This window comes from Syngnathus typhle, linkage group LG10 (assembly GCF_033458585.1).
Source record: "Syngnathus typhle isolate RoL2023-S1 ecotype Sweden linkage group LG10, RoL_Styp_1.0, whole genome shotgun sequence".
NCBI lineage: Eukaryota > Metazoa > Chordata > Actinopteri > Syngnathiformes > Syngnathidae > Syngnathus > Syngnathus typhle.
In genome coordinates, this window is record NC_083747.1 from 2138991 (window position 1) to 2692591 (window position 553601).

At 44.1% G+C, this 553601-nt stretch overlaps 47 protein-coding genes and 4 long non-coding RNA genes across 103 annotated transcripts in view; 24 read left to right on the forward strand and 27 right to left on the reverse strand.

Annotated features, from left to right (window-relative positions):
* Window positions 1-321: 321 nt before the first annotated feature.
* Window positions 322-44807, reverse strand: satb1b (SATB homeobox 1b). Of its 5 annotated transcripts, none has more exons than XM_061288562.1 (13): window positions 44548-44807; window positions 30184-30429; window positions 27119-27295; window positions 26912-27038; window positions 23725-23848; window positions 19044-19155; window positions 18392-18469; window positions 16842-17368; window positions 15205-15417; window positions 13422-13493; window positions 13081-13239; window positions 3147-3362; window positions 322-2665 (listed from the first exon to the last, which is right to left on the reverse strand). In XM_061288562.1, exons 2-13 carry the CDS (start codon window positions 30398-30400, stop codon window positions 2099-2101), a joined length of 2589 nt encoding a protein of 862 aa, XP_061144546.1. In that variant the 5' UTR covers window positions 30401-30429; window positions 44548-44807; the 3' UTR covers window positions 322-2098. The 5 variants fall into 5 exon arrangements, with proteins under 5 accessions (XP_061144546.1, XP_061144545.1, XP_061144548.1 ...); XM_061288561.1 differs by lacking the exon at window positions 44548-44807 and adding an exon at window positions 32651-33840; XM_061288564.1 differs by lacking the exon at window positions 44548-44807 and adding an exon at window positions 32651-33672 and having other exon boundaries at window positions 23800-23848.
* An 11936-nt stretch (window positions 44808-56743) lies between these two features.
* si:dkey-82o10.4 (uncharacterized protein LOC797793 homolog) lies at window positions 56744-58686 on the forward strand. The gene is made up of 5 exons (XM_061289393.1): window positions 56744-57238; window positions 57826-57897; window positions 57981-58107; window positions 58296-58440; window positions 58569-58686. The coding sequence occupies exons 1-5, from the start codon at window positions 56894-56896 to the stop codon at window positions 58651-58653; spliced, it is 774 nt and encodes a 257-aa protein (XP_061145377.1). The 5' UTR covers window positions 56744-56893; the 3' UTR covers window positions 58654-58686.
* Window positions 58687-59043: 357 nt separating this feature from the next.
* efhb (EF-hand domain family, member B) lies at window positions 59044-64286 on the reverse strand. 2 transcript variants are annotated; one of them, XM_061289351.1, is made up of 13 exons: window positions 63932-64286; window positions 63739-63798; window positions 62249-62392; window positions 61981-62155; window positions 61782-61892; window positions 61475-61595; window positions 60799-60888; window positions 60653-60720; window positions 60428-60588; window positions 60143-60350; window positions 59882-60073; window positions 59627-59808; window positions 59044-59554 (listed from the first exon to the last, which is right to left on the reverse strand). In XM_061289351.1, the coding sequence occupies exons 1-13, from the start codon at window positions 63995-63997 to the stop codon at window positions 59408-59410; spliced, it is 1725 nt and encodes a 574-aa protein (XP_061145335.1). In that variant the 5' UTR covers window positions 63998-64286; the 3' UTR covers window positions 59044-59407. The 2 variants fall into 2 exon arrangements, with proteins under 2 accessions (XP_061145335.1, XP_061145334.1); XM_061289350.1 differs by having other exon boundaries at window positions 59882-60350.
* Window positions 64287-65865: 1579 nt separating this feature from the next.
* rab5ab (RAB5A, member RAS oncogene family, b) lies at window positions 65866-67861 on the forward strand. The gene is made up of 5 exons (XM_061289397.1): window positions 65866-66031; window positions 66234-66385; window positions 66473-66595; window positions 66700-66793; window positions 66875-67861. Exons 1-5 carry the CDS (start codon window positions 65866-65868, stop codon window positions 66988-66990), a joined length of 651 nt encoding a protein of 216 aa, XP_061145381.1. The 3' UTR covers window positions 66991-67861.
* A 2275-nt stretch (window positions 67862-70136) lies between these two features.
* Window positions 70137-124016, reverse strand: znf385d (zinc finger protein 385D). 11 transcript variants are annotated; one of them, XM_061289379.1, is made up of 14 exons: window positions 123875-124016; window positions 123076-123146; window positions 111106-111219; window positions 107634-107807; window positions 106475-106627; window positions 102986-103172; window positions 100500-100670; window positions 87256-87401; window positions 78492-78602; window positions 76999-77119; window positions 74203-74475; window positions 73942-74129; window positions 72874-72966; window positions 70137-70737 (listed from the first exon to the last, which is right to left on the reverse strand). In XM_061289379.1, exons 7-14 carry the CDS (start codon window positions 100579-100581, stop codon window positions 70663-70665), a joined length of 1089 nt encoding a protein of 362 aa, XP_061145363.1. In that variant the 5' UTR covers window positions 100582-100670; window positions 102986-103172; window positions 106475-106627; window positions 107634-107807; window positions 111106-111219; window positions 123076-123146; window positions 123875-124016; the 3' UTR covers window positions 70137-70662. The 11 variants fall into 11 exon arrangements, with proteins under 11 accessions (XP_061145363.1, XP_061145359.1, XP_061145354.1 ...); XM_061289375.1 differs by having other exon boundaries at window positions 70137-70980; XM_061289370.1 differs by having other exon boundaries at window positions 70137-70983.
* On the forward strand, window positions 123956-139233 carry LOC133161132 (ubiquitin-conjugating enzyme E2 E2). Of its 2 annotated transcripts, none has more exons than XM_061289399.1 (6): window positions 123956-124092; window positions 125530-125716; window positions 126675-126725; window positions 136552-136684; window positions 137491-137638; window positions 137763-139233. In XM_061289399.1, exons 2-6 carry the CDS (start codon window positions 125538-125540, stop codon window positions 137858-137860), a joined length of 609 nt encoding a protein of 202 aa, XP_061145383.1. In that variant the 5' UTR covers window positions 123956-124092; window positions 125530-125537; the 3' UTR covers window positions 137861-139233. The 2 variants fall into 2 exon arrangements, with proteins under 2 accessions (XP_061145383.1, XP_061145385.1); XM_061289401.1 differs by lacking the exon at window positions 123956-124092 and adding an exon at window positions 124627-124753.
* A 760-nt stretch (window positions 139234-139993) lies between these two features.
* Window positions 139994-144042, forward strand: LOC133161123 (ubiquitin-conjugating enzyme E2 E1). The gene is made up of 6 exons (XM_061289390.1): window positions 139994-140281; window positions 141720-141904; window positions 142166-142216; window positions 142460-142592; window positions 143238-143385; window positions 143511-144042. The coding sequence occupies exons 1-6, from the start codon at window positions 140009-140011 to the stop codon at window positions 143606-143608; spliced, it is 888 nt and encodes a 295-aa protein (XP_061145374.1). The 5' UTR covers window positions 139994-140008; the 3' UTR covers window positions 143609-144042.
* A 1246-nt stretch (window positions 144043-145288) lies between these two features.
* Window positions 145289-164348, forward strand: nr1d2a (nuclear receptor subfamily 1, group D, member 2a). Its single transcript, XM_061289352.1, has 8 exons — window positions 145289-145628; window positions 147511-147744; window positions 147821-147909; window positions 148022-148166; window positions 148706-149346; window positions 162930-163115; window positions 163194-163404; window positions 163486-164348. Exons 1-8 carry the CDS (start codon window positions 145598-145600, stop codon window positions 163683-163685), a joined length of 1737 nt encoding a protein of 578 aa, XP_061145336.1. The 5' UTR covers window positions 145289-145597; the 3' UTR covers window positions 163686-164348.
* A 1168-nt stretch (window positions 164349-165516) lies between these two features.
* Window positions 165517-169445, forward strand: LOC133161115 (retinoic acid receptor beta-like). The gene is made up of 8 exons (XM_061289364.1): window positions 165517-165889; window positions 166259-166392; window positions 166461-166602; window positions 167453-167628; window positions 167770-167946; window positions 168060-168264; window positions 168338-168496; window positions 168630-169445. The coding sequence occupies exons 1-8, from the start codon at window positions 165706-165708 to the stop codon at window positions 168794-168796; spliced, it is 1344 nt and encodes a 447-aa protein (XP_061145348.1). The 5' UTR covers window positions 165517-165705; the 3' UTR covers window positions 168797-169445.
* nek10 (NIMA-related kinase 10) lies at window positions 169375-172833 on the reverse strand. Of its 4 annotated transcripts, XR_009716009.1 has the most exons (12): window positions 172695-172833; window positions 172505-172599; window positions 171946-172006; window positions 171766-171860; window positions 171587-171682; window positions 171431-171515; window positions 171223-171375; window positions 170781-170979; window positions 170565-170704; window positions 170387-170502; window positions 170116-170213; window positions 169375-169804 (listed from the first exon to the last, which is right to left on the reverse strand). XR_009716009.1 is itself a non-coding variant. In XM_061289395.1 (8 exons), exons 2-8 carry the CDS (start codon window positions 172597-172599, stop codon window positions 170962-170964), a joined length of 603 nt encoding a protein of 200 aa, XP_061145379.1. In that variant the 5' UTR covers window positions 172695-172833; the 3' UTR covers window positions 170844-170961. The 4 variants fall into 4 exon arrangements, 2 of the variants coding, with proteins under 2 accessions (XP_061145379.1, XP_061145378.1); XR_009716010.1 differs by lacking the exons at window positions 172505-172599; window positions 172695-172833 and having other exon boundaries at window positions 171946-172071; XM_061289395.1 differs by lacking the exons at window positions 169375-169804; window positions 170116-170213; window positions 170387-170502; window positions 170565-170704 and having other exon boundaries at window positions 170844-170979.
* LOC133161135 (uncharacterized) lies at window positions 170132-172000 on the forward strand. The gene is made up of 2 exons (XR_009716011.1): window positions 170132-170256; window positions 170420-172000. It is a non-coding gene; the product is annotated as an uncharacterized LOC133161135 (long non-coding RNA).
* Window positions 172834-174050: 1217 nt separating the features above from the next.
* Window positions 174051-177008, reverse strand: LOC133161137 (uncharacterized). Its single transcript, XR_009716013.1, has 2 exons — window positions 176869-177008; window positions 174051-175109 (listed from the first exon to the last, which is right to left on the reverse strand). It is a non-coding gene; the product is annotated as an uncharacterized LOC133161137 (long non-coding RNA).
* On the forward strand, window positions 175200-182786 carry septin7b (septin 7b). Of its 2 annotated transcripts, XM_061289385.1 has the most exons (13): window positions 175200-175359; window positions 176889-176995; window positions 177751-177851; window positions 177951-178085; window positions 179426-179543; window positions 179664-179756; window positions 179906-180002; window positions 180077-180128; window positions 180211-180339; window positions 180656-180676; window positions 181210-181345; window positions 181429-181571; window positions 181685-182786. In XM_061289385.1, the coding sequence occupies exons 1-13, from the start codon at window positions 175350-175352 to the stop codon at window positions 181722-181724; spliced, it is 1182 nt and encodes a 393-aa protein (XP_061145369.1). In that variant the 5' UTR covers window positions 175200-175349; the 3' UTR covers window positions 181725-182786. The 2 variants fall into 2 exon arrangements, with proteins under 2 accessions (XP_061145369.1, XP_061145370.1); XM_061289386.1 differs by lacking the exon at window positions 180656-180676.
* A 635-nt stretch (window positions 182787-183421) lies between these two features.
* Window positions 183422-184206, reverse strand: LOC133161136 (uncharacterized). Its single transcript, XR_009716012.1, has 3 exons — window positions 184085-184206; window positions 183593-183948; window positions 183422-183515 (listed from the first exon to the last, which is right to left on the reverse strand). It is a non-coding gene; the product is annotated as an uncharacterized LOC133161136 (long non-coding RNA).
* si:dkey-256h2.1 (uncharacterized protein LOC337520 homolog) lies at window positions 184117-199581 on the forward strand. 2 transcript variants are annotated; one of them, XM_061289349.1, is made up of 12 exons: window positions 184117-184731; window positions 184890-185029; window positions 185111-185286; window positions 185388-185548; window positions 185841-185981; window positions 186111-186232; window positions 186328-186496; window positions 186635-186780; window positions 186861-186976; window positions 187035-187161; window positions 187374-187507; window positions 199444-199581. In XM_061289349.1, exons 1-12 carry the CDS (start codon window positions 184277-184279, stop codon window positions 199444-199446), a joined length of 1890 nt encoding a protein of 629 aa, XP_061145333.1. In that variant the 5' UTR covers window positions 184117-184276; the 3' UTR covers window positions 199447-199581. The 2 variants fall into 2 exon arrangements, with proteins under 2 accessions (XP_061145333.1, XP_061145332.1); XM_061289348.1 differs by lacking the exon at window positions 199444-199581 and adding an exon at window positions 187620-188097 and having other exon boundaries at window positions 184118-184731.
* col28a1b (collagen, type XXVIII, alpha 1b) lies at window positions 188226-197822 on the reverse strand. The gene is made up of 34 exons (XM_061289327.1): window positions 197676-197822; window positions 197298-197428; window positions 196239-196807; window positions 195829-195849; window positions 195676-195735; window positions 195558-195611; window positions 195442-195486; window positions 195302-195373; window positions 195179-195223; window positions 194642-194695; window positions 193516-193584; window positions 193373-193441; window positions 193180-193248; window positions 192944-193012; window positions 192725-192793; window positions 192588-192656; window positions 192092-192160; window positions 191921-191992; window positions 191769-191837; window positions 191572-191643; window positions 191416-191484; window positions 191250-191318; window positions 191121-191189; window positions 190991-191059; window positions 190861-190929; window positions 190716-190784; window positions 190573-190641; window positions 190411-190491; window positions 190239-190274; window positions 190012-190048; window positions 189391-189945; window positions 189103-189293; window positions 188703-188922; window positions 188226-188575 (listed from the first exon to the last, which is right to left on the reverse strand). The coding sequence occupies exons 2-34, from the start codon at window positions 197425-197427 to the stop codon at window positions 188406-188408; spliced, it is 3519 nt and encodes a 1172-aa protein (XP_061145311.1). The 5' UTR covers window position 197428; window positions 197676-197822; the 3' UTR covers window positions 188226-188405.
* On the forward strand, window positions 198802-207052 carry mios (missing oocyte, meiosis regulator, homolog (Drosophila)). 2 transcript variants are annotated; one of them, XM_061289337.1, is made up of 13 exons: window positions 198802-198827; window positions 199444-199533; window positions 199820-200682; window positions 200793-201282; window positions 201423-201521; window positions 201750-202004; window positions 202763-202932; window positions 203623-203688; window positions 203756-203914; window positions 204523-204675; window positions 204880-205084; window positions 205161-205290; window positions 205372-207052. In XM_061289337.1, exons 3-13 carry the CDS (start codon window positions 199864-199866, stop codon window positions 205460-205462), a joined length of 2637 nt encoding a protein of 878 aa, XP_061145321.1. In that variant the 5' UTR covers window positions 198802-198827; window positions 199444-199533; window positions 199820-199863; the 3' UTR covers window positions 205463-207052. The 2 variants fall into 2 exon arrangements, with proteins under 2 accessions (XP_061145321.1, XP_061145320.1); XM_061289336.1 differs by lacking the exon at window positions 198802-198827 and having other exon boundaries at window positions 199468-199608.
* A 314-nt stretch (window positions 207053-207366) lies between these two features.
* LOC133161113 (glucocorticoid-induced transcript 1 protein) lies at window positions 207367-215957 on the forward strand. Of its 3 annotated transcripts, none has more exons than XM_061289357.1 (9): window positions 207367-207521; window positions 207644-208021; window positions 210843-210988; window positions 212680-212769; window positions 213579-213701; window positions 213776-213916; window positions 214003-214204; window positions 214271-214391; window positions 214455-215957. In XM_061289357.1, exons 2-9 carry the CDS (start codon window positions 207715-207717, stop codon window positions 214711-214713), a joined length of 1389 nt encoding a protein of 462 aa, XP_061145341.1. In that variant the 5' UTR covers window positions 207367-207521; window positions 207644-207714; the 3' UTR covers window positions 214714-215957. The 3 variants fall into 3 exon arrangements, with proteins under 3 accessions (XP_061145341.1, XP_061145343.1, XP_061145342.1); XM_061289359.1 differs by having other exon boundaries at window positions 213582-213701; XM_061289358.1 differs by having other exon boundaries at window positions 207647-208021.
* Window positions 215958-217413: 1456 nt separating this feature from the next.
* On the reverse strand, window positions 217414-221458 carry ica1 (islet cell autoantigen 1). Of its 5 annotated transcripts, none has more exons than XM_061289363.1 (13): window positions 220878-221441; window positions 220532-220561; window positions 220290-220455; window positions 220140-220212; window positions 219949-220072; window positions 219676-219837; window positions 219407-219532; window positions 219253-219336; window positions 219109-219185; window positions 218969-219015; window positions 218595-218828; window positions 218455-218532; window positions 217414-218390 (listed from the first exon to the last, which is right to left on the reverse strand). In XM_061289363.1, exons 1-13 carry the CDS (start codon window positions 220881-220883, stop codon window positions 218263-218265), a joined length of 1335 nt encoding a protein of 444 aa, XP_061145347.1. In that variant the 5' UTR covers window positions 220884-221441; the 3' UTR covers window positions 217414-218262. The 5 variants fall into 5 exon arrangements, 3 of the variants coding, with proteins under 3 accessions (XP_061145347.1, XP_061145344.1, XP_061145345.1); XM_061289360.1 differs by having other exon boundaries at window positions 219676-219874; window positions 220878-221434; XM_061289361.1 differs by having other exon boundaries at window positions 218595-218825; window positions 219676-219874; window positions 220878-221430.
* A 6804-nt stretch (window positions 221459-228262) lies between these two features.
* Window positions 228263-241006, reverse strand: LOC133161124 (neurexophilin-1). Its single transcript, XM_061289391.1, has 5 exons — window positions 240966-241006; window positions 238024-238115; window positions 237202-237620; window positions 229605-229983; window positions 228263-229535 (listed from the first exon to the last, which is right to left on the reverse strand). The coding sequence occupies exons 3-5, from the start codon at window positions 237250-237252 to the stop codon at window positions 229129-229131; spliced, it is 837 nt and encodes a 278-aa protein (XP_061145375.1). The 5' UTR covers window positions 237253-237620; window positions 238024-238115; window positions 240966-241006; the 3' UTR covers window positions 228263-229128.
* thsd7ab (thrombospondin, type I, domain containing 7Ab) lies at window positions 238702-284360 on the reverse strand. Its single transcript, XM_061289404.1, has 29 exons — window positions 283893-284360; window positions 265007-265826; window positions 263226-263474; window positions 262888-263072; window positions 262173-262241; window positions 260915-261070; window positions 260255-260458; window positions 258873-259067; window positions 258130-258364; window positions 257324-257439; window positions 256252-256387; window positions 255348-255451; window positions 253983-254177; window positions 253643-253909; window positions 251209-251387; window positions 250573-250578; window positions 250339-250472; window positions 250026-250179; window positions 248603-248744; window positions 247588-247703; window positions 247267-247384; window positions 246587-246732; window positions 245029-245209; window positions 243199-243372; window positions 242560-242658; window positions 241827-241909; window positions 241529-241742; window positions 241338-241425; window positions 238702-240546 (listed from the first exon to the last, which is right to left on the reverse strand). The coding sequence occupies exons 1-29, from the start codon at window positions 284014-284016 to the stop codon at window positions 240453-240455; spliced, it is 4983 nt and encodes a 1660-aa protein (XP_061145388.1). The 5' UTR covers window positions 284017-284360; the 3' UTR covers window positions 238702-240452.
* Window positions 284361-291600: 7240 nt separating this feature from the next.
* tmem106ba (transmembrane protein 106Ba) lies at window positions 291601-295050 on the forward strand. The gene is made up of 8 exons (XM_061289392.1): window positions 291601-291733; window positions 292602-292817; window positions 293015-293078; window positions 293156-293315; window positions 293455-293598; window positions 293889-293938; window positions 294021-294074; window positions 294202-295050. Exons 2-8 carry the CDS (start codon window positions 292616-292618, stop codon window positions 294317-294319), a joined length of 792 nt encoding a protein of 263 aa, XP_061145376.1. The 5' UTR covers window positions 291601-291733; window positions 292602-292615; the 3' UTR covers window positions 294320-295050.
* A 2090-nt stretch (window positions 295051-297140) lies between these two features.
* Window positions 297141-298812, forward strand: seraf (Schwann cell-specific EGF-like repeat autocrine factor). The gene is made up of 5 exons (XM_061289398.1): window positions 297141-297486; window positions 297868-297963; window positions 298038-298142; window positions 298326-298421; window positions 298563-298812. Exons 1-5 carry the CDS (start codon window positions 297249-297251, stop codon window positions 298673-298675), a joined length of 648 nt encoding a protein of 215 aa, XP_061145382.1. The 5' UTR covers window positions 297141-297248; the 3' UTR covers window positions 298676-298812.
* vwde (von Willebrand factor D and EGF domains) lies at window positions 298731-304733 on the reverse strand. Of its 4 annotated transcripts, none has more exons than XM_061289331.1 (20): window positions 304580-304733; window positions 303789-303985; window positions 303454-303685; window positions 302791-302856; window positions 302475-302713; window positions 302316-302405; window positions 301887-302106; window positions 301683-301820; window positions 301436-301600; window positions 301093-301314; window positions 300771-300920; window positions 300591-300686; window positions 300425-300520; window positions 300109-300204; window positions 299941-300036; window positions 299765-299860; window positions 299602-299697; window positions 299439-299534; window positions 299276-299373; window positions 298731-299199 (listed from the first exon to the last, which is right to left on the reverse strand). In XM_061289331.1, the coding sequence occupies exons 1-20, from the start codon at window positions 304731-304733 to the stop codon at window positions 299185-299187; spliced, it is 2658 nt and encodes an 885-aa protein (XP_061145315.1). In that variant the 3' UTR covers window positions 298731-299184. The 4 variants fall into 4 exon arrangements, with proteins under 4 accessions (XP_061145315.1, XP_061145316.1, XP_061145317.1 ...); XM_061289332.1 differs by having other exon boundaries at window positions 298732-299199; window positions 303789-303967; XM_061289333.1 differs by having other exon boundaries at window positions 298734-299199; window positions 300771-300866.
* A 2622-nt stretch (window positions 304734-307355) lies between these two features.
* On the forward strand, window positions 307356-310106 carry arl4aa (ADP-ribosylation factor-like 4aa). Of its 2 annotated transcripts, none has more exons than XM_061289403.1 (2): window positions 307356-307626; window positions 308453-310106. In XM_061289403.1, exon 2 carries the CDS (start codon window positions 308548-308550, stop codon window positions 309151-309153), a length of 606 nt encoding a protein of 201 aa, XP_061145387.1. In that variant the 5' UTR covers window positions 307356-307626; window positions 308453-308547; the 3' UTR covers window positions 309154-310106. The 2 variants fall into 2 exon arrangements, with proteins under 2 accessions (XP_061145387.1, XP_061145386.1); XM_061289402.1 differs by having other exon boundaries at window positions 307358-307528.
* Window positions 310107-331766: 21660 nt separating this feature from the next.
* Window positions 331767-344250, reverse strand: etv1 (ETS variant transcription factor 1). 3 transcript variants are annotated; one of them, XM_061289354.1, is made up of 14 exons: window positions 343697-344250; window positions 343368-343504; window positions 343231-343300; window positions 342997-343084; window positions 342691-342738; window positions 338505-338558; window positions 335158-335287; window positions 334912-335082; window positions 334588-334838; window positions 333887-333958; window positions 333746-333814; window positions 333507-333676; window positions 332993-333094; window positions 331767-332616 (listed from the first exon to the last, which is right to left on the reverse strand). In XM_061289354.1, the coding sequence occupies exons 3-14, from the start codon at window positions 343276-343278 to the stop codon at window positions 332395-332397; spliced, it is 1425 nt and encodes a 474-aa protein (XP_061145338.1). In that variant the 5' UTR covers window positions 343279-343300; window positions 343368-343504; window positions 343697-344250; the 3' UTR covers window positions 331767-332394. The 3 variants fall into 3 exon arrangements, with proteins under 3 accessions (XP_061145338.1, XP_061145337.1, XP_061145339.1); XM_061289353.1 differs by having other exon boundaries at window positions 343231-344250; XM_061289355.1 differs by lacking the exons at window positions 342691-342738; window positions 342997-343084; window positions 343231-343300; window positions 343368-343504; window positions 343697-344250 and adding an exon at window positions 341760-342157.
* Window positions 344251-344372: 122 nt separating this feature from the next.
* On the reverse strand, window positions 344373-368542 carry dgkb (diacylglycerol kinase, beta). 3 transcript variants are annotated; one of them, XM_061289342.1, is made up of 25 exons: window positions 368401-368542; window positions 367557-367689; window positions 366659-366735; window positions 366515-366535; window positions 366250-366397; window positions 365737-365874; window positions 364861-364910; window positions 364106-364180; window positions 363799-363918; window positions 362965-363082; window positions 362447-362535; window positions 362083-362199; window positions 361838-361936; window positions 361658-361759; window positions 360671-360744; window positions 359822-359896; window positions 358346-358431; window positions 357692-357781; window positions 357460-357620; window positions 354989-355053; window positions 349665-349755; window positions 348961-349159; window positions 347046-347166; window positions 346892-346952; window positions 344373-346089 (listed from the first exon to the last, which is right to left on the reverse strand). In XM_061289342.1, exons 2-25 carry the CDS (start codon window positions 367627-367629, stop codon window positions 345982-345984), a joined length of 2358 nt encoding a protein of 785 aa, XP_061145326.1. In that variant the 5' UTR covers window positions 367630-367689; window positions 368401-368542; the 3' UTR covers window positions 344373-345981. The 3 variants fall into 3 exon arrangements, with proteins under 3 accessions (XP_061145326.1, XP_061145325.1, XP_061145324.1); XM_061289341.1 differs by having other exon boundaries at window positions 362083-362217; XM_061289340.1 differs by having other exon boundaries at window positions 361658-361936.
* A 671-nt stretch (window positions 368543-369213) lies between these two features.
* agmo (alkylglycerol monooxygenase) lies at window positions 369214-390121 on the reverse strand. Of its 2 annotated transcripts, none has more exons than XM_061289367.1 (13): window positions 389770-390121; window positions 386612-386742; window positions 386227-386378; window positions 381439-381542; window positions 381282-381377; window positions 380557-380623; window positions 380408-380473; window positions 380138-380217; window positions 379706-379840; window positions 378123-378239; window positions 376522-376604; window positions 376198-376303; window positions 369214-369352 (listed from the first exon to the last, which is right to left on the reverse strand). In XM_061289367.1, exons 1-13 carry the CDS (start codon window positions 389887-389889, stop codon window positions 369317-369319), a joined length of 1293 nt encoding a protein of 430 aa, XP_061145351.1. In that variant the 5' UTR covers window positions 389890-390121; the 3' UTR covers window positions 369214-369316. The 2 variants fall into 2 exon arrangements, with proteins under 2 accessions (XP_061145351.1, XP_061145349.1); XM_061289365.1 differs by lacking the exon at window positions 369214-369352 and adding an exon at window positions 370438-370892 and having other exon boundaries at window positions 389770-390120.
* LOC133161138 (uncharacterized) lies at window positions 387482-389762 on the reverse strand. Its single transcript, XR_009716014.1, has 2 exons — window positions 387874-389762; window positions 387482-387666 (listed from the first exon to the last, which is right to left on the reverse strand). It is a non-coding gene; the product is annotated as an uncharacterized LOC133161138 (long non-coding RNA).
* Window positions 390122-390871: 750 nt separating the features above from the next.
* Window positions 390872-399361, reverse strand: meox2a (mesenchyme homeobox 2a). Its single transcript, XM_061289041.1, is given in 6 exon segments — window positions 390872-392792; window positions 393334-393506; window positions 396430-397204; window positions 397855-397913; window positions 397916-397947; window positions 399255-399361. Coding segments are annotated over 6 exon segments (1365 nt in total). The 3' UTR covers window positions 390872-392573.
* A 7474-nt stretch (window positions 399362-406835) lies between these two features.
* On the forward strand, window positions 406836-408984 carry sostdc1a (sclerostin domain containing 1a). Its single transcript, XM_061289396.1, has 2 exons — window positions 406836-407087; window positions 407818-408984. Exons 1-2 carry the CDS (start codon window positions 406886-406888, stop codon window positions 408270-408272), a joined length of 657 nt encoding a protein of 218 aa, XP_061145380.1. The 5' UTR covers window positions 406836-406885; the 3' UTR covers window positions 408273-408984.
* Window positions 408985-409695: 711 nt separating this feature from the next.
* Window positions 409696-419794, forward strand: crppa (CDP-L-ribitol pyrophosphorylase A). 4 transcript variants are annotated; one of them, XR_009716008.1, is made up of 11 exons: window positions 409696-410032; window positions 410513-410786; window positions 410848-410997; window positions 411466-411570; window positions 412118-412163; window positions 412241-412344; window positions 412922-412999; window positions 413112-413204; window positions 413572-413685; window positions 418090-418217; window positions 419388-419794. XR_009716008.1 is itself a non-coding variant. In XM_061289369.1 (10 exons), the coding sequence occupies exons 1-10, from the start codon at window positions 409800-409802 to the stop codon at window positions 418105-418107; spliced, it is 1215 nt and encodes a 404-aa protein (XP_061145353.1). In that variant the 5' UTR covers window positions 409696-409799; the 3' UTR covers window positions 418108-419794. The 4 variants fall into 4 exon arrangements, 2 of the variants coding, with proteins under 2 accessions (XP_061145353.1, XP_061145352.1); XR_009716007.1 differs by having other exon boundaries at window positions 413572-418217; XM_061289369.1 differs by having other exon boundaries at window positions 418090-419794.
* Window positions 410066-423180, reverse strand: ankmy2a (ankyrin repeat and MYND domain containing 2a). Of its 3 annotated transcripts, none has more exons than XM_061289383.1 (11): window positions 422839-423179; window positions 422522-422586; window positions 422086-422224; window positions 421921-422019; window positions 421641-421801; window positions 421344-421558; window positions 421137-421272; window positions 420894-421022; window positions 420655-420769; window positions 420490-420576; window positions 410066-410663 (listed from the first exon to the last, which is right to left on the reverse strand). In XM_061289383.1, the coding sequence occupies exons 1-10, from the start codon at window positions 422903-422905 to the stop codon at window positions 420509-420511; spliced, it is 1194 nt and encodes a 397-aa protein (XP_061145367.1). In that variant the 5' UTR covers window positions 422906-423179; the 3' UTR covers window positions 410066-410663; window positions 420490-420508. The 3 variants fall into 3 exon arrangements, with proteins under 3 accessions (XP_061145367.1, XP_061145368.1, XP_061145366.1); XM_061289384.1 differs by lacking the exon at window positions 410066-410663 and adding an exon at window positions 413398-413873 and having other exon boundaries at window positions 422839-423180; XM_061289382.1 differs by lacking the exon at window positions 410066-410663 and having other exon boundaries at window positions 420196-420576; window positions 422839-423174.
* Window positions 423181-423610: 430 nt separating this feature from the next.
* LOC133161103 (bromodomain-containing protein 3-like) lies at window positions 423611-430248 on the reverse strand. 2 transcript variants are annotated; one of them, XM_061289338.1, is made up of 12 exons: window positions 429843-430248; window positions 428652-428940; window positions 428323-428460; window positions 428069-428213; window positions 427808-427971; window positions 427031-427534; window positions 426642-426770; window positions 425982-426230; window positions 425640-425893; window positions 425167-425486; window positions 424738-424863; window positions 423611-424663 (listed from the first exon to the last, which is right to left on the reverse strand). In XM_061289338.1, exons 1-12 carry the CDS (start codon window positions 429866-429868, stop codon window positions 424527-424529), a joined length of 2481 nt encoding a protein of 826 aa, XP_061145322.1. In that variant the 5' UTR covers window positions 429869-430248; the 3' UTR covers window positions 423611-424526. The 2 variants fall into 2 exon arrangements, with proteins under 2 accessions (XP_061145322.1, XP_061145323.1); XM_061289339.1 differs by lacking the exon at window positions 429843-430248 and having other exon boundaries at window positions 428608-428792.
* A 138-nt stretch (window positions 430249-430386) lies between these two features.
* On the reverse strand, window positions 430387-434406 carry tap1 (transporter 1, ATP-binding cassette, sub-family B (MDR/TAP)). The gene is made up of 13 exons (XM_061289347.1): window positions 434240-434406; window positions 433620-433954; window positions 433321-433543; window positions 433129-433243; window positions 432929-433059; window positions 432466-432671; window positions 432210-432407; window positions 431999-432127; window positions 431745-431933; window positions 431507-431680; window positions 431262-431421; window positions 431011-431147; window positions 430387-430803 (listed from the first exon to the last, which is right to left on the reverse strand). The coding sequence occupies exons 2-13, from the start codon at window positions 433950-433952 to the stop codon at window positions 430612-430614; spliced, it is 2187 nt and encodes a 728-aa protein (XP_061145331.1). The 5' UTR covers window positions 433953-433954; window positions 434240-434406; the 3' UTR covers window positions 430387-430611.
* A 671-nt stretch (window positions 434407-435077) lies between these two features.
* Window positions 435078-440573, forward strand: notchl (notch receptor, like). The gene is made up of 11 exons (XM_061289343.1): window positions 435078-435335; window positions 436481-436625; window positions 436702-437034; window positions 437130-437362; window positions 437431-437773; window positions 437827-437966; window positions 438044-438105; window positions 438177-438300; window positions 439110-439207; window positions 439289-439611; window positions 439804-440573. The coding sequence occupies exons 1-11, from the start codon at window positions 435281-435283 to the stop codon at window positions 440285-440287; spliced, it is 2340 nt and encodes a 779-aa protein (XP_061145327.1). The 5' UTR covers window positions 435078-435280; the 3' UTR covers window positions 440288-440573.
* On the reverse strand, window positions 440560-445964 carry si:ch73-95l15.5 (uncharacterized). 2 transcript variants are annotated; one of them, XM_061289346.1, is made up of 12 exons: window positions 445594-445964; window positions 444625-444809; window positions 444115-444555; window positions 443490-444031; window positions 443230-443367; window positions 442593-442670; window positions 442189-442305; window positions 441979-442128; window positions 441744-441911; window positions 441418-441609; window positions 441153-441344; window positions 440560-441050 (listed from the first exon to the last, which is right to left on the reverse strand). In XM_061289346.1, the coding sequence occupies exons 2-12, from the start codon at window positions 444794-444796 to the stop codon at window positions 440943-440945; spliced, it is 2298 nt and encodes a 765-aa protein (XP_061145330.1). In that variant the 5' UTR covers window positions 444797-444809; window positions 445594-445964; the 3' UTR covers window positions 440560-440942. The 2 variants fall into 2 exon arrangements, with proteins under 2 accessions (XP_061145330.1, XP_061145329.1); XM_061289345.1 differs by having other exon boundaries at window positions 443230-443370.
* Window positions 445965-446113: 149 nt separating this feature from the next.
* Window positions 446114-449868, reverse strand: LOC133161122 (lysosomal thioesterase PPT2-A-like). Of its 2 annotated transcripts, XM_061289387.1 has the most exons (9): window positions 449793-449868; window positions 449428-449668; window positions 449083-449236; window positions 447640-447735; window positions 447467-447574; window positions 447139-447222; window positions 446918-447002; window positions 446508-446562; window positions 446114-446411 (listed from the first exon to the last, which is right to left on the reverse strand). In XM_061289387.1, exons 1-9 carry the CDS (start codon window positions 449819-449821, stop codon window positions 446268-446270), a joined length of 996 nt encoding a protein of 331 aa, XP_061145371.1. In that variant the 5' UTR covers window positions 449822-449868; the 3' UTR covers window positions 446114-446267. The 2 variants fall into 2 exon arrangements, with proteins under 2 accessions (XP_061145371.1, XP_061145372.1); XM_061289388.1 differs by lacking the exon at window positions 449793-449868 and having other exon boundaries at window positions 449428-449765.
* A 64-nt stretch (window positions 449869-449932) lies between these two features.
* On the forward strand, window positions 449933-462777 carry dhx16 (DEAH (Asp-Glu-Ala-His) box polypeptide 16). Of its 3 annotated transcripts, XM_061289329.1 has the most exons (25): window positions 449933-450219; window positions 450470-450672; window positions 450783-451024; window positions 451087-451270; window positions 451361-451417; window positions 451509-451763; window positions 451868-452101; window positions 452213-452401; window positions 452510-452620; window positions 452706-452821; window positions 452946-453156; window positions 453251-453349; window positions 453468-453620; window positions 453683-453823; window positions 453938-454100; window positions 454424-454542; window positions 454624-454691; window positions 454780-454942; window positions 455018-455179; window positions 455307-455480; window positions 456082-456971; window positions 457055-457274; window positions 460150-460257; window positions 460930-461620; window positions 461823-462777. In XM_061289329.1, the coding sequence occupies exons 2-21, from the start codon at window positions 450475-450477 to the stop codon at window positions 456208-456210; spliced, it is 3168 nt and encodes a 1055-aa protein (XP_061145313.1). In that variant the 5' UTR covers window positions 449933-450219; window positions 450470-450474; the 3' UTR covers window positions 456211-456971; window positions 457055-457274; window positions 460150-460257; window positions 460930-461620; window positions 461823-462777. The 3 variants fall into 3 exon arrangements, with proteins under 3 accessions (XP_061145313.1, XP_061145312.1, XP_061145314.1); XM_061289328.1 differs by having other exon boundaries at window positions 456082-457274; XM_061289330.1 differs by having other exon boundaries at window positions 451090-451270; window positions 456082-457274.
* Window positions 462778-463187: 410 nt separating this feature from the next.
* Window positions 463188-466128, forward strand: mgat1a (alpha-1,3-mannosyl-glycoprotein 2-beta-N-acetylglucosaminyltransferase a). The gene is made up of 3 exons (XM_061289520.1): window positions 463188-463412; window positions 464071-464703; window positions 464885-466128. Exons 2-3 carry the CDS (start codon window positions 464104-464106, stop codon window positions 465581-465583), a joined length of 1299 nt encoding a protein of 432 aa, XP_061145504.1. The 5' UTR covers window positions 463188-463412; window positions 464071-464103; the 3' UTR covers window positions 465584-466128.
* Window positions 466129-466232: 104 nt separating this feature from the next.
* sh3bp5la (SH3-binding domain protein 5-like, a) lies at window positions 466233-469423 on the forward strand. Its single transcript, XM_061289460.1, has 6 exons — window positions 466233-466863; window positions 467060-467122; window positions 467388-467516; window positions 467682-467846; window positions 467918-468091; window positions 468163-469423. The coding sequence occupies exons 1-6, from the start codon at window positions 466624-466626 to the stop codon at window positions 468637-468639; spliced, it is 1248 nt and encodes a 415-aa protein (XP_061145444.1). The 5' UTR covers window positions 466233-466623; the 3' UTR covers window positions 468640-469423.
* Window positions 469424-469924: 501 nt separating this feature from the next.
* Window positions 469925-496682, forward strand: gabbr1a (gamma-aminobutyric acid (GABA) B receptor, 1a). The gene is made up of 24 exons (XM_061289827.1): window positions 469925-470211; window positions 471896-471982; window positions 472213-472277; window positions 472730-472868; window positions 473605-473790; window positions 474729-474746; window positions 477921-478081; window positions 481922-482056; window positions 483928-484098; window positions 484502-484603; window positions 485109-485174; window positions 485366-485557; window positions 487757-488002; window positions 488227-488290; window positions 489558-489635; window positions 491282-491432; window positions 492169-492301; window positions 492703-492819; window positions 492899-493009; window positions 493082-493175; window positions 493929-494056; window positions 494131-494259; window positions 494600-494743; window positions 494830-496682. The coding sequence occupies exons 2-24, from the start codon at window positions 471904-471906 to the stop codon at window positions 495112-495114; spliced, it is 2994 nt and encodes a 997-aa protein (XP_061145811.1). The 5' UTR covers window positions 469925-470211; window positions 471896-471903; the 3' UTR covers window positions 495115-496682.
* Window positions 496683-498237: 1555 nt separating this feature from the next.
* On the reverse strand, window positions 498238-500244 carry tnfb (tumor necrosis factor b (TNF superfamily, member 2)). Its single transcript, XM_061290133.1, has 3 exons — window positions 499904-500244; window positions 499714-499825; window positions 498238-499110 (listed from the first exon to the last, which is right to left on the reverse strand). The coding sequence occupies exons 1-3, from the start codon at window positions 500105-500107 to the stop codon at window positions 498629-498631; spliced, it is 798 nt and encodes a 265-aa protein (XP_061146117.1). The 5' UTR covers window positions 500108-500244; the 3' UTR covers window positions 498238-498628.
* A 3545-nt stretch (window positions 500245-503789) lies between these two features.
* Window positions 503790-506079, reverse strand: lta (lymphotoxin alpha (TNF superfamily, member 1)). 2 transcript variants are annotated; one of them, XM_061290205.1, is made up of 4 exons: window positions 505609-506079; window positions 505340-505515; window positions 505192-505257; window positions 503790-504591 (listed from the first exon to the last, which is right to left on the reverse strand). In XM_061290205.1, exons 1-4 carry the CDS (start codon window positions 505929-505931, stop codon window positions 504239-504241), a joined length of 918 nt encoding a protein of 305 aa, XP_061146189.1. In that variant the 5' UTR covers window positions 505932-506079; the 3' UTR covers window positions 503790-504238. The 2 variants fall into 2 exon arrangements, with proteins under 2 accessions (XP_061146189.1, XP_061146190.1); XM_061290206.1 differs by lacking the exon at window positions 505609-506079 and having other exon boundaries at window positions 505340-505596.
* A 566-nt stretch (window positions 506080-506645) lies between these two features.
* On the reverse strand, window positions 506646-507894 carry glrx3 (glutaredoxin 3). Its single transcript, XM_061290202.1, has one exon. It carries the CDS (start codon window positions 507851-507853, stop codon window positions 506882-506884), a length of 972 nt encoding a protein of 323 aa, XP_061146186.1. The 5' UTR covers window positions 507854-507894; the 3' UTR covers window positions 506646-506881.
* Window positions 507895-508027: 133 nt separating this feature from the next.
* On the forward strand, window positions 508028-516017 carry bag6 (BCL2 associated athanogene 6). 2 transcript variants are annotated; one of them, XM_061290196.1, is made up of 24 exons: window positions 508028-508186; window positions 508804-508891; window positions 508977-509094; window positions 509179-509402; window positions 509489-509560; window positions 509646-509768; window positions 509861-510060; window positions 510138-510270; window positions 510368-510568; window positions 510905-511133; window positions 511335-511382; window positions 511457-511809; window positions 511889-512491; window positions 512643-512907; window positions 513018-513187; window positions 513306-513359; window positions 513452-513560; window positions 513633-513757; window positions 513860-514006; window positions 514237-514293; window positions 514421-514630; window positions 514867-514974; window positions 515079-515225; window positions 515354-516017. In XM_061290196.1, the coding sequence occupies exons 2-24, from the start codon at window positions 508811-508813 to the stop codon at window positions 515447-515449; spliced, it is 3873 nt and encodes a 1290-aa protein (XP_061146180.1). In that variant the 5' UTR covers window positions 508028-508186; window positions 508804-508810; the 3' UTR covers window positions 515450-516017. The 2 variants fall into 2 exon arrangements, with proteins under 2 accessions (XP_061146180.1, XP_061146181.1); XM_061290197.1 differs by having other exon boundaries at window positions 510905-510995.
* A 574-nt stretch (window positions 516018-516591) lies between these two features.
* Window positions 516592-518681, reverse strand: tspan13a (tetraspanin 13a). Its single transcript, XM_061290207.1, has 6 exons — window positions 518512-518681; window positions 517788-517955; window positions 517576-517656; window positions 517396-517509; window positions 517206-517325; window positions 516592-517098 (listed from the first exon to the last, which is right to left on the reverse strand). Exons 1-6 carry the CDS (start codon window positions 518572-518574, stop codon window positions 517024-517026), a joined length of 621 nt encoding a protein of 206 aa, XP_061146191.1. The 5' UTR covers window positions 518575-518681; the 3' UTR covers window positions 516592-517023.
* Window positions 518682-518896: 215 nt separating this feature from the next.
* Window positions 518897-521997, forward strand: LOC133161598 (C-type lectin domain family 1 member A-like). 2 transcript variants are annotated; one of them, XM_061290204.1, is made up of 9 exons: window positions 518897-519126; window positions 519212-519289; window positions 519484-519561; window positions 519647-519727; window positions 519802-519909; window positions 520170-520364; window positions 520609-520778; window positions 520947-521068; window positions 521337-521997. In XM_061290204.1, exons 2-9 carry the CDS (start codon window positions 519244-519246, stop codon window positions 521491-521493), a joined length of 957 nt encoding a protein of 318 aa, XP_061146188.1. In that variant the 5' UTR covers window positions 518897-519126; window positions 519212-519243; the 3' UTR covers window positions 521494-521997. The 2 variants fall into 2 exon arrangements, with proteins under 2 accessions (XP_061146188.1, XP_061146187.1); XM_061290203.1 differs by having other exon boundaries at window positions 518898-519289.
* A 345-nt stretch (window positions 521998-522342) lies between these two features.
* On the reverse strand, window positions 522343-524122 carry gpatch4 (G patch domain containing 4). Of its 2 annotated transcripts, none has more exons than XM_061290200.1 (8): window positions 524050-524122; window positions 523815-523890; window positions 523656-523729; window positions 523496-523588; window positions 523308-523427; window positions 523151-523251; window positions 523011-523061; window positions 522343-522922 (listed from the first exon to the last, which is right to left on the reverse strand). In XM_061290200.1, exons 2-8 carry the CDS (start codon window positions 523888-523890, stop codon window positions 522400-522402), a joined length of 1038 nt encoding a protein of 345 aa, XP_061146184.1. In that variant the 5' UTR covers window positions 524050-524122; the 3' UTR covers window positions 522343-522399. The 2 variants fall into 2 exon arrangements, with proteins under 2 accessions (XP_061146184.1, XP_061146185.1); XM_061290201.1 differs by having other exon boundaries at window positions 523956-524091.
* A 1408-nt stretch (window positions 524123-525530) lies between these two features.
* pear1 (platelet endothelial aggregation receptor 1) lies at window positions 525531-548898 on the forward strand. The gene is made up of 23 exons (XM_061290198.1): window positions 525531-525808; window positions 536992-537102; window positions 537411-537512; window positions 537602-537702; window positions 539020-539112; window positions 541936-542182; window positions 542545-542647; window positions 542796-542932; window positions 543023-543235; window positions 543799-543973; window positions 544044-544164; window positions 544233-544396; window positions 544652-544754; window positions 544935-545087; window positions 545162-545293; window positions 545380-545511; window positions 545586-545702; window positions 545772-545987; window positions 546080-546189; window positions 546277-546406; window positions 546765-546827; window positions 547102-547314; window positions 547437-548898. The coding sequence occupies exons 2-23, from the start codon at window positions 536996-536998 to the stop codon at window positions 547574-547576; spliced, it is 3072 nt and encodes a 1023-aa protein (XP_061146182.1). The 5' UTR covers window positions 525531-525808; window positions 536992-536995; the 3' UTR covers window positions 547577-548898.
* A 1689-nt stretch (window positions 548899-550587) lies between these two features.
* lmna (lamin A) overlaps window positions 550588-553601 on the reverse strand; it is a 12357-nt gene continuing 9343 nt past the window's right edge. For both annotated transcript variants that reach the window (XM_061288750.1, XM_061288749.1), the window contains exons 6-13: window positions 553444-553569; window positions 553149-553369; window positions 552780-553086; window positions 552608-552715; window positions 552410-552529; window positions 552280-552336; window positions 552033-552200; window positions 550588-551707 (exon numbers count right to left, since the gene is read on the reverse strand). In XM_061288750.1, the coding sequence (XP_061144734.1) occupies window positions 551672-551707; window positions 552033-552200; window positions 552280-552336; window positions 552410-552529; window positions 552608-552715; window positions 552780-553086; window positions 553149-553369; window positions 553444-553569 (1143 nt within the window). In that variant the 3' untranslated portion in view covers window positions 550588-551671. The remainder of the gene's footprint in view (window positions 551708-552032; window positions 552201-552279; window positions 552337-552409; window positions 552530-552607; window positions 552716-552779; window positions 553087-553148; window positions 553370-553443; window positions 553570-553601) is intronic.

Consider the following 553601-nt stretch of genomic DNA (forward strand, 5'->3'; position numbering starts at 1 on the left):
TTTTCACGCAGGTGCGTTTAACGAGGGTCACTTGGAAAACATGTTGGAACGCGGCCCCTAGGACTAGAGCTTGACATCTGTGACCTTTGACCATATTTCCCTAATAAAGTGGCTTGTTATTAGGTACACTTGAAAATGGCGGTGTACGCGTACATGTACGTGTACATTTATGTGTACATGTACAGGTACATGTATGTATATATCACGTACGTACATACATACGTTTATATCACGGACATACGTCATTAATAATTGTCTAAAACATGTCAAAGACCCCAAAAAATATTCTCAAGCAAAATGCAACAAAGGACAAACACTAACAAGCTTTCACTGTGGCTTTTATTCATGAAAAACAAACAAAAAAAAAACAGCAGAACATCAATAGCTAGCCGGCAAGGACCGACTTAACTTGTACGCACATCGCGGCGGTTACTAAACAGGCGACAAGCGTGTGGAGTGCACGCTGACCACCCCGCCGGGCGTCCCGAGTGCTCGACACACACTCGGCACGAAAAAGATGCAGAAGAAGAAGCTGATTGAAAGAGAGGCACCACAGACTTTTCTCTGCTCAGCACATTTGCACTCTATTTACATTGATGCGTGTGGATCTGTGTGTGTGCGTGTGTGTGCTATGTACACTTGTACAAACATCAAAAGTCCGATGGCCATCTTTTTCGAGAGGAGCAAACGCGTCCGCTCGGCTTCGATAAGTCGGAATCAAACGAAAACAAAGGAAAATCATTTGTTCCCCACAATTAGCTCGTTAACCAAAAAGGAAGACGCACATGATTTCCACACAGATTGCATAAAGTTTTTTTTCCCTCTCCCTCTAGACGCTTATTAAGCTTATTTGCATGATCCTTGTAAAAATTGCATACAACATGAAATCAGTGCCACTCGCCCTTGCGCTTTTTTTTTCCTCTTCTAAATCGTTCCGGGATTATAGGCCACCTTTAAAGCACATTTCTGCTATGGGAAACTTTTAAGACACTTTGTTGTCCGTCCGTGTATAAATAGAAAAAAGATGGTGGGGTAGAAATGTTGAAAAGAAACAAAACATCAATTACATTATCAACACCGCAAATAAATAAGATGGCGTCATTCACATTTCTCGTGTGTTCCAGTGGCAAAAGGAACCGTGTGGTACAAGGCATTGCTGGCATAGTTTGATCATATATATCACATCTATTCATTTATACACAGACAGTAGAGAGAAACTTTTCCTTAGATTCTGTTCCATCGTCAGCAAGCCCCACAGGAGTGTCGGCCTGTTGATCGTCATCATAATATTAATACGTGACACATCTTTTAAGGCCTTGTCAAACAACTTGGTCCTTGATTTTTGTAAAAAAAAAAAAAAAAAATCATTACACACGTAAAACACCAAAATCGTCCTTGGAATCAAGAAGTGGGTCAAACCAGTGTCAATTTGTCTTGCCTGACTGAATTAAAAGCTCCAAGACAGAAGGAAAGTAAAGGAAAGTCAGTGCGCGGACGCATCCACACGTACGTTTGAGTAAGGGGAGCAAACATTGTTATTTTGAAACCGGCAAGACTTTTTGCGAAATGATTTTTTCAAATACTTTTTAAAGTCATCTATTTTTTTGCGGGGTGGGTATAATCTTACAAATCGCATTTATGTGGACAGACCAAATACTAAACTGACATCGACTACGTGTGGACACGTCCAAAAAGATGAGTGCAGTTAGCAAACCTTTCCCCTTATGGTGTAATTGCCCAAGTCATTTTTAATTTACAAATATAAAATGTAAAAGAACATAGTTTTTTTTGTTGGGGTGTCTATGTAGATTGTCAGTCATTGGTGTTATGGTCATTTGCAATGATTTAATCAGAAAAAAAAAAATCGAAAAAGATTCAATTCTTGTTGATTTTTCTCGTTTAGATAATACGTTCCAAAAGGACTCGGGCACTTCCACCACCAGGCTAAAGATGTACTGCCAATTTCCACATTTTTTTTTGTGCAGGTTTGAAAATGATGCCAGAAGAGTCTTTACAGTGAGTCCTACTCATCATCATTATAATAATACAATACTTTTACAAAATGCAAAAATCAAGAGTCCAGCCCAGTCAGTAAGTTTTAGTCATGAGCTTGCTCCATAACAGGGGTAGGGCCTCCACGACCCAACTGCTCCTCTGTCTTGACCACAAAGGCGTTGGTCTGCGTGCTCTCCTCCGTCTCCTTGAGGGCCTCGCCGGGCTCCGAGGGCTCCTCGTCCAAGGCGGCGGCGGCGGGGCTGCTGCCGCCGCCCCCGCTGCTGCTACTGCAGCTGCCGCTCCTGGCGCCGCTGTTGGCGGGGGAGCTCTCCTTGGGCCCTTTGGCCGGCTGGCTGACGTAGAAGCGCTGGTTCTGGAAGAACTTGATGATGGTGAGTTTGGGGAGGTCCAGCTGGGCGGACAGCGTGTGGACGGCCTCCTCGTCCGGGTACGGGCCCACGTCCTGGATGAAGCTCTGCAGGATGCCAAGCGCCTCCAGGGAGATCTTTCCGCCGCGCGACTTGACCAGGCTGCGCACCACGTCGTCCTCCGTCTCGGCCGGGGAGGCGGTGGAGGGCTGGCGAGGCGGCAGGCGGGGGCCCGAGGGGGGCTGCTGAGACGGGAGCGGCTGGGACGGGTGATGCAGGGACAGGGCCGATTGGTGCTGAGGCTGTCAACGAGAAGCACCACGTTACGAAACGATTCAAGACGGACCTAATGCTATACTGACATTGGGGCTGGTGGGGAAGCCATAAAATGAGATTCTTACCAGAAAAAAGGAACATGAAAGTTTTTTAAAACATACGACACTGTCAAAATGTTCTGCTCTTGAGTGGGCGAGCGGAGCTGCCTGTTGACCCGTCCAAACGCTCACGCTTTGATTTGAATGAGTGAGTCACACCCTGGACACGAGATGTTCCACAAGCGTGTTTGCACAACACTTGACGCAGTTAAAAAAAAAAAAAAAAGTTTTGCAGGATAAAGTCATGTTTTGTTTTGTTTTTTTTTAAACTATTTTTTAAGATGTTTTTGCTGATTATTTTCAAGAATGCAGAATAAGTCATTTTGGGTGAAAAAGGTCTATTTTCCCAAGAACTGAGATGATGATTTTTTTTTTTTTTCAGCTATCAGTTAAGCGCGACGTAATTTACCTGCAGCTGGTCTGCCGAGATGTGCGAGAAGTGTGGCGGCCTGTCAGCGGCGTTGTTGTGATGTTGCTGCCCGGCGCTGCTCTCCTGCTCGTAGATGGCGTCGCGCTCAACCTGCGACAGGCTGAGGAAGCGGCGGATCATGGACAAATTCTCCCACAGCGTCCGGTTCTCTGGAGACGGATCCTCCTTCCAGCGGAGAAGCTCGCACAGCCAACCCTGCGATCGAGGAATAAAAAGCGCACAAAAAGTCTTCATGCAAAAGTTTCGGGACACTCGTAAATTACAAGAATACGAGAGTCCAATTACCGACTTTCTTTCACCACTTATATGTCCGTTAAGAACATTAAGGACCGACCGGTTTGGTTGGAGCGCGGCCGTTGTGGTAATCTGGTGTCCGGTGTTCGTCACCACCGGATTACATTGGCTAGCTAGCCGCCTCGTGCACGCCCTCACGTGCACGCCCCGTCGTGGCAGCCGAGCACACACGCTGCACGCGGGAGATAACTCAGCATTTTGCGCGTCCCATTCCAGATCCTCCCGTAAGCCTCATCAAACCGTAGAGGGGGGAGGAGGAAGAGGAGGAGGAGGAGGCGGGAGAAAGAAAGAGAAAGAGGGGCCATAAAGCCTCCGTGCCCACCTTGTTCTTTTGCCACATTTATTGTTGCCTTTTTAATTTGCATGCAGAGGGATTTGGACCGTGCTCCAGTTGGGCCGTCTGTGCTTTCAGCTGATTCGGCAGTGAGGGAGGAGACACACACACACACACACACACACACACACACACTTGTCTTGTCCAACGCGAGCCTGTGACGGCGTAATCCAACTCAAACACTCTGCAAAGCAGCAGGATTAAACCCAAAGTAGCAGAGCCAATCAAAGCCCACACGGCGGGAACTCCCCTTGCCTGCCAGGAAGTCCATTTCATTAAACGCTAAGTATACGCTACGTCTAGTAGCTCGCAGGTAGACACGCTTAAATTATTATTATTTTCGTTCTTGTAACTTGTATTTCCTGGAAGTAAATTAGGATCCAAAGTCATGTGCAGAACCTCCCCCAAAACTTCCCGGACCTCGGAAAGTTACTGATTTCAGTATAAAATTCCTACATTTAATGTTTGCAGTATTTGGTTTTGTTTTAAACCACCATGCCTGATTCAGAGACCTAGAAGGTGTTGGCCCAAGCTAACAACAGCTACTTAGCTAGCTAACTACGTTCGGAAATCTAAAACTGAACTGTCACACCAATAAGTCACAGCATCTCTGACATGCTGTCCAAAACAAATCATAACGCACGGACATACCGCGCTCATTATCCAAGCGTGGGAGTTCCCCAAAATGAATAACAGGCTCAAATTCAAAGAGTGAAGTTCTCACGGTGCCCGATGACGAAACAGAAAACGAGAACCAGTTTAGTGAGGACAAGATGATTCACCAGTTGCCGTGCCTATTTCCTATCGTATTAAATCTTACATGAGTGGTGTGAGAAAGTGTTCATTTGAGGTTTTATCAAAAGTGAAGATCAAGTCCCCGGCCGGCGTGGGTGCAACCTACTCGCAAACCTCCAGGTGACCTCGAGAGGTATGAAATCCTCCTCCTATAGACAAGTGATGAGCTCCCAGATGCCGCAAACAGGTTCATCCCAGCAATAAGCAGCGACAGCTCGGGATTATCGTGCGATGCTGCCGCACACCTGCCACAATATTGCACCGTAATCCTCCGGGTCACCGTCATCTAATTAATAAACGGGGGGGCGTCAAGAAAGCACAATGGAGACTTTTTGTCCCGCCCGCACGCATGACCGAGTTCACGCCGACGTAAAAACATCAGCGGGTCGTTTGTGGTTCAAATGGGACAATAGTGGAATTCAGAGTGTTGATGTGGAAGAGGTGAAGTCACAAGCTGGCCAATGACGTACCCACACACACACACACACACACACACACACACACACACACACACACGTACAGTCCAGTATAGACACACACACAAACACCTTCCCATCTAATCTCATTTGGTCGTTATCGGCTCCATCAAGCTGACCTCGGCCGCCCGCCGGATAAATGAAATAAGGCGACAGATGTCCATCCGTTTGCCGTCTTTTTGCTAGACATAGGCCTCTGGTCGTTCAAGTCACACACAAAGAAAGGCAAGCAATCAAAGATAGAAGATGAAAGCTATGACATGGCGTTCTTTGAAATCTGTTGCTAACCAAAATAGCAGCACCAGCGCAGAGTTTTCCCATCTAATCTCATTCGCCCGTTATCGGGCTCATCTGGCTGACCTCGGCCTGCAGGGTAAATGAAAAGACGACGGATACACATCAGTTGGCGTATTTTTGCTGCGAGTCAGCCCAACCACCTTCGACAAAGTCTTCAATGTGTCGTTTGCAGTCTATGTGTGCTCTTCGTAAGAATGAGGAAACGGAAGGAATGATGAGCTCCTCCAAGGTAAACAAACCAAAAACCAAACAGAGACGTCTTTCACTGACTCCTCGGACCTGGCCGAGCTCCAAAAGAAGCGCAGTCAGACAAGAATGTTAGATGGGAAAAAAAGGGGAACGCGCAAACCGGTCGGTCCCGCTCCGGCGCGGGCTAACGTGCGCCGACTCGGAAATAAGATTCCGCCACAGTGGCCGCCCATCTGCTAAGGACGGCCGCCACATACGCGGCGGGCCATATGCCCATCTCCCGCCACAATAAGCAATAATTGCAGAGGGAAGCGGAGGAAAGGGGGAGGGGCGTGGGTATTTTCTTCTCGCTATGTGAACATAGCATAAATGGGAGGTGCGTCGAAATACATCCGGCCTCGGACGAACTGCTGTATTATTTGCTATCATTCAAATATTTACGACTTTAGCGTAGCTTAGCCAATGGGTCAAAGATAGCAATTTTGTTGTTTGTCTGGAAATGACAAACAAAGCCCCGAGGACTAACAGATGGGTAAAAGCGCACATTGGAATTGTGACTCACGAGCTCCGTCTTCCAGACAGGATTGAATGGTGACTCATCACAATCAACAAGGTGTCGATTTCAAACTAATGATCTCATTGGGTAGAGTCAAGAAGCTGCCGGGCTCGGGTCTCAGCGCCGTACGTGACGAGCTATCGTCCCCGCCAGCGGTCGTGACCTCTCCCCGTGGAAACAATAGGCTGACTTGACAACAATGACGCGCCACAACTTGCTCGTGTCACCGCTCGCCCCCGGCAGAACAATGGCGCGGCGGTTGAGCGGGGCAGGCGGCTTGCGTCACCGCCGCCGCCAATATGTACGAGCGCGAGGGGGTCGGGCGGAGGTTTCGGCAAGCAAACAGAAGCAGATGGAGCATAAAGAATAACCAAAGGCAAATGACCAGTTCATCTTAAATGGAGCACATTAAACATCTGCGTGCCTACACTTATTTTTAAGCACATCTTTTATTCCTGCGCAGCTCACACCAATGTTCGCAAGACAATCACCTTCAAACCATACGATGAACAACGGGAATGGTATCAAATCCAAGCTTTCGTCGAGAAATCTTTTTTTTTGGGCCAATTAGAGGCGTAATCGCCGTTTTTTTTGCATGATGTCTTTAAACGATTAATTGATAAGCACTTTGATAATCGATGCGTTGTTGACTAATTGATTAATTGTTACACCTTTATGTTTTTATGAAGTACATTAAAGTGCTACTTTCTCTTTTTAAAGATACAATCAAAAATGTATTTGGGGAGGGGGGGGCAATGATAAGTGATTTTGTCAACTAGCAGCTTGTTTGTTTGTCAATAAAGTGCAATGAATGTGTTTTGGATGACTATGGGTTGACGGCGTACATTCTATTTTGAGTCCCAAAGCTTTTTTTTTGGGGACGTTGCGGCAGCACAAAAGTTTTGTTGATCGTCTTTTGTGTCGCTAGTCGGGCAGATGGAGGATAAAAATGCACCAACACGGCGGCGATGAAGCAACAACAACAACAGCAGCAGCTGCATTTCAAACACACAAAGTCTGATTCCGTCAATTAAGGCGCGGGGTGTGATTTAATTCAAATACGGGCTTTAATTGCTAATATCAAAGCGTAATTAAGATGATAAATCGTGACTGATCTTATTGAATTAGGAGCCGGCAGAGAAGCAGCAAATTGACTGTCAGCTCAATAAGTGTTTGGAATTGGCTGACAAGTTTGCTTCCAGTGTTCATCAAACGCATTTTAGACTCTGAAATTGTTCCCAAATATGTTTTTTCTTTTTAAATGCTAATTTAATAATAATAATAACTTGGAAATTCCCTGTTTTGGGGGGATTTTCAGAGAGATCTTCCTTGATTAATATGTCATAAAGCATTATGTTACTTTTATATCATTAGAAGTATTAGGGGGGAAAAAATAGACCAATAGAAACTATTTTCTCATTTCCCGCACTCAAGTCGCCCGCCGCATTGTACAGTAGAGGCTAGTTGGATTTTGTTTCTGGTTTTAGCACAGAATGGGATCCTTTTAAGTTTTCTTCCAGCGCGCATTGAATGCATGTTACACTGGTACGATTAGCCTAACATCAATCTTCATTAGCCAGTCAATGGAGTTTCGCATTACATGTTAGCATGAAGCTAGCAGACATTTGTTCAACTAAATGTTTCAATATACAAAGTTGTAATTTTTATTTGGAGAACAGCGCTAAAAAAAAAAGTGTCTTGTCTCAAGACAGTGAAAAGAGGCGCACAAGGAATCTTTTGGAAAAAGTGCGTTTTAATAAGTTTAAGAGCGTTTTAATACGTTTTGATGTGTTTAAAGTGTTCAGCAGAGGTAGAAGTATAATAATAATGATTTACTGCAATTCCATTTCCTATCCTTTGAAATGTGAACAAATGAGTTTCTTGTGGCATTTCGGTCCAAAATATCAGCCAGGTCCAGAAATGGCCGCTTAAAGGCCCTCCTTGGTATGATGTCTACGCAGGGAACGCGTTGTGTAATGATTTGAGACAAAAATATGGTGATGATGATGATGACGATGATGCGTTAAGAGGCAAAGGAGGAAGCAGAGACAGCAAGAGAGTGGACACAAGCACCATCATGAGCACTTTTATCGGCCTTAATATCTCCCCGAGCGCGCGCGCACGCACACACGTACAGGCGCGCGCACACGCAGGGCCGTAGTTAAATTGAAATATTTGCCGGCGTGTGTCACAAGCATGCAGCATGGTAATTATGACAGATCCGATTAGGCGGTTCCGAGTCGGGCGGCTCCGGGCTGCAGGTGCGACCTTGTGCATTCCTGCGTGTGTACATAAAATTAATTACAAGCATGGAGTGGGGGAGGGGAGGGGGTGGCGAGAGAGCGCGCCCGGGCAGGGCGGGGGCGGCCGCTCCCACGGGGGGCACCCTAATGGAATATTTTCCCTGAGTCTAATAATACAGTTGGTATTGACTTGAGGTAATTAGGGGGATCATTAAAGCGCTTTTCCCGGCGTATTTGCCTGCCTGATCAGATTAGCGGGAATGGGCTTCAGAACAAGCCCTGTGTGGTCTGTCAGGAGGCGAGCGAGCAAGGCAAGGAGAGGAGAGGCGAGGCGAGAAGGATGAGCTAGCTAGTGATGCTAAACCAGTGATGGATCCTGAGTTTGGTGCCTGGGCCTTCAGCCGCCTCTTAATGCCACCAAAGAGCGTGTTGCAATTTCAACAGCATGCAACATTATCATACAATCCATACAAAAATACTGATTATTAAAATAATTCATGTGTGCAGATTGCTACATATGCCATGCTAGGTGAACTTGGCTGGAATGACAAGTTTTGCTAGAGTTTGGCAAAATACTGGGAAGATTCCATTGACATGGCAACATCGAGGCTGAGAATTGATTGGACAAAAAGTTAAAATCTCAAGGCCACACAAAAGGAGCTAAAAGCTATTTCTTTCTTTCTACCTTTTTAAAGCGTCCGCCAAACATACACTTCTACTGGTCAAACTCACAAGCTACCTCTTCCTCTACTGTCCAGATGATTTCCCGCCCGACCGCCCGTGAACAGGAAGTCCTTCCCCCGAGGGGTTGGCGTCGTCCTCGGAAGAGGGAGGGAGGTAGGTAGGCGAGGAGTGACGCGTCAAAGCCGACAGATGGGGTGAGAGGTGGCGTAAGCGAGATGACAGGGGAGTCACAAAGTGCTATGAGCACGATCGGTGACGGCAGGAGGAAAAAGATGAGGAAGATGAGGAGGAGGGGAGAGAGGAAAAAAAAACATGCTGGTGGGAATTCCACCGTCCATTAAACAATTTAAAGAGAGGCTCATTTTCAGAGGGAAGGGGAGGATGGCGCCGTTTGCCGGATAATTCATTCCCTAAATTAATTATTCAGACAGCTGCCTCTCTAGTTCTGCAATAAGAGACCATTTGGTTCCCATGGCAACCTAATAAGCAAGCGGGAGATAAATAAATACATGAATAAATTAATAAACAGATGCTGCCTGTTTTTGAACCCCTTCGGGGCTGCCAGCTCTCATCTGCCTCATTTTTTACGGCTCTGCAAACATTACCAGCAAGGTACGGCGACACCCCGACAACAAGAATGGGCTCGGTTATTAAACGTAGATTATTAATATTGTTATTATTATTAATGCCGGCGGGCACAAAGAGAACTGTGATCTCTTCTCCTAGTGATTGTTAAAAGTCTCCTTCATTTTCAAAATAAAATTGACATTTAGAGTTGCAATTGATCATTGAGGCTGGAACAGGCCATGAAAAATGGCAAAAACAAAAGATAAAAAAAAAAAAAAAAAGATATCGGTCGAGTTGTAGCAAGCACAAAGGACATGCACACTAATATATGCACCACATTTGGAAATTTGCGTTTAGGTTGACAGTTGACCACTAAGGCCATAAAAAGTCCTTGCGGATGAAACACCCCCGCCAAAAAAAAAGGGAGGAGTTAATCACTCCTTTCAAGCCATGATGCCACACAACACGCACACACACTGAAACTACAAATCACGTCGGTCCACTAAAGTGATTCCAACCAATTAGTCATTTTCAAAACAAGATGGCAGCAGTTGCAGCTATGTCGTCAACCTCCCTCCCTCCCTCCCTCCCTCCCTCCCTCGTTGCCCCCACAGACCGATGGCCGCCCCGCCCGCACCCTTCCCTCCACTCTTGGGACTGCCATGCCAGGCGAGTGCAGGGCGACAGATGGCATAGCCCCCCCCCTATCCCCACCCCCTGTGCCCCCCCCCCACCCTCACTCTCAACCTACTCTTCCACCACCTCCCTTGCCCACCCCCTCTGGTGGACCAGATCAGTGCCATTCTGTCTCATTAGAGCCTGGCTAATTAGCGTCGCCTCTTCCAGGGAGAATGAGCAAGGAAGAGGAGGCATGTGGGGCCTGGGTGGGGGCGGGGGGGTCCTGGTGGAGCGGCTCGACAGTCTCTACTGGTCATTGACAAGTCGGAGGGCTTTGAGCCCAGGTTCCCAGGGTGCTTGTTTTATAACAGGAGGGACTCTGATTCCATCTGTTGTGAAATTCCTCTAAGGAAGTGTCGGGAATGTTGCGACATAAAAGTTGTGTCAAAGGAATGAACGATACTCGAACCTTAGCCCCCCCGCCCCTCCACATCAAGACAACCTGTGTCGCCCCCCCACCCCCCCATCCAATTTTAGCCTGCCAAGCAAACGCGTCGTTTTGGTTTCTGCCAATGACAACAAGGCGCTCGATCGCAAGCGAAAAGCGGCACTGCTGCAAATAGCGATTATTTACTCAACTGCAGATGGGAGAGGCGTCGACTTTGGCAAGTCAAAAGTGGAGCTTGAATTTTAATTTGTGGAGGGGCAACTGTTTGTGGGAATAAAAATCTGACTAATAAAGCTTTGTTGGGATTTTAAAAGGCACTTCCTAAACAGTATGCGTCGGTTCTATGGAGTTCTTATTTCTTTGGCATGGCTACGTCCATTGTCCAGTCATAAAAGGTATAAAAATGACCTCCATGCTACCAATCGCAACTCTACCTAAACGGCAGACACAACAAACATATCGGAGCCGTAATTCTATTACGGTAAATCTATTAGTCCAATTTTATGACTACTCTCCATGCAATGTCCCGTTCAAAATGGTCCATCTTGAAGAAGCACAATTCAGGGACGAAGATGAGAGTGGAGGATGGGCCCGACTGGCGGGAAGCCCAGATGGGGGTCCTGGAAAAGAATGGTTGGGGGCAGGGGTGGTGGGGAGGTCTGGCACAGTTCTGTTACCTCAGTGTGTTCGGTTCTCGACTATCCGTGGTGCATATCGGTGGTTCTGGTGGGCTAGTTCTCTCTTGAGTAGAATAGCGATAAACACTAGTCTACTGATGCATGCAACTGTGTGTGTGTGTGTGTGTGCGCAATATGGACGATGTGTAGGCCTCTCATTGTATTCCGTATGTGTTTCGGGAAAAAGAGGGGAAGGGCAAATGGGGGGGATGTTGGAATTTTGCCATCCTTTTCCCCTCTCAAGGCTCGTAAGCATCGCGGGCGGGCCTCTGCCAGCCTTTAACGGCGGGCGCGCCCCTCACCCACACATTCAATGTGGCATTTCCATCCAGCGCACTTTAAAGACCAGGGAGTTCTTCACGTCACCTTTCGAGTCCTCACTTCAGTGATTTATAGCCGTCGTGAGTGTTAGCGTCATGAGTCGTGGGGATCCATTTCCGAATCGGTCCACCACGCTCCCGTTTGGCACCTTTAAGGCACAAGGTTGGGGTACCCAGGTAGAAGGGGGACAGAAAAAGTGAATTATGAGCCTATACGCCAACTCAAATTGTTTGGCCAAAATAACAGCTTGATATTGATTGGACAGCCATCTCGTACGGAATAACAATCATTACTAGCGCGGCACTCAAGAGAGTGTGAGGAGGGTAAATATAGGGCGCTAAATGTGGGGAAGGGGGCTTCACATTTCCACCCACACCGCGGGCGGCGATGAAAGTGAATAAAAGTACAATCGTCTGCCCACGGCGTGAAACTCGAGCGGAACCTCCTTCCCCCTTCAACCACGCGGGACTAGGCAAAGATACGTCCGCTGGGTTCTCATCGGCGTTTGGAAAGTTTCCAAAAAGATGCCGTGTGTTTTGATCGCAGACCTGACCAAAGGAACCGCAAAGATTGTCAAGTTGCGAGTTCAGAGGTGGCGACGGGAGGAAGAGCTGGCGCGGAAGTGGCAATGCCGGCCGGCTGGGTTGGTTGGTTGGTTGGTGGGAGGGTTGGGGGACGGGTTGGGAGGGGGGGGGGGCATACCAGCTGCCCGGGGAGCGCCCATTACGAGATGGAGGCAGCGATAAGTGCTCTCCTAGGCCCCCTTTCGCAGGCATAATTAGCACACTTCTTATCTGCTCCTCAATTCACATTCACAGCCGCCCGCCATCAATGAAGCAGGCGGGAATCGGCGGCCAGACACAAGCGCGTTCCCCCGCAAAAAAAAAAAAAAAAATGCCTCGTACACCCCTTTCTCCCCCACGTTTTTCTTCCCCAACCTTACGTCTTTGAACACAAAAACAGGGGTTTGTGCATCACACTTCAATTTGGTCAAACAAAGCAATCTGCCAGTGTAATCGTGCTAATCAGCAGGAAAAAAAAAAATAAAGTCTTTGCAGATATTTCGGGATGATTCCACACCCCCGGTGATCTATTCCCCCCTTCCGCCTCCTCGCTTCTTTTTTTGTTTTTTTTATCAAGCGCGACTGTGGAACTCTTCCAGACTCTGTGAAAATCTTTAATAATAACGCATTATTTTAGGGTTTCATTTGGGGGGGTGGAACGGCTTTGTCAAAACGCGAAGTGAGGGGGTAGCGGTCGCACATCTTTGCCAGTTTTTAACGAGGGTGCGAGGGCAATCGTCCGTGTGGGAAGAATAATATCAACAATTTCAAATCCTAAGCCTTCAATTAGAGGCTCCCTGTGTGTGTTTTTGTAAACTGACGCCTGTGTGTGTGTGTGTGTGTGTGTGTACCTGGCTTTTGGAGGCGGCCACTTTGGCAAAGAGCGCCTGAGAGACTTTGGCCCTCTTCATCTCTCCCTGGATCTCGTCGTAGATGTTAGAGTTGATGTTGAGGATGCAGCTCTCCGTTTTGCCGTTCCACTCGCTGGGCAGAGGGGATGGCTTCACCTGCTCCCAAAGGAAAAATATTTCAAATTCCACAGCCTTTGATTGGATTCTGCGAGTTTTATTAAGACACCAAACATGTCACTTTTTTTCTCTGAAGTCAAATCAAAAAAGGAAAAAAAAAATACAACTTTAAAAATAAAATCTCTTCATTATTTAGAATATTATGATTATTTTATTTGACTCACAGGAGAAAGGCCCACGGGAATGCGAGGGTTCCAGTCTTCGGGCCGCACGCTATTACAGTCTTCTCTTCGTGGCTGCACAAAAGACAACAACGGGGCCATTCATTTTAAAGACACACACACATTTTGCCAACAACACTTTGATATGCTGTGATTTTGTCCTGGCGTGGAAGGATTAAACAACAAAATCAAATCATCTTCATTCAAGGCGTGCTGCTTCTTGACGAGATTCCTTTGAGGAGGCAACAAGTTGCCTGATAAAAACGGAGAAACTATTAGCATATGAATCATCCTCATATAAGCGTGATGACGGGGTTGGACCGGTGAGGATGCGTTCGTGGTTTCGGGTCGGACCTAGGGCAAGAGTTACAGTGGTACTGGAACTCGTCATTCAGAGTTAAGTGTTATGGCGGCGGCGCGCACGAGCGCCGCCGCATACCTCCGCATGTGTTTTTTTACAAGCCTATAAAAACCTTCCTCTGTTTCGGCCTCAATTGCCACCCTGCATGATTTATGTGCGCATATTCGCACCATATATGAGAGGCTGGCAGATGGCCAAGAGTGTGTGTGTGTGTGTGTGTGTGTGTGTGTGTGCCTGTGCGTGGTTTTGCGAGAATTGCCTCATGTAGGTCTACACGAGAGATGTCAGCATGCTTTAAATCACGCGGCTAAATGATGTCAGCCCACAGATATTCCACTGATGTTGTTGATTGGAGAATAAGTTAAAAAAATAAAGTAAATTAAAAAGGGAGACTACATTCCATGGCGTCACGACACCGATTTGACAGCTTTGCTAAACAATTTTTTGGGGGGTAATAATAGTAAAAAAAAAAAGACTACTGCAATAAAAAGATGGATCGAGTCAGTTGTGTTTTATTGCTAACTAGCGAGGCGGAATTGGCATCGTAGTGTCAGACTGGTATTGACGTTTCTAAATAAGTGGATTGTTGCAAAAGATTCCGAAACAAGGAATTTCAACAAATAGCTTTCTTCCTTGACTTGGGTGTTCTCTCCCGTTGACTGAATTGACACTTAAACACAGTGAGTCCGAATGTGAAGATGAGCTTTCAGCTGCAAAGTGGAGGCGCGGCGCCACCGCTTCACAATCACACTTTTGACTTTCTGTGACGGTGCGCAGCTATTTCAAAAGAGAGAGAGGGGGGGGGGGGGGGCTGTACGGTTTATAGGCAGGCGACTATGCGAAAAACAGGACAGAGGAAGTCATTGTGGGCTGTTCTCGGCGGCAGGATGCTGCTGACAAATGCACTTCTCCTCGTACGTAGTGTTCCTTTCAACACGGATCACTGACTCGAGTTGTGTAGTTGTACATTTGGGCTTAATACCCTCGAGTGCACAACAGCTAACTGGGGTGGGGGGTGGGGGGAGAATTACGATTCCTTTCTTTGCAGGAGATGTAGAAGACTATGAAGGGCCGAAAGTGCCGAAATTAAATAACCATACCATGAAATGTTTAATTAAAAATGCCAAAAATTAATTCAATGTTTCATTTATCAATTAAATATAGATTTAAATAGATCAAACGAATAAATGCGCCATTAAATAATTGAATGTGTTAGGAACCGTCATTAATTAAATTTCCAATGATTCTATAAATACATATTTCTCAATTTCATTAACTGTAATGCAGTTGCAGTGTTTCATGAATTGAATTTATGGTCAAATTCTCAGATATTTTTCTATTTCACCAGCTATATTTGATTCATTTCGACCAGTTACAGAGAATGGATTTTGCTTTAAAGCGGAGAGAGTAATTGAACGGCCCCACCTGAACAGGCCGGTTCGGAGGGGTGCTGATGAGCGGGGCGGCGCCCATGGCGGACGCGGCGGTCAGGCTGCGCTCCCTCTCCTCCTGGTAAATCCGGTCACGCTCGGCCTCGGGCAGCTGCAGGAAGTTCTGCATGGCGCGCAGGTTAACCAGCAGCGACTGCGAGGCTGTTTTCGGGTCCTCTTCTTTGCGCAGGATCTCAGACAATAAGCCCTGTGGGGACACACGGACAAGGAACGTTCATGGAAAAACAAGAAAGAAAAATTAAGAGTAGTTGCGGGAAGCGGTCGGGAGTTGCAGGAATTGCCGGCTACTACTGGCTTTGTCCCTTATGGGACAACAATCTACCAAAGTCTTCATAGGCCAGGGAAGAAAACTGGTCAATAGTATTATCCAGAAATCAGACTCTCGAATAACAGAGAAAACCAAATTGGAGTGAAACTGGTTTCCAAGCCCTGCGAGCAATCTTGGACATATTCTTAGAAGTGTGACACAGCTGGCAATCAGCATGTCCTCTTGTTTACTGGTAAATAGCGTTCCGTGGCGCATGATTGGCCCTTTTTAGGGATCTCTCGGTCACACGCTGAGCAATTCTCTCACCGTCAATAGGTGTGATTTGCTATGAAAACAATTTGACGGAGGCAATTTTCAGCCACTCGTGAGTTTATTTGTCAAAACGGTGTTTGGTGTAAAAAGGAGAAAGTGTTCTCTTAATAAATGTCCACAAAAGATGGAGACTCTTCAGTGCAGAATTAGACACTGGGCCCTTGTTATTATTCTTAGATCAAACAAATTGCAATTTTGAGGGATTCTCCAGAGAATAGAATTAATACAAACGCGGCAAAAATAATTCAGACCCTGAAGGCAGTTGCATTTGGCGACATGAAATTTGGTAAGCGTGTCTATCATGAGTAGATCAAATTATAAATAATTCAAAGTCTCAAGAAGCCACAGGAAGTCCCCCGTTTTGGTCACAAGTGGCCATTTTTGGTTCAAGTTGGTCAACTGTTTTTTTTGTTTTTTTTCCCCGGCCCCTGAAGGTGGTTGCTCGGCTAGTCTATCACGAGTATAAACCCACAAAAAGTCTCACGCCACGCCTGACAAGAAGTTACCAAACTTGCCATTGAAGTGCCATTTCTTGCCCAATCGATTTTGTCAAATCACTTAGCTCTTTCTCATGAAAAGAAAAAAAACCTTTCCATCTCAAGACCAATGTGGCACGTTCCGACCAGCCGACCTGATGGCTATCAAATTTGTAGCACGTACGTCAGACATCTAGATGTCTGACACTAGATAGTAAAAGTGGGTTTTTTTTTCATTGCGTGTGGGTGGAGCAGGGCAGCCACATTTGATGACTGACCATAAATCACATCCTCAGCTCCTCCTTAAGCTTCCCTAACAACACCTACAGCTCAGCTTTTATTTAAAAAAAAAAAAAAAAAAAAGAGCTGATAAATAATCCCCCAAAGACAAGCTCCCAGACGGCACACAAGGTCTTCTAGCAGCACAGCTAACAGCTTGTAGTTTGTGTGAGAGACGGAGGAGAAACCCGACTGAAAGATTTTTATCATGTGGGGGTTTTTTTTGGGGCTCATCGAAGGCTTGGGGAATCGTAATAGAAATTAAATTGGACTCACCTGAGTTCTGTTGAAGGCCACTCGGGCAAAGACGGCCTGCGATATGCCCGCCCGTTTGAGCTCGTCTCGGACCCACTGGTAGATCTCGGAGGACACCTCGGTGTTGGACCCCACCTGGGGCTCCAGGGGCTTGGCGTGCGAGCTGCGGTTGACGGGCGGGTGGTTAAGGTACTGTTGCGACAGCGACTGCTGCGCCAACAGACGGTTGACGGCGTACTGCTGGTTGAGGATCTGCGCCATCACCAGCTGCTGGTTGACCAGCTGGGGGCTGATGGGAGTGGACACCAGGCCCGGGTGGTGCAGGCCGGGGGGCATCTGCCGCCCGCCCGCTTGACCCCCGCCGTGCTGCGGGGGTGGCGGTGGCGGGGCGTGGGACAGCGGGGGCACGGGGGACGAGGGGGTCTGCTCCGCCGTGCTGCCCGGGATGGGCTGTTGTTGCTGCTGCTGCTGCTGCTGGGAGAAGCCCAGGTGGTTGTGATTGTGGTTGGAGCCAGGCGGAGACAAGTCGGACAGGCCGTCCATCTCGGCTGGAGGGACGGCGGTAAGAGGAGGACAGGAAATGAGGACGTGAAATTCAAAATAGTAAATGTGCTGAATAAATGGCTGGGAAGACTGCTGATGGAATTTGGGGAGGCTCCTTTGCTTTGTAGATTCAGAAGGAACCGTATCTGGCTGCGAGGCCACGACGGCAATTAACGGCAGGAGTTTGTTTCAACGCCGTTCTTAACCGGCCGCATCCGCAGATGACGAACGTTTGCGCTTTTATCTTTGGACGTGAATGCGGCCTTTTCAAATTTCAGTGAGGGGGCCGCATTCATACGTGAACACCTCCACACTCGGCATTCACGCATCCTGATGAAAATTTTAAGCAGATGATGAAGATTAAAAAAAGAAAAAAACGTGTGGACCTCTTCCAAAAATACGCACCGTCGTCGCGCCAGTTTCTCGACTGTCAGCGAGCACAAAGCGAGCGGCCGAGATGAGTCTATTGAGCGTTTGTCAAAAACAAATGATGACGGAAGGGAGGGTGACGGGGGTTAGTGGGAGGAACAACAACAACAAAACTAAATCATCCTGGTAATAATCACGTCTTCTTTTTCCCGTAATCCTCGGGTCTCTGATGGCATGACTTGTATGTGAATGTGTGTGCGTGTTTGCGCTGGGGGGCATTGCCATGCAAATTGAATAGAGAAAAGGAGCATGCAGTCCCCGAAAGGAGGAGGAGGAGGAGGTCCTCCTGTGGAATGGTGCCACAAAAGGGCCCCGGATTAAAGACACAATGGCAACGTGATGTGGGCCGCGGGGGTGAAGAAATGAAGGAGGGGCTGAGGTTACGTGAGAAATCAGTCGGGATTGAACATTTTGAATATACTCATTCCACGATCAATACAACTCCAAAGTTGTCATAATCTTACATGAATCAAATATTTTAGAAAGAGAGAGGGGGGAAAGGGGGGTCCAATATTTTGGATAAAAATTCTGAAAAATGTTCATGAATTTTAACTTTGCCAGTGGGTGACACCAAGTGTGTGTGTGGTCAAAAAACATACCTAGCGCATTAGCACGGGGGCTCTCGCGAAGGACGCACGTGCCCAGGTAGCCCTCCAGCTGGGAAGATTGGCGAATGCCTGCGGAGGGACAGGGCACACCAAAAGTCAATATGTCAGCCAGGCACATTAATGACAGACAACCGTGGGAAGTAATACAGAATAACAGCGGGCATGCAAAAATAAAAACTTTATTAATAAGGCAAAAAAGTTCATTAAGTTTGCTACGATTCAATTTGTGTGCCTTAGGGGAAACTAAAACAAAGATGTGAAGCAGTTAGCAGACACATAGATCTTAAACAACTGAAGTGTGAGGGATTTTAATCCTACAATGACCATTTACAGGCCAATGGGCCTTGGTTGGAAGAAAAAAAAAAAGAAAAAAAGCCCCCCCCTCAGTAACCCTCCATTTATTTTCAGCGTGATTGGATCAAATCAAAGCAAAATCAGCTCAGCTGCTAAATAGTGCGGCGTAATCTCAAATTATTAGATAACAAGATAAAAATGTGTCGGCCGCTTCATGTGACAGCGGCCGAGACAAAGACGCACTTAGTCAGATAGTATATTGTATTAGTGCTTGTGTGTGTGTGAAGGACAAAAGTCTGTGTGTCAGATTTCTTTTTTGTAAAAACCCACCCCGCCCGGTTCTGCTTACCCATCATATCCTTTGTCTTCTTGAAATGTTTATACCAGCGCCCGAATTCTTGACACTTTGCCGCTGACACATTTGCATAGTAAGTGCTGTTGACAATGGAGGAAATCATACTCTGAAAGAGATTGATTGAGAAAGAGCGAGAGAGAGAGAGAGAGGGGAGGGGTGGGGCCAAGAGAGTGACAGACAGTTACATTAGAATCCCGACGCGGAATTAAAATAAAATAGTAATTAATCAAATATTTGTGAAACAAGCGCCGCGGAAAAATAAAATCAATGAGAACTTAAGAAAAAAAAAAAACAGTTCACAGATGTGAAGCAGTTATCAGACTTATTAATTTAGTGCTGTCGAGTAACGGCCAAATGCATTCCAGTGGTTCTGTTTGGTGGCCCCCATGCAACACAGATGTGAAGAAGTGATCAGAAATGACGGCACGAGTGAAACACATCCGGCATGCAAGCAGATTGGGTTGAGAACAACAAAGGGAAATGACAAAAGGCCTTTTGCCTACTCTGCCTTTTTATCAAATGCCACAAGAGTTTGTCTGGAGTTTTTTTTTTTTTCCTTGTGTTTAATCATACGGGGAAGCTGTGCATCTGTTGAGCACAGAAGAAAATCTTTACCTTCACAAGGCGTATGGAGTCGTTTAATAATAATAATGGCAGCAGCTGGTTCCGTTTGAACCAATCTGTTGGCGACTCGGACTTGAAGGAGTTGGCGGGTCGCGGGGAGCTTGTCGGCCGCCGGACCCGCGCCTTCCTCCTCCTCTTCCTTGGAAATTAGAAAAGAGGTTCTTCTTCTCCTCCGTGGCGCCTTTTCATTATTAAAATGAATGTTTGAACACCTCGCTGGCCTCCGGGTGTATATCGAGGTTGGCGTGCGGGTGGAGGGGGGTTCGTTTTTGATCATCATACATATTCAAAAGAGCCCGACCATCTGTTTTTAAATCACAGGTATATGCCGTCTTTATCATTTTCCGTAATGTATGCATTGGGGGAGGTTGCAGTAAGCTCCACCGAGACGCTGATGATGCTCTTCAGCAACAATAGGAGATGATCCCCGCAACTCCTGACCTCCTAGTCACCTCATTTATTTTGACTATGAGGAGTTGAGGCAATCTGGGTCATTTGTTGTGTTTACAAGACGCCCTGTTAGCAATGCTAACCGGTGTTAGCAACAGAGAAAGTTGGGATGCATTTCAAGAAAAATATTTCGTGTCAACTGCCTTTCGTGGCAACAGCGGTCTCCAAAAAACAAAACAAAATGGAAGATTGTTGTGGCCTGATTTAATTTCTGACACAAGGACAGTTGTCAGGAAGCTTGCGTTAGAGCACGCGGGTGTTTGGTGTAATGTAACCCAATGTCATGTTGAGTTACATCTTTCCATTGACTAAATACGAGTTAGTCCTACTGGATTTGTCACCGGTTTACAGCATATGTTGGATCAATGTATCCCGAGCGACACCTGGGGAGGGGAGGGGGGCCAATTAGTGTCGTCCGGGTTGGGGGGGGGATGAGGCACATTCGGACATGCGGCGTATTACAAAGCCACCTTTTGTGGCTGGTCTGAAAAGCCTTCATTCAATTTGAGTTGAGCTGAGTGGAGAGTTAGCAAGGCAAAATATTCCTTTTAATGGCTCATACATTTATGCATGACGGCCTTCGTTTCGTCCTACTGGAGTTTAGCCTTTTTTATCTGGGCTTTTAATGTAGTGAACGCTGGTGCGTCCACCGCTACCTGGCTCAGCCTGCCCAAATTCCCCTCCAGCCAGCCATCCATGTTTTATTTACAGTGTATCTGGGCTGAGGCTCCCTTCGCTCTTTCTTACCCCCCCCCCCTCTCCGCAATGCTTTTCCAAGGCTGGCTTACCCTCGGCGCCATCTTTGACACAGATGTTCTAATAAACGCTGCTCATTAATCAGCCCTCTCCCTCAATATATCACGCCGGCTCTCTCGCGGGGGGGGGCCGGCCTCGTGATTGCGTGTGCGCGACACACAACAACAACACGACACATAACAGAACCCTGTGATGCCATCTCGGTACCATTGGGAAGGTTCTATTACATGTCAACAGGTAACGTGGTTCTGCACCTGTGTGTGTCGTGCGTGTGTGTGTGATAGCCATCTGCAGCTCACTGAGCTTATCAGCAGGACCAGGAAGTGGCACTGGGCGACTATCAGGCCCCAACATCTACTCTGTTCCCCATCGAGGGAGACAGGAAGTGTGTGTGGTGCAGCGTCTCACACACATACGGGCAGATTAGCACACCTACACAATCGGGCACATGCGATCCAATTCGGGCAGGGAGCAAAACTGCATTTGCCACCTCGCCAACATCGCGGCTCAATTATGCCATCCACCTCAACGGGGGTGACCCACAAAACCCTCCCTCCCCCCCCCAAACACATAAACGCGCACACACATTTACACTAAGATGGCATTTTGATGACTCTTTGCAGCTGGCGCATCCGCGTGTGTCTGAAGATATGGGGGGTTGGAGCTCGTTGGTTGCCATAGTTCCTGTCCAAGTGGGCAAAGCGGGGCTGCCAAGCTTGGTAGCGACCAACCACATCGCTAAACCCTGATTGGCTGAATGAAGCGAGTGGGATTAACACGCTTTTAAGCCTTCAGTGTAGCGGTCGTGGCTAAACACGAATATTCAATTCGTGGACATGACACCGATGACTTTAGTCCCTGGTGATAACCAAGGACTGAATCATTTTGGCAACATTGTTTGGGGGGGGGATAAGGAAGGAAGTCGGGGCACGCAAGGATGGGGAGAAGAACTTCAAGACAGATGTGCGACCACTAGCGCACCGTGCCGCCATTTAAAATAAATAACCAGCTAAATAGTCGACAAATAAAAGGTGGCCCCCCTGAGTCGTGCTTTCCAACTTCCACCGCGGTTCAAGGTAACAGAAGTTGAGCCAAAAAAACGTGTCGGGTCAAATGGAACCCTACCGAGATGACAGATGGCAAAAGCACGGAGATGTCGATTGCGGCGAAGGTGCGAAGTGAAAACAAAGCAGATTTTCTTCATGACCCCGGGTTGCGGCGCTGCTAAGCTACACACAAGCTGTTGCCTCTGAATAATAGAAAACAACTTCACTCTTGTGTTTTTCCGCACTTGGTTTATCCAAACGATGACGATTGGCTGTTGCTTTGCTACCATAATTACATGACTTGAAACAAAATTCAAATAAAACCTGTTTTTATTGGCGAAGCTCAATCTGAATCTTCTCAAACAACTCCCTCTTCCATTTTAACCTTTTAGGGTCAATTTGGCCTTTTCCTGGAATCCATCAAAGGTCAATTCATCTTTGAGATTGTGCTCCCAAATATACGAGACAGATGGGCGACCTCAATTGCACCGAATTTGAAACGCTCAGAAGTCATTTCCACAAATTCTGAAAACGATAAACCACACGCTAAAATATTAGCACCCAAACATACAGAAAGAGCTCGAGCTACAAGCTCAATAACGGACATATTGTTATACAATAATAATAAAAAGAAGAGTTGAAGAGATTTTTTTTGCACTCACTAGAGAACTCAGGCATTCTTCAATTTAATTTAAAATCGGTGTGTGTGTGTGTTTGCCTGTGTGTGTGTGTGCGCACTCTCTTCTGAGCCTTCTTCACATATGGACCGTAAACAGGGTGATTACCAGACTGGGCTGGGCTCCGCCTGAACGCCACCCAGGGACTCTTTACATCATCAGCGCACTGCTCATGCCCGGCTAAACACACAAACACGCCGCCGCATTGCTAAAGAACACACGTACACACGCATACAACAACTACACACACACACAGACCCACAGTGCACGAGAGGGTCTCCAGGTGACCGTAGGCTAGCCTGAAAGGAGATGGGGTAGCACATATACTGACAATATGCAGCACACTTTGGACTCACGCATTGCACAAACTTTGCGTCGACACACGCGCGCACACACACGCACACACACACATTCACGGAGAAATATGGCCGTTTCATTGCATCGAGTCCAGAGCTGCCACCGTGATATAGTGACTGGAGTGCCTGTTAGCAGGATATATGCACACTCAACACACACAGTGTGTGTGTGGCTATTGCAGAGTAACTCACAAGATTTTGCCAACAACAATATTGTGATGTCGAGATAATGGAAATGGATCAATTGGAAGAAAACCATCTGATGCCAGGAAGAGTGCCGTAAACCACAGGCTCCTCAAATTGGGGTCCACATAACATGTAAAATATATGACATGTATTATTGGAATGGGCATGGATGGATGGACATTATAAATATTGTCTCTAAAAAAAAAATTAAGTTAAATTGATATCGTCTAAATATGTGACTTTTTAAAAAAATGTTGGCAACTACACAATTTATCAAATTTAGCCGATTCTCCGGAACCAAAAGGTTTGTGAACCGCTAACCCTAAAAAAATAAAATGAAAAAAATCTGTTGACTGTTCATTTTTGTGGGTATGAAAAGCAAATATGTGCTTTCATTGGTTTGGATTGGAACGCTAATGGAACAGATCAAACTCAGGGCATTTGATAAAAATGTAACAGTAAGTCAAGGACACAAAGTGTGTGTGTGTGTGTGTGTACTTTTGTGCAGCATAGCTGGCCTATTGGTTGATCTTAGAATATGTTTTAAAGGGGGGGTAATAAGCAGACTGGGCTTCAGCACCTGTGATAAGGGGCATTCTTTAGCCAGAGAGCTCTGATTCATGTCTTTGAGTAACTCCTTGAGGGCGTTTCTTACTGTAGAGTGGCTCCATTGCTCTGGTGGCAGGTCCTCCAGCTTAGGACAACTGCGGAGACAAAAAAAAAAAGTGGGGTAGGACATGTGGGGAGGGAGGGCATTTGAGAAGACGATAGGAACAATGAGAAACAATTCAGATGGAGAGCAGGCAGATAGCACTGATGCTATCTTGAATTAAATTATAGGCAGTAATTCAATGTTCGACATGATTTAATCTTCATTAAAATGTTAGGACAATTCCTTGATATGTGGGGATAATAACAGCCATCTTTGAAATCGGCGGAATAATACAATAACCTCGCGTGACGCTCCGATTCAGTAGTCACGACATGCCCCTTCGCTAAGCTAGGAGGGCAAAGTGCAGCGCGTTTCATTTGAGTGGACGACAAGTTTTTTTTTTTCTTTCCCAAATGTTATACGCTTTGACCTCATAAAAATGGGTTAAGAAACAAGCAAGTTACGACTTTATTTCAATATCTTGGATGGGAAGGTCGCCCTTCCCAACATGGCCGACACGTAGGGCATTTCATTAGCCGGCTGCTACAGTCCGGAGGTACTTTCAGGAGTGCATATGACAAGTACAGTATATTCCAAACGGGATATACAGCATTGGTGGGTTTGAAGTGTTAGACTGAGCTGTAAAGAAGAAGCACCACCACCTCCTCCTCCTCCTCTTCCCCTCCCTCTCGCTCTCCATCCTCTCAGTTTTCCTGCTGCAAGCGCCCCTCCAAGACAGACAGATTTCATTTGGCGCATCAAGCAGATGCATCTGGAGATTAGTCGCTCGCTCTCCCCCTCTTTCTCCCTCTCGCTCCCTTGCTTTCATATTCTCTCTCTCTCTCTTGCTCTCCTGATTGTTCTGATTAGTTAATTACTTTATACAACACATCTGCTGGATTGATGCATGAATTATACATCAGCTGCATGTGGCCGCCGCTATTATTTTGTCTTACTTCTACCTTCTCAACGCGCTCTGCCAAAACATTGGCTACATGTCTGCAGTAGTCAGGTGGGGGACAAGCGATGTGGATCGGTGGGGGGGCGAGATAATGGGGAAAATAACAACAAGGCGCGGGAAATGTACACACAAAGTCGATTAGCGTGTTAGCTGATTCCAAATTGGTGTCGTTTTTACTCCTGTCGGGGTAGCCCAGGGTCTAAGGGTGTCAAATTCAAGAGTTTGACGACTAGGACGGAAATGTCTTCGCAATAATTTATGTAACACAATACATGGGGGGGTGTTGGATACAAAAGAATTTGAGATACGCGCTTTGATGGACAACGTATTAGAACCATCAAAAGGTCTCTGTATGAGTCAGTAAATTCATTTAGGAATTGCGTTGGAATTTGTCGGGCAGATATGACCACATGACACCAAAGAATTGCTCTGAATCACATGAAAGGGGGGAAATTCTTTTTTTAAAACTGTCTGTTCACTCAAAACCCTTCATTTAAGTTGTCAAAATAAATAAATCATTTTTTTTAAATGTTATCAAAGCTCTTTTTGTGCTGGGCTTTTTTTTTTTTTTTTTTTTTTTTTTACATAACAGGCAGAGGCTTTGAATTAGAACGTACATGTTCGTCTAAATCAGGGGTCCCCAAACTTTTTCCTGTGAGGGCCACATAACCTTTCCCTTCTCTGATGGCGGGCCGGTGGCAGTTTGTAACAGAAAAAGTGTGACGATCGTAGGGGAGCTTAAAAAAATTATTGTTTTCCAGAAAGCCACACATAACCAAATAACGGTTATTTAATAACCCTTTCCAGGTTCTTTACAGAAAAAAAGTCAGGAAACAAATAATAACACTCTTAATGAAATAAATAATAACTAAACCCTCTCTGAGTTCTTCACAGAAAAAACAGGAAATAAATAACTAAATAACTCTCTCTGGGTTCTTCATAGAAAAAAAAACATGGAACATTAACTTTCTGTTGTGCCATGCACAATCTTAATAGATAAAAGTTCAGCTCAGTTGTCAGAGCAGAACCTCTCTGACACATATGAGCAGTCTCTTAAAGTTCTTGTGTTCCTTCCTTATAATCCTTTTGTAGGTTCCAGTAGGCTTGTAGACACTGCTGTCTTTTTTGTTCAAGTTTGATAGTGCGTCATAGTCTGGAGTAAAATTTGTTGTGGCAATTCTTAGGCGAGATCCGAGGTGTTGGTCCGTTTACCTCGATCTGTGACGGGTAGATGTTGACGTTCATGTGGCTGAACGTCACGTCGCGTACGTCGAGCCAAATTGGCAACTCTTTTAAACGCTCGGCACTGTGTTCACCCTGCTTTACTTGGGCGACATTTTAACGGAAGGATTCCAGGGGAAGGTTTGTGGGTGGCTTTAGCGCAAAACTGCATCTGAAAGCTCAGCGCGCAAATTACAAGAATGCTGTCGTCACAGCCCACGCTCTAAATTCGGGACTGATACAAATGGAGCGCGAGTGCGCCATGTCCGTACACGCACTTGTGAGTGTGCACCGAGCTTTCTGACACGGCTTCCGGTAGTAAATGCGCAGGCGAGCGCTTCCCCATCTACTGGGGAAACGCAGTCATTGCAGGCAAAATGAGCAAAAAAAAAAAAAAAAGTTTAATAATACAATTTATTCAGGGTTGGCGGGCCAGATTAAACGGTCCCGCGGGCCGTATCCGGCCCGCGGGCCGTAGTTTGGTGACCCCTGGTCTAAATCCTTTCGGAACGAGCTCTCGTCTTGCGTCGTCCAGCGGTACACACTCAACGCAGGTACGCGACACACACGCGCACAGACGGGCACCCGCAATCATCCAAGTGGCACCGGTGTTGAACCGGTGCCAGCTGCATGCTAAGCCAGCGTAGCGTTGTGGAGGCAGGTCTCTCGAGATCTGCTCTTCCATTTTTTTCGTCACTTCTCTACCTCCTTCTGTCTCCCATCTTCATCAACAAAGGCGCGCACACACTCGCACAGCAGCAGGAACACAGAAGGTTGTGTTTATTTCCAGCATGCTGGCCTTGAATGCATGGATAGCCATCCTCCTCCTGCTCACTTGCGTCTCCCCTCCGGGTTTTTCGAGCTACCGCAGTAATTTGCCGTGCGTTTGTGTGTGCGCGTGTGTGTGTGTGCGTGCACGTGAGCGCCCCTAACCTGTGCAGCTGGATCTTGAGCGTGACCACGTGGTAGACATCCTGCAGCATGTCGGCCACCGTGGCGTCAGGCGCGTCCGTCACGTATGACAGGGGGATGGGGTTCCACTTGCCCACCTGAATCATACCTGGTGGAAGATTGAATATTTTTCGAAATTTTATTTTGGGGAGGGGGGATAAGGAAGTGCACAACGACGACGACTCTTACCTTTGGCCTGGGCGGCTGAGCTGTGCGAGTAGCCTAGCGAGAGCAGCGCCATCTCGATGAGCTGGTTGAAGAGCATGTCCTTGCGGACCAGCACGAACTCGGCGTGCTCCTCCTTGCTGTCGAAATCCAAGGGGTTCTCGTAGTGCTCCACTACGCAGAAGACGGGCAGCATGTTGCCTGCCAGACACACACACACACATTGCAAACTTTTGAGTGATTGCTGTCTATGCACAAAGGCCATGTGAAGATCATAAAAAAACATTTTTCGTCTTTTATTGGACAATTTCTATCTTGACCCTGTCGTCCATTTGTGTCGACACCAAAGTGAGAAATGAAAGACTTTGGCAGCAAAAGAAGCTGCATAGTAACCCATGCTGAAGCTCATTTTAAGATGCGGTTTTAGTCGGGTTTTTTTTTTGCCGTCTTTGGTCAGTGTGAAATGGAGGAAGAGTACTTTGACAAAAGTTTTGGAACAACAGCAAAGAAAAGATGTTTCTACATTTGCTAATATTTTATCCCTCCAGACTTTGATATGTCCTACGAGCATAAATTAGCCATCTTTTTTTTTTTTTTTTAATGGTTCTAGTACCACTAAAAAAGCAAACACAACTGGGAATAATTTTCTATGTATGTTGGCTTGGTGGACCACATTTTGAAATCTGGGCAAAGTTCTTTTATGAGAATCTTCAATGGGCACAATACTCGCCTCTAGTCGGACCTTTGGATCCATAACGGGGTTAAAAGTTCAAAAGCTGTCTAAATATCACTACACCTGCAAAATAATATTAAAAATTCCCTAAATAAGAAAAGTACTTTGAAGCACACCGCGATGAAATGTTAAATCCACGAGAGCGAGGTCATGTTCTCACACCATTGTCCTCTCCCCATTAGACGTCCTAATATTTCCCAATCCCTGGCATTCCAGAAGATGCGCGCAGAGCCCTGGCAAAACAATCAATCGGCCCACAGATGCCCGGGAATGTGCTGAAAGGGCTGCTTTTCCTCCTGCCTCCATTTTAATAGATAAAGATCTAACAATAAAGACTGCTGTGTAGGTTCATTTGAGAGGGGCGGGCGGGGGAGGATCAATACCGGCTTTGTTTCCCGGGTAGCCCGCAGACGGGCGGCGGTAAATATTGTTCCGGCGCTCGGACACAATGCCCGCTGTGGGCCCTCTCGCCAAGGCTTCGGCGAGGCCCTTCCGCCGCGGATGATGGAGGTGAGAAATAATCCTCTCTCAGTTGGAGCGCCGCACTCGCAGATTTAAAAAGGAAAAAAAAAAAAAAACGGCACATCCCAGGACGCCTTCACAGCTAACAACTCTCAAACAAAAACAGATTTTAAATCAGGAATGAGAAAATAAGCCCGTCAAAAGGAGTTGCGGTTTCTCCCGAAATAATTTTGACAGTATGTTGTAAATGTTCACTTATCACGGATAGGTCTGGAATATTAAACAATAATCGACTGTTTCGTGGTCCAAAGCTTGAAACGTGGGCCCTCTCGTGAAGGTTTGGCGGCGGCGCGGCACGGCCGCTGGGCTCTCCTCGCTCCTTCCACTCGGAATGATGAAGGTGAGGAATTAGGCTCTCTCAGCTGGAGCGCCACAGTCGCAGATTTAAAAGGAGCGACGGCGAGGAAAGAACGGCCCATCCGAGGACGCCTTCCCAGCAAAACAAAGCCACCGTACTCACGCCAAGTGCAATTAAGACTCGGAACCTGCAGCTTTTCCAAACTCATTTCAAAAACAAAACATCGTAACTATTAAAAAAAAAAAAAGGGGGGGCCCCGCCTCTTTTTTGGACAGCTTTGGCGGGCTTCAAGAAAAACGATGTCATAATCACAAAATGGCTCTTGGAGGATGCAGGCGGGTAAACAAATAAAGGTCAGTGGAGACGGTTTGAGTATTCTATACCGGATTACATATATAAAGAAAATATAAGTGGAAAAAAAATTAAGGTCGTTCATTTAAAAAAAATAATTTGCTACCTCTTTTTTTTTGGGGGGGGGGGGGGTGATGTCATAATCACAAAGTGGCTCTTGGAGGACGGGAACGTTGCGGGCGGGTAAACAAAAAAGTCGGAGGAGCGATGACACAGCAGCAGCGAGGCAGCACGACACAGGGATGATTCTCACAGTGCTCCTCTGTTTGCCATTGTCTGACACAATAAATGTGTGTGCGAGTGTGTGTGCGTGCGTTTGCATGCTGCGATGACTAAAGGAGCATTGTGACGAAAGTTTTAAGAGTTTTGGAGCGCATGCGTGCAGGCAGAGGGGAATGAATGGGGAGGTACAAACATCCTCAACTTTAACTGGAAATGAGTGTGATTGGGTTAAACTTGGGTTAAACAGCTTTTTTTTATTATTATTATTATTACTGCACCAAATCTTTATTAAATCTACAAATTGTCCAGGCCGTTAAACCTCAAACCAAGACACTTTACCAATTAAGAATAACATTTTGTCTTTTTACGCAAAGCAATTTGAATGTTTTTTAACCCTAAGTCACAGCATATTAACTGTTTTCCAATGTTTCAGATTTCCTAATTTCCTAAACGACAGCCAATGACTTGGGTCTTTGGCTTGCAATTTCCTTGCCCCGCTATAAAAGAACTTTAGCGCTTCTTTTAGCACGAGCAGTCATCTGGCGCAACACGCTCTTAGCTAGCTCGCTATGCTAACAGCGTCGCCCGTAGTGCTACGATGAGCATATAAAACTTAGCGCACCCTGCGACTGTGTAAACTGCGAATGTAAAATAGTTGCAAACAAAGGATGGTACGAAATCAAATGTGAACGCTATGTAAAGCAAAGAGACACACCAATGTTAAAGTGACAGACGCAGGCTAATTCGAAATAGTCGTCGGAAGCATCTTATTTGTTTGTAGCTCCAAGCGCTTCTTTTAAATGTGTACGTTTGTTTAAGAAGCAGACATCATTCCAACGCAAACACAATAAACTAATAACTAGCAGACAATGTCGGAAGTTTGTGGTAGGACTCGGTGTTCGCGTTCTACAGGCATACCGTATTTCAATTTTGAGGGAATTAAAACGTGTAAAAGCAACGTACCACGCCTATGGTAGGTCTTCAGGAGGTGATTGGCGGGCTTGTAGGGCAGTCCGGACAGTTTGGCGCCGGTGCTGCCCAGCCTGGCCCTCCCCAGGGGGCTGCCGTTCTGCTCCATGCGAGGCAGCTTGGCGGGCGGCGGCTTGGCCTCGGCCATGCTGTTGACCAGCTCGGCGTTCTCCTTGCCCAGACACGTCTCGCTGAGATGGTCCATCATCATCTCAGCAACCCTCGACTCGCTGCGGTCACCTGTGAAGACATGGGAAAGTTCTTAGCGCAGGGTCTCAAACACATATGGGTGGTGGGCTACCAGGTGGCAAAAGAAACATTTGGTTATAGGTTACATGCTAGCCTAAGAAGTCTTAGCATGTGAGCTAATTGCCTTTGAAATGGTTCCAATGTAAATTGGTTTTGACTCTGCCTCAGTAAGCACTTTTTCTACTCTTGTTAGCATAAAAACTGTTAGCATGTTAGAATAGTAGCATAGCTGATTGGGACTGTGCTACCGAAGTTAAAATTTTAAAATCTTTCCGCGCGGGATGCACAATGTTAGCATAGCAACTGTTAGCATTTTAACAACAGTTGTTAAAAACTGGACTCTTGTAAGTGGTTGAAGACTTACGTGTTAGCACTTCTGTCGGAATTGCCTTTTCTGTCGCGTTCACTCTTTTTTTTTTTTTCTTTCTACCACATGTATTATGTATGGACGTCCCACTAGCGAGTCCCACGCGAGGTGGGCCAAACAAGTCGATTTTTTTTTTTTATATAAGCGAGAACACATTAATTTTCAGGGAGATTCCACTTGGATGCGTACAGTGGCGGGCGATGAGGTTCTGCAGCCGAGCACGCAGGACTGGCTGAGGTTTGGACAAGGCTTTCCGTTGGTTTGTGTAGCAACACGCGAAGGAAATTTTACAGTGTGACAACTTAACAGGTTTAAACTTTCCTTTCTGCTCTAATCTACAATTAAGTCAGTTTGACCCATGACGTGTGTGCTGTCATTCTAGTTTTGGTCATTGATTTGTTTCATTTGACCTCCCGTTTTGTTTTTGCAATACGCTTGAATGCAATAATGACAGTTCATTAGTTATTTAATTTCTCAATGAAAAGAAAAATCAATTATAAAAATCTTGATGACAAGCCTACAGTGTGCGTAACCACACTTCTAAGTAGTTGTGAATTAGGCTCATTGTGGTTTTAGAAAGTTCAAATTATTTCTTATTGTTGTTCTTCAACTTTCAAAAAAGGTTCCATTTGACCCATGTTTCAGTTTCAACAGTGTCAGAGATTAAATAAATCCCACCAAAACCTTGTTGCAGTAAATTATAACTACTTCATTGTCTTTTGTGTAACTTAAATGGGTGGATTAGATCCTGGGGTAATTTCTTTTTCCAAAAGCCGCTATAAACCCCAATAAGTAGGTCCATTTAGACAATCGCAAACCCGAAGAAAGTGACCAGGAATCGGGCAAGGAACATCTCTACAGACCCTTCTCACCCGGGTTGCAGTCTGTTTGAACTACTCCCCTCCGGACGGCGTTATAGAGCTCGGTACGCCAAAACCAGCAGACACAGAGACAGCTTCTTCCCCCAGGCTGTTGCTCTGATGAACTCACACCACTCATAGAGTCTCAGAGACATTACTGTGCAATAACATCCTGCTCCTCACACCTTCTTGAATTTGTCTACACTGTTTTTGCATTATTCACATGTCCTGAATGTTGTTAGTCACCTAAATGTTGAACAGAGGGTGTGTTTCTACCGAAGTTAAAAAACAGAGGGTGTGTTTCTACCGAAGTCAAATTCCTTGTTTGGCACGCTCAAACATGGCGAATAAAAAACTCTTGAATCTTGAATCTTGAATCTTGAATTTCTGGAACGGGCACAATAAACAACAAGCAGAAGCATATGGGTGGATGGACAGTTGTGCACAATCAAACCACTTTCACGCAATATAGATTAAAAACCACAACACACACAAATCGCATCGTTTGAATACAGCCATGGCCGAATCGTAGCGTCTATTAGGTCGTTTGCTGGGGTTGCGCGAGTGTGTAAGAGTCACGGTGCATGTCAGTGCATCGTGTTAATTCACTGGCCCTGTCAAAGAGGACAAACTGGACCACCCCCGCATCCAAAGATCATCAACTCCCCCCATTCATGACGCGCAATGAGCCAAGTAATTCCCTGCAATTAGGGCAGAAAAGTGAGGGATGAGGGTGGGGGGCTCGTAGAGAAGGAATCCACACCACGGGATCAAAGTCAAATCCACATTAATAATAATTATTATATTCCTCTTGCATCTCCTTTGCATCCGTGAAAAGTTATCATGGATTTGTTCAACATCGTTTTGCATTCTACTCTTGACTTTCGGGAACATGGTCGATTAAAATCAGCTCGGGTTTTTTAAATGACAAATTATTTAAACATGAGAAGTTGTGAGAAAGGAGTTAGAAATGAGAGGAACCAACCTGGAAAGAAGCAGCCTGCCAACCACTTGGATTCCTCTTTTCTTCAAGTTTGGCCAGGGTAGACTGATATAACAATAATAAATAAAGCAAACTTCCTGTGGGCAGGTAAGTGACAGCGAGGGCGTGGAAGTCAAGCCGGCTTTTCGGAGGCTCCGGCGGGCAAGAGGCGGGACCACCAACCGGTGTCGGGGCTGGGTGAGAGTCTGCGCTACGTTAGCTTACACCGTCCGGCGACATGGATGCGGACGAACAAACCGAAGAAAAACAACAACAAGCGGGTGCAAAGTGAGCAGTTTGCCACGACTTGGCCCAAAAATACAAACATGGCCGTGGGAGGCTGAGGGGGGGGGGGGAGAGGCTGCCAGCCTGCCCGCTAGCCGCCGCCGGGAAGCGGACAGCGTACGGAACGGAACATGGTAGCCACCGCAGCCACCACAAGCCCACACAGGCACCGGCGACACCGCGCTTCGAAGCCGGGGTGCTTTGGAACTAGCTAACGAGAAGGCGAGAAAGGACCAGCGTCCTCTCAGCTGTTGGTAACGCCGAGCCGGAACGCGATACGGAGCGGCTTCGCCACATTCAAAACAACGGGAGAGAAAAGACGAGGGGAGGTCAAAAAGTGCCGTTCACTTTCCCGACGTCGCGGATAAACGACGCTCCCCAGCCGGGTGCTCGTCCGCGGGGCTGGTCGCGCTGCTATATCGCCGCCAATGCCGTCTGGAGGTGGAAGAGGAGGCGGAGGAAGGTGTCTCGCTACTCGGGCTCGGAGCTCCTGTGCCTCGGCTATCCGCCTTTCGGTCTCTCCCCCTCTCTCGCTCCGGCTCTCCCTGCGTGTCCCCATTAAATTATTAGTTGTATTGACTCATCGCCGCCCTCCTCCTCCTCCGCCTCTCTCTCTCTCTCTCTCTCGCTCTCTCTCCCTCCCTCCCTCGTTCTGCTTCTCTCCCGGCTGCTCCCTCTCCCCTCGGCAGGCACATGGCGCGACCGAGGGGGCTGCAACATTTCCGGGGTGATGGGGGTAAACTGACGGTAAACTAGTCCCTGGAGAGGAGCGGATGATTCCACCTGCACACCGGCCGTAAAAGTCCCGATGGCGGAAAAAGTGCGCGGAGGAATTTCTAATCATCTTGATTGGAGTGAGAAGGACCCCTGCATTTATTAGTGGCAACTATAAATCAGTCAAACCCATCATTCATATTTTCACGGCCACTTTTTGTTTGTATTTATTGATCATCAAGGTGGAAAACGTGGGGGGTTGTCTAGGTTTTTTTTCCCCATTTCCAAATACTATTTTTCTGTTTTAGGAATAGAATATCAATATTAAATATGCTATAATACAGTTTCTATCTATGGAGAGTACAAATGATTTTGACAGAACATGCAGTGAAACCTTTTTCATTCATTGTTGTACAATCAATCAAGCCACAGAACATGCAGCGACATCACAATGAAACTTATAAAACTTTTGTTACACCCGTTTTTCTTCACAGTTGTCATTACACAACAAAGCTGCTGTCAACAATGACTTGACAATCAGGACATTCTCACCTTTCCGAGTTCCGCTGCGTAACTTCCAAGAAAACCTGTGTAGCAGGTCATCGTGCCTTGACACGATGCCATTTTACCAGCCCCAAATATTTGACGAGCTCCACCAAAGTGCCAACTGTCAACACGCATGGAGAGACTGCGCGCAGATTGCGCAAATACTTGCAAGCTGACATTGTAATGAATGAAGCAAGCCTATTTTATATACTGGCAGCTGATGTCTCTTTGACGTGTCAATAAATCCAACTGAGATTTGATTCAACTAAACTCTTGAGCTTGTGTCCCGTGTGTTGGCATTTCCAAATCATTTATTCCCATAGGAGTGAACGGGGTGCCACGTTGCGCTAGTGGTTAGCACGCTTCGAGGTTGGGGGGGCGGGGGGGTTCTGTATGGAGTGGGTTTACCCTAATGAGGATTAGGAAGATGGAAGAATTAGTGGAAGGAGAAATTATTCATTAGGCCTAAGATATCGGCGTTCTAAAACACCCATTAACATTTCAGGCCCGCGATATAAGCGGCGTGGTCGAACTTGACTGGAATGGAAGAAGACAGTTTGCACGCTGGCGGTTTGAGTCCTGCACATTTACCAACCCGCTGCCACGAGATACTGCGACCTCGGTTCGGGTTTTGAGGCTCCGCTGTAACATATTACTTTTAGGGAACCACCAAAACATGTCAAGATTGTTAAGGAAGTGGTTCTGCCCGCTCATTTTACCTGCGCTATGCTAGCCTAACTTTGTACCTGGTTTTCAGATGTGCCATTTAAAATCCAGACATGGTTGATCATTTACAATGCACACAACAAATGTGCATGTATTCCTTCCGGAACACCCAAAAATATTGGGTGCATCTGTCAGCTAGCTCAGCTAGCATGTCTGTTTACATAAGCGATCGAGGGTGTGGCCATTTTTTGAGACGTGCGAATCTTTAGTAGGTTTTGTTTTTGCTACTGGTCTGGCACCAGCACAAAACACACACACACACACATACACACACTAGTCTAAGTTATTATTGTTCTTACAGGAAAGAAAAGAACAGTTCATACTTAGCAATCTTTTCACACTTTCCAAAACAATGACCATCCAATTTGTGGCTGTGTGTGACTGAACAAGATCCACCGCAATTACGTATATCCTGATTTTACAATTAAAGGTGGTGAAGACAGAAGAACAGGAAACCGACAAACAAGAAAGCACGTTTGCTAACTCACAACAAAAGTAGAGGTGGCAAAGCAAGGTTTTCAGTCCGCAACGATAAACGTGGTAATCGCCTCGTCTTTGCAAAGCCGCTGTTTGATAAACAGGCCAACGACCACAGACGCTTTCGCGTTAAGTCACGTGACATAAATGAAGAAGAGGTGTTGCGTTGCGCTTAACCCCGAATCGTTGTTGCACGCAACCGTGTGAGGTCAAAAGTTTGTCTGGTCCTCCTGAATTTGCCGCAAGACGCGAGAACGGAAACGAAGAGTGGGAAGCATTGTCAAAGGTCTCACGACTGCTGCAGGATTTTTTTTTTTTTTTCCGATTATAAGATATTCTAACAGGAAGTCTAAGAGAAGTGAGGTGGTTCTGCAGTTAAGAGAAAGTGCTGGTTCATCTGATAAGCATATGATTTTGAGGATTGTACATTTAAAAACAAAAAAAGCCTGTCCTGCTTTAACTAATTAACGGAAAGGTTTTCGGTAATTTAATTTGTGGTCTCAAGATGGTTTGTAGAATTTGTCCAATGAGAGCCTCTGCAACTTTGACTTTGTGGATCAACAATTAGATGTTTACTTGAGTAGGGCCAAGGAATTCTAATTTGTATCAGCGTCCAACTGTGCAGCTTTCTTGGTAGACAATCAGAAGTCTGAAATTTGAAAATATGCCTTAATAATTGCTTTAAAAAACAAAATGTTAGACTGTGTGTAGCTTTGAGAGACATGTGTGGCAAACCTACTGAGTTTCTTGTTGCTTAGTGAAGCTTTATCCTTTTTGAAGTATGGCTGAAAAAATAGACCAAAAAAGGTCACCTTTATAAAAATCAGCAAACGTCTTTTTCGTATTTGTCATTGCAACGTGTGAACGACGTGCATCCGGAATTTCAGGTTGCTCAGTGAAGCTTGAATTTTCAAAAACACCCACAATTACAATTGTCGTATTTTTGTAGCGTGATCCCGATACGTGACCAATTTGCCCGAGCTACATACACACATCTGTGCACCACGAAGAGGCGGCGCAAAAAAAAAAAAAAAAACACAAGGTGTGTGTCGACATGCTTTTCTTTTGCCAGCCGTGGTGTGACGCAAGCAGCCGCAGTCATTTCCACGCCGATTGTCAGGCGCCCATCAGAGCGCGCCGATAACCCCTGCCAGGCCTAGGCATGCCCAACAGGTGGCGGCGCTGCCAGCCAGCCATCTTGGCAGCCACATGGCTGCAGCCACGAACAAAAAAAAATAAATCTGACGCCCTGAAGGAGCGCAGACTTGCACTGAACGCACCGGCGAAGCAACATTGCTGATTATCAATTAACATCTAGCATTTTTGTGTGTGTGTGTGTGTGTGTGTGTGTTGGAGACTTCAAGTTGGCTTGAATGAGTTAAGATGGAGAAATTTGGTAATATTGTCACGGAAAATACGGATTACGTAAATTTTGGCAATGTGAAAAGGAATCAAACTAGTTAATTGTGAGCTGAATGCTGAATTTAGCTGGGCTCAAGTCGAGTTTGCAGCATTATGGCCCGGCTACACACACACACACACACACACACACACACACACACAGACACACACAGTGCAGGCTTGATTTGATAGCGCTTGGCTATGTTTGTAAGGAAAACACAAAGCTCAAAAGCGGCCTCGTTCGCCAACGGAGGCGTTTAAATGTCAGCCGTCATTACACGTTTGCTACACCTGGGCCTGCGCTCTTTAAACCGCAGGACGAGAATATTCCGTCTATTTAGGAGGACGAGCGGTGGGGGGGCGTTGAGGGAAAAAAACAAAAAAACAGACACTAATGGGAGAGGAGACGGGAATGATTATGGAAATACATGAGAGTTGGCTCGGCGCGGCGCTAACGTCTTTATTTAGAGGCTGCGTGCACGTAGGTGTTGTAATGTCTTCATGCTCGCCCCTCGCCTCGCTGCTAATGGGCATTAATAGCATTATTTGCGATTACTAATACAAATGAGTCTGAGTGGTGGGCGACGGGGAGGTGACGGGGGTCTTTAGCGACGTCTCGGCTCCGCATTCACACAATTGTTATAGGAGGAAGCAAAGGGTGTAATAATCCTACCCCAAAAAAAAAAAAAAAAAAAAACATCCTGCGTTAGTAAATTAATCTGCTGCATTGATGCCAATGTGTTGTTGGTGACCACCGGACACAATATTAGGGACACTGTCGAGGTCACCAAAAATAATTTGTTGCTTGATAACGCTCATTTTGATTTTTTTTTTTTAATACTTATATTTATTTTCTAAAGGAGCCAAAACTTGAGAAACTGTCAGTTAGGGAGCACATTTTTAAAGCTGGAAATTTCTTTAGAGAAGTGAAGGCGAGTTGGTCATTTTTAAACAAGTCAGATTATTTTCTATTTTGTTCAAATTGTCTTGCCATACAATAGCAAAACAATCTTGGGGGGGGGGGGGGAAAACATCGTGCCTCTCTGGTTCAATCTTGTACCTCTAATAGGATTTTTGAGAAACCACCGCGCCCCAAAAAAAGCAACCAATAGGAGATTGTCGCGCCAGTCCATGACCACGATAATTAACATAGGGGGAAGGGGTTAAACATGCAATATTATCCAAGTAAAGACGGACATTTATGACATTGGGCCGGTGTACCTAATATTGTGAATGAAAACGAAATTCACTACTAAAGAATTCTGGGAACAAACAAGCGTGGGTGGGGTTGCGGGTGACGCGAGACACGACAACTGTCATCATTTCATATTTGCTACTGTCAATTTAACAATGTCTACGCTCTTTTTCCAAAACACACGCACGCAAACAGACGTGGATGCCTTGCATATTTTATTAATAACCTCATGTCATGAGCGCGGCTCGTAATCGTCTCGTCTATGCAAAGCGCAAAATAAGTTGAGCAAATATTCCGTAACGCCCCGCTCCACAACAAATCCAATTAGTCACCGCTTATTTTTTTTTCCCCCTCTTTCCACCGCGTGGCGAGTGTGGCTTTCAATTAGCGCTGAAAGAAGGTGATTTCTCGTTCCTCGCCTGTCCGCCCGGCAGTGTGGGAGGCGAGAGGAGATGAAGAAGAAGCAGAAAAAGAGGTGTAATGAACACAGAGTCGACTCCTAAGTGCTTAATTGTTTTCTAATCGCGTGAGGCAGACAGAAATAGACGCCGGGCGAGCGAGCGAGCGAGTCAGAGAGCCACTCTGATGTCAACGTGTGGACTATTTGACCACATCCTACAAGCCACCCACTATTGGTATCATACTGCATCAAACATTATTTCTCACGCTATGATGCTGCGGTCCCAGCTTTAGCAGTTTTATTTATTTATTTTATTTCTATTTGGCTGCCTATTTGTTTAATTATTTGGTCAGTTATTTCATTTATTTTATTACAATTTTTTTTATTTATTTGGTCAGGTATTTATTTAAGTACCGTATTTTCCGGCCTATAGGGCGCACCGGACTATAAGGCGCACCTTCAATGAATGGCCCATTTTAAAACTTTATCCTTATATAAGGCGCACCGGACTATAAGGCGCACCATTAATGCATCATGTCAGATTTTTAATCCAAATCAAATCATTCTCCATTTTATCTTTTATTTCAACTTCAGACGGAACAAATTACTTTATAATCATAAAATAATGATCCATAGTCTTTTTGAGTCATGATTCATAGTCTTTAGCGGGCCACTTATGATTGATTTCATGACACAATGCTTTGGGCCAGTTTAAATTTAGGAATTTGGTCCATATATAAGGCGCACCGGACTATAAGGCGCACTGTTGGTTTTTGAGAAAATTTTAGGTTTTTAGGTGCGCCTTATAGGGCGGAAAATACGGTAATTTATTTGTATTTCATTTTATGCAAGACCCTAAAAATACATTTAGATGGTATAGGGGCAGATGGCTTTCTGGTGAGGAGTTTGGGGCAGGTCCCACCAGGAGGTGGCCCTGAGGATGACCCTGGACATGCCGGAGAGAAAGTCTCTTCATTGGCCTGGGGACGCATGGGAATCTCCCAAGATTTCATGTTTAAGCTTCCGTGACCTAACCCAGAAGATCACGAATGGACGTTTCTTCATTCCACAGAAGGATGTCGTTATTGTTGGCAAAATATTGCCCGATAATATCGTGCGGCGAGTCATTCCGAGACTCCCACCCAAAACCTTTGTGTTTACGCCAAAACATCCGACACGGCATGCTGTGACGAACTCGCACGCAAAAAGTCTCGACGAGCCAGGCCTAAAATTTGTCCACGCCGGTTTGAGAGCGAGAGTCTTCTTTTGATGTCACAGCATCATTTTGAATCAAAAAAGCAGGAAGGAGACAGAAGGGGGGAAAAAAATAAGAGAATAAATAAAAAGAACGCGGGTGTCGACTTAAAGACTGGTCGCCTTTTTATCGTCCTATTTTTCTTTGCCTTTAATCCCTCGTCAAAGGAGGCGTCACTCATCCGGCGAGAAACAAAACGCTCGATAAGGATGCAGTGTGTGTTTTGCCGTACGTGGGCGGGTATTAACAACCTGATCTCAGACGGATGCGCTTTCCCGCAAACGCTCCCACCTCCTCCATAATAATAAAAAAAAAAAAACAACAACAACGACGACGACGAGCAAAGGATTCCCAAAAACCTCCACAGATGGGATAAAGACAAGCATCGAAATGAAGGACAATGAAGTGAAGAAAATAAGCCCTGAGCTAATGTGATTTGAATCGTGACTTCAAACTTGTATGAGCCACGCTGTAGCATAAGCAAAGAGGAAGAGCGCGCATATCCGAGGCTTGTCATGCCACGCGAAAAGCGTGACAAAACCGACATGATGGACTTGGCTTCCCCCCCCCCCCCTCTTGTGACAACCTTTTGAGGACCAGCGAACAATAGGCTAAGCCCGGGCAATGAGGAGCAATGTATGGAAAACATAAGGAAAACAAAACGCAATTGGAACATCTAGAACAAACACTATAGCGGATAAGACAATTGTCATGTTGCGGGTCAATTTGACCCTTTAAATATCTCTGAAAAACACGCGGTTGAACTTAATCTGCTTGACTTAGGTTTTTTTTTCTTTGTGAAAATAATTGAATAAAAAAAGTTGGCAGGTTTATTTTTTTCTGACTAACTGTAAAGCGGGTCGGACTGACCCATGAACAATGAGCAAAGTCAAACAATGCAGAAGGGAAAACACAGTTAATCATATAGAAATCCAACATGATATGGTTTTGTTTTACGATGAATCGTATTGCAGGTCACATGATCCATAAACATTGTACGTACGCAATGGGAGTGAACGCTAAGTGCTCACCCAGGAGGAAGCTCATCTAACTTATCAAGGAATGCAGCATTCAAACTCGCTACGACACGCAGCTAAAAAAAAAAAAAAAAAAAAAAAAGGCAATAAAGCCTGTGTGAATCACATAATACTAATCGTAAAATTTGGAGGTGGAATCCCCAAAAGTGCGTGTGGCAGACTGCCCTCTTATTTACTGGCGACAGTCTCGTAAAAGGCATCTAAACAGGTATTTAGTCTTATCCCTACCGCAGGTATAATTGGACACTTTGCCACGCAGATCTGCCATCATCATCATCGAGATGGTAGACTGCAATTAATGGCTTTATCCAAGATATCCTCTCCCAAACTGGGGCCTAGAAACTGTGTGTGTAGGTGTGTGTGTTTAACAATCCTCGTGGAATGCGGCACCGAGATAATGTTTCAAGCACCCACGGCCCCAAAATTTACTTTGGAGCACCCCCTTAGGTGAAAATTCAGCCCCAAGAGCCAGTTCTGCTTAGCAACGTGAAGTTTGGTGGACACGTCTAGCACAGGTTGACCCAGAAAAAAAAGTTTCAAGCGGCAATGCCCTCGACGCCGTCATTATGGCTTGAAGCGACTGTTTCAAGATCATTTCCAGGTGTCCTTTCAAAATAAACTCACGCTACAATTTAACTTAACGTTGTGAGATTTGGTAGGCATAGCAATTATGAGAAACCCCCCAAAAAAGTCTAAAAAAAAATCTTCAAAAAATAAACGTCAAAAATGTTTATTATTGTCATTGCAGCGGTTTAACACACAGCGGGAAAAGTGTCAAAATAATAGAAACAGCAACGGTGTCTCTATTTACACGCGTGTTTCAATCCCCAAGGAGCCACACACACACTCGCCGCAACGGGAATAAAACTTGACGATTGAAGCAATTTGAACGGAAGCATTATTTCATCACCGATAAACAAAGGGAAAAAAAGACACCACCTTGTGAGTAATTGGCCCCGCAGGGTCAAAAAAAAAAAAAAAAAAGTCTCACACAAGCCTCCCAGCCGGAGACGAAGATGGTGGGCGTCAGCAGCCGCTTGTGAAACTCAATCACCGCACAATCATTTCTGAAATACTCAAAATACAAAATAAGCCCTCGAGAAGGGATCCAAAAGAAACTTGGCTGAATACGGTAAAGGGCTACAAAGTGAAAAACGAAACGACAAGCGAGAAGAAGTGGGATGTTTTTCCCCCGCGACGTTTTCTGAATGATCTTTACTGTAAGAGGCAAAGAATGACAAACATGTAAGACACTTTCTGCTCATCACATTCTTGATTCCTATAATTCCAACCCAGTTTTGCTTCAGCGCTCCGTATGCTATGCTAGCCATTTACTCTTCCCCCCCCCCCCTATTATTTTTTTTAACCATTCATATTGTTTTAAATTTAATGAAATCTTCCCATGATGCTGATTTTTGTCTGCTCCAACTTGAGGTCATTAATATTTCCTTGCCATCCTGATTAATATTGCAGTTATTTTTATCCCTCTCGAGAGGGGCGGCCATTTTGTCACGCGCTGTCAACTGCAAACGACATTTAAAGTCTCAGGTCACATGACCAAACCCAGAAAACAAGAGGCACAAGATGGGGGCAGAGATTGAAGCATATTTCATATATGATCATATATCATACTGCTATCAAGTCCGAATGAGTTTTGGGGGGGAAACGGCTAACTCCTCCTTGAACGGCATGAACGAACAACGGAGAAATTGGAGATACCCTCTGCTGACCATGGGAAAGAATTACATTTAATTTGAAGAAGTGGAAGATGACTGACTGAGAAAAAGATGGCACCATTTTTTTTTTTTTCCTTACATCAATTTTTATGGTTGTTTAATAAATGGATATTTCAGATCAATAACTGACATTGGTTCAAGATTTGAGCACAAAATCAAAAGGGCTATAAAATCCAATAAAAGTGAGGATTAACAGCCATTTTTTAATTTTATCGGGTCCTCTCGTGCGCCGCTTCTCGAGAAGTGGCACACACGCTCGTCTTTGGCGTCCAGAGACACCGCAACTAAGATGTGCTGCGATTAGTTTGCTGCCAACATGACTTTCTTTTTTTTTTTTTTCCTCAACATTAACCGCAAACAAACACAAGACCTCACACTTAGTATCTGATCCAGATTGTGATTTCATAGAAACTTCCAGGTTGCTTCACACGTACAAACAAACCTGCTCCACGACATGCTTTGCTTTATCTGTGACGAGAGACGCAATACAGCCGACCGACTACACCTGCTAATAAGACGCAGTAATACTAATGCCAGGTGGGGTTATTGAGTTTGTGCAAAGTTTGAGACTGAGAACCGTCCTTGGGAATAGTCGACTGCACGGAATTTAACACACAATGAAAACGATAGAGTGGATCTTGAAGAATGAAACAATGCACCTTGGACAAAATCGCAATCAAAAATGAATGCCTCGTGTCTATGGAATATAATTCCACTTTTCGGTCGGATCTTAATGACTGGCGCGGGTGTAACTAATCAAGTTAGCTTAGCTCCAAACATGAAAGAGTCGCAACTTTGACCATAACCCCTGACCGATCAGTCAAGAATAAATAATACAATACAGCTCTCAGTTTGGATTGTGAAAGTGTACCTAATAAAATGAGTGTAGATCCAAACATAGAAGACGGCAAGCGCAACTTTGACAACATCTAAAAGCCTTCCATTTTCACCGTCTCTGTGAAGGAAGGTCTCGTGTCAACGGATTAAAAGACGGTACTTTTCTTTGGGATTTTGCAGGAGTACCTCACGCGGCCAGCACGTCTAAATACAAAAGACAACTTTGGCAAAATCAACAAATGTGTTAAAAGCCTTTTCCGCTCTGTCAAAAATGAACGGCTCGCTGATTAAATAGCATAAATCTCTTGTACTGAACCGTAAAGAAGTGAGCGTCGAGAAACAAGAGCAAATATGTGCAGCATTGACAAAATCTTAACTCCTTTTATATGATATAATAACAAATGCTTCCTATCAATTTAATATCTTAATATCGAGCCAAACACAGTAAGTAGAATGCGTGCACAATGTGCAACTTTGACTTTATTTCCACAAATTAAAAAAAATAAAAATAATCGTAACGGTTCCAAGTTTCATTTCCCTTGATGCCAATTGAATGTCTTATGTCAAATAAATAGAAGACAAGTCTTGCATTGGATCTTAAGTCGTTACGCTTCATTTTGCTTTTGCATCGTTCAATAATGAATGGCTTTTATGCCAATTAAATGTGATTAAGTTGTACAGCGTAGCTCCAAACATGCTCAAAAGCGTTTGCAAAATCTTGACCTTGGTAAACCTTCATTGGAGTTTATGCTGTTTGGAAAAGGTGAAATGGGAAGGACACATACATTAAATCCTATTTGTTCACCTTCTCCATCTTAATCTGCAATATCAAATATGTCTTTCTCCTCAATAAGTTCTGTTAATGAGCGAGTGTGTGTGCGTGTGCATGTGTGTGTTCTCTTAGTTGGCCTCTTTTTTTTCTTGAACCATTTTTTTTCCAAATCAAAATGAGATGAATGCGTGCTGAAAGCCGCCGTTTATATTTACCATGAAAGCCTGTATGCTCTTAAGTTTTTAATTCATATGTTTATTCCTCCCCCTCACTCTTTATGAAATATTAAAAATCCCAGAAGCAGAAGCAGAAGCCACTTTGGGTCCGTCTGGGTTTTAAGTGAAAAGAAGCTCTGCCTGCCTTTTGCTTTTCATGTTATTTATTTTTCATAGACAGACGGTATCCTTGAAGCAGCACTTATTAGCTTTATGACTATAAAAATATGAAAGAAGTGAAGGGGGGGGGGGGGATCGCATTAAAAAGACGCGAGATAGAAAGCAAAGTGAGAGCTGAACGTACCTGTCAAGTCAGCAGTGGCTCGACCTCTTGTTTTCCATCAAAAGTTCCACAGCGAGGTGAGGAAAAAAAAAACGTGAAGAAAAAAAAAAAAAAAAAGGTTCCCCTCCCTTCTCGCTCTTTTATTTAGTTTTAAAATATATTTCGAACAGGGCTGAAGTTTGAGGATGCAGCGGAGGTTTAGGAGGCGAGGGTGATGAAGAAGAGGAGGAGGAAGGAGGACAGAAGGAAAGGAGGAGGAGGAGGAGAGTGGAGTGGAGTGGCGGCATGCATGCGAGTGGCACTTTGAGAGGGACGGCGGGCAGGTACGTATAACGCGCGGGCACCGCCCCTCCCCGCTACGCGTGTGCGCAAATCGATCATTTGCCAGCTGTGCCGCGGCTTGCCCCACTTTGCGGTGAGGCGCGTGTGTATGCGCGCGTATGTGTGCGCGCTTCGGGCACGCGCACGCACGCACGCAGGAGGCGAATTGACAGGCTCACGCACGCACGCAGGAGGCGAATTGACAGGCTCACCTGAAGGCAAAACTAAACAGAAAACATATAAGCACGTCAAGTGACCTTAAATCTTAATAACGCATTTCATCGCGTGTTAGGTTTGTCACATTTTTTTCATGGTTTTAAAATTGAATTGCATTTATTGCCACCCGCCCTCCTCCTCCTCCTCCTCGCCCAACATTCCAGCTCAAGTGGCAGATGACGCGGAAATGACATACATCAAATCAAAATGATCCAATAACGGTAATTGTAAAAGCTGGGCTTGGTCTTGTTTTTATTTTTAAGATGAGAAAAAAATCAAAGCAAACTCGATCAAATCCAAAGTCTTTGACCTCTCAAGTCTTTTAAGGACGCAGCGACAGATGAAAATTCACATTTCAATTCAATTGTATGTTTATTTACTGTCCGCGAACGCTTTCACGTGACAAAAAAAAAGGGGGAAAGAACAACGTGGGTGTTTGTTATGAGTGGGAAATTTCCCTGTGTCAATGAAAGAGCTCATAAATATAATTTCGCAATTATGGTTATTATCATAATCTGTACAAAGCGCAAAATTAGATTCCTGTTGATTTACACCGGTATTGACAAGAGTTGTCTTGACGTCACTTCGCATATGTTCGACGCCTGTGCGCGTGCACGTGCATGACGGGGTGTTTGACTTTTGTGGTTAAATTACTGTAACAGGGAATAAAATGCGCAAATATATTTACCTTATATAGAGAGAATAAAATGGTGTCATTTAATTTACAGCAAGCAAACGTTGGGACTGAATTTGAACTGCTTTTTAAATAATCAACCCAAAACTGTTTAAAAAGTATCAATAATTTTAAAATATTACAGTTTAACAGTAAACCAAACAAAAAACACTAAGTTAGACTAAATGAACTACAATTAAAACACGTTTTAATTCAAAGCAAAAAAATGTATTGTTTTGAAAAAATCTATTTAAATAAAAGTAGAATTCATAAGCAGCAAACAGGAAAAAGATGCAAAATAAATGCACGTTAATTAAATGAAAATAATGTAAAAATGCAATTCATTCTTTTGGCACACGATCGTCGTCTTCCCGTCTTAAAAAAAAAAACTGAAAAGTTCTCATGTTTATTCTTGTGTACATCCAACCAACTTATCATAATGGATGGGAGGGGGGGGCGGGGGCATCTGCATTTAAAAAAGAAATTAAACCAGGTAAAAAGTCCTTGCCGTGTGTGTGCATACATCATTCCTCCCGGGAGTCCAAATGAGAATAGGAAGAGTTTAAAGAGATTCCAAATCATTATAAATTCGCACTCAATGTTTTCATCATTGCGGACAACAGCTGGTGATTTCAATGTGTGTGTTGTTTGTTTTGTGTTTTTCCCGAGGAGCCCGTGAAAGGCTGCTGCTGCTGCTGCGCTTCCCTTTGTGTCCACAAGGTGGCCCCGACGAGCAGAGATGCTTTGCTCCCAAATGACCTCCGCTTCCATTAGGAACTTTTTAGGCTTCTTTTCTTTTTTACCGCTTGACGCCACTCCGCAGCTGCTCGAGCAAATCACACAACAAACCGTTGCCGAGCGGCGTGGACCATTTCCAAGACGTTAATGCAATATGTTAATGTGAACGAGAGACGTAAATGGGGGCAAAAGTCAAGTCAGCCAATTAAAGGGGAGACACGCAAATACTTCTTGACTGAATTAAACTAGATTTTTCTGTGCAGATGCACTCTATGAGAATGAACTTTTATTTTTAAGTACGTGGCCCAACTACAATAAATAAAACTAATAAATTACGAACAAATAAAACAGATCAATAAAAAATGAAAATAATAAATAAAATTCTACGACACTGACAGTCACCAGGAAGAAAACGCAGTGGTGCCTACAGATTATAAAATCGTACAGCAACTGCATAATTAAACACTACTAAGAAGAATTCAACATTTTTTGTCACACTTCATCAATTGAATAGCAGTATAAGACAGATGGCTACAATATTCATTGAGAGGTCTCAACTCCTCACCCCAGTGCCAATAATAATCGCTCTTCGCAGAGGATAAAGAATACATGCCCGGAAGGAAGTACCATTCGATAGTCTGTCTACACGTGTTGCTGCACGATTTAGGTTCAATACACAGCGGATGGCATTTAGCGTTAGCATTAAGCTAGGGAAGTCAAGGGCTCTTGTCTGTACTAAAAACTTTTCACTTTGTTTTACACAAGTAGCTGTACAGTACTTCAACTTAAGTGCGAGTACTTTTGCCACCTCTGCACTCAACACCGTCTGGACGATAAAAAGTTAGCGAGGTGAAATTACAAGGCGCGACACACACACCCTTGAATTAATCTTTCCACAAGCCGATACTAAAGGCACAGACGTCTCTTCATCATAGTTTAATTGACGGCTCGGAGTCATTTGTCTGAAAACGACGCCGAAAGACGCGTCAATCTAGGATTTTCGGTTTTTGTGTTTCGTTCTGTGGTTGGAAACTTTCCCCGGCATTTTTTGTTCTGTCCTGTAATTGTTCAGCTTTTATAGACGAACAAGAATTCCACAGAGGCGACTCACGTATGGAAAACAGGAGGAAATTTAGCTTTTTTTTTTCCCCTCATTTTCTGATCAAATTCGATAAGTTGGTCTGTCTATTGTTACCGTCATTTTGAACACTCCTACTTGACTCAAAACTCTGAAGTCTTTTTATCCGCTTTCAGTTTTGAGTTGAATTTTGAATGAAATCCCCCCCCTAAACTCACTGTCGTTTTCACTTTCATTTTTAGTGCCGGTAATTTTCTCACCGTCTTTTTTTTCAGCGTGAGAGCAAAGGCCAAATTCTGACATTTTCCTAAACGTGCGACACAAAAAAAATAATCCGTAAAGCGACACACAGTGGTAGTGAAAACCGCAGCGAAGTTACAAGTGAGCAGGAAGTGGCAAGTTCCTCTCAGCGTGGGTACTGAGAGAAATCACAGTAGCAGCCCGCGAGTCAGGATTAGCATTTGAAGGCTAAGCGCTGTTATCGCTTGTGATTAGCGAGCGGCGGCGGCACAAGTCGTTCGCTCCACCTCGGAGGCGGCCATGGATGTCAATAGGGCTAATTGGCTCATTAGCGCAGGTATTTAACGGCGCTCTAATCACTCAGTGTCATCACTTAAGCCCGGGCGGAGCAGCGCGATTGAATACCAGCTCCACCTTCACAATAATTGGACATGAAGAGCCTCTTCTGACAGCATCACCGGTCATGATAGCTTGTCAGGTTTTTTTTTTTTTCCCCAGAAACACTCACTTCATTAGAACGTGGAAGAAGATTGACGCTGGCACTGAGGTATTCGTATTTAAGTGTATATTATTAGTGGCCAACCATGCGGCAAAGACCTCTCGAAAGTTGATTTACAGCACCCAGAACCGGTTTCACTTGGTAGGCCCGTCGTGGGTGGTTAGACTCACCAAAAGAGAAACAGGAAGTCGGCCATTTTGATTCCAAGTGGCCATTTTAAGATCATTGAAAGTTTGGTCGAGCACTGCGGGATATTTTGAAAAGTAGATCCACAAAAAAAGTTTGAAGTAGCCATGTCTGATAAAAGACACAAGAAGTCAGCCATATTGGTTTGAAAGTGCCTTTTTGGGTCATTTCCAGAGTTAATTCAAAGATGGAAAAGAAAAGCGGACCAGAACTTTTGGACAAGTCAAAGCCACATGGAATTTAGTAAGCATCTCTAACATGATAAGACCCACAAAAAACTTTTAGGGTCATTTGCAAGAGCCTTTTAAAAACCAAGTACAACTCCAGAGATTCCATCTGATTGAGACCAAAGTTGAAGCATGAATACTAAAAATTTTTAAAAAAGCAATATCAACAGACAAAAGCGTGGAAAAATCTGCCTTTTTGAAAGCTATCACCTCCCGACAGGAGAGCAGATCAAACGTAGTGACAATCATTTATTTCTTTTTTAAATATGTCTGGAAGCAATGGAAAAAAGAGCTGTGGTTTCCACTAAATGAGCAAACATTTGATGTGTAAAACAAAAGAGGTTGAGAAAAAAAAAAGTCTTCCACAAATTAAATTGCAAAGTTACAATCCAACACGGTCTTTTTTTTGTTGGTTTGTTTTGCTTTCCTGCAAGTTCTTGGAATTCACTGGAATCTTGGTCGCTGTGGCTGCCAGCTCTGTGCTCAAAGGAAGAGGGGGTAGGGGGTGGGGGGGGGGTTTGTTTTGGATGTTCAGGGGTGGTGCTGGGGGAAGGGGCTTGGTGCGGGCATCCTGAGAGCCTGTGCGAGCTGGCATGATGCTGACCAACGCCGCCGCCGTTTGCTCTGAAAGGAATGTCTAATGTGGCATCAGTCACTGTTGGCATCCTGGAGGTGGGCTGCCAGTCCCCGCGCTCGGTGCCATATACACACACACACACACACACACACACACAGACACAGAGTCGTGCATTGCGGCGATAGGCAGAAGACGGCGACTTCGCATCCTTATCGACGCCAATCCAGATGAACCTACAGACACGCTTCCCCAACACCCCCAGACCCTTTCGCTACACACTTGGCCACCATTAGCCTGCTTTTAGCTAAAGGCTAAGGAGAGCGTTGGGTAAGGCGGGGAGATGTAATGCCCCCTCCTTCTTGCGATTGGCTTCACGTCCCCCGGCATCGGGACCTCTGGCGTGCTGGCCCGTGGAGACGTGAAAAGCCTCGGCCCCCCTGGAGGCTCTGGGGCCGAGCCGCGGTGCGTTTGGCGCGCACGGGCTATGATACGCTCACACGCTGGGATGCGCACGTCGAGCCGCGTGTCGATGGATGAATGGAAGGGGCTTGGGGGAGGTATCACCATCCATCTGGAGGATGACAAACGTGGACCAGCGTCCAAATGGACTGGAAAGTTCACTCTTGTCGCAGGAGAGTTTGGGTTTTAAACCAGGTTTGTTTCAAATGGAGGAGGATTCAAGTCAAGCGAACAATTCGGATCGGAATAGATTCGGTCTGCTTTGTGAGAGCGAAAACGGTTTTTCTTCTTCTGTAAATTGTGTTCAAGTGGAGCACAGCGCTTCCTGCTACGTTGTGGCGCAACGTGGTACTACAACGGTCAAGTCCAAAGGCTACGAACAAAAAAAATGAATGAGGTTCATCTTGTATACTTGAGTTTTGAGAGTTGAACTGCTTCCTACATGCATTAATGAGTACATTGATAGAATATGACAGTCGCGCAGTCGGCGGGCTTACGATGAGTGATGACATCATTTCGCTTGTTTTCCTTAACTGCTTCAGCGAATAAAGAATCCAATCATTACCCACTAATGACAGGGGGAGGGGGTGAAAAATGATTCACGACAGGGGGGGGGGGGGGGCAAGGGTTGGGTGGCGGCGGAGGGGCACCCACCTGTCATGACGAAGCAGCAATTTGCGTAGTATGCTTCCGCCCCCTTCGCCGATATTACAACGCTGAGCTTAACGAAGCCGTGGGATGGGAGGGGGCAAGCGACCCATCCCTCGTGCCCCCCCCTGAAATGAGGACTGACATGCTGATTGATCGAAAGACTGGATCCATTGATTGTCCTCAAAGTTAGACTTTGCCCCTGACTTGAAACCCTTTTTTTCAAAATCCGTTTTAGATTTCCAGAAAGACAGCTGTCAAAGGTTACGAACTTGTTGCAGTCTAAAAGTAACTTTTCCGAGTTAGCTTCCCTGATTCCTCGCGTGTCGCCCGTCATCAAGCGAAGCTGCCGAACCTCCGTCTGACCTTTTTTAACGCCATTACGGTCTTCAGTAGTGACCGGGTCACGTCGTACATATCTTGTCATTTGCATCCGAGACATAAACGGGCCGTTGTGTTTGACTCGGTCTGCCCCGCTGATTGATTAACACGATTGCGCGAGAGGCAGGAGAAGTTCAAACTTTTTGGGAAGTTTAACACGGCGTTCCCGCCGCAAAATCAAAACGACTGGCCGTTCAAATCCCGTCAACGCGGCGCCGAATCGCGCTTCCATCCGCGCGCGGTTGTCAGTGATTCATCGGCGAGCGCTTAGGCGGCGTTTCCCCGCGGCGTTCCACCTGGTTTGCCGGTGACAGCTGCGACATGGCGGCGCGGCGCCCACGTCGAACGCGCTAATTACATGCCATCAATCTCCTATTAGCGCTTATCCTCTCATGCAGGCGCTTGGCGCTAAGCTAAGCTAGGATAAGGTAAGATCAAATAAATTAAGATAAATTAAGATAAGATGAGGCTTCAAACAAACTTAAAACCTTATTTCAAGATTGAAATCCCAATTTGAATCTGGGATGTTTCTGTTCTGAACACGCACGCTGGCAACTTTAGAAAAGCAGCCATTTTGTCCTCTTTCCATGCTGTCTTCCAATTCTTCATTGTGGAGGCTAATATTAAGGCGCTAATTGAAGCGTGCGTGAGAGAGGGAAGGCGCTCATTACTCCGCCGCCGCTGCCTTACACCTGGGGTTCACTGCCGGCGCGGGTCAGAGGTCACGGGATAATTATTGACAAGCAGATGTTATGAAATCATTTATGTAAATGTAATCATAATAACGCTTTTACTGCTGCAAAAAAAGTTTCATATTGTGATTGCAGCGGAGTTAACAAATTAGGAAGTACTATACATCCATACGCAAGTTTCAAAACTTCTCAAATGAAAGTTTCAGGCCTGGGTTTCAAAATTAGCTTTCGATCTAAAGTTAGCGTTACAAGCTTGACTTTGTGTTTCAATTCAGGATTCAGTCAGGGTTCCATTTTCCAATGAGGCTTTCAAGACCACGTTTCACTTTTGATTTTAGCGCCAAGGTAATGTAAGTGCGAGTTTAAAAATAACCTGGCGCATAGTTTGTGTGCACGCAGGTATTTTCTGCCACCATTTAAAGCCTCAAAATAGCCAATCAGCCATTAGCGGCTAAGCGCTAGCTGTCTGTTTTTACACGCATTGTCACACACTATCTGCATTCACAAACGTGGTGGGAATTACCAAAACCTTTCCAAAAACATGCATTAGCCCTCCCCCACCACCACCTCGGCGACCAGGCTTCTTCTCCCCCCCCCCCCCAATACGGCGCGAGAACACGGCGGGTGTCGCTAGGCGGCTAACCTGGCAGCTAACCTGGCAGCTAACCTGGGAAGAAAAGCCAACGCGTTATCACGCGCGCACACGCGGCCCGCGCCAACATTAAGCCGCGTTCAATCCCGGCGCCTCGGTCCCACGTATGCCAGCAAGCCGCAAAGAGGTGCCACAGGATTTCACGCCGTACCCCCAAATCCGTGGAAAAAAAACTCAACTCCGCTGAGGCTTTCCCACAAAAGTGTTGTTGGACGCACAAACACACACGGCGGGAACAATAGGAATGTGCCGAGTCATGCTTCCTATTGTTCACTTAATATTTCCCGGGGTTTTATTTTTGTTTCGTTTTTTCTTTTTTCGGCGGGAGTGGATTTGACGGCGCAGCGGTGTCGTCGGCCCTCCCGCTGACACGAACACGGCATCGCTGTTGTTGGCGGGGGCTCGCGAGAGGGGCTTACACACCCCGAGAGCTTCTTAGGGGGGCCTCTTGACGCTAAGCCGCTAATAATTCCCGCGCTCGCCTTCAGAAGAAAAAAAAAAAAAAAAGGGCGAGAGACAAAAGGTTGGACAAAGTGATGAATGCCAGGCTATGATAATGCTAATGCGGCAAGCTGCTTTTAGGCCGTTCCAGGGGTCCGGACACGGCGGCGGTGGTGGTCAAAAGGACAAGGCCACATTGTGTCGTGGTTAACCTAGCGGGAGAGACGATTCTGAAAATCAGGTTTACCTTACAAGTCATTACAATTTGGGATTTGAAAAATTTGGGCAGGATAAACAGACAACTGGTCACTTGACTTTCAATCAGTTCCAAGACAGGATTAGAGTTTTAAAATAGGGTTTCAAGGACCAGATTAAGGTTTCAAGACCAGATTCAAATTAGCCTGGGGCATGTTTTGAAGCAAGTTTAGAGTTTCAGTGAGGGTTTCAAGTCAGAATTAAGACTTCAACTCTGGCTTGGGTTATTTCAATCATGGGTTTCATGCTTTTTTTTTTTAATGCAATTAAGCTTTTTAAACAAGGTTTACTATATTTGTCACAAATACTTTTACTTGGGACATGATGGTGCTTAAAACAGCTCCAAAGTGCCAAATGATTATTAAATGACGTTCAAATCTGTTTTTGAAAATAAAATGTCCTGAAGCGAGTGTGTGCGCGCGTGCGTGTGTGTGTGTGAATGTGTTTGCTTGTGTATAAGGTGTGATGTGTGCAAGGTGGCGTCCGTACAGAAGGTGCAGAGGTGGATAAATTTAATTACGGCTTCAGATATTCATTTGGCAAATGTATCAAGGTGGCGGAGACGGGCCGAGGAAAAAAAAAAAAAAAAAAAAGGCAAGCGGGCCTGGCAGCCGCTCACAATACTGACAGTAATCCATGAAAGCAAAGAAGACATTTAGAGAATTTACAGCAAGTGTCTGTGATGTTTGTGATGGCGAGGGGGGGGTAAGTGGAAAAATACAGCAATCGCCACCTTGCGTTTGACTCTCATCGCGGCACTGGCGCACCGACGAGGTTAATTACCACGCTGGAACAGACGCGCAAGAATGCACGCGCACGATGTCATCTGGCGTCCGGCTGGAGACAAAGTAGGGAGTGGTGGCGTTCTGATGCGAATGACTTAAGTTAAACTTCATGCCTAAGCCGTTCGACCAATTACAAGTCACTCCAATACACATTTTGTGTGTCAAGCCAAGCGTGGTTACCTCTCACGTGCTCGTTTTGACATTTGCCGTGCACTGGCGGCGACAGGAAGTGCGGCGGGAGGAGCGCCTCGCCGCTTTGCAGATGTGCAGCGGCACAGGTGGAGGTGCGCCCACCCCGCGGGGGGCACTTCCCCTTCCTGTGGCGGGGGCGAGCGCGGGCGGCCTACTTTACCAAAGGTTTGATGTAATCAGCCGACTCAGTTAATGGCAAACCGCACCGACGCTCGCCTTTCTGACTTCCGCCTGCAGGGGGCGAGCCTGAGCGGGGCACGCCCCTCAGGTGCAGCTTTTAAGGCAAAAAAAGCCAACAACCGACAACAGTGACCTACATGGACTAACCTCAACGACTGTTTTTCTTTCCACCTCACACAAATCAAACAGTGCTGTTGCGTTGACACATTTAAAATGACACGCACGAGCGCTGGCACACATTTATTCTGTTGTTAGAAGAACAGACACTGCCTTCAGAAAAGATATATTCAACCGCCGAAAATACTCAACGCCCTACCTTAAAACTTATTCGGATAACTCCTGAACTGACATTAGACTGTCACTTAACTCATTATCTAACCTTGCGAGTCACTCCAATAACTAAATGATTAACTCCCGAGCTAACAATCACAAGCAATTCGCAAATCGACTCCCGAATGTACTCAACTAATTTGTAGCCAAAGAAACTTGGTCAGGTCCGAATGGACCTTGGCCTCTGGTTATGGAGGCAATGTGGTAGGGGGGGGGGGGGGGGGGTAAATCAGGGATGATGAAGGAGGAGGATGAGAAAAACGCTTGATCTGCGCCACGGGGCATTTTTTTCCGTCAGGCGAGCGAGGCAAAAAAAATCGGGTGGGAGGACGCATTGTGCGGCGTGTCCGCGCCTTTACAGGATTCAGCTCAAGTTTCCTTTGTGCTTCCATTTTGTGGAGGGATTATGTTCTTTGACAGAGCACAGCCAGCAGAGTGGAGGCGGCGAGGACGGACGAGGGAGGACGTCTTTGTTCCCACTGTACGTGTGTGTGTGTATATGTTACAATTTTGAATTTATGGCCCCCCCAAGACGGAATCTATTAGAATCCGAGAGACTGGAGAAGAACCTAATTCCAAATTGCTAGCAGAACTAGGCCTGGATTTTCCAAAAAGTACTCTTATGTCCTAACCGGAACAAGTCATGCAATTTCAGAAATGTTTGTGGGTGTGTATGTGACAATTTACGGCCCTCCCAAGGTAGAGGACGAGATTTTTTTTTTTTCTCCAACAGCTTCAGCTCTGAAGTTTCTGCGCAGCATTGGGTGGCAAGTGTGCGTGCGCTCCGCTAAGCGTAATTACACGTGACACCAATTGCTCTGTTACTTTGTATTAAATTATAATGGAAAAACTCCGCTGGAGAATTGGAGCCTAATTGCGTCTTCATTTGCATAATTTTGCATATTAATCACATCACTGATGAATAATAAATTTGGGATGGATTTCTTTTTTTTTTCTTTTAATTTATGCACAGATAAATAAATGTAAAAAGAAAAAAAAAAAAGACTCCCGCATTTCTCTCATTAGCGCCAAAGATGAGTGGCGTCCTGTTGACGTGTGAGGGGAGACGTTTGTGAATTTATATAATTCAGGAATTTGTTAATTTAATAATTACACATTTAATTCATTTGAAAAACACGCAATCATATCTTCAAGAGTCATTTGTAACAGTGTTGTGCAATAATGGGGTTAAATTCTTTTTTTTTTTTTTTAAATGTATTAATACTATTTTCTCTCTCCTCCCTCCTCATATACAATACATAAGATCACTATACTCAAGTGTCTTCATTAAGACGTAAAAGGCTGTCAGTCAGTTACATTTCTTATTTGGACTCAATTAAAACTTTTTGGGTGTCACATTAAGTGTCGAATTGCGAGACTTGTAAATTCCAAATAGCACCCTTGCTTATTCCGCTTGTTATCACACTTTGCTCGATATATGGCACCGAATATATGTGGATTAAATTAAAGTTATGTATTTACAGTTTCTCTTTCACAAACACGCACACAGACAAAATGCAGACAGCAGTGCCTTTCAGTGTCAGTTTGCTAACGTAACCTCATTTATGTACCAATATTTGTGTCTTCAAATTATTCAGAATAGTTTGCAAATTTCTACTTCATTTGTTACGAGTATAATAACGTGCGACAATGTATTTGTATAAAGCTTTCATGTTTGCACCAAAGTGCTTTATATTAAACTTCTGAATTTACTCCTGAGTTCGCCATGTACAAAAGTTACAATAATCATGCTACATTATTTGCCTAATTTTCCATCAAACTTTTGAAATTATTCTCTGTATAATAGATGAACCTTTTTTTTGTTTATTAGTTTGCCGGCACTTTGTAATATATAAATCCACAAATGACCAACATAAATTGGACAAATATTGTATATTATATAGGCTGTATATTAGTCATATTCCCGTAGTATATTACAGACTTTAATGTATCTGATGGGTGCATGTTTGCTCTATGTCAGTGTGAGCTAATATCACTAAATATTTAAATACTTTGTCTTATTCTACAGCAACAGCCACGTGTCAAATATGAACTATATATGATATACAAAATACAAAACGACGAAAAATGGGTACATGGCGCCCTCTGCTGGACAAATGAGGTAAATAACATTTCTACTTCTATTATGAAACCTGCCTTTAAAAACTTCATTTCCATCCAAAACAAGATGTGCTGTGAGGGCATAACGTGGTAGAACTTTTAAACGATGTGATAAATTTAATATTCTGAAAAAAATATATATATGTGAGTATAATAAACAATCATAATAAGAGTAGTAGTATCGTATTATTTGCATGAGGGGCATTCAATGACTTAAGTGGCCATTCTTGACTCTTATTTTCACAATAACGCTTAAATGACTAAACGCACAATTATATATATATATATTGCACGTAGTTCTGCGATGTCCAACAGTACGTGAACTCAGCAGTCGAATGCATGTGCACAGGGGCATTATGGGGAACAAAATGGGATGACTTGTGTAAGGTTGTCAAAGGAAAGAAATCGGGTTCAACCCTCCTACCGGCAGTGTGGTCCGCGGTCTCCCGGTCCAACGCCGCCGCTTCCCGGCTGCCATGCTGCGGATCGGCCGCCTCGCGGCGTGCCGGTGGCTGGCGGCGAACTCACCCGAGATGTGCAGCCGGAGGAGCGGCCTGGCGTGCAGCAGGTCCCGGTGTCCCGTGCAGGGATTCAGTCGGCAGGCGCAGTTTAAGAACAGTGGGAAGCTTGCGCTCACCGGGGACAGGACGTTCTGCTCGCAACGCGGAGCTGACGGGAGCTCCGGTCGGCAGCCTGACATCTCGGTGGTGGGCATCCCGGATCCGATCACATGGATCCGGTGTAAAGTGACCCTGCTCCTCGTTGAGCTACTCTTCGGGCTAGATGTCAACTCGGATGACTTTGAAAGGGGAGTGAAGCAGGTAACATGTAAAACAGATGAACAATATTTGGAGGATTTTTTAGTCACATCTCGTACCGAGAGTTTTACACTCAAGTGTAACTTTCAATGAGTTGAAATCCTAAGCCTAGTTTAAAAGCCAAGTTTCAAATCGTAGCACAAGTAATGCATAATTTGTAAAGCTAACATTGAAACCCGAATTTGAAAGTCGAACGCTTGTTTGAAAACAATGCTTACTCGCATCCCTAAACCTCCCCAGTTGGAACAACAAACCCTCTTTTTCCGGTTTTAAACCGTTCTTTAACCCCCTAACAAACCCCCAATTTAAAAGGCAATTACTTACTTAAATGGGTTGTCGAGTCCAAACATTTTCTTTACAACAGCTTTAGCTTGTACATCATGACATACACTGAACACAGGTGACTGTTATCACCCGAAAACTGTGACGTCATTTTCAGTCGACGGGAAGCGGCAAAATGGCCGACCCCTGAAATGGATAGATATACAGGTGTATTTTTCAGAATAATTCAGATTCTTTTTTAGTAGTTTTTAGCAATTTATTTTTACATGAATTCCTTTTTAAAACAATAACCCTAATTTGCCACTCAGGCATTGGTGCACATCTCCAGCTTGATGTCCAAAGGGAAATACTTTGAACTCATCGGCGTGGTTTCCGTTGAGGTGAGAAATTAAACACCGCATGAGTGTATCTGCAACCATCTTTCTTTTTTTAGTCTCTCCTTATGTTTGTGTTTGGTTTTCAGATGATCCGATACATCGAGGAGAGGTGTCAGCCTCTCCCTCAGCATCATAGGCAGCATCTGGCCGTCTCCATGGATGACATCATATTTGTGTTACCGGAGGACATCTCTGTCGTTTTTGATACGCATGGTGAGTTTCCTGACATGTTTTCATGTCTTGTTTTGTTTGCAACTCACAGTTGCTTGAAAGTTTCCATCCTGGCGGAGATGATCATAAAGCATCAACAAAATGCCTCTAACATGAACCGATGTTACCAAAATTAATTTAAATCGAAAAGTGGACCGTGCTACCAGGCGCTGTATTGTTTTGATGGGCAGGTAGAAAGTTTTGCACTATCGTCATGAGGCTTTGGTATCTGACGACGCTGGACGGTCCCGAAGACCCCGAAGGCACCAGGATATTCCGAGTGTCTCCCGGCCCAGACGGCGTCAGACCGAAGAAAGTAGCCACAGCCGTCTACGAGTAAGTATCATGTTGGATTTGTCCCAAAGAATTGAAAGTTGTGTTGACTTAAGGTTATTTTCTTTTCATCGCTGCAATGCATTTGTAGATGATTAACTATTAGATTTGTTTTACCGTTTGTTTGTCAGGTTCCATCGGGAGATGACGAAAGGAGCATCTCAGGACTGGATGGTGACCACTGTTTGGCACTGGAACTGGAAACCAACTGACTGAATGGCATCAAAAATACATTGAAACTTTCCATTACCTAAGAAAAGCTCTGGTTTATTTGATTAACCAGGAACTAGAAAGTCATTTGTAAAGCCATAACGTCTATTATTATTAATATTCGAAAAGGGAAGCAAAATCCTTCGAGGTCATGAAAATGCTCCCAACATTCAAAGATGCAATTTTGAAAAAGACTCTTGGATGTATCAAAACACTTGCGCATCATTCGTAGTGCTTAGCATCAATTCACACAAGACGGCGAATTTTTTCCGCGGCGCGCTAATGAGATTACGCAAAGTGACGCAATGTCAACGCGACGGCGTTTAAACAATTTGTCACGCCGCCGCGTCACTCCCTTTAAAAGGCGGCAAACAAAAAGAAGCACAAGCACACGTGTTAATTTATGAATTAATATTTTGATTTATTTAAAACTATTTCACAGTGTCAACGAGTCGAGGCGGCGTGCCAGCGAGACGCTTCATTAATCCGCTTAGCGAAAGTGATGGCAAAATAGCTCCAAGAAGCCATAACGAAGATCTTTTGTCTCTATGATGCAATTAGACATCAAATCATATAATATTCACACAGAACACATGACAAAAACACATCAAATCATTGGCATGACTCAATTACACACGTTTTTGTTCCTAGGCTAAATTAAGCTGAGTTTTCTATTTGATTTGTAACGTTTTTTTTTTTTTATGATTTTATCATGACATAAATTGCCACCAAAGTAAAAAAAAAAAAAAAAGTGTCTCGACTACAAAGCCTTGATTTCCTCGAGTACCGTTCGAAAGGTTTCCACGCAGACCTCGCCGTGGGGATGCCTCGTGGACGCCAGCTTCCAAGCCTCCTCGAACGTCTCCTCGGAAATATTTTCGCCCAGGTTCCTGAAGATCTCAGCAATCTGTCAACGGGAAAAAGAAATATCAGCGTGTATTCATTTTTCGCAATGCTCCAGCGTCTCAACGGCACGTACTTCTTTCTTGGAGCGCGGGAGGAAGAAGTGGTCCCGATAGACCCCCTGACGTCCGTACACTGACGGCAGCAGCAGATCCATCACCGTGGTCATGTCGCCGTAATTGACATGGTCGGTGATCTTCCGAATGGGCGGGGCCGCAATGTCCTTGCGGACCGACGGTATGCCATAGATGCGAGTGTCTAGGGGAGAAACTCTTTTTTTTAAAAAATATTTGAACCTAAGGATTGTGTATGCAAGAATGACTTAGCTAACCGGATTCTTGCGGCTTCCTGGCAGCGGCCCCGATGAAGGAGGCAGAGGTGATGAAGCGGTCTGAAAGTAACTCGGGTCGTCTGAGAGTTCTCACGGTCTTCTTTGAGCTGCCAGTCTTGAAAGGCTCCAGGTCATTGGGTTTCAACAAAGGACCAGAACCAGGAAGTTTGTCTGAGTCGGTCTGGAACTGGGCTGAATAGATACTCAAAAATAAATTGGACTGGCTTTCGTTTTCAGAAATTGTGCACTTGTAGGACTCACTGTCCACGACCAGGTCCTGATCTCGCCTGTCCAACGGCATCTTTTTCTTCATGTTGAGGAAGTTGGCAAACTCCAGGAAGTTGATGAATCCGTCTCGGTCGAGGTCGCATTCGTTCAACACCTCGTCCAGAACGGCGTCGCTGACGACCACCTTGAAGTGCCGGCACACTTCCTGCAGGTCCTCCTTATCGATGCGACCTTTGCCTTTCTGGGGACAAACCCACCTTTGGAGTCAGCGCTTAGGCCATCACGGTTGCCCGTGAACCTGAAACATCTGTCGTCTACCTTGTCGTAGTGCTTGAAGGCTTGCAGCAAAGACGGGAAGTTCTGCAAGTTGATCTGTTGAAGGCGGTTCCGCACGGCGCTGGCCAGGCAACGCTGGCGCTCGTCGCCTCGCGCTCGCTTGCCCGCCGGCTGACGCCCCGAGTGGATCAGATCTCCGACATCTGCGCAAACGTGAAATCGTCAACTTGCCATCTCAGTTCACGCCATCCATCGACGCAAACTCACTGTATTCGTCTTGCGGTATGACAATTCCGAAGGAACGGTTGGGAGGCACTTTGGATTTGGTTCCTCTCCTGGGTGAATCACATGACAAGTTCTAAAAGTTGAAGTTTCATCAGGATGGGTGTGAAATATATTTTAAAAAAACGTACCTCGTGTTGTTGTCCACGTTCCCAATTTGTTGTTTTAACTTTTCCCTGCTGTCCGGAGATCTCTTCCACACGGGGTTTGGATTGTACACCCTTCAGAAAGTCAGATATTTTAAATAAACACTTGCAGGAAAAAATTATGAAGCCCACAAAGTGCAATGTGGCACTTTCACATCATCCCATAATAATACAGAAATATTTAATAGTTTAGGGGGGAACGTACCGTAATTTTCGGACTATAAGTCGCGTTTTCTTTCATAGTTTGGGTGGGGGGGCGACTTATACTCAGGAGCGACTTATATACATATATATGTTTTTTTTCACTTTTTTGGGCATTTTATGGCTGGTGCGACTTATACTCCGGTGCGACTTATAGTCCGAAAATTACGGTATATAGAAGTTTTTGTCACAAAAGGATTTTGGTAAATACTTTTTGTATTGGTTGCTGCTTGTCATGATTGCATTTGTCATGATTGTCTTGTACATCTTTGCGCATTAATCAACATCATCACAATTCTAATTGATAAAATGATGATTGATTGGTGGTGAAATAGCAACGGGCAGTGTTTCCTGGCAACTGCTGCTCGGCAACCAACACATGATCGCACTTTATTATAGGGCAGCTAACAAACTAGGCTTAGGGAGGAAAACAAAAACCGAATCAAACATTTGCTGTCACCTGGTGGATTCTCCAAACCAATGCAGACTTTCGCCGACGTAGCGTCCGTCGGTGCAATAAGGCGTCGGGATCCCGAAGCAGCCGTCTTTGTTATAGTTGTACTTCCTGTCAATTTGCTCACCTGGAACAACACAAATACAATTTAGTAAAACTGCATTTTGTAATACAAATTCAAACTCAGGCCACAATCGGTTGACATCGAACAATTCAGTAGTTTAAGATTAGTGTTTTGGTTTTGTTTGGCCAAGTGTGGAAAAATCTTTAGCTCTAGATTCAATCCGTTTTTAAACCCACGCAGATTTCTCACCGACAAAATAACTGTTGTGACTGTGAACATAAGCCTCGTGCCCCACTTGTTCCTCCTTTTCCAACTGATCCAAAGTTTTAGAAGGATGGATAACTTGGCCGATATCCACATCTGGATCCAAAACACACACAAAAAAAAGGAGGAATGAGAAAAACCAATCAAACTCGAAACCTTACGAGAATAATTTGAAGTGTCGCACCTCGATGAGATGGAATTCCAAACCTGGTGTTCTCGTTGTACCAGGCGGGAAGTCCGGTGGGGTCTGCCGAGCGGCCCAGTGGCGCCGTCTTGTGCGAGGCGTAGTCGGCCTCACTGAACTCTAGCAGCTTCTGTTGGAAGTTGCTGAGAGGTGGCGGGTTGAGTGTGACCGCGGCCTGCCGCAAAAAAAAAAACTATCATGAATAGAGATCGCAAGACCTTATTAATCAAATTAGCGGATATAGATACGCCTTCAAATGCCGGCTGACCGATAGCGAAGCCTTCGTGCGGACGCCGTGAACAAGCGCCTCGGCCACTTTTGGGTCATCGGCCTTCCCGGGATGCACTCGGATCACACCGGGCCCCGGTCTGTTGCTGTTGTGGTACTTTCGAACCGGAGGTGGCGTCGGGGCCTAGTTTGTGAAAAAGAGCATATATTGTAATATGACAAGCATATTTGTCATTTACAGTCGAGTCAGTCTTCAGATTCTTTCACACGGAGATCCCGAATAAAGGTTGTAACGCAAGACGCTTATCTTTCAGCGAGGGCAGAATACTGCCGTGACTTTGTGCCTTGAGACGCTCCATCCTGCTATCCAATAATTAGATGATGGATATAATTACCAGCGTCTATTGTGACATAAAATAGTCTGACAGCCGCCATTGCTTTCAACATGACAGGGCGTGGGAAGTAAGTGTCGGATAATAAGCTTAACTGCCCTATTCCGCCATTCCGCATCAATGCCAGTCATATGAGTGGAGAAAAGGTGGAAGTCATAAACCAGCAAAGGCAAAAGATGGCTACTAGGGGTGTAACGATTCATCGATACACATCGATGAATCGATATAATGCTCTACGATTTATTGGCATCGATGCTAAACGTCGATTTATATCGCCGTGTTTGACTTCGGACATTAGACGCGACTTTATTTTGAAATCCAGTTCATTGTTGCTTGCTTCCTCTTTCCGGGAGCAGTGAGCGCCGCGGCGTGTTGCGTTGTGAGCAGAGCAGGCACGTGAAAGGGGAGTCGACAACTAGTACGCGGCTCCTGGGCGGGTGCTATGGCTAGTGTCCAAAAAGACGAGGAAATTGGCTCCCCTTTAGGCTTCAAGTCATTCTTTGGAAGCACTTTGGATTCCAAAGAAAAGATGACTCAACGGACAAGACACGTGCAGTTTGTAAATCCTGCCATGCGGTGATCAAATATTCAGGGAGCACAAATCTCGACGCACATCTAAAGAAAAAACTCGACATGTGTTAAAATAAGCACTTTGTATACTACAATACTCTTGTAATTTCCTAAATAAAGAGTTTGCAGTACCTTGTTGATTTTGCGTATGAATTATTATAAATCAGGATATTGTTCTATATTTTTTATTTAAAAATAAAATCGATCGTAGAGCACTATATCGCGATATATCGTGAATGAATCGCAGCAGGCTTTAAGATATCGGCAAATATCGTATCGTAGTTCTTTGTATCGATATGATATCGTGACAAAACCCGCGATTTACACCCCTAATGGCTACCACTCGTGCCATTCCAGTTCTGTTCTGACTACCTCTGAAAATGACCTCAAAAACGTTGTCCCCTCATCTGTCAGTGCTAATTATATTGAGAAGAAAAAGGGGGGGGAAAATGATGACCGTTCTCAACACAAGCTGAATAGTATTCCGATTTTTAAATATCTGTATTTTGAAACGTGCGTGTTTAACTTTGTCTCAAAAGAATTTTTTGGACTCTCTCCAAAAACTCACCCTTTTTATTTCTTGAAAACAAGCAGCTACTGTGTCCCTGAAAGGCACTCGTTTTCCAGCCTGTAATGTGGGGGGGGAAAAAAAGTTGAAATGACATTTCTATTTAAGATCCAGATCCGCACACACAACATCAAAGTCACAAGTTAGGCTAACGTGGCTAAAGTCAGACAACAACACGTGAACATTCACTTACCCTCGGCATCTGTGCTATCCTCATCGCGTCTGACATATTCACCCCCGACTGACTTATTATTTCCATTAATTTGCAACCCAAAATAAAATGTTCCCTGAGGAGAGAACACAGGTCTGGCTTCCTTACAGTTTGTCGTTGCCTAGCAACATTTCAAAAGCCGACAAGGTGATATATATGAAATATCTCCTTTTTCATCCGAGCGCGTTCCAACAAACGCGACATTAGATCAACTTGCGTGGAAAAATATTGCGAATAAAAAAAATGAGAAAATGACGTGGAGAAGAACGAGTTACATTTGTACGATTTGAAAACATCGCCATTTTGTGTTCACTTCTCAGCCTTTTTGAAGTTTTATTAAGGCAGGAATTCATAGACATAATATAAAATATCCCAAATGATAAGAATGGAGTCGCGCGTATGATTGGTGCGGCTCGGTGAGACGTAGGAGGATTGCCAGTTGCGGTCATACGATCTGTCATCATCGCTCGTACAAAGCCAACAGGGAAGTTGAGACAAGTGGCGGAGCCTGCTGGAAAAAAAGAAATAAGAATTAAAAAAGAATCTCATGTTTCACTAAGACCGGCAGTCATCAAAGTGCGTAGTTTTGGTTTTAGCGGGGACTCTGTTCGCAACATTTGGCAGCGGCGTCGTCTCTTGGTTGGGTGAGTAAACGAACCGATTACGAACCAGCTAGCTGGCGGCTAACCGGAGGCGGTGGGGACTCCACCCGACGCGGCCGCGGCTAAACACACATCCAAACCCGAGCGCAGCGCCTCTTTAGCGGGTTAGCTTGCTAGCTTGCCGCTGACGACGACACTGCAGGGGTTGAAGCTAACCCGCTAACGTGGTGACTCGAGCAGGTCCGACCGGTTGGATTGACGCCGCTTGTTGTGTTGTGATGATAAACACGGACGCATGTGAATCATTTGGACCCCATTTGTTTGACCCAAAAGACAGCGACTGGCTAGTGACGTTAGCCAGCTGTTAGCCAGTGACGGCTAACATCATAGCTGTCACTAGCCGTACACACCCAAATTTATCGCACATCACCAGCGTTTGCCAAAGCGACACTTTCACACACAAATTTACACACGCGCTCGATGTTTCAACGTCTTCGAATGATAACACGCCGTCCCGTTGACTCTGTCACCGGCTAAGATTCGCCTCCCGTTACGACGTTACGAACTTATGATGTAGCCGCTCGGCTAACGTTAGCTAGCTAGTATTGTGCTACTTCACGCTAATCAACAACAACAACAACTGAGCGAGCTGATTAGTTCAACTTGCTCACGTCGTGCGTGTAACACGCAGATGACGGTAATTAATCATAAACTTTGACAAATGATGTGGCACGTTTATTTTGTAATTTAATGTTTGTGTGAGTGGACTAAACTTCCAGGAAAGCTGACAGCGTCCTAAATATTCCCATATTGTTTTCCTGATATCCATTTTACGACTCCTGTTGTGCAACCCTGTGACCTCAAATGACACGAGTGTATTATGGCCATGTCTTCTCATGGCCGTTGTCCTAGTTGCCGCAACAACTTGTTGAGTCTGTGAAAGCAACCAGTGTTTTTTGTCGTGTTGACATTGGGAATGCCAAACTATCCCGATGACTCAAGTCTGCGTGGACGGCTGTCGTTCTCGTTGCTGGGTGGATGTAAGGTCATCGCTGTGGCGTGCGTGAAAGGTGTGACGGATATCTCTTATCGGCAAGATAGCCCAATCTACCTTGCTCCATCATATGTTTGCAAAACTAAACACGTAAAACGTGCGAAATGCAATAATTAGCAAAACTAAATCTGACGATGGCGAGGATAAGATCTCAGGTCTAACATTTTCACCCGCGCCGTAGCTCGTACAAGCGTTGAGGTGACGCTATCCGGGTGTTTCCCCAGCATCCACAGCAGCAGGAAGCGTCCGGAGAAAGCGACATGGCAAGTAGAGGCGGAGCTACCCGGCCCAACGGGCCCAACGCCGGCAACAAGATCTGCCAGTTCAAACTTGTGCTGCTGGGGGAGTCGGCGGTGGGGAAGTCGAGTCTGGTGCTCCGCTTCGTCAAGGGACAGTTCCACGAATTCCAGGAGAGCACCATCGGAGGTTTGGCACAAGTCTTGTCCTGGTGGAATACTTCTGTATCCTATTATTACATTTGAGGTGTTACAAAATATTTTTGGGAGGGGCTTTTCGACGACTTACATTCTTTTCGTATTCTCAGCGGGGCTTCGGAGTTTACCTCGTGATTGTCGTCCCGCTAAAATGGCCGCCGTTAAACCCGCTGTCCATTTTGTGCTTCCCACAGCTGCCTTCTTGACTCAGACGGTATGCTTGGACGACACGACGGTCAAGTTTGAAATCTGGGACACGGCCGGTCAGGAACGCTACCACAGTCTGGCCCCTATGTACTACAGAGGCGCCCAGGCCGCCATCGTGGTCTACGACATCACCAACGAGGTAGGATCACGGCTGAGCTGGAGCAAATTAGTGACGAGGAGCTCAAATAGAAACAAACATGATTGCCGCGGTTGTTTCCTGCCACAGGAGTCATTCGTGCGGGCAAAGAACTGGGTGAAGGAGCTCCAGAGGCAAGCCAGTCCCAACATCGTCATTGCACTCGCCGGCAACAAAGCCGACCTGGCCAGCAAGCGAGCGCTCGACTTCCAGGTGCGGCAGAATCCACAAGCTCGCCTGTGAATCCGTTATTAGGAATCGTGTCGTCCCCGTACCTTTTTCGGAACATCGGATTAATAGTTTGATGTCGTGTTCAGGACGCACAATCGTACGCCGACGACAACAGCCTGCTCTTCATGGAAACGTCGGCAAAGACCTCCATGAACGTCAACGAGATTTTCATGGCCATCGGTGAGCGTCTTATCTCCTCAATGGCAACGCGTCGCCGTCACGTAGCACTGTTGACGACACTGTGTGATGATGTCATCACAGCCAAGAAGCTCCCCAAGAACGAGCCCCAGACAGCCGGCGCCAGCGGCGGGCGGAACCGGGGCGTGGACCTGACCGAGACGGCCCAACCCAGCAGCCGCACCTGTTGCAGTAACTAGGAGGGGCCCCCCCGCACAGTGGTCTCAGTTAACGACCCCCCCACCACCACCAAACATGCACACGCATACACACACATCAGCTTCCTCACCACCCAGTCCTAAATAGCGAAAGACTTTGTATAGCTGCATTTCTAATACCTTTTTTTTTTCCCCCCCCCCCCAGTTGATGTTCCTTCTCTTTCTTTTTAAGATTTTTTTTTTTTAAAAAAAAAGAGGTGTATATCAGTATAATGGATGCATGTTATCACTACAACGCCTGAAGCAAACACCTTTTCACCCTGTCGTGGTAAACTAACAACCCGCCCACAAAATGGCTCCCATCCTGACACGTCCTGGCCTTTTTTTTTTTTTTCATTTTCTCTCAAACAAAATCCCAACAGGAGGGATCTTTTTTTTTTGGGTTTCCTGGAGGATTCGTGGATCACTCCCCCCCCCCCCCCCCCCCCCTCACCACCGAGTCAACACCGCACGTGTAGAAATGACCATGCAACAAAAGAGATTCCGAACAATTGTACAGTTGGTTATGCTTTTTATTTTGTTTAGTTTTTTTTGTATTCATTCTCTACTCGTCTCCAACTGGTAAAGCTGTGGTGTTTCTTTTTTTCTTTTTTTTTTTTAAATGATTATTCTAATTAGCTCTGTGTAGTGTTATTAACAAAACAAAACAAAAAAAAATCAACTCTGGTGTCACGTTAAAAAGGAACTTTTAATCGCATTGCACACAGTGTTGATCATCATGTCTTCATTTTATACGAGCGAGTGCTTGTGACCCGCAAACGGCTCGAAGGGTTTCAACCACGCCACGGGCCCGATCGGTTTTTGAGTGTCTGAATATGACTTAATAAATTCAATAAAGATTGAATCTCTTGTACGCTTTTTTTGCTGTCTAGCTGGGTCAATGGCTCTGCTCATTATGCTAGTAAAAATTTGTATGAAAAACTTTTTTTTTTTTGCTCATTGGTTAATTCCTCGTTTTCGTTTATTTTTAAAAGGAAACGTATGTCGAACCTGACGTAAAGCGAGGAGAGGCAGTACCTGCATTGTTTGACCCGCTGCAGCAGTTCCTGTCTTGGACACGCGAGGGCAGTAGTGTAGCGTCACAACGTCTTCATGCCTCAAACCACACAGTCATAAAAAAATCATAGTATACAAATTCAGGTATGAAAAACGTTTTCCGAGTTAATCATATTGTATTTGGCATATTGTGACCCCACAACATTAAATATAGAATGAAAAAATAACTTAAATAGGCTTTGATCACTTGCCGTTACCATGGTGACAGTCTCCTCATTACAGCATGTCCCTTGTGCTCCCTGGAGGGGGTCAGCAGGCTAAAGTTTGAAAGAAACTTTTTATTTCTAGCGGAATTCCGTCAAGTAAATGTGGTTTGAGTTCATAAGTACTACTTAGAACCTTATAGGTTTCCAATAAAATCCCTTAAACAAGAGGAAGAGACAAGAAGATGTAGATTTATTGGTTATGAGTAAGCTTATTTAAAAAATAATAATTTGAGCATAGGCAGAATAAATACACTAGCTTTAAGACATGTCTTGATTAATTTTTTTAGGCCATATATTAGTTGTGTTGGCGAATGTTTTCGGAAATGTAATTTTGCTCAATTTGGGGAATCTTCCTCATTTATTGCTTGATTGTGGAAATTAATTTGTGGTTTTTGTGTTATCTGATAACTATATGTCCTATTTGAAATGTCAAAGAGAATGTCATTTTAAAAACAAAGATAGCGTAAAGCTTTGCACAAGACCATCCTCTATTCCTTTGTTCTCCATCTTAAGAAAGACCACACAGTGTTTGAAAGTGTCAAAGTCAAAGAGTCCGTCTCACCTGTCTGAGCCGCCAACGAATGAGTCCATAATGGATGGAGCCGTCAATCATCAGGGAGGCTTGATTAAGGAGAGGTCACCGGCAGAATCTTATGAGAGTCAGTACAAGAGCCGTAGCCACCATTATAATGATGCCATTATTCCCTTTTGATTGACACTTACTATATGTTATCCGTTGAGGAGTGCCATGAAAAGTTTGGAGTAAAACGAAACTTCTTATGTTCTATGCCAAACTGCTGCTCAAGGCATCATGGATTAGAAGTAAAATCAACTAGCTAGTTATAAAAAAAATAAGATTCCTAGCTCAGCCAAGCAAAAATGGTTTAGGCGGTAAGAAGATTCGACCTGACGCCAACTATTTGCATTAACAGAGATAAAACGCTTGAGGAAGAAAAGGAAGCGAGGGGGATGCAAATCACTGACCCCAGAAAGGAACAAAACAAGAAAGAATGTGTGAGTAAAGCTCAAGCGGGATTAATAAATGAAAAGTGGCGAGCTATGATAAGTACACCCGGCCGTGCTGTCCACATTCATGACTCTCAAATGAATTTGATTTGTTTTAAAAGCCTAGATGCTAGCGTAGCGCTGCTTCGCAAAATCAAGCCTTATCGCTTCGGTGCCAACCTAAAAAAAGATTTAAAGATAGCGAGCATCTGCTCGGGTCGAGAACCACGCACAAATGTTCTTTAGCGTCACTTTGCGTTACTGCTCTTGGACAGCGGGCCGTGAAAAAGCAACGCTGTGATTATGGTGATGACGTCCAGATGTTTCATTTTTATATAATGCCTTTTACACTGGTAGGAGGATTAAGGACACGCAAGTCTGCCTTGAGATAAGAGTGCAATACATTATGCGGCCACATTCAAAAGTCAATATAAACATGTCCAACAGGGGGCGACAGATCTTGCCGAATCCTTGTTCATTGACGCGTGGGCAGATGTGTGCGTGTTTTGTACATCCACGTTGTGTGTTTGTGTGTTCAACTTTTGACTCGAGCTATTTTTAGCTCTCTGCGTCAGAATCAGAAGGCCCGGCTTGCAAATGTCCACATGTGCGATATTTCACAAAATACATATTGTACAAAGATCACAGCCTTGTTTGTCGAATGCATGGTTTAGATTTTTATGTTATGTTTAAAATGTTTAAAATACTTGTACTATATGATTAGAGGTATTAAAATGTATCTCTCCAATTTGTTTCCTTTGGTAAATCATCCAAATTAATTTCCTTAACAGTTTTTTATGGGATTATTAATGGGCCTGGTGTACCTAATGAAATGGCCCGTGACTCCAAAGGAGAAGCACATTTAACAAAGTAGGACTCTTGTTTTATTTCAAATGAACACTTTTTTTTTTTTTTTACACATTTGACACGTAACACACAGAAGCATCGGCGGTCCACACAAAACACACACACACACGCACGCACGCATACACACACACACACACTACTCACAAAAACTTTTAGATATGGGGTGTTAATGTAAAATTTCAGTACGACTTTCACAAGTGAACTTAATTGGACCAATTCAAAATTACGTTCGCCCGTAAAGGTCCATATGAGGTTCATGCGGAAATTTCACACCAAAACCAAATATCGCAAACTTTTCGGGAATAGTGTAAACATACGCAAGGACTAATACAACCCCCCCAAAAACCACACGTAGTCTAACCATTGAACAGAGTCTAACGTCAAACGTGCACGTCAACAGAAGTTAAAGTGCAAACAGGGACGTGCGCGCCACCCAACGACACTCATGGAGTAATGACACTGCATAGTAGTTCACGCATGTGTGTGTGTGTGTGTGTGTGTGTGTGTTACATTATTGCCCTCATGTAGCTGTACAAGTTGACCGACCGCTCTCCATCTTGAATCCCAGATGCATAGACTGGTCCGCCGCCGCTGCCTGATCGGGGGTGGGGGGGGGGGTTCAATACGGCGCAAAGAGGACTTGCGGATGGGCGGTCCTGATGGGGCCGGGGGCAGGGCGGAGGAGGGGCGGTGTCGGGAAGAGGCCGGGGCTGGGGGCGTGGCCGGCGCGCTGCGGGAACGTGTTGCCGAGGGCGGCGGCCGCGGCGGCCATTAGTTGTGCGGGAAGAAGGGTGGCCAGGGAGGGGCACTGATGTTCTTTGCCCAAAGTCAACTTGATCTGCTGGGGGGGGGACAAGGACAAAGCGCTGCTGTCAAATCCACCTTCTTGTTTTCATCTTAGGCAGCTGGCTAAAGTCAAGCCTCTACTTTTGAAACTGTCAACTGGATTACTGATTTTTGGAGTCAGCCAGTCCTCCCTCCATTCAGGCATCTCCAGTTGGTCCAAAATGGTGCTGCTCACCTCCTGACTGGATCTTAGCCTTCCCTTTCATTCTAACATGACTTTTTGGTTTTTAAATCTTTAAATGGCTTACTAGCAGAAATGTGGAATGTCACTCACATTTATGCTAATTAGCTTGCTCAATACAATTTATCCGATGAGTATTAAAGATATAGATTGTTTCCAGCGGCGCGGCAATCTTTAAATGTCATTTTATTCAAATGCATGCAGATGTATTGAAATGGCTTTTTGGTATAGTCGTTGAATAACAACTCTCAGCTTAATTAGAGTGGCAGCAGTTGCCATGAGACCATCAGATGGGATTTTGAAAAATCCACAAAGTCGCTCGCCTGTGTGGTCTTTGACATCAAAGGTCATTTTGTGAAGGCAATTTTGAGTGTTTGGAGAAATTGAACGGGTAGTTTTGGAACCATCAACTTAAAACAGCCTAATTTTACAAACATCAAAAACAATTTAGAGTCAAAACACATTTTGGATTTAAGAGGAACCAAACCAATGTGTTTGTTTTTGCGGACGTCAAAAGCAATTTGGACTATAAGAACATTTGTTTTTTAAGATGTCAGAGAAATTTCTTCGTGTTTTTGTAAAGAACGACCAAGACAATTTAGTCTTAGCTAAATCCAAATGTTGTCTTTCAACCTTACAAACATATTTTGGAGTCAAATGAATCTTTATTTAGGCTTACATTTGACCAAATGTTGGTGTTATGTTGTAAACGTTGTCTTTCAACCTTACAAACCTATTTTTGAGTCAAATGAATCTTTATTTAGGCTTACATTTGAACAATTTGACTTTTATCAGACCTTCCATGTTTTGTTTTTTGTAAACCTCATCCTTACTGAAGCGGACATCCATGTTTTTGAAAGACAATTTCATCTTGATGGAACCGAATGTGTGTAATAAACGTACTGTATAAAAAGTCAAAATGTTTTGTGAAGGCATTCGAGTTTAATAACGCGAGACAAAATCCAAGAGATAGTGGCTGGTGTTGCTGTGACTTTGTTTTTGTCCATCCAGCCTCAGCCTCAGCCTCACACACACGCACAGCGAAGCTAATAGTGTGAAAAGGTGACCAAAGTTATCCGGCCTAATCTTCTGTATCCATAATGGAAACGCGGCGCTCCGGCGGCGCCGGCGCCGTGTCACGGCTTATCAATCACTGTTGGAGGACGATGAGGGGGCGGAACAAGGAAGTCTCACAAGTCCCAGCTCCCCTCCGTTAACTTGCTCAATGATGGCTTGGGGGGGGGGGGACATTTTCCTCACAAGTGCTAACAGCCAGCCCTCTGGAGCGCTAGCTCTTCTTCTTCCCTCTCTTATCCTTCATCTTCTCTCTCTTTTTCTCTCACTATTTTTTCCTTCCTTCCTTCCTTCCTTCCTTCCTTCCTTCCTTCCTTCCTTCCTTCCTTCCTTCCTTCCTTCCTTCCTTCCTTCCTTCCTTCCTTCCTTCCTTCCTTCCTTCCTTCCTTCCTTCCTTCCTTCCTTCCGTCTACTCATCACCTCTGCCAAACATCAGCGTATTCTTCTTGTATAACATTTGACATAATAGTAAATAATACTCCAATTTGATCCTTCTGCAAAAGTGCGTGAACCTTATCTAAGTCTCGTTTGATGCTGCCGAGATACGGCGGGTGATCATTTTTTTCCGGGCCAATGGCAACTCCATTGTTATGGATATCAAAGCAACAAAATGGTGTGTTGGTAGCTCACCGTCTGCTTGGTGGCTCCTTTGCTGTAGGGAGTATATTTGGGCTTGGCCGGTTTGCCTGCCGCTCTGTCTTTATGGCGACGACTGCTGATGTGCTGAGGACAGCAAGGAAAAAGTTAGATTTTATTTTTGGCATTTCAAAAAAAAGATCGGCCAGCGATTTGTTTCTCAGATTTAACAAACGGCATCACACAAAGTGCAAAACGAACGGCACGGCAATGAGCCGATCGCGAGATCATCCTCCACATCTCCACCATCTTTTTTTTTTTTTTTTTTTAAATCAAGCCCTGTGTGGTTTGATTGCGCTGCGGCGGCGGCGGCTGCTTGTTCTTCTTAGTCGTCGGCATGAAAAATGGATGCGTCACGTCTGGGTGGAAAATCTCAGCGTGAGCTCTCACAAAAGTCACACACTTACAAGACCTACGAGCTGAAAAAAGAAACCATTTGGGAGCTTGAAGCAGCGTGCAAAATGTCATTTAGCATTCAGAAACACATTTGACATGTTAATGCTAAAACGCAATGCAAATATTTTTACATTATTTACATTTCAGAATGCGACTTCAATTTTTCTTAGCAATTTTGTAAGTAGGGTCAGTTAGTGTAAATGTAATTGTGAAATGACTTTGACTTAGAGATAAGTCTCATTGAGCAATCAACCTTTTTTTTTTCACGCCGCCCTCTGAAGATCGCCACCCGTCGTCTTTCAACTTGTGTATTTGTGCGCCACTGTTGCCACGGTAATGTAACCGACACGATTTGATACTTCCAAAGACTGACAACGATCCCTGTTGCGCCGATTCTTTTTTTTTTTTGACGAGCCGTCTGATAATGATGCAAGTGGAGCGTCGCCATGGCAACGGACGAGCCAGATCCAGCGCATTATGACAACCACCAAACATCCGCTCTCCGTACAACATTAAATACTCTCGCGTTCAATCCAAAAAATACACCTAAAGTAAAAACAGACGAAAAATATGTTATATATTGTAGATAATACTAATTTTAAGAACAAATTTAAAAAAGCACAATCTGGCTTTTCATTTCTTACAAAGAGAGATGAAATAAATCACCTGCTTCAGCTGCGTCTCGGAGTTGACGTGCACGTCACACGTCTCACAGTAAAACGTTTTGTTCTGCAGGCCCGTAGACGCCTTGGACGCGGACGGCGGCGCCACCTTGCCTTTGACTCCCGGCCGCGGGAACGACTTGATGGAGCCCACGCCGCTGCGGGCCTCCAGCATGGTCTTGTGCTTGGTGCCTTTTCATCAACACACAAAAAAAATGTCAAGGTCATTTCTTCTCCCTGTAATTTGACCAAAATGACACCATACCGCTATTGTGAGCCTCCAGCTGCGACGCCGAGTTGACGGCCACTTTGCAAAGCGAGCAGTAGAGCAGACGCCGAGCTTTCTCCTCTTCTGTCTCCGCGTCCTTCTCGGGTTCTTTATCCGGGTCCAGGTCCGGTTCTGAGGGCGAGTGGAGCTCAACCTCCGAGGTCATCTCCGGGGCGTCCGGGACCGAGGATAAGACTCCGGCAACGTCGGTCGGCGTTTCGTGGGACTCTGCCAGTCGGAGCGCGGGGGACAGCGAAGGGGGCGCCACATCTGGAGAGACATCATCGCCATTAAAGCTGATGATGGATGGAGATTTTTGCATATTGCGGTAAGTCAACAAAACTTCACCGAAGCGGCCATATTGATACTAAAATGGCCGCTTCGAAACCAAAACCACTTCCTGTGTCTTTTAAAGCACGGCTTCCTCGGATTTTTTATCAGAGGTCTCCCTCATGATAGACGACGATGGATGTCGACCAACGTTGTTTTTAGCTTCAAGTGGTGACTTTTCAAAGATAAGAGCGTGACCGCTTTTGGGACATTGCGGGCGCGACTCGAAGCAATAAATAAATAGACGCTCTTGTGTTTGGGAGACAAACGGCCACTTCATGACTTATCATCTGCGGTCAGCAGCGACGAATGAACATAATCAATCAATCGTGTTTTTGGGGATCAATACAAGCAACTGCCAGAATAAGAAGCAAAACAAGTCAAGAGCGAAAGATGAGAAAATCAATGGTGAAGTCAGAGCAATTCAGTCGGTGTCATTTCTCTTGTTGCAAACAATATAAGACCACAGGACAAGTTGGCTTGAAAAAAAAAAGGGAGGCAAAATTCAATAAAATTGTTGACAATTACTTGGAAAAAAAAAAAAAGCTTGCGTAATGAGCCACATGTTGAGTCACTAAATTTAATTAACAATACAACCAGAAGAGACAAAGCGGAAATGAGCTTTTATTAGTCATCATGTTTTCAGTGATGACTACCTGAATGCAAGCCAGATAACAAAATGTTCAATTGACGAAAAAGTAAGCCAAACCTCTTTTGGATTTGATTGTTTCATTATTTACAAAATTGTTGCTGGTGTTTTTGGGAGACGCTAACAGCAAATGATAAAAGTTTGCAAAGTCTGCATTTGAAGACAAAGAAGCGTACGAAAAGCAATTTAGATTACACCGCCTCGTTGTATTCGCTACCCTTGACCCGACGGACGGCGAAGTCAATGGGCTATCGCTAATGGAGCTAACGACCGCCATCCATCTCGACACTGCGGAGAGCGAAGGAAGAAAAAGGAACGAGTCAAATGAAAAGTTGAGGTGAACCGGGAGGAGGACGAGGATGTGGAGAAGGACGTCACAAGGTGAGCGCTCAGGTACGAGCACAGGGGCGGAGAAAGGTAAACAACGTTTTAGCTAAAAGCTAAGTCTAGGTTTTTGATCTTTCTAAGAGAAAAGTTTTTAAAAAAAATCAAGTTCTATTCATAAGAATGTTAAAGATGAGAGAAAGGAAAGAAAAAAAAAAAGACTATGGCGAGAAAAGAAGAAAAGCACGGAGGAGTAATTGAGCAAGCGGCAACGGTCGAGGGAATTAGGCCAAGGCTACAAAGGAGAAGATGGCGGGAAAGTTCTTCTCTTCTTGTGTTTTTCCACCATCATACTTCCGGTGCGACGGCACGTTCCCCCCTGAGATGCGATTAGCTTTGTGAGAGAAGTCGGATGAGAAGATTTTCATTAAAGCAATCGGCGCTCATTACACGCCGTCGCAACTTTAAAGTCCCAAATCCCCCGGCAGCTCTCCGCTCGCCCTCGGCGGAATATCGATAAGCTACTTACACGGACGAGTGCTCGTATAAATCTTTGCGACCTTAACATCTTGTCGGAGTCGTGCACTTTTTTAGCTATTTTTGATTTCGAGTACTCGTGGAAGCTGCCGATACCAGCCACAGATACCCGAGGCGAAAAAACGTAGTGACAATATAAAACATCCCACTACTTTATATCAACAAAACACACACAGACACACACAGAGTGAGTCCAGTCGTCCATTAGTCCATCCTCACATTAAGTTAATGGAGGAAGTAAAAAGTTAGTAATGATTCCTCCATTAAACCATTAGCCTGACGTCCATGCATGAAGCGTTTTTATTCCACATTATTTCATAATCATATCATTAATACACAACAGATGCTGTGGTTACACCGACTCAAGTAAATGAGCCCTTCTCGGGCATATTTCCAAGAAAGTGTGTCAAATATAATATTAATACAAAGATATAAACATCTTCCTGGTGGACAATTCCGTTGTGTATTAATATTCATTAGCAGGTGCCGCTAGTGCATTGTGGGTAATGCAAAGTCAGGCGGCGCCAGGAATGCGCAGGTGTCTTTCAGGATGATTAATGAGCGCCACCGTAGCCAGGAAGGTCGCCGCTTGGCGCGTGACAAGTTTACAATATCGCCACGAGAAGTTTGCGGGAGACTTTTGGGTGACGTGTTGCGTGGCTGATTAGCTAGTAAACATGCTAGCGACGTTGCAGTCCAGTCGGTGACATTGAAATTCAGCCGTATTCAAATCGGGCAATCAGAACTTTCAGAGATTCCGCCGTCGGGAATGGCGCTCTTGATTGTTTTTGTCTGACATCTGCCTGAGATCTTTGGATTGAAGTATTTGCCGAGCTACCTACTCACCTAACAATATCTAAAAAGTTCTTTCAACGTTTTCACTTTTGTCGAACAAGCAAACCGGGTGAGGTGTGACATCATCAGGCAAAAAAGAGGAGGAGCTTTCCACCAACCTTTCCTGTCTGCTTTGGGCTCCTTGGTGAGCGCCGTTCCTTTGAGCTTGCTTTTGGGAGCGTCCAGGGCTTTTAGCTTCCTGGCGTGCTTGGTGCCCTTGTAGTGGGCCAACGCTTGGTTCTGCCAGGAGAACAAACAGCAGGCTGCATTGAGTCCGGGGACCGGGGGATGAAATGAAACACGATAAAGCCGCCGAGGGCGAGGCGAGCGCGGCGGCTTACCGCTAATTACTTCAGGCCACAAAGCGCAAATGTTTGATTTTCTTTCTGCCAGCCTTGAAGACATCTAACGGGGTGATTCACCGACTCGGTTCAGACCGTGTTATTGTTGCTCGTGTGATCCAACGAGCGACTTATTCACTTGGAAAGCGTCGATTGATTTGATTGCTTTTGAGTCACTAATGCCAATCCTTTGTCACTTTTGCTCACATTTCCACATTTTTCTTCCCCCCCCGACTCGAAAATCCTGCTTGTAAATTCGAGGTGAATCCAAGCGAGGAGCAAGGAGATCTTTTTTAGCCCAGGAATAAGACACTAAAGAATTAAACACATCATGACTTATGTTTATAGAATAATGACTCAAATTTTTTTTTTTTATTATGGCAAAAATCGCTGGATTGGTTCACCGTTAAATTGCTGTTGGAGACTGAATGTGCTTCAATAAATAATGAAAAAATAGGGCAGCAGATAACAGGGACAAATTGTGTGGGTAGCACATTTACCTCTAACCACATGCAAGCTCCCTTTTGAGACACGATGGAAAGAAAACATTTGTAATCATACAACTGATGATTTATGCGCAGATATTTCAGCCGCAAACTCCCGCGGGGATAATTGTGGCCTTAAGACGACGGGTTGCCACAGCAACAAGAAACCTTTATTTGCAAACCGACAGCAAGAAAGAAAGAATAACAAAGGCAAACTTTTCGTATTTAATTGATGTACATTGTGCGCACGTGGATGTGTTTGGTGATCAATAAAACATTTGAATTGCATTAGTCCCACTTGAGTCTATACATTTTAAATCAGGCTGTATAAATTGCGCAGGTGAAAAGTGCTGTGTCAGCACCAACACATAAAAACACATCACGGTGAATATTCGGTACTGGGTCCCACCATTGTTTCACGATTTATTATCCACATCCAACGATTTTTTTTTTTTAAATAAATGAACTCTGCCGTGAAAAAAAAAAAGAAATAAACTTCCGCGAGGCTCAGTCATTAGTTAATGTGCCATGAGTATTTAAATCGCAGTTTGAAGGTTTAGACTTGCTGTAATATCGATGCTAATTTCTTTTAGCGTGTCTATGGATTTCTCATTAAATGTTAGCTTTGGTTGGGTTCAACGTTTTGGTGTTTCAATAAAGGCAAAGAATAAAGGGGGATTTGATTTGAATCATTTAAATCATGAAAATAATTTTAAGAATAATTAACAATAATTTTCTTTTTTTAATTTTTACTGCTACTGATTCTACAAGCCCTACCAGGTGTACCTGCGAGTTGAACCTCAGTCGACAGACGCCACAGGAGACGTGCCTCTTCTTGGTGGCAGCGGGCTGGAGGCCCAGCGTGTGATGTAGGACGGCCTTCTGGACCGGGTCCATCTGCGGAGGGGGGGAGGGGGGTTAGATTTTCTCTTGATTTTGGTTTACAGATTTTTTTTTTTTATATTTACCCCTGCCCTTCCAAAAAAAAAAAAAACCCAATACAATTGCAGTATTTTTTTTTCACAATTATCATACCAACTGTAGTTACAGTTTGTGTTTGTGTGCACTTGTATCAGCAGCTTGTGTTAACTTGTGAGGCTTCAGACTTGCAGATCTCGCCCAAAACTTTGCAAAGGGACGGCTGCCATGTGTGTGCGTGTGTGCGAGGATGATGACACATGGAGTTGGCGGCCTGCTCTGGCAGCTCGGCATGCTGGGAAAGCAGAGCTGTGGAAAGGCAGCGCCAGTGAGAAACATCTGGGCTGTGACAGAGCAGGATGACCTGCTGTTAGAAACACGCGCTGGCCTGCGAACATGTTTTTTTACTCTTTTCAAAAGCTCAGCATCAGGACCGACCTGGGAAAACATCCTTCATCCTACAATCCATCCGTCAGTTGACGGCAACCCGTCAATCTTCCTCTACAGCTGCTTTAAATGATGTTTCATTCTTTAGTGGTGATTGATTTATGGGTTTTTTTTTTAATGTATTTATACTTTTTTTCAATCTGTTTTATGTTTAAGGCAGCTTTTAAAACTCTGATGTAACGTAAATCCAAATCCAGTCTTGAAACCCGAACTAGAAAAGTCAATTTAGAACCCTAATCGAATGTGGCTAAAACCCCCGAAACAAAATCATTAATGAACTCTTGAAAGCTTAATCTTGTTGTGAAACCTGAACCCTGACAATGCATTGGGGGGGGGTCTTGGGTCTTAGGGTTCCGGCATCAACCACCCACCGAGTGCCACGGGGGTATCACCCGAGGCTTAGCGAAAGCCGTGACTGGGACTAAATGAAGCGGCGTGCTTGTATAATGCGAACGCCTACGCCGCGCGCTTCCCACAACATCCCATAATGCTGGCTTCTCTGCGGTTCCTGCACAATCGTGATGGGCCGCCGCCGCGTTCATCACGCTCGAGGAACAGATCCGCCGCGTGCATCCCACTCGCAGCTGTCAATCATCCTGACGAGCGGGATACGTCTAGGCGGCCTGCGGCGTAAATTACGTCGGGGATGTGATGTCATTCACGCCGCTTACGGGTCGACACAATGGGTATCTGGTAGGAAATGATAGCATTTACGTCAATGACACCGTGATAGGTTCGCATTACGATGTGACAAACTCACCGACGCTTCAGTCCGATTCTAAATCCGCATCATTCGCTTCGATTGTTAATGCAGTAGCTATTCGATGCTATTTTGCTCCAATTGTATGGCGATACATTAAAATTAAAAAGTGATACGCTGCCCGCGCTTTAATCACAATGCCGTAGATACGATTTTCTCCGATTACGATACGATTTGCTCCGACCTGATACGACACGATTCACTCAAGTTGCAAAAAATGGTTTCACTCCGCTTCGAATGCAGAAGAAGCAATTTAGAAATGATTCACTCAGAAATCACTTGGTCTAGACACGATTCGCCCAATGACGATACACTAAATAGAATGCGCTCTGATTGCGATGCCATAGATACGATTCGCTCCAATCGCGATCAATATTTGATACATTTCACTTCGGTTACGATGAGATGTGCTTCATTCTAATTCCAATACAAACGATTCAATCAAGAGACGATTCGGTCAAATTACAACCAGTAGATACGATTCCCTCGAATTATGATGCGATACAATAGAAATATGATACAATTCACTCCAGTTGTGATAAAGAATATATCACTCCCATTACGACGCAGTAGAAACAATTTTACGCAACGGAAATTAGCATAGACGTCAGGGTGAGTCGAAAGTTCCGCACAACGGCAGGTTGAACACACCACATCTTTTGAAATAATGCGAAATGACATTCTGCGAGCTCGTCTCGTCACGGGAGAGCCGATGGCAGGATGCGGCGCTTATTTGCCGCGCGTCATGTGACAACCTGTCCACCCCGGCGGGAAAACACGACAGTGACGACGGCGTCTGACTTTCCCGCACGACAACTGGCAGAAAAGACAAAAACTAGCGGTGATCTTTTCAAATCAATGACGCGACATTTACTGCTGAAGCGCCAGCAATCAATACAATTTCAAAGCACGCAAAACAAAAGCTGTCACAGGTTTTGAACTTTGAATTTTTTTCTTGAATCCCAAAAATATGCTGAAAGCAAGTCCACTAAATCTGAAGATAAATTGTTTTTTGTTTTTTTTACTTTTGAGCAAAGCGTCCAACTTCTTTGACTTCCATTCGTCCCTTCCAGCAGGTACGAATGTCCTCCCAACTTCTGCTTTTGTTCCCCTTCGCTCTGCTCTAGGCCAGTCACCGTGAAGAATGTTTGCCCGGAAGGCGTTTGGCCGTGGCCGCCCCGGAACTCTTGAGCCAGATGAAAGACGCAAAGAGAAAGAATCTCCTGGTCCTCCTGCATATAAAATACAGCTCGAGGCTTTTCTTGCTTCAGCTTGGATGCAACCCAGCACTGGCTTGAGACACCGACACTTGCTTGAAAGCAGAAGCCGCTTTTGAAACCTTAGTTTGAAACCCGAACCTTGCGTTGAAACTCCAATTTCAAACAGTAACCATTTCTTGAAAGGAGAACCATGTCTTAAAAGCATCATTTGAAACCTTAACTTTGTCTCGAAACCTGAGTTGGGGTGATTAAAAATGGCGGCCTGAAGAACCGCAAGCTCCATCCGCGCCCGGTCCTCCTTCCTGCTCTGGGCTATTGTTGGCTTTCGAGCTGACGTGACTTTGGCTTGTGGCGCGGACTGTAAATCACGTGGACTGCGTGACCTGACAGCCGCGAGATAACGCACAAGCTCAGCACCTCCTAAATCGGCCCACAATGGAAACGTCCCACTTACGACGATATTAGGAAAGCGCACTGAGAGCCAGGGAAGAAATCAAGCGGCACCGAGTGCCGAGTTGGCGGCGTGACCAGAACGAGGCAGTTCGTGTCAGTAAAAGATTTAGAAAAATGGAATAAAGTCCCTATAAGAGTCACCGATTATAACAAATAATTATCAATTCGTTTGATAACCGATTATCTGAACCCAAGCGGGTTAGGAAAGCAATCCAGCATTTTCTTTTTTCACTGATTATTATTTATAATTTTGTGTGTCTTGACATATGAAGGGATTGACAATAAAGCTGACTTTGACTTTATTCACCGTTTATAAAAATAACGATCAATTAATTTGATAACCGATTAATCGTCGATTAATGACTTTAAACCCAAATGGGTTAGGAGAACAATCCAGCTTCTTTTTTTTGCACGTCCCACAAATTCATTCCTGTCATTTTGAAATGCTTACCTGCCTGCCTCGCCAGGAAAAAAATCAAACATCAGGGAGACCGCGTCATCCATACGTGTCGTTATGATTGACAGTTGGGATATTACACCGACTCCCTTGCTGACGTCCATCGGCAAAAAAAAGAAAAAAAGAAAAAAGTGCAAAGTATAGCTTGCAGTTTTCCTCTAAAGTGCAACGTCAGGCGAGGCTTATAAATCCTCATCTGTTGGCCTGCTGGATGGACTTCGATCGTTTCTTTTTTTTTCTTTCAAAAAATTCCCTTTTAGGCTAATTTCTAATCTATCATACTATCAAGAAGCTGGCCCGGACGAAGGATGGGGGTGTTTCGCCGGTGACAGCGTTCAATAAAAATCCAGATTAAACCATTTATCTTGCTGTAATATTCCATCATGAATATCAAACGCAGTAATGAGAGGGACGGGGAAAATCCATGTCCTTGAACACACATCGGACAACGAGACACAACCACATCTAAGCATCCATTTGTTTTTTTAAATGACCAAGCAACTACTTATTTATTTGATAATAACTTTTTTTTTATCAAACACACATTTCTCCAGCGTGTGCCTGCCTATTAACTTCCCGTCGCTACATAACTAGCCGCATTTTTCCGAGGCGAGTCACAGCAGGTCGTGTCTCTTTTAACTAGAGGCCTTCTCGTTAAGATTTACTGCTGACCTTTGACCCTCCCCCAACCGCACCCCGGGGTCTCCCTTATTTAATTACCAGCCTAATCCAATCTGCGTCGTCTCGCTGCTACGTCCCTTTAGCGTCTCTACTGCTACTCGAGTACTTCTGCCACACGTGTTGCGCGCAAAGCTTCCAAAACACACTTGAGAGTTCGTACAAGTTTGAAGTGAGCGAGCGAGATTGCATTTTATTCATCCCTGTAGGCAAATTGGTCGCATGCCCGGATAAATTTCATTAGGTTGGCTCCACGCACGCCAGATTTCTCACTCTTTGATGGCTCGACGTATATGTTACGACAAAGCCCGTTTTGCGGTTTCTGTGTGATAGTAAATGTCATCTTTCGAGTTTCTAGCGGGATATTTATCGATTTAAAGTCTGCGTTTGGGTTTTAAACGAGCTCTGGCTGATTTGATCCGATTTGAGTTGCAATCTTGTGTTGGATTCAAGAAAATAATCTAATTTAAAAATAATTCAAAGGAAAAATGATTTCGTATATGACTAAATTGAGTCACGATCACGAGAGGAAACGCGTACGTCAAGTTATCAGTATTTTTCCGTCTCGACTTTGTAATCCTTAAGACACAAGTGCGCTTCGAGCTCACTTTTACAAGACTCGCATGTTTGCACTGAATCGTCTCCGCCACATTCTTGCTTGATGCCCTAATCTCGAGCAGGGCGTCCACTGAATGACACCAGATTTCAGCTCAAAAGCACCGCATCAAAACAATGGGGCGGACACTTTTTTTTTTTCTTCCCCTCCCACTCGTAAACATGAGACTGGAATCTCGGAGGGCAAAGGGTTCAACAGAGTGACGGGGAGAAAAAAAAGAAAAGGGATGAAAGGTAGCGAGATTTGGAATTCTCTCCAGGCCATCTGCGGTCGCACCTGGTGACACCTGGCTGCGTGGCAAGAGCTTCATCTTGAAAATTGATAGTGTACTTGTAGTACCGGGTTTAGCCATAACACGTCTGGCAGCACTGAGCACTACTTGTAGAGCAGCAGTAGAATTAGTTTGGTATGCTAATTTTTGTTAGCCGGTCTATGGTGTTTGTATATTTATGTTAGCATGAAGCTAGCTAGTTTTTGTGAATTTCATCATCTTTAAATGATCGACGGGTACATTTTTTAACGTTGAGCTTTACTATATTTTCACATGTACGCTGGTCCTCCCAAAATTCAAGATACGATGACTCATCGACATTTAGCACATCGCAAAAACACGTATGGCACTTTGCTTTCAAAGCTCACCTCTAGTTGTGAGCTGGAACGCGACTAAGGTCAAAGTTTGGGAGGGAAAATTACACGGTCGTCATCGCCACGGAGACCAGAAAACAGAACATGGTCCCAGCTGCAAAAAAAAAAAAAGGCAAAATTATTTGAACTTTTGTGCGCTCTGAGATTTACGAGCCCCGAGCTCTCCAAGCCGGTGAGTTTCAGGATCGGTTGCCCGGGCGACTGGTAGATAAAGTCACAAGTTTGTTGATAACCTTAATGGCTTCAAGCTGCCTGTTCCTCTTCTATTGGATTTTTTGCGAGAAGCTCTAATTCACAGTCGCGGAGTAGGTCCTTCACTTGGACTAAACGCCATTGTTAATCTCCTCCCTGCTGAGCTTGAATGTCTTTCTATTGCTTTTCTAGTGACCGTTTCTTGTTCACTCATTTTCAAGAGGCATTGTGGGATACATTGAGTGCATCGTTTAGGGAATATATATAAGTACTACAAAATGGCCGAAAAAAGTTTGTAAATGTTGCTAAGGCCTAAATAATGCTTCACTCTCAAACCATGATGCTTGTTCAGGCACATTGTTGTTGTAAATATCTCGCTCGAGACCCTGAAGATGACATTTACGATGTGGTGAGAAACTGAACCGCAAAAAAAAAAAAAAGAAAAGAAATCTCCGCATCAACAAATACCACTACTGATAAATTGCCTCCTCAAATGCGACCGAGTTTTCCTGTCGTCAAATAACTCACACTTGTTATAGTTCTTTTTTTGAAGACGAGACGTTTAAACGTCGGCCGCTTTGTCGATTATGTCAAGCTAACTGTGCTAGCAACATTTTAACATTGCTCACACCAATCAAATCGTTGTAATGAGAAACATAAGAAATGAGAAACATATCATCTTTTCTGTTTCCACATTTATATTAATATTTCATTGCCAGATGAATGAAACCTGTTTCTCGAGCTGCTACTGCAATTTTGTTATAACTCTGAAAACAGTTTAGTTTTTATAAAAGGTGTGCTTAGGGCTGTATTGTACCAACAAAAGCACACAGTAGTTTGTTTTCAGAAAAAAAAAAATGGCTTCCTGCAATGTCATCTCAACAAAAGCTTGTCGAATGTAAAAAAAAATCTGCCATTTACGTCGGCGACAATGCTAACAAGAGCTAGCAAAATCCTGACTGATGATTATCCCATCACTGTGATGACACACTAAGTTACTTGAATAAACACGTCCGTCACCACCATTAAGCCGAAACACTAACATTTGACTTAGTGAGTGCGGGTCCACGCCCCAAATGGCTTTTGATGGAGGCTTCGGCGTGTGCGTGTACATTCGCCAGAGTGTCTATGCGTGCCGGTGCGCCCGCCGCTACGAAGCAATTTCCCAGCGTGCACAATCAATAAATCACACTCCTGATTACTCTGCAGGGGGAAATGGACTTTGTATTGTTTCTCTAAGACAAATGTCGGCCGCGGGCGAGACAGATCTTATTTTCAGGCTTCCAAAGACTCCCGCACACACGCTTCATGTCTTAAGCTTCAAGTTTGTTTTTCAATTCAGCCCAAAAAAAAGGTTCAATTCCACACCAGTTGGCATCTTATTGCAATCCTCAGTGTTTTTTTTCTTTGGCCTGAGGACAACCAATCAGAGGAAGACGACGGTGTCAATCTTTTCATTTGAGGGCCGAGGCGGCCTTAAAAATTCTCTTGTCGTGACAATTTTCAACTGTCAGAATCTGTAATGTAATGATTTGTTGCCAGTCCTGCAATTGATAGTATGACTGACATGATAATGTGAATTTGGTCAGGCTGACTCAACAAAAACAAACGCTTGACTGTAGGAAAACATTATCATTCAATTTAACGTACATTAAAAGAGTCGCTATGGTAACCACATATTACAGCAGTACAGTAATGTGGGCTTTTTTTTCATCCCCCTCAGGAGAGCGCTTCGACGCGATGAGTGGAAGCGGCGAGAGCCCAAAGTATCTGCAATGCATTACTCATAACCAAGTCGTACGCCATAAGTCGTAAATAAAAAAAACATTCGACAAAAGAATGTCAGAGCCGTCACTATGCCGGGGCCAGAGGAGGCAAGATGCCTTCCAGAGTTGGGAACTTTGTTGGGTGAAGATTTCCTTTGGAAGGGGGGCAATCATAAAAGCAAAGGCAAACAGTGAATTTTAATATTAATTTACAGATTTTGGAACGGCATACGTGTGCGTGTGTGGCTCGGCTCGTTGCATTTTCTGCCGATTTACGCCGGGGATGATTTCGGAGTAGCTCGGCTGCCAAAGCGCGAGTCATCTTCTCGTTAAAGCTCGCATGTGTTTCTCCCTCCGCCTTCAAAGCTCCTCACCTGCAAAGCGGGCTGGCGCTTTACCACGTTTTACAAACGTGAATTTTGAACGCTCGCGGAAAAAGAAGCCGTTTGATACAGCCACGGTTGCCATAACAAATGGGAATACATTTTTATTCCTCTAAAATAGAATGTTTGCACATGACACTCGAGGGGGTTGGGCACCAAATAAGAGTGACTCGGGAGTACATCACTCACAGTTAAGTGAATATCTCCTTTCACTTTGCAACCAACAATTATTTTAATTTATTTTATTTTTTGATAAATCTGATTTAAAAAAAAAAGAAAAAACGGAATTTCAGCCCTTGATTAATTCGATTGATTTCATCCCTTTCAAGGACGCTGCAAAACTGCTGAACGACAAAAGCGACAAGGACTCATTTTGCAAAAATCCAGAGGTCATATTAATGTCGGGATATTCCGTAAGCTTCCTTGAGTCTTTCTACCCATAAGAAACGATTGCATCGCTATCCTAATGGTGTCGTGCATTAGCGCTCGCGCACGACCTCACGTGCACACCTCTACAGATCTATTGATCCCCCCCCTTTTGAAAGTCATTACAGGGAAATACGAGCCATGTCGGAATTGGCAGCGTCATCAAAACACGATGACGGCGGCGAAACAAAGAAGCGGAACGGATAAAAGCCGCATAAATGGCCGGCCGACGGTTTCTTTTGAACTGGCGGGACAGAGGGTTTGATGTTTGGAGCGCAGCTGGGCAAAAGAGGAAGCGGTGGAAGGAAGGAAGGAAATGGCAATAAGCCCACGGGGAAGGCGGATGAGCGCTTCACGACAAGGTTGAAAAGTTCCACATTGTCTCTCTGCTAATTTGCGTGCGGGTCCGCATCAAGAATGTGAAGAGCAAAAAAAAATCACTTTCCCACAAGAGACAAAGAAAATAGCAACAGTTTGTGGTTGGACATGCACAGGCCATCTTTTCAAGCAGCACGGAAAAAAAATAAAAATAATCGTAATAATAAAATAATATAAAATCAATTCAAATAAAATAAATGTTGACACTCACGGCATTGAAGCCTGGGAAGAGGTTGAGAGCGGCCGAGGCGTTGTCCAATGGGAAGGGAAGAAAGTGCTTGACGCTCAGAGCACTGTGAACAGACGGCAAGGCTGAGCGGGCCATGGGGGGCACCAGGCCGTTGTGACATGTGTTACCTGTGTGGGGGGCACAAAATAATTTACACAATATTAATCAGAATCTCATCGATATTATTGAAAATAATTTTTTTAACTTGAGTTCCCCTTTAAATAATAATTCAAATTTCTTAAGCCCGATTTTTGCTGCCTGAGGAGTCCCTGGACTTTTTTTTTTTTTCCCTGCACTCCACTTTGGGAACATTGGTAATTTTATCAGGCAGTTCCATCGTGGGAAAAAAAATCTTCCATGGTTTCAGTCCAACATGTCCATTAGTTTTATGACTTTATTAATGCTCTTAAATCTTCACATGGCTGTCACGCTGATGACCAGCATGAAGGGCGAGTGCTAAATGTTTTATTTTGAACGTTTCAGTCACATTTAAGTGATAACGACTGACGGAAAAAAAAAAAAAAACATCTCGACTACAACAAGGCTCCACGCATGAAACATGTTTTGAATGACGTATGCATGTTGTGTTTATTCACCTACATTGGAACAGTTACTATGAGCCCCAAACATCTGCTTGAAATAAAAAGTTGGCGACGAGCGAGGGCTCGGCATCCAAACTCAGACACGCTTTCCCCCTAGAGATGAATCTCACTCAAATGGTCAAAATGCTTTGCATGTACAATTAAAAATTAACTATTTTCCAGGCTACTTTTAATCAGATAGCCAGCAGCTCGTTTTCAAACATTATAAAAAAAAAAAAAAACAAGTAAAGAAATCGTGACAAAGTGGGAAGGAGATTTATGTCCAGTGTCCATTCCCGCTCGGGAACAATGAAGGTTATTTAGGATTACAACCGGATGGAATGGTTACGATCCAAATTATTCATACCCTGGCCACTTACGGAGTTAAAGTGGACCTAATGTATGTTAGCCTTTATATATTTTTTTTCTGTAAACAACAGACAATTTAATCGTCAGGAAATCTATCAAACATCTTTGTAAGTATCAGTCTTCAATTAACAGGCGTCTTTACATTAAAGGAGTTCTTCGCATTTAAAAAACTGAATCCAATTCGTCGTGCCGGGTGCTGCTGTTTTGGTTAGCAACAGAGACTCGAAATCGGGCTAAGCGCAATTACTCGTTTTACTTCTTTTCACTTAACAGTTGTGAGATCATGCAAAAGGAGCAAAGCCAACGTCCAAAATCAGATTTTCCTGTCAACACAGTGAGTTTCGTCTTGATCGCAGCCACAATTTTCCATAAATTCCGCTTCGGGGCGACTCCAAAACCAAATCTTTGCGTGTGGACCAAAAGGCATAGAAAAATATACAATTGAGATTAGGCGGCCTCGGATGACCACCTGTGTCCTATCAGATGATCCGAATGTCACGAGCGAGCGCATTTACGGCGCGTCGGTCATGCCAGCTGAAGTTTTCATAAACGGCTCATTGGAAACAGCACGACATTTGCTTGACGTGCCAGGATCAGAGAAGAATAGGCCGATAAAAGCGTGGAGGCCGTCCAGAACTTGACGGAATTAAAGGAGCCCTAATGAAAAGCAGAGTGGCTTTGACGACAGCCAACACGTCGCATCAATTAGAGGCCAAGGAAAGCCACGGTGGCGGCGGTTCAGTCGAGAGTAAATAAAAGCAAACGTCGTAAAACGAAAAAAGCTGTGAGAAAGAGGAGGAAGACGGAAGGCTAGAAAGCGACACGCAGCCGCCATCGGTAGACGGGCCGAACGTCAACGTCGTCTTCGGCGAAAATAATAAATGCAGATTCGTAAACACAATTCATCTCGCGAACGTCACATTCGCCAAAGACAATTGAGTACTCAACAAACCTAACGCTGCAAAAAAAAAAAAATCCAAAATCGATTCCGAGTCAAACGAAAGCACTCAACCACAAAATGGAGCAATAAAACTCCTATTAAAATGAAGCATATGTGGTTGAAAAAAAAATTAATAAATGCTTGAAAAGATGTAAGCAGGAAGAAAAGATGCCAGAGAGTGACAGCGTCGCCATCTGCTGCCAGGAGGGCCGCATGCGGTGACTCATGCGGAGGCTCCTCTTTGCGCGTCGTGCTTCTAATAAACAAGAAAAGGCCATGTTTTGGTGCCACGTTCCACGTCAGCACGCCCCTGTGAGGATTCCGTTTGGGTCGTCTGCGGCGTGATGACGATCGAAAATACAGGTCAAGTGTTGGGGAAATTGGAAATAAATTCCACTTTTACAAGGAAAAAAAAGCAGCTACTCGAATGCCCCCCCCCAAAAAAAAACGATTGCTGATGTTTTGCCTGCAGATGTGAGGAGATAGCATGACGGTCGTGACCTCCGACCTAAACATGTCCGGACACAAAATGGTACATTCCAGCCATGCTGTACTGGCGACTAAGCTGGTCAGCATTAATCAATTTAATGTGACACAATTGTACAGATGAACAAACGGGAGTGACGCTCTCTTTAGCTGTAAAACTAAAAGCACTTCAAAGGAACTGTCATGTCACTTTTATCACTGTGGAAAAAAAATGAGATAACATCTGAGCGAAGAACCTTAAATGACTCAAGCCGAAATACAATTTAGACTCCCCAACCAACATGGGTTATCTCTCAAGTGCCTTAAGAAAAACAAAATTCAATGAATCCAGGAGAACCTATGGTGAGCAGGATGTTGTAAATAAAAGTTCAGAGAAGATCGAGAAGGCTTGCCCGAAAAAAGGAGTCGCCGCTTTTGAAGGTACAAAATGGGAAGCAAAGATCCATCATCTGCTTTATAGACACTTTTGCACAGGTAATCGCGTTTAAAATCTTTGCTTGGGTTGTCTTTGAAGAACGTAGCGAAACGTAACAGCAAATGAGAGTTCTGGCGGCCTAATGTCATTAATCCATTTTAGTGTCAAAATAGCACCTCCCTGCCATTAATCCTAGCAATAGAAAAGTCAAACTTTTGGATTCCAGACATCAACCACCAGCCTCCAAAATAACCACTTCATTTTCTCATTTGACACTTGATGCTAGTATGCTAGCCTTTAGGCTAATTCTACCAAAAGCAAGGTATTGCTATCTTATGAATTAATTAGCCAGTCCATCAACGAATGTCTGGATTTTGCGCTCGGATGCCGTCGGCGCTTCTTTCTGAGCATTTAACCTCGCACATCTTGTCGCACTTTCAAATGAGGTGGTTGAGAAAAATCTAATTAGCATTAAAGCCGTTTAGCATATTTCTTGACTACTTTGCCTGGGTCGAATAACGAAGTTGACGAGTGCACGCGGATTCCTTTTTGTCATTTCGCATGAAGTTTCTTAGGCAGCTCATCGGTGTAGTTATTGCATCATTTGTGGTTGGAAGACCTTGAGGAAGATGATGTAACTGCAGCCGTTTGCTTTGTTGAATTATTAACGGATTTTTTGTCCGGTCTAGCGCAAACATTGATGTGGACGTGCGTGCAACGTGTTCTACCAGTTGAATCGGTGAGTGCCGGCATGATAAATGTGTCATTTTTAATTGAATAAATGACAGCAATTTTGGGTTGTATATTTGGTTATGACAGCAATGGCCGAAGTGGACGCGTGCCTAATTTCCGGCAGGTCGAGCATCTGCGGCGATGGCAGGAGGGGAAACGCGGGGGATGGTTAGGGCTAATAGCGCCTTGGTGCATCATGGGTAATCCGCGCATCTGTGGAGACTCCACTCAACGCTAGAAGGTCCAAAGCGATTTTGGCGCAACATATGCTTCCATGCATGGCTGCTGCTGCTGCTCCGCTAGCCGGCTGAGCCTGCCTGCAGTGCTGCTTTCACTGTGGCCACACAGCCGATAAAATTGTTTATCTAGCACAGATGGGAAATTAATCATTTCTTTTACTTTGGTGATAGGACGCATCGGTAACGCTGAAGACCCGACAGAACAGGGGGGGGGGGGGGGGGGGGTGTTTGCAAAATGTTATTTGAAGCACAACAATAGCGCAAGGGAGTGCCATTTCGAAAGAGTCAACAATCGAAACTATGAAAGCGTCCAGATCCAGGTTCTTTTCTTCTCTCCAAGATTGTCTTGCTTTGAGGAGGTAATCAAGTTCAGCTTGACCTAACATTGAGTGTATTGGTATTGCGTTCAGCAGAACGGCCTCTGGTGCTCTGCCTTTATTGACATCGCAGGGGGATGAGGCTTGATAAATATCTGCTGTGTCCTCCTCACGCAAGACAACTTGGCTGCATCTCTCGCTTGGTTTTTTTTGCCGGAGGTGTAAATATTTGAGTTCTACTTTTGGTCTGTCAGGACTCAGGTGGGCCAGAACGGAGGGATTCGCACAAAGCCCCCAAGGTCCGGGTGGCCCAAAACAACTACTTTCTCCTCAGGGGCTTGATAATTAAAAGTGTGAATCCTATTAACTGGATTCGAGTAAATGAAATGTAGCAAATACAGAAAGAAGGAAGAGGGAATTTTAAAAAAATACAGTGGTGCCTTGAGATATGAGCCGGATTTCTTTCACTTGGAAATGTTTCTCAAATGCTAACATGCTAACAGTAGTTATGCTAACATACAGCAAAAGGGTGATTATGTATTTGTAAATTTCGGTGTGAAAATGTGAAATACTGAAAAAGTATTGGAATGTGAAAAATGAATTGGACTGGTTTAAGTTGTTGAATGTGGTTGAATTGGGGCAAAAATGTCAATTTTTCAATGGTTTGAATAATATTTGAATAAGTACAATAAAAACATGAAATAAGGAGAGATGAGCTGAATTTGGAAAATATCTCAATTTTGGGGAATTTTTCTCAGTGTTGCGAATGAGCTGAATATATTCACCCAGCTAAGGATAACAAGTGTCTGAATATAAAATGTCAAAAGAATAGATTATTGCTTTTCAGCACAATAATTGTTGAAGGCCAACGTGGGACGACAAACAAAGTATAGAGAGAGACGCTTGCGCATGTGCTTTCTCCTGTTGACACGGCGACGACTAAATGTGACTGCAAATATTTGTCCACATAAATTAGAATAACATCTTATTTTTATGCCGGGCTATATTCCAGATGGTAAATAGCCAAACCGCTACAGCGTGGATGGAGATGCTGGGGGATGCGAAAATAACGCCAACAAATACATAAGCGTAACTCGCAGAAAACAAACCCTGAGGCTAGCGTGGTTTGTTTGGTCACGTATGAACGCTATCATTCCAACCCTGGTGCGCACTGAACCAGCAGACTGAAACTGGGCAACTGTGGGGGTGAGACGGAACGCCAAAAATCACGCTTTTGCGGTTACATCACAATATTGTCATGACCGATGCAGACAAGTTTCGTCGTCCGCGAATGAGAAGTTGAGTTGACTCGTGTTGTCCTAGCTTAGCATCACGATGTAGCTGGTTCAAACCAAAATGGCCGACTTCCTGTTCAATTCCAAGCATGTGTTTTTGAGACTTTTTCGCCCATTTTTTTCTTATTTTTTTTATTGATCAGACAAACGTTTTGCTGCTTCAATCCAAAACAGCTAATTTCTTTTCAGAACCCCTAAAAGTACCGACTTTTTTGCCAAAATAGACACATTTGCAATAATCAGTGAGTTGTTGGCCGGGCACCTCAGACGTCCCTTCATTTGTCGGGAGTCAGCTGCCTCGCATTGGGAGTGTAATCACGTTGGAATAACTATCAAAATTGGATTCATCATAATTGGATTTCTCCTGTTTGCCAAGGGGGAAAAAAAGCAGTGGCGCCCCGACCGCCGGAGTCTCTCAGACTCTCTCGTCCATCTCCAGTCCACGACACGAAAAGAGAGCAAGAGAGTGCCGCGAGGTGATTCATTATTAATGGCAGTCGCCGTTCTCCAGACATTTTTTTTTTTTTTTTTATTATTGGCTCTTGACACAGCACTGAGCCCAGATAAGTGAATGTTGAAGGGTAAGGTAGAGGACGGCCAATGAACTCGCTCCGTCTGGCCGTATAACGCTTCAGGCCGCCTCGTTAAAATGCCCACTCGAAAGAATGAATCCAGTGTGCCCCCTTGAACATATTCATTACAAATTCAAAATATTAGGTTCGTCGTTGGTGCCCCCACCAAATAACTGCTTTTTTTACAGACAGGTTTGAATTTAGAGTTGCGCACCTAGGGTGTAGTACCGTGTTACACCACAACAGGTGGGGCAGCACTGAGCTCTACTGGAAGTCCTGCAGCGTAATCTAGAGGCAAAGAAAATCTTCAACTAATCTCCCGTCATAATATTTGTCCCCACAGAGGAGAGAGAATATATTTCGGCTCAAATCTATGCTAATTGATGCTAGCCTATTCTAGTCTATAGACTTTTTGTCTCGTATTCATCTTTTGCTCCGAAACATCCCCCATTTTTACATGCTAACCACTTCAAAGAGTTGAAAATAGATTGAGAACAAATCTCTCAAACGCTTGGAATGTATCGCAAGGGTCGTAAAACTCCGCCTCCTCCCCCCCCACTCTGCCGGAGTCATGCAGCATCGTGTGGAGCCTCAAGACACAAAGTATTTAATTTTTGGTTTTCACAACAACCAGTAAAAATAGTTTCGTAAAATACATCGGGGTACACATGTTTTGGTAACAAAGGAGAACGTCCGTTTGTTTTTCATTTCCAATTATTACATGCCTCAGTCAGCTCGTTTTATTTATTGCCTCCCTCATGGCTTGTTCCTTGACAGCGTGAGAACGAGAACAGGCACTATGGAATATTTTAAAAAGTGTGTCGAAGTTGAAATGTGTTAAAAATTTTCCCGACATTGCAGGTGACCTATCGCAGGTTCCCGCCGGGATTGGCTGGAATTAGTTACTGCGCATGCATTTCATTTTAATTGGGAAAACAAGAGTTTTCCCCCCGACGGTCATGTGGTCCGTGCGTCCCCCCCCGTTAGCGTCCTTACATGTACCGTGAGCGTCTGGCTAATAAACGCGGCGGCCTCCGACAGTGACTCCACACGTTCCCTGTAATCTGAGGTTAACCAGCAAGGCGTTCGCAGCGACCGCAAAGCCATTTCCTCCGGGCCCTTTGCAGAGTGAGAGCTCGAGCTCGAGCTCGAGAATGGAGAGAGAGAAAAGACGACTGCACTTTGTCCAGTCTTGCCGCGCTTTTCATGTTTATGATCACATTTCTTTTTAAAATGCATTTCAAAGCTGACAAACCGTTGTATGAATAATTGAAAGGGGTCGTCGTTTTCTATTGGCCGCTCAAGCACTCAGGATGCATAAAAGGCAGAGGGAGATTTGTTTTTTTCTTTTTTTTTAAGTGCGCTTGTTTCACTCGGCTTTGATTGCGGATGAGTTAAAAAGATCGAGCCGGCGTATCGTTTCGCGTCCGTGGACGAACGAAATGACGGATTAATTAACACGAATGTTTGTCTCGATGCACCTGATAGAGACAAATGTTGCCTAATAACATTTACGATGGGCGTGAATGCTCATCTCGGCATTTACGTGACTGCTCGAGTAGCGACCAATCACGGCTCAGTTTGCACACGTCACATGATCAAGGTCAAAAGGCATTTTTAAAGGGATTCAATGTACAGGAAAAATACTGAAATGATCATTTTAGACAAATAGGAACTTTTTACTGTTGAAAATTCTTTAAGAGGATGTGACATGAGACAAAAATATATCTATAATATTCTTCTTTTCTGCATCTCGGCATGTGACCTCTCCTCAAACTTGGCGTAGGCGTGGGATGGCGAGACCACCGAGCCGCAATATTTTTCCCGCAAATTGGACGTGGGTAACGGCATTTTCTTTTCATTACAGCCACTTGAAAAATACAAATGTTATTACTCAACTGACCCCCACTGGCATGAGAAAATGCAATTTTCTCCTAATTGTCATGCATTATCTTACTAAATTCATGCAGATGCTCGCCTACTGTGCAGAAAGGCTGGCAGGGGTGTAAAGACAATTTGCTTTCAATATGAGGAATAAATACAGGAATGAGTAGAAACATTTCGTAACATGTTCAGTGATTTAATTCTAGTGCAATGAGGATTAGGAAAAAATGAGAAAGAAAATTCCCCAAAAATTGATTCACAAATAACATTTTTTTTCAATTATGTGCAATTACAATGTCCTTCAAAAATGTAAAGAAAAAGTACCTTGCAAGCCAAAAAAGCTAAGAATTTATTTACTTTAGAAAAATCTGGTAAAAAGAGGAAAGACTGGTATGAAATTATATTTGATTTTAATGCAATGCGGGTATGTTTGTTGTTTTCAAACAATATCAATGATGTGCTTATCGGGTAAAAAAAAAAATTGTGTCAAAAATAATAAGGGATTAATTTTCTATGTATTTTGAATACATTTTGAAAGCACTAATAAGGTTAATAATAATAAAAAGTAAAAAAAAAACTATATATATATTAATGCAATTAATGTTTTTAAAGTGCTATGTTTAAGATTTAAAAATATTTGTTTTTGTACCCCCCCAAAAAAATCCCCAAATGAAAGTCAATTCATAAACTTGTTGACTTCTCTCTCTTTTTGAGTTTCAAGTTGAAAAAGCAGCCCCCTGTTGTCGTGTCCATCCTGGGACTTTCTCCTCCGCATCCAACATCATCAACCCTTCCTTCCTCTCTTCCTCTCCAACAACAGATGCCTTTAATCCGTGGGATTACGTCCACGAACAAGGTCACCCTCGCCTGCCACGAATCGGACCCGCACTTCCCCGTGCTGTCAGTGTTTATAATCCATGCAGAGCTCCTCCGCCTTTATGTTTCTTTCCCGTTTTTTTTTTTTGCGGGATTACAATCAAAGGAAACTCAAGTGGATCACCTGCCAGATTGAATACGACACACTTTCATCCGGAACATACGCACGCACACACCGAGCAGTCGTGCATGCGTGTGCATGTGGCACATCCAAAAGACAGCCCAAAAAAAGGGACTCACCGAAAAAGATGCTTCCCTCCATAGCTCCTTCACGCTTAACTCCGTGTCAGTGTGTGTGCGCGTGCAGCATGGCCATATACTCCTCAGGCGTGTGGGTGGGTGCGCGTGTGTTCACTCCGGCGTCAATGCTCGCTCTGCAAACTGCACGCGGATCGCTTTCTTCCTCCCTCCCTCGCTCTCTCTCTCTCGCCCTGCATTCCCTCGGCCTCGCTCTCCTCCTCCTCCTCCACCTCCTCCTCCTCCCTCTCTCCAAAGTGTCTATCTCCATTTTCCAGCCTCTCCTCTCCCAGGAGGTCTCTCATCTTTGTTTTATGTGTCAACCAAGCCTCTCGCGCTCACTCACCTTTTATTTCATCTCACTGCTCCTTGGCTTCCGATTTTTAATCCCGCGGCCCCTCTTCATTCGCCAGACGTATCTTTACTTCCCCGACTCCTCTCCTGTTTTTTTTTTTCTTATGCTCTTATTCCTCACGCTCAGCGCCAAACGGTGATCTCATAGCGGTAATAAACTCGATATGCAAAGTGGCGGATGAGTGTAATGGATCCCGATGGATTTCCTCTCGCGTTCCGATGCGCAATGTAAATGGTCGGAGTTAAGAGTGAAACGTGTGATGAGTGGGATTAAAAGTGTATGGCGACAAGTGAAATGTGCGATAGGCAAATCAAATGATTTATATATATATAAATATGTTTGGGTTTTTTTACACACATACATGCACACACACAGCCTTATTTGAAGGCATCGAGTACTCAAAGAGGCTGCTAATACTAGCTCCCCCGATACTGTCCGTTATCGGTGAGTATTCAAAAAGTAAATACTTTTTTACAGGTGTCGGTGTGATTTTTATTTTACGCTTAACTTCTCGAAAGTTTCTTCCACATTATTAGCGTCTGGATTATGATAGAGAAAAAATGCTAACGTTGGGTCTCCTCGGCAAGGTCATTAAGGGACACATATGGACGTCGGGCGGTTTTTGACTGACGCCTTTGCGCGGCAGGTGGCAGCTAATCTTCTACAAAATGGAGCTAATGATGATGCGGGTCGTTCAGCAGCCACTCAGCTAGGCTGTTTGGATTTTACGACCCCGTGACGTCGGCCGTCATCCATCATGTTAGACGCCAGAATGGGGGGGGAGGCGTTACACTAGCTGCTTAGCGTTAAGAGCACAGCTGCTTATTTCCCTCAGGAGTCGCTGCGGACCAAAACTAAAGAAAAATGAGAATGGTTCATATGGGACAAGCCAGGTGGCCAAGCAATAAATTAGTAAAGTCGACGTACTGTGCGCCACCTAGTGGCCGACAAGATGTATAAATGAAAAGTGATACATGCAATTATTGTTCATTTAATATTTCAAGCCTTCAAATTTATATTCAAATTAAATTCCTCAAGACTTGTTCATTTTTACATTGTTTAAATAAGTTTAATGATTAAATATTTTTTCATCACTGCTGACACACTTAACATGGGAGCATTCAAAAGTTTCAGGAGTTCAAATGTAAAAAAAAAATGGTACCGTTCTACTAATGTTTAATCAGCGATATGTTGATTTAGGACATTTTAATTCCCTCAATTATAGGCTGTTTTTCTTTGATCGCATTCCATTTGTTAATGGTGCGATCATTCTTCCTAATAATAATCAATGACCAAAGCAATTCAAGGCGACATGTGTTTGTTGCTAACACCACATTATGTCAAACGATTGTAAAAGTTCTGTTTTGCTGCGTTGCTTAGCATTCCCGCTCAGGCATGCTCTCGCACAAACACACACACACACACACGCACGCACACAAAGAGTAGTCTGATTGTCCGACTGTACCACTTGCACTGAAGGTCAGACAGAATTGACCGATTCAAGTCGAAGGCGACGCTATCGACTACAAATGAGATGCCTTTCTTAATCAAAGCAATGCACGCACACGGAAGGCACACACACGTACACACGTGTCTTGCAGATTCCCCATGACGCGTCTGCTCCAATCAAAAATAATAAATGAAATGTCCTCTACCAGTTCAGTTCATCAGCTAGCGCCCCCTTCAGGCTTCTTTGGCCAAGCGTTTTGGCCCACACACGTTTTCAATTAATCCTCAATTCCCATTCTGCCTGTCCAAGCTCGCCCCGTCTATCCTTTCATCCCCGGGAGCCTGATTCCTGTAAATATATTGAATCTATAAGCGTTTTTTAACGGTGATTTACAGGCGTTATTTGTCAGTGTAGCGTGTCGAGAAGCGCGGGATACTTCATTAATCTCGCTGTCGCTTTTAAAACGCTTTTCGATAGCTTGAAGGAAATAACTGCACTTTTTTTCAAGCTCCGGGGAAAGTGAATTTAAAATATATTCTGGAGTTTATTTTTGCTTTCATATTTTATTTTATTTTTTTTAAATTGTTTTTTTATATAAATATTTCCGAGTGTTTTTTTTTTTTTTAAATAAATTAGTTTTATTACAACATGGGTCAAAATGAGTGAATTTGGAATCTTTGACAGATTCAATCACGTCAAACTATTTTTTGTCAAAGAAAAAATTTCATATTTCCTGCCACCATACATGTTATTAACCTCGTTTCAAAGGCTTGATTTGCCACCACGGTGAAGCGGCGCGGAGGAGAAGCCCGAATGCGCCGTGACGTAGAGCCCGGGATACTTCATTAATCCCGATGTCACTTTCACGACGCCTTTCATTAGTTTGAGGACGACAGGATCCGTGCAGCGCTCGTAAAGGAGACGCCAGAGAGGGGGAAATGGGCCTCCTGAGGGAGCTTGTTGACCCACAAGGCGGAATGAAGCGCTATCATGTTAACAGAATCATTCTGGGAGGGAAAAATTGTCGCAATCGTGTGCCCGCTTTTATGCTTTGTGAATCTCGAGTAGAACCTCTTATGTCCAAAGCAATTTATTGCAAGATGCTGGACAAAATCCTATTTGTTTGGAGTATCAAGAATAAAAAAAAATCACTTATATTTACAAAAAAAAAAATACTACTCATCAGCCAATTAGCTCAGCGCTACGAGGAGCTTCAACATTCCTGAAAATTGGTTTCCATACAAAATCGCTTTCTGCACAAGCCTATCATTAAACGCTGATCTTAGCGGAAAATTGTTTTAAACGGAAAACCTTTTTGCTGGTGCACATGAGAACATTTCTTGGCATACATTTGTGCCAGTGCTTGTTCTCAGGCAGGTGCGTTTGTGTTAACTTGTCCGAACTGATGATTTGGCTGGCGTACAAAATGATGTAAGGCTGAGCCAGAGCTGCGACTGCTTCGCCTCTCGAGAACGTCCCGGCGTGTCGCTTCACGTTTGCTTGAGATTTATCAAGCGGCCGTCACGGGGAGAAGGCGCTCGTGCAGACGGCAGGGGGGGGGGGGGGGGGGTCAAACTACAGTGTGACTTATCAAGTTCCAAACGTTGTCGGAGTGAGAGTGACAGAAGTCTTGTGAGATTTACGTAAATCTTGGATGATTGCGTGGAGGTCTTGCGAGAATTACATAAATCTCACGTGATTAGCTTGAAGCCTTTGAATATTTGAAGAACTGAATCAGCAGAATTCCTGCAGAATTTGGTGCTAATCTTGAGAAATCTGCTGAAGTCTCACGTTATTTCTTTCGCATGATAGTTCTTGTATGATCAGATCACAACATTCACTGTGCAAGTCTCACATGATGCTGACTTCTCTAAAATAATTTTGTGCAAGTCTGGCGTGATTTAGAGAAGGTCTCGCGAGATGTTTCCGGAAGTTGCATGAGAGTTGCTTAAATCTAATTTTGCGTAATTCGAGGACATCGAGCATGATTTCGCTGGAATCTCATAGGAATTGGTCAAGTCACATGATTTCGTAAAAATCTCGAGCAAAACGTGAGAAATGGATATTACAGGAACTAAAATCTTGTGTCATTTGGCAGGAATTTGATGAGATTTGGCAAAGCCTTGCGTAAGGGCGTCGTCTCCCATGCAAGTCTTGGCAAGAGACATTCACGAATAGTTTGATGCAATTTGAATTTCGTGTTGTCACATATATTGAGTTGAAGTGCCGAAATTTGTACGTTGCAGTCTTTATGTGATTTTTTTTATGGTTCAGCTCTGATGCTTAACATTGTGTTAGTGTTAAGTGTTTTTTGGTGACCTGTGATTGCAAGGACTTTTCACTGGAGCATCTCCAACTTTTCGAAACATGCATCCCCCCCCCTCCTCCCCACTTAGCCTGTTGCGACTCAAGTCAGACTTCCCACCGCTTCCCCTCCACGTGTTTCTTATCAGCGGGCGGCCAGATAAGCGCTCGTACCTGGGGGCCTCCAAGCCCGGGAGCGACTCGAGGAAGACTGGAACAAGTGGCAGCATCTCCAAACTATTCTGGCTGTTTCCATTTACAGCTGGGAGTCATCTGGGACCGAGGCAGCTGAGGACGTTATTAATGCTGGGAGATAGCGACTCCGCCGGGGCGGGAGACCAGTTGCTGTGAGATTGAAGCAAGAAAAAAAAAAATATTAGCAGTTTGTCAAACTCCACAAACTTTTGACCCTTCGCCTCGCTTGTTTTATGTTTTTCATAGCTGGGAGGATCCAAATATCCTCCTCCCCTTTTTTTTTTTGTCGAGCAACTCTTTGCGTTGGAGTAAATGGAAGCAGACAGCGGACCAAGTCGCAGAGTCCCGGCCGGTGGACGTTGATTGCTAGCAGGTGGTCCTTCAAACGCTCGTGGGTCGGAGAACACGCTGTAAACGAGGTATATTGAAGCAAAAATGTTTCGCATTACCTTGCGCCGACTCGGCGTTTTTAAAGCTTTTGGCAGATTGTAAACAGTTCTCGCCGTGCTTATGTTTAAACGACGTGATTAGAAGCGGATTAAAAGCAAATGGATTTACCTTCTCGCTGACACAAATCGGCCTCGAATTCATCGGATCAAAATCAGGCCTCATCCTAATGTAGATTAAAATACAAACACGGGTTCAAATGTGCCCTTGTGACGATAAATAAATATCAAAGGAGCTGTTAAGTTCTATTAGACTCCCGGCGAGTGTTTTTTTTTTTTTCCGTAATGGCGGCGGCGTGTGAAGTCAATCAAAGCTGCTGACTTAAAAAGCTGGTGATAAGCTCCCTCAAGTTTGATTTCACCTTTTGTCTGGGCCGCCGCTTCACTCGATCGCCTTTCCGCGTCTTTAGAGTCGGCGGCAAAAGCGTTTGACTCTAATTTGTTGCTCGTTAGACTGCAGCGATCGCGCCTTCCCCCGGAGATCAATACCTGCGCTCGTCCGCTCGGCCCGCATTCTGCTTGACGGGCTGCAGGGACTGATAACGAGGAAGAAGAAGAAGACCAAGAAGCGGGAGATTGGGAGGAGACGACTTGTGCGGGGAATGACAACAAGATCCATTTAGAATGGCTTTTATACGCCCCCCCCCCTCGCCATTTTGTGAACTTTTAATTAGCGCGTGCATGAAACCACTTGAGGTTTTCATAAAAAGCTTCAAAGTGTTTAAGAGTCTTCCGACGCTCTCTTTTGGAAATTCAAAATAATTTTTTTGGGGGAAGATTAGCAGCGTGGGGAGACGCATATTATCATTGTTGGTGTTATTATTATTAGCTACCCGGGCGAGACCATCTTGTTGGAAATTCATCGCTTTGAAAACATTTGGTATAATTGGAATGGCCTCGGCGCTGATTAGAAAAGTGGAACAAAAGGTGGCGTGGAGTGTCGTCGTATTTTTAAATGAAGGCAGGCGGTCATTTTGGGTTGTCACTTTTTTCAGAAGTAACAAAAAATGAATTGGGAAAATATGACAATCTAAATCTCAATTGAAAAAAATTCAAAGCCTCAACGCATAAATCTGAATTTTCGCAAGACTGTGACTTCATTCCTCCCAAGTGAGTTGAAAAAAGGCGCCGAGGGTTGCAGACAACCTTGGAGCTTTTCCTTCCAATATCGATTATCGCATAACGCCTGCGTGGTGATATCATGGTTATCATTGGCAACAAAATTGCCATTCCCACCCCAGCTTTAGTACTTTGATCATCGACGATCCGACTTCCATCGAGCCGGCGTGCGAGCGTCCCCCCCCCCCCCTTCGTTTGACAGTAATTGGTCACTGCCGTGTCCCCCGGTGACCTCCTTCCTTAATGCTCAGCAAAAAAACAACAGTGGCGTTAAATCAAGTCCGCAGCAGATGGCATCTGACTAAACAACTGGGCTTTTTACGAGGAACGGCGAGAGTAAACTGTGGTTTTGTCTAACTCGTAACCGGCGGCGAAGACAACTCCAGGCCACCGGAGAGCGGATTAAGACGAAGGACAGGCTCTACGTGATCCGCTGTGACTCAGCCAATCATCTGACTCTTGTTACGCGGAAAGCCAAGCCAGGCATTAGCGTTGGAATGTCACCGGCTACACGCTGGAAACGGCTTCCACTGGAGCCGGCCCGGGGACAAAGTGTGCGGGGACAAATTAAGTCCTCTGGGCCCCGCTGTCTCTTTTGTGGAAGGGAGCTGGGGAGTCTCGTGGAGGAGGCGTGGTTGGATGGGGGGGGGGGGGGGGGGCTTAGTTGGAGGGCAGCTGCCTGAAGTAAACAAACACATTTCATAATTTGGCTACTGTACCTTCTGATTTTTAGTTGAGCATTTTGGCAACTATGAGAGCTGAGAAATACAAAAAAAAAAAAAAAATCCTAATAAGATTTTATCAAATAAAACTACAAAACAAATATTTATTTTATTTTTTCCCTTAAATAAACAAATCCGTACGTCTATTTCTATCGGAGTCTTTGATTCCAAAACTTACTGTCTGCACTTCCATAAGTGCTTCTGCCACCCCGTGTGGAATGGAAGCCCACGTGGCTGATCATCTGACTTGCATTTTGGATTTCAAATGAAATCCCCATGTCTGCCGTTCCCACTGAACGAGAAGTGACATCATCACCGGAGGACGAGTGCAAGAAGGCTGTGCCGACAACAGACGCCAGCCAAAACTGTCAAATCATCAAAGAGACAAAAAAAGGATCAAGACACGGCTCTTAATCCATGAATCAATCAATCAGGATCAGGGCTTGGATGACGGCCTGTTGGATTTGTGATTCCAACTTTATGGCACTGCTTTGGGGAACTTCCTTTTCTGTTCCAAAACAAAGTCCACAAAAGGCATGCTTGGACCGGTTTGGTGTGGAAGAACACCGTCCGGATGAAATGAAATGGAGAGTGGACCTTCAACACAAAATCCGGAGATTTCAAACTGATTATTTTGATAGAGCTACATTACATGAGGGATTTTTTGTGTGTGTGTTTGGATTTGTTAATGTAGAAGTCTTGACTAGCACCTAGCTAGCGACTTGGCTGCTACTAGCTAACTCCGCTGTGCTAATGTACTTGGCTAGCTAGTAGCAGCTAAACCGCTATGTGTACTTGTGCATTTCCACTACTGGAAAAAAAAGATGGAGTCAAGATGTTAGTGACTCAATGGCAGATTAATTCAATTTCTGATTTATATCTATTTCGGAAAAGGTCTGATTCCAATCGGAGATTCCATCTGCTTCTTGCATATCCCTGTCGCGCCACTTGAGAGGACAAAAATCCAAATTGTGTGACTTGAGCCATGTAAATCCAGCCTTTGATGGCAACGCAAACGCGGCCCCCCCTGCAGTGAGCTAATCTCTCTAGTCAGCGCCATCCCACTAAAAGCTGAGTGTGGTCGTTCGCCAGCTCCATTGTTTGGGAACATCATTTTGCGAGTCCTTGAGCGAACCGACTCAAACGTGCCATCCCGGCAACCTGATGCATTAAATCCTCCGCGGCTCGCTAATCCTGCTGCGATGAAACCGCAGCAAATGTTTGCTGGTATGAGTTTACAAAGAAGCCGCTTTGTGAGGGAGCCCGGAAAACTTTGCAGAACATGTCCAGGTCACACAGCCCTAGCCCTGGTGGTAAGGAGGGCTTTTCTGCTTTCAACTTGAACATTTTCAATTGTTGGATATGGAATAACCATTAGCAATTATATCAATTCTACTCTATTCATATGTTTTTAATCAATATTAAATACAATTGATTTACTCATTAATGTTTTACACTATTTACAATTTTTTTTTGTATTTATTTAAACTAGTTATTTAATTAGATAAATGACAATAAACTATATAAACACATTAATATTTTTATCTGACAAATAATAGATTCACATCTTTAAATTTCATTATTGATAAATTGTTGGATTTTTGATGCTGTTTAGATTTTTTTTTTTTTTTAATCAGGATTTACTGAAAAGGACAGTTTTATGAAAATAATTTTACTTTTTTTCCCCCCTCGAAAGTCAAAGCAAAGTTGAAAAAGCTGAACGGTCAATAAGAGGGAAAATCGAATAATGTTTGCAGAGTAGCGGTAAGAGGAACAAATTGTTTCATGCTGATACTTGATCCACAAGAGAGAAAAGAGATGAGGGACGTCTTACTGGAGCAAAGATTGATTTTTAAATCAAGTCCACCCTAAGTGTGCTAAATCATTCTGTCTGAAAAAAAATCCATCCTCATTTGCTCCTCCGGTGTCTCACGCTGCGAACAAGCAAACACATTTATCTGGCAAACGCTGACTTTTCCAACAAATTTTTGAAACGCTTGATTTTTAGATGGATTTTGGCCCAAAGCATGAAATGATGGTCAAGTAAAGTTTTAAGAACGTATATTTTTGAAAACAAAATTTGATGATTCCCAGAGAGTGCCACACTATTAACCTCTGCCACAAGTACGTCTGATTGATAGGAAATTGGTCGCATATGTTCATCATGATAGGATGTGCAAAAATTCATCCGGAACCTACGCTGTGAATCCCGAGCCGTCGGCCATTTTGGTTTAAATTTAGTGTCCGTTTCCAATTCAGTTCTGGCTTCGCAGCTGCAACAATGACGCTTCCGTGATAAATCAAAAAGTCACTAAAATATGTAAGCGTCGGGTTATTTACGGGGACCACCGACTGCCATCATCTTCGGCGTAATGCTCGTAAAGAACTTGTCACCCACATAAATCCCGTCGCTCCGCTGGAGCTATTTTCCCCTCCTCCCGCCGTTTAGCAGTGACCGCCGCCAAGGTCGGACCAAGCCGTTTGTTGCCTGACGGATCTTTTCACCCTCCTCGACTACTTACAGATGACCCCTGTATCATTCTATACTTGCCACTTAGGGAATGGGTGGAGACCACAGTTACAAAGAGGTGGAAAATTCTCAGGAAGTTCAGCTGGTTTCCAGGAAATTTCCTCGGGAAAACAGATAGTTCTCCTTGCCCACGTCCAATGAAATTAAGTACCTTAATTGCTCTGTTTTTTTTTTTCCACTCACTATTTCATTCTCCCTGCTGTCATTTGTACCGTGAAACAAACATTCCAAATAAGCGTGCGGGTGTAAATAAAGCCCCCCCGCCGCCCCGCCCCTCCCCTACCTGATCTGATTCCTATTCCCACGCCAGACGCAATATCTCCAACACAGATTGGAGTTTTGGTTAGACAAACACAGCTGCACGCCCGCTGGAAATAATCATATTGCCTGGTTAAAGCTCAACAAGCAAAGCAAATAAAGCTGAATATATATATTTTTTTAATTCTCACCCCTTTTTGGAGCGCCAGAAAGGCAAAAAGAGATGAGAGAACAAAGTCTGAACATCTGCCTCATTTTGTTACGACCCGTACTCAATGACAGGTGTCGTTTCCTCGACACTTCCCCACTTAAATGACAATAAATACGATTATTATATCAACTAAATCAGAGGTTTTAATCAGATGTGTACCAGCAGAAGAAAAAAATGCATTTTCAGGGAAGTAGACGAGGCATCGAAACATCTTTCATTTTTTAGGTCCCCTCTCCTTTCGTGTTGCCATTCTGTGATTATGAATCACGTGATGCGTGTTGGGTACAAGTGTTTCCTGCCTGCTGGACGTACAGGACGACTGCTCAGCCCTCACCTGACAAATAGGAGCTGACAACGCCGCGCCTCGTTCATTTGTCACTCCCCCCTCGTGTCCCTTTGCATACAGATTGCAAAAGGGGGAAAAAAAACGCACATCTGTGTATATTATTTACATATTTAATGTAACTTAATTGCACTTCTAATGAATATTTACATCAAATGGATGTACTGCTAATGGATCTTATTTACATCATCTTCGGAAGTTTCTGTTCAATTTTGAGGGATTGTATATATACGCAATAAATAACTTATGTTTTGATACTTCTTGAAATGTATCTAAGCAGGAGTTGTTTTCATTTCGGGGCAAAAGGTAAAATGAGAACGGTTACCTGGCAGCGCTCCGGAGACATCGCACTCCACAATCCATTAGCGGACCGGCGCAATTCCATCTTGTTTGCCCAGGAGACCTCATCACCGTCGTCTTGCCAGTGATGGAAATACTTTGGAGCGGGACGCCTCGTTTGTCTGGAATATTGTACTGCCTGACAGGGACACGAAAAAAAAACAATCAAGAGAGTTGGATGTAGCTTTGTAATGGTGTTTAAGAGCTGGCCGTTAAAACTAATATTAACTATACTAATACCGTAATTTTCGGACTATAAGTCGCACCAGCCATAAAATGCCCAAAAAAGTGAAAAAAAACCCATATATATGTATATAAGTCGCTCCTGAGTATAAGTCGCCCCCCCACCCAAACTATGAAAAAAAAAACGCGACTTATAGTCCGAAAATTACGGTACTAAATATTATATACTTGAAAAATGTGACTTATTTACATATGGGTAAATGTATATTACTTGGATTTTTTTTTTTTTTTACGCCAAGAGGTAAAGTAGCTAGCATAGCACAACTTTAATGCTATCAAAACTTTGTCTTACTAGTGTAGCTTTGCTAAATGTTGTGAATTGACTTCACGATTATAAACTAAATTATTAGCCAGTGGCCACAACTGAAAGAAAAAATACTTTTGCGTTGTATTTAAAAATGAATAAAAAATAATAAATAAAAATAATAATAAATAATAATAATAGATAAAAGACAGAGGCTAGGAGATGTTTCTGTGCGGGGTGGATGAAGTCATCCTGTCGTGTCTCGTCTTTTTTATTCTTGTCGTTGAAGTTCGGGAGATTGTCTTTGGGCAGCCTGGTGAATCTCGCGCTGAGCTTGTTCGGCTTTGCGTTCGCCTTAGACCCGACCACCCGCCTAATAATCGCATGCCCTCAGGGCGAATGTTCATCCAGGCAAAAGATTCCTCTGCAAGTATGCACAGTCGAATACTTGTTTCTTATGTTTCCTGTCCTGATGCACAAGCCATTTTTTTTTTAAAATGAAGTCAATTTCCAGACTGAAACCAAACGATATGAAATCCACTTGACTCACCAACTGGATTGGCCAGCTTGTAAACACGCACTAAACACCTTAAATGACTAGCTCACGCTTGTCAATAACCTCAACGTTGACGTTTCAGGTGAACCTTTGACCCTTTACCTTGATTAGCGGTCGGTATTGTCCGTCACTGCAGCGCCGTGGCGACTTAGCGGGGGAGCAAAGGATCCAAGTGGGGGGATAAATGTAATTTCCCGTCAACTGTTGTGAACGCAGCGTGACTCCAGTTTAGCGCATTCCAGCCACTTAAGTCCAGCAGAAACGCATGAAGACACTCTATAGGAGAAGAGCACAAACCACGGTTTGTTTTGCATAAACGTTTAAAGAAATTAGCTGCGACATGTATCCGACAACACATAAGACTGCCCGGACGAGTTAAACACCTAAAATGTGACAATGTGCAGAGTATTTAATCAACAATGGTGAAATGTGAGAATGGTGGAACCCAAACTTCTTTGTGCGACAAGTCAATCATTGTTTCAATAATTAAAGCAAATTTTGTTTCGCTTTGGCATGGAGACAGAAAAAATAACAACATTGTTTATGTCTGCCTTTGACATGTGCAAAACAGCGTCGGGTAAAATTGTCTCGACTTGACAATGATTTGATCTCATCATTTTTGTTGTTTTATGCAAATGTTGAACTTTTGCAAGAAATACTGAGTAGACAACCGACAGGCTCAAGTGAAGATGTAAATGTCGTTTTCCTGCCTTTTGTGTGCTTTGCATTAAAATCCTCGAGAGACCATATAACAATCGACACAATTCCTGAAAGGCACTTTTCAATAAGCACTATATTCCTTTGGACCTGTTCTCAAACGCTCGCTGTTAAGAAATGTGAGACTATCGGTTTTGTCTAAGAATTCTTAGCGTTATTGAAAGAAAAGAGCAGAAAACCCGCTCGCTTGCGCATTTCTCCAATTATGAGGTCAAGTGCGCTCGCTTCAAGCTCTTTGTCATTTATTAAAGAGTATTTTTATGACCGACAATAAAGAGAATTTATACTGTTTCATTTCAAAACATTGCTAGCTTAATGCTAATATCTACTCGGAAATGCCATAGACAGGCTATTTTAAATTAGCATTGATGATAAAGTAATCTGGCGACTTTCTGTGCCTCTTCCTTCTGTTAATAACGCTGAATTTTTTTTCCGTACAATGCAAGATACGCAACTCTAAATCCAGATTTGCCTGTGTACTGTAAAAACCCATAAAAAAAAAAACTGCAATATACCGTAGCATGAAACATAGCGTGTTCCGCGTGATCATAGCATAGCACCAATCAAATCGTAGCACAAAAGAGGAAAAAGTCCCTTTACAAGCTCCCCGGTGTAACGAGTGCCACCCCGCGGAACATTCTGCCCTTCTTGTTCTTTAAAGAAATAAATCATCTTCCCATTTGGAGACGGTCGAGTCCCCCCCCTCTCACCTCCAACCCGAGAAATAATGTGAAAAAGAACAAATCAATAGAGGAGAAATTATCCTTAGCGGATGAAGGAACTGCAGAGATACGAGAGAAGCAGGAGTCATTTCGCTTCACACTTGCGACTTGAATTTGATCAGCGAGGAATACGAGAACGTGGGATGGTGTGCTATTTTATTTGTTTGCTGTTGGAAAAGAAAAAAAAAACTTCCTCTGTTCCTTTTCAGCCATCTTGAACGAGGTCTCAGCACGGAAAATTTGACAAATATTATGCCCGCCATCAGTAAGTGAGTCATCCACAAATAGTGATTAAAGCTTCAACCCAAGATGTGACACAAAGTCAAGACAAAAAAAAAAAATGAGCGAGTATGCAGTTTGAAGAAATCCAAATATCAGGAGTCACGAGTCAAGAGCAGACCTTGAGGCGCTGACTGATTAGAAGTTCCCGTTTCTTTGCAACTCATCAAATTTCACGACCACGTTGTGCCCACAATCGAAAATCTCCAGATTTAACGTGGTCCATCATTCAAATTTGGTGGCAACCGGATAAAATCGCAAAGTTTCAAGACATTGAAGAAAAATGGCCAAAGGGACCCAAAATGTCTGTTTCAAATCAAAATGGCAGACTTTGTAAATCTTTTTAGCCAAAGCTTATTTCAACTTTTTTTTTGTGGGTCTACTCATGATCGACATGCCTCCCCAATTTTACGTTGCCAAGTAAAACTGACCTCAGGGGCTTCATTTTCCAGATATTAAATGAGGCATTACTAAGCTCAATTATCTGCTTCACACTAAAATACCAAATTTCCTGCGCTTTTTTTTGGCCTGGCTTCTTTGTTTTTTTTGTGGGTCTAATCATAACAGACATACCAACCAAATTGTATGTCATTTAAGTGAAACCAGCTTTGAATTTTCTACAAATTTCCACAACATGGCCAACACCAGTGACCCCTATAAAACTCTCCGACCAAATGTGTTTATAAGGTTGTTTGGATGTGTTATTTATATTTTAAAACCCCCTATGGAGTGTTGGGAATGTGGAGTTGCAGTACAACAGAAAACATTGGAATGTCACAGGAATAAGCAAACATTTGAGTCGCTTCCTGCACCAGACTTTTATTGTCTGTGTTATCTGAGCGTTGCTTATCTCTTCCACAATAATCTGAGCGTGAAGGAGCAGTGATGATAAACACGATCTTTTCATGCTGGGTCTTTTTTTTTTTTTCACAACAAGCTGTGTAAAAAGCGGCGAGTGGTATCGGTGAAATCAGTTTGTCAAGTGTTTATAACCCAAACACCCCACAAGTAGAAAGTGTGAGTCATTTGCGAAGGTTGGAATGTCCGCATATCAAACGTCTCCTCATTGAAATAAATTGAAATGCCATGAATGCGTTCCAGTCCCCTGAAAAGTAGCACTTTATTTATTTATTTATTTATTTTTATTTTTTATTTTTTGTCATGAAGAAAACTAGCAAAGGTTTGTATACTTAAAAATCATAAATAAAAAACACAATTTAAGATAATAGCAAGAAATTAGGAAGGTTGGAATGTCCACATATCAAACGTCTCAAATCAATTTTGCTCATTGAAATAAAATGAAATGCCATGAATGCATTCCAGTCCCCTGAAAAGTAGCACTTTATTTATTTATTTTTTAAATTTTCTAATTTTTGTCATAAAGAAAACTAGCAAAGGTTTGTATACTTAAAAATCATAAATAAAAAAAACACAATTTAAGATAATAGCAAGAAATTAGGAAGCGAAAAAAAAATTAACTGTACTTAACCCAAAAGAGGACATAAACCAGGGCGAGAGTTAGGGTTGAAATGAATTGAAAAGCCTTTAATCCGTACACTTTTTGGAAATTCTCTTTTGCTCTATTTTACAGTATTCTTCATTTTGACAAACTATTTGTATTTAAGTAATTTGTTACTTCTGACCACTGCTGGGGTGATTAAAAAGGCGCCATGCTTTGCGGGCACATTTGACGCAACGATATTTCCGAATGTGTACACCGATTAAAATGCCGAATGAGGAAAAATAGATCAAATATTCACAGCCGGAACGTATTTGGCTTGCCTCTGCACAACTGCATCTTTATCTCCCCAACCAGGTAGCTAATGTAAATTAATAACATCCCGTAAGGACCGCACCTGATGATGATCTGAAGAGAACACGGCCAGTGGAGCACGGATTTCATCTCTGCCGCGTGGCTTTATCGGCCATTTAAGAACTTCTGCTGCAGGCTTCATCTTGGGGCTGCGCATCTGCAGACAGATCAGATAATTAGATATTGATAAAAGAACGAGAATTAATGACAACTCGGGCCAGCAACATTATCCGTTCGGACCTGACCGGGCCCTAATAGGCCTGACTGGACCTGTGGGTCAGCGCCACGCCACCGCCGGTCGTTTGTCAAGCTCACTGACCCGAATCCGCCTTGATGGCTTGGAAACTAGCACGGCAACAATGAGCGCACTTGTTTTTGTCTTCTTAGAAAGATAGCGTGGGTATCAAAAGTCGACACACCCCTGTTGAAATGTCAGCTTTTTTTGTGATGTAAATAAAGTGCGATGAATGTGATGTATGATGCGCTGACAACTCAACTTTACATTTGAAAGAAAAACAAGCGGCGTGATGATGGATGTGTGAAATTCCTGTTTTGAGGAGCCGCCATCCATGTGTGTTCAAGTTCGAGTGTCTCTCACAGCATATACATCTTCGGGTTTTAACTCCTGGGATTCCCGCCGACTGGCTTAGGCGGCGGATGATTTGTCATCCGTTCTGGTTCCAAATGCTCGGGCCTTCCCCATCCTCCTCATCATCTTGTAATTAATAACAGCTTGGCTCAACGTTTCTCATTTGTTTTCTTTTTTCCCCTTCCTGACCGTCCAGATGTGCGTGCGTGCGTTCCACGTCCATTTGTCAGAACGTTTGTTTTCCCAGGTTGGACTCGACGCGGCGGACAGGAATCGGCAGCTCCTCGTCCTTCTTGTTAGCCGGCTAATTGTTTTTGGTAGTTGAAGGGAGGGGGGGAAAAAATGCAGGAGGATATTATTTGCTTATCTGCTCTTCGTTAATAAGTTTTTTTTTTTACAGAGCGGTCGGAATGAATCCGAGAGTGGACGCCGCTCGAGGGAGACAATGTGAGCTCCGAAAGCAAAAGGCAATATTGAGTCCCATCAAGCGATGAATGGCTTCCAATGGCTTTTAGGGCTGCTGTCATGAATACATTCTCAGAGGACCCCCTGAGGGCGCCCCCTCTCTATTCGGACTGCTTTCATCTACTCTAGAAGCATGCCAGACTTCCCATAATGCCACGCTAACACGCAGTTCGCAGCAACCCTGTTTGCAGTCCAATTTCTTATTTTTTTTTAAATCACAATCTATAATACGGGCAGTGAACCCTTGCGAATTTTTTCACGGTATCGTGAAATTAATGTCAGTTTGGTGTGAAAAGCAAATCATCTTTGGTGATTTGGATGGGGAGAAAAGAAAACAGAGTAGCAATGAATGGCTTATCAGACAGCTCTTTTCATTAAGATGAAAAAGTTCACACTGGCCTCGGCTGCAGTGGGTTTTATTTTTCAAAGTTACTTTGGATATTTAAAAGGTAAAATCATGTTTGGGGGCCAGCTCAATACACACACAGACTTTTTCGGATTTTATTGAATGCAGTTTTTTCCCACATTCATTTGAAGGTCCAATTGAGTTTTACTCAAATGCTGCCTGGTGCAGGATTTAAAAGCATGTACATAAATATAGCTATTTATTTATCCATCCATCCATCCCAACAATATATATTCTAACTCCATCCATTCATCTGACCTCCACTAAGGCAGATCAACACCATAAAGGTCCAAAGTTTGAAATGATCTTGATGAGTTTGTACCACTTCTTTGTGTTTGCTCACTTTCTAATCACAAAGCACTTATTTGGGAATTCAGTTATAAATGAGCGAGCTACGCGACCAGCGCGATAAAGATTTTTTTTTCCCTCCACACTAAAAGATGTCTATTAAATCCGAAATGACCGAACTCAAGTGATAAAAGGTCCAGCCTGGAGGGGGGATTCATCTTTTTACGCTCCGAACCTTCTGGCCGGAGCGTGAGTTGACCACCCGGCAACGTTTACGAGCTCTGACATAAAATGGAGGCCGCGAGGAAAACAACGGCTAACCAACGAGAAGTGAATGAGGCCGAGCAGCTTTCGCAGCAAATAAGAAGAAGACAACATAAGACTGCCGCTCGTCTGTATCAAAAGGTTGACTCTTTCCCGAGGGGCTTGACGCCGCGAAACACGGCGAGTCGGCAAATCCCAGCGAGGATAACAGCCGACAAGTCAAGACATTACCGCTCCGTTTAATAGTTGTTAATTGATTTCCGGACACACCCTCGATATGTGAAAATACGTCATGGAGTGACCATAAATAAATAAATAAGTATTTTAAATTATTAAAAAGATAACATGTGAGCTGTCAAAGTCATCTGGGCCACTCTTGGTAGTGCTGTTGGGCGAGCTAGCAGCGAGCTAGCAGTATTACCGCGCCTCTTCCCACGCAGCACTATTCATTGGGTGCTGTTTTTTTTTTGCGGTAAAGACTCGTACAACAATAATGTGCGCTACACAATGAAATACCGCGTTCATTCAGCGGACTGCTCGACCTTGACGTTAGCACCCGCCGAGACTATACCGGGTCAAAAGTGAGCGTTTGAGATTTAATGCTCTCACCATGAAAGATGAATCAGAATGATGCTCCATTATCTAGCTGAGCTATCGCTGTTCTATTACCAGTCGCTATTTGATTCACCTTGGTAATGACCCGGTGTGAACAAAGACCGGGTTTGAACGACGGCCCGGCGCGAACAATGGCGCTTTGACTACTTTTGTCCTTGCCTCACGTTGTCCTCTGCGGGTTTCTATTCACGGGGTTCAATTCTGACACAGTTTCTGGCCGTCCTTCATTCTTCTTATCTGAAGGTTAAAGACGTCAGGCTCTCAGCAGCGGTCCCGGAAGCCAAGTTGTTAATTCGTTGATTGAAAATGTTGTGACCTCTGCCAAGGAAGATGTATTTTCAGCCACCTCCCACGATACACAAGTGGAATTTACGAAACGTTCTCATCGCCATTTGCTTGCGTGGGATATTTTGAACCCGTACTTCGACTTAAGTAACGCCATGGACATATTTATGACAACCTCAACAGGTCACTCAAGATCACGCCCGCCCACCCGCTTTGCCAGCCAAAAAGAGTTCCCGAGCACAAACAATCCTTACGCAGGCGCATCATGGAATAAGTGGTGGTCACAAAGTCTTCATTGACAAGAGAGACACGGATGGAAAAGTTGGAAGGGTAAACACATTGGATGCACTGAGGAGAAGCAATCAGTGCAGTCGAAGCAACATGACTCATGCGCAACATCTTAACGCTAACACAAAATGCTACGGATGGGCTAATAAAATTAGCATGGATGCTACAGGAATTATAAACATTTAAACAACTGGTAGTTCAACAAGCATAGAGCAATGCTGCATCTTGTCCAGTAGTGCTCGATACTGCCTGGCATGCTGTGGCGGAATGTGGTACTACACTCAAAACATTGGCAATATAGAAATGGTTCCTTTTAGTATGTCAAACTATTTTATACATACAAACAACCCGTACAAATGTTGTCGTTTGACAATGATGGCGCAGACCAGAGTCCCACCTCGGACCGCCATGTGGTGAGCTATCCGGGCTTACATAACGCGTCGTTATTAGTCATGTTCCAACAACTAATTGACAGTAATGGCGACTATCAGCGGCGGGTGGAAAAGCTGTGGAAAGTAAGCACACATGGTTTTGCTTTCGCTGCTTCCCGTCTTTGGCCTTTCTTTTTTTTTCCATTTCAAAGTGACGTGCGGGCGAAGAGCGGGCCGACCTTTTCGCGCCGTGGCGCGTCCCACCCGGCTGGCCGTCATTCCTGCTACTCCAGTCGCAGAACACCAATCAGTTTGTTTACATTGTTGGCACGCAGGTCAATGCCCGCTCACATTTTGGGGTTCCTCGCCCGTCGTCTACAATTTTTTTAATTTTCCCAGAGGACTTCCTGATTACCAGCGGGCACCTCTGACCCTTTGCCTTTGATTTTTTTTTCTGGCTATCTATCAAGTTACACTGGCAAATCCCAAGTAAGTCAAGTGGCGTCCGCAATAAATTCCAAGCAAGTCATTACTTGGGTTAAGCAAGTCATAACTCAAGTCAGAGGTCTTCTTCTCCTCTGTTGGTAGATGAGTCAGCACCGGAGGGACAAACAGACACCATTTAACTCGTTAGCATGATAGCCGCTACGCTAACAGCACAAATGAGTCTGGGTGACTAATACGGGTAACATTTTCCTCACAGCCAGGCTACCGGGGCTGACCCACAAACACAGCTTTAAATGTCAAATTGGCGAAAAAGCTATCATTTCATTTTCTTTTTCACACACACACACACACACACACACTGACTGACTTAGTGGTGTTCCCTGGCGGTGCCGTGTGGGTCAGAGGAGGGGCCTAGTCGGGTAGACAGTGGCGTTCATTTCACACTCGGGTGCACACACATAACACTTCTGTGCCAGCGCAAGCCATCACTCACATACACTCACACACACACACATAGAGGACAAATTGCCCGCTTCACCTTTCTGGTAACACAGCAGGAACACAACAACCTTCTTTTGTCTCCTGTATATATTTTGAGATGTGGTTATTTCTTATTTTCAACATTTCCACCCAATTAATAAAAGCCATTTCATGAAAAATTCTTCCAATTCCATGAGGGTGTCTACTCGTTCTCATCTCACTCGATTTAACACCAAACCCGTCACTACTTGGCGATTCACACCGCTAATCAACTCACCCGTCGAGTCGTCAACACCCCATTAACTCACCGGTGTAATTTCAGCTCACTCATGTACTGCTAAACTCAAACTTAATCATCATCTCATGCCACTGATGATGAACTAGATGAATTAATTGTCGCTCAACCGTCTAACGGTGAGTTCTCTGCTTTGTTTGCCACCTTAATGCTAACACGTCAGTTCTAAAAGTAGCGTGGTTAGCAACCAACCGCTGATTCTAAACTCCACGGAGGGGGAGTGTCATGCCACCCCAAATAACAACCGAGTGTGTGAGTCACAGCTGTCAGGAAAAGCAGCTGCAAACAGCTCGCGTGTTATTAGCTCTTAAAAGGCAATTTATTGCTTTGCTTTGAGGACCACGTAGCAGATGCTACATGCTAATGACTTGTTAGCACAACATTTAGTCCAGTCTGGGGGTTGGTTGGATGTTTGGCTTTCTCCCAATAAAATAACAAAAAGGTACTCAATAGCGCCCTCTGGGAAATTACAAAAGCCCTGGACATCAGTTTGACCAATCAATACGGAATTTTGTGAACTGGTTTATCATAACAGGAGCCACAAATCAAAAGTCTGAAGGACCCATGAGGTCTGTCATTTGGGGTGAATTCTCCGTCTTCAACATCGGTCTCAGAAAATTAAAGGGGAAAAAAATCCATCCAGACCAGCTATACCAATCGACACCAAATTGACCTTAAAAGGATGAGAAAGTCTCAAGGACCCGTTTCAAAAAGTCTGAGTTGAAGCTGCCAGTTAGGGCAAAATTGAGGCTTCACAAAAAGTTTCTAACAAAAACAAAAATACTCCATGACACGTTTCACCGATCAACAAAAAAAATGGTTGGACACCAGCAAAAAAAAAGTCGCGAGAACCCATGCTTGAAATTAACCAGGAAGTTAGCCGTGTTGCCTTGAAGTGTGGCCATTTTGGGTGTCAAAGCTTTACGATCATTCTCTGGATTCTTGGAAAGTCGAACAAAATGATTGTCGACACCAGTTTCGCCGACTTAAACGAAATTGGGTGGACATATCTATCATAACAAGACACGGAAAAGTCTCAAGGACTCAAGCTCAAAACTGAACGGGGCAGTGGGCCAGGTTTTTTTTTGAGGCAGACATTCCGGGTGTCAAATCTTAATCATCACGAGGGAGGAATCCTGGAAAGTCGGCAAAACATTTGCCCTTAGATGTCTGTCATAACACAAAGTCTCAAGGACCCATACCTGAAACTGAACAGGAAGTAAGACTTTTTTGTATCAAACGGAAAATTCCAGGACTCCTATTATTCCTTCAAATGCGTGTAGTTGCTTTATTTTCATTATACAACAGTTAGTAATGTTCAAATGAGACTTAAAAGCGTACATTTATCCAAGAAAATACAAACTTTACCTTATTTTCTATGGCAGGAAAATTTCTTCGCAAATCAACCGACTTAACATTTCAAAGTATGTTTTCCACACTTCATTATTCTGAATGTGTATGATTTTCCCGGTAGCGCAATTAATTTCCCGAGCTGCGTACAAATTTTTTGGGAGGAAAAAGTAATGTTTCCCCTCCCGCTGGCAGTGATGTGTAAAATATGCCAATGAGTCTATGAATATTCATGAGGCGAGCGTGCGTCCTCGAGTGACTCGGACACAGTTCAAATCGTCAGTCTCTATGTTCCGTCTTGTTCGACGGTGGAATGTGTGTGTGAGTGTGTTTGAGTATTATTTGACTTTGTTCATGAGAGACTCTCAAACTGTCAGCTAAGGTTTCGTTTGCCTGAGTGCTCTCAGCTCAAATAAAAATGACTTTTATAAGGTGCTCGCATGACAGCGCAATAAAAAAAGCAAGAATGAATGAATGTGGTGTAATAGTGAGCTCTGAAACTCCCCCGCAGTATCAATTCAGGCAATACAAATATTGTAATAAAGTATTTAAGTTAGCATACACGGGACCACAAACATGACATTGACACATCACTTGTTGTCAGGCAGAATTTGTGGGGGCAGACAAAATTCCTGCCAAATGAAAATAAATGTGTCTTCTAAAATTTGGCATACCGCAGCGAAGAGTGTTGTTAACAACCTTGGTTGAGAAAAAAAAAAATGTGAAAGTTAATAAAATGAATCTTCAAAATCATCAAATTAAGTGAGCTTGCTGATTTATTTTTTCCAAAAGTTCTTCATGTCCCACGTTGTTCCTATTTTCTAACCGTCCACGTGTTAAACAACAATCTGTCTCGTAACTTGAAACATGTTTCCTTTTGAATCGATTGTCTGCCTCACAGATTCGATCCTTGCGCGCTGAAATCTTCATTACGGCTTTTTCGTATGGTTTGCGCAATTTCATTTTTGTGGCTTTCTTTTATGATTAGCAGAATGACTCAGAAGTTTAGAACGACCTGCGGCGGGAATATTTTATGGACGACGTGAAATATTAGCACCACAGACCTCGCCGCGTTATTATCGTCCGGAATATTACAACGCAGCCGGATTTCACAGACGTATTGTGATTAACGAGTGAGCGAGTCGTCTTTAAATCATACATGGGACCGTTACGGCTCGATTGACGCCATGACATCACTGGGCCTACTCAGCGAAAAAAACCAAAGAATTTTTTTAGTTGTTTAATGCTGTCACTCAGGACACCAAAGTTGGTTAATTTGGAATCCAGATAAATTTACGGTCAATTTTTATTTTATTTTTTTATCAGGTATGTGCCTTATTTTGTCAAGATGTTTCGAGTCACTGAAACTGCCATAAATCATTGCTGTTATTTGCCTCGCCAGGAACATAAAAAAAAAAAAAAGGAAAAAAAAACATGGCTGTTTTTTTTTTCCCTCTGTACAGATGTGCTGATAGTTTGTTTTTGGTGTTGGGCTTTTTCTTGGCAGTAGTAATGCATGTTTTGGGAAAACAAGTCGAGATGCAGCAAAAGGGCCAACAGCGCGAAACATGGGAGGGAAGAAAAGGAGGTGGTCCATTTGGAATGTAGCCAATTAAAAGAAGCTTTAAAAAAGATATTTTCGTGTCCTCCTGGCCCCACCTGCAGCACAGACCGAGCAACGCATCCTCCCTTCGTATTTGCTGCGATGTTATTTTCCCATCATTAAAAATAGATGAGAACATGTCTTTGTCTGTGAAATGTGTCGACTACATTCCTCCACACTAATAACAAACAAATGTCTCGCTGCTAACGACGACTCGCTTTTCGAGCCCGGAGACAAATTAACTAACGGGATGGAAATGACGGCTTCAAATAAGCAACGCAGAAAAAGTCCTGTTTCGAAAATATAAGACAAAATAAAGATTGCTGAACAAACACAGCTCTTTTTCTTTTTTTTTATATTTGACGTGTTGCAATCATCCATTCGTCAGTCAGACAGTCCATTTGTTTCTTAGTGATGTGCGACTTTCGAGAAAAATGAAAAAATGAAAAGACACACGAGTCAAAGCCTCTCAGCCACCATTTTGAAAAGTGACCAGACGACAACGTGCGACCAGCAATCACGTGCCATTGTGTGTCTAAATTGGAAAGCAACTGTTGTTCTTACACACGCGTGTCCTGATTGGGTTTCAATAGCCACTGATTGGTCGCCGCCAGCACCAAACGCAACAATAACAATTGCATTCCCACAAACAAAGCAAAAGCAACAACACGCCTTTTATGTTTGGAAAATAATCACCAGCTTCGTGAAATATATGCTGCTTGTGTTTGCATGGATGACATCACGAAGGGAAACTCCCATTTGATTATTTTTTTTTTTTTTGCAAACGCAAATGAAGTACGCAGAAAGAATGCTCCCACGGTCCAAGACTCAAAATGGAAGCCTTGACGCAATAAACGTACGTCACATTTGAATTTTTTATATCTAATTAGCCCCCACAATATTGTAAAATCCACATTTTAAAAGGAAACTTGTGTATGTTTGCAGGCTAAGTGGATGAATAAAAAAAAAAGGCGCATACATAATCCATAAGCATCCATGCAAGATTAAAGGTGGAGAAACAAGAGCAAACGGGTTAATTGAGCTAATGAGGCTGCAGGGAAGAAGAAGAAGGGAAACTCACTAGCCGCCTTAATTGCTGTTAGGAAAAGGAGTGCTTTGATTTTTTTTTTTTTTGCTTGAAATCAGAGGAGAGGGAATGCACTGAAATGTGAATTTCACACCATTTTAAGGGGAAAATATCTATGCAAATACGTAAAAAAAAAAAATGAATGGCAATATAGAGATATGTCAAGTCTAGTTGAACCCTTGGGGATTTTTTTTTCTTTTTTGAACAGGTTAAGATATGGAACCTTTCATTATTACTGGGCTCAAATCCAATTTCATGGCAAATGTACTGATTTTAAGGAGTCCAAAAAAAAAAAAGCTTTTTTGTAGTACAGGAGCTCAATTATGCCTGCTGAGATGCTTTCAGGCCTCCGGGGCCTGTTAGCACGAGTGTGATGAGAGCTCATTTTTCATGCTTTTAAACGCCTTGTCCACCTCCTGAACACAACAAATGACCTCGGCACGTGGCTGTGAAAGCTACACACACACACACACACAATTACAGAAAGAGGAGAAAGGGATCTGGTGATCAGGCAGGTCTTAGAGCGCCTCCTTGTGGTTAAAAGCAGCAAGTGACAAATCAACAATTGGAAGACAATAACGTCAGTTCTGGGCTATTTATTACTCTTACAAAAAAGAAAAAAAAAATTGTGACGTGTCCACTAGGCTGTATAAATGTGTGATGTGATATTTTTAATCAATTAATTAAGATTATATGAGCCAGTGCCACGATGCCTTTCTTCCCTTATGTTGATACGAAGTGAGCAGTTAGAGGATGTTGGAAAGTTGGGGGGGCGGGGGGGCTTCAGTTTAGTTCCAGGGCTTACATTTTATCCAAAGGATTTCTTTGACAAAACCGAGCAGGCGTGACCTTGGGGCCCCTAAAAGGGGGGCCCGGGGGTAGCGCACCCCCTTTTTCACATGTAGGTCAGCGCCGTCCATCACGCCCGTGCCGCTTAATCATGTTGATATAATCGCGCCTGAGGTTAATCGGTCAAAATGTGGCATGAACTGACAGCGAACTGATCTTTTCTGTCCTTTGATTGGCGGATCAGACCAAGGCAGGTTGCAAAACTAGCAAAGTATTTTTGGAGTGCTCTCCGGTGACGATTGGATATTTTAATTTGTTATTTTCTATCCCAATTTTGGACAGTATTGATCGTTTGTGGATTTAGTTGGGCACTAATGTATATAAACAATGAATCATGCCACTGATGCGTTTCATTAGGGACAGTGAAGCATGACATCTTGTTTAGGTTTCATTTTTTTGAAAGTCATTGGGCCTTATTTGGACGTGTGGATTGAAGCCAACCAGCTAGCCATTGAGTAATTTATTCCTTATTATTTTGAAATCTTCCCCTCGGGCGCTTCCGCAGATCTCGGGAGGATTTTGGAAGGAAATCCTAAAGAAGAGAGCGGAATAAAAGGCGTGCCCTTTGACTAATCCCCTTCTCGTACAATGGAGCACTTACGAAAGGTCCACAAGCGGTAGTGGTTGTGTTAATTGCAGTCTGAAGGTCTGATCTTTCATTTTTAATCAGTTTTTTTTTTTTTTTTTTTACAGCGTTTGTTTCTGTTCAGTTGCTTCTTGGGAGTGTGTGAGCACCCTCCAGGGGTGTGTTAAATACAAAGTGTAATGGCAGGTTGTGGATAATTAAATACTCTTTCTTTACAAAATAAAAAGGTTATTGGCTATAAAAAGGATTTTAAAAAAATTAATGGGGGCGTTGTGCCAATTCTGTGGTTGATGTAAAATATGGCTTAAAAACTAGAATATGTGCTGGATAAATTCTTGACACACACAATTTACCAGCCAAACTAGCCGTCTATTTTGGATAGTTCAACAAACAGCGGCTAAAATGGACCTATGACCACAAACAAACACAATTTGCCCAATTTAACACAAACAAAAATGTTATGTTTTGTTTTCTCAGACATACTGACTTGACCACAATTCAAAGAAATCTTTTTTGGGGATGTTATCGTGCAGCGGGTCACACTGACCCATGAACACAACCGCACAAACCGAATTTCTCAGGATTCGGTAGACGCAAAAAAGTGTTTATTTCAATTTTTATGGCTAAAAGTCGCGCAATGACCCACGAACACAACACAGTGTTTTTTCTGGGTTTCTATTTCTTTTTTGGAAGAACTGAGGACCTGCAGAGGGTCAATTTGGTCCGTGAATGATGCATTAGTCCCCAAAACTAAATGCTCAAAATTCAAGTAATATACTTTTAATAGTGTAATTAATTAGCAGTGATTGGGCTAAATACTTTTGCACTTAGGCCTGGAATAAATCTGCATTACCTTGCAATAAAAGTCCACTTACACACATTTACAACACAGCTAAGAGGTCGACGCGATCCAAAACGACAGTCATGTGCTTGCAATTATCTCGCCGGGCTTCGCATTAAATGCAATCAGGCCCCCTGTCCAGCCTCTACGCTTTGCGTTGACCCCAACCAACACCCTTCCCCCCCCCAACTCCCCGAGGCCTTTCCGCGTAGCAGGCATCGCAATTAAAATGGAAATGCGGGGGACGTAAAAGTTGAAACATCAGCTCGTCCCTGCGGGGTGAGTCAATGGCGTTGTGAGTACGAGTCAAGTGTCGGGGGTCATTGGCGTCCCCTTGAATGTTAGAAGAAATTGGTTCCGGACACTAAATCCACCGATCAGCATGAAACTGGGTGGACATCAGAACAGAACGCACCAAGAAGTCTCAAGAACTTTAAAAAAAGAACAAGAAGTCGGCCATTTTCATTTGAAGCGGCCATTTTGGCCCAGTCTCAGAGTTTGTATACTTTGGCAAACTCTGACTAGGGAATTCACACAGCTTGCTCAATTTCAACTGTAAAATGTCACTTCTAATGGAACAATACAAATGAAGTTAATTCTTCACTCGTTTGACGTTTCCGCATCCCGTGACATTAAAGTTGGGCCATCAAAAGCCGGAGTACTCCGGCCAGCCAAGCGTGCAGCCGCAGTGACATAACACGTCTTAGCTCGATGGCCTGCTTGATTTTGGAAAAATGTGAACCCGAAGCGAAAGATCAGGACGCCTGGACCGGCCTTTATATAAATAAGTAATACATGTATATAAATAAATAATACATTTATAATAATTATATAAATACGATTAAATAAAATGATACGACTGGCATACAAACAAGTATAAACGACATAAAGAAATAAAACTCACCATTACGTTGAATTAGTGGGAGCACTGAGCTTGTTTCTTTCTTGTTTCTTTCTTGAGCTTGTTTCTCCCATCTAGGCGTAATCGGAGACAATGACACCCGAAGTGGTTAAGGTTTGTCTTTTAATGAAGGATGCTTGGTCTCCATGGAGATATTGTCACTCACCGGTGGTGATAAATGCATATTTTAAGTAGGACTCCAGAAATTTTCTTTTACATGTAGTTTTCCTTTTCTTAGAAGTCGTAACCTCTTCTCCCGTCTCCTCTTTTGGCTTTTTCCCCTTTCCGAAGCCTTCCAAACATCTCCATTTCTTGCTCATTTTTGGTTGTTGTCACGTGACCGAGACAAACGTCTTGACGTAAACTGACGGACGTAATTGGGAGACGATCGCCATTTTTAAAAATATTTTTCCAAAATAAATTCTTACTCATTTTAGCTAGCTTTGCGGGCTCGACTGGGGGAACATGTCACTTGACCGGGACGAGCGTCTTGACCTGAATTAATTGATCGTCGATAAGATCGTGGTTGGGGACCACTGCCTTACAGCGCAAACCCAAATCTGTTTTTAATTTCGAACACTAGAATTATCTGATAACTACTGGAACCACAAAACAAAAGCAGTGTAAGAATTCAACAGTAAATTGGGTAACTGGCATGGGGATGACGACTCTTTTGTTCTCACAGTTTTAATTGATCCATTAGCGCGCACGCGCAGTGTAGCATCGGCGCTCGAGCGCGGTCCCGCGTGCACGCATCGTGTCGGGAGCGCGCAAGCGGGGGTGGTCCGGTCCGGAGACTTACCTCCTTTTCCTCGCTTCTTCTTCGTCTTGTTCTTGTTCTCAGTGCTGCTTGCTTGCGGTTCCTTTCTCGCTGCCTCCACCACGCGAGTTTGAAGAGCAAAAGGACGACCAGGAGCGAGTGGAAAGGGGGCCGTGTTCCTGTGGATCCCCGTCTCTTCGATATTTGGGGGGGATTAAAAATCACGCCGAACCGCAGCGTTGACGGCCGAGCGCCAGCAGGTAAACACGATTCAGTCGGAGCTTGTGTCCCGTGGAAAGTGTTTGTTTCTTCTTCGTTTTGATCCAATTACCCCCGCGGAGGAGGAGAGAGGTGGAGGTGGATGTGCGGGAGACGAGCCTCCCTTTGTGCGGGAGCCAGGGTCACAATGTGGACGCTCGACGGTCCGTCGCCTCAGCCGGCCCCGCCGCCGTCGACCGTCCGTCCTCCCGCGGTCGCCGTCGTCTGCCCGACAGAAACGCCTTCTTTTATGCGTCTTTTCGTCAAGTTTCCAACTCCGAGGCCTGCTCTCACCCCTTCTTCCCCCGTCTGTGTTTAAACCCCCCGGCGGCGATGTTGTAACGCACCCTACTTTTAGCCTTGCAGCTAGCTCCCCTGTGACGTTCAGGGACGGCTCGGTTTCTAGCCCCCGTTCGACCCCTATTGTGTCTTGTGCCCCCACAAAGGGGCGGCTCGGCGCTTGTGAGCGGCATAGGTGACTGTCGCCAACGTTTCCCGGCCTCCGTGCTTGTTTCTGTGGGCATCGTACCCCCCCTCTCCGACGTGCATCGCTACGGCTTTCGTTCCGTTTGAGTGCCGACGTCTACCACCGCCATGAAACGCCCCCTCCGCCAACCCGGGAAAGGCGAGCTTGTTGTCTGTCCACTTCGCCAACCACTCATCGTAAATATATCTAAATAAACAAATACCACTGTGTTTTCACATATCTTTGTAATTCATTTGACACGGGTTCTCTCGTTTAGCCATGTTTTTGTCGCCCGCTGAGGGGCTACGTTTGGCGTTAATGACGCCATCACGGTCGCTTCGCTAATGTGTCACGAATGCTTTGTTGTTACGTTTTAGCTTACATCTTCCTGCTGCGCTAAAATAACCACGTACGACGTTATCTTTAAAGAAAAGAAAGAAAGGCGTTGGTTACAAAGAATCCTCCTTTTCTAGGGTTGCAAAGAATAACGAGGGTTTTCAAAGTTGCAAACTTTTCGTGGGAAATAACAAGAATCCGTGGGAATGCATATTTGTTATAGTCATGTCAAGTCTATTTGTATAGCATACCACGTGTACATAACAATTCAAAGTGCTTAACATTAAATATTGAAAGTATTGCAGTACTAAATAATATACAAGCATTGCAGAGACGTTGTGAAATCATGGCAATTAACTTGATTAAAATAATTCAAATCAAACATCAGTCGAGATCAATTCAAATGTAAACAGATGGACAGTTTGAGCAAATCTCCATGCTGCTTCACTTTTGGGTCAGATGACCTGAGGGTCTTGGATCCTTCGCGGCGTACTCATACATCATCCATGTATTTTGGTGCAAGACCAATTAGAGAGATTTTGACCAAGCAAGATTATAAAATCCAGTCTTTGCCTCACAGGAAGCCAATGTAATAATGTGAGGTCCATCTTTTTTTTTCTCCTCATCCTCACGCAAGGGCCCACGATGTCCAGTGAAGTGCAAAGACCGGACGATAGCCCCAGCACCAGCGGCGGCAGCTCGGACATCGAGCAGCGCGAGTCGTCGGTACCAACCGAGCAGGAGCGCGAGCAAGCGCAGCCCAAAAAGAAGGAAACAAAGATCTCTAGTAAAACCGCTGCTAAACTCTCGACGAGTGCCAAGAGGTAAGACCACCCTCCCCCGGTGTGGAGGGTACACTGGGTTGTTTGTTAAAATGACGCCCTCGGGGTGTGAAACTGCATCAAAAAACACTCTGGTCCCAAAGGCATTGTCATTTCAAACATGGCTGCTATTCAACGGGACTGTAAACCTCCTTTTGAAAGGAAACCACACACACACACACACATCAATGGAGCTTCATTACCCTCAATGGAAACATATTTTGTTGTTCGATCGGCTTTGGAGTGAAGCTCCGTTTATCTCGGCGGATATGTTCCAGCTAGTGGGGCAGAATCCTGCTCCTGAAAACGTATGTAAACGCACTTCTGAAAGTATTATTCATCTATTTACCAGACTGGGAAGCTGAAATGAGGTCCGCCAGGCTTAAAAGCTTCGAGCGGCCTTCAACGCCGAGACGTTAGAGTGGAATTCGGTCGATAACGTGCGTTGCTTTCTTTTGGAGTGACGCCCACATCACATTGTTGTCATCATTTGTCGTTGCTGGCATAAAACCAAAATGTCCTCGCTTCGTATGAAGTGATGAGGACTGTCTTAGTCGTTAATCTGACATCTGTTTTGAAACCGCACATCGGCATGATGTTTTGAATTTGAGGTTTCATCTTGACAATTAAATCTCATCACGACACAATATTTGACAAGGTATCCTCGTGATGCCGTTTTGTTTTCACTTTTTGACCTTCCCACTGAAATAAGAGCTTAACTTTTAATAACCGGTCGGTGAAGGTGTTGCTATCAAGCAGCGTCTGAAATCGCAGGTTCCCTGTCAGGAAACAACAAATTGTTCCAGAACTTCAATCCAATCCTCATCTAACTCACGCGATGGAGTTGTCAAAAACCGAAAACATTTATTTCTTGAGCTTTCCTGAAGACTTTTTTCCAGTACATCACTGATGGAAACCACGAATGCTAACGCTAAAATGTTGCTTTTTTTTCCCCTCCTAGGATTCAGAAGGAACTGGCTGAAATTACATTAGACCCGCCTCCAAATTGCAGGTGAGACGCTCTTATCTGCTCCCTGATGATTGCTTTGCTGCTGTTTGTGTGTCTGTGTGCCTTTCTCACACTTTTGGCTGCAGTGAGAGCTGCAGTGTCACCTTTTTAAAAGCCGTTTCCATTCTTGAATGATTTGCGCGCTGCAGTCAATCCTCATCGTGTGATGTTTTCGCTCTCTCTCTTCCTGTCTCGGGCCTTTTGAGGACGAGAGATGTTGCCGGCAAGCCGTCATCCCCCTCGGGGGATGCCGTGCAGGACTCGGTTGATCAGCTTCCGTGAGATTGTCATTGATGCCGCCGGTGTCGTTTGTAGTTTGAGGAGACGGTGGCGTCGTTGATGTTTTCTGGCTCGGCGGGAAACGCAAAGATAATTATTTTACGGCAGATTAATCAAATGTGTACAAAAAGGCATGATGTTAATTCTCTTAAAGACCCTTCAGTGTTTAAAAAAAATAATTAGGTTTTCATCGTCATTGATTTAGGTCCATCAAAGACACTCTCACAATTTTGGGAGACTGTTGTAGTTTGAGATGAAAGTAAATTGTTTTTTCCTGGCTTTTTAGCTGCATTGCCAGTTAGCAATTGTCTGCCTGGTTTTTGACGTCAAACTGCTTTCATCAAAGACACCGCATGCTGTTTGCGTGGTTGGGTTGATTCAACACAATGGTCTTTATTTTGTTGGTTGCAGTTTGAGATGCTTCGCGCTTGGATGCGGTCTACCGATTGCGCAAGTGAGCCGCGAAATTAACACGGAGCTTAACTTTTAACTTCAGATCCATCAAAGACACCACAATGAATTTGATACATCCAAAGAAAAATGGGAGGTTTGTTCATGCCAGACATTACATAACTAAGTACTATCATACTTTGAGTCGGTTGTAGTCCGAGGTGTTTTCCGCCTTTGAAAGCAAACCAGTTTGCGTACAAAGTCATCTGACCGGCGACGGCCATGTTTACACCCGACGTCATCAGCGCTAAAAACAGCGCAAACCTTTTCATCGCAGCTGCCAGGCTTGTGTGTTATGATACTCAAAGCTAAAATACATGTTGTTTTCCTCAAGTACTCTTAATCTAGTTTAGAAATCCCCCCCCCCCCCCCCTCCTATTTTGGAAATAAAACTAGGCTGGCTCTCATGAAGGATTTGGCTGGAGGAAGTCATTTGAAAGTAGAATAATCGCCAGAGGAGATTTTGTGGTCTTGGTGGGGGGGCGCGAGTTGCCTGGGAAACAATTAAGCTTCGTCGCGATAATCCTTTTACAACGTGTGTGTGTGAGTGTGTTTGGGGAGGGGTGGGTGGGGTTTTACCTTCATCTAATAATTACTTTGCGGTGATATATACAGCAAGAGCGGTGGCGATAGGGGAGAAGCGACATTTTCTCAGGCGCTCGTTTGGTATGCTGCTCGCTCGCCGCTTTTCCCCCGGACCGAGCTCGCTTGAAAGGTTATTCATTTGAGCGGCTGCGACAAATGGAGTCACAGGCTGTTGGCCTTCTTCAGGAGGCAGGAAGGAGAGCGGCGCTAAAGACATCCACTTGGGAGCGTTCCACAAACCGGCCGGCCGGGTGGGTGGACGCTTATGGCCGGCGGCCAGTTGATTGATGTCACGTCCGCTCCCGTACTCGCCGTCTCGTTACCAAATCGTCTTTTGTTTCATCTGCCGAGAGTTTCTCCTTGCAGATGCGTTGTGTCGTTCAAGAAAATGTTGGGATGTTGGAAGACGATTTTGTGATCTATTAATAGTTGAAACGATTCAGATGGGTCATTTGTTATTCCGTCTTTGCAGCAGGTGTCTCGGCCCGGCGGCGTATGGCGAGGCTGATTGTCATTATTAAAGCTGATGTTCTTTAAACAGCGACAGGAGGAAACCTGGATAAGGATTTGATACGGTCATTATTCTCCACTCTCACACCCACTGATGCAAATGAATCTGCATTTCTACCACCCGCACTTGCGTCGCTGTCGTTTTCGACTTAACGAAACATCCCGCCGCAAAGAGGCGTTGACGTCCGGCGGGCCACGACGTCGCCTCCTTTGTATTTATCGATTCGAGTGAAGCGGATCAAGTTCACGGCAAAGCAACATACGTCAAAGCGGCAGAAGCCACTTAAACTGTAGTAGGCGTCGAAATGCTAAAACTTTCGTAATAACCTAAGTGGTATCCGGCTAATCCGGCTCTAATGAATACGCGTCCCTCCCGAGAGAGGTTTGGATTCATGCAGCCAGAGATCGCTATTAATGTTTATTATTCTGCTTACATGCTCTGAGCTGTTTTTAAATATTATTTGGAGCGAACGAAACCAGAGGCTGTTTCACACGGAGATCCTGCAAATTGCCAGACGCAGACAGATAATTTGATGACGCGGGCGTCTGGCAACAATTGCCGTCGACAACACCGAGGGAGAAAAATGAATTAAGCGCCGCGTGTTAAAGTTCACACTTGGGTTCGGCATTCCCTCGCTCACGGGGAGAAGATTTTCACTCTGTTGTTATTTCTCTCATGCTGCAGTTTGACATGCACATGAATACACAAAAAGATTTTGTGTTTTACATTCTAGTCAGGATGAGTTCAGTAGTCTCCCACATCTGCTGTCCCGTCGCCTCATTTGTTATCTCCTCACTTGACACGTCTCCTCCTCCGTCTCCCGCAGCTTGGCTTATCAGAAGGGCGATTTAAGTCGTTAAGTTTTCCTCCTCCATCACGTCAAAGACAAAGCCCAAGCTCTCCGCAGAGACGCTGGTGTATCGTTAGTCGAGGTATTTCATTCACATTGCATGCTGATATTAGTCTTAAGGTGTTCCTAATATGATTTTTCAATTGGCCAAAAAAGACTTACCGCAATTGTCTTATTTTCGTTCTCGCTGACCCCAAGCAGGTGTATGAAGACCATGTCGTCTTGTTGGCTGGCTGCGTTAGGATCCGGCGAAGGCAGCGGGCAGACCAATTGAAAGTTTTCAAGTCATCCTTAAAGCTGGTAGCAACCGCTTAGCATAGTGGGAAGAGATGCTAATACGGCTCCACTTTGTAACTTTCTATCTTCCTTGCAAATGATATCATCTCTCCATTATGAGGAGGGACTTGTTGTGAGTGACATAACCAGCAGGCGGCATTATCAATATTCATGACGGGGGGGGGGGGGGGGGAGTTTCTGGAAAAGCTCTCGGGCGCCATTCAGCCGTGTTCGACGACCCGTGCGGATCAACTGCGGTGATTGTTAGCTGAAAGATGTGAAAACACAAGCCGACGCTGTTTGGTTTTGACCTCGGGTGATCGATTGGCGTTCCGTAGTCGTCCTCATGAATATTGATGAATCATATCCACCCTTCAGTCTATGTGACCGCCCCCCCCCCCTCCCTACCATGTGACATTGACCTTTTTAGTGCGTTTACCCTTCGACTGCACAATAAGAACCTTAAAAGACGCATGCCTTGAAATCACAAGTGCTCTTCCGTCAAGGTGACGCTATGGAGGTTGGGGGAAGGTAGCCAGCCGAAGTGCGCGTGTGTAACATATACAAAGTCAAAAGCTTTCACGCAGAGGTCCTTGCAAACCGCTGAGTTGAAACCATCTGCGTTTTGTTGCTTCGCACATGTGACAGTTGGAGAAAGAAAGAAAAAATCCAACCTAACAGAAGATCTGGCAATAGGCAGGTTTTCCGTTTCACGAAGACCCAGCAAAGAATGACTAAAGACTGATTTTGGCAATGGCGGCTATTTTAGAGCTTATTGACACAATGTTGTGTTCCACCAAAATGTAAGCACCAAAAGAAAAATCTCTAGTGCTAATCTTTAGTAATCAGCGGCAGAACATAAATCGATTTTCATCAGGTACTTTGGTATCGGACCAAAAAGTGAAAAAAAAACAAGTTTGTTGTGAGAAGAAACATGTCAAGCAGAACAGTGACTTAGCACGTATTTCAAGATGCTGCTAAAAAACATGCCCCCACCAACATGGATGGCTCGCATTGGATGTATGTCAATGGGACATGCATAAAAACGAGGTGTTAATAATACAGACTTTTAGCCCGGAATGACCGAGAACAATCTGAAACAGAAACAAGAGATGTCGAAAGTGCCTATTTGACAAAACTGTTGTTGTGTAAACATGCCTCAGCACAGGGCTCTGTTACTAGGCAGAATATCGGCGGCAAGACTCCATACTCCCCCTTGCCCGTCAATGCCAGCGACCCAGAAAAGGGATGGGGAAAAAAGTCCTGGCCTAAAGCGGAGCTAAACATATGGTCAACACCGAATTTTAAAGTGTCACACAGAGAGGCCGTGACCAGTTCGTCATTTTCAACAGCAATCCAGGAAAATCCTTTTTTTATTTGCGTGGAAAAGAAAACATTAGCTTGTGCCGAAAGAAGGCACCGCTTCCCTCCCTCCAGCCTGAGTTTAATTCATCCCGAATGTTTTCCGCTCGCGTCTGATTCATGTGTGTCATTGAATCTTCAGCAGTCTCGTTGCGGAGGTGCTTTAGCGGTAAACATTTGTCGCGGGCCGTAATAGATGGCCTCGCTCGGAGCGTGAAACACGCCAGCCCTTTGGACATTTTGCCATTACGCGCGCCGCACACTCCTCACGGCAGGTCGTTGACAAAAGTCATTTTCTGGCAGGTGAATAAACACGATAAGTTACATCAGGTCGCCCTGATGCACCGTCGCTCTTTTGTCTGCCGTCTCGTCGCACAATGGGAGAATAAATTAGACTGGAATGATGCCTTTGGAATGGCTCTTTAAAGACTTTTCCCTACATTTATCTGTGTGAAAAGTCATTAGCATCAAGCATGCTAATAAAAAACAGACTTTATTGCGGCCCTGAAAAAAAAAAAACCCAAAAAAACTCTTTTACTAATAAATCTTGAGTCCAAATAGAAGACAATGACTTAATTAAAGTCAATTTTAAAGGGAAATGTGACGCTGGATTTACACTCCGAGTGTTGCCTAATTTCCGAGATCAGTTTAATAATTGGTCTGTTGATTTGATTGTAAATAATAAACTTAAATATTATTTGTATTTTTATTACCGTTTTTTTCCATGTATAATGCGCCCCCATGTATAATACGCACCCTAAAAATGGCATGTCGATGCTGGAAAAAAAGCCTGTACCCATGTATAATACGCACCCAAATTTTGACTCCTACTTAAGTCCGTAAATGTAAAATTATTTCAGAAAAAAGATAATCTTTGGGAACAACCGGATGTTATTCTGCCGGTCAGTATCGCTGCGCATGCGCTAGCAAACTCGATAGCGAAGAAATGTTTCGGATTTGTCTAGGGTACATTGTGACAGCAAACGAGGAGGTGATCGAGCAAGCGTCTGATACGAGAGCATTGTGTTCGTATGGAGCGTGTTTGAAGTGAACAGCAGAGAAGAAAGCGCATCTGTAATGGCGGCCTCCGTATGATATCCGAATTTTAAAAAAAATAATATAAAAAAATTGTACCCATGGTATAATGCGCACCCCAGATTTTAGGACAATAAATTAGTTAAATTTTGCGCATTATACATGGAAAAAAACGGTATTCTTAACCAGATTACTGAGTCCGCTGTGAGGACATTTTAAAACCAATCGCGACTTCTAATGTGATATGAGTTACAATCCCGTTGAGCTAAAAGGTTGGGTCTAATCATAGTGTTTCTTTTTATGACAGTCTACCATCAAACTTTGCGTTGGACATACACAGTTATCCGCTAAAGTATATCCTTGCGTGATATATAACCTGTCATTAAAATATAAGTGCGCGATATAGTCCGTCATTACAAGCGAGCGACACCACTAAAAGTGTTATCAACACTCGCAGCGTCGTCTTGTAAAACGCAACATCGGCCTCACCTGCGGCGACCTTGTCTCCTTCCGAGGCGAGGCGTCTCCTTGAAATAGAGCGGCGTTAAAAAAAAAAAACGGTTTCTTTTTGCCAAGCTGATGGTTTTTCCCGCCAAAGTTCCTGAGAAGTAGCCAAGCAGGCAGCGATGATGATTTCCATATATATGGAGTGACCTTTTCTTTCCCACGATTCACCCTATTCGCCGGTTCAATGGCGAGCGCCCGCTCGTTTCCTCGGCACAAATGTCAAAAGATAAACCGGCGACTGCGGCTAATCTGCGTTCACATCTAACAGTTACGGCCCCAACGTCGTCATCTCCATTAATATCATATTCTGTAGGTCTCCACAGTACAAATACAGCTTTTTCAAGCATATTTACTCGGAGGTTGCGTAATGACGAGCTTATTATTATTTTTTTCTCATCAATGTTATCAAGGGCTGTTTGTGATCAATTGTCCAATTAGGGCAATTATCGTGGCAGTTTGGCTTGGCCTTAAAAATCTAACCTAGGCTCTTACCCCTCCATGATTTCATGTTGATTTCCCTTTAAATGGACTTTTTAATGTCTCATAGTAATCGTCGTACAAATTACAGCTCTTAATATTGCAAATCTGTCACGTGACAATTTGCTTCATGATACCACATCCCAGTTAGAACAATTATTCAATGGAAAATAATTCCCTTTTTTATTGAATCATAGGTCTCCTTTTTTGGAGCACCAATTATTGCGAGCAGACCTTTTGGAGTAGAGCCACCCACAAATAACGCCATTATCTGCATTATTTACTCTTCCGGCTCGTTTCTCCTCCCCGCCGCGGTCGCGCCGTCTCCTAATGGCGACGCCACTCGCTTCACATCTCCTTTTTCTCGAGTTGACGCTAACAGGAGAAGAGCTTTGATGAAGCAATCTTCTTAGTCGCTGACCGTGAAAGAGCCCCCGTCGCCAATTAGCATGCGGCGAGGTGGGGTAGAGGTGACGCAACTGACGCCATTTTTTTTTTTTTTTAAAGCGTTTAGTGCTAAAATGGCGGCTGACGTTACTGACCGAATACACAAACTCTTTGCTCCCCCGCTGCTTGTTATTATTGTCGATTTCGTTTTAGCTGCTTCTATAGAGTTTTTATTGTTCTATAAACAAAATATGTCGCATGCTTTCTTCGCAAGATCACTCGTGAAGAACATTTATTAAGGGCGCACTAATATGCTCGTGCCTCACTTGTTATTCTGGCGGTGTAATGAAGTCTTAACCAAGCAGTCGCCCCCTGGTGTTTAGCTGACTACTAGTTGAGAAAGTGGTTGCGCCCCCTGGTGTTCGGCTGACTACTTGATTATACATGCAGCGGAGCATTTTTAAATGTAAACATTTCTGCTTACCTGCATTTTATCTGTATTACTCAACTGCTTTCACTATTCTCGCTGTCGTTCACGGCTGCATGTTTCATCCTTTATCGTTCATAAAGCGAGAGTGTGTTCAGGAACCTCCTTCATTCTCCTTCATTTTTATTCCCAGCGAGCTACAACAAAGATTCCGGCGAAATAAGCATTTTTTTTTTCTCCCTCGGCATCTGGGCCGCCGTCGTCTGACGCGGCGCAAACGCCGGCCTCTGGCTAGAGCTGAATAATGCTCGACGTCGATCATTACCCTGCGCAGGCATCAGCACATCGTGACTCCCTCTCACACATACACGCTCTCACACAGTTATCAGGAAAGAGTGTTTCATGACTAAACACCTCATGACGTCCACCAAAAAAAGCAGGCTAGCCGAACAACGTAATGTCATCGTCGCTCTACTTTGATGCGGTTCTCCAGATAATTCCTGGAAATGCTCCGGGTCGCATAATTCTAAACATTTGCTTTGCTTTTTCCGATGACACGCGTGTAGAGTGAGCAGGGCGTGACACGATACCATCTTCCAAACACATTTAGTGCCACTCAGACGAAATAAAAGCTGTGTAGTTGATCGAAAACACTTGTGGTAATACTTCTAATGGAGGAGGAGCCAAAGCGCCTAATTTCCCATCTACTTTTTATTGTCCACACTATTGAATCTCCATCGATTAAAATCTTATTTTGCACCCAAGCGATGATAAACTGTCCTTAAAATAGATGGACAGATATCATTCATGTGTTACAAAACTATTTTCCCCAGTTGCGGTTTATTAACCCAAAAAAAACAATTAGGCCGTATCACACAAAAATCGCCATTTGTGATGACATCACAATTGTTTAACATTTTATAATTACCACAAAATGGATGCAAATTCCCGGTAGTCTTTGTCGGCGGTCCGAGGTGGTAAGAAGCGGACCCCGTCTGTCAGAGCGCCGAGCGTAATGGCGGTAGACGGGGGGCCTGGGCGAGAATCCCGCCTGCTAACGCATCCCAGACCCTTGAAAGAAATGACCCAAATAGTCAGTGAATCAAGGCATTTGGCTGACGGCAGCAGCGCAGATGCAGAGCTGCTTGCTCAGAAGCTTCTCACAGGCGTCCGCGGAGGGAGAACGCCAGCTGCACCCTGGGAAAGATTTACACCCACAGGACACTTCATTAGGAACGCCTGCGACCAGACCGAGGATACAAATCACAAGATGCGCCCTTACAAAGATAATCTTGTTGAATCGCTCACTGCTCTGTGTGAAGTAGCCAATGATTTCTTTTTTTTTTTTTTTTTTTGGAGCTACTGCTGTTTGCCCCGTAATAGCTATCACGTGCGATTTGTCTCGGGGGATGACAACAGCTCGCATTGAAACGGCAGACGTGTGAGTGCCCTCTAGCTCGAAGATCAATGGCGCCTCATGACAAACACACCGCCGCCGCTTTCATTCCCACTACAAACACACACTCTGGCCTTCGCTCCGAGTCAACTTTGGAGGCGAGGGAAATTGCCGCCACTTTTGCTCCCTTCTGCCAGCCATCACGATAACGATGTTTTGCTGTCAATCAGTAGTTCATTAATTACATGACATCATTCATCGGTCAACCACGAAACTTCCATATCGCGTCGACCTTCCGTAAAAACGCCGTGGAAAATGTTTGTGTCGTTTTGCACTTGGCACACTTGAGCTTTTTGTTTTGAAAACGAAGGTCAAAAGCGTGACGCCGGACACCGTAACGCGATCGCCTCTTCTCTTATTTGTTCTATCGTCTCCCTCTGGAGGAAAAGGAAAATCCCAACGTTTGCTTTTGTGTCGAACAAAAGCCCAATCCCGGGGCCGGGCGGACGTTTTTCGCCGCGGCTGCTAATGAGCTAATTAAGAAAGGCTTAGTCAGCGGGGGCCTCCTTGAAGAGAGGTGGCAAAGTAGATTAGGCCTTGACACCGGAAAAGGACGCCAGCGATTCCTATTTGCAAAGAATGATCTTATTGTGGGGGGGGGGGGGATCTGCTTTCAGGAAGTCTCTGTTGGTTTTTGGCCAAATATAAAAGACGAGCGGCGATATCACAGCCTGGAGGGAAAGCCGGCGCGGGGCGCACACACACACACACACACAGTTTGTGCAACAGCAGGGGAAGGCTTGGCATCAAACACCCTTGCCGGTAATTACACGAAATCGCGGGGATTGTTCATTGTTCCCCGGCTTTGTAATGTGGACATTGTCCTGGTGTCTCGCTGGCGGCGTTCCAGCTCAGGGTCTTATCACAAACAGCAGCGGGTAGGGGAGGGGGAGTAGAGGATGGGTCTCGATATGGAAATTGTATTGACGAGCGGCATTCGGGCGGCATCTGGTCAACGTGGAACCTGCTTTTGAATTCAAAGTCATTTCCCGTGGCGGTGAACTTTATCGAGGGGATGTTTTTCCAGCGCCTGATCACTTTGAGAAGATTAAATCATGCAAATGAGTTGCTCAAAGGTGATATTTACTCTAAAAGTGACAAAGAAAATGGAATGGGTCCAACGTCTGACATCAAAGTCAAAAGTAACGGGACACATTTCACTTGGAGGAAATAGAAAATGTCCCAAAACTTATATTTATCTGCATTCCGTTCTTTATTTTGTGGCAGTGCCGGCCCCAAAGGAGACAACATCTACGAGTGGAGGTCCACCATCTTGGGACCGCCGGGCTCCGTGTACGAAGGAGGCGTCTTCTTCCTGGACATCGCCTTCACGCCCGACTACCCCTTCAAACCCCCCAAGGTTGGTCCATTTTTGCTTCAAATCGTTTCAATTGAAGGATTTCCGGGGCTCGCACCCGACACACGCCGTCGCTAGCGGGATATTTTACCGCAGTGCACCCCGTCACCCTCCTTGCCTTTCCGTCTTTGTGCTGCGCTGTCAAGCCAGACCCCGCCCACATTTCCCCTCTCTAGAGGGGCTCGGGTGTTTCTGCCCCTCCTTCCCTCCCTCTTTCCATGCTGTGATGGTGAGCCAAAGCCCACTTTCTCACACGTCAGCCACTTCTGCAGCTGCTCAACGCTCCCTCGGTGCCGCCGCTTCTCGAATACACTCCAACACACGTCACTTTCATTTCCATTGTGCAAGGTGGGAGTCGTCACATGGCCACCACGCGTGCGCCGCTCGCATTTCTTGCCGCTGTGTTTGTTTCTCAAGTGGAGCTTATGAGCCTCACACTGTGTCCCGGCGAGCTCAAGGAAGGTGGAAGGTTATTTATAATGTTCAAGGGAGTTTGGAGAATGCCAAGGCCTATTAGAGAAGTTCCTCTATGTGTGTGGGAAGGGAGGGGAGGCTCGGGTGCAAGGTCAGAAGGACCAGATGTTAGCAGTGGAAGAACTGAGGCAAAACATTGGACTCTGTGTTCGATCCGAACGGATGTCCAGACTCCTTTGGGATATTTTGGAAAGCGAGGGGGGGGGAGGCAGCAGAGTTAAATGACTTCCACCACCTCATTTGCACTTTGGTGACAAATGCCCCATGTCATCCATGGCGTGCGGCTTTCACACGGAAGCCAGCAAAGCGAAACTCAAAACGATGCGTGTGTCCAGGTGACGTTCCGCACTCGGATCTACCACTGCAACATCAACAGTCAGGGCGTGATCTGTCTGGACATCTTGAAGGACAATTGGAGCCCCGCCCTCACCATCTCCAAGGTGCTGCTGTCCATCTGCTCCTTGCTCACAGACTGCAACCCAGGTAAAGCATTGAGACCAAAATTGATTGGGTCATTTCACGCCAAATGTTGCTTTTTCTCCCGGCCACATGTTGCCACCGATTACACGTCGTTGCATTTTTTTTTTTCTTTCTTTCTTTTCTCCAGCCGACCCCCTGGTGGGAAGCATCGCCACACAGTACCTGACCAACAGAACCGAGCATGACAGGATAGCCAAGCAGTGGACCAAGAGATATGCCACATAGACACACGCACGCAGACACACATTTGAGCCTCGCTCTCGCTCCCTTCTTTGTCTTCTTCCTCGTCACTCTGCCACTCTACCTCTTTTCCCCCCTATGTTCCGTCAAAGCACACTCACTAAGTGCATCGCTGTACCCGGGCCCTCCTCTTCTTCCTCCTCCTCCTCCTCCTCCTCCTCTTCCTCCACCCCAAACATTTTATGGGTTTAAAAATTTAAAAACACACACACACACACAAAAATCCTCTCTTTTTTTTTTTTGTTGTTGTTCCTTGTTGACTTGAAAGCTTCTTTTTTATACAAAGATTAGTCGATTGGGGGATTTTTATTTTCCAATAAGTGATTGTTGGAAGTTATTGTATTGGAAATTTAAGACAGCGTTATAAGCAGGGGTGCACACGAGGGAAAATATTAAGTTCATAAGTGTTTCCAGTTGCTGCGCGGTTGTGTACCTCGTGTTTTGTTCTTTCTTTTTTTTTATGTGGGAAGGAGCGGTAGCATTGTGTTGTTTGTAAACAACTTTTCTGAATCTTTTGATTTGAACTGCAGGTGCAAATATTTTGGGGACTAGTTTGAATGACGCCCAGTACAAGATCTCCTTCTTTACTATTGTTGACGCTTATACTGTTTTAAAGTAAGCACACAAACCTTACAACTAAAAAAAATAAAAAAATAAATAAGAACAGAAATACGGCTATAGCAATCACACCGACTACAAAAATGACGTGGTTCAACTGTATGGATTAACGAGGTCGCCCGCGGCAGCTAGCTATCTTAACCAACCGAGCTGCACAATGGCAGCGGTACGAACGGACGTCAAACTCGAAATGGATTCCTATTTAAACACAGTGATCAATTCTGCGGCCACCGCACATTTGGCACATGCCAAGTTTTACGTTCATTCGGTGAAGTCAGCGGGTGGGTCGAAAAATATGGGCACCAATTGAGGATCAAACCAAAATGATGTGCACCCCTGATTATAGGCATCACACACACAAATATGTCATTGTCATTTTCAATTTGGCATCTGGAAGACAACGTGCGCTTTTTACTTTCTCCTCTTTATTTTGTTGTTTGTTGTATTTGTCTCGACATGCATGGAACAGGAGCCGACATGCTTTTTACCTTTTTCCGCTTTTTCTTTGTACTGTATGTATTTTTTCAAAGGCTTTTTTTGCAGGCAGACCACATGATAGAAAGAAAATTGTGTGTGCGTGTGTGCGTGTGTGCGTGAGCGTGTGTGTGGAGGTCTGCCTGTGAAAAGAGGGCAGGACTTGTATATTGGACTGGCTACCCGCGCCGCTGCTGTTGTGCACTTGTATTACTGAAAACACCCAATAAAAAACACACTGTGGTTGGCTTGTGAGAAAATAACAACTGTGCTCTCGCTCTTTTTGCTTTTCCTTTTTTTCCCCCCCCGTCATTTTCTCTTGTTTCAAATATATCTCGAAGTGCAGGAAAAGCGATCGTGTCGTCTTTTGGCAGGTAAGACTTGTTTCGTGTCGTTTGTGTTTAGGAAGAGAATCAGATCTTTATCGTGGGTAGCGGGTTTGTTTTTGTATAATCTGGGGCAAATCAACGAGATGAGTGGACCGCCAAAATTCTGGTGCTAAAAGAAACGGCAGGGCCTTTTGTTCTTGCAATCCAAGTCAGTGCCATTGACGGCCACTAGAGGTCAGCAAAGAGAATATAACTTCTCATCCGAAACAAAATCCTCCCGTTAAATTCAACGTGTGTTTGCGTGTGTGTGTGCACGTTGAGTCAACAACTCAGTCCAGTTTGCAATGTCGTCATGCTCCATTTAACTACTCAAACATTTCATTGCAACACACGAACAGTAACCAAAGCCACTTTATTTATATTGTATTCATGTTTTCCTATGGTACACCTGCAAATCATTTGAATGAAGTTGAGCAACTGTGAACATTCAATAAAAAGGAGATGTTCTATATAAAAGGAAAAAAAAGTAGTTTTCTATTTTGGGAGAGGGAAAATAGGCCAGGTTGAAAAGAAATTGTGAACCTAACCGCAATTCCATTTATTAATCACAGCAAGTGTTTTGACGCCATGACGTCATTGTCAATCCAGCACTTCTTGATCTTGGTGTTTATTAAAAAAAAACAGATTTGCTGTTTCATTGAAGAGCAATCGGATGCTGCAACTATTCACCAAAGGAATTCCTCGTGACTCCACTTTCTGTTTTTTGTGCCTGCGCGTCTCCGTGTCTGTGCACGCGCGCGTACGTGAAGGCGTCGAGAAGGACGTTGACGTTGCGGTTGCGGCGTTTCCCCATCTCCACCTCACCTCCACCACCAGGCACCGGCGCAGTCCAGCCCACTGCGGCCGAGGAGAGCTACTTCCGTTCCGCAGAGGGCGACGAGGCAGCAGCCAGCGAGCCGGCGGAGGTCCAGACACAAAAGACTGGGTGAGTGCAGATCCGGGTGATCGAGGCGGGCATGGCGAAGCAGCTCACACAACATTTGCCTTGTGGCTTTCAAAGCTTTTTGGACTACTACGACTCCATTGTTATTGAGCGATTGTTATGACCGCCGCCGAGCAGTGTTAGAAAAAAGCCGAGACAAAACATAATAGACGGTAGCGGAAAAGCGGCTACGGCTATGTTCAGGCACGCACTCTTTGCCCATATTGCTGTACAGTGTCATTTAGTTGGCCTCGAAAGGTTTTTTGCTTTTAAACGCCACCACTCGTTCTTTTGAAGACATTAAACGCGTTAAACACGCACGTTAGGTCCCAGTTTAAAGGTCCGTCGCAGCCACGCCGTTCCAGGAAGTAGTCATGGCCTTCGTTGGGCCTGATGAATAGCCGTTGCCCATCAGTTGGTTTTTCGCCCAAATTCTCTTTGCTTCATTCTGACATTCATCCGACACATGACGCCGTCGGGTTTCGATTTAATAACAACTAGCGTCGTCTAAACCCAAATGAAATGGAGCGAGATGACATGGAAGCACTGTTAGCTCGTAGGCTAACGGAGATGCTAACGTTGAAAAGTCAATCATCGATTAAACTATCACAAACAGTCGATAACGTTTGCAATTTAATAAACAACCGAGAATAACAAGGCCACTCGTTCGATTAGTTCCTGATCGAGCTCGAGGTATGAGTGATGTCATTTGGTTTAAAGAGCCGCATGGTAACACAGCACCCTAAAAAAAAAAAAAAAAAAAACATTCACTTTGCTGTTCCATGAAGATCGACTACATTAAAGTGTTTTTGTTTTTTTTTACTTGTTTTTCTTTTCTCTATCACCATTATGTCGCGTGCATGTTAAAAACAACAACAGAAATGATGACCCAAGAAATCAATCGAAGCAGGAAGTTGTTGCTGTCAACAAACAGTGAATTTGAAATACGCTTTAAAATTAGAACCCCAAAATCAATTAAGGATCGATCTTTGCTCTGGAAAGATACATCAAGCTCAAATTGCAATTACCCGATATTATGAGCCAAGAAATCCGTGGAGAACTGTTCTTCTAAGCGAGTGTGACACGTTCCAATGTGGTGAGCACTCCCAACGTGACAATAAAAGAAATGGAATTCCCTCAGTAATTATGACCGAGAGAATGTCATCTAAAGAAATCAATTAAGGGCTGTTCATCCAATCATTATGCAGATTTGCTTTTCAATCTGGCGAGCATTCCTAATTCCACAACAACAAATGACATTTTTATTTCATTCGTCATTATGCCTCCAAAAAGTCAAATCTGTTCGTATGAAGCAAGTCCGATATTTTATTTTCAATTTATGAAGCATTCTGGACAAAAAAATGCAACTCGGACAGAAATGATCACCCAGGAGATTATCGTGGGAGAAAAACAAGTGTGTGCTTTTCGGTTGTGTTGCCAGGGTCCGGGTTCTTCTCCAATCCAAACCGGAATGTCGGATGAGGATTCTCGTGCCAGCACCAGCTCTTCGTCGTCCCCGCCGTCGTCCAGCCAGAGTAGACAGAAGGACACGTCTTGCAAGAAGAAGCGCGAGAGCAAAGCCAGCATGAGCAAGACCTCCAAGCTGCTTTCCACCAGCGCCAAGAGGTCGGTCCCACCCCGTCTTTGCAATTATTTCATGTCAATATGTTGATGTGTAAAGTCCTTGTCAATCAGATAAGCTAGTCCTGGCAAGATGGCTGCTACCTCATCTTCGAGCTTTCATCTCACTCCCCACTACTTGACGTTTGAGCTGCCAAATATATCTTGCTTCAAACCTTGACCCTAGCATGGATTTTTGATTTTTTTTTTTAAAGTCTTGCTGTCAGGTTGTACCTCCCGCACCCTCAACAACTTTTTGTTTTTCAGGATTCAGAAAGAGCTGGCTGACATCACACTGGACCCACCACCAAACTGCAGGTCAGTCACACTTTGATCTCTTTAATGTCTCAAGCATGCCAAATGATCTTGACAAAACTTCAAGCGGTCCTGAATATTTAAATGTTCCCCTTTCAATATGGATCCGACGTCGTTATTAAAAAATCAAGTATGGCTGCAACATTTCTGCTGCAACAGCTGCCTTCTTGGTTGACGTTTTCACATGAGTGATGTCAGGATGTGGTTTCATGTCACACTCTCACTTGTGTTTTTTTTTTGGCACAGTGCCGGCCCCAAAGGAGACAACATCTATGAGTGGAGGTCCACCATCTTGGGACCACCAGGCTCAGTGTACGAGGGTGGCGTCTTCTTCCTGGACATCGCCTTTACGCCCGACTACCCCTTCAAACCGCCCAAGGTAGGTTATCTGAAGTGAAGGCTTGTTTCAAACAAGATGTTTGTCACTCCCAGATGAGATTTACTGAAAGACTGGCGCTTACAACAACAAAATAATTACACGTTGCATATTTTGATATAGCAAGATGTTGACCACATGCAATATTGGCGAGTGACATGCTTTTGTATTGAAACAAGCCAAGAACATCCGGCTGGCTTTACGTGTGTGACTGATTAAGAGCTTTATTTAAGGGTCCCAACGAGAATCAAAGTAAAAAATCTCTGACATTTTTGTTGGCTGATGTGCTGATAGTTTTCGCTCTTATAGAAGTGGCCACCAGGGGGCGTCCAAGTACCGTGTAAAAGTGCAGCCTGGTGAATGGGCTGCTCGAAATCAACATAAACAGCAGCACTGACTATCATACTAGTTTATTTCTTTGTGTTTTTAATATGATTTTTTTTTTTTTTTACCATGATCTGCATGACTGAGACTCTACACGGATGTAAATATAAAGATGACACATCGTTTTTTTTATTGATATTGTTAAGGTAAATTAGAAATGGCGCTGACAATGATGGGATTGGGTTAACAATTTTACAAGGCTATTACAAGTCCATTTTTTTTCACCTCGTATTTGTTTTTGCTCATGTGTGTTTGTTTCTATAGGTGACGTTCCGCACTCGGATCTACCACTGCAACATCAACAGTCAGGGCGTGATCTGTCTGGACATCTTGAAGGACAATTGGAGCCCCGCCCTCACCATCTCCAAGGTGCTGCTGTCCATCTGCTCCCTGCTCACAGACTGCAACCCAGGTAACACACGCCGAGCGTTTATTTTATTAATATTAGGATGCGACCCAGTTAAAACGAGTCAGTTTAATGACATGAGATTTGGTAAGCAAAGCAAAAAAGTCTAATGAAGTCAACTTTCCCTGCAGCCGACCCTCTGGTGGGAAGCATCGCCACCCAGTACACGACTAACAGAGCCGAACATGACCGAACAGCCAAACAGTGGACCAAGCGATACGCCACATAAACCTGCGGGGGGCGACAGTGGGAGAGGAGGAGGTGGAAGGAGTTGTGGGGGGGGCTCTTGGTGGTCTGTGTTGGGGTGGGGGGGTGGTTTTTATCTCAGATTTTTAGTACTTTATTGTCTGGTATATTTTTTGCTTCCTGATTAAGTTATCTGCGCAAATATGGAAATAAAAGAACACAACAGAAAGGAAGTGGAGTGTTGTTTTTTTTCACTCAAGTTAAATGCAGCTGAACTATCCTTGGGCATTGAACCGTTCACGCATTATTAGTGAGAATCCGAGTCGGTGTAACTTGAAGAGGAAGATATGGCAATTGTCTTCACAGTTTCGGCCTTGAGCACCTTCGTTTTAATTCATGTCTACACGCAACAATACACGCGTGTGAGTAGACCCGGCCGGAACAATGTTTAACCACAATAAAGTTGCATTCCCTTTTTCCTTGAGTTATTATGCAATGTCACACCAGGAATCGTGTTCAGAGTATTTTTTGTTTGACTAGTTGTTTATGGCAGCAAACAAGCTAACTGCCAGCATTGGAGGTCGATCGTAAAATCAAAGTCCTGTGGCCCATATTTCAGTTTGGGAATTTGGATCTGAGAATATTTGGTTTGCATTTTTTTTTTGAGTGAGCACAAATAATCATTTATAAAATCCTCTCACGCCATCACAGCTTTGATAACAAAGATATTTTGAGCAAAGTTTTCCTTTAGGGATTATATATATCAGACTGGTACTCTCAAAGCTACCCAAAAATTAGGTCATGGTTTCAAAAATGGATCTTGGAACTCAAGGAACACGTTTTTTTTTTTTTTTTGCATGTGCATGTCCCAGCGTTGGTGTCACGTGCAAACGCTGCATGTTTCTCAGCTGTTGTGCGTACGCAGTGTTCCCTGCGCCTGCAGGAAACGCTCACTGCATGGAAACCTTCGTGGGGGGAAAAAAAGCCTCACTGTTCTTGGCTGCCACTGTTGGGTTTAAATATAGTTTTGTGTGAATGTGAGTGGGTGCAGCCACAGTTGTTTTTTTTATGTGCAAAACATTAAATAAGGACACATATCAGACCTGGAACATTTGGGTGTGTTTTCTTACTGACTCACTTGCTTGTTTTCAATTCCAGAGATGAATGTTGAAACAAATGATTCGTTGTACAGAAAGAGATAATTAGCTGATACAAATCTAACCCTCGGTCATTTGTTGCTAGGCAAAATTTTGTCATTTTGCATAATCCATCAGAATGAATGAAGAATGTTGATGTGAGTATAAAAAAGTATTTCGGACAGAAGAATAAGATTGAAACTTGTGCTGCACTATGAACAAAAGGGGATCCTGTTTATAATCAAAATAATTGTTTTTGTGTCACTTCATGTTTAGACAAGTATAAATAGGAGCATTAGGAACATAAAAAAAAAAAAAAAGAGGTTGGGTGAGGCGACTGCTGCTGTCGACACGAGCGGGTACATATGCGCATGCGTGGACACTCGGCAGTCTCACGCAGCACTTTGTGGCTGCAACGTGACCGCCGCCTCGATTACGTCTGTTACGTCACTCACGTCGACCAAGCTCCGCCCATTCCCGGCGCCCTGAAAGTGTGTCACTGGGTTAAAGTGGCTGCAGCGGGGTCGGTCGGAGAGGCGTGGCCTGAGGGTGCGAGGCAGGAGCTCGGTCACATGGGCAGAGCGTGTTAGCCCATGAGCGGCGGACTGCCGAGGTAGAACATTCAGTACTTGACGCACAACAAGCGAAGATCAGGGGGGGGGAGTTCCTGTCTATGTCCCTCCTCTTGCTCTCATTTTATTCCAATCCTCCCTCCAGCTCTCCTCTCCCTACCTCTCATACACAAGCCGTGAGTCACCGGAGCGGACCTGGGGAACATACATGACCCGCTGAAACAAACTCTTTTCCCAGTCATTTCTTACCTCCGCTTCGGCCACCATTTTCGCCTCAACTTGTTATTATTTTGTTGATTTTTCGCTCTTTTCCTCGCTGTCGCCATGCCCGAGGACGTCGGACCAGCCAAACCTGGTAAGTAGTCGACAACTTAACTATAAGACGTCATGTTGAAATATACGACTAAATTATTTTCCATTTGCATTATTAAGTGACACTTTTACCACCTTAAGCGTGTTTTGTTGTTTTCATGATTGCGATTGTCAGCACAGTGTTTAAATCCGTGGCGTTAAAAAAAAAAAAAAAAAGTTTCAATTATATTCCTGGATGCATTCTACGGTAATAAAAGTCTAATTCGACTTCATGAGTGCTACAATCAGTGTTAGGACAAACCCAATAACCAGTCCCACTTCCTCGCGCTAAAAAATCAGTTTCTAAAGCCTTGGCGTTAAAAACGGAGGTAGATTCCTTGACTGTGTTTTCCAGCAGAGGTTGTGCGGTATTAAAAGTTGCCTACATCTGCATTTTGGTGTTTAAATATGGGTTAGGAGTACCGGTGGACCCTCGATTCCTTCACTCACAGTTGACACAACAATCCACCTCCCTCGACCTATAAAAGGCTATTTAAAGACGTGACGTTTAAAAGAGAGCTCTAAAATACTTCATATGTGTTCCGTCAGGGGCTGTGGGGTCCAAAATGTCGAGTGGATCCGCGTTTTGTTGTCTAAATGTGGGTTAGATGTCTATTGCTTCATTCACTTTCCACTTGACACAACAATCGTGTTCCACTTCCTCGGCCGGGCTCACATGGACACAGCAGCCTAGCCATGTGCCTCTGTGTACACGCTTTTCTCCAAACCATCTCTGATTGGTTGCTGGTTGCTCGATGGGCGTGACGTAGTATCTACTTGTCTCAGCCATCCAGCGCTCTCATTGGCTGCCTGCGTGTCGGTGACGCGGTACATTGCATAATCTAACAAGTGGACAGCAGTGTGAGGTACACGTGAGTCGGGATGACCCACATTCTCGACTGCATGGCGGCCACTCGCTGCCGGCCGCGCGACACGTGTGCGTGGGGCCACAAACACAGCAGTCACGGTGTACGTTAGGTAATCACTTACGTGGACGCCAACATGAATGGAAGAAAAAAAACGCTCATTAACACATGATATGAATCTCATAATATTCTCCTCGTCTGCCATTTAACAGCGTATTCTGAAAAGATTTGCCTTTTAATAATCTTTCATTCATTCAATGAATTCTAAACGAATAGAAAAAGAACACAGTACTTTGTTTTTAAATAAACTTCCTTGAATCATGTCATGACTCAACACCCCCAATAATTCTATTAATCATGCCACAAAAGGTTATTAAAATTCTCTGAATGCAATAGGGGGAAAAAAATCCTTGTCATGGAAACAGGTCAAAATTCACATCCTCTGAATCATGTATGAGGAAAAACTTTTTGGGTGTTATTGTTGCCAAACCTGCTGTGGGCATGTGGCAATTGTCTTGCTCCACAGCTTCAGTGACCTGGTCTGAACATACAGTCAGATCCCATGCAATGTATTCACATGTAGACATGCACATGGCCTCTTATGTAACACTTGTTATCCAACCGGCAGACTGGAGGTGAGAAAGCAGGTCACACACACACACACACACTGCAAGACTCAACCTCGGTCATCGAAAGCTTTAAAATTTAAAGGCACGGGCAAGAACAGAAACAAAAAGGAACTTTTTAACAATGCTAGAAAAAGTCGTCAAATGTGAACGCAAAATTTTGCACAAGTCCCACCCATAAAAAAATAATTTAATCATTCTATTTTCAAATTCAGAACTAAACTAAAAATGGTCATTCTGTCATAATATAAAGTCATAAAAAGATGTCACAATGCATGACCAAATCCAAAAGCCACCTCACAACAAATTGCAAATACCCAATCACCCACCAACCAACCAATGTTGTCATATGTTTGCCACCCTTGGGTAACACCTTTCCATGTTCTCTCCTCAGGCGGAGTCATCGCCTACATCTCGTCGGGCGCCGCTTCCAGCCCCGAGTCTTGCATGAGCACCAGTCCTGGCAACGTGGGCAGCAGCTTCCTGTCCACATCGCCCACGCCTCCTCGCTCCTCACTCCCCAGCAGGGCGGTGGGCATGGTGGTGGATATAGCGCCACCTACCAAGAGCGGAACCGGCGTGGAGAAGGCGGGACGCTCGTCTACCTCGACCAAGAGCAGCATTACCAGTACGTAAAGTCGTGTGGGATGGAATCATTCATAATGTCTCGTGGCTTTCGAGTAATGTCTTGCTTTTTTTTCTAGAAATCAACGGCATGGTGCTGCTGTGTAAAGTTTGCGGCGACGTCGCCTCGGGCTTCCATTACGGCGTCCACGCATGCGAAGGCTGCAAGGTGAGATCAGCGAATAAATACAAATCTAATTTCGATTGATTTTAATTCAAGAAATGATGCCATGAAAATGTTGACGCTAAAAGTGAGTTTTTATGGTGGTGTGCTTGCGCAGGGCTTCTTCCGCAGGAGCATCCAGCAGAACATTCAGTACAAGAAGTGTCTCAAGATGGAGAACTGCACCATCATGAGGATCAACAGGAACCGATGCCAGCAGTGTCGCTTCAAGAAGTGCTTGGCCGTTGGCATGTCCAGAGATGGTCAGTAGATGCAGCGCTACTCCCTTTCACACAAACACACAAAAAAAAGTCAGTAGGTGAGGATGAATGGCAGTTCCCCAAAGAATATTAGTTGGAGGGCTGGCGAATACTGTAGTAATGTGGCTTGGCCACTAGATGGCGCTAAAGGCAAATATGATCAAATGTTACCCAAATAAAACCATTGAAACTACATTTATTGTATATTTCCACACAATTAATTAAATGTTTTTTTTTTTTAAAGATACATAATTGAAATAGACCAAAAATAACATAAATCCATTTTCTTCTATTTTATGTAAGAAAGAGTCATCTGGAAAAATATTATCAAAGTAACTTTAAGAAGAGTAGTTTGTTTTGTTCTAGGTAAGCACTGGGTAAAATAACCATTTTTGTTTTATTCTCCAAAATGGCGAAACCAATTTGATTGGCAAGGACAATTGTGCAGATAATAATTGATTGACAAGCAAATGAGTTTGTGACATTCTGGAATGTCGTTTTTGCTGGTGTGTAATGATGACATCATCTCTGTGCATCCTCAGCTGTGCGATTCGGCCGCATCCCCAAGCGCGAGAAGCAGCGAATGCTTCTGGAGATGCAGAATGCCATGAACAACATGATGAGCAACAACAGCCAGTTGCACAGTATGCTCCACGGCCATCCGAGCTCGTCACTGCCCAATGACACCAGCCCCTCGCCATCATCATCATCATCCTCGTCCTCCTCTTCCTCGTCGTCATCGTTGTCTTCCTCCTCGGAGTCGCCGTCCTGCTCCAACCCCTCGTCTCCGCAGTGCCCCCTGCAGGACGCCGAGTCGGTGGTCTCCATGGACACCAACTCCAGCTCGTCCTCATCCTGCGGCTCAGACAGCGGCGAGGACGACGTCGCCGTCGTGAGGCAAACGGAGATGACCACGTCGCAGTCAGCGACGGAAAACAGCGCCGACGTCCGTGTGGACACGGCGCAGCAGAGCTGGAACTGCTGGAACAACAATGCCGACGACAATGATGCGGCCATGCCGGGATACCGGGACGTTCCGCACATGTATGCGCACTTTAATCAGCATGTGCTGCAGCAGCAGCAGCAGCTCAGTGGCGCCCCCGTCTGTCCCATGGACATAAAGCAGCACCAGCCGCAGCAGCCACAACAGCAGCGGGCTTATCCCAATGGGAGAGCTCACTTGGTGAGTCCACCATCTTGAGAAGAGTCTTTTCATTCTTTCAGCAGTAGGTCCATTAATTGTGTGAAGGCGAAGGCCTTCACACATATGTTATTCTACTTTTTTCACTTTATTATTGTGTGAAGGCGAAGGCCTTCACACATATGTTATTCTACTCCATTCACTTTATTATTGTGTGAAGGCGATGGCCTTCACACATATGTTATTCTACTCCATTTACTTTATTATTATTGTGTGAAGGCGAAGGCCTTCACACATTGATATTGTACTTTATTATTAAACAACTTATTCCTCCCACTTTTTTGACATCTAACTACTCCCACATGCTTCAACCGATTCACCTCGTTCAACCTTTCACACGTTCCAAAAATTCATGGCACGCTTGCCAGTATTTTTCGCGTTCATAACATTTACCGTTTTTAAGTAATTAGCAAATTTGTGCCTTTTATTTCCCCATTCATTCTTAATGGCAATGTCAACCCGAGCCAGTTTCCTGTAGTGGGTTCGATTCCCACATTGGGCGTCATTAATTATTTTACTCTTTATTCTTCCCGCTTATCATTTTCAACGCTTATCATTTGTAACTAACATTCGCATTCAACATTCATTACATTAAGCAATTTCCACCACTTTGATTACGTATTCGCATTCAACAAACACATTCATTACATTAACCAAATTCAACCAGTATGTAGACAGGGACACAATTAGCTCGTGGGAAACACAAGTGATTCCAGTACACGAGCATCTTTCCCGAGTGGTATCAAAACCCGCGTCAGTTCGATTCCCACATTGGGCGTCATTATTTATTTTACTCTTTATCCTTCCCCTTATCATTTTCAACGCTTATCATTTGTACCTTTTTTGTAACATTTATAACATTTCATTTTTAACGCTTATCATTTGTACCTTTTTGTAACATGTATTTGTAACATTTTCCCATTTATTTCACAATAATTTATTTTCCCTTTCTATTCTTCCCGCTCATCATTTTTAACGCTTAACGTTTGTAAATTAACATCTGCCTTCGCCTTCACACGCAATTTCTTCCGAAATTGCAATTCTAGTTGTGTGAAGGCGAAGGCCTTCACACATATGTTATTCTACACCATTCTCTATTATTGTGTGAAGGCGAAGGCCTTCACACATATGTTATTCTACACCATTCTCTATTATTATTATTATTATTATTATTATTCTTCTATTTTATTCTCCACACTTTTTTGACACGTTTCATCTTCCACATAATTCATCCGATTCACTCCATTCCACTTTTCACGTATTCCAAATATTCACGACATGAGCGCTTATATTTTTCTCGTTCCGAAAATTTTCCGATTCCGCAAAATTCCCAAAATTCCGACAAATTTTTCCCCATTCATTCTTAATGGCACATTCGACATTTCACATTTACGTCGTTCCAATTTGAAATTCACATCATTCAGCACATTCTAATCACATTCGGAAGGATTCTCAACATTCCCAAAATTCCCAAATTCGAAAATTTCTCGTTTTCACGTTCAAAATTCCGACAAATTTTCACAAAATTTCGTTTTTCACCTCTAACTTCTACATTTTTCAACCGATTCAACTCGTTCCAACTTTCAACTGTTCATCTTTTGCCTACCTATTCCACAACGTCCCACTTACCAAAAACTTCACATCTTTTATTTTGAAATTCAACCAAAATTCTCTAAAATTTCATTTTTCTACTCTAATTTCTACATTTTTCAACCGATTCAACCCATTCCAACTTTCAACTGTTCATCATTTTTCTACCTATTCCACAACTTCCCACTTACCAAAAGCTTCACATCTTTTATTTTGAAATTCACACCCAATTCCTTTTCCCTTCTCATTTCTACATTTTTCAACCGATTCAACCCATTCCAACTTTCAACTGTTCATCATTTTTCTACCTATTCCACAACTTTCCACTTACCAAAAACTTCACATCTTTTATTTTGAAATTCACACCCAATTTCCTTTTCCCTTCTCATTTCTACATTTTTCAACCGATTCAACCCATTCCAACTTTCAACTGTTCATCATTTTTCTACCGATTCCACAACTTCCCACTTACCAAAAGCTTCACATCTTTTATTTTGAAATTCACACCCAATTCCTTTTCCCTTCTCATTTCTACATTTTTCAACCGATTCAACCCATTCCAACTTTCAACTGTTCATCATTTTTCTACCTATTCCACAACTTCCCACTTACCAAAAACTTCACATCTTTTATTTTGAAATTCACACCCAATTCTCCAATATTTCCTTTTCTCCTTCTCATTTCTACATTTTTCAACCGATTCAACCCATTCCAACTTTCAACTGTTCATCATTTTTCTACCTATTCCACAACTTCCCACGTCCCAAAAACTTAACATCTTTTATTTTGAAATTCCCACCCAATTCCTTTTTCCCTTCTCATTTCTACATTTTTCAACCGATTCAACCCATTCCAACTTTCAACTGTTCATCATTTTTCTACCTATTCCACAACTTCCCACTTACCAAAAACTTCACATCTTTTATTTTGAAATTCACACCCAATTCCTTTTTCCCTTCTCATTTCTACATTTTTCAACCGATTCTTCTCATTTCTACATTTTTCAACCGATTCAACCCATTCCAACTTTCAACTGTTCATCATTTTTCTACCTATTCCACAACTTCCCACGTCCCAAAAACTTCACATCTTTTATTTTGAAATTCCCACCCAATTCCTTTTTCCCTTCTCATTTCTACATTTTTCAACCGATTCAACCCATTCCAACTTTCAACTGTTCATCATTTTTCTACCTATTCCACAACTTCCCACTTACCAAAAACTTCACATCTTTTATTTTGAAATTCACACCCAATTCCTTTTTCCCTTCTCATTTCTACATTTTTCAACCGATTCAACCCATTCCAAATTTATTCACTTAATTCACCTTATTCTTCCCACATTCACTCCCATTCACCCCCACTTCCACTATGCTTACACAATTCAACCCTTGACCCCCAATTCCAGTGTGGCGGCCATCTTGGATGACCCTGAAGTGCCACCAATGAACCCAGAATGAACCGGAAGTGCCCAAAATCAAACCGAAAGTGACCCCAAATAGACCGGAAGTGACCTCAGGTAAACCGGAAGTGACCCCAAATCAAACCGGAAGTGACCCCAAATGTACCGGAAGTGACCTTTTTAGACCGGAAATGACCCCTAATAAACCGGAAGTGACCTCAGACGAACCGGAAGTGACCCAAATTAAACCGGAAGTGACCCAAATAAACCGGAAGTGACCCCAAATAGACCGGAAGTGACCCCAAATAGACCGGAAGTGACCTCTGGTAAACCGGAAGTGACCCCAAATCAAACCGGAAGTGACCACAAATGAACCGGAAGTGACCTTTTAGACCGGAAATGACCCCAAATAAACCGGAAGTGACCTCAGCTAAACCGGAAGTGACCTGTTTTAAACCGGAAGTGACCCAAATAAACCGGAAGTGACCCAAATTAGACCGGAAATGACCCGAATCAAGCCGGAAGTGACCTTATTTCAACACTAAGTGCCCCAAATAGCTACATTTGCGCTAACGTCTTCGTTTTTTGTCCGATTTAACCCGTTTCAACATTTTTACCCCAAAAGTGAACCTCCTGAGGCCGTTTTTTTTTGTTTTGTTCCAAATTTAGAAAGATTTGGCGCAATTGCTTTTTTTTATTTTCTCATTCATTCTCTATGGGGATTCAACATTTGCTCTAACTTCTACATTTTTTAACTGATTCAACCCGTTCCAACTTTCAACTGTACATCTTTTGCCTACCTATTCCACAACTTCCCACTTACCAAAAATTCCAAATTTGAAATTCAACCAAATTCTCCAAAATTTCGTTTTTCTACTCTAATTTCTACATTTTTCAACCGATTCAACCCATTCCAACTTTCAGCTGTTCATCTTTTGCCTACCTATTCCACAACTTCCCACTTACCAAATATTCCAAACTTTCAGTTTTGAAATTCACCACAAATTCTCCAAATATTCTACATTTCTCAAGTAATTCAACACGTTTCAACATCGTTCGGCAGCATTCCCCGAAAAAGTTATTCATACATTTCGCCTTCACACGCAATTTCTCCAGAAATTGCAAAATTCTAGTTATTATTATTATTATTCTCTACGTTTCTCCACACTTTTTTGACACGTTTCATCTTCCACATAATTCATCCGATTCACTCCATTCCACTTTTCACGTATTCCAAATATTCACGCGACGAGCGCTTGTATTTTGCTCGTTCCGAAAATTTTCCGATTCCGCAAAATTCCCAAAATTCCGACAAATTTTTCCCCATTCATTCTTAATGGCACATTCGACATTTCACATTTACGTCGTTCCAATTTGAAATTCACATCATTCAGCACATTCTAATCACATTCGGAAGGATTCTCGACATTCCCAAAATTCCCAAATTCGAAAATTTCACGTTTTCACGTTAAAAATTCCGACAAATTTTCACAAAATTTCGTTTTTCACCTCTAACTTCTACATTTTTCAACCGATTCAACTCGTTCCAACTTTCAACTGTTCATCTTTTGCCTACCTATTCCACAACGTCCCACTTACCAAAAACTTCACATCTTTTATTTTGAAATTCAACCAAAATTCTCTAAAATTTCGTTTTTCTACTCTAATTTCTACATTTTTCAACCGATTCAACCCATTCCAACTTTCAACTGTTCATTATTTTTCTACTGATTCCACAACTTCCCACTTACCAAAAGCTTCACATCTTTTATTTTGAAATTCACACCCAATTCCTTTTCCCTTCTCATTTCTACATTTTTCAACCGATTCAACCCATTCCAACTTTCAACTGTTCATCATTTTTCTACCTATTCCACAACTTCCCACTTACCAAAAACTTCACATCTTTTATTTTGAAATTCACACCCAATTCTCCAATATTTCCGTTTCTCCTTCTCATTTCTACATTTTTCAACCGATTCAACCCATTCCAACTTTCAACTGTTCATCATTTTTCTACCTATTCCACAACTTCCCACTTACCAAAAACTTCACATCTTTTATTTTGAAATTCACACCCAATTCCTTTTTCCCTTCTCATTTCTACATTTTTCAACAGATTCAACCCATTCCAAATTTATTCACTTAATTCACCTTATTCTTCCCACATTCACTCCCATTCACCCCCACTTCCACTATGCTTACACAATTCAACCCTTGACCCCCAATTCCAGTGTGGCGGCCATCTTGGATGACCCTGAAGTGCCACCAATGAACCCAGAATGAACCGGAAGTGGCCCAAATCAAACCGAAAGTGACCCCAAATAGACCGGAAGTGACCTCAGGTAAACCGGAAGTGACCCCAAATCAAACCGGAAGTGACCCCAAATGTACCGGAAGTGACCTTTTTAGACCGGAAATGACCCCTTATAAACCGGAAGTGACCTCAGACGAACCGGAAGTGACCCAAATAAACCGGAAGTGACCCAATCAAACCGGAAGTGACCCCAAATAGACCGGAAGTGACCTCTGGTAAACCGGAAGTGACCCCAAATCAAACCGGAAGTGACCCCAAATGAACCGGAAGTGACCTTTTTAGACCGGAAGTGACCCCAAATAAACCGGAAGTGACCTCAGCTAAACCGGAAGTGACCTGTATTAAACCGGAAGTGTCCCAAATAAACCGGAAGTGGCCCAAATTAGACCGGAAATGACCCGAATCAAGCCGGAAAGGACCTTATTTCAACACTAAGTGCCCCAAATAGCTACATTTGCTCTAATGTCTTCGTTTTTTGTCCGATTTAACCCGTTTCAACATTTTTACCCCAAAAGTGAACCTCCTGAGGCTGTTTTTTTTTGTTTTGTTCCAAATTTAGAAAGATTTTGGCGCAATTGCTTTTTTTTATTTTCCCATTCATTCTCTATGGGGATTCAACATTTGCTCTAACTTCTACATTTTTTAACTGATTCAACCCGTTCCAACTTTCAACTGTACATCTTTTGCCTACCTATTCCACAACTTCCCACTTACCAAAAATTCGAAATTCAACCAATTTCTCCAAAATTTCGTTTTTCTACTCTAATTTCTACATTTTTCAACCGATTCAACCCATTCCAACTTTCAACTGTTCATCTTTTGCCTACCTATTCCACAACTTCCCACTTACCAAATATTCCAAACTTTCAATTTTGAAATTCACTACAAATTCTCCAAATATTCTACATTTCTCAAGTAATTCAACACGTTTCAACATCGTTCGGCAGCATTCCCCGAAAAAGTTATTCATACATTTCGCCTTCACACGCAATTTCTCCAGAAATTGCAAAATTCTAGTTATTATTATTATTCTTCTATTTTATTCTCCTCACTTTTTTGTCCCGTTTCATCTTTCACATAATTCATCCGATTCACTCCATTCCACTTTTCACGTATTCCAAATATTCAGGAAAGGGGTGCTTGTATTTTTCTCATTCCGAAAATTTTCCGATTCCGCAAAATTCCCAAAATTCCGACAAATTTTTCCCCATCCATTCTTAATGGCACATTCGACATTTCACAAAATTTCGTTTTTCACCTCTAACTTCTACATTTTTCAACCGATTCAACCCATTCCAACTTTCAACTGTTCATCTTTTGCCTACCTATTCCACAACTTCCCACTTACCAAAAATTCCAAATTTTCAAATTTGAAATTCAACCAAAATTCTCTCAAATTCCGTTATTCCACTCTAATTTCTACATTTTTCAACCGATTCAACCCGTTCCAACTTTCAACTGTTCATCTTTTGCCTACCTATTCCACAACTTCCCACTTACCAAAAGTTCCAAATTTTCAAATTTGAAATTCAACCAAAATTCTCTCAAATTCCGTTATTCCACTCTAATTTCTACATTTTTCAACCGATTCAACCCGTTCCAACTTTCAACTGTTCATCTTTTGCCTACCTATTCCACAACTTCCCACTTACCAAAAATTCCAAATTCTCAAATTTGAAATTCAACCAAAATTCTCTAAAATTTCGTTTTTCTACTCTAATTTCTACATTTTTCGACCGATTCAACCCATTCCACATTTATTCCCCTTATTCACCTTATGCTTACCACATTCACTCCCATTCACCCCCACTTCCACTATGCTTCCCACATTCACTCCCATTCACCCCCACTTCCACTATGCTTACACAATTCAACCCTTGACCCCCAATTCCAGTGTGGCGGCCATCTTGGATGACCCTGAAGTGCCACCAATGAACCCAGAATGAACCGGAAGTGCCCCAAATCAAACCGAAAGTGACCCCAAATAGACCGGAAGTGACCTCAGGTAAACCGGAAGTGACCCCAAATCAAACCGGATGTGACCCCAAATGTACCGGAAGTGACCTTTTTAGACCGGAAATGACCCCAAATAAACCGGAAGTGACCTCAGACGAACCGGAAGTGACCCAAATTAAACCGGAAGTGACCCAAATAAACCGGAAGTGACCACAAATAGACCGGAAGTGACCCCAAATAGACCGGAAGTGACCTCTGGTAAACCGGAAGTGACCCCAAATCAAACCGGAAGTGACCCCAAATGAACCGGAAGTGACCTTTTGAGACCGGAAATGACCCCAAATAAACCGGAAGTGACCTCCGCTAAACCGGAAGTGACCTGATCTAAACCGGAAGTGACCCAAATAAACCGGAAGTGACCCAAACTAGACCGGAAGTGACCCGAATCAAACCGGAAGTGACCTTATTTCAACACTGAGTGGCCCAAATAGCTACATTTGCGCTAACTTTTTAGTTTTTTGTCTGATTTAACCCGTTTCAACATTTTTACCCCAAAAGTGAACCTCCTGAGGGCGTTTTTTTTGTTTTGTTCCAAATTTAGAAAGATTTTGGCGCAATTGCTTTTTTTTGTTTTCCCATTCATTCTCTCTGGGGATTCAACATTTGCTCTAACTTCTACATTTTTTGACTGATTCAACCCGTTCCAACTTTCAACTGTTCATCTTTTGCCTACCTATTCCACATCTTCCCACTTACCAAAAATTCCAAATTTGAAATTCAACCAAATTCTCCAAAATTTCGTTTTTCTACTCTAATTTCTACATTTTTCAACCGATTCAACCCATTCCAACTTTCAGCTGTTCATCTTTTGCCTACCTATTCCACAACTTCCCACTTACCAAATATTCCAAACTTTCAATTTTGAAATTCACCACAAATTCTCCAAATATTCTACATTTCTCAAGTAATTCAGCACGTTTCAACATCGTTCGGCAGCATTCCCTGAAAAAGTTATTCATACATTTCGCCTTCACACGCAATTTCTCCAGAAATTGCAAAATTCTAGTTGTGTGAAGGCGAAGGCCTTCACACATATGTTATTCTACACCATTCTCTATTATTATTATTATTATTATTATTCTCTTTTATTCTCCACACTTTTTTGTCCAGTTTCATCTTCCGCATAATTCATCCGATTCACTCCATTCCACTTTTCACGTATTCCAAATATTCACGCGATGAGCGCTTCCATTTTTCTCGTTCCGAAAATTTTCCGTTTCCGCAAAATTCCCCAAATTCCGACAAATTTTTCCCCATTCATTCTCAATGGCACATTCGACATTTCACATTTACGTCGTTCCAATTTGAAATTCACATCATTCAGCACATTCTAATCACATTCGGAAGGATTCTCGACATTCCCAAAATTCCCAAATTCGAAAATTTCTCGTTTTCACGTTAAAAATTCCGACAAATTTTCACAAAATTTCGTTTTTCACCTCTAACTTCTACATTTTTCAACCGATTCAACTCGTTCCAACTTTCAACTGTTCATCTTTTGCCTACCTATTCCACAACGTCCCACTTACCAAAAACTTCACATCTTTTATTTTGAAATTCAACCAAAATTCTCTAAAATTTCGTTTTTCTACTCTAATTTCTACATTTTTCAACCGATTCAACCCATTCCAACTTTCAACTGTTCATTATTTTTCTACTGATTCCACAACTTCCCACTTACCAAAAGCTTCACATCTTTTATTTTGAAATTCACACCCAATTCCTTTTCCCTTCTCATTTCTACATTTTTCAACCGATTCAACCCATTCCAACTTTCAACTGTTCATCATTTTTCTACCTATTCCACAACTTCCCACTTACCAAAACCTTCACATCTTTTATTTTGAAATTCACACCCAATTCTCCAATATTTCCTTTTCTCCTTCTCATTTCTACATTTTTCAACCGATTCAACCCATTCCAACTTTCAACTGTTCATCATTTTTCTACCTATTCCACAACTTCCCACGTCCCAAAAACTTCACATCTTTTATTTTGAAATTCCCACCCAATTCCTTTTTCCCTTCTCATTTCTACATTTTTCAACCGATTCAACCCATTCCAACTTTCAACTGTTCATCATTTTTCTACCTATTCCACAACTTCCCACTTACCAAAAACTTCACATCTTTTATTTTGAAATTCACACCCAATTCCTTTTTCCCTTCTCATTTCTACATTTTTCAACCGATTCAACCCATTCCAAATTTATTCACTTAATTCACCTTATTCTTCCCACATTCACTCCCATTCACCCCCACTTCCACTATGCTTACACAATTCAACCCTTGACCCCCAATTCCAGTGTGGCGGCCATCTTGGATGACCCTGAAGTGCCACCAATGAACCCACAATGAACCGGAAGTGCCCCAAATAGACCGGAAGTGACCCCAATTAGACCGGAAGTGACCTCAGGTAAACCGGAAGTGACCCCAAATCAAACCGGAAGTGACCCCAAATGTACCGGAAGTGACCTTTTTAGACCGGAAATGACCCCTAATAAACCGGAAGTGACCTCAGACGAACCGGAAGTGACCCAAATTAAACCGGAAGTGGTCCAAATAAACCGGAAGTGACCCCAAATAGACCGGAAGTGACCCCAAATAGACCAGAAGTGACTTCTGGTAAACCGGAAGTGACCCCAAATCAAACCGGAAGTGACCCCAAATGAACCGGAAGTGACCTTTTTAGACCGGAAATGACCCCAAATAAACCGGAAGTGACCTCAGCTAAACCGGAAGTGACCTGTTTTAAACCGGAAGTGACCCAAATAAACCGGAAGTGACCCAAACTAGACCGGAAGTGACCCGAATCAAACCGGAAGTGACCTTATTTCAACACTGAGTGGCCCAAATAGCTACATTTGCGCTAACTTTTTCGTTTTTTGTCGGATTTAACCCGTTTCAACATTTTTACCCCAAAAGTGAACCTCCTGAGGCCGTTTTTTTTGTTTTGTTCCAAATTTAGAAAGATTTAGGCGCAATTTCTTTTTTTTATTTTCCCATTCATTCTCTATGGGGATTCAACATTTGCTCTAACTTCTACATTTTTTAACTGATTCAACCCGTTCCAACTTTCAACTGTACATCTTTTGCCTACCTATTCCACAACTTCCCACTTACCAAAAATTCCAAATTTGAAATTCAACCAAATTCTCCAAAATTTCGTTTTTCTACTCTAATTTCTACTTTTTTCAACCGATTCAACCCATTCCAACTTTCAACTGTTCATCTTTTGCCTACCTATTCCACAACTTCCCACTTACCAAATATTCCAAACTTTCAATTTTGAAATTCACCACAAATTCTCCAAATATTCTACATTTCTCAAGTAATTCAACACGTTTCAACATCGTTCGGCAGCATTCCCCGAAAAAGTTATTCATACATTTCGCCTTCACACGCAATTTCTCCAGAAATTGCAAAATTCTAGTTATTATTATATTTTATTCTCCTCACTTTTTTGTCCCGTTTCATCGTCCACATAATTCATCCGATTCACTCCATTCCACTTTTCACGTATTCCAAATATTCAGGAAAGGGTGGCTTCCATTTTTCTCATTCCGAATATTTTCCGATTCCGCAAAATTCCCCAAATTCCGACAAATTTTTCCCCATTCATTCTTAATGGCACATTCGACATTTCACATTTACGTCGTTCCAATTTGAAATTCACATCATTCAGCACATTCTAATCACATTCGGAAGGATTCTCGATATTCCCAAAATTCCCAAATTCGAAAATTTCACGTTTTCACGTTATAAATTCCGACAAATTTTCACAAAATTTCGTTTTTCACCTCTAACTTCTACATTTTTCAACCGATTCAACTCGTTCCAACTTTCAACTGTTCATCTTTTGCCTACCTATTCCACAACGTTCCACTTACCAAAAACTTCACATCTTTTATTTTGAAATTCAACTAAAATTCTCTTAAATTCCGTTTTTCTACTCTAATTTCTACATTTTTCAACCGATTCAACCCATTCCAACTTTCAACTGTTCATCATTTTTCTACCTATTCCACAACTTCCCACTTACCAAAAACTTCACATCTTTTATTTTGAAATTCAACCAAAATTCTCTCAAATTCCGTTTTTGTACTCTAATTTCTACATTTTTCAACCGATTCAACCCATTCCAACTTTGAACTGTTCATCATTTTTCTACCTATTCCACAACTTCCCAAATACTTCACATCTTTTATTTTGAAATTCACACCCAATTCCTTTTTCCCTTCTCATTTCTACATTTTTCAACCGATTCAACCCATTCCAACTTTCAACTGTTCATCATTTTTCTACCTATTCCACAACTTCCCACTTACCAAAAACTTCACATCTTTTATTTTGAAATTCACACCCAATTCCCTTTTCCCTTCTCATTTCTACATTTTTCAACCGATTCAACCCATTCCAACTTTCTACTGTTCATCATTTTTCTACCTATTCCACAACTTCCCAAAAACTTCACATCTTTTATTTTGAAATTCACACTCAATTCCCTTTTCCCTTCTCCTTTCTACATTTTTCAACCGATTCAACCCATTCCAACTTTCAACTGTTCATCATTTTTCTACCTATTCCACAACTTCCCACTTACCAAAAACTTCACATCTTTTATTTTGAAATTCACACCCAATTCCCTTTTCCCTTCTCATTTCTACATTTTTCAACCGATTCAACCCATTCCAACTTTCAACTGTTCATCATTTTTCTACCTATTCCACAACTTCCCACTTACCAAAAACTTCACATCTTTTATTTTGAAATTCACACCCAATTCCCTTTTCCCTTCTCATTTCTACATTTTTCAACCGATTCAACCCATTCCAACTTTCAACTGTTCATCATTTTTCGACCTATTCCACAACTTCCCAAAACCTTCACATCTTTTATTTTGAAATTCACACCCAATTCCTTTTTCCCTTCTCATTTCTACATTTTTCAACCGATTCAACCCATTCCAACTTTCAACTGTTCATCATTTTTCTACCTATTCCACAACTTCCCACTTACCAAAAACTTCACATCTTTTATTTTGAAATTCACACCCAATTCCCTTTTCCCTTCTCATTTCTACATTTTTCAACCGATTCAACCCATTCCAACTTTCAACAGTTCATCATTTGTCTACCTATTCCACAACTTCCCACTTACCAAAAACTTCACATCTTTTATTTTGAAATTCACACTCAATTCCCTTTTCCCTTCTCATTTCTACATTTTTCAACCGATTCAACCCATTCCAACTTTCAACTGTTCATCATTTTTCTACCTATTCCACAACTTCCCACTTACCAAAAACTTCACATCTTTTATTTTGAAATTCACACCCAATTCCCTTTTCCCTTCTCATTTCTACATTTTTCAACCGATTCAACCCATTCCAACTGTTCATCATTTTTCTACCTATTCCACAACTTCCCACTCCTCAAAAACTTCACATCTTTTATTTTGAAATTCACACCCAATTCCCTTTTCCCTTCTCATTTCTACATTTTTCAACCGATTCAACCCATTCCAACTTTCAACTGTTCATCATTTTTCGACCTATTCCACAACTTCCCAAAACCTTCACATCTTTTATTTTGAAATTCACACCCAATTCCTTTTTCCCTTCTCATTTCTACATTTTTCAACCGATTCAACCCATTCCAACTTTCAACTGTTCATCATTTTTCGACCTATTCCACAACTTCCCACTTACCAAAAACTTCACATCTTTTATTTTGAAATTCGCCACAAATTCTCCAAATATTCTACATTTCTCAAGTAATTCAACACGTTTCAACATCGTTCGGCAGCATTCCCCGAAGAAGTTATTCATACATTTCGCCTTCACACGCAATTTCTCCAGAAATTGCAAAATTCTAGTATTGTTTTGTTATTATTATGTGCATTATTCATTAAAATTATGTACGCACATTTGCACAAAACAGGTGATTTTATTTCCATGTCCACATTTCCATGGTCATAATATTCACCTCATTCACGGGATCTTGTGTATTTTCTCCATTCACAAAAGCAGTTCCTACAATTCCACTTTCCATCAAAAAATAATTCACATACTAACGCACTCATTCAGCACATTTATGACCAAATTTTCATATTAAAAATTGGACTCCATCCACATTCCTCTGCTCATTCTAACCATTGCACCTTCAAGTCTCACATTGTGTATTTATTTTCACACAAATTGCATGGCGTGATTGTTTAATGTCAATGTTCCTCCATGTCAGGTGTGTCCCATGAACACGTCCCCGTACGTTGACCCCAGCAAGCCCAGCCAGGAGATCTGGGAGGAATTCTCCATGAGCTTCACACCGGCCGTGCGTGAGGTGGTGGAGTTCGCCAAGAGGATCCCGGGTTTCAAGGACCTCCCCGAGCACGACCAAGTGGGGCTGCTCAAGGCCGGGACCTTCGAGGTACGCCCGCTCTGCGACACCCGTCATGAAAAACGTCTGCTCGGCACCCCGAGTCACTCTTTGCCTTTGCGACCTCAGGTGTTGATGGTGCGCTTCGCGTCGCTCTTCAACATGGCCGAGCGCACGGTGACCTTCCTGAGCGGCAAGCACTACAGCCTGGACACACTACGAGCGCTGGGCGCCGGAGAACTGCTGGCGTCCATGTGCGACTTCAGCGAGAAGCTCACCGCGCTCAGGCTGGACCGCGATGAGATGAGCCTCTTCACCGCCGTCGTCCTCGTCTCTGCCGGTAAATATTCAAATTTCGGTCCTTAAAAAGTGATGTTGGCAATCGGGTGATTAAATGTTTCTTTTTCTCCCTTCTGTGCAGACCGGTCGGGTCTACAGGACCTGACAGCGGTCGAGGCCCTGCAGGACAAGCTGATCCGGGCCCTGCGCCAGCTCCTGATGCAGAACCACGGCGAAGAAGCGGCCACCACCTTCACCAAACTGCTGCTCAAGCTGCCCGAGCTGCGATCCCTCAACAACATGCACTCGGAGGAGCTGCTCTCCTTCAAGGTGCACCCTTGACGGACGCGGGGACGGGCGACCAATCCTAATGGACTCCAAAAGAATCCGTACTGTATTTGTTTCGAGGATTGTTGCAAACCGACACGGAGGCACTTGAAAACTTGAACGGCTTTATGCAAACGATGGTCATTTTGTGTTCTGTTTGTTTCTTTTTGCAAGCCGTTTTGATGCATGTTGATAGCGACAAAAAGCTAATGTGACCAATGTGCTGCTAATGCTAATGCATGGCTGAACGTGCTTGTGGCCACTTTCCTCCTCTCCGCCGACCGTGTGCGTGTTAAATATTACTGTTCTTGTTGTACTTTTTTTTTTTTACCCCCTCAACCCACCTCTCCAGCGTATCGCCTGAACATTTCCAGAACATTCACACAAGTTGGCCTGAGTCTACCTGTGTGAAGTGGCGCCAGCTCCAGGCCCAAGCATCCCATTTTTAATTTTGTTTTGAACTTTCCACTTTTCTTTGTATGATTTTCTTGTTTTTCAATCAAATGTGCTTTCTGCACGGCACTGAATATGAAAAAAAAAAAAAGTGTCGTCCATCTTTTGTTTCTTGGCAACACTGTCAATTGTAAATATCTATACATAAATATATATATATGAATATATCTTGAACATAGACAAATATGTATAGTATAAATGAATAAATATGGGAGAAGAAAATGAGCAGCTTGTTTTTATTTATAGCACATGTGAGGACCCTGCAGATTTTAATTTCAGAAATATAAATACACAGGGAGTAATCTCCTTTTTGTGTGCCTTTGGTACTCATTCACAAAATCCATCTGTGTATAATTAATATAATTAACCTTTAAGATGGCAAAATCTTCCCAGCAAGACAATCTAATTTCCACTCATCTTGATTTGTAGATCACCTGCAATGTCTTTGTAAAATCAATAGATGGAAAATATTCATTTACTAACAACAACATGTTGATTATTGTAATTATGTTTTACAACCGAGGGAAAACATGCACTAAAAGTCAAGAAGTTCGTTTCGGAGGAATGTCGGGGATGCGGCTTTATTCTTTAAGAGGGTTGGAATTTTTCTGCAAAGGAAGAGGAGATGGAATGTTTCACACACTTGTCCTCTGGATGACCTAGCACGCGCACGCCCGTGCACACACGCACACACAAAAGGGTTAATGCATAATAACCTTAAACTGGGAGTATAACCAGAACCAGTGAACATAAGCAAGATGGAGACTTTTTTGATGGTGGCGTTTTTGCATTTTCATTCTGCCTCAAGTAAATAAATGTCCTCCTCCTATCTTAAAGATGAGCCATTTAAATGATGCTGCGGCAGATTGAATTAAGGGCCTTCACGAGCACAAATATTTCTCTGTTAAAGTCAATGCGTGAGGAAGAGGAGACATCGCAGATGAAGATAAACGAGGCCTGTTATTGATTGTGTAAAAAGGCCAAATGTTTTTCCTCTGCCGGCCTTTTTATTTTGTTTTTTGTAACAATGATGGATCGTGCAATTATTATTATGTGGAATGATGCTTGCATGAGCTATCCCAAGGTGAGCAATATGGTGTGCCCATGATTTTTAAAAAAGGTTCATCTTACAGGATGTTATTAAAATCAACATTTCCAATATTACAAGAATATATACATTTCTTTTTTGAACACGTTTCCTTCTTTATAATAAAAAACAAGTCAAATGTTCATGAAACAAAAAATATTTTTTGTGTTATGCTTGTTTTTGTTTTTGTAATGTAATGTGATTTTTTTTTTACAAAAGGTATAAACAAAGAAAGAAAACGTATTCAAAAGCTCTTTGGCGAAAGTGCTGTGACGTCACCGCGGGTCATTTGAAGGTCAGCGCACAGAGGCGGTTCACGCGGAGTTCAGGTCGAGTGCGAACTGACTCCTTTTTCATTTTCTTGTAGTCCTCAAGTGGACCCGTCCAACTTTTTTGGTTCGGTCCAAAACAAACTGCTGCTTGAGGACTGCGTCACGCTGACACCGAGAAGGAAAATATCAGCAACAAAAAATAAGAACGATAATAATAAGAAAGATGTTCGACTACATGGACCTGCAGGTCTTCGACACCGCGAAGCCGGCGAGCCCGTGCATGCTAACGGCTGGGAACCCGAACGATATCCGACGGCAACGCCTGGAGCGCCCCTCGGAGCACCACCGCCCGGTGCAGCGGCTCACAGTGGGGGACCTCCCGGAGCTCTTCCACGGCTACTGGCAATGTAAGTACACGGCGCAGTGGAGTGGAATGTGGATGAAGGTGTGAAGGTACCGAACCGCACTGGCGTTCTTTCATGCCAAAACAGAAAGAAGATATGACGTCATCATCAAAAGTCATGAAATCTGCGCAATGTCTGCCTGTCGCTTTAAATGAACCCATAACTAATAAACACCTTTGACTTTAACTTGAAACCCTAATTTCAAACTTTAATTTGAAACACTTAACCAGGTGAGAGTCCCTAAATTAAAACCCGGACTTGAAACCCTAATTGAGGCCTGATTTCTTAACTTGAAACCCAACCTTCATTTTCAAATCCTATTCTTTGCTTCAAAGCCTAACCTGAAACTCTCGATATTTTTCCCTATTCCAGCCGTGATAAGCCCCAGCAGTTCGTCCATGTGCACCCCCTCCTCTCCGCCACCTCGCGCCTACAAACCTTGCTTCATCTGCCAGGACAAGTCATCAGGCTACCACTACGGAGTCAGCGCCTGCGAAGGCTGCAAGGTAGCGCACAAAATCAAGGCTTGAATTTAGCAACGGCTAGCTCGTTTCTGTTTCCCTCCTTCGCTCAGGGTTTCTTTCGCCGTAGCGTCCAGAAGAAAATATCATACACGTGTCAGCGAGACAGGAAGTGTGTCATCACCAAGGTGACCAGGAACACGTGTCAGTATTGCAGGCTGCACAAATGCTTGGCGGTCGGCATGTCCCAACAATGTAAGTGCAAAACACTTTTAGGCCTAGCATTAGCATTAGCTACGCAATAGAAAAACACTGACTTTCAACCCAATTTTCGCCTGTCATGTAATAATTTATGCCAAACGAATGCCCTCCTGTTTGATGGCACTGACACTGATTTCAGTGCTGCCCTTCTTTTTTTTTTTTTACTGGAGCACCTGTCACCCAAAAAATGTGTTAGTGACCCACATAGCCCGGTGCGAGCATGTGTGCGTGTCTGTGAGAGTGAATTTCGTAGCAGTCAGGCTCTGCTATTGGCCAACCTGTGGCCACATGTCATGGAGGCGGGCAGGCTGTGGTCTATTACATAAGAGTGGCGTCACATGGTGCGCAAACACACACACACAGTGCAAAATGGAATAAGGACGTAACATGAGATCCTCCCATTGAACTCTTTACACGCCAGCAAGAGAAGAAGTAGAGCAGCGTGGCTTGTTGCGTAATAGCATCCACTCACATGTGCCTCAGTCAGTGGGACAACGTGGAGAAAATGGGTTTGCGTTACATGTTGGACTTTAAAAGGAAAGTTATTATGACTACCGTAGTTTTCGGACTATAAGTCACACCAGCCATAAAATGCCCCAAAAAAGTGAAAAAAAAACATATATATGTATATAAGTCGCTCCTGAGTATAAGTCGCCCCCCCCACGCGACTTATAGTCCGAAAATTACGGTATATTTGTGCTTCCAACATGTTTGAGTTCAAAAAAGTGCCCGAGCGAAAAAGACGTTTTAAGGGGTTACAAAAACGTTAAAGGTGTTAATTGTATTCAATTTAACATACATAAAAAATCGGCATGAAATGAAATTAAAAATGCAATGTGTTCAGCGGTGAGGAACGACAGAACGAGTCAGAAGAAGGCCAAGAAGCAGGACGAAGTTCCCAAGATGGCCATCGGCGACACGTACGAGATGACAGCCGAGCTGGACGCCATCGTGGAGAAGATCTGCATGGCGCACAGAGACACGTTCCCGCCACTACGCCAACTCGGACAGTACACCACAGTGAGTGTCGGCGGAATCGAAATGCGTTGGGAGTTTTGTTTAGACAAAAATAGTGCTTTGCTACCATCACTGAGTCAATATTCGGACAAAAGTAGGAACCCTCGGCCACGTCAATATCCCCCCCCCCCAACCCACTTATAGAAGTCCAGCTCTGAGCAGAGGGTCCAATTGGACTTGGGTCTGTGGGACAAGTTCAGCGATCTGGCCACAAGGTGCATCATCAAAGTGGTGGAGTTTGCCAAGAGAGTGCCCGGATTCACCGGCCTCAACATGGCCGACCAGATCACCCTGCTCAGGTCCGCCTGCCTGGATATGCTGGTGAGAAATCACTTTTGGAAAATTGATCTGAATCTCTTTCCGTATTGTATTACTATTGATTTCAGAACTTTTTTTGGATACAAGTAAATCATGATCATCTCCCGGCTGTTTAGATTCTGAGGATTTGTGCTCGCTACACCCCGGAAAAGGACACCATGACCTTCTCGGATGGCCTGACGCTGACGCGAACTCAGATCCACAACGCCGGCTTTGGTCCGCTCACAGATCCGGTTTTCACTTTCGCTGGACAGATGGCGCCTTTACAAATGGACGACACTGAAAGCGGACTCCTCAGCGCCATCTGTCTCGTCTCCGGGGGTAATGCATGCTTTTGTCGATACACGTCTCCCCCAGGTGCAAATCAAACTCCTATTTTTCGGGGCGGAGGCAGATCGGCAGGACCTGAAGGAGCCGTCCAAGGTGGAGGTGCTGCAGGAGCCTCTTCTGGAGGCTCTTAAGATCTACTCGCGCAAACGTCGGCCCAGCGCGCAACTGCTCTTCCCCAGGGCCCTCATGAAGATCACAGACCTGCGCAGTATCAGCGCTAAAGGTGCCACAAAATCATCACACACTCTAAAACTGGGCTTCACAAAATCTTGGAACAATTATGTCGCACTAGCGGCATTTTTTTTCGAGCCCAGTTTGAAAAGCACAGCTATAAAGTCCCGTGTGTGTTTTTTAAGGAGCTGAGCGTGTGGTCACGTTAAAAATGGAAATCCCGGGCTGTATGCCGCCACTCATCCAGGAGATGCTGGACGAGGTCCCGGAAAACAAAGAAAACAATTCTTGGACAATTGAGGGACGTGGTCGTCAACTTGACCATCTCCGGGAACAACAGCAACAAAGCTAACCTCTTGTAAGATCTTCTGGACTTTATTTATATTGCGAAGACAGCTCATGGATTTGTTTTACCTCGTGGGATATGTCAGGGTACAAAAAAAAAAAGCAAGCTAACACTTTTCCAGGTCTGAAAAGGTCCAAAATAGTAGCGAGCAATACAAACTGGATTACGCTTCCAATCCATTGGGGACTCAAATTCAGGATTAAAAAAAAAACAAAAAGCTTATATTTCTTGCGAGGTTTACATTTTACTGTTTATATTTTTATTTGACCTTTTGTCAAGTTACAAGGATTGACATTTTTGAGGGGGGATCTTTACAGTCCCTTCAAATATTGTTCACGTGTTTGTATGCCGCGTAGTTGGAAAAACTAAATAGAGACTGTGTGTAATTGGAATTTTCCAAATAGGGAACAAAAATTCCGAGGTGAGTTCATAATTGATTTGCCACGTGGGCCCGTGAGCACGCATGTGAGCGGAAACACGTGTAAACCGCACACAGTACCAATCGCCGTCACCTCACTTAACATTGTTTAATTCACTTGAAACAGTGTTGCCATGGCAACCTCTTAAAAACTGCCCAAGCCTCATCTCATCGCAGTTTGATTAACAATGATGTGTCATTAATATATTAAACACTCACTGACTCTTGTTGATTATATTCATTTGAAGAGGAATAGATTATTGAGTGCAACGTACTCCCCCTACAGGTGTGTGAAGGTACTACATGACAAAATATACACTCCTTCGGGTTGTCACATATTTTAAGAATCTTAGAAGGCATCACAGATATCTCACAAATGGCATTTTGTGAAAGTTTTATTCTTCCATGTAGTTTAAAGTGCAAAACTGCAGAAAGTGACTGAAACAAAGAGGAAATTGAGCTTCCTTACCTGAATATATGTCACATGATATTGGTGCCAAACCCGAGTCATTTATTTAATGAGTTCAAATCGAGGATTTCCATTTGTGATTCAAGATGATGAACGCGGCCGGCGCTCGCTTTTTTTCTTTGCCTCCCTAAAATCAACACAAAACAAATCATTTAATGAATGAAGCGCGTACTGAGAAGTATTTCTAATGCTTTGCTTCCCTCTTGTGGCTAAATAAGGTACTGCTCACTAAACACACGCATCAACACAACTAAAGTGTACCTTATATTATGGCCTGGCTTTCAATTGCTACGTGTGCTTGTGTTGACGTCAGCAGCAGACTGAACAGGCCTGACTGTGTGAGTTCATTTCCTCTATAAATGTGTTTTGCTTGACTTCTATTTAGGTATGCGGTTTTACACACACACACACCCCCGAAGTGCTGTTTGTTCAACCTACTCAGTTGTGCCCACACAGGAAGCAGCTTGTCGCCATGGTGACGTGCACCTGCCATCTTGGTAGTAGCCGCTTTCGTCCAGCAGCTCCTCTACCACGGCCTGAGGAGAACCAGGGTGGAATTTCAGTAACATCAAATTTGAGGTGGGACATGCAAATATGTTACTAACATTTAAATTTCTTAAAATACACTTGTTCAATATATTAAAAAGTAATTTTAGAAATGCATTGGAAAATACTGAGCCTTAAATATAAAAACTAAATCCATGTGTACCTGCATCTGCTCATATGTGACTCCTTCCCTCAGACAGTCACCTGTGGAAGCACCACAGGCCACCAGTCTGGACCGCTGGAACCAGACTCCATTAGATCACATGACGCCTGGACCAGCTGCAGGGAAGAAACATTTTGTAAGCCTTCACGGAGGTAAGAAACCATATTTGTAGTCCCACCTTGCTGATCTCCGTCTTCAGGTTATGCGGGTCACTTAACATCCATCAAGTTGACTTTGGTGATGTCATCGGTACCTCTTGAAATGATGTCTGTTCCTTTCCACGCCGAAGAGAAAGCGCAGCGCTCGGAATGCGTAACACTGCCAAGCGACCAATCGGCTCATGTTACGCCAACCATGTGTGTCATCGTATATCACAAACACAAAAGAGTCATACTTGTAAAGAGGACGGCTCGGCTTCAGAGTTTTGCGGTAAAGTCAGTTTGGCGAGGGTGTAGATTCCGTTTTCCTGGAGGGGGAACTCGACTGGATTCAATTGTTATGTTTTCCACTCACTTCTCGGTCGGAACCGACCTGCACCATGTGATGAGCGCACGAGTCTTCCAGGCTGAGCTCGGTCAGAGCTGTGCAGCAGGCTGGAGAAAAAAAAGATAGAAAAATATTTCAGATTTTTTACAAATGGGCAGAATGGAAGAATGAAGCTTGTGATTCTCCTTTCGGGAAATGACTTGTTTACGTTCTCAGCCTGTGATAAAACATCTCTGGGGATCCTGGATGGTTTTTTTTTCAGGCAACAAATCACTCGCTTAAACCGCTGCAGCTTGACCTCTAACCTCGAAAAAAATGTTCCCTAGTCTGTGCTTGTGCTGTCGGCCAACCTGACTGCAGGGCCATGACGTTGTCGGGAACCCGGCGCCGTCCGAGCTCCTCCGTTGTATGTTCTCCGCCGGCGCTGTCAAAATATTATTTTTTTTTGTATCCAGGAAGGCACCAAAAACCAATTGGACGCCTTGGAGAAGATGAAACATTTTCTGAAAAGAAGAATAGATGAGTAGATAGTTGAAGTTACTCGTGCAAAGTTTTTACCTGATGCTGAGGATCCCTGTTGAGCAGTCGAAGACACAGCAGAACTCTGAGGGCCCAATCGGGCGGCGCCAGCTCTATCCAATCACTGCACAGGAAGGAGAAGACCAAACTGTGTTGACTTTTTCTATCTTAGAATCAACAGCAATTCTATTTTACCTGCAGAGGCGGTTGTTGACCAGCAAGGTGAGGATGTCTGCAAAAAGCTTCTGTGATGGGTGGCTGCTAAAACATCTCAGCTTGCTATATGTTACGCTGGAACAGGAACATTAGCTCTTTAAATGACCCTCTTATTATATTACATTGTGAGCCATGATAATATTTTTGGTCACCGGAACCTGAATTTCTCCAGCTCGGCCGATTCCCCATTGTTGTCTTTGGGTGGGTGCGGGCTGTGGAATCTGCTACCGACTGCTTTGGTTCGACCCGACACCTGCAACACATATGGAGCAGCGCACCTGAGGAAACATGAGCCTCTTTGTATCGAAATCAAAACAGCCTGCTTTGTTTTCCTTCACCTCTTGTTTGTGGTTGCTCTTGGCAAGCAGGGCCTGAAGCCTTCTCAGATGACATGGTGTCCTGCAAAAATGTTTCTTGTCAGTCACTGCTTACTTTTCTTCAGAATAGAATGTACAGAAGACAAGTGGGTCAACAAAAAAAAGATGTTTGGCACACAATTTGATTATTTTTTTTAGGCCCAACCCACAGCTCCACACTTCCCAGCATGCTTTGCAGCATTCTTTATAAAATGGGCGCAAGCTCAACATGAGAAAGAGAATGTGCATACTGTTATAATTAGCTTCAGTAACTTTGTCCTTTAATCACTTATGAGCTTGTTGCACTATTAAATTAGGTGCCAACACAGCACAATTGTACTAACATAAAATCAACACGAGGCCAATAAAGGACAAACATAAAATAGGAAACCAAACCACAGCCCCAACAAAATAAAGCAGTATCACTATCAACATCATCATATCTAGTGAGATGTTTTTTAATATAACATGACGTCATGTATATTTGATGCTAATGATGTCACAAACACATTAGATCACAGCCAAGGGGCGTATCGCTTACTCGCTGTGGATTCCTGTGGATGATGGCAAAGCTTTTCTGTCCCCTCTGCTGTCTTTTTTTACTCGCTTGGACATTTTATAATTTGTTTGAGTCATCTGTGGAGGTAAACACAATTATTTTATTTTATTAACAACAACTCAACTGTATATTAGGAGAAAATAAGCTTTTTAACCTAAAAGTCACTTCTTACCCTTCCTCCATTGTCATAAATGGTGATTAGGTTATAATTTCGCCTTGTTGTTTAGGTTGAAAATGTTGCCCTCTTGTTATTAGTCCATTCAAAGAAGACCTAACATCGGTAATAAAACGACGCTCGAGGCAGCAGAGGTAGCAGTGGCAGTCTCGGTTGCCATGGATACAAGTAAAAGCGTCATATTTCCAATGGAATGAACTAGCAACGGAAAAACTGATAATTAAATGAGGGACAGTTGCGACTTTATCCAATTACTAGTATACCTTGTGCCAGCTAAACGTAATAATTGATCATTGTAACTATTCTCTTAGATTTATAAGAAACGTTTCGAAAAAAAAATGTGCTTCGCGGTGAAACGCCGCGAGACTAGACTTGGTCTGAAAAGAATTCGGCGTGCTCGCGAGACTTGCCCGCTAGCATTCACGTAGGAGCTGCGTTGAGATTGCAGCGCAGCTACGGGAATTGTGCTTGCAGTTACGTCATTTATAGTACGTAACTCGCGTAAATGCGCTCAGACTGGGGGAATGTCGGCTCGTGAATGATCTGCTATTGAGGCGGCAGGGAGCGTCAACGCTATGGGTGAGCGTGCTTGCTTCTTCGGCTACCGTCTATTAGATCTATCGCCCGAGCCGGTTGTAAAAATGCCACGATTATGATCGATGTCCGCGTTATATCTGCTACATTTGACCGGGGTGCTTTTTGAAAAGCTTGTACAGTCGTCTGAGCAACCAACGCCCAGTCGTCCGCCTCCACTTGGATACGCTAGCTTAGCATTAGCTTCATTTTTGGCTAGCAGCTAGCGGGAGTGTCATTTCCTGTCGCTTGCTCTTTAGCAAACTCCTCAAAAAATCCAAGTTAACCGCAACGCTGCACTCGTTTTACGATATCGGCCACCCTTAATACTTTTAATTTAAGTTTTCGCCGCTAACATTGCCACGCCGGAGTGATTTATTCGCTCCTCCATGGTCACTTTATGGATTTAAACAGCGTTCGGCAATTATTCCTGGTTTGTGGAAAAAACGAAACATATGTCTTTCTTATATTGTTTTATTTATCATCAATTGAATGAATTGAAAGTCCCAAAACGCTCATTTGAGACATTTTAGCTCGTAGCTGTCCCCCACAAAAAAAAAAAAAAAAGACCATGGACCCTGAATTCATACGTGCCAGATAATTGTCGTCCATGTGTGTTTCTATAAATCCTGAAAATAATTGTGTTGTTGATCGTTTCAAACTAGGTAGCCTGGAGGTAACACTAAGGTTTAAAAGAGGAGAAGAAGGCAGGCCGCCCCTGCTTTCTAATCTGGATTAAATTGGATTTTGTCTCTCAGCGGGCATCTTTTGACTTCTAAAATCACTGGTCTAAGACTATTGCAGCCTGTGTATTAAGTGTCCTGTGAATCAATAACTAGTTAGTACAGTATAATGACTTTTCCTGAACGTACGTTCATCTTTATGGGTCTGTGGTATCCTCATAAATCAATTTGTCATAAATCATTTGTCACTGAGATGAAATGCAACATTGTTATTTTCCCACCAGTAAATTGAAGAAAACAAAGTCAAGGAAAAGAAATGGAACGCAGATAACTACTATACGTTGGCAGCTTGAGTTACGAGTGACCTGATTTACAAGTTTTCCAAGACACGAGCTGTTACTCTGCCAATTATCTTCTTTTTTTTTACTTGGCTGGAAGAATTTGAGAGGCAAACGCTAGCTGGCAGCAGCAAACTCAATTCGCTTCACCACGAGAATAAATCGGGCGCTTGGTAAACAATTCTTCAAAGAGCAGACACTCAAGTTGTTGATTGTCACTTCCAGTTGAAGTTTACTGTCAAATAAAACATCAAACTAAAAGAATTCCACATTGTGAATTTAACCAAACAACATCTTGTGTTTGCTAAAAAAGAAAAAAAAAGCACACGGGAAAATAACAAAATGGGCCGAAAATAATTGCTTCATAAATCACAATCAGAATATTGATGTTTAATCGTAATTAGATTATTTTTGAAATTGCATTGTCCTTCCCCTATTGGAATGAGTGGACATATTTTGGAAATTGCATTGTCCTTCCCCAATTGGAATGAGTGGACACAGCAGTTTGTTCCTCTTGCAGATATATCAGATGTCGGTTACTCGTGAGGGAAATGTCTGCGATAAGAAAAATACGTTTGTTAATGACCAATCCGCCGAGCTGCAGCACAGGGAAGAGATGCTCTTCTTTTGCCTCGGCGCCCCAGGCAAACACTGAAATAAATAGTCTTTTTCTTCATCACATAAAGGGGAGTGCATGTTGTGAAACACAGCGCGTGGGTCAAATGTCTCCTGTTGTATGTTTGTCATGTGCTCTGATGCTCATTTTTTCGCTCTCTTCTCTTTGCTTCCTGGTGCCGGTGTGTCGCCCCCACGCCGATCTGCATAAAACAGCTGTAAGTATTCAAGTCATCCTTTGTGACAATGAATAATAATGAACGAATGCCCGCAGCACTCCAATCTAAATATATCCAAAATAATACTAGCTGGAAAAGATCGCCTGTGATTTCCCGTTGTTTGTCTTGCAGCAGCAAAAGAACCTCGAAGGATATGTCGGCTTCGCAAGCCTCCCCAACCAAGTGTACAGGAAGTCGGTCAAGAGGGGCTTTGAGTTCACCCTGATGGTCGTTGGTAAGAGCGCAAGCTGCCTGCCTTGTTGTGCTTTCAATTGTCTCATTGTGACCCCCCCCCCCCAAAAAAAAGGTGCTTGGCATTTCAATGTCTTCGTTGTAGTTTGTTTTGTTGAGACAAGATTGTGTCTCTGTGTGTGTAGCCGTCTTTATACACTTCGGACAAGCCACCCGCGTTGTCTTTGCCAAGTGAAAAAGCTGCGGAGGCGGCTCGGAATAATCTGCAACATCATCTTGCAGCAACACTGATGGAAATAAAATGCAGAGTTTCTCCTCCGGCTCGTCAGTTCAGAGGGAAAATGCTCGCTCGGGTCAAAAGCATTTCCTGTGCCGCGGATCGAGTGTTCGTAAAGGCGCGTCTCTAAGAATAGCTGGCGCTGGACTTTTTGGCTCCGCACGCAGCTGGACACGCTCCAAACGTGTTAGCGAGCGCGTCAATGACAAAAGACCGAGGCCTTCTGTTTCTTTTCGTGTCGTTATAGCAGTATTATGTTTAAAACAAGGAACCCTAGTGGTTCGCATTTCTGCCGCACAGTTCGGAGGTTCTGGGTTAGCCCACAGCTCTTGTCCAAAGGCTACTGACACGATTTATCGATCTAAAGTGTGGAAGTGGCGAACAAGATCTACATCTTTCAAAAAGGCAGTTTGAGTCGTGATTTAGGTTTCGTTGTTGTGTTTGGAGCCACTTTTCCCATTTTGGGCCCGATGGTGGAATGTGAGCGGACATGGAAAAGGTTTTAGAGGCTCATTTTTAGTGAACAGCTTGTTTTCTTTGTGTTGCCATTCTCCCACTAACACACGCGCACACACTCAGTGTTGCGCTTGTCTTGGCTGCGCTTCGCATGGAGCCCACATGGCCCAGCAGTGCAGTACAAGAACGTCACCGAGGGGAGGAGGTGTGAGTGAAGAAGGGACCGATGCCAGCGTCCATCGCGGCTTCCTGTTCTGGCTTTGCGGGAAAATGTTTTTTTTTTTTTTTTTGCTAAAAAGAAAAAAGCAAATTCCTCAACTCCACTGTCTGTTGAACGTTAGCCAGGCCGAACCAGGATCAATGTTCACGTGAGCCCATGATCCTTTGGATGGCGTCCACGCTGGAGCGCCCCAGCTTGACAAGGTTCCAGAGGAGCACAATGAGATGCTCTGTTGGTTGTCTAACAACCATTAACGTGCACAAATGCTTTGCGGATTGCGTTGTTGCATTTGTTTTGTATTCACTCATTCACTGTGAATAAATACACTTAAGGTCCAACCAACCCGAGCCATTTTGGGACGCTGGCCCCATTGGGGAAATTAGGACACTTATTAGTGACATCTCTGATCCACTGATGAAAGGAGACTTGAAAGCTCTCCTTTTTCATCAATAGCTGCTTTAAACAACAAAGTGGGCATATGAATTGGAAAGGAAATTCACCGTCCCTAAGCCCCGCCTCCTAAAGGCACACACTTGTTTACAAACGATGCAGCTTGCAATTTGTTTTTTTTTTTATTTCTTCACAATAAGAGTCGTGACCTTTGCTGCTCTTCCTCCAGGTGAATCGGGGTTGGGCAAATCCACGCTGATCAACTCCCTCTTCCTCACCGATCTGTACTCATCAGAGTATCCCGGACCTTCGCATCGAATCAAGAAGACTGTCCAGGTACATCGGAGTCGAGACGTCAACTCCACTGCCGTGGACATTCGGTTTCCTTTTAGCGTTGAAAGAATGCGTGGCCAAATATTTTGCATTGGAGCCGGTCTCGATTGACGTAGATAGCGATTCTGTTTCTACTTGTCGTGTTCAGTGTCAGCTGGCTCCTTATCTTGACACCTTTGTCTGATCTGTGACGACACCGATGTTTGTATGTTGGACCGGTTCTTCAACATAGTTAGCTAATATCACATTGCGAGGATGACCTGTCCCAACACGCCGCTGGCCTCGTGCGTGTGTGCGCCGATAGCCGGCGGCGCTAATGATTTTACAGAGGGGACCTCCAAAGTCCAGTGCAATTGACCACTCCGATCAATTGTATTGTTCCAGATTACGAAAAGCTTTTTAACCACACAGGCAATGTTGACATCTTGTATAACAACTAATGCTTCATGTCAAAAAAACAAAAAAAACAACTAGCGTTGCATTCATCAAATATTGAGAAAATTGATTCTTCAACCGATTAGCCTACCGATTAATCCAGTAAACTGATCAAAAAAAAATGTCATTATTGAACAACAATAATGATATGTGAGGATTTGATCTGTGTCACTTTTGGGTGGTCATCGTCACACTCAACACTGTCTGTGGCTTTTAAGGGCGGGTCCTTCCTGGCCCGGTGAGTGACGTGGGTGTCGTTGAGTTCCCAAGCATGAGTCAGGGACAGTGTCGCTCACGTAGGACTGTTTCTTTTGTAACTTCAGGTGGAACAGTCGAAAGTGCTCATCAAGGAAGGCGGCGTGCAGTTGTTGCTCACAATCGTCGACACCCCGGGCTTCGGAGATGCCGTGGACAACAGCAACTGGTGAACATTTCCGCCTCTTCTGCTCGACACTTGAGGCTTCATCCATCCATCCCACGCCGTAACATCTCCGTTCATTGATGTTGTCGTTTGCGTGCGCAGCTGGCAGCCGATCATCGACCACATCGACAGCAAGTTCGAGGACTACCTGAACTCTGAATCGCGCGTGAACAGACGGCAGATGCCCGACAGCCGAATTCACTGCTGCCTCTACTTTATCGCACCGTCAGGACACGGGTGAGTGGCACAAACTCAATCGGCGCTCTTTCGGTTTGAGTGTGCAAATTGAATGTGCAGCGCGGTTTCTGACAACTGCCTCCACTCGGGCCATCATTGTAACAGATAATGTGAGCCTGACCCAACTGTCTTGTAAGAGGGGAAAAAAAAAACCCGCTTGCGTCACCATGGAGGAAGCGTTGACAAAATAGCCGGCAGCTGATTAAGAGCTTGAAATGTTTTTTTGCCTGGAAATGAATCTAATCTCTATGCATGCAATGCGGCACTGTGGCGTGGGCACACGCTAATAAAGTGGCCTCTGTCCTCTTTGCCGAGACGCCGTGTTTGCGCAAACTACGTCCTCAGGCCGCACTCTTCGCCTCCGAGCACGTCGAGACTCATGAGGATACGCTAAAAAATTTTCTTTCTCATTTTTCTTTTTTTTTTTTTTTTACAGACAATTTGGCTGTTAATCATCCCCCAAATTCTTTCCATATAGCAAAGCTAGCGCACACGTGTTTCTAATAAAAAGGCTCGACGAGAAGCCACAGATAAAAACCTGATACTTTGGTGGCTTTGCATTTCTGCTGAAAGAGAAAATAGCTTCAGACTGGAAAGGAGAAGTCCCTCTTTTGAATTGAAATGATAAGCATGCTGCTCATGTGCATATTTGTGGTTTGTCTTTATTCAATTGAAATGTGTTGCAACTTGCATAAGGACTGCTGTCTTGGCGATGGAAGCCAGATGACGAGCAAACATTTTGCTCACCATTTTTTCTTTTTTTTTTTGAGAAGGGGGAACTCCAGGCATTTTATTTTGGGCAGTACTGAATTGTATTATTTCTGGATAAAATTGTGTTCTTGGAATGAGAATGAAGCACATGACTCCCATCCATTTTCTTCCCTCTCAGGGTGCGGCCATTTTGCCCTATAGCGCCCCCTGCTGTTTAATGAAATCGACATTCGCATATATCACGTCATGGATATCGGCTCGTTTTACAACTTGTGTCTTTTAGCATGCGTAAAAAGGCTTTTTTTTATTTTATTTGTCTGGTGTTAAACGTGTTTGCCATTTCAAATCGAAACAAAAGTAAACTGATATCCAAACTTTGTGTGCGAGCCTGCCATAAATGCCGCGGCTTATTTATCCAGCCGTCAAGACGGGCCAAGAAAAACTCTCTTTGCTTTTCTCATGACTGCGAGGTCGCTCTGACATTCGGAACATCCGTCTGCTGTCTCGGATGCCTTCTTACTTTGTGTGCTCTACTCCCCAATCAAGGATTGATGAATGTAAACGTTAGTCTAATCTGTTGCGTGTCAATATGGCTAACGTCCAGCTGTTTGTGTTTACGTGGCCGCCAGCTTGAAGCCCCTGGACATCGAGTTCATGAAGCGTCTGCACGAAAAAGTCAACGTTATCCCGCTGATCGCAAAAGCAGACACGCTTACGCCAGAGGAATGCCAGCAATTCAAGAAGCAGGTCAACAATTTCCATTGCCCCCCCCCAACACGGGAAAAAAAACCCTCCCTCGGGTACCCTTGTCTTTCCTCTTCCCGTCGTGGACATCCTAAAATGGCGTCTCTCTCGCTTCGCCTGCAGATCATGCGGGAGATTCAGGAGCACAAGATTAAGATCTACGAGTTCCCCGAGACGGATGACGAAGAGGAGAACCGTCTTGTGAAGAAAATTAAGGTGCTCACAAACCACTCCAAAAAGTTCAGTGTTGAGCTTTGGGGGGAAATTTGGGGGTTAGAAAAACTACAGAACCATTGGAGATGTTGGACACCAAAAGTTTGCTCGTAAAGGTTCCAATTTCTTAAAGATCTAAATGTCGTTTCCAGGACAAGCTGCCGTTGGCCGTGGTGGGCAGCAACACCATCATCGAGGTGAACAGCAAGCGCGTCAGGGGACGACAGTACCCATGGGGAGTCGCGGAAGGTGCCGACTCACTTTTTAAAGACACTCAGTACGCAGCTAGGATGTGTTTTTAATTTATTTTTTCCCCCTTCTAGTTGAGAACAGCGACCATTGCGACTTCACCATCCTCAGGGACATGCTCATCAGGTAGGTACATCTCCATTACGAATTCCAGACCGTATGTTTGACTCGACTGTGCCGAAAAACAAAACGCTTGTCGTCCACGCAGGACTCACATGCAGGACTTGAAGGACGTGACAAACAACGTCCACTACGAGAACTACCGCAGCAGGAAGCTGGCTGCCGTCACCTACAACGGCGTGGAGAACAACAGGGCCAAGGGACAACTGTCCACCAAGTAAGCCACATTCAGGTCTCAGCTAACACGATAAAACGTTTCGGGCTCTGCGGTGAGATGTCAGGATGAGCTTTAAGTGCACCATCAATAAATTCAGCAATTTTAGCTTCATCCTGAAATGTTGCCCCAGAGCGCAATATCCCTCACTTTTGGGGAGAACTGTCGAATAAGGTGTTTAACAAAACACAATGTCGGGTTTGGTAGTTTTTAGCCCCCGGCGCTAACACGCTAACACACCGCTCACGTTGTGCGGCACACTTTTTAGTGCATGAGCTCACATTGCATGCTTTGTTTGTTTTGTGCCGTCTTCTTTTAGAATGGACGCAGTCGAAGGAATGTAAGTGGTCATTTTATTTGTGTTGTTGTACTTTTTTTTTTTTTTTTATCCTCCCCCACGCCGTATCGCTTTCATTCCTCTGCTGTTTCCTTCGCCTCATCCTCGTGCCCTTTCCTCCGACCAGCTGGTGGCTCCTTTGCAAAGAATCACACAGTCTGTCAAATGGACAATTTGTCACCCGTGGCACTCTTCTGTCTTTCTGTGGGCTCTCGTAGACTGAGATGTTGCAGTGGGGTACACACATTTTGTTTTATTTTTCTTGTACGGCGCTATTATGGATTTCGTCTTCACTGGTTTGGGACGAAATGGTGGAATTGGCTCTTCGTGGACCAGAGCATTTGCATATGTGTGTACCCTGCTCAGAGAGGGCCTGCAATCAAGTCAGCATGTTTCCAGGTCCAGCTGCTGATTCTTCTCTATTCCACTGCTCTCTTTCCTCCGTCCGTGCGCATGAACCACGAGAACCCCTTTTGAAAAGCCCCGTCGTTCGTGCCGGTAACCGTGTGGGCGGGTGTCTTTGTGTGCTCGTCCAGGAGTCCTCTGGCCCAGATGGAGGAGGAGCGGCGGGAGCACGTGACCAAGATGAAGAAGATGGAAATGGAGATGGAGCAGGTGTTTGAGATGAAAGTCAAGGAGAAAGTGCAGAAGCTCAAGGACTCTGAAGCAGAGGTGATACACGCATTTTTAGTTCAACGCCATGAAAAATCTTGAAAGTAAATGACGACACTCGATGGTCCGTTTTGCACGCGTAGCTTCAGCGGCGCCACGAGCAGATGAAGAAGAATCTGGAGGCGCAGCACAAGGAGCTGGAGGAGAAGAGGCGTGTGTTTGAGGAGGAGCGAGCCAACTGGGAAGCCCAACAGCGCCTGGAGCAGCAGAAACTGGAGGCCTCCAGGTCAGACACACCGAACACTTACATTGTTCCAACAAGCCATTAAAAAAAAAAAAAAAAAAGTCCCCTCATAAAATTAAATATTCACGAATGGTGTCAATTTGTTTGTTTTCCAGAACTCTGGAGAAGAACAAAAAGAAAGGCAAGATCTTTTAAAGAGACAGTCGTCAAGGACCAACCCGCGTCCGCTTAGTTCTCTTTGCCAACGTTTGCCGCTCAGGGCACCATCAGTGTGTGGCACTGACGCCCCCCCCCCCTCTTCAACTTTAACCCCATCTTCCTCTTTCTCTTGTACCTGCACCCTGTTGCAGTGGGTGTGTCTCGAATTCTTTGGGAAACATCCTTCACACACACACAATCCGAGGACTCGTCATCATTGAAGAATGTGTTTACCTTAACAACAGTAAAACATCAAAGTAGAAAAAGGCCAAACCGTTATTATTTTAATTATTATTATTGTTATTGGTGTTGTTCTTACTGTTGTAACTCTGGCCCGGCCCCTTCCTGCTGCGCTCCTTTTTCCTACCAAGCAAGGTTGTTTTTTAATTTACGTGGTGTTTTTTCTTTTGACGGTTGTACAATCACATGTGACAGGACACAAATAAGAATTTACGTTGTAATAAGGCAGACGCTCTTCCATGTTTTGATACAGCGGGAAGATGAATTTTTTCTTTTTTTCCTTGAAAGTACCCGCTGAAGCTGTTTAACCTATCCAAGTTAGAAAAAAAAAACTGGGCCTTTTTTTATAGACTCAACTCCTGGCTTAAGCTTCTTATTTTCACATTATAACAATTTTTTTTTTCCCCCTATCCACCTTTCTGTGTTTAGCCATCTACCGCTAGCATTGGACCACCATTTATATAATGTTAAAAGTATTACATTTCTCTTTATTTTTATTTTTATATATAAATATATACCGAGCCAGCTGAAGTAAGGCCTGCTTTTGTATGTGTAGAAGAAAAATAAAATCCTCAGAGACGTGAGAGCTGCGTCCACTGTTTATAAAGTTTTATAACACATGCCACCAAATACGAAATTAGGAAAATAAAACCCGAAAATATTAGGTCATGCTACGTTTAATGGCCAGTGAGAAATGAAGTCGACACCCATGTTTTTTTTTCTTTTGGCTTTTGGCTATTTACTCCATTTCTTGTATTTTTAATGTTATTTTTTTCCATTTGTATTGTACAAAGTCACTTAATAAAACCTGTGATCATACGGTTGACTTAGGTGGCCTCATTGTGATGGCACATGCTGGCTCTGAAGCCATCAAGCAGGGTTAGGGCCATGAAAAAAAAAATACAGTATTGTAGATTTTTTTTTATTATTCAGTAAAATACTTTGACTCAACATCTAAAAGTGGTAAATTTTTAGATAGGCACTAATACTTTTAAAAGTATGTATTGTACTGTACGTGACTGCAGGTCTTAAAGTCCCCACTGGAGGTCGCCATTTTACCAAATACTGACTGCGTTCAGAGAAACATGATATACCATATAGTATCTTTATCGTCTACGTACATTTATTCTTATCATCACATGTAAGCTAAAATTAAATTTGAAATACAGGTGAAGTTTTTTCGTGCTTCCTGCAGGTAAGTTTTAAATGATCTGTCGTCCGGCAGGTTGAATGGAGTATGGCACCCTCAGCTCCTTTTGCCCATCAGACCGACAAAGGTTTGAAACCTGTGTACTGGAAATTGAAGGCAAATATATAACCGGCCGATAACTTTTTCTTACACATTTTATTTACTTACGTTTACGTGCTGCCAGACTTCTCGCGGCTTGAGGGAAATGTATACATAAAAATGTTTACAAATCAGTGCCGTTTTCTTTTTAAATCTTCAGGCTTACCGGTGTTTTTCTTGAAAAATCGCCGAGGTGATGGTGGTTTTCTGGCCATCCTTGCCAAGATATCTTCAATTAAATCGAATTTTTCACTTTTGATCTTGTAAAAAATAAATACACAAATACAATTGACTTATTTTATACTTTTAAACAAACGTGGGGGAAGTCATTTCTTACCTGACTTGTCTGCTTGTCTCCATTCAGACAGAAGACGTTTGTCAGCAGTAGAAACAAAAGAACAAGTTTGAGCATCTCCATTGTATCCACTTTATGCTGCAGTTTCGAGGGCTCTTGTTGCCTTCTAAAGGTGCCACTGGGTTGATGATGCTGAATATGATGAGGAGGAGGATGAAGATGCATCATGGGAGGCTGTTTACCTCCACGCATTAAAATAATTGCACACACATCTCTCCATTTTCTCTTCATTAAATCAACAATTTCACGTTCCTCCAGAGACGTTTATGAATCGTGACAGCAGCTCTAGTCACTCACATCCAATTTAATCTTCATTATACCATACCGTACCGGTAGATCTGTAAAAAAACACCATAAAATCTCTTGTAAATTTCTTTTATTTCTATAAATTTTTAATAAACGCTAAACATAGTCACGTTTAAGCAAAAACTTTATTGAAAAATATTGACATTTGAAAAAGTGATGTTTACATACTTTTTGACCCACTACGGCTGCCGTCGTCTGTATTGTGACCCGCCTCTACCGCAACAAACGATTAGACGATTACCAGCCTCCGAATTTGACACTAAACTCATCAAGAGTCTAAAGAATGAACTTTAAATGAAACAAATCCTCTAAATTCGTCGTTCGCTCCGACTCAACATTCGTTGTGGGGCGGAAAGAACAATGTTGTGGTCATCGTCTCCTGTGCTCTACTTCATCCTAGCTAGCGTTCACGTGACGTTCGCCGCGAAAGCGATACCGAAGCGGCGTTTCAAGTTGACCGACGATGACGCGAGCCCAGCGGGTTTGGAGCCCCACGACAACTTGGTGGAGCGGAGACGCTACGGAGAACTGGAACCGGGAGAACCGGCTGCAGCGTTCACGGTGCCGACTCTGAATGGGGACTTTGTGTACCGGCCGGGAGAACCGAGTTGGGTGGGGGTCTCGCTGGTCATCCACGCGTTTACCAACAAGTCCGCTTTTCTCGAGTGTTTGTGGAACTCCTCGGCGTCCTTGGCCAGCCTCGTCCAGGAGCTGCCGAGCAGCACTCACCTGCTCTTCCTCTCCCTGGACGACTCTGCGGCCACGGACGCGCTCTGGATGCGGGAAAGGCTGCTCGACGCCGCCAATAAGCACGGGTGACTTTCACACTAATTTACTAGACGAATATCCCCCCAAAATGAGATTACTAATTATTTTTATAACAATTATATCGCAATTGGTGTATGCAGACAGGTCTACAATAATGCCTTAAATGTATGTTATTGATTTGTGTACTTGTGTGTGTGTGTTAAAGTCAAAAAGAGGTTTTGTCCAGACTTCATGTGTCTCCGGTGCCGGTGTTTGCTGTTGGCAACTGGATCGCCAGCGTCTTGTACTCCTGGGCCTGCAAGGGGCACAACTGCGGCCTAGCCCAGGCGGTGTTCACTTCCGAGGGTGAGTGACTCACCCAAAAAAAAAGAAAAACGATTACCCACAACTCGACCTACAAGTTGATCATGCTCTCCATTCCCCCAGGATGGGATGTGCCCGTGATCGCCAAGCGACTGGACGCAAGATACGACTGGCTGAGCGCTCGCTGGGCTCAAACGAGGTACAAGGTGAAGGACGCGGGGGATGGCTGCGAGCCGTCGTCGTCTGTGGAAGGTGCTGTAGCCTGGCTGTCAGAGGGGAACTGCTCATTCTTCACTAAGGTCACCTTCAAATCATAAATATAGTCAATATGTATCCCTGCGTTCTTATTGAAGCTATTATGTTATTATAAAACCTGCAAATTGCCTTCATCTCCCCGCAGGTCCAAAATATGGCCAAGTCCAATGCCTCTGGCGTGCTGGTCTACGCCTTGGCAGGAAACTCCATCCAGGACATGAACTGCGTGGACGCTGAGTGTCTCACGCCACTCGGCCTGCCCGCAGCCATGGTGCACATCCAGCCGGCCGTCGCCCGTGCACTCAGGTCTCATGGCCACACAAAAGCCTTAATCCACCACCATGGAGATGACATTATAATGCTGTTCTCAAATCCTTTGATTGCTCGATTATCAGATCTTTATGAAGGTCATTTGGATTAGTGACATTACTAACACCACTTTCCAAATCCAGCACCTCAAACGTTGAACAAAAGTCATTTTAGCTATCGTATGACATTGAAGTTGCATTTCTTTTAATTCATGAAAATATTATTTATTTATTATTACTTATGAGTAAATTGTTTCACTTTGGATGCCAATCCTTTTTTTATTTGACAGGTCAGGTCTGGCAGTGAGCGTGTCTTTCCAGACCACCCCATCTCCCAACTTCTTCATCGGTATTGACCAGCAAGGGGCGCTGGCCGAATTGGGCTGGTTCCTCTACCCCTCCTTCAGCTTTGTCAACTGGCAGGCGCAGTGGTGAGTGAAAAAAAGATAATGAAACAAAAAAGTGAAATATTAGATGGCTTATTTCATGTTGTTAGAGTTTCAAAACTGTTGGGAGTGTACATCCATGTAAATTTAATAAGAATAAATGTTTGTGTCCAGGTTTGACTTTTCCACAGCTCTGCAGCTGAAATTGGAATCTCCCGCAACCGTGGTGACCGTCTTTGACAAAGTACAAATGCAAGGAGACAAAGGAGCCGTGGCTGATGTTAACATGCCGCCAGGTGGCGCTATATCACTTTTTAAATGATTTCCATTGAGCACAGCTCAAGCTCAAACATGTTGAGAATATTCACATAGTCATATTGTGTGTGAGCAGACTTGTCAACGTTTGACACGCTGAGGCTGGACGCGTCGCTGTCGTGTCCCGGCGGCAGAGACGCCTCATGTCCTAAGTGGGATCACACGGTTCAACTTTTCGTCTGCTGCGATCACCTCGGACCTTACTGCCACGTCGAGCTGGGACGCTGGATCACCGCTTTCCGAAGGTTACGATCGCTCACGTTTCTTGAAAACGTTTTTACATTACGTCTGGGAATATAAAAAATCGTTGTGGCCTAGAAACAATAAAAATTTGACATTATTGTATTTGCAAGTTAGCCATAATCCTCCTTCATGCTGTGCAGAAGAATCGGTCGCTGGCAGACAGACGTGTCACCCCTCCTTCCGGTACTGGACGCCGGCGTTTGTCGCTTCACCATGAAGACGGTTCCGTGGGCCATGCCCTGGATGGTTTCCCTCAACCTGAGGTTCAGCGTCGCCAACCTGACGGGTGGGGGACCGCTGACGCAGCATGTGGCTCAAGAAATGAGTTGCGTATTCCTGATAGGCAATATCCGATTGGTCTATCAGGAGAGAAGCTCCGCCCCTTCCGAGTGATGTCACTGTATGACGGCGGGACCTTCGACAAGTCGTACAACCTGCGCTACCCTTCCATCAAGTTCCCCGTGCCTGCCTCTGCCAAAAAGGTACAATTGGCCATCCTTAAGATGGTGGACGATTGTGACGACGTGCGGCGGCCCGCAGGTGGAGCTCTACGGCGTCATCACGGGACACGGTAGCGACGACAACGGATGCGGAGAGTTTTGCGTCACCTCGCACCACTTCCTGGTCAACGGCGTGTACAACAACACGCGATCCTTTGACTCTGCGGGTGAGCAGATATTTTATACTCGAGTCGTTTCACTGGGTGCTAATTGACAAGATAAAGCAAAAAAAACATTTGATGATTTTAGGAGGAAAAAAATTCCATGGAGTGATAAGAAGGAAAATGAAAATATGGTTTTATATTTTTGATAAGCAGTTAATTTAGGAAGTCATTTTAAATGCGAGCTCCTAACTTGAGCTCTTTGTGGCTTCGAGAAGGATCTGCGCTGGGCTGCACCGAGCACGTGAAGGAGGGCGCCGTGCCCAACGAGCACGGCTCGTGGCTGTACGGCCGCGGCGGATGGTGTGACGGACTGCAGGTGGACCCCTGGAGGCTTGACGTCACTGCGCAGGTACAAGTCACTACTTGCTAAGTACAGTGGAATGTAGATTTTACGCTAATGTCGGGCCAAAGCTTTTATTTTGGGGGGTTTTAAAAAAAGGTTTTTGTGGGTTTGTTTACAGTTGGATGTTAGCGGTCAGGCATCCAACACGGTTTGTTACTTCGGTCTGTTCAACGGGAAGGATCCGGACCCGACTCAGCAGCCGGGTTATATCGTCATGTCGTCCTTCCTCGTCTTCTACAAATGAAAGCCAAAAACGTCCTCCTTCAAAATGAAATAACAATTAATTTATCTCCTGTTCTTAGCGACTGTAATTTATAGTTGTTATTTTTCATAATGAGAAAATCAATTTAAAGATTTGACTTTGCACTGATAGATTTTCCATATGTAGTAAATTTTGAAAAGTATTTGAAAACAAACTAAATTTTTTTTGCTTCATTTGTCATTTTAAATGACTAATTTCCTGCCCATCGCAACTTTAATCAAGTAATTAACTTTAATTCAAATTTTAAATTAGTTTTCATTTTAATTCACCTTGATGTAGTGTCAAAATTAAATGAGTATAAAGTCACTATCAATTAATTAAAATGTAAATGACGTTTTTTGGTTTATTCATTATTTAAAAATGTGAACTGGAATCCTCCGCATGTCCTATTCATTAAACTAAAAATACATAGTTACCATTAGTAATGAACTTTAGTCGTTAAAAAATTCAGTTTGACAGGGGTAATTAAAAAATAAGTTTTATTTACGCCATTACACAGTAAAACATTAAAAAAATATAAAGTGAAAAAGTTAGTGTTCAAAAATATTCAAGTACAAGTAACATGCTTTTTTTTTTTTTAAACAGGGAAGCACCTTTACCAATAAACATTTTTATGACTATGATGATGAAATATGATTTAAGTTAGACCCGCACGCAGGTTTGTTTACATTTCCTCTCGTTGTCAAATTGGTTGGCGTTGCCGTGGCAACCCCCAAACCAGAACTGAGCACAAGCGTTGGCCAATGAGTCGTAGTACCAGCGCACCACGTAGTTTCGACATGGACCCGGATCCAACGGTGTACGGCAGAGCTCTGTCGGCGTGAAACGAAACCAGAAAAAGACACCATTGAAACAATTTCTTCGAAGTACATTTTTCCTATTGAAATTATTAAACGCCGGAAAATACAATGAAGAATTGTGTAAAAACACCGTCACTACCTGGCGTGATTTGTGGAATCTCTTGTGGCGTTTTGACGGTAGTTGTTGTGGGGCTGTTGACCACCAATTTTGCCGTGTGTCGGGTCGGGGCGCTACCGTCAGGCCTCAAAGGTTGTCTGTCAAAGAACGGAAATCGCTGCGATTCCGATAAGCTCCGGTCATCCATTTTCGGTGTCGGAGTGGTCACTTGTCTCTCGGGATAAGATGGCGGTGGATGCGGCTGTCCAGGAGAATGTTATGTTAAGCTAACTTAGCATACAGATGGCAAAAGTTAGCCATGATGGCGATAGAGGACTAGCATAGTCGTTCAATAGCATTTGATGACTTTCCATTAAAGATGAAACTATACATAAATCATTATTGTGTTAGTCTACTGAGTTGGAAATGTAGTTGTCCTTACCGTGACCTGAATCCTCCGGAAGTCTCCCGTGAAGGTAGGCGTATCTGTGTCCGTCCCGGTCCAGGGAGGCCGCCAGATGCTAGTTCTGGAGACCTCTGGGCGTCTTGGTGGAAGTCCACCGCTCAGGATTGAGTGTAAAACATCACTACTGCTGTCCTCGCAAATGTGGCTCAGGAGTTTCTTCTCCAGGGCTTAAATTGTGAAATGATAATTGGGAGGCGGGTGTCATAGACATGCTAACCACTAGCCCAGCTAGCTAGCTTCAACGATAAATGGCACCACAATCACCTGGCAGCGTTTTGAAGTCGTCTATGAGGTGCAAGTGGTCTGCGTCCGGTTCAGAGGCCATGAAGTCCAGCTCCCTCTTGAACTCTCCAAAAAATGGGTCGCTGGCGTTCACCACTCCGATCACAAACATCTCGATCTCACCCGCCCGGGCTTCCCTCACCGCGCTCTCGAGACTGACCGAGTCCCTCTTGTCAGCCTGGCCGTCGGTGATGACCACGGCCACCTTTCTGACGCGTGGCCGAGCCACCCGGAACAGCCTGTTGGCCTGGTGGATGGCGCTGCCGGTGAAGGTACCCTCGCCCATATAGGTCATGGACCGCACCGCTGCGTTCACTTGGTCCCGAGACGCATCCTGACTGAGGCTGACCACCACCACATTGATGTGGCTGTAGAGCACCACGCCCACCCTTGTAGTGTCCCTGCCCACTGACGCCCGGTCCACCAGAGCACTCACAAAGTCCTTGACGACCTCGAAGTTGACAGGGCCCACACTCTCAGAGCTGTCAATGACGAAGACCAGCTCCAGGGGGCTTTGGCGGCACGTCACCCCACAATCTGAAATGGAAGGCTTTAAGGGTGAACACAAGCCAGGAAAACGGAGAAACCGTTTTTTTGACTTACTGCAAATGGATCGAACAATTCCAATGACTTCTTCCCTCTGCAAAACGAAAACAAATCCATGTTTTCATCAGTGCATGGCCACAAAATTTAAGGATTGTTGGTTGCGGATCTTGGGATTTCCCCGACTAAAGTGTCAGTTCAAGGTTGATGTGGTGCAGAATGTTTGTTGGACACCTTGAGAGTCATTCTTCATGTACATGGATGTCTTGTAATGGGGAAAGACTTACCGTAAGTCCTGGTTCTCCTTTTTGTCCAGCTCTACCCTGTGATTTGAAACAGAATATTCTTTCATATAGTCTTTCTCAGTCAAATGGCAAAATGGCTCTCAAAGAAAGCAAATGGAATCTGCTTCCTTAAGAACCACACATTCCTAATTGCTTTAACTACAAGATCACATACCGAAGGTCCAATAATTCCTGGTTCTCCGGTCGTCCCTCTGTCTCCCTTTTTCCCTTTCTCACCAGCAAAACCTCGGTCGCCCTGGAAAGTAAGTATCGTCCATCTTAGCGGTCCTCTACCACAAAACCACAATCAGAAAGTAACTGGACTGTGGACTAGTACCTTATCACCCTGTAGTCCGACTCCAGCAGGACCCCTCGGGCCAGGGATTCCCTGAAATCCAGACTCACCCTAGAGAGAAATCGTGATGTTGATACTTTGGCAATGATTGGAGGGAATATGGAGTCAGCTGGTTCCCGGTTTACCTTTTGCCCTTGGATGCCCTCTCCTGGGGGTCCCTGTGGACCCGGAGGTCCTATTATGCCAGGGGAACCCTACAGGGATGAAGCAAAAACTCATGCTCCCACCTCTGGATTCACGTACAAAAATAACTATTCTGGCACTAACTACCTTTGGCCCATGGAGTCCAACTCCTGGTGGTCCGGCAGGTCCAGAAGATCCAGGAAGGCCTCTGTCTCCCTGGATTAAAGGAGATAAAATTATCTTCCCATTATCATTCCTCACCATATTTGATCCTCACCTTTGGTCCAGGTAGGCCGACACCATCTGCTCCTGTTTCTCCTGTCAAACCAGGACTTCCTGGAGCCCCCTAAGCCCAAGAGTTTGCCTTGAGGCTGTTCAAAGACTTGATACTGACGCTGGATACTCACCGGAGGTCCTGGAAAGCCTTCACCTTTACCTCCAGGCAACCCCGAAGACCCTGGTGGACCTCTGTCACCCTTTAAAACAAACCGCGGTTAGCACTTTGGCTCAGAATCAGATTAAGTACCTCAACTCACCTTGGGTCCAGTTATACCACGCCCCGGTTCGCCCACAGCTCCAGCGAGACCCTGTGGGCCTGGATCTCCCTGAACAGAAAAGAACAGGCATTGCAAATCATAATTCAGTGACCTACAAGTCCCACAACCTATATTATCAAATTTAAAACTTTACAAGATGTCTTACCTTGGCACCAGGTAGTCCCCTCCCAGGTTGTCCAGGTGCCCCAGGTGGCCCGATAAATCCCGTATCACCCTGAATACAAAAACGTACCAAACTTGGGAAGTCAGCGGAAGTCCTACTCACAAAGTGCCTGAGATATTTTTGAAAGTGAGTCCTTACTTTGGGCCCAGCTGGTCCCACAGAACCAACAGCGCCTGGCAGGCCTCTGGAGCCTCTGTCCCCTCTGGCTCCCTGGGAAAACACCATATGAACTTTGTTGAGGTGATGACAACCATAACATCACATCTTTAGACCTTTCCACCATGGTGAGACGTCATGGGGAGGTCTACGATAAAAACAATCATCAAAAGCTTCACCTTCTCTCCAGGCGCACCTTTACCAGGACTACCGTCTGGTCCCCTGGGTCCTGGAAACCCAATGTCACCCTTGCATTGAAAAATGGAAAAGCGTTACTTGTTTTGGGTCAGATGTTCTGACATTCTGGTGTGAACAGGATCAATGGTGGTACCTTTTGTCCCGGGGTACCATCTTCTCCTGGATGACCAGGTATCCCTGGGTGGCCTCCAGGCCCCACGTCCCCCTGAGTAATAAATTCAAAGTCACAGGTGGTTAAATGCCAACTATTTCTTAATATTTTCTTCGTTTTTGACACTATTTAGGTGAGGTTGTACATATTTACTTTTGGACCTGGCACTCCCACACCTCTCTCACCGGGTGGTCCTGGTACTCCAGGAAATCCATAATTCCCCTATGTTTCAGACAAAACATAGTTCTTATTGATTTTTTCCACTATTACAAATAATTGTTAGGTCTTTTGAAATAAACACTTATTACTATACTAAATCTACTTTTTTGTCTGGCAGTGGCAAATATGTTTTTGCGAACACTGCGTACAAGATGGTTAGCTACTATCACGGTTCTACGAAAGACTGAACCGCCTCATGATAGCGAATATGCAATTGTTTACAATTACGCTCAATAATAATTTGGATAACGAACCACATGCTGCTTTGCAGTGTCCTTAATAACGCAAGCAGCCTGACTGGTTTGATTGACAGGACGGTTTTACGTCATTTGCATGTTTGTGTGTAAACATCTGCAGAGCAATTTCGATGCAATCAAAATGCTAAACAGCTGAGATGTCCATCAGGATTAGCATAGCCGCAAATATATACCTTAGGTCCCGGAATTCCCACACCTAGACCTCCTCGGAGGCCTGCGGGTCCAGGCGGACCTGGATCACCCTAAAGTATAGAAAAGAAGAGCAATTTTTTAGATATTCTTTTTGTTTTTGCTGGGTTTTCTTTTTTACCTTTTCTCCCTGGATTCCGACACCAGAAGCTCCGACTGGACCTGGCAACCCAGGTACCCCGATATTGCCCTGAGAATGAAAATCTCTGTAAGTCATTTTTTGAAGTTATATTCGTGTGAATCACTTATTTTGCCACATAGATGCTATTTTTTTCCCCCGATTCATAAACTACGATGGAGTTTCCATATTGCACGTCATCAGATAGCATAGCAGTTTTACCTTGTCCCCTTTGAATCCGATGCCAGGAGGCCCACGATTCCCCCGGGGTCCTTCAAATCCTCGATCCCCCTGTCAAGTTAAATACAACCAAACTATCCTTCTTGAAAAACGTTTGCGTCACTGTAACATGCACAATTTAATCCTTGAATTGAGTAATACTTGCACATACCACTAGAGGGAGCGCACACTTCTACTTGATTTGTATTCTGTTAGTTAAATGGCAATATAAGTCCCACCTTGGGTCCTGGTAGTCCCTCTCCGGGTGGTCCTGGGTTGCCTCGCTGTCCAGGTGGTCCTAGAGGACCCTGAAGCAAGAGAGCAAATATTCTAAAAGTATTTATATATGATATGACCTCATTTAATTATCAATGTGATCATTGTGAAGCACAAACCAATGCAATGTATTCTAAGTATTGTGTCAATACGCACAGGTTGTCCCGGTTCTCCGATACCGCCTGGACCAGTAGATCCAGGTCTTCCCTGGTTGCCCTTTTCTCCCTAAAATTTTTTAGAAAATGTTTTAGATGATGATTCTTATTTTATTTTTGAATAAATGGTGACAAATGAGTCACCTTGGCTCCTGGGAAGCCAATCCCCAAGTCTCCTGGTGGTCCGGCATTGCCGCTTGGCCCTCTGTCACCCTGTCAATGATTGATTAATTAGAAAACGACAAATTATGGTGAAATAATAATTCAGAATTTTAGACATTGATTGGCCAGTCAAACAGTTCATAGTTGCAACCTTTTTATATCATTGTAGCACCAAGGAGAAGACTGTGTGAGTAGTTCTTTGTGAAATCTTCTCTGAATTAATGTCTGGAATTCTCTCATGGGCTATAAATCAATTCATATTTACCCTCCATAAAGACATCTTTGTCCAAAGGTTAGAGGGCAGCCCGGGGGCTCGTTCGTTAAAGGTCGTTTACTGCAGTGCTTCTCAATTATTTTCTGTTACGCCCCCCCTTAGCAAGAAGAAAACTATTCGCGCCCCCCCTCCCCACCGTGACTATCCTAACTTGTCTTGTAAGTCGTAAAATGTTGCACTGTCGCAAACGTGACAGAAGTAACAATGAGAGCGCCACTGCCCCCTGCTGTAGTAAACGCGCAATTACACTTTATTCTAGTACTGCCAAAAAAAAAGCCTGTTCCCCAGGGTCACACGCGCCCCCCCAGGAATAGCACCGCGCCCCCCAAGGGGGGCGCGCCCCACTATTTGAGAAGCACTGGTTTACTGTATGTGTGTGATTGTGTGACATTCAAGTCAATGACACTAACAAAGTCCAGTGCCTCACTAGTGGGAAATTAACCTTTAAAATGTTTCCAATATTCAATCGGCATGCGGTTTTTGTGGGTCTACTCAAGAAAGATATGCCCACCAAATTTTTTGTGAAACTATTTTTAAAATAATTCTCGAGGGTGCACTACTGTCAGATTTAAATCAAAATGTCAGACTTCCTGTGGATTGCCTAGAATGGCTTCTTGAGATTTTTGGGGGAGTCATCACATGGTAGACATGCCAACCAAATTTCTTGTTGCTAAGTGAAACGGGTGCTGCTATGTGATGCTAGCTTCAGTGGCTGGATTTTCTTCCAAATCTGAAAGACGCTACAGATGCGATTTTTTCGGGGTTGCCAGGTTCATATGACAAAATCTTTCTGGTGGGCCAAACAATTTCATGTTTATATAAGCTAAAAATTACTTTTTGTCCAGTCGGTCCCTCGGGTCCAATGTCTCCAGGTGGCCCAACCTCACCCTGCGAAACACATGTTATATTTTGTTCATTTTCTCACACGTGGTAAGAATAGATCAAAGTCAACATCCCCGACTTTCATGTTCTATAGCTTTTCACAGCAAAACACTTTTTTATTCGGACAAGCCAGCGTCCAGGTCGCTGCGCTAATCCCGCCACACAAAGTCCAAAAAAAATATCCTGCGAGCCTGGATTCCCTGCTTTTGGCTGCGGATTAGTCGGAAGCCAATATTCACATTCCATGAGTGCAGAGGTGAATAAAGATGAATTTTGTCGTATGGTACACTTTGATGTACACGTTTTGTAGCAAAAAGGATTCCTGGGAGAGTATGTAGCCATTTTTGGTCATACTAGCTTAATAATACAAAGACAAATGTGGAGAAAAAAATCAAAGTGTACCGAGTTATGATAAAAAAATGTTTTATATTACTAGAAAAAAAACTAAAGATGTGACAATAAAATTTAATAAAAGTCGTAATGTTGTACCTGATTTCCTTTCGGTCCTTGTGGTCCGATCCGCCCTTCCAATCCCTGAGAGGTGACACCTGATTGATTATTATGAACGCTAATTCAGAGCTTCAAACTCAATAGTTCTAGTCAGGCACATACCGGGTCACCTTTCCCGCCAGGAGGCCCGCATTCTCCTCTGTCCCCCTTGCTACCTTTGAAACCCGGACGTCCCTGAAAGACAGAGCCCTTAATTGAAAGCCTCACCTCAAATAAAGAGCCTGAGATGAAATGAAATTTACCTCAGCGCCATTACTTCCTGGTTGACCATCCGCACCGGGTTCCCCCTGGAGTGGCGGCACCAAACCCATAAACACCCCAAACGTCTTTTTAAACAATATCATTTTTGGTGGCTTACCCTGGCTCCTTTGGAACCAGCTGGTCCTCTCGAACCTAGATCTCCTTTTCGGCCCTGAATAGAGAATTTTCTTTTCATCAGTAAAAGCTATAAAATATAGTTTATTGAAAAAGGTCACCTGAGGTCCTGGTGGGCCTGGCTCTCCACCTTCACAAAAGCACTCCTGCATTTCGGGACACTAATAATAAGAACATGAGAAATAATAAGTCCAAATGATTGTTTGTGCTGTGTAAAATGAATTAAAATGAGGAATTAAAAAATAATTGCAAACCTCTTGTAATACGACTGAGCCCTGGAAGCAAAATAACAGAGATGAAAATAAGTCACTGCAGTTAAGGCAACAAGAAAATAGAGCATTATTCAAAAATATCAAAGAAAATTTCCAAAAAATGTTTCAACATTAAATTAACTACATATTGGCAACACATCAAAAACAACTGTCCGTGAATAACCTTTAACGCTATCTCCCAAAAAGGTTTTGGGAGACCATCAAAGAGAAACATTTTCATGACCCAAATGTGTTTTCTGACATCTTATTGTAAACATCAAAAACACGTGGTCTTTGAGGGGTCAAAGAGTTTTTGATGAACTTAACATCCCCATCAATGACAACGAGGGTCTTTGATGCACCTGTCTTTGAGGCACTGTCTATTTCGACATCCAAGACACATCTGTGCTCACCATCTCTTTGAGCAGCTTCTGCTCCAGCTGAGGGTCTTGAAGGCTTTGCACAAACTGCTGAGCAGGCACGCTGGCTATGGCCCTCAGCTTAGCGCTGTTAGGCCCTTGCTGAGCGATGTGCGATAGCCCCACCGCAAACATCTTGACGCCGTGCTCTTTGGCCTCTATGGCGGCCGCCACCACGTCGGGGTTTCGCGGGTGGTCCGCGCCGTCCGTCATCAGCACAGCCACACGGACGCTGTCCTCTGAGGTCTCCCTCACCAGCAGCTCCGTAGCGTTTCCGATAGCGTAGGTGGTGTACGTACCGTGGCCGATGTAGCTCATGACGCTGACACGGCCGTGAAAGGCGTCCAGGTTGGTCCACGCTGAAAAGCGCTGCTCCACCGAGACGGAGCTGCTGTATTGCAAAGCGGCCATTCGCATGCTCAGGGTCCAGCTGGCGACCTGCAGCATGGACAGACGTGTACTGAATCCCAGCACAAACGCCTTCTGCTTCTCAAACAGGCTTATTTTGGCACTCTCTGAGCTGTCCAGGATGAAAACCACTTCCAGGGAGCACGGACGACCTCCTACAGACAATTAAAACACAAAGGCCATTGGATGAGTTTTTACTCATCTGTTGTATTTGATAACCTGAACAAAAGTACTTCAGCAAACCCAGATTTAGATCCCAACATGGTTTTTGAAAACATCAAAGACACTGTAGAATCTTTTTGTAAAAACATTCAAACCAACCATACGTATTCGCCAAACACTCGACAACTTCGTGTCTTTGATAAATCTGCTAATTCTTTTGTAAACGTCGTAACCCATCACGTTTTTAATATTTTGGATTAAAACATAGCAGCAGAAACATGACAACGCAACACACCGAAAAAAATCTTTTTCAAACATCACAACGTTTTTTGTAAACTTCAGACAATTTCGTGTCTTTGATGAAAGATCATCCAACCTAAATTGCAACCTTGTGTCTTTGTTGTTGATCGATCAACACGTTCAACCTTCCAAAAGTGTTTCCGGACATATTAAAGTCGCCAGTGGATATCATTGCGTATTTACCATTTGGTCCATCTTCATAGAGCTTGTAGTTATTCCTGCGTCCGTTACGCCTTTGGGCGGTGGTCCTGTGCGGTAGAGCCCACAGCAGGAGGAGGATCCACGCGAGTCCTCTCAACTTGCACACCTCCATCCTAACCCACATGGGATACGGTCCAAACGAGATCAGTTTGAGTCAATAACCAACTCAGCAGGCCGAGGAGAATGCACATTAAATTTGACCATACAGCGTATACTGATATTATGCAATGCTCTCCAATCCTAAACATTCATTCATATTTTAAGAAATGCAACGATGCAAACGCTTGAATTTTGTGTAGTGCTAATAAAACAGACACAAAAACATACAAAAAAAAGTTGCACAAATGTTGAAACATTTACCCAAAATGTCATTGGGCCGAGGCCACTTGTTGCAGTCCGGTCAGCTGGGGTCCTTTTGGGGACATCCCGTCTTGTAAAACCCAACACAGACTGACTGTGGGTAAAGCTGATGTGCTCTTTTGTGTTTGTGTGCATGTGTGTGTGCGTGCCTGAGTGTGTGCCAGAGAGGGCGGGGTCATATCTGATTTACCGATTAGTTCCATCATAAAAAAATATGGATGTCAAAACTCCAAGTAGCAAATTTTCCACACGCTTGGGTGTTTTTCTCCTTCCTTCTGTGTTTTCAGCTGCTGCACATTTGATGTTCTACTGTACATGAAGAAAAAAAAAAAGCAAACAAGCCAATGAGATTTCCACTCTCGTCCACTAATGTGGAAAACAGATAAGCTGCTTTTTGTAATGACAGTAGGCTTATTTCAAGTAAGAGCTGCTTCTGGTGCTGAGAAAATTAGTGTGATTTGTTGACTATGTAAAAATGACAGTTAACAAATACATACATAAATTCTGCTTGTTAGAATAATAATGCAAATAATTATTTTACCTAAGCGTCATCATCAATCTATTATCATTACAATACATGCTGCCTTTCACGTCCCTGCTCAGTGCATCAATCCATCCACCCAGAAGTATTGGAACGGCTAGGTCAATTGTTGTAAATTAATACTGAAGATATTGGGTTTTGATTGATCAAATCAAAAGATGACTATGAGACAAGTTCAGAATTCCAGCTTTCATTTGATGGTATTAACGTTTATACAGTACATCTTTGGACGACAGCGACCTCTAGTGGCTGCCATCGTAAAGGACATCCACTTTGAAATGTTTTATCATCGAATACATTTCTTCGTCCTTTCCATTGAGTTATTATCGGTCGGAAATCATCCTAAACGGAACGTCATAATCACTTTGTATTATTAAAATGACGGTCTCATTTTGCAATACAGTGCACATATTTTCCTCCCCCCCCCCCAAGTATTATTTTATTATTACGTCTATATCGTGTTTTATTACTGAACAAGCATACTAAATCGTGTTTTATTACTGAACAAGTATACTTTGTGAAATTTGACATAATCGACGGAACTAATCCTACCCGGAACTTAAATTACTATTGTTTCCTTCCGGATCTGTTTTTGTGGTACAAACAACAACGTAAGTTTTCACCTCCTTGCACGTGCATGTTGGGTCGTATTTATTCAGTTATAACGTTAAAGTAAACGTAACTTGGTGTCACAAATGCAGCATACTCATACTAAGATCATGCATTGTTAGTTATCCGGGACCGACAAAACCGATTATATGGAAACTCGTCCTTGACTCGCGTTAGCATTAGCTTTGCGGACTTTGTTTGTTTACAAAACAATAAACCGCCTTAGTATTCTTAGTTATACTTTTGCACTGGCAAATTCGCCTCTAAAAATAGTTTTTGGGAGTGGCTCAATGGTTCTCGAAGCATCTACGATTATTAAATTGGACTTGAAAGTGCAGCAACGTGTCACATTCTGTGCGCGCTATTAAATCACTCTAACTTTCACAAACTCGGATACCAAAAAATAATTGAAAGAAATACTATTCAGGAACTAATTTGATTGTGGTAATGCTTATGTTAGGAAACTGTCAATGGTTAGTGATTTTGTATGATTTTAAGAATAAAATAATAATTATTATGTCATCCTTCTTGCGAACCCTCACAATATTTACACAAAATTGTATTACTTGGTTTTGTGACAATGTGAAATTCTCGTTTTGTTAATGTTTGATTTGACAGTGAACTTCAACCAGAAGTGGCAAAGTCTCTTTTTTTTAAGAAGAAGAATGGGTCTGATGTGGAACATCACGTGATCAAACTGGAGAACAGGTTGGGGGACGCCCTGTGTGTGCAGTAATCACTACAAGAACTACTTGATGGCGTTAACTTCTGTGATGAGATAAAGTTAGTAGCTTGCACAGCATTTTCCCTCCTATTTATTAAGCTTCTTATTGTTAGCTAACTACAAATAAACACGTTAGTTTTGACTTTTTGGTGGTTACGCAGCCTTGTTGTCTGCCAAACTACTGCTTGTTGTAAAGTGAGTTGTGTTCGCTACCAAACGGCCTTTGAAGCAAAGGTTCGTATCTATGAATAAATATTGCCATTTGTGCAGGTGGGGTCTCATGGTGAGAGTCCTCTAGCCCCCTCCCTGTCGTCATGAGTGGCTCCAAGCCGGACATCCTGTGGTCTCCCCACCACCCGGACCGCTATGTCATCTGTGACTCGGAGCTGGGCCTGTACCGCATCGGTCCGGCGGGGGCTGCCGAGCTCAAGGCCGGCACCGTGCCTCTTTCGGGAGAGACGGCCGCCACCTTGCTGGCCATCAATTCAGACACTCCCTACATGAAGTGCGTGGCCTGGTACCCCAAGCAGGAGCCCGAGTGCCTTCTCGCCGTGGGCCAGGCCAATGGCAGGGTGGTGCTCACCAGCCTGGGTCAGAGCCACAACTCGGCTTGCAAGGAGCTGGTGGGCAAAGAGTTTGTGCCCAAGCATGCCCGCCAGTGCAACACGCTAGCCTGGAACCCGGTGGATAGCAACTTGCTGGCGGCCGGCTTGGATAAACACCGGGCCGACTTCTCGGTGCTCATCTGGGACATCAGCAGCAAGTTCTCCCCGGAGGCCAGCGTCTCCGCCGAGAAGATCCGCCTGTCATCCTCCGACTTGGACCCGAGCTCGGTAGTAACCAAGCCGCTGTATGACCTGGGCCAGAACGACGCTTGTTTGTCCCTCTGCTGGCTCCTCCGGGACCCCAAGCTCCTCCTGGCCGGCATGCACCGCAACCTGGCTGTCTTCGATCTGAGGAACACCAGCCAGAAGACTTTTGTCAACACCAAAGCCATCCAGGGGGTCACGGTGGATCCCCATTTTCCCGACCGCGTGGCCTCCTTCTTTGAGGGTCAGGTGGCCATCTGGGACCTGAGGAAGTTCGAGAAGCCCGTGCTGACCCTCACCGAGCAGCCGAAGCCTCTCACCAAGGTAAAATCTTATGGATGCTTTAGTGAAATCCAGAAAGAGTGTATTTGAAACATCAAAATTATTGTCTTACGTAATGATTGACATCTCATTGTTTTGGTGGACCTGGTCAGGTGGCATGGTGCCCGACCCGCACGGGCCTGCTGGCCACGTTGACCCGCGACAGCAACATCATCCGTCTGTACGACATGCAGCACACGCCCACGCCCATCGGGGACGAGACCGAGCCCACCATCATCGAGCGCAGCGTGCAACCCTGCGACGGCCTCATCGGCACCTTCGCCTGGCACCCGTCCCGGCAGAACCGCATGGTGGTGGTGTCGGCCGCCAACCGCGTCATGACCGACTTCACCGTCTTTGAGCGCATCTCGCTGGCGTGGAGCTCCACCACCTCGCTCATGTGGGCCTGCGGACGCCACCTGTACGAGTGCGCCGAGGACGGGCCGGAGGGCGCCCAGGGCCTCCTGGAGCAGGACATCGCCACCAAGATGAGGCAGAGGGCTCAGTCCAGGTACGGACACGACACCGTCCAGGTGTGGAGGAACCACCTACTTGCTGGGGGCAACGATTCCCAGCTCAAGTCCCTCTGGTTTGACCTCTTCTATATCCTTTGGCTATAAAAAGTGTACACACCCTTGTTCTTTTTTATCGTTTTTATTATTCATTCATTGCTATAACAAGTATTTGGGAACGTTTTTCAGTTTTGACCCAAACGAAATGATGATTTCCTATGTAAAGCTCACATATGAAGCAGTGTGCCGAGGACGCCGAGCTGAAGCTGCAGGCGAACAAACAGGCCGTCGTCTACTCGGGTATCAAGAATATTGTCAAGACCAGCTCAGGTAAGACACCTGTCCTCTGAATCTGAGTAAAAAAAAAAAAAAATTATTAGGGTGGCGAAAAGGCAAGTCTGAGTTGTTCCCTTCATTGTAGACCCGGCAACACTGAGGTCTTTTACATGTTGCGCCCTCTAGCGTTCAGACTGACACATCACATCATTAAAATGCGTTGGCTTATAGGCTTTATTTAAGCGTGTCAAGACTTCATTCTTAATTTCTCGGCACCATCAGGCACCACAGAGAGCCGCAAGTGCTGGAGCGGTTCGGAGCGTCAGACCGAGGCCACGCGTTTCCACAGCGAGGAGCGCGGCCTGGCCCTGCGCCTTTGCGGCTGGATGGGCCGAGCGTCCGACGCGGACGCGGAGCCCTTCCTGCGTTCGCTGGAGCAGGAACGCGAGTGGGAGCGAGCCGCTGCCGTGGCCCTTTTCAACCTGGACATCCGCAGAGCCATCCAGATCCTCAACAGGGGAGCCATGGCTGAGAAGGGTGAGGGGAATCCTTATCTGCACTATTCCTCTTTTAAAGCCGCAATAGTAGGTCAGAAAAGTCAGGTAGGAAAAAGGCAAAAAGTGCAAGTCATAGGAAATGCGAGAAAAGCAATTTCAAGAGTTAGAGCTCACTCGATGGTGTCCCTAATGAAATGGCCAGTCAGCCATTGTAAGCACCGGTTTATTATGTTGCCTGTCATTGTGGTTGCATTTGAAAGCAGCGTCTATAAATAAGTGCTCCTTTTTTTTTTTCTTTTTTTTTATGCGCTAGCGTGAAGCAATTGTATTGCAATATCCTGCTGTTTTAAAAGGAAATTGGGTAAGTGCAAAACCCCAACCCATGTCAATGCAGGAATGTGAAACAGATTGGCTGAGGATGTGAGACCACAAATAACCCCGAAATGTTGAAAATCCAATGAAATGAAGCGCCCGAGGAACGTGTCAAACGTAGCAACACAACAACACTCCTGGAAAAGAAAAGTCCATTCGCCATTGCAGCTCTTGACTCACAAACTTTTGGCTCATGTAGGTCAGCTGTTTTTCTGCTGCGTGCGCTAATGAGGCTTTCCTGAAAGTGGCTAGCGGCCTGCTTCATTAGATAAGACTTGTTAACGGTCTCTCTTTAAAAACATCCGTGGCTGGAATCTCTTGTCGCAGCACTACACGAGTGTCTCGAGCACTCACCAATAAGTCAAGAAACCATGTTTGAGAAAACATAACAAAGCCTGGTGTGATTTTTTTTTCTTTCTGTCCCAGGTGACCTGAACCTGAACGTGGTGGCCATGGCGTTGTCGGGCTACACGGACGAGAAGGCCTCGCTGTGGCGGGAAATGTGCAGCTCGCTCAGGCTGCAGCTCAACAACCCCTACCTCTGCGTCATGTTCGCCTTCCTCACCAGCGAGCCGGGAGCCTACGACGGCGTGCTGGTAGAAAAGTTGAACAACAAACTTGTAACGTTATTTGAAGTTGCAGGGGAAAGAATCTCTTTGTGTAATTTGTCGCGCCGCACCAATAAGCGTATCGGCTTCGAATTAACGTCTGCGAGCCCGCGAGGGTTTCGGCAACAGCTGCCGTTGAGCTGTTTTGACCGCTTCAAACAAGATTAGGCAAGCAAAGAACATCAAGTTTGAAAGTTTGTTTATTACTATTTGGCCGACAAGTTTATTGGGGCCCCTGGTAAACTTTCAACATGAAGGGCTGGACAAAAGTGCAACAAAGCTGCTGCTTCTGATTTAATTTTGGGGTACGCTTATTTTTTTTTTTCTTCCCCACACATTTTACTCCATTGTCTAGATATGCAATATGAAGAATGCAATGTCATATGTAGGACACAGCCAGTACTATAATTAACAGGAGAAAAGATAGCATGCTAAGTAAGCGATGCTAACCTCTAGCTAGCTGGTTGATGTCAGTTATCTTTATTTTTCTGCCGGCGTGTGTTTCTTTTGGCTGATACATAATGTTCCTAAATGTTCTTGACAAGATACTCCGAAAGTGGTTTCTGCATGTAGTCCACCTCGCCAGAAATTCTCCTTTCATGTTGCTGCCTTGTCAGGGAACCCGCCATAGCCCAAAATAAATGGATGTTGTTGTTTTTTTTATTCCCCCACTTTAAGTACGAAAGCAGCGTGGCGGTGCGTGACCGAGTCGCCTTTGCCTCCATGTTCCTCAACGACACTCAGGTAACATTCGACAACACTAATGTCCACGTTACGTTACATCAAGTTTGAATTTGAGTTTTCGGGGCAGCTTCCCCGCTACGTGGACAAACTGACCAACGAGATGAAGGAGGCGGGCAACCTGGAGGGCATCCTGCTGACGGGCTTGACCAAGGATGGCGTGGACTTGATGGAGAGCTATGTGGACCGGACTGGAGATGTCCAGACGGCCAGCTTCTGCATGCTCAAGGTACAAGTCCAATCGTGTTACCACTCTTTTGATGGCTTTTAAGGTATACAGGCAAGTCGGAATTTTTTTTTTCCAGCGACATTCCAACGCTTTCGAAAAGGGACAAGTTCAGGCACGTGACACTCACTCAAATATCTACGTTAATTATTTTTGCATCAAGCGTGAGTCATAAGATTTTTTTGACAGCAAGAGAGATGCTAAGGAATACTTTAAAAAGCGTCAGCTAATAAGTTGGAATGTATTTAAAGCATGTGGGACAGGAGGGAGTTCAAATATTTATTTAACGTGGTCTGAAGATATTTTTCGATCGCGGCTGGGACTGGAATGCAATAAACCCTAAAAGTAATTCAAAGTTGACTCCGTTTGTTTGTCACGGTAATTCTTTTTGGTAGTTAAAAGGGATTACTTCCACATCTGGTGATTTCGTTTTTGATTGTGTTGTCACACATTCCACCCGTGGACGTTTTGTTCAAGTACACAATGTGTGTTAGGATGGAAAAAGGATGGGGCACGGCTGTGGAGTGGGATTTTATTTTTCGGTCATTGATATTAGGAAAATAATTCTTTGCCTGCAGCATCACTTAACGACCTGAATATCTCCCTTCAAGGGTTCTCCCGGTGAAGTTCTGAAGGACCCCAGAGTCCAGTGCTGGATCGAGAACTATCGCAACCTGCTGGACGCGTGGCGCTTCTGGCACAAGCGAGCCGAATTCGACATCCATCGAGGAAAATCGGACCCCACCTCCAAACCTCTAGCCCAGGTAAAGTTGCTTTAATATCCTTTTTTTGCAACAGAAACAAAATGGCTTTTATGGGAAACGGCAATGTTGTGCAGCGGTTGGGGCTTATTGTCGCTAATCTCTTCCTTATCTGTCATTGGAGCGGAAACCCCCGCCAGCTGGCCGCCGCGTCGCTCCTTCTCCACCTTTGCCCCTTATCGCGACGACCTTTGCCTCCCTCCGCAGGTGTTTGTCAGCTGCAACTTCTGCGGCAAGTCCATCTCGTACAGCTGCGCCGCCATGCCCCACCAGGGCCGCGGCTTCAGCCAGTACGGCGTGAGCGGCTCGCCCACCAAGTCCAAAGTGACCAGCTGCCCGGGATGCCGCAAGCCGCTGCCACGCTGCGCCCTGTGCCTCATGAACATGGGCACGCCCGTGTCTAGCTGCGCCGGTGACGACCGCGGCGATCCATTTCAGCCATTGCGGCCGTGTGGTCGTTATTGACTCTGGCTTTGTTTTTCTGGCAGGAACCGGGAAGTCCGACGACAAGGTCGACCTGACCAGGGACAACAAACTGGCTCAGTTCAACAACTGGTTCACCTGGTGTCACAACTGTCGACACGGCGGCCACGCTGGGCACATGCTGAGCTGGTTCAGGTAATCTTCCTTAGATTTCTTTTTTTCTATTTGAGTCGGGTAAGGCGATTTTAAATGTTTTTTTGCGTTCACCTGTCGCAGGGACCACACAGAGTGCCCCGTGTCGGCGTGCACGTGTAAATGCATGCAGCTCGACACGACGGGCAATTTGGAGCCCTCGGACAGCAGCTGAAAGACAAAAGCGGCCTGTCGGAGCCGCACGTCCTCCAACAAGAAGGGAAACTCGGTGATTTATTTCGCTGGGGTCGTCAACCTCTCAGGACAATCAACAAGTAGGCGCTCTCTCTCGCAGTCTAACCTGAATCTGAAGAACCTCATAAAAAATGTGATTCTAGGTGCCAAATGTGTTTTTTTTTTTGTTTTTTTTTAAACTAAACAGTGGAAGCAAATTTTCCCACAAGGCAATTGATCGTAATGAAACTACATCACGCCATGGAAATGTTTTGTTTTGAGATAAAAACACTATTTGTTTGGGGAAACCTCTTTTTTTTTTTTTAGCCTTAATGCTGCTATTCATATTAATACATACGCAACTCTGTTACCTGGCAAATCAGCTTAAATATGCAACTTTTTTTATTTTTTTCCTCTCCCGCGAAAGTCTCCCTAAATACAAGCATTGTTGGCAAAGAAGGATTGCCCCCTAGGTGAAGCCCATTTTTATGACTTGATTTGGCATTTTCAACGTTTTCAAGGGAGGTTTGCGAAACGAGAGGTGGTTGGGGCGGGTGGTGGGGGGCTCGCATTGAGCGACCCACTCCAGGCCCTGGGCTCCATGAAAAGAATCTCCTCGGAAAACAGCAGCTGCTCTGCACTCAGACAAGAAGATTGCCCCCCTCCCTCTTACGTCCCCCCCCGCCTCTTAATACAGAAGCTCAGCTGCCCATTGAGTGAAAAACACAATCCTACAACCTCTCTTTCTTTCACACTCCCTCCGATGCCCACATTGCCCCCCGAAACTATGCATCATCAATCCGAGGACGGGCGCCGTCTGCTCTGGCATTGTAGCCAGTTTTTTTTTTTTTCTTCCCCTCTGCAACCAACTGCAAGCAGGCCAGAACTGGATAAATCACTTTAGTCATGGACATGCGGATCTTGGGGGTTTCATATCCCCACGTGGCCTTGGCTGAACGTTTTGGGCAGGAAGGCCTGACAAATTGGCTCTTAAGAACAGCAATTTGAATGTCACAGTCTTTTGAAAAAGAATATTTTAAATCTCAGAGTTTTGTTTATAAGCAAAGTACTGTGAAACATATGAAAAGGCAAATGAGCAACATGAATGGGCATGAAAAATAATGATAACAAAAGTGGACTATTTGAAATTGAAATAAGTGTAAAAGAGATTTTTGTTCAGTTTGAACTATTATTTTTCATGTACAGTAGATGCAACTTGACCACTAAAAGTTGCATGACCGTAATAAAACATTTTGCCACTAAAATGGATTTCTAAATCGAAAAGATAAGATCGTAAGGTCTCACGTATCGCCATGTTTTTCCACAACAATTAGATCTTTTTTTAAAACAATGCATGAATCTAAAGACTAGATGAAAACATTTCTTTGTCACATTTTGTGCTAGTATCTGGTTAGGTGGGTATTTTGGCAGAAACATGCTATATTTGCCTCATATTTTGTCACAAGAGTGATGCATTTGGCCAGGAACTAAAATGCAGCAGTTGGCCACAGAAATGTTACTCTTTCCCCCCCCAATATTTTGTCACTTGTCCCTGAACGTTATGTGCTTCAAAATAAAGTATTTGATCACATTCAAGTTGTGTTTTGTCCCATACCTGGCACAAAAGTGATTAATTTAGCCTGAGAATTATTTCAACTGTAGGACAATATCAAACTTAGAAATTTGGGTGAACATTGTGAACAAATTTAAAAGATAGTTTTTCATTTTCCAACAACTGAACAACTTCTCCCATAATTACACGTGTTGAGCCCAGCGTCTGACGCCATTGGCTACAAGTGCGACCAATAGATAAGCTTGGACCAATCGGCGGCGTTACTGTAAATCACCATTGTCCAATCACAAGCCGGCAAGCGGCCTCTTGTGCCCGCCCCATTAGAAGTCAGCTAGTAGTCAAGCCGTAACAAGTCATTTAGAAGAGTAGTCGAGATGGACAACACTTGTATTTACTGACCTAAGCTAAGCCTTAAACAAGTTATAAATATAACAAAGTTATTTATGTTACCATTAAGGTGCGAGTTTGCGTTTGTACCGAACTTAAGGTAAGTTTCATATTAGAATACGTCTTTTCGTTGTTGTTTTTCTTCGAGCGCAAGAACCGAGTACGCACTCACGCACTAAAAGAGGAAGCTAACGTGTTGTGCTAACTCTTCCTCTACTCCAGCAGCTGCTGCTGGTGGCCACGCTTTTTCTTTCCCCCCTTTCGCTCCTGAAAGTCGGCCTCTTTGGGTAAGGATGTCAGTCCCCGGAAACTCACTCCAGCAGCCCCGGGTGAGGCGCAGCAACGCGGGTTCCCCGGGCTCGTTTGGCAACGGTGGATGTCGCCTGCACCCGCTCCGCGCCACCGTGCCCTACCAGCTGCTGCGCGGCGGCCAGGGCAGCCCGACACGGGCGCCACACAGCGTCCACGGCGGGGCCACCGCGGGGAGCCGAGGCTCCAGCCCCCCCTCCAGCCCGACTCTCCTCCTCCCAGGAAGTAAGCAGGGGTTGTCGCCCGAAAACAAGGACGCCTCCTGCGCTCCGGACTCGCCCGTTTCCAGAGGTAAACAAACGCGAAAAAGTATGCCATGCCACGTTGTAAGTCCTCACGTTTAGCCACACAGTTAATACAGAAATATATTTCAAATATATACTTTTTTGTGTGCGTGGGTTAAAAATCATCAACAAGCACGAAAGTGGAATTTAGAACTGTCGAAACTGGAAAATTGAAAAATTTGGAGTTCAACCAGGGGTAAAACTGCTTAAAATTCGGAGTCTAACCATCATCACAGAAGACTAACATGTCATTCAAACCACAGACTCAAAAGTCGAACTATTCAAAGTTCAAATATTTCTTAAACATTGTGTTCAAATTCTTATCACCCTAAACTGAACAACAGCAAATCAAAAAGTTCAAACAGAATTTCCGGCTAAATTGTGCTTTAAAAGTCCTAACCATGATCACCAAAAACAAAAGTGTAATTATAACTGCAGCAGAGGCGTGGTGGCCATCTGTACTTTAGTGAAATTCCTGAATGGCCAGTACATTTAAGAGTCTTATTCAATGCCTTTGACAGTGTAGTGGTTCACATAGATGACTCCATCCCTTCAAAGCTTGGCTTGTGTTTTCACCACAGAATTTGTTGCTGCAATACTATTAGCAGTGTGACACCAATTTCTGCTATTGGCAGTGTATGTGGTTCACATCATTGACTAAATTACCACATGGTTCGGCTTTTGTTCCCACCATGGGATTTGTAGGTCGAATAGTGTTGGAAGCACAACACACAGACAACTGTGTTGGCAGTGTAGTGCTTCACACAGCTGACTCTTTTTTTTTTTTTTTTTTCAAAAACAAAATTTGTTGGCGAGATTCCGCCAACGGTGCATTCATCCGTTAGGGCCGTTGGCAGCCCGAGTGGTTCACGTTTAGTACTCAACGGCTCAGTCGCAGTGTGACAGCCATGATGTAAAATATTGGTCGCACAGCGTATAGTGGTTAACACGGGAAATCGAGTTTCGACTCTACGTACGAGTCAGGCCTCGCCAAAGAATATTTACGCCGTACTCCTCTGACCCAGATGCCCACCTACTTTGATCAGTGTAGCGTGCGCGGCAGGAAATGAGAAGAAGCACTTGTCTTCTTCTTCCACAACAGGGCGGCCATTTCCCGGCACGAGCCCATGCCGTGCATACTTTGGTCTTCAGAGAGCGGCGACCTCTCACCTCCCGCCCGGCGTACCGTATCGGCGCCACCTCACTGTCAAAACACACCCTTGGGACTGATCATGTAGTCCTCGCAACTGCTAGCATTAGCTTAGCTTGTAGCTGATGAGTCTTCGCCCTGGATTGTGCATTGTGAGCCTTCAGTCGCCTAAATTGTGCGTTTTTTTCCCCCCAGTGCCCCATTGCAACAAAGTGAAAACCCAACAGCGGCAAACCGAGGAGGTACTTTCTGCGTCACGCGGTGGAAAAGGGGGCACAAGTGTCATATTCCGCATGTTGCCGGCATGATATCACCCGCCCGACACTGTTTTTTTTTTTTTTCCCCGCAACAAAGAGCATCAACAAAGTGGCAGCTGGGCTGAAAGGCTCCCGTTTTATTGTGGCCCGGCTCAAAAGTGCAGACTCGGACCGAATGTGAAAAGCGGTGTTGAAACGCTCGTGGGTTTTTTATTAATCACCGTCGTTGGCACATCTTTGTTTTTTCTTGCAGCGACTCGTCAGCGCTTGCTTGTTTTGTTGGAGTTGAAGTGGTGCGACGATGCTAACAAAGCTAACAGTGCTAGCGGGAGACACAGCCAACATTAACAGCAGACTTGTGTTTCTTTTTGCGCGTTGCACAGTTTTGCCTTTTGAAAAGTGACTTTATTCTAGAAATGGTCCCAGCCATACACAAATATGGCATATTAATATGAATGGCCTTTCATTTCATTGGGCGGAGATGACTCGAGATGCCAGTGTTGTTACGGAACAAATGGAACTCTTATCTCAAGGCACCAATGGACGTGTGCGCAATTTCCCGCGAGTCTGCGTGAAAGCTTTCCCCGCTGCGCTTTTACTGATTGGCACCACATTTATTTTCACCTTTTGCCCTCTGGAAAATCAATCAACCCTGGAAATGCGGGCACTATTCATTCCCCATGTCCACTAACGGGGAAAGTTTTTATTACATCTCCAGTCTGAAAATAATCACTCCCCCAAAAAATCGGGACGCTTTGATCGTCTTGGCCAGGCTCGCCGAGGGGAGATTATTCTGGTCTGGCAAGTGCGGAGGCGGTGGAAAATAACCACAATCCCCCTGCTCCGAGAGGCCTGGCCGGGTCCTGTATCAATATTGATGGAAATGTAGCCCGCCGTCTTTGTTCGGGGAATTGTACTGTAGCCCAGTGAGCTTACATAGGCCATACCTTCGGCTGGAGGGCCCTCTATGTTCTACCAACAACGGCCGCTTGTGTATAGGAGAGAGAAAAAGGGGGGGGGGGGTGTTACATATACGAGAGAGTGTGTTTGTGTATTAATGTATGTACAGAGCAGGGACAGAATGTACTGCATTTTTTTTAGTGCTCATCATATTCACTGCGGCTCTTGAAAGGGCCCAACCTGGCAACCCTAATGCACTTCTTGTTGCTAATGTCTTTGTGTGTGCATAAACTATTAATGTGCAGTGTGTGTGCGAGCGTTTATGACTCTTGTGGCAATATGTCAAATAATTAAAAAAAAAAAAAGAAAAAGTAGACGGTACTGCAACATTTGGAAAATATTAACAGAAATATCCAATATTTATAATATTATTTATAAATACGTCTAATAATGACGAAAAAATCACAATTAAAAAATGCATATCAACCTCACATCTCTTCTTTTCTACAAATTTCTCACAGAAAGGTCCAAGTTGCAGATGCGGAGCTCCAGCGCCATCCGCCGGACGTCTTCCCTGGACGCCATCACCGGGCCCTACCTCACCGGACAGTGGCCCCGAGATGCTCACGGGCCCTACCCCTACTGCATGAAAGACAAATCCACTCAGGTAACACACAAGCGGTACAAAAACGCTACAAGTGAAACCGGTTCACACCTGATATCCAGCGAGGCTAACTTCCTTTATCGTGTCAACAACCCAAAAAGTTTTGACTGCCTTATACCTTATTGGGTCCCCAAGGGGGATTATTCCGACAACGTGCCCGCCAGTCCACACGTTTACCAATCCTTGAGCAAATAAGTGTCAGAACTTTCCCCTCAACCGCTTCCTGCTAACCGTGCACAAAAGGACCTCGGCCCTTTTTTCTTTTTCCGAGCCCCGCCGGTGGTTTGCACCTGTCCCCCCTGAGTGAGGACAATCCATGCTCACCACCTGGCCCTCGTGGCCCCGTAGAACGCCTTCCTTTTGTGTCACAGAGGGCCCATAGACATGCTAATTGCCCGGGGGGCCTAACACACACTCTTTATGAACATAAGGAACCGCCGCAGAAAGGCCGACTCATCAAACGGCTTTTTTTTTTTCCTCCCCTTTCTCTCCTTCTTCCTCCCCTCAATTAAAACGCTGCACTCGGCTGTGATTGTAGATCTACACTAAGCCCGTTTGAGGAAATCACAGGTTAAAGAGATCCAAGTGGAATACCGAAACAATCTCCCAGCGCATTCCTCAAATATGAAAAGCCTCGGACACGAGCACAACCTACGTACTCGAAACAAAAAGGGAAATAAACGCCGCAGTAAAATCCATTTACAGCCATTAAGTAACGGCTGCTATGAAACACAATCACGTATGATAAAACGCATTCATGATTACGATGGAAAACCGACAGGTTAGAACAGGTTGACGCTGCATAATAAAATGAGACACTCCTGATTTAAAGTGTGTTTACATGTAGTATGAATCATTTACTCCCAATATAAAACATTATTTTTCAGTGTCATATGCTTACCAGACTGAAAGTGAACACCTCGAGAAACACTTTTTGGTCTCATTGTTTACACGGAACGTGTCGACTTATTCCGGATGTGGTTTGAAAGTAGACCACCCGCACGCAAACCAAACGGGCCTCGTTTTTTGACCCATATTTTACGGTGGGCACGCTCGCTGATTTCTAGACAAACAAGCCGGCCTCCTTCTCCGACCAACTTTAGTGGCGTGCGTGTCTCGGCGTGCAATCTAAACAATCGAAATTCCGTTGGAAAGCGGCGGCGGCGGTGCTGATTTCCTGCTTTGGATTCTTGAGGATGTCGCCTGCGTGCCGCTCTCTGGGTGGGATCGGTGTCGGGAAGTTTTTATCTGCCCCGCTGGCTCGCTATCTGGCGCCGAGGAGCACGCAACTCTCAAAATTGCGTTGACCATCTGTAGCAAACGTTTACGTGACGCAAAAGGCATCCGTGTGTCCACTTGCATATCTGAGAGCGCAAAACAGGAAATGGAGGAATTATGCAAATGTATGCAAAAAGCAGCGGCGGCGGCGGCTACTTGTCCCTCGTGACGCTCGTCAAACGAACCCTTCACACTTTTTATGTTTCCGTGTTCGACCTGCAACATTTTCTGACGCGTGTACAAGCCTCTTGTTGTTCGGGTAGTCGACCTCACTGAATTCTTAAGAAGTGTCTTGATTTAGTTTTTTATTTCTCCACATTTGTAAACTTTTTTTTTTTTTTTTTTTTTACATCTTTGTTTTTGTAAACTTGTAGAAAAATAGCTGTGTTGCAAACCTATTGAAATGTGCGTTTCAGACTCCGGGCATGTGGATGGACGAGGGAGCCGACCAAGGGAGTCCTCACCAGAGATCGGCCTCCTGGGGCAGCGCGGACCACCTCAAGGAGGTAGACGCTCAAACGGACACACACAATGAAAGTGGCAGCTGGTGCGACACGTGCTTTGGTCATTTCTCTGGAAGTTTCCCTCCACACGTGTGGTCGCTCGCTCAGCCTCCACATGGCTTTTTCCGTCTCCTCTGAATCGAACATCCTTCCATCCCGAGCTGCGAGCGGCCCCCCGATTTTGCCGCGCCGCATGCAAAGTGCGCCGCTCGCTGCATGTGTGGGAGTGTGCAGAGAGAGGCGTCTTTGTGGTGGCAAGCGGTGAAGACCACACCTTTTGTCTGCCTAGCACAAGTGCGTCTCTCAGGCCCATAAAGGGCATCCTGTTTTCGTCTGATACGGAGGACCCCCCCCACCACCACCCCGCTCACTGAACTCAGTTCATCATCAGACGTGCTTTGTAAAGGGCTGGCTGATTCTTTATGGGTTCAAATAATGTTGAATTGGCAAGAGGTGCAGTTTAGTGATGTTCTCATGCCCCAAAAAGTGTTGCGTCATCATATGAGATGATAATGACAGAATAGCGCCTTTGATTTGATACTCAACATTGTTTGCTCGAAGTGAATTCTTGACATGGCGATTGTGGCAACTGAAAATCTGACGTAGACCTTTTGAGCTTTTATTTTCCATCCTACTTATAATGGTGAACTCAAGCGGTTCTGTGCTCCATTTAAAAGGACATACGTGTCTTTTATTTATTTTATTTTATTTATTTTTTAGTTCATTATTGACAACACGGCCCACGTCATTCCCTTTCATTTGCTTTGTGGCCATTTGTTGATTGAACGTGTGCCGCCACCTTCTTCTTCCAGCAGATCGCCAAGCTGAGGCTGCAGCTTCAGCGTAGCAAACAAGGAAGTCGGCAGAGCAAAGAGCGAGACGCCACGCCCGGGACGCCGCACGGCCAACACGCAGCCACTGCCTGTCCCTCACAGGTGACTTCACCACTAGCTTCCTACGTTCCGATAAAGTTGTTGTTTGTTTCATTCTCACGTTTCTCCTTTTGCAGATGTTTCCTCTTCCGCACAAGGGATCTTCTTGCTCTTTGTCCACCAAGTCTCTGATCTGCAGAGTGCCGAGCAGCGTGGAGGCCATCAACCACGAGCTGGAAAACGTCTTCATCAGACATGATTGGGCGCACGCCATTCAGGTAATAGTCGCGATGAGCAGTTCAGATTCTTTATCGTCTTGTGTTTGATTACATCCGTTGTTGTGATTGTTTCCGCTTTGCCACAGGCCACGGACGCCGCCGATGGCCGTCGGGCTCCTTTCCCACTGCAGCGCTACAGCAACATCGGGGAAACCCGCGACACGGACACGCAGGCCCCCTCTAGTGGGGAGTCCAGTCCATCTCCCCGACTTCTCAGCCCCCTCAGCCCGCACCACCTGCACTCCCCGGACGGAAGCCCCTCGTCCTCCGCGGATGATGTCGACAAAGGTTAACGAAGCCACACAAAAACGATTGCTTCCAAACGCACCATACTTTATCGTATTGTGTTTGCAGAGGGCACGTGCGGCTCTCCGCTCCCCAAGTTCGCCACATCTCCCAAACCCAACAACAGCTACATGTTCAAGCGGGAGCCGCCGGAAGGCTGCGAGAGGGTCAAAGTCTTTGACGAGATCCTGTAAGTTGCTCGGATCATTACTGTGCGAAACAAAAATGTAATCACCACTTTTGTTCACGCAAGGTGTGGCCAATCCAAAGGATTCCCGCTCTTCTCCTGTCCCGACAAAAACAAGGTGAACTTCATCCCTCAGGGTTCAGCTTTCTGCCCCGTCAAGCTGCTCTGCTCGTCCCTCTTCTCGCCCGTGTCCTGCGCCGGCGCCGGCGCCAGCGCCGACCCAACCGGTCCCCAAAGCAACGATGGCCAGTCTCGGGAGACGCGCCATTCGCCCGACAGCCAAGAAGCAGAGGCGGCCGTCAGCGCTTTATCGTCAGGAATGTAAAAGACGCTGCCTCATGACGAGCGTGATAAAACCAAAAGTTTTGCACTCCGCGAATTCCAAATCATGCTCATGTCCACACACTCACTAATATAAGTTTTCCTTTCCCCAATTGCGCTCATAAAACTAGAATCTCATAAAAGAAGCTAATACGACAAACGGTGAACATTGTTAGCTTTAATTAAGTCCGTTACCGGTGCTCTTCTATTCAATCACTTTATTGCTGCTTCATAGATTTCATCTCTGGAAAGAAGCACTTCAGACTATCAGAACACAAGGCGTCGGAAATGTACCACGTTGTTTGTGCTTATGTGGACATGTCCTTATCCTTATTCTTCTACTTTGTTTATTTTCTCCACCGTTAATGGAACTTGAGTCTGAACTGCTGGTTTTCATGGCGGCAAACATTTCAGACAAAACTTTGGGCTGGCCAATCAGATTTTTAGTAGACAAAGACACTGCTGCTCTTGTTCTCTGCGATGGGACGACATCCGCGGACATCAACACTGCACATGTTGATATCAGTGATTCATTCTTTTTGTTTCATTCATATGAAGCATGATATCAACGTGCAAGGAACATCTCGACAGACCCTTCTCGCCCAGGTTGCAGTCTGTTTGAACTTCTGGAGTGCTGCACGCCAAACCCAGCGGACATAGAAAGAGCTTCTTCGCCCAGGCTGTCGCTTTGATGAACTCACACCACTCTTAGAGTGTCAGAGACATTGCTGTGCAATAACATCCTGCTCTCGACGCTTCATCTTTGAACTGTCTATATTATTTGTACTATGTGTCCTCTCTGCATCCATTGCAGCCTGGTCATCCTGGAAGAGGGATCCTCCCATCTGTGGTCTCTTCTCAAGGTTTTTCATTTCCCCTAGTACAGTGCTTCTCAATTATTTTCTGTTACGCCCCCCCCTAGCAAGAAGAAAACTATTCGCGCCCCCCCCTCCCCACCGTGACTATCCTAACTTGTCTTGTAAGTCGTAAAATGTTGCACTGTCGCAAACGTGACAGAAGTAACAATGAGAGCGCCACTGCCCCCTGCTGTAGTAAACGCGCAATTACACTTTATTCTAGTACTGCCAAAAAAAAAGCCTGTTCCCCAGGGTCACACGCGCCCCCCCCCCAGGAATAGCACCGCGCCCCCCAAGGGGGGCGCGCCCCACTATTTGAGAAGCACTGGCCTAGGTGACTGATTCACAATTTGGTTTTGTCTGATATCAGATATTAAATATAGAAAACCAACTGGCTGATTGATTTGTTTTAATTGAGAGGGAAAAAAAACAGCAAAAGCATTTCACTAGCTGACCAGGAGATGGCGACAGCGTGGCATCTGAAGACCATGGATTGTTTGTTCTGCTATAGCCTAGGTGACTGATTCACAATTTGGTTTTGTCTGATATCAGATATTAAATAAAGAAAGCCAACTGGCTGATTGATTTGTTTTAATTGAGAGGGAAAAAAAACAGCAAAAGCATTTCACTAGCTGACCAGGAGATGGCGACAGCGTGGCATCTGAAGACCATGGATTGTTTGTTCTGCTATAGCCTAGGTGACTGATTCACAATTTGGTTTTGTCTGATAATAGATATTAAATAAAGAAAACCAACTGGCTAATTGATTTGTTTTAATTGAGAGAAAAAAAAAACATCAGCAAAAGCATTTCACTAACTGACCAGGAGATGGCGACAGCGCGGCATCTGAAGACCATGGATCGTTCTGCTATGCCGGTTTAAAAAAAAAAAAAAAACGTAATTAGCTAGGGGTCAAAGGTCAAAGTTTACGGTTCAAAGTTCACCCAGGGGTCAAAGGTCGGTTCAAAGTTCACGGGGTCATGTGCACATTTTCGATTTTTAACTAGAGTTAAAAGTTCAGGGTTCAAAGGTCACCCAGGGGTCACCACGGGGTCACCACGGGGTCACCGCGGGGTCACCGCGGGGTCACCACGGGTTCAAAGTTCAGGGTTCACTTTTTTTTTTTTTTTTTTTTTAGGTTAACCTTTATTTAACCCAGTGCTTCTCAATTATTTTCTGTTACGCCCCCCCCCTAGCAAGAAGAAAACTATTCGCGCCCCCCCTCCCCACCGTGACTATCCTAACTTGTCTTGTAAGTCGTAAAATGTTGCACTGTCGCAAACGTGACAGAAGTAACAATGAGAGCGCCACTGCCCCCTGCTGTAGTAAACGCGCAATTACACTTTATTCTAGTACTGCCAAAAAAAAAGCCTGTTCCCCAGGGTCACGCGCGCCCCCCCAGGAATAGGCACCTGCGTGAAAAGTTTTAGCCACTTTCACGTTCTGCAGGAGCTAAAACTTTTCGCGCAGGTGTGTTTAACGAGGGTAACTTGGAAAACATATTGGAACGCGGCCCCTCGAGGACTGGAGGTCGACACCCCTGGTGTCAGTGAAAAGTACCACACCCGCCCTCACCCCCACTTTCTGATTGGCTGGTTGATCTGTGACGTCACTTGGACACTCTATTAGGTACACCACCATATTCAAGTGTACATAACTTTATGCATATAATATAATCATATAAAGTATTTAACCAAATGTCAGATTTTTGTTTTCATGCCCAAAAAAATAAAACCAAGGAATACAACACCAGACAAGTTTGAACAGGTTTTAATGTTTATTAAAATAATAAAAAAAAGTAAATCTCAAACCAGCAAAAAAATAAAACCAAGGAATACAACACCAGACAAGTTTGAACAGGTTTTAATGTTTATTAAAATAATAAAAAAAAGTAAATTTCAAACCAGCAATCTAATGTGAAATTGCAGTAGATATATTGGATAACAATATTTAGGCGTATATATCCATACACGTTATTTTAAGTGTTGTAAAATAAAAGAGTACCCAAATAGAAGCATAATCTCCTCGTTGTTGCATAACGGCGCATTCCTTCATGCAATAAAGTTAGCCCTTACCTTGGAGAAAATATGCATTTTGTTTTACGGTGAGGTGGTACCAGCTTCAATGCGCATTACTGACACCTACTGGTTGAAGTCATATGAACTGAAAAAAGAATTCGTACACTCGTTCACTGAAAAGAACTCACGACACACAACACTAGCACACAGCACAGACAGAGCAGGCGATAAAAAGTGCAGTGGGACACCATGGAAAAATACTGAACAGATAATATATTATTGATAATATGGAACTTTTTTTTTTTTCTCTAATGTTAATAACATGGGGGGGTGGGGGGGGCACAAAATGTTTTCTTCTCCCTAAGGGGGGCATTACAGAAAATAATTGAGAGGCACTGCCCTAAAGAGTCTTATTTACCAAACAAAACGTGTGACAATATTGGACAGAAAATGTAAATGTATTGTCATGATATGTTTTATTTCCAACACGCCAGGGCCGACAGAGCGCGTGGTCGCCTTTGGCTTGGCTAAAATAATAATACGTCCACTTAAATCCAGTCTGAAGCTCATTCCGTTTGCATTTGTCACTCTTAACAGGAAGCGCAAATGACATCCCTTGAATGTTCGCTATGGCTTGGTAGGAAGCTGGCAAGTTAGCGTGGATGGCCACGTACCTAGCTAAGCATTGTGGAGTTGTTGCTCAGCGTAACTTTTTCCGATTGTGTCCGGGTTTGCCAGGGGATCCAAGTCTGCAAACAGATTGAACCATGCCGACAGGTCCTTGGATGGACCGGAAGAGCTCCCTGCTGTGGAGACAGGAGACGGTTAAAGCCTGCTCTTAAAAATCAGAAGAAGGTCTTAATATTGTACCTTTAAATCCACTGGCATCTTGGGGGTGCTCAATTCCCATGGCAACAGGTTGCGAGGTGGTCCCGCCTCTCTCTGAAGCTACCAAACAATCGGGGCATTCATCTTCCGGTGCACACTTTCTTACCCCGAGTTGTGCATACCTGCGAGTTGAGCAGCTTGGTTCAAGTTTTGGTCCAGAAGCTGAGACGGTAGAAAGAGTGAGCGTGGTCCTGCAGCCGCGGCGATTCCGTCCTGGGTGTCTCCAAACACCGGACTCCACTGTCGGGACAAGGGGGCGGGGTCGTGAAGCGTCAAGCCTCCCAGGATCTCCTCCAGCAAGGCCGAGGCGTCCTTGTCCTCTTCTGCAAGCTCCCAGGATGATTCACACGTTTCTGCTTAAACATCCAAAGTAGGGTGTCGGTAACGTCGTAGTTGATGGACTTTATCTTACTTTCGTATCATATATTTAGAAATAATTTATTACCAAGTGATTTTATTCAATTTTTTTCTTTGCTATAATTGAGAACATTTTTACCTTCTTTTGTTGTACTGCTTCTGTTGTCATCCCCCAATGAGACAAGTCTACAAAAAAAAAAAAAAAATATATATATATATATATATATATATATATATATATTTTTTTTTAAATCAAGTTCAGTTTATTTAGCTACATACTCTTCCTGAGCAGCATTGTCTTCATCTTTTTTCTGTACTTTACTTTTCTTCCTCTTCTTCTTTTCCCTTGACGGCTCCTGTCATCAGATTCAACATGAAATATTATTGTGCAATACGAAATGGCGCTATTGGCATGATGTGGACCTCGTGGTGCAGGCAGCCCCTGAAGTTCTCGTGAATTGCGGCCATGGTGTGGGAGGTCTTCTCCCAGAAGTGCAGCAGAGTGGTCTGGAGAGACACCAGAAAGCATGTGGGTCACAACCCATAACCCATAATCTTAACCTACGACGAGGCCTACCTGGTAGGTGGCCAGCACGTGGGACAGCAGGTTGCAGCGACTGGCTCCCAGCAGGTCCACCTTCTGGCACACGTCCGTTTTCAGCTGATCGAAGCTATGCTTAGTGCAGCGGACCTCCGCCTGAACCTGACACACACACATTAAATGTGATGACACAAGACAGTTGTGTGTTATTTAGCAGGCATCACATTTGGTTTTGTTGGGAAAAGCTGCCCTCTTGTGGACATTTTGTAAATTATCCTGCCACAAAAATCCGCAATATGGGTTACCTTGCGAAACTTGTCCATCTGCTTGCGCGTGTCTGGGTCCAGCTCGGCGGAGACGTCCTTCATCCACAGTAGGGCGCCTCTGTACTCAGTGCGGCTCTGCTCCATGCGCTTGGCCGTCAACCACGTGTCCGAGATGGCCCGGAAGCGAAACGTCTCCACCTCCTGGTACAGCCGGCACAGGGGCTTCCTCAGCGCCGTTCTGCGGCAGGACGTTACCGTGAGGGTTAGCATAGCGCTGGCAGTCATCGGCGCGGGTGCCAGTGTGAAGCCCACCTCTGTTGGGAGGAGAAGCAGAGCGCTTTGCCCGTGGCCTGCATGATCTTTCCCGCACGGCTTTTGTCCTGAGAACCCTGAGAGCGCAGAAAGCGACCCAGCTCGTTCTCCTCCTGGGAAAGAACTGAAAGCAAGTGAAACTTGGATGATGTGTTCGGAGTTACATGTCAAATGAAACGGGCGAAACGTACAGCAGATCCTCCTCTGGTACTGTTCGATCACCTTCAGCAGCTCCATGCACGTCCTCTGGATGGAGTGAAACACCTGACATCCAAAACAACCACAAGGATGAAAACAAAGCAGCTTTCAGTCACAAACCCTAACCCTAATTGGAAACCGACCTCCAGCTTGGCATCCAGTTCTGCGTCTGAGGCCACCACGTGTTGGTCCTCTTTTGTGCCGCTCACCCTGATGAGCGTCTGCTTGGTTTTCCAGTAACGCTGCTGGAAACGGCTCACCACAGAACGCGAGTCCGGGCCCAGGAGCTCGGGGTCGCCCGAGGAACAGCTATTCAGACATAACACACACATGACGTCATGAACGGGTCACCTATTACTCTGACAAAGAGATGTGCTTTACTCACAAGTTCCTCCTTTCCATTTTTCAGGATAATCTGTGGGGAGAGGGAATCGTTTTGTTATTAAGTTAATATAAAACTCTTAACCCATGGTTGAAACCCAAAACAAGGCTTTAAAATTTGACCCCAGCTTCCAACCCTCCTTTGAAACATTAATCTTGGCTTCACGCAGTGAACCTGGAGAAGGACAAAAGTCGAGCTGCTTAAAGTCTAGTGTAACATTTACTGTCAGTAAAGGTTTGAAAATACTGGAATTGTGTGTATCTTTCTGAAGGCATTAAAAATAGACTTTTCGGAACAAACTATTGAAATAAATGAACTTTTCATCGATATTCAATGTATTCTCACGCACCTGCATCGACTTGGAGCTGTATGTCGTCCAGGGGGAATCTTGGTGTAAAACCGACGCGGCTTGCTAGCTTATGGAAAACCGTTTGTTAAAACTATCAAACAAATTATCACTAAAAGACTTGACTGCACCGCCGAAATATGACGGCTCTTCGTCAACATGTGAACACTAATTTAAGACAAAAATCAATGAATGAAAACCTTAAATATTATTCTGCCAAAACTTTACATTATAAACCAAGTAAATTTGGTTGCTACGAATTTAAAAGTGCTAATGACGTTCGGGCAGGTAAGGAGGAAATGAAATACATTGAGTTCTTCTTCGACGCTTGTACCTCGCCTCTTGACGTGCTATCGGTGCTAGCGCGCCACCTAGGTATTCCGGAGGACCATCGAACAACTATTTTCTATCTAGCTGGAATAGAAATATACATCCCACTTAGAAACATAGGTGTTTGAATTTCGGTTAGCTACACAAGGAGTATTATTTTATAAAACTGAAAATGTCAGACTATTTCTGATTATGTTTGCCGCAGCGCGCTCATCATGACTCCTTATCGATCGTGCACGCGCCTCAGCAGGGAAATGACAACACACCACAAATATGCCAAAATACATCCCCAATACACGCGCCTCACCGTGTTTTCCTTAAATTGTCACGATCACTGTCAGGGTTGCGTTCTCCTCCTCCTCCTCCTCAATACCGCATCATCTCCGATGACGTCACCCAACGTTCCATCGTTCCCTCATCTCCTCTCTGATTGGCCACTCCAACCAACCCAGTGTTTGTATCGTGCAAACAAGCTCAATAATAGTCATAATAAACTAATTGTGTGTTTTTGTCGGAAAACTGGTTTGACGGAGCGTGCCTGATCTGTCATCAGATTGAATAAATAAGTGTTGTAGGTGCGCCTATTGAAGTTGCAAGTGTTTATTTACACAAAAAAAAGAGTTGTTAGCAGATGAACTTTAAAATAAACAAAAGTGATTTTATCCTTTTATCTGCGTGTCTGATATCACCACATAAGGTGACACAGAACAGAAAATACTTTCAAGCAGTATTTTACTGGCCAGTTATTCTCTAAGGTGCAGTTCCTCACTCCTCCAAAGGGTGGTGCTAGAACACAAGCGCCTCCACTTTAATAGCCTATCACTTCACCCCCTTCCCTCCCTGGAACTCCCCTTCCCCCCCCCTTGTGGGGGCCCCGAGCTTTATTCCATCCCTTCGTAGTGCAGCTGATCTAATAGCGTGTAAGTTTTGTTGTCACCTGAAGGCACTTTGTTGTCACGCCCTAAATGGATGTACCTGTTTGGAGAGTTCACACAATTTTACACCTCAGCACACCGCCGAATTACACGTGTGTGTGCGTGTGTGTTTTCCAAATTGATTATGTCGGCGAGTGCATGAAGCCCCTTGATCCGCGGGCCCCCTCCGGGTCACCCTTTGCCGTTAGCGTGTCGTAAATTGGCGAGCCGATTTGCATCTCGGCCTTAAATAAGAACCCTGAACCCTTCGCCTCATTTTTGATGGACTCAATCTTCGAGTCTACGCCAAGGACATCTGATGTCCTTCAACCCCCCCGTCTTGAGGTCCATCTCGATGCTATCGGCGGACGTTGGATTTCTTAAATAAGACGGCGAGACAAGGGGGGCTCTGGACAAGCTTCCCGTCCGCCGCTTAATCGCGTTAACGATATGGATCGGGTATGTGTGTGTCACTACTGCTTTGTTCTGATGAGTGCGCTTCTTGTTCGGGCTCTTTCAGTGAATTTTCCCCACCGTGTGATCAATAAAGTCTTCTTGTAGGGATTTCACTCCCATCCATGTTAGAGCCTAAAAGCTAGCACGGCTTCTTTTTGATTTAGCTGGCACCCTTAAGACCCTTAATGCCCGGAATGTCCCATTCATTTCCATCACAGGTCACGTTGTGGTTGTGGCCTGTAAGTGGAAATGAGTTTGACATTTTTCCTTAAAATACACATGCCTGAAGGCCTAGAAGTAAGTGTTTTGCTGGTGTGGAGCCAACTTCTGTGGTTGCGGCTTCTCCACGCCGTCATGCCTGATGACTCTGTTAGGATCCGACTGTGTCAAGTAATTTGCCGCTGCTACAAGGCATGTATCTGACAGACACAAGCACTGCTTGCTGGGGTCCACTAGAAAAGATGACAGAACCTGCGGCCATTTTGTGAACTGCAGACACACTTTCGAGGATATGATGCAGGCCATGCCCGACCTTTCAAGACCTGATGTCCTCTGCCATGGTTAGCTTTAGGGAGTTATGGGTTAGCCTTCAGAGTTAAGATGGAGAGTAAAAAACTTGGGGAAATTTTCAATGGGGAGTAGCAACAACTTGAAACTGCTGCTTCTTATCAAGTTGAGCTAAATTCATTCCCACCGCACAGTTTTCATATCACGTATGCTCGATTTCCAAAAGTACTTGTTGAGTCACTCTTATCTGAAATTACCAATCTATTTGTTTTCAAATGTAGTGTGTAAGAGTATGACGTGAAATACAGAGAAATAAATAAAGTAGGGACACCTGAAAAAATCCCCCCCCCCCCCCCCACGACTCGGCCTCTTTTTCCCTTCTATCGCCAGTAAACCCAGCGGAACACATTTAGATCCCGTGCAACTCTTGGGTGCCCACTCATCACTCTGCTCTGCGTTTGAAGATTACGCCGCTCAGAGACATCCTCGCTGGGCAGCCGGGCGGCTTAGAGGGCCGCAATCCGTAATCCCTTACCCTTCACGGGGAATTCTCCACGCGCTGAAATACGGCGGCCTCTCACGGTTCGCGGGAACTATCGCCGCCTCGGGCCGAGATAGATGGACGACGCGTCGCGATGAATGCGGGAGGAAAGTGGAGGCCGTTAAATTTGAAAGTAACTTCAACACGGCTCAGCAATCCTGTTGGCGATGTGAGGGCCTCCCTGACACGCCGACACCGCCGACGTTTAGGATGATGGACTGGAGAAAAGGATGTACTCTTGTCCTTAAAAATACCCAAATTATTTCTCCCCCAAGCATTCTCGCTACTTACGAAAAGTTGGACATTCTCAGCACGTTTTCATAATGATTAGCAAAAAAAAAAAAAGGAACCTTTCACTAAACCACTGGCCAATCACAGCGCAGTTTATACTTTATAGGCAGTTGTAAATATGTTTAGGCAGGAATCATCCATTACTTGCACATTTTCGCCGTTGAGGTCGAGGCTCGGTCTTTGTCCCGCGACTAGCGAGGGATCACCGTACAGTAAAGTTGAAACAATTAAAGTCGGCGTGGCCTTTGATAAATATGGTGTGTACGACTGAAGGTGATCGGAGCTGACAGAGATGGACGACTACAGGCACACTGACAACTGAGAGAAGGATGATGCCATTTTTGTGTCTTTTTTTTTTTTTTTTTGGGTTGTTGTAAAAAATGCATGGAGGAGCGACCTTGAGCGAGGCTGGCTCGGGCCGACGCCAGCGTGATGACACGGGCTCTGTCCGCGATGCCACCACGCATGCCAAATAGCCAGCGGCTAGCTTAAGTACTGCTGGATGAAGGGCCAAAATGCTTACTGGTCAAGGACATCCACGTGGTAGAGCGACACGCATGTATGGACTGGCTAAGAAAAGTTTCGTCCAAAACATTCCACAACTTAATCAAGCATACTGCTGCTGTTTGCTGGAAAATAAGATTAAAGATCATCTTTTGTAATATAGCTCAAATCCCCCCTAATCCTCATAGGCAACATTAGTAGCAATCACTATGGTTAAAAAGTGACATACATGTGATGACTGCTAAATATGACAAATATATAAATCAAAATACTAATTATTTCTTTTTTTTTTTATTTAGATCGAGTGTAATCTGTTTTGAGGCCAGCCTTGCAAACATACACAAGACTTTCTCGTGATTACACACACGCATGCACACATATTACAGAGATGGCTGTGCTGTGTCAGCTGCGATGGGGATTAGCGTTAGCTTAGCGTTGACGGCACACAAATAGCCATCGGGCGGACAAGTCGACAGCCCGCGTATCCAAATGCTTCGGAGCGCCATGTTTGAAATGTCATTTCTACAAAATTATTTACACTTTTAAGCCTTACGGTGCTATGCTAATGCTGCTAGTGATTAAATTTTAGCTTTGGCTACCGTTGTTATGCCCCAATGGAAACTCATTATATACATTGTTCGACGATGTTAAATTTTTAAGCTGTTTTTTTTTCCAGGACCCATTCCTATAAGTGAACAAGAAGTTGGACATTTTTTATCTGAGTAGCCATTTTGGCTTATCTAATGTGTGCAGACAGAAAATGAGGGTCCCATTTAAAATGATGATTATTATAACACGACACTTGATTTAGTTTGAGAACATCTTTCTGATGTATGGTTTTAATTGAATCTGCCAAAGCTTGATAAAGCATTTTTTTTCCAACCCACAATATTATGCTAAGTGACATTTAAAAGTTTTGCAAAGCTTCCGGCCTACCTTGCGCTCTTCTGGCCTTATTAGCTCAACAGTAATCATTTCGTTAACTGATAATGAAAATCCACGTCAGCCCTCATTGCGATTCAAAGAAATATTGTTTTGAACAAACACACAAATCTCATTATTGGCGCGACTGTTTTATGATGATGTCGAATACAACAACACGGGAAAAAGATGATGAACAAGTGGACAAGGTGTAAAACAACATTTGTCCATTCAACTACTTTTTGGGGTGTTAGAGCAGTTTAAAAAAAATACATTAAAAATAACAAATATTATAAACAATAAGAACCTTATACACAATTTTATTGAAGAATAAATATAAATATTATTTGTTTTTTTGCGCGTCAGATAAATACAGGCACTGACCCTTCCTACTACAAGATAAATAAACGTGCAAAGTGTAGTTGTGAATGTTTACGAAAAGACTTGTTTTCTCAGTAGAACCTGCCGCGCTCTAATGACATTGGAGTGTGTTTTCCCACTTTAATAAGATGTTTCATTTGTGTGTCTGTGTGTGTGTGTGGTTTTAATCTCGCAGCGGGAATGCCCCCAAAAGCAATTAAGATGACAAAGGTTAATGAATTCTGCACTTTTACCTGATATGAGTGGAGCACGACGATTAGTACAATTAATTAAAAAACACCATTGGCAGTCCTGTGTCCCGTGACAGGACAGTTTATTAAGTACCCGAGAGCAGTAGGAAAAATATTGGGTTTAACAAAAAAAAATAGTCACAAATGAATCACTATTTAGCGGTATTAACATTTTTTTTTTAAGTTGATATGCTCAATATCTTTAATTACAGTACGTCAGATAGTTTTTAAAACAAATTATTAACAAATTAAGTTTAGGGATGCACCATAACGATTGTTTTGATAATTGACTAGTCTAACGATTCTTTTGACAATTAATTGATAAATCGGATGAATCTTTGGCTGTCACTTTTTTATTGTTTGTTTTTATTTTAGCTAATGCTAACTTCCGAGGCAAAGGTTGTTCGCTAGAAGATTCACGTGATTGCGATGCCAAGCAACCCCTGACACCTTCGCAGAGGAACTTTTTCTAATCCCGCTAAATGTCAAGGCACAGCCCAGCGCACCCACCTTCCCTACGCATGCCTCTGCCAAAAGGCCAGTACTAAGTCATCTGTTTACTCCTGCAGCTGCCGCCTATCACCCACAACACTCTCATGACGCTCTCTTGCACTTCCACACCTTCCGCCTACGCTACATTAATCAGGTAGCGAGAGAGGACCTCAGAACACTGAACAGGATTTCGACTTACAGTCTTGCTCTGAAGTCAGAAGGCTCCACAAAGTTGCACCATGACTCAATGGTGATGCGTAAAAAAGTCTCAAGAAGCCACATCTGAAAAGATAGAAAACAAAAAGTCAGCCATTTTGATTTAAAGACGCCATTTTAGGGTCAACCCAGGGGCCTTTTACTGCCACTCCTCTTCGAAATGTTATTCCATTGCTACCAAACGTAAAGCATGTACACAAGAAGCTAAACTGTTTTGTCATCGAGCGTGGGTATAACATGACGACAGAGTTTGTCGAATCTGTAATGACTCCAGTTCTAATTGGATTAAGCACTGAAGTGAACTTAAAAAAACATAGCATGAAAATAAATAACAACACCGATGATTGACGGGTGCAATCAAAGCTTCAAGTCAAAGTTATGCTAATTGATTTTAGCGAAGGGGAAAAAAAAACAATTAAAAAAAAAAAAAAAGAAAAAAATGCCTTACAGTCAACACTCATTAACATCAAATCTTTTTTAAGCAGTAGACTCAGGGCAAAGTGGTAATTCATTTTACCACTGTGACCTTTTTCTTCCCGTCATTTGCGTGAGTTTGTCATCATAAAGTTTGAAAAGTTTTCAGAATTGAAAAGTGCAAAAAAAAAAAAAAAAAAAGTCAAATGTGGTGCAGCGAGGTGATAATTGTCTCCCAAAGGTCCGGTCTGTCAGCGAGGTGCTTTGTCTTATTTATTGTGCTAGTCATCGTCTTGTGTGGACCATTTGGACCTTTTCATCACTCCCAAGCAGGAAATATTTTTAGTAGGAAATATTACAAAAAGTTTACAACTTGACTATTCTACAACAAAATATATGCTAAAACATTAACCACAAAAATGCTCTGTCTATTTATGCCTTTGAGCTATGACTGTATGGACTGACGGCTGGCATTCCAAATAAGTCAATAAAATAATATGGCTAAATAATAAAGTAGGACAGTGTGAATAAAAAAGTCTAAAAAAACCTCTGCAAATAAAACTTTGCATATAATTTAGCAACGCAACGAGCCTCATGCGGATTCCATATTGGCGTTAACGAGGCTCTGCTGAGAAGACGGAAAGCGGCGAAAATAAAAGTCGGCGGACATTCGTCATCCCGTCGCCATCGCTGAGGGAAAAAAATTGCAAGCAATTTATGAGCGGGCCGGGCCGCTTCAAGCTTTGTTCCTTGGCGTCGTAAATTTTTTCTTTGTGTCCTTCAGGACCCGCTCCGTGTCACACGAGTGGAAATGGCGAGAAGCGGCCATGTTCGTTTCGGAGTTCTCAGTCCACGCAACATCAGCAAGCTCATTTCATTCCAAGTCTTTGCGTGGAGCCAAGTATTAAAGTAATAACCAAGCTTTAACAGCCATTATGCTTAATAGGCTGTCATCAGCGCCCCCTGCTGGTTCTTCATAATGCTCACACATTACACCAGTTCCAAGTACTTGCACAAAAAATTGTTTTAGGAAAACATTTCTCTTCAACAGCATAAAATCAATAACTTTATCAATAAAATTATTTATTTTAAACTAAAAATGTCTACCAAAAAATAAAGATCGAATAATAAAATAGAAAAAAGGGAAGAATTCTTCCACATAAAAATATTTGAGTTTTACCTTTGATGTGTAGCTCTTTGTAGTCCATAGTTCCAGCCCATTTTCTGCTTTAGCTCGAATCCTTTAAGCAAAGGTAAACACACAAAAAGGAGCGGGAAATGCAAAAGAATACGCACCCGGAGCCGAGAGGGTGTCTTCTTGCTTGGATTTCCTTTTTCTCCTGCGCTCTTCCATCGCAGAAGTGTCCGATTCCAGAGGGTTGACTGTGGATTTACAATTTTAGGAGAAATACGGCAGAAAATGTTTCGGTATATTTTATTCATTCACTGGATGTGATTGGTCACAGCCCCACAGGTTGGGGGCTCTTTTAAACACATGACGCACAATAAACACACTTTTATATGTGACACCTTGCAACATAGAATAATTACAGGAAAGCCCTGAAAATCTGTGAAAAAAATGGATGTGCTCCCCCCCAAAATGGCAATATTGAGAATAATAATAGCTTGAAGCACGCACGCTTGACCTCTTATTTGTGTTGTGATCAATGTAGTAGTATACAATAATCTCCCCTTTTTTTTTTTTTTTTTTTAACAGCAGTGTGAAAGAATACTTGACTTTTTTTTTTTTTTTAACGGTCTCTTTATAGTGCAGACTCTCAATCACCATGAGCGTAACTCCCATGATGAACAGTAGAAATCAAAATCAGGCCCCGCCGACTGATTGTTGGAGTCTGATTGGCGTCTGTGATTGAGGCGGAAAAAGCCACAGATGAGAAATAAAAACAAAAGATAAAACGCTGGCCGAGTGGCGTCTGTGTATTTACATGATTCACTTTGAGGGAGATGTCCAAGCTTCCCTGAACGCCCCGTCGCCGGCCTCCAGGCTGGGCGGGGGGGGACCAGGATGAGTCCGCTTACCTCCTCCTCGGTGGCAGTCAACCGGTGGGCGTGTAGGGCGTGTCGCTGTGGTAGTTGTAGTCGGGACACACCTTCTGCACCAGCTTGTAGTCGGTGCTGTGAAAGGTGATGAAGATACAGATGACTTTGAAAGGTTTGGAGCACAGCCAGGAGACGTGACTCTGGGTCTGGTCCTGAGGGCAACTCTGCGACGGGTCGTGGGCGCACAGCGAGTTTCGGGTGCCGCGTTCCACCTTCTCGTATTCCACGCGGCAGTTGAACAGCTTGTTCTCCTTGCTCTCCACCGCCGTCTGTTGCTGGACGCGCAGCTCCTGCTGCTGGTGGTGCTGGACGTGGAACTCCACCGCCTTGCTGGGGGGGACCAGCCCTACCGACACGTTGCCCTGCCCGGTGGAGTTGTGTCGGAAGTAGACGCTGAAGGTTCCTGGACAGGATATGCACTCTCAGAAGATAAAACGTGAGAACCCGCGGCCGGTTTACCGAGCTACAGTACCGTTGCCGTGGTCCACGATCTTGCCGGTGATGAGCAGGTTGAGCTTGACCGTCTTGATGTTGGAGTGGAAGTCGCCCCAGCCGAACATCTTCTTGAACTTGCCTGTCTTCACGATGGGCCTCCTCTTGGCCCGGGAGCGTCCTCCCGAGGCCGAAGAGGCCGAGTAGTTGGAGAGCCAGGTCCACTGCTTGGAATCCGAATCCAAATCCTCCTCCATGTGGAAGTCCAGGTCCACCGGGGTAAAGTTGTCCTTGCCGTCCAACGTGCGGGCCATAAAGCGGCTGACTGACAGAGTCTGAGCTGCCTTGCTACTAGCGGACCAGTAGGACTTCATTTTGGACTTTTGGCCGTTTGCTGATCTCGAGTCCGCTCCGAGCACCTGGAGGACAAAGAGGAACGTCACTTTTCAAGTTAGTCACCCAACTATCCAACATTGGACTGAAGTAAAAAGTATTTGATACCATGAACGCAACATGGTTAGCGGTGCTAAAATCGAGAATAGCGGCAGGAAAAAAAACATGGCAGTTGTATGTTTGCGATCACGCGGCAGTTCCGTCCGTGTTGGGCGCAAGTGTGACAGCAGCTTGACTTTGGAGCTTCCTCCGTCAGCGCGTGTTGGCGCCGTCCATCATCACCCGTTCCAGAAAGCGCTGATGTTCGCCACAGCCGCTTACGGAGCGCCAAACGTCTTTGGCGTGTCGTCTAAATCAAGACGGAGAGCCATCTCGCCTCCCCCTCCTCCTCTCGTCCAACGTGCTTTCCGATGATGGATGAGTCATCTCCAACAATCCCGCGGATGACAGCGCCAACCGCGCGACGAGACCCTCGCCGTTCCGTGACAGCAGATCCATCTGAGCATAGCCTTCGTCGTTTTTTTCCGTACATTCTCCGGGCCGATCAATAGAATGAAAATAAGGTCTTCTTTTACACGGCTGAGGTGCATTGTGTGAGGCCGTGAATGATCTTCCCCGCGAAGGACGCGGCGGCTTTGTGCGCTCGGACTTTTGGAGAAAGATGGCCTCCGGTTGTTTTTGAAGAGAACACTGTGATGGACGAGCCGATTGCCGTGGTAAAAACGTGCATAGATCTTTTTTTTTTTTTCTATAAAGAAAGTCACCGCAGGACTTTTTAAGAGTAAAATATTTGAAGTGACAAGGTGAGATGAGGAATGGATTGGAATGTTTTGTGGCTCAGCGGCGCAGTTAAACGGCGTTAATGAAGCGCGGCTTTTGTCCAACACGCGCCGGCCGCCATGATGTATTATCAGAAGACAAATTCGGCGGCGGGCGCGGCTTCCCGCTCGGGATTTATGAACGCCATTTCGCCTTGACGTAAAGCTCCTTAAGGATGGACAAGTTCAACGAAGTGGCGTCTCGCAAAGTGCCGAGCAAGCAGCTGGAAAGTGGACTCTCCTTCATTTTTATATTAAAGTGACGACTCGTGTTTTTTTTTTTTTATGTGCCGCCTTACTAAGTAAATATGTTCATTTGTGCAAAAAAACAAAAAGGTGTAACTGTCAAGGCATGGCAGAATTCTTTTTTTAATTTACGGTGGCAATCTGTTGCCATACATTTTAATATTTTAAACAATATTTAATTTATATTATAATATAATAACTTATAATATATATCATTTTTTTGCAATATTTTAATAATGTCCATTCCATTGCGAGGTTACGCCCTGTGCTCAATTTAACGCACGAATGTTTGCATAAAACTTATGAATTTAAGGTCTTCAACTCTTTGCGTACCGATGACGTGTAATGCCGTCAACATTCATTGTCGTTAACTACGCTTTTTGCTGTCACAAATAGTGAGTCAATGGTTTGTAAAGCTTGCCAAATGTAAATACATCATTTTACCAACAAAAGTGAGGCGTCACAAAAGCAAAAATGATTAAGATCAAAGTTACTGCGCTGTGTCAAAAAGCCTCTGATGCCCATGACCTTTGACCACTGCTAAAAAGTTGCACTTCAAATAGAGTTTGGTCTTACTTGCTATTCCGACTCATAAAAGTGATTCCGGAAGCTTCTCAGCTAAGTGGGTTAAGTCTCAACAGAGGCGCCGTCGTCACATGAAGGGATGTCAGGAAGCTGCTTTACACATGAACACACACACACACACACTGACACACACACAAGCAAGATGGCTGCCAAAAGGACTCAGAAGTTGTGCGCAAGAATGTGCCGGAAAAAATAGGGATGGGATTTCTCACGATAGGCTGTCACACCTGTGAGTTCTTCTTCTTGTGTGACTGGGCGACACGTAATTAGCTGGCGTGTAGAAGCACACCTGACAGGATTAGCCGTACAATTGCACGGTGGATTAGAGAACCAACTTGTAATCTCAACTGGGAGATTCAAACCTGTGTGTGTGTGTGTTTGTGTGTGTGCCTCAAGGTGATGTGTGGTGCTGTTTAAAGGTCAGCAGTCACACCGAGATGACTTTGCCAGGCCTGGGGAGGTATTGATTGCTTTGCTTTAATGACGCCGCAGTGGTTCCTCCTGGCCAGCGGGGGCAGTAAACAAAAGTGTACACAGTAGTTGATATATCGCAGATTTTCAAGAGATTGTGTTAATTTTAAAAAAAGTATTTTTTCCGATATTCTGGCAAGTCAAATTCGGTTGAGTGCCTTGCATGTAGTACCACGTTGTGCCACAACTTGTCAGGCAGCACTGAGCACACCTTCAGCGAATTATAATCTTCTTCCGAAAGAAAATATTTTTTTCATATTCACATAACCTCCGTGAAAAATGCTGGTTCACAGTATCAGGATTTTAGTTTTCTAAAGTGGTGATAATTTCCAAAGAAAACATCACAGCACTTTTTCCAATCAATAGATGCAAGCACATATGAAAAATGAAGCAGGATTTCATGCCAAAGGTCACGAAGCGTCTTGTTAGCCCTTGTAAGTCACGAGGGGGTATACGTGAAGGCGAGAAAAAGTTGTTTTATCGGGCAAAAGCGACAAAGACGAGTGGCAGAAATAATATTGATGGTGACAGCGGGAAACATCATCAGTTATCCGCCAGGAGACTCGCAAACGATCATCTGTCACGCAAACGACCTCAAAGGAAAACACCGCGTGGCGAGCATTCTTGATGCTGATGCGCACGCGACAAAAAGGAGCATGTGATATAAAAAAAACACAAATTTACGGGATTCAAAGTGCTCCATTTAACCGCTTCTGAAATGTCAATTGAGTGGAGTGAAGGAATTTCTTTTTCATTCTTCCAACTCAGCAGATTTAGCATTTAAATATTTTAGAAAATGATCTTACCTGTTAACCAACTTAATCTTGTACTGTCGTTTTTTTTTATTTTTTTTTAGACATTTTACAGACTTTATTCATCACGCCGACCTTATTTTTTGTCCGATTTTTTTAAATTTTCACTGATTAAACAAAGAGCGCGTCAGATTGACCCATCAGTGAACATTACTTCAAACAACGAACGAGTCCAACGATGTTCATTAGTTTTATCGTCTGTGTTTAGCTTTGCTTTTGAGTCCTCTGTGTCTCTTTTTTAATTGCATTTCTCACCCGCTGTTAGAATAAAAAAAAAAAAAAAAAGTCAATGTCCCTTCCAATAAAAAGTGTCGTTATCGCTGCGATGGAACATTTTATTGCTCAAGGCTTGGACACTTCATTTGCATTTACATTTAACGCCGCCACCGTTTACCAGCAGAAAGTCTATTTAAGGCGGGGACTTTAATAATATTCCAGGTTTTTCCAGAAGTGTGGCGGCATCCCGGGCGGCGACGACAAGAGGAGATAACACACACGTGTACGCACAACACGCACTCAAGTCCTTGTAGCTTGTTGGACAAACTCAACGCTATCTCCACGCCGGCGAGCCGGGAGATAACACACGTACGCCGCCCGCCGCGCTTTCAAGATAAACAAGTGACGCCGCCACGTTCTATAGCGAGCTCCTCCACGCACACACCCGCGTCTTGAATGGAAGGCGCAAGATAGAGTGCGTGTGTCACTTTTCATTGGGCTGGATGCGGCAGTGCAAGTGTGTGCAATTTGCGGAGATAGCGGGCAAACTCAGCTGCTTGCTGCGATATTTACGACCATCTATCATACACGATACGACTCGACGTAAATAGTGTGTTTACATCACATGTGGCAAATGTTTGATTGGATTTAAGATTGGATGCTCAATGCGGAGTTGGCGTCATGAGGTTATTTCTGGAGTTGATTTACATATGGGAATTTAAATGACATACAGTGAACCCTTTACAAAATGGCAGATATGGGAGGAGACGTTTTGGGGGGAGGAGAAGAAGTCGAGAAGGTCCCCCCCTACTAAATGCCTTTATTGTGTGTTAGCATTGTATGTTAGTATTAAGCTAGCAGACTTTGATTTGATTGAACGTTTTAGTTTTCTCTCATTTGAGTACCGCAAATATTTTTTTACGGGGTTCCATTTAACGTTTTGATTTCCAACCAAGGTTTTAAGAGTTATACTTGTTTTTTTTCAGCGTGTTCCACTGAGGTTTTGGAAACTTCCATTAAGTGTTTGGAACCTAGCCAAGGTTTGAAGGATTTCTATTCAGGGTTTTGGTCCCCTTTAAGGTTTTAGGACTAAGACTAAGGTTTTCGGGGAGTTCGCAAAAAATGTGGCTTACGTAAAAGATTTTAGGTTCTAGAACCTCTTACAATGATTCAAAACTCCTACTTTGGACAATTCCCAACAGTTTTGACGTCTAAGAACTTAAAACGCAAATTCAGGTTTTGGCACCCCAGCTTCGATTAAGGATTTCGGTCCTCCCACTAAGATTTGATGACTTCTCTGAAATATTGAGAGAGTTCCACTCAGTTTGGAGTGTTTGGGTGTAGCTGTTGTATCAAAGTGCTACCTGAGGGCGTTAGAGATGATGACAAATCAGAGTGTCAGGAAATCACAGGTGGACGTGCCTTATCTCCAGAGGATTCGGGGGCACAATTACAACCGTGACCTTACACTCGTGATATGTGAGAGGAACCGGTTTGAAGACGAGGACCAGGAAACTAGTGTGCACTTTTCAAGGTAGCCACAGGAGAAAACGCATAATCAGACTTTTTCCGCACTAGCTTCAAAGAGGTTTGGGAGATTCCCGCGGGGGGGAAACATGATCACGAGAACATGGGATGTACACGTGTTGTGATCTGTGGATTGCTACCTCGTACACCTCATTGCAACGAAAACATCAATTCTATCCAAAACGAGCGGTTAATTAATATTTATGGAATAATATGACTAAACCTTGAAAAATAAAATATGCTCTCCAGAGGTAATGATTATTAAATGTATATTAATTGGTAGATATGGCCACAGGTGTGTTTTGCTAGTCAACAAGCTTTGCTCCGACCAACCAATCAGAAGGTGGAAAAAAAGATGACATCATCAAGGATTATGGAACCCTGCACATTGGGGATTTATGAATTTGCCCACATATAGATTATTTTTTTATGGGCACCTATCCCATCTGAAAAATGTATTTCAGATTTTTTTTGTAATTTATGAATTTCATGAAACACTTTAGAATTTAAAATAGATTGACGCTTTTCGGCCCTGACCTTCTACCACTTGTTCTTCAGGAGTTTAGGATGCGGCAATCAGTGAGTTTTTAGCGGTTGTGTTTGGCATTAAGGGAGGGGGGGGGGGTGTTGGGTTGGGGGGGGGGGGGGTGTAAATGATTAGCGAGTTTAGCCAGCTGTGAAATTGAGTTTATGCTTTTCAAGACGGCAAATTCAATTGGATAATGGGAATGAAGTTGTAGAGAATAATTAATAGTAATTGACTTCTTTCCATCACTATGCAAATTAAACACTGATAACGCCGCGGGAGCTTTTTAAGTGAAGTTTTTACGCGGATTACGGCCGCTGTTCTCCATCGATTGCTTTGTTGGCGCGTTCATCAGAGCAGGCGGGACGGCAGCATGGCGGGGTTACCGGCTCACGCGGGATTAAAGCAATTGGCTTGTCACAAACCGTCAAGTCGGACATTTTTTTTTTCCCCCCAAAACTTTTTTTCTTTTCTTGCTGAAGCTATTTTCTTTTTTTCTCTCAACAAAACTAAAAATCCTTTGAGATAAGATTTTATAATTCCACTCTCGTCTACTTTGGTACTTCTAATGAGGTTACAAAGACTTTCATGAAAAATTCTTCCATTACAGTTATTAGTCTTCCATTAAGTATTTGAGTGTAACAGTACGGAAAATCGATTTATGTCAATCTTGCTGTGTCTAAAAGGTTTAGGACTCCATTGAGGGTTTTTGCTTATCCTAAAAATATTGATAGGATTGAAGGTTAAGGGGGTTAAGGGCACAAGTCTTACACAAAAGGTCTCTCGTGAGGTTTTACTACTTCCTTTAAAAGGTTACTGACATGCTCTCAAGGTTTATGTTTCAATTTAGGTCAACTTTCAGCCACCCGCTAAAGTTTAAAGACTTCCTTTATTGGTTTGGGACATTACCAGTTTGAGTTTCAGGGCTTCCACTCAGGTTTTAGGGGTTCACATTTTGTGGGTGGCAAGTGAGGGATTCGGTTTCTTAAGGATTTTGACTTACCCTGTTACGATTGCAGTACTTCAATTTGAGGTTTATGTCTACCACTAAAGGTATACCATTGTCTCTTAGGATTTTTGTGGGCCCATTTTCAATTACGTTTAGAATTAAGTTTAGGGGAAAAAAAAAAAAGAACAGGCATTGAAGAAGTAATTTGACTCTGTTAGCATCACTTTACTGAGGCACTTAGAAGCTAAATTAGCTTAGCATTAGCTATGGGAGACAGTGTTGAAAAGAGGATGAGGTGAAGCTTCATTTGCTAATTGTTAATTAAAATCAAAGTCAGCAAAACTGTCACGGCGTTAGCTTTGGAATAAATGGCAAGGTCTTTTAATGATGTCAATAAACTTGAGTAATTCAAGTTGAATTTAGTTTTTCTCAATTAAAATACACATCTTGGATCACATTGGTCCTTTAGTGATGTTCACTAATGAATGCTCTTGATCAATTAAAGTAAATATGTTCTAAGTTATAATCAATGTTATTACATCTTTTTTATCACAAAAAATACACATTAGACCTTAAATGACGACTAAAACATGTTTATTTTAAGTCCGATTAGTTATTTTATAACTGACAGCTTAGCATTGGTTTCCAAAAACTACACATTAGCCGGTAAATACTGCCAGAAACATGTTCAAGTTTTTCATTACTATTTTTTTCAATTCACATTTTGTTCATCAGAGATAATGTAGCATTATCTAAAAAAAAAAAAAATTTGCTCCTTATAATTTATTGTTGTTCATTTAAAACTGATCACAGATAGCGTTAGTTGTAGGAAAAATTCACATTTCAATTTTGGATTCATGATTTTTTTAAAAATTTTTGATACATTTTTGTTCGATTTAAATCAAAATCATTACGCAGAGCTTCGCAGAAACTACACATTGGAGCGGAACACGTTGATTCCCCCCCCCCCCCCCCCAAGCCTACCCTGGCTTTCTTCACCAAAAGGACCTCAGCAGGATTCCATTTGAATGCAAATATTGCAAATAGATGACTACACGTGAGCAAATCTGAGTTAATAAACGGGATTTACTCACCAGAGAGATGACTGACAGCAGCAGAGCCCAGCAGCACCATGTGGTCGGCATGTTCGGACCACAAAGCTTCTCGCCTGGCTTCAGTCCAGCCGTCGTCCTCTCTGATGTGGGGAAAAAAGCCCCCCAAAAATCTCCTGCTGACCCAACTTGAAATAAAGTGCAAGGACGGAGTCGGGTGGGGGGTCCGAAGGTAGAATGACGACGGTGAGGGTCTTCTGGGTTGGGGGTAGAGCAGAGCAAGGGGAGACGCTGCGCTATTTGCACATGAGAGAGTGAAGGATGTGGAAGGGATGCTTTATACCCACACGCAGGGATGCAGGATGGGAGTTGGGGGGCTTGTGGGATGGTGGAGGGGGTATTGAGGGACTTTGGAGAACTTAGGATGTCGTCAGGCTGCCCTCAAGTGGTGCTCGGCCGTACTGCAAATGATATTTTTTAGACAACATCAAAAAAATGTCTACTGCCGTTATGTAAAATGCAAATTTCTAAAATGTCAAAAGTATGTTTCATATAGAAAAATATCGAGAGGATGAATATAAAATGCAAAAATATAAGAGGAATAAACTAATAAAAATATATATGTAAAATAATATAATGATACACAATGTGAAAAAATTAAGTATAATTAACAATCAAAAAACAGAAATAATTGTGAATAAAAATGTGACGAAAACAGAAAATAAATCAAATAAATTGACAAAATTGTACATTATTTTTTTTCATCTTTTCTTATACAATTCATATTTCTATCCATCCTGTATATTTTGTTTTCAATACATCACTTTATATAGTTTTACTGAACTATTTATTTTTTTTTTTTACCGGAAATGGTTCACTGTCACGACCTTTTTTTGTCCTTCTGTGATGCTTCTCCTACAAGCAAATCAATAGTCTTATCTTGTCTTCGATCTTGTCTGAAAAAAAAAAATAATAACCACCCATCATGAAAAAGCCAAATTAAAATGTCACAACACAAACACAAGCTTTGTTAGAACTCCTAATAAAATTGTACAGGTAGTCATTTCCAACTGACATTTGAAAGTCATGATGTCAAATATTCAATTTGTCATTCAGGTTGCGAGACAACAGCTGTTAGATAAACAAACCCACGCAGACAAAAAAAAGTGCAGTGAGAGCAAAGATAAGAGGAAAGGTCAAAATCAATCTCATAAATGGCCGCACGTCGCACTCTGATGCGGCGCGATTAGCATCTCTGCTAAAGTAAAAAGGGGAGCTCTCGGCTGGACCAACCATCACGTTGCGACTCAATTAGCGTCGCTTAAGCACCAGAGGGGGTGCTGCCTTTTTTGAATAGCAAATACCAAACGTTGTGGCTGAAAAAATATTCATAAATGATAATTCCGTGTGCAATTTTGAAGGTAAAAAAAAAAAAAAAAAAACTTTGGGCAAAAGCCGCAAGCGAACTAAAGTGAAGCGCGAGTTTTGTATTTTAGCTTTTTCCAGCATGCATAAAAGACAGAAAGGACAAATATTCTTGCATTATCACCGTGTCCTTGTTTATTTCCGCCTTTTCTTTCCCCACGCACAAACAACCTGTACAAAAACGGACGAGCTTTACTCTTTTTTTTTTGTCGTCTTCTTGCTTTTTTTTTTTTACCCCCTTTTCCCCATCACAGAATTTGCATCAGGACAGCAAAAAATATGATACAGCCACTTTTGCAATATTCAAACTAAACATTTTTTTGTGTAATACAAAATAAATTTGCATGAACCTTTCAACATTTTTTCTCTCCACGACAAACAAGAAAATAAAAAAAGTTTCTTTTTTTTTGTTGTTTTTTTTTACAAATCCACCAGCGTAAACAATGTCTCACATCCAACCTTGTTTTGTTATTTTCCACCTCATAAATAATAAAGCTTATATGAAAAACACACGAGTGTTCATTAGTGATCATTTTGTAAGCGACCGCATGTTAGTTGGACCCTTTCAAGTAGAAAAACTGCAAGTGATCGTCAGTAAGGCAGATAAAAGAAAAGTTGGAAAAGAGATTTAGGAGCGAGGAGTTATTGCATTTGATGCCCTCGGGGGGCACTGATGAATAGACAGGGTGTTTTTTGGCGAGTCACCAAACTTTGCCACCAAGCTCCACACGCCCAAGAACAAAAACTTGTCCTAATTTTGCATCCTCCATACATGCTACAAATAAGCTGACACCATCTATGTGAGGAGTTTGTGTTAAAAGGACTTCTGGAAATTTACAAAATGCTCCCACAAATGGCTACTTGGAAGCCATATGGCAGAATTTCTGAAACGGGGTTTCTGGGTTGACTCATGAAAGACATATTTCCCCCTCCCAAGTTTCGGGGGCTTTTCAAGATTGTCAAGTTTGTCTTTTGAATAAACATACGTGGGGAAATAGCCATAATGACCTTCAAAATGGCTGCTTCAATGCAAAAATGTCTTACATCTTGTATTCTGAAAGAGGGAGAAATATATGTGGGAAGTGGAAAGAAACGGGATTACATTAGACGACCTCAATAAACCACAAAAGGTACTTTTTTTTTCCTTTTTACGATTGAAAAAGAAATCTATACATATTTATCATTATCTATAAAGGAGTGTTGGGACCAGATTGGGATTTTTTTTTTTTTAAATCCCCCCCCCCCCAGTGTGGCCATGAGGCTCCTTTGTAAGTGAACCCCCGCGTGTTTGTGTTGACCATTATTTTTGCCGAAATATTCCTCTTTTATGGCATCATCAGTCATGTGCTGCACTAATATAGTGCACATTAGCGCCGAAAACGAGAGCAAGCGAGAGAGAGAGAGAGACAAAGAAGGGCGCAGTTTCCATGGCAACGGCCGCCCCAATCCAACAACAATCACAAAAGCGCAAGAGAGAGAGTGGCGTCCCTCTTTTGTCCAGAGCAAGAGGATTCGGCAGAGGAAGGGATTCTAAAACCCTTTATGGAGATTTGCCTTTCCTTCATCCTTCATCTTTTTTTTTTTTTTGGCAACGGAGGATGCGACGTATCCCGTAAAGCCTCAGGCGGCGGCTCAGCGGAAAGAAAGTGTTTGTGGGGGAAAAAAAAATGTCCCGGTTGGGCGGGATGACAAAAAAAAAAGGCATTTGACTCAACACTTGCAGAGGTCATGAAGGCGAAAAAAAAAAAAGTGTGAGCGGGGAGAGCACTTTTTGAAACAGAGACGTGCTCTAAGAGGATTTTCTGTCTCGCCTTCATGCTGTTTGGAAAAAAAAAAAAAAAGAAAAAGCGTCCGGCGCGCAGTTCTGACTACATGTCCGTGTCGCCGTCGTAGGCCAGCGTCAGAGGTTTGAGGCGGTTGTTTTGCTGCTGCCTCGCTCGCTCCGGTCGCTTTGGCTTCTTGCTGCCGGTCGCAAAACACGGAAACACACGTTATGGTTACTATTTGGGGAGGAGCCTAAATAAGCGCTGTCATCACCGGACACAACATTAGGTACACCTGCAACCGTCCTTTGAGCTTTTCCATCAAATGTGACCAAATCCAAACGCTCTAGTGGTGCTCTCCAACATGGTTACAATGTACTGTGCAGGTCTAGCTAATGAAGTCGACAACGAAGTTACTAGTTGGTAGTTCACTGAATCCACAAACGGGACAATGCTACCCCCTACTGGAAAATGGAATCAGCACAGACAATGAAGGGGAAGAGTGCAATGGCATGACTTGGCCACACGAGGGCAGCAGAGCAACAGCTAGGCATCTATCCATCCTTCTAATTGATTTCCTCTTTTTTCCATATGAATCTACAAGAGACTGGTCCTCACCTGCTCCAACGAGCTGACTCGGCTATCGGGCGGACTGCGTGAGGGGAGGGGCTGCAGGCACTTGAGCAAAGCATGCTGGGAGGAGGGGGATGAGGGGGTGGCTCTTTTCATTAGCTGCCGCTGCTCTGAGCCAGCTCCTGGCAGTCGGGACACGTGTAGACCGTCCCGCGGGCATTCTGCTGCCCCGTCCACACCGCCGCCCCGTTGGCGTGGACCTCCTGGGAGGCCAGAGAACGATGCACCCTGGCACAATAACTGCTGCCCTCGCCAAGGTTGGGGGGGATGACGGGTGAGGGGAGAAGGTGACCGTGGTGGTGATGATGATGATGATGATGATGATGAGGAGGAAGAAGAAGAAGTAGTCTTACTCACCAAGCCAGGTAGACCATAGACACGATGAAGATAAGCAGCACGAAAGCTCCCGCAGCCACGCCGTACACCCAAATCTTCAACTTACCATCTGCTGAGGGACAGGGAGGAATTAGGGACACTTTCATGAAGTTGTTGCCTTGTGGATCAAGTCCTCACGCTAGATTCGCAATAGAATTAAAAATGTTTGTGACCTGGTCCGTAGGGTTGCAGGTACCAGGTGCGCCCCGAGCGTCCCGGCTGGGTGGTGGTAGTCAGAGTGGGGTTGATGGCACGGCTGGTCTTGACGTCCCCCTTCTTGTCTCCCGCCGTGGGGATCTCCAGGACGGGGATGGGGGCGCACTGGTCCAGGAACCCGCCGGTCGACAGGACCTCCGTGTAGCCTTCCTCGCACATGCACATACCCGCCTGCGGGGGGCAGCACAAGAACGAGTGATTTTGCTGCGTTGAATGTACACCAGAGTTGGTATTCTTTACTTCCTGGTGACTGACCTCGCTGCAGTAAGATGTTGGAGGGAAGCATGGCGGGTTGCACGTGCTGTCGTCCATCACGGGGGTTGCGGGAAGGCAGCCCCCTAAGCGGGGAAAAAAACATCATGAAGCAGATCAACAACACGATAGACGTATACGGAATTTAGACAAATGGGCTCTGATTTTGGGGAATTTGAGTTCTTGCATGAAATTTTGCTAGATCCAAATTGCAGTTTAGTGAAAATTGTCCATCTAGTATGCAGGGATCTAATTTGGTAGCAATCACACTAAATCCAACCAAAATGGCAGTTTTTTGGGGCACAACAACATGACAGTGTTGCAAATTTCATGTTACTAAATGAAATTACTCCAAGGCCTGATTTTTCAAAATGTTAGTCTGGCTCTGACGATGGGGGGGGTTTGATTTGATTGGTGTTGTTGATGTTTTTCTGGCAAGTCATCAAACTTGGCTGCCAAGCTTTTGGCCACATGCGATGATAAACTTAAGTGTTTTGCAATTTAGTGTTCTCCATCTGCCTAAAAAAAAAAAAAAAACACGGTTCCAATTTGGTTGCAATTAGACAAAGCTCTACATGAGTGTGTCTTGGCAGCAGCAGCACCATAAAATGGCTTCCCAATGTCGTGAGGCTTACTTCTTAAGTTGAAAAGTGCAGCCATAATGCAAACCTTGACTTTAAAATTCGAGTGGCTTAATACTTTTGTATTTACTGGAGAGTGACTGTAATGTTCTTACCAGTGACGTTGAGTCCGTCAGAGCGCTGACACCAGATGAACGGTCGCGAGGAGTTGGGCCAAAAGCTGCTCTGCCACTTGTACTCAAAACATTCCCCTTCTAAAATAACAACACCAAAAAAAAAATAATAATCACGTGAAGAAAGCAAAGCAGTTCTGAAGTTGCGGACGTGTCATGGTCTTAAACGTCAAAGGAGTGCAACGGAGTGTTTTAATGTTCACCGAGAGTCTCGGCTTAATGAGCGTCTATCAGCGAGCCTGAGAGATGAAATCAGTATCAGCGTCTCTGCAGACTCAGCTGGAGGAAATGAACAATTTAACCTTGGACAAAGAAGAGACATGCTCCACTATCTCTGCTCGTCATCTCGAGACTCTCGTTCATCTGAAGGAGCTCACGCCACGCCGCTTGAGTTTCCACTCCACATCACGAGCATCCTGGTGGAAATTGACTCTGCTCGGGCCTTGATAGCGAACCTGTGATTTGCGGGAAGTGTCGCAAAGCCAGATTGACTGGCGAAATTCGGTAGGCACCAAATGGCGAGATTAGAAACCGTGCCCGAAAGCTATGCCCGAGGCTCCTTCAAAGCTGGACCAAATCCAGCAAAAGTTGAATGATCCAAGTTTGTATTTTTCCCCATACCTGTGCAGGGTTGCGACTCCCAGACCTGGTCAGGACACAGCTGCAGGTTCTCGGGCTCCTGAGCCAACACAGCTCGCGAACGCACCCGGACCGAACCGAAGTCCACGCCGGCGTCTTTGACGCAGATGCTGACGCAGGAGCTCCAGTCGGACCACTCCATCAGGTAGCACTCACCTGACAAAACACAGTTTCTTTCAATCTTTTTTTTTTTGCAATCTCTACAAGTTTCTGTATTGTTGTTTGACACAGATAAACAGTGAACACAAGACGACTATTAAAAGCTGATAAGTTTCGATTTTGTGGCAGTCCCCCCCCCCAAAAAAGTATGCCAATTATAGCGGTGCTCTCTGAACTGTTGTTCTGCTATTGATGTCTTGTGTATTAAATTCTCCTTGGACCGCAAAGCAAATATCACAGCCGCGTGATTACTCGTCCTAACCGGCTGCTGACTTTTTTATTTTTTTCCTTCACAGCCTTTAACTGCTTTAAAGGTTAATTATGCGTTTTAATTCTCGGCGGCTTCAACTCGCGGCCTGACAAAAAAAAAAAAAAAAAAAAAAGGCGGACAGAATCAATTAGCTTCAATCTTTGGCGGGTAATTGCCGATGACCGTCGCAATGTCTGCCGGCGCTTCTATTCATTTCCTCCTTCCTGTCGCCGCGCTAACAGCAGAGATCATCAGAGGTGAGCTGCGTGGGAAATGGATGAATGAGGTGAGACGTGTCTGGAATGTTTCACTTTCCATTTGAGCGGGAGGAGGCGGAGGAGGTAGAAAGGACTCTAGATGCGGCGCGGGTCGGCTTTGACGACAGCTGACAAGTGCAGCTCGTCAAATAACGAAGAGGGGGGAAAAAAGAAAGTGGAGCACGGGTCAAGAGTGCATGAACGTGTGTGAGAGTTTCCCAATTCCCATACTTGCGAACCTCCCTCCCATTCTGATGCGTCTCGCCGTCTCCCATGCAGCGAGCCGACACACTTTTCTCACCTCTCAAACTGAAGGGAACTAAAAGGTTCCGGTGGACAAGCTCCAGCTGCTCTCGAGTGCCGACTCGAATTACGGGGACGGGTTCTCTTGCGCTAGCTACTTTTTTCTTTTTTTAAATGCTTTGGCTAGTTTTAAATGCTCCTTGGATGCCGACTAGAATTACAGTCCAAGAATAAAAGACGGGCAATTTGAGTTTAAGGTACCTTTTGTAATGAATGCTAAAGAAACGATTAGGTTTTAGTTTCACTCTATAAGCCAGACTGTTTTTTTTTAAATATAATTAACTTTTTTTGCAGTTAATTTTGTGGTTGCAGTTTTTTCCCCTTTCTGCGTGGCCCCTCTTAAAAGAAATGGTGTTATTCCGCCCCAGAATGCTGAACAATTTGCAACGAGTTAAATTAGACACTTTGGAAACGAGCTTTGTGTTTGCTTTTTTTTTTTTGGCAGAGCGAGCGAGCACTAATTTCCCTTTAGGGAGTGCTGACACTGACAAAAAAATAAAAAATAGGGACAACAACACTGACTTAACTGCAAGCCGCACACTCACCTGTCTTATCAAGCAACACTACTAAATTGGGTCTACTTTTTTGGTCTAACCGAGGCGCTGATTGTGGAGCTCAAAATGGAAACGCTGACAAATATCCAGAGAGCTGCTGTGTCCTGTCAAGCTTTTGGGAGCAAAGATCCCTCAAAAGCTGACACATGACTGGTGCCTGTCATCACGATGACAGCAGCTCTCCAGAAAATAAACCCAGTCGAGCAAAATCCCCACAACTCCGCAAGAAATTAAGAGACCACACAAAAAAAAAAAAATGCAATCTCTAATTTTGCTATGAAATCCTTACCAGGGCAAGGAAGCATGCAGGCCTCCTTCAGTCGGATTTGCTTGTCTCCGTCCACGGAAAGTTCCAGACCGCTGCATAGCTCTTCATCCACTTGGCCGCTACTGTCCCGTTCGCCACCGCTGCCATCTGATACGAAGCAGGTGAGGTTCCGGTAGCGCGTGCCGTGACCGCATACCACGCTCTGAAAAATCACCCAAAACCAGAAGCTGATTTTGACCGTCGATTTGACTGAGCAATGTGGAATTTGGTAGGCAGGTTCATCATGAGCAGACCCACAAAAAAGTATTTTTTATAAATGAATATTGATTCAGTTTGACCTTATAGTCCATACTGGACATGAACTGTTAATTTTTCCCCCTGGTTGACGGATAAGTTTGATAATTGGACATGCCATAAAATTAATTTAGAGGAACAACTCAGCGAAATGGGCCATTGAGCCCCCATTCCTCTCTACTCATCATTTTTTTGCTTTATGACACCATTGTATTGATTTAAAGCCAGTGTCTGTGTCTGGTTTTTATGGGATTGGATAATCTCTATCATTTTTAATTCCATTTTAACTTGACAATGTGACGCATTATTTTGTTGTTTGATTTTGATCTACCACAACAAACAATGATTCTCTGTTTTTTACTAAGATCAAAACTATGAAACTGAAAAATAGGCCGAGGAACTTAACTCATCCTCATTGTATTTAAATTTCCCATGTGAACGTAGTTGGTAAATAGCGTCAGTAAAGCTAGCTTGTTAGCAATATAGCAATAGCAAAACTTCCAAGCCATTTAAATAGTACCAATTAAAATATCAAAACAAACTCAGCCGCCCGTGTAAGAAGCCCCCAAGGGGACTTCAAGAAAACACTTCCACGGGATAACTCTATTAATTATTCATATTAATAATATAAATTTGGGCTACTTTGGCCTACTGACCAGACTGAAGCGAACACAGCAACGCAATTACACATGGGAGAGGGTAATGGAGTTTTCCTCGGCGATTGACCCAAAATCTTAAGACATCAAATGAGTTCTTGCGAGAGTCAGAAGGGGAAAATTACTTGAATTATAGACTTTGTTAAACATTTATATGGCTGTTTGCACACTAAGGAGGCAGTCAGAGAGAAAAAGTGGACATTACACACATGAAAGAAGACAAAATGAGCGTAGAATTCATTCTGTAATGTAATATTACATTATTTACACTTCAGCTGCTTTGATTTTTTTTCTTTCGTGTCCCCTTAGGGGAGTATTGTCAAACTCATTTTCATCACAGGCCATACCACAGTTCAATCAGAATGGAAAACACATTTACACTAAATGCAGAGTCAACCCATTTTAGGATTAACTGTTGAGTGGCATTGTGTCGTCTTTTTAACAATAATGAGCAAAAATAGTTAGGTTGAATACATTTGGGTCGTCGTTTTTTTTTTTTTCCCGTGTTTGATAAAAATGAAATATAACGAGTCACTTCTTTACTTTTCGGATGCCAATTGATAAATGGAAGTAAGGAATGATATGGCTTCTGTTTGAATGGACCATATCCACGCACGGCTTGTACCAACCTCTACACGGCACTCCGACCAGGCGCTGTACCGCCATCGGTAGCACGGCCGCACCGGACACGGCTTCCACTGGACCATCGGCGAAGAACACGGACGACCGTCACCCTGCGAGGCCTGCACGACAGACCTCTGACGCCACATCTTGCCTGGAGACCACGCCAAAGGAAATGACATCATCACTCAGTCACATTCTGTCTGTGGTTTAGGTTTACAAAAAAAAAAGTTCTAAAAAAGTTTCAGTTATGTCATAACATTTTATGGAGCTCCTGCAAAAAAAAAAAAACAATTCTGACAAGTGAATGCAGAACATTGATCACCTAAGCGACAAGTGCAAGTCCAAAAATAGAGCTTATGTAACAGTGCACGGAAGAAAGCGACCCCATTTCCATCTCGTGCGCACCTTTCATCCCACGCGCACACACACGTATCCAGAGAAACACACACTTGCACGCACACACACACATGCAGAGGCTTTTGAGTGGTCAAAGAAGCCAACATCAATGAGAAAAGGGGAAAAAGTGCAATCTACCCAAAAAGTCCACAATCATTTTGATCTTTTATTCTGTTGCTTTTTGCCATGACCACTTTGACTGTCGAACTTTTTCAAGCAAAGGATTTTTTTATTTTATTTTTTAGTTCTCCTTTTATACATCCCGTTTGATATGACCACCGCCACTTACCGTCTAAACCGCAAGTCTGCGAGCACTCAGACCAGGGCGACCACTCGGAGAGCTGGCAGTTGACTGGACACTCCACCACGCAGGAGATGTTCATTTGCCACTTCTTCTCCAGTTTCAACTGCGCACACCCGACTCATTAATATGATCATGAATGAGCCAAACATCACTGCGGGCTACATTTGCGGGAACAGGAGACTCATAAGAAATGAATACGATACTCGGGGCCGTCGAAACAACAATCCGCACACACGGGAATACAGCATGGTACGGTATTTCACACTGCCATTAGATGAAAATAGGAGAGGGACTAAGGTGACTCACCTCCTCGCAGAATTTGATGTCCACCGATTTACCGTCACTGCGAACACAGTCCAGCATGCGTGTTTTGATTCCCTGGCCGCACACGGCGCTTGGACTCAATTGACAGGTGCTCCAATCTGAAAACCATTTGAAGAGAGAAAAATGGTAGTAGCTGGAAGATGGAGCAGCAAGCAAATTCTTTTTGTCTTGGAATAACGTTTTGCAGACATCTGTCGCTAGGCAGATTTCATGTCTCGTCATTTCATTGCAAAACTATACATTGCTTTTTGATTTCAATTTGTCTGGCGCTGGACAGGCAGTTTCTAAAGATGACTTTTATTTTGAAAGTTTTTTTTTTTAACCACATGGTAAGGTCCATGGTGCTACAAAATAAAATGGAGACTTTCTGACAGCTCAGACTTAAAATAACTGGTACAGCCACAGAACTCCCAGAATCTAAACAACGTGGCTGTTTTTAAATGCTTCATATGCACGCCGCAGTCTGCAAAATAAAGAAAAACATCAGGGAGGCCCATATTGACTTCAAGCTGACAAAAACAACTGTGTCTGTTTTTAGCTACAATCACTTCATTTATGAACACCACAACAACTCAACAACACAAGTTGTGTGTGTGTGTTTTTGTCTGTGTGAGTCCATGCATGTGTATGTGTTCCTTGTGGGAGTTGAGGTGCGCTACTCTGGGGACGGAAAGGGATAAGAACAAGATGAGAAGGTGCAGCTTGGATGCTTTCCACCGTGGCTTTGATTCAATGATGCGCTTGGCTGGAACGAACCATTATATTTGGAAGGTGTGTGTGTGTGTGTGTGCTTGGGGCGATTCTATAGCAGCTGAGTGAGAACATGCCCACTAGGACAACATGATTCCAAATCCCGGACAGTACATTTTTTTTTACACCGTTTGGCCAATCGGAACGCGGCACAGAACCGAACAGCAGAAAGAAAAAAAAAAAAAGAAAAAAAAAAGTCATCCAGATACAAGCAGATTGCGAATAAAGCTAAAGTTGCTAACGCTACCTGTGATGTTGTAGAAGTAGTTGAAGCAGTTGAGGTTGAGGTTGCAGGGTTCTTCTTCGGCAGTGTCGGGACACATTCTTCCCGCGCTGGGCGAGCGTAGCGTGTACGCGGTACGAATGCGACCTTTGCTTCTGGCGCATGGCTGAAAACAAACAGGAAGTGAAAATTTAGCATTGGCATTCTGGTGGGTCAATTCTTCTCGATTTCTTGCACACCACTGAGAAATAAGCAAACAGAGCTCATGCTGACTTTTCGACATGGAGCGGTTTGTTCCCCAGCTTGAAGAAACATGGAAGCTGTCGCGTACGGTTTTTTAAATTTAAAAAGTCTGCTCCCAAACAAAAACATCAACTGCCAAAGGAACTTACGAATCAACTAAAATACCAACTAACTGCTTCAACACCTGGCGTTGTCGCTTCTTCCGACTTGTTTTTGGGTTAACCCGCCGCCGCTATCTGACTCCCTTCACTTATTTCTGGGAAGATCAGAATTCGAAAAGCCGACGCCTTTCTTTCTTTTTCTGCTCTTGACTCAAGAGCCCTACGGTCCAATTAGGCGCTGTGAATTGGAGAAGCGCGTTAACGGCACCGAGCGTCGCCTCCTCCTGGGAAATGTTCCCGTATCCGACGAGGGCGCTTACGAGAACGACGAGCGGAATAGATTAGAGCCAAAATGGTCGCAAACTTTCAAAGGGTGATGACGGTATCCGAGCGCAAGATTGATTGAGAAGGGAAGAAGAAGAAAAAGTCTTCCCCCGTCTCTTTGTGGAATGTTCCTCCTCCAGGAGTTTCGGCTGCACATGAACACACTTAATGACTCCGACGTCAACCTAAACCCAATCTAACCTTTTTGTCGATGCGAATAAAACAATGACTTTTTGTCTTCAGGTTATTCATTGGTTCATCAGTTGGTTGTTTTGCCAGTCAATTAGATATTTGGTCTTTTTTTTAAGTTAGTTAAGTTAGCGTATTGTGTGTGGCAATATTGTAATATAAAATAGCGCCCCCTACAGGGCATTGTCGCAAGGTTTCCACTTAAAGGAGTCGTTTTGGTGGAGGTCTCCGCTGGACTGTAACGACGTTTAAATTTTTAAGCCCATTTCTGAGGCCATTTTTTTTGATAACCTGCGTCCTTGGACTTAAGGATTAAGATGTTTTGAGGATCTGCAGACACCTTGTACTCAGGGACGCTGCACTTACTAATGCGGTTACATTAACCCAGCCGTGTGGGTTTTTGTGTAATGTTGAGTGTGGTGTGTCATCAATCATCTCACCTCCCGGCTGAATACACCATCAAGTGTGTGTACCTGTGATGTATCAAGTACTTTTCCCGCAACATCTCACTGCACATGTCTTTTTGTAAAAAAAATAATAACTCACTCTTGACAAAAAGCACACAGCAGACAGGTTTTGTGAGTTCTCACCAGGCTGCAGCGGGTCCAAGGACCCCAGTCGTTGAGGACGCAATCTTCAGGACAAGGCAGCCGGCTCTCCCGAGCCCCCAAGGGCATCTCCTCGGGGTCGCACAAGTAGTCCTCCACCCCCTCCGAGGGACCGTCGATGGTGTTGAGCATGCACCTGTCCACAATCAACTTATTATTTGAAACACATCAAAAAGAACAGAAAAGGAAGCCGACGTTGAAATAAAATAACTGCAAGGTTGAACGGCTCGATCATTTTTAAGGTTGTCTAACACAAGGCCAAATAAAAAAAAGCAGTTCAGCTTGTGATGCCTACCGAACTTTTCTGGTCTGCACGCCTTCTCCACAGTTCTCCTTCAGGTCCACGTTGCTGACCTTCCATACACTCCAGGGCTCGGCTACCCAAACGTACTGGTTACAGTCACTCTGGCACGGCACAACCTCGTATACCTGAGGACCCGACACACACGTTTATAAAAAAAATAAAAAGAATTGAAACTGTCATGGCGTTATTAATAAACACGATTAGAAGATGAGGAAAATTCATTACCTGAGCCTGGGGTAGTTGTCATCGTTCAAAAATCCAGTAGAGCAGGATTTAAAAAAGAGACGCAGGAATTAATTAGCAAAATATTTATGAAGACAACACAGCATCATTAATTTAATAAGGCACGGAATGTCATCAGAACACACGCACACACGCACACAGTAGGCCTTTAAGGCTAACATTAGCATTATTAACATTAAGAGGGTGAAAGGTGGACACTTTCAGCACAGTCGCCGCTCAGCAAAAAAAAAAAGAAATGTGCAAGAGCTGCAATAACCGCAGCAAGCTTCAGCTGGTAACTCATTAATAATCGACTGCTCTGTCTGCACCGCTCGCGTCGTCACGCTGTCATAAAAAGCACTCCGCCGCTCACTGGGAGTGAGGCCATTATTTTTGGAATCATTCGGGGGAGGGGTTGTTGCAATACACAGGCAAATTAGAATTCTCGTGTGGCTTCATTGTCATACCACACTGAATTAACATAGGATGTTAAAACAGAAATAGAAAAATAGGTTTAGAATCGAAAGGTTTGCCAAAATGAAACTCCTCAACTCACGTCGACATAATTCCTTGGCGCCAAATGGCCACAAGATGGTGCCAAAGCCAGACTTTGAATGCAAACGTTGAAATATTCCTCACCTGGTTGACGTGGTCCAGCTTGGGACAGGGTCTTCCCCCGTTGTAGGGTTTCTCCCGAAGCCACTTGGAGCGCACTTTGACGCCGCTGCCGCACGACTTACTGCAGCGTGACCAGTTGGACCACTCGCTCAATTTGCAGTCGGACGGGCAGGGGATGATGCACGCCTCCTCGATGTAACCTGTCGAGACAAATCCCAAGAGTCATTACTCTTGATGTTTTTTTTGTTTGTTTTGGGGCGCTGGAGCCTCTGCGTTGGCTACTCATTCGAAGGCTGAGTAATGAAGACGCTCAGGCTGTGCTGCGTAATCAGCCATTGCTACAGTCGACATGAATTTCGGAGATAATCAACTCGAGGCAACACTGGAAGCCCTTGTGGATCCGGGATGTATCGCCGGTGATAATCTGGGGTTAACCATATGCGTTGAACTCGGACTTTGAATGCGACTTCCCGTGAAGATCCTCATTTGAGCGGAACACCGAGATGTACCGGGAAAGGCGCGGATGAGCTCCCCGCGGAGACTGGTGATATACTTCCTGAACATGAACATCCTGCCCTCATTTTCATTTTCACGTCTATGCTGCCTCTTTTTATGTACACTACGGCAAAGCCCAGGAGAGCGTGCGCTATTGTAAATCACGTCTCATCTGCACATCATGTATATACAGTTTCCAGGGCCAAGCACCTGTTGGGCGCATTCAATCTTCTGCATCACGGTGACTCATTGCCATTCAAGGGCGCAGGAGAAGACACCCAGCAGAGCGCCACGAGAGAATAAGTTGCGTATTATTGTGAGGATTGGTTATGAAAATGTGAATTTGGTGTTCAAAACGGAAATTCTGGCTCCTGAGATAAAAAGGTGGGCTATTAAATGAGTCAAAATGTTCTTGAATATCCAAGAAAGACAAACAAGCAAGACATTCGAGACACCTGAGATACAAGATAAGAAAAGGCAGAAACATGACCTTTGGCGGAAAAAGGCAAATTCACATTGAAGCTGGGGATTTACTTTGATGTATTTATAAGCATTATAGCGATTTTTTTTTTGTTTGTGCTCCGTGCTGGCAAAAGGCAATGTCGGAATAAAGGTTTCATTGTTCCCACAGGGCGCTCAAAGTGAAAACGTTTTGATTTGTTTCGTCATTCGTAACATTGTTAGTTTTCTGGCTGTTTGTACACCTTTCTGCTTTTTTATTTTGGTTCTTTTTATCTTTAGTTCAGGGGTCTCAAACTCAATTTATGTGGGGGCTGCTCGAAAGAGTCTGGGTGTCTATTCTACAAAAAAAATTAAGTACTTTAAAATAAATAAATAAATAAATAAATAAATAAATAAATAAATAAAGATTAAAAAAATTAAAAAAATCTTTATGAATGAAAATTCAGAATGTTACGGTTTTGTTTTGCTTCCTGAAAAGGAGTGGTCGGGGGAGAATAACAGGGCTTATGTTTTCACGTGAAAGAGATCAAGTGATACTTGAGAGCAAGACTTGCTGCCTCATCAACTTATCGATTTTGCTAATCGAAGGCGGAACAACACATTGTACTTCACCGGCCGGAAAAACAACGGGGTATTGAAAGTCTGTGTGCGTGCTGACTAAAACACAAGCGAAAAGATAAAGACAAAAGTCAACAAACTGATTGTTTTTTTTTTTCTTCTTACTCAGCAAATTGAATCTTTTGGTACTAAAGACAATTTACCCGTGAACCCAATGTGAACAAAAAATAAAGTTAGAGAAATCCAACAACTCCACCTCTTATAAACGTCTGTTTTTGTTGTGTTCGTATGATTCAAATGTCTCACACGTTCACTTTGGTGGCAATTTCCCAAGCAGTCTCCAGAATTCTCCGCTTGAAGTATTCCCCCTCCCAGATAAGAGCTGACAAGTCGGACGGGAAGGACGCCGACGGAGCGCGGCGGAAATAGGAGGCCTGCTAAATTGTCAAACAAAAAAAGCCCTTCGCCTCCGTTAAGCCTTTCTCCGACCTTGAGTTATCGTGACAGTAGCAGCAATAAGATACAGCTCCGGTCCAAACATTAGGTACCCCTAAATCATTTGTGACTGCACGATCGAATGATTGTGTTCAATAATATAAGCGGACAAAGTAAACATGAAAATATCGTTGTCAATGGAACAATGTATTATGTTTTTATAAACAATTTCATCGGCGCCGACAAATGGATGCCGTCTGGGGAAAAGAAAAAAAAATAATCCCAGGAAATTGTTCAAAAGCATATCAGCAAATTATAATCACAGGCTGACGTGTAGCGTCGTGCTAACATAAGTCTTTCAACAAATACAACATCTAAGACTGCGAGCGCAGCAAGTGTGTCGGCGCCGATTCAATTTGTGTGCGACAAAATGCGTCGGTGGGGCGGGAAAAAAAGGTGCCAGAGACAAAAACATCATCCAAGAAACACACAACAGATGTCCTACCGTGACTGTTGCATCTCGCCGTCTCCACCAAGCGTCCGTCTTGGTCGTAGCAGACCATGGCCTGATATCGGTAGCCTTGTCCGCACTCCTTGACGTCGCCGGTCACCTTGAGACCCAAAGCGCTTTCGGCTCGGCCGCCCTCGGGTAGGATGCAGTCGGACCAGTTGCCCACCGGCTGGGCGTTGTACTTGTCGCACGGGCAGTACTGCGTCTCGCTCAGAGGGTACATCTGCGTGTTCTTGCATTTGTCCTTCTTCTTGCTTCTCCCTTTTGGGTGCACACAAGGCGGAACTGTGTTACGTTTGACGACTTAACGACTCGACCGGTTAAGGAGGCATACCGATTAAGGCCCTCTTCCGGGTGCGCACCCCCACGCAGTCGGCCGAGCAGGACGAGAACTTGGACCAGTTGCTGAGCTGGCAGTCGTCCTGACAGGGCAGCTGGCAGCGCTGGGTCAGGGCGGGCATGCTGCGGCCCAGCTGCAGACACTCGCTCACGTCCACCTGCGTCCCGTCTAGCTGCCGACACGACACGGCTGGATGCACCCCAAAAAAATAATCGATTATTTTTTTGTAGATTTTAGCGAGTCTGGAATTTTGATCAAATTCAATGAATGCAAAGTGAGTTAAGGGGATTTATGGCGCATGTTCTCAGGACTGGCGGAGGATTCTGGAGGAGAGAGGACAAGGTGAGCGAGTGTATGGGATGCCTCGATGGCCGCGGGGCTCCTTCTCGAGTGGACGTCGGTGTACCCGAGAGAGCCTTTGGACGCCGGCCGCCTCTTAGCGGTCACAAAGGGCAACTTAAAAGTTAATGACAACAGAGCGATGGCCGTTCGAAAAGCCTTCCAGTGGCGCGCTGCGTTCAATAACTCGTGTTGCGGGGATATTTCGTTGACAGATCAATCTTTAGGCCCGTTGGCTGTGTGCGCATGTTTTGGAGGTCAGCTTTTATCTGCTCGCCTCAGGAGAGTTTTGTCTCTTGTCCGTTTCAAGGTAACAATGTGGGGAAAGTTGTGCTGCCAAATTACTCCAAAGATTCACGGAGTGCGCAACCTCCAAAGTACCGGTCGACTTAACGTAGCGTCAATGAAACTGTCACCCTGGTGAAATCTTTACTGACCAGCCGGGCCGTGTTTTAAGTCACACTGAACACTCGGACAGTCCCCGATGAATTAAGAGTAAATCATTTTTGTACAGTAAGATTATATAGCTTTTTGTAAACATGAGAAATAATGAATTCTTTTTCACACCAAATATGTCAGAGTCAAAGTCTAGAATTTTTTTTTTTTTTTTTTTTGTAAAAGTTTTGTAACCAGAGACAATTTCGAGTCTTCCACAAACTCGGTATTTTCCTGGAAAATCAACCAAAAATGAAGCTAACATAAAGTGCGTGCTTTTGGAAGCTTCAAAGTCAATTTATCCTTGAACAAGCCACTTATTGGAGGTTCTACCGCTGCATCCATTTTGAGAGTGAAAGTCTTTTTTTTTCTTTTTTTTGGTCACAATAATGAAATCCAGCAAAAACAGACCGTGCACTATATAATATAAGCACTGCGAGCAGGGGCAAGAACATAATGAAATTGATCATTGGGCGTGACCCCTTCAAATTGAATTTTTATGCAAGGCGTAGAGGATTCCACACCCCACCCAGCCATTCTCACGCCTTGTAAAGAAACAAGATGATGAGACCTCAGCATATGTACCTCGCGTTTGCAGTCCTGGCCCGCAATTCTCCTGAGCGCCCGGTCGGTCCTGCCTGAGGAACCACGGAACCAGCTGGCACTTTCTCCACTTGTGGGACTTCCACCTGCAAGGCATTGCAACGTGCATAGTCAAAGTCATTGGCGACAGAGAAAAAAGAATATGTAGTGTTATGTGATCTGTCTACATGTGTTGCTGCACCATTTGTGCTGTCCAGAATACTTAAAACAATAATTGGTGATTCTCAACTGGTGGATTGGGATCCAAAAGTGGATTGCGGAGCCATTTTGAGTGCGCCACAAACAGTTGGTAATCATTTCCAGGAACGAGTAACAAAACCGCCACAAGGTTGCTAAGTGTGCCTTATGGAGTTTCTCATTGTACATTAGCATTAAGGATTGTTTTAAAAATACTTTTGTTTGACTTTGAAGTTGAGTCACCTGCCAGGGGCAATCAACAGCTCCCCCCAAAAAAACCTCCCAATTGCATCACCGATATCTCAAGAGTCTCATTCTATTTGCATTCAATTCACTGGAAATAGAAACTGTACTGAGGTGAACAGATCGGGAAAATTACTCGTGACAAGATGTGGGGCCATCAAAAACAAGCCATCTCCGTGTTTATTAGCGGCATCCTGGAGCGAGCGCGCAAAAACAAACCAAATCAGGCACGCCTAGTAATCAAAGGCGCTCGCCGCCGGATTGTAACTTAATTAGTCATCTTGACACACGTCCCTTTGCACACCTCGCTTTTGTTTACATCACGCGTAACAAGGTGCCATGCTTCTAATAAGCCACACCCACGCAGACACGTTGCGGTTTATTTCCAGAGATGTGTGAAACATATTTGCATCTTTAATCACCATAACCTACATTTGCCAGCACGCCGTGAGTTCAAGTTGTTTACCTGAAGCCGGGACACGTTTGCGGCGGCTGACATTCTTTCTCCTCCTCCAGCACTTCGGGACATTCCTGACCTCCGTTGGAAGGCGCTTGGATGACCAGACGCTTTCTGTATTGTTTGGTTTTCACGGCGTTACCAGCTAGGGAAACGAGACACGTGATGAGAAGGATGTCAAACTTCGGGAAAAATCTGAAGAGCTGGTGCAAAAACGAACGAGACAAGTGTCGGGATAAAAATGGCGACTAATGAGCTAAATTTAGCTTCGCGAGTAAACAGCGTGACAAAACATTCGCAAAAGCAGAACATCCTCGATCTCTTAATATACATTCAGGGGTACTTAATAAATCGGCAGGTGTGCCCACGTTTATCGACCAAGACGGAGCGGTGCCCAATTAAAATGCAAGTGAGATGGTCGACGTGGGCGATAACGAGTGTTTGTCCGACCTCAACCAAAGCGGCTTTGCCCCGGACAGCACGGAAACATCAACGACATCTTTGCTGACGCACGGCGAGGAAAAATAACAAGTTCATTCAGAGGTCGTCGATCTGTCAAATTAATTACGCGTAAGGGAGTGTCGGGTGCGCGGGGTTGGCTGGCTAATGAATCAGTACTGTATTCATACTATATATATTTTCATGAAAAAATACATTTTAAATGAACATATTGGATGTGTTTAAAAAAAAAAATCAGCCCTTGGTGTAATCTAACGTATTTACGGAAGAGGATTAGGGCCAGTGAAGAAAAAAAAAACGGAATTTTTCTCAGAATTCTGAGAGAAAAAGTCAGAATCCTGTCAGCTCTCGTTTTTTTTTTCTTTACTGCCCCTAATCCTGTTCCGTACGTATTCTATTGTAATCGTAATTTTTTTTTGTCAACATTGAAGACAAGAGTTCAGTGACCCTATTGCACAAAGCCTCTCATCGTCAAATGAAAGCAAAATGTCCTGGAATGGAACATATGAAGAAGAAAAAAAAAAAAAAATCGATGCTGCCTGTTTCCCAGCTACACGAATGAGTCATCATGAGCAAAGTCATTTGAGGATTGAAAGCATTTGTTTTGTTTGTCTGGGTTTACCTGCGTCACAGGTATTAGGGCAGGATGTCCAATCGCTGAAAGGGGTCATGATGCAATCTTTCTTGCAGGGCAGCTGACAAGGACGCACCGTGCTGGGCCGAGGAGCCTCCGGACACCTGCGCACAGCCGTGGATGGGACAAACTTAAAAAAAACAAAAAAAAAAAGCAAGGCGATGGCTTGAAACAAAATGGCTCCCCTTTCTTGACAGCAAAAGAGTGACAACAGGCGAGAAAGAATACTAAAAAAAAAAGTACTGTACATATTTACATCTTTTTTGTCCCTAAATGACAGATTTTCTGTTTTCCGTCTTCTTTGGCGCAGTCATTGAGTCCTTGGAGCGAAAGCAGAAATATTTATCAGCATCTGTCTGCTGATTAAATTGCCTTTAAGTATCAATGCGGCTTAATTATTGTCATTATCATCACTGACAAGTGGCAGCAGTTAATTAGGCTTCCTGGAAAGCGCACATTTGATTTTTATTTACCCAAGCGTGGCTGTGAAGGCTAGATACCACTCGGGAGAGCCCGAAGTCTGTCATCTTTGTTTAGAATGTTATTTTTTTACTATTTTTTTTCCCCCCTCGCCTGCAAATTATTCAGCCGCGATTCACTAGAAGCATCTGTCTCTCAAGCAGCGCATCCGTCTTGCTTGTTTTGTCATCTAAATGGCGCATTAATGTGCACAATGTGTTTTTCGATTTTCATATTTGCCTACCAGACAGCGCTGCTCGCCCTCCCCCCACTCAAAGCCCCTTCCTTAAGTGTCTAACTCGAGTCTAACTGGAGCAGAAGCAAGGCGAACTTACTTTTTGGGGGGCACTTGCCCCACGTTGACACGCACGCACATGACTTTTCTCGTCTGGAGCCCCTTGGCGCAGGTCTCAAAGCCCGCCCCCGCCGAGGTGGCGTTGAGGGATGCGGACGAGGGGTCCTCGGTGCAGGGCCCCCATGGACCCGTTTGCCAGTGGTACACGGTGCAGGCGTGCTCGTTGCAGTTGCGGACCTCCTGCAGCGAGCTGATGTTGGGGCACACGGCGCCGCCTTGGGAGGGGACACAGTTAAGTTTGACGTACTGGAGCAGGCTCCTATCTCGTGACACCCCCGCCCCATTTATTACTGATACACTTTATCACGAGAAACATTTATTCATAGTTCTTCCCCGCCCACACGCTGTCCACAAATCTAGAACCATTCCAAGACATCCACAACTATTCGTCTATTTGGAGCAAAATTTACCCAAAATCTCTGGAAATTTTGGCACCCGTGAAAGACCTTGGAGCAAAGAAACAACCTGTCAATGAATCCAGCAACAAACTCTAAAAACAAGTCCAGGCTTGTATGAACCAAAAACTCGACCATATTTGGGGGAGGTGCTAACGTGCTAAGCAAGCTAACTAGAAGTTTCAAACTAGTCTGCTTCCGTTACCCTCCATGACTGTGATCCAGGCCACAACCATGGCAGTGACTGCGAGTGAGGACACACAAGACGCACTTGTAACCGGCGAGGACAAACCAAGTGATGTCACAGCCGACTCCTAAAAGGTTTCACCTTCGCCGGCGTTGTAAGCCAGAATGGAGCGCGTCCTCATCTGCTTTCCCTCCACGGTCTTGCTGGAGCAGGTCTGCGAGCAGGTGGACCACGGCGTCCAGTCGCTCAGCACGCAGTCCCTGGAGCAAGGCACCTGGCAGGCCACGGGATCCGGAGGCGGCGTGGACGAGCACAGGCTCTCGTCCACCGGCTTTCCTGAACACCAACGTGACATTGTCATGGCAGGTCCGAGCAGTAAAATAAAAAAATACTATTTTTGTCCAAAATGTTTTCAAATATATTTTTGCATGGTACATCTGTGCTTCATTTCATATTTATTGTTTACTATGAGATGATTTGACATTTTTCATGAAATTAAAATAGTGTGTCGCTAGCATATTTAGCATCCGTTAGCATCAACGACTTCATATAGCGGAGCAGCAGTGGTGATTCAAAAGAGGAGCATATTGACACGATATCTGATTTCGACCTTGTTTACGGATTACATTTTTCATATGGATTTAGCCGCCGCCACTTGAGTGGCACCGCCCGCATATGGAATAAAATCAAAATGGTAAATCCGTGTGGAATTTACACTGGGGAGCGTATGAATTATTAATAAAGCTGATATAACCGTGACATATCTGTGAAGCCACCATATGAGGAAGTGGGAGAAAATCTATTTATTTATACGGACTCTGGCGAGTCCGTTCTGCTTCTGCCATGTAGACCGCACGCCTCACCTCCGCCGAATTATAAGCGAGGGAGCGAGCGGCTTCGATTGGACGTAAACACCAAAGAGAATGCGCAATTTTAGTCCTTGGAAATTTCATGCAGATGCGTGTCACTCAAGAGTGAAAAATCTCTGCAAGACAAGAAGACCGTCTCCATTTTTAATGAACAACCTTCACTTGTTGCCCGTGTGACCTTTGAAGGTTTGGTGGAATCAGAAGAACAAGAAAATCCATTTTCATCCGGATCAGAGGCGGGCAGTTCAATCATTGTGGTTTGTCTCGGTACCGGAGGCATCAAGGACCGATCCGTTCACGTGACGGGTGCTAACATTTACAAGAGAATGCCACCGGTGGTGGTGATTCTTTCATGAGACGAAATAAAACAAAATGGCCGTCAAACGATATAAAACGTAGAAAAAAATATGTAGTGGGGGGGCGAGATGCACTCAGAGGACGATTTGATTTAGTAGTAAAGTTAATTGCTCGTGGAAGGGAGGAGGTACGAGTCAGCGTTACGGCGGGGCGGCCATCAAAGCGAGGAAGACTTTTTCATGACAGGAAGCGTCGCGCTCATTTATCAGAGCTTGTTCAGCGTCGCGGAAGAAAAACTTTCCCAAAGTGATTAGCTGTCACTCACACGTCCCGAGAAAAAAAAAGCGAAGATTTTACCGTTGCTGTCGATGCAGCGGACCCGAGCGAGCTGCCTTCCGGGCCCGCACGGCTTCTGCTCGACGGGAACGCATCGCTCCAGGCCCACCAGTTGCCAATCGTAGCAGCTGGGCTGGTCGCAGGGCAGCGCCTCCACCAGGTGCGGGCAGTTGGAGGGGCCGCCCGTGGGCTCGTTTGTTATCCGGCGCCGTCGGAGTTTGAACCCTGCGACGCGGGGGGGACGAGAACACGCGTGACCGTAATGGTATGGTTCTCATCCATCTTTCACCAACATCATCATCATCAACTATTCAGTGCACTCCGAGGCTGGAGAAGGATTAAAATTCCATGACGCTCCATCATAAATTTACATTTTTGTGGGATTCTTGGAGATTTCTCCGAGACCATTTCAGCTGTATAAGGCTTTCCCGTTGTCCGTCTGCGTTATGAAGATTGCATGTTAATTTTCAATCAAGTTTATTACAGCACCATAAGTCAAGTGCGGGAGGCTTTTAGCACACTGTAAAAAGTGACTGATAAATCTTTTACGAGCAAGGATTCTGCTGGCTACGTCTTCTTGGGAGAAAAAGAAAAGGAATGTGGTACGCGAGCTTACGCTGGACTGATGAGCCACATGCTGCTTCACCAAGCGTAGCTGGATGTCCGGTGTGTTTGCGTTACCTTTTTTAGCCGACGGGTCGTCGCAGGTCTCGAAGGTGCACGGCCCCCAGGCACCCCAGGGGGACACTTGGCATTCTACAGGACAGCTCAACTGGCACAGTTGCGAGCGATCGGGAACGGAACCGCCGCACAGACTGTTTTCCACCGGACGAGCCGCTGAGGGGGGGGGGGGTTAATCAAATCAGTTAGACAGACAGATGTGTATAATTGCATTCAAATAAAACTTGTGGTATCCTGTTTAGACCTGTTTGAATGTAAACAAACAACCAGAGTATTATGTATTTAGTTTTTTGCGTCACTTGATTTGGAGAAAACGAAAGAATTAAAGGAGTAAGAGTGGGAGCATGAAGAGAGAGAGCAGGAAGAGGGGAAAATTTGATTAGGAGGAAGGATGGAAAAAGAGAAGAAAGGTGTGTAAAAGGGAGAAGCGAAGAAACCCATTTTGTTGGACTTTAAATTGTACTGTTGTTAAAAAGGCCCGTCTCCATTTTGCTCCCACGTCGAGCGTTTAATATTACCAGCCACAAAAAAAAAAAAAAAAAAAAGAATACATAAAACTACAACTCGTGTGCCGGCAGAAGCTTAAAAATCACAAGAGCTGAATCACAAATCCTCAGCGCAGAAGTCAAGTGGGGGCTTTTGAAATGCAAAGAGGCCAATAGCGCTTATAAATAATTCCACTGGTAAACACGCACACACACACGCGCGCATGTTAAACGGCGGCTTGCGGAGCCCCCTGTTAATCCACGCCTCGTTAGGAAAATACACCTAACGGGTGCCCTCTTTGTTTCTTCCTGTGTTGACTGACAGATCTGAAGACTCATTTGCATACGGTTTTAGCCGGCGGTGGGCGGTGCGTTTGGTGCGTGGGCCTTCAGTGAGGTCTTAACCCGACTTAATCCAATGCTTAAAACCGCCGCCATCACGTTCAGCAATTATTAAAAAAACATCAATATGCACGAAGAATGCAATATAATAGTACTCGCCCGTGCCAAAAACATCACAATCAATATTTAACACAATACATGAATTTTTATTGGATTTTTTTGTGGAAAGCTGGAACAGATTTCCGTTCATTTAAATGGGCAAAGACGATTTGATGATTGGCTTGGAAAAGTTTTTTGTTCTTGGCCCAAAGCAATAAAAATATTGCTTTGCTGCCATGGTTTAGCGTCGATAGGTTATTATAAGAGTAGAGAGGGAGCGGCGAAAGGAGGAAGAAGAGGATTGAGAGAAATATTTGAGGGAGACGACCTACCTGTGATGTGAAAGGAGACAGAAATGAGTGGGGGTACACTAGGCTTCTGTTGTCTTTGGGTTTGACCCGCTGCAATAACAGGGGGGAGAAATAGCGCTAATTAACTACGAGCTAGTCTAACGGCACAAGCGGCTAGCCGTTAGCTATTAGCCGTCCATACATGGGACAGTAACACAAGCATGGTGGGGTATCAAAGAGGTGGTCTATGAAGGAATTCCTTCATTAGGGTGAGTTTCATGCAGGTCAGGTAAAGCACTAAGGAGCGATTTGCGCTCAGGCAAATCCTAACACTGTGAATTTGTCGGACACAATGTCACCGAGATCTCATCTGAGGTCAGTTTTGCGTATACTGCATGGATTTGGATTTAGAGACGGTGGGACCTCACTGACTCTCTGGGAGATTATAAAAGCTCCTGCGCACTCACCAACACCCCTAAGTGGAGGGAGAGCTCCTGCTCCTCACAGATAACCACTCGAGGTGTGTGTGTGTGTGTTTAAATGCAACCCAACACATTTATTTCAAGCTTGTAGCTGTAATTGTGTGCTACGGCTTTGGATAGACTAACGTCCCAATATTTTCTGCGTTACGATAAATGAACCTATCATATGCTTTTCCCTTATGACAACTTGACTCTGTAGGTGCTGCTGTTTTAGTTAGCAACATAATCCCCCCCCCCAACCCCCAAAAAAGCTGATCAGTTTCAGTAGGTTTTACCTTTTTCTTTCTCTTGGAAGTCACTGACGTACTTGAGGAGCTCGGCGTTGGCTTGGACGCAGTAGATCTCTCTGGTCTGTAGACCCCCACCGCAGAGTCCGGTCAGGTTGGCGCGGCGGCGATCCTGCTGGCCCAGTAGCAAGTCCACCCGGCAATCGGACCACTCGGTGGTCCTCCAGGCATAGCTGGGAGGCGTGACAAGGCGAGTCAAGCACTATGTCGCTAATATTTGCTCTGAGGTCACATTCGAGTCGAATTCAAGTCAAACTACAGCTCATGTTAGGCACTAAGATCTGATCTGAAGTCAGTTAGAATTACAAGTGGATCTGTCCGCTCACATGGCACAAGGCATCACAGCATCCCCCTGAGGCTCGCAGGGCTCGCGCTCGCTTATCGCGGGGCACTCGGTCCCTTCGCCGGTGGGGAATTGCAGCACTTGTCTGCGGCGCTCTCGCCAGCCACCGGGCAGCTTGGAGTCCGAGCAGGTCTTGGAGCAGGGCGACCAGTCGCTCCAGTCGCCCACTTGGCAGTCTCTGGGCAGCACGCACGACTGGATGATGAGAGGCGCCTCCCTCGGCGTGCACAAGCTGCGGACACGCGGAAGAAGAACGCACTTTGGCTGTATTGTGACATCCTAGCATGACATCATAACACGTAGCGTAAACATTGGAATGCATCATCATCAGGGTGCTTAATTCTCTCCTCCCGGCTTGGCATAAAATGAACGCTCAGATTTCATTTCAACAGTTAATGAAGCACGCAGGAAATGTCGCAACAGAGCGAAAAAAAAAAAAGCTTTTGTGTTTAACACATTCATATTTGAGCACAATGGCGAGAGCTCGCCTCTATCACCAGTGCGACTGTTCAATCAAAACATTGTCGACTGACAACGCGTGCCACACGCACACACACGCGGCGCCACAAATGTGTGCGGTGTGCTCGAGGTGAAACGTCGACACGAGATCGTTCCAGAACACGGTAGCGAATCATCGTCGTCGTCTAAACAAAACATCGTGCCGCAACCTTGCGGCATTGTAGCGTTCATTCTTCTGGCACGCACACACACACACACACACACACACACACACACACGTGCAGGTGTTTTTTAAAATAAAGTGAGTTGCGCCCGAGGTGAGTTACCCAAATGAGAGCTTTCCAAATGAAGCAGCGGTGGAATTAGAGCTAATAGCTCGTCAGCTACGCGGCCTTCGGGGGGGGAAGAAAACCTGAGAAGTCGTCGGTTTTAGTTTCCAACATTTCTAATGACTCTTCGTGCACCCTGGGGTAAGGGAAGGAGGCGGTGTGTGTGTGTGTGTGTGTGGGGGGGGGGGGGGGGGGCTTTGCTAAATGCAGTTTAGACCCTCAAATGATGTTCCACACGCAGCGTCGCAGTCAATGCTAATGAGGCTTGCTAGTCACCATGTGGTGGATGCTAGCACGCTGCTGCTATGGATATAAATATATATATAAATAATTTACAACATGGCGTAGTGGTTCCCTGCACATGTCAGATATAATGGTGTCGTCCCTCATGTGCCGCTAGTGGCAAGTTTTCCGCACTTTTTCTTTGCCAAAGTTGCGGGGAAAAACAAGTGTGAATATATCAACGTGAGGGAATCAACACGGCCGGCAGAGGAGGGGGTGAATATTCATGGATGCGGATGGGGGGGGGGGCGCAACCGCTTGTTCTTTGGAACTTTTGATGGGCGTCACCGTGGAGAAACATGAATGAACACGTTTAGTGCATAATACATCATATCGCATCCTCCACCGCCGGGATGCGGGAACAAAGGCTGACGAGCGGGGAGGCTCGCCCGCAAAGTTTTCCTGGAGATTAAAGAGCAGCGGAAAACAGTGCTGGAAAACTGCAGCAGACGCTGTGGAATTTCCATGGAGAAGAAAGACGAAACAGAAAGAGCTCCTTATCATCATCATCCATGACCACCTTTCACGACTTGCTCGCGTTGAGCAGCGCTCAACTCTGCGTGACATCTTCGCGTAAATCCAAGGCTCACATCTCAAAGTAATTATTCTCAAACTAAATATCTCTTGATAATTCTTATCTTCTCGTTCTAATGAGTTACTTGGAGTGAAATAAGGCGGAAAAGTGGAAACTCACTTGCGTGGAACTGAGCTGCTGTTCCTGTGAACGCAGTGGACGTCTCGCGTCTGGTATCCCACCTGTACGTCCCAGGAGGAACTCTCCTGCCGGTTCAAGCGGTTCCTGGTGCGTTTCTTCTGGATCAGCTCCTTTGTTTCGAGGTCTTTGGCTCCTCCCTGCCCTTTCCCCTTGCGTCGCTTGGCCTGGCGGGTTGTCCGCGTCTGAGGCAGGACGCAGGGTGTCCAGGCGCCCACCCGGAGGCTGTACATGCCCTCCGGTCCTGCACAGGGCCCCAGTTTGCAAGACTGGAACTCGGTCAGATTGGGACAGATGGAGCCGCCGAAAAGGGGCGGGACCAGGACGCTTCGGACCCGGTTGCGGAGGCCCGTCCCGCAGGTTTTTGAGCAGGACGTCCATGGGGAGTAGTCGGAAACAATGCAGTCCTGAGGACACGGTATCAGGCAGGCTTGCTCCAGTCTGGGTTTGGTTTCAAAGTACTCGCAAATGGCGTCCTCCGCAGGGGAGTCGTCCGACTTGAGGGCGCAGTCCACTTCTCGGGTCTGGATCCCCTCCTCGCCCCCGCTGCAGGTGAAGGGACGCGGAGCCCCCGAGGTTCTGGAGGACACGGACACGCACGGGTTCCAGGGACCCAGACGCCAGTCGTACAAGTCCTTGTGCCAGTCGCACACTCTGAAACAGTTTCTTTGGTTGGATGGCCGCAGCGACTGATCACAGTTGGTGTGCAGCGTGGTCCAGCCCTCCACGTGGGCGCACCAAACCGCCCGGCTCTGGCTGCCCCCCGGCCCGCAGTCGCTGCCCATGCACCTCCCCCAAGGACCTGACAACAGACAAACAACCAGTTACAACTAAACCGCACCGAAACGACACCAACTTAATCATGGTAAAGAAGACGAATGAGATTTGAGGTTAGGTTTTCAAATTTGCATCTCAAGACGGGCTTCGAGGTTGAAATTGTTTCTTGCTATTGCTGGAAATAAACAGCGTTGCATACAAAATGCTGTGTTTAAAAATAAAATCCGACATCTAAGAAGAAAACTAGTTAAAACAGTAAATCAATAACATAAAAAAAAACTAAGTGCTGTATGTTAAGGAGAATAAGATCTGACATCTAAAAAGAAAACCAGTTAAAACAGTAAATCAATAACATAAAAACAAAATAAAAAGAATGCTAAGTGTCACGTTAAACCCAAAGCCCGCAAATTAAATGTTTTAAAATGAGTTTTAAAGACGGATAGAGCAGGTCGGGGTGGGGGCTTGCATCCATGAAAACCACTATAAATGAGAAAAATGTAGAAATAGGGATTTAGAAAAAGCACAAGTGAACTTTCCCCTGTGCTGGGATTTGTTCTATTGTGATGATGACGATCCGGAGCCAGGATTAACTGAAGCCATTGTTGTTATATCTTATTCATGGATGCAATTGATGCAATTTGCTATTACCATAATCTTTCAGCTTTTCCTATAAATGTACAGGAATGAGGAATCGTTCAAGAATATTACCTTTTATCCCATTTTAACGTTGGTTAATATTATTTCATTTCCTGCTCCACCAGTTAAAAAAAACAACAGTAGCTTCGGCATAATTCTGCTGACAAACCAAAACGATGAACCATCACGGAGCTTCGACCCTCCCTGGGCGAGGTAATGGGCAATTCTTCTTAAAAGCCCAAATGTCGAGAGACAGCGTCGCATCATCTATACGTCTGCTTTGACTCGACGTGAGCCGACAACGCCCGAACGTGACCTCCCCCAAGGCCTGCGACGGTCGGGAAGAAGACGCGGCTGCGTATGAGTGACATCTGAGACCAGATGTTGATTGTCAAAAATATTCTTTGGACAAGACGTAACTGCCGGCTTGTACGCTTCCCAATGTGCCTGCGTTTAAGAGCCCTTATAAGGTTTGTGTCTACATATTTTCATCTAAAGCGCCAAATCCCTTCCTGACAGCAATATCCCTCACCGTGCATGTCGTTACCCGCTAATCTTTTTTGTGTTCTGCGGATTAAACCGTGAGGATTTTCTTCACAATCTATGAATGAAAAAAAAAACGGCGTGTGTATGTGTGCGTACGTGCGTGACGAGAGAGAGGGAGCACGGCATTGATGGTGATGATGTCGCTTTATTAAGACAAATTGTCCAATCACGCGGCGGGATGCGCCGCCCTCGGCGTCAGGATTAGATTAGCGTCTCCCACAATGCATCACTTTTACATCCCGATCCAATAAAAGGGAGGGGGAAGGTGGGAGGGGGAAGGTGGGAGGGGAAGGGTTGCGGTGATGTTTGCTTTCAAAGGCGTGACGACACAGCAGTGGTGAGAATGATGGGTGTAAAATTAGCCCAGGGAGAAAACTGCGCTACGCTGTTATCATGCTGATTTTTGTCATCGCTACGTTGTTCGAAACGCAAAACACAAACGTGGATAAAGTCGTCCGTGTAGCCAAGCGAATGTCTACAAACCTGTCTTCTCCGCGGTAATAAATGTATTACCGTAATTTTCGGACTATAAGTCGCGTTTTCTTTTCATAGTTTGGGGGGGGGGGGGGTCGGGCGACTTATACTCAGGAGTGACTTATATACATATATATGTTTTTTTTCACTTTTTTGGGCATTTTATGGCTTATAGTCCGAAAATGACGGTAGATGTAAAATCGTGTGATGCTATCATTAGCTTCAACTGCTAACGTCTGGATAAATGCGAGCTATGCTATCACCAGGATATTCGTTCGAAAAGTACCCGTGTTGGCGGGAGTATTACGAAGCGGGCCCTTGCACCGAATGAAATTCTTATCTCAAGTCGCATTCGTGTCCAATTTGGTGGCAGTCGTGAGCGTTGGGCATGAACGGCTGCCTCTTGCGACAAGCTAAGGGAGCCATTTTTAGAGACCTTAGGGGAGGCCGTCATCACTTGGCAAGTGGAAGGTGTTGGCTGTGAACGTGCGTCTTGATGCCAAGCGTGAGCATACACACAAACACACACGCAAACGCACACTGACATCCTTCTGTCAGCAAACTTCACACTTTGCTTCGTTTTCACGTGGAAGGTGAGGATGAAACGAGGGAATAATGAGGCGGAACCTTTGGATGTTTTCAGGAGTTGCTTTTTAATTCATTTGCATTTGCGATTTCTAAATTGCAAAACAAGCAACGCAGCTTGAGTTCTTCTTTGATGTTGGCTATTGTCGACTTTCGACGACAACGGAAAAGCTAGAATTTCTCGACGTACGTAAAAATGAATCCAATTACTGTCCACGGCAATACGATTCGCTTCAGGTATTATTCCATTCATGATTCACCTCAGATACGATTCGCTCCAATTACGATTCAATACGACTCACTACGATTCGACTTGAATTCCTGACGAGTTAAATCGTCTGTGAGTAATATAGTCCGCCTCATTAGCTGGAATTCAAACACATCCCCAATCATCTCACACTTGATTTGTGAAGACTAAAGCACAGCGAGCGAGAGAGTTGTGAGAACCTACAGTACCACAGTGTCATTTATTCATGGGGGGGGAGAGCGAGGGGCAGGTGGAGGTAGTTGCTCATTCCTCTGACTTATTTCTTCCTAATGACTTCTTCCTACTTTGTAGAGGAGATCCCTGGCAGAGTAATGAGACATTTTTGCTGGCATGGCAGCGGCCACACTGACAGCCTCACTTGGGAGCTCTTGTTAGCTCTTGTTAGCGTGTCCGGCTATAATTGCACAAGATGTTGTCGGGGGGCGGACACGAGAGCTAAAGGTCATCGAGGACACGCTCAGGTGGTATATGGCACACATATATTCCAGAATATAATATATTATACATAGATCGGTGGAGTATCCGAATAATGATGTGTCATACTGCTTCTGTGTTCTTCTTCCTTGGCCTTTAACAAGTGCCAAAACAACACTTTGCAAATGATGATACTCATAAATACCCAGAAAGTGAATTTAGAGATTTGTTTGTAAATACATTTGACATTTTTGAAGATAGTTGTTGATCTGTCTTTTTTTTTTTTTATTCTCACCACCTGCATTTGAATATTTACATTTCGAATAATTCCATTTAATCCACAGAGGAGGCAAAAACAATTATGGGATAGCATCAAATAACAGCTTCGCCTTATTTCCCTCGCCGTCGCCCTTATCAAATGGCGAGCGCGTTGAGGGACAGATGATTGATTACTATTAAAGCTGTCAGCGGCGGCCGCGCGCTGGTCCGGGTGCCGCTTGCCGAGAATAGATCTGACAAATGACAGCTCGCTGCTCCTCCCACGGGATGCTGCTCGCTTTCTCACTCGTGCTGATTCGTGCCACCCCCCGCCCAAAAAAAAGCCCACGCTTTTGGATTTTGCCGTACAGACAATTGGGCCACGCTTGTCGCAACAGGTCAGACGCTAATTGAAAGAGGACCATCCCAATAGTGATTTTTTTCATAAGAGATTTTTTTTAAAAATCTTATTTTACAGCGTACGAGTGAAAATTTCGAGTTGCGTCCATTCAGGGTCGTACGCTAAACGCTAAAATAGATTAGGAGCAGCAAGCAATATCATTTTCATACCTTTACAGTAACATTTCTAAAAATATCCCTCCACCACATGCATTGACTTACTCACATCTAATGCAATGGAAAAATGATAGCTCAAAAAAGTCAGTACTGACGGATTTGATCTCCAAATTCAAATCAGTGGGAAGTTTATTGACTTCTTTGATGGCTTTATATTACAGTGATCGTCCAAAGGCAGTTTTACGTAATAGCAATCGAGTATTTACTTCCCAGCATTGGCTTTCAGGGGATAAACTCAATTATGCTGACATGGGGACCAAAGTCATAGCAGGCATCCTTGCAGCTGTAAATTCTCCGGGATTTTGCCAGTACATTAAACAAAAAAGTGACACGCCATCATCTCGGTGTCGGTGAAGCAAGCAGGAAGAAAAGCTGTGAATGATTCATGGGTGGGGATGATAAACAAAGTGCAGGCGGGAGATGTTACGCTCTGCTTTCTACTCGGGGGGGGGGGAGGAACTGTCAAAGTGCAGAAGGAAGCCTTGATGAGGTTTCTCTCATCTGTTGTCAATCACTCGCCGAAAGCTCCGTTCTCCTTAATTGACCCTAAGTGAGGACGTCTTGGGTCATTTTGGCCATTTCTAGGGGGTCCTTGCGAAATTTCCGATAAAATACAATTCTCGATAAAAGCATCTGGGCTGGGCTCCAAGATTAATGGCGAAGGGTGTCAAGTGGAAACGTTGACGCTGCAACCCCCCCCTGCCTGTTAATTGGCTGTATACGGCACAGATTAGCAAGGCCCCGGGTGACTGTTGCTAGGATATCCATACGCGGCCGTCTCGGGAACTTTGTCTCCGGCTCTAAAAGTCAATTTGTACTGCGAGCACTGTGAGTGATGCCCCTTTAAAGAGGCCATCTTGAGGCAGAGCTCCCCAAAGACATCATCATTCCGAGGGCCCGCTCAATAATTACGAGGAGGCGATCGATATGAGCAAGCGAGCGAGCGTTTTTCCGCACACACTTTTAGACGGGTGCGAATAAACCGGGCGGGACGCCACGACCTCCATATGGCGACGTGTGACGCCATGCGTATAATTGTGCGCCAGCTGTAAGCGACCAGTCGAGTGGAGCGGCTTTGCTGATTCAGCAGCCGAGGTCGCCGCTGAGGCATATTACTGTCACAACATGGATTCATTAAAAAAGTGAAGCTTTTAAAAAGTGTGTTTCATGTAAAAGTGACATTTTGTAATTGTGAGGCTTTGCTGGTGTGTTTATCAGCCTTTTCTCATTTTAATGTACCGTAATTTTCGGCCTATAAGTCGCGTTTTTTTTCATAGTTTGGGTGGGGGGGCGACTTATACTCAGGAGCGACTTATATACATATATATGTTTTTTTTCACTTTTTTGGGCATTTTATGGCTGGTGCGACTTATACTCCGGTGCGACTTATAGTCCGAAAATTACAGTAGTTGTTTACTTTCAACGCCCTCATAATATGTAGCGTGAGAGAGACAAAGCACCATATTAGTGACTTTTTTTAGTTTTTGTTAAAACATTCCTGCCTCTCTGTCATCGTTCGTCAAGGCTCGTCTCTTTCAAAGTTAACATTGGCGTTCAAAAGCTAGCGATGCTAAAAGTGTCACTGATGAGACGCTGGCATCAAAAGAATGCCGCGAGCAAAACGGAATACGGAAGGCTGCTCATTTTCTGCTTCTGAATTTTGCACAATCACTCTGGCGTTAATTTGGGGGGGGTAAAAAGTTTTTGAGTAAATGAGAAAATAAGAGAATGTGCCAAAGCACCATTTGAAGCCAATCAGTTGCAGTTGCTTTTTGAGGTCAGCGGCATTCAAATGAAACATTCATCACTGACTTTGTTTACAATATGTCTTATTTATAGTGTTCCTATTAATAAAAATATGAATAGTAAGAATATTAAAACAGCAGCTGGCTGGCGCACCGCTGTGAAGCATTCACCACAAGACATGGAGAAGGAAAAAAAAAAAACACTCCATAATAACTATTTTGACTTCCAGCGCAATAACATAAATCCAGCATCAGGACGAGTCACAAGCCTCAAAAGACGACTGATGTGACTCATCGGCTGCATTTCGATGGAGATCTATATCGGATATGACTATGATGAAGGCAAGCCTTCCCAAAGGCAAAAAAAAAATAAAAATCCAAAGCCTGCTATGTGAATGTACTGATTCTCAAATGTCAACAAGTCAAAAATATTTTGGGTTGTAGGTCTTGTTGAACCGAGTGCTACTGTGGAAAACGCCGAGGCTCGAGCTAATGCTAACAAAATAAAGCTTGATGATTCTCACGCTCGACACAAAGTTTAGTTTTCTCATGCACAGCACAACTTCCTTCACACCCCGTGATGATGTAAACTCAACACTTTTAAAGTCTGGGAAAAAATATGTCACGAGGGCCTGAAGCTCAGCGCTAACGCTAGTTATTGACATGCTAATCGCACCATTTTGAGCAACCTAGTTTTCATAAAATGTACATCAATACTACACATGCCTTTTTCGCTTTCTGTGAACTACTACAGTGAATTCCCACAAAAAGTACGACATCATCATCCACAAATGAGGTGACCCGCATGGGGAACAACGCAAAGAATAGCACCTTTCACACAGAGAAGCTAGCAGAAATGGCGCCAATATACACATTGTACACACGCAAGTGCACACACCACAAAGGAGTGCAAAAGATAACTAGTGGCATCCTCCATGTCAATCATAAACATCAATGGAATGGTGAAGTTCTTCCCTCAGCTCCTCTGGAGACGCATTCTAGCACAGCATCAAGAAAATGTTGGACTCTTTGCAGCCCTAACAGCTTGTGCTTTTCTGGGAAGACTTATCCGCAATATGCTGGAGAGTACATCTGGGACTTTTTGCCCAATTCTCTTGTTATAACTGTATTTCTCTCGTATTATGAGTACTTTTCAATCGTAGTGTTAAGACAATGAAATAAGAGGTACGGCTTCCCCCCTTCCCAAATGTTCGGGCCGGGCTTCAAAGGCGCAATTTGCCCAGCACTGGCATTTGAACCTGTTCTTAGACGAGCCGATTTTGACACGTACCGTACGTGAAGCCACGGAGACTGAAGGCGACGGACGGCCGGAAATACGTTTGCGAATGAAATTGAAGGGCGGATTCGTCATCTGTACAAAGGCAGCGCTAATAACTATGCAGGCTCCATTTCTCCACCTGGGGGAATCTTAATCGCTTGTCAGCAGACTTTGAAACTCTGAAAATAAATCTCCACATTTTCACATAACTATAAAATTACACTAAAATGGTACAAAGTCTTATAATCACAGACTCGTTATATAACCTTTTTCCTGGTAATCTTTTCAAATGACACCGGGCCGACTGCTGTCTTTGATTCCTCTGCTTTGTTTTCTCGGCCATCCCTTTCTATTCCCTTCTAAGGAGAAATGCCGCGTGTATCTTATACGTGAGCGGCATCGAGTGAGAGCACTGTGGAGTCAAGCACCACTTAAGGTTAATACCTTCAATTTCCATGCTGGAGACCCCGCCGTTGACAAGAGACCACTTCTTTTCATAGAGGACGCCAGGGATGGGTTATGAGTGTTTGCTCTGCTTGCGATGCAATTAATAGCCCGTTTTCACACTGTCTGCCAAAGCTGCATTTGCCTCCCCCCCCTGAACTTAGGGGAGATCAAGTCTTGAATTCTTATTTTGAAAGACAAAAATTGCCTTTTTGTTGCCATGATGGACGGTGGACGTGCGAAGGTGGACTTGATTGACAGATGTATTAGGAGGTACACACGCTATGCCGTGCACCCCCCCCCACCCCCACCCCCACCCACAGGTGAGGGAAGGCTGACAAGGTCAATGAGTGCCAATAAAGTGTGAATGTGGACCAGCACCACTCACTCGATCGAAGATGGACAATCGAGGGGAACTTGTACAGGATTTCCTCTTCTGTACAATTATATTATATTTTGATATTTATATTATTTTCGACTATAAAATAATAATATACATAAATATATAATCACTTGTATTTTATATTTTATTTATATTTTATCATATTCTATTTTTTTCCGCAGTATAGTTCATGGCGGCGCAAATACTGATTTTAGTCTCCGTCTCTTGTTGAGTTCCTACAAAGCCTTCCCGTGCTTGCTCTCGGGGTGCATTTGGGAATTTTTGGGTATCCTGGCATGACTCCAGATGTTGAAGCGAGGATTTTCTGCCTGCCTGTGTGTGTGTGTGTGTGTGTGTGTGTGTGTGTGTGTGTGTGTGTGAGTGAGAGAGAGTGTACGAAATGTAGGTCAGTCTTACAGCCTTAGCCTGCCGATGAACCCTGCAATCACGCCTCTGTGGTCAATGGAAGATGGCATGTGGAACACAGCCATGCCATGGACCCTACACGTCCTCATCATATCTTGTACTGTAAAAACAATGCAGACCACCGTGAAAGTGAGCGGCCCAAAATCTTTTGCGAGAATTCCCCCAACTGAGCCCCAATCGGAAGCAGGTATCCTAAACAAATAGGTGACACTAATTTTCAATGCATGCACCACAGATGTTAAACCTGAGGCCAGGGGACCAAATCCAGCCCCTAAAATCACTTTATGTGGCCAGGTAAAGAAAATCGTGTGCATCTACTTTACTTATCGAACCCTTTTAGTCCGTTGCTTGTCAGTCATTCAACCAATCCGCTAGCTGCTCAGTTATTCAGTCGGTTGGTCGGAATTAGTAGGTCAGTCTGCGTGTGAATATTCGTAATCATCCAGGTCATTTCATTTTCAGGGCAATTAATCGATCAAAACTCTCTTCCCGTGCCTTTGTCAGTTGGGCACTAAAGTGGGATGGATAGCTGATTTGGCAGTCGGTTATATAATCATTCAGTTAGTCCGTTCATTAGTCAGTAAGCTAGCCAGTAAGTCTGTTATCAAGTTAATTCGCTGCTCAAACAGCCAGCCAGGCCAACTGAAACTGAAAACTATACCAAGGAAAGCACCGACTACTTCATTAAAATGTCACGGTAAATTTATTTTTAAAACTCCTCTTCAAAAGGGTCAATAGCTTGCACCAAAGCACTGCATGGGGCTGCAGCCCGATGCTCCTATTTTTACTTATTTCTGACAAGCGGTGTCATCAGCTGTATATTTGGGCTGTGGGCTTTCGTGCTATGCGTTGCTATACCGTAAGTGCCTGCAGTGAAGGTCGGGGTCCACATATAGAACGTGCCACATTTGATTTCTGCCAGCTGAGCTGTTTACTGTACTGGTATGTTTACTACTTGTTTTCGAGCCAGCGTAATGCGCTAAACAAAGAACGCGGTGAGGGGGCAGACATCCTGCGGCGCTAGCGCTCGGCAGGGTGGCGGGTATCAGGATTGTTTGAGTGGAGGAAGGGGGCGGTGACAAGGCCCGGCGGCGGCAGCGGCGAGGGGTCACACGTGCCGTGATGAATTACACTCCACGTTGTCGACATTGTCGTCTTGTGTGCCGCCTTTCCATTAATGAGTCCTCTCGGGGGCGAAGGGGGTTCTGCTCGGTTCTATGTTTCTACTGTATGTGTGTCTCCAAATGAGCAACATTAGCATAATTTATGCTTGCACTCACGTTGCATCAGTGGGACGAGAAGTTCTACGACTGAACTACAGTAGGATCAAACACTGGATTCATTCCTCAAAAAGTCTTATAAACACCGACTTTACGTCATTCGGCGAGTCGGTCAAACCGCAAGTCACGTAGGTTCATCAGTTTTTTGGTTACTCAGTCGGTTAGTCAATCAATTCATTAGGTTGTTAATTTATGAGCTAGCTACTTAATCCATACAGATGGTTGATTGGCTAGTGAGTGAGGACGTCACTGAAGTCCTCAGTTAGCTAATCAATTAGCTAATCTGCCCATCAATTAGCTCGTTAATATGTCTTTTGATTAGTGAATCATTCAGTTAGTTAGGCAGTCAGGAAGTTGCTCGGTCAGTTAGTCAATTTGTTATTCAGTCAGTTGACGATATCACTGATTTCCATGAACCTTTGTCAGGATTTGGTGCTTTATGTGATGACGTGAATAATAATAAGTCACCTCAGAACAAGGTAAATGTAACCAACAGCAGGAAATAATACGAGAAACAGTCTCTGCTTCAAGGTGACACAAGCCAGAAGCCAAGGTGTGACCAATGCAAACAAAACCACGTGACAAGCTGCCCAGCTATCGACGCGATCTTTAAGCTAAATGCCAACTTTCTCTCGGTGGATAACACGTGCTCCTCTATGTGTGTGTGTGTGTGCGCATGCTTCAAGTTCAAGCTAAGTGCTTTTTTCCGGGAAGGTAAAGTGAGTACAACAGCCTCACGATAAAGGAGGAGATATTGTTCTAATGGACAAACAAGTGAATAGCTAGTGAATCAAAAGACGATGGATGAAGCGCCAGACACCAATCGAGACATTATTTGTAGCAGCTAGCGTCACAACACAATTGCGGAGAAAGCTTGGTAGGCGTGCTAACTAGTCGTTGACTTAGCCGCTCAGACCACCGGTTAGCTAGCAGTCGGTTGGTCTGTGAGTCATTCAGTCTGTCAGATCTTCCAATCTTCGGGAGAGTGTGTTCAAATGGAGGATTTGTTGCATGTAACTGGGCGTGTTGTGAATTCTGTTCCAGCCCGCGTGGAACACACACTGCCCTGATGACTTTCTCACGCTTATTAAAATGAAATGGGCTCCAAATCTCAGGAAAAAAAAAAAAAAACCCGCATGTAATTCCTCAGAGTTGTGTTATTAAAAATACCGTTTTGGTGCGATTACTTGGCAGTCGCTGTCGGCGCCAGGTCTAAGGCTTCTATTGATCTTCAAATAGCTGCTTTAAAGCCTTGTTGCCGCTTGATTGGTCAGCATTAGGAGGATTAGTGTTAGCACGACAATTTGCGCCATAACATGCACAAAAGTAACATTACATAATCACGGTCAAAGCAATCTGTGTGATTCCACCCTGGTTCCAAGTTGGCCAGAAAAATACATGATTGTATTTGGCGGTGTGCCATGAGATTTTTCTTCCCGACTACATTTCTTAATGGTCACGTGATGGCTACTTGCAGCCAGAGAATGACAGCTGACACGAGGGCGACCGTACCGCGGACGTCAGTATTTACGGAAGCGGATCGCAGGGTCGCCACGTTCCGGTGGTTGGCGCCCCGGCCATCTGCCGGCCTGCTTTTAATCCAAGGCCTTGTCACTGCTGATTAGCCTGCCGCTCCGTCACTGTCACAGTCTCGCTCCAAACAGAGGTGCTGAAGTACTGACATCTGTAGGCTAGGCTAATTAAGTAGAAGCACAGATACTATTGTTTAAAAAACAAAAAAAAAGACCAAAAAAAGTCAAATGACTCCTTTAAGCTAAAATAAGTTGGCCTAAAGAATTGTTTTAAATACGGTTAGGAACACAAGAATCCATCTCAGATTACAATTTGCCGTTGACAGGCGTGACCATGTTTTTAATCAAGTACAAGATTCAAGCGTGTTATTTCCACAAACCATTTTCTGTCCAGCTGCACTTCCAATAAATATCGTGATAAAAACATCACCCGGGAGAATATTAAGTACGGTAACAAAATATGCTCACGTGGTTACTTTCCCGGCCGCTGCCGTTGGCGACTCGTTTCTTATTGCATCGCTAACGCCACGCTGATCCTGCTCTCTTTTCACAGAGGCAAAATCCTCTCCACCGCCTCTGCCAACAATCTATGGCGTCCTTTCAGTCACCCCCGTCTGCCAACAATCTTTCAGTCACCCCCTTTCTGTTCACATTGTGCCATCACGCAGCTTCAAATGAGGCACATGATGTCGGTATTATCGTCCGATCCATAACCGGACGAATCAGCGGCGAATTTGCCGCTGCGGCCGTTTTACGAGCCCTCTGTGCGTCGTAAATATTCGTTGCTTGTGGTGATTATGAGGCGAAACGGAATTTCTATCGAGTGGCCTAATGTCACCGAATGCACATTTTAGCATTTTGTTTCGTTTAAGCGAGAAGGGGTAAAAAGGCCGTATGAGCAAATTCGGACAATTAACCGCAAATGTGGCCAATTTGCGGCAATTTGGCGTACCTGGCCGGAAATGAATCTTAAACCGTGCTTCACGCTAATACGTTGATGTATATTTTGCTTTCTCGACACGTCATGCATCAACTTATGATCTCTGATTAAATACTAATTAGCCATTAGTGTGCAGCTTGAGAAAAACGGTCGCCACAGTTCTGTTGGGCTAATCGTTGCTCATTAGTTTACGTGGCTATTCCGCACGCAATGAGAAGAAAAAGCAAAGAGCGGGGGCGTCAATGCTATTTCGCAGACCGTGGCCTTCAATTGAAGCATTGGCAAACACGGTCACTAACAATTAACCAAAGCAATGGCGATGTCCCTTTCACTCTGAGAGCACCTGGTACTTTCTGGGTCACTTTGAATGAGCCCCACAAAGAACAGCTCCCACCACGAGCGGGCTTTATCTGGATCAGCGGAAATGCGTGAGGTGTTGTGATAAGCGGCATATTGGTTCTGGTACACGTTAAAGTCCCGCTGTAAGGCCACAAGGTTGTTGACATTGACGGATTGTGATGGATGTCTTGACGTAGCTGTGAAATTAATTTCTTCAAGGTCGGAAAGTGGCCATAGCAGGCGAGGCTATTTCGAATTAATCTCGAGTTACTGCACGCCTGCATTACTGTTTAGGTTTTAAACATAATATTTTTGTTACATTATTTTACTCTCCTTTGTAAAAAAAATTATTATGTTGATGTCATGTTTGTGTTTGATGGCGAATCTCATTTACACGCAATTATAAAAGCTGAAATGATTTTGTAATGACGTCTGGTAGCAATACCTGCAATCAGACATTTCTGGGATGAATGAATTCCTAGGACAAAAACGTAGCTCCGAAGGTTTTTGAGTGTGGAAAATGTCCCAAATTGCCATTTTTGTGGGAATCCAGCACAACTAGAACCTTTCAATCACCCAAGCGATGCCTGTTACATCACAACCAATCCACTAATGTCATGTTTTCATATACTTCCAAGCGTAATCAAACAAAATTACGCCCCCGACTGCAGATTTCACAGCAAACTGTCACATGACGAGGCAAACAAAACAACTGACGGACTGGAAAGAGGGAGATGAAAGATTAAGGAGAACATTGCCGGGTGCTGGGATACAGTATTTATGCCTGAGCCTTGACAAATTTTATTGGAGAGAAAAAAAGTTAATCAGACGCAGCAAAAGGACCTCTCCAGGTAAATGTCATGGAGGCTGTCTCTTGGGAATTAAGCGCAAATTTGAATGACATGCTCACAAATATGGCCGCTGGATTTGTTTGTCTTTTAGCTGGCCGACGAGCTGAGAAATACCTTGGAGATGAGACCTTTGTCAGACCACAACCCAGAAAACCCAGGTAGAGGTTACAGAAGGAAATTGTAGGAGCAGATGTTTCCCGAATTCAGCCTGCAGCGTTACCTCGAGACTCTGGGAAAACCCGGCAAAGAGCCTTTGGGCATGCAAATAAGGTACGAAATTCCAAGTGCAGATGAATTTTAATAATCACTTTGCACCACTCGGCAGGATTGACTTTTTTTTAGAAGTTAGAGGACACGAAATTCTTGGGGACAAGCGCATACATTTTCCCAGGATAAAGTGATTTGGGACTTGCTTAAGACCTGAGTAAGACTCCAGACTTTCACGTCTGTGACTTGATCCCCTTCTCTGCCTTCACCAGCAGGAATAGAGGCTCGTCGCTGCCTTCGTATTCGTGACCAGCATTCACAACAACGGCGGCGGCAGTCGAGCGGAAATGAAGCAGTATCAAAGTGGGAAAATTAGCTCCCGTCTACTTCTGCCGTTCCACCTCGCCGCCGCCCTAATGGCTTTCCGACAGAGCGATGGCCACGACAGCGCGCTCCATTTAAAAAAATATTTCCACGTCTGAGCCAGATTGATCTGTTTGGTGGCATAAGAGACGCCTCTGCGCATTTGCTAAACGCTGCCATCCATCCCGAGCCGAGCGCAATGCCAAAGAGAGTTTTGTTCTAAATGGCGCAGCTTACACTAAACCTGGCTATTACTGATACGGCAAGCACGCCGGGCTTAGAGATTACACTTCATCCAAAAAACTTTATTTAGAGTGAGATAAGAGGATTCTCACCACTGCCTCTGCCTTATTGCGGCAGCAGCAATAACATATTTTTTTTTTCGATAGGTCGCTGTGTCACTGAGCCATGCTGGGCGGATTTATGTCGAAATATCAGCCTTGTCCCGAATTACATTGCGTGGGGTGAGCAGTGGTTTGTGTATACGAGACAGAACCGCCCAATTTAAAAAAGAAACCAACAACACACATTTTGGATATTTGGATATTATTATTATTATAATACAACTTAGTCTAATTTAGTCTCTGTCGTTCTATCAAGTGTGATATAACACAATGTATTCCGAGTTGCCCATTTCCCCCCCAAAATGTCTGGCTCGCTTTCCAAATACAGCCTCCACACTGAGTTTCTCTGAGCAAGACTTGGCAGCTATGCCTGGCGAAGGTTCTCCATTTCCAGGCAACGATTAGACTACACGGAGAAACACTTGCACGTCAAAGCCAAGAACAGAAAAATGGAGTGATTAATAGTGAAAATCTCTCCCGTGTCACGCTCTAACGTTAAGTACAGATACCAGAAACTTTGTATTTTAAGACAGTCATTTGTCTCAGGTAGTGTATCATTCATTCCCCTTCCCATGGCTCGCTAATTGACACTCGACTCGAGTGACTCAAGTCTCGTAGTGACTGTCCCGCAGGACCTTTAGTAGCAAGTCACGACAATCCATTAGCCTCAGGATCCACTCCTCCTAATGAATGGAAATAAAAGCACGGGCTTAAAAACAATTTGAATAGAAGCCCAAGGCCTTCACCAAACCACAGAATCCCAAGGAACGCGTGTCTTAATTCTCATGCGTGGCCTAAATTTGTTGCTAAGTAACTCATTTGTCTTGGACCTCAGGTGCTATGCTAACGAGGGTCACGGAGAGTCGAACTCAATCTGGTATTCCCAGCGGAGGGGGATGAAGCTGCACTCCTGTTTTTGTCTCCTCAGGGTGGGAAATGGATTCCTGCTCGGGTGTTTCATGTAAAAGACCGAGCTACTGTATGTTTATTTTCTAACGGCTGTATTTCAGCGGGATGGTTGCTCAGAGATGAGACGCTATTTCAAGAGCGAGCGAGGTCACTGATGAGGTTAGTCGAGTTGACGATATCAGTTTAAAACGTTTGCCATATATTCATTTCTTTTGACATCTCGTACATGGTAGCACAGCCCGGTTCTACTTTGAAAGGAACAAATCTGTGACACACTGAAGGTGCTAACAATGAACGGCAAAATATTTGTATTGCCCACGTCGGCTGCACCTGCTGAACTTGTGAACAGGTCACACCTGCCTCGCTCTCTCAATTTCTCAGGCGTCACTCTTCTACTGGTGATTCCAGAGGCAGCAGCTAACGACCCCGCCGAGCATAGACGACATCTTTAATTGCCGCCGTGCCGGGTGAAGGCGGGCGGGCGGGCTAACAACGGGCCTGTCGGGGAACCGCCGTGTCGCTCGCCGTGCCACCCAAACGTTCTTCGGGATGTGACAGGTCGTTAGAGAGGCGAGTTTAGCAAAGGTCTGGAGTCCCTCACGCGAACGATGGTGACACACGGAAGCTAGTGATTTGAGGCGGCGAACTATCACGGTCGGGTACGTATCTTGGTTTTGAGGTCACGGTTCGTGTCACGTTGGGCACACCAACACCTTATTTTGCGTGAAGAATACAATCAATGAAATCCTACCCCACAACTTGTATTTGTTGCGACGATTATTTAAGTTGGGAAAAATTAAATGCATAAATGAGTGACATGTATGGCAACAACGCTCAAATGTTGTCAAAACCGCAAAGGCAATTTCTGAGGCAGGCTCCGAGACAACCTCGCTGCTCCTGTAATTGCAAGCATGGAAGGTCTTGACAGCTCATGCCGACGGCAAGAGTAATGAAGTGCACACGAGGCACCGGGGAGGGAATCGATGTCATCGGGAGCGTGGATGCGCCTCCGCGGGCGAAACGATGACTTTCCAGCATGAATAAGCAGGTGCGGCCCCGTGTTTGATTCCGGATGTCGCGAGAAGTTCCCCTGACACCTTACAGTGCAATAACTGCAATGTAAGCATGGTGGGATACAGTAGCTGAAATTCAAGGTTGTTTTCAAACGGCTAGAGCAGTGCACTGTTGCCACCATCATTAATAGTTGTTTATATTTAGCCTACATAAGCTGCTGTAGGAAAAATAATCTATCTGTGTAGGATAAGGATGGGTCATCTGGACAAACTCCCAAGTAGGAGCCATGGAATTCACTCCAAATATTCTGTTCCATCGAAATGACAACCTGCCATCAGAACCAAACTCCTCACTTTCACATTTGGGCTTGGCGGAGGTAAGAAATGCACGCCAGTGTTGTGGGGAGGGAGGGGGGGTAGAGTCTCAAAGGGGCCAGCAAAGTGTGTCATCCTTTTATTGCCGCCTTCATCACAGGCTGTGTTAACCTAGGATCTCTCACTCTCGCTCATTTTGATCTGTTATCTTCGGCACTACCTTCAGAGATTTTGTCTCGCGATCGAAAGCTCAAAGCACAAAACTGCTCTGAGCCGCCTCACCTCGCGAAAAGAGATATTTCCGCGCAAGCAAAGAGAAAACGAGGCGGGGAGGTGAGGCACGGCGAGGAAAGGCGGGGCCTATTCCCCACAGTTTCCGAGGCAGGCCCGCTTTACTTGAGCTCCCAGACTCATCATTATGCAAAACACCAGCGCATCGCTTGCCACGAGAATATTCACATGAATGTACACAAACACCATCTCGCTCTGCACATGATCGGTAAGGCTGGAAGGAAAACAAAAGAACAAACAAAATCGAATTTAGATTTAAAGAATAGAGGTAAAACTCGTCAGGGATTCATTCAAAGCCCTAAATTGTGTGAATGTAATACACGGCGGGGTGGGGGACGGACTCCAGGCTCACAATCAATGCGATACGTTACACTGAGGCCAACTCAACTCCCGGCGGCTGGATTACATTTCAAAGCACGGAGCCCGCCCGGAGCGATTCCACCCATTGAGAAGCAGCAGAAAGGTGGTGTGGCGTGGGAGCCGGAAAAAGGCTTTCTGTAAATCCGTTGGACGGTACCGGGAAGAAGCTGTTACATGTATGTACTGCGAGTTACAGTCCACCAAGTCAGCGCATTCAATTCCATCAAAGTGATATTTCTCACAAGCGACGGCATAACGTTTTTAGTTTGATTGTTCGTTAGCTAAGAGGATGACACAAAATCATAAAGAACCAACAAGTCCACTTGCATTGGGTTCACTGATCCATTATTGAGTGCACTGAATTGAAGCAATGCAAATCTCCTGAATCAAAGTATCATTGAGATCATTATTAAACAAATCACAGCAGGGATTCACAGACTCGCAATCATTGCGATATGTTTCCACTGAGGCCGACTAAAACGCCCCTTGTTCATTTCAAAGTCGTCCCGGAACTATTTCCACCCATTGAGATGCGGGAGAGAGCCGGGGGCGTGAACGTGGCCGACCTACGATGGGGCGGATGTAGGTTAAGTTGCTCCCTCTCCGCTGACTGCATGACGCCCCCCTTTCCTCAAGTCCGCTCCCTTTCCCGGTTTGTTAAATCTCCGCTGCTTTAATCTCCTTAGCAGGCTACATCCTCTTTATAGAAGCAAGAAGAGGCGGTGAGCTGCTTCAAAAGGAGAGGCGGCCAAGCACCACAAGGCACGACAGGCGACGGAATCGGGCCTCGAGGGGGCAAAGTTTTAGGAGCCAATGTCGAATGGTCACATGGTTGGGGATGCAAACTACCAAATCGTATGGTGTAACATCACTTTTGGGAAGATGAGAAGAAAACTTACAGAAACACCAGCCTGTTCAAGCAAAGCGAATCATTTCGCCCACTTGCTTAATAATAACGACATTCCCTGTGTAGCCATGCTGATGACGATCCATTTGTAGCCACGTTAGCCAATGACATGGTCCGTAACGCTCAACACCACATGACCTTGTGTCAAATCCATCCAAAACGCCAAACCACCTTTTCCACCCCCTCTGTTCCCGTTCTGGAACAATGCCTGAATGGCATCGCCTGAGACGGAGCGTAATCCAATGTAACAACGGATCACAGCAAGTTATCGGGATCATCTTCCTGTTAAGTTGTTTTGAAGGGAAAAGATGGACCGACCGTCTCGATTCCATTTGACATTTGCAACCCACCGGGCACGGGGAAGTTGCATACTAGCGCATCGACGAGAGATCACGGATCGGCTCTACCTGTTTCCCAGAAGTAGACGGACTTCCCGCCTTCATCCGTCTGGGCGAGATCCCGCCGGAAAACGCAGCCCAGGAGAAGCAGCAGTGACACCAGGAGGTGCCAGCTGTCCCTCCGCCACCCCATGGTCCCGACACAGAGGGACAAAAAAAAGTAAATCCACTCAGCTCGAGGGAGGTCAGCTGAGGAAAAACAACTGCAGAAGAAAAAAAAAAAAAACCCACGGTAGTCCTAAAAAGAGCCGAGAAGAAGTGGAGCGCGGCTCACTTTGAGGCAGGAGGAGTTGAAGGGCATGCAAAAGGAGTGATGGAAAGGAGGAGGGGATAGTGGTGGTGGTCAGCGGGAGAGCTGCTGTCGGAGACTCCGGAGAGGCTCCCCCATGGCGTCCTCCCTCCTGCGCTGTCGTCTCCTCTGCTGGCGGAGAGAGGCGACAGTGGGCGAGGATCTGCAGTGTGCCGCCTCGCTCTACCTCACGCTCTAGCTCACTCACTCACCTCGCTCGTTCATTTGCTCTTTCCGCTGCCTTACTCCCCCCCCCCCTCCTCCGCCACCAACTCCATTCTCATTACCTGTCTCGTCCCTCTCTTACTTCTCTTTTATTAAGCCCCAAGTACACCAAAATTGGCTCTGAGGCGCACGGCAGATTTTTATTTTAAATTCGGCCACAGGAGCCAGTTTCACTTAGCGACGTGAAATTTGCTCTGCATGAGAATCAGTTCATGAGAAGGCCTGAGAAAAAGAAGTCTTTGGGAGATATGTCTGAAAAGACATAGGAGGTCCACCATTTTGGTTTGAATGGACATTTCTGGACCACGCTACAGAATTAGAAACATGTAGATGGCAAATGCATGATGCTAAATTGCAAAGAACTTGAGTCTGGGCCACAGCATGGTATGCAAAGATGCAGGAAAGTGGAAATATCCTTTATAGGACACTATAGATTTTCTTCCCCTTCTAGTTTAGGTCCTGTTGCCAGTTTCCCTTGGCAACAAGGAATTTGTTGGCTATTTCTTTGTCATGAGTAGACTTGCCAAAAAGTCTCAGCACACAAGTCGGCCATTAAAAATGGCAATTTTGTACTTCCATTTTGAATTGAAGCAGCCATCTTGGGTCAAGGTTTGCTTCGAGTCCTGTGTCCCTGGCACACTGGTATTTCTCTCTCCGGGCATAAGGAAGGACAAAACCTCATCTTCCCTCACGCCCTCTGCTCATGCTGTTTGGAGGGGAACTTGACAGGGGTTGGGGGGGTTGGGGTACAGCAGGAGAGCAGCGGGGGAACCGAGAACCGCTGCTCCCGAATCAGAAAGGCAGACAAGAGTGCGGCTCCATGCAGGGAAGGCTAGGTTGATGACGATGATGGTGGCGACGGGTGGGAGCAAAAGACTGAAGCAAAAAAAAAAAAAAAACCATGGGCGATAAAAGAATGAGCCAGCGAAGAAGTTAATTCTTTCAGTTCAGCGCCGATAAGCAGCACACAAGCTGTGACTCCGTCCAATTAACGAAATGATTTGTCGTAGACGCGTTGATTCATTAGCAAGCCGACAGCGTCCCACTTAGCGCCGTGTCTGCCCATTACAAAACATTCAAAGGCAGGTGGCAAAACGTGACCTCCCTAAAGCAAACATAACACATAAATGGCTCTCGGGCTGCACCGTCGATACCTGCACTAAATCATGCTCTGCTAATTGCACCCGGAACAAAGTGGACTAAAATGCATTGTATTCCTTGCAGGCGTTCCAATACTTTTAATCACCTCTGCTAGTTATTTGTTACTTCCCTGAGGGATCCCCAAAACTTTAGTCTAAGCTCCACTTGCCTTCATTTTCTGCATCCCAATTCTTTGGTTGAAACTTGAAACTCTTATAGGTGACCCAATACTTTTGTCAGGTATTTCGATTTACAATTCTCACTCGAGTCCAAGGTCCACATTTCCTTTATGCCGCTGCCTCGATACTTTTGCCGAAAATGCAATTTTCCTCACGCTTGTACGGGTGCACACGCATTGCTAACCGTGTTTTTTTTTTATCTTTGCGTGGGCTCAGCCTGAGCTGACAGGCTAACAATGGCGCTAAAGGGTCAGCTAATGCCGCGGTGTCTGGACGTCAGCACTGGGAAGGAGAGAAAAAAGGGGGGGGGGATGCAGATAAGGCAGCGCAAACGGGGGGGGTTGGAACTTGCAGGGCGGAAAATCAAAAGCAGAAGGGCACGATAATCTTTATCTGCGTGTGACAAATTGCTCCACAAATCAAATTTTACATTTCTCTGATTTGTGGGATTGAAGCGGGGAGCAGGCTTGACATGTACACACACACACACAGATTGCAGTATGATAGAATCTAAAAACTGTTCTTTTTTTTAAATTGTGGTGCGTTTTCGGACAAACCGCCATTGCACATGTGCAATAACAATTAGTTCTGTTTTTTTTTTTTTATGTTGGGCATGAACCTGTTTTGGTTCCCAGGGTAACGCTTCACACTGCAGGTGATGCCATCTGGAAGTGAATATGTCGACAAGTGAACAGGAGGTCGACAGAGCGGAGACGCGGTCTCGCATGTATATATTTATGACCGTCTGTTAAAATCTCGTCTCCAATTAAACGTATTGGCGCTATGATGTCCGCGGAGGTTTCAATTCTTATATTATGGCGTCGTGGCGGAACACAATGTTTTTACTTTTTTCGGCTACATGCGGCTTTGCTAAGTGCTGACCCGAGTGCCGAGTCAAAACACATCCAAATGTTGCTAGTTTGGAACTGATCCCCCCCCCCACATCTGATGCGTAAATCCGTGAAAATCCCGCGAGGAAGTTCTGTTTTTACCCACATCTCTTAGCGGGATTACATGCATACAAATAAAAAAAAAAATAGAAGCCCAATTTTAAATCAAACTTTGTCTGCAGTGTTGTAGCACGAGCGTGCTGTGCTGGTGTTCTAAGACGGCGGATACGAGCTCTAACCCATCTGTCGGTGGGATTATGTCAAATCTGTCGTGCAATACTTGGAGTGCGTGAGCGCATATCCGAGCCTAGTGGGACGAGCACGTCTGAATTTGGGGCGGATTGCTTTAAATCGGGCTGGATAAATGAATAAAATAAACTTCACACTGATTTTAGCCAAGATCACATCTCTGTCTGTGTGTCTCTGTCGGCAGGTTGAAGAAACTAGGACACGATGGAATGTGTGGACGGGGTCACATGACTTCGGATGCTTTAAGTCCATGATGGAAATTGAATCGTCTCCTCGCTGCCGATGATGTCGTTAATTGTCGTTTTTGAGTTCTGAGTGATTTGAGTTACAGAAAATGATCTCAAGGCACCACGATACTTGGTAATTATTTTTTTTTTTTTATAATTCACATTTAGCATGGCTGTCTTTGCGCGACAAGCACATCCGGCTGCCTGCCCACTAGTCCTGATAAGCAGCTGGACTATCCCGCCATAGTGTAGATAATGCATCATTTCATCTAACCATCCCCTTTAGGTATTTATATAAGACCACAAAACAGATGTACTTTAGCGTAAAGCATGCTAAATCCTAACATTAACGGAGAGCGAACAACATGTATGAAACACGCCAATCTACATGGGATTAATGTGATTCGTTTGATTACATTTCCATTAAAACGATATATGATTGTGTTGTGGTTGTTACGCAAAAAGGGGATTTGGTGCCAGATGGGAGGGAAAACTGGACAGTGATGGGCTTGGCTCCGTCAACGCAACGTTATGGGAACGATTGGATACCGATTTATGTATTAAAATGTTTCTGAAAATATAGGACATTTCTGAACACGAGTAGGAATACCGGCATGCTAACGGGACAACGAAATAGTGAACTCGTTCTAATCTGTGCTATAAGGGAAGCGATGTAGCGTATGTGTATTTTAATGTCCTTCAGATTAAATCGTAGGACGGTGTGCCAATATTTTAAATCGATGACATAAATTTGTGTTTTTTTGAGAGAAAGAGCGAGTGAGCGAAAGAGAGAGGTGAGCAGAACGAGGTCACGTACAGTAGACGTTCTGCTTTTAGCGGGCACTCGGTCAAGCCTCTGTAAATACAGGAAGACAAATATTTTTTTTTTGTAAAAAAATAAACTGACCCACATGGCAAATTTTTACACATCCTGCCAGAATTCTCAGTGGGCTCCACACTAGAGTTGCTTCTGTGCCAGCAGTCAACAACACGCGTGCAGCGATATGGCCAACAGTAGTTGTCGTCTTCTGAGTATTTTTGGTGAGGTGTCAGCATAAGTGTGAATCATCTCCACAAATGCCTCCAGTGTTGCGTATCAAATGTAAAACTTGGCAACATGATGTCAATTTTATTGGCACGTTTTGACCTGCGTAGTCACTGTTTTGATCTCAGTCTAATAAAAGTAGATGCAAATAAGCCCGTGGGGGCTCCTCGGGGAATTGCATGTGAGTCAGTTCAAGTTAAAAACTTTTTTTTATTTTTTTATTTCAGGGCCAAACAGAATGAATTATTTTATGTAGCCGTATTAAACCTGACTCTAATTTTGGCTTTTGGAAACAAGACTTGGATGACTATTGTAACCTGGATTTTGATGTCGGTTAGCTACAAAGAAGATGAATAATGCACGCAAAACGTCATTGATCCGTGTGTTTAAGTTAAACTCATTTTATCGCATGCGAGGCCCAATGAAGCGTAAATTGGGCGCGGCGGTGGCAGGCAGCAATTCAGTCATCACTGACTGACATTTTTCTCTCTCTCTCCGTGCTGCCATAGCAACACGCTGAGAAAAAAGCATGCTGACCTGATGCTAATATGATCTGACAGGCAAGAACGTGCATGCGAGTGTGTGTTTGTGTGCGTGTGTTTTACTGAGAGAGACACTTTTTATTCGCGTTTCTGCCTGCAGTTATTGGGTTTGGGCATGCGCGCGTGTGTTTTTACGTAAAGTCCATTAATGCGCTGTTGTTCTGGTTCTTAGCCGGGACAAACAAACCCAAAGCACTCCGCCACCCTCGCATTCACCCATAAGGTGATGCTAAAATTACTCCATGAGCTCCTTGACAAACTACTCGTGTTGTTTTTTTTGTTTAAGGTTGTCACAGTTCATTCATATTAACCAACTAAAATTGAAAAAAACACTTGTTTGCGAACTAGAATAAAATTGAAATATATTTATAAAAAACAAAAAGATAAATTACGTCTTAGATTTATGAAACTAGCTCCAGCTAACTGTAACCATGGTGAATTTTTTTTTTCCTTTGTCAATATCATACATAAGATTTCATGGAACATTTGCTTTGTTATTTCATATGGAAAAAAAGGAAGGTCAATAGTATTTGCAGAAATCGGTGCAATTCCGAGTGGGCCTCTTAAACATCATAATCGAAGGATGAAGGTCTTCGTGCCATGACCGAACCTTCCTTCCCTCAAGGTTCCTTTGACATGACGAAAATCTAGTCGACTTCCTCTCGCGCTGCCTGATCAATTTGGTAAATGAGAAGGTGATCAAGAGCCGCCAGAGTCGCCGCATCCGCCTGTCACGTTCGATTTGTCGTGTAGACCGTCGACGGGCGACGACCAGGACTTGTCAGCCTCAAGTTGAAGATGTGACACGCCTTCATCTCGACAATCCTTTGGTCTCTCTGACAGTGCAAGTGTAAGTCATTGAGGCAAGGCGATTCTTATTTCTTTGTGTCAAAGGCAAGTGGAATCTTCCAATTACCCGCCCTGCCATTCTCTGGCACCCACTTCAGGGTGTAGTCTGTAATAAGTGCCCAGTTTTAAGCCATGTTTCGGACCTGAGAAGATCCACGGCTGCCAGATTCGGAGCTAGGCAGATGCGAGCCCATCTGGTCAAGGGGATACGAGGGGGGGGGGGGACGCACGCTGTAGGTCATACGAGAGACAACCTAACATGACGGATGTACTTGGAATGATTGCATTCACACACCCCTGTTGCGCTCTATTTGCTCCCTGAAGTGTCCAAGCGCAGTTTGGTGGCCCGTGAGTGGACGTCCTGCTGGGTTTTAACACACAAGTTCAACATGGCTGCACAGGTTGACACCGTATGACGTCCCCCCCCACCCCCAAAAATTATTCATTTTAATTTATTTGCATTTGTTCCACATATTAAGCAGAAATAAATAGCCAGTGAACATTTTGGGTCTTGCTGTGTTGGTCTGATACAGAGGGTGACACTATTATTTGCAATTCGCAATGGGCCATTTATATATTTGGAATCAATCAATCAGAATGTTAAGACGAAATAAGTACATATTGGCTACATGAAATTCTTTTCCATTATAGCTAAATGGTCCTTGTTGTACATTGATTTTATTTTTTTAACCCAATAACGTCTATGATTTTAATTTGTTCAAATACATGGGCGAGATGGGAAGCGCAAAACCAAAAATAGCATAGCTCAACTCCACCATCTATTGGTGAAAATACAACTGTACTAATTGGCAAGTGTTTGTTGTTTCTTCACATCTTTCTTTGACATAATGCTTTCAGACAATTGCAATAAGCATTCTGATTTTCCATTGTCAGGCTATTCTCTGTGGAAAGATCGAACCATTATGAAGACTTGAAACATTCATTTGGAAGAGGACCGATCAAAAATTATTTATACATGGGCATTCATTTCTTTAACTACTGAAGCTCAAAGAAGTAAAAAAAGTAGCTGTGATATAGTCGTAGTTTTCAGTGATCTTAAAGTGACATGCAAAACTTTCCTTTAATGTAGCAGTCCAATGAAGATTTTTAATTTAATTTTATCCATTAAGCGGTTCTTTTTAGCCATCATTTCAAAGAACTTATAGATAGAGGCTGAGAGGCAATTCCTTTCATAAAATCTATTTAATTAAGTGCTGATATTCTAAAATAGCTGCTGGTGATTTCTGAACCATTTAGTCAAAGACATTTGCATATCGGCCGCTGCAGATTTGCTCTGAGCGTGCCTGTTCCGCTCCTCCATTCATAAATGAATATGTTTCTAACTATCAAAGTGAAACTTGAGAGAATTCGGCTAAAACGTTGCAACTGCGCCAGTGTTGCGTCACTAAAAGCATATTTGCTGAAAAAATGGTAAATCTGTCCGAGCCGGAAGATATTTACGGCCTCTGCTTAATGCCCATTCTTGTCATTTAGCCCGAGTATTAAAACAACCTCCATGATGTCGCCAAGTAGGTCACTGTGATGGCCAAAATGCATTTTTTATTTTTAGCATATGGTCCATGCAGATGCCAAATGGCCTGCGAACAGAAATTCACAATAGTTGAAATAATCTGTCCTGCCTCAAGAGATGTATTTATGGCTTTGTAATTGAATATTTCAATTAGTACGGGGTACGAGAGGTTAAACACATTGTTTGCACAAAACAATGAGCCAGTTAAGCATGGTTGCACACTGCCACCGTCTGGCCCAATGGATGTAAACAACCGTGCAGTACACGTATTCACATTTACACTGACATTTCTGCACGCATTGATAAATCATAGAATATTTAATATATATAAAGATGTAATAATACTTTTGTAATATTTACATGGTGCTATATGTTGGTATTTGTCATCCAGTTGGGGAAATGGACGGGGGGTGGCGGGGTGCCTCAAGCATATTCTAATTAACTTATTCAAAGTCTCTTATTTATATATTGTTAAGGTTTCATCGCATTTTTACCCGTCGATTTTTAACGTAATTTATTGTGCTAAAATGCTACGTCACGAGCGTTGACATCTTCTAACCAATACGGAGACGTGATGGGGGCGTTCCGGAGCGCTTCGTTCTCCCTTGCCGATTAGAAGCACAACAAACCCGGCGGCGAGATCGCATGACCGCAGATTCCGCAAAATAAAGAGCGACGACACAGGTGAGCCGGCCGGTCCGTACCGGATTTGACAGGAATTGTCTTCTTCATCAAAAACGAAAGCGACGACCAAAAGTATCTGTCAAAAAACTGTTGCGGTGACGCATTGCCTGCCGTCCGTCCGTCCGTCCGTCCGTCCACTGAGCCTGCTGCGTTTGTCTCGTGAAATTCATTTGGCCGATGTAACCAGATCGTAAAAAAAATTACGGTTATTGTGTGAACATCTAACATTTGTCACTGATACTGAAGCCTGCATAGAAATTGGGGCGTGGAAATGAAGCTTCCGGTACTTTGTGTCTCCCACTCGCGTCTACAGTATATGGAAGAAACAGTATGGCGGACTGGGTCCAAAGCATCATGTTGCTAAACATACAAAGTCCTGCGCCCACCTACAAAACCACCCGAAAATGAGATAAAAATTAACCTTGTGAAATGAATAATCGTGTAAGATTAACATTCGTGTTGGTCTTCTGAATCATCAATAATTTAGAGGCGTTTTCTGTTGAAAAACAACAACAACGTTTTTTGTATATATTAAAACGGATTGATCTGATAGAATATTGAAATTATGATAAAAATTCAAATTAATATTATGGAAAAGAAAAACATTGCTCTTTGATCCTATCTTATGCGTCTGGTTTTGTATTGAGTTAAAGCTAAACATCCAATCTTTCTTTTTCTTACCATTTTAAGCAAGCGTATGGTGGAACCAGAGTCATACTGGTTTTAATTCACTTGGGAAAAATGGTTCGCACAACTTTTGAGAAGACTCAAACTAATCACTAGCCTCCATTTTGTTGGCCATAGTTCAGCAATTAACCTATCTGTGGCGACATGCATGTGTATTTTTATTTTTTTTTGCGCTAAATAGTGACGGTGTCAGCGATGGGGAAGTCCCAGTCACTGCTGTCTTGGCACAAAGACGTCAGTCAGGACGCATTGACAGCAAATACGGACGAGTACGATGAGACGTCGGTGCCGGAGGATGGAAAGAATGGAGAAGTTTCACAGTTTCCATATGTGGAGTTCACTGGACGGGACAGCGTGACCTGTCCCACGTGTCAGGGCACCGGTCGCATCCCACGAGGTAAAAAACACACACCAAAAAAAAAAACAATCTACCAAACAAACTCAAAAGTACAATGCGTTGTTTCTAGACGACTTGGGTTGCAGTAAATAATCAAATACCTGAAATTATGACGTCACAAAATGGTGGCACTACAATGGTGTGCGGACGTTTGCTGTACAATAACTGCTTTCATTGTTTTTCTAATGATTGACCAGGTCAGGAAAATCAGCTGGTGGCTCTGATTCCTTACAGTGACCAAAGGCTGAGGCCGAGCAGAACGTGAGTTGTTTTCGTACGGACGCGCGGAAAAACGCATTGTTAGCTCTGTCTCATTTTGTTTTTTTTGTTTGCCGCAGGAAGCTTTACGTGACCATCTCGGTGTGCGTTTGCCTACTGCTGTCCAGCCTCGCCGTCTTCTTCCTATTCCCTCGCACCATCAACGTCGAATACGTGGGCGTCAAGTCGGCTTACGTGGCCTACGATCACGAGAGACAGATCATCTATCTCAACATTACGGTACCATCGTCCAGCTGTGTCAATATTTGCTTCTTGTACAATTATCAACTGTTTCCCAGCAACCATCAAACATTGTGATCAGCCAATTTGGAGTTTCGACAGCCACAATTTCTCATCTCCGTTGTCCTCTACCATCTAGAATACGCTGAACATCACGAATAACAACTATTACGCCATATCGGTCACCAACATCACCGCCCAAGTGGAGTTTGCCAAGACGGTGATCGGCAAAGCCAAGTTCAACAAGAACAGCACTGTCATCGTACCTCTGGACCAGCGGCAGGTGTGTACCAGTGTGCAACAAAAGTATTACAGCCAAGTCAAGAATAAGCATCAACCCTCGCCCTCTAGCGGACAAAAGCAACAATGACAGTCCAGCACAGCCTTCCTGCTGTTTGTTGCGTCATATGACACCTGCTCAATATGGATCACAGATGGGCTTCTGCAAACTTTGGACTTAGCCCAAACCACTTCAGTAGAAAGGGAAACTTAAAAACAACACTGTTAACTTTTCTAATCTGCTCCTCACCTTTGAACCACAAGTTGAGAATTCTCTGTGTTTGTGTTCTCCAGATTGACTACACCGTTCCCACTGTGATTGCAGACGAATTAAATTACATGTTGTAAGTTGATGTTCCTCCGAGTGCATTTTATGCTCTATGGACTTTTGTCACAACGTGCTGATGTTTATCTCGTCGTCCGCAGTGACTACTGTACGCTGCCGTCCATCAGAGTCCACAACATGGTGGTCATGATGCAGTAAGTAGGACTTCAACAACTATTTAATTTTTCACCCATTATCTTCAGATGTGCATCAGCTATTAAACAAATCTCTGAATTTACTTTACAGGCGACTTACTAAGTTTTTTTATTTTTACTAAACCAGGGTAACGGTGACAACGTCATACTTTGGCCACGCCGAGCAGGTGTCGCAGGAGATGTACCAGTATGTGGACTGTGGAGGGAACACCACGACCTTGCATGGTCGCGTGGAAGCATTCTAAGAACACCAGCCCAACTATCAAAAGTCTTTGTCTTACTAGGTGAAGTGCTAGTTAGTTGGTGCTTTCTTCCTGAATTGAACAGCCGTAACAGCTGCTTTTTGCATTAACAGTGTGTTAAAGTAAAAGGCTAGTTTGGAAAAAGTTCTTTTAACAATAAAAGTGTGTTTTAGAAAGCTTGCATAGTTCACACTCCGACTATCGTTTGGCATGTTTTTGCCGGCTGTTCTGGACCACTAACTTCCCCAGCACTTTTCATCCTCTAGAGGTACTAAAAAGTATTAATAAGTCAGTCAAGGGAGAAAGGTACTTTTGGTTTAGTTGACACTTCATATTGTTTTGTGTTTCTCTTAACTGGACTTTTGGCTGTATTTTGACGTGTTTAGTCCCTGCTGTTGTTTCTTCACTATTATTTGAGCATTTCTTTGGAGTGTGATTTTAACACAAATGTGATTGCAGTAAAAGATGTCATGAATATCTGCTATTTTTGCAAGTGGCAACGGGGTATGTTATGAGACATGAAAATGGAGCTTGATTATGAACTGGATGCATTTTGGTCTATTTTTCTGAATCTGTGGTGACCTCCGTTCTCTCTGTGCAACTTGTGATACCATGTTGTTAAATAAACTTAATTGGATTCTTTCATTTGCTATTTAAAAAAATCTATATAAGATGGATAACATTTGAGGTTACTTTGTAAAGGAACGCCTAAAATAAAATGTTTTGTCCTTTCATTGTGTTGTACTGTCTGTGGCATACAGGGGGCGCTGTAGACCTAGAAATAATTGAGTGACTACTGTGAAAACTAGTTCTTCAAAAATATTAGGAAAAGAAGACATTTGCGATTAAAAAAAAAAGTTTGCTTATTTAATAGTGGATAACACAAAAGTCAAAGTCAACTAATCGATGCACAGTAAGGTGAATATAAATGCGTCACACACATAAATTCAATCATGTACTTTTATTTATTACATTAATTCAAACTCCCGGTGCGCCTCCAAGTTATTCCGACAACCTCCTCGACCTAGAAACCGCGCCAGCTGTCTCCAGAGCATCGCAGTATGTTTCCATCTGTTCTGCTCGTCAAAACCACGGCCGTCTCGCTTCCTGTTCATCGGACAGCTTGCTGTAACATGGAAACACACGTATGCATGAAAAAAACATAACACACAAAATTGTATATAGGTCAAACATTTAAAAAGCAACTGCAAATACAGCGAATATTCTAAGCCCACTCACAATAAGTAAAATTTGCTATATAGACTACATTAAAAAATCTATATATTACTGCTAAAAAGTGTTAACAAATTTAAATATATTAAAAACTGACTTTTTAAAGCATTTCTGAAAGTTACCAGTGTCGGTTTATTGTAGAACTTTATGACAAAATACAATCAAACACTTGAAATGTAAACCCTAAAATCTCAAAGGAAAAACACATTATTTCACCGAGCAAAATTTGCTAGCTTGGTGCTATGCTAACATGTGAAACACTACAGTAAACTGGCTAAACTGAAATTAGCATAGCTGTGGTAATTCTAAACCTTCAAATCACTACGAATTGAACACACGTGGGGCAGCAAAAAATAAATATGAAGTACACAATACATACTTACAGCAACTTATGTGAACTCTGCTCCTTCACTGTTTCTTCTTGCTGGTAAATATCTTGCATCTCTTCCAGTAGAACTCAGAGCGGCCCAAGATGTTTAATTGCAGTGTGTTGAAGGCACACAACTCTAAATTCAGACTTACCTGTGTTGATTTTATCCCACTGTTATTCAAATTGTACATTGACACAGAAACAATAACACAACAATTCTCTAAATTCAGACTTATCTGCGTTCATTTTATCCCAATGTTATTCAAATTGATTTACACAGAAACAATAAACAACAATTTTCTAAATTCAGACTTACCTGTGTTCATTTTATCCAAATGTTCATCAAATTGTACATTTACACAGAAACAATAACACAACAAAATGCATAAATTGACCGAACATTCCCTCATTGACTGTGTTGTTGACACTCCAGGTGACCTCCAACAGCGGATCATATAAGATCATCGTTTCCTCTCTGTGTGCATTTGCTAATGACTTTTCCACATGTGCTTGTCTGCATGAACTGTTTTCCGACTTGTGACATTCTTCACAAAATCGAGTCAGACTGAAAAACGTTTACTGATGTCTGGAATGTTGAATAAAAGTTGGCAAAATAACAGTTAGGACCTAACCTATACTAAGGGACCCTTTTGACAAGTGTTCTTTTTTCAGTTATTTGACTTAAGTTGATCTACATTATTCAAGATACAGCAACAAATTTAAAAATCTTTGAGAACATTGTTTGAATGAGACGAGTAAAAGACGACGTAAAGTTTAATATTGAAAATTCCAGAAAAATAGCTACCACTTGTCACGTGACAATTAATGCTAATGCTAACGTCAAACTGAAGATGAACCTCGCAATGTTAATTTATTCCATTAAGTTAATTTTAATGAATTTAACATCACTTTTCATAACGTACAGGTTTCATGTGTGACATTTTGAATCTACAACTGGCCATTGAGTTTGAAATATTACAATAATTTACTGAGATGGAGGACAAAAAAAGGCTAATGAAGCTAAGAGCGAAAACGTAGCTACTAACTAGCTAACAAACAGGCTAATTAATGGCGGACGCCGGTCAGTGATATGAAATAAGTTAACAACCTCGGTCATGGTATAAGTTCTTTTCCTTAACGTTAAAAGTTTGAGGTTAAAAAAAAGTTGTTTCTTACCTCCACCATCATGGACCCTCCCGTCAGGCGGCCACGCCCGCTTCCCCCCACACTTACCTCCCGCTTGTCTCCGGGCAGGCTGCCGGGCGGCGGGAAGCTCCTCCGGTGCTTTTCCTCCATTAGCGGACTTCCCTTGCTCCCTTTGAGTCAGTCATGGGCTTTTTCGGGACACCGGGACGGGCCACGGCGGCTCTGCTTCTGGCGGTGTGGCTTTGCGGTCTGTGTGGCAGTCTTTGCTGGGCGCGTTCGGACGCTCCTCGGGGGGTAGCACTGGGCTTCGTTTTTGACCCGAAGGCGACGTGCGAGCCGCCGTGCCAGCACGCCGGAGTGTGCATCCGCAATCACACATGCCTGTGCGGCCGCGGTTACGATGGGGACAACTGCCAGTATGGTGAGAAAATGCTTCCGAGACAAATAGACACCTATCTTATTTTAATCATGATTGTTTGAATAAAGTAGAATTCCATAAATTATTGTAGATACAAAACTCGTTTTAATTAAGCGGATTAAACCATTATTGTCGCCTGCATGTCAATTCAGTTTGTCCCACGATTGCTTTTTTAAATAAAGTTGTATTCCAAATACACAACAACGCTGTAATTTAACTTTAACAAACACATAAAATACAATGAGATTTTTTTTCTACCACTGACAAAATCAAACAAAATTCTTCCATCAAACGTGCGCGTTTTAAACGTCTCTTAGACACAACGTTATTAATGAATATATTTTATATTTTAAAAAAAGTGATTTTTCAATTGTGTGCATGCAGCCAACTGCTATCCCAAATGTAAGAATGGAGGTGTGTGTCTTCGTCCTGGAAAGTGCAGATGTCCCTCCGGCTTTGGAGGCAGATATTGCCACAAAGGTATCATTTTAGTATTGGATAATGTCACACAAATGCAAAAAGAAGGTGTACAAACATTGTTTGTGTGTGTGTAGTGACATGCAATGACGGCTGCTGGAATGGAGGTGAATGCAACGCTGTCAACGGAGTGGCCAAGTGTATTTGTCCCTCCAGCTGGACAGGCTCCAAATGCCAAGAAGGTTTGTATTTTGGTTTTGTTTTGCTTTTTTAATGGGCCCCAGGTCCAATTACATTACCAATTTGGCTCCCAGGGCAAATGGTGCTCGACACAGTGGTGGGAGGGACTAAAACATCCCCTGTGACAAACTGGGGTTCACTGTTCATAAATTTCTGCTGCTAATAATGTTCCTGCGCTTTGTCAGCTATTTGCCCCCAAGGCTGCAGAAATGGGGGTGTCTGCATGGCCCCTGGAATCTGCAGCTGTCCTGAAGGATGGCTGGGGGGCGCCTGCCACATCGGTGAGTTCGACAGCACTCGCAACAGTGAAAGTACTTCTGGAGACGCCAATTGTGGATTTTTGTGTATCATCGTAGAGGCTTGATTTGACACTTTGTTAGAAGCAAAGGGAATGTTCATTTTTTTATTGATGTGCGTTGCAGCCGAGTGCACTCTGCGATGCCTGAATGGAGGAAAATGCATTTCACCGAACAAATGCCGCTGCCGTCTCCCCTTCTTGGGGCCTCGCTGTGAGGAAAAGAAGAGGCGCCACTAGGGCCCGACAGTCCACTTGACTTACTTCTCATTTATTCTCATTTTTTTATTGTACAAATACGGCTTGCGTTGTCTTTCTGTGTATGAATTGTACTTTGTGTCATTAAATGGAGTAATAAAAACATTTAAAGGGAAAAACTGTTTCTTTAGTCATATACTTTTCCATATATGTTTCCATTTAATAACAATCACAGTTACTCTCAGGTGTGCTAATAAACAAAAGCATGTATAAACAATAGCATACAAGTCATGATACTACTAATAATAAAATCCAAATATTTACCGTCATTAATGTATATATTTGTCAAATAATTTTGGGTAGGGCATGGAGGAGCCTCTCATGCAATTTGACTTAAAAAAAAAAAAAAAAAGCTTTCATATGAGGTAGAGAGGACAGTAAGGGGAACTAAAAAAACAAAAGCAATACAACAAGTCCCCACAAGGCGGCGACATTTGTCAATCTACACGTACACACTGATATCCACACACTCCCTGTCTTTTTCCTTCACTTCAGGCTTGCGACACCTGCGAAACACACAAAGGTACATCGCGATAAGACGGATGTAGCCCACCATCTACTTTTCTACCATCTAGCACCGACCTGAACGGCGCATGTGAGACCCTTGTAGCCCCTCCGACAGTAGCAGTAGTCAGGCAGCACGCAGCGCCCCCCGTTCAGGCAGCGCTGTCGGCACACGGCTATTTGCGCAGCCAAACGATATTATTTATATTTATAAATATTTGATTGATATGATGTGACTCACGTGTTTGACACTGCAGGCCCTCCCAGCTGGCGGTACAGTGGCACGTGTTGGGCCCCACGCACTCGCCTCCGTTTTTACACTTCTGCAGACACACGGCTAAAACACACAACATTTGTATTATTATCAATAGTGCATGCTATTTATTCCATCTCATCTTACGTACGTATGTTACATCTGTTTCCCCTCCAGCCTGATGTACACGAACACGTGTTGGCCCCGACACATTTGCCGCTGTTCATACATGTGGGCTCGCACACACCTGTAACACACAAACATAATAACGTTTGGATGTAATAAGTGTATGCGTGTGTGAGAGAGAGACTCACTCCTTTGACATCGTTTCCCCGTGTAACCTTCGGGACATGAACACACGTTGTTCCGCATGCACTGACCTCCGTTCTTGCAAGGCGGGCTGCACACAGCTAACACACACACACACAGACTTATGTCACTTGAACTATTTAAAAGTCGAAACTTTGAAAGGACTGATTTTGTTCGTCACCAATTTGACACTGTGAGCCGTAGAATCCGCCGGGGCAAGCGCACACGTTTGGTTTGATGCACGTTCCTCCATTCAGACACACCGGACTGCACTCAGCTACGCACACACAAATAACTCACTATTATTATGATGAATGTAATTAGCGCTACAGTATGTGTTGCGTCATACCTGTGTTGCACGTGGGTCCATTCCAGCCTGGTTTGCATTTGCACACGTCAGGAGAAACGCATTCGCCGCCGTTTTCACAATGCCTGTTACACACCACTGACACACACATGGCCTAATTCTACCTGGATACAAAGTTGAAATATTTAAAAAAAAAAAAAAATCCATTCAATTGGGAGCGTTAACTTGTAACTTTGAGGGGGGGGGGGAATATTAAATGTTTTCAGAACACTGCTGGAATAAAAAACTGTCTATAAGAATAAAATTGTAATTTTCCTCTCAAATTCAGGACAGAAAATTAATTGACAAAATCTCTCACTGATTTGACATCTTGGGCCCACGTAGCCATAGGAGCACGTGCAAAGGTTCCTGGCAAGACACGTGCCTCCGTGTTGACACGGCGGCTCGCAGTTTGCTATTTGATTGCCAAAAAAAAAGATGTAAGAATAGATGATAAAAGCTCCTCACACATGTTGTGATGTTACCTTCCTCGCACGTGGGCCCACCGTAACCCAGGGGACATTCGCACACGTTAGGACGCACACATTTGCCTTGGTTCTTGCAGTCGGGCCGGCAAACGGCTTGAAAGCAAAGAATTGGGGAAAAAAAAAATTAAGCTGAAACAATAGTGTGTGTTTCTTTCTCTCTCACACTTACTTACGTACCCATGTGACAGTTGTATCCGGTGTATCCGTCCTTGCAGGTGCACGTGTTGGGCTGCGTGCACTCCATGTTCTTTCCGCACTGAAACCTGCACACAGCTGGACAGCATAATGGTGTAAATTGGCTCCCTCTTGTGGTACAGTCGAGAATCACTGCGGAGTTCAGTTGTATTTAACTTTTAATTCTCTCAATGTCAGACAACTTTAACATGTAATGCTTTTTTAATCAAATCATTATTTAAGTTTTTAATTTTATGTATAAGAGCCACAGAAAAATAATACTAAAAAAAAGTTTTTTTTACTGTCTCTCTATGGTTGTTGTCACCTTTGCACGTGATTCCATCACCCGCGTATCCAAGCGGGCAGCGTCCGGGGCTTCTCTCCGAAGACAAAGAAGAAGAGGCTTCTCGTGGGTTGGCGACAGCGGCTTCAGGTCTGCTGAATCTGTCAAGCTGCCGTCTGGGTGAGGAAAAGGTGGCGCGCATCATCTCCCTGCCTGGATTCAGTCTGCCGCTTGGAAGTTGTTCATCCGCGACGCTCGCCTGACCTGCAAAACACTGCAAGTTAGAAAAAATGACTTGTAAAGAAAGCACAAAACACAACTGAGAGAATGCAAATGAATGATGTCGAGCTATAATTAAATTCAACTAAAAAAACTGCATCCTCACCCGATGGCATGCAAGTGGTCCCGTTGCCATGGAGACCAGGCGGGCAGGGTCCACAGACATAGCCTGCCGCCACATGGGTGCTCTGGAAGCACTGGACACCGGGGTGGCAAGGCCTGCGGGAGCAGGGCGAGGGCGGGGGCGCCCCTCTCACGGGGGTCCCGGTCGCTTTGAATGATTATTATTGATTATTTTTTCAACCAAATCAAAATTCAAAACAAATGCTAGCATAGAATCCAAGAGGACTAACGAGTGCACACAACGCCGTCGCCAACGTATCCACTTGGGCAGAGTCCACAGGAGAAGGAGCCCAGCGTGTTGGTACAGTCCACCCCGGGGTAGCATGGCTGAGAAACGCACTCGTTCACATCCTCTCGACACGTTACACCTGAGCGCACATCCCAAAAATAAAATCCAAATCCACGTTTGCTGTAAATTGACTCGACATGATCACCTGTCATTCCGGCCGGGCAGATGCACGAAAAGGAGTCGGGTCCGTCCACGCAGCGTCCTAGCCTGCAAGGGTTGGGTTTGCAGTCGTCCACGTTGACCTCGCAGCGGTGACCTTTGAACCCGCCCGGGCAGGCGCACGTGTAGTTGCCGCTGCCGGCTGTGGTGTTGACGTCGCTCACGCACCAGCCACCGTTCACGCACTCGCACGGACGTACCGAAACCTTATAAAATAAAATAAAATAAAATAAAATAAAATAAAATAAAATAAAATAAAATAAAATAAAATAAAATAAAATAAAATAAAATAAAATAAAATAAAATAAAATAAAATAAAATAAAATAAAATAAAATAAAATAAAATAAAATAAAATAAAATAAAATAAAATAAAATAAAATAAAGCAACTACAAAAAATATATATATAAAATGACCTGAGTCCCAGCAAAGAACTCTGGACTTTCCACTGAAGCACTGTGGACGTCTGGAAAGTCCAAAGAGAAGCTGTAGACGGAGCAGTAAATCTGAGAGAAGATATTTAAAAAAATGACTCACTTCTTTCCTTCTCATTGATTGGTTGAGTGAGGCCTGACCTTGTCCTCCAGACGGAGGTTGAAGCCGTCCAGCTCGATGAGAGCCCATGTCTGGATGGTGGTCTCCCGCTTGAGCTCCTCCCGCTTGCCCTGAGATGAGGTTCGGGACCAGGCCACCACGTGGCCGAGTGAGCTGCTGGACTTGTTGGAGCTGTGGGAGAAGCTGCACTTGAGATGCACGATGCCCTCTATCCACTCGGAAGTGATTATGGGCTCGGATGGAGCGGCAGGCTGCTCGACTGATATCAATAAAGAGGTAAGAATGAGCAAAGTATCCAAATGTATTGTTTTAACTAACAATCAGGAAGGTCCTCACTTGTACATGTTCCGTCTATGTTGACCTCACCGTGCTCGCAGGTCAAAGGTGACGTGGTGGCCATTTCTGCGAGGAAATTCTGAATTACTGCAACAAGGCCATTGGCACATTTTTGCTGTAACTACAGAACTTGATTCTCCTAAAATTATCATAATAATCTCATAATACTTTTGATCAATTTCCCATAATACTTAATTAAAACATTTTATATTGTATGTAATATTCTAAACTTTTTTCCCTTCATAATAAAATGTGATATAAAATATATATATTTTTTAGATTTCTTTTGTTTTTCTTCTTAAATTAAATCAGCAATCAATTTCTCATAATACTTTGAAAATTAAAATATTTAGTATTGGATGTAATATCCTAAACTTTTTTCCTTTCATAATAAAATGTTATCTAATATATATATTTTTTCCTTTTCTTCTTAAATTATTCTTTTCTTATAAAAATCTAATATTGTGACTTTTTTCATCAACATTTCTTTCTGACTTTGGATTTTCTTTCCGAGTAATAATATGAGCTTTGGGGGGAAAAGTGCACCAAAAACTATGAAAATGTTTCTGTAAAAATTGCACCCTCTCGACCTACTACTGGTTTTGTCCATTTCGTTTTTGAAGCTCCTTTATGTATGCAGCCATATTTACAGATGCACTGTACCTTGTGCACAGTACCCCATGCATCCTTGAGTGGGCTGCAGCAAATAAACGTAGAATCCTCCACAGTTGCGCACGGACACCGGGATGCGGAACAGGCAGCATTCCTTGCTGCTGCTCGGGAACAACTGCCAGGCAGCGCAGGCGGTCAAATGCCGAAGCTCCAGAGGACCCGGCAGCGACTCGCCTTCTCCCAGAGACAGCCAGACTGGCGCTTGGGTCCCGCAGTGGTTCACCTGACACAAGCAGAAAGAAAAAAAATCAAGCCTGCCGTTTTGGTTTCAAGCAGCCATTCTAAAAGTCATTTCTGCTACTTAACAGACAGATGAGACTCGATACCTCCACACACCGGGTGGGCATGCTGGCTGGCTTGTCGAACATTTGGAACTGGTACCACCCGGGCGTCAGTGAATGGTCACAGACAAAGTCCTGCTGGAGCCAACTGGAGCTGAAGTTTGTGCTGCGGTACGGGTTCTGTAGGACCCCGTGGCCTTTTGGAGTGCACTCGGGTGGGAGCGCTAGAAAAGGAGTGGTGGCTGGATCAAGACATGGAACAACTCTTCATTAGGTAGATGTGAGAACAATTGATGGTAAAAATCATGAACTTTTAACTAAAATAATCAATCCCCATGAAAAATCTTAAAATAGACAGGTGACTGACAGGCGGAAGAGACCTAATGGAGATGAACTGTGAGCATGGCGTGTCACATGACCGCACTTGCGCCTGTCCTCACTAGACCGCACATAAATCACTTTTTTTAGTTGGATTTTTACTTTTGTACATTATAACGTGCTAAGTTACCTTCCATTTACAGGTAATCAATTATTTTTTTCTCCACAAGTATCCTACATCAATTTACCGTAATTTTTGGACTATAAGTCACTCCTGAGTATAAGTCGCCCCCCCACCCAAACTATGAAAAAAAAAAACGCGACTTATAGTCCGAAAATTACGGTAAGTGTCAAAGTATTTTGTCACATCTGCTGGCGGCACAACCAAAACCTCAACACGCTTATTTTATGGATTAAGTTCAAGTTAATGGCTTTCAATCACTTTTTTAGTCACGCGAAATTGGAAGTATATCTCCTAAACGGCCATGCGGCTGCTAGAAGAAGTGCGCAGAACGTACCCGTTTGCGCCCCCACTGCGTAGGGGAGCGCAAGCGCGACGCACGCCACAACTGTGACAAGCGTCCCAACTCCAAGGCTCGTCGTGCTTCTCAATTTGGTTCCGGTCGAGGTAAATCCTTCCGCGGCCTCCGTCCCCCTCCTCATCCCCCGCATTTTGCAGCGTTCTCGCCTCTCGGTGGAAGTGGGAGTCCGGCTTCGGTGTCCCCGGACTGCAGCCTGGAGGTAGGCTGAGCTCACTGCGTCAGGCTCCCCGCGATCGGAGCGCCAGGAGGGGCGGGAGTGGGGACACCGCCGATGCCCATGTACAGGTATGCTACTTGTGTGGAAAAAGAATAAAAATAAAAGCACTGATTGTATCTGTAAAGTGTTCCCAGATGATTGGAAGCTGCTGACGGAGAACAACAATTTATGACTTCATGATTTTTACCCAACTCCGTCAAGTCGATTAGAATCAGACAAAAACATTAATCGGGGTCCTCAGCGGTTTGAGTCAAATACTTGGACCCTGTAACTGTATCAAATTGCAGCCTTTTTTTTTTTTTTTTTTCCACAGACCTGCGCCAACACACAACAGCAGGGAGCTGAACTTGTTCTCTCACAAAATCAAAATATGAGAGTAGCCACTCAAAATTACCACAACAATCCAAAAATAAATGCCCACAAAATTGACAATTTCTAACAAATACATTGTTCATAAAAGGACTTCTTACGAACAATAATGCAAAGTGCACTAAATACCAGCACTGGCAAAATTGGACAAGAAATCGACACAAATAGACCAAGTCAAATAAAATTGAACAGAAACCACCAAAAATCACATTTGACCTAATTTCCCACTATGAGGACAAAAACTCAGTGTACAATATTCCCTCCATAAATGAACAAAAGCTTTGCAAAAAATGGCCCAAAAATTCTATGCCAAAAAATAACAAAAATAATGCAAAAAAATGAATAAACTTTTTTGTGGTATGTAATTAATGTGCATTCCAGCTGAGTAATTGTATCCCATTAATAATGCTGGGGTCACGAAGGTCATTTCTTTGTTGTGATTGCAATCAGAGAAAAATACAGCAACACTTTCCCACCGCCTTTTCCATTCAAGAGGCCAATTCCCATTTCATGTCGGGGCTGAGCGAGGCCAGGCGCAAGGAAGCTGTGAGAAACTGGCTGACTCGATGTCTATTCCAGGCGCCCGCCGTGCCGACGGTCCGAAGAGATTTACGAGTGAACGGAGGGGGTTCTATTCCTCACGCGGCCTACAAGACAGCCAAGCACCTTAGCGTTGCTGCACTGGGAGGCGGTTGTCAACTTGAGTCATCTACTCAAGGAGTAGCTGCGTTTATCCAGCGCTTGCTTGTTTTACTGACTTGTACATTCCAACACTTCATCTTCGGCGAACAAAATGGACTGATGAGCTACAGCTCACTTCGAACTGCTTGCTGTTAATGTCTGCTTGACAGATACAAATGCAGGACTAGAAGCAGGGGCGTGCAACTGCGTGTGTGTGTGTGTGGGGGGGGGGGTCCATATATTAGCCCCACAATAATTCTTACTCCCACAATTCAAAAGAAAACTCAGAAGGAAAACAATCCTACAAATATACAAATGTTATACACATACACACAATGGACAAAAATATTACACCAACATTGGACAGTAACAAAAAATCTCCACTTCCTCCCACATTTCAAAAACATGCATGTAATATTTTCAAATTGCTGCCTGAACTAGCACACTTGTAATATAATATGCTGCCATCTACCGGATCTATTGAGACATTACACCTGATTTCAAAAGCTATGTTTAGATGTCATTTACATGCCGCCGGGTTAAACGTGACCACAGCTGCTCATTCGACACACCCACACCCTAAAAAAATAAACATGCACATGCTTGAAGCATATGCAGAATATTTTGCATGACATCAATGCGCCATCTGTGAGCACGTGCACAAGTACTCATACACTAAATATAAAATCCCCCAAAGATCACGCCTTGAATTAAATCCCTGTGGACCTTACAGCTGCCACATGTTTGTCCTGTTTCAATTCCCAGGACTTCTTTTCAATATTCTCCTCTATATTAAACCTATTACCGAAGTCAGCGGTAATACTTAAAATGGCCATCACTTGGTTGGGAGGCGCTGTCAAATTAAGACATGTGCTGCACTCACTTCCTTCTTCTGGACCAATCATTTTAAAGACAAACACGCGAAGGGACGCACGCATGCGCACATAAAGACCGGTTGCTAAACTAGTAAGCTAAGGTGACTGTTGCTATGCGCGTAACCACCAAACACACATTTAGTCTTTTATGTTCCTTTGCGCATATACAGTATTAAATTCGCACGCTCCAGTTGACGCACACTTGCGGACGATTGTGTTGGTACAAAAGACGTAGTCACACTAAAACAGTCATTTTATAACATTAGAAATGAAGTGACTTCATTTGTTGAAAGTGCCAATGGGTTTCAATCATCAGTCTTATATACACAAATAGCGATCGTAACAAACTACAAAGATGTGCTGGTGTATTAGTTATCACTCTGTTATCTTTTAAAGACTTTAATCGCCAAACGATAGATTTAAATATTGATAAGAGACGGCGGCGTACGCCAGAACTTCCAACAGGTGATCCACGTTCCCGGGCGTATTTTTGATTGACATCCGCGACGAACCAATCAGCGGTCAGACATGAGAGTGAGCGAGCCAATCGTAAACGGCAGCGGAGTACGCTACGGGCGGGCGTTTACTCCGTCTGCCGAGTGCCGAGCCCAGGCGTCGTCAGTCTAGTCTCCAACGCCGAGGTTCGAGTACTCACGGCTGGCATGTTCGCTTGGCTCCCACCAGGGAGTCGGAAATTCGACATTATTCATCTTTTAACAACAGAAGGCGGCTTTTGATTAGTGAAAAAGCGGCGGATATTTGCGCTGCGGGGGAGTCCGACTGGTAGGTTTCAAGCGATCTGCTATTTTTCCACCGTCCTTGTACGCAGTCGCCCCCTGCAATTAAAACAGGTTTACGTGTTAGGCTAAGCTCGACTAAAGGTATGCGCCGCACACATTCCACTAGACGCATAAAATAATTCGTTAGAGAAACTAAATTAAATTGTTTCTGATCATTTATTTATGCCTGGGATTTACCGACAATTAGGTTGCAGCCACGAGCGATATTTAGATATCGTCATATGCATTCGATGTTTTTATGATGCACTTGGTAAGATTAGTTTGGATCATGTTTGCACAGTGAAGCAGCGTTGCATAATACTGCTTTTGTTATCTTTTCACTGACATGTTTAGTTAGGATAATGCTCCAAGTCATTATTCCGTCATAGGTGGTGACTCATTTCAATGGGATTCATTCTGAGGCGGTATAAATGTCTTATTATTCTTATTAAATGTCACCACAGAGAAGAAGACCCAACTGTTTTTTTATTTTATTTACATGCATTAATTAGCTACTGATGTGAAGCTCCAGGAATACATACTGTACTAGAAACGATCATGCAAATTGAAGTTAATTGATTCAAATTAGTTACAGATTAGGGTTAGATCATCAGAAACGTTCTGTAAACTGAAGTCAAACTGGTTTGTCTAAAACTGAGCAGCATAACTGGGAACCCATCCAGACTTGGGATTTCCATGTTATTTGGCACAAGTGTTGCAGAGAAATTTTAGTCCTGATAAAAACTTACCAGTTGTCTAACTTGTTTGTGAAATACTTTTACAAAATATTGCACATTACGTCTCGTTCTTTTTCGAGCCTTGCTAAATTGTCTAGTTGAATTAAACTCCACAAATTGGCAACATTTTGACCGGCTTGCTCTTTTTCTCCCTTTTTGGAAAAAAAAAATAACCTTCAATGTGCTTTCAGGTTCTTGCTGCAGCCATTTTGGATTATCAAATCACACTGAGGATTAGTGGGTGAAAGTTGGCTCCAATCCCGCTGGCCCTTCCCCATGAGGAAAGATGGGGAATGGCTTCTCAGAACAACCTAGCTTCCTGGCCAGCATCCCCTTCTTCCAATCCTTCCACATCGCAATCCTTGGGCTGGACTCGGCCGGGAAGACCACTGTGCTCTACAGGCTGCAGTTCAACGAGTTTGTCAACACGGTGCCCACCAAGGGTTTCAACGCCGAGCGGGTGCGGGTGTCTTTGGGAGGCCACCGCTCCGTGACCTTCCAGTTTTGGGACGTGGGCGGCCAGGAGAAGCTGCGGCCGCTGTGGAAGTCGTACACGAGATGCACGGACGGTATCATTTTCGTGGTGGACTCGGTAGATGCCGAGCGCATGGAGGAAGCTAAAACCGAGCTCCACAAAATCGCCAAGACTTCAGAGAACCAGGGGGTGCCGCTGCTGGTGGTGGCCAACAAGCAGGACTTGAGGCACTCCCTGGGCCTGCCGGAGATCGAGAAGCTCCTCGCGCTCAAGGAGCTGAGCCCGGCCACGCCCTGGCACCTGCAGCCCGCCTGCGCTATCATCGGGGACGGGCTCAGGGAAGGTCTGGACCGACTCTACGACCTGATCTTGAAACACAGAAAGGCCATTCGGCAGCAGAAGAAGAAGCAGCGATAAAAACTGCAGAGTTATCGGTGAAGGAATGTCTGGAGTTGAATCCAGCGTCAACATTGTTGTCTCAGTTCTTTGAGCTTGAAGGTTTGTCGGGCTGTGTTCACACTTGTCATGTTTGCTCTCCTAACGCGCTTGGTTTGGTCCAGCCAAACTACATTCAGCAGGTCTGGTGTGAACCTTTTGATCAGAACTGAGACCACTTAGCTTGCAGTTGGGCTCACCCAAGCTCAATCGTGAATAGCACACGGAGGGCGGACGAAGTCTGCTTGAAGGATTCAACTGTGGTGCCGTTTTTTTTTTTTTGGTCAAGTGTGAATGTACCAAATAAGATGACCGGGTCTACTCGGAGAGCCGGTCCCGGTCCTGCTTGCCAAGCGAGTGGACCGAACAAAAACAAAAGTAGTCGCTAACTCCCAAGTGTGAACACAGCCTTTAGTCATGTGACCATGCTGTGGATCAGGAAGTGATGTGTAAAGGAACAAAGTAGGATGATGAGAAAGTTCTAGACATGTATGGCTTTCAAGATGTGAGAAGGTTTGGGGTCTGGAAGAGTGAGTGGGTACCAAGATGTGATTGGCAGTGGTTGTTCTATTCTTACCAAAAAATATTTTAAATTTAAAAAAAAATAACTAGACGGGTTAGATCAATGAAATTTTCACTTTTTTTATGCTAACTCATCTTTTTTTTTTTTTTTTTTAACACTTCATATACGTGAAGGCAAAGTATTATTGTGCATTTTTGATTGATTTTTGGTTGCTGTCTTCTATCTCCCACCTAAAAGCACTTTAGATGATCACTTCTTATGGAGTTTACAGTTTGTTAGCTGGACTTTTTAAAGATGCATTATTTGACCACTTTTGACAAATGCTATTTTGAGCCGGTTGCCGCGTTATCATGAGATTTTTTTCTTTTTTTTTTCGAGATAAATAAAAACCTATTTAGTGCACTGGTGAAAATGCTGTCCAGACTTTTATTCTCACCATGTTTTAAAGTGAGTTTTACCCTTGGTGAACTTTTCCCTAAATTCTATTTGCATGCTGACTAAAGGCCAAAGAAGATTTTGAAAGAACCAAATGTTCCAAATACCTGCATTTGCCTGGACACGTTGCGCTGAATTTATGACTAAACCTCCAACGTGTGTTTTTAGAACCCGACATGTTAAGAACCAACCAGGTGGCTAACGCTTACACACACTGTGTTTAAAAACAGGACAGGGGAGTGCAAATGTGTTTTCCACCGATGCTTATATAACACCCGAGTGTTGTTAGGTTAACAATCATCTCCGTCCTCCGAGGCTCGGTAATGTGGTCGGGGCAGCCCGAAGCAAGTAGGACAGGCTCGGACAGGAATGGAGAGTCAGGTTGGGGGGGGTCATTCAGGTCAGGGGAGCTTTTTCGAACACTGTTAACGGGTTAGCCTCGCAGCTGGTCTGAAAAAATCTGCTCCACATGCTGTGACCTTGATGGTGTGCCTTGCCTTGCTCGCAGAAGAAGAGTGGAATTTAAAAATAGAGACCTAATTAGCACTGGAGTCTCACTAAAGTGGGAGATTAAATACTGATATCGTCTCATGTAGGTCGTAATGTAAAATCGCAAGCTAAGCCTCGAACATGTTTTTAATCTTCGTCATTATCAAAAGCGTCGAAAAATGTCATCATCTTTGATGTTGCGCCGACCAATCAGGAGAGCTTCCGCGCTCGTGTCTCGGAACGTCATGGCGTTTGTCGATGAATGGCGTCTTTGTGAGGCGCAGGTGGCTCATCCTTGCTTACTGGAAAAAGAAAGGCGCGAAGCAAAAAAAAAAAGGGCCTGCACACTCTTTTTCCTGCTTCCTGCGCGGAGTCGTCGCTTATGTTTCCTGTTTCTGCCTGAGATAAGATGAATTTGTCTACTGTCCACAGGCCATCCATTAAAAAAAAAAAAAAAAAGCCCTCCCAAAAGCCGCTCATCCGTGCAGGAATTTCCATTATTGCTTTTTATATGAGGCCACACTTTGCCTGCAGCGAGATTGAGCTTCAAACGGACAATAAAATCACAAGTTACAAGCCAACAACTAGTAGCCGGTGTTTACTCCAAGAGGGGTTGCATTTATGGAATAAAAATGACTTCTTATCCGGAACCTTGTTGCATCTTATAAAGTTTTGACATAATAACTTGGCTATTTATGTTCAAATGTGATCTTTTGGTATTTTTATTTATTTATGTAATACTGGTTAAAGGGACTAATGGTTGCTATGGTTACATGGTTTGTGTAACTGACTTGCCAGCACTCTTCACGCATGATTCCCTTACATTATATTAATTATTTTATCCCTTATTCTAGTCGATATGGGGTGCCCATCCTAAATCTCTGGGGGGGGGGGGGGTCATGTGAAAGGAATTCCGCCACACCGCGGCAGCCCGCCGCCGTAATCCCTCACGACCAAACAAGACCAGAGACACATTTCACAGGCCTGTGCCTCACAAAGACCCCTCTGGAGGGGACACGGCTCTTTGTGGCCCCCCTGAAGCCGGCCCACCGGCTTATGTCTGGACTCTGAGGCGGGGTGGCTCCGGGTTCAAGGTTAAAGGCAATGAAAAAGTCGTTTGTCGCTACAGCTGGTGGGTTCCGACACGCCGGAAGGACAGAAACGCTTAAATAATACTGTTTGGGTAATACAATCACGTCGTTCCTGCGAGAAGCGCCGCTTAGCACGCAAGCTAGCTGCTAGCTAGCACCTTGCGCGGCTTTCCACACCGCTTTGACAACTCTCTTCTCTGTCATGTGTCAAATTTAGAAGATATTTATTTTCATTTTACACCGACTTAAACCATCATGTTGACCTTATTTTTCCTGGCAGCATCTTTAAATCGCCATTGCGGCAATCCAATTGTTTCACAATGGATGCTAATCTGATCCGCACACCTCTTAATGCTGTGAGGTGTTTTTTTTTTTTTTTCCTCATGTGACCTCCTCAGCGTGACCCGGCCCAACGTTGGCAATAACACAGGCGCCGCTATTTAAACACAGCGCAGGAGTTGATTAACTCCGAGAATGTGGAGTCTGAATGAAAAAGTGAGCGGGCCTCTTTTCAACACAAGAGCAGGAAGAGGAGGAGGAGGAGGAGAAACAGGGTGCGGGTTTATGCGGATGCGTAAAGAATGATTAACACCAAAAAAGGATTCAGTCTGACTTCATTTCCACGTTAATCAGTGCCACTCCTCCACGTATTGCGGCAGGACGTTCTCATGCAATCAGTTCTTGGGAATCTGTTAATACAAGCCTTTGGATCAAATTGAGATTACATCATCGTTTGATGCAACAACAAAGAGCTAGATTAAAATGTCACTCTTAGAAATAAACTGCAACTATTTAAAAGTATTGAAAACAACAACTAGCAATGACGCTGCCTCCAAACTGTTTTCCCAGAGGGTCAGAAAAATGTCAGGCCCAGACTAGTGATCTTCTAACCCCCAAGCAGAAAACAGTGAGCAGGTTTCTATGAGAACCAGACAGTGTCAAATTGTGGGGGTGTCCTGCCGCCTCACGGTCATAAATCCACAATAATTAAAGGCCAACGCCGCAGTGGTCTTCACAAAAGGTGGTAAACGTCTCAACCGGGATGTGTTTATTTGGAAAACACAAAGTGTGATTTGATGACGGCAGGATTTGCTTGGGTGAGGTCGTTAATGATTTGTTTGCTGGAATTGCAGGAAGTGGATGCATGTTTGAGAGTTTTCTTTATTACATTATTTTCAGTATTTTTTTATTTCTTCTTATGTTGAGGTATTTTCCCCAAATATTTTCCTGTTTTGCTTTTGATATTTCGGAAATTTTCAGCTTTTCTTTTCCCAATATCGTGTTAGCCTAACGTCAGGGACTTCCGGTGGCCTGACTGAAACGAGGTCACGAAGCCTTTCATGCACTTTGCAAGGACATTGTTGACAAGATTGCCTCTGTAAAGCCTCCTCATATTCACGTGGCCTGATTCACAGCACTAGACTGCAGAGGGGGAGGAGGAGGAGGAGGAGGAAGGTCAGATGACACTGATACCACCGAAGAAGACTTCCTTGTCCCGCATGTAAAGTGATACCGATTGCACTTCTGGAGTAAACAACTCGCTCACTTTACTGCTACACTTTGACAAACTCACACTGATAACTTATCAGTAGCACAAAAGCTTCATAATAGGGGCAAGAATGAATTGTGTTCGGACAATGACCGGCCACGTGATTAGGTACATCAAAGACGCTGGTAGATTGAGATATTCATTTAATGTCGAACTGCACCCCATGCATCTTATTTTATTATTATTAATTATTATTATTATTTTCACATTTCTCCAGTTTTACTTTCTCTTGTGACTTCTTTCTATTTATTTATTTATTTATTTATTTAATTATTTATCTAATTATTTATTTACTTACTTACTTACTTATTTATAATTACTTTAACAGTTGTCCTGCTTTACGTTCTCTTGTAACTTCTTGACACCCCCATATATTTTTGTTTCGGTGCTAATACGTCTGTGTTTTGAGCTAATCATTATTTTGTGCGCAAACAAGGCCCGGTTTGTGTTTTGTGGGGCAGGTGGAGGTGTACTCTGACTTTTGCGACGTCTCACTTTCAGTCTACACCGAGCCCAGGGGCCTCGCTGGCACATAGCCAACAGCGGCACACACAAAAGACCCCCCCCCCCCCCCCAGGATGCTTTTCTGCATTGCAAAGATGGATGACCAACTAGGCCTGGTGTCTTTGGCTTAATGTGGAAGAAGAGGAAACCCCCCCAAAAAAGAAAAATGTAGATGACTCTTAAGATGAACTTGTACATGTTTCTTTTCACATGAAATGAAGAGCAGCTATCAGGTGCATCCTGGTCAGTCCTGCAGGAAGTGTTTTTGCTACGGCTTGCGGGAAAAAAAACGCGTGGCTGGCATGTGGGAAGGAGCGCTCGCTCGTCAGCTATTGTCAGCGGTGTCGTGAGTCACACTTGTTGACATCCTGACAAATACTACATTCAAACTTCAGGTGGAAAACCTGCAACTAAGGGAAATCTGTTGCTGTCCCCCACCCCTAAGAAAATATCCGTGATTTAATTCTCTGCAAAAAAACAGCACCTTGCATCGTATAAATAATCCAAAAGGTATCAGCCCTATGACACATTCTCTTCAGCTTGGTATGAACATCCATTATCAGCTGACATGATGTGTGTGTGTGCGTGTTATCAACATGTTAGCTTCAGCTGGCTCGCATGCCTGGGTGGGTGCGGTCCTCCTCATTCTATTTTGGCAGCGGTGCATGGGGAGACTGAGAATCCAAATGCTTCGCACCCCCTATAGCCCCTTCTCAGCTGTCTCTTCGCTCAGCAGGGGAGGGGTCACAACAATACACACACACACACAAATGGGCTCTCTTTCACTTTGTGTGAAACAAGTGGGTCAGCTCCAGTTATCTGATGTGGCAGAAACAATGAGACAAACGGGGGTCTCAAACTCAAACAAAAGCCCGGCTCGTTTATTGGGGAGGCTCGGGAGCACATCCATCCTAAATGAAGGCAACAACACAGTTGAGGACGAATTTGTAAATTATCATACATGCTGGCCTCACTGTTTTTATTTGTGCTGACACGTATAAAACAAGCGAGATTTAAATATATTTTTAAAATTATTTATATTATTATTTTTTATTTAAGATATTTAAATATATTTTTTTAGCTTAATGCTCCAATCTAATGCTAATGGGAGAATTGTTTCAAAATAAGTGATGAAGCGGGAGAACTATTTCATTTCCTACATGTCATTCATGGTTATCTTGCACATTAGAAAAAAAATAAAAAATCCACATCACAAAGACGGTATTTTGCGGACCCTGGACAAACAGCTAAAAATGAGCGAGTGATAATGGGGACGTCCCCACACTGATAGATTGGATGCGGCCTCTCCAAATGAAAGGCTGAATTATTCAGGTGAGCTGCGCCGGGTTCATTTCCTGTTCAATCACGACGGCTCTTCGTCTATTTTCGGAAGCCTCGAACATGTCGTTAAAGAAATGACAGGTTCTTATTGATTTCCCTGCAAAGCCCGGCCGGTCGTGTAAGATTCAAACTAGAAAAACATTTTAAAGAAAAACAACAACAAAGCAAAAAAAAGTTTACTAAAATCACCAATCATTCCAAAATTCTGCCAGGGTTGTGTTGGGTTTACTGCGGAACCCAAACGATAACAATAATCATGTGCTGGACGTGCAGGAATGTGCACGCTACACCCTCGGTGCTAACACACACCACGCTTGATAAACACAACAGCTGTGATGTCACACACACATTCAAAGACGAACAAAGCAAGCTATTCAGGTGAGCTTAATGCGACAACAATAGCACACTTTATTTATTATTATCTAATGCTATGAACGCCTTTTAGCAGAAAGAGCACGCTTAGGATGACATAACAATAAACCGATTCATCTAAACGGGATTTGTTGCCGTTAGCATGTTCTTGCTTCTATGTTGTGCTATACGCGTGATTAAATATCAATTAGGTATTAGTCTTAAAGTTGTAAGACTTCACTAGGAATGCTATGAAAAACCTTTTCCCTTTTCTTAGACTTGCCATTTGCATTGTTTCCTATGCATTGCGAAAACATTTTTGAAAAGAGAACAATTTGGAAGTCGCCCAAGACCAAATTGTAGGCGCAATCCAAATCATGTAACGCTTCACCGCAACATTCCTTCTAATTCCAACAAAACAAACTTCAGATTAGATGAAAAAACCCCAACATCTTTTTTAATAGGATTAAATAATGCGAGGAGGCTACTAGCTATCATTCTTGTTCTTAAGGTGTCTGTCCACATGGAAGGCATCCCCTCCACTAATTGGTTTAACTCTAAATCCCGACTTGCGAAGAAAAGCTCATCCCACATGACGACATTCCGAGGATCCAACAAGAAAAGGAGACTAGGAGGAGGAGGTGTGTGTGTTTGTATACAGCCAGCAAACACTACAAATGAAACCTGCAAACCCACGGGGCCTTGCACATAGTGACTATGTGGTTGTCGGGTCTGCCTCAACCAATCACGGGTGGGAACTTCTTCCCGCTAGGGCGTCCTTGAGGTTTGCGGGGAGCATAAATGAACCCCTCAAGTGGGAAAGTGATAGTTTGAGGGCTTAACATTTTGGTTTGGACCACAGCCAAATGTTCTACAACGATATTTCTCCACTTTTTAGGTGATCATTGTTTATTGGTACATGCGACTGCCCCCTAGTGGTCACTATGGTTCAGACATTTTGTAGACCCATTCATGGAGGGGGTCTTCACGCATGCATAATTTACAGCCTTGCACCAACCCAATCATTATAGTTATAAATATGATTTCATATTAATATGCACTTTATGGGCACAGCTTTGAAAAGAATGCGCTGGGGGACGACAGACAGAATTTTTAATACGGCAATTACTGCGCATCAACCTCCCCAAGGGAATTCTCCTCGTGGGAAGAGTGGTTTTAATACACAGGGTGCAAAATTATTATCATTTCATAACATAATAATATGAGTCAATATTGCATTTTGTCAAATAAACAGAAATGCATCAAGTACAGTAATAATTCGAGTCTGCGTTGAAGTCAAAACTCAGATTTACACGCTGTTATTTGCTGCCCTCTGCTGGACAAAAGTGGACTTACTGTCTTCACCCTGAGTCAACTTAAAATCCACTTTAATAAAAGCATTCCGGAAAGTTTCACAAGGGGGCGCCATTGTACCTCACATTCAAGTCTCCATGGACTTCGGTACATCTTTTGGAATACAGTACAGTGCAATAAAAATGATGAATCCAACTATAGATGCGCTCCTAATTATTAGAAGATAAATGATGATTAGAACAAATGATTCTATTTAAATGTACTGCTCCGAAATGCATCATTATGCTGCAGTTCTCCTTTTCAGTTGGACCTTGCTACATGTCAATCACATTGAGAGAGTTTGTCTGCTGCGATGTGATTGGCTGTCTTGTGTTTTTCCGAGTTCTTGCTCATGCAAAAAAAACAAACAAACAAAAAAAAACACGCACACGCATGGAACGAGGCCCAATATGCTCAAACAAGCAGCATATTTGTTTTGGGGGGCTTTTATTGCATCATAAATGAGTGGTCCAATCAACACGTCTGTGGTTGTCATGGAGACCATAGGCGCTACATATTCCAAAATCTTAAGAACTCTTTTTTTTTTTATAGTCAATCCAGAATGTGTTGCTATAGAAAAGCGAAACAATGCGGCGCCAAAAGGCAATGCGCTAAATGAAAGCTGTGAATCAAGAGGCGTTTTTTACCTGAGCTCAACGTGTGATTGGCACCAAAATGGCGCAAAGAGAAAATGTAAGGTGGTAATGTGATGCTTAAATAGACAGAAAAAAAAAATCCAAAAATAACATTTGGCGGAGTCCCAGTATTATGCACCAGGCCTGGGGTCATAAGGGGGGCGAGTTATGACCCAGCAGTCTGGTCCAGCGGCTGATGACGCTGTTGGGTACCAGGGCTAACTTTGTGGATGAATGAACATTCCAAACAACCTGGTTGATAAAAAAAAAAAAAAAGACAAATTGTGGCTAGTGAGTGATTCCCAGCACAACCCAACACGAAGCCTCGTCACCGTTCCCGGCCTAAACGCGTGTTGTGATATTAATAAGCGCACACTTATAAACACATTAACATTCATCAAGATGAGAAAGTTGTTTGGATTGGAGACAGAGTGGCAATGCGGCTATGGGAGGGGGGTCGGGGGGGGGGGGGGCTGCAATTTGCATTTGGCTCAACATATGGCGAGGCCGTGGAAGCCACGGGCCATGCCTTCATTACCCGATCTCCGTTTCATCAGCTCCTCGCTCACCCGCTGAGCTTCCCCACGGCGGGTCCGTCTGTCCCCGAGGGGACGCCCACACGGGACAATATGTCCCCGAGGTGAGGGGGCGGGGGGGGGGACATGATTATTTTATCATGCTAACGCTAAACGCTAACATTCGTCTTCTCCATCTATGAACGTTAAAGGAGGCAACGCATGGCAACAATGTGACGGCTCAACACGAGGTGGCGAGAAAAAGGAAACAAGATAAAGGATAGGAGAGAGAGAGAGAGAGAGAGAGAGAGAGAGAGAGAGCGAGAGAGAGAGCGATAGAGAGAGAGAGAGAGAGGAAGAAAAAAGGGAAAGGAAAAGGCGTAAGAAAAATGGTAACAAAATGGAAGAAAGAAAACAAGGAAGGGAACAGAAGTGACAAGATAGAAGAGGGAGGAAAACGAGAAGACAGAAAGGAAAGAAAACAAATGTAAAAATGATTATTTTGGGTCACCATCTTACATTTGATCATGAATATAAACACAATCAAATGATGAAATGACCTCAACCTGATTTAATATGCACACAGCCACCAAGATGCAAAGTAAACCACAACCGCAATGTTGTCGACTTGTAGGTCCGCCTCCTGCGGTGTGATGCAAAGGACGAGGTGTGTGTCTGTGCGTGTGTGCGATTTGTTTAAGTGCTTCTCGAAGCGTCGAAAAGCACAGCCTGCCAAGGTGATGCTTTTTCTATCCTTCATTGTTCAATGCGGCGCCACAAACGGTGGAACAACACATGTAGACTGTCGAATTCTTTCCGTTCGATTTTATCACAGTACTTTGCGTTTTTAATTAAAACAGGATGAGGTCATTATAAAACTCTTGACTAAAAAAAAAGAAAAAATCTGAGAGCAACTTCATGTGGGGCCTGTAAGCAGTCACTTTACCCCAGTGTGGAATGCTAATATTTTCATCTGGTGTCATTTGCGCTGTTTGCGTGGCGTTAAAAAGGAGGACAAACAGGATGGAGGCGCCCGCCGCCGCACGGTGAATAAGTCATGAGTGCCCAACATCACAGCAACTTTTCGCAGCGCAACACAACAAGCCAGGCTCCTGCTTTGATAATGACGCTCAATTATTCAACGTACGTCATTACTGCTCGACAGGAAGCAGACCAAGTGATGAAGATGATGAGAAGGATGATGGTAGTGCTGGTGATGGCTGAGTGACGCCCGTTCAGATGACAGATGGGGTCAACGGATTGGGGAGAGTCCACCGAGGAATGTGGTGGGGAAAAAAAAAAGACAAAAGTACTGGGACACTTAGAAGAAGTAATTAATTGGACTTTTTCTTGTTTTACTGGGGGAGGGCTTGAATTATTTAATCCAATTAATGTCAACTACATATTAGTACATTATTTATAAAATCCCAAAGATATCAGAAAGCCACTATGGCCATCTAATTCAATGCATTTCAAATTAAATTAGAATTAAATTATATCATATAATGAAAAAATAAAACGGCAAAAATCATCACATTTAAATAGTGTGTATATTAATTTTAATTGTATTGGTTTAGCCACATGTAAAAAAGAAATAATAAATTAGATATGACATTAAAAAAAATGTAATTGTCATTCTTAGCACAATTCTGAAAAGAAAGAAATATAGGGAAAATAATGTAATTAAAATACAGTAATGATATTTTTTTAATAAAGAAATCCTTGATTCATTGGTTTGGGCATTCATTCATTCACCGACTGCTGCTGTCTAATTCAATAAACGAAAAAAAATTGACATTAGATGAAATTAATTTTCATTTTTCCAAAAGGCAAGCGGAAAGGCATGCTCTTCTCGCTCGTGTCATTTGGCGTCCATTGTGGCTGGTGCCCAAAGCCTAATCAGCGGATGATTGACGCCATTGACAACCTCTGCTCCCCATTCACGAGTCAATTGGGCCGCTCAAGAGTCGACATCTGCGTTAGCGTGCCGCTGAATTGCGCTGCGACGGCGTTCTCATTCATTCCCACAGAGGCGGGCATCAACGGGGACGCGGCTCCAGGCCGGAGAGCGCCAACGACGTCGCTTTAATTGCCAGCTGCCGAACCTTTCGGCTCCTTTTCACATTAATTGCAGGCCTGCCCGTTCTGATCAGATCATGACCCTGATTATCCCTCTTATGCCCCCCCAACAAGGAGACACTAAGGGGCCCTGACAAGAGGGGTGGCGCTCGCCCTCTTGGTTTGGCCACCTGTGCCCTGTAGCAGGCACTTATGCTAAATATCTCCCCACGCCATTGGGGGAAATGAAGGCCTCCCTCCCTCCAGGGCAGCTGCGCCGCCTGGAGTGCACTTAAAGCTAGCGCGACACTTAGCAAATTAGCTTTAGCGTATTAGCTTTAGCAAATTTGTCAGGTCAATGCAGCTGCGAGCAATTCAGATTGAGAGACAATGGCGCCGTTTTGGGATGGCGTACATGCTTGCGAGGCATTTGATGATCCTAAAAAAGCAAGTAAAAATAGTGATGATTCTCCCGGTGGTCCATAAGTATTTGGACAGCATCGTGGCTAACGTGAGCGGCAATTGAGAAGAAATCGGTGATATCGCAGTGCCGTTCCTAATATTTTGACTGTCGCGAAGGGAACAAAACATTATCACTTCAATCACGGTGTTATTCATTTGACACCTCTGTGAGTGTCAATCAAAACGTGAGCATTATCATCAGGTGTCATTAGGGTGTGCCTAACAAAGTGACCTTAGAACGGGGTAGCCATGAAGGCGTCGGCTCGACATAATCAACAAGCTAATTGACCGACTTGTCACTCATAGTGTCTTGAGCTATTAAGTAGCATTAGCATGCTAATGAATGATGTGTGAGGCTCATCAATAAATCGTGCATTGTGTGTGTGTGTGGCCTCATTGCATAGAAGACAATAATTAGCCAACTTTGTTTTGTTAGCCACTTTTTTAGCGTTAGCTCATCCGACCCGGACAAATTTCAAAACTTCATTCCGCTTGATGTCGCGCACAAAATAAAAAGCCTGTTTTGCTTTTTATTTGTCTTCTTAAGTATAATGTTGACTTTTAATGTTGTCTGCAAAGGCTGGGAGTCAGCTGTTAACAAACACACATAAGCGCACAAACAGACACACACGTGCACGATAATAATCGCTATGTAGGTGCAGCAAACACACCTTTTAAAAGATGCATAAGCGCCTCCCCTTGCTGTGTGCAAAACAGAGCTATCAGTGGGGCCTGTTACCCCCCCACCCCCCTCCCCATCCCCTCCCTGGCGGACCCCCAGGTAGAAAATGGTAATGATTGCACTTAACATGGCTGCACATATGGAGGCAAAATGGAAATGCCAACAGCGGCTCAACTATAAAGCAAACGCAATTGAAATATTCATCCGCTGATGAATTTAACATCATTCTCTTTGTTGTCACACAACAAAGGCTTACAACACAAGCAAGCGCCTGAGAGGTACCAAGGGGTCCCAGCGAGGTGCTAAAGCGCCCCTCAAACATCATTACGCCGCATTATGCATCGCCCCGACGCTGATATTGATGTTTACGCATTTATTTTTTAATTAACCTTCCTTGTTAATGAAGGCTTTGATGAGAGGCATTTTGTACATTTGGAAGAGGCGAACAGGGAGGGTAAAAAAAAAAAAGGGGGTACGCAGCGCTCTTGTCGCCCCTGACGCACGGAGCCAGGAGAGAATGTGAGGTGTCAGAGGAAAAAGTTGTCGAAAGTTTTTGTTTTTTTTGTCGAGGATTGCATCTTGTGTCTACAGAGGGATCAATTCAGAGTGAAGCCTCACACCTTTTTCCTATCTTTGAAGTCCTCAGAGGGTAACACACATTTAGACAAATATATGATGCAAGAATGCAACTCATCTTATTACTGGCTTCCGTCAAAGGATGTACATTTTTGGAACTTTGGGGACCCTAACCTCCAAGTAACCCCTTAAACCCTCACAGCGCTTCCAGTTACAAGCGGCAAAAGTAAAGGAGACGTTCGAATAATGCGAGCTCTGGAATCAGCTCTTGGACCAGTTGGCCAACACAATGCAGAGTCCCCAAACCCCCTCATCCATCTGGAGCCACCTTGCCGAAAAAAAAAAAAAAAAAAAATCTGGAGCGGGTCCATGGCTTGGCAGCGCCGCCGCTCTGGTCCCGCTACACGTATAAGGTGCGGAGCCTCTAATCCCAATGCTAAATTAATTGCTTAATCGGCTCAATTAGACATCCGGAATAATGGAGGCCATCATTTGCGGTAGGTCAAAAACTGAAACACTAACACAACTACTTCAAATCAGGAGCCCCAACAACACATAACACTTAACTACTATCCTTAACCAGCCAAACAAAAACTAGACACAGGATATCTTAACAGCTCCGACTGCGAGCTCCATGCGACTGCAGGCCGCTAACCACTTGCTGTGACGGAGGTCATGAGGTTAAAGGTGAACCACCTTTTCTTTCTCTTTTTAAAAAAAAGCTTTTTAGTGGGCGTGTAATTGATAGCGTGCAATACAATACAATATATAAAGAATAACAAACGCAAACTGACAAAAATTTTGTCTGTCTTGACGTGAAGAAATTGACAATAAAGCAGACTTTGACTTTACTAGTTGACCTCAGGGGTCAGGAATCTTTTAGTCCAAGTTATATATTTCAAAATGTATTTCCGTGATATCATAGTTATGGAAAAAGCTAACCAATAATAAATAAAATGCTTCTTACTGTTATTGCGACTTCTGGTCTGCAGTTATTTCACTTCAGTCCGCTCCAGTTCTGCTTGTCATTTTCCAAAACTTCATGGAGATCAGTAGGATGGTGAACACTTCTTGCTGACTGAGGGGAGTCTTTTATTCGTTTGATTATTTTGCAGGAATGTTTTGGCATACTCGTGAACTCGTGAATGGCGTTCCGTCCGTTCCTCAGGCTCGCTAATAAATTGAAGTCATCTTGCCAAAGTTGGAGCTCTTGACATGGTTCCTTCCTGGTTTCCCCCGTTGGTTATTTCCATGCAAATTCCTCTTAACACTCGACGAAATGTTATGACAGCATATTAGACACAAGGTAGAAGATGTTCTCTCCACAAAAGCAAATTCCTCTGTGCATTCGTGCTGCAAAGTGCGATGTTTGTCATCCTTCATTCTTCTAGCCATCTCGTTTGTGCTCTACAGTTAGCTATAGCTTTTCCGATAAAGTTTACGAAAAAACAAAAACAAAGATGTCCTCACACCTGTCTTTGTAGGCTCGCATGAGCCAATCAAATTGGCGTTTTGGCGCGTGCACCCGGAAGTACAAAATCGTGCTCGGCCGGCCGAAAAATGAATAAATGAAATAATTTTTTATTGTAATTTATAATACTGGTTTTTGAAATGTTTTACAAAAAATGTCAGTGGAATTGTTCATTATTTAGAGTATTAATAAATGTCATATTTATTGTGAGTCATAAAATGAACCCCATCTGACTCACAACCTTTGACCTTGACTCCAATACAAATTTCTAACCTTACGTTAAACTTATTAACCTTAACCTGAAACAACTAACCCCATAGGTTGAAAAGTGATTTTGGTCAAAGTGGCTTTTCACATTTCTTCAATGGCACGTTTGCGACATTACGCACAGAACTATTTTCATGACTTATGGCGCGACATGAAAAGACGCTGTCGCTGCTTTTCTTCCTGCCAGCACATTGAAACGCTCGCCGTTCAAGGCACATTCATCAAAAAAAAAAAAAAAAGGATGCTGTGTCGGGTGTGGGTTGAGGGGCACGAGTGCAGATGCTGCCACTTTCCCCCCAACCCAACCCCAAGTAGAATTATGGCTTTTCATCAGCCGATACATTTCACTCGTGATTAATTGCAACGCTCGCCGCTGCACAAAAGCATCTTTGTAAAATCCCCCCCGAAAAGAAATGCAAATGGATGGCGTCCTTGGCACCAAACATATGCTGCCACAATGCCAACAGGCCTGCCCCCCCCCCCCCACCCCGACAACCCCAGCTGCGGGCTTGTAAGACTCGCTCGCTCTTGGCAAAAGAGCTCTGTAAATGATCGCCAATTAATACCAAACAGCATCCAATTCTGACTTTGCACCTGCGAGGACTGCTGAGAGCGTCTTGCGAAGATCCTCCGAGAAGCCCAATGACACTTTGCTCCCTCGCCTTCTTTCCGGGACGTCCACATGGAAATATTTCAATATTTTGTTTTTAACCAACCTGCAGAATATTTAGTAGTCAAGCTAAAAAGGGGGTGGTGGGTGTTTTTCAGGGGCGGAGCTAGAACTTTTTAGTGAGGTGGCCAAGGTGGAAAGCTAAAACGAGATGACGCCTCCTGTCCGTCACGTTTCCCGACGTTTTCTGTCGACGTTCATCGCAACGTCTGCGGCACAGCGGCATCCATCCATGTGATGAATTCCACCGCGAAGAAGCCAAAGCCGAACAATTGGAATCGGTTTCACGTCACTAATTGCTCATCAAGCGCCGCTCAAAAGTTGCTGCTCAGAACTTGTCGCTCGCTGTACGACTTATGATGGATAGGAAGCTTTGACGAGCCTTTTGCGAGCAATTAAGTCATCAGGGAGCCCCGTTGCGTCGCTCCGGAGCTTGACAAACGGCGGCCCGTCGGGAACGTAATCAGCGTAAGGACACGCTCGCCGCTCGGATGGCGGGATCCCCCATCGTCGCTATTGTTGTTTTGACAGCCTAGATTGGAAACTTGGCCGGCAACTTTTTTTATTGGCGGTATGAAGAAAAGAGCAGAAAGAAGCTCAAACAAAAGACTTCCTGTCGGGTCGCTTCCTGGGGCAGCTGGCAACAGAACAGCAACAAGAGACACACTAGCTGATAAAGTTCTCCAAAGATAAAAAATATATATATATATTTTGTAACCCTGAATTGTAATTTACTGTAAAAATGAAGAAATGAACCAAAAATCCCAAAATGTATATTTCAAGATCAACAGGCTCAATCCAACAGTATAACGAAGGTCTGCTAGCTTAACGCTAACATCAAATGTAAAACTCCATAGACAAGTTCATAGAAATTAGCATTATTGTTGCGGTAATTGAAGCGATTAGCATACACATACTGGAAGTAGAATTTAGTTTGTAAATACAGGTGAGCATGATCTAAAAAAATATTGAGCTGTCAGAAATCCCCACAATTAAAAAATAAAATCAACAACACAAATAAACAACTTGTTGCAGCATGCTGTGTATCGGCGCCACAAACAAACAAAAAGTGTGTGCGTGTGTGTGTAGTGTTAATGAGTGAGTTTGGAGGTGCTGCAAGCTGCTTGCTCGTCTAATTGACACCTCAACACTTTCAAAAAAAAAAAAAAAAAGCCAGCTTTGAACAACAATTCAACAAGACAAAAGCAAGGCTCCACTTCTCAGCTCACCTGAGGCGTTGGCGCCGGTGAGCTGCACGTTCGCACCCCCGACACCTCCGCACCCCCAAAAGCATGTTGGGGACCCTCAGGGCGGCGTCACACCTTAAATAATCCTGCCAAACTCCGACCGCACGCCGCTCATACGGCGTGCTGTTTGGGACTTTGCAGACTGCTGCACATTGCTAATCAAATATGTTGCTTATTAATAGCGAGACTTTGGAGAACGCTACCTGGAGAAATGCCGCAGGGACGGAGGGAGGAGGAAAGGGAGGGGGGGACGAGGGGGGGGGGGGGGGCGCTTGGAACGCTTTCCCAGGGAAAAGAGCTGAGGATGCACTTTTAGCACCACTAAACTGGCACACTTGCTACAGTCGCACACACACGCAGCGTTGTCGGCCGGGCGTATTAGAAACAGGTGACGCGAAGAAGCACATGCTAGCAACACATGCTTAACAACATGCTGACACGCTAACAAGACACTAACACGCTAACCACACACTCAATGGCGTACGCCAGCGACACACTAACACACTTGTTTTTAACTTCCTGTCACAATATCAATCAAAAGTACCGTAATTTTCGGACTATAAGTCGCACCGGAGTATAAGTCGCACCAGCCATAAAATGCCCAAAAAAGTGAAAAAAAACATATATATGTGGCTCCTGAGTATAAGTCGCCCCCCCACCCAAACTATGAAAAAAAAACGCGACTTATAGTCCGAAAATTACGGTATGTCGGTCATTCAAGAATTGTTTGATTCTCACGAGTTGGCCATTGTGATTTCCCGCTGCCGCGCACAGATGAGCAGCGGCTAACAATTAAGGATGTGATGAGTCTGTTTTCTTACGCGGTTATCAACACAGGAAGAAGAGAAACTCAATGAATTGCTCATCTCATCACCGTCATACTCGTTCCGCCCTTTAATCTTCATCACGCGGCCATTTGGACCAGCCAGAACACAGATGTCATTAGCGTGTGCACACGCACATACATTCGATTGTAAAAAACACATTTACATTATATTTGTTTCCTTTTCTAGTCGCTGTTTCTCACGAGAAAGTTTAAGAATCAAGTGTCGGCTAAGAATAGAAACGAGGAACGTCAGAAAAAGACAAACAGGAAGTCGCTGACAAACCTAATAAGGTCATAAACTAGAAACATGTAAGTTGTCCATCAGGATGATTGCTAAGTGAGTTTATCAATTAACTTAAAGACGGATCAATTGGAGTGGAAATGGTTCAGGGCCACTAATCAGACTTCCTGCCATTGGCTGATAATGCTGCTGATGATTATTTTACATGATAAATACATTATCGGTCGAGCTTCATACAATTGCACCTCGGTGTCCATCTATTTTTATTAAGACAGTTATTGTCAAATACAACAAGTGGTATGTGGAAGAAAACAATAATAGATAAAAAAAAAATCTGCAAACATATTATGTTTTGCATATAGTCTGTTCAAACTTGTAAGTAACAGCGAGGCGCCAAAGCGAGCGGCGGCTCATGCTTCAGTGACCCTTGGATCAATAGTCATCATGGGGCACGCTGCCCCGCCCCCTCAGGCTTCCCGCTACCTGCCCCGCTAGGACGCCCCTCTTAATTGCCTGCTTGGCCGCCGTTAATTGAGGGCTGCGGTGCGTCTGCCACGAGCGACTGTGACTTCATCGGCCCTCCTTTCAATTAAAGTTGGTTTTCACTTAGGAGGTGTGAGGGGCACAGAATGAAAGAAAATTGTAACAATTAAATCGAGTCATTTTTTTATTTGATGAGAAAAACTGTCATTTTCCAAGTTTTCTTTTACAAAGTAAATTGAATTTTATATCTCCGCTAAGTCGTCAAACATGCGGACGCGGTGCAATCGGGCTTGCTTTTGGCACGTCGGTGTTGTATAATATATTGCCTGTGGCTGCAACGCATCTTTTAGCGCGGGAACGGTCCTCGCTCGCTAGCATCGACGCAAGCGTATTATTAGCATACTGATTAATCAACTGCCTAATTAGGCACATTTCCTATAGGCTGATTATGCCACTTGGACCTCATGGCGAGAAGAAGTCATATAGAGTGACTTCATTATTGCCAGACCGCCACTCAAGAGATGATGTGTTTAACATATAATAAATGTATGATTTATATTTAATACACAGCAGGAGGGGGGGGGGGGGGGTTACTGCTCACTCATTTTGACTTTAGTTAAGTGTAATTCCGAAAACTGTAACATGTCCAATAAAAAAGATATATATTTAAACACCAAAATGCTCAACCAAATCGGCTAGCTTAAAGCTAACATTGAATTTTTCAGCGGGGCTATTTGAAATTAGCATCCTTGTTGCGTATGGGATGTTAACTGTCATTTACTAGAGGTCCGCCACCCACCGCCCAAGCTTTTTGCGACCGTGTTCCAGTATGACTAGCTGTCGTCGTCGTGCTGGCCGAAGAAGCCAAAGCGCCCTGTTGCCCGCGCCGCCTAATCCCGCCATTCACTTTGGCCGTTAGCCACGGATGGCGAGCCAAGTTGGTTAAAAGACACTTCCGCTCCGGACACCACCCATCTGTTTGGAATTTTATCCATGTTGGTGTCGACACGGGACAACGGAGAAGACAAGAGACTGCACATTTTTATTTTTGCAAAGCCAACTTTGATGGCCATGTTCATTGTGCTCCTCGGGGTGGCCAACAGAGGGCGCTACCAAGAGCTTAGATAACACTAGCCTGTTTTTCCTGGCCTGTTTCAGTCAAAGAAGGAGGCTCTTGTTTGGTTTGTTGTGACTGTTAAAAATATCTTGTTCCCTGGCCTATTTTGGGTTAAGCCACCCGAGCACCTCCTTGGTGTTTGTTGATGTACTTCCTCGCCACACGCTCTTATTCCGAAAACTGACAGAGATGAGTTAGTGTCACTCTATTTTCTACATAAAGTAATTTTCCTAAAGCGATAGATCTCAGCTGATATATATTGTCATCCTATCTATTATTTTGCTTTATATTCTAAAAAGACAATTAAAATGTGCACGGAAAATCAAGCGACACCTACTTTGAATTGTTTATCGTAACAAGTGGAGGTGTGTAGTAATATTATTGCATTATTTAGCACATTAGACATAAGCCGAAAATGAATCTCAATGTAACAAGTGAAAAGAAAAAAAAAAATGAATGTGGGCGCCTATTTCCAGAGCTCCTTTTAAGACTATTTAAAGGGCCTTAGGTGTTATGAATGTGAGATGCTCTAAATTTACCCCGCTAATATCTGTCTTCATTTGCACCCACAGTCTACTCGCTATTAAATCACTTTTTTTTTTCCTTACTTTGTTGGCTTAAATTCATTTTTTCACTCCAATTCTTGCCTGGTGCCGTCATGTATTTGTTTAAAAAACATGTAACTCCTGCCTTAAGTGTTCATTTTGGAGTTTAGGTGGAGCAGTCGGGCCTGCGTTAGGGCTAATGGGCGGGGTCCCAGGTCCAAAGTCTCCGGACCCGATGACAGATGGTCGACCACATCGAGGTCTGTCGCCAGGCTGGTCAGTGGCACGCCAATCGAACGACATTGTGGAAGGTGAATAGACGGGTAGCGTGCCAGGACACAGAGGGTCCGAATATGGAGCTATGTCCTGGGTTTTATTATTTTTTTTTTTAGTTTTAGTGGTGCGTTTGGGGGAAAAAAAAATCTCAAAATGGAAACTATTTGTTAAAAATGTTCCAATATATTCTACAGTGGGTTTAAAACAGAGCCCTGCGGTACACCATCGTTCACTTGGTTGAAAGTGACTAGATAGGTATCTTGCTAAGACGAACAAAAAAAAAAAAAAATCATCTAAATGTGACATTTTAGCACTCTGAAAAGTGATTCTAACCGTATTATTTTAGCGGGAGTGATGAAGGGTTGTCGTGGTGACGACAGAAAACATTCATTTACAAATTGGAAATATAATGAGCCTTTTTTTATACTGATGAAAAACGTTGGTCAAAACAACACGACTCATTTTTCTACAAAGAAATCAAACTGGGAGGCAATATTTTCCTCCACATGGGACATTGATTTGTGATTCCCTTCCACACTTTTCTATGAATTGACTCAAACTGGGGGGGGGGGGGGGGGGGAATTATATTTAAAATACGTATATGTCAAGCAAATATGCCATCATTACCTACGCGGCGTTCTCATTCCAGTGACTTTATTAGCATATTAGCTTCGATGAAGCGCCTGATGAAACCTCAATGCAACCCTTACACAAAAAGCGGTGGCAGAAATAACATACTTCATGATGCATTCAAGGAAATTGGAAATTCTCAAGATTTAGACCTCTATGGTCAATATTAGGGCTGGACTTGGGCACCCTGGTCAACATAGTGAATGCATTTTATATGGACAGTAAATAACAAACATTGGAACATTTCAAATAAAAAAATAAAGAATCTTTTTTAGTTATTTTTAGTCCATCTTAAAATAAGTGTTCTTCACAAAACAAGGGAATAAAAGCTTTTATAGCAGCTATAATGGAGGTCCCCCCGCCCCCCTCCCACTCTCGATTTGTAGGACTTTGCTCATTCCTTCCTGTGTTGTTGCACTGAATTAGTGTTGAATGATTGATGCTGTGTGATGGGCCCCAGCAACACATATAGCAACACACACACACTGACACTCACACACTCGCTGGAGCTTTATGCTGTGTCAACAAACACTCACTATCACTATCACCAGCCAACTTGTCATCTCCACATGTGCTTCTGTGTCCAATGGGCCACCAATCGGAGGCCTCGGTGGAGCCATTTAAAGCGAGCAAACAGACAACGCCAAGACGACCCACGTCAAGAGCGGGAGCAAACACGGCCGCCGGGCGAGAGGCGTCGGGCGTCAACGGGGGCCGAGGGCCAGCGTCTAGGCTAATGGCTTTGTGATGACTCAAGACCCGGCAGCCATCTGTTTGCCCCCCCGTGCCGGGGGCAAGGGGGGGCGGCGGCTACCAAATATTAGCAGCGCAGGATGTCCGCCATATGTCGGCGTAAATGGCAAACACGCCGCTCGCCAGATAGCTGGATTTGTTACATGCTCAGAAACACCACACATTGTGTGTGTGTGTGTGTGTGTGTGTGAGTGAGTATACAGTGTATACACAGACTGTTTAAAAAAGGCCGTAAAACTTTCAGGCAGCCAATCGGCATTTATTTATTTATACGACCAAAACCATTTTAGGGACCTAATGAGCAGTTGCATGGATTCATGTGACATGATGTTGGCCAGGGAGCCAATCAGCTGTTGCAAGTTAAAGCCACTTCCAGTACGCTGCACACAATCAATAAGTAAAAAAAAAAAAAAAAAAAGAAAGAAAGAAACCAAGCAGCTCTGACAAATTAAGGCAAGTCTTGGTTTTTCATTACTTACACATCCGCTTTCATTCTTCCATTGGCGGAAAGCAATTAAACGGTGCTTCCTTCAATTAGTCATTGATTTTTAGCCATAGTGACACTTTACACAAGGCAATAATAACTTTAAAAGAGTGTGCGTGTTTTGTTTTCTATTACTGCCAGCGTTGTAAAAAAAATAAAAAAACACACCATCCTCCAACACGTGAGTTGGAGTGAAAAAAAAAAAGTGCAGTCTTAAATTAGCCATTGATTTTTCCTCAGGTGTCACTTTAGTTAAACACTTTGTGTGCCACAGCTGGAAATTGACAAGAGACTAGAATCTATTTGTCTACACGAAAACGAGCGCACACACACACACACACACACAGACACACACAAACACACATGCACACACACACACACAAGTATGCACCAGGATGTCTATCACTGTACTCAATATTAAAATTTTTATTTTGTCCAATATTGTCTCCCCTTATTTATCCAATTGGTATTTTACATTTTATTTCCAAAACATAATCCATTAAACCTAAATCCGTACCATTGAAACCACCCAATGATCTTTTTTTCAAACTCCATCCCCCCCTGACATTAAAAAAATGCCCAAAATAAGTCATAAAATCATCAAACAATCCCAAATGTGACATTTAAATCATCTATGAGGTTATGAATTCTTTTTTTTTTCCAATTTTACAGCTGGTTTACTTGAAATAAAATGTCTATATTATTATTTTTTTGGACAATTGACAAGAAAATAAATAGCCAAGTTAAAAAAAAAGTAATATGAGATTCATCTGCCGGGGTATTCGTATTTTTTTGGGGTGTGAACAAACATTTATTTAAATTGAAATTCCAGGTGAGAGACATGAGCAACCCACTCGATTTGATGGTCTCATAAAATGACACTCAAAAAAAGTCTTCATTGAACAGTACGTTTATTATTGTGGTTGACAGATATTTAGAATAAGATACACGAGAGGGTCAAAACATTGGAAAGAGTAGGATGTACGTTCTGGAGGGGGGCGGGGGGGGGGGGGTGGGGGGGGCTTCCTAATCAAGTGTCCGGTCATTTCGTTGACGTCCATGAGTTCATCACTTCGATTGTTTTTTTTTTTTCTTTCTCCTGAACGTCTTTGATCCTTTTGACGTCTCCAGAAAGTCACATTGGCGCTCATGTTCTCTCAAAATGAGCACACAAGAAGGATGTAGCTTTGCTAAAATTCCCCAAAATACAGAATCAAAGTTTGTCCTGCTCACGGGGGGTCGAGTCTCTCTGAGGTGAGGCATGCTGGACAGTAGTCATCTTAATTTTCTTTTTAAAAAAAAACCCAAAAAACACTTAAGCTATAAACATAAAGTACGCCAAAGAGCCGTCAGGGTCCATAAAGTGCACGTCAACAAAATCATGTTGATGATAATAATTATAACCAAGATAATAATGACTGAGCCCTTGCGCCCTATTTTTTGGATGAAGGATCCTCAAAATCATTTTTTAAACTTTGACATCATGCTTCGCGTACATGACGGATTTTTTTTTTAAATTTATTTCGAATGAATTTTCTTCAAATTCAGCCAATGTCATTGAGCAGCATGTCAATTGGATGATTCTCGAGGACGGCCCTAAAATGTCAAACAAGTTTAAGGTAGGATGTTTTTCTCTTTGTCCCTGCCGTCTAGTAGACGTAGGCCTCGCTGTACGGGTGCGGCTGGCAGTAGGGCGTCTCCTGGGAGTAGGGGGCGCTCTCGTCAAAGTGCGACAGGGGCACGGTGTCCTCTTCGTTGACGTGACGCTCCACGTCGCTCTTCAGGACCGGACGCTGGTTGTCGGGAAAGGCCATGGAGAACAAGGCCTCCGGATCGCACACAAATTTGTACACGTATCTCTCGCCCGCCACCTGAGGTGGATGGATGTGGATAGGACGGTGGGAAATGGTCGGGATGGATGGTGGAAGTAACGGGAGCGATATTAAAAACACATGTCGTTGTCTTTCATATTAGAATCAAAGTTGTGCTGAAAGAATAAATTGTCTGTCTACATGTGTTGCTGCGCCGCACGTTGTCTCGCTCGTATTCTCATACGTACCGTAATTTTCGGACTATAAGTCGCACCGGAGTATAAATCGCACCAGCCATAAAATGCCCAAAAAAGTGAAAAAAAACAACATATATATGTATATAAGTCGCTCCTGAGTGTAAGTCGACCAAAAATATTAAAAAACCCGCGACTTATAGTCCGCAAATTACGGTAAACATTTTTCAAATTGGACTCACTTTCTGCATGATTCCCTTCTCGTAGTAGTAGCGCAGCGATCGACTCAACTTGTCGTAGTTCATGGCCGGTCGGTTCTTCTGGATGCCCCATCGGCGTGCCACCTGCGTCACACGCGCGTACGTACTTAGCGACGACAATAGCTGACGCTCAGCAGCTGTGACAAAGCTAAGAGTCCACGTGGCGCTAATGACGCTGATTAGGGCGTGCTGTAACTGTGTTCATTACGCCGCTCCGAGGAGGAAAGCAGATGTTGTGGCACCTGTCTGGCGGAGCGCCCACCTGCCCGCCCGCCAATCACCCGGCTTTCCTAACGCAGCCACTCTGGGGTCTTATTTCCCAGATTGCTGTCATAAATAAACTCCAGTAAACACCCAAATTGTTTTGTTCCTCTCAAAGATGGGGAAGAAATTGCAGCGTAATAATGCCAGAATAACCCCAAATGAACATTTCGTGGTATTCATTCGGCTTTTAGCAATTGAAGAACGCCGCTGCCATAAATTCAGTCGTCCTCACCTCCTCAGGTTCGATGAGCTTGAACTCCATGCCACGGCCCGTCCAGGCGATGAAGTGCGAGTTGGACGGGTCGTCCAGCAGCGCCACCAAGAACTGCCACAGCTGAAGAGATCCTCGTCGCTGGTAGGATGGACCCTCGCGGTACAGTCCAGCCTCCTGCTTGATCTCGCCTGAAAGCAGGAAGGACGCTCGTGGGCTATGTTTCACATCAAGCACGGTCTCGGGAGTACGGTACCCACCTTCCGCTTTTTCGGGCACCACGCAGGTGTCGTCGTAAAAGTGCCTGGCAACTTTGTCAAACATGCAACCTGGACAACGAGAAGGAGCGTGGGAAATGTTGCTGTTGTTGTTGCGATGGCTCCAAAGGTCATTGCTGGTACCTTCAGTCCGGTTGGCGTGTGCCAGGTAGCCATCTTGGCGCAGGTAAACCGAATGGCAACTGGGCACTTCCGCTGAAACCCAGGCAAGAAAGGATTTAAAAAACAACAACATGCTGATTCTGATCATGTATGATCAAATATTTTCGAGCGTAATATGTTAGCATTCGACGGTGTCATGAGCTAATAGCTTCATGACAGCGCAAGACAAATGAACCGTTCAATCTTTATCAGACTTCATCCGGCTAATGGGCGCGTGGCGGAAATGTGGCTAATTACGTTAGCCGTTGGCCGCACCCCTCCATACCATCCTGTCCTTCTGTCAACATGTCAAAATCACACACAGATTTTGTTTGCTTGTAGTCAAATGACTAGGAGTGCCATCGAAGCATTAAAGGTAAAGTGTACATCATAAATGGACGTGTCATCAAAGCGCTCCAGAATTTGAGCGTAGGCTTGAGAATGTTGACCGGCTGTAACCTCCGCCCACTCGCTTATTAGCACGCCACAGGAAATGGCTTCCAACACAGACCCACCAGAGCCCCTTTGCTTAATAATGGTCAAACTTAATCAACTCCACTACACTTCCTTAACCAGGCTTACGGTGGTGGGAAGCATCTGTATTTGTTTATTTTTACTTAATTCCATGACTTAAGCTAGCAGGGTTTTTTTTTTTCTTCGGAATAATTTTCGCAGTTGCTCACCTGAGTCGTAGTTGAAGTCGCGGGGCTCCTGCTTGATCATCATGGCGGCGGGGTACATGTGGGGCAGCGGCGCTCCCATCATGGCGGGATGGGGTTCAAACAGCGGGTCGGGGTACTCTTGCTTAAAGCCTTGAGGAGGGAAGGGAATGCTGGGCTCAGACATCTGACGCTGGTACAGGGGCCGCACGTCCCGGGACATGGTCGGCGGGGATGGGAAGGAGTGGCACGGCTCGGAGAGCTGACGGCGGAATCTGATGAACCAAGAGGTTTTTTTTTCAAAATAGCATCTTTGCTAGCCCTATGCTAGCATGTTGTGTTTCGCACCTGTGGTCCATGGCGTAGGCGGCATCGGGTAAGGAGGGCGGAGCGTGGGCGTAGGTCCGCTCGGGTTTGGGCGTGGGTGTGCCATGATGAAGTGGGGACACGGGGGTGCTACAAGGGGGCGTCACTGGGCTGGAGGGTTTCATGCCTGCGTGCTGTTTCTGCTCGTAGGCACTGCGGCACACACGGGAGATTCTTTGTGAGCATTTGTCGTTTTTGTGCAATGGCAAAGGGTGAGGAAGCGCATACCTGATGTTGTACAGGCACTTCTCTCCATACTGGAGCTTGAAGGGCCGCTCTTGGCTGCAGGTGGAGCTCAGCTCGGAGCACGGACTGTGCAGCTCCCTCTTGATCTTCAGCTGCAGGCCGTGAAACGCCACTACAGCAGGACACCAAACAGAACCTTATATGAATTCAAAAAAATTCCCAGAACTTCCACACGCCGTCCAAATTTTAGTGGACCTTGATCTTGATTGTGTTTGGCTCACTAATGAAAAGCATGCTGTCTAATCTCATTTCCAACATGTAGACCAACACAAGACATCATGGAAGATTCTTAGGGATGACATTTGGGGATTTTGGGAGGAGTTCCTCACATCTTGATTGACAGCTGCTGGATAAGTACAAGTGGATCTGCTCATGTCACATGACTGGAAGACGGGTTGGGGGGGCGTGACAATGCACGCTGGGGGAATGCCCTTTCGAGGTCATCGATCTGAGGTCAAAGAGACACTTCCTGCGGGGAGACCTTTGACGATGTTTGTGTGGAAAAAAAAGTGTTAGCAGAGAGAGCTTCTAAGAGGCCATTTTTTGATATGTTGCTGCTTTTTAAGTGTTAAATTGAATTGTTTGACAGTTTACAATTACAATAACATCTATGCTAATTTCCGTTAGCCTCTCCATGGCATAGCTTAAAATTCCTTTGTTAGATGAAAAGATTTGGTTGAATATTTTTTTGTGTAAGCTAAGTTCATTCTACACACTCAACTAAGTTCGATTAGAGCCAATAACAATATTTAATTGAACAGTGCGAGCGTCACAACGACATCCAAGAGTCACCCGTGGAAATGTCACAATGGATTTTCGACGGCGGGATGCCGAGGTACGCCAATCGATAGCGAGCGCAACGCCAGACGCTTCCTTTTCTTATATAGAATGTCACAGCCATCATGGCGTGATTGCTCTCATTATCTGCACATTGATTAAGAAGATGCTGGTGTCTTTTAAAAGACCTTCCACTGAAAAAATATACAATTTGAATTGAAATTTTCAGCCAAAATCAAATGAACAAAACTATTGAAATCAAAATGCCCGAAAGCACAATATCAGACATCCATTCATAAATATTTTCCAAAAAAAGAATCCTGGCTAATTAATGAGTCCTTGGCTGTGACATGTTGGACATTCTCAGGTACAAATGGTGTGTTTTTGCCGCCCATATTTGGCAGATCCTTTCCCGGTTCGTTCATTTAACAAAAAAAAAAATAGGGGGGGGGGGAAAAGGTTTTTTTGGCAAAGGGTGAAAACATCTTCTATTCCATTTTCACCTACTGTAGGTGCTGGCCTTCGTTGTTAAATGGCGGCGAGGCGGCGGAGACGGAACGTGTGGCCCCATTTTACACCTCCGCCGTTCCCCGCTAAGTTATGCTAATGGTAAGCATCTGTGGAGCTCAGACAAAGAAGAAGCTTCTTCCTTCTCCACGCTTCCACCATGCTGCTTCCACGCCAACGTGACATTGAAGACGACCGCCAAGTCAAAGTTCAAGATGTTGCGACTGGTTAAAAAAAAATAAAAGTCGCTGTTGATTTATTAAGCTATTCGTATTCTTTAGGCTACATTCTGAACGCCTATTGCATCACTTCTTTCCCCTCGCAATCTCACTTTAGGCTATCACGCATTTTAAACAGACCTTTTTGTGTTTATTTTGTCTTTTTTTCACACCATTTTAAACAGGTGAGAATTTGGAGTTGCGCTACTTCGGTGTAGCGCCACAACGCTAAATGAGGCTAAAAAGAAAACAAAGTCTCGCGCGATAAATTCGGCTCCGCTACACTTCCAATTCTAAGCTTGGACTCCAAACAAGCCTTTCTTTCATAACTATATCATTCAAAATGGTTTCTTTTCTAGAGACAGTGTGCACATTGTACACTTGTATATTTTCAAGCTGTGGTTTTGGGAAGTATTTACAGAAGCAGGGTGGGTGCCTTTGCGGTACAGAGCCCCAAAAAAAATAAAACCGCACTAAAATAATAGAAGCTAGCACGGTTTATTTTGGTGTATGTTGACGTCCCATCAAGTGCTATCCATCATTTTTATCTACACGGGCCTGCGTGGTGGTGGTGGTGGTATAGGAACCCATATGGGAGAGATGGCGTCTGGGATGCCCAACCACGGGGCCATCTGTCAGCAGCTTGCCAGTGTGCCAACTCAGCCGCTCAGATGGTCAGCAGCACTCCTGAAGGACAACCGGACCGTCACCCTGACCTCTTAGGCGGGATTTACAATCAACTACAAAGTATTTACCATTAAGTGGAGGTCCAGCAGTTACAGCTAAATTTTCGTCTCACGATAAAATACGGCAGCAGCGAAAAATCCCGATTTAAATGAAGCCCGATGGCTTTAATACGCTTCTATTTGAGCTTTCTTGGTCAATCAATCAATCAAACGGAAGTAAGGAGTCAAGATCAGAGGGAGCCCGTTAAACGTGAGGGTCACAAATGCTAAAAGTAGTTTCAAAACAGCTTGTCTGAAGGGTTTGTTTTTCTAAAGTGTAATCAGCTTGAACTTCTTGATGTGTCATTTCAAGTAAGAGGGAAGAATATTAGAAGGAAAAAAAAAAAAGAAAAAAGGAAGACCACCTAGTGTTTTTCGGGGCCTGGAATGCCAACCTGCTTCAATTCCATCCGAGTTAAACCTTTTAGGTTTTCATGACCAAGACAAAGTGTTGTTGTTGTTTTTTTTCCAGGCATGGGTCCTTTAGATTTGCTTCCTGCTACGTCCACCTAATTTTGCGAAACATGGTGTAACTGCTTTTTTTTTCCATGCACTGGATTTTGTCCAAAATGGCTGTTTTAATCCAAAACGGGTTAAAGCACATTGGGAAGAAATGTTTGGTGTCCTTTGGCGTCCTGTCCCAAAGACATGTGGTCCCCACTGGTGGTGCCCCCCCCCCCCAAGTCACATGGCAAAGCAACCAGGTGAGACTAACATCACCTTCAATTTCAATCCCGAGTATTCTTAGAAATATTGCGAGCAGACGCGCTTTCGCAGCGTACGACCATAGCGAGGGGCCAAAAAGAAGAAAAATCCCGATTTAGAGGAAAGTGTGCACAAAAAGCACTTTGAGGAGAAAAAAAAAAAAAAAAAGGTCGAGGGGCCTCTCGTGAGATGAGAACATTTCTATTCTGGATTAAAAAAAAACAACCAAACACCTTCCTTTCCTTTTACTGCCTCCCCCCCAAAATCAGGTGACACTCAGCCTGGCCCTCCCAATGTTAAAAATATCCTCTAAAAACAATATTCATCCCTATGCAAATAAGCACACACACGCTCACACACACACACACACACGTGCGCAAAGTGTGGTGGCACTCACAGTTTTCAGTCTGGAAGTCTGGGACGAACTGCTCGTCATTGTCGGGAACTTGAGCTGCAAGCACAAAGAAGACAAGACAAGACACCTTGAGATGTTTGTGATGTTGATCCCAAGTCCAACACCGCCTCCCCCCTCCCTCAAGGACCCCCGAGTGAACATCAAGATGGAGCTGCTGCTTCTTCTTCCTATTCTTTGTCTTTCTTCTTGTAAGCCACCAAGCCGCTTCAACGTGGAAGCCGCTTAAAATGGCTTCTTCACAAAGAATAATAATTAAGAAAATGATCATTAGAATGATAATGATTTTGGTTGGTGGGATTAAAAAAATAAATCGAAGAAAGTAAGCAATTTCAATTTCAACTTTTGGACCTGATATTAATTGTGCTGGTGCATATAAAAAATAATAAAAATCAGTAGAATAAAAATATGCACCTGGATATTCCAAACTGATATTTTCACAATGTTGAATATTTTCTTTGTTTTTGTTTCTTTTTTCCAAATGTTCTTGTTTATCTAAAAAGAGTTATTTAAAATAATACATCTTTAAAGTATTGAAAAAATAAATTTGCTATTTACAGTTGCCAAGGATATGATCATTTTAACACCAATTATCTGAGTCATTACCAAAATAATTACTTAAATAGAAACCAAAATAATTACCAAATTACTTAAATAGAAAATTGTATCTCAGGAAAAAAAGAAAAAATTATAATTTGCAATTCAGTTTGTAGAAACATACATTTAAGATTTTTTTTTTTAATTTTTCACAACATTTTAAAAGTGGATTTGGGTTTGATCATTTAAAGTCCGACATTTGACAAGAGCTGTACCAACAAAATCAGCCCTTAAAAACAACAATTCTCCATTTTCAAATATGATTTAAATTCAACCATTTTCATTATGCAGTACTGTTGTATGTCACCATAATAAATCAATTTTTTTTTTTTTGTAGACGGTTTTGAATTGTTTGGATCATGAGAGCAAAATCTCAGCGCAATGTTGCTAATTAATACGCTTTTGAATGCGTAGGTGACTCTATTCACCGTTTGCTGGCATGCCATCACGCAGTCTCCCATTGTTAGCGTCTTCTAATTGGCTCCCCCCTCCATCGCCTGCTGAATGTTACCTGCTACCTGCGCACCTGCCCGCTTGGCTCTCCCAAAAATGACCTAAAAAAAAAAAAATCTAATTCCCCAACCCGGACACTGCGCCAATCAAGTTTCAACGCGGCTATTATCGCCTCTATTTATACACATTAGCTCCAATTAGCATAACACGTTTCGACATGTCTGCTTTTCATTCTTTCACTCTGGACGAGAGAACGATGACACGATTTAATTGTTCGTCATCCATTTATTTTATTTTTTAAATATTGTGGATCTGATTTTTTTATTTCTGAATGACTTCCTGTACTTTGTACTTGTTGACCAATTTAAGGTTGTTGTTTTTTTACACGATGAATAAAGAGGATGATTTGGAAAAGCAGAGGGAGCTGAAATAAAAGAGAAAAGAAACTTTGTATCTCTTGTTTGGCATCATGTGCACACGGGGAAATCTTCCAAGCAGCCACACACACACATTTCTGCCACCTATTTTATACACACTCAAATGGTTGTCTTTTTTTTTAAATATTATGCTATTACAAACTAAAACCTTTTTTTGGGGGGGGGGGGGATATAAAACGGGAGTAGACATTTTTGCTTTTAGCAGACGGCTTCCAACGTTGCCATATAAAAGCAAAGAGTAGCAATTTCAAGCATTAAAAGACTGACGTCTCATCGAATCTACAACTAAAGTACAAAAGTGTTTTGTAATTGCAAAGGGAGAAGGAATAAAAGATTTTGCTCGGACTGAGCTTGCTGTGTTGCCACGCAGACGTGCATGGCAACCAATGGGAAGCATTTGAAAGCACAGTAGGCTTGAAAATTGGACATTTTGGAAAATGTTTGGCTGAAGAAACGGACACGGGAAGGAAGAAAGGAAGTGAAATAAGGTACTTGCCCCCCCCCCCCCCCAAAAAAACAATTCCACCATCCATAAAATGACATTCATTGTCCAAAGATTTGTCCGAACGTTTACACGGCACCTGCCAAAGTTCCCTCAAGTGGGAAATTCAGCCCGGTTCCCCGAGTCCTTCCTTCCAATTACCTCTCCTAATAAATCTTGGCTTATAACAGGACAGGAAGTTAAGAGCCGCCGTCGTCGTCGGAAGTGTCATCCTGAGCCGGGATCAAATATTCATTCCATATTCAACATTTTCACCCGCTGTCAAATCAATTTCTTTTTAATACAAAGAAGAAGGAAGAAGTATTTTGAAGTTGCTTGAAAGGAGAATGATGGCTGCAGATGACACTTTGGAAATACACGCGCTTATCTAGGAAAGGAAAATTGGTGAATCTTATCATCTCAGTATGAAATATTGTGCTGTCATTTTGAGACAAACTGTTTTGTCGGTTTAACATGCATTTGAAAAAAACTCCAAAAATATGCTAAATATTATTTTTGTTGACAGAAAACACGTACCCGGTTGTCACAGACTTAGTTTTAGAATTCCAAGATCATACTGCTGATTATTGTTGGGGTGACAACAAAAAGCTGCATTTCAAATTTTGGAATTCTTTGATTTTTCATGGAACTGCTTATTTTAAGGTAAAGGTGAGCTTTAGCAGTATTCACTACAATACAGGAACACTAGAAAAAAGCCGTACATTTCAAAGTGATTTTCATTATTATACATTCAAAATTTCTGTTTGATTTAAAAAAAAATATATATATATTCATACAAGATGGCAGCCTTTTGTAGAAACGAATGAAACAAATAAGCACAAACACTTTTTAGGATTTACGTGTCGTCAAAAATGTACTTTGAAATGTATAGAATTTGCCGTATTTATTTTTTAATTAAAAAATTGATATATGGCCAACAAAAAACATTTAGCATGCAAAAATTCACATTAAAGTCAACTTTCACTCATGTGCTTATTTACTTTGAATTATTGTTCAAATTGTATTATAAATGCAAACTTTTACATTTGAATGCCGAGAAGAACATTTGAGGTAACAACCCCGAAAGATATTTCCTCTTCGGAATTGTAACTCCCCACAAATCTGCTCAGTTCTTTGTGAACTTCCAAACAACGACATCAACATTTTAGCTTCAACCAGTTAAGAAGCCATTTCACCATTCAACAAAATGAAAACGCTTCACTTCATCATAAAAAACAAAGTTGCACACATCTTGTCGAGAGTTGCACTAACCAAAAGTTGTGCGCTGCAGACACGATGGAAAGAGGACGCTGGCGCTTAAATCCTGAAGCATCCCGTCTCACTTAGAGCGCAGTGAGCCAGTCTTGCCATGGGAGGAAAAACATCTCAAAGAAGAGCACAAAAAAAGTCTGCAAGAGAAAACTTTGAAAAAAGCAAAAGCAAAAAAAGTGTCTTTTTCTGTTGAGCGCGTCAGGAAAAAGTGGTTAGATCCATTCTTGTCTTTTTGTGCAGGCGAGGAGGAGCAGGAGGAGGAATTGAAGCAGACAAGGTGATGATGCAGCTGGAGATGATGGAGAAGAGGAAGAGAGAGAAAGAGAGCGAGAGAGAGAGAGCAAAGGGAGGCGGCGCAGCAGCTCCCGCCAAAAAAAGCCCGGCAGACACTGAGCGTTGCACAGCTAATTTATGATGACACTCCCACAGCTAGAACCTCCTTGCTCTAGCTCGAGACCCCACCACTCCACCCCCAACTCAAACCAAGACAACCCCCCACCATAATGTCTGCAGGTGCCTCTTTCTAATTGGATTTTTATAAAAATCGTCTCTTCAATATTCAGATTTGAAAGAAAAAAAAGAGCTACATTTTAAATCATGAGTGTTAAATCAGTGTTGAGCTTGACGCTAAAACATTTTGAAGCATTTTTTTTTTTAATTCAACAATAAGTGAGCAGATCCATGAGATTTGAAAGATTTCTGAATTTTTAAAGATTGCGCAACTTTCTCATATATTATGGCTGTATTTTCAAAACTCAAAATTCCACTTATATAATAGAATTAAAGCAATAATTACAAGTAAATTTTATGTATGAATTTTTAATTTGGCCTCAAGCTCATGTTAAAAAAAACTGGGGACCTTGCTAATATTAACATATTTAAACAATTTTTTTTTTTTTGTTTAAAAAATATTTTAGTCAAGATAGCTCACCTTCTGCCAGCCAGATCTCCTGCAATCGATTCAGGTCTTGGAAAAGTTCTGCAGATGGGTACCCAAAAAAAAAAAACGGCCCAATTTCAAGACAAGTCCACTCCAATCACTACATTACATGTTGCTAACATGGCACCGTAAGGAAAATAGCACCGCTTTGTATAATAAACAATTTTAAAAGTTGAAACTGTGTTGGATGTGTGCCTTTAAGGGGCGTGGCCTCATCACAAAAAGTGCTGTAATGCAGCTGCACACAAAAAACAACAATTGGATTGTGGCTAAAATGTTTAGCGGCCGTGAAATTACCTTCAGTGTCCACCGACAGGTTGGACTTAATCAACTTTCTCCTGACGTTTGATGACCTCTCACAAATTCTCCTCTTTTTCACCGTCTTCTGCAAACACACACAAATCGATTGTGTAATTGAATGAATGACTGAGTGAGCCTTAACAAGCTTAAACATAAACACTCTTTTTTTTGTGACACATTTAGACAGGAAAAAATAAAATTCGGAGAATTCTTGCATGTATGCGGACTTACTTTGGCGAAACCGTGAGGGACCTGCTGGTCGTGGGATTCTTCCATCATGCATCTGCTAGGATTTTGTCAACTGTAAGGGAATAATTAACAAAATGGTGAGAAGTACTAATACTTGTTTTCAATTTTAAAACTGATACCTCTTTAACTTTGGTTGATGACTAAAGTTGGATATTCCGCAATAGTTTCAGCAAAGTCCCTGAAACAACTGGGGGGGGCGAGGCATGAGCGAACTGCAAATGACTAACACAGCCTCTGATTGGTTGCTTTTCCACATCTAATTAAAAATACAAAATGGAGTCTGAGATTTTTTTTTTTACCAAGTTTTTTTTTGTCAGATTCAGTCAGGCAGTTTTAACAAATATGACAAAAGGTTCAAATTGCATACGTCCTTTTGTGAATTAATTTTCCAAGTCTTATTCTAACTGCACTTTAGGAAAAGTACTCTGGAAAAACGGACTGTACTTACAGTTTTCTCCGGAGGTGCAAAGCGGCTTGAGGGTGCGCGCACGCCGAGCTCGCTCGGAGCGCACTGCTGCTGCTCGCTTGGCCGCCTGGCGTCGCCTCAGCGTGGCCTCCCGCGGGGGAGTAAGCCCCCTCCCCTCCCCCCAACCACAACTCCTCCTCCTCAACCTTCTCCACTGTCGGCTGACTTGCACAATGACAGTAAAGTGTTTCAAGTTTTGAAGACATTTGAAGAAAGTTATCACTGGTAACGCACACAGCAAACAAATTTGTCTCCATGTTTTGATCCCACTGTGGTAGTTTGTAGTTCTTTTCCTCACTCTGGGAATCAAAACACACTAAAATGTTTCCTTATTGTGATCATCAGGCAGCTTTTTGTTTGCTTTCGTAAAAAGGCCGCTGACCTGAGTTGAAGTTTACAAGCGATTGAAGGCCGGATCTTATCTTTACGTCTAACACTCCACCTGAAAGGCGGACGCATCGGAAGCGCCGCGACGCTGCCATCTTGGATCCAGGTAGGTTTGCGTTAGCGGCTGACGCAGATGCGACGTGAGGGCTCACCGCACTCGCTGAAACGCCACCTGACAACGACGACCGCCGGTCTGATGCCTCGGACAACTTGGAGGGGGGGTAAAAAAGTATGGCACGTTTACTGCACAATGAACCAATCCCAGAAAGCATGTCTTTTTTTTTTTTTTTATTTGACAATTCAATTACAGTATTATCTTAGTTGACATCAACAGGCATTTTGTTCCCCTCTAGGGAGAAATAACACGTGGCAGTAGTTTCCAAAGTGAAGAAGAGAAAAAAAAACGTGTTCAAAAATACCAACTAAAGACTCGTTTGACACATCGAAAGAGTGTAAAAATCATGCAAGAACCGTGCAATGGTGACATTTACCGAGCACACGCCATGCTAGTCAAACGGTGGCCGTGGTCCGCAGATGCGGATGAGCGATCATTTTGGACCAGTTTATATTTGAACAGTGAAACTTTTTTAGGGGAAAAAAAAATAATTCAACTGGTATTAAAATAAATATATTTATTTTAGTGTATATATAAATAATTGATATTTTACTGATTTCTTTTTATTTTACTGTGAAAAGACAACTGATTGCATTTTCCTACTTCAGCAGCTTGATATGAATAAATATACTTTATGTAAGTGTGTACATTTGTTTACTCCTTGGAAGACAAAATATTATTTCCGAAAAAGAAAGAAAAAAATCAGTTGCTATAAATTAATAAAATATTTGTTTCACGGTATACATGATTTCGCTCATCTTCCAAAAAATACAAAATGTCGATGTGGCACTTTGAACTGAACATTCTGTCCCGTTAATTACAGTCCTATTCAATACTTATTTTGTGTTTTGTTTTTGTTGTGCGTGAACGAACTGAACAAAAATCACTGAAGAAAAATCAATTAAGGCATGTTACCTTCTTATTGGACTGTCTGCACCACAAAATCATTTGAGCGGATTTATCCACTCAAATAGAACACGAGTATCTGGTTAAAGCCGTCCATTCCTGTAAAAGAAGTGCCATGCATGTATTTTTTTTTTTCGGAACTATCAATGACAAATGGCAGGAGTGAGCCATGAACAGGAAAAGGTAACACGTGCAAGGCGACCAACAAATGCAGAGAAAACAATTCACATCTGAAGTGCAGAAAAATAAATAAGAATAAATAATCACAATTTAATCCAGTGTTACCTTGGCTTCAAAGTTTTATCCGTTCAGTGAACCAGCTTGTAACTAAATTGACTAGTTTCTTTTCTTCAACCCCCAGATGCCAGCCAGTCAATTGACTTTTTGGTATTTTCCGATCTTTCTGGAAATTTCCAGATGTCTACCGTAGGGAATATTTTCGGAAGACCTCCACCAAGGAAAAAAAAATCCTAGCCCCGCCAGTGAATCTCAAATCAACTTCCGGCAGACAGGACAAAGCATAAAAATATCGACCAAGCCATGGCTCCTAACTTGAAAAACTGCTAAGTACCACCGTAAAAACACATGGGCAGAGGCCTCATGACAAAACACATTTGTCCGCCATAACCCAAAAGCAACAATTAAATAAATAATCAATATTTAAAAACAAACAAAAACCAGACTCGTGGATCTAAACAGCACTCCGAGACCCACCTGGCAGAACCTAAGTTTTGCTACGGCACGCTGGGCTATCAAGCAGGCAAGCACGCGAGCCCCACGCACCTCCTAACCGGTCCCAGAGAGGCTGGGATAAATTTTGTGACGAGAACTTGGAGAACCTGTGAAGCAATTCCAGGGATCAGTCATTGCTCTCGGCCCGCCTTCTCCTCACCACCGAGGAGAAGAAGCTTCGACTCTGCTGAGGACCCATCAGCATGGGCGCTTGGTTCTTGTGGATGATCTCGATCTGGAAAAAAAGGTTTCATTCCGTTTTACCCAGCGGAATAGTTTTGTCGTCTTACTTTTCGCAGATCAAAACGAGATCACCTTTGTCTTTCTGAAGGGTCCGCGTGTTGTTGTTTTTTTTTCTTCTCGGAACCGTACAAGATCGACCGTAATTTGTTCACGCCTGTCTCCGCACACTGCAAGTGTTTCCTCCCTCCCTCAAAGTGGCTGCACTTTGTCACAATGAAACATCTCGCCTTCTTTGAGCTTGTTTTGTCTTTAATTAGGACGGCCCTCTCACGCTGAAGCGCGGCAGCCATTTCCATACGCGGCGCCCGGCCGCAGCCCGACGAGGCGCGGCGTGACCAAACGAGGGCCCTTCAAGCGGCGCCGTGACAATTTCTTCTTCGTGTGTTGTTTAAACGCTGGAAGAAAAACATCACGGTCCAAATGGGATGTTACCCCCGCTAATTATTAACAACAAGTATGCAAATGGCGCCGCATGAATAAACATATTGACGAGTGTCTGTCAGAGCATTTGCATATCTGACATGTTTCTTTTTCGCTTTGATGAACAGGTTGCCAGTTGTTACGTGCTTTTCGCGTGTGATTGCACTAATGGATCTTAATTATTCTTTCACTTTCATAACATGGATCGCAGAAATAATCCGAATATGATTGACTTGAATGTATTTTTCAACCAGGTATAAAGTTGGAAAGCAAAGATTTAAGCACGAGATGGTGGCAGCCAATGGTTTTTCTCGTCATTGCCCCGATTGACCTTGGCGGAGGTCCGTGCCAACTACATAAGAGTGAAAACTTACGGTGCATGGAGTCTGCATCCAAGGTTCACCATCAATCTGCATGGGAAGGGATTTACTGGTTCTGGGGGAGACGATCCAAAGGTATCATTTGATTAAAATGGTGAAAATCTGCCTTCAATGGCGTCATTTCACAAAACGGAAAAGTAGGGCAAACCTGATGGTGACGGAGGAGCACTGCGCCAGGCGTCTTCCGGCGCTCTTCAGACCCGTGTAGATCTGACCCATCTCCATGGCCCCCTCGAGGCCGACCACCTCCAGCAGCTGATCGGACAGGTCTGGAAACACAAACGCGCGGGACTACTGTGAATTAAATTCAGATCCGAGTTCCGCACGTGTTTGGAGAACACGGTGAAGAAAAGTCAGGTGGGAAAGAACAAAAGAACTCGCCGACATCTGCATCTGAGACACGTAAACGGCGCGTTAAGAACAGCGGCGCGTCAATTAATTAGATTGCACCGGCAATGCCAGGCAATCTTGTGATCATATCATTATTAATTTGCACTGATGTGTATTGATTTTGGCCCTGTTGGAGGCTGGGTGTCACGCCGGGGCCCCATCTGCTTCAGCCTCCGACGCTTTCCTCCTCGAATTAAGGAGCCGCCGCCTTCCCGGTCGGGAGCGCGTTCACATTAATTGAAATTCAGTCTTTTTTTTTTGGGGTTGGATGCGTGTGAGGGTGAGGACTGGCTGCTCCCGACCTGTCGCGTCGGCTTTCCCGTGTCACCGTGGTGACGGACAGGCGTCGCTCTCTATCTGGGGCTGTGAGTGAGCTGCTTTTCAGGGTCACACTGTGTGTACATACATGGATGACATCGCCCACCCCCCCCCTCCCCCGTTTTCTCACCCGAGTGCAAACGCTTTAACACAGGTGACGTGCACTGTGTCACCACGGGCAGGGGTCCATTTTTTTTTTTTTTCTTTTAGCCCCGGGCAACAAAGATTCAGTGTGAAGTCATAGTTTGCTGCCTAAATGCGTTGCCATGGAAATATAATGACAGCTCAATTTCTCACTTGCTGCCTAAAGCAGACTGCTGTGGAACGAAATAGAAGAGTTCGCTTTGGGATTTTTTTTAAACTATGTCCTTCGCTTAACGTCAGACAAAAGAAGCTCTAAACTTCCTCAAGCAGCAGAGCCGTCAAGTCCGACTACAGCAAAATGTCGGGATTTCTGTCGTCCAATGAGCGCGTCACAAGGGGGCTTGTCGTGGGGCATCAGTCCCCAAACAACACACCCCACCCACCCACAGTGGGGGGAAAAAAAAAACCTCACTCCCATTGTAAATAATTCACTCTGCAGCCATTCCCTTCCACCTGAGGGGCTTGTCTCCTGGCGTCACCAGCAGGATGATTTAACAGCTCCAGAAAGGTCAGCTACACAACCATGCACACGCACGCACACGCACACAAAAAAACTGCCACCAGTTTGATCCATGTGTCGTGCTCGACTACGCCCCCTCTGGCTAATGCACTCGTGTGTGTTTACCACTAAATGGATCTTTTGGGAAGCGGGGGGGGGGTCGTGTTGGGTCTGTAACAACGTGTAGCTTTTTACTGATTGGTCGTAAACTTCAATTTTTTTCTGTTATTGTTTTGATTATTAATTTAATGAAAAATTTTGAGCATGCTAACACACCAAACTTGATATTCTAAATTTCATTTTTTGTTACGCAATCAAACATCCGATTTAGAAACAAACTGAATTAACCTGCTTGCTTTTGTTGAGTCTTGCAAGCGGTTTGTTTTGGAAAATCATCAACGGTCTTCCTCCACTTTTAGCAGGTAGCCACGTTGGACTTTTTCTTTTTTGGGCCATTCCCGATGACGGCCGTCCTTTTGACGTAAATGGAGTCGGGGGAGTCCGCTCCTATTAACCGAGCGTGTCCTCTCCGCTGTCTTCGCAGGCCATTAATACGCAAGTGACAGTTCCAAATAGTGACACGGTTTTACCTGCGTGTCGCAAACAAAAGCCGCTCGCTGTGATTCACCTTGTCACCCGTGAAATATTCATGCGCTCGTTGAAAAGTTTCCTGGTCCCAAGTTTGGTGTTGAATGTTTCTCCCGTCTCTCACCTTGAACTGCAAACATGAGCTCCTTGGGGTCGGTCAAAGGCGTCCTCCTCTCCAGGCCCTTCTTGGCCGCCTTACGGTGGTGACCCCTTCTCTTTTTGCTTTCGCCCCACAGGTTGGAGCCGCCGTGCATGCTGGGTATGTTGAGGATGGCGATGCCCTCTAAGGAGACGGAGCTCAGGTCCAGGGTCACGCCGTCGCACTTGGAGGGAGAAATTGAATTATCTTCAAGATGGAGGTGAGGTGTTGTTGCAACACGTCTTCCTCACAGTTCTGATACTTTTGAATTTGAATAAAGTCCATCTTGATCGAGCTGCCGTACTTTTCTCGTCCTAATTAATAAGGCGCTTTTCAAAGCGGTGGAAAAAGATGAAGTGTATCTTCATTAACGTTTGGTATCACACTCGGCGGGGGTTGTGCAGGGCTAATTACCTTTGCGCACAATCCAAGTCTAATGGGAAGCACTCTTCACGTCCATATTTTCACAGGAGTGAAATTAGTGCAATTCTGGGCTATTTATAGAAAACAAGATGGTCACAGTTTTCCCCTGCTATGTAGGCAACTTTGCAATATTTTCTTTTTTTTTCTCTCGATTCTATACAATCAAATGCAAATTGCGACTTTGGTGTAGTACCGCATTGTGCCACAACACGCCCCGGCAGCACTGAGGTCGAACCGGAAGACACGCGGCATCATTACGGACTCACCTCAACCTCCAGGAAGTCGTGTAACTTCTTGCACGTGGCCGAGAAGGTTTCTGAAGTGCCGAACTCAAAGTACCACAGCTTGTTCTTTGTTCTGGGAGAGAAAAGAAGGGCAAGACAACACTCTTGTGACAAGCCAAAGCATCTGTTGTGAAAACGGGATTTCCGAAACACTAGAAAGGAAATACAATCGTGTTATCGGCGGATTATTAACCTCCACGGAATAACCTCCATTGCTAAGGCTGACGATCAATGACCCAATTATCTGTCTATAAACTCTTAGCATAAATTATATCACAGGGCTAAGAAAACATTTTATAATTTGTAATTTCAGTCTAGCCATTGACCAATTTGCATGACGACCCTGAAATTTGGTTTTAAAAACCAGAGGTCCGAACATCGACCCTTGCGGGACGCCGCTTTCCGACATTCCGAGCCTCCGATCAATACGGAATAGTCTCGCTGATCTGAAGCAGGAATTCTAATTTCACAGAAGAGTTTTCATCTTTCCAAGAGATGGACGGCAAAGAGCGGAATGCTATTTATCTTCCAGTGTGAAAGACAAAAAACAACAACGATGCTGACACACAGGTGTGAATGAGGGGGATGTATTAGTATAAGCAGAGGAACAATCACTGAATTATTGATTCCCTCATTAGGACTTTTGTCAGGACCATTTAGCCACTTTACAGATGGGCTTTCATTTAGTCTACTTGCAAGGTCGAGCGACTCTCAGCTGATTTATCGTGGCCAGAGAGGGAAGGCGGAAGACTCGAACCGCAGGACCGTAAACAAATCAGGACAGTGTATTCAGAAGAGATGGTTGCTGATTTGTGGGGCAAATGAGCCACGTGGCTAGCAGGTGCAAGTGAAAAAAATCAAATGAGCCGCAACCTGGAGATATGAAAAAAGTGTATGAATAGAAAATAAGAATCAAATAATCCTGATGACTAAATTGGAAAATCTTCATTTCATTGTTTATTCCTGTTTTGAGAGACAAAGCTAACGCGAGGCACCCATTCCCTCAAAGCTGCCGCATCTCCACGGGACGTCATGCAAACTTAATGATGCTTCCCGTGGGTGAGATGAGGAGACGAAAGCAACGCCGCTCAAATAATGAAAGCTCAAAAGCGAGATTGGACCTGTGGCAGTGTATCGATGCAAAGCGTATGCTGATGGCTGCTCGGGTTGGTCACGCGATGATGAAGTCAGCTGTTGAAGTCAAAGCTGCCAATGAAGCAAATCCTAAGTAAATTAAAAATGGTTTTAAAATGGCTGAATTTTGAAAGCAGATCGACGGAAAATGGTTGAAATCTAAAAATGGTCCTTCTTAGCATGATTTCAGAATTTAAGCCTAAATCACAAAACCTCGTCTATCCTATCGCTGCTGTGTCATCGCAACGCTTTTATTTGAGCTCGGCGTGGCGTCGCTGCCCCGAGGCCAAAGTCCCGTTCCGTGCACTTTACACTGGCCGCACTTAACACAACACGGCCTCCATTGATTTTCTCCAGCGCTGACACTTCATCTAACCCACAGTGATCTACGACCTTATTCGAGCACTAATTTCTTCTTGATCAGAGGTGATAAATATCGCATTGACATAACCAACTCTTTGCGTGCCGCATCAATGCGTCGCCGTGGTGCCGCCTGTAGCGCTCTCCCGCGTCCGCTTGCCACTTTGAGAAACGACCAGAGCCGCATTAGGGAACAACAAACATATATTTTTGTTTTAAAAGCAAGAATACCCCATGGACTAAGATTTATATGATGGTGCCTTGAGCGGAGAGTTTACTTTTTTTTTTTTTTTACAATCGTTTCAGAATTCTGTAGTACATTTTTGTACCAGTGAGTATTATTTTGTCTATTTACATGTGTTGCTTCACTGTTTGTGTTAAAATATCAATTTCTTGAAGGTTTAAAACGCTGTATTAAAAAATAAATAATAATAATCATATGTTTTCTCTATATGGAAGAGTGAAGTCAAGGATAACGGATGTGTCATGAACGCAACAAACCGACTGAACGGGCTTTGATCCGTGCTTGGTTGAGGACAACGTAAGTGGCTTCACAAGAAAGGTTAAACGAGTGTGTGTGTGTGTGTGTGCGCTCCCACCGAGCTGTGGGACAGGGGCCACAGGTGAGATATCTCTAAATTACACACAAGCGGTCATTAATTATAGATGACACTTTGGTCGCATAAACGATTTCAACCTCAAATGAGGTCCGAGTGTGTGTGTGTGTAATTTATAACACTGGTTGGTTTTCAACACACACACATTGTAGTGTAGCCCAATCCAGCACATGGCGGCGCTTTGATGAACACGGCTCATTATGCTAAAGAGCGCCGCATGCCCGGGCTTCCCTGCGCCTTCCGGAAAGGTTAACTCGGGATGGTTACACAGCACAGCTGGGGCCTGGGGGGCCCGTGGGGGACCCCGAGAGTGTGGGGCATCCCGGGAGGGGCACACCGAGACCGTTAGATGTCTAAGGACCTTAAATGGAAGCCCAAATATCAAGGGGACATCAAGGCTCTGGTAAAGATCGACACTTAAGCAACACAACGGGAAGAAATCTGCTTTTTTTTTTTTTTTTTTTTAAATGTGGCAGACAGCAGGGTGAACAAGTGGTTAGTACGTCCGCTTCGCAGTTCTGGGGGAAGTAGCAACTTGAATTTGGAAACTTTGTTACTTTAGTTTGATAGCAACTAAATTTCACACGCTAGCAGCGTCATGTTATTTTGGTTCAAGCGCTAACTAATGCGATCTGAAAATCTTTTCTCCTGATCTTTTTTTTTTTTTTATATGGCCACAACATTCAAACGACAAACAAGAAGTTGGTGAACGTACATGTAATCAGAAAAGTTGGCAGGTTTTTAGTTCTGAATCTCTCCCACCACCAGAGTTGTAACCCTGTGACACCTTGGAAATTCTGTCAACACCTGCCATGTTGCTTTTAGTGGCCAGAAGGTGTTAACCCCCCAAAAAAAACATTAACAATATGAGCCACAGTCACATAACAACGGGTTGCCAGGGGGAGAAAACTGAAAATTGGCTGCTAGAAAAGTGCTTATTAGACCAGCTTGAAAAGAAACCGCTCGTTCGATTATAACAGGGGAAAAAATAAATAAAATTGGTCTCAAGGACTCATGTTGGGAATTGAACAGGAAGTCAGCCATTTTGGTTTGGCTTGGTCATAATCTCAAAGCGGATTTAAAGTTACAAAAACAAAAAAAATCAGGCTGATTCACTGAGCCAGTAAACTTAAACGAAACCACAGCGCTTATCCCCGGAAAAAGGCATATCGCAAAAAACTATTTTTTGGGGGGATAGACCGGAAGAGCACTAAAGTTAAACAACGGCGCAGAAACGCAGCGTTGATTAATTCATAATGACACACCGAAAAGCCCAGAGGTCTGAACTTTACAAACCGTGGCGTGTCTTTATTTTCCCGCCATCCTTCCTTTCCCCCTCCGAGTCACAGATTAGCGCGTAATTACATTAAGGATCAGCAAAAAATGTCGGATGACGGCGGGAGGAAGGCTATATTTTGAAAAAGTCAGTCGAGGAGTACCGGCGTGGGTGGGAGGAGGAGGAGGCCCAGTCTCGGTCACGGGCCGGCTGATTGTCTGCTTTTAATCCTCGACCTCATTATCACCTCCAGGTCCGGCAGTGGCAGTAAATGAATCTATCTGCCGAGTGTCAAATCTTCACACCTTCGCCCTGGTAATCACCCCAAGGTGCAAATACACAAGATGGATAGGACGCGAGGAGTCAAGGGAGAGGGGGGGAGGGGGAGTCGCGAGACCCCGACATTCCATCAGGAAAATCTCCTCCCTTCATAATTAAGGCAATTGTCCCAATGTTGCTCGGCAGTTAAAGGTGATTAAATATTCAGTTTCTGTATAAGGTCAAATCACAGACAAAATGTATACATGTGACACTTGTGTGACAAGCATGCAAATGACTGCACATTAAAATGCATGTAAATGTGTTCATGTGTTTTTTTAAATTATATTATTCTTTAATTATATAAATATGAATTTAATTTAATTCATCCATCCATCCTTTTTCTAATTTAATTTATTATTATTTTGTTTGTTGCTGTATTTTTTGCTTTATCATAGCAGTCTTTACAAAAAGTATCAAAACCCAAATTTTGTCAGCTGTAATATTTTTGAACGGAATCAACGCAGCGTGTGCAAAACTCCGAGGCGGCGCATCCGTGTTGTTTCCACACCATTTTACGAATCCTCGGTGAAAAATGATTGAGGTATTTTAAGAAAATGATTCCGTCTGTTATTTGAATCCCGTTAATAATTCACACGGGCGAATGGCTTTAGGATCTCTCTATTACACACTATCCTTGCCACTTCAATAATGCATGCTGATAGTTTCACAGGGTAGCAGAGATTTTTGTTGGATTTGTTCACGGGGCTCGTGACCATTGAAAGTATCGCAACTTATCAAAGAGGAAGGGGCGGGGTGAAAAGTCGAAATCTGCCCGGAATTCACGTAGCAACAGGCACAAAATGAAGTTTTTCTACGACTCATAAACTCATCATTTCGCCAAATACGTATCTCCGAATACAGTCAACAACAAAGAGCAAAACTAAAAAACAACAGCTGGGCCAGCAGCATCTTCACGTCTCTGAAGAATGAGCGCCAGGAGGACGTGGCGTGGCTAAATGGCGCACCAGGAGCAGGCTAACATATGCTAACGAGCACAAATGGGATTATTAGGAGGCGGCGTGTCATCGCTCTGACTGATCCGCCATGTCAAACTAGCCAAGCCAATTCAATTAGGGCCTGGATGACTCCCCGGCGCTAGGCGCTAGTGGAGACGTATGGGCAAGACGTTAAATATTGATGGAAACATACTGGAGATGCCACATTTGTCCGTGCGCCAAAGGTGAACACGTCTCCTGCAGCTCATCACAAAGGCTAAATATGAGGAGCGTCCATTCGTCATCGGTGGAGACGCTACACGGCGGGTCACCGGGGAGGGAGGGAGGGGGGAAACCACACGTGATGATCCACTGGGTTAATTACACTCAAAATTACACACTGCCCCCCCCCTTGCGACACCACACAGTGGAAACCTTTTTTTTCCTATTATCACCTGTGGTGGAGACCATTCATGTCATTGTCCCAGACTTTTTTTTTCATATTTATAATCTGATAATGAAAGGCAAAGAACTTTCTCATCCTTGACTTCAGTACACCTTGACGCTAGAATGGTTTGAATGTTTAAGAACAGTGATGGGGAAATTGCAAAAATGTTCAGGAGTGTGAATTTGGAAATTTGGGAAGAGAAGAGTGTGACCAACCTGCTGTTAAATTTCTCCGGGTGCTTCTCCCTCATCACGTGAAAACGATGTGCGATCGAGGCGTCCTGCAAAGAGGAATGGAAGTGTTTCGTTGTACAAACAAATCATATGAAGCAATTTCAGCGCTAAAACGAGAATAGAAACGAGCGCGGCGAATCGTCGGCTTACTCTAGCAAATGGTGTGATCGAGTCTTTCCTCATTACGATATTTAAGGCTGCTCGGAGCTCATTAACGGAGCGCCACGTGGCGTGCGCTTACGCCGCCGTGTGAGGAGAGGTGGAGCGCTATTGACAGGAGAGGCCTGATGACGGAGGCTCCGCCGTCGAGCTAGCGGCTAATTAAGCAAACGCGCGTCGCCGATAATCACAGCTCCGGGAGCTTGCAGACAGCGTCCTCCCTTTTTTCCACTTATCATCCACCTCTCCTCCTCTGTCACTCTTGACCGTCCTCTCACCCGCTTTCACGGCCTCCCGGAGAGAAGCCGGAGACTAGAGGCGGGGAAAAAGTGTGAGTTTTACCAAAAGAGGCTTTTTTTAAACAGCGTATGTTAGACAAGCGCGAGCGGCGTATTAACACCGCGCCGTCTGCTCGGACCGCTTAAGAAAAGAAACTTTGAGGAGGAGGAAGTTGATTGGAAATGTTTACTTGTTGGAGATTTGGATGAAAAATAAATAAATGCAGTTGATAAAGCTTGTTTTTCGGATAAGGTGTTTCATGTAAAATAATAATAAGATGGAGCAAAGCTGGTGCGGCGAAGCTTAAAGTAATCAAGTGACATTTCCTTTAATTCACACTTGTAAGTGTCGGCCACAAAATGCTGGCAAGGCCTTTGAAGAAAAAGAGGCTGAACTCAGCAAAGTTAACGCTCGATAACAATTTAGAGCAATACGGAAAGCGAGTTGGCGCAAACTTTTTTTTTTTTGGGGGGGGGGTGCTCCTCTCAACCCTCCCTTTTCCTCCATCATGTCCTTGGCCTCCTCCCTTCCAACAATGTATTTTGATCCACCCCCTTTTTGAGTGGCACTATTGAAACACAAGGAGGACCCCCTGCTAGCGCACAAACTTAGCAGGAGCCAAAAGAGGAAGAGAAAAAAAAAAATCAATGGCTCATCTTTTTCTTCTTCTGGATGTCTCCTCAAAAAGACCAAAAGTGTTTTGGCTGATTCCCCACGGACGCAGCAGACGGAGAGGTGAGATGATGGATGTATCTGAAGGAACTTGATTCTCTTACAAAACAGGACAAGAGCAGCGAGCCGGGAGGGACTTAGTTAGCTGGTTAGTTATCTCCCCTTTGGCTTGAGGCGTTGACAAGCAACACCAAAAAGCTTCACCTCGGCAACTTGGAAAAAAAAAAAAAAAAAAGACTCTTTACAGTGTACCTGCTACATCGCCCTGAAATAATGACCAATGTTAAACATTTGGCAGGCGAATTAAAGCGGGACATGTGTAATGTCCTCTCATAGCTCAAGGTTTAGTCCAATTAGGAGCGGACTTTCATGTGCCTTTCATGTGGGAAGAGTAATGTCGGCCGACAGGAACGTGGCGCGGTCATTAGGCCGACTGACTGCATTATGCTAGCGAAGAGCACGCCCTGATTAGTTCTGTCTCTCGGCTTTGATTGAAATCGTTGCGTGTCATGTTGAATCTGGGGAGAAAATTGGTTCTTTTAATCGGAATAGAAATGGCATAGTGTATATATAAAAAAATTGGCCAGATTTTTCCGTGTGGATACAAAAAATGTCCTTCAACTTCTCGCAACCTTTCCTCAGATGCTACGTGGTTAGCGGTGGCGATTGCTGATCTTTCGATTTGAGCCGTGTCATTATAGAAACAATCTACTTTTCATCAGCATAATCTCCGAGGTAATTATTAGCTTGACTTGTCGCGTAATCTTTACGGTAGCGCACCCAAAAAAAAAAAACAATGTGTCAGAAAATATATGACACTCAAATCTATAGAGAGCTCAAAGTCTTCTTAATCCCTTACAAACAACTTCATTTGTTATCATCACGCATGCTGGCTGATGCTGCGCAATTTAAAAATTGACAAGAGGAGCCGCAAAGCTTGTACATGCGTAAATAATTTGTATTATTTTTTTAGCATTCTACTGATAGATGTTTCTTCAATCTTTCAATCTGGGAACTATCCATCTAATATTGTGTACATGGTTCAAATTTGCTAGCCACTGGGGGGCTTATGTGACCCTAAATGACCCCAAAATGAGTGTGTCTTTTCAGTCTCGGCTTCTTAAGACTTTTTCTGTTTGGCTACTCATTACGTGCGTCAGCGCTACACTGCCACCTGGCAAATGTCAATGACGAGATTTCCTCGCTGACATTCATCCGTAATGACCGACATCAGTGTCATTATGTGCAAACAGTATTTGTTTTGGAAAGGAACCATGGAGTGTTAAGAGTGCTAAAAAAAAAAAGTGGTCTTTGAGGCCTTTGCGTCAAAGTGTGTGACTCACCACTCCGATGGAGAAGTAGTTGTTGACGATGCTGTACGGCACCGGATCGCCTCGCTCGTCCTTGTCGGTGGCCGTGACGTCAATCTTCCAGCGGTCCAGCATGACCTCGCTGCTGTTTTCGATGTCACGTAGGATCTTGAGCAGGCTCTCGCCCTCGTAGCCTTCCAAAGTGAGAGGTCACAGAGTTGAAGTTTTAGGTTCAACTTTTAGGTTAAGATTTTTTTTTCAGTACCTCCTCCCCAGCGCAGACATCGGGCCAGGTCATTTCCTGTGCCAAGCGGAAGTACACAGACGGGCGGGTTCCGGTCCAAGTTGGCCTTATCTGAAAAAAAAAAAAAAAAAAGAGAGAAATAAAGTCACGACTCTGGCAACCAATCACAGCGAAATGGAAAAATCAATTTTGAGTACTGCTCTGGTGCTACTTAACGTAAACAGCCCGGCGGTCTATTTCTAGAGGCACGTTTTGTCCAACAGCCGTTCCCTCTTATTGCCTCACTCTTGTTTTGATTGATAAAAAAAATTGAGGCAATTTTTTTCCCTTCGCCGGCCGTACAAGTCAAGACGGAGTCGCGGCCAAATAAAGACGAGCGGGTTGATTCTTTTGTCTTCTTTCTATGTTCTTTCAAATGATGACTAATATGTTGTTCCATCATCCCATTTGACCACCCCTGACCACACACACGCTTGCGTGTAATGAAAGTGTTTACATACACACCATCAAGTGTTTTTCTACTTCTAGTCAACATTGATGTGAGCACGGAACAGTGATAAAAAAAGACATCACCCCCCCCCCCAAAAAAAAAGAGTGTTTAAGCTTGAATATGTTGTCAAGAGGGGTGTAAATAGCACCTATTTAATCACTGGAAGCAGTGAATGGGTTCTGTACCTATAAAGTCCAGGATCCAGCCCACCGTGCCGTCCCCGCCGCACGCCAGCACCCGGAAATCGGGAACGTCTCGGAAGAAATTCAACCTGCGAGGGACGAGCAGAACTTTTATGGTGGCAATATAGTACACAGTCAAATAATTTCTTGAATGACCTCCACCAAGGCCAGGGAACCGCTACTATTTATTATTTCTTTATTATGTGCACCGCTGCTGAATCGCACATTTAAAAAACTATTTTTTCAGGCAAGTGCAAATTTGGATATGTGTAGTACCGTTTTCTACCACAACATGCTGGGCAGCACTGAGCTTGACCGTGAAAGAAGAGGTGATAAAATAATCTCAAAAGTTTCTCAGTATAAAAACAGAATCCAAAGAAAGCCAGAGTGTGAAATAGGCTGTTAAAATGAATGTTGTAGTTTTCAGGAATATATTTGAAGCAAAGTAATTTTGCATTTGTCGGCATTTCAAAAGTGAACCATTGTCATTTAGCCGTAGATCAAAACCTTTGACGAGTGCTCAGCACGCCACTGCGCCCCTTCTAATAATAATAATAAAATTGCCGATCATTCATCTGCTGCCTGGTGCGGGCCTAATCGGATCACGACGTCCAATGTTCAGTTGGACGTCTTCCGTTCCTTCACAATAACAAAGACGTAACTGAATGAAGGCCCGCATGGCGGCTAAATGACTCGCTCAATTACACCCCGTCCGGGACGGTCAAACCGCATTAAAGAGGCAAACAGACGGCCGCGCACATGAAAGGCAACTTTGGGCCCATTTAAAGAGCAAGAAGCAAACACTTCATTTGCGCTTATTGCGTTAGCCGGGGAGCTAATTGACAGCAGCAGGGTGTGCGCGCGGCCAGCAGTGTCCACTCCGCTAATGCGCCGGAGAAAATATTAACCAGGATGTAGCAGCTCGAGGTCACTGGCAAAATTCACATTTCGGAATGGACGACGCAGGCGACGAAGCGGCGTCCCTTTTGCACGTGCCGTAACGCTTTCATTCCTGATGAAGTCGCTGAGGCCCGGCTAATCAAAGCCAAACAACGCGGCGGCACGACAGCGCCGCCAACGCCAGATGCCGAAGGCCAAGACGGGGAACCCGCCGCATGGAAATCAAACATTCAAGGCCTTAATCACAGACGGTCGCCGTCTGGAAACGTCATACTCCGTCTAGCTGCTCATCTGAATGCGGGATCACATGTCGTCTCAGAGACACGCGTGCGATGATGCTTATTATTATGCATGAGCAATGTAAAATATATCACAGCATTTGTAAACAAAAAATGATAAGCGGATGAGATTTCAACTCTCTGCAATGCTTTCCTGTCCCGCCTTTTCCAATGTTGGAGGTGAAATGTGTCTGTGTTTGGATTTGAGAAGAAGACAACACATCCAAAGATTAGATTCTGGAATTTGTTGAGATGCTTCCAATAGTGAAAAGTTCTCAAAACATTTGGCTGCGGTACTTACCCGGGCATGGGTCCGTTCTTAGCTAGGTTGTACACCTGCCTCGGGTTTAAGAGGTACTGGAACTTCCTGTAGATCCTGTAGTGTCACATGACCAAAAATGAAATGACTGTCACACAGTAGCCATGACTTTCCGTATTCCGTCCCGATAAGGCAATTCGCGAGTGTGACGCGGCGAGACGGACTGGCCGGCGGCGGGGCGGGACATACCCTGAGACCCCTTTGAGGAGAAGCCATTAGAAAGACTAATTCATTTTAATTCCAATTTCATTATGTCAACTGACTGAAGTCATATTTTGATCTCATAATTTAAACAAATGGGGGGCCGGCGTAATAAGGAGCGAGTGATGATGTTTCAGTAATAACCCAATTAGCCCCGAGTTACAGAGAAGGCCCGGGCGGTGAGGAAGGGGTCGCGAGCAACGGAGGAGGTGAAAGCCATCCAAAAGATGACACGCTTTGCAAAAGTCGTCTTTAAATTGCTTTGTCTCAAAACCGTCATAAATGAGCTCAACAACGAGACATGAAATTTGGTGGGCGTATCTATTATGAGCAAACCCACAAAAACATTCCTGCCATTTTAAGTTGATTTTGAATATTTCCAGTAGATCGAAACGGCTAACTCAGACTAAATTGTGAGTGGGAGGAGCATGGGACATTTCCAGCATCACCCCAATCTCTGTTAACAAACGAGACTATTTTTTTTTAGAACAAATGAAGTCCGATTGACCTAAGAAGTGTTTGATACGTCAAAAACCAAAGCAGAAGAAACGACCGAGGTCTTTTGAGGCTATAAAGGAGGTGGACTCTGTTTTAGTGGAAACAAACTGTGTACTCAAACTGTGTACTCACCTCTCTCCCTGTTTGCCGCCGCTCTTTGGATTGACAAACACCAGCAGCGGATGAGTGCCCTCTATTGTCGTGATCTGAACAGGAGATGTCAAAACAAAGCGTGGGTGTTTGGAGACTGCAGGATGCTTGGCGGGAATTGCCTTTCATGATGCATCCTCTCAAACTGTTTGAGCAGGCACGTCGCACGGCTGCATTGCGCCAGCTGAAAACCGCTCACGCCTCGCAAAACTTGATACGGTCGCCTTAATTTAATCTCGGACTAAAAAAAATTGCCATTATCTAAAATATGAACACCAAATTTCATTCATAGAAATTTCAGAAACTGTCCAATTGGGATCAATGTTTTTTTGATTTCGCTATTTTGAAACACAATATTGTAAGATGAGTTTAGGTTGACCATTCACTATTTTTACATTTGAGTGCACTCTCAATACTCGTTAGTCAGCACGTGTTAATTGGCAGCCGCTTGGTCGGCCGTGACGCGGGGGAATCACTTCCCGGTCCCAGAAAGCGCCGCGGGCCCAAGCTCGCAAAGCGCCAACCCAAACAAGCTCTAATCCGCCGGCCCTTGTTTGAGCGGGGCTTTTGTCGCCGTCAGACCTCGCTCCCCACCCCGAACCGCCCGAGCGCCCACCCGCCCCTGCTTTCGTGACACAGATGAAGTGCTTAACTCTCCCTTGTCTGCTAACCCAGCAGGCCGAGGGGGGAATTAACGAGCTCCCCGTCCAGCCCCGGAGTGATCCATTACTTCCTGTAATTATAAATAATAATCTTGATTATTACGCTGGTTAGCCGGCGAGGGGCAGAGACGGATGTGGCGCGGGATGCGATTCATCACTAGACGAGCAGTCGCCACGGACGCCGTAATGGCTGACGGATATCGTATGAGCGGATCGTAGACAGGACGAGCCGGGATAAGGGAGTCGCTCGCGTGCGCCGCAAAAGGCAACAAATTGTGTACGTCCACTTGCGGATGATGTTCATCACCTGCAGGCCTTGACCGTCCACCGTCACAGAATTGGCTCTCTGGACCTTTCCGCGACTCGACAGGCTGCACCGTGAGTCCTTCCTAAGAGTCGACTGCCTTTCCTGAAAAATATTTTTTTTTGGAGGGCGGAGGTGGAAGGAATTAAATGTCAGACCAGGAAAAAAGAAAAGAGGTCTCACCAGGACGACGGGACAGATGGAGTTTGGCGGGAGGATGTGATCCCTTAGAGGACCACAGTCACACTCGGGTTTCACGTGGGAGGCACACTTGTTATGGAGCTGCGAGACATCATAGCGTTATTATTTTTATTGGTGGGGGGTCCATGTAAACAAAACTTGTTACAGTATCGGTAATTAATGACTCGACAGAGACGATAAATAAAATGACTAGTTTTTGCCAGGTGCAAATGTACTCGAGTCCTCACCGTGATTTGACACCACACGCAATGCAGCCCAGTTAGGCCCTGGTAACACTTAATGGTTTTGTGGCACTTGTCACACTTGTTGGGGCAGTTCCCCTCCACCCAGAAGTGATGCATGACCTGTAGAGGGAGTGACACCTTGAGAGAAAAAAAAAATACTGGTGGCAAAAGTACACACACCCTGGAATCAAGAAAAAACAAACAAGAAAAAACAAGCGTGGAAACAATTAACGGAAAAGCAAACAAGTCTGTGGATCAGTCGGTTGTTGCCGCTAATTAGCAATTCCAAGCAGGCAATAAGAGCGCATCGGGGCTTTCGGAGAACGCGAGCGCGCCGACGAGTGCGCCGCACTCCAATTGGACGCACCTCGGTGTTTTTCTTGGATTTGACGTAGGTTTTGATGCAGGAGGGCGGCGCGCGGGCCACGCAGCGCTCGTGGACCGTGTACTTGCAGACTGGAGAGACAACAACAGCATTCAGAGTGTGCACGGAATTCTGAAGTGAATATATCTGCAATATAGTTAAGTGACACCTTTCATTAGAGTTCATCAGGTTATGGTAAAAAAATAATAATACTAGGAATAATAAAAATAAGACTGGCCTGTGAAAAGAAATTTTTGGGATACCCTGTATATTAAATATATTCACATTAGTGCTCTAAAAAAAGTCATTCTATTTCTTCTGTCTGTGGCGGCGGTGCTGCAGGTGTGTATGCAAAAAAAAAAAAAGGCTGTTTTACATAACCTGTGCTTATTATGAATATATGGAAATGAGGTGGCTGTAACTATACAGTGCACGCCAACACCGCCAAGTAAAATAAGAAAAGGTCATTCAAAAAACGTGGATTGAACTGCAAGTGTGTGTGTGTGTTGCAACCCACTCACATGAACAGCAGAGTCCCTGCTTGCCGAGGCCGATGAGCATGTTGAGGCAAAGGTTGCAGTAGGCCGGCTTGTTGAAGTGCTTCAGACGCCACACGTGTTGACCGTCATCTTTCACATTCTGCACACACACCATTAGCACAATTAGAGTAGCAGACTTATCTGATAAGATATCATAAATGCAATAAAGTTTACGCTTGCTGAAAATACACAGAGGAGATAAACATTGCCACTTTTTTTTTTTTAAATTATTACACCTTGTGTTCCATTGGACCAGGAAGGGATTCTAAAATGTCTTCTGCTTTGTAGGTGCTCTTCATTGGACAGTTTAAGATCATGTCAACAAACTACACATTGACAGAGAAATATTTTTTTTGTATTTTAATGCAAGGGTTTACTTTCTGAGTCCTTTTATTCCCCTTATAGATGTGCAATTAAATGGATCTACATATATTTAGGGGGGGAAAGAAAAACAGCCATAAAGTGCAATTTTGTGACAATCTCACCGTAATTTGATTTGTCTTCCGGGACATTTTTGCCCATAGAACATTCTTGGCATCAGTATCAACTCAATAAAAGAAGAATAAGTTTGACTAAAGAGAAGAGTCCATGGAATCTTGGGGAATGGCTCTATCTAGTGGATACTATTGGAACTGCACACTCGTACCTGAAGCCAAGGGGCAGCCATCTTGTGTTGCCCCCCTTTTACAGACTTTTTTTTTAATGCCAGGATCTGCGTATAACATAATGAAGCTCTGCCTCGTTTCAATTTCTATTTGCAAATTTTTATTTCTTATGAAAAGTCTAAATAAATTAAGAAAAAAATTGTCTACTCACAGTCTCCAGACCCAACAGGACCAGAAGCGGGATGGTGGTCATCCCTCCTCGGATCCACTCTTCCAGAGACACGGTGCCATCGTGGTCATAGTCGATCTCCTGCATCATTTCCTGGAGGATCTTTTCATACAATTGGTACGAGGACAAAACAAGGTTAGAAAATTGCGTCTCATAATCTGATCAAAATGAAGACGTGTTTTTAATATTTAATGTATATATGAATATAGTGAGAAACTAACATTACTAAAAAAAAAAAAAATAAAGTTACATTTGAGCTCAGAAACACATTTCAAGTTTGACCTCTTACAGGTTTGAGCTCGGTCACATCCCATTCCAGGTACTCGGCCACGTGCATCATCTGCGAGATGATGTGCTCCAGCTCCTGTGTGAACGCACACACACATTTATATTTATACGCTATATTTAAAGACAGTCTTTAGCTGGCCTTGTGAGCCGCTGCTGATAATGGGCTGATGGGGGTCGCATAATAACAGGTTGGAAATGTCAGTGGAGGCGGCGTGAAGAACTCGGTGGCTTAATGACAGTGTTTGTTGTTTTCTTTCGAGGGAGAAGCAGAGCAGCTGACATTATTACAAAGTTCAACACGGGGTCACTTCGGAATTTGGTGAGTGTCATTAAATGGGAGATACGCACTTTCTAGAAAAGCATCAAGGCAATATTTAGGGAGCAAAAATTCATTGACATCTGTGTGGTTTTTGTGGGTGTTTTGGCCATTTTGCTTGTCCTATCAGAGATAATAAAAGGATCCAGAGCTATTAATGGGACACTAATGATAGGATATACAAAGTTGTCTCACCGAGCCTCCAATTTCACCCCATCAAGGGTGTTGTCACACAAAATTGCCACCCTCGCTCTTCACATTTTATTCATTCACAAATGTGTACCACTGATGGTCCATCAATGGCTTGGATGTGAGAAACTGAAATATTGTTTCATTTTTCATGTTTAGAACGTTTTGGGAGCAAGATAATCAAAGTGCTATGTAAAGAGAAATGCAGTACATTAAAAAAAAGATGAACCCGAATGAAGACAAATACTTACCGAGCTGTCCAGAGAGCCGTTTCCGTCTGTATCATAGAGACGAAACATAACTGTGAAGAAGGGGAAGAAAAAAAAACCCGTAATCAACAAATCGTCTGCTTTCATCGCTCTTTAACGTTGCACGAGATAGTCACAATTATCATAGCAGCTGACTTGCGTAAGCCGAGACTGCTGACATCATGAGATGCTCCAGAACAAATGGATAACGGCTTCTTTCTTTCACAGAAAGTGATGTCGAATGTTTACACGCAAACTAAAGAATGGCAAAGAAAATAGAAAAAGATTCACAAGTAAATTCCTAATGTCAATTAGAATAATCATAATAAACTACCTTAGATAAAAGAAAAGTTTGTAGATTCATATTTTGTACTTAGATTGTATTTTTCCCATGTTATTGTATGAGTTTAAAAGTCGAACGTAATTGGAAAAAAGAAATACTTGCATCCCGTGATGAAAGGCAACAGAAGTAACTGCAGTTCTTAGACTCACCAGCAGAGAGCGCTATCTGATAACACTACACAGTTGTGACTTCCAGTCAGAATTGTTTTTTTTATCATTTATTTACCTGATCGCCAAATTGAGAAGATAAATGTCGCATTTGGCAAATTTAGTAATAAAACAACAAACCATATCAAAACAAATTCAAAACTGCTGTGCTTTCATCTATTCATAACCCAAGCTCGAGGACCACCATGACGTCATACTTTCCTTTCGGGTGGCAAAAGTACAATATTCCATGGCCCATGTGTAAACAAAGTCAGAAACGGTTGGACATTTGGTGACTGACTATTTTTAGCTTTCTTCTCTATTTCCATAATATCAAGCGTCAGCGGAAAAGACGATTTGAGCTATAGAAATGGAACGCTCGGCACTCACACTCCAGTTTGTCCTCTGGCCGTCCTCCTTCCAGCAGCGACAGGTAGCACACGATGTCTTTGAGCTGCACCGTGCTCTGCGGCCCGGGTAGGGCGCTCGGCCTCAGTGGGGTCGAGTTGCTTTTGATCAGCTTGAGTCCTGCAGCGAGGAAGGCGGGGGCGGCAAAAAGTCAAACCTGCAACTGGGAAGTCTGTCATGTTAGTAGGGAGGCCTGACATCAATGGAGCACAACTGTGCATTTAGAACTTTGAACTTTTTATTTTATGAATAGAACATTAGACTTTGAATTGAATATCAAAATCAAATAATTATTTTATATTTGTATAATGTGAAACTGTATTAGCTTTTATTGCTTGACCCTTTTTTTTTAATGTGTATTATTCAGCAGAAATGACAGTCATTGTTACAGCCAAACAAATGAAAGAGTTTGAGTGAAAGCCTTGTGAGAAATTGTTTAGTGAAGTATTTAGAAAAGCTATAAAGAACCTAAGTGATGTTAGTGTAAACTCTTACCAGCGACTTTGGGCTTGTCGGAGGACGAGGACGGGCTGGCATGGTCCTTGTTGCTAAAGGACAAAAAAAGATGCTGGCAGAACTCGTGCGGCAGCTCGCTCTCCAGGAAGGTCTGCATGAACACCTTGAAGCCCTCAAAGTCAATCTCCTGAAACATACAGTCAAATAAATGACCTTTTTTTTTTCCTCATTGAAATGTGAGAGAAATCTGCAGGGTTATTATGTCAAGAAAGGGGTTGCCAGAAAAGAAGGTAGGTAAACTCACCTGGCTGAGGATTTCTTGTTTCTGTCAAGACAGAGCAGAAAGATTGACGCTTATTTTTTCATTTATACTTAAATCATTTGTCAACTATGAAACAATAAGCTATAATAATGTGTGTTGGATTGATCAGCGATGACTTGCACAAACCTCCTCTGGATTGTATTTGGCCAGCACGCCATCGCCGTGGAACTCCTGCAGCACGTCTTTCAGTTTCTTGGTCGAGTCTGACGACAGATCAAAGATGCAGGAAAACCGCTTCAGTATGTGTGTGTGTGTGTGTGTGTTGAATTGAACATCTCATGTAAGCTGTTCATCGCAACACGCTGGAGCGCTTGTCATCATTCCCGAATGCCATGGCAACACAATCCTTAATGGCGGAGCGTGTGCCTGTGTGTGTGTGTTCCTGTGTGTGTGTGTGACATTCTGCAGATGTTCTCAAAGCGGTTGTGTTGCAGCAAAGCAGCACTTTAGCCACATGAAGGCATTGTTGGCTGCCATTTTTGTGCAGAATCAAATGCGCACGCTTGACGAGAAGAAAATATCCGACAACCTTCTGCAGCTGCTGAAACGACAATGCAAATCTCTGTTCTGATTCTCTCAAAGTAAATCTGCTTTTTGAATCATCACGAGACATTTAACTGTTCATCAACCGTACGTCCAATTAGCAATTAATTAATCCACCAGTGCCTTAAGAGGTTTTGACAGCACGGGTAAAGTTTGTTCGGAATGACACGTGGGTAGCGGCGAGGCGTCCTTGCCCTGCCAGCCTCATATTTTCCACACCATGTCAACATTTCGGAGGGAAATGTAAACCGCTGGCACGGCGCGGTGAAAGCGGCATGATGGATGGATGACTGGGAGCGCTCGCATTAAACGTTTCCATCTGGGTGGCAAAATCATTAGCGACGTCATTACGGGAGGAAATTGAAAAAGAGTCACGTGACAGGAGCGGCGTCAATTGCATTGTTTTTTTTTCTTCATTTTACAATCTTCGATTAGACTAACTTGTGAATATGCAAAAACGAATAACGAGAAGGATGCTTACATTGAGTGTATTCTTGCAAGAGGGCGAATTCTGCCGGGGTCAACGTGACCCAAACGTCCTGGCCGCTCGTCATGGTACTCAGGCCTCACCCAGCAGCATTTTGGTCACGCTTAATCCAAATGAACGAGATGGGCTGTTTGGACAAAAAAAAAAAAAGGTTAAAAGGAGTAGAAGGATATTGAGGAAAAATACATTTTAGGGTTGAGCCAAAAACACTCGGTCATTTAGGCGTGTTCTCACGCCACAGTAGAAGCCCTTGAAAAATTCCGAAAATGCCATTTCGTTAAAGCTGAATTGAATTAAAGCCCCAACGAGTACAGGTTAGGTATTCGTGCAAAATCCTATCCTGACGCAACAAGTGCAAGATGACTGTTTTATTGTTATTGTTTTTTTTCTTTTGCATTCTGGGCTGCGTCCAGTCCAATGGCATCATCAGACAGAGCTGTTGCTATGATGACGGCACGAGTAGCCCACCCGATTCCAAATGAGACCACTGCCCGCATGAATCGCCCGCTCGTAAATGTTGTGAGGCCAAATGATGCGCAATCCGTCGGGGACATGCAACTAAGTCTGCGCGTCGTTACGTCTCGGCGTGTGCGGTGAACCTGCGAGCGGCATCAATGAAATATTAAGTGCGGTGTCGCAGAACACACGGAAAGCCCATTCCCCATATCTCGTCATTCCGAGGCATGGTTGGGAAGCAGCATCCTCACGTGTTTGCTCACGCTTGAGTGTGCTGCATCCATCGGGAGGATGGAGAGTGCCTTCACACACACACACACATATACTGCGACAGGCATGCATCGATAAAACCACGAGACGAGGTCAACATGCCGCCGCTCACCTGCCACAGAGTCCAGGGAGTAGACGAGTCCAGAAGATGCGCTGGTTGCTCCAGTAAGTGGGCGAGGAAGAGGAGGAGTGGAGAGTGTGCAGAAGAGGAGGCGGCAGCGGCGATCCGCTGGGGGATCCGTTGGGTGCTGAGCCAAGAGTCTTTGTAATTACATGTTGAGTGCGGTGAAGGAGAGGAGGTGCTGATCCAGTCCAGTTTGTTTTAATTAGAAGAGGCGATCCAGGTGATCCAGCGGGTGCTTTTATGTGACGTGACCAAGTAGGGGATCCGATGGAGAAGTGATCCGGTGTACTTTGAATGATCCAATGGAGGATCCAGTCGGTGTAGGATGAGTGCTTGGACTAAACGGGGGATGTTGTGAGATGTTCCAGCGAGATCCAGTGGGCGTTCCAATACTCTGCTAAGGCTTTTTTTCTTTTGTTTTTAAATCAGATGTCAACAATGTACACACAGATTAAGTGGGAGATCCAGCGGAGGCTGACGTTAGATCTTGACCGTGTTATAAGAGACAGAGATGGAGAGAGATGAAGTGGGCATTTCTGAATTGAATGTCGCATGTGAGCGAGGAGGGGAGGGGGGGGTGGTCTAGCCAATGAGCCAGCATGTGCTGAAGCAAGGTTGAGTCTTTCTGAATTAGAAGAGGGGGCGGAATGCTGGTCCATCTATTGAGTGCTCCATTAGATGCTGAGCCAAGAAAGTGGATTTTTGAATAAGATGTCGAAAAAGAGAGGCTGTGCTACTGCCGCAGCCCACTCTTCATGTCAGGGGGGGTGTTGCTGTTTGTTTTCCTCCAAGCGAGAAACAGAGGGAGAGCCAGAGAGAGAGAGAGAGCAGAATCATCACTCTTCCCGCCCCTCTATCTGCATTTTTTTCCCTTTCTCTCCTGTCAGCGCCAACGTAGCATCAGTTAGCATTCAATACGACAGCCGCCAAGTGCGCCAACCTGTGGGGGGAAAAAACGTCTTTTTCGTCAACAGCCACGAGAAATGCTCAAGTGTGATTCCAACAGATGCATTTTGGATTGGCTCATGCATTCAATCACATCGAGTGAATGGAACAGACTGGTTTATTGGATTTATTCGGCCTCTTAATAATGCATTGAAAGTGTAAGAATCATCAGAATAATGCAAAAACACAATATATTAGTCATTTTAGTTATAATATATGACTGAGTATAGTCATATTACAAGTCTACATTTGTTGCGCCACCGTTTGTGTTCAAATATTCGTCGCTTCGAAAACCACAACAAACTAAACAGAATATATCAGTGAAAAATTTCTGACTCCGCCCCCGGGTTGAGGAGACCACTTCAGTACGCAGTTAAATGGGAACGGATCATTAAGCACGCCCGCATCTCATACACTGGAAAGCGAGCGGTCGCCATGGCAACTTTTAAGTGCACATCAAGCCTCTGCAGTCGATTCTCTGCTTCGAGGCTTTCTCACCAAGCAGATGAGCTTGGGAGGCGAAAAAGTGTTGTGAGGCCAGAAGAGCAATTGGATCTCCATTCAACCTCTGGATACATAATTCTATCACTTCACTACTACTTCACTTGTGAGTCTAAAAATAGACGCGGGAGCCTGCCTGAGCCTCGTTATGTAAGATCCTAAAAGTCTACAGGGATGACCCGACGTGAAGTTTTCCCTTCCCGGGAGGGGTTGGCTTCCTCACAAGAATGGAAAAATCAATCAATCAATCAATCAACATACATCACCTTCAGCATCTTTTCTTTTGCTTTCTGTCATTTTCTTTTGTGTCCAGATCTAATGAGCACCGACGGACGTTATTGATCGCTGTGACATTTTGTCCGGGGTTAAGCGGCAGACCTCGGGCGCTCCACCCCCCCGAGCCAGCGCCATCAATCCGTCTGCTCTGGTCTCATTTTATTACTTGCGATGATTAAAGACAAAATCACGTTAGACTCGACCGACGAAAGGATTAGTCGAGCGCCCTCGAAGGTTTGAGGGTAGGGTGCTTCAGGTCCATTGTTTTGGAGATATCTACAAATAAAAAAAATAAGGAATCACTTCTTACCTTTACTTGACTTTATTCGTCAGCCATATTACGACAGTATATTGTTAGATTATTTGCTCGTATGCATACAGTACAGTTTAGGGTACAGCAGAAGGAAAGTGTGACATATTCTGTGCTGTATTTCAGTCACCTCCAGTCCCACAATCTCGATTGAAGTCAATGGTCGTCTTTGAATCCGAAAGACGACCAACTCCAACTCCTACAATGCATTCCTTCACATGCTTCTTTCTACCTTTCCATCTGTTTATGGAACAAAGAAATAAAATAGACCAAATAATGCTTTTCTTTTTTTTAAATTCACACTTAAGTGTTATTGGGTGCAGTTTAAGAGGCTAAAAAAGCAAATGGAGTCAGCAGATGGCAGTTCTCAGTGCGACTTCCACTTGATAGAGGGCAGCTGCGAGAAACTCTGCAGAGCCCAGTACAGCACACTGAGGGACACCAAGGCCTGAATGAGACGTAAAAACACGTTACAAGTCGTGGATTACTTGCTTGTTGCAGTATTAAGCAGTGCAGCAGACAGAGGGAGACAAAGACCTGTACATTTACAGACTGGGAGTGTTATTATGACATAGTTGTATTAGTAAAATGATATTAGCGCTTTTACAGAATGAACAGTGTTTGTATTACTTTACAGTTATTTTAAACAAATGGGAAAAAAACTCATACTTACCCTGGTATGAAAACTTGAAATTCTAACCTTGTCTTCAAGTTCGCTGGCTTGAAATTCAAATTTGAGGCCGTAATCCAAAACTTCATACCCTAATTTGAAGCGCTAATTCTGTCAACGAATGAACCGAGCTTGAAACGCAATTTTGAGTTGAAACAACAAACTTGAAATCCTAACTTGGTCTTTATTTTATTTGACGCGAACCCTGTTTTGAAAACAACCAATCGCAGGACTGGAAAACGCTGATGTCATCAAAAGCCAGCGCTCTGGCGGCGTGAGAAGTCATTTCAAAATCTAACTTGATAAAGAAACAGTTTTGTTGCTAATATCACTGAAGTTACTCGAACCTGAAATCAATAAAAGCGAACAAAGTGAACATGCGCTACACTTTTATTCGCTAACGTATATTTATAAGATTGCTAAAAACAACAACCATATCCTGCTCTTCATCCACAACTGTTCATTCATCATCACTAACGTCACATCAACATGTCATGTCAAAGCGTGACGCGACACACATGGACGCCACATGAGCGCCGCAAGTCATCACAACCGGAAAATATGCTCGCAACTGTAAACCGTGAACGACCAGACCGCATTTTTGCGTCATGCTGCACATGCAGACTTTTCTGTGCTTCTCTTGGGCTAAAATGTGTGAAATACAAAACTATACAAAAAAAAAATCCAAATCAATATGACAAAGGCTCAGTGTACACAGCGATGCTCCTCAAATTCCTGTCTTGTTTTAAATTGCACTTTCACCTTACAGCAAGTGTTGTTTCACATGTGTTCTGTCTGATGTGTGTGTGTGTGTGTGACAGCAATATTTCTCATGGCTGCGCTCCAGCCTCTGGTGGGACGTAAAGCTGCCCAATGTATCCTTCCTGAACGCCCCACCATTGTAGAGTGGACAGGAAGTTGTATTTGTATGTGCGTGTGGACATATTTTCACCTTATTTTGCTGTGCGCTTATTCAATACAAACAATTTATGGAGAATTGTTATTTTGATAAGCAAAATTAAACGCTCGCCGGAACGCTCATTTGAAGACTGCCGTGCAGCTGCAGAGGCCTGACATTTTCACCCCGCTTCTACTGGATGCCAGATAATAAAATTGTTTTATCGTCGTTGATATTCGGGAAAAAATACAATCTGCTAGTGAGAGACGACTTTACACACGGTGTACAGTGTTACCCGACGGTTTACTGTTTGCGCACCCCTGCACCCCCCGTGACCACCGTCGCCAGAAATCTGTACGGCAAGGCGAGCGGAACGAAGAAAAAAAAAAGGATGAAAGTAAAATGGAAACAAGCAGTGTGGAAGTGGTACAAAATTCTGTGTTTTAGGGTTCCTCCCTTGAGGAGAATTATCATTAAAACATTTCTTTACAACTTCGTGACTTCTAAAATGAGGCGGTCGTCAATGAAGCCCATTTTTACAATCCATCCCTGGAGAAAAATTCACATTTAAACGTTTTCTTTTACACGTCGGCTTCAAAGACGAGGAGAACCGACGGGTCTTTTTTCGCACTCTACATCAGAGCCCTACTTAGTGATTGGAATATATGTCGCAACCAGTCATTACCGATGTAAAATTTTGCTAGCTATCAAAAAATATTTTTTGAAATAAATTTTACAATTAATAAATGTTGTTTTTTTTTGTCGGTCATAGATTAGTAAAAATGAAGCCCTTGTTTGTATTTTTACAGTTTAAAGAGCGCAAACGTGGTTGCCCTTTGCAACTCAGTTCAAGGGGATTCCTCAGCAAAGACAAATGAGTCTCCGGGGGGGGGCAAAGAGGTTAATGGCCCCCTCGACTCCTTCCATCCGCCCACTGATATTTAGAAGAGTTATGACGCCCCTGCTTGTACGCTCCCGCTGCGGACTTTGTTGGAAAATACGAGGCTGAGAAAGAAGAAGACGGCAGTAAAGGGATTATGTTTAAAAAAAAAAAAAGAGACCTTACAACGGTAGTGAATTTGATTCCTTGGATATTGACGAATGGCACGAAGACTTGTTTAAAAGCAAATGCGAGACTTTTGAGGTGCAAAAGCGTTTCAGAAAAAAAAACGAAGCTACCATATTTCATGTCGGAAAACCGCTGCCAACTATTGTCGAGTGTACATGGTTTCAAATTTAGTAGCCAAAAAAAAAATCTCTAGGGATGAGTTTGAAGTATCCCTGAAAACTGCCAACATTTCTTCTTCTTGATATGTTTGTGTAGGTCTACTCATGATAGCCATCTGTACCAAATTTTAGGTTGCTAACTGAAACTGGCTTCAGGGCCTATATTTTCAAAAAAAACGTCCGTCGGTTCCGACAGACCGCTTCCTCTCGGGTGTTTTGGATCGTAACAAAGTGATCAATAACACAGCACGTGGGTTCTGTGATTACCGTGGTCGGCGTCCCAATAAAATAACATACTTCTTCTCTTCTTGAAAGCGGGAAGTATTTGCACGCGACCGCTTTTCCGACGCTCTTTCCAGTCTTCCTCGTACCGACCTTCTTTTTCCGCAATCTCACGCTTCGGCGGCGGCCAACTTGGAAACGTCATCGGGAACCCATTTGGTGCCCAAACGCCTCAAGGGCAATTCGGACTGAGGGGGACAAAAAAATTGACCAAACTGGCAGCGAGGAAACTTTTCCAGGCGGGACACTTGAAAACTTTGATTTTTTTACGACTCCACTTGTGATTGTTAGCCAAGACACGAGCGAGCAATGAAGTAAGCGGTGAGCGATGGAACCCTTTATGCTGCGAAATAATACGCCACCCTGGACCATATTATTGTAAAATATGACTTATTTTTATTGCGGAAAACTATGAACTTCCCTTTTCATTATTCTTGAATGATTTTGGAGTCGATTCGACGAGATACTCTCGTGGGAGCAGACACCCTCTTAATATTTAAGAGCGGGATTAAAACCTTCATATTTGATCAAGCTTGTCGTTTGGGTCCTTCAGCGTGTTGCCTTCGGGCTATAATGCTGTGCTGTTGGCTCTCTATGGACTGGATTTGAGGAGTGGGACGAACAAAGTACAAATCTATGGTTATGGTATGGAATAAGAGTTTCATTAAACTACTGCAAGTGACTCGGTAAGATTCGGTAATATTAATTGCTGAGGATAGACTGTCACGTTGTGTTGCCCCACCGTTTGTGTTCCAGCGTTTGCACTGCTCCAAACAAATCTTCATTCATGATTTTACCGCCTCCACCTTCCCGCACATGAGGTTTTTTTTGGCGGCGAGATAATGGCGACCTTTCGCCATGGGTTGTCTTATCAGGAAAAGGCGAGGCGGCGTTCAGTGTTTTTGCTGATTTGTGTCGTACTTGAACTTGATAATATTGATGTGACCTGGACATTTATCTTTCCACAGACAAGCAGACAAGCACAAATGAGCTCTCAATCAACTCTGTCATGGCTTGACTTATTACTTTCCTGTTTTATGATTACTCATCAAATTTCACTGACGCGGAACGAGCAAAAGTAAACATCAGAGTCGGGACAAGCCTCCGTGGGGCCCTAAGCAAAATGTTAGCCGACTTGCGTTATTGCCAAAGTCATTTTTAGACTTCTGTTATGCCAGTAAAAATTAATACAATCAAAAATTCATGTCCTTTTTTTCCTTTATCTGTGTCAAGTGACTTTCTAAGTGCTTAGGTTTTTGTATTGTTTGAGGAATTATTTTGATAATAATAATAAAAAACTATGTTTTCTAACTCAGCCTTAATTTATTATTTATTCCGTTGGCCAACAGAGAGGAGCAGTAAAATGGGCGCGTATAATAATTTGCTTGTAAAAGTAGCTTTACTCCTAAGCAATTTGACACCCACCCCACCCACACATTTTAAATGATGGTTACGGCCCCGTGTGACTGAGCCCTTTTTAAGTACCATTAGGCGCGTTGGTGCTGGCAGGTGCTTGAAAGGCTCTCAAAATGGTGGCTGACACATGGGCGCCCTTCATGCTTTTAACGACACGACACGCCGCTCTGACGCGTTTTGAAGCCAATCGGTGAAGAAGAAAAAAAAAAGTCGGCGGCAGAGAATTGGTAATTGTGCTGTGGCCCCTGCCGACTGTACACTTGCACACAAAATGTCTGGCTTGTGATATATGGCATCCTTAAAGCTCTCGCTGCTATTAACAGCTGGCAGGCTCTGACCGCGGAATCACACCAAGGCTTCACGAGCCAGACGTGAGGCTGGAAAGCGTCTGTATGAATAGATTGGATTTGGGGGGGGGTTGCATTTTGTAGTATAGACAATATTGGAAAGATTTATATTACATTAGCTAATGACTTGAAAATAAATATTGTCCTATAATACTTATTATATAAAAGTTTATGAGGGGTTATTTAGTGCTGAGAAACTGCAATGTGAAATATAGTAGTCGTGATAATTCTAATTTAAAATGATAATACTGAATTATTATTTTTTTCGGGGCACACCTGAACTCTACAGATGTGGCCGAGACAATAAAAGCGGCAACTCTGTGCTCACGTGCAAATCCCATCAGCCAGCTCTAGTTAGCGGCAGACGCCGCTAATTGTTTCCAGAAGAGTCGCTCTGCGCTCAGTGAGCAGGGCGAGGACAAAGCCAGAAGAGGGAGGGAAGGGAAGGGGGGGGCAAAAAGTAATGACAGGTCAGCCACCATGTACAGTCCACAGCCATAACGGCACGCCAATTTTAGGGCTAATTGGCACGCGCATCTGGAGGGAGAGATCAGAGCTCCGCCGGCCGGACTCAAAACAGACCACACAAATACACGGGACCGTGTCGGGACAATCAACGTGACAGCACGCCTTTTATCCGAAAAGTGACTTCATCGTTCAAGATCATTGTCACAGTTGTCATTGGAGATTATCTTTGCGTAGAGCAGAACAGAAAGCAGTACGCAAGGTCAGGTGATGAGCACGGGGAAATCTGTCACGCTAATGCTAAATATTGGACCACGTGTATATTTAGGGGGTGGGGGGGGGGGGTTCAGCCAAGTTCAGCTCGCTCAGAAAAGGTATTCAGTAAATTGTCACGTTATTTAGCCTACTGACTATTTTGTGAAATGTATAAAAAGTCAGAAGGCCTTACCTGGGTGGGCACAGTCAGAGCTGAGTTGGGGGCCTTCACATGGCTGTACCGCAGCAACATCGCCATGCACATACAACGTAGCAGCTCCAAAATGGACGCCCACGGCCTAGATGCAACATATATACGTGTATACTAGGGTTTCTCTTGCATATGAAATTTGACAAATGAGCAGAATTTGAGCAAATACACCACTTAAATTCAATTGACCTCCCGTACTTTCTCATTCTACACCGTAAAATACATGTAAAGTGTTTGTTTGAGAAAGAAGGGCCTGCAGAATACCACACGTATGCAAATGATCCAAATCTGGGCATAAAAGAGCACCTGCAGTCAATGATGAATCCCAGGGAGGTGAGCGTGAGTATGACGTAGGCAGTCATTCCCAGGACGGTCAATTGGGTCAGCGTCTAGGGGTCCAAATACAGCACATGGCGTGATTTCCAATGTAAAGCTGTAATCAGCATCATGGACGGACGGACGCTTGGCTCTGCAGTCGCTTTCCACAAAGCGCCAGCCTGCACCACTGTTTACTGGGCACTGCCAAGGCAAACAGGCATGAGTGTGCGAGCGAGCACATGTTGGGTAAACGGCATCACATTAGCAGCGTACACTCGCTCTGTTGCGTACAGAACTTTTCATTTTCTTTGATGGAGGGTGTTAGCGTCAGACGCTCACCCCGTTCGCTCAATCAGTCGATCGGATTGTCAATCACGAAATCAGTTCGTCGTTCACTCAGTGGGTCCGCCGGTTCAACACTCAGCCAGTCAGTCAATCTGTCACTTGGTCAGTCAGGCAGTCACTCAGTCAGTCACTTATTTACTCCGTCAAGAAATGGGTGACTTCATATCACTCACTGTTGGTCACTCCTTCAATCTTCAATCGGAAGCCTAAACAGACCAAAGTATTCTTTACAACTGGCAAAGCAAGTTAATAAATGTAGTCCATAAAATTCCCACACACAATCAGCTTCAAACTCATCAACAAATTATTTGAGAGCAATGATAACGTTAGCTGTAGCGTACAGTACGCTAGCGAGCTGGCACACACTCATACGGTGCGTAAACACAAAAGGGTGACATGATTTATTGCGGGAGCCGGGAGAGCTCTCGTTGTTATTTTCCCTTCGCAAAAGTCCTGATTGCAGCATCCTGAAGGCTATTTTGCTTGGGAAAGGCTCCAGTCCACAATTAAGGCGTTTGTGTTCACTGCCGGACCACCAGCTGGTGTTTCATTTGCAGGCGAAGTATGGGGAGCCCTCTTGGCCCCGGAGGTGTGTGCGCGTGTGTGTAAATGCGTGTGGGACCACAACTGAGGAGCACAGAAAAAAAGGGAGGGGGTGGGGGGCAATTTTATTTGGGACTTTCGAAGGAGTTTGGGCGTAACGGCACTTCTCGGCTAACCAAAACTATGCCTGAGGGGGGGGAAAAAAAAAAGGCTTCCAAAGATAACTGCCGAGGAGACCCGATGCTTTATTTTTCTGACAGAGGAGGAAAGGAAGGGGGTCTTTTGGCTTGGGCAAGTGGAAAATAATAGACAAAGGTTCCTCCAAAGGGAAAGGCCGATCAGTCATCCTGTCACGATATTAGACGCAGCTCGTTTTTCTTTTTCTTTTTTAAGTCAAAGTTACTGGAGCTCGAGCGGCCGCAATAAACTGTGTCATTAGTTCAATCACGTTGGCAGACGAGTAGCCTTCAATTAGGGAGCTCAGCACCTTCTCGTCCGACGCCCACACGGTCCAAACATCGGCTATGTCAACAGTTTCAGGGTGTTTTGAAATATTACATTCAAAATTATTATTTTTTTTTACAACAAAGCCAGAGATGAGGAAAAGTGACAACCAAATATTGTTCAATTTTAACATTGAGAAAGATTTTTCTTTTTTAGCCACAAATAATTCCCTGCGTCTAAATATGACAAATACTTACCGCCTGGTTTTCGAAGAGCTCGTGGTACGTGTGCAGCACCAGCAGGAAATGTGTCACCACGTAAACTTGTAAGGGCAGGGAGCAGCTGGGATCGTGAGGCTTCTCCATGCCGGTCACCTGCCAGCGGAAAAAGAAAAAATACACAAGACCTGAAACCGCTTGCCCACAACCACTCGGTGAAAACCATTAGGAGAAGAAAATCTTCCAGGCATGGGACAGAGTGGTGACCCAAAAGTGACCACTTTAAACTAAATTGGCGGACTTCCTGTGTCGTTTTGGGCAAAAACGAAATTTCTTTGCAATTCAGTATTGAACCAAAACGGCTAGGTTCATTTGTGTTTTAGGGCACGGCCTCTTGAGTGTTTTTGTGGGTCACAGACATGCCTACCAAATTTCATGTACTAGCTTAAATCAAATTGGTGAATTTTCATTGCAAAACCACAGTCCTTGTCGTATGTCTAATGGCTAGGTTTTACATTTGACTTGCAAAGTAAAACGATGGTCAGTATGAAGAGTCGAAGAAGGAAGAAAAATATATATACAGCGTATACATTTTCAAAGTCTGGCTGCTCTCGTTTGATTTCCATCTCTATACAAATGACATCAAGCGTGTCAAGATCACGGCAAAGTCAGTTTTCCATCGTCTAATGGAGCCAACGCAAAGCCATCACTTATCGGGCCAAATGAAAAATATACAATATGTCAACGTCACTGCTGTTTTTCCCACTTAAGGGAACCTCTGTTGTGGCAATATTGTTCTGCGGCGCTGTAATAAACATTGCAAAGTGCCGCAAGTTGCCTTTGAAGGTTATTTTGAGACATTGCAGAGTTGTTGTTTCAACAAAATAAGGTTTGTCGTTCTGACTCGAATGCTGTAAAAGGTGAGGAAAGAAAAAAAGTGACAAATATTGATTTTTGGGGGTGACGAGGAGCAAAACGTATTATTTTAAAGGTTCAGTTCGGATGAAAATGAGCCCATGAGGTCATCTGGATTTTTTTTTTTTTTTTTTACTGGAAGACGTGAGTCTATTTTTTGGAATTTGCTGAGTCATGTAACCCCTTTCTGTCATGTGGAAAGGAAAAAGTGAATTCAAATAAATTGACCAATAGAAGCCGCCGGAGAAGCTCGCTGCCTCTCCTCCTCGGCACACCTGCAGCTACGTCGGGTCGTGGTTCACCTGGTGAGTCTTCCCCAACCACGAGAAACCTTTCATGGTGTTTGGCTTCTGAGGTTGCCTTAAGGGGCCAATTGAATCGTGAAAAAGAAATTTCCCCAGTGTCACGCATGAGGGAACTAAATATGCGCCACCATCAACGTTATTTCAAAGTTAACCGCCGGCTCGTTCCACTGGAGCCTTTCTGTAGACACACACACACACACGTGTGTACACGCATATTTCCACTGGGGCACCATGCGGTTTTAATCCCAGAGACGGTGAAAATGAACTTATTGTGCTCCGTCTACAAAGACTGCAGCTTTTATTTGATGTGGCCATTCCCTGTAAAAGTCGCAGAAGACTCCCGCCGTGAGGAATTCTCTTTTTTTGCAATGATGTCAGGTCACGACGTGGTCCCGCACCCACCTCTGGAACGTGATCATGGTTGCCCAGCCGAGGGTTTCCAGGCGTCCAGCTGGGACCTTTGACAAAAGTGGACACTTTGTCTGAAAGACTCGAGTAGGTGGTTGACCTTCTCCACAAGGACAAATAGTAGTGGAACTGAAAAAGAAGACAAAACACCAAATCAGATACAAAAAAAAAAAATACCTGAAATGAGCAGTTGTTTGTGTTTAAGGTGAGTGCTCAAACTTTGCCCTCGTGATGATTATTTCTCGGTGCCCATTTATTGAGGAGACGTTCAAATTTTGTGTTGTCGTGAGATATTTTTTAAGGTGAACATATTTTTAAGATAGACCTGCTTACCAAGGAGTCATGTTGATCGGTGAGACTGGCTTTGAGGGTGGAATTTTAACATAAAAATAAAAATCCAGGTTTGTTAGCAAGTGCAGTACTCACCTGGCTTGTGATGATTTCAAAAGAATTGCTGGGGAAGACCAAACCATACACCACCTTGTCCTTTTCTGGTGAGAAGGTGCCTTAAAACACAACAATTGAGGTAGCCACACTAGCATTAGCATGAGGCTTCTTTTGCTTTCATACTAAAACCAACACTCATCTTATTTAAATCTTAAACCACAAAAACTACAATTAGCTTTGTTAGCTTCAGAACAACGGTTCTCCACTTGTTTTCCCTGCTAGCCACAAGCTTTCAATGTGTTTGCTTACCAAACAATCGGTCCCAGATGATGAGAATCCCGCCGTAGTTCTTGTCAATGCAGTACAAGTTTCTTCCTGTTGGAAAGGTTAACATTAAGAACAGTTGAGCTAATGCTCACAAAAATAAAAATCATATGACCAAATCAACAGGTCTTCACCGTGGTGAACTCTATGATGCTTGGGGGTGTTGAAGATCCACTCCAGAGGTCCCATGTCTCGGATTACCTGAAAGAAAAAGTAAAAGCCTTGAAGTGAGGTTCTTGCATTTGAGTTTTTTAATTGTCAGACACCAATCAACATGGAATTTTGTGTGGATGTCTATCATACATGATCTGAAAAAGGTCTCAAGGATTACTTCAGGTTTATCTGGATAGGTTTATCCTAACATGATGCTAAAACAAAGTCTCAAAGACCCAATGCGAGCAAAATCCAGGCCCTGTTCTTTGACAAATTCTCATTGGCTTCCAACACATGCCTCAGAAATGCTTAGTTGGACAAAATTCATAATTGGTCATTTAGTATTTCTATGTAATAGCACGTCTGGCTGTTTTGCACTGGATTGGAAAAAAAATTCACTTTGGCTGCGCAACAAAATCCATCCAGCAGTGACATAAAAAACAAAATGACCATAAAGACAAAATAGCGTCTGTTGCGAGCACTTTGGCTAATAGCGCACTATAAAGGTTGGAGTGGAGGTGTTACAAAGCCATTCATTCCCAGGAAGGATCATAAAAAAATAAAAAAATAACAGCGATACTTGTCGTCGCTTTGCTTCTGTTTGGAATATTTAACAGCACAAACTCATTTTTATTGAGCGTCTAGACAGGAGCAGACAAATAAGATAAGTATTGATATTTTTTTCTAATGCTGACGTGATGCCTACCTCCGTGTGCAGCCAGAACTGGAAGAGCAGATTGAGTTGGATGTGGACGGCGAAGGCGGACGGTGGCACGGCCAAGGCCATGGGCACGTAGAAAATCTGAACGAAAATATTTTTTTATTATGAGTGTTGGAAAGAGTGCACGGGAGTAGGAACGTACCCACGACGTCAGCTGCTGAGTGAGCGGCTGGCGTAGCGCAGTTGAGAAGTTGTAGTACTCGGAACTGTGGTGCACTTGGTGGGACGCCCACAGGATGGCCACCTCTAAAAAAAAACACAACATGCGACTATTATTGTATTTGGACGTGCAACGGGAACAAGCTAGTTAAGTTTTACTTGTTAGGGAATAGATTTGGGGACCACCGGGTGGACCCCAGGAGAACTTTGGCACCTCCAGGCTTCCAAAAATATTATAACTACCGTGTTGCACAGAAGTGGTGATTTCTTTTTTTATTTGCACAAGTGAGCCCAATTTCGAAAAGTTTTATTAGGTCGTTTTTGGTTCATCTCAAGATTCCGCTCAGGTACGATAATGTGATTTACGGCGTTTACGATTTTATGTGCTCAATCACGTGCGGCCGACACTTGTGAGTTGTATCGAGGTCGACAGTCTTAAAGGGCACGGGTTGGGGGGGGGGTTCTCTCGCACCTGAACAAACACGTTGTTGAGAAGTGCAGTGCGTTCCAAGGTCCAATCAGAGAAATGACTTGAGGGGAAATCCAGAAGGATTCCCCGGGAAAAGTAGGATATTGGAGTTATTGCTGCAGCTCGGCAGGTGCGAGGAAACGGGCGTACAAATGACGGTTTAGGGATTAGGACGAAAGAAGAAAGAGCAGAGCTGGGACGTGACAAGATTTGGAGGATTCCCAAGCGTCTGACTATTGAAAAGTGGAAAAGACAGCTGTGGACAAGAGGGACTCCAGGCCCGGATCGGACCACCAAACAGAGTTTTTTTTTCTTCTCTTTATATTGCACGTGTGCGCAGTGCACTATGATCAATGGTCACATTTGGGCCATTAAAAGAAGAATATTAAAGATGTCAATGGAATGTTTTAATCGTATAAGAAAATTGATAGTGATTGCAATGACATTTTTTTGTATAAAGGGAAAACCCACAACCATTTATTTAATTAATTAATTAATTTAAATCTTGATTATTAATATTATTCATCTTTTTACAGTTTGTCAATATATTTAATATATTATCGCATGTCGCTTTTTTGTATTTGTTTGCCTTCGGATATTTTTACTCCATGAACATACTGGAAGTCCAGTTGAGTTTCACACTTTTTGTGCTGATGTCCATAAAACAAAAACACAAACAAAGCATTCATTTGAACAGTTTTGAACCAATTCGACAAGTACAGTGTTGATCTATCATGACGTAGTTGTTGCAGAGTCAGAAAGTATAAAGTGTTTATGTTCATGCTTTGTTCCAACACCGCAGTCTTTTTTTTCCTTTTCATGCAACAGTAATGTAGCTTGGCAAGGTCCAGCAGCGCGGCCGCGTTAAGATTGATGCTCCTTGTCACCGCTAGGAAGTGGGAAGCGTTAGGCTTCGCTGAAAAAGCCCATGTCCTCATGTCTGAACTCCACAGGACGCCGCATAGTTTGGCCAATGGCGTTCAGAAGGGAAGAGTTCTCAAACGCACACCAAAAAAACAACAACAAAAAAACGACAAGGCCCACCTCAATTTCAAACGCTTCCAAAAACATCCTCGGAACATTTGGTACATTTTATATGGAGGACATTAACGGCCTGCCGCCCGTTGTTGTGAGCTGGGCTCGCCCTGTGCAACTATTCTGCCGTTGACCCAAAACAAAATGGAAATGACAACAACAGCTACAATGCTAACAGCTAGCCTACGTGGACCCAAATGATTCATTCCATTAACAGTTAATGCATTAAAAGAAATGTCCTACGCTTCTGCCACGCCAGTGAAATTCCAGTAGCATGACATCAGGCGAAGGCCCTCCTGGCACTAACAGACGGGGGCGCTTGATTTAAAGTCCTGCGAATGGAAGTTTGCCCCGTCAATCACGGCGCTAATGGGCTGCGAAGTCGACGGTCGTGTTTGGATTGGACGCTTCTCGGCGAGCGAGCCAATCCAAACATGGAGCGAGGACTGGACAGGACTGAATCGCTCGCTACACCGCAGTTCAGCTCTGTCACGCACGCCGATGCAAACACACTCTTTGGTCAAGCCCACTTTGGCTCACTGCAAACAACTCCTTGCTTATATACAATTGTGAAGTGCCACGTTCCACGTTCAAACACAATCCACCGGTCCAACTACAATGAGGTTGACTTTCGCACCGACATCAATTGAATTTGGAAAAATCCATTGAAAAATGTGGCTCATTTAGTGTCACTTTTATTCCATATCTCAAGGACGTGGAATAAATGATCAAATGGCTCGATTCCGTCCGTCCAGGTGGCATGGAGCGGCTGAGCATTTGCCAAGGCTAAAAATAACTCGGTGACGTTACTCGGCTAAAAGTAGCAAGAGACAGAACGGTGGCATTACTGCTAAGTTACAGACCTGGTCAGCGTCGCTCTAGCGGTACTCGTCTGTACATTTTCCCCAATTAGCAGTCGGGGGCCCCAAAGAAAATATCCCATCATCATTACGGCACCGCGCAGGACAGCTTTGGTGGTTTTACTGACATCGGAAAAGATCATCTGCAGCAAACTTGGCCTTTTACAGTTACGCAGACAAGTTCGAATTCAGAGTCTGAGCCGTTGCGACGCGCTCATCTCGGATCAAAGCCCCGCTGATGTTGTTGATGTTAATAGGTGCCTCCCGGGAGGCCTTTCGCTCTCTTTCTCGACTCCCACATCCTGGCCTTCGAGTCGGGGGCGTAGAGGGCGAGTGGGGGCTTTTGGTCAAACCTACACCAAGGCCAGGAACTCGCCGTCACCGCCAAGATTTATGAAGTGGCCCCGAGTGGCCAGGTTAAAACTTCCCTGGCAGCTCTCGTGAAATAATAACATCCACACGGGAGGAGCGTTGAGCGCACGTGTTTGTCTGCTGCTCTCTGCACAGCTGACGGGGCACGGTACCAAAAAAAAAAAAAAGTTCCTCAGCATGACTGAAAGATGCTGAGCACATCAACTGCCGTGATAGATTCTCTGCGCTTAATGCACTGAGACGCCTCTGCTCCAATCAATACGTGAATTCATCAGGGGGTTGGACTACTGGCTTTGCATCAGACGTGCAAACTTGCTGTATATTTTAATTTGAATAAAATTTGCATCTACTCCTCCCACAATGCGCCAAAGGAATCCTAGTTTGCGGCCGTTTTTGCACACGCAAATCTTTAGGAAATCGGGCTCTTGGTGTTTCCCCTGTACAGAAAAAAGAAAAAGCCCACAAGAGGCTTTGTACTGGTCGCTCCGGGTCGGGACTACAAGCCATTAAAGACGCAAGCGTGACCATTTAGCTCGACCGCTCTGCCGTTTTGGGCCCCAAAAAGCAGCGTGGCCTGGCGAGACGACTCTATTATCTCATGTATAATCAAAGGCGGGACAGCTGAGGGTCTGATTAATGGCCTCCGCCCCGCTGGCGGGGCCGCATTTAGACGCAGAGCTGCCATTAGTGGCGCTGCAGTTAGACGCGTAGAGTAAACAGCATCAACGCGCCTGTCAACAACACGGCCGCCTCCGAGCCCGGGCCGCCTCGCGCGCGCCCAAAACCATCTGCTTTTTGCTATTCTGGTGTGCTCCTCAGGTTATTTGATGGATGCGGTGGCAGCTTAACTAAAGGTCACGTCTTGCCCAGAGGTTAGACTGTTTGAGGCGGGGAGCTGCCACTGGCTCCTCCGCAAGCTAAACGCCAGACAAAGACCACAAGTGGAGATTCACAATGGAGCGTCACAATGCTCATGAGGATGAGTTCAAGGATCCATCAAGGATGATAGTAAACCGAAAAGAAATCACTGTACATTTAAACACATAAAATTGCCATGTTTGTCAGAGTATTATTATTTGCCATTAAATTCCAACTTCATACAATTATGACTTTGACCCCTCAAATGTATTACTGATTTTTGTTTTTCATAAATGCTTCATATAATGTCGGCATTTTTGTCAAAATATAACTTTCTCTTAGTACTATGAATATTCTTTTGAAGATTTTTTTTTCTCTCTCAATATAAATTTCCCTATAAAAAAAACTACTCATGATCTCATAATGTTTGAAATATTCAGTTCTTGCAGAGTTACTACTTTCTTTTATGTCTGTATTATAACTTGAGTTATTCGTCTGACTTTTTTTTCCCCCATCGTTATATTAAAACTTCATCCACATAAAACTAAGCGATCCCAAAGGTACGTTTGGTTCTGTAAGCGGACCAACTGGAAGTGGGGAACGGCGTCACGGAACAGCTCGCGGTGGCAAAGAGTCTGCTCCGGTTTGGACTGGGGACTTTTCCGTCGAGGGAGAATCCTAAATTTGCGCGTGCGGCGAGCGTTAAGCCGAGCAGAAACGTCTCTTCGGTAATGAAGACATCAGCGTGGACGTCTGACTGCCTCTCCAAAGTGTTTCCACTTAATTACGCTGCCGTCCCACTTTGATGTGGCGACCGCAGAGAGGGGGGGGGGGGGGGAAGGTCGTAAAAGATTTGAAACTGAAAGTGCTGTTTTACATGGAGCTAATAACAGCCTCGCATCTCGGCGCACCACGATAATCTTTTGGCAATTTTCTATTGGACGCTCCCCATAACGCAAAACGGGGAAGATTTATGGCCCTCCTGCTTCCACGCGGACGCAATTTTGCCATGTTGCAAAGCTCTAAAGCACCCTGGAGAGAGCAGACCAAAACAACAATGTTCATTTGAATCAGCATCATGATTGAACATATTGAAAAGATTTTTGCGTGTTTTTAGTAAAACTTGCCATACATCTTGAAACATGTGATGTGAGTTCGAATGTGAGCGTGTAAATACCGTGGGCGAAGCGGTGGAACCAGTAGTAGCAAAGGTCCACGGCCAGGAAGCTGAGCCACCAGGTCCAGGCCGAGTCCCAGGGCAGCTCCACAAGGCGGAAGTGCTCCCAAACGTACACGTAGGCCGACAGTTCCACACCTCGCACCAGCAGCCTTGAGGGAGATCAAAATTAGAGTTACAAACTTCTTTTTTTTTTTTTTTTTAATCGCTGGTTTTCATTAGCTTCTAGCGCTTGTTGTGAGCTAGCAATCCACTACTGTTCACGATATACGAATGTTGGGGATAATAATTTCCAATTATTTTATATTACATTTTAAAAGACAAATGTACCACTGAATAAATCACCGTAACAATGTTTGACATTCATTTAAAGGTGTCCACTCACAGCGGGAGTCGCGACATCATCCCTAAGGAGATGGAGATGATCCCATCAGCAACGTTGTAAAGTTTGGCTCCCGAGATCAGCGAGCCCAGCAGCATTTCCAGAATCACCAGACCCAGGAAAAAAGGGTTGGCCTGTGTACACACACACAATCATGACTCAGCACCATTTTAGCAAGTAAAAACAGGGCATCCAGTGTTGCTTTTTGCAAGACTACTATTTGTTTTGGAGGCGCAGAGAGAAAAAAAAAAAAAAAAAAAGCAACTTTCAAGTCTGGTCATCCGTGATGTTTGCTTCTCAGCAGCATCAGCCTGGACGAGGCTGCCAAGGAATACACGAGAGGAGCATTTACATTACACAAAAAAAAAAAAGCATAATAAAAATAACTATTTGTATCAACCATATTTGCATCATGATTCTTTTTAATAACATGGAAGTTGATATTTGTTAACCGGAATCCAACTGCAATCATGTTTTTTTTTTATCCATAGATGGAGGGCTGGAATCTAATTCCATGAAAAATATCCAAAGTGTTCCACTCAGGAGCAAAAAAAAAAAAAAAAGATGGAAATTGTGTCACATTTTGCATGCCTGGTGCATCCAGCCTTTTGTTGTGTGACCGAATAAATGCTGAGGAACGGCCTTCTCTCTGGAAAACATGTCATAACAGCTTAATGGCACTGTCAAACATGGAACTAATTACTGCTGCTCATGTTTATCTGCCAGACACTTAGCCACAGCACCAACATGTGTCTGTTCATGTGTGTGTGTGCGTGCATCTGTGTAGCGCAACGCCAGGGAGTCATCAACAGGCGCAAAAATTCCAACATCTGGTCGCAGACTGCTACGAACACGTCCGAGTCAAAAGTCCCGTTTCCCCCACCAGCAGTAAAGTTTAATTCACCGTTGTTTTGCGTTTCCATTGTAAAAATTAGCACAGAGTGTCGCAAACAACATATTTTATCTTGAATGAAAGCTCAAAAGCATTTTATTATCAGTTATCCTTTTTTTTTGGTCCCTGTTGCTCGTTGTTCGCCGGGAACAGGGACCGGTCCAGCCTGCAAATAAAGAAAATCAATATTCAATATCTGCAATTTTGACCCACTAATGGAATAAACAGGATATTCTGGCAACAACCATTTTTGTCAAATGGGGGTTGGCCAATTGAATTGTTTGTCTGCTGTAAATGCAGAATGTGGAATAAATGCTCAAAAGGCTTTCCAAGTCAATCCGATGCCGTCTGCACTTTAGCAGCCTTTACGCACCGCTTTTTGGTCGGGGGATAATTTGGTTCCTCGCGTGGAACATTTGCCGACCAGATGTGGGCGCCTTTCCCTCCATTCATACGTCTCGCCGAGGTCACGCTTGACATAAAACATGGCGGCTGACAAGACACTTTTATCCCCGCTTTCACTACCGCACTAAGACTACAAATCGAAAGAAGTTGATTTCCTTGCCCCCCCCCCCCCCCCGCCAGAGTAAACATATTAAAAGAGATGCATAAGAAGCATTGTTGTGCAACTAATTGTTTTGATACGCCCTAGCAGTAAGTTTCATAACAGTTCCCGAGGCCAACCAATTAAAAAATTCCAATCACACATTGCGAAATGTCAACCAGGGTTACAAATTTTAGGAGGATTTTAAGGACAGGCAGCTCACAGAGATAATAAAAATAGAATACTGTACAGCCATCGAAAAACTAGTTTGACTTGGGTAAACACACTTGCATTGTTAGCATTGTCATCAATGCATTTCGTGGAACTCCAATATTTATACTCTAGCCCTGTTCAAGGTTATACTGCAAAAAAATAACGACACGGAAGGAATCTTTTTTTAAAGCCTTAAATAATACAATACAAAGAGGCCAAATACAAAATGTACAGCCAGTGGCAATTTTTTAAAAAGGCTTCTTATGCAATCCTGTTGTATAGCTTCATTGTTGACCTGTTTTATTTGTGTTAAATTAGAAGCTCTTGTGCTAAACCCGTGGTGTAGTTTGCCTCAGGTTTTTTTTTTTTTTTTTTAACACAACTTTTGCCCTCATTGTTACTCTTCTACACAAAGGTTTTACTGTTTCGGCCCTGCAGCATGTGAATTATAAGTCGTTAGACTGAGCGTAACTGCACTCCCAATCACTTGTCATGCTGAGAGAACTTTCCGACGATCCTATCCGTGGCAGATGGCCAGAAAGTAAGAACATCACGTGGGAGACGCGATCGATCAAGAAGATGAACTCAAAGGACCTGCTGAATGCGAGCGCTCGGGGAAGATTCGGATTGGGGGGTGCAAAGCTTTTTATTTGTGGTGAGTCTTAAAAATAGTTATCAGACTTTGACGTAACAGCAGTAGCGCTGATGAAAAATGATCCAGGTTGCCAATTCTTGTCAAAATGGCCGCCGCAGGAAGTCTCAAGCCAGCTGCATCATGATGGAATGTGGCTTCGGGGAAAAAGGCCGCAGGTTTTTGGAATCCTAATGCTCATAATTACAGCCATTGTCTTAGCCATGTGACACACCGCCAACTTTGAATCCCGAGAGGGGCCAAAAGGGTTTTGCAATTGGTGTAGAGGTTGAATGGTGGATGGAAAGTTGAAAGACACCACAAACTCTTCATCCTTTGCTTACATTTTTAATTCAACTAAGATGGCATATTGTGTCAACAGTATTATGCAGGGGCTGAACTGAGTTGAGCACCTTAGCAAATGATTTGTGACGATTTTAATCCGGCGTGTAAATGTTGGAAAAGTTCCATTTTACACTCTGAAATCTCTGCAATTATGTCAGGGGTGTTAAAATTATTAGTTTGTTGGGCTTGGTAAGAAAAATTGCTTGCAATGTCTCTTTGTGCTATCATTTCTATTTCATGGAGATTTTAGAAAAAATGATCACAAATTTGTATCACATAAAATGAAGAGGCAAGCCAGGTCTTGTTTTAAACTTATGCTGTAAAGCAAACTAGGTGAACTTGAGTATTTAAAATAATAATAATAATAATAATAACAGTAACCAGCACGAGTGTGTCCGAATAACACAAAGTCCACGTATTTATCATAACACCGTGGACAAAATGGTTTACTTATATACTTGTCTGTTTTCTTTTAACTAATAAAACAATTTCAAAATTTCTATCGAGTGATTAACTGGTGCGTTTTCAGAACTCACCTGATGGACGTACGCGGGGACATCGTGGATACTCTCGAAGGAGGACTCGTTCGGTGTGAGCAAGTAAAACATGGCCCGGAGCCGCTGCGGTACCGGACCGAGAAGACCACCGTCCGCCATGATGACCACCTGCCCAGGTGATAACGACAAGTAGGACAAGAAGATGGTGGATGGAAGGAAATAGGAAAAGGATGTCTCTCCTTCGCGTCGACACTGCTCGTCCTCTGTGTGCTTCTTTTTTGTTTACTTGCGTCTTGTGCGGTGAGAGGTCAACTGTGGAGAAGTCACACGCTCCCTCATAAATATGGAGAGTCATGTTAATGATATCTTTGGGTTGGCGCCATTATTGCGTAACGAGACAGGAATTGGATGATGAAGAGGGAGGCGGGAAAGGGGCGGAAGTGGGTTGCGATAATCTCGCAGGGACGATTATACGGGTTTTTTATAAATATTATTTTATGATAATATTTTTACAATTTGACAAGGTGTGTGTGTGTGTCCAACTTTATTTTAAAAAATAAAGAATATATTTTTGACGTCAGTGAATTTTGATTACGTCACGCTCAGACAGGTGCAGGGAAAGTAGTATGACGTCAGAATATGCATCATATATACATTATTCAGTGTAATTGAAGTGACATTTTTTGACCAATTTAACTTTGTTTCCCTAAAATTGGTCAATCAAAATCTATTTAATCTCCTTTCAAATGTACACAGATCAAAAATAAGTCACCACTCCACACACTGACTCCTTACTTGAGCCAGTGTTTAAGTTTTTGTCCATCTTGCTCTTTTTATCCGAGATGTTTACTCCTTTTGTCTCATCACCAAAAACATCACAAGTACAATTATAAACTAACTTTTTAAATTATCACTCATATTCCAGTTAACAGAACAGAAAAAGTCAATGTTTGAACTCGACCGTCTATTAATTTTGAATTACTAGAAATTACCAAAACAAATTTTGACATCATGACTTGAACTGGAGAAACTGTGACAGTACCCATTTTTAAAAATTTTGATTATTGGGTGATCTGGCATTTTTGTGACTGCAGCTGCCATTTGAGGAAATCCAATTGTGCACAAAAAAGTAAATGACAAGTGAAGTCGGTCAGTGTTTATTGCGGCACAACCCGACGACTGCGGATACAAACGTATAAGAATGCAGCTTATTTATTTACACATCACTGATCATCACCGATACGTCCTTTGCTTGGCAGTTTTAAGTCCTTCCAAAAAATGTACAGACAGGTGACAAATTACACAGGCCGCCATGTTAGCGTTTTGAGGTTTTGCGTTAAAAACAACCTAAACGGGAAGCAAAAAAACTCAACCGAATGACCTCTTGGAGAGAAAAGCAACTTTTGCAGATGGCAAGCTTTGACAATGAATCACACGCTGCAGTCAGCAGACTCGAGATGGTTCGGTTATCAGTCCCTTTCGGATTTCACACCGATTCGTCTTCATTTTAATCAAATTCTTATTTGCTTGGTTACAAATGCAGACGTCAAGGAGGGGATAAGACAGCAAAAAGGAAGTAAAAACTGGAAAGTGAGATTTTGTTATGGTAAAAAGGTTCTTTACAATAAAAGTTTGTGGATTTTTTAGGGAAATGTCAAAATATTTTAGAGGAAAATTTCAAAGTTTGCATTATTTTTCCAAACACATTTTTGAAAACAACAATTGTAAATAGAATTTACGAGAATAGTTTTATTTTTTACAATATTGTAGTAATATTAAAAGATTCATACTGGGGTTTTTTTTCAAAACATTTGCATTATAACAATATTTAAGTCATCTGCAGAGTTGCCAAAAGTTGAAGTGTGTGAAATCTAGGAGGGACTGATTTACGCTACTACAAAAAATGGAATGAATTTACTCATTTTTCCGAAATACAAAAAAAAGAATGCATAATGGGAGGGAGCTTCATGGCGTTTTTTTTTCAACGGTATCTGCCATACCTGGACATGCCTTGCTTGGAATCTCATCACTGCCCCTTGTGGCTTTCAGATGGTACTGCAAGATATCTGTAAGCTTCCAACGAGTAGTCTTCGTTCTCACCCAACACGGAACATAAATGAGCCGTAAGAGGGACTAATTCCAAAAAGGATGTCGACGGGTTAACGTTTCACAAATCTGACGGCGGCCAAGTCCAACAGTGCAAATCAAACATGGAATGTTTATATCAGTGTAGCCAAACGATCACATTTCAATATTTCGGAATACAGTGAACCCCCGCAAGATTGCGCTTTATCGTTCCCATGCTTGCTAATTTACAGGCAAAACTAAATTTTGAGTTGCTTATTATTTCCCATTATTCGTTTGAACTGCATGTATTTTTGTATAAAGTAGTTTGAAACTTTATATTTACCAGCTATGCTAATGAACGATAGCTCATCAATGGCAATTCGCATTATGTTTTAGCAGGAAGCTAGCCAACTTGTTCCATGTGTTTTTGTTGAACGTTTGCATTTGAAGATACAATGTTTGATCATCTTTTATTCAATTTTTTGTTTGTATGTGCTACTTCTGTGTGTTTTAATGCTTACTGGAACAGCTATGCTAATATGAATAAACAGGTTAGAGTAAGCACATCTTTTATTTGGAGAACTGTGCAAGCAGAGTCTTCCTAAAAGAACTGCGAGTGAGAATGGGAGCTAAGGAATACTAGAAGAATTTTTTTTTACTTTGTACGGTTTCACTATATTGTGGATTTTTTCCTATTTCAGGTGGATCTGGAACATATCAATAAACGGGGGTTCACTGCACTCGTTGTTTATCATCATTTAATGATGTGGCTTTAATCATAACAGAACGTGTTCATCGCTCTGGTCACTGTCGTGACTGTCGTCGTTGGCCAACGAGTCCGAGGAGTGGCGTAACGTCGCCATGCCGGAAAAATCGGAAGGTAGTAGCGTTCCCTTTTTCACGTTGACCAGTTCTTTCTCCCGTGCCGCCGCCCCCTGCTGGCCGCCCTTCACGCGTTTCCACTTCATCCGCCGGTTCTGGAACCATACCTTCACCTACACGCAAACAAAAATATTTATTTTCCAAAAAGTCTTAATATTATAAGAATGAAGTTGCAGAATGTTTTTAGAAAAATGAATCACGAGTTCAGCGTAGCCCAGGGTATTATGGATTCATTTTCTCAATTGTCTTGGTCACACGCATGAGAGCGTAAACATTTGTCTCGAGTGTATGAAATTCACAGCGGATTGCTTTTAGGTCATGGAGGCCTTTTTCCGCATGAAACCCTGGACACTTTCCAGACCCCGATCACCTCTCCCTCCTTCGGGACGCGGCGTCACCTAACGTGACCTCTCCACAGCAACACATCCTCTCAAGAACTAGCACACCTCAACAACACCCCTCCTTGCTAAAAGTGTGATTTCACTAGGGAGGATGAAATAGTTGAAATGTGTGCTAAACAGTCCATCATTGTCTGCACTCATCCAGCGTGAAATGTTCTCTCGTGGCTACGAGGTCATTCAGAAGTATTGTACATTATATATATATCGTTTTTTTCTTTTAAACCAAAACCATATTCAGGCAAAAAGTACATACTTGTCTCTCGGTGAGGTCGAGGTTGACGGCGATCTCGTATCGGCGTAGTCGGGTCAGGTAGTTGTGGTGGGCGAACTCGGCCTCCAGCTCTCGGATTTGCTCCTTGGTGAAGGCCGTCCTCTCCTTGCGCGGTTTGCCGCTCAGCTCGCACTTCAGACTGCCATCCTGCGACTCTGCCGGATTATTACAGTTATTTTTAGCCTTTCCATAGGTCCTTCATTTTGTTTTCTTTAACTATAACCACAACATAACTCCAATCGGGACTTTCTCCGAATAGTCAAGTCACGCTCCATAAACAATACTGTACTATATGTGGTAATCGTCAAAAGAAGCTTGATGTGGCTTGCGTTTATTTCCATCGCCACGTATGTTTTTACGTGACTTTTCCGTCTTTGATCCACACACAAAAGTCTTTTTTTAAAGCCTTGAGTCATCTTATAGGATTTAATTGGAGTTCTGTTTATTTGTTAGCCTTAAAATCGAATGAAAATATATGTGTCTGTTTTTACTGGATAAACCAGGCTTGTTTTTCTGCCTTTTTTTTGGGAAGTACTTGGGAAAGTTTTTGCTAGCTAGGGACTTTAAATCGCACTCCTGGAGAGAATTAGCGCTAGCTGGTGAGCTAGCAACCCTAGCCTGCTAGTTAGCGTACTAGGCTAACATCGGTTATAATTTTTTTAAAGTCCGCAGAGGTGGGGGGGAAACAAGGTTTTAACGAGGGCATAGCAATTTCTCATGTAACACGTGCTAAAACGGTGAGTCAAAGTGTAAATGGGCCCCGAGAGCTGGAAGCCAGATTGCCCAAAGGTGCTAAGCTCCACGTCTTCACCTCAGGGACCCCCGAAAGAGGATCTCCCTCTAACGACCGCTTTAGGTTTTCCAAATCGGGCCTCTCGCTCGCTCTCTCTGGTGGTAAACACTGCATGAAAACGTAATAAAGTTCAAAAAACGAGCAAGGGCCTTTTTTTGTAACACAGCAATTACAGCAATTTGCAAGCCTCCACAATAAAGGAGGAACAATCTGAGGGAAAACACCCAGAGACCTTTTCGAAGGATGGAAAATAGTTTTCCTCAAGTGATATTATATTAGACGCGCATGACACCGAGAGTCCATCCAAAATGTTTTCCTTCTTCAAAACAGAGTGGACTTTCCAAACAGCCATATAACTTTTGTTTTGCTTTAACCGAAAAAGTGTGGATTTTAAAATTGTTTATACGGTAATACATTAATAAATTCAAATAATTACTCAAATATTATATTATTCGGATTTAGCATATTAATATTATTTGTTTTATTTGATTAATTAACAATAACCAATGGGGCAAGGACATATGAGCTTGTGTATGTGTGCACATGTGTGTGTTCAAGTTACTAATGTATGCTTTGGTGGGATAATGCCCCTAAAAAAATAAATGAATTAAAAAAATAATAATAATAATCGATGATACGTCTCTTGCCTTTTAGTTGGTTTTTCTACCATTTCTTTCCCTTTCCATTTTTATTGTTGGTTTTGGGGGTTCCAGATGGTGAAACTGGAGCCGGCCTCAAACTGATATTTAGACAGCTGATTGAGTCAGCAGGCTACGTGCTAATCAGTGTGCTAACTGGAGTTATTGGGGGACTGGGGGGGAGGATTAGCAGGAGAGGGAGGGGTCAAAGATCATTTTGCAAATCATTTAAGGAAATAGAAGGTGTGTGGGTGTGAGTTTGGGAATGTGAGTGTGAGCGTGAGTGGTGAGGAGTGCTGTCATCATGTTTAAAAAAAGAAAAAAAAATGGGCATATATATAAATATTTTTTTTTTTGCATTTCTAAAATTTAACTAAAAGAAACATTATAAATTATCATTTTATTTAAAAAAAAAACTTTTACTAATTATTAAAACAAAAATGCTAATCAATAATAATCCATGCCTTATTTTTTCATAATCAAACATTTTTTTTAAATAAATTCCATTGATGGAATAAATAGATTAAAGGTCGTGGTTTGTGTGAAGAAAAGCAAAAAAAACAAAAACAAAACACAAATGGCCTGCGTACACAAAGGAGGCCTTTAAAAGACCAGCGCGGCGAAAAGCGGCTCCAAGAGATCACGTTGCCGCCGACGACGCCAGTGAGGCGATGGCCTTGGTGATGGATAGCGGCGATGAGCGCAGGTGGGAAAAGATCTGGTGGGTCAGCGGGGATGCCTGCAAGACCAATGTGTGTGCGTGCTGCTGGCGTCTATGGTGCACCGTCATTTGTTTTTATATGGAACATCATGCTCAGCTCATTTGAGGGGTCATGAGTGTCTCTTTGCTGAAATGGGAAGATAAATGTGCTCACTGGAATCGATGACACATTTTTATAAGGTTAGTGGATTCAAATAAGGGAAAATAACTCCTTTGCACTTGTCTCATTTCAAACGAAAGCAGATTTAGGTCGGTTTGAAATTGTTAGTGTTATTGGTGGATTGGATTTACGAAATCCTAATTCGGAAATCCTGTTTCGAGCCTTGAAAAAAAATCCATTTTACAAAATGTTGCTAAAAATATATCGTTTTAGTTACTGATTGGTGCTATATAGTCAAATATATAAAATGTCATTTTTAACCGCCTTATATTTGAGTCAAAATACGTCCCCGGGTCACAAAGTCCTCTTTGCCTTGATAAACCATGGCTATTATGTATTTTCTTTCTTTCTTTTGTTAAATAAAAAGAGCCGCTAATTTCATATTAAAAAATCAATTTTAAGTGGCCCACTAAAGCAAATCAAAGGTGCCGACTTTCTATTTCTTGCTGAACTGATTTGCTTATTTTGGCAGAAAACTTTTATTAAACTGTCAACTTTTAATATTTGTTTATCCCATATGTTATATTTGACTGCCACATGTTCTAATTCAAGTTGAAACTAATATCTAAAATTAAGTATCGGGTCAATTATGTATTTTTAATAACTATTTGTAGGATTTCCAGTCATTCATTTGACAGTCTGAGGGGAATCATGACCACGATGTGGCCTGTGAGGAAAAATGAGTTTGACAAGGCATGAGTGTAAGTGAATTATATGTAAAACACACTTTACTTTCCGCACAGTACTGAAATGTTAGTATTGATACCTGAACTGTCACTTTTCCTCTTTCCGTTCCTCTTCTCTGCCTCTGCAGGCGACAGCGTGGGCCTGCCAAACTCCGAGGCGGCCCCAGTGGGGGTGCTGCTGCCGCCCAGGCCGGGCGTGGTGGCGCCCATCGCCGGCCCCCCGGCGTGGGCCAAGTCCTGGGCGGCGGGACCCCCGTCGTGGGACAGGTGGGAGTGCGGGTGGCAGAGGTTGGCCCTCGCTCCCCCGGGTGACATGTGCGGGATGTGCCAGGCGGCGGCCGTGTGGTGCTGACTCTGCGGGGCCGGGTGGTGGCCGCGGTGGTGGTGGTGGTGGTGCGGGTGTTGCTGCGGCGGGTGATGGTGGGGGTGGTACAGCCCGTCGTCGGGGGCGTAGCTGGAGATGATGCAAGTGGACGGCGAGGACGTGGAGGACGAGGACGACGATGAGGCCAGGTCGGGGTAGGAGACGTGGTCCGAGCGTCCGTGTAGGGTGAGCGGGGACGGGGCGAAGGCGGCCGGGTGCAGACCCTGAGCCGGGGCGTGGGGGCTCCGCAAGCAGCCGAAAAGCGTGTGATCCATGGCAAAAGCTCCTAAAGCAAGCGGCAGCGCATATCCAAGAGCTCCTAAAAGTTCCAAAAAGAAGAGAGGAGAGGGACGTCCTTTCCCGGCGTAATCCGCTCGGTCTCCGGGTTCGGAGCGGGACGAACCGAGTCGAGCGGAGTCTCTCGGATGTCGAGGGGGGGAGCGTGGAGGCTGGGAGGAGGTCTCGGGGAAGTCAGGGAGCCTGGCGAGGGGCTGTTATAAATAGGGTGTAACGTGAGAGGGAGGCCGGCTCACCGAGGGACGGCGTGCATGCAAAAGGAACGCCGCCATAAATCTGCCGGGAGCCTCAAGGAAACGAAGGACGTTTTTAGGGAGCGGAGGAGGCCCGCTTCAAACCGCTTGCTTTGCTTCACGCTTAATATTCCAAAGGCCCAATAAATCACAATGTCAGCACTTTTTGCAGGTGTGTTCAGCCAGGTGAAAATGGACACCTAGAAGGAGCATTAAAGTACGGTTTGAAATTGCAACATGAAATTTGGTAGGCTTGTCTATCATGCATAGAGCCACGAAAAAGTCTCAAGGAGCCACACTTGAAAAGATGCAGGGGTCTGCCATTTTGGTTTGAGACAGTCATTTTCGGGTCCATTTCCAGGGATCTTCCAATTTGTTTCTTTTTGCAACATGAAATCTGGTAGACTTGTCTCTCATGACAAGACCCACAAAAAATCTCGACCCAAAAACCTACAGTACGGCTACCTTTGCTTTGAAGAAGCCATTTTACCCGTTTCCAACGACAAACACTCGAGACTCGGCTACAGAATTTGAATCCACAGAAAGGCCAAGGACTTTTGTTACGATCATCTAGGCTGGTGTGGTTTGCGTGACGAGGAACGAGACGTCACCTGTGACCTCCCCAAAGGAAGACCAACGTTGTGGTCATCCTCGTTGCTTCCTCTGGAGCGAGTGGGCTCCACTTCCTGTTAGCCAACCCATCACTGTTGACAAACACAGAAGTCGTTTTGTTACATCGAAGAACAAGTTAGCTGCAAAATAGCATGGTTCATTTATTTAGTCACAGGTCAGTGGAAAAAAAATAGCTCAAGTTATTTTTGTAAATGACAAACTAATGTCAAGTTGAGTTTTTTCGGTTGTCACGGTGACTGCAAATGTCGGCATGTTCTGGGCTGGACTGAAGAGGGGGGCGAGCAAGTGGGCCACGCCGAAAGGAAATTAATTCCTTTTTGAGAGAAAATGACTTTAGCAGAAGGACACGGCTGGAACGCCGCCATGGTCCTAAACGGAAGAAGAAGAGGAAGGCGCCTCACATGACGCCTTCTCGTTCGATTTTTTTTCCTTCTTGTAATTAATTTTTTTTCTGTTTTCAACTTTTTCCTCATAAAATAGCTTTTTATCTTGTGACATTAAAATTATTTTTCCAACTATTTTGTTTTAGATTCATTAATATACAAATGTTATCTATTTCTCCACTTCGTATCTTCAAATAAATCTTGTTCAAATAAATCTTGTCCATGTAAAATATTTTTTTCTTTTGATTAAAATATCAACTTCTTTATCAGCATATGACTTCATTCACTACAATATCTGTAAAAAATAAAAATTTCCACTAAAATGTTACGGAATTTATATGTCAAAATATATAATGTGTAAAAATTATATATTTTAAAAAAAGAAAATAACATTTATACTTATGGGAGCCGGTGTTAACCTTCTCCAATGTCTGTCTTACAAATGGAGGCTATTAGCAGGTTAGCGGGTGCTGTGCACTGGACAACCCCACACACACACGTGTTTCCAATGGTACCAGTGGTGGCCTGTGGTGAGGTCCAGTCAACTTGAACTTTTTTTTTGTTCTCCTTCTGAACTCCAGCTGAGTGAATTTATCATATGCGTCAGCTCAGTTCTTTGTTTTTACCCTCAATATATCGCAAATATTTAAGATATCATTTAGTTATTTCAATATTTCTGTTTGGCAGTGAATATGGTCCCCCTCCATTATGAATTTTAATCGATCACAATTCACAATTTCATTATTTTCAATTTAATTCAATACTTTTCTGTGACGTCATGCTCTATAAATGAACTCGTGCAGACGTTTGTTGTGATGCTGCGCAGAGGCTTTCGCCGCACCTCGAGCAAACTCGGGGTCACCGCACTAAAACCTCTATTTAAATCCGGACCGGCTCGCGACCGCCAAAACCAAAACGGGACAGGCGCCCGGGGCACCGAGGCGACCGGGGGCACCGGTTTACCGCCAGGCGCACACACACAAGTGTTGCTGAACCCGTTTCCGGCCAGACCGAATGTGTCCACGCCTTTCCGAGCTCGCGCCAGGTGGGGAAACACTTCACACGTCCCAATATGGCTGAAGTGAACCAGGCCAACTTTCATGTGGCCTAGCGGACCCACCCGGCAGCGCCACACGTCCTTTCGGGGCCACTTTAGTCACCGTAATGCATCGGTACACTGCGCTGTGTCCCTCCGGAGGTACACTAAGCTAAACCATTCCGGCGAGTGAAGTCACCGTTTTAGGATTTAATGGCTTCATTTGCTTTTCAAGCTTCCTCTGCTTTGTGGAAGGATCCAACAAAGCTGGTTTCTGCCCATGCAGGGCCCATACTAAAAGCTTTCAAATTAAAATACAGCACGTTTTTTTTTCCATGATGACATCGAGCAACTTTGCTCTTTACTTGAACTCACCGTTAGCCAACAAACACGTTGTATTGTAAACAACCAACAGCCCGACTGACGAGTTAGCTAATGAACAGTTTAACTAGAAACCAGCTGGATTATAAACCAACCAAGCAAATAACATACCAGTTACCAATTAACAACTAGCTAGATTTAACCAGAAACCAGCTGAATAATAAACCAACCAAGCAAATAACATACCAGTAACCAATTAACAACTAGCTAGCTAGCTAGCTAACTAATTAACTAACGGAACAACAAATTAACAAACTGACTAACTACCCAAACAATCTGCCAAAAACTCACCAAACCACCAACAAACTAAACAGCAAGTAAGTCAACAACTAACACTAACTAGCCGATCAAACGACCAACGATGCCATATTCAGAACTTCAGTAACCAACCAACCAACCAACCTCAGATGTTGCACAGGTGTCAAGTTGACATCTACAGGTGGTTTGACTTAAGGTCAGACCCCCCCTTTTTTTTTTTATGGTAGCAGGTCTGCCTCTGATAAAACTGGATATACATTTCATGCTTATCACTCTCAGGTTAGCTGTGATGACATCATCGTCGCACGCGCCGTCTAGACAAATAACCGCAAACATTTGACACTCCTCACCTTCTCACCTGCCTATCAAGTTCATTATACTTCATAAAAAGCAGTTTATTTCTTTACATTCATTGTTTACATATTATGTGACCCCAAAAAAATCTGAAATATCAAATCGCCAAATCTAGCCAATGATTAATTGATATAAGCGTCTGTCAATGGCGGCCTACGACGCCTATTTTTAAAGCAAAGTCATTTTCCCTGGCTGTATTTCTTCTCGGCCCACCAGTCAGCTCTGTTTGGGAAGCACAAATGTTTGCTTGACATTTATCCGCCTGCAAATAAACAGTACCACACCCCAACGGGCCGTGGGTTCAAGGGTTATTGTTGCTCGGTGTCAGTCAGATTTAGCTCTCGGACGCCCCCCGCCCCCTCTTGCATATTTTACACCCCCACACCCACTCGAGGGACGACTTGAGCTTCGCTTCTCGCTCCGCTGTCGTTCCCAAGCATTTCCCCCTCCCGAGTCAAGCTGCGGTCCAGAACAATTCCACGCCGTTGCCCAATTAGGAGAGTCCTTTAAAAAAAGAGATGGGATTTTAGCTGCGTGACGCATGGCTGGGACAATGGGAGGATATAGACGCATAAAAACCTGCAGTCGGGGTTAAATAGGGCATCTAACAGCATACTTTGAAGTTCAGGTGACTCAGAAAGTTTGAAGCAAGAATTCCGAGATCGTCAAGATGATGTAAAGTTTACATCATGCTAACATCTTGACGATCTCGGAATCGTTTACGTTGTAAACAGACAGAAATGGTTTAAAAGGTTTAATTTAGAAATATTTGCATTTAATTGTTATTGTATATGGAAAGTAATTGGAGGACCGCCATCAAATTAAAAGATGGAAGTCCTAGGTAGAAAATCAGCAAAGATTTCTATGGCCTGCGTCGCCACATCTGCGGAAGTCGTACTCAGTCCGCCGGCTGTCGCCATAGCGACCGTCCGCAAAAACGGGTAAGTCCAGAGGGTGTGTTTGCTACCATGCAAGAGTAGGCGGTTTGGATGGGATAGGCCACGTTCAGTTCCAGGGTTTTCCAGAACCTCCCGTGGGCTTCATTAAAACAAAAGGAGGAGGAGGAGAGGGGTTGGACTTCCTGTTGGAAACCATGCGCACATGACAGTGGCCCTGAAGGAACCCGTGTGGGTAGAAAGCCGCAGTCACGCTTTGGGACAAAAAGCATCCAAGAGCCTATTACGCTTATTCAGTGATCGAAAAGTATTTAGCGCTCCAAGTAGCACCATTAAATGTAAGCTAATAACAATTAGCATAGCTGCTACAGTAATTATAAGCCTTCAGACAGCTTTTATTTGATCACAGATAGAGCAGCAACAAAAGAGAAGTCAACATTTTATAGTTCAACAAGCAAAATATTTGACAAACCATACATTGTGAGTCTGCTAGCTTAAAGCTAACTGGAAAGGTCAAATTTCACTTTCAAAGTGAAAAACAAAAGGCATTTTCAGCTATTCTGAACCATGTCATTCTCAAATGTCTTTTTTAAAGGGAGAGTAAAAAAGGATTTAAAATATTTGACAAACCATAAACTGTGCGTCTGCTAGCTTAAAGCTAACTGGAAAGGTCAAATTTCACTGTCAAAGTGAAAAACAAAAGGCATTTTCAGCTCTTCTGAACAATGTCATTCTCAAATGTCTTTTTTAAAGCAAAAGAGGACAAAAGAAATCACATTGCGCAAAAGTCAGACTTAATTTGAAGTCCTTGTGGCCCAACGCTAGCCACAACGCATTGCATCCTTTATGTACTGTACTAGCAAACAACCACAGCACATTTCATCTTGTTTCCAGAGCTAAGTGCTCCTAGTTAGTCTTCATTTGATGTGACACGAAGCCTCCATAAACATTCTGCATGTCATTACCATGTGACCGCGCTTAAATTAGGAAGCCGTAATGTTGTAAACAAGGTTCGGCTTTCCACAACAACACTTCTTTATTCCCGCTCCTTCCTGTCTCCTACAACTTTTTCACAAGCCAAACTATGGTCCAACTGTCATAAAACGAGCATAAAAAGAATAACTTCATGTTCTCCCCCCGCCTTCCCATTGTCTTCAACTGCTTCCGAGTATTAAATTATCTCCTCGTACAGATGACAGCAACTTCCAACAATGTATTCTCCATTTTTTTTTTTCAATACGGCGAAGGAAAAGAGTAAGGAAGCGACGCCTGGAGCCTGACAGGCGCGTGATGTTCATCATGCAGCAGGAAACAATAGAGATTCCTGAACCCCGTGCGGGAAGATCCCACACACTTTTCCATATGAAAAGCAACTGGACGTCTCAATTTGTCTCAGTCTAACGTGTACTCCTGTCAAAAGATAAATAAATGACAAGGAATCAGACAGATGTGGGCGGATTTGGGATTTTTTTTTGCCAACATCTATTAAATAAAATAAGTTGTTGCGACCTCTCACGTTGCGGATTTTCACGTATTGGAAGGAATGACAAGGGATATGGAGAAAAACAAAACAAGTGGGAGAATTTTGGAATTCCCTGGCAATCCTCTGCATTTTTGGGAGAGTGTAAAATCCCCCACTGTTGCTCAAACAGTACCAAAAAAAAAATCCTACTGGGAGATGTTGGCTTCATTAGTCGCAATCATTTTGACGCTGAATAAATAAATCGACTCGAATATCGTGTTGCTAATTTGATTCCCATTTGCACGACTTGCATAGGTTAGAAGTTATACACAAGCACACAAAGAAATATGTCCAAAAAAGAATTTCAGCCTTTTCCAAGCATTGCTGGTCCATGTGTCAATCATTATACACAACTAGGATTGCTAATATGCTAATACCCTTAGCATAAGCTAGTGTGGGGTCACGTCAGGAAAAAAGAATTCAATTTAATTCCAAATACATGAGGGGAGGGGATCTTTTTGGGTGATGGTAATTTCCAAAACAAAGAATCAATGCTCTTTGACCATCTATCAGTGATAATTGGTCCATTTTCTCTGCTAATGAAGTGTTACACAAGCAAGATGTGTTTATCTTTTGGATTCTGATTACAATCATCACACACACACACACACACAAAAGCGTTGCGCAACAAACCCACAACTCACTCAGGCCTCCGTACAGGATACGAAGCAAAGCATCGAAAGTGATCAGAGCAAGAAAAGATTGCGAGCGTAAATAAGTCGTAAATCTTCGCCACGTCGGCGTGACGCTGTAAACATCGGCGCTGATGGAAAAATGGACCGCATTCTTCTTGCTCTCCACAAGAAAGAAGCTCAGGCGAGGAAGGAAAAAGCCCTCTCGGGGTTTGAGGGAAAAAAAAAAAAAGGAACCCGCCTTTTTTTGGATGCTTTCCTCGCCGCATCTGCTGCCTTTTTTCGTGACAACAATATATACACACACATGTACACACACCCCTCCACCTGATGCCAACTCTGGAGCCAGGCTTGGCAGAAGAGTTTCATTGGACTCACTGCCCAGCATGCACTTCCATAGAAAGCCATGAAAGTGAGGAACCTCTTCAGAATGTGACAAGTCAGGACGGGGGGAAAGTGCTGGCATGAGTGATAGACCGCGAGCTGAACTGCTGTGCGCCTCCGGGACTCCGCAGCCCCTTCCCCACATGGCCCGTTACGGATATCATGATAGGCTGTGAGAAAACTTCAAAATAAGGCCAACATCCATTTTGTGGCCGCTGGGAACCAAGTGTAAACGCAGCATTGGAGATTCAGATGTATTTTTTTTCATTTACGGTATGCGGCGGCAATCGTATGAAGTACAGAACGGTTGATTTTGATTTGTTTGTGTGCGAGTTGACGCGGTCGCCCTATAAACCTGCCGGCCAATTTTCTGCTCGGCGTTAGGCCTTGTGCGTACAAGCTGTGATTTGTGTACGCGGGGTGCGAAGGGTCTGAAAAAAGATCCGCCGCCTTGTAAACGTTCCAACATGGACGCCCGAGAGAAGGCCGAACTCAGTGTGTGTGTCGTCTAAAGCGAGGTCAAGCGAGGAGCAATAACCCGGCTGACTTCTACGGCTCAATTTAGCAGAGCTTTTTTAACGGGTCGGGTTGTGGTTGGGTGGGTTGGGGAGGGGGGGGGCCTCCCACGCCGCCGTCTCCCCAAGAAAGAGCCTCATTATCAAGTTCGCTCCGTGCCACAGACGACTACGCCCGCCATCTGAAGAATGGGAATCGTAAAATTTCCCCATACCATAAAATAAAACAAAGGCTTTGACTCCGCCCCCCCCAGAGTTTATCGTCCTTTTCGTGCAGCGGCTCGGCGTACTTTTGCCACCGTCTGCAGTACAGCGTGCCGCTGGCTCCCGCTTCGGAAGAATTAGCTCCTCAGACATTACAGCACAGTTTTTTTTTTTTTCTGCTGCAAACGCCACAGGCCCCATCGGGCCTCTTTCCTTCACTCTCTAATTACATTAACTGGGTCCCCAATCTGGCAAGCCGGGGCTTCCAATCTGGCGGCCCGTGCCATTGACGGCTCGCCCCGGTCCAAGCGGGAGGAAATGACCTAAATGCGGCTCTACACCCAGCTGGGCAATGAAGACATGACGGATGTGGAGGGAAGGGAAGGGAGAAGAAAAAAAAGAAGAAGGATTTGTGGGACAACCGGCGGCTTGTGGTCGGGGTAGACAATTTGGGAGGGAAGTTGGATGCACGGGCCACCATCACGGTGACCAAACAACCAATGAGGGGCAAAGGATTATTTTTTTTTAAATGTGCAATCCTCTACGGATAATGGGTGGGGCGGGATGCGCTGGTAAATAATAAAAAAGGGGGGGGGGGGGGGGGTCAAGGCAAGCCCGTTCATGGGAAAGATCATCCAGGATTGGTCTCTGCGGTGTCATTATTACACTGACTTGGGAGAGACTTGGCAGATTTGGTGCTCTAAAACTCCATTTGAAAATCAAACAAAAGCAACAACAACAAACAACTCGTTTGTCAGAAATTCAATTCAGCTAAGCTAGCATTAGCTAGCACTTGAGAAGCTAATTTAAAATCCCCAGGGTAATACAAATATCTGCAGTCAAATAGCCGTGGAAAAAATAGAGGAACTGGAATGTCATAAAGTATGACAAAAAAAAAATGAACAAAAAGCACAATAAATATGTTCTTTTTCATGTATTAGCATCCAGTATATTTTCGCAGGCCAAGGTTCTGACCTCCAATCCCGGAATGTCGTCAGTCACCAAACTATGCGCAAAATCCCGAGTCTAACCCAGACCGGGTCAACTATGCCAACCACTCCACCACGAGGCCCGCGTCTTACCGGGTCCGGACCCTCTGCGGTGAAGCAGAACCCGACACCACTGGCCGCTATACACTTTGTGGACCGCCACAGAACCGCTCAGGACCCCTCGGGACAAGCCACGTGGAGGACAAGGCCAGAAGGTATGAGTAGAAACGATTAAATGTACATAGAGGTAGATTAAATAATATGTCAATGTGGATAAAAACATTATGTATCATATGCATACAGTACATTGCATACAGTTATGCTGACAAATGAATATGCTAGAAAAAAGATGTTATGGTACATTAGAGCACAGGCAACATTAATTTTACGCAAATATGGTAGATTGTAGGCGTAAAGAACATGAAATATGATTTTAAAAAATTGCACATTTAAAGCATATAGAACATAAATGAGGTGCGGTTGGAGCAGTGACAGCAATGGGAGTTGAAGAATGTGGAATTCATTTGGCCCTTAGGAGTTCTCTGGATTTGAAGAAATATTTGGGTGGGAACATTCAGGCGAGATTGGGGGAGAGAGAAATAATATGTACAAATACTGAATATTGCAATTCAAACTCTGCTGTTGTTTGTGTTTCTGTGATGCGTTCATTGCGACTATTTATCATTTGATAACAAACCTAACGCATTTTAATATAATATCATTAAGTAAATATAATTTAGGTGTACTGTACTGAGTGGAGTAGAGCATATATTGTAAAATCCCGAAGACAAAACATCTCTTAAATTGCACAATACTTAATCATTCAAAACATTACTACAAAATTTCTTTGACTTTTTTCTTTATGGTGTCTTCCCTCCGTCGTGAAAAATAAATGATGGTTTCCATAATGGACTTACGACGTATCCATGAGAAGTACAATATCGCCACCTCGTGGACAGAAACTGCCAAAACAACTATAAAAATAAAATAATATAATTGCCCAGCAGGTGTCGCTGTCGTTCCAAAGAAATTAAACATACAAAAAAATAGATAGATATGTAGCTGGGTAGACAATAGCTATGTGGATGAATAGATGGATATTTTCTTATTTAATTATTTTGTGAACTAAATATGTCGTTAAAAAAAAAGTTCATCCTCACTGGACCTTTTGTACTTTTGGAACCTTTGGTTCATAGACTCATAATAAATAATCATAAATATCATAAAAGCCATGCTAATTTACGTTAGCCTTCCCAAGGCGTTTCATGTTAGCATTAGTGCACCTTCATTAATATCGATCAAGTCTGTTATTTTGCTTCTAAAATTAAATCCAACAAGTGGGTGTACTCCAAGATAGTGAAGCACCTTAAAACCCCTCCTCCGTATAAAACCAGCTGCAGCATCCTTCTCTTCATTTCTAACTCTCTCTCTCTCTCCTCCTCCTCTTCTTCCACCATGCACCACAAGTCCTTCTCAACCTCACTGCTTTTCCTTTGCATCCTGCTGAGGAGCAGCCAGGCCCTTAACAACGACGCAACCGAGCATGCGGGAAGCCTCTTCTTTCACGATGGCCCACCCCAGGAGGACGTAAAGCCGGGAAATGTATCCCAGAACCGGGCTCGGGCCGGTGGGAGAGCGGCGGGACAGGACAGAAGCGGTAAGATGAGATGAGTGAGAACCTTGACTCCTAAAATGACTGAATGGTTCAACAAACATGATGGATTTTTTTTTTTGCTTTTTTAAAAGAGATAATGAAAAGATTTTTTTTTTAAATAAGTTTTAAGTCCTTCTAAAAAGCCAACAAAGCACCTGCTTAGGGCGCCTAGACCACTAGAGGTCGCTAAAAACAATTAGTCAACAGATCACAGAATAGTATTTTAAACTGCTAATTAATTTGATAATGCAGTACTAGCAAACACACCACAAGTTCTCTTACTTTAAGTCATGTGAATTTCTAAAAATGGGAAAAATAAAAATGAATTTAAAAAAAACAATTTGAAACCCACTTGGTGATGACATCTCCTGTGGTGAAGTCACTCTCGCTATTCATCAAACGCTGTCACGGAAACGGAGCCATTGTCAGGAAGGCGTGTGATGTTGTCAATGGATGCCGGCTTCAATTACAGCAGGGGACAATTTGTAGCCTGCAGCAAAATTGAGGAAAAAGGAAAACATGACTTTTGTTATAGTTAGCTGCCTGAAGAAGTCCTACTTTTTTTTTTCTAATCGGGCATTGTGGAATCTCAACGACAAATCGTCCCAAACATTTTCCAGCAGACCTACCACGTCAGAGTTTTTATTAATGACAAAGCCATATGGGACTTAAGCAGCCGGGAGAGAGATGACTAAAGTGAGCTGTTGTCTTAAAAACTCAAATGTTCCCTCAGAGCGAAGCCAGATGGGCTGCAGAGAGCTGAGGTCCACCAAGTACATCTCAGACGGCCACTGCACCAGCATCCACCCCATCAAGGAGCTGGTGTGCGCCGGCGAGTGTCTCCCGGCTCAGATGCTTCACAACTGGATCGGCGGAGCCCGGCAGTACAAAAAATTCCGGACTCGCCACAGCGCGGCTAACAGCAGCGGCCAGGACTGGCGTTGCGTCAACGATAAAACCCGTACTCAGCGCATCCGGCTGCAGTGCCAGGACGGCAGCAGCAGAACGTACAAAATCACCGTGGTCACCTCCTGTAAGTGCAAGAGGTTCTCCAGGCAGCACAACGAGTCGGGGAATAAGTTCGGGCCTCTGACGCCAACCCAGACGCTAATCCCGCTCAAGTCCAAGAGCAGGAAGGTGATGGGAAAGAAGCACATGAGCCAAAATTGGCACCAGACTGCACCATGAGGAGTGGAGGCTTTGAGGCCTTGCCAATAGATTCTTTCATCATGTTTGTAAACAACAGGTGGCAGAATGCAAGTGACATGAACTGACAAAAAATTGGGGATTCTCCAAAAGGCTAAGGTTATAAGAAAAATCAAACAATTGTCACCAGTCTGCTAAAGCCTTCGCCACCTGGAAGTACACAAAAGGTCATGATGAAAAAGTCTATGTGGATTACGGCGTCGCTCAAAAGGCTGGACTTGATTTATGCCGAACTGGAGGAGATCTAAGGATTTCCTTGCCATTTAAATAATGTGAACAGAAATTGTATTGAGAGAAACATGCATTGTCCTATGTAGTCATGTGTTTTTGCTGTCCAACACCAGTAAAAGAATAAGGTTGCAAAATTCCAGGAATTTGGAAACTTTCGACAATAATTCATGTGAATTCACAGGTATTTAAAGGATGGGAATCTTGCATGGATGTCCGCGTATGACAAAACAAAATGTTCATAAATATGATCCTTATTTCCCAGTATAGAATATTTCCAAGTTTCTCCATCTTAAATTCCAATGGAAATATACCATTTATTTTCCACCTGTTTAAACCACACTTTGTGTATATGTTAAAATTGGACTTTTCTTTCTCATTTTGTTTTTCCCTCCTACAACCGTGTGTATAAAAATAAGGATGTAATATATTCCATGTGGCTGTAATGTGTAGAAAAGCTTTGCCAATAAAGTTTTCAAACAGAAAATGAAAGTCAGATTGATTATCCCAAACACATATGTAAATTACGTAATGCATTCCAAACAGAAAAGAACAAAGTTAAATGAGTCAGGTCCATGGTTAACTCATTAGTCAATTTAAGATTTCTACCATCTCGTGAGAGTTCTGCTATGCATAATATTACAGAATGGTCATTCATTGTTAACAATAATAATAATAATTATTATCATATAATTGTTCATATTCCAAGTCAAACAGTAAATATCATCAGCCAAGACTAAAAGGTCATTTTTGACAGACAAGCGTCCAAACATCTCGCGAGATGTACGTAATATGACCGAAATCTCGCGAGAACATCCGCCAATCCGCTTTGTGTGTATAGTGTAAAGTTCCCTGAATTCACCTCATTTTAAGCGGAAATCATACATTTTTGTTGCTACTAACTAAATTTTCTAGTTTATTTATCCACAGCTCTTACTCTAGCTTTCTTCTAAAGTACCGGATATATTTTTGGTCCTGTTGAATTCTAGATTTAAGTCATTCTATGCTGATTTTACGCAATAAGATAATTTTATTTGAATATATCAGTACTTATTACACAAAGGAAACAAATATATGATTGACATACATAAATATAGAGCAGCAAGAAGATACATATAAAGTAGCGTACTAATATTTTGAGACCCGAACTACTTTTATTTTGAATGTGTAGGGCGGAAGTAAAATGTTGCGCTGAAATTCAAGCTCCACAATCATCCAAGTTAGAAATACATCCATACCTCTTCTAACAGGAATTTTGTATCGTGATATTCCACCCAGGAAATGATGGACGATCCCCGCAAAGAATCGGACCGGCCCGCCCATCCTGAGACTTTCCTTTCCAGCCAACCCGAGAAGAACAATCTCGGAGCGGTCACATTTGGCGTAGACTTCCCGGTGTGTGTGGTTCTTCCTGCTGGAGGTAGCGGAGAGAGAACCGGACTGCAAACACCCAAACAGTTCTGCTTGCTACTTGGCCGACCGCTCATAAGCTACACCATTCAGGCTTTTGAGAGGTTTGCATACATTTTTAAAAATGAGAAAGTTCGTTCGTATGTCGGTGTATTAAACGGTGCAAGTCGAGTCAGTGGTTCATAACTCACGCTAAACACTGGGATTACAATATTTGTGCAGAAATATGACTGTTTTACGATTTAAAAAAAATTCCAGGTCATGGCTGTGGCGTAGCTTTGCCAAAATATTGCCAAGAATCAAAAATTGCATGCGCATTTGTGCAGACATGTTGCCATGCTGCATGTGTCTGTTATGCGACCAGCCTTAACCCCGCCCCTATTTCTATCTGGGCCAATGACGAGACGAGTTTTTGTTAGATTGACAACCAACTGCTCCCATTATAAAATTATTATCAGAAGCTAATGCTGCTAATTATTGAGTTAAGATTAGGGACACATTTGAAAGGGGGATTCGATTTTAGCCATCTCAGGAGGCAGTTAAACGTCAAAACAGAGATGGGTGAAAATGGGATGTCCTCGCAGGGTATCATGGATCCGCAGCATCGTGGTTGTCGTGGCCCAAGAAAACATGGACCTGATGACGGACATCGTTGGGCGCTTCCAGCACACCAAAGTTCGGGTGGTGGCGGGCGGCTGCGCGCGTCACAGGTCCATTTGTAATGGAGTCATGGCTCTAAGTGAGGAAAAGGAGGAAGAGATGCAGGAGAACAAGGTTGTCATCATCCATGATGCTGTGCGGCCGTTTGTGGAGGAGGACTTCCTGTATCAAATAACCATGGCCGCCCGGGAACATGGCGTGAGTAGATTTGTATGACCAGGGATGCAGATTGGTAAATGTTTTCCTCTAACTGCCCCAGGCATCGGGGGCCATCCGACCGCTCGTCTCCACGGTGATCGCCACCACGTCAGAGGGCTTCCTGGACCACTCGCTAGAGCGAGCTAAGTACAGAGCCAGCGAGATGCCTCAGGCCTTCAAGTACAACATCATCCATAGAGCCTATCAGAGAGTACGTAGACTGTGCAGTTTTTTTTACGGTGGGTCATATTAAAGCCCCCGAGCCGTATTTTGCGCACCCCAGGAGAGACTTTAGACTCTTGGGTGGAAAATATCATGAAGAAAAGTGAATGGCGCCAATGTTGATGTTTTCATTGTGTTCGTCTGATGACGACAGTGGGATGAAAGGCGGCAGATTAGCCAGACGCTTTGGTGAAATATCAGCAGAGTGTTTTCACAAGACAACGGGATGATGCACGAGCAGACATTATTTTGCCGCTGCTTTGAATTTGAGTGCTGTGTGATTTAATGCCTTTAAATATTTGGCCGCTTTCTCTTTTTTGCCTGGGTCACTTTGTAAAACTCGTTTCAAACTCCAGATGAAAAAACTCGCACACTTTTTTAACACGATTATTAAAGAACTCAAGTATTCTGATTTAAAAATAAAATGAAGCGTCAATTATTTTGGTTCCCTCCTCAGTGTACCGAGGCCGATTTTGACTTTGGTACCGAGTGTCTCCATCTGGTGCTGCGGTACTGCGCCACTAACGCCAAACTCATCGAAGGCCCGCCCACGTTATGGAAGGTGACTTGCTCGCGTTAATTTCCAATTTAGCGAGTTAGTAAAAGGCTTTAATTTGATATACCGTATTTTCCGCACTATAAGGCGCACCTAAGAACCTTCAATTTTCTCAAAAGCGGACAGTGCGCCTTATAATCAGCTGCGCCTTATATATGGACCAATATTGAGCCACTACAGCAGGCGTGTCCAAAGTCCGGCCCACGGGCCAAATGTATACATCTTATATATGGACAAAGTTTTAAAATAGGCCATTTGTTGAAGGTGCGCCTTATCATCCGGTGCGCCTTATATATGGACTAAGTTTTAAAATGGGCCATTCATTGAAGGTGCGCTTTATAATCCGGTGCGCCATATACTGCAGAAAATACGGTAATTTGGCTTCTTTCTACTTCTTTTTGAACAAATATGAGTTTATTATTAAGGGGAAAATTATAATGCAACATTCTTTTTTATGTTCTATTGAGTTATCATTTTCTGTATTTTACTTTTTTTCTTGTATTTCCCTTTTTTTTTTTTAATGTTCGAAATAAAACATTCATACTGAATTCAGGTCACCTACAAACGAGACTTGGCCGCTGCGGAGTCTGTCGTCAAAGGTGAGCTCCGTCCTCTTTTATTTTATTTTCCAAATTTGGAGAAGCTTTAATTTGCTGTACTCACGTTGTCCTTCCAGACACGCTATCTCAATCGGCCTGCGTGATCACAGACGGATGTTCGCATGCGAGCCGGCTGGCCGACTCCCTCCACGAGGCCTTTTGCAACCTCGAAATTCAAATCGTACGTAAACGGGATCCACCGACATGTCCGTGTCGCACGCGTGTAACGGGAGCATCATGTTAACATGAGCGTCATCCGGGTGGTCCGCTAGCGAAACAACCGGGCCTGTCTGTGGTCGCACAAGTAATGAAGTGTGACTGTACGCATGCGGGAAAAGCACATGGCCGTCACATTTGCTGAACCGGACCGCACTTTTGTTTGAGTAATTGTGGTACGGGCGGCCTTTGTTGCTCAGCTAGCTCATGTTACCGGCAAACAGACAGAAGTCACATGATTTAAACCAGTTGGATTAAAGTTAGCGGTTCCGACTGGACAAGAGCTGAAAAAAAAAAAAAGAATTTTGCTTTCGGACAGGAGTTTTCCATTTTAGTTGGCGTTATCCAGACGTGAGAATGACCGTGCCAGATGTTGAGTGCTTTTACTCGGTGTTTATTTGCCGAGGGGCGCGAAGGACCGCTGACATCCTCTTCGCTCGTCACGCGTTTCCTTCGCCAAGGCCAAACAGAACGCAAAGAATTAAACGGGTGACAAAAACAGCTCGAGATGTTTCTATGGATGAAAACACTCTGCCTTCCAGAAGCTGAACATCATCCCAGATGTGACGGGAGACAACGTCAGGTATCTGCTCAAGGCCTGGAACTTCATCCAATTTTCTGTACGTTTACATTTTTGCGTCTTCTAACAAATGTATTATTTGGCTGCTTAACACTGAACAATCACATTTGCTCTTAATGATATTAGCTTTATTTTTATTTTATTTTCTCCAGAGGAATGTTTCTGATTTGGCTAAAGTGGAGACCACGTTCGCAGCAGTGGAGAGAAGCGGACAAACGCTTCTTCACCCAGTGGTTGTCATTTTGGTGAGTACCGTAATTTTCGGACTATAAGTCGCACCGGAGTGTAAGTCGCACCAGCCATAAAATGCCCAAAAAAGTGAAAAAACAACATATATATGTATATAAGTCACTCCTGAGCATAAGTCGCCCCCCCACCCAAACTATGAAAAAAAACGCGATTTATAGTCCAAAAATTACGGTAGGTATTTTTCACAGCTTTGGTCAGATGTTAGCAATCGGAGAAAAATGTTGGTGCCACAGAGGCCTCCTGGTTGAGGTTCAAATGTTTTGTCTGAAATAATTTGATTGAAATGAAAGAGGTGTTTCAAGTCATGGAGTTTGGGTGGGTACCAGAGGTGGAATACATTTTTATTTTTATTTTTTTTAACAGGTCCATCTAAGCACTCCGGAATGGGCGGCCGAACCGACAACCTTTGCAGAGTTAGCATTAGCAGCTAAGCGCCGAAATATTCTCTTGTACGGCGTCCATGTGCAGCAGTCAAAGGTAAAGCTTTCATGTCTGACTTTCCTCATTGCTCCTGAGCAATTTTTTTTTTTTAAAGAGCAGCCAAACTAAACAGCTCTTTTGTACATGATTTATTTTGCTGTGTCTTTTCTAGATTGAATGCCTGTCGCTGTTTTTTATCAACGTCTTGGCGTTATCATTCTTAGGTCCAAAACAAATCACGTACCCTGGAATTAAAAGATAATTCAGTTTCTGAAGACAGTTTGAATTAGCAACATGAAGTTTGGTGGGTATGTTTATCATGGGGAGACCCACAAAAAAAAAAAAAAAGTGTCAAGAAGGAATGCAGGAATGTTTTGGTTCGAAGCAGCCATTTTTTAAGGTTCTTTAAAAGCGAATCCATGCGATAACCCCGTAAGCAAGCAGTCGAGGAAGACGTCGGCTCACTTGAAAGTACTTTGACCTCAACATATGTCGTGAGAATGATCGGAAATCATGCGGTCGACCTCAGATCTCAAAGTCATCGCTTAGTAATTATGGCGGAGTTATCGGACCGCGAGCTTCACATCAAGTCGAATCGGGACCTTTTTGGGGCGCGGGATGTATGTTCAAAGACAGGCTTTGACAGTAGGACAAATGAGGCTGATCTGTCTTCATAAATCAAAACTGCTGCGTGACTCAAAGTGACATATTTTGCCCCCCCCCCCAAAAAAACGACAAGATGAAGAAGTTGTCTTCTCTGTGCTCACATCTGCCTTTGATTTGACAATCACGTTGGACGTTACGGTTTCCTTCTCAATTATAGAGACAAGGGAATCCATGGAGCAAAATACAGATTGGGATAAATCTCAATCTTTTATTATTTCAAAGAGATCATTTTTTCCAGAAGTACTGGCTGTGTCCATGGGGCAATAATCGCAATTTTCCAGAGAGCACAGAAGAAAACTGGTCAAGAAGATTTTGAGCTTTAAGTCCCCACTTAATACCTCTGCCAGGGTGCTTTGGTTTGCGGGTCAATTTGCAGCACACTTGCGCCTCGGTCCAAAAATCAAGACATGACTTGGCCTTGGAGGAGGTCTTCCGTTCATATTAATTATAGGGTGACGTTTTGTGTTAATTTCCCGTCCAGTCTGGTTTCATATGAAAAAGACATTTGGAGAAGAGAACATGGCAAGTTGATGATGACGTTTGATGGGCTTCTCAAGTGTTATACCATCATCTCATCTCAATTTGGAGGAGTTTGAAGAAGTTGCGATCGCACTTGGCCGCCATTTTGAGAGTTTTGAGTCAAGAACCGATCGGAGTTAAGCAAACCATGTCTCTCTGAGGACACTAGGCGTGAAATCTGTAAGCCTTCTACTCTGACAACAGATCCCTCACCTAAAAAAGTCACACCCTGTTGTGAAAACAGGGGCGATATGTGTCACAGGATCCCTCCCCCTTGCGTTCAGTCCCTCTCGCCCTTGTCACCTTCTGAAAAGACACTTGTCAGTCTGATGTCAGACTGATGTATGGCTCTTGTAATCAACGCACTGAGAGCCCTGATGTTTACCCTAGCCCGTATTTCCTCTCCGGCCGGGAAATCCTAAACCTGAGAGGAGATTAGCGAGGGGGGGGGGAGAAAAGAGCAACGGAGAATGGAGACCAGGTCGGGTGAAAGACACTCTATTATCCCGGACCTGTTCACATCAAGGTCTGAAAGGCAGACAGGTGAAACCTGATCCAAGCCAAAGAATCTTTAAGCACCACAACCTCGGAGTTGCTGCCTGGTTTGGGTCAAGGGAGATTAGGGACAACTGGTGTCTCGGTGGTTTCAGCACACTCTTCACTAAATCCCTCCAGTTGTCCACCACGTGTCATGAACTTCCGGCGTTCAATGGCGAGGAAGTTTTATCGAAACCGCAAACATGTTTTTGAAGGGTATCCCCACCCCCAACCAGAGCAGGAATTGAAGGGATGTTGGTGTCTTCAGACCGAAGTGGTACGTGAACCATGAGGAACATATTCATGGTATCAAGATGGATCTTCCAGGCTCTTCTCTGAACGAGACATCTCCAGATGTGTGAAACCCGAGCGCCTCAAGTTGGCTCCAGGAAGGGTTCATACCAGACTGTGTTTGCTCAGCTTTGATATGTCAGATTAAAAAGATGGAACTGGATTTAGGCATTAGAACAGACAAGTGGAAAATCGGGTTCCAAAAGTGGAGTGTCGTGACATTTCTGTATGTTCCTACTCTTTCTGACCACCCAGAGACTTTTTCCTGATGTTCCTCACTTGTCAAGAATGCTCACCTTCCTCTTTTATTTGCAATTCTAACAGCCGAGAAGGGAAAATAACATCTCCGCATGTTTGTTCAGACAAAACTCAAATGCAACCAGATGCCAATCTGTCTAGATTTGATTGGATCTGCAGCTAGGTCAACACCAAAAACCGCTAACACAACATCACGCCGTAGTGGCAATCCTGATGACTACTTGCCACCCAACATGGTTTCCATCAAGGAAACTTCTAATTCCCTATATGTTTAAGAATACCTCATCGTGAAGACACAAGTACGGTAATAGGCCAAGTGGATTGCTTTAGTGGTTAGCTACCACGGTTCACCTGTTCTCGCATACCTTCCGCAGTTGAGTGTTTCGGCTGTTGTGATGTGATAAAAGTACAGGAACTAAAAGTCAGGTCATTTGAGAGTGTCTTGCATTCTGAATTGTCACTTCATCCATCACACTCTTGGCCTGCATGTTTCTGTATGGCCTCAACTAAACATCCAGCGGTTCTGCTCCTTGTTGAGAGGTATGCCCGTCAAAGTTCATACGTCTAGTCTGTACGTTCAACGTGATGAACGAACTGCTAAGTTGAAGTACAAACTTCAAAAGATCTTTCGTGAAAGGCTTTTTTTGAAATCAAAACTGGAATTACAGTAAGTCCCTTCAACCATGTCGTGTCAAAATCCGGCCTCGGTTATAATAAAAGCAGACTTCACTTCTTCCATTGACATCCGACGATGAACAAGGCCTAACAAACCGACATCCTGCCAGTCGAATCTCGTACAAAGCCAACATTTTTATTTGCCAGTGGAAATTTCCAAGCGTCATAAATGACGCGTTCAACACCAAATCGAAAGCCTCCATCCGTCAGAGATTCCGATCGCTGCTTACGAGGAAGTTCCGTCTTATTCCAAATGGCAGCCTCCGAAACGAGCCACCAAGCGGGGAAGGAGAACCCCTTTTGATGGACTTGTGTACACATGGCTTTGACTATTCCGACGAAGAGCCCGATAGGGATCAGATACTGTATATATAGAACTGTCAGGGCCTGTGGAAAGCGGTTTTCCAGACGTAAATCAGCCTTGGCATTAATGCGACTGCGACTGAAGGTTTTGAATTCCTTATCTTTGTAAATCATCTCATCAAGGGATTGGCTGAGCTGTGTGTGACACGCATGAACTCTAAACCTCGTTTTTCTCTCTAAGCCTTAAACTATCCGTGGTTGCTTGGGCACGAGATCTCCAGGCATACTGTATTTCCTTAGGGTTAGGGTTGGGGTTGGGGGGGCTTAGACATATACAATGCGGGAGCGAGGTATGGTGGCACCGAACTCAATCGATGCGCAACTGTCCCACTGTCAAACGTAAAGATACGAAGATGTTGGATTGAATTTAAAGAGGCCGTAAAGGCTTTGTCAATATAATTCCTAGGCCCCACCGTTTGGGCATCCCGCCAATGGTTTTGGTGAGCTGTTATTTAATTGGGACTCTTGGCTGGTCATGAAGGGGAAGAAGCTAAGTGGGAAACCTTGGGAGAGTGTCACTGGCTGACTTCTTAATTACCCAAAGAGACCTTTTGGGACTTGAAAGCGTCCATTGCGTTGGTGGCATTCGAGGAGAGGGGCGACCACTCGCTGTGTGGTCGACCACCCCCTCCACACAACTTTGCCTTTCAAGAGCTGTCGCCTTGTGGCGAGCCAAAGTCGTCCATGATTGAAGTCTCATTGGTTAAAAAGTTGCAGTGTGGTGACATCAATAACAATAACAAGACCCTTTGCTTGTGTTTATGTATATGCCGCACATGGGAATGGTTTCGCTTTTAAGCTCGTGCCCAATCTTCCATCTAGAGAATATTAAAACAATGCTGTCACCTCATTTGGCAAAAAATAGGCTATGCTCGGTTTCTTCAGCGAAAGATTTTTTTTTGTTGTTGTTGCGTGCTCGGTCTGTTTGCTGCTTTGTATAAGTTAGCAGATGTTTTAAGTTATAATTACCACATCGTCTATTCGAATTTATGCTATGCAAATTTTTTTGCTTCTCATGGTGGAAAAGTCACATGTTAAGAGAAAGGACATCAAAAAAAAAAGATTGGATTAGTCCATAATGGACATGGCAGGGGATGAGCGGAAAATGTTCTGGTGCTGAGTTTATTCTAACACGCGGTCACACTCCTTCAGATCCACGCCAGTCAGTGATGACACTTCTGGCTCGGGACTCCGTGAAGTGAGGCTGTGTCGTGGCGGAAAGTACGGGAGTCTGGTAAAAACTGGAATCCAAATCTCATAACGTGGCTGGCTCTAAACAGGTGAGGCGTTTAGCCTTGAGCGCTTACTTTGCGGTTTCATCACGAGGATTTACAAAATAACTGTTTGGCTTGTGATGAAGACCCGCTAATCCCACCGAGGATCACGTTCCCCCCCCCCCCCCCCCTTATTCCACGTCAGGAGTGGTACCCCCATCTCTCTGCCATCCACTTTTAGTCCCTTTGATGCCTCACTCGCTGTTGTTTAGTAATTCTACCCTGAAGATCCCATTTTGGAAACGGACCGCTTGGTATTTACGTGCCACCGTGCAAACGACGACTTGATTCAATAAGGATTCACTTTGAAGCTTGGTTCAAAGACTCCCTGCCGATCTGAAGTGGACGGAATTGAACGCAGAGTATAGATTCTCTGATCCTCCTTGGTGATCTTTGGTTTTTTTGTCTTCTGTCATCTGCAAATGACTCTTTAAGATGAGCGTTGACAAGAATAGCCGAAGCTAGCGGGGCTAACTGCTAGCTAGATGATTTTTGAGCATCTCGTCTGCTGAATTCTCAGCACTTTAATATCTCTAAATGTCAAGGACTGAAATTTATTGCTTGCAATTAAACTAACTCTTTTTGGTGTTTTTGGGGGGGGGGGGGTAATCAGGTACTGTGACCTCCTTCCCTGGTTGTGATTAGAGACTGCTTCGTGTCATTATCCACGGTCAAGCCAGATTATACGCTTGGCAATCACACCTTGTCACATGCACCTTAGTTGAAGCCTCATCTGTCCGAACCTTCAAAACAAACAAGATGTTTGGTCAAACTTTGACACTGCGCCGTTGACCGAGTAAGGTTTGTGTTTCATCAAACTAAAATGGCTGCTTCAAAATAAAATGTCAGACATCCTGTGGTCAGGTTCAAAGTTCAATAAAAACCTAATGGGAAGAAGAAGAAAAAATGAACCACAAAAGACTTTGGTGACCGATTGTGTCGAGATGTGAAAATTTGAAAACAACAAAGCGTCTTCATTTGGTTGAAAATTGTTCTCATGTGTCGGAGGAAGAAAAGAACACGCAAGGCACGCAAACTAAAGCAGATCATTATCATTAATCACAACAATGAACTAATCATTACATTAGTCCAGTCATTCAATCATCACCCTAAATTGGTGGATTCATCTATTAGTCCAATGGTTCAAGTATCAACAATTTTATTTTTCTTTCCCAGGATGCCGAGCGCTGGGAAAGATCTTTCCCAAAAGTGGCCGAGCTGACGTCAGCTTTGATTCGAGAGCGGAGCGAGGCTTTGGTGGGACAACTTCTACAAGCGTGACGAGCGAAAAAATCTTTTCGGGTCGGCTCCACATTTAAAGCGAGTGGGAAGCGCAAACTGTCACTCATCTCCTAAGCACGCCTCCACATCTTGATAGGAGCGTTTTTTCACCATGATTAATAAATTGACTTGGACATGTGGAATTGCCGGAATGTCCCTTTAATGCTCTCCAGACTAATGCTTTTCTTTCATTGTATGATGCATGTTGAGAGAGAAAAAAAAAAATCTACATGTGCTTTGCATTTTTACATTACAGTATTCTATCCACAAAATAAAGCAGTGTATGGTTTATATATATTTTTTATTTTGTCAACATTTTTAAATAAAATTAAAATGTTTTAGATATGTTCTTACATCTATTTTTAAGAGCAAATCATGGTTTAGAAAAAGTAAGCATTTTAAAGTCGTTTACATATTTATAAAGATGGAATAAAAGTGAAATCGTTAACAAAAATTTTTTTACGTATTGTCAAATTTCTAATAAACAGTGTTGGTAATTAAAAGTTGATTTATTAGAATTTTGTCCTTTCTACAGACCTGCACTTAGTGAATTTTTAGTGAAACGCTGCTCTCTGGCAGGACTAAAATGGTCATTGCAACTATGTATAGTTAGTTGATTGTCGAGGAAGTAACCCAACACGCGTCCCACAGAAAAAAAAAAAAAGATAATAAATATAAAGAAAAAATGTCTATACTCCAGAACTCACCTCACCAAGTTCATGGACCTTAAGTCTTGTTTATTAAGTGAAACCTGACGCAACACTAATAAATGCACATACAGTACGACACTGTTATAAATATTGCACAATGTACATATTTTGTAGAGTCGTGGTTCTCCCGAGTTTGTCCCTTTTTTTTTTTTTGTCTCTGCTCCACTCAAGACTGACTCAGAGTTTCTCAGCGGACATAATGGATGCAACGACCTCAAAATGTCCGCCGGAGCCTCAAGTTTGGATTTGTTGTGTTCAACGAGTGTCGTGTTTTGTTGCGTACACACTTGTTTGGGTGTCCTCGGTCTAGCTGTTGGTGTCCACGTTAAGCTGCTTCATGGACTCGGAGGCCTCCTCGATTGCTTCACTCTCCTCTAAAATGCAACACAAATATTATTATTGTGTACAATAGCCATCAACTTTGTGTCTTTTCGTAAATCGATGAGACCAACCGGCGACTTGATTGCTTTGGGCTTGGTGCTGCTCTCGCTGCTCTTGAAGCTTCTTGCAGACTTTCTTGTGTGTGAACCAGTGCAACTTTTGACACGCTTGGCCGCAGTAGATCACCTGGTGGACAAAAAAAATGTTAGAAAGATTCAATAAATGTCACACGAAATATTGTCACCTCAATAATGTGGGATATGATGACACTGTTTGTCGTGAGATATCCAAGATAGCAATGAGCACTCACCATTTTACAAATGGAGCATCTTTTCTGGGCTCCTTTGTCTCCGCACGTGGTGCAGAAATCTGCGTCCATGAAGCCGACTTGCCCTGTGATGGCCTGGGTCAGCACCGATAGAGCTGTGGGGTCATTGCCCTGAAAATAATCTGGGTTTAAATGACTTGAAATAACATTTAATCGTGTTTCTAAAGAAGAAAACCACTTTGTTGTCAAAAAGTATGACGCAAAGAAATATGATGGTGAACTCACGATGGCGACGGGGGCGATGCTGCGCACCAGCTGCTGCAGCAGCGTGGCGTCGCAGTAGGGGAACTTGCGCACGCATTCGCGGATGAACTTTTCCTGGTACACCGGGAAGCCGTCGCTTTCTCGGCCTTTCAGAAGACTACGAGGGGGAAAACAAAAAGTCGCTTTTTAACACTGCAGGGAAAACATAATAAATCAGGGTCGCCGAACCTCTTGATGAGTCCGTCCAGCTGGTCGTCGCGTTCGCCGAGGAAGGAGGCGCACTTGGCCAGCACGCAGCTGATGTAGTGCATCTTCATGGCTAGCACTTCGTTCATGTCTCGCTGCTTTATGCACTTCTCGCAGATGAGCTCCATCACTCGACGACACTTGTCCAGGGCTGAGGGCGAGGCCAGCAAAGGGTTCTCCTTCACCAGCAGGACCATCTGACGCCAGAAATGATGGCATGACGAGAGGCTGATGTGTCTCGCTTCACTTGCTAAGAAGTTAATCACGCTGTCTCGCTACCTTAACAGGGTTGAGGTTGGTCGTCATGATGATCTTGTGTAAGGGTCCAGCTAGCTTAGGCGGTAATTTGGGTTCCTTCTCCAGACCCTGAACTTTGGTGTAGTAGTCAAGTCGGGCACGAGAAAAGAAGTTGTTAATCACCGTCACGCAGTCGTGTTGACCTGGAAGACAAGAGGATTCAAATCAGTTGTAAAATTTTGATAAATATATCAGAAGTTGCCTGACTCGAAACTAAGAAAACTTGTAACTTGAAAAAAATAAATGGTGAGTCGGCACGTACCAACAAAGGCGGCCATCTGTGCTGCGGTCCTGCCGACAGAGTTGACCACGTCCGTCTCAGCCCCAGCGTCCAACATCATCCACGTGATGTCCGTCTTCCCTGTGAGCACAAACAAAAACGACCGTGGTTGGCGTGGCGCATACATTTCACCTTTTTAGGACCAACCTGAGAGTCCGGCGAACATGAGCGCGGTGTATCCGTGCTCGTGGTGGTTGCAGTTGACGTCGGCGCCGAGCCTCAGGAGCAGCTTGCACATGTCGGCTTTGCCCTTGTAGGCGGCGTGCATCAAAGGCGTCATGCCGTACTGAAACAAGATGAGAAAACATGCTTCCAACATCTGACTTTGACACGGGTATAGAGATTGAAAAAGGAAGTGAAGGGTTCTTCTACTCCTCCTTGAAGGCTCCTTGTCACATGCGTATTGCTCACAGAAAACAAAGACAAGGCCAAAGTGTTATTTTCCCACAAAATAAGATGGAGGCTTGATTATCCAACACTGCTATGTACTTTGGTTTCAGTCAGCAATAATGGTGCCTAATAATTGTAAACTCAAAAGATTAGGCTTATTACAGCTGTGAAATGTCAAATGAAATATTCTTACGTCATCCAAGCAGTTGACTCGGACATCTTTGCAGCCCAGAAGTCTGGAAGCCTCTTGGACATTTCCTGCAATTCATAAAAGGTGAATAATATAAATTAAAAGTGTTGTTGAAGTTATGAAGCGAAATAAGACAGAATGCTAAATGGACTCGAAAGCTCCACGTAACGCAATAAACTACAACCATAACTATAACTACAAACGCTACAACGTCAATAAAAAATACAAATTAAAAGTTTATAATAGAGGATTTGGTGTGGCGTATCATACAAGCTAACTAGTGTTAGCCACATTGCATTGCATTGTGGGGGATTACTTACCTGTCGAAATAACGTCAAACAACTCCTTTTCACTAGGGGACAAGTCTCCTTTCTTGGCCGCGGACATTTTGGCGATGTACAATGGCGAGAGCACTCAAATAACTCGAAACGACGAACTCCTGGTTGTTTGAAAATATGAACACGGTGCCTCGGTAGATGGTCGGGCATGGGTAGCAAGACTAGCTCAGCTGTTGCTGTCAGGGAATGTACCATCATTTATTCACAGCGGGGGGAATACAATTAATCTGGGTTTACTATACAGCTATATAACGGACAGAAAATGACATAAATTATTAATATTTTGTCAAACTTAATTTGAAAAATCTAGATATACTCCACTACGTCGTTGAAATGTTAGTTTAATCGCATTTTGATCGGATGTGCGTCCCCTGCTTTTTCGATGAACTACTCACGCCCATCCATGACGTTCCAGAAAGTTCATTCAATGAGCGCAGGTGAGACGTTCAATGAAAAAGAGATTTTATAAATCTGGAAAAAAATATAAATATATTATAAAAAATAAATATAAATATATAAAAAAATATTCAGGAATGATATTGACCTAAAATGACCACAAATACATTTTGGGGTTGGAAGTGCACTTGCATTTCAAATAATTTCCTTAACTCAAGAATAAAAAAGTACTTATGTATCTTGAATGCGTCATAGTGAGTCAATTCAAATATTAATGAAGTGCTGCCACCTACCGAAGAAAATGGCAACATATCCCTCTTGTGTTACTGGTAATGCCAACGTTCAGAAGAAAGAGAAGTTCCAACAGGTTTTTTTTTTAATAAACAAAGCAGTCAAATGAAGACAAAATGGTGAGCGCCAGAACAGAGCAAAGACGCTTGAAGTGAGCAAACAACAGTGACTAAGAGAAGTACTGTAATATAAGAACAACGGAGAAGGACCAACGGGAACTAAGGCAAGGGAACAGCAGGCCAGATGCAGTTGTGTGTGCAACAGCATAAACACTTATAAGAATACACAAGCATTACTTCCACAAATCAGCGAGGTGTTTGTTCACATTCTAAACGATGAACACATTTCCCATGCCGAACGTTGGGTTTGTTACAGTGAAGATGATTTATGAATGGAATGAAGTTGTGTGTCCGCTTTTCCGTTGTTTAACGGGTTGCAGCGATATCAAGAACAATTATGGAAAAATACGTCAACTTCCATTTTAAGCGTTTCATATGAGCATTTATTCGATGTTCTTGATGTCCAGGTAGGAATCATCAAGGATATGATTTAATGCTCAAACGACTTTCCATAGTTCCATGGACGTGTTGATGAAGAAGCCGGGCTCCATTATGGGGATGACAAGATTGTGAAGAAAGCATCAAGAGTGAACATTTTCAAATAAATAAATAGCTCCAAAGAAGACTTGCACTATACATTCTTCTCTGGGTGGTGGAAATAATCCTAAAATTCTTCTTTATAAAAGAAAGATACAATTTTGTACATGTATTTACAAATCAGAACAAGAACGAAAAAGACAGGAGGGAGAAAGCAAAAGGCCGTACGTGTTTTTGTTTCTCTTCCTCGCACATCCTTCAAGTCTAACATTCAAAAAGTGTTGGGGTTCGCTAGTCCGTTTTCAGGGAACGTCACTTCCTGGGCCAGCCCAAGTCCCTGAGTTACTTCTTCTTCAATTATTGTTTTCTATTTTAGCCGCAAAGATCTCAGCCGGAGTCTGACTCACTGGTGTCCGAGGACGACGACGACGAGGAGGAGGAGGAAGTGGACGAGTCCGAGCTGGAGCTGCTGCCGCTGAGGCGTGAGGGTTGTGTGTGGGCCTCGGTGGGGTTGGCCTTCTCCGCTAAAAAGAAAAAAAATCATTCACAATTATTTTAAAATCAAATACATGCCATCTTTAATGGATGAACCTCTGACCTTTGGGTTTTGCGGGCTTCTTGGCGGAGTTGAGCTGCCCGCTGACGTCCTGCAGTCTCCTCTCCAGCTCAAGACGCTTCTCCAAAGTCAGCTCCTCTTTGGACTTGAGCACGCCGCCTTTCTTTACTGCTGACGAGAGCATGGAAGCAAAAGATCAGCCGCCATCAGGGAAGCGGATGGCAAAAATAATCCGATTTTTCAACTCTTAATAGTTGACAGATTATTCCAGCGATTGATTTCAGGCCTTGTGTTCCGTCAGTGAATCTTGTGCAGTCACATGTGGTGTTAAAAATAAATATGCCAGGAACAGCACCAACCCAATCACGTTAGTCGTTTCCATCGTGACTCAAAGGAAGTAATTCAGGCTGGCAGTTTTTTTTTTTTTATAGCCAAGATTTAAAAAGACACATATGAAGTTATAAATCGTACCTAGGTCAGTGTAGGGCTTGCGCGGCTTCTTCCGCAGACACGTCATGACGTAGCGTTCCAGTTCCTTCAGCGTGGACGGCTTGAGTGTCTCAAAGTCGATCTCGATCTCCTCGGGGTTGGTGTCGCGCAGCGAGGGCTCCCGCGACTGGATGATGTGGACCACGCGGCCCAATTTCTCGCCCGGCAGCTTGTTGATGTCCAGGCTCAGCTGCCGCTTCTCGTCGTACGTCATGGGCACGATCTCGTCCTCTTCCTCAGAGTCGTAGTGCGGAAGCATGGCGGGCGTCAGAGGAGGGTAGAAGGACTTCTTGGTGCTGCTCCTGGAGGGAAGTTCGATTTGACGTTAAATCATGCTCGTAAGGGCGTGAAATTTCCCTCCATCCAAGCCTTACTTTTTTTTTTTTTTTAATACTCATAGCACAGTCGTAAAAATATAAATTGTTTTATTCCTGACATGTTTCTGTGGTACTAACTTGCTGCTCTTGCTGCTCTTCTTGGTCTGGCTCTTCTTAGTCTGCGATGTGCCGGCTCTCGACGTCTTGCTTTTGAGTATTTTAGTGGGCATGGTCCACTCTTCGGAGCCCGCTCGGCTCTTGGATCCACGCCCGCGCTTATCGGGCTTCCTGCGCTTTTTCTTCTCCTTCTTGTCCTTTTTCTCCCGCTTCTTCTTGGGCTTTACGATGGGGCCCTGGGAGAGCGCGGTCAGCTGCTCGTGCACGGCTCGAAGCTGCAAAAAAGTGATGAAATCAATTAAGAAATTCTTTTTTTTTTGTTCCTCCAACATCTAGATGATTAGAGTAATTGGTGGGCCTTACCTGCGTGCACACCTGGTCCTGCAGCTCAGCCAGCCGGTTAGCTCGCTCCTCCTCGCTGTCTGAGCTGGGGCTGCTCTCGCTTTCCTCCTCGCTCTCGCTGCTGGGCTCGCTCTCGGATGTGGACGAGGAAGACGATGAGGACGAGGAGGAGGAAGAGGAGGAGGACGTCGGGTGGCCGCTCAGGGACAAGGCGGCGTGGTCCAGCTGTGGATCGTCGGGCATTTTGGCAAAGCTGAATTCAAAGACGTCCTGCAAATGATGCAAGAGTCATGAATACGACGAACCGTGCGGCGGCTGTGATTACATTTGAAAGTCTGCCTAGCAACAAGTGATGCCACGCAAAGAGACTGTCCTCAACCACTATTTTGCTGCGGCTATAAAGAACGTAAAGACGTGAAATCCATTTGCTTTGGGTTTTTTTTTTACAAAAAGTGTTCCAGTGTTTGTGATGTCATGCACATACCCCAAAATAGATTTGTGGAGTGAAATAGATGCTCACTGACATGACGCCTCGCGTCACATACAGCGACAGTTTAAACAACTTTATTTTGCTTTGCTGAGGCCTTCGGACTTTCCACTGTATGCTGCGGGTACTCCCAAAGTAAGCCTTTCACAAGGGTGGGCGATTTGATGACTCGGGGGGGGAGCAGCAGGGCTCACCTGCAGCTTGCGGGCCATGCCCACCACGTCGTGGTCAGGCGGGTTGTACTTGTAGCAGTTGGAGAACATGAGGCGCACGTCTCCGGCAAACTGCTGCGCGTCGCGGTACTCGCGGCCGTCCATCTTCCTCTGCCGGCAGAGTTACACGAGCACGGAGTTCTCAGTGTTGCACAAACGCACCGGTGTTAGAACAGCACCCAACTTAAAAGGTTCGAGCCCGCTGAAGAAAATAATCAAGAGTTGTCAAATCCAGAAAGTAAAAAGCCCGCCATAGTTTGGCTTTAGCCACAAGGTGCGTCGAACTACAACATGGCATGCAAACAAAGTGAGTTTGACCGACGTGATACAGAGACAGTGCAAACAACAAGGAGGGGAGCGCTGCCTGTCACCTTGATGGTGCTGAGGTCCATGGGATACTTGATGATGTCGTGGTAGTCGTGCAGGCCGAGGTCTGCGGCGTCCACGGGTTTGTAGAAGGGCCAGGCGTAGGCGGCGTGCTTCTTGGACAGCATGTCCTTGAGCAGCCCGCTGCAGTAGCGCATGGCCGGGCTCAGCTTGCCTTTCCGCAAAGGCTGCGGTTGCACACAGTCGGGCAAGTCCTTCTTGGGCGGCTTGATGGGGCGCCCGCTGCCCACGCGCCGCCCCACCACCGACATCATGGGCTGGAGGAGGACGGGTCCGCCGGGGCTGTGGACCAGGCCCATGCCGGGCGGCGTCTCCAAGGTCATGCCGCCAATGCAGGAGATGGCGTTCATGGAGGGTTCGTGGACCTGTCCGCCGTGGCCTCCCTTGCCCAAGCCCACCAAGTGTCCGTGTCCCTCCGCTGAAATCCCCACCGTCAAGCCCATGGTGGACGGAGTGGTGGTGTCCGCCTTGCGCTTAACGCCCTTTTTCTAACCCAAAGAGACAACAAAACACCATTGAATGTCGCCATGGAAACCGCAAGAGAGCCCTCATCTTCTGAAGCAATGATTCCGTTGAAATGTAAATTTGGAAGTGTAAATCCAGCCGAAACGAGGAGCGTAAAGCCGGACCAATCACGCGAGACGTCATCGCAGTGAGCATCAAAACAAGTGAACTCTGCAACAACAACGTCATCATCACTAAACCCGTCTTCATGTTGTCATTGACCCCCCGTAAAAAAGTAAATACATTTGCAACCCTACCTTGGTGGTGGGCTGCGTGGGAGGCAGGCCCATGATGGTGGCCGGCGGTAGGCTCTTGGTCAGCACCGTATGCGGCGAACTGGCCAGCATGGACTCGCTTGTGTCCGAGGAGGACGGCGAGTAGGCTGATTGGGACACGGCTGGCACCTGCTGCGCCCGCATGGCTAACGGAAACACACACGGGGGAAGACACAGTTGGTCAGCACGGCGATGGCGGTGGCAGAGGAGCCACTCACCGTCACGGGTCGGGGAGACACTCACGACTCGTCTTGCGGCCGCGTCCCAGGCTGCTCTTCCTGCGGAAGGCGGGCGTGGGGAGCTCCACCTCCTCCTCAGGCATCTGCGCCACCTTCTGAAGGAAGATCTTCTCCAGGGATTGGGCCATCAGCACAATGTCATCGGTTGGCTACAACGGTGGCAGTTACAGGCCGGAATTACTTCATGCATTTCCTTAAAAACTCCTTTGGATTGTTTGACCGCTCATCCATCAGCACGGCGTGACCGCTGCGGCCTACCTTGTTGTAGATGTAGCAGTTGGTGAACATGGTGTTGAAGTCCTGGATGCACTCGCTGGCAGAGCGGTAGAAGTTGTTCTCCAGGCGCTTCTTGATGGTGCCCATGTCCATGGGTTGCTTGATTATCTTGTGGTAGTCCTGAGAGATTGTGTGGGGGGGGGGAAAACGAAACCTACATTACATTTTGCTTGAAAAGGACAGGCAGTAGCATTGCTGTCCTAAAAGAATTGCAACAATGAGGCCAATTCCTTGAGTCTTCGGCAAAAACAAAGGGAATGGCCTCACGGTTCCAATACGTTTGGAGGAGAGTCTACAATTGGGACTCTCACAGGCAAGTTGAGCCTGTGCGCGTCCACCGGCTCGTGAAAGGGCCACGCGAAGTGATGCTTCCAAAGGCACTTGAGCAGGGTCTTCTGGAGGTACTGCAGCTGGTTCGTGGCGCGGCCCTGTCGGGACGGATCCCTGACGGCAGGCTGCGGATGGGCGGGCGGGCCCGGCGGCGTGGTGTGCGGCAGCGACGGGCTCTCAAAGTCTTCGTAGAGCAGAGAGGGCTTGCGGATACGCTTGCCGGTGCTGCCGTGCGAGTCCATTGCGCCGCAAGACAGCCCCACCGCAGAGCTAAGGTGGAGAGGAGCAGACAGGTATGCACACGCATGGAATAGTCAGCTGGAGATGTGGCACGCACCAGAAAATGGCATGAACAGCACTTTAGGTTCATGCCACAGCAGAACAGTATTGGCGATTAGCAAAACCATTTCTGTTTTGTGTAATGGCTAACATTGCTACATGTGTATGCACAGAGGCTCTTAAACCCAAATTTTACTGTAATGTTTATTATTATAAATAATGATATGTCTATTCTTTTCCAACGGGAAAATAATATGGCTCATTTTAGTTGCGTTAAAGCAAATGTAATGAAACCGAATTGTGTCTGGGAGGTGTTCACGTGGTGTGTGGTCCCGCCCTCCAATCGTGTTTGTAAACATTGTCGGACAATGACAAGGACGAAATGATTATGGTTGAAAAAGCTTCATAAATTATATTTATTACCTACAATTTCGCGTTGCTTAAATAAACTCGGAAACTGCCAACTGCCAGTACACCCAAAAAGTATTTGGCATCACCAGCGAACGTCAACGACGAAGAAAATTTATATATAGACGCCTGACATGACATCTAAAATTGAAAACATTGAATCGGAAAGAAGAGGACCAATTCATAAAACGGGGGTTGTCCTCGTTTGCCGCGGCGGGGCGACGAATGAATGGGCGGCCACGCACTGTCAAACTGTGGAATAAGAGGAATATAAGCCTTCTAATGGCGGAGACGTCTTTGTATAATGTCGTCAGTTTAATTAGGAAAGCGGTCACCAAATGACACTGACAGCTAGCTAGCTAGCTTGCTAGCTGGAAAAAGCCATACCAAAACAGCTACTAACGGTAACTAAGCGCATTACTGTCACGCCAAGGCTGACATTTGAGATGAAAATATTAGGTAATACACAAAAAAATGCTTGTTACCTTTCGTGGGGAGAACTGAGGGCCATTTCTATCGGTTTGGATGTTTTAGCAGCTATCCATTTGGGCGGAAGAAAGAAAGAAACGGGGGAAGAAAAAGAGAAGAAGCTGCTTGTTAGCGGGCAGGGGCGGAACGACCCCTTGCAGCTTCTCCACGAAATGGCGCCCGACCACTTCCGCTTCAGCCTATATATATGTGTACGCACGGCGAGAACACCCACTTCCTGTCAGGTGGTTGGCCACGCTGTGCGTTGATTGGATCAACCTCGAGTCTGTTTACGTCACACAGCCGTGAATCTACATCACGGGACGTTAGCGTTAGCCACCGAGCTAACTCAGGAGGATCAGCTATAGTGTTTAAAACTGTCGCCCACCGTTATTCGACTAAAAGTGGCATTTATACAGTTTCTACTATGCGCGTTAGAGTGATAATGCGCTCACGGGCGAGCGTATAAAACGAAACGTTTGCGTTTTAGTTGCTAATCTTAGCAAACATTACCATTGAAATAGAACTGTGCAAAATCAAGTGATAAGGTGCCCAAGCCCATTTACACAATATTCATGCATTTAATAATAAATGGGACAGACATAACATCTAATCAAATATTTCATACGGCGAGAGAAATTCAATTCAATTAGAGAAGTCCAAGCAGTCTAGTGAATTAGAAACGACAGCGTTGCCCAGCAATTTATAGAATTTGAGTGAAAAGAATCTTCACGTAAACCAGAAGAAATGACAGGAAAAAAAGTGTCCCACTCCACATGGCATCCTTCATTGCACCTCATTCACAAGTTTAGCATAGTCCTCGCAATTCTCCAGCAGCTGGTGGTGGCGTCCCTCTGCCCTGACCACGCCGTCCTTTAAGAAGATGATGTGGTCGGCCTTCTCCACCACCCTCATCTTGGTGGAGATGAGTAGCACGGAGCGATTGTTGCAATTTTGTTTCAGCAAAGCCTGGTATACCTGTGGAGTACAAAATGACAAAGCCATGTGGAGATAGGAGTCGTTTTGGGGAGAAGAAAAATGACAATGATTACAAAACTGTATTTGAGGTCTGTCGACGATTCCCAAATCTGCATTTGATCTTTGTAAGCATTAAGGATACCGACCCAGATGTCCCTCATTGGTTGGCACGATAGATTTACGAAAAGGTTTGAATGCACAGCTTACCTGATGTTCATTTTCAGTGTCCAAGTCACTGGTGGCGTTGTCCAGTACCAAAATGGTGGGCTGTCGAATTAAGGCCCGCGCAATGGCAATACGTTGCTTTTGACCGCCAGATAGTTGTCCGCCTTTCTCACCAGCATCTACAACACAAGTATTTTCAAAGTTGGACATATTCCATGTATATTAACATATGGAATATTTTCTGGAAACTTTTCTCGAAATGTTCCACCCCTTTGCAAGCCCAGTGGCGGCACCTGTATCGTAGCCCTCGGACAGCCCCATGATGAAGTCGTGAGCGCTGGCCAATCGGGCCGCGCGGTACATGTCCTCGTCGCTGGCCTCCGGGCAGCCGTACTTGATGTTCTCCCGCACGGAACGGGCAAACAGGGCACAATCCTGGCTCACCACTGAAATCTGAGGGCCACGGTCCAATTATTCACTTTGACTATCTTTTGTCACAGACTCATAAGCTATGTCCCAAAAATTTGGTCCCACTCACCTTCTGGCGAAGATAAGCATCTTGGTAACTGTTCAGTGGCTTCCCGTCCAGAAGAATTTCTCCACCTTGGGGCTGATAAAACCTTTCAAGGAGCCTAACACAGGTGGACTTCCCAGCTGTGTTGAGTCCCGCCAGTGCCGTGATCTGGCCGGGTTTCATTTCCAGGGACAGGCCCTAGTCCGGAAAAAGCCACGTTAGCGGCGGCTAAAATGTCTCGATCTTTACGCCAGCAACAAACCTTGAGGATGTCAGTGTTTGACTTGCCCGAGTAGGCAAACGTAACATTTTTGAACTGGACGTGTCCCTTCAGGGACTCGGGGGCCAAGGTTCCATCCGGGGGTATTTGAGGTTTCCGATCCAAATACTCAAAGATCTTCTTAGATCCTCCCACGGCTTTCTTCACCTCAGGGTACGAATGCATTAAAGCCTGTGACACACGATTATTTATTATTTATATTGTACAGGTATACGATATTTAAATCGATGACTCACATCCACCACGGAACCGAACTGAAGTTCGTAGAGGATGAAGGAGACGAGTTCTCCGTTGCTGATTGTTCCCTGGGTCACCAATACGCCTCCGTAGTACATGACGCACACCTTCATGACGAGTGTGGTCAACTGGGAACACGCAATGGAAAGATTCAACTGAAAGACTGAATTAAAAAAAAAACGGTGTGCTGACGGTGTGGATGATCCTCACGCTGTTGGCCGAAGTTGTGCTGGCATATGTGGCTGCTTCTAACTTGTTGAGGGCATATATGTCCTCCAAGCAGCGGCTGTAGCGTTCCGTCTCACCGTCCTCGTTGGCGAAACTCTTCACCGTCGTAATGCAGGAAAAGGTTTCTGTAGCAACTTGATTCGCCTTAGCCAGAGACTCTTGGACCTTCACTGATATTTTCTACAAAAAATGTCAATGTTTTTTGGGGCAAGGACTAAAACCTTTTATGGTCAATTACCTGGTGGAACTGTGAGGCGAATTTTGGCACCAGCCATACGATGGGCAGCCCCATGAAGGTGAGCAGGGACATTTTCCCCGATTGCTTGATCATGAAGACGAACAAGAAGAGCACGCGGCCCGTGTACCACATAAGCAGGCTCAGTCTCTCGCTCAGTGCTTCGCTCATTGTGTTGGTGTCCGTCGTGATGCGCGACACCAGCTCACCTGTCGCAGGGCAAGTTGGATTCGTTCGAGGGCCATTATTAAAACTCAGTTCAAATATTCCATTGAAAATAATTGAAATGTCATTAATCTGTTAAATTTTGCCTAGCAAATGCTAATTACTGTTAGCCTGCCTATGGAAGTTTACATTATAGCATTAAGCTAGCTGGCTCTAGTTAGCCCCAAACAGAAAATTTGAATATTTTTCTGTTGAAAATACAATTTTTCACCCATCTCAAATGGAAACCCACAGAATCTACCTGTGGGGGTGGCATCAAAAAAGGCAATCTCCTGTTTGAGTACAGCCTGGAAGACATCTCCCTGTACCGCCGTGTGAATGTGACTCATGGTGGTGTTGTACACCAGGTCCCCAATGAACTCCAGTACGGCACTGGAACAAAGCAAGTGGAACATTTCTTCAAATGTTCATGCATAAATGGTATCACAAAAAAAAAATTACCCGGCAACAGTCATGATTGCTATAATTGTGACGGCCTCCGTGAAAGCGTCAGGATCCCCTTGGTTCTGGAGCCAGTCCGTCACTTGACCCGTGTACAGAGGGACCGCCATCTCGCCTGGAGACGCAAACATCTTCATGAGGTGTGTTGAAGACTCCAAAATGTCTATGTGAGCTTGAATGATAAGAACTTACAAAAGCAGGAGATCCCCACCAAAAGTAGCATGACTACAAAGCGACCAAAGTGAGGCCACATGAACCCCATCAGAGACGAGGAAGTGTCCTTTGTGGACTCTTGTTTGCTGCTCCTCCGACTCCACCCAGATGACACGGCGAGAAACAAAGACTGCAGCAAAGATTGGACGTACTGACTCCAGTAGATCCACGCCGTCGCCGTCACCAGGTAACCCTGAAACACCTGCACAATCCGAACTTTTAATTCATGGCCCTCAACGGAATAGAAGCTTCAAGATGTGTGGCTGATAATTTCTCACCCTTTCCCATGAGTGCCACGCCCACATCTCCTCCTCGACGCTCCAGCCGAGAACATGGAGAAGAGTCACGTACGTCGGGAAGTGCAAGCACAGGACCAGGATGCTCTGGATGGCCCCGAAGCCTCTGGAGCATGAGGGAACGCTGGCAGGGAGCAACAGCAGGAGAAGCAGGATGGCCCTGGTTAACTCTCCTCCCCATAGGACGACGAATGGAGGACAAGGGAAGATGGGGAAGAATTGCGGCGAGAGCTGCAGGGAACGCAGGACGCTCACAATGGACACGTCCACGCACGCTAAAAGCAGCAGGAACAACAAGGCGCTCACTTTGAACATGTCTGCAAACACAAGAAATCATCATAAGTTATATATCTTTTTTTTATTTAGGTTTATATCATATAGTTGAGTGAGGTCGTTGTTTTCAAAGGTCGAGCTTTTTACTTTCACTTTCACCACCAAGACTTAGTGTTAACAAAGTTCTGACTTTAAAATTTGACCTCCATCTTAACCTAAATCAAAACTTTAATAACAGTCACACACGAATAGCTCGTATTGAAATTTCATTGGAATACCCGTAAAGACAAAAATAAATAAATCTTGCCGTCACGTGGTGCTGTACTTACTTGTATGTCAAATATCAACGACGCCGATGAGAAAAAGTATCATTCGAAGGGTTACGATTGTGTTTGGAATATATATATTTACATTTGAAAAATGACCAAGCATTCTCAAGCCACCGACTGACTGTTCTTGGTCTTGTTCCGTCAAAATGAAAGTGAAAGTTTGGAAGGACTATTTTGACAAGACATGCGGAAGTTTGCGCTTTTTACGGCAACTCCACTTGGACAAACTACGTGGTATCAAAAACTACTTTTATACTTTTATTTAAATGGCCTTCAAATTTCTGTATCATACTGAAAGTACCCTCGCTTGTTCTCTGTCAAAAATGCCCAGATTTGTTATTTTCAAAATTGTTTTTGTGTTTTAAATTAACCTCCAATAAAATGCTATGCAGATACAATTAAACTAATAAAAGAAAGACTAGCTAGCTAAGATTTTTTACAATAGTTTTAGTGTACAGTTGTGTGTCTGTTTGACATTTAAACTTTTACTCGAAACTAGGTCATAGAAAAACATGCTATTGGAGTATTGACTATCTCAATATAGATGTTATTGTTATTTTAAACATGAACCAGAAATATATACTATATATCCATACGTCCATTTGAAAGTATTTATGCATCACACATCTTTGTGATATTCATATTGTGAGTGCCATAGTTGGAATGATGATGATTTTTTTTTTCTCTCGACCTATCGTGCAGTCCCACTGAAAATGTTATGTATACATTTGATAGTGTTATAAATAATGAGGAATAATAATGTCAAATAATGAGGAAAAAAAAACAGTGGAGGAAACAAAAAGCCTGAGCATTTGATATTGTGAGTCACAGACGCTCTATTCTTCTGCACACAGTGGCAGGAAGTCGTCCAGATATCCGCAAGGGCCTCCGGGAAACAAAAAAAGATCTGGTGGACAAAGTGGGGCGAGTGGTGCTTTGAGAAGGTGCTGCTGCTGTTACAGTCCACATGAGCTATTCGAAGTATAACGCTGGATTGGTAAAAAAGTTGAAAGTGGTCGTCAGCAGCTGGATGTGTTGAAAATGATGCGGACTATGAAGATTTTAATTCTCCTGGGACTCAGCTGCACAAGACAAGGTCAGGAAATTCATGTTTTTTATATCGTGTTATGCACTACCATGGGGCAGGAGTTTAACATTTTGGAAAATGTAATTCAGTTGTGTGGGGAAAGCTCTGATTTCAGATGGCCACTAGATCAATGGATGCATAAATGAACAGATGAATGGATGAATGCTCACTGGGGCTGAATAATAATTTGAATTCAAATCGACACCACAATATGCAGTATACCACAATTTCAAAATTGCAAAGAAAAGTGCATTTTGATCTGTTGCGCTACTTTATTTTATTTTATTTTATTTTATTTTATTTTATTTTATTTTATTTTATTTTATTTTATTTTATTTTATTTTATTTTATTTTATTTTATTTTATTTTATTTTATTTTATTTTATTTTATTTTATTTTATTTTATTTTATTTTATTTTATTTATTCTGTTGCGCAACTTTATTTTGTTTTATTTTATCTATTTATTTAGTTAGTTAGTTAGTCAGTCAGTCAGTCAGTCAGTCAGTCAGTCAGTCAGTCAGTCAGTCAGTCAGTCAGTCAGTCAGTCAGTTAGTTAGTCAGTCAGTCAGTCAGTGGGTTAGTTAGTTAGTTAGTCAGTCAGTCAGTCAGTCAGTCAGTCAGTCAGTTAGTTAGTTAGTTAGTTAGTTAGTTAGTTAGTTAGTTAGTGAAATGTCTGGAATGTGTGAAATAATTGATTAGACAGTGGAACACATTTGATTGTTTCATTTGGATCATTGGTGTATTTTCAACTTCACTCTTCACCAATGACGTTGCGTGTTTGTAGCGCCACGCCACGCCCACCTGCCAAGCCCCATTGTCCCTCTCCATCACGCAGCCGGTTGCCATAGCAACCAATTCTGACCTTTATCCAGCGCCGACTCCTTTTCCCGTTTGCCATTGGCTTCTACTGGAAACTTCCTGTTGATGTCGGGTCCCGCCGGCCTGACTTCCTGTTCCCATTTAACACGCCAAGATCAGGAAGCACTCGTTACGTCTCGAGTTGAATTCGTGCTGGAAAACAATGAGAGACGTTATTTGTGTCACCCGCGCAGATGGTGCGATTACAAAAGGAAAAGCAAACCAAGCTGATCTTACCATTTTGTTTTAGAATTAAATCAACTTGAATTAAGTCCTATTTGTTGTGTGTCCACAGTGTTGTCCAACGACCCATGGGGGCAATGTCCTGCTAGCAGAAAGTGCAAAGACAAATTTAATGATCGGTCATGTGACAGGGAGTGCATAAAGCCGGAATGTCTCCTGGACGGAATGGATTGCCTCAAGGACAAAGGACACTGCCAGTGAGACCATTTGATTCAAACATTTTTCAATTGATTGGCAAAAAAGTGCCTCTTAATTTTTTTTTTCCCTTTTTAGTCCAGGCCACATTCCGTATTGCCGCAACCACTACGCCAATTCCCAGTGCGACAAGGGCTGCGACAACGCCGCCTGCGGGTGGGACGGCGGCGACTGCTCGGCTCACCAGAGCCCCCTATGGGCCAAGGGCACCTTGGTGGTCCACGCTGCCATCCCCCACAAAGGCGGGGTCCCCACCAATACGTCACTCCTGTGGGCGCTCAGCGTCCTGCTGCGGACCCCCACGACGCTGAGGGGCTCGGCGCCACTGGCCGTCGACAGGAATTTGTTCGACTTCGACCCCCAGCAGCTTGTTGACCTGTTGGCTGAAACGTCAGCAGGCGATGCCAATGGGTGAGCGGTCCATGAACATTTTTCATTTGAGTCGGAATTGTGAGGAAAACCAGTGGGGCCAGTACACAGCCCTGGGGTTCTCCATTGTGTTCCAGCTCCCTGTTTTTTCTCCAAGTGGACAACCGTCCATGTTCCCGTCAGCCCTCAACGTGTTTCCCTCATGCCACTGAGGCAGCTAGCTTCTTGAGGGCAATCACGTCGCGGAGGATCTTTGCGTCTTCGGCCTTACCGGAGATGAAGACCGTCGTTGCCGTTCGAGGTGTCCAGGATGAAATCGGGAGCCGGGACGAACAGGAAGGGGAGTGGACCAGAAAACAGGATGTCAAAGGTAGCATCAACACATTGAGAATTTAGTTGGAAGTGAACCTCTCTGAATTTCTCCATTTTCTCCACAAGAGCCGACACCCACGTGGCTGTGGGCTGTCGTCGCCATAGCAATAAGTCTCCTCCTGACTCTGGCCTTGGTGGTCTTCCTGGTGGTAAGGAGGATGAGGCAGCAGAGGCGGCAAAGAGAAGGGAGCAGTCACGGAGCAGGAGGCCAGCAGGTGAACCACCGCTCCACCAGCACGGATGGAAAACCCAAAACCTGGACGGCAACGGCCACCCAGCAGGAGGCCAGGGGGAGGCCGGCCCGGGAGAAAGACAAAGACAAGTTGGCCCTCAGGAAGAAGAAGAAAGCCAAGGAGGCTGAGAAGAAAAGGAGGAGGGAACCCGTGGGAGAAGATGCCATGAGGATGAGGTGAGTTTCCAGGGAGTTTTAAGTCTTCTTGTAGCTGATCGTTTCTTCTTCAGGCCTCTTAAAAGGGAGCAGGACATTGCCAGCGACACGGACTTCACGCAGAGTTCCTTGGAGGACGTGAGGACCGTTGGACGGCAGGAGGACGTCAAGCATTACAGAGGGGGAGGATCACAGCCTCGTAGAGCGCCTCCAGGTGAGACCACGACCAAACATCAGCCATACAGAAGTTGTAATAATTGCTGACACAGCACTTTTTACATTTCCATTTAGCTTCCACTCACGGCTGGCACCGGAACGCCACGCCTCCGCCTCTGCTCAGTCCCCCTCAACAGGTTTGCGTTTATACGTTTATGATATTAAATTTGTTTTTATCATATATATAATGTCATTATGCTGTGGTCAGTCTGCAGAATGGTGCGGCCCGGATGGCTCCGTGGTCCTGATCCGTGCGGTGCGTAGTGGATTGGACCGAGTAGTTCTGGAGCTACTCAGAGCTGGAGTGTCTGTGAATAACACGGATCATACTGGTGAGATACTCGAGATTCACGATCATCGTCAATACGCTTGATTGATGGAAGTACAGTAATTCTATCACATGGCTGATAACGAAGATGACATTTTGCCAAATTCTGACAATTTAAAAAAAATCTATACATTTTATATTTTTATGTATAAAATCTAAAAAAATATACATATGTTTTTTAGATTTTATATCCAATTAAATCAAACCTAAAAAAAAATATATATATATATATATATATTAAAATTATATATATATATATATATATATATATTTTTTTTTTTTATAAAAAATATATATATATATATATATATTAAAATTATATATATATATATATATATATATTTTTTTTTTTTTTAGATTTTTTTTTATTTAAAAAAATATATACATCTATTTTTTTTTAGTTAGTACTTGGTGTAAAAGGTTCGAGGCCCACCGACATTTACTTTTCAGATCGAATCAAATTTTGAGTAATAATCTTCAAATGTAACAAAAAGCTTGACCTTGGAGAAAAGCAGCATGCGGCGACTGTTCCTTGAGAAGACGGAGTAACTTACCTCCTTCTTCCTTCCATGTCTTCTTCCCCTCTCTTTCTCCTCCAGCCCCTCTGTTGCCTTGCTCTGACTCGGAACAAAGTTAATCAAGAAGCATTAACTTTGTTTCCTGACATCGTCTTCCTCCTCTTGTCTCTTTCATCTGCGCCCATGTCCAAACACATCCCTCCATTCTGGCTTTTGACTCTGTTGTGTAAAGATTGTTTCATAGGCTGACTTACTCACTCCCTTCTTCCATCCCCACACTCATGACCTCTCCCAGGGAGGTCGGCCCTGCACTGGGCGTGCTCGGTGAACCATCTTTCCTTGACCAGGACGCTAATTCGCTATGGTGCTGCTGTGGACCTGCAAGATAATAAGGTACAGTTTGTGGAAGAGCAAATTTTAAATCAAATAAGGGAAGATCGGCGCTAAAAAAAAAATTCGTTATTTCACCACCAGGGTGAGACCCCACTTTTCCTTTCGGCCTTCTACGGCTGTTACGACACCGCCAGGCTTCTTCTCCTCCACGGTGCCAACTTGGACCTCCATGACCGCAGGGGGCGCCGCCCTGTAGATGTGGCCAGGGAAGGCTTGCACCATCAAGTCCTGGAGCTCCTACTGGCGCACCAGATCCAGAGGGGGCCCACCACTGTGGACACATCCGGTGACATGCTGTGGGAAGAACGGGCGCTTATGTACTCGCCGTGGGTTGGGACGCAAGGACGGAGTGCGTCCTTCTCTGGGATTGTGGCGCATCGGGACATGACACCACCACCGCAGAAGTAAGTGTTAGACAGTTGTGAGTGGGTGATAAGAACCTGCTAAAGAACTCCAATCCATTATCTTTTACTTGCTACGACTGAATTGAAAACAATAGTGTGCTTAAGATTGAACCTTGCGGAACTCCTTTAATGTTTTATGAACCAATTGTTGGCATAATTTGATAATATTCTACTCAAATGATGTCTTGGCAGTAACTGGTCGATGGGCGGCGTCCAATACCCATCGCCTCAAAACTGGCGACCGCAGCTCAACCAATCAGCGACCGCTCTGGTACCCCCCAGAATCATGGGCCGGTCTCCTAGGCCCATAAGCACCTTGCAGGAGGTCACGTCGGAGGATGAGGATCGAGATAGGCGGCAGGAGCACCCCAGGGCGGTGACCCCTCACTTCCTATCGCCGCAGCCGGCTCCCCGGCAGCGTTCCTTCTCGTGTACCCAGCATGCATTGCAGCGCCGTTCCAGCTCCCACCAGATGGAACCCAATTACGTGATTGTGACCGAACGGACAGCCAACGAGCACATAGAACGAGTCATCGTGTCCCCTCCGCCAGAACCCGTGAACGGCGGAGGCAACGACAATGGCGGCAGAGTGGAGCAAGGTAATGTTAGCGCCCCAGGTTCAGAGCCCAAATCTCGGGGTGAGAGGTCAAATGATGCCACACAGACGGCCTTGTAGAAAGGCGTAAGTTGCCCCGTTGAACAATATAATAGAGTCAAGCCTCATTCATCACAATGGATACATCCAAAGGGACATACGGTGGCCGGAAAGAGACAAATTATGGATATATAAATTTATCTTAATTACGTTATAATCCATTATGCATCTGTTGGTTATTATATTAAATGCAGTATATTTGTATAAAATGATTTTTTTGTGTGTTTGGGTAATTGTCCATTTTAATGTTGGCGTCATAGTGAGAAAGATTTAATCTCCAAAACACATTAAAATCATTTGAATCAGAGTGTTTAATTCTCTTGAGCAAAAAAAGATAAAACTACTTTTTCTTGCCAGACATTCCATTCATACAAATGATATTGAAAAAAAGTGCCCAGAAACCTGACAATTATAAAAGCCAAGTACCCAATTAGATCATTTTGGTCCATAACTCCAGACAAAAAAAAAAAAAAGCTGACTTGACACACAGCCACTCATAGAAAGTTGTGGTGGAAATTAAATAACAGTGATTTGCTCAATTTTCAAACATCTCCATATTGGCTGAGACATGTAACTACAACACCCAAACTGGCAGGTCAAAGTGCAAACCTGTGGAGATAAATAGACCTAAATACACACCACGACAAGTAGTACCACTCTTAAAAGTGCAACATCTTCACAGCGCGTGTTTGACGGCCGACATGCACTCGTCTCGTTTCTTCTGCAAGTTGCGCTGAAGCTCTTCCACCTGACGGTCGCGTTCCTCGGCGTCCTGCAGAATTTGCTACGGAGGAGAGAAAGTTCTGGTTTTAAAAACAGGTGCTAGCTTAATGCTAACACATAATGGGAAACCCCTTAGATGGGCTAACGAATAGCATCTATGTACCTGTATGAGTCGGTCCCTCTTCTCCAGACTGTCTCTCAGTTTCCTCTCGGCCCTCTCTCCGTCCTCTTGCTGGTTGTGCCGCATCCTCTCGGCCTCCTTCCTGCGCAGCTCTTCGTTCCGCAGCGCCCGCCTGGCGTCCGTCAACCGGGTGGTCAGAGACGACGTCGTCCGGTCGTAGCTCTCGTGCTGACTCTGTTCATCGTGTTCCGATTAAAACCGACACGAACGGAACCGTCGTTTCCTTAAGGACGCGGTGTCCCCGTACCTGAACGACGTTCTGGTACTCCTGCAGGGCGGCGGTGAGTTTGGTGACCTCCTCGCACAAGGTGGCGCTCTGCGTCTCTCGTTCTTCCAACATGGCCGCCAGGCGGCTCTGCTTGTCTCGTAACTGGGAGGCCAGGGATGCCTCGGCCCCGCCTCCCTCCAAGCCGTGGCAGATTACGGAGTCTGAGAGAGCCTGGTGGAATAGAAATGGTCACCATGGTAACGACCCTTAATGATGACCCAATCTTAACGAAAGCTTTTGATTTGATGAAATAAATGTGAAATAATTGACATGAAAAGTCGTTTTTTTTTTTTCTCAATCCGTACCTGCACATCTTTCATGCAGCTCTCCAGCTCCACCTTGAGGACTCCGACCAATTCGTCCTTCTCGTTCATGGTGGCAGCCAGAGCTTGCTCCCTCTGCCTCCACACCTCCCTCTCCGTCTCCAACTCCTGCAGGAAGCGCTGTTTCTCACTCAAGGCCAGACGCAGATCCTGGAAGGACAACGTACATGAACGGAGCTCGACAAATGTCTACTCGATGTTCTAAGGACGATCTTACGTCGATGACGTCCTGGTTGCGCTGCAGCACCGTGTTGAGGGTGTCCAGGTCTTTCTCGCGGTCTCCTGCCGCCTTTCTTAAGGAAGCCAGCTCTTCCTCAAGACGCTTTTCTTTCTCAACCAACTCACGGATCAAACTCTCCCTGGCAACCTTGAATTCAATTCCATTCAATTTAATAATGTTCAACGTTCATCCATCAGGTTGACTCACCTTGTTGTCATTCACGATATCTTTCAGGTTCTCGCCGAGTTTGTCGAAAATCTCGTCTGCTAGCTGGCTTCTTCCGCCGCCTTCCACGCACACTCTTCTGATCACACTCATGCACTCCTGATGATGACAACAACACACGCACACACACACAAGCACACGCATGCAAAAGGCAAAATGAGGAACGTCATAAACAAATCAGGTTGTCTACTTCCTGGGGGCATCTACAGCTGTCAGTCATGTTGTGGATTTAATGAGACTATAAAAAAAATATTCAGAATTGTGTTTTTATATCAGCTAGCTTAATGCTAACACAAGAATGCAGGAAGAGTCTGTCTGGCACACAGACAAACAACATTCCAGGGAGCTTAACGTCTGTCCGTCTGTCCGTCCTCATCACGTCTCACCTGGATGAACCGATCCCGACTGTGCAGGGAGCGAGCGAGGTCGGGCAGCAGGGCGGCGCCGTCTTTATCACGCACAAGCTAAAGAAGAAAAATGTCGTTGACGAGGTTAGACAACGAGCAGTCTGAATTTGAAGACGTTAATAAAGTTTTTTTATGAGGGGTTTAAATACCACAACGTCTCATGATGTGATCTCTGCGTGATACTACTTTGACTTTTGGCATCTTTTTAAATGCAAACTAAAACAAATTCATGGAGTTGCAAAAGCTCATGCAAAGCACGGCCATTAGCTAGCTTGTTGAAACTTGTTTGTGCCCTTTGACACACGTTCCTTACATTCTTTTTTTTTTTTTATCTGACACTCACTGATATGTTTCTTTTGTCCCTGTAATAATCAGCCAAGGGCAAACTCCACTGGTCTGCCAAGATTCCACTCAGCGTGTGTGTGTGTGTGCGTCAACAATAAACGAACAGGGCGGCTGCTGAGTGTTGTATAATAACTTGCCATTCAAACGGGCACACCTGCCCAGTCTAAAAATGTCGGTGTGCCTAATGAAGTGTCCGCCCAAGTGTACATTTGCTCCATGGCGCTCGAACTTGAAATGAAGTTCAGCTTTCAACCCAAACTCGAATGCTTACATGTGTCCAGTCCTTGATCTCGTCATCCTGGTCTGTTCCGGGTTCCAGTCGTGCCTCAAGGGTCCTGACCCGGGTCTCGGCTTGGTCGAGCTGGCCACGCAGATGCCTGATCACTTGGTGGAGCCTGCGTGAGGCGCTCTGCTTGAACAAATAATTTGGGATTTGAACAGACGGGCCGATTGAGAAGCTACGCGACTAGCACACAGCACCTCCCGGATGTAACAAGGCGTGTCAATATTTAGCAAGTTGAGCTGACCCACCTGCTGATGCAGCGGCATGAACTCATCCATCTCCATCAGAACATCATCGTCTTCCTCTTCTTCTCCGTTGTGGTGATTGCCGTTCTCCCCAAAGCTCAGGGTCTTCTTCACCACAGGGGATGTCATCTCACTAGAACTTCTCCTCTTGCTCCTCCCAGACAGGACGGGAATCCTGCTCCCGGCCGGCGAGCGGACCGGCCTCCCTCCCAAACGTCGGAGTTCCCTGAGGACCGACGACAAAGTGGCCAACACGTCGCCGGGTGTGTCCAAGGGGTCGCAGCCGTCCAGGGAGTCCAGTGACTGGACGGATCGGGTCCTCAGGGAGAAAGTGGACGCCGCCAGTGAGGTGGGACTGGAGCAGGTGGATGGGATTCTGTGCCAGTGGAGAGGCATGCTTTGGGATTTGTCCCGGGACAGAGCCAGAGGAGAGAAGGCCTGGTACGGCATTCGGCGAGGAACGCCGCACACAGACTCGTAATCTGAGTCGGACACACGCAAAGAGTCGCAGCCTTCGCAGTTTTGACCTTTTCGGCACCGTTTACCTGCAGGGCACACAAATAGATCTCAAGATTGGGTCAAGGGTCACTGAGTTAGTTACTAGGGTTCGTTCCGGGTCTTGCGTTACCTGTTCGTATAAAGTAAGGACACGTGTCCCACTTCTCTGACCAGCACTCATACTCGGCCAGAGCCATGTTGTCCTTCAGTATGTCCCGGTAGTCCTCCTTGTCTTCCTCTCCGCCCGCCTCCTCGTCCTGCTCCCGAGGGTGTCTTTGGACGTAGTTGCTCCGCACCCAACGCCGGACGTTGTCTCGCTCCTGAGTCAACTTGTTGAGCCTCTCCGAGGAGAGCGCCCTCACCCTGTTGATGACCGTATCGAATCTGAAGACGCGTTCCAGGACGCCGGTGCATTTGCCGCACACGAACTCCCCGAGGACGCCGCCGCGGTGAACGGGACGGCCCAGGATGTGCGTCAGAACCGACAGGAGGTCCAACGATTTAGAGGGAGAGCTGAGGGACAGCTGGGACTTGGACAGGGAAGATGATGAGACCAGGGAGGACATGCTGCCTGTGGATGACGAGCAAGTTGAAGTCAACATTAGGACTTCGAATGAGTGTTTCAAGAGGAAAAACTCACCCCAGGGGCTGCATGGTGAAGAACCGGACAGGCTTCCTCCTCTCAAGGAACTTGTGGGGGTCTGAGGCTGACTACATTTCTTGTGCTGGCCCCCAAACAGCCAACGCCTTTGGTTGCCTTGAAGAACTCCTCCGCATATTACGCACAAGTCATTTGGACCACGGGATGACATCTTGGCAGGCACTCTAAATACACAAAATATAAATAATGAGCGCCTTGAATTAATGGAGTCACAATTAAATTATTCCAGTAGTGGCTTTCAATGAGTCAGTGGAATTAGCTCATTTGCCGACTCAAGAAAGCAAGCTCACTGGAAATGTCACACAGACTCTCACTATTTGGTTCACTGGATAAAGTTTTCCGACTCAGCCATTTGGTTCTGCTTAACCAAACAGTGACTCAAAATACTGTTTACACTGTTCGAATCCTCTGAAAATGTAACAAGTTTACCAAGACTAGACAAGTCGAAGGGCGGAAGTGATTAGCTTTTCAAAATAAAAACAGGAAATGACATCACCGCGGAGGTCTTCCATTGATTTCAGTTATCATTCTTGATCATTTGATCGATTTATTGGTAAAGATTGACAAAACACTGGATTGCTAGTTTAGAGTCACGAGTTGATACGTCGACTTTTGGCCACGCCGACAGTCCATGAAGTGTCCGCCAAATCAACTTTTCCCTTGAGCGCGCGGCGCAAACTTCGTCGCCTGGGCACTTTCACTTTAACAATCACTTCTACCGCTATGAACGTCTTTTCTTTCGCCTTCCAGTCCAAATATAATCGCAAATTAAAACCAACTATAACGATCTAACAAACTTTGACAGAAAACAGCTGTCAGATCACAGTGTCGTCTATCTGCTTCTTCCGAGGGTACCTGAAAGCAACCGAACGCTTGAGAAAATAGAGCCACGTCGTTCGTTACCTTGACAAGGCAACAAGTGTTTATATTCCAAAAACAAAGTTTTACCTTTAAACCTGACTTTTCCTCCGGTTTGACGGAGAAACGTCCGAGTCTTTACACTGTGAGACAGACGAAGAGCAGCCACAAAAGTTGCAGGCTCTCGTTGGAGAGAAAAAAAAATCTCCACCACTGCTGAGTGAAGTGAAGCTGCTCTTCTCGACTCACAGCGCCGCGGAGGAAGAGAGGTGGTAGGTGTCACCTTGTGGTTACGTCATCAAGTCTACCTGTAGGGCGGCTGGTGCCAGTAAAAACAGTACAGCACAGTAGAATTCTTAATTTACGTTCAATATTTTACGTCATTCAAACCCGAATTTAAGAAGGTCGTAAATCTACGCTCAACCCTCCAAATTAAATGAAAATAAAAGCTCAAAGGCCTAGGGACCGGATGTGACGTCACCGGTTGACTCGATGTGCGCTGTGGTTTTTGTCAAATTAGTTTTCATTAATATCCGCTAGATGGCAGTAAAGCCGTTGTCATTACCTGGTTAAAAATACTTTTGAAGCATAAAGATGGAAATTCAAACACTTAGGGAAATTGGCTTTTATTTTTATCCCCCCATTCAACTATAAATCTAACTGAGAAAACCTTTGATTAAAGGTGAGCAATCTAAAAAGTCACAGAATTCTAAAATCTTTTCTTAATTCTCAAACACCTTTCCATCGTACCCCCCCCTTTCCCTTCAAGTGAGCCACTTCTCGATGCAATTGGTGAATACAGTGAAATTGGAGTGCCAGTCGATGTGCTTGACCCCAGAGCAGAGGCAGAGTGAAAGGTCACCGCGAGCGTTCAGCGTCTTCAGTCCAAAAGTGTCATTCCTGTAAAACTATCCACAGGTTGCAATTAGAATATCTTTCAAAAATCAATCAATATGCATCAACAGCGATGGAGTAGATGGGAAGAGGGAACAGAAAGAGGGTACCTCTTGGTTCCTCATTTCCACAACATGTTCTTTGTTGTCATAGAACCCAAAGTGGCTGAAGAATTAAAAAAAAGGAAACGAGTATTAACACTGAACCCCTCCGAAGGCCCCAACTAAGCGCTGCATATTTTACAAAATGGCACCTGTTGTGTAACATCCTCTTTATCGTCGCAAAGTGGTTTCAATTTGAGATGGCAGGGTGACCAATAAGAAAATGCATAGCTCATTTGCTAACTAAAAAAAAAAAAGAAAACTCTCCTTTTAAAGAAAAAAACAAAACGTATGTGAACCGCCATCTTTGCCCACCTCAGTGTAATTTTCTTATCATCCCGACATACCTATAAATTTATTATATCGTCTTCTTCTAAACAAATTTCTGTGTCATCCTTATAAATAGAAGAGTGTCAAACCTGGACTGCCATGGAGTGATGACATCATCATCCGGTCCGCCAATCAACACCAGCTTCTTGATACGTAGGAAGTTCTCCCTCCAGGCTGACAAAGGTTTATTAATATTATTTCTATCATTATTACAATCTTAACACAAAGGCAGCATTGGGATTACTCTTGTGTGCTGCCTAAATAGTGAGTTGGCTATCAGGAATTGTGGATTGTGTGATGTTGCGCTTACATTTTGTGTTGTTGTGAGGTATGTCACCGTTGAGTAGTGGAAGAAAATTGCTGTTCTTCAAATAACTGGGCCTGTGATGAGGATCTGTGGAATATAGACACAATTATTGTTCAAATTGATGAGATAATTATCCTAATGTCAGGGGTTCTAGTAATGATCTCTGTGGGACGCCATCAAACAATCCATCTATTTATGAAGCTTGCAAATTGTTACCATCCACACGATCCAAAATTGTGCAAAATTGGACTTTTTACATTGTACAGGTTTCATTTTACATCACGCCTGAACAATCCAAATTGAAATATTTCAACTCCAAGAATGTGCTCACCATTCCAATACTGGCAAATCGACACTTTTTGTCCCAGTCTGTTGTAGCAAACCAGGTAGATTGTATCTTTGATGCAGTAGGGAAACACCCGATGAAGGTAGTCTGTTTCTGGCGGAACAAAAAAAAGCTTGACATGATAGCGACATGCTGCAAGCACTGTTTGACTGTCTAACCTCCATATTGGCCGGCCAGAGGTGACGACAATGCAATGAAGTTGTGGACGTTGTGGTTGGGCATGGTGGAGAGGAGGGCTCGACATATTAGACCACCTAAAAAAGGTTACAAATATCAATATTAACTAGAATTTGCAATTCCTGAAGAAATTGCGTGTGAAGGTGAAGAAGTTGAATAAATATTTAAGGAATGCTGCAGAATGATGTTGAAACGAGTTGAATCGGTTGAAAAATGTAGAAATGAGAAGGGAAAAAGGAAATATTGGAGAATTGGGTGTGAATTTCAAAATAAAAGATGTGAAGTTTTTGGTAAGTTGTGGAATAGGTAGAAAAATGATGAACAGTTGAAAGTTGGAACGAGTTGAATCGGTGGAAAAATGTAGAAATGAGAAGGGAAAAAGGAAATATTGGAGAATTGGGTGTGAATTTCAAAATAAAAGATGTGAAGTTTTTGGTCAATGGGAAGTTGTGGAATAGGTAGAAACATGATGAACAGTTGAAAGTTGGAATGGGTTGAATCGGTTGAAAAATGTAGAAATTAGAGTAGAACAACGAAACTTTAGAGAATTTTGGTTGAATTTCAAAATAAAAGATGTGAAGTTTTTGGTAAGTGGGAAGTTGTGGAATAGGTAGGCAAAAGATGAACAGTTGAAAGTTGGAACGAGTTGAATCGGTGGAAAAATGTAGAAGTTAGAAGTGAAAAACGAAATTTTATGAAATTTTGCAAAATTTTGTGCAAATTTTAAAAGTGAAAACGTGAAATTTCTGAATTTGGCAAGTTTGGGAATGTCCCCAATGTGATTTGAATGTGTTGAATGATGTGAATTTCAAACTGGAACAACGTAAATGTGAAACGTTGAATCTGCCATTAAGAATGAATGGGGAAAGAGTTGCCATAAATTTGTGAATTTTGCGAAAACGGAAAATTTTTGGGACAGAAAAAAAGTAATGAATATTTGGAATAAGTGAAAAGTGGAACGGAGTGAATCGGTTGAAGTATGTGGAACTAGTTAAGCGCCGAAAAAGTGAGCGGAAGATGTAGAATAATAATAAAGGACGGGAATAACAATAGTGGTCTTCACCTTCACACTAATAATAAAGGACAAGCATAACAATAGTGTGAAGGTCTTCACCTTCACACTAATAATAAAGGACAAGCATAACAATAGTGTGAAGGTCTTCACCTTCACACTAATAATAAAGGACAACAATAACAATAGTGTGAAGGTCTTCACCTTCACACTAATAATAAAGGACAACAATAACAATAGTGTGAAGGTCTTCACCTTCACACTAATAAAGGACAGGAATAACAATAGTGTGAAGGTCTTCACCTTCACACTAATAAAGGACAGGAATAACAATAGTGTGAAGGTCTTCACCTTCACAATAAATATTGTAGGAGCACTTTCACCTTGACCTGAAAGAAATATACGTGTATACCTTGCGAGAAACATAGCAGGTGTACGCCGTCTTGAGCCGAACTCATTATGGGCTCGATGGCCCGATGGAAGTTTTGCACCTGGTTCCACAGCGGCTTGAGACTGGACATGTCATTGTACATGTCCACCACCGTCACCTCTGTGCCAGGATGCGTCTGCAATGAGTTCCCGTTTTCAATCGTGCAAAACAATAATAATCATAAAAATCAGCCGAAATACAAACCAGTTATTTCTTATGTTAGTTTTACCTTTCAATAACTGCTTATATGCTTGTTGCAAGTATTTGAGAAAACGTCTGAAATTATTTTTTTAATATTACAATAATTTTTGAATCTGGAAATCTGACCTTATTAATGAAGAGAACCAGCATTTGGAACTGTTTGGGTCCATCTAGGATTCCATGCACGATGATGACCGGCCGGTAGCCATCGACGCGGGCGCAGGTGAGCACCAACACCGGGAGCAGGAGAGCCGCAGTCGGAGTCCTCATCCCGAAAGTCCTGTTTGTTCTGTTTGTATTGTTCCTTGTCAATCGTTTTGGGGTTGAGTGCGGCGCTGGTGCGTATTTAGGCTCCAATTTAATTCTGCTGAAATAATAAAAAAGGAAGAAAAGAAAAAACTATTATTGAAAAAAGTCCCTGGCGCATGCTTGAAAGTTTTTTTTAAATGCGGAAAAAAATCTGTTAAAATAATAAAAAAAGGAAGAGAAACCTCATTGAGAGAAAGTGAGTGGCGCGCATGCTTGATTTTTTTTTCTTTTTTTAAAAAAAAAAAGCCACCAAAGCAATTCACGTGACAGGATTTTTCTTATTGTTCCAGTGATGGCCACAAGAGGGCAGTAACTAGTAACCTCCTTCATTCTCCTACTTTTTTCATAATCGAAGGAGAGTTTCTTGCAAGCAGACATGCGCGTAAACTTAGCGTCATTAAAAATGGACTGTTTATCTCGTTATCTTGTTTTATAGTTACTTGTGTCTTAAAATGTATGATGGCACATTCGACTTAAAAGTTACTCATTCCGTCACCGTGTGTAGCAGCTGCCAATTATGGACTAAGTTAGCTCGCGTTTAAGAGTGAGCTAGCTTTTAGCCTCCGAGTTTTGGAGCATAAACAACGTTGAATTGACATTTTCAAAGCGGTAGGTGGAATTGTATTGTTAATATTCTGTGTCCAATGAAGTTTTGATATTCTTCTGATGTACGAAAAGGTCGGCTGATAAATTATAAAGTTGTGGCTTCCTGGTTATCAAGACAATAAGTAACAAATTGTAACAATTTTCAAGATTCAACCTTTTGAAATATCAAAGCTATTTTATTGCTACAAGGTTAAATCATATACCAGTTCAGCAAAACACTGACCAGATAATTTATTTATTTATAAATATACAGACACCATGGCCGACCTTGAGCAGTGGGTCAACGACCGGCTGCATGACATCTTGGGCCTGAGCGACCGTTATGTTGCTCAGTTCATGATCGGCATTGGCCGGAAGGCGAGCAGCTCTCAGGACTTTGTGAGCAGGCTCCAGCAGACAGGCACCATCGACATCGACCAGAGCATCACCACCTTTGCCCATGAGCTGTTTGACAAAGTGTGTGGACTCATTTTAAAAAGCTGAAATTTCCCTTAACCGACCCCCACAATCTCCATAAATGGAGTACGATAAGATTAAAAAACGTCAACACTGATGATGTGTTGCAGATTCCTCGCAAGCAGGTCGTGGAAAAAGCCTCCCGGGTGATGGAGCGCCAGGCCATCGAGATGGACAGGAAGAACCGCACGTACACTTTGCTGGAGGATAGCGACAGCGAAGAGGACATCGTTGTGGAGAAGCAGCGTGGGACTAAGAAGAAGAACAAAGAGAAGGACGGAGGGAGCAAAAGGAAGAACATCCGGCGGAAGAAGGAGAGCGAGTCGTCCAGTGAAGAAGAAGCGCCTGTTAGGTAATCTACAAATGGAGTCCCCTTTGTATTTTGTCGCTCAAAATGTTCATTTCGTTGTACAGCAGGGCTAAGTCGAGCAAGGATGACAACTCGGCTATGAAGAGTGAAGATCATGAAGAAGAAGAGTGGGAGAAAGAAGAGCGGGAGCGACTACACGACATCGAGGAGCGCGACGCCTTTGCCGAACGCGTCAAGCTGAGAGACAAAGATAAGACGAGGCACATCGCGGAGAGGACGGACAAAAAGGTGAAAGGCCGTGGGAGGATACCCACAAAAGATCCCCCTTAAAAAAAAACGACTCCATCATGCTCTTCTGTTTTGCTTTTTGTTTTTCAGGCTTACGAGGAGGCTCAGAAGAGACTGAAGTTGGCTGAAGATGACCAGAGAAACATGGTAGGCAGAAAGCATCATGTGCTTTGTATTTTCTCCAGAATATGAAAAAATAATTTTGTGAAAATGAATTCCTCGCTCCCTCCTATGCCAGTTGCCCGATTTGCGGAAGCAGTCCCGCCGCGAATACCTGAAGAAGCGTGAGGAGGAAAAGCTGGAGGACCTGGAGGCGGAACTCGTCGACGAGGAGTACCTGTTTGCCTCGGACGACCTGACCGAGCGTGAGAAGAAGGAGGTGGAGTACAAGCAAACACTGCGAGACCTGGCGAAGGACTACAAGAAGGCTGGAGCAAAGGAGCTGGAGGAGAGGAAGAACAGATACTACATGCCGGAGGAGATCAGGAGAAAGGTGGGCGTTTCCAACTTCCCTGAAATATTGTTTGTGCCAAACTAGAATGAAAAATGCAGAAAAGTGTCAAAATAGCTCATCAGCCTTGGTTTTCGTTTGTCTAGGAGGTGCCCCAGAAGGAGTTGGAGCTAGAGGAGGAGCTCCCCATGGAGCTGGGCGGCGAGCAGGGTCGCTGGGAGGAGGAGCGGCTCAAGACGGCCTCGCTCAACTTCGGTGCCAAGAAGGAGCGCGAGCAGGGCGTGAGGCGCCAACAGGAGAAGTACCAGCTCATCCTGGAGGAGGAAGAGATGATCGACTTTGTCAGCACCGCCATCACCATGAAAGGGACTTTGATGGAGGTGAGAAGGTTGATAAAATATACCAACGTCACACCTTCTAAACTTCTCGCTGGGTCTAAAGAGTGGAAAGTGATTCTCTTTTTTAAACACATGGAATTAATCCCCCCCCAGGACGAGACTCCGGCATTGTCCCAAGCAGAGCTGAAGAAGCAGTCCATGCAGGAGGTCCGCCGCAGCCTCCCCATCTTTCCATTCAGAGAGGACCTGCTAGCTGCCATCCACGAGCACCAAGTTCTGGTCATCGAGGGCGAGACGGGCTCGGGAAAGACCACACAAATCCCGCAGTACCTCTTTGAGGACGTGCGTGTTGTATTACAGTTTTTATTTTTTTCCCCCCAGTCGCTTGGTCAATATTTTTTTTCCTTTGCATTTCAAGTTTTTTTTTTTTTTCCTCAACCCTTCTCTTAGGGTTTCACCAAAGGAGGGATGAAGATCGGATGCACGCAGCCTCGCCGAGTGGCCGCCATGTCGGTGGCCGCTCGGGTGTCGCAGGAAATGAGCGTCAAGCTCGGTAATGAGGTAATTAAATGGCGAGAAAAAAAAAAACACTTTAATTCTGCTGGTGTTTGTCCTTCATTTTTTTGGGGGGTGACATTTTATCCAGGTGGGCTACAGTATCCGCTTTGAGGACTGCACATCAGAGAGGACGATCATCAAGTACATGACCGACGGCATGCTGCTACGAGAGTTTCTCACCGAGCCCGACCTCGCCAGCTACAGGTAACGTTCTCACTGACCCGCGTGTCATTAATCCAAACTTCCTCTTCTATATAATGGAACCTCAGAGTCGTTCTTTGATCCGATCCCCCCCAAAAATAAAATTGCCCCCTCCTGTTTCATTCAGTGTGATCATCATCGACGAAGCTCACGAGCGAACCCTCCACACGGATATCCTGTTTGGCCTCATCAAGGACATCGCCAGGTTCCGTCCCGAATTGAAGGTGCTGGTGTCAAGCGCCACACTGGACACGGCGCGCTTCTCCACCTTCTTCGACGACGCGCCCGTCTTCAGGATCCCCGGCAGGAGATTCCCCGTGGACATATTCTACACTAAAGTGAGTGCCGGTTCCGCCGTTGAGATGAATGCCATGTGTTTGTTTTATTAGTGTGAGAAAAACGACAACGCATTTTTAATTGTGGAAATTTTAGGCTCCAGAGGCTGACTACATGGAAGCGTGTGTGGTGTCAGTGCTGCAGATCCACGTCACGCAACCTCCTGGAGATATTCTGGTCTTCCTCACTGGACAGGTACGCCGCAAGAATCGAGCTTAAAAAAAAATTTGACTGTGAAATTTTAGTTTTCTGTATGCCAATTGTGTTTGTGGCCCATAAGCCAATTTAAAATCCTAATTCTCCCGTCATATAGGAGGATATCGAGACATGCTGCGAGCAGCTCCAAGACCGATGTCGGCGGCTGGGCTCCAAAATCGCCGAGCTGCTCGTCCTGCCCATCTACGCCAATCTGCCCTCTGACATGCAGGCCAAGATCTTCAGCCCCACGCCGCCCGGTGCACGCAAGGTAAGATCATGCAAGTGGAAATCTCCTTTTTCAAAGACCCTTTGCACCATCCTCCTTTTTAGGTGGTGGTGGCGACCAATATTGCGGAAACCTCCTTGACCATTGACGGCATCATCTATGTCATCGACCCGGGTTTCTGCAAGCAGAAGAATTACATCGCCCGGACCGGGATGGAATCTCTTATCGTCATGCCTTGCTCTCGGGTGACTGCACACACACACCACTCGGCAATTTAGGAGGATTCATTTGGTATCGCGAGCCAAAGTTTGAGACTGGTTATCTCACACATGCTGATGTCCCACCGTGTGATTTTCCAGGCGTCGGCCAGTCAGAGAGCAGGCCGCGCCGGCCGAGTGGCCGCCGGCAAATGCTTCAGGCTCTACACGGCGTGGGCCTACAAACACGAGATGGAGGACATGACCGTGCCCGAAATTCAGAGGACCAACCTGGGAAATGTGGTGCTGCTGCTCAAGAGTTTGGGTGGGTGCGATGCACGATGACACCCAACGAAACGCAGTGTCGAACGAACGACAGCTCAGCCGCGTTATCTTTACGAAGGTGGCATTTTTTGGTCACATGTCCGACACAATCAGTCTCATGCATCTCGTGTTCCAGATTTTTTTTGGTAGCTCAAGCGGATCGTCAACATGCTTATCTTGGCTGCAGCGATGACAAAAATATTATCCTGTCCTAAATCTAAACATTCCTCGGAAACCTTTTTTTTTTTGTTTATGAAATGTAAATGTTCCATTCTGATCGTGGAATCACTTCTGATCTATTTATTGTTTTTTGTCCGTGTCCAGGTATCAATGACCTTCTCCACTTTGACTTCATGGACCCGCCGCCGCACGAGACTCTTCTGATGGCTCTGGAGCAGCTTTACGCCCTCGGAGCACTCAACCACTTAGGAGAACTCACCACGGTATTCCACACAATAGAAGGGATGGCTATTTTTAGGACACGATGCTCACTTGTCGCTCCCTCTCCTGTCCGCGGACTTCAGTTGGGTCGCAGGATGGCCGAGCTGCCCGTGGACCCCATGCTGAGCAAGATGATCCTCGCCTCTGAGCAGTGAGTCTCTTCCCACTCCAACTGTCGTGGTGTTTTTTTTCACGACCTCTTCCCTCACATCATAGCCGCTTTGCTTCTCCTCTTCCAGGTACAAGTGTTCTGAGGAGGTTCTCTCAATCGCCGCCATGCTCTCAGTAAACAACGCAATCTTCTACCGGCCCAAGGACAAGGCGGTGCATGCTGACAACGCCAGGATGAACTTTGTGGTGCCCGGCGGGGATCACCTGGTCCTGCTGAATGTCTACACGCAGGTATGGATGGCTTGTTTGAAGGATTCTTTTTTTTTTATATAAAATATTAATAAATAGAAACATTTTCGACCTTAGTGGGTGGAGAGCGGTTACTCGACACAGTGGTGCTACGAAAACTTCATCCAGTTTCGCTCCATGAGGCGAGCGCGGGACGTCCGGGACCAGCTGGAGGGCCTGATGGAGCGCATCGAGGTGGAGATGGTCAGCTCCCAGGGTGATTCCATGCCTATCCGTAAGGTGGGAGCATCCACTAGTACCAGATACCGTAAAGTAGGACCGGTATCAGCCCCGGTTCCCGATACTCACCCGACCCCAATTTGAGTGACAATGATGTGAAACTTTTGAATGAATGGGCTCTTTGCAGGCGGTGACAGCGGGCTACTTCTACCACACGGCGCGGCTCAGCAAAGGAGGCTACAGGACGGTGAAACATCAGCAGACCGTCTACGTCCACCCGAGTAGTTCGCTGTTTGATGAGCAGCCCCGGTGGCTCATTTACCACGAGCTGGTCATGACCACTAAGGAGTTCATGAGACAGGTCTGTACCATCGACAACAAAAAGCTATTTTAGATTATGAATGATCATAAATACCACCCCCCACTCAAAGGGAAACCAAATTTAAAAAAAAATCCAAATCAGCAATAGAAAATCATGAAAAAAATAAATAATATTTGCGGGAAAAAATAGCAAAATATTTGTATATATAATATACATTTGTGAGTTGTATAAATGTACAAACTATATGTAAATGGAAAAACATTGAATAATATTTGGGACAGCAGTATAAAAAATCCAAATAAGCGATAGAAAATCATGAAAAAAAATAAAATAATATTTGTGGACGGCAGTATGAAACACAACAAAAATTTGTTACAAAAATAGAAAATCATACAAAAAAAAAATCTGAGCGCCTCCCCAGTATTGGTTTCACCTCACATGAGCAGCATTTATTGAACTCCAAATCAATTTCAAGTCACTCCTACCCATTGAACTAGACGACGTCTCGTTAGAACAAAGAAGTGCCGTTTTTCTTGAGTGACTCCACGAGGAAACTATTTGCTTGTCACGCTGACTAGGCACAGAAGGAGGAAATGCGGCTGACAATTATGGAGCTAATAGCTTCTGTTTTTGCCCCCAGGTGGTGGAGATCGAGAGCGGCTGGCTTCTGGAAGTGGCTCCTCACTACTACAAGAGCAAGGAAGTGGAGGATAGCAACAACAAGAAGATGCCCCGCAACCAGGGCAAGGCCAAGGAGGAACTGGGTTGAAAGCCACCGACCCCATTACGATGGCACACTGGCCAATTCGCAGGCGTTAGTGGACATGGTGGGGAAGAAGAAAAAAAAAAAAATGGACATGCCCAAACAGCCTGAACACAAAGCTGTGACGAATAGAGATTCCACCTTAAAGTGGCTCCCGAACGGTTTAATTATAAACCCGATTGCCTGCGGGGATGACGTACGATTCACCGGGCTCATTAGTGACGCTTTGCTACCCCACTCTTGAATTGTTGTCCTGATTGCTGAAAAGCAATAAATGTTTTTTACCGCTATTTGGAGTTCCTCTGCACATTCAAATACTTCTTTCCGTCTTCATTTTTTACATCTTTTGATTGCAAAACTCTTTGACCATATGATTAATGACCAGCATCTTTGGTGATGTTTACATATTTTGTATCATGGGAGTAATGACCCCACCCGCCCCCACCCTGATATAATTTGACCTACGCAACTATGTGGTTTCGATATTTATCCACAGTGTTCCCAGCACGTCAAACTGTGGCGAGCGTCGGTAAACGTCCAGACCGCACAAAGACTCATCGGGTTGGTGCGACGCACGAGTTATGACGGTAAGGACCAGTTTTGCTGCGCGCTCTCCGATGTGTATCACGTACGAGGCGGGCCGCCTGTGCAAATATGCGGCCTGCTGACATCCATCACGCCTGTCGGCTAATGGAGGTCGAGGACCTGCCGGAGCTACACAGGAAGTGCTGATAATGCTTCACAGAAACTGGAAGAGTCACAGAAAGGTGGACGTCCTTGGAAATGAATTTGGATGCATGTCAAATGTTAAGCAAGCCCTGACTGACTTATTGACATGTTCCTCGAGCAGAACCGTATACACACGGCGGAGCAGGTCCGACTGGTCCGACCGAAGGCGGCTTGCCGGGCGGGCAAGGGGGGGAGTGCCTCTTCCGAGAAGGTGGTGCTGTGTCATAGTGGGAAAACAAGACAGAACAGACTTGGAATGAAAGAGGAAGGCCAGCGCAGACCAGTTTTACAACAGGAGGTCCACTTATGGAACTGCTGGTGATGTGAGACTTCCTCGACAGGTGTGTTTCGGTTTTGATCTTATTTTTTGCAGTGGTGGGAAGTAAAGTAACATTTGAGTAGATTTTTTTTTTTTTATAGGTCAAGTATTTGACACTTCTTTACGTGTCTGCGCCAGCTTCTGACATTGAGATCTTCTAATTTGAAAATACACGTTTTTGTTTTTCTTTAGTTGGCATAAGCTAATTGAGCAATTTTACGACTCAATTCACAAGGTTACCTAAGCTTTGGAAAATGTTTTTTTTTCTCCTTTCCATTTCCTTCCGAGTAGAATCAATATGCAGTATAAACATAGAGGAAGATTTTTTTTATTTTTATTTGTTTCAGTAATTGTATATAATTGATGAGAAATGTATTCATTATGATTTTTCAGTACTACATTTGGAGTGCTTTTTAAAAACATTTGTTTATAATTTGGTTTGACTGTAAGGCAATCATTTTCTTAATTTTTTTTAAGAATCTTTCAGATGAACTTGTTCGAAACCTGAAAGTGTTTGGGTTGATTCTAGTGGAGCGAAATCAGGTTTGGGCCGTAATCTGAAGCCGCCACAGGCATGCTTGCTGTGCAGTGAAACCCAAAAAACAAATAGAAACGACGTTAACTAACGCTAAAACAATGTCGGAGGTCATTGGCCGGCACACCTGCTCCTTTCCTGCTTTGCCACTTGCAAACGGGTTGTTTGGTCGTCCGCAGAAAGCCTCGACTGGAAAACACCCACGGCCGACATGAGCGACGAGCGGGAGAGGCGGCGGCCTCGTCGTAGCCGCAGCCACGACGCCCGACCGCCCCCCAACGTTAAGCCCCGGATGGACAACCGTCGCCCGCAAAATGCCCGCAGGTCCAGGAGCTCCGACTCGGAGCGAGGGCGGCGGAGAGAGCGCCGCTCGGGGGAGCCCAACCAGCAACGGCATCAGCACCGGCGCCGCAGGAGCGCCGACGAGCGCCCCCCGCCGCCCGAGGGAAGCGACAGCGACGAGCGGGAGTGCGCCATCTGCTTCTGCTCCTACGACAACACCTTCAAGACGCCCAAACTGCTGGCCTGCGGGCACACCTTCTGCCTGGAGTGCCTGGCCCGCATCAACGTGACGGCGCCCGAGCTCAAGACGCTGTCGTGCCCCGTGTGCCGCGAGCTCACCGACATCCCGCACGGCCAGGACTTGCCCCGCCTGGGCAACAACCAGGACATCATCGGCAAGCTCCCGCCCGAGATGCGCCGCGCCAAGTCCATCCGCTTCAAACGCAGCAAGGGCAAGCTGCTCCTGAAGCCCAGCGGCCCCGCCAACGTCGGGGTCCTCACACTGCCACACAAGAGCCACGAGACCCAAGCGGCGCCCGCCGACGCTTTACGCCTGGACGCCATGGAGGGCGGCGTGGAGCCCGCCACCGTGGTGGACGTGGGGCGCCCGCCCAATAGGGTACACGGACGCATCCGCCGCTTTTTCCGCTCGGACCGCTGCTACTACATCACGGTGGGCATCGTGGTCACCATCACGGTGGTGCTCTTGCTTGCGGGCATCCTGGCGTTTGTCATCATCCCCAACACCGCCATCAACCCCGGACCCTCGCCCGGGAACCAAACGAGGCCTCCGCCTTCTCGGAACCATTTCACGACATCGCCGTGACCTGGGGGAGCAAACTTTCAGGAATTTTCATGGAATTTCCGTGGAATAAAGTTTTCAACATGGACAAGAAATAGACTGCTCGGAAAAAGTTGGGGACTCTGTTAGGCTGTCTCAACATACACTGCGGTTTTATTTTTTTTAAACCACTCAAATGTTCCAGCATGAGCTTTTTCTTTTCAGTCAGTGTTTTAGTACTTTTTGTACAAGTTGCTGTTTGACAACAAGGAGCTAAACAACAATAATTCACATGGTTTTCTTGTTTTTAATTCTCAACAATTCTATGCCTGTCTGGATGTTGTTGTTGGTTTTCTTTTTTTTTCTTTTGCTTTGTGCTGCAAGCAAAACAAAAATTGTATAAGCAGGCTTTCGATGTGTGAACTAAGAAAAAAAAAATGCAAATTTTGCACAGATGACTGCTTATAACCAAATTAAATGTTATATATATTATTCTGGATTATGATACCATCCCTATTAAATAAGCAATTTAATTCCCATGGAAATTTACTGGAATTTGCTAACCCACTTCAAAGCCTTACTGTGACGTTTGAACTAATCACTAGTGCTTTACTACGTGTTTGGCCGAGGTGAAGAAATGAAGCCAAACGAGGATGGTGGCATTTTTCAAATGAAGGACGCACCGACTTGGAACCGCACGCGAGGGAATGTATTGTTGTTTATGACCCGGCTAGCTTTCCATAGCCATGTTTATACGTGTGAATTTATTGTAAATGTTTTTCAAACCTACCAGAAATAGGTCAAACTCTATAAAGAGAAGTTATCGCAATTTTTTATCTTTTTTTACAATGCTATGTTCTGTTCGGCCCCACTAATCTAAACAGTATTATGATTAATATTGTGGAATATGAAGCAACAAAATCCACTCGTTTTGAATCCATCTCAGGAGACGGCCATTTTGCCACGTCACATGATCAAACTCCGAAAACCCGGATCTCATTTGGCCAATGCTAAGCCAGCCAAAATGTAAATAACAAGAACAGTGTGTATAAATATGTATTTGTGTATAAACAAATGAATTTATTGTATGATACCAAATGATTGCAAAGTTGTACAGAATATGTTTCACTAAAATACCTGACTAATGTGGGATTTTTTTTTGGACTGTGTTATTTGTATACTACTGTACTGTTTCCTTTTGGGAGGTCAGCACATATGGATATTGTCATCTTGTTTGTCTTGAGACGTGAGAGTAGGCTCTCGTAAACATCGAATAAGTTGCTCTCTACTTCCTCCCAGGAAGCTAAACCAGTCTGACGCTGGGTGAGGGACACCTTTATCTGAACTCTTCAGCTTTTGACATTAAGGAGATGGAGGAGACAAGCACACGACAACGCGGAAGAACTCGTAAGTATTACCGTAATTTTCGGACTATAAGTCGCACCAGCCATAAAATGCCCAAAAAAGTGGAAAAAAAACATATATATGTATATAAGTTGCTCCTGAGTATAAGTCGCCCCCCCACCCAAACTATGAAAAAAAACGCGACTTATAGCCCGAAAATTACGGTATCTGCACATTTGCTAACGTTATGGTCGAAAGTCAAGATGTCTGGAACAGAAAGATTGGAGCCGACATGCAGCAGTTTAGTAGAGATATAGAAAATAATTTGTCAAAAAAGAGGCTTGAAACTATTTATTGCCACTCCCGGTTTACATTGACATTAATATAATTAACTTTTCAGTTTTGAATAATAATGAATTTTAAACCCTGTACAACTTTTTAGTAGAGTGTTAAATTATTACTCTAGATGTTTTTATTAAGTTGTCCATTTCAATTTCGAGATTCATATACTAATATTTAGAATATCTCACTCCAATTATAGTATAATTTGAAATATGGAATACTGTGTATTTTTTAATCTTGAATTAATTGCATGAAATGATTTAATTTATATTCTTTTTTTTGTTACTTTTTTAAAGATTCAATTTACTTTCAAGTCGATATTCATTTTGAATCATTATCAACACAATCTATTTTAGTCAGTCTTCCACTTTAATTTTAGTTTTTTATTTATAGTGTCCGTCCGTCCGTGTTATAATGACACCCTCACCCCTCCCGGACTTTGGCAACAGTCTGCCCAAGAAGATCCCCCTCCCCTCCGCCCCTGTAACCACCAGTGGGGGGGACGGAGGTTGAACGAGTCTCTTGGACTCCTCCGACCGCCATGGCTTCGACTCCCTCCGCTTCGGCCCTCACTTCGGTGCTCCGATGTCGCGGTACACTGTGGACCAGGAATCCGCCGAGCAAGCGAAGCTCCCCCTCGGCGTACGGCCCCGCGCTGGCGGGCGGAACTCGGCGCGACTCGCCCGGCCGCGGAGAGAGCTTGTCGTATCGACTGTCCGTGCGGTACGATTCACCATCGCGGGAGGGCGATGGGGCCCACCGATCGAGGGAGCTGCAGAGAAGCGGCCCGGAGGCACGCGCAGTGTTCCAAGCCAGCAAAGGAGCTCGCCAACCCGCGGCGGTTGTTCTCATTACCCGGTTAATACGACCGTGTCAAACCAAAGTGTTCGTACGGGACATGTGTGAGCATCGCTTAGGGTTTGGTGGACTGTGCCGTGACGGTGGACAAATGACCCCGTCTTTCGTGGAGACCAGATGGAGCACTTTGAGGAGCACTTGCCGTTCTCTCCAACTTCTGCTGACCCACATTGTATTACGCCGGCTGGCCATACTCTGCGGATGCGGCAGGGGGCGCCAACGCAAGGTGACGCACGTCAAGAACGATTGTGAAACGTCGATCAATATTCAGAGAAATATTTATTCAAAAATAAAATATTGTTTCAAATATACGTATTAGAAAGAAAACTATATTAAACCGATACATCTGAAAATAATAGAAATATTTCAATTGGAATACAACATTTCAATATTTGGTACTAATGTTGATCTTTTCTGTTTTCTGACAGATTAAGAGAAATGATTCCGGAAAGAAGATGCCCAAATATGGACCTGATTGACAGTCGGAGGCCTTGAACTTGACACACTGTGATCCTTGCCTTATTTATTGACTTTTATCTCTGTCTGTGTGAACAATTTGGTTATCTTCTGTCCATGAGCGTAACACGTGGGGGTGCAGCGTGGCCTTCATGTGTATTTTGCACATTTGGACTTCAACCTATTGAGCAAAAAAAAAAAGTAAAATCTGTGAGCACTTTTTCGGCAGTGAACAGAAACCTGCGTTGAGAGGTAAAAAAAACAGAAAATGTCTTTGTTATATGTGAGAAAAGATGCCTTGAATTGCTAAACGTGACATGAGTCACTGAGTGGGCTCTCTAGTTCTCTCGATAACTATTGGGTTATTTCCCTAACTCACCGGGTTGATGAGTTTATGTGGTAGTTTATAGCCCTTGGCTCAATTGTGTTTCCAAATGTCTTTTTAGAAAGTACAAACTTACGTAAGTGAGTCGCAACCGTGTAAAAATAGTTGTCACCTGGAATGAATTTGGATGCCTGGCAACATGGAAGATGTTTACCACTTGGACCGTGCCCCATGTTCCAGTGCGATGGATGCTAAACGTGCCTTTTGGTTTGCCAAAAATGAAGGCGAGGGAATGCTGAAATGGAAGTCTCGCCGTCATAGCGTGTGTGACGTCACTGACGTTGGCTACAGCGGCGGAAGTTTGAAACTCAACTGTAGTTTTCTAACAGTTCATCTCTCCTGGTTCACTAGACTTTTTTTAAAAATGGGCTTTTGTCCCAGAAATTTGCTAAGGGAATGGCTAATTGGCTCCATGTTAAGGTGTAGCTACTCACGGTTGTAGCGTTGTAAACAAATAATAGGGAAACGTTCCACAATTTTTACTTCTATTATGGATATTATATTTTTACTTGCTATTCTGCAATAAAAAAAAATCTCCCCCAGGCAGTCTCAACCGTGTATGAAATACAGTCCGGTAAATTGTTTTAATTCATTTTTTAAATGTATTTCTAAATTTTAATTGTTTTTTTCTCATCAGACATTTTGTAACGTAAAATTGAAATGGTCTGGCCTTTTTAATTTTATTTATTTATTTATTTATTTATTTATTTATTTATTTATTTATTTATTTATTTATTTATTTATTTATTTATTTATTTATTTATTTATTTATTTATTTATTTATTTATTTATTTATATATATTTGCATTTCTTTTAAAGCTCATCATATACATATCCACTTAGTACATACTGGTATCATATGTTTGATTTTCTGTATATTTATTTTTGCCGAAAATGTCTTCTTTTTTTTTTCTTACTCTCGGGGCGGAAGCTTTACGCAAAACGTAAATAAAGGAGGCGTGGCGCTCCTTTCACATGACTTGAGAAGCAGGATAGACGCGCCGCGGACAACTTGGATCTTCCAAGTAGCAGACGCGCTCAGACAAGACAACATTTTGTCAGCGGCTCATTATCGAGCTACATTAACTTAAACTTTTAACGTCTCGTGCAGACAAGTTGCTTCCGCCACCGGTTTAAAAAAAAAAAAAAAAGAGGAACAGACGGCGATGTTTTCCGGGTAAGGAATCATTCGTACACGCGTAATCGTTTCGTCTTTAATACATCAAATTATTCTCACGAGTTGCCAGGGAGTTTTTTAGTTTCGGTTTTGTAAAAAAAAAAACGTTTATTTCGTATGCTGCAGAAACTGGTTGATTTATCAGAACTGTGGGACGCGAGTTGAAAAATGCAGGCCGACATCTAGTGGAAGAGATTCCAAATGTTCTGGCTCTCACTGGATGGAAGTTTTTTGTTGGTTCGGGGTGACTGTCAAGACCAGACTGGCTGGGACTTTTTCTACGATGTAAAGACAGCCATGGGCGGAGCTACAGGGTGGCCAAGGGGGGGGGGGGGGGGGGGGCAAAGGTCACAGCTTTCCAACTTGTGGCCAGAAAATGATAGCTTTTATATTTTATTATTCTATATTTATATTAGCTTTTGTTCGAATAATATAGAACATTTTTCTTTGAACAAAATCAACAATTTTGATGATTATTTTATATGGGAAAGGTGAGACATTGTTTTCTTAAAAAATGCAACTTAAAAGATTAAAAATACTCTTTGGTTTTCTTTATCATATGTATTGTTGCCCTTAGGAATGAACAATTCTTGAAAATAAAAGCGCTGATTATTCTAAAAATGCGGAAACCAATGTAGTTCCTCTTCTCTCTTTGCAGCCTTTTTGGTGTGTGGTTTGATCTGGGGGGGACATGCGCTGCCAGCGAGGTTCTGTGATCCTGTTCGGCACCTTGCTGTTCTTCACCTGGAACGCCATTCTGGTTCTGCTCCTGCGGGCCAGACTTCCAGACCAGGAGGCTCCAAAAGACGACGACAGCAATGACATGGTTGACAGAGTGCTGCGTGTGGCGGACATGTTGGAGAAGGAGCTGCAGATCCAAAACAAAATCCTTATGCAGATCCAGAACTTTCAGCCTGTGCGGGAGGCGTGGCAGAAAAAGAACCTGAATCCACCAACGCCTCATGTTCCCGTCATCCCCGTCCTGGTGATGGCCTGCAATCGGGTTACGGTGCGGCGCTGCCTGGATAAGCTGATCCAGTACCGGCCCTCGGCCAAACTCTTCCCCATCATCGTGAGTCAGGACTGCGGCCACGCCGACACGGCCGACGTCATCCGCTCGTACGGAAGCGCCGTCACGCATCTGATGCAGCCCGACTTGACCGACGTGGCGGTTCCGCCGGAGCACCGAAAGTTTCAGGGCTACTATAAGATCTCCAGACATTACCGCTGGGCTCTCAAGCAGGTCTTCAGCAAACACTCCGCCGTCATCATTGTGGAAGACGACCTGGAGGTATTTGTCAAATTCTTGTCAGAAAATATAACTTGACTCTCGTAAGATTGAGAAGTTTTCCGAAAATGGATGCATCCGTTTAATTTTAAAATCGTTGAATGCACATTGGGTTGCGTTAAAAAAGAAATCCAATGCGACCAATTTGGGAACTTTGTCCAACTAAAGTTTGATCCTCCATCAGGTGGCGCCAGACTTTTTCGAGTACTTCCGCGCCACGCTGCCACTGCTCCAGTCGGACCCGAGCCTGTGGTGCGTTTCGGCCTGGAACGACAACGGCCGTAAAGTCTTCGTGGACCCTGCGGGGTCTCGTCTTCTCTACCGCACTGACTTCTTCCCGGGCCTTGGCTGGATGTTGCTTCGAGAGCTCTGGGAGGAGCTGGAGCCCACGTGGCCCGCCGCCTTCTGGGACGACTGGATGCGCAAACCGGAGCAGCGTCGCGGCCGCGCTTGCATCCGGCCCGAGATCTCGCGCACGCTGACGTTCGGGCGGGAGGGTGTGAGCCTGGGCCAGTTCTACGACAAGTACCTGCAATACATTAAACTCAACTCGGACTTTGTGCCTTTCACCCAGCTGAATCTGACTTACTTGAAAGAGGACGTGTACAAGAAGAACTTCCAGAAAGAGGTTTACGATGCCCCCGCTGTCACTTTTGAGGACGTCCAGCAGGGGGCGCTGGAGGGTAACGGGCCTTTCCGGCTACAGTATTCCAGCAAGGAAAGCTTCAAAGTGTTTGCCCAAAACCTGGGCATCATGAACGATTTCAAATCCGGCGTGCCAAGGACCGGCTACAGAGGCGTGGTCAGCATCTTTTCGAGAGGACGCAGGGTCTACATTGCTCCGCCTCCAGGATGGACTCAGTACGATCCCACTTGGAACTGAATTTTATAGAACTATTTTGGGAGGGGCATACAATTACAGATTTTTTTCTCAAATGGTGTGGGATGTTTACCAAAAGGTGGTGTCAAAATATTTTTTAACGAGGGGGTCCAGAGTTTTATTCCTCCTTATTTGGCTGATAAGGGAGAATTATTCCTGATGATTTCACTGACCAGTGTGAGCTGGAACTTCATTAAAGAAACATCATTTGTAGTGAATGAATAATTTTCAAGCCTATTAAGGGAAATCTTCTGTAGCACAATGGTTGGGAATCACTGGAAGCATAATGGCGCCACTCAGGTCATCTTTTCATAATGTTGCCTTTGCTCTATTCAATTGTTGTCATTTTTGGAGATTGGGTTTGTAGACAATTTCAAATGGTTTCGTTCTAAATTATTTGTAAAACTCTCAGGGCCTTTTTTGAATGTCTGAGATCTATGTTGGTGGTTTCTGTTATTCCTATGGTGGTTCTACTGTGACAATCAAATCACTTTGTTGGTCAAATATTCCATGTTTGGGCATTTTATAATAAAGAAAACAAAGTCAAATGCAAAGATTTCTGTCCTAAGATGGCCGACCACTAACGATGCTACTGACTCCGCCTCGAGCTAGCTAGCGTTCTTATCTGTGTGCGCGCTTATCATTAACTTCCTGTAACTACGGAAGCCGTATTAACTCGAATTTAACGTGACGATGTGAGCTGTAACCGCTTGCACGCTCGTTAGGGACAAACTCAATAATGAAGCGATTGAGGAAAAAAGAACGAAGAGTCACGTTGAACCTGTAATAGCGTAACGTCTTCTTCTTTCGCCACAAAGAAGACGGTGGACATGTTAGTGACGTTCTAGTCGTGCTTTTGCGCGTCGGTGCGCGAGCTAGCTTAGCTCCGGTTGCTAAGTGACTCGGTGTGATTTGATATGGCAGCTCGGGAGCCAGCTAGCAACTCGTCGCATTGCTGCATTTATTCGCACTTTATCACAAGAAACCTGAAAGTGTATCCGGTGGATGATTAAAAGTCTGTTGACATAACCACCTGGCCTGGCATGGACCCAAGCGACTTGCGGGAGAGCCCCGCCGGTTCCGGGGAATCCGACGCCGGGGACTGGAGGGAGGTTCGGCCCGGTTCGGACGACGAGGGAAAAGCCGGCCAAAGTGAGCCGTCGGGGGCTACAGAGATGTCCCCGAAAAACACTTGCCGTCATGACGTCGGGGGGGATAAACCGATTAAAGTGGGCGAACAGCTCCACAGCCCTTACGATGACGAACTGGACCCCCGAATTCAGGTAAACACGAGACAGATGACCATTGTATTTTGAGCACTGCTACTATGTGTACTGACTGGGTTTATGTTTTCTTACAATACATCTATGCCTTAAAAACAAACAAAAGAGATGCCTTTTTATCAGTATTAATTGTTCATGTAAGATTACGATTCCTGTTTTTATTTCCAATCTTCTTCTCCCCCCCCCCCCCCCTCAGGAAGAATTAGAGCACCTAAACGAAGCCAGCGCCGAAATAAACAAGCTGGAGCTGGAATTAGATGTAAGTTGACAACCACAGCTTGAGTTGCTTTTCTTACTTCCATGGAATTCTGCTGCTGAAACACTTTCTCTATCTTCCCAGACCTCGCTAATCAATACGATCATTCCATTTATTGCAACTATGAAAGCGGAGAGCTTGCGTCGGATGCTAATAGTTTGGATGTGCTGGAGTGCTTCCCGTCCGTCGCCCTCCATTGCAAAATCCAATCGTGCGTTTCACTTCGGAAGAATCTGATCTTCCGTCTTGTGCTTCTTCTCTCCTTCAGGATGCCCGGTCGGGTTACCGAAAGATTCTCACGGACTCTGCTCGGAAGCTCAACGCTCACAGCTCCCAACTGGGCGGCTGCATCGAGAAAGCCAGGCCCTACTACGAGGCCCGGCGGCTGGCCAAAGAGGTTAGCGGAAAAAAAAAAAATTCTTATCTTTCATTGTTAAAAGTTGCGTATGTAACCTATATGACAATTCAAAATGACATCACGCGTTAAAACGGCTTGCAAACTCGAACTAGGCGGTCCCCATGTGTCAGGTCTTAAAATATGTTCACGGTTGTCCCTGTGCAGGCTCAGCAGGAGACCCAGAAGGCGGCGCTGAGCTACGAACGCGCCGTCTCCATGCACACGGCGGCCAGGGAGATGGTATACGTGGCGGAACAGGGCCTCATGGCGGACGGGAAGAACACCCTGGACCCAACCTGGCAGGAGATGCTCAACCACGCCACCTCCAAGGTGGCGTGCAAGTCCCCAGGGTTAGCATTGTGTGGGTTTCTGCCTGAGCGCCTCCCGTCAATGCGTTGCAGGTGAACGAGGCTGAGGAGGAGCGTCTTCGCAGCGAGCGCGAGCACATGCGAGTCACTCACGCGTGTCAAGAGGCTGAGGCACGAGTGCAATCTCTGCAGAAGTCACTGAGGAGAGCCATCCTCAAGTCCAAGCCTTACTTTGAGCTCAAGGCACAATTCAACCACATACTTGAGGTGAGGAGCAAGCCTTGTGTGTGTTTCTTTTTTTTGTGTTCAACTTGTGTGTGTGTTGCACATGTTCTCAGGAGCACAAGACCAAAGTGGTGGAGCTGGAGCAGCACGTGTCCAAAGTGAAGAGTCGCTACTCCATTGCACTGAGGAACCTGGAGCAGATCAGCGAGCAGATTCACGCTCAGAGGGGTCGCGACACCCCTGTGCCCGGAGGGCGTAGCACTCCTGTGGGGGCCGAGTCCGACGCCTACAAAGAGGGTGGAGCCTGCGGGGGTGCCGGTCCGCCACCCGGCGCACAGCCGGACGCCGACAAGGAGCGCGAGCGGGCCGGCTCGGACTCCGTGTCCGTCTTCAGCCTGCAGACCATCGCCTCGGACCTGGAGAAGTACGACTCCATCGAGCACTTGGGGGACCTCAGCGACGCCGGCAGCGTGACGGGCGAGGAGGACCAGAATCGGGCGGTGGAGAGGCGAGACAAGCTGAGCCACATTAGCGCCCGCCAGCGCCAACAGGAGTTCTCAAAGCAGCACCACCGCAGCTTCAGCTTGTAGTCCATTTTCGATAAGGAAAACTACAAACATGGCCACTGGAGTGTAAATAAGCACACCGGTGTTCACGGAGGCCTGATGGGAATCGCTCCCTCGCCACGGCATGGTACACCGTACGCTCCTTCGAAGGGGGAAAAGCCAGTTAGCATTTAAGCTAGTTCAAATGTTATAGCTCACTCCAGGCGGCTAACATGGCCGGAAGCCTTGAGGATTTTACTACCTAGAACACGTGAACTCCTTTGAGGGGGAAAGGGGTGCGAATCTGTTAGCATCCCAAGCTAGTGCTCGTCTTCAAGGTAATCAATCCATTCGCGTTGCACGTTGGTTGTCAGAACGGATGGTTAAGGATGAAGGGAGTGGCGGGATGAATGCATAGTTGTTAATGTAACGCAGTGAGACGTGTGTCGTGTATGCACCCCCCCCCAACCCTCCATTTTCACCTTTTACTGACATTGCTTGATGTTGCACACGTTTAAGGGAATGTTTTTATTTATGAGATGCGAGCACTGACGGCAGTAAACACGCTACATGACGATGCTCGCGTTTTCCTTTTCAGCAAAAATAACCTAAATGTCCAAATTCTAGAGTAACAATTATTTAAAATCTTCAACATCTGACTGTTTTTTTTAAATCCTCCCATTTTTAAAATGCAATTCTAACCCAACTAAAACAAGCTATTTTATTTCTGCTTTATTTTTCTTGCGTGTGACACGATGCTGGGCTAATGTGATTTGTACATGGAGTAATTATGTATATCATGAACATAAAGTTGGTAAATATCGATGGACATTTGTTTGGATATTGTGAGTTGTACAGATAATCATCACACCTTACCTTCACCGATGACTTTGTCATTATCAAATGACACGACTAAAATAAATTGCACTTATTGATGTGTTTGGACTGAAGTGCAGGTTGAGTTCTGATGGGGGATCAAATGGAAGGATGGCAGAAGAGGAAGTTAGTCTGCCTCAATCTGGATGCAATTAGCCATTTATAGAAATATGAGAGCAGAGCCCAGAATAGAAAAAACAAAAGGTTGCAAAAGGCACTAACAAAAGGAAATGACCAATAGATGAAACATATTGGAATTATTTAAAGACAAAGAAAGCAATACAAATAGCAGGTGCTGAAAGATGAATAGAATTTCAACTTCAAAGTTAAATACAACTGACATGACATTTTTGGGATGTAACCCAAACCCCCAAAACAAACACTGCACTGACTCCAAGATGGAGTCTCTTGGGCGCATGCGTAGTCATCCTCATGACGTCGGCAGGGAATTAGCTCCAGATTGTAAGGGACGGACGGAGGAAGAGAGAAGAGGAGGGGGGGCTTTCAATAGCTTCGCTGCTGTTGTATATAGTGCATGTCTGTCTCATTTATTTTGTAGCAATCCATCTTTTTTTTGGTGTCGTTTAGCTTTTACGTGCCTGCCAACGTCCCGTTTATGCACACACGCGTACGTAAATAGCGGCGAGCCCTAAAAGCCATACAAGAAGAGGAACAAAATGCACATTTGGACTGTATAGTTTATTTTTTTTTTCTATTCTTATTTGACATTTCAAAATCAAGGTAAGTGCTCTTTACATTACGAATATCTGTCAGTATGTGTATACGGTTTTTATCATTTGACATGGTCCGGTTTGGCTGATCCGCAGGAAAAATGATGCGTTTAAGTGCCATCTACATTTCTTTAGGCAACGACAACGTTTCGTCCAAGCCACAATGATTCGTTTACGCAGTCGCACAATCTTCGCTTTGGAAAAAGGAGACTGCCTAGGTTCGGTTCGTGACCGGTCCAGAAGATTTTTTTGTGGCGGCACCCTCCCGGTGACCCCTCGCGCGCGCACACACTCGAGGTATCTTCGAGTTATCATGAACGCACCTTATGCGTGATTCGCGCCTCTTCAGCTTCCGGCAGGTGGATGCTAGGCCGAACCGAGCTTAGCCGAGCCGAGCTTTTATCAAGCAGCTTCCGGTGATAACCAAAGTGTAAGATTTACTTGGCGTAAAAAGTCAAGAGTTACTTTGTATATATCGTATCTTTCATTCAAGGTGTCTGTTGATACTGTACATTACGATATGATACAATATATGATACATTTGTACAGTACGATATGATACGATATATGATACATCTCGATATCAATGTTGTGATACTGTAATTGCAAGTAACATGAGGATTATCATCTGGTGTATAATTATACAACTGATATGGGCTTCATGTTAATCAATATATTGGAATGTGACGTCAGCAATATCGTTATTTGATGCTGGTGTACAATTTGTTGGATAGCCATTGGAGAGTGACAGTATCGATATTTGATTCTGTACTGTCAGTGATCCAGATGTGATATCAATATTACAATACGGTGATTGTGTGGTTAGCATTCTATTGCACGTAATTAGCAATTTTTTAAATAATATTATTCATCCTGATCGTCCTGGTTCATGGATGATGATGGCAGTACCATCAAGGCAAAATGATATTTTGGAAGAAAAGTATGGACCAAATAGAGAGAGATTGCTTCCATGTTTGTGGAAGATGATGGGCAGTGACAAGGTTGCAAAAAGTGACTTGAAGAAGGTTTGCATAAGAGTTTGAATATTTCAACAAGGAGGTGGCAGAGCCGGTAGCGCGAATGTACCCGGCCCGCCGTGTCGTGGCGCCGAGGCGGGGACGTTGTCCACGCGTCTCAAACTTTAATTGCATTTCAAGCTTGAGGCCAGTTGACACACACACACACACACATGCATTCCGCTTTCATCTGCCCCAGTGATATGCTGCTTTTCATGAGTCCCGGTGGGCCGACCCGTTCTCTCATTCTTGCTCTCAATCCCGTCCTCCCCCTTTTCGAGCGGGGTAATGTCTACTTCCCGCACGCCTTCTTGTCAGCATAAGTCTAAAAATATTGTCGGCTTCCAGCTGAGTTTGTCTGCCTTCCACCGGCCGGCAAAGCTCGCTGCCATCTGTCTCCGCCACGGAGGTGTGTTTATTCACATTTTAGGCAGAAATACACAAATATGTCGAGAAACAGCGGCTATATTTCATCTCATTGTTGTGCGTGCATGAAGAAACATACTTGGAAATCCGAGATTTGAAGTTCTGCCTACAGTGGGAAGACCGAAAGTCTTATAGGAGCAATTGCTGTTCGTGACTTTATCGCATTAAAAGCTAAAAACATCATTTTGTGCGGGACGACTCAAATATAACATCAAGTAAATAACTACAGGTCTTCTCTTTTGTCTCTTTTAGGTGGAGTCATGGCGATGCAATTGTTTCTCCTGGTTCTCCACATTCTACCATCTCTTGTTGTGCCCATACATAATTCATCAACTGGAGGTAATTTGTGGATGTATGTGTGTGTGTGGACAAGCGTGCGTGACTGTGTGTGGGATGATGGGAAGGAATCAAGTCCGATGGGAATGAACCAAGTCAGTCGAGAGTGCGATTCGTCAGATAAATTGAGCGTGGATCATGTGTTTTGTTTGCTGTGATGTATCAACATTGTCCAGTGAATTCTTTATTCTTCCATCATTTATTTTTTCTATCCCCCTCTTGCCGTTCCCCAGGCTGTGCCATCATCCGGCCTCCGAGGGAAGGAGGCATCCGCTACAGAGGCCTGACACAAGAGCAGGTGCTGATAAATAAATAAAAATTTTTTTTATAATTAAATACAAAATAGGCTTTTCAAAGGAAAAAAAAACTAGCGGTGTTCCACAAGGATCAATACTAGAAAGTCTGAATTTTGTGGTTCAAAGATGAATTGTATTTGCGCTAATACTGCCAAATGACGAATACAAATTGGCAGGAAGAGTGTTTAGCACGTCCGCCTCACAGCTTCGGGCTTTGAATCCGGGCTCCAGGAGTTTGCATGTTCTCGCCATGCGCCCTGTGAGATGGGAAAGGGCTTCGGTTCACCCTGAGATCTTTCCCCTCTATCGACTTTTAGCGTCATTGAAATTCTCGTCACGCCAAAAACAACTCTGCAATGTTCTTTTTTTCTGCCCGCCGCCATGTGGCGCTGTCTCGAGAGGACTTGAACGCATGAGGGATCTCCGTGTCATTTTCATTGCTGTGCTTTCGCAGATTCGCAGTGTTCAGATCTTACCCATGGATTATGAGATTGAGTACATCTGCCGCGGGAATCGCGTGATCGTCGGGCCTAAAGTCAGGAAGTGTTTGCCCAACGGCACGTGGACAGACATGACGCAGCACAGCAGCTGTCGTAAGTACTCCAGGCTTTATTTCTATTCGGGTTTGGGATTGCAAAAGCTCTCTTTCAATTATTTTCTTTCAGTTTCAGGTTTAAACAATCGACAAGAAATTCAGTACTTCCTTTACAATTGCCCAAAAGTCACTCAGAAGTGCTTTGTGGAAAGATAAAACAAAATGGCCGCTGACATCAGTTTCAGCAAAACATAAAACGAAAAAAAATGGATGGAAAAGATCCCTGAAGGTGGTACAAACCAAAAAAGACGCATAGTTTTGTGAGAAAACAAAAGCAAGTGTGAAATTTCTATTCAGGTCATGTTTTGGGTGCAGTGATGCGCTGAAATCCTTCTTAGATTTTTACTCTTTTTTTTTTGTTCCTAATAAGATTCCCCCCTGAGTCCATTACATTCAAGTAATGCTTCTTTGTGCTAAAAAGCAGAAAACTGCAGATGAGATGATTTTAACAGAAAATGTGTTTACATGCCGGAGGGGAACAGTCCCCACACACACAACAAAGATCGAAAAAAAAAAAAGAACCCCTGGCACCAGATTCGAATAAAACAGACAGAAACCAAAACACACAGAACATTAAAATGTTCCAAATATGATTATAATATCGGCCTGTCACTTTCGGAGTCTCACAAAAGACATTTATTGAGTTTGGGGAAACAATTTAATTTATTAATTATTTTTTTTTAGCTTGTTAGCCTCTTTAGCCTTGTGATGCTAACACGCCTCCTCTCTTCCAGTATTGCTGTGTCCTCGGGTCTGGACGTCTCTGGAGAACGGTCAGGTGACAGTGAGACCCCCGGGACCTCCGGTGGAAGGCTCGGTTCTGCACTACCGCTGCCACAGCGGCTTCATTCTGGAGGGCCGCAATGTCAGCCACTGCACCAAACTGGGAAAATGGGACGCACCTAAACCCATCTGCCTTTGTGAGTCACACCGTGACACCGCCAAAGCAAAGAAAAATCAAATACAAAGCATCTGGGAGTGATTCACAGCACTTTTCACACATTTATTTGTGTTATTACCATAATCCACAATAGAATCCATTAAAAACACACGTGCATAAATTACATAAATCCACATTAGCCAGATTTAAGTTTCAATATTTGCTCATATGAATGCAAAGGAATGAGGATTTGGTGAAAGAAAGCCACAGCTTGCCAGCTGGTTATCTGTGTTGCCACAGCAACCATTAAAGTTGCTATGGGAATGTTTGGATTAAAAAAAAAAAAACAGCTCTCTGACAATGTGAAAGTAGGTTGCGTAATCCCTAACAGTTTGGAAACAGTGGAGTGTTGACTTGTTCTATATTTTGGTAAAATTCACCCGGAAAGCTTTGAGTGAATTTTTGAGTCAGACGTCTGATGTGTGGTGACCTTCATCACTCAAAGAATGAAATGTGTGATGGCGGATTTGACATTGGTGATTTTATTCTCGGGACGTGACGAGATTACGTAAGAACAGCCATAGCCAAACAGACTGTTGCTGCTATCTAGTGGACACAAATGATTTGCATTGCAGTTGTACTCTGCATTGCATTACAACACAATACAATTAAATAAAAATAAAATAACATCGTCACACTGATTACGATAGATGTTTTTATCCAAAAATGAGCAGTATGAAACAAAAAAAAAACCTTTCAATTTACTCTAATTGAAAGTCAGATGATTCGTCAGCCAAGCTATTGATGTATATTATTATTCTATTTTCATATAATTGTTTTATCCTGGTGGATATTGTTGGCCTGGGTCAAAACAAACAACAAACATGCTTGGAAAATGAACAATCTGTAACTGTCATTACTTGTCTATTTTTTTAAACATTTTTTTCTTTTTTCTATTTTTGTCTCTGTCTTCCATAGATGACAAAAACAGCACAGGTAAGACATTTTCTATTGCAATTAATTACTCGTATTTATGTGATATGCTAGGTTGTCGAATCAGGACCCACAGAACATAGAAATTATTCAAAATAAGTCCCAAAAAAAAGCTCTCCGCATGCGTTTTTGAATCTTGGAAAGTATGTGCCTCCTCAACTGTAATGTTGTTTATTGGCCACAAGAGGGCAGCAGAGTTCTTCAGACGATGTGAGAACTCGTCCACCAGGAAGCAGTGTCACCCTAAAAGAGAAAAATAAATCATGGAAAGTCTTTTTATGGAAAAGAAAAACTGCAAAGTCAAGATATCAAACATTTATTTGATTTTTTTTTACGATGCCCTTCTATTTAAAGTGATTCTTTGCTCCCTAAAATATTTTATTTATTTTTCTATTTCATTAATATTTTTATTGCAGACGTTTAAAGCTGTCTAATGAGGCTTAAAATTATTTTTATATCATTTGTACACTTAATGAATAAAAGTAAAAAATGAAATAATTAAATGAGGTCATTTCCATTATGAATGATAGTGCACCACTTCTAAATCCGTACAGTCGTTTCATTGGAATTCAAGTTTCAGTGTACTGTACGCATGCCAATGTAGCCATCGAGGATATCGAGTACCTCCCCCAGGGAGTTTTGTAAAATGGTGTTTAAGTGCAGCGAGGATGAGGACCATTGAGTTTTCTCATCACTAAGCTAATTGTCATTCCCCAGCTTGGTGGAGATTGGGTGGCCTCATGAGATTGCCACTAATTGCCTTGCGGAGGCTGACGATTGAGAACGGGGGTTGTCATCGTTTGAAATGCGTGAGACTCGGAAGCGATCCTTCATTATTGGTGGATTATTTCTCATTGCTGTCAAGGAACGATTGCATTTTATTGATTATAGGACACATACTTTGCATGTGTGCTGGGGACTTTCTTTTTTTTTTTGACCATGCGGATTATTTGCTGTGCTGATATTTATGTCTATTGCGCAAGGTGGCCGTTTTAATTGCGAACGTGCTAAAAAGTATTTTGAAATGTTCTTTTTGGCTTTGCTTGTGCGTTACTCCAGTTTTACGGTTTTGTTTTTGTGTTTGGATCATTTCTAGTCATTATTATTTTTATTGTGCAAGGCGAGGAATTTATAACTTTACGGTCGAAATGTTTACCTCATTTTCATCATCGGACTGTGACTCATGTTTGGACTTGTGTAAAGCCAAGAGGCAGACAGGAACCGGGTACGGCATTAACCTTTCTCCCGCTGAGGTGGCAGGAAGTGGGTGGAGGTGGCGCACTCGGAGGTGGGAGGCCAGACGCAAAGATGGACACTTTCCATTTACGGGATGGAATATCAAGCATCCGTGAGCAATCCTGCTCGTTGGTTAGCAGGATGATGCAAAAACAACATCGTGGATTGTTGCTGTTATTTTTTTTTTTTTTGTAGGCTAACTGTGGCGTTAGCACAGGGTCAGTACACACAGATGGCTCGTGGGAGATTTTGCTTTAGTACACCACTCGATGTTCTAAACTGTCTCCAAGGTCTTTTTTTGGACAGGATTTGCATCTTCAGGTATATATGAACCACAAAGTCTTTCGATTGTCAACAAAACCACTTTTGCGCCACCTGCTGGGGTGGGGTCAATTACCTGAGTCAATATCAATATGATAAAAAGATTTGTCAGTGACAGCCTGAGATAAAAGACATTAAGAAAGTCAATTTTACATCGATTGTCCCCTTTATAGGTATGAGGTATAAAGCTCTCAATCTCTCCAACCTTTAAAACAAAGTCTAACTACCATCCGCCTCGGCGGGGGTCTTAAAAACAGACACACACACATATAGAGCGAGCTCCAGTCGAGCTGGACATAAAGTTCAACGCTGAATAATTGATGGAGCGGCGGATGGGTCGCACGAGGAGGTGGAAGGCAAATGCCAGATGATGACAACCGCGTCCGTAACGCAGACACTCGGATAATGGCACTTGGATAACTCGGCACCCTCGCATTCTATTCGTTTGCTTGGTGTGTGTGTGTGTGTGTGTTGTGTGCGTGTTTATTTTAAGGCGATGTTCCGGTTCAATTCAGGTGCAATGTTAATACATTTTAAAAATGAATGTTAAAGACCTGCTCGTAGGAAATTCTCTAATCTTAAAAGATTATGAATTGTATACGATAAATAAAATATTTTTAATTCGGGAAGCGTAAACCCAAAAGTTGGCACCTTCCCAGGAAATTAAAAATAATGTATACTTTAAAATTCTGGGTGTCTTGAAACCCTAGTAAAGCCAAGTATATAGAAAAAAAGGTCTTGTGGCGTTCCACAAGGATCACTACTAAGAACCCTGAATATCATCAATTAGGGTTAAAAATGATTTGATAACACTATAACATGGGGTGGTGACATGTAAATTCATTTATACTGCTTTCTCTCACTTTAAATTTGGTTGTTAGCATACGGAACGTAGCATTAAACGCTCTGCCCGGGTATCCTTATATTGAAAAGAAGGGAAAATGTGATCAAATGAAGCTGTGGCTCACTAACTAAGCTTTCAGCCGATATCACACACACACACACACACACACACAGTCACACAAACACGGAGCGAGCGATGCAGTGCGGATCAGACGCCGCTTCCTCTTCAGCTGCAAATCTTTTCATCTGTTTTCAACACGATAGTCTTACAGGGAGGGAAGATGTTGCCTGCCTGCCTGGCTGCCTGCCTGCCTTCTGCTGCTATTTCCACTCCTTGTCACCACAACACACACACACACACACACACACACACACACCGAGTGAATCCAGTCTCTCTCTTTTAAGGGGGGGGCGTTAGGGGGCTCCAGCTTCTCCCAATCAACACTCTGCTCCTGGTATCTCATTCGCGCCTTCTTTTTTTTTTTTCCCTTTGCCCTAAAGTGGTGACGCTCACACTTGTCTCCACATTTCAAGATTGATGCACAGCAGCGAGGAGGCGAGATAAGACCTAGACATGAATTGACTTAGTGACCGAGTGACTCGAACATGTAATCGCTGACGTTTGGTTCTCCGGCCGTTCTCCTCCACGTGTTGTCCAAGTGATGCCGGCGAGTCGCGCGCGTCCCCGGCGGCGGCGGGCGCCTTGCCTCCGGGCTCCTCTGACCGTCTTCTCTTTCTTCTTCTGGCTTCTGCTGATGTCGGCGCGGCCGTGCTCAGGCAAGAAGAAGCTGTATATCGGCGCGCTGTTCCCCATGAGCGGCGGATGGCCCGGCGGCCAGGCGTGCATGCCTTCCGCCCAGATGGCGCTGGACCTGGTCAACAACCGCAGCGACATCCTGCCCGACTACGAGCTGGAGCTCATCCACTACGACAGCATGGTGAGTCCCGTTATTTGTCTTTGCACGCTGCATGTTGAGAAAATGAAAAGAAGGTTTGAAGGAGTTTGACAGGTAGGTGCATCGAAGACGACGCTTACTTTTTTTTTGGAGGAATTTATTTTGCACTAGTTTGTTGTTGCTATGGTGGTTGCAGTTGGCTGTTTTGGATTGAGTAAATTCATTCTAGTTATTTGAATGAAATAATTTGTTGGTTTTGAGATTATTAGGAATGTAGAGATTTTTTTATTTTATTTTTTATTGTCAGTTCATTCATAGCTAGCAGTGGTTTACAGTGATGTTTTGCGTTTTATTCATTTTAGAAAATTGAATAAATAGAAATATATTTGATATAATCCATCCATTTTAACGTTCTTCTTAATAAGAATTAGTTTATTTAATTAGAAAACCACTTATTTGTTTTTTTATTTCATTATTATATATTTTTTAACCAGAATACACAGATCGGATTCATGGACGGATGGTCCAATTTGATTCTGAAATGTATAAGCAGCTGGATGCCAATAAAAGTATTTTTTTCGGGGAGGGTTTTATAACCGGCCATATATCATAATATCTGTCATAACACTCCATGCTATGATGGATCAACACCGCGCCTGAGACCCTCATTAGTCGCGCCAAAAGAGCAAACACACCTCCCACGCCCGTCAATCACTTCTTGGAAATGTCACGTGAGGAACTCAGAGTGGAGTGCTTTTTGTTCCAGGTTGCATCTGTCAACAACACTTTAAGTGAGACATATGCACCCGTGGATCTTGCTTTATTCTCATTAGCGAGTGTGTCCCTGCATTGGAATAGCAGAAGTGTGTGTGTGCGCGCGGGTTGGCATGGCAACACAGTTGCTCTTCAAGCAAAGCACATCCAAAATGCGCGTCTGCAAATCAAGACGTATGCGGCACGTGTGTGTGAGTGTGTTCCCCGTTCTTTTGTTGCTAAATAAAAAGCGTGTGTGTGTGTGTGTGTGTGTGTGTGTGCGCACGTGTGGCGGATGCAGCTCACACTGACATAAAGAAGAAACATTTCCGTGCGCCGTTTCCATGGCAATCGGATGACAGAATGGTTGTCGCCTGCAGCTGGTGACATGTACGCACGTACTTAAAGACTTGACGACACATGCATTTACTGTAAACTCATGCACACACACACACACACACACACACACAGAAGCACACACAAGCTTATTTTAGCACACACACGTAAACTCAAAAACTTGCAACACCCGTAGCCGCTCCCTCACACTTAATCAGGTAAACTTATACACAAAATAAAACACACACACTTAAACACACATGAGAAAGTGTGTGTAGGCGAGAAAAGGGGATTTGTGTGTTTTTCCACTTTTGTTGTAATTGCCAAAGTGGCTCGCATGACAATGAGCGCCTTAGCCAGGATTCATTAGCCGCAATATTTCCCTTTGCGCTTATCATTATTGTCGCTCACGAACGGGTAAATATTCATCTTGCGGGACGAAGACGCTGGCGTATCGACATCGAATTGAAGTTGAAATGAAGTCAAACTTCTGAAGTAGCGAGGGAAAAAAAAGAAACGGAATCTTAAAGTTTGATGTCAGATCAGAGCGACGCATTAAAATTGCATTCCTGCATATTTGTTGTTTGCAAATAGAAGTTAAAGATTGCTTGATGTTGTTCCGTAGATATTTTGTTAAAGCGGAAAACGACAAACACAAATATTTACATCCGACAAGATCCGTGCGAACTCTTGTCTCTGGGCAATTTAGTAACTCACAACAAGTTGAGTGTGAATGTTTGTCTCTCGGCCTTTACAAATATTCCCTTTTGTTCGTATAGTGATAGACGTCTGCTGGCGTAATGCTAACGCTAGCTGTGATGCTAATTCTAAACCTTCTAAATTTAGTGACTCACAACGAGTTGAGTGTGAATATTTGTCTCTCAGCCTTTTACAAATGTTTCCTTTTGTTTGTATTATGATGAACGTCTGCTAGCTTAATGCTAACACCGGACGTGACTAAACCTTTAAACAACAAGAGCAGCAACTCTTAAAAACAAGCACACGATATCGGGAATCACTTTCGTGTACTCGAGCGGGAAGCATCAGGCGTGTGTCACGCATGCAATATTCATGAAGCGCCACGTTTAATCCTCGGGCAGCTCGGTAAATCAGCGTATCGTTTCCTCGGGTATCAGGGCCGCGGCACCTCGCCATGCACATGGCCGTCCACACATGCTGAGAGGCACTTCTACACGCCAGCCACTGGCCGTTGCCATGGCGGCATCAAACCCAGACTGCCAACTTTGATGAATTATTAACAGCGACGCAGCGAGACGGGGGTGTTTCCGAAGCTTGCTTTTTATCGGCGTACTTTTTCTCCGAGCGGTTCCACAAGTGCCACAAGTGATTAATACGCTCATATTTTAAAAGAACCGTCTTTTATCCAATCCGAGTCGACACGATGAAGTCTGTACAGGGTTGATTGCGCCTTCCTAACCCTAAAACCACCCGTGGGGAGGAAGTGATTGTTGCTCCTGATTGATCGGAAGAAAATCACCCCCGCGGCCTCGGGCCCCCGTTGCGAAAATTGCCGCTTCCTGGTTGGACAGCAAAAGTCGATACTAATTCTGTTAGCATCGGTGCACTGTAGCGTGTGTTGCAATGATTAGTTTACGCTTTGAACAGTTGCGTTGGCCTTTTTTCGGCGGTCTCGACTTTTTCCAATTTGCTATGCTGGTTTTAGCGAGTTTAGGTGATCAATGTTAATCAAATGTGAGTACCGTAATTTTCGGACTATAAGTCGTGTTTCTTTTCATAGTTTGGGTGGGGGGGTGACTTATACTCAGGAGCGACTTATATACATATATATGTTTTTTTTCCACTTTTTTGGGCATTTTATGGCTGGTGCGACTTATACTCCGGTGCGACTTATAGTCCGAAAATTACGGTATTAAAATATTTTTGCTCAGCTCATTAGATGGTGCATGTGCATCCGTTTGACCACGACGAATGTGCACAATGCTACGATTTGCACTTTCATTCGCTTTCATGCCTCGGGTGCCGTCGACACCGAGGCAAAAGTCAAGAAATGACGAGGCGCGCCTGGCAATTTCGCCGTCGTGGCTTTTCTTACTCCCATGCGAGTGTTTTCGCTCGTTAGCTCACAAGAAACAATCGGCGGCGGCGGCGAGACAAACGTCCTGAATTAGGAGCCACGTCACGGCCGGCTGATTGTTTGTGACACCCGTCAAGAGAGTTTCCATTGTGTTTGCGAGGACTCTGCGGGGCTGAATCATCACACGTGTCAGGACAGTTTAGGCGTGACGGCGGCAGGCGGCAGGCGGCAAGCGACCCGTCACTCCTGCCATGCTGTCCGTTACACTGAAAGCACATCAAACTAAAATATAGGAAGCCTATCGGTAATAGGCAAGAATTTTTATTATTGAATATATGAATAGTTTAAGATGTGAATATATTAGGTTAGCATCCCAAAACACTTTAATTTTGTCATCTTGCAACATTAACATTAAAAATAAATGGCTTGCAGAAGACTTGATATGGAAAATTAATGTAATCAAAGTGGCCATAATAAAAGAATGGGGAAAGAAATATATATCTTGCTTTTAATTTGAAATAAAATAAATTGCGATATTGATAATAAGAAAATTAGACCTAAAAATGTCATTTGTTTTTTTCATTTTGCTTTTGTTTTGAAAATTTGAAAAGATAGTCATGAGCTGAACAGTTTAAAGTTGGATCGATTAGAATAGATAAAAAAAAAAAAAGAAATTAGAGTTGAAGGTTAGTTCTCTAAAGTTAGTCCTTGTGATTTTCCTTGTGATGTCCTTGCAGTGCGACCCGGGCGAGTCCACCAAGCTGCTTTACGACCTCCTCTACACGGAGCCCATCAAGATCGTACTGCTGCCCGGCTGCAGCGGCGTCTCCACCATCGTGGCCGAGGCGGCTCGCATGTGGAACCTCATCGTGGTACGTTCGCTGCTCGTGGGAAATAAGATGGAATTGGACCAGGCGGTGGGAATGAATATCCACAAGAACAATTATTATTATTATATATTATTATTAATATAATAATTTACACCTTTTTATTATTATTATATAATATTATTAATGTAATAATGTATGACTTTGTTATAGGATATTATTAATATAATAATTGTATTATGATTATTAATTGGTTGCGTTGCCTTGTAGTAATTTAGCAAAACATCTTTTGCCTTGTTCAAATGACAGAAGTTTTTTTTTTTCTGTCGGCGCCATAGGAGAAGTTCGGGCTTTTGTCACCTTGAAGTACGTGCGACATAATGGTAACATGTCCTATAGAGCGTGAAGTAAAACTGTAAACGAAGTCAACTTGAGGAAACGTTCAGTCCACGACGTGATGTAACTGTTTATCGATTCCGAAGACGCCGCCACTTAAACGAGGCAGCTCCACAAAAGACCCCGTCGAAGACATAATAGCGAGAGACGGAACGTATTGTCCCATCTCGCATCCTGCTTGTCAACAGTTAGTTTTGTTCTTCCATCTTCCATCCTTTGTGTCTCCTCTCGCCATTCATTTCTCTCCGTGCCTTTGACGTTTCTGACGTTAGTCGTGAAGAACAATGGCTTCAAGTGATTGGCATCTGCGCCTCTTGTCCTTCTCAAAGATGGCCGCCATCATTCTCTTTCTACCTGCAGGCAGTGAGGAAGCACAAATACTTTACTGCATATGTTTGGGTACTTTCGAGTTCAGTATTTCTTTGACGTAAAAGATGAATCCAGCATCGGGAAGTGAAGCTCGACTTGTATCTTTTCTCTGCTTTTTGGTGAGCTACCGGTGTTTTTGACGAAACCAGCTTATGTGTGACTGCTGATTACTAAAACTTGAAAAAGCTCAAGTTGAATCAATGCTTTGAAAAGATTCTTTTTTTTATTTGCCGTATTTCTACTTTTGCAAAAGCCTGTTTGTACTTTTACCACCTCTGCCTGCAGGTGCCTCTTTGTAATCCAGGCATAGAGAAACCCGGCCGGATCAAAAAGGAGGGTTTTAATCAGCTCCTCTTTTCACTCTTTTAATGTGATCCTGTGTATCCGTTTCTAAAAGCTCTGTTGAGCATTGATTGCCGCTGCTTGAGGGCTGAAGGAGTCCCGACGGGTCGGAATCAAAACAGATCATTTTAGGTTTTTACGCGAGGCGGGAAAAGCGCGATGGTGCGCACCTGTGGCGGACAGTTTAATTCCACTGTTGGGGAATGTTGCAAGCTTTGCAATAAGTGACGAATGGCGTCATTAAATCTTGCAGATCACTAAAACGCCAGCAAACTTGTTCGATAAAATAAATGAATAAATCTTTAATTAATGAATCATAAAAAAGTATATCATAATAAATAAATGATTACATCTTCAATCTTAAAAGTTATACGAGATGAACGTGAAAATTGTACAAGACTAGAATTGTACTACCGTAATTTTCCGACTATAAGTCGCACCGGAGTATAAGTCGCACCAGCCATAAAATGCCCAAAAAAGTGAAAAAAAACATATATATGTATATAAGTCGCTCCTGAGTATGAGTCGCCCCCCCCACCCAAACTATGAAAAAAAACGCGACTTATAGTCCGAAAATTACGGTATTTTATTTTGAAGAGTACATAATGTCCGACGTGTCCGACATCCATCACGGAGGGGAACGTCTGTAATCCCCCCCCACCCGCTAAATGCCACCTTTCTTAGAGCTCCAAAGGTTTTCCGTTCCACTTGTCAACGTGAGACTAATCGTTTGAAATTGTTTTTGCGTTTAGCGCCGCCCTGCCTTCCAGACCTCTCCAAAGTTTCTGCCTTTTTATTTATCTTCCCAGCTTTCGTACGGCTCCAGTTCGCCAGCTCTGTCCAACCGCCAGCGTTTCCCGACTTTTTTCCGCACCCACCCGTCAGCCACGCTGCATAACCCGACCCGGGTTCAGCTCTTCCAGAAATGGAAGTGGACCCGCATCGCCACCATCCAGCAGACCACTGAAGTCTTCACCTCGGTCAGTTCGTTTCTCCGAATCCGGGAAAAATAGTCTCGTGAAACAAACAACAAATGTTTTTACTCCTATTTTATTTGCTGTTTGGTCACATCGATGTCGTTTTGCTTCAGACTGGATTGTTTTAATTAGCCATTGAGCGTCTTGTTTACCGCAGCCGCCGTGTTGCTCTTTCCAGCAATCACTCAGGGTAATTATACTTTTCAACATATTTCCAACGGATTATTGGTGGCGAAAGTACATTGATTGTGTCGTGAGAGGCGGCGGTCAATACTGGGACTCTTGTCGTAATGGAGTTTAATGATCTGCATTTTTTTTTTCAGCCACCGCTAGCGTCTTTGTACTTTTGTCCCCTTCTCAGTCTTCTAATGGTCTCCCTGTGTCTTTGTTTCCATCCGTCCATCAGACTCTGGACGATCTGGAACAGCGAGTCAAAGAGGCCGGCATCGAGATCAGCGTTCGCCAGAGCTTCCTCACCGACCCGGCTGTGGCTGTCAAAAACCTGAAGGTGCTTTGATTAAAAATTCACCTCAGCTGTCAGCCGACACCCCCCCCCCCCCCCGACATCCTCTCATCCAAGACCCCCCCCCCCGTCACATCACAGCTGCAAATATCATTAGCATGGATGCCAGTTGGCAGAAATTAATGCGCAGCGTTAATGAGATACATCCTGAGCTCCCGGAACTCTGAAGGTCACGGCTCGTATTCATTTTGGATTCGTTTTGTCCGATGTGGTTCTAAGGTTTGACAAAAATAATGAAGCTCATGCTCTTTATGAGATTTACATTTTCGAACAGAAAAAAACCCGTTAGGCACTCGACTGAAAAGCAGGTGAAAAATGTTCTGTTTTAATATCAATGTCAAAGAATTGCCTTTAATGGGAATGTTGTCTTTCCTAAAATGGCCGCCGCTGATGCCTCTTAAAATTGCCATTAGCACTTAGTTACAAATTACAACTTTTTTTTTTTTTTGGTGTTATTGTTGCTCTAAAGGGATTTCTGTCTCGTTCTCAGCGTCAAGACGCCAGGATCATTGTGGGTCTATTTTACGAGACCGAAGCCAGGAAGGTATTTTGTGAGGTGAGTGCCTGTTTTCCTCTGCTCAATTAATCCCAGTCGACACAAATTTGCCAAACTGTGTCTCCTTAATGAGCCGTTTGAAAGCCACAAGGCGACATCTTGGTGTCGGGGAATAATTTGGAACCGAGTCGAGAAGCTTCATTTGGACAAAAGTAGTACTCTGGCCCTCCATCTCACGTCGCCCCCTGCAGGTATTCAAGGAGAAACTCTACGGGAAGAAATACGTTTGGTTCCTGATTGGCTGGTACGCCGACAACTGGTTCAAGATCAAGGACCCGACCATCAACTGCACCGTGGAAAACATGACGGAGGCCGTGGAGGGTCACGTGACCACCGAGATCGTCATGCTCAATCCCGAGACCGTCCGGGGCGTATCCAACATGGTAGGCGCAAACAAACATCATTTTGATTTGCTGCTGCTCATTACTTTTTAGATGCATTGTGGGAAACTACAAAACACAAAATAGAAACCAATTGGACTATACTGAGCTGGAGACTGTCGACCGCCAGAACCGCTTTTGACATATCGCTAAATTATGACAACATAATACTCCAATTCGGACAGCCCGGTGGCCGAAGTCCATTATCACCTGCGGGTTATTTTACACGGAGATAAGCACCACAGTGTTAACGGATCGCTTTTAACGCTGCGCAGTTTATTAAGGTTGGAGTAAGGTCCGGCCCCGGGAAAGAATCGCCGCTTTAATTAGATGGTTTGTCGTAAAATGTATGACATTATCGTTATCTTTATGACACTCAAGCAGAATTTTAATGACTTGGCTCTGACTTTGTCCTCCAGTAACAGTTTGGACGATTTGTGACATTTAGGACAGCTAAATGAGCGTAGAGATTGTCCTCTTATCAGATCCTCCTTGAGTTGGAGATGCTCGCTCGCTAGCGTTGGCAATATGCGCTGCTAGCTATTACTTTTGCGATTTCTCAGAAAGTAAAATAATTGTCCCATTTTCATGTCTGCTTGCAAAGAGGTTTGCCAGCTAACATTAGCTTTAGCTATTTCTAGCCTTTGCCTAGAAATCCATTTTACATCGTGAAATGTTAACTGGCATTTAAGATAGATGATTACCGTAATTTTCGGACTATAAGTCGCGTTTTTTTTTCATAGTTTGGGTGGGGGGGGCGACTTATACTCAGGAGCGACTTATATACATATATATGTTTTTTTTTTCACTTTTTTGGGCATTTTATGGCTAGTGCGATTTATAGTCCGAAAATTACGGTACTTATATATATTCCTTTATTTGTCCCTCACAAAGAAATTCCAGTATACAGCAGTCATAATTTAGAGAATTAAAAAAAAAATAAAAAATGAGTTAAAACTGAATTGGAGCTTATAAATATCACATTTTTTATTTGGTGGTCTGCGAGCTAACATAAGCTGTCGTTCTTTTTCCTGAAGATAAGACTTATGTGAATTTTATCAGTGTGTGTTTGTCCCTTGATATTTTCCACTGCTGGCAATAATTTACCTTGCAAACTGGCTAAGGGGAAATATATTCAAATAATTCATTGTCATGTAAAAGCGCTCGCTTGCGCAGATGCTGCGCCTCAGCGTTTATCTTACCGCTAAATATTCTGAGCTTTTTATCAACAATATGTTTGCTAAATCTCAGCCAACAGAAGGAGGATTTTTTTTTTCCTTGAGGGAAAGAAACGAATAAAAACAAACACCTTTTCGGGTGGATTATTTCGTCAGCATTTTCCTTTTGCTCCTCTCTGCAGGCACTCATAAAGATGGGGGACCGTACTTTGATTTTCTAAAAACAAGAATCCATTCTCGTCGTAAAATGATTGTCAATATGTCACAATATTTCCGCTCGAGTGTGACGATATGGATTTTTTTTTTTTTTTTTAAAGCTTCAAGTCTTCCCATTGACCTTTTCTGACTGCCTCAATGTTGACTTTTATTCTTCATGTTTACCCGCCTCGCTTCGTCCTTGCCAATTTTTTTTCCCTCCCCTCAGCAGCTGTTGTTTGTATTTAAAAACGCACCTGCCGCTACCTGCTGCTCTACCGTTGACGCGCTCCTCTACGGGGCGTCCCGAATAGATGCGTACGCGCAATCATGCTATTTCCAATTCAATTTGCAACTTTGAAATTGGCATATTTCTCAGCCGGCGCGGCAAGCACTGGAGGCGGTGGGATCGCACGTCACATTTAAATGCCAAGGTGGAATTTTTTTAATGAATTGGACTTGTCAGAGAGCCGAATTGGACTTGCGCGTGGGCCTCCGGGGGTAATCCTCGGGGACATCTTGATGATTGCGAGCAATAATCTGCCGTCACACATGAGCGCTAGCAGATTAGCTTAATTGCTCGCTGCCGAGCGGACGGAACTGACAAATCACCCGGGGGTCATTTCCCCCCCCCCAAAACAGGTGGTGAGGTGTTATGATGGAATTTTCTCCGACTTTTTGGTCATCAGTACATCTCCGCTCTGCGTTTAAGCGACACTTTGTCGACAAATGCTGATTGATCGACTACTGTAATTAGGCCCTTAAACTAAAAAAAAATTTCTGTTGTCCTCATCTAATTTCCTTCTATTTTGTTTCCTCTTCTCATCAGACATCCCAGGAGTTTCTAGCCGCTTTAATCTCCCGCCTGGGTGTGATGAATCCCGAGGAGACGGGCGGTTTCCAGGAGGCCCCGCTAGCTTACGACGCTATCTGGGCTTTGGCGTTGGCCCTTAATAAGACGGTGGCGCCACTCAAGGCCAAGGGGCGACGGTTGGAAGACTTCAACTACAACAACAAAGACATCACGGCGGAGATCTACCGTGCCCTCAACACCAGCTCCTTTGAAGGCGTTTCGGTAGGTCAATTTGCATATTGAGTCGGAAACTTTCCATGACGAAAGTTGTCAGTTTGGAATGTTTTCCAAGTTCCCTAACATAACTTCTATTGGAATTTTGCAGGAAGCTTTACAGAAAGATTTCCACCCCTGAATGCGTCGAGCGCTAAGCTAACTTAGCACCGAACTGATTCTCGATACAAAAGAGGTTTGTTATTGTCCTTAAAAAAGTCTTTTTGCTTTAGGGCCAAGTGGTGTTTGATGCTCAAGGTTCCAGGATGGCCATGACTCTCATTGAACAGCTTCAAGGTAAATGTTCATTTGAATGGAAAATAGAAACTTCATCGAAATGCTAACAAGCTAAAGGTCGACCCAAAGGCTCCGGAATTTTATTGAATTGTCGAATAAGAGATTAAAAATTGGGATTGTTTGAATCCGTCAAGAAATTATAATTTTATTGTGAAAATTCAAGAATTTGGAAAATGTCATAAATATAATATATAATATTTGTCAGGAAACTGTCTAGGAATTTTACTTACCGTATTTTTGAGGGTGCTTTTTTTTTTTTTTTTTTCTTTTCAAGCATGGATCCTTGGCTCACGTCAAAGCCAATCCTTTTTGGAAACGATTTAAATCATGCAATGACATTTCACCTCTTAAACCATATTCTACCTCGACACTGAGTATTTTTCAAGCATGCATTCTCAAAAACTCTTTTTGGGGGAAACCGCCCTTCCATATTTGCCCTGAGCACAAACGTGCTCGCTGCAGTTTGATGCTGGATTAACGCAACGGGCCACCCGGGCTGCAGTTTTCTCACTTAACGACTTTTAGGGATGATTATTATTCTCGCTCGCCTGTGCTTCCTTAAAAGATGAGCCTCCTTCCCACTCCAGCCTCACGTCGGCTGTGCGCGAGGTGTCAGAGGTCATTTGGCCCGTATGGTAAAATGACCTGACGTGAATCCAGGAAAAAAAAGAAGGAGCTCATCAGTATTCCCGGTCAAGGCCGCCACATAAGCTCCTTTTATTCCCTCTTGTCCTCCTTTGTGTTTGTCCCACTCCCTTCTTTCTCCTTGCACATTTTCATTCTTAACATGAAAAGCACTGGAGTGAAGTGTTTTATTGGAGTGCACTTCATTGGTTACACCTACGACACCATCCCATCGGATGTAAAACGAGAGAACGGAATTTAACGCCGACTGAATATTGCGCCGAGCAATCTGGAGAGACGACGAGGACGTTACGATAGGTGAAGATTTGCGAGACGGTGAAAAAAGATCTCTTTTGTTTTATAGTCGGAACCCCTCCCACATGCTTTAAAAACACATTTCAAGTTATTCCCTCAATTCTATGGCAGCCATTTTGGAAGCCATTTTGAGTCACGGGATATTCTTTTCTGTGACAATATAAAGACCTTTCAAAAGAAAAAGTACACGTTCTTCTTTCACCGCAAAATAAGTGTGCTTCTCGCTTTTTCCGTTCTTTAGTGAGCGGCACTGCAACGTGTTTCACAAAAACTCACCTTTCTGACCAAAAAGCTGAGAAAGTTGTTCAAATCGATCTCCGTCTTTCAGAGGGCAGCTACAAAAAGATCGGCTACTATGACAGCTCCCAGAAGAACCTCTCGTGGTTCGGCAAGGACGTGTGGATCGGTGAGTCATGCAGGAGGTTCCTTCGCTTATCGCCTTCTGTTCTTTTTTTTAATTCGGAATTGCACCCATTCAAAAAGAATCCTCCTACACACCTTTCAAAACGCCCACCTTCCCTTTTTTCTCCTTAATGGTGTCCTTCACTCTTGACTTCCTCTTCCTTCACTACTTCCTTTACCAATTGATTCTTTACTCCATCATTCCATCATCTCTGCTTCCATCACTCCTCCCCCACCCTCCCTTTCTCTATCAATACCTGCCTTCGTGTCATCTCTCCATCATTACTACCTCCTTCAGTTCCTCCGTTCCTCAATGTGCCTGACCACCATGTCCTTTGCTACCTCCTTTTTCTCTCTCTATCACTTTCTCCCTCTCCTTCCTCCATCTATCTCTCTGTCTCCACGGTCGCCCTAACAACCACTTTGGTTCGCCTCTCTCTTCTAATCGCTGTGGCAACTGTTACCGAGCTGCATCTCCATGGTAACACCCTGTTCTCGTGTTTTTCTTTTCGCCCCTTTTCTTGCCACTTGTTTTTTTTTCTTTCTTTTCTTAATCAAGGACACCGGATGTTTAACATGCATGTACACCAGCGCACACACATGCACAGTGTGTGTCAAGTGTGTATAACACTTTTAAAATCATGTGCACAAAGCACATCTCGGTCACGTGCTAAAATGCAAAATAAAGTAAACCCGCAAGCTGGCAAGAATGAGTAAAAAAAAAAAAAAGAATTTGGAGAGCTTCTTCCAAAATGGGAACAGGGCTAATAATCTCGACAATATCTTTCCAGAAGATAAATAATATATGCCTTTGAGTATTGTCATATTATCGGTCTATATGTGTTGCGCTACCATTTTTTGTGTGGTTCTTTGAATTACATCTCGTCATTTGATGTTTAAAAATGAAGCCTCTTTCTTTTGTTTGTTTTTTAAGAATTAAACACTATTCAGAAAAACTGCTCCAACAATGCATTAAAAAAAATAAAAATAAAAATCCCAGTAAATAAAAATCCCACTAAGTTGACTTTTTGTCTCACATGTCACTCGACGGGCAGGCGTCATGTGGGAAGTAGATATTGTCAGCCGTCAGACAGATGGCGCCGCTGAGACATCGGCTGCGTTGCCGCGGTGACGAGCCTGTGGGGGTGACACTCTGACACCCCGACTCTGACATCTGACACATCAGCTTCACGTGGCGCTCGCACTTGCACGCACACACAATTTCTCTCTCTCTCCTCCTATATCGGCCTACGTATTGAGGCCGTATCATAAAACACAATTCCTCTCACGCTTTTGATATTTTCTCGTCTCATGCACGCAGGAGCTGCTGCCTCGAAAGAAGCAGCAAAGCAAGCTTTTTTTTTTGGGTCCATCTGGCCCTTGTTGAACTTCATTAGTCAGCAATGGAGTTGATTTGAAGCTGGAGCACGTCGGGATCATTTGCTGTTAACTCTACACTACGCTAGCTTAATTAGCACACAACATGCCCAGTCACTCACTGTATGCTTTTACGAGTTCAATGACAAAAAGGCCAAATGAATATATCCATTTATTTTTTATCAATAGCGTACTGTATCGGAAGAAAAAAAGAATTCAAGCTGGATATGAAAAATGCGCAACGACCACATGTGGTGAATCGTCTCGTTTTAGGGGCGGGGCCTCCGGCGGATCGCACGGTGGTGGAGAAAGAGTACCGCTTCCTGTCGCAGAAATTGTTCGCCGCCGTGTCGGTGTTTGCCGGCCTCGGCATCTTGCTGGGCATCGTCTGCCTCACCTTTAACATCTACAACGGCAACGTGCGGTAAGAGTACAACTCATTTTTTCTTGCAGTTCTTTTCTAGCCTCGAGTTCCCAGGCAGAAACGATCGCAGCGAATTCCTTTTGATCCCCCAGATTTCTGTGGCGTCGATCCAACATGCTAAATTTATGTTTGACCTCAAGTCCAATACGTCGGTGAGCTCATGGGTTGTTTTCAGCAGTTTCTTGCCTCCTCCGTGGGATCTCCTCCGGCTTTGATTAGATTTCACACGCAATTTGGCAGAAGGGAAAACGTGTCGGATCACATCAAATGTTTTCATTATGTCGCTCTCGGTTAAGAGTCTCACGCTGACGAGCTCCTTGGCGTCCGATTGGAGCGTTTAGGCTTGTCACAAGTCGTTATCTGGACAAAAACGGTTTTGAAATGTTTACTGGAGTGATTAGACGCTGAATCTCGGCGAATCGCCATTTATCATGGATGGAGGATTAAATAAATAAATAGAATGATAAATAAATACATAAATTCAATAAATAATAAAGAAATAATAGATTAAATAAAAAAATAAAATAAAAAATAATAAATAAATGAATAAATGAATAAATAAATAAATAAATAAATAAATAAATAAATAAATAAATAAATAAATAAATAAATAAATAAATAAATAAATAAATAAATAAATAAATAAAATGGGCTTTCAAGATCCACAAAATATTGCATTGTGCCCACAAAATATAAGCTCCAAAAAAAAATGTTTTGCGGATGTGTTTTGTTGCAGCTACATCCAGAATTCTCAGCCGTACCTGAACAACATGACGGCAGCGGGCTGCATGATGGCTCTGGCCGCCGTCTTCCCGCTCGGCATCGACGGACATCACATCCACCGATCGCAGTTCCCCGTCGTTTGCCAGGTTAGCAACGCGCCGCCGCCGACTTCGCTGCTTCCAACCTAAATTTCCGATTTCTAGTTTCAAGGGCTGCTTTTTTTTCTTTCCTAAAAGTAAGTTTCACTGTGTAAAATAAAACTTGGGTTTAATCCAGATGTATATTCCAAACATTAATTTGCCTCTTTTTGCCCTTTAAAACCTGCAGATAAAATACAAAAAAAGTAGGAATAGCTCAATTGCTTTTCCTCTTAAGTATCTTTGGGATCTTACACAAGGTCTGTGCAAGTAATTACTGGTCCACCTATGGGGTCAATGACAGATGAAGTTTAATATTCCGTCGTATAATATTCACGCGCAGGCTGCACCCCTAAGGACTCCTCTTTGCTCTCAAATTAACTTTTTTTTTTTTAACCCCCCACCTACAGTTCCGTCTGTGGCTGCTGGGTTTGGGCTTCAGCTTGGCGTACGGCAGCATGTTCACTAAGATCTGGTGGGTCCACACCCTCTTCACCAAGAAAGACGAGAAGAAGGAGAAGAGGAAGGTCTGATGTCAAATGTTCTATTTATGCTTTCCGCTTTACTCCAAATATGAACAATTGTGCTTGTCGTGTTTGTCGTTAGCAACAGCTGGAGCCGTGGAAACTCTACGCCACGGTGGGCGTGCTCCTGGGTGTGGACTTCCTGTCGCTGGTCATCTGGCAGATCGTGGACCCGCTGCACATCACCGTCGAGGTAAAATTACCACAACGGTGGATGAGCATATTATCCTCTCCTCTCAACTCACCAGTATCTCACCCGGAACAGGAGTTCACCAGGGAGGCCCCCAAAGTGGACTTGGATGTCTTGATCCAGCCCCTGCTGGAGCACTGCAGCTCGGAAAAGATGAACACGTGGCTCGGTGAGTTGTCTTTCTTTGGCTCGGCGTCTAATGACACAAGTATGGAGCTCATGAACTTCTATGTGGGTCACAAAGTGGGTCAGGGCCTCGTAGCGTTTCACAGGCGCACCCGATGAGACAATGGACAGCGGCAAGACGCTTTCTTTTGGCTCCCCCCCCCCGCTGCGTTTATTCTTTTTGTCTCCGTCAGTCAGCGAGATGCCGAGCGACTTCTTGCACTTTCAACTTCCAGATAAGAAGCAGCTAAGAACAGAAATCAAACACATATACGCTGTCGAAAGGGAGCGAGTGGGACACAGATGGTTTCTTATCTTGTTCAAGCTCAACATGTTTTATGTTCCAAGGACCGCATTATTCATTCATGTCGCTTTAATGAGTCGAGCTGACAACATTGATGCTTCTCCAGCAAAATTCGAACTCGGATCACTGGATTCGAAAGTCCAGTGTGCTCCGTGGAATTAGCATCTGAGGATGATGTGAAAGGTTCCACCGACACTTAAACTGAGATATCTGGATTCACCATCCAGCGTGCCATGGAACCTGCTTTGACGGTTTTGCAGAGCTTAGGACGAATAGTTCATTTCTAGCATCAAGTTCAACATGATAGAAACAAAATATTCTTTCTGAACTCTGAATAAATAATTCTTAATTCCAAAAAACACCAAGTAAATGATTCATCATATACAAAATTCAAATGATCCATATATATGGCGTAATTGTTGGGCAAACATTTGTCAACGCTGCCCCCTGCAGGTGTGGTTTACGGCTACAAGGGCCTGTTGCTGCTGCTCGGCATCTTCCTGGCTTACGAGACCAAATCTGTGTCCACGGAGAAGATCAATGACCACCGGGCAGTGGGGATGGCCATTTATAATGTGGCGGTGAGTCACCTGAGAATTTCGATGTGTTTCGGTCGGCGCTCGCTCGAACTCAACCGGTCTGTGTGCTCCTCCAGGTGCTGTGTCTGATCACGGCTCCGGTGACGATGATCCTGTCGTCTCAGCAGGACGCCTCTTTCGCCTTTGCGGCCCTGGCCATCGTCTTCTCGGCCTACATCACCCTGGTGGTGCTCTTTGTGCCAAAAGTGGGTAAAGTTCAAACGTCTGCGTTGTCATTCAAGTGGAAATGTCGCCATCTGCTGGAATGACAAACGGAATGCTTAGCAGATTTCCAGCTTTCTTTTTTTTTTTGCTCTAAAATATCATTCATTCGTTAATATATTACAAAAAGGTTGGGAAATTAAATAAATAAAGAAATGAAATTGAAAATAAATATTTTTGAAAAGTTAAATCAATAAATAATGATAAGGCCCAAATCAATAATTTCACATTCTGCTTTACAATGCAATTCGATCATCAAGTATTTGACTTACTAACTAAAAGAATTGATTTCACATTTTCCTTTCTTCATCCCTTCCCGCGCAGATGCGTCGTCTGATCACGCGCGGCGAGTGGCAATCGGAGCAGCAGGACACGCTCAAGACGGGATCGTCCACCAACAACAACGACGAGGAGAAGTCGCGGCAGCTGGAGAGAGAAAATAGGGAGCTGCAAAAAATCATACAAGAGGTCACTCACTTGGTGTCTGTCCCTGAATTATTATCTGGGTGTCACTTTTGTGTCGTCAAAATTTGGGGTATCCCTTTGCGTTTTAGAAAGAGGAACGTGTGAGCGCTCTGCGTAACCAGCTGGCCGAGAGACAAGCTCTCCGCAACCGCCGCCGCCCATCCACCGGCCAGACCCAGAACCACAACGCCCCGCTGCTGCCGCCCTTGTCCCAGACGGACCCCAAGTCCCTGCTGCCCCCGCCCGGCTACCCGAGCGCCGACAATCACTCGCTGCCGCCGTCTTTCTCCAACTCATCCAACTTGTACCCGGCAGAGAGCAAGATGAGCCGCAACCACTGTCACAATAGTCAGATTCCGCTACTTTACAAGTAGACCGGACCCTGGGGAAAAAACACCCGACCCTGGAACCCATCACGGGGAAGGGTGAGCACACTGGGGTATCCACACCACTTGACAGAGTCAGCCCAAGGCCTACGATAGCTAAGCACCTGCCAAGGACCCCCCCACGACCACTAGGGGGCAGACAGGAGCAATTTCGGGTTGAGTATGATTGCGTGTGTGTCCTGTTTGTGTGTCCCATGTGTGTAAGTGGGAGTCTCCTGTTAAGTGCGTCATCTGCAAGTATGGATCCGATTCCATCTGACTGAGTGTGTGTGTGACTGTTTCGTAATATTTGTTTGAAATTCAACAATGAACGGCGGCTTGGGCCGGCTCTGCCACCTGACACTGTGACCTTGTTCTCGGCGCTTGGTCGCCGTGGCAACAGCAAGCACATCCCCACACTCAAACCTCTCCATCATGCAGAGCTTTCGGGGGAGACCTTCCGGAACTTTTGTGTTTCACTACACACACCCGCACACTTGTTCTCCGTGGTCCTGTTTTTGTCACGTGCGTGCGTCAAGAAATTTTCAGCCATAAAGTCTGGAGACCGGATGAGGACGGCGAGTAAATATTATCGAGACTTTTGTCAGCTGTTACAGTGGCAGTAAAAGTGAAATGTCCCCGCATGCGCAAAGAACTTTCTACTTGTGTACATAAATGAACACGACAAGCACAGCTGAGATTTTTACCTTACATTTGTTATTATTATTTCTGTTGTTGTCTTTTTGGTGAAGTAAAGCACTTGCCCACTTTTAGAAGCTCTACTATGTCAATTTAGTGACACTTTTTTTTTTTCCCCGAACACACAAATTGGGTTGTTTTTTTTAGCAGTCACATGACATTGACGTCTTTATAGAGCTTGAATTTTCTTTCGTACTTTTTCCCCTCTCCAATTTGCCCGTTTTTAGGAAAGTGACACTTTCACATGACAAGCACAGCTCAGACGTCACAGAAGTTCTGTCTTATTGATTTTTTTTTTCGACGTAGGCAAATCTCGTGGCTTTCATTTTCGTAAAGTGAAGTGACAATGTTTGTTTGCATGTGCCGTTCACACCCAAACTTAACAACCTGATTGAAAAATCTTGTTTACTATTACAAATAGCAAACTGTTCCTAAAGGTTTTGTATTTTAGATACACATCCTCAAATTTCTTTTATCCTTTTATCATAAAAAAAAAAGTTTTGTTTTGGGTAAAGCAAGACAGTCACATGAGAATTATTATAACCTCTAACTTTTAATGCGCTATTTGTATATTATTTGAGCTGGCACTTTAAGAGTTTGTTATTATGATCCACATTAGCTCAGGGTGCGGGAGTGGCTAAGCAAATGAAATAAATAGGCCATATTTATATATAGTATTTATGAAGCGTGCAGTTATATCACAGTGTATCATAAACAATACGTAATATGAATGCAGAACTACTCTGGTAAATCTTGCACATGTCAAGAGGTCATGTTTGTATTCACTCAATTATCTAAGATCATACTGTAAATGTTAATATAGTTCAAATTATGTGTATGCAAATATGTGAGTTCCATCAATAAAAATCATTCTTTTTTTCAAATTCCCACATCAAGAACTTTACGTGATGATGATGCATGCATTACCATACCGATCCGCTAGATGGCACTACAGTAGTTTTACAGACAGTTCAATCGTTTATTGTACGTAAATTAAATTTGTGTTCGGGTAAATTAACACACTTTTTTTAAGCGATGTTAGCGTGTAGAAACGTTTCCTAACTTTTCACCTTTTAGACTATTATTAACTTGTTACTTCCGGAATAACAATTACAGCATTGTTCTGTTGTTCGGCTCACGAAGGAGATCAGAAGGCACAGAAAAAACGGTAAAAACAAAAATGCCGAGCGAAGAACAATGAGTTAGTGTTGACATCTTACGCATTGATGATAGATGTTACTTTTTATAGATAGATTCGAAATGTTTTGAAACAATAGATGGATATTTGCGGCTGGCAATACAGGCTTGACTATCACTAACTGTAAACAATAACGCACTACTAGATATTCCACAAATAAAGTTTCTTTTTTATTCATTTCCTTCAGTAAAAAAAATCTCAACGAATTCAGTGGAATATGTGGGTCATGAGGATAAACAGAGAAGATGCCATCAAATGGTTGAAGAAAGAAACTTCAAAAAGGACAGACTCGCAAGCATATTTCCATCATAAGGTTGGTGAAAAACATTTTCTCACATGTCTTTATTATATATTCGTATGAAATATCTGGTTGTTTTTCGTTGAATAGCTTAGCAAAGCATAATGCTAGCTGCTAGCTAACATTAGCCCTTTTAGCTGTCATTTGATTTGGATCTTAATTTGGTCTGAATCTCAACAACTTTTAATTCAATTTACCCGTTAAAATATAACCTCAAATATATATTACATCTCCCCTCAAACCAATTTACTGCATAATATCTTTGACAAACACTCAATTTATAGATGCTTAGCAATTTATTTGCCCTTTATTTTCTCAAAACAACTTGGTCGACTTTCTTTTCTCGTGTTGTCCTCTGACCTTTTTCCCACTCAAAGTTCATGTGACCTTCTGGTGAAATGTTCTGTGTCATTGACGGGTAGTTTTTGACCCGCATATTGAAATCCAAAAAGGTTGAAAAGGCTGCGAAATATGTCAAATCTCACCTCGAACATTTCTACACTCAATAATTTCTACACATATCGAATTTTTGTGACACCTGCTCTCTCATGTATGCTACTTCCTGTGCCTCATTTTTTTGTGAACACCTAAGCCCGAGTATTTTTTTTACTTGGTATAAAATGTCTGTGTAACCACTGGTTTGTATGACACACACATCCGTTCACACACAGCTGACTTACAGAGGTGGTTGGTATGTGTGGTAGGTAACACGTAGGATGGTGAGAGGGTTGGGAAACCCCAGTGTGGGTTGAGGCTTCTGTGGGCCTTCACCTGACACTGCACTCTTAAAGATAGAGGAAATTCCCAATTTTGACCAGACAAAGGGACTGTTTGCTCCCCATGTCGGGATTTGTGATCCGTGTGTGTGTGTGTGTGTGTGTGTGTGTGTGTGTGTGTGTGTGTGTGTGTGCCCGGCCGGCTGAAGCAGTTTGACAACTTCCCCCTCTTGTGTTTTTATTTGTACCAGACAAGACACACGAGAGTCCACACTCCAAACGTGACATTGTATAAATAACACCACGTTCCCAGATGGCTTAAATAGAAAATAAATAGAAAAAAAATAAATAGCGCAAACGGAGTCGCAAACTGTTGCAGTTCGTACAAAGATGGCAATCCGCTCGAGGTCATCTCCATTGAGATTGAAGCAGTTCTCAATCACCGTTGTACGATGAATAAAGGCAGAGACTGCGTTTGGAATCGTTCGTCCTTATCCATGCTCGAATCTCAAGATAAAGATTTTTAGAAACGGCGGAAGGGATTCATCGAGTGCTAGCGAATCACTTTGTCAAAGTTCACGAGAGTGATCTGGAACACAGCCGTAGAGTTGGTCAGAGGGCGAAGACGCCGAAAAAGGTCTTGCCGCCGTCCGTCTCCAGCTCGGACAGTTGGTTGGTCTCGGTCCACAGCCGGTCGTCCTTGTTGAGCTGGAAGACGGCCCCCAGGTACAAGGCGTTGTACCAGCCGTGCTTGTGGCGCTGATCGTCCTCGCCGGACGTGCTTTGCTGGCACGCCGAGCGTACGGCGCTCATCAGCGAGGCCTTGCTGCCCACAGAGTCCGAGTAGCGCCACACGCGGTGGCTGAGGGGCGCCAGGCGCTTCCCCGGAGACGCCGTCTCGTGTTCCAGGCCGTCTTCGCCGCTGTCGCTGCAGGAGACGCGGAAGGACGCCTGGCTGTAGACGAAGTAGAGGCCGGTGTGCGGCACCACGATCCGGTTGTTGTGCAGGGTCAGGCCGCCCTGCGCGAAGGCCTGACCTTGGCCGTTACGCCATTGTAGCTTCTCCTTTACGCTGTCGCCTTCTTCATGAATACCTGGTGAGAGCAGACAAACAAAAGCTTGTTAAAGCTTGTACAATGACCACAAAGTTTGCACACTTGCACAATGACTATTAATGAATAATATTTAAAAAAAACAAACAAAAAAACCCCACCATGAATTGGAAAATCAATTTTTTAAATTAAGAATATGCTTCTTTTATTTAAGCACCTCAGAATTAAATCTCTTAGAATTAAAATATGAATTCATAGTGTATAATGATTCTTACCTCAAAATTCATTACTTTTTAAAAGAAATGTATATTTGCAAATTAAAATGTATTTTGTTGGTTAAAAATGTTTTTTTTTTGATCATTTCCATTCAAATGTTTCATTTAATTAAATTAAGAATGGCTTATACATTGAAAGGTTCCATCAATATTTCTTTCTTCAAAATTTGCAATTTATTTAGTCGTTTCTTTGAATTTTTTTAGAAGGGTGAAACAACATTAAAATGAATAATATAAATGTATTGGTTCGCTCTCCAAAATGTGTTAAATTTTGAACAAACTACAACTATGCAGAATTATCAGAACTTGCGCAGCATCCCAGAAATCAGGTCCACCCGCAAGCTCTCACTGGATGTTCTCGACATCTCACCTTCAAGATGAATGGCCGCCTTGGCTTTGCTGCTGATCTTCTTCAGCGTGTTGTGAGGATCTAACTTGTCCTCGTCGGCCACCAGCGCCAGCGTCGGGCCCACCGAAGGCATCTAATGGAAGCAAGAAGCATTAGAAGAGATTCCTCCAGGGACATTTTTTTTTTTTCCCCTCCAGACGCCACTTCATACCTTGCCCTCCGATCGTCCGTGCCAGTACCAGGCGAAGAGCAGCACCATGCCCAAACACAGCGCAGCCACTAGGAGGCCAGCAGACAGCGTCCACATCCAGGCCGAGGACGAGCGCTTCTCCACCACCACCACCGTCTTCTCCTCCTCCTCCCGGAGACCCACTGCCGCTTCCACGTCGGCCGGTGTTGAAGTCAAAGCCACCATGATGATTTGATTTGATTTGATTGGAGCGCTCTTTTGGGATCACTTCTAGTCCCGCTGGTGAGAGTGAAGTGTCTGTCAGAAGGCCTGTTCTTTTATTGTCTGTGCAGGATGGGAAACTCCCATGATGTCACAATTGAAAGCGAAGCTCCGCCACTTGGATCGAGGACAAAAAGTAGTAGGAAGAAGAAAAGAAAAAAAAAAAACTTAAACACATCTCCACAAGTAAACCACAATTTTGAGGTTGGAAGATTTCGCAACATTTTTTTGAGGGATGAAGCCAAGAAAGCCACGTGAGCCCATCAGAAAAAGAAAAGGGCTGAAAAGATTGGAGATTCTGCAAGTTTCCTTCCTTATTTTATTTTGACTTATTTCTCCCATCTGACAAGGATATGTTCCTCACATTTGATAGCAGTCGGTCAAATTCTCTATGATGGTTTTGTCCTTGCAGGACCCTCTATAAATAACTAAATAATTAAGTCACCACCTTTTGTCTTTTTTCCCGGCATAGTGTCTTAAATGAGGTTAAAAAAAAATGGTCTGAATTTAGAATAACACTAAACAATTGTAAAATTCAGTGGGAATTCACAACAAAACCACAACGCGATGAAAAGAAGGATAGTCCTTTTGTCAACCAGCCAAGCACAAGTTAAAAAAAGAAACAAAAGTTATTTTTAGAAGTGTCACTACTTGTCATAACAAGCTGTGACGTCACTAGTCTCTGAAACCATTTGTAATTGAGCACTTGATTTGATTGGCATGCAAGAAACCTTCAACCACTTTATGGAATTTTGGATTTTTGTTCGTTACATTTGATTGCATTCATCAAAATTGATCATACTCAGATTTTTTTTTTTCTGTGCTATTTGCCCACCTGAATATGTTTTATTGAACTTTTTACACATTATATGCACTTTACTTTGGAGTCAGCCAGTCCTTAACCGGAACATGTAATTTTAAGATCCCACTATTTGTTTTCAAATCACAAAATGGACAATCATTTCTAAAAGATGATTTTTCACAAAGAATACATAAAGTAAATTCACGTCATTGGTGTGCATTCCAAATGAACCATCTGAATGGATATGAATAACTATTATTTCTAGTTGATATTTTTATTATTATATTTATTTTATTATTTATTTTAATTGTATTATCATTTATTAAGCACATGGAAGGATCAAACTAAATACAACAATTTAAATAACTATTATTTTTATTACATTTGATATTTTTATTAGATTTATTTTGGTTGTATTATTATTTATTAAGCATATGGAAGGATGAAACTATAAATAAACAGTTTTTATACGGTGCCCATGTTGCATCGACGTAATGAGATCATGTCCTGGGAATAAATAGAAGTTCGCGGAATCGGAAATCTTTCCAAATGATCAATTATGTGACCTGACGTTAATCAAAGAGAGAGGCAATGCTGAGTATCGGTACACTTGCCCACACAACCAGGGTGTCAGATGGACAAAAGCCAACCCGGTTTTCCTCGCAGAACAGTGGAAAATGGCCAACAATCAACTTCGTCAAACAGGTTTGCACGCTGTGTATTGCGTAACTTTTTCCAGCGTGCCCAACCAGTCCAGGCAGATCAATCCTGTCACGTTCATTCATTCCTATTTGTTCATTTATTGTGCGCGTGTGGAATATTTGGGCAACTTTCCCCGTAACTCGTGGGACTTGTGTAACGACAAACTCCCCCAAGACAAAGCTGGCTTTTGATGAACGCCAGCCAGGTCCAGGTGGACCCTCGTGACCTTTCTTTTTTTTAACACATTCTTTCTCACTGATCCTTGTCACGCATATTTCCATTCGGCCTTCCCCAACTCCGCTTCAAATTCCGAAGATTCTCAATTTTCGAAATGAATCTAGTCTAAAAGTGGCAGAAAGTGCCACCAAGGCTCATAAATATAAAGCAACTGATGCTACGTTAGCGTAGCAACGTAATAGCCCATAAATCAAAAAGGATATAAAAGAGTAGACAATGACCTCGCACGGTTGAGCCATGTTCGAACCAAAATAGACTCTTTGCGTGTGGTATCATCAATTATTTGCAAAGGAAGTGGAATTCCGGTTAACCAAACCGCTTCGTATGAGAAAACATCTTCGTTCCAGGGAATCAAATGATTGACAAGCGCTTTTCAAAAAGAACCGGTTTGAATTCCCATCTCCAGATCTTTTGAGTTGGAAGCAGCCAATGACTTTTTTTGGGCCAGCGACAAGTTTTCATCCGAATTTGAAATCAGTTGTTGCGGTTACATTCATTTCGGCCAATTAATCAATTCGACGGGTTTGGAGGTTTGACAATATTGGGAACTCTGTTTTTCTAACAGATGCCTGTCTCTCAGTTAGCTCAGGGTTAAGAATATGGTATATTTTATTTAAAAAAAAAAAAAGAAAGTCTTGCCCCCATTTTACAGCAATTGGGCGGGTTAATTAGTTTTTCAGGAATTAATTGAGTTGAGTAGCATCAACATAGAATATAAATACTGAAAAATAAACAATCAAATGAACTCTTTTTTTTCTTTTTTTTTTTTTCTTCCAACGTAGTCAATGGAATTGCATCAAAATGTAGTATTTCATTTGTGAAACACGATCGTAATGGATGACTGCAGGGCATTGAGTGTTGTGTAAAAGTGTGTTGATGTCGTCACGCCTCTTTTTCAGCCTATTGGCTGGAAGGAAATAAACCAGGAAGTTTTGACGGCCACCTGGGGAAGCTGATGACAGCCATGCTTTGTTACGACAAGATCTCGGGGAAAGTTTCGCAATCATTTCAGGCTACCTGGCAAACATTTATGACGTGAGCAATTTGGGAATGAACAGTTGTCGTCACAGTTGAGGAAGTAAAGCAAATGATGAATTCAGTGAACCCCGGTTTCTTAACACGATGCACGGCTACCTATGGGATTTCAAAATGGGTCATCACGCTTTGTTTGAATTTATTTGAATTTATTCAAACACACAGAAATCGGAATCTAAAATGTCACGCTATAGCAGGGGTGAAAAAGGACGAGCAACGATTTAGTGGGGATTGACTGTAGCAATAAAAAATATAGTCATAATTATTATTCAAAGTTGTTAGCTGAAGATAAATTGTTGAGCAAATTAAGTCATTGCAAAAATGTATTACTTGTCTGTCTAATATTTTTATTGTATATAAATATATGAATTGTTAAAGAATATATTTATTAAACATATTTAATTGTAAGAAATGATATTATGTATGGTTGAGTGACCAGGCACCTAGCCAGCTGGTTTCCCTTTTGTGTGCGTAAAAAAAACAATTCTATTCTTGGATTTTATTTATTCTTATACACTGGAATAAATTCAAATGAATTGTTTGGGTTGCACTTTTTAAAATCAGCATACAAAATTATCAATTGAAAATTCATAAATCAATAAATGATTGGTATTTTGCCTACAACTGACGTTATAATTAGTATCTCTCAATGTATAATGTATAAAAAATCCATAAATGCTTTGCAGTTTTATATAGAAAACTAAAAAAAATTAACCACATTAAAAATAGTAAATACAATCTTTACCTTGAAAAAAATCCCCAATAAAGCCAATATAACAATAAGCATTAACATTAAACATTAAAATAAATCAATAAACGACTTACAATGTGACCAATAACATTGAGATTTTTTTTTTTTTTTTATATATAAAACATGACAATATATGATATTCAGTTTTCCCGGCAAATTAGCAGTAACATTCATTTCTGATTCACAACATATTTTACTTAGACAACATATTTCTGGAATATAAAACTGATCTAGTCTATTCATAGAATAATTAAAATGACTTAACACGGGTGTGTATTAATTAAGGTATGCTATGTGTGTGTGTTTATTATGATGTCACTTGTAGTGAGCGACGTCACACAAAGTGAAAGTGTTTGTTAAAGGCGAGGAAGAAACAGCGCTACCGAGTGGCCAGTCCAAATATTGCAGTTTGGATTCACCTACTGAACCCAACCAACAAAACAAAGTGAGGTACGATGTGCTCAAACTTGCTATTTTTCCTCGCTCGTAATTGACGAGATGAGATTCACGATATAATCTGTTGATCTTCGCTCGAGTTAGGTCAAACGTCTCGAGTCCCCCGCCTCCGCTAATGGATCTGAAAGGCGCCCCAAAAAGTGTCGTCGGTTCGAAAGTCTCCACTGATATTAACGCTGACGCTGTCCCCCTCCCGGAGGCGCACCATCTTGGCCACCCACACGGAGCCGTGGGACGTGCCCGCCGGGTAGGAGCCCTCAACCAGCTTCCTGATGCTTTTGCCAGACGTGGCGTTTTTTGTCACAATCACACGTTGCTCTCCGCTTCCGGACTGTTCAGTGAAGGTCACCTGGGCGTACAGGAAGTAGACGCCATCCCTCCCAAACTGGATGGAGTCATCCCGAAGTTCTAGGGAGCATCGGTCGCACGTGGGTGAGCTCGACTCCCAAGGTTGTCCTTTAGTAGCTGCGGGGAAAAGAACTTTGTGAGAACTACAAATGTAAAAACTCCATCAAATCTTTTTTTGTGGCGTTCCTCAGGGATCCTTTGCGAATCCCCTAAACATCATGCAGGTATTTGTGAATGTTACATCAGGATTGCTTTCCAATGCCACATTCATAAACAAACAAAAAAGTACCGTATTTTCCGGACTATAAGGCGCACCTTCAATGAATGGCCCATTTTAAAACTTAATCCTTATATAAGGCGCACCGGACTATAAGGCGCACTATTAATGCATCATGTCAGATTTTGAATCCAAATCATATCATTCTCCATTTTATCTTTTTCATTTAAACTTAAGGTGCTACAAATTACTTTATAATCACAAAATAATGATCCATAGTCTTTTTGATTCATGATTCATAGTCTTCAGCAGGCCACTTATACTTGATTTCATGACACAATGCTTTGGGACAGCTTAAATTTAGGAATTTGGTCCATATATAAGGCGCACCGGACTATAAGGCGCACTGTCAGCTTTTGAGAAGATTCTAGGTTTTTAGGTGCGCCTTATAGTCCGGAAAATACGGTAAGTCCAGAATTGAAAGATCTGCCGATGCTTACGTTTCATGATTTGTATGTATGAATGAGAGGAACCTGGGAACACCCCAACGGACATCAACGAAGCTCCTGTAAGAAGAAATATGTCCAATTTAATCTAGTAGACAATTAGTTTTGTCCCACCAACGTAGATAAATGAAAGTTGACGTACGTGTCGGATTGAAATTATTTCCACCGCTCAGCGTTGTGCCTTCTCGTAGTTCCACGAAGGCCACATGCTTGATGAAGTAGCCCAGCAGCGCACCCACGAGCAGAACGGCCACGGTGAGGAAAGTGAGCCATACCTGCAGCAGAACCTTCTTCATGGACCACGGCCGGGAATCCATTCTGTTTACATGTAAATACAATCCAGGCGAGAATTAAAAGATCATTTCGATTGTAGTGACACAGGATGAGATTTTCAAAGAGAGCATCACTCACCCGCTGTGTTGTTGCTCTCGCTGTCTGAATTCACACGTCGCTCGTCGAAATTTTGTACCACATTTTCTTTTTGTGGTCAAACAGAGAGGAAGCGAGGGGGGGGGCGTGGGGGATGCGGCAAGTGAACACGTAGGTGGCTCCGATACCAAATGCGTCGTATCGTTTTTGCTGAAACTGAGAAACGTAATCCTATTCGGATGCCAGTGTTGTTGAGTAAAACAAAAGTGAATTGGATTAAAGTTTTTTTTTTTAAACATGAAAAATGTTAAAGAAAGAAAAAGTGTTGCGGTGCGATCGAAAGTCTTTTCCTGATCTAAAAACATTTACTCGTGTGCCACGTCTTTATCGATGTGGGCGGTGTGAAATTCCCATGTTTATAGGTCACCCTGTTATTTTACCATCGAAACCTTCGAGTCTTTCTGCTTTCACTGGAAGACTGAATAAAATAGCGATAATAGCAAAAAAAAATAAAAATACTTTCAACTCCAGGAGCAGCTTGCGGGGGTTCCTCAGGGCTCCTATCCGAGTCCCCTGTAATTTGCGATCAGTTGGAAACCAATTTTACAATGTTGTAAGATTTTTTTAATGAGGGAGGGATGGATGGATGGATGGATGGATGATTTTGTGAGGTTCCTCCACTGTAACATATGTAATTGCATCCTTTTCCAAAGCATCTCATGCGGGCAAGTTTCTCTCACCCCGAGAGATGAGTCAAACGTATCGTTTCACTTTAAGGTTGTTTCGTTGGGGAATTCCCTCGCATCCTGGCAGCTTTCTTTTGGATCGTGTAAATGTCACCAACTTTCTCCTTACTCATCTGTGTCGAGCCCACGCACACACACACACACACACTGACAAATAAACACAACAGACGCCTACACCATTCACGGTGTTGTTTACAAGGTGCTGTCCCTTCTAACATGAAGATATTTTTCATTCTTTTGCCCAAAGTTGACCTGGCATAGCTATTATTAAAAAGTCTCCATTCTATTTTTGGGGGATAGGCTGGAACAGCTTGACGGCATAAAATGAAAAGATTGCATTTTTAATCGATTTTATTGTGGCTTTTTTTTTAATATTTCATCATTTTACATGTGGTGTTGAAAATACCTTGGTCAATTCATAAATTTTAAGATGGCAATATCTCAACATTTTTTAAACTGAAGATAATTCATTGGCAATTTCGGTACAGATTTTACTAACAAACATGAGGAAGATGTTTGTGGTTTGTTCTAGCAGGCTGACTGTGATCCTCGAGTTTGACGCCCGTGTCTTACGAGTCCCCCTTGAGAACGGTCAGCAGCTCGCCACTCTCCTGAAGCTCCTTGACAATGTCCAGACCTCCGACGAGGTCGCCCTTCACGTACAACTGTGGGTAGGTGGGCCAGTTGGAGTAAGTCTTGAGCCCCTGGCGGACTTCTTCGTCATCCAGGATGTTGAACGTGTCGTAGTCCGCTCCGGCGCCATTCAGGATCTCCAGGATCTGCCGGCTGAAGCCGCAACGCGCCGCCTCCTTGCTGCCCTTCATGAACAACATCACCGGGCTCCGGTTGATGGCCTCCTTGAGTCGATCCTCAAGGGTGACAGCCTTTGGGCAGACGCTCTCCAGCTCGCCCGACTCGGCCAGCTCCTTGGCGATGTCCAGGCCGCCCACCAGATCGCCTTTGACATACAACTGCGGGTAGGTTGGCCAGTTGGAGTAGGTTTTCAGACCCTGGCGCACTTCTTCGTCGGAGAGGATGTCGAAGGTGCTGAACTTGATGCTTCTCTCGTTGAGGAGGGCCACCATCTGCCGGCTGAAGCCGCAACGGGGCTCCTGAGCGGTGCCCTTCATGAAGAGCATGCAAGGCGCCGCGTTGATCAGCTTCTTCAACCGCTCGTTCAGGTCAGCCGGGCCTCGTTCGGGCTCCGAGGCCCCGCTCGCAACCAGGCGCTGGACCTTCTTTGTGAGCTCCGGAGCGTGGGCCCCGTCCAACCGGTCCACTTGCACGCCGCCCTTAAAGAGGACAAACGTGGGGACGGATGCGATGGCGTACTTCTCCGACACCTCCGGCACCGCTTCAGCCTCTAGCTTGACGAATGTGGCTTTAGCATGTTGCTTGGCCAGCTCGGTCAACACTTCGTTCATCTGGCCGCACTGGGGAGCCCATGACGCTTGGAAGTGAACCACCGCGAATCGAGAGCCGTCTTTGACCAGGATAGACTCAAACTCCGCTTGAGTTTTCGCCTCCACCAAGTTCGCCATGTTGCTGCTAGCACCGCTTCCGGTATTCTGTAAGGTGACGCAACTGTGACATCGACCGCTTGTTAAAATTAATTATATAAATTAATTAAAATAGAGGAACTGTGACATTTCCATCCCGTCATTTGCAGCGTCTCCACCAATAATGTATTTATTTAAATTTAATTGAAATGTGAGTCGTTACTGCGAGGACGTTTCTGTCTTCATTACGTCACTTCCATTACCCCGGTATAAGTGCTAGCTAGCTCGAGACGCTAGCCGGAAAGCGTTTGGAATTTGGTGATAAGAAACAGAAGTGTACGACAGATAAGTGATACGACCAGAGTCGCCATTAAGGTAATACGATGTTTTTTATGTAAGTGATAGCCATTGCGATAATAGTTTAAATAAGGAAAATAAGAAATACTTTGTTGTTGCTTAACGTTAGGTCAGGGCTCGGCTCTTGTTAGCTTCGTTGCTAACTTCGCCACACAGGAGCGGTCGCTAGTAAGCTGAGGAAGAGGTTACTCGTGTTTTTTTCGTTCAAGTATACACAATTGAACGAGTGTTTTTATTGTAATATTATTTTTATTATAATATTTGAGTAATATCAGTTTGCAGTCCGGAGTTTCCTACTCGGCTAGCTAGATGATTCCTGACCGTCAATCTAGTACATACAGGTCAAAACAACAGCGCTGATGAAAGTGGCAGCCTTTCGAGAAGCAACGTGTTTAAGCCTATCATTAGATTTATTAGGAAAAAAAAAATCTGCCAGATTAGGTCTCAATATTGCTGTTGTGATCATTTTTAAAATTATAATCTATATTTCTATCAATCCATCCCTCTAGCTAATATTTCTGCATAGTAGAACCTTTAGGTGACACCAAAGGTTTGCTGGGCAGCCATTACATATGAATGTGAATATTGAATAGGATTCTGTCGTTTTGGCTTTTTAACCTTTTTGTATTTTCCAGGAACACCATGGAGGAACAAAGTGCAGACATAGAAGTGACCGTCAAAACATTAGACTCTCAGAGCAGAACCTACACTGTTGGTGCTCAGGTAAATGAGAAAGTAACTCCACAATGGGCTTTCAATTTCAGAATAGGCATCTGATTTGTGGTATTTCCCCCTCCACTTCCTGTAGCTAACTGTGAAAGAGTTTAAAGAGCACATTGCGTCTTCTGTGGGGATTCCCATTGACAAACAGAGGCTCATCTACCAAGGTCGAGTCTTGCAGGAGGAAAGGACCTTGGCAGACTACAGTGAGTAATCCACACAACAAAATGCGACGCTACCCGATGAAAACCATTAGATATTTTGCCTCTCCAACATTTCCTGTGTCTTAGATGTGGCTGGCAAGGTGATTCACTTGGTGGAGCGCGCTCCCCCTCCACCTTCCCAACCTGGCTCGGGGTCTGGCGGCGGTTCAGCCGAGAGCGGTGTCGGCGGCTCATCATCGTCGCAGGATGGGCCTCAGGCTCCTCCTCCACATGACCGCAACGCCAACAGTTACGTCATGCTGGGAACCTTCAACCTCCCCGTCAACATCATGGACCCTCAACAAATACAAGTACGACCTGTGGACCTTGGTAGTTTTCACGATTTATTGTCTTTCCAGTTTCCAGCGTTGATTTTTGTTTTCCCTCCCTTGTTTAGATGTCAGTTCAGCAGATGGTGTCCGGCATGGGGGACAATGCGAGGAACGCCAGAGTGACAACTAGCACTGGGGTAATCCAACCGGTTGGTCAAGAAGCTTTGTGGCGGTTTAGTAATCTAGACGCTGGAGTCATTTCCTCCGCCTTCTCCCTTTCAGAACAACGGCTCGGTGAATGTGCACATTGACATGGATCAGCCGGTGCAGAGCGAACCTCGGCTGAGGTTGGTGCTCGCTGAGAACATGCTGAGGGACATCAATGACCTCATCGAAAGAATGGAGGTGAGACCCCCCCTCCCTCGAGTCTAATTCAGGCTTTTTGCCAAGTACGGTATTCAAGTTCCCTTGAATTGAGTAAATTGCATTTATGTCAGGGCCGGACAGCTGACCCGTCCGCCCATACCCAAAGAGAGACTCCGTCCTCTGCTGCCCCGCCTCCTCCCTCGTCTTCGTTCCCCACCTCCACCCCGACTCCTTCTGCTCAGCCAATGGACTTCCTCCCTCCACCGGTGACACAGCCACCCTCCGCCTCCTCTGTGCCGTCTGAGGGGCCGACGCCTCAACCTGGACCGCAGTGAGTCAACCTCACACTCGTGTTGTCGCTTACAATTAGCTCCTAATGACAAGTAATGATCGTTTTTCTTCGACTAGACACCCCAGCCCAGCCGAGCTGGCCGAGATGTTGTCGGAACTGCGGCGGGTGGAGGAGAGGCTGCAGCCCTTCATCCAGAGGGCTCACACCATCTTGGAGACGGCCACCTCTGCAGAATACAACAACAACACAGTAGGACTTCTTTCTTGTCATGTAGAAAATATGAGAATATGATTCTGCTCGTGATGTCATTTTTTTTTCCCCAAACTTTTTTTTTTAATGCTCGCAGGAAAGAGAGGACGACCAGCAGACGCTGGTCCTCACATGGGAGTGTCTGCGTCTCTTGGGCAATGCCCTGGTGGCCCTGAGTGACCTGCGGCTGAATCTCCTCAGCCCCGTGCCACGCCACCTTCACGTGGTGCGACCCATCTCCCATTACACGGTTCCTGTTACGATGCCCGGCACCGTGCACCACCACATTCCCGTGCAAGTAAGTTTGAAAGTGGACACTGAAGGCATGTAACCAAGTACTTTTTAGGTAGCTTTTTATTTAATTTTTTCCCAATACTTTCTTAGGTATCTGTACTACATACCATAGGGCTGGGGGGGTTCTCCCAAATCAAAAATATACGTTTGACACACATTTTTGGTCCCGGTTGCCGGCAATGTTGTACTCAACCTATTTACAGACTATGAGCACCCTCTCTTGGTGGAAAATCGAAACTGCAGTCAGTGAGATTTTCCCTTTAAGGGGCACAATTAGGTGTCGCGTCATTGATTGTATGTTTGGCATAGTTTTTAAACTGAACACATCTCCCTCTGACAGATGAACCTGGGCGCCACCATGGCCGCCGCAGCCAACGCCACCGAGGGACAAGCTCCTACCGCCCCGCCGGCCGGCCAGTCGGAGCAGGCAGGTCAGGGACAGACCTCTACCCCACAGACTTCCCCGTCCAATCAGCAGGCCGGACAGGGACAGGGCCAGCCTGGCCCCCGCGTCATCAGGATCAGCCACCAGGCAGGCCCGGTGGTCATGATGCAGATGAACACGGACGGTGTGTTGTCCCGTGCCTGTCACGGATGGAATGTTTCTGACATGGCATGGCTGCCATTGCGGCATTTTATTGGTTAAATGTGACTTCCCCCCCCAGGATAGACATAGTGGTCATACCAGTGTTTGTTCTTCTTGTGAAAAAAATGGGTCTATTTTGTGACATTTGCGCATGTTGTGTGTGTGTGTGTGTGTGTGTGTGTAGGCACCGGGCCAAACCAGACTGCTGGTCATCAGATGCCAGGACAGCCAGGTAAAAAAAAAACACATTTCCCTAGTTCAGGTACCCTTTTCACACTGGCTAATACTCTTTTCGGTTTCCTTTAGCTGGTCTTCCTCCAGACTTCATGCGTAATCTCATGCAACAGATTACACAGTACGCCACGGCGGTGGCGACCAGCGCCGCCACCGCCGCCGCCACTGGCCAGCCAGTACCGCCGCAGCCCACCCCTCCCGGCTACAGCTCGACGGCCAACTCCTCTGCCACAACCACGGGTCCCAACACCCCGACTACTACGCCCACTGCGCCGCCGCCTCCCCCTCACGCCGGCCCCCAACCCCAGGCTCGAGTGGTCTTCACCCGACCCTCCTTTGCTCCCAATATCCCTCTGCCGGCGTTCGGCACCCGAGGGACTACCATAAATGTTAGGGCGGCTATGCCGGGCCAGCAGCCAGGGCCGGTAGGAAACATTATAGGCTCTAGTTGTGTTTGCCAGTTCCACTCCTATTTGCTCTTATGACTGATTGGCTCGTTTCCAGGTTTACAACGCTGCCGCTGCCAACCAGATGATCAGTGCAATGATTGATCAAATTCTGATGCCGGGACAAATGGGCAAGTTTATGCATTGCTTTCATTTATGGAAACATCAAATGATTGTTTTATTTATTTTTTTACAAACCTGGAACAGTTCTCTGACATCTCTTGAAGAATTACAGCACACTTTTGGTTTTGTCAAAATGAACCCGGTGCTGGTTTTGCTAAAAGTACTAAAACACCAAAGAGGGGCCGAACCGCACACACCAGAAGTGTTTCTTCCCTTTAATGGCAGACATCTCTGTTTTCTTATTTTCACAGCGAGTCAAATGGCTCCCACCTCCTCTTCCACCACGTCAACATCCTCCTCCCAAACGTCCTCCACCTCGTCCGTCTCCAACGGCGACGGCAACACCGCCAGCCCGCCAAATCAGTCAGAGGGCAACGGTGGCGATCAGGCCCAGCAGCCGCCTGAGATGCAACCGGACCTCGGTCAAATGCTCGGCTCGCTTTTCGGCGCAACCGGTCAGGTGGGGTCACCCTCCATCACGGTCACCACCTCCAGCATTCCCCACGTCATGAGGGGGGTGGCCGACTTGATGCAGCAGGTTTGTGTGCTTTTCTTCTTGAATGTTTTCCCATGTTGTTTGTAGGTCTGTATCTGTACTCATCTGCAAGTCTCAGTATTTTTGCCACATGTCAGTGTGAGACTGACTTGAACCTCCTTTGGGTGTCCAATCTCTCTTCCACCCCGTGCAGCCCATCTTCTCCCAGCCACCGCCACCTCCTCCACCCCCGACCAGCGGCAACGGCGCCGCCAACACAGGCTCCAATCCAACGGCCAACTCAGCTGCGGCGCCTGACCCCCTCAACCCGGAACCGTTTATCGGCATCGTCCGCGGTGTCCTGACCAGCATGATGGGCTCACTCGGCCAGGGGCAGAATGACACGGAGAGCATCGCTCAATTCATGCAGAGGCTCTCGCAGAGCACCAACATCTTCATCAGCCCAGAGGAACCATCTGGTTAGTGACACCATTTTTCATTTGAATATTTCAAATGAATCTTTTTCACCCTCGTGTCATTGACAAAGCGCAATATCACGGTTCCCTCGTTCTGTGTCTTTTGCGGTCAGGCTTCTTCGGCGAGCTGCTGATGTTGGTTTGCCAGACGTTCACCATGGCGGACCTGGTCATGCTGCTGCATGGCCATCACCAGCCGCTGGGCCGCATCCAAACCCAGCTGGCTCAGTTCTTCCGCCAGAACTTCCTCAACAACCAAGAGCCCACGGATGCAAACATCGCCGTCAGTACCGCTCAAATTCCATTTGCGTTAAATTCCCATATATTTGAATTGAATTCCAACAAAATAAGACATAATCAGCAGTGACCTTCTTTTTTTTTTTTTTTTTTTTTTTTAACAGGCCGCTGCTGACGCCATTGTGCAAGAACTGGAGGAAGACATTACTGAGAGCTTTGTAAGTATAGTTCTTGGTTTTTTGCACTAAGCTGTCCTTACTATGCTTTCTTGTGGTCATGCTTTATTTTTTTTCCCTATGCTCACACACAGAGGGAATCCTCAGTCACCGTGTTGGAAGGCGTCGACGTCACCCAGACCAACATGTCCTTCTTTAGACAGCAGCTGACACACGTCGCCACACACATTCTTCGCTGCACCGGTGTGTGAATGTTGTGCTCAGCCACTCGTGTCTGTCGTAGCATTTGACTCTATTTGTATGATTCGATCACAGATGATTCTTTCGGGCTTCGTCTGCTTCAGCTGTGCAACCAGGCTCTGTTTGAGTGCCTTGCACTCAACCTGCACTGCCTGAGAGGAGACCAACGCGCTCTGACCGCCGTCATCAACCACCGCATTGTACGTAGACCATTGTCATTGCTTCCACTTGCGCCCTATCTTTCATTTTCGAACTAACTTAGTGATGCGTAACTTGCCTCGTCACTTTGTGTGTACTTCCAGCGGAGAATGTCAAGCGACGTCAGCCCGAGCCTGCTCAACTGGATGACCAGCATGATGACCATGAGGCTGCAGTACGTTCTGGAGCACCTTCCCGTCACCACGGAGCAGATCCAGAATTACATCGTTTACACACAGGGAAATGCTTCGGTGAGCTCTCGGCTCATTTCACGTATCCCCTTGGGCGCCGCATTTTCATTCTCTCTCTTTGACTGATTGGTACAAGTCATCAAGAAGCCAATGAATGGATTTTAAATATCTAGAAAAGAAGTTAAGTCATCCGCAGGTCAAATGCCGTATGTCGAGGAAGTCTGTTATATCCTGTTACGTTGGCCATCTTAAATGCTCCTAAATAATGTATGACATTTTTCTTTTCACAGAGGGATCAGTCCGCCGCGACCGACACGCAGGAACCAGAACAGACGCAAAGTGCAACGGTAAACCGTCGGTCTTTTTCTCCTCCTTTTTAATTCATTACTTAGGTCTGATACTTAAACCGACGCTTGAGGTTTTTTCTGCCTCTTTTTTTTTTTTTTTCTTTTTCTTCTCCCCTCCTCACTGAAGATGAGTGAGACCCTCTCACCGGCCGCCGCCACCACAGCAGAGGAGGCCATGTTAGGTTCGTCGTCACGGGAGACTAGAGCGCCGCCCGCCGATCTGGGCACCACGGGCGGGGCTGCGCCGCTGGGCGGCGACAAGGCAGCGGCGGGGGCCGACGGTACCAGCGAGGTCTCTGCCGGAGAGTCGGAAGCCTGGGTTGCCACCGTTCCTCCTGTGAGAACTCTTTCTTTCATTGCAACCTGAATCGATTGTTAAGAATGATTTTTTTATATTAAATGAGGGCTGGTGCGTCTTTTTACAAACCGCATCTCTGTCTAATCAGAGCCATGCTTGTCCAACTAAACATTCAGGTTAGCTTCAGAAAATGGGTGGTTTGTTGACAAGCCCCAATCTAAACAAATGCATTGATTCCCCTGCGAGGTGATGATTCGGGTTTCGGGTCTTTGCAGGAGTGGGTGCCCATCATCCGTTGTGACATGATGACACAGAGGAAGATGAAAGCCCAACCTCCGCTGTCCGACGCCTACCTGCACGGTATGCCGGCCAAACGCCGGAAGGTGAGCAACGATACATCTGTAGTGAATTTGCGCACTGTAAATTCACCTCCTTCCTCACTGCAATTTTTTAATTTTTTTTTTTTGTTTCATTTGTTTTCTCTCAGACGGGACTGGGCAGCGGGAGTTTGGTTTCGCTGTCGGACGCTGTGAGCCAGGCGGCCAGAACAGCCGGCGTGAAGCCCATCACGTCCAGCGAGCGTTTGCAGGAAGAGATGGACTCACCCGATCTGAGTGAAGCTTACTCGGAGCAGGTGAATGCCGCGCCGCACACACACGACAATTTCACTTCAACTCTTTCATTCGCGAGTTGTCATCAAAATGGCTACTACAGCGGACCCCTGTTAAAATCCCGCTTGTTTGTCTTGGTATTGCCGCACAGGTGAAAGCAGACATCAAAAAGCGAGTGCGGGATGACGCCGACTTCAGCGCTCAGCAGTTCCCTGACGCGCACAGAGCCTTCTTGTCCGACTCGTAGTACGCTTGCCGTCGTCATCGCCGACCCGCTCGCACAACGCTTTATGCTCTCTCTTCCTTCCTTGCATCCTTGCTCCCTTCTTCCCTTTCCTCCTCCTTTTCACTCAGCCCAGTGGTAATCACAGAATGCTAATAGTGCCTATTTATTAATGCTTTGCGTGTCGTTTGCTCCCAACTGTTCTCAATGTCCTGATTTGATTCGACTGAGGCCGATTTAGGCGCTTCTAGTTTTTGTGCGTTCCTGCTCCAGTTTTTTTTTTTTTTTTGGACCCATTTCCTAAGTTGAGCCGTCAACCTCTCAGCCATCTTTCAAGACTCTTGTTTCCCACACCAATGTACAGTAAAACCTTGATTTTAACCAAATCACACTATTAAGAGTAAAGGCAAAAAAAACAATGACATTGCTTGTGTCAAATGTGATGCATTCGACCACCAGGAGGCGCTGCACTATTCCAGTTATGCGCACGCCAGTGCTTTTGTGTCAACCTTCATGGACGGTATGAAAATAGGTTTTCGTACATGAATGTACAGTAATGCTTAATAAAACCTGGGTTTGATAAAAATTGAAAGTATTGTCACACTATTGATTTTAGGGAAACATTTGAGTAAATCTTAGTGGCTTTAAATTGGTTCTTTTTATTACTGTAGTAATCAACAGGGCACCGTTGAAAAGAAAAAAAATCCATGTTGAAGATGATAGTTTGAAGGTTAAAGATAATTTACTTTAGAACAGAGTCATTTTTTCAAAATCACATATTTTAAAATTAAGACTAACAATACTCCAGGGAAAAATGTTTGACATTCAATAAGATTTTCACACTTGCAGGTCAAAGTACAAAACGGGTTAAACCACCTGCTCAACTTCCTGCTCATCATCCTGTTGAGTGAGGTGAGCGCTTATCCTCTTTTCTCACCAGCCAGACGGCAAGACCGGTTTGATCAACAGATGACTCGCGCCCATGCGTACACGTCGACACGGCACTCAGTGTGACATTGTCGTTGGTTCACACGTAATATCAAGGTATGGTGAAATTCATACAACCTCGAATCTAAAATTGAACTTAATCCCTTCCAACGTGACAACCAATGCGGTTTAAAACGCTGTACAGTGTTTGTATGCGGATGTAAAAATAAACACACAAGGACCGACATAAATCTTTATTGCTGAACACGCCTTAGGAATGACAATGTTGAAATAAGTAAATATACTTTCATGCACTCTAACCCATGAAATATTGAAAACCAAATTGAAGGTTGTCATCAAATGTGCCTTAGTGTTGTGACAGCGCAGTATAGCCTGCTACCCTGCTAGCATAGTAATAAATGTTTCCTTCCATGGCATATAATACCAAGCAAATTCAGTGTTGTGACATATTGACAGTCAAGCATCTTGAGATAACAAAGATCCTTTAGCGTCCCGAGCTCAGACAGAAGGAACTAGCAGCTAGCATGGCTACTTTAAACGTGGCAGTCTTTAACCACTGTAAACAGGAAAGCCATACAGCAAATCTCAAATCCAAAAGGCAAGTAAATTGATATGTGGAGCAGTGCAATATGTTTATTCTAAAAAAAAATCTACAGAAAGGCTCCAGGATTTGATCGAGGGTCTTTTATGTTTCTGTAGCGACGGGCCAGCCAAACGCCAAGCATCTGTCGTGGAAAGACAACATTGTAAAGTGTGTTTCAGAATTTAACAAGAATAAAATAGATGTTTTAGCCATCATGATTAAAAGAAAATGATAAACATTCTTATTGACCTCTGTGAAGCTGAAGAATAGTCCGATACCACCCACAAAGCGCAGAACCTCCCCGGCGTACTTCTCGATGATATCAGCGCATGTAGCGCACGTCACTGGTGGTTGCTGGTTAAAACAGCTCTTTAAAAACAAAAAAAAATTGTATTAGAAGAGCCTCTATTGTCAAGTTTGGCTACGTTTTTTCTTTTACCGCAGCGCAGGTTCTGTTGTAGTCCACGTGGTAGAAGCCGCAACAGTTAAGCGTTTTCTCCACATCCATCTGCGTCGCCTCGGACTTATTCCAGCCCACCTCCAGTAGATGATTCTGTCAGGGCATCGGGAAGTCAGTCAAGTCCGTCACAATGTGGAGCGACTGGAGCGAAAACCTTACCCGTTGGTTTTCGTTGAGGGCCAGACAAGCACATGACACAGACAGCTGCAGCACAAACACCAGGGATAGGACGATCATGTACTGTTATGTTAAGGAAGCACCATGGACTGATGGAAGTATATCAAAAGTGGCCTCAAAAAAACATCAAAATAAGTTTTAAATCCAGAATATGAGTACTTTTGTCAGCTCAGCTGGACATCGCACAAGGATACGAAGAAGAGCAGCACCTGGTGGTGCCGCAAGGCGCCGCACAGGCCCACAAAGGCCACCAGGAACAGGAAGATGCCGACGCCGATCACACCCGCCACCACCTGGATGCTGGACACCAGGCCGAACCATTTGCCCCAAGCTGCTACGCCCACTAGCAGCAGGCTCACCAACTGAGGTAACAAAATAATTCATTTTTAGATTAAAAAAAAAAAGGCAAAATAACATCTCAGCTCTTTGCATCTCATCGGTACAGCACTAATGAGTCATTCTTCATAGAGGATAAATATACATGCTTAATTGTCTGTGTTGCTTTATCTTTTGTGTTCTGTTAAAGCCCCGCAACATAGATCTTAAATGCTCTCTGTTCATATTAAAAAAATTGCATCGTAGAATTAAATTTAAACTGTCAGACATTTGTTTTGAGCCTTTTCAAATAGAAATACAACACTACTGAAAGCCCCTTGTTTTGGTCAATGCAACAATGTTCGACAATCTCCATTAGAAATTAAATAAGGAAAGGTTAATCGTATTTTGAATTTCTCCACCCAAACAAAAAAGAGGAAATAAGATACCTTTGGAAATGTACAATTCCAAATTTTTTATGTAAACTTAGTCTATGAAGACTCCATATAAAATGGGAAGAACAGCCCTCATTTAAGAGTTTAGTGCAAAGACGATCGCAGTCATTACGCAATAAAATAATAATAATCGAAGCCCAGTACTTACCACGTATAGTACATTGAGTGCGCAAAGGGAATTTTTCGTGCAAACAAATCCTCCGCAAACCATCTCTGCCACTCAACAATTTCCGACTAACTCAATTCTCCAATATCAACTCTCGCATTGGACACCCAGCTTTGTTTATTTCATTCCTGTAATCGTGTACAGGTGTTTGTCATGTGACGTAGGCACACTTCCTCGTTGACGTCAGCGACGAATTATTTTTCTATTGTTTTTATTTGGGCGTGGGCGTTCAATTCCATCCTTGCGAAACGAAATCGTGATAGCTTTAATTAATTTTCAGCATCAATAAAACTATTTGGAAATGTTTGGCTCTCTATGACGTCATTTTGAGTTTAGACGATGAAATCTTTGCGATGTAGCGACATCTGGTGGACAAAATAAACAGCTGACGGGATGCGAGCCAACTTGATCTCGAATCACTCGATTGGGACTGTACAGAATATAAACGGAATGGAAGCAGACTTATCTATTTGTTGTCTAGTTAATGTGATAGTATTGATCCCTATTAATCGATTTGATTAGAAGACCAGCACGTGTCGGAGATAACCCCACCCCACCAAAACCACGACACCAAATCCCATCGCAAAAGAAGAACTTGTAAGTCTTACTCACACTTGAGTTTCATGTTTGCCTCAAAGCTCTTAACACTTTGCTAGTTGAGATGAGGTCAACGTTTTTGCAGGATTAGTGTTATTTTTATTCCCCCATTGAGTCATGGCAGAAGAACTCAATTATGTGACAGTCAAGTTCACCTCTCACAGTAAGTCATTTCACACATTTTGATGTTTAAGGATATTGAAAGTACATTCATAACAACAAATGTGGTTTTCTATGTACAATATATAAAAGCCACTTTTGTCCATTTTATCACATTTTCTATTCATTCATCCACTGGGTGGGTTCACTATTTGGCAAAGACAACATATGATATTGAAAATGTGCTTCTTTTTCCAGGCTCGCCAAATGACACTGTTATCTATGAAGACATAAGAAACGAGCTGGAGCGATGGCCCCCTCAACGCCATGCCGAAGGTTTTTCGGAAACCTTCTTTAATGATGCCTTTCGCACACTTGGACTCGGTTTCAAAACTTACTAAAGTGACTTTGTTGCGTCCAGAGAAGTGCGGCGATGAGGAGGAGATCTACGATGATGTGCGGTCAAAGGAGTTACCGTGCAGCGTGCCTCACATCTTACAAGGTTTGTCTTTATTCTGTTCATTTATTTATTTTTTTAACTTGGTCAATGAAAAGATTTATTTGCTTTCCTTCTAGAAAACCTGTCTAAAATATCACTCCAGACGCCTGCCACTTTGGCGGCTTACGTTCTGAGTGTCCTTTGCGTCATCCTCATGTCTGTCGTCATTGCCCTCACCTTGCACAGTAAGTAAAAAAATAAAAGCATGACTGATTCATTTTATTGCTTATTTTTTAATCTCCTAAATCTCTAAATTGTTGGGTCACGTGAATCTCTTTCTGTGCCTGAAATTGAAAATATATATAAAACAAATATGTCCCTCCTTATTTTGTGTTAGATTCTACACTAACACAAACAACCAAATAATCAGTCACTTTTCTTTTTTTCATGTTTAATGAACAGTTAAAAAAAAGAAAAAAAGTATTGAGTACTTTTCCTCCTTCAGTGAACGGCATCCTGGCCGAGCAGCATTGGCAGAACATCAACCTGACGGCTCAGAACGAGTACGTGCGGGCCGAGCTGGAGCAGATGAGCGAACGAGCCCAAAACCTGAGCAGGGAACGGGACCAGCTCAACCGGACCTTGGGCCAGGTCGTCGAGTTTGACAATTTTCCTGTCATCGACTACTGCCCGCAAAAAGGTCAGCACGCTCACAAGCAGGTTTCCATGGTGATGCTATGCTATGATTCATGCTAACAAGCTAACATACCTTAATACCACAACACTGATCAATTAATTTTTCAAATGAAACTCAGTCTTTTATCAGGGTTTTTTTTTTTTTTTTTTTTTTTTTCATTATGTCTTGGATTTAAAAACAAAAATGACTTTGTGGATGTTTTTTTATTTGAAATGATAATTGTAGATGTTGTATTTGTGTTTTGTAGTTTTAAGCCTGTGCAAGCCGTGTGTGAACGGCTGGCTGCATTTTGGCTCCAAGTGTTACCTGTTTCGGCACGACATTTACTCCTCCCGCTGGAAGACCTGGGAGGGAAGTGTTGACGATTGCAGGCTGATGAACGCACGCCTGCTGCTCATTGAAAGCCAAGAAGAACAGGTGATCCTTCCGTATATCATTTTAAATGGTAGGGGATCTAGTATACATCCCTGTGGGACGCCTTACATTTATTTCTGTTCAAATCTACGACTATATATTTATAATTTGTGCTCAAGAGTTAATGATTTAAATCGTGATTAATATCTGTTATTTTCTTGCTTGTTCCAGGATTTTGTCACGAATCATACGTATTACTACAACGATGCCAAGCACGGATACTGGATAGGGCTGAGCAAGAACTTCATCTCTGACAAGTGGAACTGGAATGATGGACGCAACCTCACTTTGCCGTGAGTAAACAAACACCAATAACACACGGAAAAACATAAGGCAGAATAAAATTGGCCAAGTCGATAGCTGGAGATAATTACAGAATGAGAAAGCTGTTCAACTAAATCTGAGTCGTTAGCTCGCTGGCTCTCGAGCAAAATCAAACTCAGCAGTCTCATTATACCAATAAACCAAATCAATGGATTCAATATTTGCCAGATGCAAAGCAACAGAGGTCACCTACACCTGCATTGATGTCTCACGGAGTCCATTTTGTGTGGTGTTTAGATTCTGGAGAAAAGAAAACGACAACTTAAAAAACAACTGTGCTCTGACGACAAAGTCGCTGCCAAAATCGCGGGACAACTGGAGCAAAGCCAAATGTGACATGAAGAACAGATACATCTGCCAAACCCATTCCATCACCTGGCCAGATCCACACTAACACATCACTCCCTTGCACACACAAAATATAATCCGTGTCTTTTGTGGAAGCGTTAGAGTACAAATTGAGTTGGTTGCTGGTTTGATTCTGAGCTAAGTAGAAAGCTTGTAGGGTCCTTTTTCCCGCCCTTGACTATACAACTCGGACTTTCCAGTCCAAAGTGGCGGCACTTTTCTTACTCGGAAATGGGAAAATTCCATCTTCCTACGTTCCTTGAATGCAGCGTAAGGCCTACAGCCAGTTAACATCCACGGTAATCACACTATGGTTTAATGGACAGATCGTCAATTCATAACTAAAAAAACTGACAAAGGAGTTTAAATATTTATTATGAAATCAGCCCAGTGTGAGTTACACTACTATTTTTCTGGCCGGTGGTGTGAAGTAAAAGTATTTAGCAACCATGTGTTGTGCAACAATGGAAAATAATCCGCATGTGTGTGTCCCAATAGCATTCAGTGTCATCATAGGCAGGGACAAAAAATAAACAAAAACAAAACACAGGATTGCTAGATTTACATTTTAATAGAAAATCCAAATCCTAATGTGAGGATTAAAAAAATGACAGCATGTTGTGTTTATCAACAGATTCTCCAACGCAAATCTCCGACTTCCTCTATTTTAACCTTGTTTCGTATAATACTTTCCGAGAAGTCGAGTTGCGCAATCCACCTTTGCGCCATGTCCTGTTCATATTAACAAATGTAAACTATTAATAACCTCAAATTATTGGGGAGAATAAACTCAAAAATTCTAATCAGGCCATTGTCAATTTTGGGTGGCTAGGACAAACAAACATTTTGTTAGCTCCTAATTTCAACCGTTTGGACCTTACACAAAAAAAAAGAATGGAAGCAAAGATTTATTTAGGGTGTTAAAAAAAATCAGAGAGACAAATTCAAAAAGTTATTCTTTGGACTTTTTCTTCTTCTTTGTTGGAGGTGATGCTTGAGGCTCCTCGCAAATGTTTGAGTCTTTTTTGCTCTTTTTTCTTTTCTTCTTCACTTGATGTTCAAGCGTCTCTACATGGTTACTCTGCTGTGTTTCTTCTTCTAAAACTTGCTGCTCTCTCTTTTTCTTCTCTTCCCGCAGCGGAGTGACGTCAAGCTCTGGATTTGGAAACTCTCCGTTTTTCTTCTTTTTCTGCTTCCTCTTGTGGTTCTCGTGACCGTTTTCGACCCGTGTTGTTTCCTCCTCTTCATCTGTCCTTTTCTTTTTCTTCTTTTTGATTTTGATGTCAGTCGGTTCAGAAAGTGAAACGTGGTGGACATTTAATTCTTCAGTCTTCTCCTTGGATGTCTTCTCGTTTTTAGTCTTGATTCCTTCCTTCCTGTCCTCAGTCTTTTTACCGTATTTGGCCATGAATTCGGCCTCCTGCTGCTCCAGCCGGGCTAGCTTAGCGCTCATCTTCAAGCCGTGTCTGGCTCCTCTGGGTGGGGGGGGAAACAAAACACAAAAGGAGCATTTACAAGTCTTTCAGTCCTAAAGACGAGTTTCCATAAAATAAATCGACTAACTTGTGGGCAGTGCGTCCTCCGCAAGCCTTCATGAGGTTGCAATCAGACAGCCTGGATGGAATCAGCAAATGTTTTTAATGCATCTAATATCAATTTGATTCATATGATGCACTAAAGAAATACAGCAACCCTATTCTTACTTGGCAATGGAAGACAGATCGAGTTTATCTTCCTCCTGCTCCGAGCTGCTGCTATCACTGTCGACTGCTCGTCCTGGCTGACCAGACAGAAGTGTTGCCGACTGAAGGGGCAGTCAGTAAGTTATTAGTTCTCACGGAAAACCTTTGAGTGTTTTACCTTGACAAAGCTTCCGTAGATTTTGCCTTTAGCCAGTGAGGCCTTCCGAGGCTTCTTGTTAGAAATCACCCCACCGTCTTCTTCTTCACCGTTCTCAGTCTTCTTTAATGAAATGCCATCCTGGGGATCAAAAAGGTTGACATTATTTCTTCATGAGTGAAACTGGCTTTTACTTTCAAACCACCAACCTGATGGGATTCCACCTGCAGGCTGGATGAAGCCTTGTTGAAGACGTGATCCCACCACTGGAAAGTGAACTGCTCTCCTTCTTGGTGGCCCACCTGACACAAAATAAGTGTTTAGTTGCCATGTGCCCCCACAAGAACATCAACAATCCATAGTCCTCACCCCGCCTTTGTTGCATTTCACTTTAACCTTGACGGGTTCAGATATACCGTTCTCATCCCGACCCAGTCCTTTACCTGAGGATTAAAAATACTAATAGTCACGTCATGGTATAGTGGTTGTCAGTTGCAGTAGACATATGTTAAAAATACAATATTTGACCCTCTTTCCAGCCGTGACTCTTAAGCAGCTGCTCGGCAAACCTCAATCCGTGGCCCTTTTGCACAACGTCAGTCATCTGGAAGAAGAAAAGGTTATTACACCATGACGCTAAATGATAATAAAAACATCTTGTAACATTACATTGTTAACATTTTCACGGCGATCTTTAAATAAACAAACGTTTTATATTGTCACGTTAATTCTGCAAACGTAGATATGAAAATACAGCTGAAACCTTTAGAGAAATGTAACATGCGGCTTCAACAGGAGGCCGACATGACACGGGAAATACGTCACGATGTGCACATTGTATACTTCCGGGTTACATCGTCAAGAAAGTGGTACGCGTTTATCAAACATTTTTTTGGTTTGTTTCTAAAAGTAATGAAGTTCTTTCTCTTATTTTAAAAAAAACTACAACAAAGTGGTAAGCAAGTAAATATGTTTAGTTCCCATCAAATATTTCGTTATTCATTAAGTAGTATATCTATTTTTTTATATTTACCTCAATTTGTTTGCGTTAGCGTCTGTTTAAAGTTTCTTTATATGTATTTTTATGTTAATGCGGGTCAATTGTGAACGTTTAAACGCTTCATTCCTTTTCAACACCTCCCATTATCACACATTGCGTGTCGTAAAAAAAAATATTAATCCATATCTTATTTATCCTAGAAAGGCTATACGTATATCCATACAGTTTTCATTCTCGCTTTCCTAAAACGTTATACTGTATTAAAGTTGCTGAAGTGCTGTGTATGCATATTAGATATAAAAAACGAACGCTAGATGGCAGAATTGCTATTCAAACACGTTTAACTTCCATTGACGTGATGTAGTAGCTCATTTTGTTCAGGTAACTGATAGTTATGAATCATAACATAAATTACGTGAATGAAATGATATAAATTATATATGAATAATTCATGTATGTTATGATACATGAGTCCTTATATATTATAAAGCAACATATTGTTACCATGTGTGCCCAATTCGTGCACGATTTCCACAAATTAATCCACCTCAGTAACATCAATGCAATTGTAAAATAAAAAGAATACTAAACAAAAACACAATATAAGAGTACCAATTGAGTTTTACTTGTTCAAGTTGTGATTTCCATAAGTGAGCTGTCAAAGTTACACGCGTCAGCAGTATTGATTGGGAAGATTAGATTGTGCATGCAATTTCATGAGACAAATATTCTGATTTGTTCCACTAGGATTGTCATGTTCCCTGAGCATGCATGCCTGCATGAGGTCTTAATCTGCAAAGGAGGAGAAGACAAGCAGCGCAGCAGCTGCTTATCAAGGCCAGCTTCCCGTTTTAGGGAGGAAAGATGGCCAGCTGTTGTCGGGAACGCTCACTGACAAAGTGACTGGTGGTCTCGCAGGAGCTCCACAGCTGACAGTCGAGTGAGTGTGCGAGACAAACGCGCACGTACGCACGTGTTAAAATAACGCGGATATTTATAAAAATTGGAGTTATCTTTCATTTTCATCTCATTTTTTTATTGTTGGTGTTAATATTGCTTTATGCTATTATGTGGTAGTTATTCCATGTATTCTATTGTGTGATTTCCCCCCCCCCCCCCCCTATTTTAATTGTATTGATTCTAATCTATCGAATCAATCCGATCTATCTTCAGGATATTTAAAACGAGTTAAAACAGCCATCTTCCCGCCTCCCTCCTTCCCTCCCTCTGTCACAGTTTTTCCACTTTGCGTGGTCTTGACGACCCTCCCCCCCTTTCCCTGTTTTCCTTTTTTTTGGATGCCACTCGATTCTTTCCTCTGTGGCTACTTTCTTATTTTCTTCCCCTCACCAAGTCTGCCCGACCCTCTTTGAGCAACAAGAACTTAACGCAGACTGCGGATCAACGTTTTAGTATTAAACCAAGGTAACATTTCTGCTTTTTTTTTGTTTTTCCTGTTTTGGGGAGATCTTGGAGTGCAGTCGTACCCGGACAGGACCACCAGGCAACAAGCAGTGGGAAGGTGAGCACAGTTTTTTATGACTTGGTGGGATGGAACTGGCTGTCAAAAAAAGATGCTAACTTTTGAATGCTACCGTCAGAAAGATACCGATTCATCTTTAATTTGTATTATTATCAATGGAATCATGATTTGCATCACACTGAGAGCTGTCTCTTATATTTTGACTATTTAATTCATCCGAAGATTCTTACGTTTCGGATGTCATTGTATTCGTGCTGTTGTGTGCATGCAACCAAATGTTCATTTGTAAAACGATCACAGTATTATTTCAATTTTCTTACGCCACTATACTTGTGATTGCGGAGGGGTACTGATAGTGATCTATTGCTACTGGGTGTGTATCCTTGTCTAATAATATTAATGTTGCGGGTCAAACTGACCCATTCAAAGCTTTAAAATTGAAAAAAAAAAATAGCTTCGGGACGGACATTTTATTTTCACATTTTAATTATGGAAAAAGATGTTTTTACTTGGCCAAACACACGGCACAATTTTCTTCTGCTTGGCTCAATGTAATATTTTTATATTCATGATAAATGTTTCAAATGTATTTTATATTTCATTACTCATACTGACCCCCAAAAGAAACAAACATCAGAGGATTAATAATCTCATGGTCCGATTCATCCAATGTGTGGCTGCAAACTGTGCAAAACTTCAATGAAAAGTCACCCCAAAAATGAATATAAATGTAAAATCAAAATGGGTTCTTATCTCAGCAGGTTTCGATTTTATTTTTATTCTGAATCATTTCTAAGCTTTATGACCTTCACCCAGAAAACCGTCAACAAAGTTGTGACCGTAGAGATCAGTGTGTGCTCGCGTGCCTTTAAGTGTATGAGTGTGTTTGTGTGTGTGTGTGTGTTATCTAACATCGCAGTTATCATTTCAGTAACGAGGCACTCATGCAGACAAAAGTAAAAGAACAGGAAATCTCGCTGCATGCTTTGAATGGAGAGTAATAGCACCACCTAGTGGAAAACTAAGGATTGCATTTGTTACTGTCTTGATAAATGTTGCGCGTAAGAATAATTGCATCTTCAATTCTTTTCACTGGGATGTTTATTTGGACACAAGGAACAAATGTGTCGGCTTTTTTTTTTTTGTGTGTGTTGCTTTTCACATTTTTAAAGAGGGTCGAGGGGCCTTACATAAGCGGGCCCCTCACTCTCCACCATGTGTGCTCGTCATAAATGTGAAAGAGGAGCCAGCAAGAGGCAAAGACCACAGGCTACTTGTACTGTGGTGAGGGTCTTTCCTGGACTTGCTTATGTTGGCGTATGCGAGTGTGTGCGTGCGTGCGTAGCCACACCGCAGGCATTGCTCGTTAAGACCCAAACTTGTCGAAACCCGACACGTGAAATCATTTGGGCCCCGAAAGGATGGCGACGCTGAAATGCAAGCCGCCTTGAGTTTTGGTTTGTGTTGTGGATTATCGCATTAATCATATGACTTGCAGTTCTTGCTGCCCTTCTTTTCGTTGGTGCTGACTCGCCTTTTTGCATCCAAAATAACAAAAGCAGTCCCCAGTCTAGTTTATGTCATGCTTGGCAGCCGGACACGCGAACTTTTACTGTTTTTCTTGAGTTTTTCCTCCCTCTTGGTCCTCTTCATCCTCCCACCAGCTGTTTTCTGCTCCCCGTCGTCCATCTCGCTTTTATGAGAGCACTTATGTTTCGATTTGGTCTTGCAGGTCCGTTTTTTCAAAGACAAACGTATGCGGCGTGACCGATGAAGGCCATTTGTTCCGGGGGAAAAAAAGAAAAACAACCAAAAAGTCATTTGTAAAGTTGAACATATTTGCAGTTTGATGTCTTAGTTGCAAGCTGCATTTATCCTTTATGTGATAAGAGAAATGGGAAATGTTTTTTTTATGAAAGAGGCTAGTAAACAGGAAGATCATAAACAAACAACACCATTTTTTTATCTATGAAACGTTGACAGATTTATTTAGATTAATTTTAAAATGTTAATTTATATTATTTAAATTAATTTGTATTTTGATTTGTGTTTGATTAGATATTATTTTAAATGCAATTTTCCTTATTAAAAACACGACATTATATATATTTTTTTGGAACAGATTAATGACATTTCCATTCATTTGAGTGGGGAAGGATGATTTGAGATATGTTCTGAGTTACGAGCGTGCTCAAGGCAAGAATTGAAGTTGCAACTCAATACAGCCTGCATAATATAAAAAAGGTTTTAAAAGATGCTGACAGTAACATTTCCCAGTGCTCAAGTGACAATTGTTGCCTTCATTCCTATCACTGAGACATGCCTCAGTTTCCCCTTGACTTTTTTGTCATTCTTGTGAAGATTAGACCTCGCCCAGCACCTCAAGCGTTGGCTCCCACAGGAAGTCCTGCCGTGTGTGGCTCTCGTACCCCCTGACCCCATCGGACCCCGCTCTTCCTGTTGCTAAACACACCGATGCTGTCCATTAACTCCAGTGCAGTCGACGTACTTGTCCTTCATCTTTGAAACAAGATACGTTTTGCAGATTTCGTTTTCCCAAACAGTTCCCAGGTGTCCTGATGACAAATCTGTTACACAGAGCCAAGCTGACCCAACACGCAACCCGAGATGACCCTGTGTTATTTTGTTGCATGCTAAAACGCTAGCTGCTAAAGTGACATAGCACAAAAGCTATGACAATCACCTTGGGGGTAGCACACGTGGCTCTTGGCTTTTTTTGGAGAGGAGAAAATGAGCATATTTGGCTCCCAGATGCTTACTCAATGGACCCCATCTGGACACAGAGAGGGAAAAAAAAGTCATCTTTTCGGGGCTCTGAAGTGATCAGCGTAATAACTTTCAGGTTCTCCAGACACGGGCCACGTAGCACATGCCAGAGGTGGTACGCAAAATCGGCGGGCCTCAACGTTGAGCACGTTTACTGGCCCAGCTTGGTTTTTAAAAAAGCGGGGAAGGTGAGCTCACAACGCCAACTACTTGTGATGTACGGGATTAGCACGTTGTCTAGACTACGGTTCACAAAAACTGACCAAGGATGGTGGTCTGGCAAATAGTTCTGATTTACAATAGTGCCTTTAGATCTAAATTGTAACTTGTAACTCAAAACACTTGCATCTCAAATCATCTTACTCCATTCAAATGAATGGAAATGCCATTAATCCGTGTTATCAGAAAAAAATTCAATCATCAAAGTGGAAAACATCGAATGTTGGAGCCCCCATGGGTAACACCGTATAATAATATTGCTAATGCTAGCTTCCCCTGAGTCATCAGTTTTACCGTAATCCCCACAATAGAACACTGATGGAAAGTGTGCACTCCACCGACATGACTAATCAGCGCGAGAGCAACACTTTCCAACGCAGTAATACGTACGGTCGGCGCTGCCATACATTCATTTCACAAGTGTCCTATCAATCCAAAGCAGATGTGCGGCGGTTTTCTCCAAATTGCTCTCCGCGTCGTTTCGACTCGGGATTCGAAAAGCCGTCGAATGGGAACCTTGGTCTCTGTTTGAATTATGGTCACACTTCTTAAACCCCCACACGTGCGTCTCCTGACAAAGGCGCAGAGGAGATCGACAAAAGGCTCGGTCGCCACGAGGACACCCACATAGGCGAGCGGGCCTCGTTCCTTTCAAAAGCCTTTCTGGAAACATTTTGTGTTTGATGACTCGCTAGTTGCTTAAAAAAACTCACCTACTTGCTGTTTTAGTGTTCCGAAGGCTTGTTTAATATAAAAGCAGTGATTTGGCGCCATCGCGCAAACCCTATAGGTCATTATAAACCTTTGGTTGGCGCGTAGTGGTTGCGGTTTGATTCCACACCTCAAGGATGTTTCGGACAACTGACATGTCCTCCCACCCTCAGCGAGGGTCAAGTGTTATGTGCCTCCCGCCAAGACCGAGGCCGCATGGTGTCCTTGAGCGAGCTGGATGATGCGAAGCCAGGCGCATCTTCTTGGTGTGAGCACATCTGTGTTTATGTCAACATGACATTTGGGATGACTCAGCAGTCCTTTTGCTTCCTCACGCGAGTTGATTGTCGACGTGTTAATCTTCCATGACGGCATCCATCGCTGTCTTTGTTGTTTAGCAAATCACGCATAACGGGGTCATTGAAAAAGCCGAGTTGTCTACGTTTTGTAATCCAGTCCAAAATGGAGTCACATCAAGATCAGATACTTTGTTGTTGAATGTTTACAGAACGCCAATTCATCATAGCTGGGAGACGTTAGCAGAGGTTAGCCGTGTTTTCCTAACCTCAACTCATGGTTTCAAAGGCTCTTGACCCCCGTCGCCCTATTTCGCGTTTGCGTTGAGGGAACTCGAGCTATGACGACAAATGAACGACTCGCTGTTGTGTGTGTTTTTTTTTTTCTTTTCATCGTCGTGGTGTTTCCCACAGCTTCTGTGACCCTGAAAATGGAAGATGGCGTACATCGTTTGGGAATTTGACCTCGAGTGTCAAATTCCGTGGAAAAATAAGAAAATAATGCCAATCATTCGCCCTAAGTCCACAGCGGCCATTTTGTTGGCTAGTATCACAAATTCCCAACGAGGGTTTGTTTTGAAAGCGTAATGCGGGACACATGTAAAGTTTCCTGGCAGGCTGGCCGACACGCGGCCAAATAATAAAGAGCAGGAAGAGACAACGTATGTCTGAATCAACAAGTCATCTGTGATTCACTGTAAAACAACGCCGCATAAGGCAAAAAAAAAATAGAAATGGATGGATGCTTTTAACGTGATGCATCAAGGCCAGCCAGGACATTCTTACGTTGAGTGTCCCCTTAATGTCGTATCTTGAATCTTAAAGCTCCTTTATGCTTCCCGTATGTATTAAACGACAGCAGATGTTGGATTTTAAATTTGATTTGCTCTCCGCAAAAAAAACGTGTCGAGGTTTGTTGACTATAAATTGCCCTTAGAGGTTATTCAAGGTTCACCAAAGGCTCCAAAGTCATTCATGTTCAGTGAAGATTCAAAACTGTAAATTGTCATTGAAGACCCTCACGTGATGAACGTTGTGTGTGGCGTTTTATTTTTTTTGGTCTCCCCAGACGGGAGGAAGTAAGCGAGCTCTTACACGACGGGGTGAAAATGAACAACAAGGTCATAAAGCCCAGTAGGAAACGGACACGGAGATTGTCCTACGAGGCTCAGGAAGTGTCTTAAAAATGCCCATGTCCTTCCAGATGATCCTCTTTGTCTCTACTGGAGGTGGCAAATGTTTGTGGAGGTCCTGAGGCTAACAGCTAATAAACCCTACCAAGGCTCAATATGGAGATTTTGGTGTTGAGTTTTATACACTGGTGATAATTTTTTGCAGGCCGCAGTGGTCTAAATTTTCAAATGGAATTTATTTTTATTTTTTTTTGGATGATCCTGAGCTTGGAAAACACACTTTGGCTGTCACTCTCGAATATTTTTAGAATCAATGATTTTATCAATTATTCCATTGATTAATTGAATAATTAAAAAAATATATAATAATTTGTGTTAGTGTATTCATGTAGTTCACCGATGACTTGTTAACCGCAATTATTTGTATTTACTATTATTTAGTAATTAAAAAAGCAAAATTAACGGTCATTGTTTTAAAAAATAACAGCAGATGTTTGCAAATTTCTTGTTTTGGTTAAACGCAAAACGATAAATCAGTCTGCTTTCAACCATTAGATTTATTCTGTACTTTTGAGACCCTGATTAATTAGTTCATCGATTTGTTGTTGATTCATTTTGACACCTCTAGACTTCAAAGGTCAGAGGGCAGGACGGAAAGCTGTGAATTCCGCGTTCGGTGTGACATTGTGGACATGGAGGCCTTGTCGCTGGTGTTGCTAATGCGGATGTTTATATAGCAAAGCTATGTTTTTGGGTTTCCTTCAGTCAGAGTGTCTCAGATTATGATCCACAGTGAATTACGCCACATATAATTACAAGCCAGTATGGTCGTGTCCTCTTATAAAGTCATCCATTTTGGGTTTTCCGCCATTTTGCTGGCTGAATGCGAGTGTTGTCAATGGAGGCCCGCGTCCTTCCCAGCCTTTCCGTTTGTTAGTTTGTCTCCCTGACCAGCGGAGCCACAAGCCACGCCGCCTGCGGTTTGGGGTCGGCCCGTGTGCAGGCGCAAGCGCAGGCGTAGGGTTTTTTGGCTCCAACTGGCAAGAAGCCAAAATGTAATGGCTGGGCCCACATGTGCAAAATGTAAAGACGGTTATTTATTTGCTTTGTCATTTTCGGCTTCGATTTCCTTTTTTGAGAGAGATGAATTTATGGCGCGTGCGGTCGTCAGCGTAATTACGGCAAGGAAATTGTTTTTTTTTTTTTTTTGTATGAAAGGATCCAACCGTATCGTTAAGTAATTAAAACAGTTTGCAAAAAAAAAAAAAAAAGTGCCTGTTGGTGAATTTCGATATTGAGTTATGAAAGCCAAAGAGGAAATTGTCAAACAAAGATTGTGGCTCAAAATGTTACTTTCCTGTCTTAAAAACTACTTTCGAAATTGAAAGAGCGATACGAAATGATATATTTAGAAAGACAACAATTGCCTACTCCAAATTGACTTTGATGGTTACAAAAAATGTTGAAAACATGACCCACCCATTTTTGAAATAGTTCAACTGACACATTTATTGACCTGGTAGTGAATGTGTGTGTGTGTGTTTTTTTAATGTTCCTTTCACCCTCGCTGAACTCTTCTTGTTGATATCCTCACGTGGTCCACAACATGAGCGTTGCCGTAGCCACGTTATCATTCCGACGCCGTTATCCGTGAGCTCTGTTCTCTTTCACAGCATGGGAAAGAAGAGGCGCTGACCTCATCCTTGTTAAAGTCCGTTTAGGGAATGGCGGGAAAATGTAGCGAGGACCAATCAGGAGCTTTCACGAGGAAGCTCGTCAGCGATCACCATAGATGTGGGATGGATGAAATTCCTGGTTGTATCATGTGTTCTTTATCTGTTGCTGTTGTCCATGAACATTACAAAGATGCTAGGTGGCTACATGTGCCATAAAAGTTCGACTAATTTAACTCCCCATTAACTGATTTTTTCCTTAATGTCTTGCCTGTTAAAACTCGTAAACTTAACGTAATTTTCGGACTATAAGTCGCACCGGAGTATAAGTCGCACCAGCCATAAAATGCCCAAAAAGTGAAAATATATAAGTCGCTCCCGAGTATAAGTCGCCCCCCCACCCAAACTATGAAAAAAAACGCGATTTATGGTCCGAAAATTACGGTACTTTAGCGGAGGAGGGCAAAGGAAGACAAATCTTTTCCTGGCCACTGCTAGCTAGCTAGCTAGTGGCAAAGCGACAAGGTAGCTAGCTCTGCCATTTCACTTTCCTCTGGTGGGGCAGTGCCCCATCCTGTCATCACCGAAATTTGAGCCTCAGCTGCCATTTTTCTGGATCATCTTTTGTCCCAAAAGCATATCCAGAACATCTAACCCTTTTCCGCTTACCATCATTTTCCAGCGCGGGGGTTCAGCTCCAACGGCGCGAGGCCTTTTCGGGATCTTTACCGTAAACACAGCCTGATCTGTGGGTGTGTTTATTCCGCGCTCGCATTTCAGGGTGCGGTGCGATGATTGTTACTCCACCAGTGGGTTGCTAAGGGTCTCCAAAGCCCCCTCGCCCAACACAAGGCAACATGTGCCAGTCCCATTGCGGTCTCTACGGGCCTCTTGGCTCCAGATGAGAAGCATTATGGCTTTAGAGCAACTCTGGTGGGGGAGGGGGAGGGGTGGGAGCTGCGGTGGTAGATGTGTCATATGGAACGTGGATTGCTCCAGGGAGTATTTTTTATTCCAAAAGCAGTATTGAGTCACAAAAGGGAATGTTATGTGGATTATAGATAATCAAACCAGCAGTGCGAAAAGAAACAAGTCAAGCAGAACAAAATGACGCTGACGCCAAACGTTGTTTTCTTTTGTGTCACTTGATACTGTACAACAAGAAAAGATAGGAAAAATAATTTCTTACAGATACGCAACTAAGAAACACGGCGACTCGTTGGATGCCTCAAGTCGATTTTCGTTCGCTCCAAATTTTGCGCCAAACCAAAAGGATGCAACGCCGCCATCTACAGGGCTCTGTGTGTCATTACGGTGGTTTTCCAACCTTCGAATTTCACAGACAAACTTACTCACCTCTCTACAAATCTGTTGTTACTTTGCAAGCAAATTTCGACCTAGAAGTGAATTATTGTCAATCAAACGGTATAAGTGGTGCTTTGCGGCGTGATTGATTTACGTGACAACGTGACATGAAGCTAACGTGCTTGACTGCATCACGCACCTGCAACACATTTCCCCAGCTCATCCTCTGCGTCGACTTCACAGTTGCCACGGGAACAATGCCGCCAAACGCATAGATCAAATGCAATTTTATGCTATACATTCGACAAAAGCACGACCATGAAACAGCTTCGGCTCGGAAGAAAACGATATTTTACATTCTTGTCAGAGCCGGTTGAACTCGACGTGAACAGAATATTTGGACTTGACTTTTTGCAGATTGTCTATAAAGTCAGGATGCACCAAAGTGGAGCAAAATGAACAGGAAGTCGGCCATTTTGCTTCAAAGACGCCAAGGTTACTGGAGACTGTAGTTGCGCCAGGTCCCCCTCAATTATTCCTGTTTTTATTTCCATTTAATTTTTGGAGCCATGGCGCTCTGCGTCAGCTGCATTACATTGAAAAACAAAAGTTTCTTTTCACAACTGCGTGAGCTACCACTTGCTCGTCATTTTTTTTTTTTTTTTTTTTTACTTCACGGCCGCACATTAATTCACTGACTTGATTTACTGGTCGGTTTTGCTTTGTGTGTCGCAGCCAATACGGCCATTACAGCAAATCATTCAAATGAATTTTTTTTCAACCGCTCACTCGGTTTGTGTGAAGTCCGTCCTGCTAGTTTGTCCCGCTCGAGATGGAAAAGAATGGAACACTTAGCTGTCATTGTTGATGGAAGCGAACATCATGGCTACAAGTGTCTTTCGGGACCAACAATAAACCAGCACATGTTTATATTTAGCTTTTGTTGTGTCCCCCGCTGTGTAAAGTATTCTTGCGCAGATCCCAGAATACGTCTTTTGTCAATTGGCAAAAATATGCTCGTACACTAAATATTTTTTTTCCTCCTCTTCTATGAACTCATTTGTAAAGTGTTGTGTCATAGATTGAAATAGCAACAGTGGCCCTTGGGAGGGCGTGTACTGTACTGTATGTATCTGAAGTTCATTACGAAGCAGATCAACTCCATATTTTATTCCGTTCGTGTCACAATAATTGTCTCCATGTCGTTTATAATATTTTAAACAGTGATAGTAGGAGCCAAATGAATATTTCAGGGGGCCTACTGGTGATACCTGTGGCGCTCCACTTGATGTTGCACTCTGATTTACCAGACGTGAAAGGTTGTTATGTCATACTACGATCAAAATTAGAGATAAATATTGGCTGCAGTTAGTTGCAGCATATTTACCAGATGTAAATAATATGATGATTGACATCTCGTTTTGAAGAAAAGACCTAGAGTTAGCATTCGAAGGGCATCTGGCTTGGATTAATTCTGACTGGATTCAATTGAAAAGGATTTTCTCTCCCCAAAAAAACATTTATTATTGACTTTATTGTTTATTTGGTTACATTTCCACTTTGTGGTTTTCGGAAATAGACTTTAAACATTCGCCAAGCTGTCATTCTGCTGCATTGGAGTATGCGCTCATGTTAGCTTTTTATGCTAAAGTTTTCTTTGTTATTCTGTGTGTAAGGTGCCGATGGATCAAATTTCCCCAAAAGTACAAAGCCGCAATGGCCACGCGAAGGGTCAACAGAACGAGACACCTGAAATTCAAGTCCCATGGAGCTATGAGTTAAAAGCAAACGGCAACGGGACAAGCCGTAGACAAATGAATCCCGAGTTTATCGTCAAGCTTTTGATGTCCCGTGTGAAAACTTGTGCCTGTTAGCCGCTAGCTTAAAAAATGATTGGAAAAACGGTCGCCGTTCGTCGCCGGCCAAGAGAAAAAAATATGATTTTCCACGAATCAAGGTTGTCTCCTCCAAGAGCTCACTTTCTTCCACATGATGACAACACCACCTGGAGCTCAGCTTGTCTACCTGCAACCTCCCCCCCCCCCCCCCGCGCACGCCACAAATTCCTCCAAAACTCCAAAACAACAAGTCCTTCAAGTTGTCTTTGTCAGCGTTCAAAAATCTCCCGTGCGGTTTGGAGCTGTTGTTTAATGAAGTACAATTAAGAAGTGAAGCTAATGAAAAATATAAACCCATCGAGTTGATGACTCTCCCCCCCCCCACTAATAGGAGCCATGTGCCTCCTTGGGTAAACGTCTCTTTGTTGAGTGAATTAACGCCTCGGCTAGTTTGAGATTTTGCCAACGTGGGTGTAAATCAGTGAAATGACGCGCTGAGTGGTCGCCGATGTGTTTATTGGGCACCAACACATCAAATAGACCACATTACACGTTGCGATACGCTCTTTTAAACAATGGTGGCCAATCACAATCAGAGAGGCTGCAAAAGAAATATTGGGAAAAAAAAAAAAATCAACTCCAGATGAGATTGGAATCGATAGGTGATGTGACATTCTCACAATGTTTTTCCCCCCTGAAGTCTCACCGCCTCCTTTGAGTTCTTTTTCTGAGGCGAGAACGAAAAAAAGGTGCGGGGGGTGGAAAAAAAAAAATCTCCCTCTCGTTCCCTGAGAGCCTAACAGGGTCCCCGTGCCGCTCCAGCTCTCTCGGGTTGACGGCTTGTGATGAAATCCAGATGGTGTTGGAGCGAGCACCGGGACAACTAGAGCAAAGAGCGAGGAGAGCGAGGAGATGAGCTTGTGATGGATTGAGGTCAGGATGGAGTTGGGAGCTTCGTTTCCTGACCTCACCTCGCTCTTCCTCTTTGACACTTCTTCATTTGCTGCGTCAGGACGTCTGCTGGTGTTTTAATTGCGTTGCGGATTCTGGTGGACTGTCAGTCATACATAGACAATAACCTTTCTGTTTTGTCATGGGTCAGCAAAAAAAAACAAAAAAAAAGCATTTGCTGGACTCATTTTATTTCTTTCATTTATTTATTTCATTTTTATTATATTATCTATTATTGCCACTATTTAGGCTATATTTTAAAATATATAACAATTTTCTTTTTTTTTTTTTAATTGGGGGCACGTGCAGGACCATGCAGAGCACGCACGGCGTGGACTTGCTTCTTCTCCTCAGCTTCTTGCTCAGCCTGGCCTACTCGCTTAACCCGAGAGACCCCAATGTGTGCAGCCTGTGGGAGAGGTGAGGCCCGCTCTGCTACTGCCGCTGTCATAAACGTGAAAGCATAAACTTTCTCATAACGCCGCGTGACATGATGGAGAGGACGGAGGAGCAAGGATCACCACTTAGAATGTTAGATCACTTTCTCGGCCTTCTTAGCTCCTTGTTTGGTGAATTCCAAGCCGACAAGTCAGGAGACTGAAGTGAACCGATAAAAAGACGGTTGCGGGTGAAACATGGCTATGTTAGCTTAGCATCCTGATTTATTTTGGCTCGTTCCTGCGTGTCACTTTTTGATTTTCATTGTGTGTTTCGTTTCTTCCCCTTAGCTTCACCACCTCCGTCAAGGAGTCCTACTCGCATCCTTACGACCACGTGTCCGAAGAACCCTGCTCGGACCCTCGGAGTAACTACAAATGTCCCAGACACAGGTACCAGAAATGTTGTCAATGTAGCTCAGTGCTTTTGATCGTTTTTATGTTATCAGAGAAGGTTGACCCCGTTGTTGCTCTTCATTCAGGATCACCTACAAGACAGCTTACAGGCAAGCCGTCAAGACAGACTACCGCAAACGCTACCAGTGCTGCCCGGGCTACTACGAGAGCCGCGACAAATGCGTCCGTAAGTGAAAATGAATTTTTGTTTCATCACAGTCGCCATTTCGCGGCGTCAGTGTGTCTACTGCAAAGCCGAACTGGCTTGCACAACTGCACCTTGATGGTAAAGTAAACATCGTTAACTAGTTTGAAACTACTTAACAGCAATCCTGAGCCAACTCTTCACTTTTATTTTTTTTTACCCTCATGCTCAGCCTTTTTAAAGCAACACACATTCAAAGTCACAGGACAGCGTAGAATACACGGATGGCGACCCCTGGTGGACATAAATAACACCTGCTGAGTTCTGTGAGGCTCAAAAAGGTGATAAGTGTCATATAATTCTTGTTCTTTGGAATGTTTTGACTAAAATCTCTTATTTTATTAAGAGTAAGACCGATGGAAACAGTTTCAAACTGGGAAGAAAAGGCAATATGTCTTCTTGAAATATGTTTTTAAATAGATGTCTCTCATTTTTGCTTCTATAGCCAGTTTTAAATAGTGGTAGACAAAATGGTGTTATTGGAGATTTTTAAAGAAAGCCTTCCTGACACAAGATGCTCACTTGGCTTTTCTTCTGCACGGTCAACATAAAGCACTTTCTTCAAAATGAAAGGTTTGGGTTCCATGTGGCCGCTCGCTATTTGTACTGGCTGCAGCCGTGTCGCAAAAAGCCCCAAAACGTTCCCATCAAGGAAATTTCTCTTCAGATTTCAGTTGACTGGAAGGATTTCTCCAGATTTTCCACCCTTTGACCTCAATGAAGCAACTCGATGTGAAGAGATAATGCGAGAAAATTACCGGGTTCGGTAGAGGAAGTAAATATATTTATTTAATTTTAATTTTATTTTGGCGTATGTTAATATATTTATTTTAATTTTATTTTCCATCGTATTTTATTTTTCTCTCATTTTTATTTTATTTTTCTCTCTCCTAATTGCATAATTGATTAAAAACACCGATGTGCTTCGAAAATTTGGTGAGACAAACTGAGTCATCCTAAACGTTTGAAAGCATATTAGTCTCTTATTGTCAGTTTCTATTTGTGGCTCTGTGTGTGATTATAGTACACGTTGCCTCATGCTGAGTCAGTCCTGTGGTCACTTTTATAAATGGAGTGCAACGAGATCAAACGTGGGCTAAGAAAATAATACCTTTTAGTCACCGGAACGCAACTTATAGGATTGAAACATCTAAAGGCAGCTTCCCCCCCAAACAAGGGCTCTCTTTCTTTGGCCAGCCAATAAACATATCATTAAGCAGAACGACATGTCGTGTTCATGTGATGACATTTCCGTCTACGTTGTCATTATTTGCCTCCGTCTGCCTTTCATCTCCGCAGCTCGCTGCACCAAGGAGTGCGTTCATGGCCGCTGCCTGGCTCCGGACCGCTGTCAGTGCGCGGGAGGCTGGCGAGGCGACGACTGCTCCAGCGGTATGGAAAGTTACAAAAAAAAAAAAAAAACTCTACCGTTTCATCCCAAACTGCTAATGTGAGTGACAGCATGCATAAACATTCAACATTAATTAACAGCAGCGACACAACAAGTAGCGACGTCCCTGCGTCAGGCTAAGCGGCTCGGGGCCATTACAAACACCAGGCTGTTCCCAGATGGAAACGGCATATTGAAGTCATGAAAGAAGCTTTAGAACTCCTCATAAATATTAATGATATATAGATATGAATTATTAAGGAATCACTAATTTGTTGTTTCGTTAGGGGACCTAATAGGGATCCCTGGTGCACACCGTTATATAATAGTAGTAGTAATAGTAGTAGTATGATAGTTACATAACAGTTATATAACACCTCAGTAAAAAAAATATTGTGCTGTTTTGGAATGAAGGAAAATGTCGATTAATGATTAAAACATCAACTTGATGGTCATTACTCAAAGGTCAGGGGTTCGAGTAGGGATCCCTGTGTGATGCCGCTCAGCAAGCCTCTATGTAAATGACGGTTTTAAGCGCTCGTCCACTCTCGCTTTAGTAAAGTTCCAAAACAAGTTTGAAAATCGCTTTGCTATTTTTATTTTTTTTTCCTCTATTCTGACATGCATGAATGAGATACTCACATATTTTGTTCAGGACGTCAGCAAAACACGGCGGAATTGTTTTTCTTTAATCAAGAGTGAAAGCAGAACTTCATATCATTGGCTTGAGTGGCTATTTTCCACAGCCTGCTTCGGTTGGGTCAAAAGTACGCCACTTTATTCTTGTTTTTTCCTTGTGCAGCAGAGGGGGAGAGAGAGAGAGAGAGAATTAGCTTTAACGGGTAGCAGTTGCTGTCCTGACAATGAGGAAACGGAAAAAATGAGCCCACACTCTCATTTTCACAGTTTCTCCATCTCGCCTTTTGCTCCCTCTGTACCCTTTCCCCTTCATTCTTTTTTTTTTTTTAAACCTTTTTTTTTTCCGCTTCCTTCCTTTCAGCTTCTTTTTCTCTTTCGGAGAACAGTCTGAATGCGGAGTTATCGAAGTGGGTGAAATTGGAGGAGAGAGCTTTTTGAGGTTTGCAAGTAAGCTATGAAGAGGGATGGAAAAAGATGGGGGATGATAGTGCGAAAAAAAAAAATTATTGGACGGGATGGAGACCCTGCCTCGTGCGTAAAATGATAAAAACTAATTTTAGGAAGCGACGAATGCTTTTCTACCTGGTGGTCATCTCTCCAAATCACATTCGCACAATTAAAAGGAATGACTTTAGCGACGTTAGCGTACCGCAGCAGCTGGTTTTGAGGCAGCTTCCAAAACGCACTCCTGCGGTTTGGATGTTTGCGCTCCGGAGAGATGCGTATCAGAATCGCAACGTCGGTGGAAAAATGAGGAATCTTGCGTGAAATATTAATCGTGGGATTTTTGTTTTTTCCATTTCAGGCTTTTAAGAATCAATAAAGTCTTTGAAGCGTCTGACGTCAGCAAAACCAGAAAAAAAAGGAATCATCAGCATAAGTGCTTTGCAGATGGCTGGATGGATTACCTTCTGTCCTCTTGTTTTTTTAGTTGTTCCTATCTTGTTTTGACGATTTTTACGACCTCGTGGAGGCGTTAATTCATTTCATTAGTGTACTTAAGAATCACTGCACAAGTACCACTTCAACTTTTCATTTTTTTTTTAATTCTCGTGAGTCACCTCAGTAAATCTGCATGCCTGTGTAAACACAATGGTCTCCACCAGCTGAGTTTCTCATTACTCAACATGACAGAGTTGAGCCAAGCCCCCCCCCCCCCCCCCCCCCCCCCACTTCTGCCGATCCATTCAGACGAGAAGAAGCAATAACGTTGGCCGCGTAAACACTGGCAGGGCAGCTCGATTCGAGCCAAATTTGGATCTAGTAGAAACTATTTTCGGAGCCCGTAGCTGCCCTATAGCAACAACGACAAAAAAATGTAAGGAGTGACTGAAGCCTCAATTCAGATTACGGAGTGATTTAAAAATAACATCCACAGAGGTCAACGCGAAATCGCGTTATGTGACTGACGCCCATCCGTCAGTGACATCATCGGATGCTCTGGGAAACTCAAACCGTGTGTGAAAGTCCACTTCTGGATAAAACAAAGTCCATCTTTTGTGAGCTCCATGCAAATCTCCCCGATAATTTGTATCTCTGGGGTGGTAAGACGACACCCCAATGTTTGGATAACAGAAGTTGAGGGTGGGCCTTGCAAAACCACAATTGGTGCAAGAGTGTTCTGTTCTTCATTTATATGCGGCTAACCTCACTCAATGTTTTTTGACAGTCTTTAAATCTTTTTTTTTTTTTTTTGATGATGTCACCATCCAGTGTTACCACACAACACTAAACGCATTTACCGTAAGGTGACTGTTGTTATGAATGGTTGGAAATTTATTATTAAGTGCCAGAGTTGAGGGAGGTCTTTAAAAATAACTTTTTCCCTACATCCTGCAAACGCCTAATCTTGGACTGTATGTCGAGTTTTACCGGAAAATATGGAAAAATGTTCCTCAAACTGTTTCCACCAAATAGTGAGCATTTCTTGATAAAATAAAGAATTCTCACTTAGGGACACCCAAAGTATTCAGGTCCAACCCTTGATGGATGGGGTGCTACAAAAAAAGCAGATGGCCTAGTTGTTATCCTTGTGGGACACCATAAGAATGTGAACGTGATGCGTCAAATCCAAACAAGGAAATAAAAGACCCATTTGTATGAAATATTATACGTCCCAAGTGAAACGATAAACAATGACGATATTACAAGATGCCCGGCAACTCAAAGTGTTTTTCTCCCCTTAGCCTGTGAAGACAAACGTTGGGGTCCGGGCTGCGGCCAGCAATGCAACTGCAAGAACGGCGCCCTGTGCGACCCGGTCAAAGGAACGTGTCAGTGCCCGCCGGGTTTCGTTGGACGCCAATGCGAGGAGGCGTGTCCCGATGGAACCTTTGGAAAGGACTGCCTGCAAAAGTGCAAGTGTGGGACCGGAGGATCCTGCAATAAAGCCAGCGGGGAGTGCACGTGTCGAGATGGCTTCACTGGCACTTTGTAAGTACTTGAGGAAGCAGATTCTTAACCGTGACCTGGCTGAATAGGAAAGTAGTAATTGGTGTCAATGAAGTTTAACTTGGGTTGTTAGCGGAGAGTCTTGCCCATGTCTGATCCATTTTCTTTTCTCATTCAAATCAACCGTAAGCCTTTTATTTTGAAGGGATATCTTGTAAGATGAGTTTAAAATATTAACGTGGTCGAAATTATTCAAGAACCTAATTTGTGGTGTATTTATAATTTAAACTATGAATATAGACATTTCAGGCAGGTGTCCCTCACACATATTGACGTGAGACTCGTTGACGGTTCGGAGACACACTTGAATAATGCTGACTGATATTATCGGATGCAATTTTTAGCTGCGAGAGCCGATGCTCCAGAAAATGTCCCGCTCGGTGTCCGTGTCAAAATGGCGGCATCTGTCGGGGTAAAGGGATCTGTGCCTGCCCTCCTGGATGGATGGTAAGTAAAACTGCACACGTTCTGTACATACATAGAGAAATAATAATTATTTTATTTTCGATCACATTTGTCAAGAACTGAACTCAAAAGTGACTGTAGAGAAAAGATCAGATTGTTAGTGAGCCCTTCTCCTTTGGCTGCCTTATAGGGTTCTGTTTGCACGGAGCGCTGTCCCGAGGGACGCTACGGACCCAACTGTGCCGAAGAGTGCATATGCCACAACCGCGGCAAATGCGACCCCGAGACGGGACAGTGCAAGTGTGCCGAAGGCTACACCGGGAACAGGTGTGTACTTGTTAAGAGCCCAGATTAAGTTACGTTGTTGGAGATCACAGAAATAAAATATTCAAAATTATTATTTTTTGTCTTGCTCAGATGCAACGAGGAATGCGCGGTGGGCTCTTACGGTCAGGACTGCGAAGGGGCGTGCGACTGCGCAAACGGCGCTCGCTGCTACAACATCGACGGCGGCTGCCTGTGCGAACCGGGCTTCAGCGGGCCCAGCTGCAAGGACCGAATGTGCCCGCACGGAAAATACGGGATGCACTGCGAACGCTCGTGTCTCTGCCAGGACAAAAACACGCTCAGGTGAGCATAGGAATAAAGTTGAGTTGAATCGAGTTTACGCAAATCACACAACTGGACAAATGTGGTTCTGATAAAACCGCTTCTATGCTGGTGTTCATGCTAAAGTCAGTAGAGGCCGCGACACTGTTTGGGAGTTTGCAGGGAAATAGCGCCCCCTGGCAACCCCCAAAAATTGGAGCTTAGCTGGGCCGTTATGTCAGTGTCTACACTTTTTAAATTTCTGGGTTTGATTTAAATGTGATTCTAATTATAATCAGGAAAACAAAGATTGACAGTAATTATTCTTGAAATGAATATATTAAACATTTTGATTTTAAATAAAATGACATTAAATGACATTAAATTCAATTGTAATAAATGAAATATTCTAAATCAAATTTAAATAAAATGAATGCAAGTTTTAATCCTAAAAACAAGTGTTTGGTATTTCTAATTCTGTTCACAATAGAAAAATTCTGCATTTACATTCACATAAGTTTTTTTTTAAAGCCCAACAAGAACAAGAAAATATTGTATGTCTAAAAGAACTCATGTAAAATGACACAATTGTGTCTACCTGACAGCTGCCACCCGATGAAAGGCGAGTGCACGTGCCAGGCGGGTTGGGCCGGGCTGCACTGCAACGAAACCTGCGCCCACGGTTTCTACGGCGACGGATGCCTCGAGCCCTGCTTGTGCGTTAATGGCGGCGTGTGCCACGGTGCCACCGGACTATGCCAGTGCGGCCCGGGATACACGGTCAGCCATCATCCCTTTTTCTGGAGTGATGTGCTATGATGTCATTTGCATTTCTTTTTCCCCCCCACAGGGAGTTCACTGTGAGAGTCCATGCAAAAGCGGCACCTACGGCAAGAACTGCTCCCTGGAGTGTTCCTGCAAGAACTTTGTGGACTGCTCGCCCATCGACGGTGCTTGTTTCTGCAAAGAAGGTGAAGGTTCTTCACACACCGCAGGTGATGAATCCCCTGCCGTCAATCTCATCGTTTAATGTCTTCAGGCTGGCGAGGAACCGATTGCTCCGTCCCGTGCTCGGAGGGAACCTGGGGCCGCGGATGCAACGGCACCTGTCAGTGCGCTAACGGAGCCAAGTGTAACCCTGTGGACGGATCCTGCACTTGCACAGCAGGCTGGCAGGGGGCGCACTGCGACCAGTCGTGCCCGGTGAGCTTTTTGCCACGCTGACCATTGATGAACTCTGCCTAGCAACAAGTGACCACATAGCGTCATGGCCAAGTCACTCTTCTCCATTGATGTATATTTTTACTGTACAAAATGTTACTACAATTTCCTTGGAAGGCTTTATGCATTTCGTTGCCATGGCGACAGCCCCCCCCACCATTGTAGCATTTTGTCCGGCGTTGGTCCAATTGCGAGCCTGCAGAGGCTGTCCTGACTAGCTTTGGTTCCTACTCGCAGATGGGCTCGTTTGGGCCGGGCTGCCTGAAGAGATGCGACTGCGTCAATGCTGACGGTTGCCAGGCAACCACAGGGGAGTGCCACTGTCTGCCAGGCTGGTGGGGTCAGTGCCCATTTTTTTTTTTCAATCAATAGTATCATTAAAAAACACATTTATGAGCTAGTATAGCTCACTTTTCAGATGTATTATTGGAAGAATATAGGTTAGAACTGTAATGCAGTTTTTAATTATTATTAAATGCAATACAGTAACGATAACCGACTTGCCCCTTGTCTCCCTTAGGGCCACGTTGTAGTGAACCGTGCTCCGAAGGCCTGTGGGGGCGCCATTGCAACCAGACCTGCTTCAAGCACTGCCCCAACAGCGAGACGTGCCTGCGGGAAACGGGAGCGTGCGTGTGCCGCCCGGGCTTCTGGGGCGTCACCTGTCAGAACAGTGAGTGTCGCCGAGTGACTCTCGATGGCGACGGCAGTCCCCGGCTGACTCGTCTCCCCCCCCGCCTTCCTCAGAATGCAGATCGGGTACGTACGGCGAGCAGTGCGGCCAGTCCTGCCCGTCCTGTGGCCAGTCGTACCGCTGCCACCATGTGACCGGGGAGTGCGACTGCCTTCCGGGTTACACAGGAGATGATTGCCAACAAGGTGCGTTTTTTAGAAATGAATGGTGACGTCCAGGGTCAAGGTTCATCACGTGTCAGATGTGTGTTCATGTTGTGTTTTGCGTGCAGTTTGTCCATCCGGCTACTACGGCAAGGGTTGTTCTGAGGTTTGCGTCAGCTGCGCCAACAACGCCACGTGCAGCCACCGCGACGGCCAATGTCAATGTCTTCCCGGCTGGACCGCCACCGACTGTTCCATACGTCAGCACCAATTTATTATTTTCATATTGATCCTTCTTTTATTGTTTATTAAAAGAAATATTTTTGGTTTCCAGCTTGCAGCGCGGGACGTTTTGGATCTTTTTGCTCCCAAACTTGCTCCTGTCCCACCAACGTCCTGTGCGACCGCGTCACGGGAGAGTGTCTGTGCGACAGCGCTGACTGTCAACAAGGTACACGCCATTGTTAAAGGCTTTGAGAATCCCCGCGCGAGTCTGACACGATCCGCTATTTGCTTTCAGAAACGTCCGAGCCCGGCAGCGTGATGGTCCCGCTGCCCCCAGGCGAGAAGGAATCATGGGCGGCTATCAGCGGCGTGGTGGCGCTGGTCATCTTGGTGGTTCTGCTGCTGGTTCTCCTGCTGCTCTACCGACGCCAGCAGAAGCTCAAGCACAACAACACGCCCGCCGTCTCCTTCTCCACCAGTCGCACCGTCAACTCCGAGTACGCCGTTCCAGGTAAGTCGTGGCCATTTTTTTTTTTGCATTTCAAATTTAAACCTTGAATTTCAAGTTTTAGATGACTTTTGATTTGTATTGTTTGTGTGTAGATATGGCTCCCAACTACCAGCACTACTACTCCAACCCCAGCTACCATACACTTCAGGAGAACCGTCCACCGCTGCCTCACCTTCCTAACAACCACGACCGCACCATCAAGGTGACCGTCACCTTGCACTCTGCTCCTTCGAAGTCACCCATTGCCCCCTTTTCTGATTTCCCCCCCCCCCCTTTTTTTTTTTTGTAGAACACAAACAAGCAGTTGTTCTGCAGCATGAAGAACACGGAACGGGAGAGGCGCGGACTTTTTGGCGTGGAGAGCAACGCGACGCTGCCTGCTGACTGGAAACATCACGAAGGTCGCAATAAGGAGCCAGGTCAGATCAGATTTCATCATGTAGTCGAACAATGAAAAAGTCCGATAACTAAATACATAAACAGACCTGAAAAATCCAGTGAGGTACAGATGTAACTTCCACCGCTGCCTACCTTCAGTTAGGTTCTCCAAGTCAGCAGAAGAGAAGAAGTTTGATTTATTTTGGTGGTCCGTTGGATGTGAATCAATCGTCTTGTTATTGTCTTGCCAAGTCTTCTTTTATTGACCATAAAACAACTTTGACAGTATTTCCTCTAGGCAGAGACAAAAAGACTTGTTTAACATGGACGTATAAAAACAATCAAATAGCCTTTTATAAGATCTCTCTCCCGAATAAAAGGAATCGTTGATGTTCACAGGGGCATTTGGGATTGATCGGAGTTACAGCTACAGCGCCAGCCTTGGAAAATATTTCAACAAAGGTTGGTCGAATGTTCGTTCTCACTGCAGTTAGCACTAACGACTCACTTACACACTCTAGAGGTGAAAGGTGGTACTGCAAGACTTAAAAACCACCCCAGTCCACCCCCCCTCCAATTTTTTATTTTTTTTATTTTGTGGGAAAAAAAGCAAGAATAGAAAACGAATAAATGCTTTATGGGCTAATGATTTTTAGATTATGTTGGCTCCAAAAGTGTTTTTGTGGTGATCTACTTGTTGCTGAATCCTGCAATAAACTGTTAATTGTTGGGCCAGAACTCACAGAGGTGGCAGGGATGGCGAGCAGCAGTTCCCTGAATAGCGAGAACGTTTATGCCACCATCAAGGATCTTCCAGGACCCCCCTTCTGCCCCCCTGAAAGCAGCTATATGGAGATGAAGGCGGCTGTCCCCCGAGGGCGAGCGTACACCCAGAGCGGACCCCCGCCTCCTCCGCCCCCACCCTTCAGCACCGCCTCTCTACGACGACGTGAGCGACAACCACGGCAAATTATATAGCCGATATAAGAAGTCTACACACCCCCAGTTCAAATAGAACATCTGAAATGGTGGCAGGTGTGTGCTGACTGCCGTTTGTTTTGTTTTCTGCAGAACGTCAGCATTCAGTTGGCCACGCCCCCCTGGAGGACCCGCTGGGCCACTACGACCTCCCGGTCAACAGCCACATCCCAGGCCACTATGACCTGCCGCCCCTCCGCCGGCCCCCTTCGCCGGAGAGAACGCCGCGCTGACCCCCCGTCGTTGATGGAAACGCAAGCGAGGCTCCCCAAGCGCCCTCCGAGACGGCGTACAATCCCCCCGCCGCCCGGGGGAGGACGCTGGTTTTTCACGACTGGTGAGGAGACGCCATGTTCATGTGGGCCGCCGCCCGAGGAGAGGGACTCAGGACGGGATAATGACTTGAAAAGGATGTCAGTATGGTTTGAACCCTCTTCAGCTTCAACTTTGGCTGGTTTCCTAAAGTTATTCGCCATGTAATGATGCACTTTAGCAATTTTTCTTTTAATTTGCTCGCTAATTAACGTGGTTTTTCCACAAGCTGCACGTCAATGAAAATGAAATGATGCCTTATTTTAGACAATAGGAGTTTAGTATTCTGGAAACATCTTTTTTCTTCATCTTTTAATTGCGAGTTTTCCTCTTCCCAGTAGTGTTGGCTCGTGAGTGAACGACTTTTTTCAGTGAACGAGAGTGAACAATCTCTTCCTAAAGTGATTCGGGGTTTTTTTTTCAATTCATATGACTTCAACCAGTAGGTAATGCGCATTGAAGCTGGTGCCACCTCGCCGTAAAATGAAACGAAGAAGAAAATGATGTCACTTCCCGTTCACGAACGAGTCTTGAATTGCATTTCTCGTTCACTGACTGAACGGATCTGTGAACGAACGAGTCAGTGATTTGCATTTCCAGGTCATCGCGAGAACGGAGCAGTGAGGGAACGAATCCTGACTTTCTTGTTCGTGAACGGGTTAATGGGTGAACTGCCTTCCCGTGCATCACCGGATCAGTCATGAACGTGTTGTTATGTAAGCTAGAATGTCGATTTATGATTTGCCAAGGAAAGAAAGAACCACTACTTCTTTTATGCGCGTTTTCTCCAAGCTAACGGCTACCTTTATTGCATGAAGGGATGCGCCGTTTGTTATGCAACAACGGGGAGATTATGCTTCTCTTTGGCTAATCCAGTGCTTCTCAATTATTTTCTGTTACGCCCCCCCCTAGCAAGAAGAAAACTATTCGCGCCCCCCCCTCCCCACCGTGACTATCCTAACTTGTCTTGTAAGTCGTAAAATGTTGCACTGTCGCAAACGTGACAGAAGTAACAATGAGAGCGCCACTGCCCCCTGCTGTAGTAAACGCGCAATTACACTTTATTCTAGTACTGCCAAAAAAAAAGCCTGTTCCCCAGGGTCACACGCGCCCCCCCAGGAATAGCACCGCGCCCCCCAAGGGGGGCGTGCCCCACTATTTGAGAAGCACTGGCCTAGGTGACTGATTCACAATTTGGTTTTGTCTGATATCAGAGATTAAATAAAGAAAACCAACTGGCTGATTGATTTGTTTTAATTGAGAGGAAAAAAAAACAGCAAAAGCATTTCACTAGCTGACCAGGAGATGGCGACAGCGTGGCATCTGAAGACCATGGATTGTTTGTTCTGCTATAGCCTAGGTGACTGATTCACAATTTGGTTTTGTCTGATATCAGATATTAAATATAGAAAACCAACTGGCTGATTGATTTGTTTTAATTGAGAGGGAAAAAAAACAGCAAAAGCATTTCACTAGCTGACCAGGAGATGGCGACAGCGTGGCATCTGAAGACCATGGATTGTTTGTTCTGCTATAGCCTAGGTGACTGATTCACAATTTGGTTTTGTCTGATAATAGATATTAAATAAAGAAAACCAACTGGCTAATTGATTTGTTTTAATTGAGAGAAAAAAAAACATCAGCAAAAGCATTTCACTAACTGACCAGGAGATGGCGACAGCGCGGCATCTGAAGACCATGGATCGTTCTGCTATGCCGGTTTAAAAAAAAAAAAAAAAACGTAATTAGCTAGGGGTCAAAGGTCAAAGTTTACGGTTCAAAGTTCACCCAGGGGTCAAAGGTCGGTTCAAAGTTCACGGGGTCATGTGCACATTTTCGATTTTTAACTAGAGTTGAAAGTTCAGGGTTCAAAGGTCACCCAGGGGTCACCACGGGGTCACCACGGGGTCACCGCGGGGTCACCGCGGGTTCAAAGTTCAGGGTTCACTTTTTTTTTTTTTTTTTTTTTTTTTTTTTTTTTTAGGTTAACCTTTATTTAACCCAGTGCTTCTCAATTATTTTCTGTTACGCCCCCCCCAGCAAGAAGAAAACTATTCGCGCCCCCCCTCCCCACCGTGACTATCCTAACTTGTCTTGTAAGTCGTAAAATGTTGCACTGTCGCAAACGTGACAGAAGTAACAATGAGAGCGCCACTGCCCCCTGCTGTAGTAAACGCGCAATTACACTTTATTCTAGTACTGCCAAAAAAAAAGCCTGTTCCCCAGGGTCACACGCGCCCCCCCAGGAATAGCACCGCGCCCCCCAAGGGGGGCGCGCCCCACTATTTGAGAAGCACTGGGCTAATCTTATAACACTAATAGTCGTTTGTAAATAACGTGTATGCATATATACGCCTGAATATTGTTATCCAATATATCGACTGCAATTTCACTTTAGACTGCTGGTTTGAAATTTACTTTTAATATGATGATTCTTTTTTTTTTTTTAAATAAACATTTGTTAAAACTTGTCTGGTGTTTTATTCCTTGTTTTTATATTCGCCAATAAAAACATAAAAATCTGCTCTAGTCCTCGGGGCCGCGTTCCAACATGTTTTCCAAGTGACCCTCGTTAAGCGCACCTGCGTGAAAAGTTTTAGCCACTTTCACGTTCCGCAGGAGCTAAAACTTTTCACGCAGGTGCACTTAACGAGGTAATCACACGGACACTCTATTAGGTACACCGCCATTTTCAAGTGTACCTAAAAAAAAAATTTCTGTACATGTGGTCATTTATTTCTGGACGTAACCATTTGTTATCTTTGTTTATATTTGTTAAAAAAATAAAATAAATAAATTAAGTCATAAATGAGTGTAAATGTAAAATGTAATGATATAATTTCTCATAATATTGTATGTAAATATGTAAATATTTTGAGATGTAACCATAAGTTTGTTGTACATTTGTAATTTAAAAAAATATATACATACATGAAGAAACAACAACATTGTCTTATGTTTATTTGGAAAAGAAGCACAAAAATAATCCAATATTGACCAATATGGCTTTGAAGACAGACATGATATCTCCAAACAGTGAGCATTTCCTTTGGCAGATTTCCAACTCATCCAAAATGTTTGAATTGACAGCATTTGTTACACACCAACTGTTAACTAGAAATTTTTGGAGAGAACTTGAAGGCACTTTTGGACAACAAAATATTACCAGAAAAGCAACTGAAAAATAAAGCCATCAAGTATTTTCCAATAAGCGCTCGGCTATGCTTTCTTTGGCTGACAAGCTGCTCGTTTACAGTACAAATGTTCCATCAATGCAAAAAAAAAAAAAAATAATTTGCAGGAAAAGGCGTTTTAAAAAAGCCAGCAAAAAAAAGGCATCAAATCATATGCCAGAATGATCAATGATTGCGCAACAACTGTAAATGCTCACGTGTGGCACCAGGCCCAAGGACCAAAAGTCATCAAGATTTGGTGAAAATAGTCAGGCTGGGAAATTGGAAAAAGTGACTCTTTGCAAAATAGAAGAAATGATGAAACTGTTCATCCAGGCGCAATTATAAATAAAAAAAATATGAGAAAAATAATTGGTTTGTTTGTAATCATGATTGAGCAGTCAGAAGCTAAAAGGTCAAATGAGCCTCATTGGCTTCACTTTCTTATGAAAGTATATTTATGTCCGCACATGTATCATTGGGCATAGTTGTCACTAGTTCATTGAATAAAACAAAAATGTTTATTCTCCTCTAACAAAGTTATAAACCGTAACGTGGGACAAACGGACGGTTTTAATGGGGTTCACCATCTGTGCGTGTTGACATTTGACAGCATTAAACGTGAACCGAGTGATGCGTGTGTTAGCATTAGCAGAAGCGTGGCACATGCAGGAAGTGGATACATCAGCAAGCAAGCTCCTGTGACCTTCAAGCAACCTTCTAAGCAGCAGAATAGTTGATAGATACAAAAAGAAAAGAACAATTGGATGGTAATGAAGAAGAAAAAAAAATATATATCCCTGCGATGTGATTGCGCAAGTGGAGGCAGTGCCAAGTGTGCTTTCACATGAGCACGCAGTTCTCAGGCTTGACGCGACTCTGGAAGGACAAAGAGCAAACCGTAGTATTACGACAATAATATTTGCACACAAGAAAAAAATAGAGCTAATTAAAATATGAAATGTGGATTTTCAGATGAGTAAAGAAAATTGAAAAATGTCAAGATTTGATTAAATTACCCTTTTAAAAAAATTGTTTTTAAAAAAAATTCTGTCATCACGAGAAAAATAAAGCATTAAAATACTGAAATGGCAATAAAATGCCAGAGAATACATTTTGTGAAAAAAATAAAATAAAAAAAATCTGGATTGCATGAGAATAATCATCTTACAAAACTCTGGATTTCATAATAAGCGAGCGTTACCTGTCTGGGCAGGCTGTTGGCCACAAAAAAGGAATGTCCCACGAGGCCTTCGGGCCCGCCACCACCGTGGCTTCCGTGTCCGCGGTCCGACGTCTGGCCACACGAGTCGCAGATGACCGTGCGGCTGCGGAGGTTGTACTCGTTCTCGCCGCTAGTGCTGTGTGCTCCCTGCGGGGGGCAGCAGAGTTCGCTCACAGTTGCACATCCAACTTCACCGTGTTGAAGAAGCGGAGGAGGAAGATGTTACCATGTCGTCTTCATCCTCCTGGAAGAGGGTGCGGGTCACTTTTCTGCTGGCCATTTCCTGGTGGTGAAGAGGACAAAAGTCTTTATAGCCTTAAAAGCCTAACCCCTAGTTTGAACCCCTAACGACTAACCTCTCCAGCGGCACTGATGAGAATGGTCTGCAGGATGTCGCCGGTGCCCCAGGAGTCCTGACTCTTCCACACCAGATCTGACGGGGGGGCGTGGGTTCCACCGCCCGACGCGGCCCAAATCTATGCAAAAAAAAAAGTTAGCGCTCACACTTGGAAACAACAATCGTCCTCTTTTGTTGTTTCAGCCATTAAACTTACGGTGAGCGTGGCTCCAGCTTTCAAGGTGTACTTGTGAGGGAACTTGTAGACAATGGCGTCGCCGTCGCCAACTTGTCTCTTCAACTGCCAGCCGGCCAGTGATTGGTCCTGTCGGGGAGGTGCTAGTTAGCATAGCGTTCTCCCGAAATCTTCGAGAACTTGGGCCGCTCACCTCGTCGCTTTTGTTGCTAAGCCTCACAAACTTCCCTTCCTGGTCCACCTCGTTGACGGTGACGCGGCCGCTGGCTGCGGCGTGCTGGACGACGCGCGTCTTGGTGACGGTGCCGCCAGCCGCCGCCACGCTGGACGTGTCGCTGTCGTTGTCGTTGAGACGCCGCTTCTTGGAGACGCCGGAGGAGTTGCGGCTGCTGGAGGCGACGCCGGGCGTGGCGTGAAGCAGGCGGCTGTGGCTGTGGGACGAGCCCGAGGTACGCGTCACCGACACTCGGGCCGTCTGAGGGCTGGGCGACAGCTGCAACCTGAAGGAGGGGGCGGAGTCACTTAATTTGTTTTGAGAGCAAGTTGGTGTGTTTGCAATCACCTCTCCTCCTCGCCTTCCAACAGTTTCCTGTAGGCGTAGATCTCCATGTCCAGGGTGAGTTTGATGTCGAGGAGCTCCTGGTACTCGTCCAGTTGCTGCTGCAGGCGCGCTTGCATGCTGGCCATCTCGCGATCCTTGTCTTCCATTCTGCGCCGCATCATGTCACGCTCCCGGCTCAGCATCTCCTCCAGCTCGCGCACCTTCGACTCGCTCTGGGACAGCTAGCCAGGGAAAGTTTTGATCCAAATGATCAAAAGAGGTAACTTAACCTTTTTTTTTTCTTCTTCATGCAAACCTGTTTCTGCAGCTGGCTGAGCTGAGCTGACAAACCCTCCACACGAATGCGCGTCTGCTGGAGCTCTTCGTGCGCGGCGCCAACCATGTGGCTGTTTCGGTCGGCCGACTGCCGGGCATTCTCCAACTGACCGAAAAACGGACCGCTTAGGTTAGCGA

Excerpts from the sequence above, each read along its gene's own strand:
- LOC133161598 (XM_061290204.1), top strand. The coding sequence starts at position 519,244 with ATGGCAGAAGAACTCAATTATGTGACAGTCAAGTTCACCTCTCACA. Across the intron at positions 519,562-519,646 it reads CCCTCAACGCCATGCCGAAG|AGAAGTGCGGCGATGAGGAG; the intron begins GTTTTTCGGAAA and ends TGTTGCGTCCAG. Across the intron at positions 519,910-520,169 it reads CATTGCCCTCACCTTGCACA|TGAACGGCATCCTGGCCGAG; the intron begins GTAAGTAAAAAA and ends TTCCTCCTTCAG.
- mios (XM_061289337.1), top strand. The coding sequence starts at position 199,864 with ATGAGTGGCTCCAAGCCGGACATCCTGTGGTCTCCCCACCACCCGGAC. Across the intron at positions 200,683-200,792 it reads AGCCGAAGCCTCTCACCAAG|GTGGCATGGTGCCCGACCCG; the intron begins GTAAAATCTTAT and ends GGACCTGGTCAG. Across the intron at positions 205,085-205,160 it reads GCCCGTGTCTAGCTGCGCCG|GAACCGGGAAGTCCGACGAC; the intron begins GTGACGACCGCG and ends TTTTTCTGGCAG.
- efhb (XM_061289350.1), bottom strand. The coding sequence starts at position 63,997 with ATGGAAATAATAAGTCAGTCGGGGGTGAATATGTCAGACGCGATGAGG. Across the intron at positions 59,809-59,881 it reads CAGGAAGCCGCAAGAATCCG|ACACTCGCATCTATGGCATA; the intron begins GTTAGCTAAGTC and ends TTTCTCCCCTAG. Across the intron at positions 59,555-59,626 it reads TCCCGCGCTCCAAGAAAGAA|ATTGCTGAGATCTTCAGGAA; the intron begins GTACGTGCCGTT and ends TCCCGTTGACAG.
- seraf (XM_061289398.1), top strand. The coding sequence starts at position 297,249 with ATGGGCTTTTTCGGGACACCGGGACGGGCCACGGCGGCTCTGCTTCTG. Across the intron at positions 297,487-297,867 it reads TGGGGACAACTGCCAGTATG|CCAACTGCTATCCCAAATGT; the intron begins GTGAGAAAATGC and ends GTGTGCATGCAG. Across the intron at positions 298,422-298,562 it reads GGGGGGCGCCTGCCACATCG|CCGAGTGCACTCTGCGATGC; the intron begins GTGAGTTCGACA and ends TGTGCGTTGCAG.
- bag6 (XM_061290196.1), top strand. The coding sequence starts at position 508,811 with ATGGAGGAACAAAGTGCAGACATAGAAGTGACCGTCAAAACATTAGAC. Across the intron at positions 510,569-510,904 it reads ACCACCACATTCCCGTGCAA|ATGAACCTGGGCGCCACCAT; the intron begins GTAAGTTTGAAA and ends TCCCTCTGACAG. Across the intron at positions 513,188-513,305 it reads CCACGGATGCAAACATCGCC|GCCGCTGCTGACGCCATTGT; the intron begins GTCAGTACCGCT and ends TTTTTTTAACAG.
- rab5ab (XM_061289397.1), top strand. The coding sequence starts at position 65,866 with ATGGCAAGTAGAGGCGGAGCTACCCGGCCCAACGGGCCCAACGCCGGC. Across the intron at positions 66,032-66,233 it reads CCAGGAGAGCACCATCGGAG|CTGCCTTCTTGACTCAGACG; the intron begins GTTTGGCACAAG and ends TGCTTCCCACAG. Across the intron at positions 66,794-66,874 it reads CGAGATTTTCATGGCCATCG|CCAAGAAGCTCCCCAAGAAC; the intron begins GTGAGCGTCTTA and ends ATGTCATCACAG.
- tap1 (XM_061289347.1), bottom strand. The coding sequence starts at position 433,952 with ATGTTCAAAGTGAGCGCCTTGTTGTTCCTGCTGCTTTTAGCGTGCGTG. Across the intron at positions 432,408-432,465 it reads TCGCCTCACAGTTCCACCAG|AAAATATCAGTGAAGGTCCA; the intron begins GTAATTGACCAT and ends CATTTTTTGTAG. Across the intron at positions 431,681-431,744 it reads CAAACACTGACATCCTCAAG|GGCCTGTCCCTGGAAATGAA; the intron begins GTTTGTTGCTGG and ends TTTCCGGACTAG.
- crppa (XM_061289368.1), top strand. The coding sequence starts at position 409,800 with ATGATGGACGATCCCCGCAAAGAATCGGACCGGCCCGCCCATCCTGAG. Across the intron at positions 412,345-412,921 it reads GCAACCTCGAAATTCAAATC|AAGCTGAACATCATCCCAGA; the intron begins GTACGTAAACGG and ends TCTGCCTTCCAG. Across the intron at positions 413,000-413,111 it reads GGAACTTCATCCAATTTTCT|AGGAATGTTTCTGATTTGGC; the intron begins GTACGTTTACAT and ends TATTTTCTCCAG.
- tmem106ba (XM_061289392.1), top strand. The coding sequence starts at position 292,616 with ATGGGGAAGTCCCAGTCACTGCTGTCTTGGCACAAAGACGTCAGTCAG. Across the intron at positions 292,818-293,014 it reads CACCGGTCGCATCCCACGAG|GTCAGGAAAATCAGCTGGTG; the intron begins GTAAAAAACACA and ends ATGATTGACCAG. Across the intron at positions 294,075-294,201 it reads AACATGGTGGTCATGATGCA|GGTAACGGTGACAACGTCAT; the intron begins GTAAGTAGGACT and ends TTACTAAACCAG.
- tnfb (XM_061290133.1), bottom strand. The coding sequence starts at position 500,107 with ATGGTGGCTTTGACTTCAACACCGGCCGACGTGGAAGCGGCAGTGGGT. Across the intron at positions 499,826-499,903 it reads ACGGACGATCGGAGGGCAAG|ATGCCTTCGGTGGGCCCGAC; the intron begins GTATGAAGTGGC and ends TGCTTCCATTAG. Across the intron at positions 499,111-499,713 it reads GGCGGCCATTCATCTTGAAG|GTATTCATGAAGAAGGCGAC; the intron begins GTGAGATGTCGA and ends TGCTCTCACCAG.
- dhx16 (XM_061289328.1), top strand. The coding sequence starts at position 450,475 with ATGGCCGACCTTGAGCAGTGGGTCAACGACCGGCTGCATGACATCTTG. Across the intron at positions 451,418-451,508 it reads AAGATGACCAGAGAAACATG|TTGCCCGATTTGCGGAAGCA; the intron begins GTAGGCAGAAAG and ends CTCCTATGCCAG. Across the intron at positions 452,621-452,705 it reads GCGTCAAGCTCGGTAATGAG|GTGGGCTACAGTATCCGCTT; the intron begins GTAATTAAATGG and ends CATTTTATCCAG.
- col28a1b (XM_061289327.1), bottom strand. The coding sequence starts at position 197,427 with ATGGAGGTGTGCAAGTTGAGAGGACTCGCGTGGATCCTCCTCCTGCTG. Across the intron at positions 195,612-195,675 it reads CAGGCCCACCAGGACCTCAG|GGCCGAAAAGGAGATCTAGG; the intron begins GTGACCTTTTTC and ends TTCTCTATTCAG. Across the intron at positions 190,049-190,238 it reads AAGGAGAACCAGGACTTACG|AGGGAAGAAGTCATTGGAAT; the intron begins GTAAGTCTTTCC and ends TTCGTTTTGCAG.
- ica1 (XM_061289360.1), bottom strand. Across the intron at positions 219,875-219,948 it reads TGCTTCTCCTCCCAACAGAG|AACGGCGCTGAGGAAGCCCC; the intron begins GTGGGCTTCACA and ends GTCCTGCCGCAG. Across the intron at positions 218,391-218,454 it reads AGATGCCAGTGGATTTAAAG|CAGGGAGCTCTTCCGGTCCA; the intron begins GTACAATATTAA and ends CTGTCTCCACAG.
- tspan13a (XM_061290207.1), bottom strand. The coding sequence starts at position 518,574 with ATGGTTTGCGGAGGATTTGTTTGCACGAAAAATTCCCTTTGCGCACTC. Across the intron at positions 517,510-517,575 it reads CCCTCAACGAAAACCAACGG|AATCATCTACTGGAGGTGGG; the intron begins GTAAGGTTTTCG and ends ATGCCCTGACAG. Across the intron at positions 517,326-517,395 it reads ACAACAGAACCTGCGCTGCG|AGCTGTTTTAACCAGCAACC; the intron begins GTAAAAGAAAAA and ends TTGTTTTTAAAG.
- dgkb (XM_061289340.1), bottom strand. The coding sequence starts at position 367,629 with ATGACGAGCGGCCAGGACGTTTGGGTCACGTTGACCCCGGCAGAATTC. Across the intron at positions 366,736-367,556 it reads CTTGCAAGAATACACTCAAT|ACTCGACCAAGAAACTGAAA; the intron begins GTAAGCATCCTT and ends ATCTGTCGTCAG. Across the intron at positions 357,782-358,345 it reads CTGGATCCTGGACTTTATAG|ATAAGGCCAACTTGGACCGG; the intron begins GTACAGAACCCA and ends TTTTTTTTTCAG.
- notchl (XM_061289343.1), top strand. The coding sequence starts at position 435,281 with ATGATGCGGACTATGAAGATTTTAATTCTCCTGGGACTCAGCTGCACA. Across the intron at positions 437,035-437,129 it reads TCAGCAGGCGATGCCAATGG|CTCCCTGTTTTTTCTCCAAG; the intron begins GTGAGCGGTCCA and ends ATTGTGTTCCAG. Across the intron at positions 437,363-437,430 it reads CAGAAAACAGGATGTCAAAG|AGCCGACACCCACGTGGCTG; the intron begins GTAGCATCAACA and ends TTTCTCCACAAG.
- mgat1a (XM_061289520.1), top strand. The coding sequence starts at position 464,104 with ATGCGCTGCCAGCGAGGTTCTGTGATCCTGTTCGGCACCTTGCTGTTC. Across the intron at positions 464,704-464,884 it reads TTGTGGAAGACGACCTGGAG|GTGGCGCCAGACTTTTTCGA; the intron begins GTATTTGTCAAA and ends ATCCTCCATCAG.
- LOC133161132 (XM_061289399.1), top strand. The coding sequence starts at position 125,538 with ATGTCCAGTGAAGTGCAAAGACCGGACGATAGCCCCAGCACCAGCGGC. Across the intron at positions 136,685-137,490 it reads ACCCCTTCAAACCCCCCAAG|GTGACGTTCCGCACTCGGAT; the intron begins GTTGGTCCATTT and ends GCGTGTGTCCAG. Across the intron at positions 137,639-137,762 it reads GCTCACAGACTGCAACCCAG|CCGACCCCCTGGTGGGAAGC; the intron begins GTAAAGCATTGA and ends TCTTTTCTCCAG.
- etv1 (XM_061289354.1), bottom strand. The coding sequence starts at position 343,278 with ATGATGGAAGAATCCCACGACCAGCAGGTCCCTCACGGTTTCGCCAAA. Across the intron at positions 333,815-333,886 it reads ACACGCCAACCGGACTGAAG|GTTGCATGTTTGACAAAGTT; the intron begins GTACCAGCAATG and ends CTCGTTGTCCAG. Across the intron at positions 333,677-333,745 it reads GGTGCCCGAAAAAGCGGAAG|GCGAGATCAAGCAGGAGGCT; the intron begins GTGGGTACCGTA and ends TCCTGCTTTCAG.
- si:ch73-95l15.5 (XM_061289345.1), bottom strand. The coding sequence starts at position 444,796 with ATGTCATCCCGTGGTCCAAATGACTTGTGCGTAATATGCGGAGGAGTT. Across the intron at positions 444,556-444,624 it reads TTCACCATGCAGCCCCTGGG|GCAGCATGTCCTCCCTGGTC; the intron begins GTGAGTTTTTCC and ends CGTCATCCACAG. Across the intron at positions 443,371-443,489 it reads TCATGCCGCTGCATCAGCAG|CAGAGCGCCTCACGCAGGCT; the intron begins GTGGGTCAGCTC and ends TATTTGTTCAAG.
- pear1 (XM_061290198.1), top strand. The coding sequence starts at position 536,996 with ATGCAGAGCACGCACGGCGTGGACTTGCTTCTTCTCCTCAGCTTCTTG. Across the intron at positions 539,113-541,935 it reads AGGCGACGACTGCTCCAGCG|CCTGTGAAGACAAACGTTGG; the intron begins GTATGGAAAGTT and ends TTCTCCCCTTAG. Across the intron at positions 545,088-545,161 it reads GGGCGTCACCTGTCAGAACA|AATGCAGATCGGGTACGTAC; the intron begins GTGAGTGTCGCC and ends CGCCTTCCTCAG.
- arl4aa (XM_061289403.1), top strand. The coding sequence starts at position 308,548 with ATGGGGAATGGCTTCTCAGAACAACCTAGCTTCCTGGCCAGCATCCCC.
- lta (XM_061290205.1), bottom strand. The coding sequence starts at position 505,931 with ATGTTTTTAGATCAGGAAAAGACTTTCGATCGCACCGCAACACTTTTT. Across the intron at positions 505,258-505,339 it reads AAATAATTTCAATCCGACAC|GAGCTTCGTTGATGTCCGTT; the intron begins GTACGTCAACTT and ends TTCTTCTTACAG. Across the intron at positions 504,592-505,191 it reads ATACATACAAATCATGAAAC|CTACTAAAGGACAACCTTGG; the intron begins GTAAGCATCGGC and ends TTTTCCCCGCAG.
- znf385d (XM_061289374.1), bottom strand. The coding sequence starts at position 100,581 with ATGGAAACAGCCAGAATAGTTTGGAGATGCTGCCACTTGTTCCAGTCT. Across the intron at positions 72,967-73,941 it reads CCGAGACGCAGCTGAAGCAG|CACATCAGCAGTCGTCGCCA; the intron begins GTGATTTATTTC and ends TGCTGTCCTCAG. Across the intron at positions 70,984-72,873 it reads AAGGAGCCACCAAGCAGACG|CAGATCAAGTTGACTTTGGG; the intron begins GTGAGCTACCAA and ends TCCCCCCCCCAG.
- nek10 (XM_061289394.1), bottom strand. The coding sequence starts at position 172,599 with ATGACTCAAACAAATTATAAAATGTCCAAGCGAGTAAAAAAAGACAGC. Across the intron at positions 171,861-171,945 it reads AGAGCAACCACAAACAAGAG|GTGTCGGGTCGAACCAAAGC; the intron begins GTGAAGGAAAAC and ends TATGTGTTGCAG. Across the intron at positions 171,376-171,430 it reads ACAGGGATCCTCAGCATCAG|AAAATGTTTCATCTTCTCCA; the intron begins GTAAAAACTTTG and ends TCTTCTTTTCAG.
- si:dkey-82o10.4 (XM_061289393.1), top strand. The coding sequence starts at position 56,894 with ATGCTGCGGATCGGCCGCCTCGCGGCGTGCCGGTGGCTGGCGGCGAAC. Across the intron at positions 57,898-57,980 it reads TCGGCGTGGTTTCCGTTGAG|ATGATCCGATACATCGAGGA; the intron begins GTGAGAAATTAA and ends TTTGGTTTTCAG. Across the intron at positions 58,108-58,295 it reads TGTCGTTTTTGATACGCATG|GTAGAAAGTTTTGCACTATC; the intron begins GTGAGTTTCCTG and ends TTTGATGGGCAG.
- LOC133161123 (XM_061289390.1), top strand. The coding sequence starts at position 140,009 with ATGCTGCAACTATTCACCAAAGGAATTCCTCGTGACTCCACTTTCTGT. Across the intron at positions 140,282-141,719 it reads GTCCAGACACAAAAGACTGG|GGTCCGGGTTCTTCTCCAAT; the intron begins GTGAGTGCAGAT and ends TTGTGTTGCCAG. Across the intron at positions 141,905-142,165 it reads CTTTCCACCAGCGCCAAGAG|GATTCAGAAAGAGCTGGCTG; the intron begins GTCGGTCCCACC and ends TTTGTTTTTCAG.
- LOC133161124 (XM_061289391.1), bottom strand. The coding sequence starts at position 237,252 with ATGCCGACCACATGGTGCTGCTGGGCTCTGCTGCTGTCAGTCATCTCT. Across the intron at positions 229,984-237,201 it reads TGCTGTCAGTCATCTCTCTG|GTGCTCGGAGCGGACTCGAG; the intron begins GTGAGTAAATCC and ends TTTGTCCTCCAG. Across the intron at positions 229,536-229,604 it reads GATCGTGGACCACGGCAACG|GAACCTTCAGCGTCTACTTC; the intron begins GTACTGTAGCTC and ends TATCCTGTCCAG.
- septin7b (XM_061289385.1), top strand. Across the intron at positions 176,996-177,750 it reads GAATCAAGAAGACTGTCCAG|GTGGAACAGTCGAAAGTGCT; the intron begins GTACATCGGAGT and ends TTGTAACTTCAG. Across the intron at positions 181,346-181,428 it reads TCAAGGACTCTGAAGCAGAG|CTTCAGCGGCGCCACGAGCA; the intron begins GTGATACACGCA and ends TTGCACGCGTAG.
- satb1b (XM_061288562.1), bottom strand. The coding sequence starts at position 30,400 with ATGATGATGGACCATCTCAGCGAGACGTGTCTGGGCAAGGAGAACGCC. Across the intron at positions 23,849-26,911 it reads CTCAAGATCCAGCTGCACAG|TTGTCCTAAGCTGGAGGACC; the intron begins GTTAGGGGCGCT and ends TTGTCTCCGCAG. Across the intron at positions 2,666-3,146 it reads TCTCGGCAGACCAGCTGCAG|CCTCAGCACCAATCGGCCCT; the intron begins GTAAATTACGTC and ends TCTCGTTGACAG.
- agmo (XM_061289365.1), bottom strand. The coding sequence starts at position 389,889 with ATGGCGGACGGTGGTCTTCTCGGTCCGGTACCGCAGCGGCTCCGGGCC. Across the intron at positions 380,218-380,407 it reads CATCTGGGACCGATTGTTTG|GCACCTTCTCACCAGAAAAG; the intron begins GTAAGCAAACAC and ends TTGTGTTTTAAG. Across the intron at positions 376,605-378,122 it reads AGCTCTTCGAAAACCAGGCG|ACGCTGACCCAATTGACCGT; the intron begins GTAAGTATTTGT and ends TTGGACCCCTAG.
- vwde (XM_061289331.1), bottom strand. The coding sequence starts at position 304,733 with ATGCGGGGGATGAGGAGGGGGACGGAGGCCGCGGAAGGATTTACCTCG. Across the intron at positions 300,687-300,770 it reads CGGATACAACTGTCACATGG|CCGTTTGCCGGCCCGACTGC; the intron begins GTACGTAAGTAA and ends TTTGCTTTCAAG. Across the intron at positions 299,861-299,940 it reads CGGCTCACAGTGTCAAATTG|CTGTGTGCAGCCCGCCTTGC; the intron begins GTGACGAACAAA and ends TGTGTGTGTTAG.
- LOC133161115 (XM_061289364.1), top strand. The coding sequence starts at position 165,706 with ATGTTCGACTACATGGACCTGCAGGTCTTCGACACCGCGAAGCCGGCG. Across the intron at positions 165,890-166,258 it reads CTTCCACGGCTACTGGCAAT|CCGTGATAAGCCCCAGCAGT; the intron begins GTAAGTACACGG and ends TCCCTATTCCAG. Across the intron at positions 166,603-167,452 it reads GGTCGGCATGTCCCAACAAT|CGGTGAGGAACGACAGAACG; the intron begins GTAAGTGCAAAA and ends CAATGTGTTCAG.
- glrx3 (XM_061290202.1), bottom strand. The coding sequence starts at position 507,853 with ATGGCGAACTTGGTGGAGGCGAAAACTCAAGCGGAGTTTGAGTCTATC.
- LOC133161122 (XM_061289387.1), bottom strand. The coding sequence starts at position 449,821 with ATGCGCGCCACTCACTTTCTCTCAATGAG. Across the intron at positions 449,237-449,427 it reads TGGTTCTCTTCATTAATAAG|ACGCATCCTGGCACAGAGGT; the intron begins GTCAGATTTCCA and ends AACTCATTGCAG. Across the intron at positions 447,575-447,639 it reads TCTGGCCGGCCAATATGGAG|AAACAGACTACCTTCATCGG; the intron begins GTTAGACAGTCA and ends TTGTTCCGCCAG.
- ankmy2a (XM_061289383.1), bottom strand. The coding sequence starts at position 422,905 with ATGTCCGCGGCCAAGAAAGGAGACTTGTCCCCTAGTGAAAAGGAGTTG. Across the intron at positions 422,225-422,521 it reads GAGTCAACTGCTTGGATGAC|TACGGCATGACGCCTTTGAT; the intron begins GTAAGAATATTT and ends ATCTTGTTTCAG. Across the intron at positions 422,020-422,085 it reads CATGTTCGCCGGACTCTCAG|GGAAGACGGACATCACGTGG; the intron begins GTTGGTCCTAAA and ends TTGTGCTCACAG.
- sh3bp5la (XM_061289460.1), top strand. The coding sequence starts at position 466,624 with ATGGACCCAAGCGACTTGCGGGAGAGCCCCGCCGGTTCCGGGGAATCC. Across the intron at positions 467,123-467,387 it reads AGCTGGAGCTGGAATTAGAT|GATGCCCGGTCGGGTTACCG; the intron begins GTAAGTTGACAA and ends TCTCTCCTTCAG. Across the intron at positions 467,517-467,681 it reads CCCGGCGGCTGGCCAAAGAG|GCTCAGCAGGAGACCCAGAA; the intron begins GTTAGCGGAAAA and ends GTCCCTGTGCAG.
- thsd7ab (XM_061289404.1), bottom strand. The coding sequence starts at position 284,016 with ATGGGGTGGCGGAGGGACAGCTGGCACCTCCTGGTGTCACTGCTGCTT. Across the intron at positions 262,242-262,887 it reads CTTCCAAGAGAAAGAAAAAG|CGGGTCAAACCCAAAGACAA; the intron begins GTAAAACCTACT and ends CTGTTATTGCAG. Across the intron at positions 253,910-253,982 it reads CCGGAAGAGGGCCTTAATCG|GGAGAAGCAAGAAGAAGGAC; the intron begins GTATGCCTCCTT and ends TGCACCCAAAAG.
- nr1d2a (XM_061289352.1), top strand. The coding sequence starts at position 145,598 with ATGCCCGAGGACGTCGGACCAGCCAAACCTG. Across the intron at positions 149,347-162,929 it reads CCAATGGGAGAGCTCACTTG|GTGTGTCCCATGAACACGTC; the intron begins GTGAGTCCACCA and ends CCTCCATGTCAG. Across the intron at positions 163,405-163,485 it reads CGTCGTCCTCGTCTCTGCCG|ACCGGTCGGGTCTACAGGAC; the intron begins GTAAATATTCAA and ends CCTTCTGTGCAG.
- LOC133161113 (XM_061289357.1), top strand. The coding sequence starts at position 207,715 with ATGTCAGTCCCCGGAAACTCACTCCAGCAGCCCCGGGTGAGGCGCAGC. Across the intron at positions 208,022-210,842 it reads GGACTCGCCCGTTTCCAGAG|AAAGGTCCAAGTTGCAGATG; the intron begins GTAAACAAACGC and ends AATTTCTCACAG. Across the intron at positions 214,205-214,270 it reads CGCGGATGATGTCGACAAAG|AGGGCACGTGCGGCTCTCCG; the intron begins GTTAACGAAGCC and ends TTGTGTTTGCAG.
- LOC133161103 (XM_061289338.1), bottom strand. The coding sequence starts at position 429,868 with ATGGCCCTCAGTTCTCCCCACGAAAG. Across the intron at positions 426,231-426,641 it reads GCATGGCCCGCAAGCTGCAG|GACGTCTTTGAATTCAGCTT; the intron begins GTGAGCCCTGCT and ends CATCATTTGCAG. Across the intron at positions 425,894-425,981 it reads AGGACCAGGTGTGCACGCAG|CTTCGAGCCGTGCACGAGCA; the intron begins GTAAGGCCCACC and ends ACTTTTTTGCAG.
- sostdc1a (XM_061289396.1), top strand. The coding sequence starts at position 406,886 with ATGCACCACAAGTCCTTCTCAACCTCACTGCTTTTCCTTTGCATCCTG. Across the intron at positions 407,088-407,817 it reads GGCGGGACAGGACAGAAGCG|AGCGAAGCCAGATGGGCTGC; the intron begins GTAAGATGAGAT and ends ATGTTCCCTCAG.
- gpatch4 (XM_061290200.1), bottom strand. The coding sequence starts at position 523,890 with ATGACTGACGTTGTGCAAAAGGGCCACGGATTGAGGTTTGCCGAGCAG. Across the intron at positions 523,730-523,814 it reads GAGTCACGGCTGGAAAGAGG|GTAAAGGACTGGGTCGGGAT; the intron begins GTCAAATATTGT and ends TTTAATCCTCAG. Across the intron at positions 522,923-523,010 it reads GGAGGACGCACTGCCCACAA|AGGAGCCAGACACGGCTTGA; the intron begins GTTAGTCGATTT and ends CCCCCCACCCAG.
- gabbr1a (XM_061289827.1), top strand. The coding sequence starts at position 471,904 with ATGGCGATGCAATTGTTTCTCCTGGTTCTCCACATTCTACCATCTCTT. Across the intron at positions 484,099-484,501 it reads CCACTGAAGTCTTCACCTCG|ACTCTGGACGATCTGGAACA; the intron begins GTCAGTTCGTTT and ends TCCGTCCATCAG. Across the intron at positions 485,175-485,365 it reads CCAGGAAGGTATTTTGTGAG|GTATTCAAGGAGAAACTCTA; the intron begins GTGAGTGCCTGT and ends CGCCCCCTGCAG.
- si:dkey-256h2.1 (XM_061289348.1), top strand. The coding sequence starts at position 184,277 with ATGTTGTGGTCATCGTCTCCTGTGCTCTACTTCATCCTAGCTAGCGTT. Across the intron at positions 185,030-185,110 it reads GGCGGTGTTCACTTCCGAGG|GATGGGATGTGCCCGTGATC; the intron begins GTGAGTGACTCA and ends CCATTCCCCCAG. Across the intron at positions 187,508-187,619 it reads GGCTTGACGTCACTGCGCAG|TTGGATGTTAGCGGTCAGGC; the intron begins GTACAAGTCACT and ends GTTTGTTTACAG.